General features: G+C 44.6%; 8 protein-coding genes, 5 long non-coding RNA genes, 1 other non-coding gene and 4 pseudogenes across 28 annotated transcripts in view; 8 read left to right on the top strand and 10 right to left on the bottom strand.

Annotated features, from left to right (window-relative positions):
• Window positions 1–2: 2 nt before the first annotated feature.
• Window positions 3–1,577, bottom strand: Rn45s (45S ribosomal RNA; the record flags this gene model as incomplete). The annotated part of the gene is given in 1 exon segment (NR_046263.1): window positions 3–1,577. It is a non-coding gene; the product is annotated as a 45S ribosomal RNA (ribosomal RNA).
• An 18,942-nt stretch (window positions 1,578–20,519) lies between these two features.
• Window positions 20,520–35,594, bottom strand: LOC113836674. Of its 3 annotated transcripts, none has more exons than XR_003487084.2 (3): window positions 35,570–35,594; window positions 24,367–24,435; window positions 20,520–21,377 (listed from the first exon to the last, which is right to left on the bottom strand). It is a non-coding gene; the product is annotated as an uncharacterized LOC113836674 (long non-coding RNA). The 3 variants fall into 3 exon arrangements; XR_004770707.1 differs by lacking the exon at window positions 35,570–35,594 and adding an exon at window positions 31,582–32,825; XR_004770708.1 differs by lacking the exon at window positions 35,570–35,594 and adding an exon at window positions 30,574–31,575.
• Window positions 35,595–35,726: 132 nt separating this feature from the next.
• On the bottom strand, window positions 35,727–38,054 carry LOC118239130. The gene is made up of 2 exons (XR_004770706.1): window positions 37,869–38,054; window positions 35,727–35,775 (listed from the first exon to the last, which is right to left on the bottom strand). It is a non-coding gene; the product is annotated as an uncharacterized LOC118239130 (long non-coding RNA).
• A 495-nt stretch (window positions 38,055–38,549) lies between these two features.
• On the top strand, window positions 38,550–40,537 carry LOC118239129. Its single transcript, XR_004770705.1, has 3 exons — window positions 38,550–38,567; window positions 40,095–40,139; window positions 40,315–40,537. It is a non-coding gene; the product is annotated as an uncharacterized LOC118239129 (long non-coding RNA).
• A 2,920-nt stretch (window positions 40,538–43,457) lies between these two features.
• Window positions 43,458–45,176, top strand: LOC100763946 (annotated as a pseudogene).
• Window positions 45,177–64,770: 19,594 nt separating this feature from the next.
• Ptchd3 (patched domain containing 3) lies at window positions 64,771–88,103 on the bottom strand. Its single transcript, XM_027425302.2, has 6 exons — window positions 87,832–88,103; window positions 87,479–87,669; window positions 80,944–85,665; window positions 79,928–80,049; window positions 68,866–69,011; window positions 64,771–66,790 (listed from the first exon to the last, which is right to left on the bottom strand). Exons 3-6 carry the CDS (start codon window positions 82,027–82,029, stop codon window positions 65,295–65,297), a joined length of 2,850 nt encoding a protein of 949 aa, XP_027281103.1. The 5' UTR covers window positions 82,030–85,665; window positions 87,479–87,669; window positions 87,832–88,103; the 3' UTR covers window positions 64,771–65,294.
• A 10,836-nt stretch (window positions 88,104–98,939) lies between these two features.
• On the bottom strand, window positions 98,940–137,039 carry LOC103164258. 2 transcript variants are annotated; one of them, XR_003487087.2, is made up of 4 exons: window positions 136,306–137,039; window positions 114,442–114,504; window positions 113,394–113,569; window positions 98,940–99,252 (listed from the first exon to the last, which is right to left on the bottom strand). It is a non-coding gene; the product is annotated as an uncharacterized LOC103164258 (long non-coding RNA). The 2 variants fall into 2 exon arrangements; XR_003487086.2 differs by lacking the exon at window positions 136,306–137,039 and adding an exon at window positions 116,279–116,641.
• Window positions 119,525–122,055, bottom strand: LOC100750900 (annotated as a pseudogene).
• Window positions 137,040–145,996: 8,957 nt separating the features above from the next.
• Window positions 145,997–146,828, top strand: LOC100752952 (annotated as a pseudogene).
• A 38,868-nt stretch (window positions 146,829–185,696) lies between these two features.
• On the bottom strand, window positions 185,697–199,476 carry Metrnl (meteorin like, glial cell differentiation regulator). Its single transcript, XM_027425303.2, has 4 exons — window positions 199,089–199,476; window positions 193,634–194,019; window positions 187,299–187,358; window positions 185,697–186,318 (listed from the first exon to the last, which is right to left on the bottom strand). The coding sequence occupies exons 1-4, from the start codon at window positions 199,286–199,288 to the stop codon at window positions 185,999–186,001; spliced, it is 966 nt and encodes a 321-aa protein (XP_027281104.1). The 5' UTR covers window positions 199,289–199,476; the 3' UTR covers window positions 185,697–185,998.
• Window positions 199,477–199,503: 27 nt separating this feature from the next.
• LOC118239230 lies at window positions 199,504–207,014 on the top strand. Of its 3 annotated transcripts, none has more exons than XR_004770928.1 (3): window positions 199,504–201,288; window positions 202,006–202,338; window positions 203,463–207,014. It is a non-coding gene; the product is annotated as an uncharacterized LOC118239230 (long non-coding RNA). The 3 variants fall into 3 exon arrangements; XR_004770927.1 differs by having other exon boundaries at window positions 203,460–207,014; XR_004770926.1 differs by having other exon boundaries at window positions 202,006–203,600; window positions 206,156–207,014.
• A 14,279-nt stretch (window positions 207,015–221,293) lies between these two features.
• On the top strand, window positions 221,294–323,876 carry B3gntl1 (UDP-GlcNAc:betaGal beta-1,3-N-acetylglucosaminyltransferase like 1). 10 transcript variants are annotated; one of them, XR_004770925.1, is made up of 14 exons: window positions 221,294–221,452; window positions 223,242–223,358; window positions 223,446–223,545; window positions 239,027–239,091; window positions 245,638–245,703; window positions 255,709–255,804; window positions 272,807–272,902; window positions 274,156–274,280; window positions 277,198–277,333; window positions 277,450–277,518; window positions 277,897–277,971; window positions 282,848–282,940; window positions 284,053–284,135; window positions 292,169–293,930. XR_004770925.1 is itself a non-coding variant. In XM_027425307.2 (13 exons), the coding sequence occupies exons 1-12, from the start codon at window positions 221,405–221,407 to the stop codon at window positions 282,926–282,928; spliced, it is 1,074 nt and encodes a 357-aa protein (XP_027281108.1). In that variant the 5' UTR covers window positions 221,294–221,404; the 3' UTR covers window positions 282,929–282,940; window positions 323,203–323,876. The 10 variants fall into 10 exon arrangements, 6 of the variants coding, with proteins under 6 accessions (XP_027281108.1, XP_035304251.1, XP_027281107.1 ...); XR_004770924.1 differs by having other exon boundaries at window positions 291,034–293,930; XR_004770923.1 differs by lacking the exon at window positions 292,169–293,930 and adding an exon at window positions 288,061–291,825.
• On the bottom strand, window positions 285,922–457,812 carry Tbcd (tubulin folding cofactor D). The gene is made up of 39 exons (XM_027425304.2): window positions 457,559–457,812; window positions 456,197–456,247; window positions 449,705–449,802; window positions 448,571–448,672; window positions 447,778–447,924; window positions 447,313–447,368; window positions 425,117–425,249; window positions 407,390–407,435; window positions 405,736–405,868; window positions 403,154–403,296; window positions 401,251–401,311; window positions 400,153–400,227; window positions 396,512–396,606; window positions 357,094–357,250; window positions 346,577–346,634; window positions 339,378–339,407; window positions 335,547–335,632; window positions 328,556–328,636; window positions 327,050–327,123; window positions 326,354–326,471; window positions 323,481–323,541; window positions 322,221–322,243; window positions 321,134–321,165; window positions 313,081–313,143; window positions 312,186–312,262; window positions 310,981–311,062; window positions 308,103–308,221; window positions 306,154–306,245; window positions 305,279–305,419; window positions 298,720–298,803; window positions 297,617–297,775; window positions 297,405–297,543; window positions 297,035–297,156; window positions 295,369–295,446; window positions 292,697–292,786; window positions 292,084–292,171; window positions 291,353–291,462; window positions 289,680–289,764; window positions 285,922–286,156 (listed from the first exon to the last, which is right to left on the bottom strand). The coding sequence occupies exons 1-39, from the start codon at window positions 457,767–457,769 to the stop codon at window positions 286,139–286,141; spliced, it is 3,618 nt and encodes a 1,205-aa protein (XP_027281105.1). The 5' UTR covers window positions 457,770–457,812; the 3' UTR covers window positions 285,922–286,138.
• Window positions 386,856–389,119, top strand: Znf750 (zinc finger protein 750). The gene is made up of 2 exons (XM_035448363.1): window positions 386,856–388,282; window positions 388,398–389,119. Exons 1-2 carry the CDS (start codon window positions 386,856–386,858, stop codon window positions 389,101–389,103), a joined length of 2,133 nt encoding a protein of 710 aa, XP_035304254.1. The 3' UTR covers window positions 389,104–389,119.
• Window positions 457,813–459,076: 1,264 nt separating the features above from the next.
• Window positions 459,077–472,355, bottom strand: Fn3k (fructosamine 3 kinase). The gene is made up of 6 exons (XM_027425311.2): window positions 472,179–472,355; window positions 469,725–469,876; window positions 468,010–468,101; window positions 467,256–467,338; window positions 462,379–462,501; window positions 459,077–459,863 (listed from the first exon to the last, which is right to left on the bottom strand). The coding sequence occupies exons 1-6, from the start codon at window positions 472,317–472,319 to the stop codon at window positions 459,525–459,527; spliced, it is 930 nt and encodes a 309-aa protein (XP_027281112.1). The 5' UTR covers window positions 472,320–472,355; the 3' UTR covers window positions 459,077–459,524.
• A 3,756-nt stretch (window positions 472,356–476,111) lies between these two features.
• Window positions 476,112–486,474, bottom strand: Fn3krp (fructosamine 3 kinase related protein). The gene is made up of 6 exons (XM_027425312.2): window positions 486,285–486,474; window positions 482,617–482,768; window positions 481,846–481,937; window positions 480,488–480,570; window positions 477,717–477,839; window positions 476,112–477,483 (listed from the first exon to the last, which is right to left on the bottom strand). The coding sequence occupies exons 1-6, from the start codon at window positions 486,423–486,425 to the stop codon at window positions 477,145–477,147; spliced, it is 930 nt and encodes a 309-aa protein (XP_027281113.1). The 5' UTR covers window positions 486,426–486,474; the 3' UTR covers window positions 476,112–477,144.
• A 5,065-nt stretch (window positions 486,475–491,539) lies between these two features.
• LOC100753854 lies at window positions 491,540–493,125 on the top strand (annotated as a pseudogene).
• Window positions 493,126–514,919: 21,794 nt separating this feature from the next.
• Window positions 514,920–518,987, top strand: part of Rab40b (RAB40B, member RAS oncogene family) — a 28,698-nt gene continuing 24,630 nt past the window's right edge. Inside the window, exon 1 of the mRNA XM_027425313.2 lies at window positions 514,920–515,150. Coding sequence (XP_027281114.1) covers window positions 515,006–515,150 — 145 coding nt within the window. The 5' untranslated portion in view covers window positions 514,920–515,005. The remainder of the gene's footprint in view (window positions 515,151–518,987) is intronic.

Below are 518,987 nucleotides of genomic sequence, written 5' to 3'. Positions count from 1 at the left end.
GCAGCGACGATTCACCGAAACCACCACAACTCGTAGGGAGCACACACACGCGCGCGCGCGCGGGCGCGGGACGAGCGACACACCTCCCTAACGCGTCACACCGGGCCTACCGACCGCGTCGCGAAACCATGCCAGACGGCGGGCCACGGGCGGAGCTCGTGAGCGGGTGCGGGGCCGCAGCGGGCCAACCCCCACCAAACACGGCAGCGAGGCGCAACGCCGGGGAGGACCGGAACCCCGAACCCTCCGGGCGGGGTCGGGAGACCGAGAGCAGGCGGGAGCGAGACCACGCCAACGGGGTCGGCGGGAGGCCGGACAGGCGTCCAACCACGGCGAGAGGCGGAGGAGCGTGGGGGCGCCGTGAAACCCCGGGCCACGAGCGCGAAAGATGGAGGGAAGGCGGAAGGAAGGTCGAACGGACGGCTCGCTCGCGAGGGACGTGAGGGAGGGGAGACGGCCGACGAAGCCCACAGGCGGAAGGCTGACCTGGCCTCGGGGAGAGGGGGGGGGGAAGACATCGACCGGAGCCCCCGCCGCCAACAACCAGAAACACGCTCGGGGTTATCTCACCGACGTGCGCCCACCTCGGCGCGGCGACGGTACCCGCTAAACGTCTTCCCGGAGGACGACGGGGCCGGACGAGCCCCAACCCGCAGACGCACCTCGGCCAGGCCGGATCCACCGCCGACGGGACGACGAAGGACGACCCCCTAAAAAAAAAAAGCCTCTTTCCCTCGCAAGGACCGACAACGTGCGCAGCCTTCCCGCACGCACAGGCCCCCCAAAGAACACGCGGCGTCGGCCACGGGAGCCCGCGGGGGCATGACGCCCCTCCAACTGGCTCACCCGCCTGCCGAGCGGCTCCCGGACCACAGTGGCCGCCCGGACGCGTGCGTGCCCGGCCATCCCCCCCCAGAAGGGGGGGTCCGGCAGCACGGCCGGGCCGACCGACCGGGGAGAACCGACGGCGAGACGGGGAGGGGGGACGACACAGCCGAACGAGAGCCAGCGGCGGCAGGGGCGACGGGAACGTCCCCGGAAGACGCCTCTCCCGGGACCGAGAGAGGAGAGACCACCGCTCCGAGACACGACCAGGCAGACGCGAGGCAAAACCGGCGGGAATCACACCGCCCCACGACTCCTGAGGCAGTCCCAAACCAAGCCTGCGTAAGCCAAGCCGGCCCCGAAAACGACGTCACCCCCCCCCCAAGGGAGCCCGGGAAGACGCAACACGGGAGACTACCAACGCCGCCGCCACCGCCGAAGACCCTCGAGCGGGAAGTGGGCCCCGACACACGTCCGGCGAAGCGCCGGGCACGACCGACCCCGCCGTTCCCCAAAGGCCGCACCCGAGAGCGAGGTCAACAATTCCCACCAGACCCGGATCCCCAGGCCCCGAAGAGGGCGAGGTCACCGGTGGTCCCCAACCGTGGGAACGCTGCCGGGGAGGAGGAGAGCGAGGCGACTCCACAACGGCACTGCACGAGCGGACACGCACACGTGGACGCACAACCGCATTGTCCGCGCCACGGGAACGGCGAACACGGGGGCGCGCGGGAGGGGCCGCTCGCGGCCGCCACACCACGAAAGACAAACCCCGCGGCTCCAAGCGACACAGGCGTGACTGACGACAGCTCTGCCCCGCGTGATTCCTCCTCGGACTCGGAGCGAGGAGGCGCGGGCCGCGATAGGCGAAAACGAGAGCAACAAAGGCACAGACGCTCGGTTACCCCGCCAACCGTGCGGGGACAATCGGGCGGTCGGGGCGGGCAGCCGGTCGGGTCAGGGGACCAACGCGGGAGGGAACCCCACAACACAAACCAGATCCGGACATAGCACGCCCTTTCCTCGGATCGCTAGAGAAGGCAACTTTTCTCACTGAGGGCGGGACGGACCCGACACGGCGAGCTCCCGGCCGCGGTGGCCAAGGGCAGCGTGCGTGCGTGCGGGGGTACAGCGTGCACACTCAAACCCCGTCACAGAGTATAAACGGGCAAGCCACGAGCGAGCGTTTGAGGGGGGGCCCCGCGGTATCGGTAAAGGCTTTTTTTCTCTTTACCAGGGTTCACATTGAGCACTCGCGGACAGGGGTACCGGGGCCAAGAAAAAGGCACCCCCGGACAAGCCAGGCCTCTCAAACCCACCTCCGGGCGAACGGCGGTGAGCCAAATTAACGGGCTTAAGATACACTTAAGCACAAAAAAGGCCGGCCGCGAACGCTCGACACCAACCGACGCACGAGCCTACGGGAGAAGGCCCAAGTACGTGGCGGGCGCTCACCCAAAGCGGGAAGAGATGCCACACACACATGCGGACGTCCCGGGGAAACGCCGCAAGAGAACTCTTACCCGCCTGAAACCACTTTCTCGACCCCCCACAAACGACACCTCGTAAAACCAGAGCGGCACGGACCCCCGTCGACAAAGAGCCGGGAACGACAACACACGCCACCGAGGCCAGACCGAGCACGCAGGAGGCAGCACGCCAGGGAGCGGGAAGCGACGCCACCGCTCAGAAACGGGCACCTTCGAGGTCAAGCCTGGAGCGCTCCAGGAGCACCGCGAGGATAGCGAGCGAGACACGTGCACACGCCAGTCGGGAAGGGCATGCAGCACGGCAGACTGGCCACCCCCTGCCCCGGTCCGGGGAGGGGGACCAGGCAGACCACGCGAGCCGCGCCAGGGGCAACCTGGCAACGTCGCAAGAACCCCACGAACCACAGCGACAAGTGCGGGGATTGACAGGGTTCAGACCGGATAACCGCACCCCTGCCTTCCACACACCACCAAACGGTGGGGAGGAGAGGCGAGGGGCCCGCTGGCAGAACGAGAAGAGCGGCCGCCATTCGCCATGAATGTCCGTCCCTCGCCTGGCGCGGCTTAGGCTCCGGCCCGAAGAGAGCTTGAGAGTACCACATCGATCCAGAGAAAACCGGAGAGACCGCCTTTTTTTAAGGCCAACTTGGAGCGAGCAAGACGGGAGAAGCGAGCGAGCGAGCGTGAACGAGAAACGGGAGAGAGCCAATACACCACCACCATATAGGGGGAAAAAAAAAAAAAGCCATCAAAAAAACCACGGAAAAAAACAAAGCACCGACGCCCTCGGAGCAAGAAAAGCAAAAGCTTTAATACTGTGGGCACAAAAAAGCAGGTGCACTCGGGAGGCACAGCCCTGACGGCTTCCCCTGGTGAGAACTCGGGAGCTCCAGAGAAGGGGAAAAAAAAAAAAAAGAGAAAAAAAAAAACACCGCCCATGGTCAGGAAGGAACAAACACGAGGCCTTCTCTCAAAAGACCGCGGCTCCCACCATCCCAAAGAAACGGCACGGGTGACAACTGCAAAGCGGGCACGCCTGACACGCAAAAGGGCCACTCGCAGGGAGACAGGCATAGCATACGGTAAAAGTACTGTGGCCGTCCCCCGCGTCTCTCCATGTACCGAGAAGCCCCAAGGGGCAAGAGGCTGGACCGGACGGAGGAACCCAGTGGCACTCGAGGAACCAGAAAAAGCCCGAGAGCAGTCCTTTACTAATGTCACCCACTCACAAGACAAGCGTGTCAGTACCTATCTGCAGGTACAAAGAGAGCAGATTGCAAAACTGGAATATGATGACAGTGTAGCGGTGATAAATTCACAGACCACACGGAAATTCTGGAAGTCGGGACCGGCGAAGTGCCCCAAATATTGTCCCAATCAACGAGAGAACCGAACATCAAAGCAACAACTGGTCGACCTCATAACCGTGATAGGACCAAGAGCGAGGTAGACATGCAGAAAAGATCGGCACACACCGGCATCCTCTCGGGCAAGGACCCGGAGGGCAGGAGCCCGGGATGGGAGGACACGTCGAAGAAAAACAAAGTCTGACCCTACAAGGAACCGGGAACTAGCAGGCAGTGAGGCCGGAAACAGCGCCTCCTCTCGGCTTCGAGACGCCGAGACGACCGCTGGGGACCGAGGGCTTCCGCAGAAGGAAAAGTTCCGAGGCACCCAGAGAATCCCGGGCCCCGGCCCGCTAGTGAATCCGGGAACAGCGCTTCCTCTCGGCCTCGGGTCGCCGAGACCACCGCCGGGGACCGACCGAGGGTGGCTACCGCACGCACACAAGATAAAATGTTCCGAGGCACCCAGAGAATCCCGGGCCCCGGCCCGCTAGTGAATCCGGGAACAGCGCTTCCTCTCGGCCTCGGGTCGCCGAGACCACCGCCGGGGACCGAGGGTTAGTTACAGTTACGGGACGTGAAGGACTTTTAAAAGGCTTCTGGTCGACCAGCTCAAGCCGCCACCACACCTCCATCTGGCCATGGTAGCACACAGAACAGCCACCACCTTCTCGTTTATTCTACCGGTACAACCTCCTGCACAGAGACCGTTCACAAACGTCGCACCGCCTCCGGGACACACCCGCCAGCGTGCCTGGATTCTCGTCGCTCTGGTCGGCTGACTGCAGGCGAGTCACCGCCCTTGTCACCGAGCGCCCGGGGACCAGGCGTGTTGTAGCTTACTGCCGCCGCTAGGTGTCGCCCGACAGCCGTCTCGATCCGATCGTCCAAGAACCAACACAACAGATCCACAACAGATCGCAACCCTCCCGGCGGGCGGGATTGGGGACACAAACACACAACAGGACAGGACGGGACAGGACAGGGCAGGGTACTCACCCCCTCACCCGAGTGAGTGAGGGCACAAACGCTGCCCGTCAACACGCCGGGACGTAGACTCGGGCCTACACCCTCAGCCGACGAAAGCGAAAGTTAAAGACACAAAGCTAGGAAAACAGGCGAATCACTCTCTACCGGTAGTTTATAAGACCATGTGAGGCTACCAGCTGGCACGATTAAGGGAGGGGGGAGGGGGCAGATGGCAGCTCTGGGACATTTTACCGGCCTTTCAAACAAATCTATCTATCTTTTAAATGTATTAACTTTTTTTTTTTTTTTTTACATTCCAATCCAAGCGACCCCTCCTCCTGCTCCTCCCGGATCTTCCCCCCCCCCCCCCGGGTCTAGGCTGAGCAAGGAGGTATTTCTCAAACCACAGACCGGGGTAGGTAGGGGTGGTGTCTTTGACAGTCCTGGCTATCCTGGAACTCACACTCTGTAGACCAGTGTGCCCCGACTTGCGGGGTCCCACACACGAGCTCACACCCCGATGATCAAACTGCAACCCCCCCCCACACACACACACACACACACACAGGGACCTGATATAGGGGTGCCAAGCGGGGAGCTTGGCAGGAAGGGAGAGGTCGTTTGAGGCTGCTTGCCTGATAACCAGGCTGAGGAATGTCCCTGTGCATGAGTCCTTGAGAGTGCAGGAGGTTAGCAAGGTCTCACACACAGGTGTGTGTGCAGGTGTTTAGATAGTGGGTTAGAAGAGGGTAAGGATTGGTAGGTCACCTGACCATGAAATGTGTCTTTTATGAGCCTGAGTGTTATGCATCAGGGAGGAAAGGATTGAAGGCAGCTATCCTTTTCATTAGAATGAGTTATCCTGGCAGCTTCTGCCCAAGTCTCTTACAGGTAGTTCCATCCAAGGTTACTTTTGCCATGGCCCCCTTTGGTAGACCAGGCCATAGATCTGCCTGCCTCTGCATCCACCAAAGTGAGTGAGTGAGTGAGTGCTAGTGGGACTAAAGGCTTGTGAAGCACCACTGCCCTGCAGGATTCCACATTTTCAGTGACTTAGTCGGGAGAGCGGCCTGTGCACATAGCCTCAGAAATCAGTACGTAGACCAGACCTGCCTGCCTGCAATTCACAGAGTTCCAAAACTTGTCTGTGTCTCCTAAATGATGGGATTAAAGGCGTGCACCACCACACCTACCTGTTTGTTTCTGTGACTCTGGGGAAGGGAAGTTTTTATCTGCCTGCCTGCCTGCCTGCCTGCCTGCCTGCCTGCCTACCTGCCTGCTTTTTCTGTTACTTTTTGTGCATTAAATTTATTTTCAGACAGATTTTAGTCATGTGTCTCTGGTTCTCCTCTCTCTCTCTCTCTCTCTCTCTCTCTCTCTCTCTCTCTCTGTGTGTGTGTGTGTGTGTGTGTGTGTGTGTGTGTGTGTGTGTGTGTGTGTTTTGGCTAGTGACTTCACCAAGATGGAAGCTAGCATGTGACATAATTTTCAAGATCCTTTTGTTCTCTGTGTTTCTTAGCCTCTAAAGGGTCAGAACTTAAAACCAATTTTCCTGTGAAGAATTGTAAGGAGGCTCTCCTGATTGAGACAAACCACCATACAGGGTTAGCTTTCTCTCTGGGGTGAGGGGGAAATGAAGCAAGAAAGAAAAAAAAAGGAAATGAAGAAAAAAAAAGGAAAGGAAAGGAAGGAAAGAAAGAAAAAGAAATGTGAATTTACAGACCAAGGGAAAGGAAAAGAAAAGAACAGGCCGGGTGTTGTTGGCACAGGCCTTCAATCCCAGCAGCACTAGGTAGGCAGACACAGGAAGATCTCTGTAAGTTTGAAGCCAACCTGGTCTACAGAGCAAGTTCCAGGACAGGGTCCAAAGCTATAGAGGAACACCTGTCTCGAAAAACCAAATTAATTAACAACAACCACCACCACAACAACAACAATAATAATAAATAAATAAATAAATAAATAAATAAATAAATAAATAAATAAAGCTCATGTAATTATTTTATGCACAAGTGCTCTATCCACACCCGTGCACTTTCACCAGAAGAGGGCACCAGACCCCACCATATGTTTTCTGGAAAATCTGGAAATTCCACCTCTCTGGGCCCGATTCTTTCCTGTTTTTTCCTTTGGTGGGTCGGTGCTTGCATGTGTGGTGAGAGAGTGAGCACCTGTATGGGGTGGGGGCAGGAGGCATCCAGACGCTGTGTGCCTGTGGTTCCTGCAATGGTAGCTCTATTCAGGACCCTTTTATTTTTTTTTTAAAAAAAAAAGGAAAGGAGAGAGAGAGAGAGAGAGAGAGAGAGAGAGAGAGAGAGAGAGGAGACAGAGAGAGACAGAGACAGAGACAGAGAGAGAGACAGAGACAGAGACAGACAGAAAGAAAGAAGGAAAGAAAAAGAAAGAAAGAATCACTTTACAATCAGTATCCAGGAATCTTCTCATGCTGCCCCAAGTACCAACAACCTCCACAACTTGGTTTGTTCAGTGTATGCACCTACTGCTAGACTTGCTCAGCTTTCCAAGCCAAAACCTGAGGCTTCATCCCATGCCCAGGCCAGGTTCCCCCAGCTTTTATTCACTTATTTTGGATGTTTATCTTCATTAATGACAGGTTAATTATTTTAACTTTAATTGTTTTTTATTTTGGGGGAGACAGAAGATTTGGATTCTCAGGAGTGGGCACATACAATATAATACGTACGTACGTACATACATACATACATTTGAAAGGTAAAATTTCCTGGGATGCTTCTAATGCCAGCACTCAGGAGGCTGTGTCAGGGAGATCTCTGTGAGTTTGAAGTCAGCCTGAATTACAGAGTGAGTTCCAGGACAGCCAAGGTTGTCTTGAAAAGCCAAAAGAAAGAGAGAGAGAGAGAGAGAGAGAGAGAGAGAGAGAGAGAGAGAATAATGAACAGAATAACAAAAATGCAGCAGTTTGGAGCAGGGAATTTTGGCAAATGCCTTTAAAGTCACCACTCTGAAGGCAAGAGCATCTCTGAGTTGATGGCCAACCTGGTGTACAGATCGAGTGCCAGGACATCCAGAGCTACACAGAGGAAACCTGTCTTGAAAAACTGAAAATGCTATCTCCCTGCACAAAATCTAACTCTAAATGGGAAACCTTCTAAACTGAAACTGTGAGCAGGTGAGAGTACCCTTTAAGTAAAAAGAAAGAAAAATTCACAACTACTTGTTTGATGTGGATTTTGGAAACCTCGAAGTGAAGTAGAGTAACTGATACCCACTCTTACTGTTTAGGCCAGACTGGTATTTGAGATAGCTTGGTGGGTCCTTCTAACTCAGCCCCATCTGCTTGAGCTACAGATTACTTAAGCTTAGATCCTGAAGCGGTCCACTTTTTAGATCAATACCAGGAAAAAGGAAGAAAGAAAAAAGAAAGGAGGGAGGGAGGGGAGAGAGAGACAGAGAGAGAGAGAGAGAGAGAGAGAGAGAGAATATTAGAGCTGTTGTGTAAATGAGAGCTAGAACCCCTTGAATTTCCCTATTTTTAACTTTTACCTTACCTGTGGAATTACCCAGATCATGCTAAAAAAAATAGAGGATGGGACCCAAGGCCAAGGAAAGAAAACTAACAAAGCAAAACAAACAAACAAACAAAAAAAAAAATCATACAATCCTAATTTGACACATTGTCCCTCCTGTGTAGTTTGGATTCAACTTTCCATTATGAAGTAAATTTTACAAAGGCAAGCCAGCTGCCTCTGTGCGGGCAGGCAGTCAGTCAGTCAGTCAGTCAGTCAAAAACTAGGGCCTGCCTGCACAGATCTATCTAAGCCAGATGGGGCACCAGTGCTGAGAAGGGCAATGGACAGAAGCCTAACCCAGAATTTAGCTCCAGTTGATAACCACTTGAGAAGGAAATATTATTTTTCTACAACAAGAGTCTTACTGAGTCTTCTAACAAACCACTTGGCTGGGTGGGTGGTGGAAGGAGTTGTGGGCAGGGAAACTCTGATCAGAATACATTGTAGGAAATTTTAAAAAGAAAGAAAGAAAGAAAGAAAGAAAGAAAGAAAGAAAGAAAGAAAGACACAGAAGAAACAGAAAGAAAGAAAGAAAGAAAGAAAGATCATCCCCACCCCATCCCATCCCCCCCCCCAGAAACAAAACTAAAAGACAAGCTGGGCAGAGGTGGCACATGACTTTAATCCCAGATCTCACTAGGGGAGGCAGAGACCGGTGAATCTCTCTGTGTTGGAGGTCAGCCTGTTCTCCAGAGTGAGTTCTGGGACAGGTTCCAAAGACACAGAGAAACCCTGTCTTGAAAAAAACCAACCAAACAACAACACAGGTGAACTTTGTGACTGTAAGCATTCCTTTTCTGCATATCCAACCACTCTCATCTAGCTAGTGAGCAATTCTGTCCCAGCAGCTCTAACCCTATCCTGAATGCCCCAGGTAAATTCTGTAGTCAAGCCTTACAAATCCTTCATTTCCGAAGGGTATTCTTGGTAAAACCAAAACTTTGGATGGTGCCTAATGGAGGAAGCAGCAGCAGCAGCAGCAGCAGCAGCAGCAGCAGCAGCAGATGATAAATAAATAAATAAATAAATAAATATGAATTTTTAAAAAGCAACATTATTATATTGTTGATGTGGATTTTGGAAACCTTGAAGTGAAGTAGATAACTGATACCCACTCTTACTGTTAGGCCAGAGCGGGGGGTGGGGGGGCGGGGAAGGGGGTGTTTTTAATGCTTAATTTTTGCCCATAGTGTCACTGATCCTCTTTAGGTTCTAGATGCTAAATTACCACTCACATAAAAAGAAATCACTATCACTCCTATTTACAAATGACAAGTATAGTGTAACACAGTCAGAGAAACAACACCCTTTGCAATAGCCACAAATAATATGAAATATCTTAGGTTAAATGTCCTCAAACCAGTGAAAGACCTGTATGACATAAATAATGGAAGGATTTCCAAAAGCAATCTACAAACTCAATACAATCCCTATAGGATCCCGACACAATTTTTTCACGGACCTCCAATGTACAATAGTCAACTACATATGGGAAAACAAAAATCCCAGGTAGCTAAAAGAATCCTGAATAATAATGGAATTTCCAGAAGCATTTCCATCACTAACTTCAAACGTCCAGAGGCATCACCATCACTGACTTCAAGCTCTACTATAGCGCTACCATCATAACATAAGCTTGGTAATGGCATATAAACAGATACTTGGATCGATAGAATTGAATCAAAGACACCGACATTAATCCACACACTTATAAACACCTGATTTTTGACAAAGAAGCAAAAATTCTACATTTGGGAAAAAGAAAGCACTATCAACAAACAGTGCTAGCATAACTGGATGTTGTCATGTAGATGAATACAAATAGACCCATATCTGTCATCCTGCACAAAACTCAAGTCCAGTGGATCAAAGACCTCAACATAAAGCCCGTTACACTACACAAGATAGAAGAGAAAGTGGGCAGTAGCCTTGAACACACTGGCACAGAAGACTACTTCCAGGAACTTGAAGGGTTTCGCAGGCAGACAGGCAGGCAAAACACCAACACTCAAATAAATGATAACATTAGGTCACCAAGCAGGTTGGCCAGCAGCTTTGCTATTTGCGTAACTTCATCCTACTACTGAAATTTTACAATGAGTTGTTACAGCAGCATACCCATGTAGCTTACCTTCTATATTGTCCTGGAAGTTATCTTTGGTGGCGGTGTTGCATGATTGCCATGTGCTCCCTGAGAGACCTGCACACTCCATTCATTAATCTCTGGGTAGAATCAAGCCGCTGCTGAACATGTCTGCCAGTTTACTGACAGTAATGGTAACATTCTTGGATGACATTTGTTGATGACATTGATCTGAAAGACAAAGACAAAGGAGGTCTCACTGTAATTGTTTACTGTCATCCCATCAATAGAGGAGGGAGGGGTTTTACTAAATTTAACAATAGTCATTGAAAATATCCCCTGGGCTAGGTGTGGTGTCCTCGCCTTAATCTAATCTGAGAGGAGGATGAGGAAGGCAGATATCTGATTTGAAGGCCAGCCTTGTGTGCTTAGTGAGTTCTAGGAATGCTAGAGATACAGAAAGACCCTGTATCAACAAACATACAATCAAGAAAACAAAACAACAACAACAACAACAACACAACAACAAAAAATACTTCCAGGCAGTGCCTAATGATTCAGGTTCAATAACAATATCAAGGAGACAGGAATTTGTTTTGAGATGAAGACCAGACTGTTATACATAGTAAGTTCTAGGACAGCCTAGATAAATAGTATCTTAAAAAAACAGGCAAAAAAATTTAACAAGTCACACAGGGCCAGTGAGGGCAGACCATTCTTGGAATAAAAGTGCTTGCTATTGAGCCTAGCAACTTAAATATGTTCCTAGACCGCATATTTTAGAAGAAAAAGACTCATGCGTTTGTCCTCTGACCTTCATATACATACCTAGAAGGTTCCTCTCACTCATTTATAAGTAATTAAGTAAGTCCCAGAGCAGAAATGTGCTCTCCATCGCCCAGAATCATGTGTAAACACAGTCCCAGCAATCCTAGCAGTCAGGAGGCAAAGACAGGAGGAACTGAGTTCAAGGTCAGCCTAGTCTTCAGTGCCAGTTCCAGGATAACTAGAGCTACACAAACTGAACCTCAATGAACAAATTAAAATGAACAAACGGAACATGCCAAGTCAAAGGTAGAATCTAAAGATGGTGTTTTGGCGCCCTCTTCTGGCAAATCAGTCTCTATGCATTTCTCATGGTGAATAAAGTGGTTCACAGAGGGCAGGACATGCTATCTACTGTCCTTTTAGTCAAATGTCATTGGTCAATTAAAAAACAACAACAAAAGGACAATCTTATAATGGTTCCTGGGTGTAAACTAACCGGCGACATAGCAACATTGCTTGCACTTACTTCCCTCCTGTCATTTGAGGTTGGGGGGGAGGGAGAGAGGGAGGGAGGGAGGGAAGGAGGAAGAGAAAGCAGAAGAAAGAAGGGGTACATACCTATGTTTCAAACAACTTACAAAAAATTCCTTAAGCAGAAAACCAAGGATTCCTCTTTAATCAGCCAGAACTACTAAATGTCAGAACCAGGCAGCCAATCAGAGTTACCTGCAAGCATTTACCTTGGAAATGACCTCATTTGCATAGATAGAATTGCATGATGGGAAATACTAGGCAAAGTTGCTCACCGTAACCGTAAGAGAACTCTTTCTACATGGATACTTAGAGAACAACAAGCTTAGAGCAAGTTTATGCTTTTTGTACTTTTCCGTTGCTGAAATGCGATTTCTACTATGTATTCTGTTTAACCTCATTGTCAACCAGGTTGTGTTTGAATGGTTGGGTCAAAGGAGTACACCATATTGTGTGGATATTTAAAGATTAATACGGCAGTGGCCCATGTAGTTATGTATCCATCCAAGTGAAGGGGTTTTACTACTTATCACTTGGGTTTTCATTATCTTTCTTATCTATTTAGTGTTCCATCCATACTTGTCTCTGAAGGCCAGGAGGGGTCGCTAGATTTCGTTTCAGATTGCTGTCTGTTATCTTGTAGTTGCTGGCATTTACTTTATTTTATAATACACTCTTTTTTTTTCTCTTCTTCAAGATATAGTTACGCTGTGTAGCTTTGTATTTCCTGGAACTCACTCTGTACACTAGGCTGGCCTCCTCACAGATCTACACCTGTTTCTGCCTCCTGAGTGCTGTGGGTTTAAGGCAGTGATACACCGCCTGGCTTGGCTACTTGTTTTTGTTTGTTTTTTTGAGGCAGGGTTTCTCTGCAGCTGTCCCGGAACTAGCTCTTGTAGACCAGGCTGGTCTCCAACTCACAGACATCCACCTGCCTCTGCCTCCCGAGTGCTGGGATTAAAGGCGTGCGCCACCAACGCCCGGCTCACCGAGCGGCTTTTTAAAAGATTTATTTATTATGGTATACCCTGTTCCGCCCGCATGTATGTCTGCACACCAGAAGAGGGCACCAGATCTCAATATAGATAGTTGTGAGTCACCGTATGGTTGCTGGGAATCAAACACATTACCTCTGGAAGACCAGCCCGTGCTCTTAGCCACTGAGCCATCTCTCCAGCCTGGTTGCTACATTTTTATATTAATGTTTTCATAACTTTTGTTCTTATTTACCTGGTTGCTTGGATTTCTGAGTTTGCCATGAATGTTCTCTTGGAATGACCAAGTTTGGTCTTACACTCTGCACACAGAAGGGATGTAAAGTATAATATTTGCAGTGAAATGTTCATCTTGGTTTCCAGTTGCTGAAAATGTTATTTGGAACAAGTTTCTTTTGTGTGTATTTACCCTGGAGTTACTTATGTAGGCCAGGATGATCTTTCTAATATCTGCCTGCCTCTGCCCTCCTCCTCCTTGAGTTCTCCGAATAATAGTGGGCACCACCATGGCAGGAAGTTTCTTACAACCACAAACAATGATGTTCCTATTAGCTCATTATAAAATGTGTCATTTGTTTGTGGGGTTCAGGATAATGACTGCATTTCTACCATGACATCTGACATGGCTTATAAAGTAAGAACTTACAGCTGGGTATTTGGAGAACAATGTCCCACTGGACTAGACAGATGTCCTTGGCCTGAGTTGTTCAATGATATTCAGTGACCTGGGTTCCCTAGAATTATCATTGGTCTGAAAGACTTTTAGGCTTTTGTAAGGTAGAGGGGTGAGCATGAATCTCAACAGAAAACAATTGTGCCTTTCCGTTATGACTAAGGCTGGGAAACATAGGGACCAAGGCAAATGTGAGAGAATACAGTGCTCAGGTGCACTAAATTCTAACTTCCACAAGGTGGCACCCTACACCTGGTGTGCACAGCCTCATTTCCACAGGACAAGCACATGATGAACTTTGGCCAGAAGAGGGCGCAGCAACACAACACTTCTGTTTCCTTGCATATATCTTGATCATACGCTCCCAATTCCCCGACCAATAGCATAGGAAGCTATTGGAAAACTAAATGATACTGGTCTAAAAGGAAAAAAAGAGAGAGAAACATATTGAAAAAAATGACTTCTAATATTATTTTGATATACTCATAAATCAATTCCTTAGCAGTTGGGGACAAATTCAGACACATAGCTAGACACTTGGAACACTCAGCCCTAAAAATGGGATATTGCCAGGAAATCCATGCCCTCAGAGCTCAGGGAACCCCACAGGAGAGGAGTTGGAAAACAGTTTATGAGGCTGATAGAATGGTAGACCCCCAAGGGGGGGGCAAAGAAAAAAGAAAAAAAGGCCCTCTAAAGAAACATAAGCTCTGCAACATTTGCACAGTGTCTCTGTTGAGGGCAAGCCATTCCCTGCCATATGAGGAATATCCTGTCCATGGAACCATGTGAATGGCTCAGGAACTTCCAGTTTGGGGAGAATTTAGGAGTTTGGATTAGAAAATGATCCTCTGTTGAGGCAAAGCCCTTGCCCAGCACGTGAGGACCCAGGATTGGTCACAATAACAGTAACATACTCCTTCAAAGGTTCCTCCAAACTCCACAGGGACCTGGCTCTATCTTCAGAACCTCCCATGGCCTCTTTGACCTGTGAGAACGGATTTAACTTGGTGACCTAGTACCACATATCCTGCCCTTCCTTGTCACTTTTGGAAACCTATCCACATGGGGGTTCGGTAGCATTTCTATCACCAGGCAAAGCCCAGGGCCTAGGACCAGCATGGAGCGATAGTGTGGAAAGCATGTCTCCCATGTACAGCAGGGGCTGTCCCTGGGCTGACTGTCCTCACACTCCAAGACTCCCAGTGAGTTTGGATGCCAGGAAGAAGCCCAACCAACTGCCAGACATTTGTCAAGTTGTAAGCCTTCAGTGTGCCAGGGTTGTATTGTGATGAAGTAGTGTGTAGGGCAGATGACCCTCATGTCTGCATTGGCTTGTTGTGTAGTTTTCCACTTGAGATGTGCCTATGTGCATCTCTGAGGCCTGTAATATCACTCCCATCCTGCTTGAGGTCTCTTGGAAATACTGCAATGTCTTTGGTGCTGGAACAACTCCTACCCTCCCTTTGTGGAGTCTCACGCCTTCCACTTGTCACATAAAGAATTCTGTTTTTCTTTCCCTAATGTTTTGCATTATGTGAGACACAATCTTATCCAAAGGCAGCCCCCACATTGAACAAGTCCCCCCTTCTTTCTTCCACACAGAGGGAGTAAGTATTCAGGATTTGCTCTGTGTTACCATTTCCTAATAATTGTAGGTCAATTTACAGGGAGGGGAGGGCTTTGGATATATCCTCTGGCATTCTGTGAAATTTTAATCAAGTCCTCCATGTCTTACAAAGGCAAGTTCATATTATTGTTGAGTTTGTCTCTATACCAATAAAGAAAGGATGAGCATGAGGCTTCCTCTTTCACTGTTATCCTGACAGTACAGCATCCACGCCTGAGCTTTTGCTCTTCAGATTGTTTTTGGATTCACTTCTTTCCTGAGTGAGTGTGCTGAGGTTCTGCCATTCCTGCCCTGGAGGCACTGCAGGTGCCCAGCAGCAGCCATGCTCACTGAGTCCACACAAAAGTGTGTCTGAGAAACATGACCTTCTCCTGGACGTAGCTACTTCTGCATTCTACACAGGCTGCCCAGTAGTACTGAACATAATCAAAGCAGACAAGTATAAAATTTACTCCTTTTCAAACCTGTAAGACAGAAAACCAAATCTGAACTGATGCTAGTGGGCAGGAATTCCTTGAAACCTCATGCAAATGAGGGATTGCTTCCCTGTAGCTCTGAGAATGTGAATTGGAGCTGGAACCTATCTCACAGTCCATCAGAAAAACTAGGTTAAGTTCATAGTGCTGAAATTCTTGTCTCTGAATGTAGCTTCTCCTATTCCTATTGAAAATACATAGACAGTTATTGCAGAAGTGTTGCTACATGTCTTTAATTCCAACACATGAGATGCTTGGGCAGGTGGATCTTTGTAAGTTCTTTGCCAGGCTAGGCTGTATATTGAGTTCCTTAGTAGTCCAGTCTACCTAGTAAGACTGTCTCAAAAAAAGTAAGTAAAAAATCTACCCCCTAAGGGGTCATTGTGATAGGCACTTTTAATGACAGTGCCTAGAAGCAAAGACACTTGGGTAATTTTTATTTTATGTGTATATTGCTATTTAGTCGGAATGTGTCTATACAGTACATGCTTGCAGTACCCATAGAGGCCAGAAGATGGCAAAATATCCCCAGAATTGAAGTTAGAGCAGGCTGTGAACTATCTTGTGGTACAGAAGCTTCGTACTCTGAAAGAGCAATCATACAGTGAACACTTTCCCAATGTATGCAGTAATGTGCCCACATGTTACACTTTTGTACTTTGCATGACAAGTAAATTCCAAGCTAAAAATTCCAAGCTCAGTGTTCCTTGATCTGTGCATTCAGCATGTTATCATTTCTAAGGGGAGAGAGAGGTGCATTCATTAACCACCGTGAATATTTACATAGAGCATATGCACCTTTTCAGACATTAATGGTTCCTATCTGTGTGGAAAGATGCTGTGTTTATGTAACTGTCAATACCAAGCTAACCTTTTTATTTTAAATATTGTGTTAATACAGTTTTATGTGCATTTTTTAATTTAAGTTGTTATCTAAGATAATTCTGTTCCTGGAAGGGTGTCCCAAGTTCAGCCAGAGGAGAGGGCTGCAAGCATCAAACAGGAAGACTTTACACAAATTAATAGTAAATAGTCATAGAATCCTTAGACTCCTCTTTTAAAGCCAGAGAAAGACTGGGCAGATAATTCTATTGGGACGTATGCAAATTATTTAAATCAGATCTATGTAAATCAGATCTGCTTTTTTTTTAGATTTTATAGAAAGAAAACGTGCAGGTAACATAAATGCTGTAGTTGCTAGGGAGCATCACTTAATGAAATTAAAGCAAAGAAATGTAGCTCCATTTTCCAATCCTTTAACAAAACCTCTGAAGGAGTGCACTATAGAAAGGAAAGTTTAAGCAAAGACAGTAGTTGCTTTTGACTAAAGAGTAGGCACTTATAAAAGGAATCTGATGGAGCCAAAGAGATCTGAGTTACATTTTGTTTTTTTGGTGGTTTTGTTGGTGGTGTTTGGTTGGTTGGTTTTTGGTTTGGTTTTTGTTTTTGTTTTTTGTTTTTTTTTGTTTTGTTTTGTTCTGGTTTTGGTTTTTTTGCTACAGGGTTTCTCTGGAGCTTTGTGTCTTGTCTTGGACTCACTATGTAGAGCAGACTGGCCTTGACCTCAAAGAGATCTGTCTGACTCTGCCTCCCAAGTGCTGGGATTAATGCACCACCACCACCCAGCCTAAAGTTTTATTTTAGGTGCAGATTTCTTGGCTAAGCAAATGTTCAAGCAGATAAGACAATTACTCAGCTCACATTCTGAATGTTTTTAAGAGGCAGAGGACAAGGATGGAGCATGATTTCTCTTTGCCAGCTTTGGGTATCCTGAGATGACACCAGGGAAGATGGATTACTTAATCTGGTGATCATGTTCTGACCCTGCATGTCACCTCCACCAACATCAAGGCTCTTGAGTGACCAGACAGATAACCTGGGCATCTCCACATCACCTGAGTGTTTGCTAACTGTGCCAATACTCTCCTGGCTTCTGAGGCCAGACTTGAGAGCTCTAAGGCCAAGCCTTATTCTGTGTGACTGAATAAGCTTGAGGAGGCTCTCCACTGGGTCACCTGAAGCATATAAAGGGAGTGAGAAAAAGCCAGCTGATCACTTAGAAAGCCCATTCCTTGTAGAGAGACTTGAGACTTGACGTCCACAGAGGGGTAAGTCTCAAGCCTGAATGTTTAGAACCAGAGGAGGACAAAAGGAAGAGGATGGAGGGAGAGAATGAGAGAAAATGAATGAATGATTGAATGAATAAACGAATGAATGAGGGAACATACCCTATGCACATGAAGCAGAGATGCAGCAGGGGATCTAGAAGGCAAGGTATGAAAGATTGCCTGTGGGAGGAGTGATGAGCAAAGTGGTCAAGGCCAGGCTGGAGAAACCCACAGAAACAGCTGACCTCAACAAGGGGTTGTTCATGGACCACAGACTGATAGTTGGGAAACCAGCATAGAACTGTTCCATACTCCCTGTCAGTTTGGATGTCTGGGCAATCTATGGGGCCTCTAGTAGTGGATCAGTATTTATCCCTAATACATGAATGGACTTTGGAAGCCCACTCCACATAGAGGGATACTCTCTCAGCCTAGACACACGGGGGAGGGTCTGGGCCCTGCTCTACATGAAATGACAGACTTTGAAGATTCCCCCATGGAAGACCTCCCCTTTCCTGGGGAGCAGAAAGGGGTTGGGATAGGGGTGGGATGGGGTGGGGAGGCAGAGGAGGAGGGGTGGGAGAGGGAACTGGGATTGACCTGTAAAAGACGCTGGCATATGTCTTTAATCCCAGCACTCAGGAGGCAGAGGCTGGTTGATCTCTGTGAGTTTAAGGCCAGTCTTGTCTACCAAGTGAGTTCCAGCATAGGCTCCAAAATAATACAGAGAAACTCTGTCTGGAAAAAAACAACAACAAAAACAGCTTGTTTCTAATTTAAAATTTGTCCAATTACAATTATAAAAATAAAGAAAGATTTCCTGCAAATTCCAGCAAAGAAGAAAGGGGCCTAGAACCAGTTGTATCCATGGTATTTCAGACAGCTTGGCCTTTCCAACAAATAAGTGAGATATCTCACTTCCATGAACAAAGTTCCAAGCCCAGGAGATATAGTTATCCACCCAAGCCAAATACACACAGAAATCCCTCCTATATTGGCCTGTCACTTGTCCCACTGATCTTCCATACTTGAAGAGTTTTAACGTCCTCTCAAACATCCTGAGATCCAGCTGACAAGGGACAGCACCTGCCCTCCACAACACTTCATCTCAACTCTTGGCACTTGGATTGTGTTCAGGAAGGAAACTTGACAGATGAGACTCTGCCTACCTGTCACATCTTGCCCCTAAACTCCAGGGTGACCTCAACTTGTTGTTCTCTGTAAGACCCAATTTAGAAATAATGTTGACATCGCCCTTTACTTGTGTAGGACTTCAACATACAAAAAGACACAGATCACCAGTCAATGTTCATCAGGCCTAAGGTTCAAGGAAAATGCTTTGCAGAGAAAAAATTCAGACATCTGGAGCACATGCCTTGCAGGCTGTGATGGGGAATGTACTACTGTGTATGTTTATCTTATTGATTATTGAATAAAATACTGTTTGGCCAATGAGACAGCAAGTTAGACGAAACTAGGAGTCAAAGAGGATTCTGGGAAATGTAGTAGAGAAGTGCTGATCCAGGCAGGAAGTGACATAGCAAGGAGACTCATATTTAAGCGAAAGAAAAACAAGAAGGGCCCTCTCTTTTCCCCTCAGCTCCTGCTCTAGCGACACAATGTGATCCACCAGCTAGGAGGGATACCAATAAGGCATCCGATAAGATAAGTCTTATAAAATATATAGATGTATGATAATTGAGACTGAGCTAACAGATGAGAATCCTAGTCATTGGCCAAGCAGCATTGTAACTAATACAAGTCTCTCTGTGTATTCATTTGGGCCTACTCGGGCAGGCGGCTGGTGTAAAGCTCACACGTGGCGGTGGGGCTCAGGCAGCTTTTGGCAAAAAGATTTATCGTAACAAGGCTGATCATGGACTGTCAGAATAAGTAGAAAAGGGATGTGCGGTTTAATAAAGTTCTGTGTTGCAAGAATCTTGAGTCTTTCCTGTTGCTGGTCACTTTCTTGTCTTTTGCATGTTCTTCTAATAGATATTGTACCCAGAAATAGCAGTGCCACCTATAAAATAGCATGGGAATTGTCACAGATGGCTCCAGACAAAGGATTATGTTGGCTGATTGAAGCACCATAGCAGTGATCTACATGATGCTAGTTTGTGTATGTATGTGTATTTTATTTTATTTTTCCTACCCATGATGCCTCTACATAGCCCAGGCTGACTTCTTTCTTCTCACTATTCTTTTCCCAGCCTCCCAATTCCAGGTTTAGGACATAAAACTCTTTTTGGGAGTGTTTGCTTTTAATGTCTAAGGGCTCACCTGGGTTCAGGTGTCCGCATCCAGACATAGCAACAGTTTCTCACATCTTCCCTAACATTCTCATGACTGGAGTGAGCTCTGCTGAGGCTCTGGGGCAAATTTTCATCATTACATACAGGACTTCCCTTTGTTTGGACTCACTCCAACCTGTAATAGTTTGAGGATCTTCCCCAGGGGCTTATTCAGTACAAGAGACCCATGTTTCCTGCCCTGTGTCTCCTGCCTGAATTATCAACATCTTTTATATCTCATTTTTTTGACTGTGCATCTTCAGAGGGAATTTTTGGAAAGTGAGCCTTAACTCCCCACAGATAAGAAGTTTCTAATGGAGCAGAAAGCTAGATCTCTGGCTTTGGATGTAGAAGGTACTCAAGGGCTTCCCATGTGATCCTAGAGTCTCCTTGAAAGGGCAACTTGGATTTATGTCAGTTTGGATTTATGTCAGTCAGAGGCAGGGGCTGTACAATATGACATCAACAGTCCCTTTCAAAATTCTATTATATCTTGGAGAACACTGGCATCTCCTGTGATGTCACCAGTGTTGTGACACCACCAACTGCCAGTGTGGCATTTGTTCAGTGCCTTCACTGTTGACCCTTAGACAAGTTTGCAAGAGAGAATGGAGAGCATAAAGAGACCAGAGGGAGGCAGAAGGAAGGTCTCAATATCAACCATTGGAAAATAAGTGGCTATGGGGAAGGAACAGAGAGTTCTGGGCAGGGAATGGAAGGCAAGAGAGTTCTGCTTCATAGTTTTCCAAACAACAATCAAAAGGAATTAAAGAAACAGAATTTACTCACAGGAAAGCTTTACTGCTTGATTTTTGGCAAAACTTTGTCAGAATGTTTTTGTTCTCTGTATCATCTGTGTCCCTTATGAATAGGTTTGGAATTTAATGTGCTCTTTGGTGTAAGAATTTGCAAGTGCCCAAACATTTAATAATATTTCTTACAAAATGATAGAACAGGCAGGACCAACATTTCCATTAACAGTGAAAGAATATACCATTTAAAACCTTGTATTGATGTTATGTCCCTTCAAAGGTAATATTACACTGATGACTTACATTGATTTTTTTCTAATTAATGGTGCTCCAATTGAATCAATTGTTAGATTTTGATTACTAATAAGGCTACATAATATAAGATTTTTAGCTTCTTTAACTGGGATTATATTCCAGAGGATATTGGAGGAAGCAAATACAACATACTATATTGTATATTCATATGGAAATCTGAAATAGTAAAAGAAATAACTGTAAGGAAAATTTCATGAAAACATACATTATTAAATCTTCCTTTTGTACAACAAGTATAATATAGGCTATATTCCCTTACCAGTATTTCATAACATAATTAACAAAATACAACCAATGGCAAATATATCATTCAATTTCCTAAAATCAAAAAAGAAAGAGTCCTTTTTGCTTCTCTTAGTTTCACATGTTGGTCTACAGCAATGTCTTTTGAAAGTACTCTTGACTTATTTATCACTTGATGGAAGGAGAGAACTGGCTTCTGTAAGTTGTTCTGTGATCTTTCCACGTGCACCACAGCAGACACAAGCACACACAGTAATCTGGGATTCACTCAGAGATCTTGTAGAAGAACAGCCTGTGCTCTTAACTGCTGAGCCATGTCTCCAGACACCTGGACATATTTAAGACAAGGGCAATGTTTATAACAGTACAGAAAATGATGTTGATAATGATTTCTATAATAGTTATAGTTGAAATAAAAGGAACTAAGGCTGGGCGGTGTTGGCGCACACCTTTAATCCCAGCACTTGGAAGGCAGAGGCAGGCGGATGTCTGTGAGTTTGAGACCAGAATTGTCTACAAGCGCTATTTCCAGGACAGCCTCCAAAGCCACAGAGAAACCTTGTCTCAACCTCCTGCCCGCCCCCCACCCCAGCTGCAAAAATAAGAAATAAAAGGAAGTACCATGTTTATTACACAAATGATAGAGTCCCACCAGTCTTGGTTTGTGGAGGGGGCAGCTGTGGGTTTCAGCCACCAGGGTGCCTAGTTGCTCTCTGGCTTTTCCTCTACCCTTATCCCCACTTGAACAGAGGACTCCCTCTGCTTCTGTGCCCTGCAAGCAAACATTCTGTCCCTCCCTGTCCCTCACCTGCCTATCATGTGTAGAGCCAGGCATCACTCCACCAAAGGCTCTGTTTGATTGTTTGTTTGTTTTGGTTGGTTTCTCCAGACAGGGTTTCTCTGTGGCTTTAGAGGCTGTCCTGGAACTAAAGGCTCTTTTTAGACCATTACAGAACCCAGAAAAATGTTGACCACACTTTTCTCCACCTTCTATGATATCTGTTTCTTGAGAAAAACAGAGAAATCCCTGGCAAACCTCAATCTGAACAAGAAGCAACACAAGAATGCAGTGGGGACAACTAAGCCTGCTGTGCCCAGTTTGAGCTTCACATTAGACTTTGGGTGAGGCCACTGAGCTAGCAACCTAAAGGAGCTTGACCACCTGGTACCCAGTCTGGACAGTTGTTTGCCCAAGTCCCAGGCTCCCTGAAAAGGGCAGCTGCTGTCCTGCACTCAGGTGGCCTGGTCTCCTATAGCCAGCTCAATGAGCCTTTAAGGTGCCTTGACTTGGTGCTGGTCAACAAGGAGAGCAAAGTCCCCGACTGCTCCTTCAACAACCTTTGATCTATGCACTATGTCAAGTTGTGGTTTCCTGTAGTGGTCTCCATTTGCTGTATGAAAAGCTTCTTTGGTGTGGGTTACAGCTACCCTCATCTGTGGGTATAAGGGTAAATTTTGGACTATGGTTAGGGATTATGTGGGCCTAGTAAAGTATCAGTAGTAGGCCTCTTCTAATAACCTTAACTTTATCATCCCTAGGCAGTTGGCTAGTGGCTTCTCACATTTTAAAAGGACCTTAGTCCAATTTGGCAGATACTGGTTCCCATCAAATGAGAGTCACTCTTGCACCTTCAGGGACACTTGCCATGCCCGTCAGTACTGTGGTTCACAGGCATCGCCACTGGATAGGACTAATGACTCTTACTTGTCAGCTTACATAGTATTTTATAGTCCTATGACAGATGAGGTCTTTTATTTACACCTGTATAAATTTGTTTTGCTAGTATTTTATTTAGAATATTTGCATCTGTGGCCCTCAAGGATATTAGCCTGTAGTATTCTCTTTTTGTGTTTGTCTGGTTTTGGCATACAGATAAACACTGGCTTTGGAAAATACATGGGGAAATTAATCCCCCCATTTCTACTTTTATTAGAATAATTCAAGACAAGACACTATACTTGTGAGGAGACAGGAGATCCAAAGACCTCTGCCTAGCCAGCTTAGCAAAAACAGAATTTTTTTGCTGGACTGATGGGGAATGTACTGTTATGTTCACATTATTGATTATTGAATAAAGTACTTGTTTGGCTAATGAGACAGCAAGTTAGAAGGACTAGGAGTCAAAGGGGATTGTGGGAAATGTAGTAGAGAAGTGAAGATCCAGGCAGGAGGTGACATAGCAAGGAGACTCATATTTAAGCGAAGGAGAAATAGGAAATGTTCCCTTTCCCCTTTGCCTCCTCCAGCAGCAGGATGTGAGCCACCAGCAAGAGAGGGTGCCTTCAGAAGGCATCCTCTATAAGTTTTATAAAATATATAGATTTATGATAATTAAGACTGAGCTAACAGATGAGAAATCCTAGTCATTGGCCAAGCAGCTTTGTACCTAATATGTCTCTATATTATTTTGTTCATCCACGCGGTGGGGCAGAACTCAGGCAGCTGGCAGAGACCGCCCACGTGGCAGTAGGGCTCAGGCGGCTTTTGGCAGAAAGATTTATCGTAACACTGGACTGTGGTGCATAGTCTCAGTAATGGGTCAGTAACAAAAAAGGAGAATGGGCCTTGGAAACTAAATTTAGGAATGCAATCTATTGGTATATCAGGGGAGAGGGAAGTGAAAAGAGAAAAACCTGCTGCTGCCCTATTTGCAATATTGGGGTCTGTTAGAAAGACCTTCACACACACACACACACACACACACACACACAAAAAAAAAAAAAAAAAAAAAAAAAAACCATACAGAATTATTATGTCAAAGAAATGCAGGTAGGTGGCCGCGTCTCAGAGTGCAAGGAACAAGATCAGAGAGGACCTGGGATGAGCTCCAGGCCTTCCAGACCAAGGGCAAGCCCTTCAACCTGCTCCCAAAACAACCAGCAGAAAAATCATCTAGTCAAATACAAAGACTCACCATAAACCCATAGCACCCAGCATCTCCCACAAGCCAACACCTATCAAGGCTTCTTGCATGTTGTAAGCTCACACACTACTGCCCCTAACAGTCGAATGTGACTCAGGCCACAGGCTCTGCTTTTCTTTTGGAGGAAGCAGAACAGCCTGTATCCCCATCTCACTCCTGCCCAGGCCTCACTTCTGCCTCAGATGTACTCAGGAAAATTTATCTGGGCAGAAGGACACCCTGGAGGTGGAGCCTGCAATGACCTGAGGAATGCTGGGCTTGACATAGGAGGGTTAAGACAGTCACAGAGAATGGGGCATGATGAATGCCTGCTGTTCAAATCATTGCTGGTATAATGGGTCAGTTCATTCCTCTCCTTGTTATCATCTGTAGATGAAGGGTCAATTTTCCTACCTTGTTCAGCTGATGCTCTTGCTCAGTGAGGGAGGAAGGAAGGTGTGAATGGTGCCTTCCCAGAAGTCCCTGTAGGTATATAAACACATGTGAATTTCTACAGCTGAATGGCATAGGGCTAAGAGAAATCATGTGGATTCCCAAGAAGCAGCCTGAGAAAGAGGAAATGCATGGAAGCCAGGGAAGCCCTCAAAGATCAGAGCAGCTATTCTTAAGTTGGAGTCCATAAGCCATGTCTCTGTCTCCAATCACCATGACTAGACATGTGCCTCAGCCTGTATTCTAGCCCCACTGGCCCTGGAAGGTGTAATGAGGAGGGATGTCCTTCTGTATGCTGTGAGTATATGTTTGATGAATAAATGCTGATTGGCCAGTAGCCAGGCAGGAAGTATAGGCAGGGCCACCAGATTAGGAGAATTCTGGGAAGAGGAAGGCAGAGAGAGAGAGCTAACAAAGAAAGGCCATGTAGCTACTTAAACAAGGACAGTTATACATTAACAAGGCATCCTAAAAGGTCTAACAAAGAAAATTTACACACTACGTCATTTTTCTTTTTTTTTTTTTGTGGGGGGCTTTCGAGACAGGGTTTCTTTGTGGCTTTGGAGGCTGTCCTGGCACTCACTCTGGAGACCTGGCTGGCCTTGAACTCACAGAGATTCGCCCAGCTAGCTCAGTCTTAATTATCATAAACCTATATATTTTATAAGACTTATCTTATCAGACGCCTTATTGGTGTCCCTCCTTGCCGGTGGCTCACATTGTGCTGCTGGAGGAGCAAGGGGAAAAAGGGACGCTTCCTGTTTCTCCTTTTTTTTTTTTTTTTAAATATTTATTTAGTATGTATACAGTATTCTGTCTGCATGTATCCCTGCAAACCAGATCTCATTACAGATGGTTGTGAGCCACCATGTGGTTGCTGGGAATTGAACTCAGGACCTCTGGAAGGCTGGAGAGATGCCCTGAGCCATCTCTCCAGCCCCTCTCCTTATTTAAATATGAGTCTCCTAGCTATGTCGCTTCCTGCCTGGATCACCACTTCTCTACTACATTTCCCAGAATCCTCTTTGATTCCTAGTCCTGTCTAACTTGCTGTCTAATTGACCAAACAGTATTTTATTTAACAATCAATAAGATAAACATAAACAGAAGTATTTCCCCCATCATGTGGATAAGGCTTTATGGATGTCATATAAAAGTAAAACTTGAGAACTGAGTGTAATGATGTTTGCCTTTAATATCACATCTTCACATGGTTGAAAGAGCAAGGCAGATCTCTGTGAGTTCAGGCTAGTCTGATCTAAACAGTGAATTCTGGCACAATAATGGCTACATAAAGAGACAAACCCTATCACAATAAAATAAATAAAAATCATGTCGAAATGTGAAGTAAACCAAGTATTAGTGTTGCTCAGAAACCTGAAAAAGATTCTTCACAATCTTTCAAATCAGCAAGGGTAGCTTCCTCAGCTCCAAGAGGAAGGAAAATTTAACTGGAAGGCAAGAGATGTGCATATCTAAGTAGTCCAGTCAAACTGTGGCCTTGTGCTTTATTGTTTCTTCCTTACAGTCTCTGGCACAAGGTCAAGGAAGAGTTGATGATCTTTACTTTCTGATTCTTTCATTTTTTTTATAGGGATGGGCATTTTTCTTGCTGGTAAGTCTGTGCATCATTTTGGTGCCAGGTACCTTTAGGGGACATATGTGGGCATCAGGGTCTCTGAGACTGGAGATTCAAGAATTCAGATGAATGTAATGAGAAAGAGAGAAAGACAAAGATAGTGGGAGAGAGACAGAGAGAGATTGATTAAGTAAATGAAAAAGAAAACACAACACCACACAAAACCTGGCACACAGTAGAATCAGTCCAATGAAGATATTTGTAGCTCTAATTACTTACCTTTAATAAATATAAGAGCATAAAAATTAAATTTGATACACAGTTCAAAATCAGGAAAAATGCAAGCAAATCTAACACAAACCCATTAGATGGCAAATAACAACAACCAAAGCTGACACATAAAATGCAGAAAAATTCTTGATGAAATCAACCATGCCTTCATGATCAAAGTTCTACAGACACTAGGACTACAGGGAATATTTGCCTTTAAATAAAAGATAGACCTTGGGAATGTTTTATTTGTTTTTTGTTTGTTTGTTTGGGTTTTTTTTTTTGCCTTTTTTTGATAGGGTTTTTCTTAGTGTATCTGTGGCTGTGCTGAAACTCACTCTGTAGGCTAGGTTGGCCTCAAACTCATTAGGACCTGCCTGCTTCTACCTCTGGGAATACTGGGATTAAAATTGTGCATGTAGAACTGCACAAGGCCATGAAAAAAGGACTGGACTCATGAACTCATAAATTCACAAACTCACTAACAAAGAATGAACAAAGGAAAGGTCAAAATTTAACCAATTAACTCTAAAATATGATATTTGGCAACCTGTTATGATTTTTTCATGAGGAAATGAGATGGTTCCCAACAGGACCATCATGCTATACACTTTCTGTTTTTTTTTTTTTTTTGTCAAATGTCATTGGTCAATTAAAAAACAAACTTAGAACGATTCATAGGTGTCTACCAACCAGAGACATAGGGCCACTGCTTCCACTTGCCTCCCCCCTGTCATTTGGAGTAGAAGACCATAATAAAACCAAAGAAAAGTATATGGGTGCTCAGCCATAGTTACATCTGGAGGAAGCCCATGTTACAGGGACCTTCCTTCCTTCCTTCCTTTCTTTCTTTCCTTCCTTCTTTCTTTTTTTTTTAAAGATTTTATTTATTTATTATGTATACAACATTCTGCTTCCATGTCTATCTGCACACCAGAAGAGGGAACCAGATCTCATAACGGATGGTTGTGAGCCACCATGTGGTTGCTGGGAATTGAACTCAGGACCTCTGGAAGAGCAGTCAGTGCTCTTAACCTCTGAGCCATCTCTCCAGCCCCCTTTTTTTGTTTTTTTGAGACAGGGTTTCTCTGTGTAGCTTTGGAGCCTATCATGGCACTGGCGCTGGAGACCAGGCTGGCCTCGATCTCACAGAGATTCGCCTGCCTCTGCCTCCCGAGTGCTGGGATCAAAGGCTTGAGCCACTAACGCCTGGCCTCTTTCGTTCTTTTTCTTTCTTTCTTTCTTTCTTTCTTTCTTTCTTTCTTTCTTTCTTTCTCTCTCTCTCTCTCTCTCTCTCTTTCTTTCTTTGTTTCTAAATAGATGGTGTAACCCTGGAAGTCAGTTTCTTATGGCAGGTTGAGTCAAAGAGGCTACAGACAGACTGAAGTGTAGAGGAAGAGTTATGAACATTAGAGAGCAGCATGAGGTGGAGACTGGAAAGGTATCTCAGCAGTAAAAGCACTTGATGTTTTTTCCAGAGGATCTGGTTTTGTTTCCCAGAGGCTAACATACAGAGGCTAATAGCCACCTGTACCTCAGTTCCAGGGTAGGCAATGCTGTCTTCTGGACCCTGCCCATAACTAACAAGCATGTAGTGCACACATCTATATAAACAGACAGAACACTCATAGACATAATATAATAACATAAAATTGAAAGGAGGAGGAAAAAGAGAGGAGAGAGAGAAAAGAGAGAAAGAGAGAGAGAGAGAGCGCAGATGGGACATCAATGAAAAAGCCATTACCAACAAAAATTCCAAGCAGATTGACTATTAATTATTGTGAATTGTAGGAAAAAATCAAAACAAAAGCATATGTTAATGAATAATGAACAAAAAGACAGTGTTATTTTTATTTTTAAAAAATTATTTTTGGGTCCGGCCTGTGATAGAGCACGCCTTTGATCCTAGTACTTGGGAGGTAGAGGCAGGTAGAACTCTGTGAATTCGAGGCCAGCCTGGTCTACAAAGCAAGTTTCAGGACAGGCTCCAAAGCTACACAGAGAAACCCTGTCTCAAAAAACCAAAATAAATAAATAAATAAATAAATAAATAAATAAATAAATTTGTTTATTTTTGTTATTACTCAGTGTGTGTATATTCCTTCATTTTAAAAAAAGATTTAATTATTATGTATACAGACCTAGGATAGCAAAACAACCCTGTACAATTGAAAGATTTTAGTTCACAGAGAGAAAAAGGTTCCCACAGGCCGTGGCTCATTACCAGGAAGTTGGGCACATCCTATGGTTTAGACGGGGGCAATCGCCAAGACAACTCTCTTTGGGTCACACCTGGCTGGCCAACAGACACTCAAGGACTTTTCAGGGTACGTTCTGTGGCTTTTCCTTTGTAGAAAAGCAGGTCACACCTGGGTGACCACTCTAACATGAGATCATACTTCCTAATCAATCACTTTGTGCCCCTTGCCTGTATGCTGATCTGCAGTTTTTTCCTATATAAGGAGCTTGCACCCCATTTTGGGGTGTGCAGCTTTCCCGATATTGCTGACACCCGAATGCACATTCGTTCAATAAACCCTCTTGCTTTTGCAGCTTTTGGTCTGGTTTCTGAGTCTCGGAGGCTCCTTGGGATCCTATGCCCCTTAGGGGCCTGAGGGTCTTTCACAATAAATGAACTTCTGGAGGCATCACCATCCCTGACTTCAAGATCTATTACAGAGCCATAGTCCTGAAAACAGCTTGGCATTGGCACAAAAATAGACAGGTAGACAAATGGAATAGAGTTAAAAACCCCGATATTAACCCACACACCTACGAACACTTGATTTTTGACAAAGAAGCTAAATTTAGATGATGGAATAAAGAATGCACCTTCAACAAATGGTGCTGGCATAACTGCATGCTGGCATGTAGAAGACTGCAGATAGATCCATGTCTATCACCATGCACAAAACTTAAGTCGAAATGGATCAAAGACCTCAACATAAATCCATCCACACTGAACCTATTAGAAGATGAAGTGGAAAATACCCTTGAATTAATTGGTACAGGAGACTGCATCCTGAACAGTACACCATTAGCACAGACACTGAGATCAACAATTGATAAATGGGACCTCCTGAAACTGAGAAGCTTCTGTAAGGCTAAGGACACAGTCAGTAAGACAAAACGGCAGCCCACAGACTGGGAAAAGATATTCACCAACTCCACATCTGACAGAGGACTGATCTCCAAAATATACAAAGAGTTCAAGAAGCTAGTCTCCAAAACACCAAACAATCCAATTAAAAAGTGGGGTACAGAACTAAATAGGCAGTTCTCAATACAGGAATCTAAAATGGCTGAAAGGCACATAAGAAAATGTTCGACATCCTTAGCCATTGGGAAATGCAAATCAAAACAACTCTGAGATACTATCTTACTTGTGTTAGAATGGCTAAAATAAAAAACACCAATGATAGTTTATGCTGGAGAGGATGTGGAGAAAGGCGAACACTCCTCCACTGCTGGTGGAAGTTAGGAGAATGAGAAGGGGGACCGAGGAGGGGTGAGGAGGTCATGAAGGAGCAGAAAGGTTGAGTCGGGGGAAGAATAGAAGAAAACAAGAAAGGAGATACCTTAATAGAGGGAGACATTTTAGGTTTACAGAGAAATCAGGCACTAGGGAAAGGTCTGGAGATCTACACAGATGATACCAACTAACAATCTAAGCAACACAGGAGAGGCTACCTTAAATGCCCTTCCCTGATAATGAGATTGATGACTCTCTATATGCCATCCTATAGCCTTCATCCAGCAGCGGGTGGGAGTAGAAACAGACACCCACAACTAATAACTGAACTGAACTGGAATCCAGTTGCAGAGAAGAATGAGTGATAGGCAAAGGGGTTCAGACCAGGCTGGTGAAACCCATAGAAACAGCTGACCTGAACATTGGGGAGCTCTTGGTCCCCAGACTGATAGCTGGGATACCATCAAGGGATTGATCCAGACCCTGGAATGTGGGTTTCAATGAGGAGACCTCTGAAATCTATGGGACCTCCTATAGTAGTTCAGTACTTATGGATAGCACAGGTGTGGACTTTGGGAGCCCATTCCACATAGAGGGATACTCCCTGAGCCAAGACACACGAGGGTGGGCCTAGGCCCTATCCCAAAGATATGAGAGACTCTGATGACCCCTTATGGAAGGCCTCACCCACCCTAGGGAGCAGAAAGGATTTGTGATAGGTAGGGTTTTAGTTGAGGGGTTGGTAGGGGAGGAGGAGAAGGAGTGGGAACTGGGATTGACATGTAAAAAAATTCTTGTTTCTAATTCAAATAAAAGAAAGATGCAGGATAAAACCACCACTTCTTACACAAGGTCTCCAGACAGAAGTATCCAATTTGGACAGAAGGAAGCAGTAGAAGATCTTGGTAGATGCACACTCAATGTTTATGGACCTCAAATCTCAATGTGTGTGGTACAGGGTGATCAGAAGTTTATAGTAATCAGAAGACATAGAGTCCTGCTCAGCTACAGAAACCCAATGTGTGGTTCTGCCCTCTGAGAGATTACAAAATGTTGGGCCAAAATTTGAGAGAAAACACAAATAATTGGAAGATCTGGGTTCTGGGAGATGACTTAGCTAGGAAAGGATTTCCCACCTAATGTGTGAACCTGAGCTGTTTTCAGGCCTTTATGGTGGAAGGATAATGAGAACATACACACTTTGTCTATTACTTCCAAATTTGGGGCCTACAATTAGTATGTCCATAACACATACACAATAAAAATGTGTAAGCTCATACAGAGAGAAATTGTCTGTGTAGTCATGGCCATCCCAGAATTGCTCTGTAGTCCATGTTCCCCTCACACTCATAGAGAAACACCTGCCTCTGCCTCCCACATCCTGGGACTGAAAGTATGTGCCACCTCAGCCTGTAATATTGTAATAAAATATGTCATAAATATATTTTGTCCTCTGTTTATAATTCACCTAGTATTGGGGATTTATGCCAGGAAGCTGGAAAATTGGTCTGTCACTGCCTCATCAAGCAGTGCTTTGTTAATTTACAATAATTCACTACTGTAGTTCATTTTAATCCTCTATGAATGTCAAGAAAGTTTCCTGGGAGTTGACCCATTAAATTGAGTAGTAAAGGCCACATTTTAACTGGGTTCAAGCCCCAAAATTGGAGAACTAAGAGGGTGTGGCAAAAGATGTGTTTGTGTTTTAGGTCCCCACAAAAGCAGCAGTGATTATATACTCTCAATGATGAAAGTCAGCCTCAGACATACAAAGACCCTATAGGGTGTAGCTGTAGACTGGGCGGTGCTATTGAGTGGGAGGGTCTGATGGAATGATGGGAAAAAGGTGGAGGACCTGGGAGAGGCATGGTTGGACTGGAGTTTCAAACGGCAGCATCAATCTGGTGAAGACTGGGTTTTATGTATCATAGGTTGGTCTTGAACTCCTGATAAAACGAAGGATGACCTTGAACTTCTGATCCCGTATTCACCTCCTAATTACTGGATCACTCAAGGACAGGGGTACCAGGGCCAAGAAAAATAGGCACCCCTGACAAGCTGGGCCTCTCAAACCCACCTCCGCGGGAAGGAAGCTGACCGGGTTGGTTTTGATCTGATAAATGCACGCATCCCTCCCTGGTTAATGCCTGGTTCATTGATGGTTCAGCTACCACCATGAACAATAAAGTCCATTAGAAGAATCTGGCACTGAGAGATCAGCACAACATGTGGAGACGATAGCCACATTGCTGGCAGCCAGACAGTCCAAAAAGGACAACTACAAGGTGATATATCTATATACTGACTCTTGGTGCGTGGCAAATGGCATAGCAATTTGGTCTGGAAAATGGAGATTAACTGATTGGAAAATAAATGGAAAAGACATATGGTCAAAAGAGGCCTGGAAAGAATTGGATGAAATAGCAAAAACAGTGAAAATTATAGTATTTCATGTGGTTGCACATACTAAAAAGCAGGGGAAAATGTATGTAAATAATGATATAGTGGATAAGCTAGCCATAGCAGCAATTAAATTAAGAAGAGAATGGAAAGTAGCACCAACAGGAGACAATAAGATAAAATTGCAAAGAGAGTGGACAAAAGTAGAACCTATAAAATAGATAGCCATCATTAGAGAGGAGATACTGAAACTACATGAGGCCCTAGGACATATAGGGACACGTGCAATGGAACAATGGTTTGAGGAAAGGAATTTACAGGTAACCTGGAAGGATATAAAAGACAACATAAGAACTTGTAATAGATGTCCTAGTCAGCATCTCAGATTCAGTCACAATTACAAAGGACAGATAGGACACAGATTACATTTCAACTATATAGTGCAGTAGACTTCATAGGACCCCTAACAACACATAAGAATCAATATGCATGCACTGTGGTGGATATACATACAGGACTGGGATTAGCCAGGTCCTCCACATCCTGCAACTACCATATTGACATTATGGACATGAGCAGCAAAATATGGTGAAAGATTCAGGCATTATACTGGCCTGCCCCTGTTACCTGGTTGAACAGGCAATACCCTGGTCAGCCCAAGGTTCCATGGGAACTAAGTCTGCACGCAGGTGCAGAGGACCCCTTTAAAAGATAGGCCCCTTCCCATTTACGCTCTCTGTTCCTCTGTTCTGCTCTCTGTCCCCTCTCTCTGTTTCCCCGCTCTGTCTCTCTATGGCGACTGGCCATGGCGGTCAGCCATTTACCCTGTTCCTCTTCTTAGTCTCCCCATTCTGCCGGGCCTTATAATAAACTTATAGTCTTATGTCTCATGTCTCAGCATTTCTCTTTTCTTCTTTTTAAACAAAACAATAACATTTTGGCGCCTGGACGGGGAAAGGCTCTGTCCTTGCACCTTCTCCCGAGGCCCGCTGATGGGCACATGGTAAGGCAAGGGTACCCTTACAACCCACTTCCATCTCTGCTTTTCCTGGCACTTCCTCCTGCCTGCAGCAGCCTGAGATCCCGGAACTCAACTCGCCGCTTTTCCAACTAAGGATCTCTTAAACTCACTGATCTGCCTATTCGCTTCAATCCGGTAAGATACCCAGAACCTTTCCCATGGGGGCAGACCCAGCACTGCTCACTCTGGGTCCATTTTTCGGTTTCGGGCCGGGTGCTCTCAGACAGGGCAATCTGTGCCATTTTTTGGCCTTGCCCACGGGAAATACATTTTTACGGGATCTTTCGGTTACTGCCAGCAAGTAGGTAAATGAGTGGAGTTCTGCCTCCCAATGGGAAATTACTTTCACCTGGGAATGTCCCTCATTGTTCTGTTTGCTCTATCTCTGACTGTGTTTCTTCTTGGTTGGCAATGTCTGCTTGAGACACTCTGAGAGTTTTTTGTTTGTTTGCTGGTTCTCATTTTTTCATATAAATGAGGTTTGAAACTTTTCTGGCAATTGAGAATGTGCTTATGGTCGCTGCCATCGGCCACGTGGGCTAACCTGGGAGCCGCCATCTTGGTCATAACCAGGTGACCTAGCTTAGGCCTGCCCACTCAGTTCAATGACTTACATGGGCAAGCACTGCCACCTGACATTTTGCTTTTTATTTCTTCTTTCACTTGTTGGGTGCATTTCCTGAAGGTCAGGCATGGGATCCCGCTCCAGGAGTGGTGCTTTTTTGCTTTTTCAGTTAGGACTGCTGGGTCCTTTTTGGTTTCAGGACAGCTGTGTCCTCTTTGGGGCCAGGCCCCTGGCAACTCCCACGGGCAGACATGCATCCGGAGAGGAGCTTTTTGCCGATTTTCCACTTGCCTTGTTAGACCCCCGAAAACTCAAGTATCCGGGGTCTCAGGCCAGGTTCGCGGTCACCCCAATCACCAGGCAGATTCGAGAGCTTGCTGCAAACTGCACGAGGCTTTATTGTAATTTAACGAACTAACCCCATGTTAGCTCGGGTCTTTCACCCACCCGCCATGGCAGACGGCTAGAAAAAGACGGCTCCTAAAGTCTCCCCAAAGATCTTATAGGGCAGCGTAAGGGGAGTGTCTAGGGGTACGCACAGGCTTACGCATAGGCTCATGATTGGTGTGCCTCCAGGCTTGGAGGGCTTGCCCTGTGTTGATTGGTCAACTGGTTGTTATGGCTCATAGGCCCTCCCAGGGTGGTTGCTATGCTCTCTACGTCATTGCTGTGCGCTTGTCCGTAAAGCACACCCAGAGCCATAAAGCATAGCGCCACCAGCTAACTTCCGATTGGTTCCTTGTCACAAGACAGGCATCTGACCTCTAAGTGACTAAGGTTCCTTGTCACGAGACAGGCATCTGACCTCTACGTGACCAAGGCAGGTTTATGGCAAGCACATGTTCGGCTGTTATGGCTGCCAAAAGGAAGCTGGTTCCTTCATTCCCCCATTTTCTTTTTTGTAAATTCCAATCATGGAATTGCTGTCTCTCTAGCATCCCCATCAGGGAGTGATAGATACTGTCATCCCCATGCAAGGGAGTTCCTTTTGACTTAGCATTTTAACCAGGGAAAATGGACGGCGAAATTCTTTTCCAAACTGCTTCCTGCTGACTTTGGGACGAAGTTAGGGACCCCAGAAGGTTGAAATGCTAGTCAAAAGCAAAAAGGAATTTAGGCAATGGGGAATTTATTAGGGGCTTCTGGTTAACAGACACTGTTGCAGAGACAGGGGGTGTCCATATCAGCTGAACTGGTTCACCTCCATAGCAAGTCCAGGGCTCGCAGTCTACTTAGAACAGCCTGTAGTGAGTACTGATACTCAGATGTCTGTCAGAAGCAGAAACCTGTTTAAGACATGTTTAAACTAGGAACAGAGGTTAAAACTTATTTACTGAAGCCCGCAGTGCAGAAAAAGCAGATATCTGTTTAAACAGCAAGAACATATTTATAACTTTGAGTCCTAGCAAAAACTGCAGATTTGGGCTATAAGCATGTACATTTTTCTTCTGTCCAGAGAGCCAGGTATGGATTGGACAGAGGTGCCTTTGGCCTGATGAAAAGCCCTTTAAGTTTGTACTTAGATGACAACCAAAATAAACTTAAAAACTTTGAGCTCGTGCCTGAACAGTAGATAGTTACTATTTTATCAGCTAACATACTGACTAGTCTATAGTGGATCTGACTGACTGATGCTGTCAAGCTGACAACCAGTAATATTTCAGAGATCTGAGAAGGGTATATTTTATCCGAATCTACTGAAAAGTGACAGAAGCCAGTCTATATACAGTTAGCCACACCCAAGTTTCTCCATTACCGTTGGAGGCAGCTGTCTCAAAGAACAGCAATCTTCGCCAGGCCTATACTGTGAGAGTTTTTTTTTCCTCTCTGTGGAAGAGGGACATGGAAAAGACTGACCTTGTTTTGTCTAGGCAAAGGGGTGCAATCAATTTTCCAGTGTCCAGCAGCTTTGTCCACAGTCTCGGCCAGGTCCTGGCAGGCGGCAGGTATCACATCTGAGCATCTCGCTCACTGGTCCAGGTGCAGGAACTGAGGTGCCTCGTAATCTTCTTTGGAGACTTTGGGTCACTGTCCGGATCTGGCAGTCTGTCTGACATTATAAACTTTAAAGATAACAATTTAAATGCCATATTCTGAAGATCTCTGAAGCATTAGAGGTCTGTTTGTCTGTTTTAGTTACTTTTCTTAAGCACACATTAAGCATACAGGTGGCTAGGTAAGGTCTTATTTCTGTAAATGATTTAGTCTGTAACTGGTTTTAACTTAGTAAAATGTTTGAAACAGCACAGCTGAACTTAAAACTGCATAGAGCTACCTTATATTCCTTAAACAGTAGCTTAACTTCTTTCTGAGGCAGGGTTTTTCTGTGACTTTGGAGCCTGTCCTGGAATTCGATCTGCCGGACCAGGCAGGCCTTGAACTCATAAAGATCCATCTGCCTCTTACTCCCGAGTGGTGGGATTAAAGGCGTATGCCACCAACGCCCTCAACTTAAAGTCGTGTGCCATCAACACCCTGAGCTTAAAGGTGTGTGCCATCAACATCCTAAGCTTAAAGGTGTGTGTTACCAATATCTTAAACTTAACTTTTAAAAACATGAACTGTAACATCTTAAAATAGATCAGTATCTTTCATAAAACAAGAACTTTACACTGTCAGGCTTTGCTTAAAAATAATTCTAAATTGAAGCTCTTTAAGTACAAATATTAATAAAAACAAACATTTGAAAACTGGTTTTAAAAAGAAATTTAAATTCCCTTAAGGTCTTTCTGTAATATATAGAAGCATTAACATTTTAAATCTTAATTGAAAAACTTGTTTCTAAGATGGTACCTCTAATTTCCATGTGGTCACCTTTAGTCAAGATGGCGGTTTAAGTATTCTTTTTTTAACTTTAGCAAAATGGCGACCAGTCAAGTCATGTGACCAGTTACAAAATGGCCGTAACTTGCTTTGCTTAACATGCTTAAGTTTATACCAGGAAATAGAACATTTTTAAAACAAGTATACATAATTTACTTGAGAAATAAACAGGACTTTTAAAAACAAAATCAGCTTAATATGGTTAAAATTTTAACTTATATTACCATTTTTAAAATTTATTTGTAGACATGAGAAACCATAGCACAGTTTACATTTTTTTTAATTTGTAACAACCTTTTCTCTGACCTTCGACAACTTTTCTCTGACCTTCTACAACTTATTTTAACCCTCTATAACTTTTATTATTTGCTTTAACTCTCTTTAACCTTTTATTTTATTTCTCTGACTTTCTTAGACATTCTTAGACAATTTTTTTTCTCTTTATTATTTAAGTTTTTTACATTTTTTTTATTTTTTAGTTAACATAAAAATTTTGTCAAAGTCCCTTTTATAGTTCTTAATAACTTTAAGGCCATTTAGATGTCCGGATCAGGCCAGATAAGTTCATACGCTCGAGCTCCATGTGCTCAAGGCAGAGAGACCTGGGGTAGGGGTGCTGCTGGTAACCCCAGACCCTAGGCCAATCCAGGTGTGGGAAAAAGACTCCTGCAGCCCCCCTACATACCATGTGTGTAGAGCACAAAGAATGCCGGGCAGCTAGGCAAATGGCAGGGACCCACGGGACCGGCAAGTGGGGATAGGGAAAGACTCACCTACATGGGCCAGGCTCAGCTGTAAGGGCTGCAGCAGTGGTTCGAGTTCAGAAAAGCAGCCTCGGGGGACTCCAACATAACACATTCTAACCCGTGACACATGGCAGAACTCCTTTCCCGTGCCATGTGCTTAGGGCAACAAGAAAAGACCCCTGACCCATGCATGCCACAAATATGAGACATGGAGACATTAGACAGGACAGACATTAGACAGGACAAACCGCGGCAAAGAAATGGTGCCCCAAACCAAAATTACAACCAAACCTTGGACTTTCATCCAGGGTGGAACCAAGGTTCTCGCAAGTCTGCTTACCCTATGGTTCAATTACAAATTCTGCGCAGATCAAATACAAATTACAAATTCTGCGCAGATCAAATCAAGCAACCCTCGGACTTTTGTCCAGGGCAGGACTTTAGGGTCTTCCCCAGAAGTCCGAATTACAAATACAAATTCTGCGCAGATCAAATACAAATCATGGCACCAAACAAAACAGCAAGAGACAAAACAAGCAAACATTGAACATTGAACATATATAAGTTTCGAGCTCGAATCATCTTACCTCCAAGATCGAATCCACTCAGGTGAAGGGTGGTCACAAATCGCGGACGAGCCCCCAAAATGTTAGACCCCCGAAAACTCAAGTATCCGGGGTCTCAGGCCAGGTTCGCGGTCACCCCAATCACCAGGCGGATTCGAGAGCTTGCTGCAAACTGCACGAGGCTTTATTGTAATTTAACGAACTAACCCCATGTTAGCTCGGGTCTTTCACCCACCCGCCATGGCAGACGGCTAGAAAAAGACGGCTCCTAAGGTCTCCCCAAAGATCTTATAGGGCAGCGTAAGGGGAGTGTCTAGGGGTACGCACAGGCTTACGCACAGGCTCATGATTGGTGTGCCTCCAGGCTTGGAGGGCTTGCCCTGTGTTGATTGGTCAACTGGTTGTTATGGCTCATAGGCCCTCCCAGGGTGGTTGCTATGCTCTTACGTCATTGCTGTGCACTTGTCCGTAAAGCACACCCAGAGCCATAAAGCATAGCACCACCAGCTAACTTCCGATTGGTTCCTTGTCACAAGACAGGCATCTGACCTCTAAGTGACTAAGGTTCCTTGTCACGAGACAGGCATCTGACCTCTACGTGACCAAGGCAGGTTTATGGCAAGCACATGTTCGGCTGTTATGGCTGCCAAAAGGAAGCTGGTTCCTTCAGCCTCACCCATGGGAAATGCATAGAGGAACCTTTCTGGTTTCATCCAACAAGTAGGTAAACAGACAAAAGTGGCTTACGGTTGCCGCCGTTTTGGTCATGTGACCTACCTGTAGGCACACACAGCTCCAGTGGCCTATGCCAGCAAACCTGTCTGCCAGATTTTTGATTTCTGCCAGATCTTTTTGCTTTTTATTTTAATTTTTGTCTGTGATTTCTTCTTTCACTGGCTCTGTTGTTCATGGCTTGTTTACTAAATACTGTGCCTTTCCAGGGCCCTCTGCTCTCTCCCTTTAAATCTCCTGTCTGTTTGCTACAATGTATGGATCAGAAATTACATTCTAGTTCCCCTTTACTGTTATCCAATGCTGCTTGTCTCTGTACCTGTAATTTAACTTTATACTTATCTAGCTCTATATACAATTTAAATTAAACTATACTAAGTCTCATATTTCTAAATTACTATGTATCTTAAAATGATGGTAAACATTTAAAATCATAAAGGTCTAATTTAACTATACTTAAAATATAAGCTAAGTCTATACAACTTAAATTTAACCCATGTATCTTTAAATGATTAGAAAAGTTTAAAATCACAAAGGTCTATTTCAAACTAACAAAATATTTATACCATTCAGTCTATCCTGTAAGCTGTTTACAAAGGTACAGCTTTTATTACAAAAAAGGGATTTTTCTCTAACTAAAGGCAAACTTAACTGCTAAGACACTAAGCAGACAGCCCTCAAATGCTCAGAGATCTAGAGAATATGGCATTTAAAATGTTTTGTTAAAAAGCTTTTTATAACAGAGAGATAGGCCAGCTGCTGGCCCCACCCCATTTCCTCCGAGAAGACTGATGGGCACTGAAGAAACTTCATCTCGAGTCAGTGACAACGCTGGTCACTGAGCAACCCTGCCCTTCATCTCAACTACTACAAAGTATTCCAGACCTTGGACAAGAGGACAATGGAATCGACTTTCCCAGCATTGCTTGGGCCAACGGTAGGCGAGTCTTCCCAAAGTCTGTAATCCACAGGTCACATGCTATCAGCAAGAAGGCAGGTGTCCTGCAGCCCACTACTATGGATGGAGGACCTTATGGGTGGCTGTCCATACAGCCTGCTGGCAAGTCTCTGTTATTCTTTAATCATTGATTCAGGTAAAATCTTATCCTTCTCAAGAACTCTGATGCTTTTGACGACTGGTAGTCTTGCCAGCTTAAAGCAAAACAGAGTCCAGTAACAGGTATTTTAGGGTTTATCTATGTAAAGATAGGAAAGTCTAAGATGTATAAAAGTCTGAGAATGTAGTTACAAAGGCCTGAGGATAAAAATGCTTAAGTGATGATAAAATAAGTTGAGACATTAAAAAAGGATAAAATATGTTCCTGACTTCTCTATTTCTCATGCTACTGTTCATAATAAAGTTCACCAATACCACTATAGGATCATAACTACAAGGTCAAGATTAAGATGCTTTTCATTGTCCTAAAAAAAAAAATCTGTCTATTTTAAAATGGTAATGCTTTTAGCCAAGTTGCTTCTAACATGTCTAATACTTATGTTTCCACAAACTCTAAGGACTCTTGTAAGTTCCAGGGAGCTGAATTGGATCCAAACAAACAGGTCAGATTCACTCCAGTTATTCAACCTTTCCCCGGTCCCAAATTCCCTTCACTCATCTTGGGACTCCTTGGGAACCCCTCCCTCATCTTACAATCTTCCCCTCAAGTGACAGGACCTAAGAAAAAATTTTTTTCTAAACTCAACCTTGTCTTCTGCTTTGTTAACATCTTGCCAGGTCTAAGAGGCGCCAGGGAGTTCCATACAGCCTGGACTGCAATGAAACAACCAGCTACCCAAGGACGTGGCAGCACGCCAACCTTCTCGGGTCACCCAAAGATGGTCAACGCCCCCCACGTCAGCAGGAAGCAGTCTTAAGAATTCGACGCCCTTATTCCTTAACCTGCCATGTCTAAACACCCCACCTTTTTTTAATAATAAGTAGAGGTGGGAATGTAAGGTTCAGGCATTATGCTGGCCTGCCCCTGTTACCTGGTTGAACAGGCAATACCCTGGTCAGCCCAAGGTTCCATGGGAACTAAGTCTGCACGCAGGTGCAGAGGACCCCTTTAAAAGATAGGCCCCTTCCCATTTATGCTCTCTGTTCCTCTGTTCTGCTCTCTGTCCCCTCTCTCTGTTTCCCCGCTCTGTCTCTCTATGGCGACTGGCCATGGCGGTCAGCCATTTACCCTGTTCCTCTTCTTAGTCTCCCCATTCTGCCGGGCCTTATAATAAACTTATAGTCTTATGTCTCATGTCTCAGCATTTCTCTTTTCTTCTTTTTAAACAAAACAATAACATATGGAGCACCCAATATAATACAATCTGATCAAGGCACACAATTCACAGGACAACAAAAACAAAGAGTGGCCAAAATTTTAGGAATCATGTGGGACTTTCATACAGCTTATAACCCCACAGCAGCAGGAGCCATAGAACGATTCAATGGAATGCTTAAAAATAAATTAGAATCTATGAGAGATACCAAGATAACTCTGGCCTTGAGATAGCAGTATATGGACTAAATAATAGGACTCAAATAAACAGAAAATCACCCTTAAAGGAAGTAATAGATATAACACCAGAAATAGAATACCCAACTATGGTGAAAGCACCAATGATGGTACCAGATTTAAAAACTATGGCATCAGTCATTTTATTTCCTAGAATAAGGAAATTATCTATAAAGTTAGATTTAAAAGCACCACCACAGTACTGCGATGCAGCTGTAGGCCTGCCTGACCTATCATACTCCTCGCCCACTAAAGTAGGCAGGAAACAGTTCCTGGCAGCAGGAGCATTTGCAGTAGGAGCATTATTAGGAGGACTATGGGAGGAGGTGTAGCAGCGGCTATGCTTGAACCTCTAAAAGCAGAAATAAGTCAGATACAAACAGTAAATTCCAAAACGGCACAAACACTGCAGGCCATATCTAACAGCATAGATGGCCTGTATACTGTAACCCAAACTATGCAAGCAGAGATGAAAGCATTTCAGGTCATGTACAAACAACAATACAATAAGGTTATTAATTTGGTAAATCAAAATCATAATCAGATAATGTGCACAATGTACAAGGCACAACTAGCACAGATGAGACAGGAATTAGATACATTGTTTTCACCTGGCATAGGTAGAAGAACAAGAGAATTCCGGACACTATTAAACCCAGAAGAACAAAGTGTCTGCACAGATGGTTGGTGTGAATTACATTTGGTACAAATATTTATAGATGATGCAAAACCAGCCTATCATACTAAAGCAATACCCCAACGGTATCATCAAAGAATTTCAATGTTGAATTATGACATACAATGGGTCATTAGACTACACTATACTATAGACCACTATCTATGTACTAATTTGAACAACACACCAGTGTATATACCATTGGAAGACACAATAAATATAGGAAGTAATACATATGTGTACCCACATATGCCAGAATATAAATTAGAGGATACTAATACAGCACTTACAATGATGACCCAAACATTACTAAATATAGGAGAACATACTTTTCTGATTTGCAACAAAAATAGAACATTGGCAAAATGTACCAACCTAAATGAAACAACTTATGAGGATGATATAACAGAATGGGATATAACAGAAATAGGTTGTTTTATGGTACATAATTGCAGTATATTAGAAATGATAACAGATAAGGTCAATAAAACAGAAATGACTACCTTCTCTTATGAAACTAAATGTTATTTTTCCTCAGAACAACTATTTGATGCAGAAGAAGAAAAGGAAATATGGATAACTTTATTAACACCATACAAGAAATCCAACACATAGCAGACTATAACCAAAAACAATTAGAGTCAATTCATGACAAGATAAAAACAGCAGATCAATCTGTATTCAGGAACAAAGCAGAGCCACATAATTTAGTGGGTATTATTAGAGCTAATACCTATATAAATAAAGATTGGGCAAGACAAATGCAGAAATGTGGATTTTGGGATATCTTAGCAAGATCCATAAGGCTTGATTTTGTTTGTTTCCCAACATATTAATGGTTCCATTGGATAAAAGAAATATTTTGGATATGCATATGTATATTTTTACTAATGCTCTTTGCAAGACTATTCCTATGCATTTACAGACTGAAAAAACAGTAGACAGCATGAATAACACAACGTGGAGGAAACGCTACACATGGAGAAATAGAGGCAGAAAGCAGAGAAACAACCCATCAGGAAGACCATGTGACCTTCTCCAATGTGATGGACCATATAAAATGTTTAGTTATGTTATATAGCACATTTTGAGAAATTGCAAGATCTACTCAATAGAATGATTATTTTGTCAATGTCAGGAGAACCATATGAGGATTGCAGATTTTGTGTACAAAGAATGGCTATGTTTTATTTTATGGACCCAGCAGATAGGGACCCCTTACCCCAATTAATTATACACATTGTTTACCATATGCCCTTAGAAAGAGAATTTGGGATGTTACCAAGGTTGCATGGAAATAACATAGATTATTGCTTACATATTTTATCTACTATGGTATCTTGCTATGTAACCAAAGGAATACATACTAACTATGAATTATGTAAAATGATAATTAAAGATGATCCACATAATGCTGTTAAAATGCTGGATATAGATTGGCTCTCTCTAAACCATATTTTGAAAATGGTGATCCAATGTACCTACAAAGCTATTGTACCAGAATACTGTGCAAACCATATATAATGGAATGCCTTCACTAATTTAGTGCATACATGACATGGTTAGAAACGTATAAGAAATGGAGGAATTGTAAAAGACTGTCACCTAGATCTAGAGATGAAGCCCTAGGAGAAATGAGCAGAGTAACCTATTTAGACTGCAATAAATTGTAAATCCCTGTGCTGTGCCACTATGATGATACCTTTCATGTTGACATCATTTCAGGTATCAGGGGATGGAATGTAAGGAGCCTTGTAAGCAGGCAGGCAAAGGCCTGGCTGGAGGGAGATTAGCACAGAGGCTACCACCAGGCAGGCAGAGGCCTGGCTGAAGAAAGATTAAAGGAAAGGGAGCATAGGCCCACTATGCAGCCCAGCCATTGTAGATAAGAGTGAAATGTGTGGAGTGTGGCAAAGTGTGATTAGCACGATTTAGCGAATTATTTAAGAACAGCTCAGAACTAGGAATTTTAGAATGAACCACGACGCTATGTCCTGGAACTCTCCTCCACTAACCTAACAACCAGTCCATCAAGCTGAGTGCTGCCCTTTCTGAGCTAGACTCCATGACACAGGACCCTCAGGAGACTTGCTAGCCTGAATCCAGAGGAGCGGAAGTCCAGAGCCCAAATCTGTGGGCAACTGCAGGAGAGGTACCCCCTGCTGTGAGCCTATTGTCTGTGGTTCTTAGGATTGTTTGCTTATGCTTGTGTGTTTCTTTGACATAAGTGTGAAGTAAAAGTTATATTCAAAACCAACTCACTGAGTTTGTCATTCCTCCCAGGTCAAAACCTGGTAAGGGCTCGAGACAGTTAGCTTCTGGAAAATTAATGGAACAAGCTAATTCTCCAAAACATCAGTGGGGACAAGAAGAACCCAATTCTCAGATGGAAAAGGATCATAACAGTGAAGATGAGGATGAAGACAAATATGCAGATGATATTGACATGCCCGGGCAGAATTTCGATGCTAAGAGGCGCATTACTATTCAGAATCTCAGGATTCGAGAAGATATTGCAAAAATATTTTAGAAATTTAGATCCAAATTCTGCCTATTATGATCTAAAAACTAGAGCAATGAGAGAGAATCCTTATGCCAATACAGGAAAGAATCCAGATGAAATGAGTTATGCTGGAGATAACTTAGTTAGATACACAGGAGACACCAGTACAATGACTCAAACACAATTGTTGGCTTGGGAAGCCTATGGCAAGGGATCTGAAGTCCATCTCCAGGCAGATCCTACAAAACTAGAGCTGCTGTATAAGTCCTTCAAAATCACAAAAGAAGACTTCAAGGAGCAGCAGAAGGAAAGCATCCTGGAAAATTATGGTGGCTAAGAACACTTGGATGCACCTCCAGCTGAGCTGTTGTTGGCCCAGACAGAAGACTATGTGGAGTACTCCAGGCATGGAACAGTCATGAAAGGCCAGGAGTGGGCTGTGGCCCTCTCCAAGTATGAGGAAGACATGAAGATTCACAACCACATACACATCTGGGGATCTTACTGGAAAGAAGGTGGTGGGGATACAAATGTTGCCACTCATTCTTCAAGTATTCCTATTGCACTGGAGAAGCTGGGAAGGAGAGGGTTAACTCAGAGGAGTGTATTATAAATGATGCAACTGGAGAAGAATCTGTGATGAAACCTCAAACCCTCATGGAGCTGCATCAGTGACATGGACAGGAAGCCCGAGAAACTGAAAAAGGCACTGAATGCAGAGGATACCCACCTTCTCCATGTCAAAGAGATGTTGCAGATTGATGAGTGGAAGCACCCTTACAGCAGCATTTATGAAACCCAGGAGCCCACTGAAGAGGAAATGGAGGCCTACAGAATGAAACGGCAGAGGCCAGACAACCCCATGGCCTCTTTCCTGGGACAGTAGTAGCTGGTTAGCCTGGGATACATCCACAGCATGTTCATTCCAGCTCCTTGCTGAGTACAGATAGAAGATCCTTGTCCTTCCTCTTTGCTGCCTGACATTAGTAAATGTGGGGGACCCCCCCTGGGAGTCTGCTTTTCTTCTCTTATCTAGGGTTGATCCACAGTACCCTTGGGGAGCTACTGGCTGCCTTATGGCTAGGTGCTATTTCCTCATTTTCCCTCCTGCCAACAAGGCCTGTTTACAAATATGCAGACCATCTGCATATTGCCAGTTTGCACTTTGATCTCAGTTACTTCCTAGGGCTCTGCTGATGTTATATAATTCAACTCCCCTGTAAATAAAATTGGCATTCTTCTTTCAAGAACGACCAGGTGTGTTGTCTTTATCTAATCCCAGGATCCCTCGCTCAAACCTGTAAGAAGTAGTAGTGCTGGACGATGCATAGTGGAGGTCCTCACGAGATCGAGAAAGAAGGGAATGCACACTACCAGATCACTAGTGGGATTGCCGGCCAGTGTCAAGGTAGGAGCGGGTGTATTGATATGAGAGAGTTAGGCTGGTAAGGTACTGTAATGGTGCCTCAGCTCCTGAAGGAGCTGGATTGGAAATAGAGTAGCGCTGTGTAGGGGAAGCTGTAGCCACGCCTTCTTAGGGGCTGGCTACAGATATTCTTTAGCTGGTCATGGTCTTCTGACAGCCTAGCTTCTAAGGCCTCAGACATGGAGGTTCTCTCTGTATTTATCTTATCATAAATACACTGCATCTCATCAGACAGCTCTGTCTTTAGTGTATTGGACACAGAGCCAAGCTTATCATCCAATTTCTGTTCCATTTGCTGCACAATTGTGGTCTGACCTAATCGTAAAGCTGTTATTTCCTGTAAGTAGGTGGTGAGGTTATCCTTATCTCTATTCCTGAGTCCTCTGGCTAGTAATACTATTTGTACCAGCAAGCTGACTGCCATGACAGCATATAGGCCAATAATTGGCAAATTAGCATCCTCCTCAAACAGTGAATTCACGTAATAAGCAAAAACATTACCAATTTTAGCAAATAATAAATATTCCGCCATAATTTTACCTGATTTCTACTCCAGATGCAGTAAATATATTTGACCAGCAGGTAGCACAGGCCTTCAGTTATTCCAAGGCGTTTGGCAGCAGTCGGTCAGCGGTGGAGAGAGGTCACAAAAGTGGCTGCGCTTATCTTAGAGAGTATACAGCTTTTCGGGTGCGGATTTCCCGCAGCAGCGGCCAGGGGAAGCCTCTGCTGAAAGCTGAGGCTTACTCACCTCTAGGCAGCTAGAAACTGGGTGGATGGTTCTGAGCAGCTCAGCTGCAGTGGGTCGGCACTCTCTCCTGTGGAGAGAGGGCGCTTTCCGGGCCTAGGCCTCGGCCCGATGGAACCCACAGCCTGTCCCAAATGGGGTGTAGGTTTCCAATATCCCACTTCTGACACCAGATATAGTAGGAAATTACCAATACGGAGTCAGGTAGAAATATAAGGGTATTTAATAGGGAAAAGCCTTACTTACAGAGCGAACCAGCCAGGCGGTGGTAGCAGTCTCTACAGCAAGGAGCAAAGAGAAACCGAAAATGAAACGCAGTCCCCCTACTCACTCTGACCACGCCCTCACAAGCCTGCTCAGGTACTCCTGTAGCCAGCCCCTAAGAAGGCGTGGCTACAGCTTCCCCTACAGCGTTGTCTCAAAAAGAAATTTAAAAAAAGAAAAATACAGAAAAATACAAAATAAAAATATAGAAAAATGAGAAAAATGGAGCAATAGGAAATAAAAATGACATGGATGGGTTTATTGGGATTTCTTTAGATATCAGACTGAAAGACTTAAAAATTAGCAAAGAAATATAGCCCAGAAACTGACCAAGGCCACTACTATGACTTAGTGCCTGGAATTTACCAACCACCAGCAATTACTCCCTTACAAGGCCATAAGATAACTGGGTACCAAGAATTACCAGATGGCCACCCTCCACCGAGGGGCTCATGAAGGAAACAGATTGCCCCACCGGCCAATGTGTCAACAATTAACAATTTGCTCAGGCAAGATTAGTTAGCATATCCTGAGGTCTGCGGGTTTACAACTGGTGAGTCAGGAGGCTATCTGATTCCCAGCCCTCCCCTCAAGACAAAGGGCCTCTTAGAAACCCATGACTCTGGTCACATACTCAACGGACAGAGAGTCGCTGCCCCTCCATAAGCTTGTGGTTTTTGCCTTTAAAAACACCTGTGCCTGGGGGACTGGACTGCCCTCTAGCCTGCGTGCTGAGGAGGCCTGTTTGTACAAGCGTTCACCTTTCATTAAAGCCTCTTGCTGTTTGCATCAAGTTTCTACCTCCGCATGGTGATTAGGGTGGTCACGGTCCTGGGCCGAGATCCTGGGGGCCTGAGTGTCTGGGGCTCTTTCAAGACCAACAGAAACTTCAATTAAAAATATCTTATTCCTCCAGAGAAAGCAAGGCCCACTGCTGCAGCAGATGCAAACCCTAAGCTGTTGAAGCCACAGCTGAGGAAACAGGAATGAAGTTGCAGCCTCAACCCAAGCCTCAGTTCCCATTTCAGCTGCAGCCTGAGGTCCAAAGGATTCTCAAAGCTCAGGTCCTTCTCCTGAGGAGCTTATCCTAAGACTCCTTCAAGACCTAGTCACTGAAAGACACTCAGATCGAGGAGCCTCCACAAATCGGACAGTTTCCTCCCAAAAACTCAATGTCCAGTCCAGCTGATGTAAAAACAAGAGGTAAGTTTATTGTGGGCGTTTGTGAAAATGGGCCTCCCAGTCTGGCAGACAAAGGAAGCCCTGTTCCTCAAAGGCAGGCCTCTTTTATAGGAAGAAACCACAAGATTTTGGGGAAGGGAGGGAGTTCGGGCACATAGCCAGAGTCACAGGTCTTTTGGAGGTCTCTTATCTTTGGAGCCAGATGGTCTCCTGACTCACTAGTTGGGTCAACAGCACATGGCATGTGCTGATCATTCTTGCCTGAGCAACCGGTAATTGCAGCTATCTCTTTGGTTTCTCGGGGGCTCTCTTTTGTCAATTGTTGCTACATTAACTGGTGGGATAGTCTGTTCTTATCTTCATGACCCCATGGGGGGGTGACCCTTTGGAAATTCTTGGTATTTAGTTAGGCTATCTTTTCAGCCTTTGTAAGGGAGTTATTGCAGCTGGCTAGGAAATTCTGGGGACTCGAGCCATTGTGGTCTTGGTTAGATTTTTAAGTCAGGCCACCCTGCTTTTAGTGTGGGAGGTTTTTCTAAACTTCCCTATTTTATTTCTTTGTTAATTTTTAACTCCTTCAGTCACTCTTATAAACTTGATACATCATTACCATACCCAGCTCCACTTCTAACTGTAATGAGAACCCTTGGTTCAGGCCAAGAATTGTTATATCATGGAAGAGGTGGCCTTGCATAAAAGGGCCAGGATATTGCAGAATCTGAGGTATTGGGGGAATGGATCCTCCTGTGTGCTAAGGACCTCAGGTCGCATCCTGGTGTTGGTGCAGAGAGTTCAGCAGCTCAGTTAAGCTTTAGAGTTTGTGCACCTGCCAACCGAAATGTGTTACACTTGAAGATTTATTTTTTTGTTTACACAGAGGGGCTGTGCTGAAACTCCTAGCACTCCCCCCTCCTCCTCCCAGAATGTAGAGGCTGTACTCACATGCCATCACAGCCCTGACATGAATTTCTTTATTTTGACACTGGGGCTAAATCAATGTTGCCAAGGCTTGTGATGAATTTTCTGTGAACTGTTTGCTTTTGTCACCTGATTGTTAGGATTCTAACTGGTAACAGAGTTTGACAACAATGAGGAAGATATTCCACATAGAAATTCTGGGGAATTGGGGGAGATGATTGTAGCAGCCAGAGGGGTCTAGGACATCATGACAACATGGCCCCAGAATGAAATAACCAGGACTCATAGGGGATCATAGAAACTGAACTGAAAATCAGTGACCTGTTTATAAAATTGAGTAAGCCTGTGTGTGGAGAGATGACTTAGAAGTTAAGAGCAGTGACTGTACTTCTAAAGGACCTGAGTTCAATTCCAAGCACTCACATTGCTCACAGCTACCTATAACTCCAGTTCAGGGGATCTGGCATGTTCAACCAGACAGAAATGCAGGCAAAACAACAACAACGCACATGAAAAATTTTTAAGAGAACTTAATAAGTCCTCTGAATAGGTGTTAGTGTTGTGTAACTTGGCATTTTTGTGGGACTTCTAACTGTGGGAATAGGGCTGTCTCTGACTCATTTGTTTGCTCTTGGGGATCCCTTTTTTCCTGGTATGATGCCTCTTCCTCCCTTGATAAGACTGCCTGTGGCCAGTCTCACTGAATTGTCTAATGCCAAGTTTGGTTGTTGTCACTGGGAGAACAGCTATATTCTGCAGGTAAATAGAGGAGGAGAGGAGCAGAGACAGAGGTGAGGAGGGAGAAGGGACAGGAGGAGAGCAGGGAGGTGAGGATGCATATGAGAGAAGATTAAAAATGGAAAAAATTCAACATGGAGTTTTCTTTTCTCTTTGCTTTCATTTTCTTTCTTACATTTTTGTTTTTGTGTTTTGAGACAGGGTTTCCCTGTTGTTGAGCACACTATGTAGTCCTGGTTGGCCTTGAACTCAGATCTCCCTGCTTCTGCCTCCTGAGTATTGGGATTAAAGGTGTGTGTGATTGCTGCCTGGCTCAGAGTTTTCTTTTTCCAACTAAATTGGGTCATTTTTTTGACATAAATGAAGTAACTATATAGTGTTTTCGTATGCAGCCCAGGCTGTCCCCCAGGTGCTGGCAATGTTTCCTTCTTCCTGAATTCTGAGATTCCAGATGTGTGCTAAAGGCCCGTGTTACTGTAAAGTTGTCAGAACTAACTTGTCACCAGTTATCATTTTCATCAAATAAAATGTTCTTAGAGGAAAACTTAATTGTATCTTACAACTTTGCATTTCAAATCATCAAAACTTAAAAAACCCAGGGAGTAGGATGGGTGGGGATGACTCACACCTTTAATCCCTAAACTTGGAAGGGAAAGCAAGGTTGATCCATATGATTTCTAGGACTATCTAGTCTATAGAGTGACTGCTAGGACAGTTTCCAACCCTAAAAAGAGAAACCCTGTTTAAAAATGAAACAAAAAACTATTATTAGAGAGCACAGTGAATAAGATTGCATTCTGTAGGGCAGGAGAGGTGGCTCAGTGAGTCAGAGAAATTCTTTGTTTACCATGGAAGGGAACTTCATTTTGTAGCTCCTAATAGCTGTCTTACAACAATTTATTTGGAACCCCAGTCCATGAGTATCTGAGTCCATCATTTCCTCTTGTAGGGTCTGAAGCATGCCCATGTTGTACACACACAAGTACTGGCAAAAAACTTATGCACAGCATAAGCTTATGCACAGACTCTGTCTCTGCAACAGAGTCTACCAACCAGAAGCTCCTGATGGAATCCCCATTGCCTAAATTCCTTTTTTGCTTTTGACTAGCATTTCAGCCTTCTTGGGTCCCTAACTTCGTCCCAAAGTCAGCAGGAAGTAGAATGGGAAAGAATACGCCGCCCATTTTCCCTGGTTAAAATGCTAAGTCAAAAGGAACTCCCTTACATGGGGGAATGCAAATATCTCTCACTCCCTGATGGGGGTGCTGGAGAGACAGCAACCACCCTAGTTTCCACTCGAATAGGGCCCCTGTTCATACTCCTCCTGCTCCTAACATTAGGCCCCTGTCTCCTCATCAGGCTCTTACAGTTCATATGTGAGAAACTATCCATCACTCAGGCCCTCGTCCTTACTCAACAGTATCAAGCCATACTGAACATTGAGGTCCCCTGAGGTTTTAAGATTAAAACCTTGCAAAAGAAAAAGGAGGGAATGAAAGACTTAAAAATTAGCAAAGAAATAAAGCCCAGATAAGGAAACTCCCCAAACAGAATGTAGGGCGAACTGACCCAGAAACTGACCAAGGCCACTATAACTTAGTGCCTGGAATTTACCAGCAACCAGCAATTACTCCCTTACAGGCCATAAGATTACAGGGTACCAGAAATTCCCAGATGGCCACCCTCCTTCGAGGGGCTCATGAAGGAAACAGATTGCCCCACCAGCCAATGTGTCAACAATTAACAATTAGGGTCCCTATGAAATAAATAGCTACAACTACCATTTGCTCAGGAAAGATTAGTTAGAACATCCTGAGGTCTGCTGGTTTTACAACTGGTGGGTCAGGAGGCCATGTGATTCCTAGCCCTCCCTTCAAGACAAAGGGCCTCCTAGGAACCCGTGACTCGGGTCAGGTACTCAATGGCCAGAGGGTCTCGGCCCCTCCCTAAGCTTGAGGTTTTTGCCTTTAAAACTGCCCGTGCCTAGAGATTGGGGCTTCTCTCTAGCCTGTGTGCTGAGGAGGCCTGTTTGTAAAAATGTTCACCTTTCATTAAAGACTCTTGCTGTTTGCATCAAGTTTCCACCTCTGCCTGGTGATTGGGGTGGCCGTGGTCCTGGGAAAAGATCCTGGGGGCCTGAGCTTCCAGGGGTTTTTCATATCAACCAGGACAGTGTTCAGGACACCAGGTAAGAAAGGCACCTCAAGTTTCAGGTCAGCCTCTGCTACAATGTAGATCCCATCCCAAACAACAACAACAACAAAAGTCTCCCAAATGTGTCAGGTAAGTTGATTCTGCAAATAAAGGTATTTGCTGCATAAGCCTTCCAACTTGAGTTTCATCCCTGAAATCCATGTGAAAACCAACTCCAAAACGATATCCTGTAAACTCCACATGAACATCATGGTGTATGTGTGTGGATACACACATGTACACACACCCAATATTAGTATAAATTAAAGTTATATAATAAATAAAAGAAGTATTGGTTAAATTTAAAAATAAAACATATTTTGGTGACTATTTCTTATCAAAGAACCATGAAGGTTAGAAGACAGGGGGAAAGTGTATGTTTGTTTTAAATGCTGAAATAAAAGAACTGTCAACTAGAATTTACTTATTCAGTGAATGTCTTTCAAAACTTGATTCAAAATAAAAATATTTCAAAATAAGTAAAAAACAGTTGTAAATCATGTAGAGATGTAAGGTCTCTAACTTTAACTTAAAAGGTTAATGCTCTAAGCTTCACAATGAGATTAGATTAGTGATACAGATCAGTTCTCGAAACATTTGAGAGGTACTATTTCTAATACAATAGGTATAAAACTGTGATTTGAACCACAGATCTCTGAGCATTGACCATAGTATAGTCCTGGACAATTTGAGGAAACAGTAGCTTGGTTTAGACGTCCTGGGATTGCGTCTGTTTTAAGACCTAGAGATGGTACAGCTCATGAGTGAAGTACGTCTTCAGAGGAGATTAATATACGAATAGGTAGCTCTATAGGAAGAACTACTCGATTGTCAACTTCAAGTAATCGTAGGTCTCCTGGTTTAAGGTCATTTGTTGGGATTATATAGGAATCAAAGCATAGGTCTTCATAGTCTGTATATTCGTAACTTCAGTATCATTGATGGCCTATAGTTTTAACTGTAAGAATTGGGCTATTGATTTCATCTATTATGTAAAGGATTCACAGAGATGGTAGAGCAATTAGAATAAGGATTACTGCTGGAAAGATGGTTCAAATAGTTTCTACTTCTTGAGCATCTATTGTACTTGTATGAGTAAGTTTAGTAGTGGGCATGAGTGTAATAATATATAGAACTAACAAGCTGATAAGAAACACGATTATTAGAGTATGATCGTGGAAATTTATTAATTCTTCTATAATAGGTGACGTAGCATCTTGTAAACCTAATTGAGATGGGTAAGCTATCTAAGATATATAGAGGTTAGTCTATAATTTAACTTTGACAAAGTTATGTAATAAATTTTACTAATATCTCATGGAGAAAGACATAGAGGTTTTGGAGTTGGCTTGAAACCAATTTTAGGGGGTTCGAATCCTTCCTTTCTTATTTTACTTTTACAAAAGTTGGTTCTTCAAATGTATGGTATGGAGGAGGGCAGCCGTGAAGTCACTCTAGGTTTGTTGATGTATGATCTACTGTTATTACTTCACGTTTTGAAGCAAAAGCTTCTCAGATTATGAAGATCATAATAAGAACTGCGATTAGTGAAATAAGTGATCCTATTGAGGATACTGTATTTCATGTAGTATAAGCATCTGGGTAGTCTGAGTAGCGTCGTGGTATACCTGACAAGCCTAGAAAATGTTGTGGAAAGAATGTTAAGTTTACTCCTACAAACATAATAGCGAAATGAGCTTTTGCTCATGTGTCATCTAGAGCATAACCAGAGAATAATGGGAATCAGTGAACGAATCCTGCTATAATGGCAAAAACAGCTCCTATAGAAAACACGTAGTAGAAGTGAGCTACAACGTAGTAGGTATCATGAAGTACAATATCTAGTGAAGAATTAGATAGGACAATTCCAGTAAGTCCTCCTACTGTAAAAAGGAAAATAAAGCCTAGAGCTCATAGTATGGCTGGTGATCATTTAATGTTACCTCCGTGGAGTGTTGCTAATCAGCTAAATACTTTTACTCCTGTAGGGATAGCAATGATTATTGTAGCTGATGTAAAGTAGGCGCGAGTATCAACATCAAGTCCTACTGTAAATATATGGTGGGCTCATACAATGAATCCTAGGAATCCGATTGATATTATTGCCCATACTATACCTATATAGCCAAATGGTTCTTTTTTTTCCTGAGTAGTATGTAACGACATGAGAAATAATTCCGAATCCTGGAAGAATTAAAATGTAAACTTCTGGGTGCCCAAAAAATCAGAATAGGTGTTGGTATAAGATAGGATCTCCACCACCTGCAGGATCAAAGAATGTTGTATTTAGGTTCCGATCTGTAAGTAACATAGTAATACCTGCAGCCAGAACTGGTAGAGATAAAAGTAATAGTACAGCTGTGATTAGAACAGATCAAACGAAAAGTGGTGTCTGATATTGTGTAACGGCTGGGGGTTTTATATTAATAATTGTGTTAATAAAATTGATAGCTCCAAGGATTGATGACACACCAGCTAGATGTAGTGAGAAGATAGTAAGATCTACCGAAGCTCCTGCATGGGCTAGGTTTCCTGCTAATGGTGGATAAACTGTTCATCCTGTTCCTGCACCTGCCTCTACTATAGATGAGGCTAGTAGTAATAGGAATGAAGGGGGTAATAATCAGAAGCTTATGTTATTTATACATGGAAATGCTATATCTGGAGCTCCGATTATTAAAGGTACTAATCAATTCCCAAACCCACCAATTATTATAGGTATTACTATGAAGAAAATTATAACGAATGCATGGGCTGTAACAATTACGTTATAAATTTGATCATCTCCTAGTAAAGCTCCTGGTTGGCCAAGCTCCACTCGGATTAAAATGCTAAGGGCAGTTCCTACTATTCCTGCTCAAGCACCAAATATTAAGTATAAAGTCCCGATGTCTTTGTGGTTGGTAGAGAAAAGTCAACGGTTAATGAACATAGGTAAAATGGCTGAGTAAAGCATTAGACTGTAAATCTAAGGACAGAGGTTATAGTCCTCTTTCTATATCAGTCTTAAGGTGATATTCACATCGAATTGCAAATTCGAAGGTGTAGAAGACAAATTCTACTAAGGCTTCTCCCGCCCCCTTTCTGATAGGCGGGAGAGCTAGATTGAAGCCAGTCATTGGATGTTTAGCTGTTAACTGAAGTTTCGTAGGTTTAAATCCTATCAATCTAGAGGAGGATTTAGCTTAAATTAATTGATTTGCACTCATTAGATGTAAGATGTAGACTTGCAATCCTTATGCAGAAGTAAACTTGCAGGTTTACTAAGGGCTTTGAAGGCTCTTGGACTAAGTTATCCTAAACTTCTATAATGCTAAGGAAGAAAGGGGGAGTGTAAGGGTGCCTAGGATAATTATTGATGGTAAAGTGAAGTATTTTTTATTGGATGGCTGTTGAATAAATATTTTTGAGTTGTTTGTTGGGAAGATGGTTAATGAGGTAGAATAAATTAATCCAGTGTAGAAGAGTAAGTTGACTAGGGCTGCAATAGCTATAGTAGTGGCTATAATAGGGTTGCTATTTTTCAGTAGTTCGGTAATGATAAGTCATTTAGGCATAAATCCTGTTAGGGGTGGTAGGCCTCCTGTTGATAATAAAATTATAGCTATTATGGGTAGTAAGACTGGTGCTTTGTTTCATAGTAGTGATATTGTTTTGATAGATGAAAAAGAGTAGGGATGTAGGATTGAGAAGATAGCTAGTGTTAATAATTAGGTTAATGATTGTAAGTGATGGGTTGTATGGGAGAATGGAGATTATTCAACCTATGTGGGCAATAGAGGAGTAAGCTATGATTTTTTGTGTTTGTGTTTGGTTTAGGCCTCCTCATGCTCCAACTAGGACAGAAATAATGGCTGAAGAAATTAGGATATAAGTATCAATAGATTGATAAATTTGAAATAAAATAGTTATGGGGGCTACTTTTTGTCAGGTGAGTAAAAGTAGCCCTGTGTGAATGGGATTCCTTGGGTTAACTTCAGGAAGTCAGGCATGAAATGGAGAAAGGCCTAATTTCTAGAGCCCTATTAATTACACTACTAGCTACCTCCCTTACGGCAGTATACATGATTTACAACAGTTATCATGTAAGTGTGATACATTAGTACCAGATTCGAGCCCCATTTCATCCTGTCATGATTAGGAGGGGAAACAGGCTCAACAGTACTTCGGGGAGCAGCCACCCGAAGTACGACAGAAAAGACCTTCTGTGAGTCAGCTTCAGTGAGACTGCTCATTTATTGAAGCAAAGGGGCTAGCTTACACAGCTGAGGTAGGGTGAGGGGAGAATAAGTGGACAAGGGAGGAATGACACCTACTTTGCATAAGTTGACCTAATTGGAGACAGGTGAACTTTAATAATGCATCAATTCAAATATCAAGGTGCACGGGAAGAGTGAAACGTGTATTGAATCACACATGTTTGCAGGGAGCTCTATGCAGGGTCAGCCTCCAAATAAGTTCAGGCATCTGAGCTTAGGGACACTAATCAATAAGGTGGAGGAAGTCCCGCAGGAAAGAGTCCTTCATTTTGTACAGCGCTCAGAGAGTTATCCTGACATGGTGGGCTGCGACCTTAGTTTTCTTCTCTAACTTTTCAAAAATATATGTTTAAAAGTAATGTTAACTAGGATAGCTAACGCTAGCTTTAAACTCCTTCATATGAATAGTAACATAATAAACAGAAATACTCTGAACATGCCTACAACGCTGAAATTGCAATACTGGATTTAAAAAAATCAAGCCACAGGCCTTAACTGATGGGGAATGTACTTCTGTGTATGTTCATCTTATTGATTGTTGAATGAAGTACTGTTTGGCCAACGAGGCAACAATTTAGATGGGACTAGGAGGATTCTGGGAAATGTAGTAAAGAAGTGGTGATCCAGTTGGGAAGTGACATAGCAGGGTGATTTTCATATTTAAGCAAGGACAAGCAGGAAGTAGTTTTTTCCCCTTCACTCTTCCTCCTGCTCTCTGCTCTGAGCCACCATGTATGTGATCCCTGGGATGAGGATGCCAGCAGAAGGCGTCCAATAAGATAAGTCTTACAAAAAATATAGAGATTTATGACAATTAAGACTGAGCTAGCAGATGAGAAATCCTAGTCATTGGCCAAGCAGCACTTGCACCTAATATAAGTCTCTGTGTATATTTTGGGACCTTAACTCGTCGGGTAGCTGGTGGAAAGCACCCACATGGCAGTAGGGCTTGGGTGGCTCTTGGCAGAAAGATTTATCGTAACACTTCACTATCTGTGAGAACAAAAATGATGAATAAACATATCACAAACCTGTCGTAGTTGCTTTGGAAAACACTCTACATTTTTTCTATTAAGTTAAACAGTCTTTAGCACATCATCAGTGTTAATCAGTTTTCTGTTACTTTAACAAAATGCATGTGACAAAGAGGAAAGGGTTATTTTGGCCCACAGTTTAGGAGGTTTCAGTTCACAGTCAATGTTCTGGCTAGCTTTATACCAACTTGACACAAGCTAGAGTCATTTGAGAACAGGGACTCTCAACTGAGAAAATGCATTCATACTTTGGCCTGTAGGCAAATCTGCAGTACATTTTTGTTCCGTTGAAACCTCCATTTCACCCCTGCAGGATCTGGAAAGCTCCACTCCTCCCTCTGTCCTTTCTCCCCCTCCCTCCCTCTTTCTCTCTCTCTCTCTCCACCCACTCAGAGAATCTCTGAACAAAGGGAAGGCATCAAAAAAGCCCAGTTGCACATTCTCAGTGGATACCACAGCTTCCTCCCCTAAAGTTTCCAGCTGTCCAGGTCCCGTCTTCAGCTTTTGACCACACTTGGACATAAATCCAGCTTGTGGCAGGTATATCATCACCCCTTACCTACAACCTATATAAGTTTTAGTTTGTGTGTGTGACTTCACCAGCCTTGATCTCTGAGACTGGAGAATTCACCCAGGAGTTGCTTTGCAAAACAAAACAAAACCCTGTTCTATTTTCCAATTTTGCTTGATCTGGCTTACTGTGTTGGTGGAAAAACCTATTATTGGGCTACAGAAAACCTATTATCTTGGTGCTGTAACCCAGGAGGAGCTGAACCTTCCTGCCAGGTAGACCAGGTACTTCAGCCATATGGAGGGGCCACTCCTCTCCCTATATTTTTCCCTTGGCTAGATGTGATCAACTTTTGACTCAGGGTAAGTTGCCCATTTCCCAAACCACCATCTGCAGAGGTTTGCATCTACCAGATTGGTACCTTGGTCCCATACCCACCAGGAGAGGAAGAGACTCCTGCTTCCCCACCAGAGAAAGGATGAGAAGAGGACAATGTAAAAGCACATTCAACAACAGAAAACCCAACATGACACCACTGGAGACTAGGAACCATACACCAACAAGACCTGAACATCATAATGCAGATGAAGCAGAAGAGAATGTCCTTAAAAACATCTTCATGAAAATGATAGAGGACCTCAAATAGGACATGAGAAAATCCCTTAAAGAAATGGAAGAAAAAACAAACCCAAAAATACAAGAATATCAACAAATCTCTCAAGGAAACAGTCAAGACCTAAAAACTGAAATAGAGACAATAAAGAAAGCACAATCTGAGGGAATGCTGGAAATGGAAAAGCTGTGTAAACAATCAGGAACTACAGATGCAAGCATAACCAACAGAATATAAGAGATGGAAGATAGAATCTCAGGAGTTGAAGATACACTAGTAGAAATAGACTCATTAACCAAAGAAAATTTTAAGTCCAACAAATCCCTAACACAAAATATCCAGGAAATATGGGATACCGTGAAAAGACCAAACCTAAGAATAATAGGTATAGAAGAAGGTGAAGAAACCCAACTCAAAGGCACAGAAAACATATTCAACAAAATCATAGAAGAAAACTTTCCAACCTAAAGAAAGACATGCCAATGAAAATACAAGAAGCCTACAGAACACCAAATAGAATGAACCAAAAAAAGGGTCTCTTTGCCACATAATAATCAAAACATCAAACATACAGAATAAAGAGAAAATATTGAGAGCATCTAAGGAAAAAGGTCAAGCAACATATAAAGGCAAACTTATCAGAATTACATCTGACTTTTCCATGGAAACTCTGAAAGCAGAAGGTTCTGGGATAGATATTTTACCTACACTAAGACCACGGATGCCAACCCAGACTACTGTACCCAGCAGAGCTTTCAATCACTATAGACGGAGAAAACAAGATACTCCATGACAAAGCCAGATTCAAACAATACATATCCACCAATCCAGCCGTACAGAAAGATCTGGAAGGAAAACTGCAACCCAAGGAAGCTAACTACAACCAGGAAAATATAGGCAATAGATAATCCCACTTTACCAACAGCCAAAAGGAAAAAGGGATAGAATCCCACACATAATTTCACCACCACCACCAAATCCAAAACAAACAAGAATGAACAATCAATGGACATTAATATCCCTCAACATTAATGGTCTTAACTCACCTACAAAAAGATACAGATTAGCAGAATGGATAAGAAGACAGAATCCATCCTTCTGCTGCATACAAGAAACACACCTCAACTTCAAAGACAGATGGTACCTAAGAATTAAAGGTTGGGAAAAGATTTTCCAATCAAATGGACCCAAGAATCAAGCGGGGGTAGCAATCCTAATATCCAACAAATTGGACTTTAAACTAAAATCAATCAAAAGAGATGAAGGAGGTAATTTCCTACTCATCACAGGAGAAATCCATCAGGATGAAGTCTCAATTTTGAACATTTATGCCCCAAATACAAAGGCATCCAAGTTTGTAAAAGAAACATTACTAAAACTCAAATCACACATAAAACCGCACATATAGTGGGAGACTTCAACACCCCATTCTCACCACTGGACAGGAACACCAGACAGAAACCTAACAAAGAAACAAAAGAACTAATAGAAGTTATGGCGCAATTGGGTTTAACAGATATCTATAGAATATTCCATCCAAATACAAAACAATATATCTTTTTCTGAGCGCCACATGGAACCTGCTCTAAAATCGACCACATACTTGGCAACATAGCAAACCTCAGCAGGTACAAAAAAAATGAAATAACCCCTGTATCTTATCAGACCACCATGCTTTAAAGGTAGAATTCAACAACAACACGATTTGCAGAAAACCTACAAACTCATGGAAATTAAGTAATACCCAATTGCACAATTCCTGGGTTGAGGAAGAAATAAAGAAAGAAATTAAAGATTTCCTAGAATTCAATGAGAATGTGGGCACAACATACCCAAACGTATGGGACACTTTGAAAGCAGTGCTAAGAGAAAAGTTCATAGCGCTAAGTGCCCACATGAAGAAACAGGAGAATAATCACACTAGAGAGTTAACAGCACAACTGAAAGCTTTAGAACATAAAGAAGCCAATACACCCTGGAGAAGCAGATGCCAGGAAGTAATCAAATTGAGGGCTGAAATCAATAAAATGAAAACTAATAGAACAATACAAAGAATCAATATAATGAAGACTTGGTTCTTCAAGAAATTCAACAAGATAGACAAACCTTTATCCAAACTTATCAAACAGCAGAGAGTGAACATACAAATTAATAAAATCAGGAATGAAGAGGGGAACATAACAACAGACACTAAAGCAATACAGAGAATCCTCAGGTCATACTTCGAAACCTATATTCCTCGAAATTCAAAAATCTAAAGGGAATGGACAATTTTCTGGACAGATTTCACTTACCAAAATTAAATGAAGAACAGATAAGCAATTTAAACAGACCTAATAACCCCTAATGAAATAGAAGCAGTGGTCAGAAGTCTCCCAACCAAAAAAAGCCCAGGGCCAGATGGCTTCATTGCAGAATTCTACCAGAAATTCAAGGAACAGCTAATACTGATTCTCCTCAAAGTATTCTACACAATAGAGGCAGAAGGGTCATTGCCAAACTCTTTTTATGAGGCATCAATAACCTTGATACCCAAGCCATACAAAGTCACAACTAAGAAAGAGAACTACAGACCAATATCCCTCATGAACATTGTTGCAAAAAAAAAAAAAAAACCCTCAATAAAATACTGGCAAATGAAATCCAAGAACACATCAGAGAAGTCATCCACCATGATCAAGTAGGCTTCATCCCAGGGGTGCAAGGATGGTTCAACATATGAAAATCCATCATTGTAATCCACCATATAAACAGACTGAGGAAAAAATCCACATGATCATCTCAATAGATTGAGAAAGCCTTTGACAACATCTAACACCCCTTCATGATAAAGGTCTTGGAGAAATCAGGGATAACAGGAAACTCAACATACAGCAAGCCAACAGCCAACATCAAATTAAATGGGGAGAAACTCAATGCAATTCCTCTAAAATTGGGGACAAGACAAGGCTGTCCACTCTCTCCATACTTCAATATTGTCCTTGAATTTCTAGCTAGAGCAATAAGACAACAAAAGGAGATCAAAGGGATACAAATTGGAAAGGAAAAAGTCAAACTTTCTCTATTTGCAGATGATATGATAGTCTACATAAGTGACCCGGAAAAGTCTACCAGGGAACTCCTACAGCTGATAAACACCTTCAGCAAAGTGGTAGAATAAAATATTAACTCAAAAAAATCTGTAGCCCTACTATATACTGATGACACATTTGTGGAGAAAGAAATCAGAGAAACATCACCCTTTACAATTGCCACAAACAACATAAAATACCTTGGGGTAACACTAACCAAAAAAGTGAAAGACTTGTACCATAGGAATTCTGAGTCTCTAAAGAAAGAAATTAAAGATACCAGAAAATGGAAAGATCTCCCATGCTCTTGGATAGGTAGGATCAACATAGTAAAAATGTCAATCTTGCCAAAAGCAATCTACAGGTTCAATGCAATCCCCATCAAAATCCCAACACAATTATTCACAGACCTTGAAAGAACAATTCTCAACTTTATATGAGGAAACAAAAGACCCAGGATAGACAAAACAACCCTGTACACTAAAGGAACTTCTGGAGGCATTACCATCCCTGACTTCAAGCTCTATTACAGAGCTATAGTCCTGAAAACAGTGTGGTATTGGAAAAATAGATAGGTGGACCAATGGAATAGAGTGGAAAACCCCAATATTAACCCACACATCTATGAACACTTGATTTTTGACCAAGAAGCTAAATTTAGACGATGGAATAAAGAAGGCATCTTCAACAAATGGTGCTGGCATAACTGCATGCTGGAATGTAGAAGACTGCAGATAGATCCAAGTCTATCAACGCACACAAAACTTAAGTCAAAATGGATCAAAGACCTCAACATAATTCCAGCAACACTGAACCTATTAGAAGACAAAGTTGGAAATACCCTGGAATGAATTGGTACAGAAGACTGCTTCCTGAACATTACACCAGTAGCACAGACACTGAGATCAACAATTGATAAATGGGACTTCCTGAAACTGAGAAGCTTCTGTAAAGCTCAAGGACATAGTCAGTAAATCTCAAATTAACTGAGAATTGTCAAAGAAGCTATATCCAACATACCACCTAATTCCATCCATGTAACAAATATCTGAGGCAAGCAAACTCTATGAATAGAAAATAACCACAGAGGCAATGCTAGGGCTGACTCAGTAACCTGATGCCTCCTGTGCCACTGGATGTACAGAATATATTTTGACACCCTCCTATCAGCCCTGTTACCAACCAGAGGAGAGGGACAAATTTCTGAATTAAAGGGCCACACAAACAAAAGATGAGTGATTATGCTTCACTAACTACCTCATCAAGGGCTGTGGGAGACACAGCTACCACATCACTGAGTTTGGGGGTGCTGGGTCTGTTCTCTTTTTAGTTTTGCTTGTTTTTATAAATACAAAGTCTCATGTTGCACAAGCTGGCCTTTACCTCCCACGTCTCTCTCCAAAGTGTGGGTATAACGGTACACACTATCATGTTCAGCTAGTTTTACAGCTTGAAGGAGGCAATGGTTATGAAACTATTTGCATTTGCCAAAAAATTATACACCTGTACAGCAAAATGGAAATATCTGACTGTAAAATATAAGTATCAATACAAAACACGTTTTAGAAATTATTTTTATAATACTGGGGATTGAACCCAGGGTCCATACATTTTAGGCAAAAATTGAACCACTGAGCTCTATTTTCCGCCCAATACAAACCATTTTAAGGGGATGTTCTATGAAGTTTTGTATGCTGGTGTCTTCTTTCCCTTCTAGACCTCTTTATTCACTGTTCCCAGTGTGGCCTGAGTAGATGTCAACGGGTTCCCTGACCTCTGCCCCTCAACTTAAAATGAAGACCAACAGCTGGATAAAAGATGTTGCTGGGGTGGTAATAATGGGTGGTGACGGTCCTCCTGAATCAAGTGTGGAGTTCCCACAGCCATCCCGTGGGTGGTGTCCGGTCCTCCTGAATCAAGTGTGGAGTTCCCACAGCCATCCCGTGGGTGGTGTCCGGTCCTCCTGAATCAAGTGTGGAGTTCCCACAGCCATCCCGTGGGTGGTGACCGGTCCTCCTGAATCAAGTGTGGAGTTCCCACAGCCATCCCGTGGGTGGTGACCGGTCCTCCTGAATCAAGTGTGGAGTTCCCACAGCCATCCCGTGGGTGGTGTCCGGTCCTCCTGAATCAAGTGTGGAGTTCCCACAGCCATCCCGTGGGTGGTGTCCGGTCCTCCTGAATCAAGTGTGGAGTTCCCACAGCCATCCCGTGGGTGGTGACCGGTCCTCCTGAATCAAGTGTCGGGTTCCCACAGCCATCCCGTGGGTGGTGTCCGGTCCTCCTGAATCAAGTGTGGAGTTCCCACAGCCATCCCGTGGGTGGTGTCCGGTCCTCCTGAATCAAGTGTGGAGTTCCCACAGCCATCCCGTGGGTGGTGTCCGGTCCTCCTGAATCAAGTGTGGAGTTCCCACAGCCATCCCGTGGGTGGTGACCGGTCCTCCTGAATCAAGTGTGGAGTTCCCACAGCCATCCCGTGGTGGTGACCGGTCCTCCTGAATCAAGTGTGGAGTTCCCACAGCCATCCCGTGGGTGGTGACCGGTCCTCCTGAATCAAGTGTGGAGTTCCCACAGCCATCCCGTGGGTGGTGACCGGTCCTCCTGAATCAAGTGTCGGGTTCCCACAGCCATCCCAGTTCTCCCCACAAGTCAAATGAACAACACTAGAAGGAAAGGTATTTCAAACCAGGCATGGTCTGAGCCTGAACATGGACATCTGAAATTTGATGTTGGATAAATGTTTCACTCAATTTAACTTTATCATATCCTTAGTTAAATACTATTCTCCTTCAAAAAACTACATTTTGTATTGTGTGGGAATCAAGATCCACTAGACTCAGTACAGGTTAAGTGAAGTTTATTTGGGGAGAATGCACTTATACAAGAAGTGGGTGACAGCTGCAAGTTCCAGCTCCAAGGATTCACCCAGGCTGCCCTCTGTGACCCGACTGGAAGCAAGAGAGAGCACTGGAGTCCAGGACCCCAGACCTAGTCCTATGCTCCTTCATGTCCGAACCTGTGACCACTCCCAAATGGGTGGGGTGGATATCTCACTACACGTAGGTTCTCAAAAAGTGTTATGTTAGAGGTGGCAGGGTTGGCACACACCGTTAATATCAGCACTCAGGAGACAGAGGCAAGCAGATCTCTGAGCTTAAGGCCAGTCTGATGTACAGAGTGAGTTCTACGACAGCCAGAACTACACAGAAAAACCCTGTCTTGGGGAGAGGGAGAGGGAGAGGGAGAGGGAGAGGGAGCGAGAGAGAGAGAGAGAGAGAGAGAGAGAGAGAGAGAGAGAGAGAGAGAGAGAGAGAGAGAGAGAGGTCTTATCTTTGACAGCTCGTTACCCTTAGGATCTAGCTTATAGTTCCTTTATGAGCCCAGCCAATTTTAGGTAGGTCCATCCCTGGAGAGGTGTCTTAGGGTATGTAAAAAACTAGGCTGAGCAAGCCATGAGGAGCAATCCAGTAAGTAGCATTTTTTTCAATAGTCTCTGTCTAAGTTCCTGCCTCCAAGTTCCTGTCCTGACTTCCCTTCATGATGGGTTGTAAGCTATAAACTGAAATAAACCCTTTCCTTCCAAAGTTTATTTTGGTCATTGTCTTTATCACAGCAATAGAAAACTAAGACTTATTGTAGACACTGGAATAAAGATGATAACACTTCTATCAATTAAGTAAAGATATTTTAATTTTTCTCAGAATATATTAAAGAACTTCAAAGCCAAGGAAACATCTTTAAAGTGAAATGACTATTTTTAACAATTTATATCTGTTTTCAGTTATACATTAATAATTCATATTTCATTAGTGTATACCAATTGGACAAACTAATGGTTTTTATTGAGACATTTTCATACATGTATACAATGTGCTTTGTTTAGTCCCACATTACCTCCCTTCCCTCTAACCCTCACCCCTGCTTCTTCTTATCCTGAAATGCCCCTTCTAATTTCATCTCTTTTTCTATTGACTAGTCTTAATTAGTACATTTTATAATAAGACTGGATTCAGGTTGTTAGGAATTCTATAACTGGCTAGGGTTATTTGTTACTGTGTATTCAAACTAACTTTCAAAAAAAGGTTAAGAATACTGGAATAAAAACTAGGCCATGAGCAGCCCCAAAAAACATAACAAGAAACATAATCTTAAAAAATGTCCTGAAGATGTAAGCTTTAGCTGCAGATAAAACACACACCCCTATTATTGTTGAAATTGCACTTTGCAACACTGGATAGCCTAGCATATATAAGGCCTCAATTGACTTTTTGTTTACTGAGGTCTCAGTACTGGAAACAAATGCATAGGAGATGTGTGCAGAAAAATCAAAAGAAAAACCTATACAAATAACAAGATTAATCATGGATATGGAATCAAGATTAACATTCCAGAATGCCATGAAACCGGTAACTCCCACAATCACAGAAGCAATAGCAAAAGTAACCCACAAGGAGCACACTGGGTGAGGGATTAACAATAAGGAAACAATGAGCATAGCTGTTGATGCAACCATGATATTTCGGACAGTGTTTTCTATTATTGCAGCATACTGATCAAAATATATGAATGCTTGGTTATACACCATTAAGGGAACTTCACAGTTTTCAGCTATGCCTCGTAACTGTAGTAACATTCTCTTCTTATTGCTTGAGGAAGAAACCTCTACAGTCTGGATGAAGCCCCGGGAAGAAGTGATTTCATTTGATGAGGAAATATTAACATCAAATGTAAAAACAGGATACATTTTTAAAAACCCTGAAATATTATTCATAAATGTATTCTTGTCATTAGGATCATTTCCACTGCTATTCATATATTGAATATAAGCTCCCAACCAAAACTCTGTGAGATTTTTATCTACATATTCATTTTCTTCAAATTTTAACATACATTTGTCCAGTTTCTGTCTTACATCACCATCCCAGTAGTTAACACTTTCAGTAACAATGACCATAACCCTTGGACCATAATCTGAGAAATAATCTTCTTCAACATTAAAATATGGTGTGATGTAGGAATCATCACTTGCCAGGTTCCGAAGATCTAACCCTTCCTGCACTTGGAAGCATCCGTATATACTGCTTACGATATAAAAAATATATATCAGCACTACAAAAAACTTGGCTTTGGCCGTTGTGAGGAAAGGACCAAAATAGTCTCTAAAGAACAAATTCATTGGATGCTTGTCTTCTCCATGTTCATCTGGGGCTGAACCAAATGGGACACAGCAGGATTTTTTTAATGAGGCATATTTTTGGTCTGGCTTTTCCAGCCAGCGGAAGCATGTAATTTCTCTTTTACCATCTAGAGCCATAATTGCTCCAAAACAGGTGATATTATAAAAATAGCAAAAGAGCAGCGTGGTTCCTGTATAGATGCAAAAATACTGTACAGATCTAAAAGAACTGGTGATTCCTGTATAGAAAGCAAGGACATTGGTGACAGTGGTGATTGTAATGGACACTGCCACCTTTGAATATGCATTGGAGAGTCGTTCTCTTATGTTTTCCGTGAGGCTGGTCTTCTGCCAGGCAGAAATCATAATAAACATGTCATCAACCCCAACACCTGTAACAAAAGAACAGATATTCCTATATATTAATAATACACATTAAATATTAAATAACTGAGCATTTTCTATTGCTTGTCTTGCAGATCTCCCCTTAAATACCATCTTCTCAGTTGGTCTTGGAATTTGTCACTTCTTCCTCTGTAATAAGTCTTAGCTTTGTACATACCTACATTGTTAGTGCATAGCATACTCTCTAGTGTTTCCCCAGGGTGTCTTTGTGATAAAATGAGAACATCTGTGTGACAGCATGCCAGTTGAAACAGAATCAGCAATCTATCTTTGATCCCATGAGCCATTTCAACTAATATGCAAACACATCCATCAAACATTGTTTGCTTGAAATAGGAGTTGGCAAATGTGTTTTCAGGTAGCATAAGGCATTCCAAGTTGTGCCATTTTTATTATAGCACCCACTTTATAGATTTACTTCCAGGCATATGCACAAATCTAGTGTCCCTGGTGGTTTCTATTTGACACCTAGCATGTGGTGACAGACTGTTTCACTGGTCCTGATATGAGAAAGGTGTGCAAAAGTGAATCTTTGGGATCCTTTTCCATGGCGCCATTGCATGGTTGGCTTGAAACAGATTTGAAGAATATTTGAGAGCTTTGACATTAACAATGGAAAAAAGAATGAGGAGAGAAAAGCAAGGAGACTAGACAGTCCGAGCCTGCTGACAATGAATTCCATTTCCCTCCGACATTAGACTGCAGGTGAGACTACTTGCACTCACTTGTGCTTTTATTTCCATGTGTGTTTAACAGAAGGTTTTGGGAATGCAATGCTGATCTTTACTTCTTTCTCATAGGTTAAGGTTAGGAGAGCACTGGGAATTACAAGCTGGCCTGTAGTTAAGATATTCATGGACATGATTGAGGTAGAAAGGTCAAAAACTTGCACAAAGCTACATAGACTGTAGGGTAGCACCCTAGGACTATTAGCTTAAGACTCAAGCTGAACAAAGGAAACAATCAGAGGCACTGAGAACCAAGAGTGGAATGCAATGGTATCTCAGGTTTTTTAAAAAATTATTTTATATACTTAGAGAAATTTGTTCAGAAATTCTCATATTTCTTAACTTGTTGGAATTGCCTATACATATGCTCTATATAAATCTATACGTCTGTGGATACAGACTGAATAAATACAGTGAATATAGACTGGCTTACAATAAATATATCTCCCTACAGTTATTCATAACTATGGGCACAGTGGCTGAGTGTACAAACATGAAGGTGTACTTTGAAGAGGAGGGCTAAACTGATGTGCAGTATAAACCCACCTATTACCTACAGGGGGGGACTGAAATTGCATAGTTTGACATATAAACTTACTATAAAACAAATTCTAAAAACAGAAATACAAAAAACTATAATCACCCTTCAAAGGATAAACCTGAAACACATTTTAAAAATTCATCTAGAATTTGTTCTATGCAACTATACCCATGTAATTATCCATTGCATGTATCTTAATTTATAATGAGAAATTTTCATTTAATTCATTACATTTGTCTTTTTTTAAAGGCAAAATATGGTTTCCATTTTTTAATATGTTTGATTTGACAGATGCCATATTGATATGGGTTCAGTTTATTTTCAGTATTTTCTTATTATAAAATACACCAAAATAAACCCATTTGTTCTACTTATGATCAATTACATTTATCAAATAAATTTTATAGAAATGAAATTGTTGGTCGATAGTTCTTTGCTATAAACTTGGGGAACACAAACCAATTTATACATTTCCTACAGCAGAATCTTGGGCACTCGTTTACATAAAACATTCCAAAATGGTCTCACTAGTACCAATTAATCTACAAACCCCCCTCCTTTTTTTAGTTTAGTGTATATCCCTTGATACAAAAGATTTCTTGTTGTATTTTCTGTGTGAACTAAAGTGCATATTTCTTTCCTTTATTTATCTGGAATACTATATATTTCCAACTCTGAAGATAGATAATTCAATTTGTTCTTCCTGTTGCTTAAGTCTCCTACACAAATGTACCTCCTTGTCCACTTCATATACCTACAGACTCAACACAACTTCTTATTTTGTTTTACTCACCAAGAATAAGAAACGGTGAATTTGCAACTATGATCACAAATGGGACCCCTATGTGCAGCATCAGGCCAAAGCCACTCACCACTGACATGGCAACAGAAAACACTCCAAAGACTGCTACCAACATTTTGCTTCTTACACAGTCCAACCTGTAAATTTAGAGGGAAAAATAAGAACATGTGATAGTAACTTCCATACAGAAATCCTACTAATTGGTTGTTGACTTAGATACCAAGGCTTCTAGAAGCCTCTGGGATAATAATTTCCATATTTGTCTGATGGAGACCTTAAACTAACAGGTACTATTAATTCTTTTTTGTTTGTTTGGAGTTTTTTTGTTTGTTTTTTTGAATCAGGGTTTCTCTGTGTAACACTGGCTGTCCTGGAACTCACTTTGTAGACCAGGCTGGCCTTGAACTCAAAAAGATTCACTTGCCTCTGCCTCCCTGAGTGCTGGGATTAAAGGTGTGCACTACCACCACCCAGCCAGGTACTATTACGTTATCAACTCACAAAAAAATAGAGGAGACAATAAAGTTGGGAATCTATAAACATACCTGGGTGATTATGTAACTATCTGAGCACCAATCCACTGGCTAGCATTTCAGAATAAAAATTTGCTAAGCACTGCAAATGTTAACTCTGCTCTTTCAGGGGGTATGAATGGAATACAGTAGGTAATAGATGGTGGCTTGTTTCATCTTATGTTGCTATGGCAAAATACTGGAGGTTTGATACTTTATAAAAAGAAAAACATTGATTTAGTTCACAATTCTGAAGGTCCAAGAGGACGATACAGCATCTTTGCAAAGGCTCCTCTCACTGTTGTAACAGTACATGTCATTATGGTGGAAATGCATGAGGGAGGGAGGGAGGGAGGGAGGGAGGGAGAACAAAAAGAAAGATGTGAAAATAGATTTAGGAGCAAGGTTTGCTGTTTTCATGACAACTTTCTGTTACAGGAACTAATGAGAGCCATGCCAGTGCTTTCTGCAGACATCAGTCCATTCATTTTTCACAGACTAATTCTTAAAGGTATCACTATCTCCCAACATCACAAGTATGTCATACAATAATGTCAAATGATGCTTCAATTGACAATGTTGTTTGGAGGAGGTGGAAAATGCATACTCAACAGTGGTTCCACAAGATTAAAACAGGGCTGAAAGCTTCATGTCATCTGCTCAGAGTACAGCTAAATATACAGGAAAATGGAAAATCCCTCAGAATAACCTTCAAGTCATAGTGAAGGACTTAGCTTTTCAGACCTCAACAAACCCCTTAAAGAGTTAGAAAAAGGTGCTGTAGAAATGGTTCAACAGTTAAGAGTACTGGCTATTTGTAGGGGAAGCTGTAGCCACGCCTTCTTAGGGGCTGGCTACAGGTGTGCCTGACCAGGCTTGTGAGGGCGTGGTCAGAGTGACGTAGTGTGACTGTGTTTTCGGTTTCGGTTTCTCTTTGATACTTGCAGTACAGGCTGCTGACCCACTGGCTGGCTAGGTTGCTCTATAAGTAAGGCTTTTCCCTATTAAATACCCTTATATTTCTACCTGACTCCATATTGGTAATTTCCCACTATATCTGGTGTCAGAAGTGGGATATTGGAAACCTACACCCCATTTGGGACAGGCTGTGGGTTCCATCGGGCCCGAGGCCTAGGCCCGGAAAGCGCCCTCTCTCCACAGGCGTTCCCGGCTAGCAGCCAACCTGCTGCAGCTGAGCTGCTCAGAACCATCCACCCAGCTCAGAGACAGTTTCTAGCTGCCTAGAGGTGAGTAAGCCTGGGCTTTCAGCAGAGGCTTCCCCTGGCCGCTGCTGAGGGAAAGCCCCATGTTTCAGTGGTTGCAGCCGCAAAGCCGTATACTCTCTAAGATAAGCGCAGCCGCTTTTGTGACCTCTCTCCACCAGTGACCGACTGCTGCCAAACGCCGCGGACTCACTGAACACCTGTGCCACCCACTGGTCAAATATATTTACTGCATCTGGAGTAGAAATCAGGTAAAATCATGGCGGAATATTTATCATTTGCTAAAATTGGTAATATTTTTGCTTATTATGTGAATTCACTGTTTGAGGAGGATGATAATTTGCCAATTACTGGCCTATATGCCATAATGGCAGTTAGCTTGCTGGTACAAATAGTATTACTAGCCAGAGGACAGAGATGACCTCACCACCTGCTTGCAGGAAATAACAGCTTTAAGCAATGAGGTTTTGGAAAACAGATTAGGTCAGACCACAATTGTACAGCAAGTGGAACAGAAATTGGATGATAAGCTTGGCTCTGTGTCCAATACACTAAAGATAAAGCTGTCTGATGAGATGCAGCGTATTTATGATAAGATAAACACAGAGATCCTCCATGTCTGAGGCCTTAGAGGCTAGGCTGTCAGAAGACCATCACCAGCTAAAGAATATCTGTAGCCAGCTAGAAACTCAGATAGGCAATGTTACTCATCAACTAGATGCAACGGTGCAAAATACCCAACATAGGGTTAAAGAATTGGACAATGCCATTCAATCAGTTATTAAAGCATCCAAGGTAGCAGATCAGAAATTTGAGTCGAGATTTGAATGTTTGGAAGATAATTTACAGTACAGGGCTGACAGATTACATAGGTCCATACGGTCGATTGCTGAGGACTCAAAATCAGCAAATCATGACCTGGAATCTAGACTCCAATACCTAGAAGGCAGTTTCCATGCCATCCAGATGCTGCCTAAGGATGATCGTATTAAAGACCTAGAAAAACATGTAGATGAGCAGTTAGAGCAATTTACAGATTCACTAACGTGCTTGAAATCTTTTATGATTAAGGAGATTAAAACTTTTCAAAAGGATATCATTGCTAGGCTTAAAGATCATTGGGATGCCTCAGAAGCAGAATCACTCCAATCCCAGGCACCTACTCCACCCAGGTATCATGACTATTCTTCTAAGGTTGTTACTCGTATACCATTAGTGTACCCAGCTACCATGGGAGAAAAGCCAGCTTCTAAGAAACACCCTCATGGACGGATGGCTTATGAATGGCAACCTATACAGCTGAAGGATCTTAAGAATATTAAAGAATCAGTTGTCTCATATGGTCTCCATAGCCCATATGTAAAACAGCTATTACATTCATGGGCAACCTTTAACAGGGTGACACCCACAGATTGGGAACGATTGGTAACAGCTGTACTTGAGAATTCATGCCAAATCCAGTGGAAGGCATTAGTAAGGGAAGAGGCAAAGCTCCTTGAGTATCAGGGCGTAAAGGAAGGTTTTAAAGCCCCTCTAGATAAGCTTCTTGGTCAGGGTATTTATGCTGACCCACAGGTTCAGGCTGAATATGATGACGATATACTGTCTCTATACAGGAAAGCAGCATTAAATGCCTGGGATAAGGTTCGTGAGCCAGGAGAAGGCCTAGAAGCTTATACCAGAATAGAACAGGGACCTACAGAACAGTTCCAGGACTTCTTACAAAGGTTAACTAGGGCAGTAGAATTACAGGTAACAGATCCAGAAACAAGACAATCAATTATATATACAATAGCTTATAAAAATAAAACCCTATATGCAAAAGAATACTTTTGCCTTTAAAGATCAGATCAGCTCTGCTAGAAGAATGGGTTTTGTATGCAGCCAACATTGACTATAATGTGCAAGATACTGGAGCTTGGGTAGGAGAAGCCATCTCCAAAGGTTTAAAACGGCAACAGGAAATTAAAAGGTCTAGAGGTGAGGATGTAAGGGCTTGGCAAGGAGAAGCACCTTACAGAGGTCAACATAGATACCAAGAGGCTAGAGGTTACTACTACTATGAACCAGAACCTTGGGTAGGAAGAGCCTTCCCCTGGAGACCACGAAGGCTCCAGGAACCTAGATGTTTCAACTGTGGTAAAATGGGACATACTAAGAGAAATTGTAGACAAATGAATTCTAACAATGCCTCATATGGAAGGCCACTGCCTTCTGGATTGTGTAGAAGGTGTGGTAAGGGCAGACACTGGACCAATGAATGTAGATCGACCAGGGACATACAAAGAAACCCCTTAAGGTCCGGAAACCCTGAGGGGGGGCCTCAAGAAGTCCCCCACATCGAGAAAGGTCAGGTCATTCCCAATAGCAGTGGAAGACAATCTCTCACAGGAACAATAGATATTTCTTTGCCTATTGTGAAAAAAGATACTGCTCTAGATGGTAATTTAAATAGTGATAAAGAATCAAGTGTGAATGGACAAAATGAGAAACATATTTTGGCAAGCTTCTATTAATGATAAAAGGCCTCAGTTAAAAGTAAAGGTTAATAATAAAGTTATTTCTGGCTTAGTGGACACTGGGGCAGATGTAACTATTATTACTCAAAAGTCTTGGCCTCAGAAATGGCCTCTTAGAGAGGCAAATGTACAATTTTTAGGAATTGGAATTCTAGAGTTGGACAGAGTGTTAACTCAGTGGTCTGCATTGGAACGGAAGGACAGAAATGGATACTGAAACCATACGTGGCAGATATAGCTATAAATCACTGGGGTCGTGATCTCTTACAGCAATGGAATACTCAGATTAATATTCCTCCAGTGTCAGATACAAATTATGTACAATCTTTAGATAGTAGAAAAGATCTGGTAAGACGCTATGGAAAACGGTTACCAACCATCCATGCTGTACAGAAACTAGGTACAAATGATGGACCTTCAGAGGAGCCAAAGGCCCTGCCATTGAAGTGGCTTACAGATGAACCAGTTTGGGTAGGACAATGGCCTATAACCTCTGAGAAGCTAGAGGCTTTAGAAAAGTTAGTACAGGAACAGATAGACGCTGGACATATAAAGGAATCTACCAGTCCTTGGAATTCTCCTGTATTTGTCATCAAAAAGAAGTCAGGTAAGTGGAGAATGCTGGCAGACCTGAGAGCTATAAATAAGGTAATTCAACCAATGGGTTCTCTGCAACCTCGAATGCCATTACCTTCCTTAATACCTAAAGGATGGCCTATCATAGCCATTGATCTAAAAGACTGTTTTTTTCACAATACCATTACAGGAAAATGATAGAGAAAAATTTGCATTTACTGTACCAACTCTTAATAATTCACAGCCAGTTAGGAGATATCAGTGGAGGGTTTTGCCACAAGGAATGCTAAATAGCCCTACTTTGTGTCAACACTTTGTACAGCAACCTTTGGAAATAATTCGTAAGAAATTTTCACAATCTCTTGTTTATCATTACATGGGTGATATTCTTTTATCAGATTCTAATAAGAAAAATTTGGAACGTATGTTTGAAACGGTGAAGGAAGTTCTGCCTCGTTGGGGATTACAGATTGCCCCAGAAAAGATACAAAGATGAGATTCTATTAATTATTTAGGTTACAAGATAGACTTACAAAGAATCAGACCTCAAAAGGTACAAATTAGGAGAGATCAGTATCAAACTCTTAATTCTCTTCAGAAATTTTATTAGGGGAAATTTCTCAATTACAGACGATTATTGGTGTAGAAGGACTTGACTTAAAGCATTTAAAAATGGCCCTTAAAGGTGATAAGGACCTAAATAGTCCTAGAATATTATCTGCTGAGGCAGAAAAAGAGTTACAATGGGTAGAAAACAGAATATTGGATGCACATGTAGATCGGATAAACCTTAATTTAGACTGTATTCTGGTTATCTTGCCATCCAGAAAATACCCTTCTGGAATTCTGATGCAGAGGGAAGACACTATATTGGAATGGATATTTCTGCCACATAGAATAAAAAATTAAAGACATATATAGAAAAGATTTCTAATTTGATTTTAAAGGGTAAATTAAGACTTCGTCAGCTGACTGGAAAAGATCCAGCAGAAATTATAGTACCTTTAACTAATGAAGAAATTTCTTCCTTATGGAAAGATAATGAATATTGGCAAATAGCTCTTACTGACTTTTTGGGAACAATTAGCAACAACTATCCCAAAACTGACAGAATTAAATTCATAAAAAAGACAGTCTGGATTCTTCCACGTATTGTAAGACAAACTCCCATTTCTGGAGTTCTTACCTTCTACACTGATGCCAACAAATCAGGTAAGGCAGGTTATAAAGCAGGTGAGGTAAGTAAAGTAGTTCAAAGTCCATATACATCTGTACAGAAGGCAGAATTATATGCAATTCTCATGGTACTTAAGGATTTTACAAAACCTCAATATAGTTACTGATTCCCAATATGCAGAGAGAGTCGTGTTACACATTGAGACTACAGAATTTGTTCCTGATAATACAGAATTAACTTCTCTGTTTTTACAATTACAGAAAACTATCAGAAACAGAAGTAATCCTATGTATATTACACATATCAGATCCCATATGGGTCTGCCTGGCCCACTAGCACAAGGCAATGATGAGATTGATCGTTTATTAATTGGAAGTGTGCTAGAAGCCTCAGAATTTCATAAGAAACGTCATGTAAATAGCAAAGGTTTGAAAAAGGACTTCTCTATCACTTGACAACAAGCCAAGGAGATAGTGAGAAACTGTCCTACTTGTTCCTTTTATAACCAAACTCCATTGCCAGCAGGTTGTAATCCTAAGGGCATTCGGAGAAATGAGGTTTGGCAGATGGATGTCTTTCACTTTGCAGAGTTTGGAAATTTGAAATATGTGCATCATACTATAGACACATTCTCAGGGTTCCAATGGGCTACTGCTCTTAACTCTAAAAAAGCTGATTCTGTTATTATACACCTTCTAGAGGTGATGGCAGTTATGGGTATACCTACACAAATAAAAATTGACAATGCTCCAGCATATGTCTCTACAAAATTGGAACAATTTTTCAAATATTATAACATAAAGCATGTTACTGGTATACCACACAATCCTACAGGACAATCAGTGGTTCAGAGATCTAATAGAACACTTAAGGAGATGCTCAACAAACAAGCTTGGAAGACTAAACCCCCCAAACATAGGTTGCATAATGCTTTATTAACACTAAACGTTCTTAATGCCAATGAAAAAGGACAAACAGCTGCAAAAAGACACTGGACTACGGAAAAAACTGCTTAACTCAATCAGCCGGTATACTTCAAAGATGTACTAACCTCTGTATGGAAACCAGGACATGTGTTACGTTGGGGTAGGGGTTTTGCATTGGTTTCTACAGGAGAAGAAAAACTTTGGATACCATCAAAGTTGATCAAGATTCGACTGGAAAAGAAAAAACCTCTCAACGAGGACAAATGACAGGTATTCTACTAAGGTATATCTTATAAACTAAATAGAAACCCCCCAAAGGAAAGGGAACTGTTTTGCTTTTATCTTCACAGGAAAACTCATCTTCAGAAGGAAAAGGACACTACATGGATAGATATTTAAGAAGAGAAGGTAGCTATAACCATCAAATAAAAGGAATGTGCCATACGGTAAACTTTACAGCTGTCTCTCAAAAAACTATTTCTCTTTATTTCCTAGTCCCTATTCAATTAAACCAATGCTGGATTTAGAGGTGGATTTGGCTTTCCTCCTCTAAAATCCAAGCACGTTATTTAACTAAACTTTAGTGTTTCTGTATTGTATCAAGAAGCCAATTGATGTAATACAAATAAAAGAAGAATTTGGGGACTGTCTTTGTCTTTTCTTGGATCTTTCTCTCAAGGTGTACACCCTCTCATAATTGTTATGCTCTCATGGTTGCATTCCCCGGCATGTGTACATACACAAGCAAACATTTCTCTGCTGTTTATGTTTGAGTCCCACATAGCCAATGAAGACCTGCCTGACAGCAATCCCTGGACACCCTGGGAAGAAAATGGGCCACACCTCCTCGACTGCACTGGATCCAACTTGCTCCATTTCAATGGACACTCTGGCCAGAGGTTCGGGTACTGACTTCAATCAAGTTGAAGATTTCAAGTGAGATCTTCAATCAAGTGAATCCCATCTAACATGGACTGGATACAATTCATTCAAGACTTCACTATACTAACATTTTCTTCCTACAGGACCCCACATGACTATCGTTGTCCCATTTCAGCAGGAAGTAACTTGGAGGTTGCTACGCCCCCTTTCCCCATTGTTGTCACTTAGGATAGTGTATATACCTAGTTAGGGATAGCTTCCTATTGTTTATGGTTGGGATTGGAAGGAGGTGTTCAGGCTTGGATACCTCTCTCAGATGACTTTAGGGTTTAGTTAACATGGATAGTTAGGATGTGACAGAAGCAGATTGTTGTATCTTCTTATATTTTACCTTTATGATTGTTAATTTTGGATACTTTATACTGTTGAGTTTTAATCCTCTTTTAGACTAAAAGGGGAATTGTACGGGAAGCTGTAGCCACGCCTTCTTAGGGGCTGGCTACAGGTGTGCCTGACCAGGCTTGTGAGGGCGTGGTCAGAGTAACGTAGTGTGACTGCGTTTTCGGTTTCGGTTTCTCTTTGGTACTTGCGTTACAGGCTGCTGACCCACCGGCTGGCTAGGTCGCTCTGTAACTAAGGCTTTTCCCTATTAAATACCCTTATATTTCTACCTGACTCCCTATTGGTAATTTCCCACTATAGCTATTCTTCCAGGAAACCAGGGTTTGGTTCCCAGAATCCACATAGTGGCTCACAACCATCTGCAACTCTAGTGACAGGGGATCTGCCAACATCTTCTGTCCTCCACTGGTACCAAGTATGTACACAGCACACAGACATACATGCAGGCAAACACACACACACACACACACACACACATATCCCATACATATATATATATATGTGTGTGTGTAAAAATAACACTTTATAGAAAACAGAATAAGGTTTGTAGCACACAATATACTTGTAAGCAACACAGCAATTAGAAAAAGAAACCAAGCAAACATGCATGGGCCCATCTCAAGCTAGTGAACTTCACAGTGTTGCCCACATAGTACTAAAGACAAGAAAGGTGGAAAATTGAGAAAGTCATTGATTCTTCCTACATAGTGTCAAAGAGCCATTGAGGCTAAGCAATACCAATGTCAGAGGCCCTGAAAGGTTATTGTGTGAAATTGTAAAAGTGAAGCCTAGATTGTGGCTGAGAACTCAAGACAGTGGAGATGTCAAAACTATGAGACATGTGTCAAGGAGAGATGAATACAGGGAATGGAACCGCCCAAGAGAGAAAGGCATTGCTAGCAAGAAAGTTGGAAGGGCTGAGGCATCTAAGCCCTTTGAAACTTACGGCCCAGATACCAGATGTGGAGCTAGAAAATTTTGTATTTGCTCTGCTGGGTTTCAGTCTGGATTTCCTCCCCTAAACTTCCATTTTGGAAGGGAAATATATATTCTGTCCCATTTTATAAGATATATAATTTTATGTTTTAAAATAGGAAATCGTAGTTAAGAAATTGCTTAGAATCTCAAGAAGAAGATTTGGACTTTTGAACAGTGCTAAAACTTAAAACTATGGGGACTTGTATTTTTTATTTTATGCATATATGTCTTGCAGCACATTTGCAGTGATAAGAAGGGAGCGTCAGAGCCAGGCACTGGTGGCATGCGCCTTGATTCTCAGCACTTGGAAGGCAGAGGCAGCCTGGTCTAAAAACTAGTTCCAGGACAGGCTCCAAAGCTACACAGAGAAACCCAGTCTCAAAAAACAAAAAAAACCAAACAACAACAAAAAAAGAGGGGAGGGTCAGACCAACTAGAATTGGAGATACAGGCAGTTGTTGGCCACCATGTGGGGGTGCTGGGAACCAAACCCAGGTCATTTGCAAAAGCAGCAAGAACTCTTAACTGCTGAGTCATTTCTCCAGCCACTGCTGTGGGAATGTTTAAAGTTGGACTAAATGCATTTTGCATTGTCAGATGGCCATGAGCTTATGGGGACCAGGGGCAGAAAGTGTTAGTTGGAATGAGAAATTTCCCTCATGGGCTTATGTGTTTGAACATTTGGTCCCCATTTGGTGGTACTGTTTGGGAAGTTACAGAATCTTTAGTAGGTAGAGCCTTTCTAGAGAAAGTATATCACTGGGGACTAGCTTTGAGGGCTTATAGCCTATAAGGGGCCGTGGGCCCAAAACTATGCGGCTTAAAGCCCACCTTTTTAAGACTTTTAATGACCTTTAAGTTTTCGGTTTAAAGCCAGCTCTGTGAGCCTCCTGTAACCTGTAATTAGATACGGTTTGGCCAAGTGGAACTGCTAACTGCTTCTGTTCCGAGAAAGGGTCTGGAGCTTTTCTGTTCGCTGTTCCAAGAAAGACCACTAGATGTTCCAGCTGACAAGAAGAATGTTCCAGTCCCAGCAAATACCTGATGTTCCTTCTATTATTCCCCCCAATTCTATTGTTGCAGGGCTATTTAAGCCCACTCTAAGCCCCAATAAATCGAGACCTTGACATTGCACAGACGGACTCTTGTCCTTTCTTGCGCCGCTTGGTCTCCCTCCTCTCTCGCCCCCATTTGACTCGTAGGTGGTACCCCCTCGAGACCTACAAATAACCTGTCCTGCTGGACTGGTCAATAGCCCTGTTGTCTTTCTGTTTCCTATGAGTGCATGAAATGTGAACAGCCAGCTCCCTGCTCCCTGATAAACTATCTCTTGAGAAACATAAGCCAAAATGAACTTTAAGTTTCTTTTGGTATTGGTTTTCTATCAAGTGACACAATATTGTAACTTACAGAATGAAATGACAAAGCAAATGTATGACAATACATACTGACCTTAAAAGAAAAACTCAAATAATTTGAAATCTGTAAAACTAGGGAAAAAAATAAAACCAAAGCTTACAGAAGTGTCCTAATCTATTCTGGTTTCTTTAGACTGAGTAACCCATAAAGAGCAGAAAGGAAAAGTCTAGATTAGGGAAATTCAGAGACAGAAAGTAGATTAAAGTTTGTCTGGGACTGTGGGAGAGGGGTTTATGGGGTTATTGCTTAATGAACATAGAGTATCTGTTAGTAGTGATGAAAAACCTGGGAACCAGATGGTTGAGATGGATAAATAGTATGGATATAATTAATATCATTAAATTGTCTGCTTAAAATTGTTACAATGGAATATTGTATATCGTGTATGTTTTATCACAATATATCACAAAGTGAGAAGTAAAAAATGAATGAGTTTTACCTGAAGCATGATACCACTGCAAACAGTATGATTAAAATGTATGCCAGGTGGAACAGAGGGATCACAGTCTTGGAGGTTGCCTCAAACTCCAGCTGTCTTGAAAGGGATGTAAAGTAGACTACCTGCCAGAACAAACAAAAAACATGTTCAGGAAGTACATCCCGATTCCAGAGTCCACCAAACACTGAGAACTACTGGACACTTGATGTTAATAGGCACCCTGTAAAAAGTGAATGATTCACTTCACATAAAATCTGCAGTGTGTTTTCCAACCTTTCCCCCAACATGCAAAGTTTAATAATTTCTCTGCATTTTGGCTAAGATGGGGGGCAGGAACTAACCCTAAATCTAAACAATACAAAACTGAATTTTATAAACAACTGTGAGACCTTATCCTCACTGACAAATGTGGAAATTTCGGCATTTTCTAAATCTTATTAGATTGGTATCTTTTCATATTTTAATTGCCTTAGTTGCTCTTTAAGAAACACTTGGCTTCCCCGTAGGCATTTGCTTTTACTAGGGCTATATATTGGAATTGCTGGCCCAGAATTTTAACAGATAACATATACTTCAATACTAAGCTAGATGCCTTATCTATATCTCGAAAAGATATCTATATCTGAACTAAGGACTGAACTAGTTATATATCTTCTTAAACAACATGACAGAACTTGAAAGTTTCGCCTTTAATTCCACTGGGCACAAACAGGCTTTAGGGACTTTTGGGAACAAGAGGGGGCTCAACAAAAAGAAATAATTTTCAAGTTAGAAAACCAAACTCCATACCAAGTGTGCAAATCAGTTTCTGTACTAAAACAGACTTACTGATACAGTATTTGTGTACAGACCAGAATGATACCAATGCTTTATGATCTTGGTGTCATCCATCCATGTTACAGTGGGATTTCATACCAAGCACAGGCGAGCATACCCAGCTTTAATTCAAAGACCACCTCATCTCCAAATCTCCCACCCTTATTGGCCTCCCTTATAAACCCTAACTTCCGGAATACCTCTGTCTGTTCCAAACTCAGAGTGCTCTTCATGTCCTTAAAATGGTCTAGAAAGTGAGTCAGCCATGCCTTGCTACGCTCACTGTCCTCCGGATCCTCGGTCTTGAGGTAGTACAGCAGCCTCATTGCTCGGGACTCCACAAGTCGCTGATTTTTTCCCATCGTTTCGCCCAAGACATTTCCCCCAAAGAAGCCCGCCAAGTAGATGAGGCGGTTGGGCAAGTTATGGATGGGGAACATGAGGTTTGACAGATCCAATGTCGAGTTATGCTGCCAGGCATGCAGCAGAGGGTTGGGTGGCACACACAGGGTCTTGTACTTGGCGCACACCTCTTTGTAAAGGATCTGTGTTCCGTTTTCCTGTACCACCTTCAGCGCCTGCACCGCTCTGTCCAACTTGCTCACCTCCGTAAATATCCTCGGCTCCAGCAGCGAGTTGGTGAGAGACACCACCAGGATGGATGCGAAGTTGGCCTCTGAGCTGGTCCTGGAGGCGGAGAAGCGGTAAGTGTCATTGGTGCTAAAGTGACTCTGCACGAAGCGCCGCTCAGCCTTGGCAGGGCTTCCAATCGGTGTGTACTGCTCCTCCAGGTTCTCCTTCTCCTTGGGCAAGAAGAGGAGGCCTGTGCCCAGCGCGGCCGTCAGCAGCGCCGGCCCAAGCAAAAACAGCCAGGGGTGCGTACCCACCGAGGCACCAAGGCGCAGGAAGCAGCGCGACAGGGGTGCTTCTAAGCAGTCGGTATGGCAGCGAAGTGGCGGAGGTGCCTCCTGACCCAGGGGTGGCAGGCGCTCCGATGGCGGCCCTGCAGCCCAGCTAGGGCCCGCCTCGCTAGGTGGCGCTGCCTCCAACCGACCTTCAGACAACATCTCCCGCTGACCTTCCGCTCTGGGGGCCACCTTGGAGGAGATCATGTCGCAATGCAGTTGTTCACAGGAGCTGCTGCCAAGCGGCTTGCACCCCAACGGTCTGGGACCCAGGGACCGTTGGCTGCTCGGGTGCCCGGATGCTGGTGGCAACGGTTGGGAGCACGTGGCCGAGGTGACCTTCCAGGTCCGGGTCTGTTCCAGGGTTAGAGTTAGTGACATTCTCGTCACAGAGCATCTCCTCAAGCCAGAGCCCCGTGGAGCACCTCTCCACCCCTACCAAATTCCTCTCTGGGAGCGTAAGTTTACCCTCTCCAGCTTGGCATCCCAGTGGCAGGGACAACTTCACACTTGCTTTGTTGTCATGGGTTAGTCTCTTTTCCCCTATTAGATTGTCAAATCTCTGAGATTGAGGCTTATTATTGTATCTAAGTTTGTCAACAAACGTAAATGCCAACCAGAGGAAGTATTTAAGTATTTCTTAGAGGAAGGAAACACTGCTTTTCCTAATTACAAAGTTACCTCTATCAGTCTGAAGTTTACAGTTTCCAATCTAAATGAAAACTGTACTGAGACAGCTAGATTTGAGAATCATTATAAATTAATACCCAAAGAAGGAACTGTAGCACATAGATTGTTGCTTCCAGTTTATTTCTTTTATATGTAAGTAAAAAACCTGCAACCAGATAGCATTTATTGGAGACTGGTTAAGAACATGGAACAAAATTTCTCCAAAATTTGTTGCATCTTTGTGTGCTTTGCAGTGTCAATGAAACAGTATCCATTATTTTCACCACAGCAGGAGACAGATTCTTTGTTGGTTTGCTGAGTTATTGTGCCCATCCTGGAATTGTGGTATGCAACTGTGTAAATTTCCAAATGTTTATTCACCCCAAAGAAGGAAGGGTCTAACAGATTAAAGAAAGATTCTGCCCTCCCCACTTTTAAAACAAATCAAGGGTACTTACTGAGACAGCTGTACCACCAAAAAGACTCACCCTCAGTCAACATTTTACTTCTTACAGTCAGCCCTTGCCTACCTAATGCTGGGAAAGGGTGGAATGGGGGTTGAAATATCAGGGAAGAGTCAGGGGTAGGTCTTGTGAACTTCCCTCAAATAGATCCTACTAACAACCCAATTGCTACATGTCTAGCTATCTGCTGTATATTTCTGTTGATTTTGTTGTTGTAGCTGCAGGCTAAGTTCTCCTGTAAGTTGTCACAACTATTCTGACACATGGTGGCAGTGAGTATGTTAAGCGGAGTGCTTAAACTGGTCTGTTTAGAGTTGGTCAAAAATTACAGCTGAAGCCAGATGCAGTGGTCTGCACCAGTAGCCCTAACTATTCAGGAGGTTGAGACAGAAAGGTTGTAAGTTCAAGGTCAGTCTGGGCAACATGGCTGAACCTTGTCTCAACAATATATTGAAGCTAAGGAACGGCCTATAGCTCAGTGTTAAAGTGTTTGTCTAGCACGTACAAGATCCTGGAACACACACACACACACACACACACACACACACACACACACACACACACACACAAATGCACCAGGACAAATTCTAATAATACATGGACTAACTATTAATCTACCCTGTCATGCGTAGTGATAGAATGAAAGTAATGTTCAGGGAAACACACCTAAAAATTACATCCAAAGTAAATCAATACAAAAAGTAAAATGAAGCCAGGCGGTGGTGGCACACACCTTTAATCCCAGCACTCGGGAGGCAGAGGTAGGCAGATCTCTGTGAGTTCGAGACCAGCCTGGACTACAAGAACTAGTTCCAGAGTTCTTGTATTAACCTCCAAAGCCAAAGAGAAACCCTGTCGTCTCGAAAAACCAAAAAAAAAAAAAAAGGAAAATGAATAAATTTAATAAATACAACAGTTCAGACACTGAATAATTTGGCTTCAATTGGGGTAGAAATTGAAAAGATAGTGTTAGACCTTTTGTCATTTTGTTTTATTTTAAAAAGATCTCTTTTTAATAAAATTACTTAGGTTACAGCAAGACTAGAAGACAAAACTTTCCTGAAGGAGATTCAAGTTGAATTCCTAGTGTCATAGAAAAGAAATAGATATGGAGAACAAGCAAAGGATGGGACAGGTGGAGAAGATACTATGTGACTACTTAGAGGAACACAAATGAGTTAATTACAGGAGTATGACTGGTGGGAGGGGTACATACAGAAGCATGGGAAACTCTAAGATAGGTATTTTACCAGCAATTACAGTACAGCATACATGACAACTGGGATGAAAGCTGTGTCCCTGAAGCTACATGAATAACTTGCAAACAATTTAGCTAATCAGAGACTCTTCTATCCCTAGTAACATCAGTATATGTGAATCTCTAAAACCCTAGACCTTGTTTTACTTACTCACTGAGGCTTTCCACAATGAGGATGCTTTCCAGGATTCCTGGGTAAAATTGCTTACTCCTACTCCATAGGCCCCAGACAGGGAAGATTTAGTATCACATACCCAAGGGGCTGGGTTTCTCTAAGATATTTCAGAGTTAGAAATAGTTGTACAAAGAATTTCAAGGATACTGGAGATTATCATTGGTAGACATCAGTAGTATTTTGAATCAAAACCCAGCTGTAGCCTGAAAGATCACACCATAAATCTATTTTAATGGGTAAGAAACCAGCCAGGAAAAAGAACTTTGAGACGAGAGGCAAAGAGAGAAATCTCCAAGAACCTAAACCTAAGCAAAGGTCTGCCCTATACCCCTACAGAAAAATGAGAAGCCAATGTTTGATCTGTTCTTCCTCTAGTTTCTTAATTTCTACCTTGTATTCTTTCACATTTTTAAAAATGTCTCCATTTTGTCCTGTGTAATTACAAAGTTTGACTTTGAATGCTAGTTAGCAGTGGTCAGCATAAACTAATTCTTTTTCACAAAAGCTGTAAAAAGTTGCCACTGTCCTGGATCCGAAAATGTTCTTTGAAAATGTAATTTTCAAAATTTTATTTCTCACCTCAGGTAGCCTTTACTGGTGTGACACAGTTGGCCATGAATATTTTTCAAAATTTCAAAAGTGGAGCTGGCGCTTATTTTGGTAAGGTAGCTGGTGGCAGGAAGCAGATTTGAGTAGTCAATAATGGAGAAAGAGAAGGTCAAATGGCTGAGGTCACCTAGAACTGCACTTCTTGGCGAAAGTCAGCCCTCTATTTTCAATGGAGTTCAGATTCCAGGTTACTAACTATGGACAGTGTGGCCTATTTAGTCTGCTTTCTGTGCAGCCTTTCAGCTGATTGTGCTTTGCAGGATTGCATTTGGTAGCTCCTTCTCTGATGGTTTCTGACAATGAAATAAGTGAGAGGCTGGGAGTGAGTGCTTGTTTATACAAGCTTGAGGACTTCAGTTGATGTTCCAAACCCATGATTTGTTTGGTTTTGTTTTTAATGGGGGGGGGGAGCGCTTCTAAAATCCCAGTGTTGAGCCAGTGCATGATTCCAAAGGAATGACATCCAAGGTTAGCCTCTGTCTTACAGTTTCTATTGCTGTGAAGAGACACCATGATGACAGCAACTCTTGTTTTCTTTTTTTCTGAGATAGGGTTTCTCTGTGTAGCCCTAGCTGTCCTGGAACTCTGTAGACAAGTCTGGCCTTGAACTCACAGACCTGCCTCTGTCTCCCAAGTGCTGAAATTAAAGTTATGTGCCACTACTGCGCAGCCACAGCAACTCTTATAAAGAACAACATTTAATTCACTCTCCTGGGACTTAACAAACTTTTACTTGAAGTTTCAGACCTGAAAATATGATTTTTGAATTTTCTGGAAAGTAGATTCTTTGTCTAGGATCGTTGGAGCACCTTCAGGGTGTCTTCACAAAGTTTGTCTTTTTCCTGAAAGGAAAATTTTTCTCACGTTAAGGAAATTCTGAAATGGTTACTAATATGTGGCTAAAGGAAATAATAGTTTGGGTCAGTTCCTCTGCACAAGCATGTGGTGTCAGCAGAGTAAAGAGCAAGACTGGGCTCGACTCACAACTACCAATGTAACTACAAGTTAATTTTTCCTTTTGCTTGGCTTGGATTATATCTCCAGCTGTGTGCTTTGTTGGGGAAAGATTTGACCATTCTTGGCAGCTGTATTTGGTGCTATGAGAGAGGCAACTAGACATAATCTATAGAGCATGGCTGCTGGCTGGGAGGTTCTTAGTGACCTACCAAACATCCCCAAGCTGTTTGTTAACTAGAATTGTAATCCCCAAGAAGCAAGAACCCCTGGGCAGTAAACAATTGAGACAGGAACCATACCCTATCCCTGGCTGCACCTGCTCTTTCCCTCACCGTGCACCAAGCTCACAGAAGGAAAAACAAGCTCTAAAGCACAGTGGAGCAGGAGCTCCAAAAGCACATATTGCAAAGTGGTGATGTGCCTGGCTGTGCTGCGATCTAATGGGACTATTGGTGCTAAATAAGACCCTGTCACACTTGGAATCTCGGTTGTCTAGAGCATAACAGAGGGAAGAATACAGACCTGCCTGCCCCCACTAAGCTCCTGCAGTCAGAGCATGGCACAAGGAAACAAGTGGGAGGAGGGCATGGAATAGCCGGAGGAAAAGAGATACGTTCTCTTAGTGCAGTATGGGATGGTACACTTTGATGCTGCCGGATCATTGTTTCCCTTCAGCACATATGGCTGGAGACAGAGACACTACCAACACTAATACTTAAGAAAGGGGTACAGTACTGAAATTCTTACTGAACTGAGCCTAAAGTTTGACTCTAGCTTCTCCAAGACCCTTTGTAAAAACTAACCCAACATCCTCTAAGACAGGCTATATTGATGGTTTTACCAGGAGATAAAAGGTGGATGGAAGGGAAAAAAACAGGTCTGTGAGAGGTCTGGTGGGACTTCACATGCCAAAATCTAGTTCCTGCAGGCAGAAAAGCAGGCATTGGCATGGGAGAGGGGTCTGCTCAGATAATATGATTTCAGGACAGGCCCCTCAAATGGAATATGGGCATCAATACTCTACTGGAATTTTAGCCACTCCTACTTATTGAGCTCCTGCTGTTTGTTGATGACCATTCTTCTCAAGGACGTGGGAAGACAGAATGTGATCTTGTTTTCCCGGGTGCCTTCGTTTTGCAAGGCTGGGCTTGCATGGACCTGTAGGAAGAGCTTTCTAGTGGGTGAGCAGGATAGAGGTTCATTATTTAGGGGTGCTGAAGGACAAGGGGTCAGCAGGAACCCCCCCTAAAGCCTTTCTGTTGTGATGAAGACTATGGTTTTTTTTTAAAAATGAAATGTAGGAAGAGTGGGCATGACTTAGGCTTCTTTTTAAAGTAATCATTTGGCTACCAGTGGGTAGGGGGAAGGGCAGCAAAACACTGAGAGGCTTCAAAGAGTCTAAGCCAGATAAGCTACTCAGGGAATGGTATAGGTCTGAGGGGCTGAGGGGCTGAGGGGCTGAGGAATTGGGGACTTAAAATTTGGAGCCTTGGGAAATAAAGGATGGATGTGGGCTTATGAGGAGAGCCAAGTTGAGCAATGCATAACTTAGGCAGGAAGACTGGGTTTTTTTTTTTTTTTTTTTTTGGTGTGTGGGGGGTTTGTTCTATTTTGGACATAGCACATGTGAGGTTGTATTAGACACTGAAGTGGAGACAGATCAGAACAGGGAAGGGAGTTCATGCTGTGGGTACAGACCTTCTAAGAAGGGTATTCTCAAACAACGCAGCATCCAGAGGTAGAAGAGTGAGAATGTGCAGCACCAGAAACCACAACGAAGCCTCTAGGGACTAGGATGTGTTCAGCTCCAAGTACCAGAGCAATAGTTCATCTGTCTGCTCCTCCCAGATGTATCTCTGTTCTCCATGCCTGAGACAACAATGATGGCCCTGTTGTAGGGAATCAGACCCTGTCACAGCTCAGGCCTGAGTCTCCCATATCCCTCGGCCCATCCTTCCTCCCTTTGCCAGACCTCCCTGTTAATGACCTCTTCCCCATATACTCCTCTCTGTCCCAGTTCTTCTGCCTTCCTGTTATTTTTCCTCTCCTACCTGTTGGGTCTCTGACTCCCTCTCTTGGCTGGCACAACAGGACAGGCAGGGAAAACTGGTCAAGTTATGATGAAGCAGCTTCAGCTTCTGCATTTCAGGAGAAATCCACTGGCCATCCATCAGGGTTTCTCAACAGAGAAACTTCCATACCTGTTCTTTGAGCTTGGTCTGAAATGAAGGCAACACTTCATCTGTTAAAAGCCTCACATGACCCCATTCATGACGAGCTAGTTAATTTTGTTACTTGCATTTTTCTTTCTTTTAAGAAAACAATATTGTGCTCATCTATAAAAGCATGTACATAGAACCCAAGTATGTCCCAAGTACAACCAAACCTGGCACAGATATGCTGGGAGCTGTGGCCAGTCATGGAAAAGCAGGAAAAAGAGCCAGTTGGTGGAGCTGAGGGAGAGTCAGAATAGTCACATCTCCAAGACAACAGAGCAGATGCCTATGAGGAGGAAACTCACAAAAGGGGTGGCGGAGGTGGTTAAGAAGGAGGAGTCACCATGGAAGTGAATGTATAGGCATAGAACCAAGGATCTACTCAGAGCTTCCAGTAGTGAATCATGATCATTGCTGGCTTTAAATCTGTGAGCCTCCTGCTGCCACATGGACAGTATTCCCCCTTTTCTACAAGTCCTTTTCTGGTCTGAACCACCTTCTTAATTGCCTGTAAAAGAGTCAGTGGTGGATGACAAACACTCCCTCCCTGCCTATGCTTCCCAGGTTTCTCAGTGCCCTTTTCTGGACCTGTTAAACCTGAATCCCATTCAGATGTTCTTATCCTACCGCCTGCCTTACTAACCCAGTTCTTTTTTTAAAATTTTTACTAACCCAGTTCTTCTTTGTAATTTTCTATCTCCCCTTCAACATTCCTGGTCAGCTGTGAACACATACCTAGCTATTCTGTGTTCAGTTTTCTCTTCCTATTGCAACCATTCTGAATAGTCTTTCTGGCCATTTTGATGGAACTTCTATGAAAAACTCTCCCTAACCAGTCCTGTCTGACAACTCTAACAAGAGGAAGAGTGACAGCAGTAACTGCAGTGTGGATTCAGATGCTTGGTTCCTCCTGTTGGTGTGTGTGGCTATCCATGTGGTATGCTTGTTTTCTGGGGTCCCTTTAGCTCTGTGACTTTGGCTGACAATCTCAACAATCTGTCTGAAGCACAACGTACTCATGAACCTGAAAACAAAGGGTTGTCCAGAAACTGACACCCTCAGGGTCACAGCATAGCCTCCATTCCAGGACCTTGACAGTGATGTATACAAAATGGCCTCAGCCAAAGCCTTTGGATGCTCCTTTTGAGACTCAACAAATATGGAAACATCATCTCTCCATGTAAGCCTTGTGGCTGGGAAGGAATATTAAAGTTGAGAGCCAGATGTCTCACATCTAGAGCAAAAATAAGAATCTCTAGAAACTGAGCTGAGCCAATGAAGAGGAGTGCTCCTCTGTCAAGAGATAACATAGGCTCATGTTCTCAATACCTCATGCCTGTGGCTTCAGCTTCCACTGAGGAATTGTCTGGGGAGGAGAGAACATCCAGCATGTTGGTCTTTCAGTTAACTTCTTATCACAATGGCAAAAGAGTGCAAACATGACAGCTAAAGGGCACTCTACCTGCAAATTTGTACTAAGTTTTGTGTGTCTATTTTTGAGGATTTGGATATATATTATGTCTGTAAAGGGCTTGAGACTAAAGCAATTTTAAAAATGGGCTGGTGATAAAAAGAGATATTTTTAACACTTTGGTCAATTCAAACTCCTACAGCTGAGGATGATAAAACTAAAAATCTGTATTTACACAGCAAAAAAAATTATTATCAGTTGCCAACCTAGATGACAATGTCAAAGTCCCTCCTTGAATCTGCAGGAAGCCCATATCCAGACAATATATGTGCAATTTGGGAGGATATGAATAGGAACACACAGCAGGTAACAACAGTGACAATTTTTGAATTATGAACACTATATTTTAGTGATATAAATTACCAATTGGTATACAGTACTGAGTTCCAGACAAATGTAAGGATTACACAATAAATAGTCCATAATCTGTATATAGGAAATAAAGATTATTTTAAGTTAGCATTTTCCTAGCAATCCCTCAAGTACCACAGGAAAAAATTACATCCCTCCAGCCTCAGAACTGAGCCATAGAACTGCTTTAGGGGGATGGTGCAGGCTGTGCTAATAAATAATAATGTAGACTCATGGGGTGAAACAAGGCAAAATAGGACACAGTATTTGAGAAGGAAAGGACCTTATCCCCTTTGCTTTCTGCAGTGCTCACCTATAGACAAGTATGCACAAATTCAAATATCCACCCATGCATCCACCCAATCTCAATGTTTGATTTAAAACAAAGACCTTATAAATAGAAAAATAAAGAAAAAGATGGACATAACTATAAAAACACAGCCACTGATGCACTCCCATGTGCTACTGTCCATATGGCCTCATAAATACTGGCTACACTTCACTTTAAGGCAATGATCTGGTCTTTTCATTGTTACTAACCTGGACAAGGATAATCACAACTTTAAAAATGAAAGCCCAAAGAGAATCTATTCAGCAATGCATCATCAGAGTCACTATTTTCTTTTAATAAGTAGCTTGTAGCCAAGCTAAAGTATATTTTGTCTACCCTATACTCTATAATACCACAAGTTACAAAGAGCAAAGTGAGCAGTGAGTCTTTCTGCCAGAAAAATGCCTTGCTTTCTCCACTAAAAAAATAAAATCATCAGCTACCATTGTCATTGCTACAATGAAAAAGGAAACTGCAAAGAATAAAACACCATCTTTCCAGAATCATGAGAGCTTTTGAGAGGATGTGACATGTGTAAAAGCCATATCTACAGATACAAGGGAGAATCAAAAATATCTAGTTGAGGCTAATTCCCATTCCTTTCCACAATCCCTACTCCACATATGTTCCCAACTTTTCTGAATCTCAGGAACCAGCCTGTCTGTCCCCAAAGTCCTCCATGTTGTATAGCTAAAGCTCCCTGGAGGGAGTAGAGAAATGCCCAGGAATAACACAAAGTACTCAGAGTTCTCAGGTCTGCTAGCCACTTCCAAGAGGACCTATTCCTTCTGCTGTAGTATTTAAATCTCAATGGATAGAAATGGAAATGAAGCTGGAATTTAATGGGAAAATAAAGACAGTTGTGAAAATTTGCAAGTATGTGGTTCCAATGGGGACACACACCCAGGCAGACACATTTTACATAATGGACCAACATGTATGTACATACAGAACATGCCGTGACTTGTACACAGGCACATATTCAACATGTACACACATGCGCAACCAAACACATGCATGTACCAAATACATACATGGCTCACACATGTATAATGTAGAACAGAGAGTCCTGGAGATCCCAAATAACCTCTTTCTGGCATGTGAACTTTATTCCAGCTGGTAACCTGAGCACAAATCCATATCAACACAGTTCTGGACCAGGCATAACCAGGAGTATATCCCATATCTATCACTGTCCTCAGTAGCAAAACTGCTCCTTGGTAAGGAAAGGCCATTCCTATAGGCTTCCTGCCCACCTCCACCCTTAGGACTTAGCTGAAGACAGGAGTCCTGGGGCCCGGAGACTGTGAGGCTAGCAACAACCTCACTTAGGAGCTTAGAGGTGTGCAGCTCTCTTCTCAGCAATAAATTGGTAACTAGGGATCAGTATTTCCTCCATCTCATCAGCAACTCTAAAAGGTCTTCCCATGCTCTGCCCAAGTCAGCAGCTATGTCCGAATGCCAAGAAGCCTGAGCACACCAGCTTTGGCTATGGCTAGCACTTGGCAGACAGGCAGGGATATCCTAAGGAAGAAGCAGCTCTGCCCCTTCTAAGATACCCACAATCTATGTTCTGTCTCCATTCATCAACACCAGGGTGTTCTGGCTAGTTTTTAATGTCAACTTAACACAAGCTAATCAGTTTGGAAGAGAGACCCTCAACTGAGAGAATGCCTCCAACAGATTGACCTGTAGGCAAGCTTGCAGGACATTTTCTGCACACACTACTAATCCACACTCAGACTCCCAAGAAAGGCTTCACCATTTCTCTGAACCTCACCCTGAGTTGGGAGGAGGCTTTACCATTTTCTCATAGGTATGAGAGTAGGTTCCTTGGCATGGCCAGCTCCTGTCAACAACACACATTCACTCAGGGCTTCACATACTCAAGAGCCAGAAATGGCTCTCCCTCCCTCAGTCAACTCTAAAGAGCCAGAAACATCTCCCTGTTCCAAACTTATCTGCCTTGGGCTTTGAAATCATTAAATAGAGTTTTTCATACATCCTAATCAACATGAGTTTCATCAAAGAAACATTGCACTGATCACCCATGTGGAAGAGGCTCTCATACTCCCCTTCCTTCATCTCTGTCTGTCTATGGCATGAGGATTTACCTAACTAAGGCACAGGCCAGGCTTCCCACAGTCAGGATGCACCCTGTGGGGGTGGAGGCAGCAAGAAGACATAGAAATCAAGTCCTTCATGTAAGAACGGCTCAGAGAAGAAGACATGGGTCAGATGAAACTGGGTATGGAGTTAACACGCTTGGAGAGAAAGAGCTGTTTTGAATGCTTGGGTTCAAAATCTTAATGAAATGGTCAAGTAAGAAACTATGGGGATCCAACACACCCGGAGGCCCTGGTAACAGTTCTGCCACCATCCACCAGCCCAGGCAGGCCAGGCGCTGTTTCCGGTTCTGGCTTGGCATCCCTGCTCAGAAACATCTGACACCAGGTTTCTGCTCACTGGATCCAAACTTGGCAGTGGCATCCAACACACCCAGAAACTGCCAAGGCCCCAGTAACAGTGCCACCTCCATCCACAAGAAGAGGACAGACATCAGAGTATTGGAACTGTCTGCATCTACCAGAAGGGAACCTTGGTCCCACACCCACCAGGAGAGGAAGAGCCTCCTGCTACACCCACCAGAAAAAGGATGGGAAGAGGACAATGTAAAAGCACATTCAACAACAGAAAACCCACTAAGACACCACCGGGGACTAGGACCCATACACCAGCAAGACCTGAACATCACAATGCAGATGAAGCAGAGGAGAATGACCTTCAAAACATCTTCATAAAAATGATAGAGGACCTCAAAGAGGACATGAGAAAATCCCTTAAAGAAATGGAAGAAAAAACAAACCCAAAAATACAAGATATCAACAAATCTCTCAAGGAAACAGTTCAAGACCTAATAACTGAAATAGAGACAATAAAGAAAGCATAATCTGAGGGAATGCTGGAAATGGAAAAGCTGGGTAAATGATCAGGAACTAAAGACGCAAGCATAACCAACAGAATACAAGAGATGGAAGAGAAAATCTCAGGAGTTGAAGATTGAAGTTGAAGTTGAAGATAATATCCCTCAACACTAGTGGAAATCCCTCAACTCATCAACCAAAGAAAATCTTAAGCCCAACAAATCCCTAACACAAAATATCCAGGAAATATGGGATACCGTGAAAAGACCAAACCTAAGAATAACAGGTATAGAAGAAGGTGAAGAAACCCAACTCAAAGGCCCAGAAAACATATTCAACAAAATCATAGAAGAAAACTTTCCCAACCTAAATAAAGACATGCCAATGAAAATACAAGAAGCCTACAGAACACCAAATAGACTGAACCAAAATAAAGGTCTCTTTGCCACATAATAATCAAAACACCAAGCATACAGAATATTAAGAGCAGCAAAGGAAACTCTGAAAGCCAGAAGGTCCTGGATAGATAATCTACCTACACTAAGAGACCACGGATGCCAGCCCAGACTACTATACACAGCAGAGCTTTCAATCAATATAGATGGAGAAAACAAGATATTCCATGACAAAAACCAGATTTAAACAGTACATATCCACCAATCCAGCCCTACAGAAAGTTCTGGAAGGAAAACTGCAACCCAAGGAAGCTAACTACAACCAGAAAAATATAGGCAATAGATAATCCCACTTTACCAACAGCCAAAAGGAAAAAGGGATAGAATCCCACACGTAATTTCACCACCATCACCAAATCAAAATCAAACAAGAATGAACAATCAATGGACATTAATATCCCTCAACATTAATGGTCTTAACTCACCTACAAAAAGATACAGATTAGCAGAATGGATAAGAAGACAGAATCCATCCTTCTGCTGCATACAAGAAACACGCCTCAACTTCAAAGACAGATGGTACCTAAGAATTAAAGGTTGGGAAAAGATTTTCCAATCAAATGGACTCAAGAATCAAGCGGGGGGGTAGCAATTCTAATATCCAACAAATTGGACTTTAAACTAAAATCAATCAAAAGAGATGAAGGAGGTAATTTCCTACACATCACAGGAGAAATCCATCAGGATGAAGTCTCAATTCTGAACATTTATGCCCCAAATACAAAGGCATCCATGTTTGTAAAAGAAACTTTACTAAAACTCAAATCACACATAAAACTGCACACACTTATAGTGGGAAACTTCAATACCACACTCTCACCACTGGACAGGAACACCAGACAGAAACTTAACAAAGAAACAAAAGAACTAATAGAAGTTATGGTGCAATTGGACTTAACAGATATCTATAGAACATTCCATCCAAATACAAAACAATATACCTTCTTCTCAGTGCCACATGGAACCTTCTCTAAAATTGAACATATACTTGGCAACATAGCAAACCTCAACAGGTACAAAAAAATTGAAATTACCCCCTGTATCTTATCAGACCACCATGCTTTAAAGGTAGAATTCAACAACAACACAGAATTACAGAAAACCTACAAACTCATGGAACATAAGTAACACCCAGTTTCACAATTTCTGGGTCGAGGAACAAATAAAAAAATTAAAGATTTCCTAGAATTCAATGAGAATGTGGACACAACATACCCAAACCTATGGGACACTTTGAAAGCAGTGCTAAGAGAAAAGTTCATAGCGCTAAGTGCCCACATGAAGAAACAGGAGAATAATCACACTAGAGAGTTAACAGCACAACTGAAAGCTTTAGAACACAAAGAAGCCAATATACCCCGGAGAAGCAGATGCCAGGAAGTAATCAAATTCAGGGCTGAAATCAATAAAATGGAAACTAGAAGAACAATACAAAGAATCAATATAATGAAGAGTTGATTCTTTGAGAAAATCAACAAGATAGACAAAGCTTTATCCAAACTTACCAAACAGCAGAGAGTGAACATACAAATCAATAAAATCGGGAATGAAAAGGGGGACATAACAACAGACACAGAGTAAATCCAGGGAATCCTCAGGTCACACTTCGAAAACCTATATTCCTCAAAATTCAAAAATCTAAAGGAAATGGACAATTTTCTGGACAGATTTCACTTACCAAAATTAAATGAAGAACAGATAAGCAACTTAAATAGACCCATAACCACTAATGAAATAGAAGCAGTGGTCAGAAGTCTCCCAACCAAAAAAAGCCCAGGGCCAGATGGCTTCATTGCAGAATTCTACCAGAAATTCAAGGAACAGCTAATACTGATTCTCCTCAAAGTATTCTACACAATAGAAGCAGAAAGGTCATTGCCAAACTCTTTTTAAGAGGCTTCAATAACCTTGATACCCAATCCACACAAAGACACAACTAAGAAAGAGAACTACTGACCAATATCCCTCATAAACATTGTTCCAAAAATTCTCAATAAATTACTGGCAAATTGAATCCAAGAACACATTAGAGAAATCATCCACCATGATCAAGTAGGCTTCATCCCAGGGATGCAAGGATGGTTCAACATATGAAAATCCATTATTGTAATCCACCATATAAACAGACTGAGGAAAAAAAAAAACACATGATCATCTCACTAGATGCCGAAAAAGCCTTTGACAAAATCCTACAGCCCTTTATGATAAAGATCTTGGAGAAATCAGGGATAACAGGAAAATACCTCAACATAATAAAAGCAATATACAGCAAGCCGACAACCAACATCAAATTAAATGAAGAGAAACTCGATGCAATTCCTCTAAAATCGGGGACAAGACAAGGCTGTCCACTCTCTCCATACTTCTTCAATATTGTCCTTGAAGTTCTAGCTAGAGCAATAAGACAACAAAAGGAGATCAAGGGAATACAAATCAGAAAGGAAGAAGTCAAACTCTCACTATTTGCAGATGATATGATAGTCTACATAAGTGACCTGGAAAAGTCTACCAGGGAACTCCTACAGCTGATAAACACCTTCAGCAAAGTGGTAGAATAAAATATTAACTCAAAAAAATCTGTAGCCCTACTATATACTGATGACACATTTGTGGAGAAAGAAATCAGAGAAACATCACCCTTTACAATTGCCACAAACAACATAAAATACCTTGGGGTAACACTAACCAAAAAAGTGAAAGACTTGTACCATAAGAATTTTGAGTCTCTAAAGAAAGAAATTAAAGAAGATACCAGAAAATGGAAAGATCTCCCATGCTCTTGGATAGGTAGGATCAACATAGTAAAAATGTCAATCTTGCCAAAAGCAATCTACAGATTCAGTGCAATCCCCATCAAAATCCCAACACAATTCTTCACAGACCTTGAAAGAACTATTCTCAACTTTACATGAAAAAACAAAAGACTCAGTATAGACTGATAGCTGGGAAACCAGCATGGGACTATGTAGACCCTCTGAATGTGGGTGTCAGTAAGGAGACCTTGGAAATCTATGGGGCCTCTTGTAGTGGATCAGTACTTATCACTACCATAGGAATGGACCTTAGTAGCCCATCCCACATGGAGGGATACTCCCTGAGACTAGACAAAAGTGGGGTTGGCCTAGGCCCTATCCCAAAGAATATGACAGACTTTGAAGACCCCTATGGAAAGCCTCACCCTTCCTGGGGAGCAGAAAGGGTATAGGATGGGTAGGGTGTTAGTTGGGGGGGCAGGGGAGGAGGGGAGGGAGAGAGGGACCTGGGATTGACATGTAAAATAATTTTCTTTCTAATAAAAAAACAGAAATTGGCACAAAAATAGACAGGTAGACCAATGGAATAGAGTTGAAAACCCCAATATTAACCCACACACCTACGAACACCTGATTTTTTAACAAACAATCCAAAGTTATACGATGGAACAAAGAGAACATCTTCAACAAATGGTGCTGGCATAACTGGATGCGGACATCTAGAAGATTGCAAATAGACCCAAGCCTATCGCCATGCACAAAACTTAAGTCAAAATGGATCAAAGACCTCAACATAAATCCAGCTACACTAAACTTATTATAAGACAAAGTGGGAAATACCCTTGAATTAATTGGTACATGAGACTGCTTCCTGAATATTACACCAGTAGCACAGACACTGAGATCAACAATTGATAAATGGGACCTCCTGAAACTGAGAAGCTTCTGTAAGGCAAAGGACACAGTCAGCAAGACAAAACGCCAGCCCACAGAATGGGAAAAGATATTTACCAACCCCACATCTGACAGAGGGCTAATCTCCAAAACACACAAAGAACTCAAGAAGCTAGTCTCCAAAACACCAAACAATCCAATTAAAAAGTGAATACAGAACTGAATAGACAATTCTCAATAGAGGAATCTAAAATGGCTGAAAGGCACATTAGTGTTCAACATCCTTAGCCATCAGGGAAATGCAAATCAAAACAACTCTGAGATACCATCTTACTCCTGTCAGAATGGCCAAAATCAAAAACACCAATGACAGTTTATGCTGGAGAGGATGTGGAGAAAGGAACACACTCCTCCACTGCTGGTGGGAGTGCCAACTTATACAGCCACTTTGGAAATCAATATAGCGACTCCTCAAGAAAATGGGAATGAGTCTACCACAAGATCCAGCAATTCCACTCTTAGGCATATACCCAAAAGAAGCACATTCATACAACAAGGACATCTGTTCAACGATGTTCATAGAAGCACTATTTGTAATAGCCAGAAACTGGAAGCAGCCTAGATGCCCCTCAGCTGAAGAATGGATAGAGAAAATGTGGTACATTTACACAATGGAGTAATACTCAGCAGGAAAAAAAACCAATGGAATCTTGAAATTTGCAGGAAAATGGATGGAACTAGAAGAAACCCTTCTGAGCGAGGTAACCCAATCACAAAAAGACAAACATGGAATGTACTCACTCATATGTGGATTTTAGACATAGAGTAAAGGATTACCAGCCTATAATCCACACTGCCAGAGAAGGTAGTAAACAAGGAGGTCCCTAAGAGAGACATACATGGTCCCCTGGAGAAGGGGAAAGGGTCAAGATCCCCTGAGCAAATTGGGAGCATGGGAAGAGGGGGGATGGAGCTATGAGAATGAGAAGGGGAGAAGAGGAGGGATGCAGAGGACATGAGGGAGCAGAAAGGTTGAGTCAGGGGAAGAATAGAAGAAAACAAGAATGGAGATACCATAATAGAGACATTTTAGGTTTACAGAGAAATCAGGCACTAGGGAAATGTCTGGAGATCTACAAAGATGACACCAGCTAACAATCTAAGCAACAGAAGAGAGGCTACCTTAAATGCCCTCCCATGATAATGAGATTGATGACTGACTTATATGCCACCTGGTAGCCCTCATCCAGCAGCTGGTGGAAGTAGAAGCAGACACCCACAACTAATCACTGAACTGAACTGGAATCCAGATGCATAGAAGGACGAGTGAAGAGCAAAGGGGTCCAGACCAGGTTGGTGAAACCCATAGAAACAGCTGACCTGAACATCGGGGAGCTCTTGCTCCCCAGACTGATAGCTGGGATACCAGCATGGGACTGATCCAGACCCCAGAAACATGGGTTTCAGTGAGGAAACCACTGAAATCTACGGGACCTCCTGTAGTAGTTTAGTACTTATCCCTAGCATAGGTGTGTACTTTGGGAGCCCATTCCATATAGAGGAATACTCCCTGAGCCAAGACACACGGGGGTGAGCCTAGGCCCTATCCCAAAGGATATGACAGATTCTGATGACACCCTATGGAAGACCTCACCATCGATGGGGAGCAGAAAGGATGTGTGATAGGTAGGGTTTATTTGGGGGGAGTGGTAGGGGAGGAGAGGAGGGAGAGGGAACTGGGATTATCATGTAAAACAATCTTGTTTCTAATTCAAAACAAAAAAAAACAAAAATAAAATAAAAAAGAAAGAAACTATGCCTTGCCTGTTCCATGGTCCTTGTTTGGTTTCATCATCTGTAGGTTAGTGTGTTCTCTAAAACCTTACCAGCCATTCCAGCAAATGAGTGGATGGATAAGGCATGCCACAGACTCCCAGGCAAGACTAAGATGATGCTCTCAGGTACCAGCCAACTGGAGAGGTGAGCACTGGCAAGTGACCATGTCTAACCAGAGCCACATAGGCAAATGCTAGATTTTCAGTTCCAAGAAACACTTCAGGCCATGAGTAGGGTTTTCCTGGAGTGGGAAAGATAAGATACCACTGGTTAAAGAAATGAGTGAAAGCAGCTTGGTAGAGTATCAATCTAAATCTGTGTGTCTAGAGACCTCATACTGAGCTATTATTTTCTGGGAGAACAGTTAGGGCCACATATTGTCTCCAGCAAGAGCCAACTTTTATGAGGAATTGCAGTGTGCCTGGAACCCAAGGAAGGCCAGATGCCTCATATGGAAGGTCTTGAAACCAAGCAATGAGGTCTGCATAAAGAGCTGAGATGGGGATTATGATTTGGGAAAGAAGCAGAGCATGTCTCCAGTGACTGTCACAGCTTGTAATTAAAAGTCACAAAGCATTTCAGCAGCCTCTTAGAGCATTTGCAGTACCTCAGGTCCTACATGGTCCAATTTTCTGTCTCTGCCTCACAGCTGAGCCTGATCACAACTTCTAGTGTAACCCAAGGAAAACATTTTTTTTTAACCTTTCATGGACTCTACATTACCAGTGCAATGCAAATGGATAGGCTCCGGTAGTGAGCAGGGTAAGCTGTCTATACAGGTCACTAAAGATTATCATTTCTGCACTCATCTACTGAGTGAGACCAAACCTTTGCCTCTGCTGGAGACCATGCCCTGTCCCTGGCAACCTTTCCTCCCACCCTGAGACTATGTGAGACCCGAATGCAATAAGCTGATGCCAACTCATCTGGAAGCTCTTCGGAGATGGGGGCAGATGAGACCCACTGAAATGTGAAACCTGGGCCTGGGGCATTAACAGATGGGTCAAGGACCAACAGCCAGAAGGTGGCACTGCAGGAGTATGAGAGACTTTCCTCAGTCTCACCAAATGACTTTCTTTTTCTTCCTGCATAGCTGGCCCCTGCCTAGGTTGTCCCTTAATCTCCCTCATAGCTGGAACGTTTGGACAGAGGTCAGAGTCAGAGAAAGGCTGTGGCAATGAGAGATTCTCAAGGGATGCTGGAACTTCAGTCACCTTCCATCACCACTTCCGTGATGTGTTTTCTCTTCCTTCATACAGATTAGAATCAGTGCTTGGAGCAGGAGAGGGAGGCACTAAGCAATCTGGTCAAACTCTAGCATCTGCTTCATAAAGGCAGGGGTGGAGGGCAAGAGTTGGCCCAGGGCACTCCAATTGCTGCTGGAAGTCATATCTGGGGTCAGTGTCCACCGGGCCTACATCAGTAACCTTCCTGCTAGTTCTACCCCAGGTCCATAGTCTTGGATCGTCTCTAGTGTTTCAGGCTGCCTAGCAGACCATGGCTGTGTATAAAATATGGATGTGTGCACAAGTGTAAACATGAAAATGTGTGTCTTCTATGTATGAAACAGTATATTCATGGAGAAAGGTGTGTGTGTGTGTGTGTGTGTGAGAGAGAGAGAGAGAGAGAGAGAGAGAGAGAGAGAGAGAGAGTGTGTGTGTGAGAGAGAGAGAGAGAGAGAGAGAGAGAGAGAGAGAGAGAGAGAGAGAGAGAGATGCTATGTCCTTTATGTACATGAGTATTTGCATATGGTGTGTCTTCTGTGTGTGAGCAAATACATGTAATGTGGTGTGTCATCCATATGTGGGTATGTATGCAGAGCTGCCGTCAGTCAAGGTTCCACCCAGCAATGCTGAAGAGTGATGCATACAACAGTATCTGTCAGAGCCAGTATCCTGGCTGGCACCTAACGCTTCCCCCAACTTTTGTTCTTTTACATTTATTCATTATGTGTGAATGCATGTGCATGCATCACAGTATGCATGTTGAGGTCAGAGGAAAACTTGTAAGAATCTGTTTTCCCCTTTTAACATGTGGTCCCAGGAATCAAATTCAAGTTGTCAGGCTTGGAATTAAGTCAGTGTCTTTACCCACTCAAATGTCTCCTAGCCCACCCTTCCACTTCCTCCACCTTTCTCATTCATTCTTCAGTTGCACCCCAGCCTGGCAGGAAGCCTAGGTGTCATCAAGAATCCCCATGAGAAATATGGGGGGGGAATAATACCAAAAGTGGTTTCCAGAGCCAGTTACTTACTGACAACTTGGATAAAGTACCCCCCCACCAATTCCAGATTTGATTGGAAACTATTATGCCAAAAGTTCCACTCCAAGCAAGGCTCAGTCCTTTAGAAGTCCCTAAAAAGGAACAAGGAGCCACCCATTTGTCTTTAGTTTCCTGAGAGTCTTCATGAGGATGAAGGCGATGATTTAGAGACTGTATCTTACTGTCTGCAGAGTAAGGTTGGTGTGTACTTCAGAGACTTTCCAAGGACTGTAAATAAGAATCAACTGAACAAAAAATTGGCTCACAGGACCCCAGAATGGGCCAAGCAAGGTGTAGAAGATTCCTAGGCCTGAATATGGCTGAGACGACTCTTCTCTCCCCTCATTTCTTGAAGCCCCTCTCTGTCCTATGAGTTCACACCCCATGCCTTCAATGTCATCTCTGCTGACCTAGAGATTCTGACCTCCAAATGTTCCTCTACTTCCACAGCAGCAGTGATGTACTTTTGTATATGTTTACCTTATTGATTGTTGAATAAAGTTCCATTTGGCCAATGAGACAGCAAGTTAGACAGGACTAGGAGTCAAAGAGGATTCTGGGAGATGTAGTAGAGAAGTGGTGATCCAGGCAGGAGGTGACATAGCAAGGAGAAACAGGAAGGGTTCCCCTTTTCCCTTTCCTCCTCCACCGGTGCAATGTGAGCCACCAGCAAGGAGGGACGCCAATAAGGCATCCAATAAGATAAGTCTTATAAAATAGATAGATGTATGATAATTGAGACTGAGCTAACAGATGAAAATCCTAGTCATTGGCCAAGCAGCATTGTACCTAATACAAGTCTCTCTGTGCATTAATTGGGGCCCTAATTCAGGCGGGCAGCTGGCGTAAAGCACACACGTGGCAGTAGGGCTCGGTGGCTTTTGGCAGGAAGATTTATCGTAACAGTGATAGTTCACATTCAGCAGAAAATTCCTCAGTGGAAGTCACGTGGCCAGGTTTTCTGGAGCCCAAAGCTGATTCATCACAAGAAAGACCGCAGCTTCACTTCACCCATCCAGTCCCTTAGAGGTCAGCCATGCTGAGGCTGTAATACAGTCTATATGATCAAAATTCAAATGCTGTAGGTGATCTTGGCTCCATACCCAGGGCTTTCTACTTCTTAGGATCTGACAGGATACTTGGGCTGGCATTTTGGAGGTAGGACATACTCCTTAAGATACCCTATCACCGTCTACGGCCATACCATCCTGAACGCGCCCGATCTTGTCTGATCTGGGGGCGGGGGGGGGGGAGATACCCTATCACCACCCTGTTCAGGGGTATTTTGAGAACTTTCTAAAGTGGGCATGATCTGTACCAGCTAAACTACCCGGCTTCAGTGATCAACTCAGTTTCCAGATTTTCTTCCATCCTCCAAGGTGGAATTGAGACTAACCCTCTAAGGAAGGCATGGTCTTTTCTGACAGACCCATTCTAAGCTGTCTAGGGTCCAAGACCCAGTTGACTATCTCATTAGTATCCAAAAGACACTAGTCACTGTAGAGTTCAGGAACTGTGATTGCTGTGTGCCAAGAACTGGGAACAAAGACCAAATATATGTTTATCATGTGTTATAGCAAAGGGACACAGAAAAGGCCAGAGCCTAAGATTGTGCTTAGAGGCTAAGGTGGAGAGACAATGCTTAGGCAGGCTTGAAGGACAGTATCTAGGAGGATCTAGGAGTGGCAATGAGATCCATGAAGCAGGAGGTGAGGAGTGAGAACCATAGTGGGTAGGAAGGACCATGGTGGGTAGAACCACAGAGCAGGAAAAACGCAGGGGTGGAAAGAGCAGTGGTAGGTGAAGCCATAGAACAAGCTGCAATAGAAAGAAGTACCAGGAGCCACATCCTAATAAATATTTTAATATCACCTAAGGGACAATAATGTCTATCCCACAGCCTTGTTAGTGTAATGGAGTCTCTGGCACAAAGAAGGGACTCAACAAGCCCAAGCTCCACTGAGCCCAACCTTCAGCCCCAACCATTCTGATTCAGCCCTCACACGATCAAGTACAGAGCTGGGGCCTGGCCTCGAGTTGTGCTCTGAATTCACTCAGCTATGGCCAATAGCCCATGCACACTCACTGATGCCTAAATCCAGGTTAAAGAGGTTGGGAGAGAATGAAGAAAGCAACCTGCTGGTATTATCGAGTTGTGTGTGGATATGAGCATGGTTGGGGTCATGTATAGTCAAATGGATGCTCCTGTCTGAGCATGTATACATGTATAGGTGTAAATGCACAGAGGCATAAGCAGGTGTACATGTGTATAGGCTATATGAATACACAAACACATGTTTACATGGGGGTTTACTGTCTTGGTGATCCTGGTTTACTGTCAGGTTAGGCTGAGTAAACAAGCAATTCTCTGTCCTGAGAATACCAGCCCAGCAGAGGGTCTGGAACCTTGGTTCTTTTTACATTCAGAACCTAAAGTTCAGGACATAGGGTCAAAAATATTGAACCTAGAGAGAAATGACTTCCACTAATTCCAAAATGTAAAAGATCATTGATTTTTATGTCTAAGATTACACCAAGTTTTCATTTGTGGGATTTACTATAAAGTATGCATTCCCAAACCAGACCCTCCTGAGTTTACTAATTTATGTTCACATTAGCAGTCATCCAGCCATGAAAGCAAGAAAAGAAGGGCCAGTCCAGGGTGAGAAATCTCCAGCCCCAGACTACCTCAGCAGCTGCTGGCCGTTTTACATGTCCTCTTAGGGACATCACAACAGTTTTTCTAACACTTCATACTCATGCCAGTCTTCTAACAGACTGGCTGTCTTGGACCGCCCTTCCCTAGATTCTTTGCTGACTCTTCTACCCCGTCCTAGAAATGGAAACCTGAGATAAGAACTTCCTAGGGCCCTTGGGTTCCAGGTAGATGAATGATCTGGCTCTGCCCACAGAACCCAAACCCAGAAATTACCAGAAGCTACAGGCCCACTTCCCTCAGGGCATACAGTAATTTAGAAGTCTGAGCCTCTAAGGATTACTAGGGCCTTAACACCTGTTCTGCTGAGCTAATACAAGCCACATAAACTTCTGACACAATAAAATGTGCCAACAGTCTTGGGTGACTGTATAGGACATTGTGAAACATTGGTAAGTCTTGCTTCTTCAGAAGTAAAACAGAAACCAGACCATGAATTACCTAAACTGTGCAGGCAACACCCACAGCTTCTCAGGTAAGGGTGGACATAGGCCCATATTTTGAAGGCTGTGGAGTACCCACACATAAGTGTCCCTCTTCCTAGACCAGCTCTGGTTAGTCTGAATTTAGGAAGTAACCCCAGCCTTCAAAATATGTCGAAGCCACAATGCTAGCTGCTTCCTTGGGCAGCCTTCATGGCCTGGGTGGGTATAGGGTAAGGAGAGGGACTTCCAAATAGCCTGGGAGGGGCCCAAAACCCAAGGACTGTCCACATCATCCTGTGACTGAAGATGGCTGATTCATGTGTTTCCTGCGACAGCCACAGCAGCATCATATCCGCTCTGAGGACTATTTTTAACTGATTTATGTATTTCTTATAGGAGGAAGATATGAGCTCCTTTTTGCAAGACTTTTGCAATATGCTCGTGTCAGCAGTACTGACACCATGGGCCAGGACAGAGCCAGACAGGCCTTCAAGAGCCTTGCAAAATTTATGAAGTTAGCAGTGTGAATCAGGCTTGCAGACCACTCATTTTGAAAAAGAGGAAACTCAGTTGTCAGGTCCTTCTGACTAATTAACAAATACATTTTGAGAAAGGACACAGTGGTTTTTTTTTTTTTGTTTTTTTTTTGTTTTTTTAAATACTTTCAGAAGTGCCATAGACAGGGTTTATGGCTGGGTACTGGTTCTTCTGTGTCCTCCTGTGGGCTATTGCTGCTGCCCACCAACTACTGATGACCTTTTATGGGTGGGCAAGAAAGGACCTAAGGCTTAACTTTCTGGGCCCCAGAGAGCTTCCTTGAGGCCAGAATGTCTTGAGGCAGCACCTGCCTTCAGACAAATGTGCACTCAGGCCTGCATAAACATCTGGGCCCAAGTCAAGCCTACAGGACTGGTAAAAAGTATCTGTCAGTGCCCTGTGTGGCAGTGGCCTGAGGATATCAGCACTGTGCCACTGTCAGTGCCTGTGCTCTTTAGCACCGTCTCTGAGTCAGCTCCTGACAGACTTCTCTCTATTTTCTTACCTTTTCACACACACCCAACAGGAGGCTGCTATCAGCTTCTGAACAATTAGCAGGCAGCCACAACAAGCAAGGGGAAGAGGACAAAGGAGGGCAAAAGTCTAAGATCCAGAGACTCAAGATGCCTCCTAAGGCTTTATAAAGTTGGGTTTGAGATAGTGCAAGTTGAGACAGCCCTGATGGGCATGAATGAAAGCAGGAAAATGTACTGCAGAGCAGGAGTCTACCTAGAGAGTCTATTATCAGCAGGGTGTCTCTCAATGCCCAGCCAACAAAGGAGACCATTATGTGTCTCGAGAGCCCAGAGGTAGTCACAGGACTAGAAAGGCCTGTGTAGTCACAGGACTAGAAAGGCATGTGGAAGGTGAGCACAGTTTCCTTCCCAACTGAGTGGGAAGGAAATAGAGTAACAAGGGGTATCTGTGTCCTCTGTTTAGCAAACGAGAAAGCTGAGACTCTAGGCTGCATAGCTCCAAACCTGTCTCCCTGTGCCCCAACAAATGTGGCAGCTTCCATGTTGGAAGACCCTAGGCTAGCCAAAGTCTGGCTGATTCTCCTAAAACCATGGGCAACCTAAGGCTTGTCTCTGTCCCAGGGCACCAAGATGGGAAGGCCATGGGTAGAGCAGGAGCCAAACTGTAAGTTCAATGTTCTCACTCACCAAGTTACCTATCTGGTTTATTCCCTTGCTTTCCTTTCTGCTGGAAGAAGTAAGGTGGTAAATGATTGGAGGCAGGGCCTGAGCCTGTTGCTGTACTCTGAAGCTGAGGCACCATCTGAAGTATTCACAGGAGGGTATTGTTTTGTTCTAAACAACAATCTACTTGGAGAAGAGGGAACTGGAGGCTCAGCCACCAGCCAGCACCCAGCCTAAACGCAAGCTGGACTCCAGCCCAGGAAACTGGCCCCAGTCTCTCCAGCCCTCTAGGCTATAATTTGTGTCCTCCAGGGCTCAATATATCTAAGGTTTAATGTGGAAAAATGGTTCCACTCTGTCTCACCCCACACCCCAAAATAAACTTAGATTAAGGACAAAAAGCATAATTATAAAAGTTTTGGAAGACAACACAAAATGAAGTCTTTGCCCTCTCAGGAAAGCAGGCAAGAGGCAAGCTCCAAAGCCTATAGTAAACAACTGACAGATTTGGTTTTGTAAAAAATTTTAACTTTTATGTGACAAAAATTGCACCATTAGAAGGTAAAATGGTAATGTCAGTAATAAAAACACAAAGTCTTGATGCTCATTGTATACATAGAGCTTCCAAAAGCAATTGAGAAAAGCAGTGAAGGATAAAAATACGAAACAACAAAATGAGTAGAAAAATATAAAACTTCTCTATTAATGATAGAAAAATGAAAAATGTTTAGTGACAAATGTTGAGAAGAATATGAATGGCCCAGGAGGGAAACTGGAGTCTCAATGGGGATCTCAAGATCCAGCCAGCTCTGAGTGATGACACCTGTGCAGAGCTTGTGTTTTACATGAAGACTTAAGAAGCCATCCCTGAAGTGCTTTCTATTCCAGGGAAACCAGGGCCTTGGAAATTTGGGTGAGGAGAACAGTGGTAGTACATGATACTGGGGTGGCCATCTTGGTCTACATGTCCTTTGTCAAGATGCCCTGGGGGATGTGGGCAGGAGGTTTGGTGAGACTATTTTCTCTAAACTCCAAGGATCCCTGTCAGCCTACTGAAGACAAAGGCTGATGAACTCAAACTTGGGGGGTGATGGCTGGATCTGGGATGCTGTGTGGCTGCAGTACTCTCTAGGCAGCAACCTCCCACACCCCATCCAACTCATTTCTGCTGTTTCAGGGTCTCCCACAACAACCATTTCATGCTACACCCACACACCCTGGAGTTTCTTCCACTTGGGGGTCAGCCTTCTTGTATAGGCAGTGTCATTTCTCCCTTCCCCTTTTGCACCCTAGTGAGCTGTGGGGGGTATGTGCATAACCCTGGAATGAATAGTGGTAGCTTCTATCTTTCAGAGAGTTGTCTCTAATTTTATACGTGACATGAGCCAGTAATTTGATAGAGATGCCAGTGAAATTCACAGCAAGATACATGGTAGTGGATGGTGGGTGGCCACAAAGAGCTATTTTATGAACCAGGAGTGAGGTATGAAGGGTCTGTCCCTGGGGAGCAATATGGATCATTCCAAGGTCACACCTTTTGTCACAGAGACTTTATGCTGGAGCCAACACCCATGTAGTGCCATCTCAATAGGAGCAGGAAGGAGTGATTTGGGGACAGTCTCATATTAAAGCCATCTCCCTGCTTGGGACCACTGCCCTTCCACATTGTACCACCAGTTACTGCATATTTTCACTGTCACAAAGGACCTTGGGCTTATCTGATCGCTCCATGACATCAGATCATCACTCTCCCCTTCCCCAGTTCTCACGGAGCTAACAGCACTCCTGGAAGTCCCCTTCTTACTTGGATCCATATGTCTCCACAGCACCTACCTTCCACAGCCACCTGCAGCTGTAGGTCAAGGCTTGGGTACAAAGGCCCAAGGATCACATAAAAGCCTTTGTACTGAGCCCACCCCATGAAGGCTGTACCTTCCTCTACCCAGTCTTCACTCATTTGGTTCTGTTTTGTTACAGAACATTTCTTATTTTCTTTTTTACTCCTCAGACAAGACACAATTTACTGGTGTTAGGCAAATATTTGCTGCAGCCTGATTAGAAGCTGCAATCAAGAATGGGAGTGGGTAGGGATCCATTATGGTCCACCAATGCCTCTAACCTGGCTGTAGCAAATATTTGTCTAACATCAGTCACAGTACCTGTACATACAGAGGAAAAGACAGAGACCCACCTGTAGGAACTCTGCAGAGAACAAGCAAACATATCAATAAGTTATGTCTGTCCCAGGATATTAGTGTTAAGAGCCAGGAACTGATAGAGGATTAGAAGTAATGTATGGAACAGGGATTGGTTCTCAAGTCAATGTAGAAAAAGATGTGTTGCATTATACAGGCTCATATTGCCCCTCTGCTGAAGGCTCAGTAGGGAAAAGTAAGGGCATCCAGCTCTGCCACCTCCTATCTGAATACCATAAGGTACTAAGTGGAGTGTCCTAAGAAAAGACAGTCCTGAATTCCAGAGTCACCAAAGGCATGCAGGACCCAAGCCTAGCCTCAAATATGACTCTGAAAGTTAAAGAGCAAAATACTACTTGGTGAATGTAGGACAGAGCACATTTCTCATACCAAACCAAGGCTGAGGGAGACCTCTCATCCCCAGCAGAGGGCATGCCTCCCCCAAAACAACCACAAACTGGAGTCATTTCCAAAAGACATGCTCCCCAGCTTCCCACATGGCCCAAGACTGAGGTAGTTGGCTAATAGAGCTAGGAAGGCCCCAAGGTGAGGTTGGGGAGCACACTTAGGCCACACCACCTGAAGTGAGAGCTTGCTAGGAGAGAGGCATGGATGCTAGGCCCCTGATTGTGTTTCAAGGCATCTACAGTATGAGAGACTCTACCCTGTACCAGGTAAAGGAGCCTTCCTGGTTCCTCACAGGTCCCGGCGGGCAACCATACCTATATAGACTGCACCCTCTACTGCTTTTCATGAGGAGCTTGCTGGCATCTTTACCCTGAACTAAGCCTGTGTGGTATGGCCAGCTCACACCCACAGTGCTGAATTCCAGTAAACTAAAATTCCCAACTGCTTCCAGATTGCTCCATGCTTCTACCTGGAGCACATCTCAGGTTCCCTGTCCCAAAGAATACTACCTCCTGCCTATGGAACAAGGTGAAGCAGTAGCTCCTCTCAGACATGGTACACATGTACTGAGTGAAAAAAACTCAACAGAGTTAATGAGCAACACAGTCTAGCTCCTACCTCCTTTTCCTTAAATGGCATGAATATACTTCCTGGCTCCTTGGTGAACCATGCTTAAAATAGTTGCTCAAATACCCAGAGAGCTTACATTTGGGACTGTGTGTCTCCATATAACCATACCCAACTCTGGAGGCAGATCCTCTTCTAACTCAAAGACCTTGATGCTTACTAGAAAATGGCTCCTAGCAAGACTCTCTAGACCTGGATCTTGGCTCAGTTCTCAGTCATAGAACACCCACTGCAGTGGTGAGGGCTCCCGACACACCCAAACCTTTCCCAACAGATCTGCTATGCTAACAACTCAGTGCTCAAAGTTGTGTAGGACAACTAGATCTGTGTTCCCAGGGGTCAGTAGACAGTATTAGTCAGTAGACACTGGCAGTAAAGAATGAAATGAGAGTATACGGTGCCCTCATGAGATTTTTGACCACCTCAGTGAGCTCGTCACCCTCTAACATGGGCACATGAATGGGTCTGGACAGTCGGTTATAGAACGTTGCTTCCTGTGTGTAATAGAAGTCTTTTGGGGACACACAAGGACATTCATTGTCCTTAAAGGGGCAACTTCTGCACACACAAACACACCACGCACACACTTACACACACATGCACACATACATACAGCAACTCTCCAAGAGTCTAAAAAAAAGTGACTGCATAGGCTAGAAGCCTTGTGGGGGACAGACAAACCTGGCCTCTGCTTCTACCTTGCTCTGATCAAGGATCAACCTATCTGGGAATAATTGACGAAGCATAGGTCAGCAGCTTATCATGAGACTATCTAGTGTAACCTAAAGAGACATTGTAAGTACTCAGTGTCTTGCTCTGCTTCCTGGGACCAGAACCTGAGAACCTGGGGCTCTAGACTCCCCACCATGTAGAAAAGACAAACTCAGGGAAAGGTTCCATATCTCCCAGGACAGGCAGTGGGGTAGAGTTCTGATCTTAGTCAAGCCTGCTTGACATATGAGAAGTCTCATGATTTTCATTTCAGGATACCCACATAACTTAAAGTAGAAACGTGAGTATGTGAGAAACAGCAACTTAACATATTCTTGGGGTAGAAGGCTCTTTCTTTGTCCTTAGGTCCTATCTTCTCCCACATAGCTCTAGAAGGGAGCCTCCAGGCACCTTGCACTACATTCCCCCGTCTCCACTTCTGAGATGTTTCTTCTCTGAAGCTGTTTAAGGAGAACATATACACACTTGCAAACACGTGTTTGTTTACCAACAATGCATGACCTCTAGCTTTTTACTCTATACTCAGCTGCAAAGCCAGGGCCAATGATAAAAGAAAGAATATCATGAATTACTCCCACTCTGGGGGCTAATAGAATGAACACAGAATACTGGCCCTCACCCTCAACTGGAGAGAATGTCAGGCTGTGTCTATATACCAAGACGTCAGAGTAAGGTCAGGATCTGAGCATCACAGAGGAATCCTAAACATACAACTTTATCAGTGGGTAGTTAAGAATAAGAGACAGATGTCTGTGTCTGAAGGGGTATGAAATTATATCTCCTGTGGATCTGCCATCATGTCTCTAGAGGTACTCTGTAGACTACATCTACCAACGGCACACCACACAGAGACCAGCACTAAGCAAGCTAGGTAAAACTTTTAAAAGGAGAGGCATTTGAATCAAAATCATCTGACATAGTCCCAGGATGGACACTACATCTTATCCATAGCTGCTCAACCATATATAGATGGGGCCAAGGCAGATGGTTGCCCAGTGCCTCACAGCTCATGGGTCCCTGTCTATCTACCCTTAAGCCATGTACAAGTCTGGCACATTCTGTCTCAGAAAAGCCACTGATCCTGGTGTGACTGTAGAATTCAAGTTTATCAACAGTGTTCAGAAATCTATGTCATCATGCCACCAGACTCACTCTTACAGTCTGTCAATAAGACCAGACTCTCAGGCTCTCAGAGTGGGCAAGTGTGGTTGGCCCTCTGGCCAAAGCCTCTGTTGACTCTATGTTGTCTTAGAAAGTCTTGCTTCTCCCTAGTGGACAAGATACCAGTGTGGGGAAGCCTGGGCTCCCATAGTTTCTTTTAGGCTGGGTGTTCCTCTGTGGCCTGCGTGCCTTGAGGTTTAGTGAGGTAAGCCATGCACTGGGAGTTAACTGGTCAGAGGACGAATATGATGTCCCCCTGTGCTGTGGAATAATCCTTTTGTACACTATGAATATATTTGGCTCTAATTGGTTTAATAAAGAGCCATCTGGTCAATAGCTAGGCAGAAAGAGGTTAGGCAGGAGAGGCAGTCTGAGAGACTTCTGGGAAGAAGGAGGGTGGAGTCGCCAGTGAGATACAGAAGAAGCAGGAGATGAATGAGCATGCGCTGAAAAAAGATGCCACCACGAGGTTGTGCATAGATAACAAACATGGCTTAAATTTGTTTCAAAGATCTGGTTAGTAAAAAGCCTAAGCTATCATCTGAGCATTTATAATTAATAAAAAGTCTTCAAGTCAGTTATTGGGGAGCCAGTGGTCACAACAAAAAACTCTGCCTATATTCTTGCTCCAGTTTCCAGGTATGTACCTTGAAAGGTCTTTGGCCTCAGTCTCATCCCACTGAGCCCCATGTACTTATCCATTAGCATTGTCCTCACAGAGGCAGGCACTACGCCAGGAAAGTGAGGACAGGCCTTGCCCAGGAATGAGTTTGATTCAGGAGTTTATAATACTCAAGTGCCACTCTCACTGTGTGGTTCTGTCCTAATCTGTCTACTGTTCCCACCCAGAGTGACCTTTGGTCTTATGATTGGGGCCACTTCCTAGTCTCTTGGCCCTTCCTCTTGTGAGCCTCTAACATTACCCTGGGTGTGGACATTGAAGCAGGGCTTCCTTCTTCAACTAACATAGCATCCTCTGCAGATGATCTGCCTCCACTGAATGGTGCCATTTGAGTTGCTTGTGTGGTTCATGGCTTGGGGTTGATGGGAGGATATGAAATGATGAGGAGGCCTTTGACAGGGAGACCGGTTATAGAAGACAGATGGTCAATAGGCAAGACTATGGGATTGAGAGTGAACAACTCACTGTATTGTTCATAAATGGGTAGGAAGAAAGCAATCATGCACAACAAAACATATAGATTTTAGAAAGACAGGAAGACAGACGCATGTGTCAACATTCTGTAAACCCAGAGAACTGCAATGTAGTGAATGAAAACATGGCATTTGTCTTACTAATATTAGCCATGTAACTGTGAGCACACATCCACACCTCTGTCCTGATTTTCGGAGTGATGTATTTATAGAGTGCTATAGTGAGCACATGAAGCAACCTTCTTTAGGTGCTTTGTAGTAACTTAAGAAGCCAAAGCTTATTCTCTGGGTTTTCGTTCTTCCCCATTAATGTACTGGACATCACTGGACAAAGACCCTGATCCATAAGATACTCCAGCCAGGAGAGGGGGCCATATATAGACTAGGGCAGCTCATGAAGCTCAGACAAGTACCCAGGAGTCTATCAACAGGGCTAGACAATAGCTTTGATAGAAGAGGGCTTGAGGAGGGCAGGGAAAGAGAGGACCCCAAAAGTAGAAAAGTAGGAGGCTACGGCAGAGGAGGCACAGAATCTATATGGTCCTTCTAGATCAGGGTAAGTTGACCGGTAATGCCTGAGTTTCATATTTCCACCATTCTAGGGAAAATGGGAACTCCAAACTGGCCTCAATTTGAGTAAAAATAATAAAGCAAAACACAACCTTGTGATTTGTCTAGTCCACTGGAGATTGGGGGTGAGATTTAAGTTTGCTTTGACAGGTACTTAGGACACCAATAATGAAACAGGGCAGGTGGTGGTGATACAGGCCTTTAATCTCAACACTTGGGAGGCAGAGGCAGGTTGATCTCTGTGAGTTTGAGGCCAGCCTGGCCTACAGAGTGAGTTGCAGGACAGCCAGGGCTGTTATACAGAGAAACCCTGTCTTGGAAGAAAACAAACAAAAAGACATGAAACAGTTCACCCTAATACTCCACAGAGGCTGACAGAAGAGGAAGCACTGAACATGTAGATGAAAGCAGTCTGAATGTATCAAGGATCAAGCCAATAGCCAATACAACTTACCTTGGGGAACCCCATAGAGTCCTATGTTTCAGTTCTTGCATAATTTTGGAAGCAGCTGAATTGTACCAACAAGCAGGTGGGACCCTGTTGCCTGGTCAGGGCCAAGTTGCTTAGCTTGAGCCAAAGTGTGCACCATCCATCATCAGCTTTGCAAACAGTGTGAGGCGCTTTCAGGGCTGTGAGCAAAACAATCCCAACCTTATTTTTCACAAGCACCAACAGATGTTTAAAATTGGGGAGGAATCTCTAGACTGAAACATTTCTCAGGCAGGGTCCCTGGAGCAGCTCCAGGGAGCTGCACGCCCATGGCTTGTGTTGTTGTTCTAAGCCGCCCTTCACACATCAGGAATGTCAAACAGAGCTGACCTCAGCACCCTGAAAGCCCCACTCCAAACAGAGACCTGGGTTGTGCTCTCCAGCAGCAGGCAGGCTCTGGGGTGTTTGTCTAATTTAAAACAAGCTAGTTGTATAGTGTATTACTTCTCCAACCAAATAATATTGAAGCTACATGTGCAACCATTTCTATTGTTTCCTGTACTTCATGCATCCCTCAAGCCTGCTCAGCATATTTAGCAAGTGGAAAAGCGATGATTGTTCTTCATTTCACTGAGAAAAGGAATCAAAAAAGAATTTCCCTAGGTTTCTTCCAGGCATCTCCCCACCCCTAGCCAATTCTGTGGATACAGCCAAACATAGCACTTCCTTGACTCAGAAGCACAACAGTGATCATCTCCTGGCTGGGTCCCTCCACAGCAGTCACAGCTTGAGGGGGTCATCATATGAAGCCTGCAGGCTTTGCCACTGCCTGTTTCTGCTCTTTACTGGGAACAGTCAAGAAGATAGTATTGCTATCTTCACTTATTACACACTTTTCTGAATCCTTTCCTTAAGACTTTGTCTCCTCCGTCCACAAAATACTGTTTTTGCTGGACTCATAAATTGCCTACCAGTTGCCAAGTCTGGACACCAAATCTTAGTGTTCTTTCAGCTTATCAGCAACATCCCCACACAGGACTTTATGCCCTGTGGAAAACAAGTTCTTCCTCACCTTCCTCTCCAGGCCCATTCTTCAGTTGTTCTCATCACCAAGGCTCTGTATTATTTTCTTCGGCTAAAAAAAGTATTTCAAAGTTAGAGGTTTTCAAACAAAGCAAAGCTGGTATCTTACAGTTTTGAATAACAGAACTCCAAAACCAGCTTCTCTAGGTAAAATCAGGATTTATTAAGATCCCCCTCCTCTGAAAGATCCAAGTGAAAGCTTAATTCTGGACTTTCCCAACTGCCCATACGTCATACTTCATGGTCCCTCCTTTTCTTTACAAGCCAATATCATCCCTCTGACCTCTACTCCTGTCCTTACATCTTCTCTGGTACCAATACTCTTGTTTCCTTTAAAAAATGTTGTGACTCTTTCAGGAGCATCTTATCTTTTCTCCTCCCAATTGCATCTGCAAAAGCTCTTTTGACATATAATGCAGCATAGTGACAGGTTTGGGGATTAGGGTATTGGTTTCTTTGGGGATAATTGTTATGCTGATCACAATCTGGCCTCCAAAACTTTATATACAAAACGCATTCACACCATCCCAGCATCTAGTCAAAGTTTATAAAAATCTAAATCTAATCAGTTTGAAAGTCCCAAATTTCAATAGTCTGGGAGCACAGGCCTATAATTCCAGTATTTGGAACGGTTAGGTAAAAGGATTATTTGATCAAGGTCAGCCTGGGCTACATAGTTAACAAATAACCTATGAAGTGCATAAGTCAGTATATAAATATCCCAAGTCTCAACACCTCAGTCAGGAATAAGTAAGATTCTGGGTATAGTCTATCCAAACATGCAATATTCTCCATTCATGAGCCTGCAAGGGACAGGTACTTACTCCTCAAGTGTGACAATGTGGCAGACACATGCCAACCTTCCCATCAATAAGCATGGAAATAGTAGGGAAAAAAGATACCTGTGAGAGTCTAGAAGCAGCAGACATTTGAGCATCCCTACCCTATTGTCTTTCATGGCTAGACACAGAAATCTGGGCTCTTCACTCCTTAGGCAGGCCCTCTTGTCTCCCTAACTCCAACAAGTCTCCAATACCCTACCAAACATGCTCTTTCCCAACCATTAGGAGAGATCAGGGCTTTGGGTCCCTTGATCAGAGCAGAACTTCAGGGAAGAGGCCCTTCTCACTGATAGTGAATGGAGAGGCATTCCCACTGTCTTTCTGCAGAGGTCCTGTAATGGGAGCTGCATGTAGGCCAAGCATGTGGACACTGAGCCCTGCCAGCCTGCTTCTCTGAGGACAAGCAACCCAAGTGAGGCAAATTCAGTTTCCACAGCCTCATTCTAACAGTCCCTTATGTGCCAGTTTGTTCAGGCCCCACCACTACTCCATTGGCTCTCTTCTTTCTTGGGTCTGGCTCAGAGCAACTCACAGGTGCTGGCAAGAGGCTGGATTCTACCAGGATCAAATTACCTAGACTGTAAACCTGGATTTTTTTTCACTACTAAAATGGGTATCAAACACTTACCACATGGGATTTCCTAGTGTAAATATTATAGCATGCTAATTTCCCCAGCTACCACAGAAATCACCACAAACTTACTGACTTAAAACGACAGAAATTTATTCTTGACTAACTCATTCACCCAATATAATACTATCAGATTAGACAATATATACAAGGAGCCAGTTTTTGCATTCCCCTACTTTTCCAGTCGAAGAGTGGGTAATGGCCAAGAGGTGCCTATCAACCCTACAGCTAGCTCTTCCCGGATAGGCCCTGCCTATCCTGAGTGTCTGGAAGAGATGATCTTCAATTCAGCTGAAACTTAAGGAAAGCTAATGAGTTGCTGTAGGTCATAGGGCATATAATGAGTAGCCTACCTGGCCTAGACTGGAGATTTGTCCTTTCTACCAGAGAGAGCAGGATCCTTGTCTTGTTTTTACTTTGCCTTAACCCTCCAGGTACTCCCTTAGCAGAATATTGTTTTTCTTCCATCCTCAGTACTGCAGGAGGCCATGGACCTGGTGCAAATGTTGGAATGTGGTTGAAGAAACAGGGAGCTGTTCTGAGCAGAGGTTTCAGAGGCAAAATACACTTCTGTTCACCCTCTTGCAGTTCCTGTCTGGAACTTTCCCTAGCAATGTAATGCATCTTCCACAGAGTCTTAGAAAGAGGGATAAGCAGTGCACGAGATGTTGTGACCAAAGTGGGAATCAAGAGAAGTCCTAAACCACTGGGATCAGCAGGGCAGTTATTACAGAGCTTTGTTGCAGCAATAGCTGACTAGAAAAGAATCTGGTGTCAAAAGTTGGGAAATGGCAATCTGTGTTATGTAATTGTTCTGTTTTGTTTTAAATCACAAAACTGCATGTTATAACCTATAAAACAGGAAATGAACCTAGTGTAGCCCAGGATTTGCAAAGAACTTTCCAAGCAAAACATCACTAGAATGAATTAGTTGTTTCTATTGTGTTCAACAACATATCTTGAAGGGGAAAAAGTTAATTTACAAAAGAATAAGCAACTTGGCAAAAGAATTGAGAAAAAATATAGGGGTCCCAAAAGTATAGCTTTTGCAAGACTAAAAACTGTGACTGTTTCTTCAGCTGATAGTTGAGGAATATTCAATAAAGGACCTTCAACTAGAAAAGGTTTCCAGAATGAAAAAAAAAAAGCACATCAGGAATGCATCCACAACATTTCCAGAGCCCATTCAGGGGCACAGAGAAGAGACACAACTCTCAAAGAGCAAGGGAATGAACACTTTGCAGCCATAGAGATTTCTGCCTTGAGGGGTTTATCTCAGTGTTTTCAGTAGCTGGAACAGCCCAGACCAGCAGCTTTGTCTGCCATCCTGTTATGAAGGAAGGGAGTGTGACTGACACGGACAATAACAGAAGTGAGTCAAGAAAGAACACAACACACAGGAGGCTAATGGCTGACGACACCACTGCCCTGCCCTGAGCTAACCTTTGTGGTACCTGAGCTTCTGCCAGCATGGGTTTGATTTCAGACCAGACCATCCAGGTCACCCCAAAGTAGGATTGGCTTTGCTCCTAGGCCCAAACCCCTATCCTTGTCAAGAGACTTGCATAGCCTCCGCCCTCAGGACCCTGCCAAAAACCTGCCAGTCCGGATGTTTGTGCGACTGCTCCAGTGAACCAGAATTATACTGGGAAGGGAGGTACTCTTTGAAGCTATAGTCACTGCTTTTGGTCTACAGACAATGACAGCAATGAGGAGAAAGTCTGGGATTTGGAGCCAGACCTGGTCCAAACCCTGGCTCAGCTTCTTCATAATCATGTGGTTCTGAGCAAGTTGTTTATGCTCTTTGAGTCTCAACATCCATTCACGTGAATCAAAAATACTAACACTGCCATCTGTGGAATGTGATAGAAAAAGTGAATGATATTCATTTTCTGACAAGTGCCTGTGATGGATAAGTGTTAATTGTCAACTTGACAGAACCTGGAATCATCTGGGAGATGGGACTCTGGGCATGCCTGTGGGAGAATTATATTGATTATGTTAGTTGATTTGGAAAGACCCATCTCAGTTGTGGGTGAGACCATTCCCTGATGAAGGCATTTAAACTATATAAAGTGGAAAAGGGGAATTGAGCGTGCATTCATTACTCTCTTGTGGCTTTAGATGTAACTTGACAGCTTCAATATCCTGCCTCAATGATTTCCCCACCTTGAAGGACTTTACCTTGGACTGTGAGCTAAAATAAGCCCTTTGTCTCTTAAGTTGCTCTTGTCAGGGTATCATGGAAACAGGAAAATTAAAAAAAGACACCACCTAAGCAATAGTATGATGGGGAATGTCCTTCTGTTTTTGTTTATCTTATTGATTGTTAATAAAGCACTATTTGGCCAATGAGGCAACAAGTTAGGCGGGACTGGGAGTCAAGGAGGTTTATGGGAAATGTAGTAAAAAGAAGTCTTGTGATACAGGCAGGAAGTGACATAGCAGGCAGACTCATATATAAGCAGGGACAAACAGGAAGTCATTCTCTTGCTCTTGCTCTTGCTCTTGCTCTTGCTCTTCCTCCTCCTCTCTGTGGAGCTGCCATGTGAGCCCTGGAAGACAGGACGCCTTCCACCAGTGTACTCCATAAGGTAAGTCTTATGATTATGGTTGATAATTAAGACTGAGCTAGCAGATGAGAAATTCTAGTCTTTGTTCAAGCAGCATTTGTACATAATATAAGTCTCTGTGCATTATTTGGGGCCCTAACACGGGGGTGGGGGGTGGGGTGGAACTCAGGCAACTGACAGAAAGTGCCCATGTGGTGGCAGGGCTCGGGCAGCTTTGGCAGAAAGACTTATCATTACAATAGTATATTCCCTAAACATCTTGTGAGAGGAATAGTTGATGCACAAGATGAGGAGGCCAAGGCCTGTGACAGTGACAGCATTATAAAGGGCCTGAAGCCATTGCCCACCGAATTTGTGCCCATAAATGTGTATGAGGCAAGGATGAAAAGTGTCATCACTAGTTCTGGACAGAGTCAGACCACAAGATAAGACCCAAACATTGCAATGGTATCATATGATCCAATTTGCCATCTTAGGAAAAAGGGAGGCGGGGATAAAAAGTGGGCAGTCTCAGGAGTGACTAAAAGACAAAGCAAAGTCCCAGCAACTAAACCATGGAGAAGTGGACAGAAGCAGTAAAGAGCCATTGCCTGGGGATGTACTTGAGGACACCACTTTTCTTTCCTCCTAAAGGAACAGCAGCATAACATCTGTGAGGAGAAACACAAAAACAGCTTTTCCTGAGCATCATGACTTGCACAGCCTTTACTGTGGCAGGCTTCTACTTGGAAACAGAAACTTAGGTTAGTTTGATGTAACACAGTTTTTTCATATTTCTAGTTTGCACAGCTTCTTCCAACTCTGTTCCTTATAGCCAATACAGTATCTTTTTTGTATGTAATTTTTAATAAAAATAAAAAACAATAAGAATTCATGTTTCTAAAATTTTTTAAATTTGATTTTATATCTTTTTTTAAAATTTCATTTTACATTCCAGCCACAACTCTCCCTCCCACCCCTCCTCCTGTCCCCCTTGCTTCCCCCTCCAGCCCAGCCCCCATCCACTACTCCGGAAGGGTAAGGGCTACCATGGGGAGTCAACAAAGTCTGGCCTATCAAGCTGAGGCAGGATCAAACCCTTTCCCCCTGCATCAAAGCTAAGCATGGCATCCCACCATAGGGAATGGGTTCCAAAAAGTCAGCTCATGCATCAAGGATACATCCTGTTCCTACTGCCAGGGGTATCTCAGACAGACCTAGCTACACAACTGTCTCCCATATGCAGAGGGCCTAGTTTGGCCAAGCCACTATCTTTAATTGTCACAAATTTAAGGGAGCCTTTAACACAGAGGTTTGTCTGGTCCTGACCTGAGAAAGTTTGTTGGGTTTTGTTTGTTTGTTTGTTTGTTTGTTTGTTTTTCAGGGGCACTTGCACTTCATGTTTTCCTGAACACAGCATGGGAAAAGCCAGTGTATCTGACATGCCAGGACCTAAGAACACAGGACTTTCAATCGGTGTCCATCACTCTCCATTGCCTCTGCTGCAATGTCCTTTCAGCTGGAATGTCACAGAGGCTCCTTCTGGAAGGCACGTGGGGAGCAGTCACTGGGCTGCATGGTCTAGTCAAGTCCTGGGATGTCCTCTGGTCACTGCTTGGCCTTCTTCACAATGGTGCCCACAGCAGAAATGGTGGTGGTCTTGGAGCTGCTGGCACTGGTGGTGACAGTGACCGCTGCTGGCAGCGTGGCTGTGGTAGTAAGGATGGTGGATTGTGCTATTATTGTCACTGGAATGGCAGAGTCCCACTTGCTCTTTCTCTTTTGGGCATCTGCAACAGCTGTGCAGGCAGTAGTGGTGGTGGTAGCTGAGGCATTGGTCATGGTGCCTTTCTTGGTGCCCGGCACAAACTCAATTTTGGTTTGCTACTTTTTGGCGATTTCCAATTTGTCCATTTCAATCTTCTAGGCCTTAGCTAGCTCCTCATAGTAGGAATCTTCAGACCATCCATGCGGGTCAAATATATCCTTTGGATAGTTGGTGCCCAGCTCATCAATGGCACAGAACTGGATCAGTTTCTCATAGATGCTGGGGTTCTGGAACGCCTTCTTCCTTTGGATGATATAGTTCATATCCATTCCCTCCTTTGTCTTTTGATTATAAAGCTTCTGGGTCTTATCTTGCAGGTGATTTGAACATCTGCTGGGTGGTTATGGTGGGATCTTGATTTTACCAGATGACATGTTTCAGACCCTTTCAGAAAAGGAGGCCACTAATTCCTGGGGATCCCTCTTCTCTACTTGTGTATTATCCTTTGAGTCATCAGCCTCAGGTTTTTCAGTCTCTGAATCATCATCTTCCAACTGCTTGCTGTTCTCACCCTCATCTTCTTCATAACCATCTTCACCCCCTAGGCAGGAGAAGTCATCTTCTCCTCAGGCATCAGACACCAGGCCACCTTTCTCTTCAGCCGCGCCGCCCACAGCGTCAACTCAAGCTTCATCATCAGGTTCAGGCTCTGAGTCTTCTGCATAAACTGCAATAGACAACAAAACGTTCTTCCCCACCATCTTATTCCCTCAGGACGGTGTGGCCCTGAGAAAGTTTTTTATTCCTTTCTATGGATGGGGCCAGACTTCAAAGAGACCACATGTCAAGATGTTCCCTGTTCCAACATGATTTCATTTCACCTGAGAACCAAACCTGTCCCATGAGGCCTTCAAGCATGCTCCACAGATTTGCTTGGAGTGAATTTATCCCTTCCAAATCAACTAGAACCTAAAGGCTTTGTGAATTCCAGCCTAATGTCATGTTGCCATCAGCAATAATGCTGATCAGGACAATTATTCTCCCTCAGAAGCCTTAAGCTCTCTATATAGCGCTGTTCCAGGCCACCATGTCCTGTCTAGCATTTTGAACCCATGCTGTCTCTAGCAGTTTCCCACCAGACATCACAGCTCCTTCTGGCAGGAACACTTGTCTCTCTGCTATTTTAATTTGAATTTTACTGATAACCCCATGGATGAGAACCACACACACACTGCTTATTTGTATCAATTACACATCTTTCTCTTGGAGTTGCTCTTTTAAATAGAATGAATCACTTGTACATACTAGACATTAATCTGGTACGTTTTAGAGATTGGAAAGCCTGTCCTATTTGCCACATACAGTTAAAATTGTGAAAGGGCTTCCATACCATTTTATTAGTCACAGTGAATAATGTAAGTGCCTTTGATAAGTCTAGTTTTCAGAAAAATAAACTCAGCCTCACAGATACTATTTCCCTAGACAGTCAAGTAGAGAGGTAAGAATCAAATTCAGGCCACATATTCTGACTAGTGGAATTGGTGCTGTGATGGTCCTCTTCAAGACCAAACTATGAGAAAACCTGACAAATGGTCGTGACCTGAGCCCAGGGTCATACAGTCATTCTTGGTCTGGCCCAGCACTTACTAAATTTGAATTGAGGATTATTAAAGGAAGGAGATTCTGTTTCATTAAAATTTGATTCAAATTTTAGGTCAAATTCATAAGAAAAAATTTAAGGTTTTGTTCAATCTCATGTAGTCTCTTTTTTTCATTCTGTGACTACAGTCTGAATTGCTTGTTCAGAACACACCTGAGGCCACCGTGTGCCCTGTGCCACAGTACATACTCCTTTTATATCTTCCTGGGGAGTGTGGAAACATCTGGTGTCAAGGAGCCCTGCTTTGTTTGGTCTTGCAGAAACCACCCTTTTAAAACCAGTGGGATGGCTTGTAGAGAAATCTCAGTTAAAAATGGACTTGTCATGCAAGCATGAGAACATGATTTCAATTCCCAATACTCAAGGGGTGGGGGGAATCCAGGTATGGAAGTGTGTACCTATAAATCCTAGAATGGGGGAAACAGAGATCTTTGTGATTTTCTGACTAGTCAATTTATGAGGGGCCAGGTTTAGTGAGAGACCTGTCTCAAAAAAATTAATAAGGTGGAGAGCAGTTAAAGACATTTCATTGACCCCTGGTTTCTGCATGCATGTGTGCACACATATGTACACACATGTACACATACACACATGAACATACACAAACAAAAACACTTCAGACATTGAGGCCACTTTCTTCTATTCTTTACCAGTGGCTGTTCCATTAACCCTACCCAAAGAGAGTGGCTACAGGTCTGTGTGTGGGAAGTCCAGAGTTCAAATCCACTCTTTACCAGCAGTGGATAGCTGGAATGGGGAAGCACAGGATACCCAGCCCACCACCCAGCAGAAAGCTACCATACAAATGTAGTAGGGCCCTTCTGGACAGCTACCAACTGCCCCAGAGTCCCCCTGGAAAGGACTGCTATGAGGAAGATGCTACCTGTCTGACTTGCACATGTGAGTCAAGCCTCACAACCAAAGCCAGCTATCCTACTTTCTCCAAAGCATGGCTCTTAAAGTCAGGGTCACCTCCCCACTCACTCTGAATCTCCCCAGAACCCATCCATTAGTGCACAGAGGTTTTGTGGGACACTTATCAAATTATTCTTAAAATATTTAGAATGACAGCAAAAGCAAAGAGCCTTCGAAGATAGAAAAGAGCCGCTCTAAGAGGGGGTGGGAGAACATCAGCCTCTCCTGTTATCACACAATGCCTTTGAGGAAGTAAAATGAGCATTGAGATACTTCAGAGACACAGACTTTTTCAGTATTTCTACTTGTGTTATTTGTCAACAACAAAGTGCACCCTTGCAGCTGACTGCTCAAAATACAGAAGGCTGTATCAGGCTAACTCCAAATAGCACCCAGGTTGCAACCCTTGAGTCTCCCACCAAGGAGAACAGAGGCATTCAAGGGCTAGTACCTCTGCATAATGACTTTCTTTCTCTACCACATCTGTTGGAAACATGATTCAGGGCAGAGAAGGTGAGAACAGGATACATGGATTTCTCCTCCCTCACTGTGTCTGTAAACAGACTGGAAAGGCAGATAAACTTAGCCTCTAGAGCAAGAAGTGGGAGGGTGGCAGAAGGAAAGACAAGGAAGTGGAAAGGACCTTCATTCTGGAATCTCTCCCCTGCCAGCTGCTACCTCACCCCTAGAAATGCATTGCTTTAGCTTTCAGTGGATTACAAGTATTTCCTGTTCTGTAAAGGGTGTCTGGATGAGGAGAGCACCAGTAAGTTCTCAAGCATGAGTCTCTCTATAGACTTTGTTTTGGCAATAACATGCCATAGAGATGGAGCTAAGTGCTGTGACAGCAGTGTCCTAGTAAGTGAGAAATGTCCAAGACTGAAGGCAGCTGGGAGGGTGATAAAAACAGATACCTATAGGTCAATAGTGGAGACACTTCCAGACAGTAGGGCCCAGAAAGGGGGCTGAGATGACCATGGTCTGCCCAGGAAGCAAAGACAAACTGTATTTTCCTGGTGCTATGATAAGATACCATGACCAAGGCAACTTAGAGAAGGAAGGATTTATTTGAGATTATGATTCTAGAGAGACAAGAGTCAATCATGGTATAGAGGCGTGAGAGAGAAAGAGAATGGGGTAGGGGGTGGGGGTGGGGGGAGAACAGGAAGTGGTACTGAGCTGTTAATCTCAAAGCCTGCTTCTAGTACCATACTTTCTTCAGCAAAGCTGCACTATCTAAACCTCCCTAGACAACACCACCAACAGAAGAAAAAGTGTTCAAATGTCTGAGATTATAAGGGACATTTCTCATCCAACCACAACATTCCATTCCCTTACCTACCTAGGCTCATGTCCATATTATAATGTAAAATGCATAATATCTCACTTCCAAAGTCCCCGTTATCGTTTACACTCTCAACATGAAGTTCAAACATCAAAAATCCAAAGTCTTTTCTGAAACTCGAGGAAATATTTTAATTATAACCTCTGTAAAATTTTCAAAAAGACAATTACATATTTCCAATATTTAATGGCACATAATATACATAGCCATTCCAAAAAGGAGACGTGGGATAATAGTGAGGAAATACTGGGTCAAAGCTAGACCAGAACCCAGCAGGGAAAACACCGAATATTATAGCTCCATGTCCTGTATCAAAAGGCTTATATGGCTCTGTTCTTCCCAATTTGCTGCTTTCGACATATATTTCTCTCTTGGACTGGTTACACTTCCTGTATGCAACTCTCCTTGGCAGATGTTTCACTGTTCTGGCATCTCCAAAATCTTGGAGTCTCCACTGCAGCTCAAAGTTGACCTCATAGCTTCGTGTAGTTATTTCTCACAGCCTCTTACCCTCACAATACAGCCATAAGAGAGAGTCCATCCCAGAATTGGTTATACCATCTGTATCTCAATTCAACATTCGAAGGGAGTCTTTCTGACCAAGGGAATGTTATCCAACTAAACGTCAGAGTTCAGTGAGAGAGTCCTGTGTGCAGTTGTACCCCATGAAGCCTTATTTGGCACTGAAGTCAGAGTGGGTTCCCCAACACTTTTCTGGCACTGACCCAGACACATAAGTAAAGCATCTTCAGACTTCTTGACAGCACTCTTGTTCAGCAATTAACATTACATATCCAAAGCATTCTAGACTCTGAAGCGGGTCCCTCTGCCACAGCTCCTGCTAGATCACTGCATAATAGTTTGCTCTTCCAACAGTAAAATCCTCCACCTAGTTCCATGCAGAGGGAAAGTGAGCATGGTGTCACATCACCCTTACTCCATGCCTGACCTCACAGAGAGTACAATCAGAAAGTGTATTGGGGTTCTTATCCCAGCCCACCTTTGAGGCAGAGGCTTGGGGCACACAGGCCTACCCCACTCCAAGCACTCTTCTTCCTTCCATCCTTTCTACTGCTGTACTGTGGCCACCACCCAAACAGACATCTGTCTCAGGACACCATTGGGTACATCATTTTAGAAAATGCAATGAAGGCTGGGTGGTTGGTGGCCCACACCTTTAATCCCAGCACTCAGGAGGCAGACGCAGGCAGATCTCTGTGAGTTTGAGACTAGCCTGGTCTACAAGAGCTAATTCCAGGACAGCCTCGAAAAACAAAACAAACAAACAAACAAAAAATCCTTGAAATTGTAATGAACTCTAAACTCACCATAAGTAAATGTGAAAAAGAAGCAACACACTGTAATTTTTAAAAAATTAAAAAAACAAAACAAAACAAAACTTTTGTTCATGCGACAATCTGCTCTCCACAAAAAATGAAAGACTCTGGGCACAGTGATGGCTCAACATATCTTTATACAGGCCTGACTGTGAGTTAAACTGCATCTTTGAATGGGGTGTGGCAGTCAAATGATTTAACCTGGTTCCCTAGCCAGATGAAGAAACCAAATAGCATCTTGTCTCCTTCTGAGTCAGACAGCCACAAGCTGCAGTTGTGCCAGTCTGACCTGCAGGCATGTTGTCTCCATGTGGACTGACCTGACAGTATCTGACCACCCTCAAACTACACAGCTGGGGAATCTGAGTCAGAGCATCATGCCCAAGGGTGTTCTGAGTTGGCACACTCCTGCCTGAAGAACAAGCCTAACAGGTTTTTAGATGTCCTTCTAAATGGGTGTTGAAGTTCTGGCTAGAACAGATATTGCCCTCTTTTTCCCCTCCAGCCTCTTTAGAACCTCCATTCTGATAAAGACAAAATTCCCCTTGGATCTTCCCAGTTTCACTTAAGCTTGCATGATTCCCATCAATGTCAAAGAATAGCATCTATTTAACAAACATGGGTGCTTAGTGCTCTCCCATCCCACTTTACCACTTATTATTTAAAAGAACTCGCTGAAGCTCCTTTTCTGATACTATCAACTATTGTTTCTCACTAGAAAATCATCAGGCAGACAGAAAGACAAACAGATCAAATAAACTGAAGCCAGAACTGGTCTTGACAGGTAGTTTAGAACAGTCAGAGCAAGAACTACAAGAACAGAAGCAACGTAAGCAAGCAGATAATAGAAATTTTCAAAAAGAATCAAAATGAAACACTGATATCAAAATACCAGAAGGGAAATGAAGATTTCATTAGGCCATGAGACACAACTGAGGGAAGAATAGATGTGACATTAGAAACTACAACATTTGAAAAGCAAAAAGAAAAAGACTGAAATTTTCTTTAAAAAATGGACCAAATACCCATGATCTGTGAGACAGCTGCAGAGAATAGAGGGGATATGAAAAGGAAAGGAACAGGTCTGAAGTCACAGTGGCTGAGACATCAGACTACCACCTCTGTAATCTCAAAGAATGAATACCAAGAGAAACTGAAACAATCCCAAAGATGTTGCCCTAGCCATATTCAAACTTAATAATTAAAAAAAAAAGATAGAGGAAAACCATAAAGAGTCCAGAAGAAAAGAAATGCTCTTTGGAGGAGCAAGAACAAGAACTGCATCCCATACCTCAGAGATCCTGCAGAACATAGTTCAATGCTTAAAGTATTAAAAAAGAAATTGCCACGGGCCGGAGAGATTGCCTAGTGGTCAAGAAAGCCTGTTCCTCTTCCAGAGAACCCAAGTTCAACTCACTCCAGCTTCATGAAATCCAGCACTCTCTTCTGGGCCTCTGAAGGCAACCACACAAACAGACGCACACAAAGGCACATAACTAATAATAAATATAAGTAAATAAGCCAGGTGGTGGTGATACACGCCTTTAATCCTAGCACTCAGGAAGCAGAGGCAGACAGATCTCTGAGCTTAAGATGAGCATTGTCTACAAAGTGTTCTAGGACAACCAGGGATACAAAGAAAAACCCTGTCTTGAAAAACCAAATAAATAAATAAATAATGATAATTAAATAAACTTTGAAGAAATGGCCAACCCGGAATCTGTACCCTGTAATATTGTCCTTCTGAGATAAAGCAAGATTTCCCTTTTGTATGTTAAAAGCTCTTCAGAGAGAAAGGAAAATATACTGTAAAAACAGAAAAAAAAATACAAAGGGAAAGGAAAAGCATTCTAGAAAGAGTACATAAAATAAAACTAAAACTAAAACTTTTCTTTCTCCCCCCCCCCGCCCCATTTTTTTGTACTCTCTGCATAGCCCTGCCTATGTAGGCCAGGCTGTCCTTGAACTCACAGAGATCCACCTGCCTCTGTTTATTGAGTGCTGGGATTAAAAGCATGTATCACCACATCTGGTTAAAACTTCCATATTTCTTATTTTTGAACCAAGAAATTGAGTGCTCTGCCACTGAGCTATATCTGTAGTTCTCTTTCTTACTACTAATTTATCTAGCAGATATGTTCGCCTAAATAATGGCTATGGTGTGTTTGCTTATGCACACACTGTACATATACAGACTTACATATGAACACCTACATGTAAGTCAAATGCACAACAGCAGTGATACAGGAATAAAAGATGGAGAGGTGGAAATGCTTCATTATTGTGAGTTTTCTGCATTACCTGTGGGGTTGACAGTTTATTGAATGATGCTTTATGGATAGTGAAGAACAATCACCAAAACTTTAAAAATAAATACAATTGATATGAAAGAATGAAGAGGAAATATAATAATACAAAATTATCAAAACCACAAAAAATAGAAAAAAATGTTAAAAGCAAAATTGAGAGCAAAGAACGAGAACAACAGAAACAGTAACAAACACTGCAGCTATTAATCTAATTATATTAATTATCCTGTAAGAATCAATGGTCTAAAAACAACAGTGAAAAGCAGATGTCAGAAAAGATTTTGTTTGTTTGTTTGTTTGTTTGTTTGTTTTGAGACAAGGTTTCTCTGTGTAACAGACCAGGCTGGCCTTGAACTCACTGAGATCCACCTGCCTCTGCCTCCTGAGTGCTAGGATTAACAGCAACAACTAATTATTCTGAGAGGTTCCGAGGGGTTTATCTAATCATTGCTCCAAATTGGACCACTTAAAGACATGTCTCGTTTTTCCTAGCAATGTGTCAGGCAATGAGAGTATATTTTATGTAACCTTTGTTCACACCCTATCCACATCTTTGAGACCACTTACCAAGGGTAGAGTAAGCAGGTAAAAAGCTAAGATTCTTCCCAGAAAATAATGTCTGCCACATCTCTGACTATACCAGGGTTCTGTGGACTCAGGAATGCAAGGGCCTTACTGTTTTGCTTTGCATTTCTTTGATCAATGGTGAGACAGCTTTTATCTTGTGTTTATTAGCTGGTAAGATTTTTCAGGTCTCCAAAATATCTGCTCATGGCCCTTGCCATATGTCTATTGGGAAAAGACAGAGTTCTAAGGGAACAATAACAGACTTTTGTGGAAAGAGACCTTTCTCCAGGCTGAACTAGTGGGAAGAGGCAGAGTCCTCTGAATCCAGGGAGTCAGTACTCACTGGATGGCTTCAGGGCCTGGGTAGCCCTATAGGAGCCTGTAGCAGCCTCATGTGATTCTGGCTAATGTTTTACTATGCTCCCATTAGCTTTTCAAGAAAGCTATCTAGACTATAATACTGACTTTGTAAAGCAAATCAAGTAGTGAGAATGTGCAATTTTCCAGTCACTGTGGGGACACAAATGCTAAGGATGTAGTTGCTTTTGAGCTGAAAGCCCAATGTTTGGACACTGAGATTCTTACTCTCAGAGGAAACCAGCGTAACTGCCACATGGAAGCTGTGCTGGATGATAGATTGTAAACAGCTGGTGCGACCAGGCCTACACAGCCCCACAAACTACAAATCCAAAATCCACATGTTTAACAAACAGATGAATCAGAACATGGAGAGCACTGCTGTGGGAATCCAGTGTTGCACTGGCAGGATGCAGTAGGCATAAACTTCTCCCCTGGCCCCAAACACAGACCACTCTACCTATTGCATGGCTGTTCCCCTGGCTCAGGACATAACATGTGCCAAGTGGGGCCAGTGGTCGTAAGTCCAAACCCAATAACTCTGGGTTGGATCCCCCAGCAGAGGCAGCAATTTTGGAGGGCTGGGTTTTAGAGACTCAATATGGTGAACCCTGAAGGGAGCTGAAGGCAGCCCTGGCATGCAGTGGGGTTTAATAAGCATTGATCCTATGAAGGGGAGCTGGATTCTTTGAAGGGAGATGTCAAATTAGAGCCCAGAATGAGGATGGCTCAGGGGAGACAGGAGCCATACCCAGAATAGGAAAGGAATCCATGAAGGACTGTGCTCATGGAGGCGATGCTCTGAATATGAAATGACCACCAACCAAGGCTCAGCTGGATCAGCAGCTTCAGCTGAATCCCAGCTGAGCACCTTGCCAGCTGAGAATCCTAGCTTTGTAAGCTGTGCTCTGATGGTATAAGCTGCCTCAGCTGCTCTGGCTGTGGCTGGTTTGGGCCTGCACAAATGCACACCCACCATTATACCATGGGTGTCCAGTGTTCCTATTTAGGAGTCTCTATTCCTTCCAAAGCACTTCTGGCCTCTATACCACTCTCCCCAATCCAAATCCCATGAAGCCTCCTCCTCAAACCCCACAGCTTTACCTTGAACTCTTGCCATCCCCAGCACTACTGTGTCTGCCTCTGCTCAGTCTTGTCTTCCCTCCAAGCCAGCAGTTCACCTGTCCCAGGCAGTATTTCTACTACTTAGAAAATTCAAGGCACATTGAGGAAAAAAGGCCTCAGCAAAGGCCACTGGGAGCTGAGTTAAGAAAAACAGTTCAGGAAATGGGAAAAGACCCCAGGTATCATGAGTGAAAAGCCACAGACCATAGCTAGGGAACCCCAGCTTGGAGAACTAAAAAGAAGGACTAACTGAAGTAACGGTGAGCACACAAAGCAAGGCCAAGAACATATCAGTAAGTCACCTCAAGGTGCCAGTGGGAATAGTGAGGGTAGAAAGACTAAGTACAAGCACATGGACAGAGGTTGTGGGGAAGCTGTAAAGCCCAACCATAGGCCATGGCTTTTCAAGATTTCAAAGGGATGGGATGTTCTTGTTCAGGGAGCTATGGTGCGAGAGATTTAAGGTTTTAAAAATGTACTATCAGGGCCAAGGGATCCCATTGACTCAAGACTGGAGAGTAGGTTCTAGTGAGCCACACAATATCAAACTCTTGGGTAGACAAGCAGCAAATTAGACAAAGCTGAAGATAGATCTGAAGACATTATCCAGAATACAGAACAAAGAAACCAAGGAAAGGAAAATATAAAATGAGTGAGGAACATGGAGAGACACCTGCTACAGGGCACCTGGGATAAGCATCTGTTCTGCCTCCATCAGAAAATTGGGAACATAGAAAACAGTTCTTATTTCCTTTTCTCTTCTTTTTAAATTTATTTACTTATTTACTTAAAACAAGATATTGCTTCATTGATCATACTGGCTTTACATTCTTGAGCTCAAATGACTATATGCTTTCTAATTAACTTCATGCCACTGTATCAGGTCAGAAACACAGGTTTTAAGACAATGGATGGCAGACATTGTAAAACAGATGATTTAATTACAGAAAGCAAACACTTTTAATACTTCCATACCCTCATTTCTCAACATTTAAGTGTCAAAGTAGTCTATTTTTATTGTATTATGCTAGATTTTTATCTTAAATATTACTGTTTGAGTTGTTGGCTTGAATTTCATTTAAAATCATCATATGAGTTTGTCTTGGAATCAGAACAGTTTCCAATAATTTCTAAAGCCATCATAAACCTCTTTCTGAGCCGGGCATTGGTGGTGCACGCCTTTAATCCCAGCACTTGGGAGGCAGAGGCAGAGGATCTCTGTGAGTTCGAGACCAGCTTGGTCTAGAGAGAGAGTTCCAGGACAGCCTCCAAAGCCACAGAGAAACCCTGTCTCGAAAAACCAAATAAATAAATAAATAAATAAATAAACCTCTTTCTGCTATTTTGTGTTATATGTTATGTGAAACAGCACTCTTAGCATTAACAATTATAAATCAAAATATTGATAAACTCTGAAAAACATTGAAAATGTTCTATATTTTTCAATTTTAAATATTCAGACAAGATTTAATTCTTTTTCTTTTCTTTTCTTTTTTTCTTTCTTCTCTTTCTCCTTTCTTTTTCTTTTTCTTTTTCTTTCTTTCTTTCTTTTTTTTTTTTTTTGGTTTTTCGAGACAGGGTTTCTCTGTGTAGCTTTGGAGCCTATCCTGGCACTCGCTCTGGAGACCAGGCTGGCCTGGAACTCACTGAGATCCACCTGCCTCTACCTCCCAAGTGCTGGAATTAAAGGCGTGCACCACCTACACCCAGCCTTTTTCTTTTTTTAAAGTAGTGTTTTACTATGTAGTTCTGGGTGGCTGGAACTTGCTATATAGACTAGGTGGCCTTGAACTCATAAAGATCTGTCTCCTGAGTGCTGGGATTAAAGATGGACTCCATCATGCCTGGCTAAAATTTAATTCTTTATGAAACGTTAAACAAGTACATATATCTCATTAATATGGAAGTTTGTTTTTATCTTTAATACATAGTAAAATAATTTCCTTTTTGACCTTTTATTACTTAAGGTTTTATTTGTATGCCTATTTTATATGCCTAAATATGCAGTCACATAAAAATTTCTCAGGTGGAAAGGAGTTATAAGTGGAAATTTTTAAAGAAGTTGTAGTGTAAAGAATACCGTCCTACTGTACCCAGCTCTATTGCACCTTCTGTCATTACATTTAACATCCACTCTCTCCTACATGCATAATCCGTTTAGAGATCAGCTTTAGTGAAGCTGATGTTTTGTTTGGGGCATATTTTCTGACACATCATAGATGCTTATAAACACTTGAGTGTGTAGATGGAGAATGAGGACCCCCCCCCCAGGAATATAAGAAACAGCCTATGAGATCTCAGAATGGGGTGGGTTGGTGCAGGATAAACAGGCTGATAGAACAGACAAGAGCCAGAAGTTGTCCTGAACACAGAGAGAGTCTGGCACACAACAGAGTTAAGGGAGCACTATGAGGTGAGTTGGGAATCCACTTTGCAAACAAAAGGGGGAGTGGGATTTTTAAGTGTTCCATGTCCATACCCAGGGAACCCTGGGAGGAGTCAGGAAAAATTAGAGATTTTTGGAGATTCTCTGAAAACCAACCTTGGATTGGGCAGAAAGATCCCAGGAGACTGGCCTATGTCTAGAGACTAGGATATTGTCAGTATACAGAAACTCTACAGTTGGGGTCTTTCCCATCTCAGCCCCACTTTGCCCAGGAAACAACTAGAGTCATAACTGCTGAGTATGGCTGGGCCCTTGGAGTAGCATGGAGAATATCTACAGCACACATGGCATCAGGACCTTTCCTAAGGGAGGGGGCCATGATACAGGCTGGCTCTGCTTCACATCCCAGGGACTCTGCCTTGGCCTTGACCTTCCACTTGTGTGAACAGAGTGCGATTCTGAATTCCCCTGACTGACCCTGACCATTTGATGATTAGAGTCACTCACTCCTCGAGGCTGCAGGATCTCCTCATGCTCCATAACAGTATACATCCAGCTTTTATATACAGAAAGTTTGTATCTTTAAAATCAACTTTCAATATCTAGAAAAGCCACCACGTCTAGACTTTTCGTGTAGTGTTTTTCTCCTCCACTTCCACTTGAGTCTGGGTGGGTCTTACTTTCAATCTAGGTGTTTGACCTAATTGTGTGGAGGTCAATGACAGATTATGACTTCTTGACCCCAAAGAGTCCCAACACTTATCTGTTCTGGAGAGAATCATGTGGATATCAAGGGATGAATGCTCTGTGGAACATCATACAAAGGCCACAGGAGGGAAAAAGTCAGAATCTTTAGGATGACATCCTTCAGGAAGAAAGCAAGATATTCTAGGGACTCAATTCCATCATAAGAATAAAAGTTTTGGTAGAAATATGCATGTGAGGCACAGGATCCACCGAGGTAGGCTGATAGGAAGAGACAGATCCACTCTCTGCATGATTACAGAAAAGAAATAACTTCCTAAAGAAGCAAAACCATGGGTATCTCTGCTTTGTAACTTAAAGGACATCTGCCTTAGGCTGTTCTGGTCCAGGGTGACTTCACTGATGGTCAGAAGCTCAGCTGCCTCAGCCTTGCTGAAGATATAACCATAATCTTAGGGGAGGGACACTCTACTCAGACTTGGAGTTTGACAGAAGACAGGAAAGTGAATTCCAGAGAAAACTTTGGGGGAGATGAAGCTGACTTCAAACCCTTATGAACTCACACTCCACTGTTGTCTGCTGAGGGGTCAATCTGTACCAAGGGGATCCCTTCTATTCTGTGATAAGAAAATGATTGGTCACTAGAGGCCGGGTGCTATCCTACTCACTCCAAGATCTAAACACTGCTAGATTAGGAGCATGAGATGACCCTGGAACCTCTGCCTGAATTCCTTAGTCTCAGGATCTCAGCCACCTTCAAGGGAAAAGAAGTTTTGAAAGAGGAGAAATGAGCAGCGTGTAGTAACAAGTGGCCAAAGGAAGTTATGTATGGAAACAAGCCCCTTAAAGCTTGGTTATCCCTCATGTGACCAGGGAGAAGTTTAACTCAACAGCAGAGAACAGGAGAAGACCTACAGTTGTCCTGGGGACTGATGGAGGCTTAGGAAACCAGACTTTCCACTGTCCCTATTGACCCCACCCTGCAATTGAGCAAGAAACTCCCACATAACATGGGCTCCAAGGACAGGCCTAGATATACCTGGTGTCATGGGTAATCTCAGAGGTTTCCTTAGCTTTTCTGGTCTCTAGTTAGGCTCTAGAGATATTTTCACAAAGCCAGTAGAACTCCCTCACATCTACACAGACTCTCAAAACTTGGGTCATCTGAACAACTCAGCACCTGGACCATTCAACCCATTGGATAAGATAAATATCTCAGACTTTTGTGTCAAAATATTTCTACCCTTGCAAAGGCAAATACATGAGCTCTGCAAGCAAGACTTCTAACAGGCCATTAGCTTTTCCAACATCTATTGACCCTTGTTTTTCCTTTCAGGCTGTATCAGTTTAGTTAGAAATAATGGTAAACAGGAGCCAAAAGCCAAAGCTTCATGGTTCCAGCCATCTAACAAATACAGGTGACCTGTTTTACACAAGAGTATGTGTGTTTGGTTCAAATAATATGTTCCTGTGCCTCTTTAAAGGACAGACAAAATGAAAAATCAGAAACTTTAGGGTCAATCTGGGTGGTCCTCATTGGCAAATCATTCTTTTCGGGTTTGACTGGGACTTCCACTGTGGCTACCCCATCATTAATCTCTGGCCCTACAGAGATTAAAAGGATTTTAAAATACAATGGAATGTTTATGCCAATAAACTACATAGCTTAAACGAAATAAACAAATTCCTAGAAAATTACAAATTACCAAAACCAACTCAAGAATAAATATAAACATAGTACACTTAAGTAAAGAACAGGATCAATAATTAACACTATCCTGTAAGGAAAACCTACATGGCTTCATTGGTTACAAATATTGAAAGAATCTGTCACAAACTAGTCAAGAAAACAGAGGAACTTACCAACAGAAAGAAAAACAGAAGTCCAATATCTCTCATGAATATAATTATATCTCAAAGTGTCAGCAAAATTCCTCAGCAGGTAAAGGCTAATTGCTGCTGTGACAACGTGAGTTCCAGGAGCCACATAATGGAAGGGAAGAATCAATTCCTACAAGTTACTACACACACACACACACACACACACACACACACACACACACACACAAACAACAAAGAAAAGTGTAATAAAAATAAAACTGAACCCAACTACACATAAAAATAGTCCAAGGAGGATTTATATCCTAGCGTCCAAAAGTTGGTTTAATATTCAACACTTAATTAATGGGATATATTACTTATAAAGTTAAAAACTAAAACATACACAATCATCTAAATAGACTCATGGATTTAAAAAAATATCCAGTACTCTATCATAATAAAACATCTCTATAAAGCAGAAATGGAAAGAGAATTTTGTCAGTTTGAAAAGGATGTCTATATAAAGCCTATACCTTACAAATACTTTAGGATTAAACATGGATGGAAAACTTTGCTTGTAAGACTAGAGTTAAAGTGACACCCACTCACACTTCTATTAAGCTCTGTACTGGAGATTCTAGCTAATACAATATAACAAAACGTGTAAACCTATCTCTGTTGGAAAAGAAGTAAATTAAGTGAAGAAGTAAAAGAAGTAAAGTAAATTATGTAAATTATCTTTACAAACAAAATTCTAAGGAATCTACCAAAATTACTCCTGAAATGAATTAGCTATTTCAGCAAGATCACAAGATCTATATTTTGGAATCAAATATATTCTCATATAGTATGAACAATAAACAAAAATCAAGAAAATCACGAAACTCTTTAGAAGAAAAATCTTGGTGACTCTGTGTCACAAAAGTAAATGTTTTATTATATAACATAAAAATCATCACCCTTAAAACAACAAATTGACAAATTTGACTTCCTCAAAACTAACTAAAAACTTTCACTTCAAAGTCATCAATGGTGAAAAAATGAAAAGATAATATACAGACTATAATATGCATGGGTTTTTACTTAGAATATATAAAGAATTCTTAAAACTTTACATGAAGTAAAAATAGCCCAGTTTTGTAATGGGCTGCAGGTCTGACTAGACCTGTGGATAGCCCAGAGAAAGATGTTCAGCATTCATGGTCACAAAGCTGTCAACTACAAAACATAATGAGTTTTCATCTCATACTCACTGAAGTGAGCACAACAAAAATGACACAGTAGTAAGTGCAGGCAAAGATTTGGAGAACTTGAAACCCTCATACATTGCCAACAGAAATACAAACATGTGGAGAAAAAGGTTGGTAGTTTCTTTTAAAGTTAAACCTAGGGGACTGGGGAGCTAGCTCAGTGAATAAGAGCAGGTACCCCCACATGGCGGCTCACAACCATTCATAACTCCCTCTTCTAGCCTTCAAGGCATCAGGCACACATGGATACACATACACACATTCAGGAAGTATGCTCTCTTACCTTCATGTCCTTCTTTAACGCCATGTCCTCATTACTTCTGGAACATTGAGTAAACTACTCACGTGGCAGTTGATCCTGGAAACCCCAGATAGACTTTTCCCTGAGCTGGCCAGAGTCAGGAGCATCTTGCCTCCATTCACATGGCCTCTCCCGGGACTCAGTCAGTGCTCCATCAAAGTTTCTCCAGTGTGAGTGACACCTAAAGGCTGCCCGCCTCCAGCCTCAAGGGATCCTTTCTTTGCAAAGATCAAAAGCCTTTTCACCATATCCAACCTCTCCTGGCTCTGAGAAGAAATAGTTCACAGTCCTCCATTCACTCTGTAGCAGAGTTTAGCTACTCTGACCCAAGCAAGTGTTTAAAAGCAAATATCCCTATGCTGGGAATCTAGCTGGTAGAACAAAGGGTGAATGTCATAACACCAAGGCAGTCCACGACCTCCTCTTATCTTACTTGCTGTGCTGCAGAAAGCAACTTGTTTCTCTGTGGCTATACGTAGACAATGCCCAGAGTTTCTGTGTATAATATGGAGCCAGACTCACCAGGTGTTGGACATGGCAGGGACTACCCTCCTAGTCCCCAAACTGACAAAATGCTGGTGCTCATAACAGCACCAGCCAGCAGCCATGGCTTCCTCCTGCCATCTTGTGCTTCTGAGGTCCATGTTTTCATGGTGGCCAATCAAGAGTTACCAGGCCACCCTGTAAAAATGCAGGCATGACTCATATGGCCTCCACAGCACTCACAGACATAGGGCGTGGGCAGGCAGAGCCCCACACACTGTTTGCTGACAGCCAAAGTCAGAAACCAGTCACCAGCTGAGATTCCCAGGCCCCCTCTGAGGAGGGGAAAAAAAACTGAAATCCAAAACACATCAGGGTGTGGACACTACTGCCTCTTCAGCTTGAGTCACCCAGCTCTGCAGTACCCACAGAGCTGTGAGGTCCAAAGAGCCATGGAGCACCCAGGTCCAGGAGTGACTACCCCCAGAACCTTGGCAAACAGATATCAAGTATTCTGGAGCTGCTATGCCACAAAGTGGAGCTACAGATAGCAAGGACAACAAGAATGTCCTTTAGAACCCTTGATTTTCCAGGGCACCACTTCACCACTTATGATGCCAAGCAAGTAAGGGTACACATAGTGAGGTCATCATGATCCTGAGTGTCACATGGGAGGCTTTGGGGTAGAATTAAACTTTCTTTTTTAAAAATTAAAAGCAGAGAAAAAAACCTTTTAAAAACATATACAGCACACACATAGGACCAGTTACAGATGAGGGTCAATGCAAATAAGACAATGAAAAGGAAAAATAGAGGTAGAAAGAAATAGCCAGGTACCAGGAAGGGCAACAACAATAGAGAAATATCAAAAGCAAAGATAATCTTCCAGGGGTGTTGCCAGTGCTTCTGAGAGTGCAGCAGCACTTTTGTCCTGACAGAACCAAACACAGAGGCCTCCTTTGCCAAGGTATTGTGTCTATAGTTTGTTGGTCCTTAACAGACATCCAGTGATGGAATTTTCAAACTGTACCCAAATTCAAAGCCATTGATTTTCATCAGGTAGCTAGATGGAAAGTTTTTAAATTGCATTTTGCTGGTCCATTCTTTGTGGATCTAGCTGCTGAGGGTGGAGAGACACCATTCTTAGAATCCAACTGTTTTAGCTTGCCTTCTTTTGTTGTAATAAACACCATAACCAAAAGAAACTTGGGGAGGAAAGAATTTAATTCACTTTACTGGTTACAGTCCATCATAGGAGGAAGTCAAAACAGGAGCTCTATGCAGGAACCTGGAGGCAGGAACTGAAGCAGAGACCATGGAGGAACCTTGGCTTGCTCTCCAGGGCTCTCAGTTTGCTTTTTTATACAAGGAGGACCACCTACCCAGAGGCATCACCCACAATGGATGGGGCCCTACCACATCAACTTTTAATTGGGAAAATGCCCCCCATAGACTTGCCTACAGACCAGTCTAAGGGAGGAATGTTCTCAGCTGAAGCTCCCTCTTCCAAGATGACTCTAAGTTGTATTAAACTGACAAAAACAAAACAAACACAAACTAACAAAAGCACAACACAGTTAACCAACCCTAACTCAGGAACACAATTGCCTGAGGCCCACATAGATCAAAAGCCACCTGCTGGGGAAATCTCACAAAAGCTCTGCTAATCAACCAAAAGTGCCCTGCTGGGGAGCTATGTTAGACACATAGGGAAATCCCTTCAGACTGAGGGATTTCCAATGTCACACACATAAGGAGGAGCAAAAACCATATTCCAGAAAATTCTCGACCAATCCAAGGATTTCAAACAGCTCAGTGCAAGGAGCAGAAGAGCCAAATCCTAGTCAGAATAGCTCTAGGCCTTCAGGGTAGGTGTTGGAGACACTCCAGGGCTAGAGAGGAAGGCCAGGCCTCAGGAAGCCAATATGAGATCAGGAAGCTCTTTTCCTTTAAAGTCCCCCTATGTAAATTTCCTTTACTATGTACTCACATCACTGTGTGACATTGATGAGGACTCTCTGGTACACTCTTTTTGTCTTCTCTTCTGTTGCTTTCAGACCCTGTTCCTTTCCTCTGTTCCACCTCTCCCCTGCCTTAGTTAACACAATGTTGTAAATCATGGGGCTTACCTACAAATCAAGCCGAGGCCTTGTTAAGAATTGATGGTGCATGGGGACAATGGAATGCAGACCTACTTGTAGACACTCAGTGTTTTTTAGATTCACAGCAAACAATGTGGACAGCTGTGGTCTACATCTGAAGCAGTCTTACCCTCTGCCCCCTTGGCACACTGCTGTAGATACAAAAGGAGACAAATATATTAATAGAGTTCTCTCTGTCTCTTAAATTGTTTCTCACTCTATCTCTGTCAAATAACATAGTTCTAATTCATGTTTTTAAACAATGTATTAATTACTCTAGCCATTACATGTAGACTGTCTTTTCAACCATTTGCCCACTGGTAGTGTTACAAAGGAAAACAGGTTCATAGAAGGATGTTGAGAAAAAATTACTCTTCAGGAGGGCTTTATTAGGAGAGTTATAGGCTCACAGTTATAGGTAGCCATGCTGAGGCCCTGAAGTAGGAGAGCATTAGAAATAATATGGCATATGTCCTGAAGAAGCCAACTCAGTTCCTTTCAGTCATGATGGATTTGGAGAGATATAGCATTGTGCTATAGATAACACAATGACATCCAGAAGGAAGAGACAGTCTGTCAGTTCAGCAGGACAAAGGGAATATCTTGCTCTTATGGATCTATGAGGGGGATTAAGTTCTATACCATGTGGCTAGATTATGTGCAGGAAGTCATAAGGTACTGATAAAAGTAGAATTATAACTCAATGCTATCTGGGTCAGGGCAACAGGAAAGGGGAGTTATAGTGGAAAGGGGGAGAAAGAGAACTCTGTGGGAGTCACAAGGCCACAACAGGCTTATCAGCTCTCTGGAGAGAATTTTAAGGAGTGTGGCCTGATTTTTGGGAGACACAGAGAGGCAGCTCTGTGATCTAACAGATAGGATACATATTGCTTGCATTTTTTTATTGTCTTCAATGTTGAAGCACACTTTCTCTGGATACAGAATATTGGTTGACAGATGAAGCTACAGGGCAACATCAGATGTCTTTCTTGATTGCTCCCCACCTTATTTTTGACATAGAATTTTTCACTGAACCTAGTGTGTATTAATTTGACCAGGCTGGCAGGCCAATGAGCACTACAGATTCATTAATCTCTACCTAGCACTGAGGATACATACACACACTGTGTCAGCTTTTATATGGTACTATGGATCCAACTCAAGTACTCAAGTACATGCTTATATGGAAGGTGCTTTACCAATTGTGCCATTTCCTCAGCCCATGCGATTACTACTTTTTCTTTCTTTAGAATGTCAACATTCTGTCCTCCACTCTTTCTGAGAAGTTAGAAATTACCTTATTGCTGCTTTTCTGTATATAATGTGTCATTGTCCCTGGTTCTTTTAAAGTACTTCTTTTAATTTTTTGTTTTCTGCAATTTCACTATGGTGTCCCTATGTGTGACTTCTCTGCATTTGTTCCAATCAGCATTCTTGAAATTATTTGGTGTTTAAATACTTGAGTTCTTTTGGATATAAGTTCTCTAGCAGATGTAGAGTTGATAAAAAAATCTTTTCCCCATTCTGTAGGCTGCTGCTGTGTCCAAATGATGGTGTCCCAGTAGAATTTTTAGGGTCATTTATGTATACTATCATATAACCTGCAAATAAAGATTCTTCAACTTATTCCTTTCCAATTCGTATAACTCTGATCTAGACTTCAAGTACTATATTGAATAGATATGGAGAGAATAGACAACCTTGTCTTGTTCCTGATTTTAGTGGAATTGCTTTGAGTTCCTCTCCAGTAATTTGATGTTGGCTATGGGATTTATTATATTTAGGCATGTCCCCTGTGTCCCTAATCTCTCCAGAATCTTTATTGTGAAGGGGTTTTGGATTTTATCAAAGACCTTTTCTACTTCTAATGTTGGTATTTTTTCTTTCAGGTTGTTTACATGGTAGATTACATTATTGTTTTCCATACATTGAACCATCCCTGCATCTCTGGAATGAAACCTACTTGATCTTTTAAATGTGTTCTTGGATCTGGTTGCATGTATTTTATTGAGTATTTTTGCATCTATGTTCATAAAGGAAACTGGTATGTAATTCTTTATTTATTGGGCCTTTGTGTGGTTTGGGTATCAGGTAACTGTGACCTCATAAAATGAATTGCACAATATTCCTTTTGTTTCTATTTTGTGTGATGTTTTGAGGAGTATTGGCATTAACTCTTCTTTGAAAGTCTGGTTGAATTCTGTGCTAGCTCCTGGGCTTTTTTTTTTTTTTTTTAAAGGGGGAAGACTTCTAATGACTGCTTCTATTTCACTAGGGGTTATAGGTCTATTTAAATTGTTTATCTGATTTTGATTTAACTTTGGAAAATGGTACCTATCAAGAAAATGATCCATTTCTTTTAGATTTTTCCAATTCTGTGGAGTTCAGGTTTTAAAGTACGATCTTATATGATTGTTTCTCTGAATTTCCTTGGTATCTATTATGTCCCCCTTTTCATTTCTAGTTTTGTTAATTTAGATATTTTCTCTTCATCTTTTAGTTAATTTTAATAAGAGTTTGTTGATCTTTTGGTTTCTCTCAAAAAACAAACTCTGTTTCACTGAGTTTTTTGTATTGTTCTCTTTGTTTCTATTTTCTTGATTTCAGCCCTGATTTTGATTATTCCTTGCCATCTACTCCTTTTGAGTGTGATTCCTTTTTTTTTTCTTTTTTTTTTTTTGATCTAGAGCTTTCAGGTGTGTAGGGAGACATTGTAGCCCTGCCTCCTAGTAGCCCGGACAGGTGTGCCCGTGTGCTGTTAGTTGCTAGTATAAGAGCTCTTCAGTTTTTTTATGTAGGCACTTAATGCTATAAACTTACCTGTTAGCACTGCTTTCTTTGTGTCCTATAAGTTTGTGTATGTTGTATGTTCATTTTCATAGAATTCTAGAAAGTCTTTAATTTCTTTATTTATGTCTTGACCCATTTTTCGTTCAGTAGAAAGTTGTTCAATTTCCACAAGTTTTTAAGCTTTTTGTTGTTGATGATATACAGCTTTAGTCCATGATGGTCTGATATGATGCAGGGAGTTATTTCAGTTTTTTTTGTATCTGTTGAGACTTGCTTTGTGTCTAAGTATGTGGTCAATTTTGGAGAAAGTTTCATGAGATGCAGAGAAGAAGCTATAATCTTTTGTGTTTGGGTGAACTGTTTCATAAATATTTGTTAGATCCATTTGGTTTATAGTATCTGTTAGCTCCAGCATTTCTGTGTTTATAGTTTTCCACTGGTGAGAGTGGAGTATTGAAGTCTCCCATATCAGTGTGTGAGGGTCAGTATGTGATTTAAGCTATAGTAGTGTTTCTTACACAAACTTGTGGTGCCATTTTATTTGGGGGCATAGATGTTAAGAATTGAAATGTTATCTTGATGGATATTTTCCTTTGATTACGTAATATCCTTCCCTATCTCTTTTGATTAGTTTTTGTTTGAAGTCTATTTTGTTAGATATTAAAAATGGCTACACCAGCTTGCTTCTTAGGTTCATTTGCTTGCAACATCTTTTCCCAACAGTTTACCCTGGGGGTAATGTTTGTCTTCAATGCTGAGATGTGTTTCTTAAATGCAGCAGCAGGAATGGATCCTTTTTTCATATCCATTCTGTAAGTCTGTATCTTTTTATTAGGGAATTGGGACCATTGATCTTAATCTTGAGAAAGATCAATGGTCAGTGATTGTTGATTCCATGTTATTTTATTGTTGTTGTTGTTTGGTGGTGGTGGTGGTGTGTGTTTCCTTTCTTTTGATTTTGCTGGTGTGCAATTATTTATTTCCTGTGTTTTCATGGTAATAGTTAACTTCCTGAGGTTGGAGTTTTCCTTCTAACACCTTTTGTAGGGCTGGATTTGTAGATAAATATTGCTTAAATTTGGCTTTGTCATGGAATATCTTACATCTATGGTGATTGAAAGTTTTGCTGGGTATAGTAGTCTGGGATGGCATCTGTTATCTTTACAGTCTCCATTAAGAAACCAGGTGTAATTCTAATAGATCTGCCTTTATATGCTACTTTGTCTTTTTCCTTTGCAGCTTTTAATATTCTTTCTTTGTTCTGTACATTTAGTGTTTTGACTATTATATGATGAGGGGATTTTCCTTTCTGGTCCAATGTTTTTGGTGTTCATTTTGCTTCCTGTACCTTTATAGGCACCTCCTTCTTTAGGTTAGAAAAAATTTCTTCTGTGATTTAGTTAAAAAACATTTTCTGGGCTTTGAGCTTGATGTCTCTATTCCTATTATTCTTAGATTTGGTCTTTTAATGGTGTCCCAAATTTCCTGGATTTTTTTGTCAGAAGTTTTTTAGATTTAACATTTTTTTAAACTGATGTTTCCATTTCTTCTATCATATCTTCAACATCTGAGATTCTGTCTTCCATCTCTTGTATTCTGTTGATGAAGCTTGCCTCTGTAGTTTCTGTTTGAATTCCTAAATTTTTCATTTCCAGAATCTCCTCAGTTCTGGTTTTCTTTATTTATTTTATTTCCATTTTCAGGTCTTGAACAGTTTTAATGCATTTCCTTCCACTGTTTATGTTTTCCTGGGTTTCTTTTAAGGGATTTATTAATTTCCTTTTTAAGTGCCCCTATCATCTTCATATAGGTGGTTTTAAGGTCTTGTGTGTGTGTGTGTGTTTCAGCTATGTTGGAATATTCAAGGACTACTGTGTAGGATAGCTGGGCTCTAGGGAGACATATTGCCCTGGCTGTTATTGATTATGGTTTTTTTTCTTTTTACAATGAAAGAAAAAATATCTTTATTCTTATAAGATCCCATCTACTGCCTTCACTGTGGACTAAAGTAGGTTTTAAAATCATTTCCATAATAGCTAACATAAATGTAGTTGGCAAAACACCAGGCTTTCTAAACACAGAAGATAATTATATTGGAGGAATGATATTCTATTGTTGTCTCCGTTTTCAAGATACATTTATTCTCCCTTTACACAGTTCAAAACAGACAAACACAGATTAACATGTACTAATAACTGTAGATGCTCACAGTGTCAAGGTACAGGTAGTCTGTGCTGATGGGGTTGAAGTGAGGCAAAAGCCAGGAAGGAAAGAAATCCTGCATTCTACTGCTGGCGTGAACATACCACCTGAATGCTGGTTTTCATTCTATTAGTCCACTGGGAAGTCATAATAGAAGAGACATAATTATCAACAGAGTGACGGAGAAGCTCTCACAAATGCCCCCTCTATTCAAACATCTATCATTGTTCTCAGTTTCTCCTTGTCGCATACTCCCTGGAGAAACACATGATTTTTTTCTACTTACTCCAGTGTATGAATTCATTTTGCATTTTCTTTGTGAAAAATTAAGAGGAATCACAATATAATGTGTTGGCATTTGAAATTCTGCACAGAAAAGCTTAAGCTGGCAATTTGGTTTAATCACAAGCTAACAGGGAAAGGCTGTTTATTAAATTAGTTCCTTATGTACAAATGTGCATTTTCTTTCTAAATCTTTGCCTCTATACCTAGATTTAGATTTTTTAACCCTAGTTTTATAAATTCCATGTTTCTTTAAAGAATAAACATATGTTTTCAAAGAAAGCACTTCATTCCCCGACCTCTATTTTTTTAGTTCTTGTGTTTCTAGACTGGTGTCTTCAGCATCTGGGATTGGGATGGTTATAGGTCTAGGTGCTGATTTCTGATTTGTCTTTGTTGGGTTGGTGATTTGATCTTTTGTTTCTGTTTCCTTTATGGATTTTCAGAGAGTGTAGGTCCTGTGTATCGCCTGGTAGGAAATGTTCTTTGACCCTGAAAATTGTGGTCACTGGGAGTTCTAGGTAACATGTGTTTGGGGGTACTGAGTGCTGACTAAGTAGATCTACAGCCTACTTGGTACCCTGGCAGGAGTAGCCTGCTAGTTAGCAGGGAGAGCCTGGTGGAGATGGAGGCTGGGATACTGGGATGAGTTGCGGGGAGAAAAGTTGGAAAAGATCTTTGTGAGCCACTGGGGATGGGGTCAGAGAAGAAAGGGAGACTGCAGCAGGTTTTCTGCTACAGAAGTAGGGATGAGATCTGGAGGAGCAGGAGAGGTGTGGATCTGCTGACAGCCCCTTTGTTGCCCTAGCAAAAAGTACCTGCCTGGGCTGGGGGCTGGGACAAAGCAAGGACTGGGAGGAGGGGGGCTAGGAAGGGAATATCTACAGATCCACAGGACATGGAAGTTGAGGGAGTGGAGAACTGCCACAGGTGGTCTGTTGCATGGCTGGAGATTAGACTGTGAGATGGACATTATAACCTAATACATAGAAACAGCCTCCATTTTTTATCACACAGTTTCTACACAGGCTTAATTTAAGATCAAGATTTTAGCTGGCTTGCCCTCTCTACTGGAAATTCAGACAGCAAAGGGTCTTCTCCTGTGACTCTTCTTATTTTCCCAAGATTCATTTCTTTGATTATTCAGGGCCAGAAGAAAAGAGCTGGACAAACTGTTTCAGGAGACCCAGCCTAGGAAAACCTGAGACTCTGATGAGTTCATCCAATCAGATCAAACCCAGCCAGGAGACTCTTAATTTAAATCATCTCAAGATTCACTCATCAGTGACCTCAGTTTTATCCAGACTTCTCTCACTCTTGCCAGTAACCAAAAAGTCATGGGAATGGTATCATGGCATGCTCTCAGTCTTGAGTGTGGGCCAGTTTGTTCCTTTATGATCGCCTGATTACCTCTTCTGTCTACTTTGCTATCCTTTTTATTGACATTTTCCTGTCAATGTGTGAAAGGTTTTGTGTATTACAGTCATGTCTTCTTATTTGCAGGGGATTTATTCCAGGACCCTGGCACAAGAGATGGTAGTAAATACCACAAACACCCTATTTCCCCTATAATCATTATGTTTTTACTATATGTACAGAACTTTGATAAAACTGAATTTACAAAAGAAGTACAATAAGAGATTGACATCACCAGCAAAAGGGTAGAACAATCATTACACTATTTTGAAAACTACATGAGAGTAGCCTCTCTACAGTGTCATGTGTTGAACTCACCTTTCTTAGGAAGCCATAAAATAACTGAATACTCCAGGACGATGGGCCAGCAGGGCTTGGGGCTTTCCGATGCAAGGGCTGCATTCCTGCTGGGCAGTGTGCATCCCCATCATCCTCCATTGAGGATACACCACAGGCAGTGTCTTTGGAGCTACACACACACACACACACACACACACACACACACCTATGGTCTCAGCATGTCCTCTATTCCTTGGACCATACCAGCATCCATTTACAAGTATACATGCAGGTGTGCTCTTCCTGCCACGGTATGGATTGTGTGTTTACTACCACCTGTTGGGAGTGTGCTACATGAAGGACAAAGTGAAGGCACTGGCTGAGGAGGAGGGGGTCCAGGGTGGCTGTAATGAGGGTGGGGAGATGTTCATAAGGTCAGGGAAGCTATCTGACTATTTTCCAAAACCATTCCCCAATCATGAGACTGACAGAGCTTCTAACAATGGAGCCTTACCTCCTGACAGCTACATCATGCAAACTAGGCATGAACATGAATACATGAAATATGTATTCTTCTTGCTCACTGGCTAATGTGAACCCCCACTGGGGTGTCATTGCAAGAAGGCCTCTACTTCAACTCTTACTTTCATGGCCAGGCCACTGGAATGCCCCTCCCATCTACACTGAAGTCTTGGAGTATGACAATGGCACCCCAGCTACCTTGTCACAAATAGCTAAGGATGTCGCCACCTTGCTTTGCTGGGCACGATAGCCAGAGTGTGACCATCAAAATGCATGGGGCTCAACTTGCTGTTGACGATGAGCTTGCTGTTGCCCCTGACGTAGGACATGAAGTAGCATAAGTAGCCAGTCCTGAAGAGTGGAAAGATGGCCTATCAGCCACCCAAATGACCCTGAACAAGCCCTCAGCAGCCCAGGAAAAGTCCTAGGCCTTCCCAGGCCTAGCCCCTTTTCATCTGATACAAGAAGAAAGGGCAGGAGACAAGAATCTTGCTTCTGATCTTCCTTCATCCCTCATTATTGGAGTAAATTAAGTTTCTCAACATATATAAAACTCAGAGACATAGACACACACACACACACACACAGAGAGAGAGAGAGAAAGAGAGAGAGAGAGAGAGAGAGAGAGAGAGAGAGAGAGAGAGAGAAAATAAAATTTGGTGACACACCTATAATCCCAGAACTCAGAACTCAGGAGACAGAAGCAGGATTGCTGCATGGTCAAGGTCGCCTGGCCTAACTGTATACGGAGACTCTGTCCCAAACAAAACAGAACAGAAAACCAACAAAACAAACTGGGCTCAGGAAGCGAACCACTGTCATTTGTACTATTTGCACATCTGTCCACACCATTAAGATTAATTCACTAACTGGCAACGCGTGTTCAGATTCCAAAACTGACCCAGTCACCATTCACAAGAGATGGCCAGAGACTGTGGTAGGAGGTGTATTTGGGCCTGTCATAAACCATCCCGGTCACAGAGCGGCTCATTGTGGCTCTCAGAACATCTCCAGGAGAATTTACTGATGGTAGGAAAAATCTAGGCCTGGGAACCTCCAAAAACATCCAATTCAAGTTTTCTATTCACAGGGTATATCCTAGCTACACAGTGCAGACTACCGGCTTCCGAAAGCTCAGATTTAGAACCAGTTCATGTTTTTAAAGTGTTGTCTCAAAGAGGTTTCCAAGGAGAAGATTCTGAAGCATGTTCAAAGGACACATGTTATTCAGTAAGGCTCCTCCTCACAGGAGATACCGGAGACTCTGAGGGATGTACTACAGTGTCTCTGAATGAAATTTCTCAAAAGAGGCTGGGCACACTCAGGGACACACTACAGTTTCACTCAGTGTGGCACCTCACAGGAAATGCTGGGCAAACCCGGGAGAACACGCTGCATAACACTATTCCTGGGGATGTGAGCAAATGTCTACTCACTCCAGATAGGAAACTGATGACAGACTAAAGAAAGGATACCTCCAAAGTGCAACTTGGTGAACCACTGAGTTTTGTTGGGGTTACTTACAGGAATATAGTATGAAGTTATATATAGGAGTAAAAATAACTAAAAAGCAGCAACATCACCAAAAGCCTGCCACAACATGGGTGACAGTTCACAAAAGCTGGAGATTTCAAGGTGCACTGCACAACTTACAGACAGCTCAACAGGTTGGAGAGCTTCCTTTCCGGGCATTTTGGGTAGTCTCTGCTTCTTCCAGAGAACTCAGCTTATTTGAGTGATTCTCAACAGTCCTTAGAGTTCATGTGTGTTTGAGGAATTAGGGGCCTGGTAAATAGGGTCAGTTTCAGGGATTTCCTGAAGCTATTGAGTCGTTTGTCTTTCTTAGCTTAAAGAGTTTCTCTGAAGAATGGAATGTTTCATTTCCTTGCAAAACAATGGTTCTCAACCTGTCATGACCCCTTTAAAGGTTACAGATCGGATACCTTATACTTCAGATATTTACATTACAATGGATAACAGTAGCAAAATTACAGTGATAAAGTAGCAACAAAATAATTTTATTATGGGGGTCATCACAACATGAGGAACTGGATTACACAGTGGCAGCATTATTAAGGTTGAGAATCATAGCTGTACAATACACAATAGAGCGTGTGGCTGGTATTTAAAAACATAAAGGGACAGATGGGTGGGTGTGTGGATGGATGGATGGATGGATGGATGGATGGATGGATGGATGGATGGACTTATCCTTCCTATATCTCTGAGCAGCCTGAACTCTCTTTTTCACCCAATCTCTAGGAGGCTGAGAGAACTGTTCTTGTTCCATCCCTGAGAACACAAGACCTACCATGAACATGAACCTTGCAAACCGTCAAAGAACACTACTGTTCCTATGGTGATGTACTTGTGAGTTAGAGACAGGAGAAACAAAAGTCCAAGGTAATCCTTAGCCATACAGTGAGTTGAAGGCCAGCCTGGACTATGCAAGATCATGGAGGGAGTAAGGAGGGTGCTGGAGAGACAGCTCAGTGGTTAAGAGTGCATACTGCTCTTCCAGAGGACTTCTCAGGACCACATGATGGTTACTCCAGCTCCAGGAGATCTCACACACTCTTCTAGCCTCCTCAGGTACCACATACATGCAATACACACACACACACACACACACACACACACACACACACACACACACACACACACACACAGAGAGAGAGAGAATAAGAATAAACTTTGGGACTTAGGCCCTGAATTTCTTTAACTTACTCCTGGTTTTATAGCCCACAACTGGTGCTGCTTAGCAAACTAACCTTCCTGCCTGACACCCATCCTTCTTTATCATCATATTCCACTTATATCCCCAAGACCCTTGGGATGTTAGCACAGTAAACACTTGAAAAACAACACATTCCACTAAGAATATCTGAAATGTGGTGAAATTATACCTCAGCCTAATACAAGTGAGTAATGAGCATTCCTGGATTCAATTTCCTGACTTAAGACCAGATGTGATTCTGTGAAGTTTCTGTCTGTGTGGAATGAGGTAACACATGAAAACTGGCAACAGGCCTTCACACAGCCAATGGATAAAGCCTGCATATTTTAAAGTCTTAATTGTTATAATTTACTATAGTTGTTCTGGGTGGTTTTGTCAATGTGACATAAAGTAAAGTCATTTTAGAAGTAGAAACCTCAAATATGAAAATGCCCTCACTAGATTGGTCTGTGGGCAGACCTCTGGCACACTTTCTTGACTGTTGATTGGGAAGGCTCAGGTCACTGTGGGAATTGCCACTTCTGGATGCCCTGGGCACTGTAGGAAAGCAGACTGAGCAGGCTGTGGGGAGAAAGCCTGTGAGCAGCATTCCTTTATTGGCCTCTGTATCAGTTCCTTCTTCCAAGTTCCTGCCCTCCTTGAATACTTGCCCTGACTTCCTTCAGTGATAGGCTGTCACCTGGAAGTATAGGCTAAAATAAACCCTTTCCTCCCCAAGTTGTTTATGGTCATGGTGTTTTATCACGGCAATAGAAACCCTAACTAGGACAATAATTAACTTATGAAAGTAATAGAAAGTATTAGATGCAGCAAAAGCAGGTAGTGCAGCAACCAGGACCTTGAGAGCTGCGAGTGATTCTGAAATTTGTCCATAGGTGTATTTGAAAGAAAAAAAAATGTGAGAAACTCAGCAGCCAGTGGAGGCCCTCACTGTGTAGCAGCTGGTCCTCACCCATGGCAGCTCAGCCCTAGTTCTTTTGTGCAACAATGCTCTCACTACTTAGAAAAGTATTGTCACTGTCTTTGCTACCAGAGTGAGGGCAGCCTATTTCTGCCTCAGGTCTGGGACATTCACAAACAGCACACATTGAACCTGTGCTGGTGGCTTCCGTCAGAGTCCTCGGAACAGGCCAAGGGCAAGTGGAGTCAATGTAAAGACCAGAAGTAAGGAAGGAAGCCCAGCTTAGACACAACCTCTCCAGTGTCATTTGGAAGACTGCTACAGACATCGGTGGTCCCCTTTAATGCTTAATCGTCGTCATGTACATGGGTGGATTTAGAGTAAAGATGGAAAAACACCTCTGAATGTGTCTCTGAGGATGTTTGGGGCTTTAACTGAGGAGAGAAGGCCTATTCTGAGTGTTAATGACTGAACCAAAGAAACAAGCAAGCTGAGCACCAGCATCCATCTCTTTGACCTTCCTGATTGTGTCTGAAATGTGAGCAGCTGCCTCATGCTCCTTTCTCCGCTATGATAGCTGTACTTTTAAGCTATTGCCAAAAATAAGCCCTTCCCTCTTTAAGTTATTTTGTCCAGCATTTTGTCACAAAATGAGAAAATTACCCAATACAGTACCCAACACACCTGCTGTTCACCCTCTCATGCAAGGGTCCTTAGCGATTGTCCCTGTCCCTATAGCACTGGCACTGTGTTCAAAGTGAAACAACTTCCTCTGGCTCAGCCTTTGGGGTGTTCCAAAAGCAGGGAACACCCAGACACCTCTTGCTCTGTTTTGAACTGCCCCTACTTGTTGGGAGATCTCCTATAGGAATGCAGGCCCCTGGGGATATGTGAAAATGTTCCCTGATTAGTCATTGAGGGGTCCTTGAAGCATGAGAGGGCATCATGGAGCAATTTCAATGTGGGACAGAAACAGTTTTTTCCCTTTTTGATAATCAGGGCAGATTTAATTTTCTAAACAGTGAAAATATTCTATAAAATGCATGTGACAGCCAGGAGAAAGGCCAAGGTTGCATCCTCAGAGACATTTCTCAAGTTCTTCCTCGTGATTCTGTTTTAGATTGGACACATCACTGGTTCAAGGACATACACAGCTCATGCTAGTACCCTCAGCAGCTTCTACATTCTGTCCTCTTACAGATGTTTCCTCCAACATTTGAAGGGGCCAATTGAAGCTTAGTCCTCTCCAGTGATAGCCTGGCTGTCCACTGTCAACAGTATCATTTGTCCTTAGGCTAAAGTGGGAGGAATAAAGATCCCTGAAATGTCATCAGCACAGGAGGAGAAAGTGATTTCAGAATACGCTCCATGTGTGCCCATAAAGACAAGGCATCGAGGGTCTCCTGATATCCCAGACTAATTTCTTCCATTTGTCTGAATCTGACTCAGGCATTCCCAGGGGATAAGTCATCCAACAAAGCATCATTCACCAGGAAAAGTGCATCCCGTTCATGCTTAACTGCTTCTACCCTCTGATTTCCCCTTTAATTCCCTGGCATTTGAGTCATGCAAATAACAGAAAAGGAAGTGAGTGAGAGACCGTAGCTGCTGGCCCCAGAGAGCCCAACTTGGCCAGTGCAGCTCAGTGACCCTGCCCTGCTCAAAACAGACACCCACCCTATCTTCATAGCCAATTGTAGCCCATAGATGGAAACTTTCAGGCTCTGAAGGCCCCATCATTTTTCCTATGAAGGAATTAATCATTTATTATTCACACACGTGGTATTTTGAATATGAATAACATGTAACTCCCTAATGAGATAAAACTGAGTACAAACATACTGTTTTATTAAATAACAGATAACTGCATAGCTTACTTATATTTGGTTGTGCAACACTGTTGACCTTTATATTCTTTGCATGTGGCAATGTGACTATAAAGCAGTCTAGGGACATTGCTGTTTTGACAGGAAAAGAACAAGAGTTCCCAGATAGGGAGTTTTTAAGACATTAACTTCCACTGAAGAGGTGTGCAAGGCCCTCTATATAGCCATACTGGGATTGAAATGGGACAGTTGTGGCCACAAATTGTTGCTACACAGCTCCTGGGTATATAGATTAGGTTAATGACCTATATATGTTAAGATTTTACCCATTAACTAAAGCAGAACCCTTTAGGGAGAAATGCCTGTGTTAATGCACCTTCAAAGTCACCCTTCCTTTTGCTTCAGCTACAGTCTTTTGGAGGAAATTGAGCATGCTCAGAGGTGTTCCTTTCAAATATTCAATTACTTAGAACATGTGTTCCATAATTTATATGAAGCATGCTAAAAAATATGTCATCTTTCCTACTTGAACTTGAGCACTTTTCCCACTTAAACTGAGCACACTTAGGAATGTGCTGACTCTCACACTGTTTTTCTATCTAATTATGTACAGGCTCCCTGAATAAAACTCCATACTTCCTTTGCAGGATAGGGTGGAGGGTGGTGCACAGCTTTGAAAACAATTCCAGTGTTCTCTTTACCTATTGCAGATAATCGTTCTCTAGTCTTTTGTGTCTTAGCCATTCCTGTTTTAGCTTTGCACTCACCAAAATGTAAACTTATTACACTTGCTTAAACCAGGAAGATACCATGTAAACCTTCAGGTTTGGTTTCACCACTTGTAGACCTCAACCCTCAATCCTTTCTGGCTGTGCTACAACATCTAACAGAAGACCACAAAGCTTTAGACTAGGGGCTGTCTGTAGGTATGCCTTATGCGCACTACACCTAGCCCACCAGAGGACATGGCCTGAGTCACTCTGCTGCTTTACCACATCCATGAAGTACAAAGTGGGGATACAAGTATGCCAAAGATCTTAGAAGTCTTCTTAATTCCACATTAGGGTCATCAAGACCCAGACTAAGAAACACATAGCATACTTTTGGCATCAGGCTCAAGTGGAAGCATAGCAACCTGGTTATCTTTTACTGAAAGTTAGGAACGATTGTGTAATGTATCTTGAATCCGAATGAGGATCTGTGATACACAAATGGCCTTCAAACCAGTCATCTTCCTGTTCTATCTGTGGCCTTCACTTCCTAAGCATGATGATTCTGGGGAGCTTCAAGCCCCTACCTTCTCAGTATGTAGCCCTCACTGGGTGGGTAGAAGCAGGTACTATAGATGTCACTAACTGAGGCCAGGTGCTCCTCAACAACAAGGGCTGTCAATTTGCCTGGCAAGGTCAGGGATATCTCAAATAGCAGCCCAAGCAAGAGTGTTCCCTCACAGGTGACAATATAAGGAGGACACTTGAGGAGGAAACAAAGAGCACCCCCTTACACAAAGCACAGGGGCCATGAAGATCCTGTGCTTCAGAGGATGACAGCTCTAAACTTCAGCCTCTGATTGGAACCACCTAGTGGACATGAAACTATGAAATGCTACACAGACCAGTAAGAGACTTCACAGTAAAACTACAAATACACAAAGCTATGATCCAGCAACCCTCTTCCTAAGACCTCAACAAATCAACATTAAATAATGTTCAAAGAAGTTATGTGTCCCATATTTTTACATACTAAATATACATCCAATTATGTAAAAAAAAACCCACATGCAATGGAATAGTAGTAGTTAAGAAAAGGAATTCAACACTGCCTTTGCAACATATGAGAAAATTTCCAAGAAGACATCAACTTGAAAAGAAACAAGCACCCTGAAGCATGTAGTAACTTCTTTGTGGAGAGTCACTACAAAAGAGAGAATAACATTGCAGCATGTGACCTGGCAAATTCACCTTAGCCAGGGTACAGAACCAGAGTCAAATGCTATGTGGCTATATGTACTTAATCTGAGGAGAAGGGTATTTGGTTTCTCTGTATGTCCCAAACTCAATCAAATCAGGAGGAAAACATCAAACAAATCACTGTGAGGGGTGTCACACCAAACTCGGATAAATATCCCACATACTAGCATAACCATCACCAACTCCCTGCCTCTGAGTAGGTATCCCAGTGCAGACAAGCCAAAGAAGCTTTGGTCCTGTGTGGAGTCCTTGACAGAAAGAAGCAGAAGGAGACAACAGGACGTATGAGTGAATGGGTGCTCATATGGGTCCCATCATTCACTCATGGGGCATGTAGCTGCAGAGGGGCTGGTTGTGGGGTGGTGGGTACCCCCTCTATCTTCCCACACTCTTTGTAAATCTAAAACTATCTCTACAAAGCAGATCTACTATTAAAATGAAAGAAAAAATTTAAAGATTAAAAGCAAAATGCAGAAAGGTATGTATACCTTGTCGCAGTCTGCATAGTGAATTGTAAGTGCCTTAAACTCTAAACAACAACAACAAAAAGCCAGGTTGGGGCTGGAGGAGGTGCGAGTATAGTGTGCTTTCTTAGAAGTTTTGAAGTTAGAAACGTATCAATGAATCACATATTAAAATGTCAAAGAAAAGAGACTTGTTTCTGGTACTTGTAGGGTAAAGTTCTTGAAACAGGCAAGGCCCACAAACCTCCAAGTATGGTAAGTCACACTATTTTTTTCAGTTGTCTCCTGTCTTGGCCTAGCCCCAGGGAGAGGGTAAATGTCCTCTCCCCTATTACTGTAAACCTCAAAGCTACCAAATGGCAACTTCCCTTTTCTCAGGAAGTTGCTTTTGGGCAGGGCCCATAATCTGTTGCTCCTTTTGGTTTCCGCTGGTAGTTGTCTAAACCCAGTGCCTCATGAACTCTCCTCAGACCAACCAGGCTAGAGAATCCAGTATCAGGGAAACCCAAGCAGGAGGCTCTGTGTGAGCCACTGCAAGGGTAACAAATATAATACAGCCACAGACCAAGCCCTCACTCTGCAAAATTCATGGCATACTGTCCCTAGAATCTCAGGACAGTCCCGTAAATAAAACAACCAACATAGCAGCCACACACTAGATTTATGAAATGAAGGGTGGTCTAATGCGTTGGAGCCTCCCCCAAATTCTCTTGTACCCAAGGTTTGTCTCTTTCCCTTTCTGGTTCCTCTTCTCCAGACCAGAGCTACCAAGCCAAGAAGGAATGCATATATAGCTTCCTTGATGGCAGATTTTCAGGCAGTATAGTTTCAAAACTGAGTGGTGTCTGAGCAGCTGGTGTGCAATGAGGGCTGAGCAAAGCTGAGGCCAGTGTACAAGCTTTCCATGAGCATCTCTGGAAACTCTGGAAATGGCGCTGGGACCCTGCTATTCCATGGAGGGCAGAGATCCAAGGAGGGGACCTGTACACCTCCACTTTCCTCCTGTTGAGTGTCTAAAGTTCTGATTTGTTTGCAGGAAGCCCAAGCCAAGCATCCAAGGCCACTTCTGGGCATTCCAGGACCATTGACTATACACTGGGCGCTAGCCACACCCATTGCTATGCATGTGGAGTAGAAGGCTCTGTCAAAGGGCTTTCTTCTTACAGTGTCTTCTAATATACCCACTTCCCCAAAGTAGGGATGTTGCTGTTGATTGCTTCATTTCTTACATATTTTCCTCCTTTGGAAGAATCCAAAGTCAGTATGTTTAAATTGGTCCTTAGATATGGAAACACTGATCTTGTCTATGAAACCTATACCAAAGATCTTAATTCCTTGAATCCTGGTTGAAACTTGTGCCAGTCAGATGATTTCCCAATCTCCCCATAGACCTGTTGATGGCTCAGAGCATAAGTAGTCAAAACCACATGATCTCAAATTCCAAAACAAAGTCCACTCGGGACTTCATGTATTAATGGAAAGTGGTTATTTGCAATATATCTAAGTGTCAAAAGGGTATTCTCATTTATATTAGAGGTGAAATCTTATGCACACTTTTGAGATTACAAATTGTTCCTGTTCATCCTTCAAAAAAGAAAGTTTCAGAATTTAATGTGGAAATAATGTCTTCAAAGCAAACTTAAACAAAATCAAATGTGCTCTTTTCCATAGACATAGGCTTCCACCAACATATAATGGTTAGTAATCAGTCTGAAAATATGACTTTTAAAAGTCTGGCAACCTTTAACCTCCCATGAGACAAGTACTCACTTTCTTTATAAAAATGCCAAATAACAAACTTTGCCCCTGGATACAAACTAGGTTGAACTGTGACTTCCGAGACGAACCACCTTACCCCAAGCTATCTGGAACAGAGTGGGCCCAGACATCTAGCCAGAGATTTACCCAGCCTCTGAACTCACAGAAGTGATTGCCTAGACCAGAACAGTAGCATTTGATGGTCATCAGCTAGTCCACAGATCTAGGTCAGACTCAAGTGCAAGTTTATTGAACCATTGAGGGCTAGAATAGCCCCTGCTGAGGTCATGCCTCCATACTCAGCTTCTTATCAGAGGAATTGTCTTGAAAAGCAGATGATCCCAATTGCTCAGGCGGACTTATCCACAGCAACGCAGTGGTCGTGTTGACCAGAGACATCTATTGCCCCAGTGCTCTGGAGAGTGCAGGGAACCACGGATGAGCACTTTGGATACATGGGTGTGTGAGTGACCCAGAGCATACTGAACAGATTTCTCCAAACTGCCTAACCCAGAAGGCAAGCATGGCATACAGGAGACTCTCCAGGCCTCAGGACAAATGGCAAGCAGATGTGAGATCTCCTGACGGCAGGCCCTTATATCCTCTGAGAAAGACTGAGCAGAGGCTGCAGGTTGGTCACTCTATCCACCCCATCCTGTGGGAACCTACTTAGGCTCCACTTGCTGCAGATGTGTCTAAGAGCAAGGGTGAGGCTGCAGTGTATTATTGCCCCAAGTGCTTCCTGCTAACAGGGCACATTGTTGCCTTAGCAACACATCCTTACAGTGCTAAGCATGTGGTAAAGACATGTGACACACCCTCTAATCATGCTGTGTCACAGCTAATTCTCTCAGCAGATCCCAGCCAGTTTCTGTAACTACCAGGCCGAACCAGAGTCTCATTCCCTGAGGGCCTGGGGCTTCTGCAACTGGATGTGGCACAGTAGACAGAATGTAGGAAAGGCCTCTACCAACCAGGGGCTTGGGGCAGGTATCTGGCTGCTGCCTTCCAATGTCAAACATTGCATTGTGAAATATTCCAGGGCCTATACAGAAAGCCAAAGGTAGCTACTGGGGTGTCCTAGAATGCAGTGGCCTTTTCTCTGTCCAGAGAGTAAATAGGCAGCACCTGATAAGGACATGAGCCACCATTTCACTCCAAGGTGCTAGGGACAGTAGAACAGAGAGACCCAGGTGTCTTGGGAGATAAGCTTGTCACCCAGGACAGGGCAGAGGGAGAGCCCAAAAGAGATGAGTTACAGCTCCCTCATGGCCTCAGAGACAGGGGACTCTGTGGCAGAAGGGTGACCACAGTCCACAGGCACTGCCCCATTGGTGGGCGGAGGCCTGAGGCAGTGGCCACATTCTTGGGCAGGTTCCAAGTCCCTCCCAGGAGGGAGCTACAGGTTCTTCTTCCTTGAACTCCTTAGAATAGGACTGGCAGCAGCCTCAAACACATAAACATATAGCCATCTCCAGCTCTGGTGTAGCTACTCTCTCTTCTTCCCAGATATTGCTGGACTTCATTCTGCTGATGCCCCTGGTCCCAGAAGCCTCAAGCCTCCAGAAGGACACCATCTCCCCAAGGCCAGAACTTCTCACCCTCCCTTGGGCCACAGGCCACTGTTCTGCCTGCTCCTGTTTCTGTGCCTGCTGAGCTGCCTTCTCAGCAAGGCAGCTCCCCACACTCCTCCCTTGCACTATTTGCATAGTATTTATTTAACTTTTTTTTAAATAGTTTCTTGTCTCACAGATACACAAAGGTGCATCAAAAACAAAGACCCAGGATAAAGCAAATCATTGAACATTTTCATTAGGAAAATATCATTTAACACAAAAGAGGAATAAATAGGATAGTGAACCCTGTCTTCACCACCTAGTTTCAACAGTCATCAGCGTAGCCCCCCCATTTCCTTCATGTCTTCCTGCTCCTCTTGTGTACTGTGATGCAGTCCCTAGTAATCATGTGATCTTGTCCGTGTAAATGCTACTGAAAGCAAAAATTGTTCAAGAGCTTGACCTTAATACCATTGCTATGCCTTAGAAATTAATAGTTTTAATCTTTAACATACAATTCTCTCTCACCAAGGTACCTGCATTTTTTCCTGGGGCTCCATTGTGTGCTTGATTCTTCTAGCTGAGCTTGGTGACTACTTCTGTCTGGTGCAGCGCTGTGGCTGCATCTGCATAGAGGAGCAGATTTTCAGAATTATTAGAATGATGAAAAACTTGAACATGAATATTGAGAGCATCTTTTATATCAAATAAATGGAAAAAATCAATACTCAGTCAAGAGGAAGACTAATGCCACAGAACATGACAGTTCTCATGAATAGTGCCAGCCATTCTTTGGCAGACAGGCCAAATGAGGAGACACAACTAAGGTTTCCTTCCCTAAACTCTAACAACTCCTACCTAGGCCCACAACCCCACCCCACTCCTGGCTTAGCACCCTGGCTGTTGGCTCCTTTGCTTCTCCTGCAACTATTCACCAGGACTATTCCCTCTCCACATGTGCCCTCCCTGGCCTTCTCACTTCACCAGGACCAGAAATTTCCATTTGGCAGAACAAAGCCTCAAGACTTACAACAGCAGTAAATATGTGCAGACCTCATCCCGTCCAGCCTGGTGTGTAGCTCAAGAACACAGACAAGTTTATGTACTTGTTGCAGTGTGTAAAAATCCACACATGTAGTTTGGCAGCTAACCCTCCATCACACTGTGGAGGCTTTGCTCCAACTCATACAAGACCCCACAGAGATGGCTAAATCAGCTGAATTCTCTGCTTTGTGATCTGCTTTCCAGATACTGAGTACCAAATTTCTCTGTGCATCCTTACCAATAAACTATGGGTATCATCCTCCACATCCAGGGTACCCACTGCCCACAGATTTAGTCTTTTTTAGATAACAACTCAGGTCTTTGTGGGCCTTCTCAGGACCTCTGCTGTTTATCTCCAGTGACACTCTCCTGCCTATTTCCCACCCCTCTGGGATGAGCCCCCGGTGTTGCCCACTAAATCTGATACCCTGGAATTAACCCCAAGTGACTGTGATGTCTCAGATACAGAGCTTGCTTGGTACCTAAGGTATAATGAATGGGAGTGGAGATGGGTGCATAGTGAGTGACAACAGTCTCTAAGGAAAGCCAGTTAGGCAGTCATGCATGACTTGGTTACCACCCCCTCCCCACACCATCTTTTACAAAGGTATAAGACACTATCCCCATCTCTACCCTAGTGAACAACACAGCTTTCCAGCCAGTTTGGGAATCCCAGGCAGGGGCAGGCACTGGCAACCACAGTGGCCATTGGAGAGGAGTCTGTGTTCCTGCTGTTTGCTTCTCTGCCTTTCTCGGGCTCAGTGCCTTCTCTCTCACGTTAGTCAACAGTCTTTTCTATCCAGCTTTCTTGGTATTTGCCCACCAGGGCAGCTGTCAGTGGCAGGAGGCCCCACGCCACATGTTCATTCTTTGCCTGCCTTTAATTTACTTTTGACCCCAAAAGCCTTGAGCCCCTGGCCTTCAGAGGCCCTGCAGTCCCAGCTCCAGGGCAACCTAGACAGTTTCTCAAACTAATGAGGACACTATAGAGGGTCGGGAGTGGTGCTGCCGTGGAGACAGCCTCAGGCCAGTTGCCACGGCACTGTACAGTCCTGGGGCAGCTGCCAGAGGATTTAACCATCCTCTAGCTATCCTCTGGCTACACTGAGGTCTCAAGGGCACTGAAGAGATAAAAGGAATGTGGCAGACTCTGAAGCCCTAGCCACCAAAGCTGCCAGACAGGCCCTTCCAGGTGTTGCTGGGCCAAAGACCTTCACTGTCTCCCAATCATGTAAACATGTTTCATAAAAACTACAGGGAAATGAAGGCCAATGGCATTATGGACCCAGGACAGTATCTAGAAGACTTGGGTAGATAGGTTAGAGCACAAATCAGCCATTGTAGAGGCTCCACATTCCTCCCTCCCTGATCCCAACTTGCATCTTCTCAGACCCATGACTGAGACTCCTCAGCTACCTTCTGCCTCTCCTGCCCCACGCCTCAGAACCTATTTCAGGTTTCCATGAAAACATTCAAATGTATGCTAGCATGAAGAACAAGAAGTGAAAAAACTTATACAGTGAATGGGACATACAATGGGTACCCACTTCCTGGCTCCCATGACAGAGGACCAGAGAAACCAGGCAACCTGTCAAATTGGGGAACAGCCTGAGGGTGGTGACTAGTATAAGCAGAATCCTGTGTGAATACCAAAGCCAAGTTCTCCCCCAGAAGGCAGTTCAGAGGCTGGTGCATATCACAGGGAGGAAGGAAAATCTGAAGTTGGTCAGCAGACTAGGAAATGAACCTTTGAACCCTGCCAATTGTCCCAACACTTGATGTTTTCAGCCTGCAGTGACAGGTCTGATTCCCCAGGAAACATGGAGTCTACCCCATATCTTAGGCATGAAGCCCCTCAAGATCAAGGCATATGTGCTTTCATAGGCTGCAACTGTCCAGGTCAGGGACAGGGATCCAGAAAGAATGCCCCTATAAAACAGCATTGGTGAGACAGACTCTGGGACCCTTTGTGCCTGTCAGAACTCCATCTACTGATCCTCCATGGTGACAGAGGTGGGAACCATGCCAGGCCACTTGCTCCTTTGAACTGCTGGCCAGGATATAGCATGGCTTCCAGACCCCCCAACTTACCTCACTGCTGAAAAAAAAAAAAAACAGAATTGTGAAACCTGAGAAGTCTTTCTCTACCACTTTCATATGTCCCATGCTTTTTAACAACACCAAACAGAGACTGAATGAGTACCCAGGTCCAAAGTCCAGGTCAAGACTATAATCAGATGACACTTGTCACAGTTCTCAGGGCCCAAGACTTGCCTCTACCTCCAAATGCCTATCTATGCCTCAGGATCCTCCTCTAAGTTTACCAGGCCTCAGGCATGAGGATCCTGACCCAACTCAGGACAGAAAAAAAGCACCGACTCTGACCCCAAATGGAAGGGCAGGTAACTAAGGCCCTTCCCTGCTTCTGGCTATTCTAGATCTAGTATCACCACCTCAATTTTGCAGCAGAGTGTGTTGGGGGCCAAGCAAGGGGACCAACAGGCAGCATTGGAACTCATGGAACATGGCTGGAAGGTTGGCAAAGCCCTGAGGACCTCATGGTGTTAGTGATCTTAGCTCTGATTGTTGCCTTTGTTTGTGGTAACCACATCCCTCATAATCTATGAGTTGTATGAAAACTCTCAGGGGTTTCTAGCCCTCACTGGGCATTGTCACTGGTACTTACAATAACAGTGATTGACTTTTTCCAAGCATTGCTGCTGGAGCAGATTAATGACTCAATCACCACACTTAGAAAGCATTCAGAATGTAGATTGTTAGTAAGGTTAGGTTAAGATTTTTTCTTTTTTTTAAATTTAGAAACAATCATTTTACATATCAATCCCCCATTCCCTCTCCCTCCCATCCTCCCATGCCCCCTCCCAACGCCCCCCACCCACCCCCCAAGGACGGTGAGGCCTTCCATGGGGGGGTCATCAAAGTCTGTCACGTCATTTGGGGGAGGGCCTAGGCCCTCTCCGTGTATCCGAGCTGAAATAGTATCCCTCCATTGGGAATGGGCTCCCGAAGACCATTTGTGCACTAGGGATAAATACTGGTTCTACTGTTAGAGGTCCCATAGACTACCCAGGCCTCTTAACTGGCACCCACATTCAGAGGGTTTGGTTCAATCCAATGTTGGTTCCCCAGCTTTACAAGTGGAGTCCATGTGCTCTCACTAGGTCAGGTCAGCTGGTTCTGTAGGTTTCTACAGCAAGGTCTTGACTCCTTTGCTCATTCCTCCTTCCTCTCTACAACTGGATTCCAGGAGTATGGCTCAGTGCTTAGAGGTGGGTGCCTCTTCTGCTTCCATCAGCTACTGGATGAAGGCTCTAGGATGGCAATTAAGGTAGTCATCAATCTCATTACACGGGAAGGGCATCAAATGCAGCCTCTCCACTACTGCCTAGATTCTTAGTTTGGGTCATCTTTGTGGATCTCTGAACATTTCCCCTAGTGCCAGATTTCTCTCTAAATCTATATTGGTTCCCTCTATTAAGATATCTCTTTTCTTGCTTTCCTCCCCTGTCTCAGTCTTCCTGATCCCTCTTGTTCTCCTCCTCCCTCCTGTTCTCCCCTTCTCTTTTTCCTGCCTCCCCTCCCATGCTCCCAATTTGCTCAGGAGTTCTTGTCCCTTTCCCCTTCTTCCGGGGGACCATGTATTTTTCTCTTAGGGTCCTTTTTGTTTCCTAGTTTCCCTAGTGGTGTGTATTGTAGGCTGGTAATCCTTTGCTCTATGTCTAATATGAGTGAGTACATACCATGCTTGTCTTTCTGTGACTGGGTTACCTCACTCAGGATGGTTTCTTCCAGTTCCATCCATTTGCCTGTGAATTTCAAGATTTCATTTTTTTCCCACCACGTAATACTCCATTGTGTAAATGTACCACATTTTTTCCATCCATTCTTCAGTTGAGGGACATCTAGGTTGCTTCCAGTTTCTGGCTATTACAATCAACACTGCTATGAACATAGTTGACCATATGTCCTTGTATGAATGTGCATCCTTTGGGTATATGCCCAAGAGTGGAATTGCTAGATCTTGAGGTAGACTGATTCCCATTTTCCTGAGAAACCATCACATTGATTTCCAAAGTGGCCGCCTAAGTTTGCACTCCCACCAGCAATGGAGGAGTGTTCCCCTTTCTCCACATCCTCTCCAGCACAGACTGTCATTGGTGTTTTTTATTTTAGCCATTCTGGCCAGTGTAAGATGGTATCTCAGAGTTGTTTTGATTTTCATTTCCCTGATGGCTAGGGATGTTGAACATTTTCTTAAGTGTCTTTCAGCCATTTTAGAGTCCTCTACTGAGAATTCTCTATTTAGTTCTGAACCCCACTTTTTAATTGAATTGTTTGGTGCTTTGGCGACTAGCTTCTTGAGTTCTTTGTATATTTTGGAAATCAGCCCTCTGTCAAATGTGGAATTGGTAAAGATCTTTTCCCATTCTGTGGGCAGCCGTTTTGTCTTGTTAACTATGTCCTTTGCCTTACAGAAGCTTCTCCATTTCAGGAAGTTCCATTTATTAATTGTCCATCTTGCTCTCTGTGCTGGTGGAGTTATGTTCACAAAGTGGTCTCCTGTACCAATTTGTTCAAGGGTACCTCCCACTTTCTCTTCTAAGAGGTTCAGTGTGACTGGATTTATGTTGAGGTCTTCGATCCAAGATGTTTTTGTTAATGCCTTTGAGGTAGAAAATCTTGGGGAACAATTTAAAGTTTATAAAGACACACTTTTAATAGTTGAACAGTGGACTCATTGGGGTCAGGGAACAGAACAATGGCAGCCTGGCTATTGCTGGCTGATGTACCTTCTTGCTAAGTTGGGTTGGTTATCAAGGGTAATAATTCCTTGCACCCATTTCTTCTCTCAGCTTCCTGATATTAAAAAAATGCACCCTAGGTATGCACCCTGAAGATTTAAAGTAGAGCTGACTGAATGTGTTTCATATATAAAAGTTTAGATTTGTGATTTTTTGCCTATGAGGCTCCTTTTTTACTAATTTATTTTTTAAGTTCCAATCCCAGTTCTCCCTCCCTCTTCTCCTCCTGTTCCCCCCACTCTCCCTTCCTCCCATCTGCTCCTTGGAGAGGGTGAGGCCTCCCCTAAGAAGTCTACTAAGTCTGTCCTATCATCTCATTGAGTCAGGACCAAGTCACCTCTCCACCCCTACACCCCCATGTCTAGGCTGGGCAAGGTATCTCTCCATATAGAATGAACTCCACTAAGTCAGTTTGTACGTTAGTGTTATATCTTGGACCCACTGTCAGTGACCTCATAAATTGTCCCAGTCACACCATTGTCACCTATATTAAAGGAGTCTAGTTCAGTCTTACGCAGGTTCCCCATCTGTCAGGCCTGAGTCAGTGATCTCTCACTAGCTCGGGTCAGCTGATCCTGTGGGTTTCCCCATCATGGTCTTGACTTTTGTTCATATTATCTCTCCTCTCTCAGATTTGCGATTCTTTTAAGATTTCTAATAAGACTGACTTTTGACATAAATAATAAAGTGAGATTGATTCTTTCTTTGCAACATCAAAAATGCAGCTTATCAGTAAAATAACTGTCTGAGAAAAATACTTGCTTACATTCTGTTAATCTATAACAAGTTGCTTGGGTGTGAATGTATGTACGTACATTGTTTTTAACCTGTAATGTGTAAAATGTTTAATCATGTAAGGAATATGGAAAACATGCTGTTTTTTTTACTTGTTTTCATTGTGATCATTCACTTAAAAATTGGAATGTAATCATACTGTAAATTTTATATTGCTTGAAAGATTATGCTGGCATATATAAGCTGTAAGGAAAAAATAAAGGCATGAGAGAAGAAAAACACCAAGAAAAATGTAGAAGGAAAACTAGAAGGAAGACATCAAGAGAGACAGAAGGGAAACATCAGGGTAAAAGAACAGAACCAAAAAAGAATAGAGTAGAACAAGCAACAGAAAGAATCATAAAATGAAGAACTAAGCTTTGGCCCTCAGAAAAGTCCTCATGTGTCTGTTTCTCTGTTCAGTCGTTCAGCTGCTCTGCATCTTCTCTTCCATTTCGTTGATCTCCTGAAGGCTTGCCATTCATCAGCACCCTAGGTGAGATCCTGACGTGTGTGTGTGTGTGTGTGTGTGTGTTGTGTGTGTGTGTGTGTGTGTGTGTGTGTGTGTGTGTGTGTGTGTGTGTGTGTGTGTTTGTGTGTGTGTGTGTGTGTGTGTGTGTGTTTGTGTGTGTTTGTGTGTGTGTGTGTGTGTGTGTGTGTGTGTTGTGTGTGTGTGTGTTGTGTGTGTGTGTGTGTGTGTGTGTGTGTGTGTGTGTGTGTGTGTGTGTGTGTTTGTGTGTGTGTGTGTGTGTGTGTGTTGTGTGTGTGTGTGTTGTGTGTGTGTGTGTGTGTGTGTGTGTGTGTGTGTGTGTGTGTGTGTGTGTTTGTGTGTGTGTGTGTGTGTGTGTGTGTGTGTGTGTGTGTGTGTGTGTGTTTGTGTGTGTGTGTGTGTGTGTGTGTGTGTGTGTGTGTGTGTGTGTGTGTGTGTGTGTGTGTGTGTGTGTGTGTGTGTGTGTGTGTGTGTGTGTGTGTGTGTGTGTGTGTGCGCGCGCATGTGTGTGTGTTTCAACAGCTCCAGAGAATTAAGTCTTCCTTCCTCAAATAGAAAAGTCAAGTTAAGTTCTTAAGATTACCGCGTGCACTCAGAGATGACCTGTAGTCCGTGATGGTAAGATTTCTTTATTCAGGAAAACACCAGAGCAAAACGCAGGCCAGAGCGAGGTCACAGGAACCAAGCTAGCGCCGCCAGAGAGAGAAGGGGCTAGGGTCTCCACATGCAGCCCTTAAGAACCTTCCCTTAGTCACCCCGGCTTCCCTTCACCCCGCCCTTATGGGCGAGTCCCAGGTCCACCTGGCACCTGTCCGGGTTGCTATTGGGTGGGGCTAGGGTGTCTCCCTACATTAAGTGATTATGTTCGCCTACTCTGTAGATCCCCGTCATCCCTGAGCTGCTGAAGGCTGGTCCTCACAGCAGCAATAAGAGTAGAAACACTTGAGATGATTATTTGGGAGCATTAATTTGAGAGACAATCCTTCTGCTGTCTTCCTCTGTTGTCATGAATGCACTATTCCAGAAACATAGACAACATATTTGTGTTTTTCTAGAATGTTAGAATTTATTGAATAACAATAGATTCACGAAGTTCAGCAGTTTCAATGACAGCTATTCATCATAAAATTCTACTGCCTTAGTAGCTTTGTTGAGGAAAATGCACAAGCTTTATTACTATCTTAATTAACACATCACACAGTACATAGTAAAATTATCTATACATCCATATAGTTCAAGCAACTTCAGAATTGGGCTGAGAAGGACCAGTGTGGGAAGGAGCTATTTCGGGAGCTGCTAAAGTCAGGTTTGAAAGTAAAGCTGCAGAATTCAGCTAAAATGTGAAAAGCCCAAACCAGAGATCAAATTCAGGAAGCCAGTAAGTCAGATCCATGTCCACATGGGCAAACAGGTTTATAGGCAGGTAGTCCAGTAAGGTGGGTGGCAATAACAGGGACTATACCAAGTAGGGGACCTCTCAGTCCTTGAAACACAGGTCAGATATTTGGTCATAGGTTGGTATTGGTGCTTGCCATTGCAGCGTTAAGGGGCTATTACTTTTTAGGTCTGGGCAAAGTAATTAAACTTTTTCCTCAATATGGTGTGTATAATAACTTCTTGGGCTTGGTTTCCACAATATGATTTAAATACATCTGTGTGCCTACACAGTTTCAGTTCTTCCCAATAAAGGGTTGGTGCCTGAGAGATCATGCAGTTCCTGGAAAGGGACTGCAGTCATCTTTCTCCCACAAAATGGAGAGTCAAAAGCTACTTGTGAAATGGAGTCTCCTGTGCCAATGCATAGCCTAATAAACATAAGTTTTATGTCCTATGGTATAACTTAGAGTAGAGCATACTCAACACTTCCCTAAGTCCTCTGATACATCATGTTGGAAAAGAAGAGTTAACAGAAGGACAGAAGTCACAGATGGCTTGAGTCCCCTCACAGGTTGTTTCCAAGATTCCTATTGGAGCTGACTGCAAGCCAGTGGATCAGTGTGCCAGTTTTGGAAGCTACTCCGTCAAGGCAGAACTACTCTTAGCTTGCCATGGATCATCATCCCACCCACCACCCACATTCACACTGAGACACAGTAGTGCCAAGTTCTCAACCCTGTCTGGCTTACTTTCAAGCTGAAGGAATTCTCCATCCTTCAGAGACCCAGAGACCCTAGAATTTCCCTTGAACAACACTGGGGAAGAAATAAAAGAAAGTCTTGTGTTTGCAAGTCCAGTTACCCCAGGGAAACTCAGTGCCAACTTACAGACAGAACTACTTATATCCTTCAACCACCCCAAAGCACAAGAGCTGCATTATTTCTCTGTTTGGTGAATAATACTACAAACTATCGTGGGTTGTTAATTGCCTATAGGGTGGCACTGGTTTCAGGCTCACTGTTGTTCTGATAGTCTCTCAGTTCATCATGTTGCCTGTGACTAAACCATTCGGGTTCAAAGTAGACACCCAGGGGTTGGGGAGGATTAAGGGACCAGACCCTCACCCAGCCACCTGCTTTAGCAACCGTGACAGGCTGCAGAAAAGATCCAGCAAGACAAAGGCCCCTGAATCAGCAACATGTGCTGAACTTCCAACCTTTCCGGACCTTGACCCTCACTAGAAAGCCAGATACCCTCCATGTGGCAAGGAACCAATTGGAAGTTAGCTGGTGGGCTCTGGATGTGTTTACAGAAACAGTGATGTGCAGAGCATAGCAACCACCCTGGGAGGGCCTGTAGGCCATAGCAACTAGTTGACCAATCAACACAGGACAGGTCATCCAAGCCCAGAAGCTTACCAATCCTGAGACTGTTGCATACCCCTAGACACTTCCCTTGATCTGCTCCAATAAATTCCCTGCCCCTCAGTCCCTCCTGGTCCTTCTCGCCCCATCAACTGTGTACATTTAACTTGTCAAATAATAAAACACTCTTCGCTTTTGCATTGATATGGATCTTTTGGTGACTGGGGGGGGGTTGGAATTTGGTTTTGGTGACTGGGGGGTGTTGGAATTTGGGCACAATAGAGGCAAAAGCTTCAGTAAGGGTTTCCAGCTGATAAACCTGTAACTGGTGTTCCCAAGGGCCTGCCTACAGCCTGAGAACTCAAATGGAGACAGGGATCATCTCAAGAAGACAGACCTGCCCATTTTACTCACCACTATGGGAGTGACCAGTATTGGGCAGAACCAACTGAAGTAGAGAATAACAGGTCTAGTTTTCAGAAGAGTCAGACCAAAATCTTTCCAAAATTAGAAGCAGACACTCCTACTTGAAGGAGAAAATTCTCTACAAGCTCCTCCAGGACATGGCCTCCAACTGCCTAGGATATGGCCTTTACCACATTGGGCAGGAGATAGAGAAGGTTTGCTCCAGGGAGTGCATGTATTCCTCCGCCTCAGATGGCCTCATCTTAGGCTTTAGAGTCAGCACCACTCTACAAGCCCAACAGACTCCTGGCCTTCAAGGGTTAACACTGGCTAGCATGCCAGTGTCTCCCTAGGGAACAGGCAGCTGGTTTTGTCTCCTCCTTCAGGGATCCCATCAGTTTCACTCTAGCCAATGTGCCTTCGCCTTTCTCCTTTCCTCTCTTGCCTGAGGGGTTGTGCAACTATGATGGGGGTGGCCACATGAATAAGCTTTTTATGACCCCACACAGGGACAACAGAATGTCAAATGCTAATTAGAAGCAAGCCAGCTTCTGTCCATGGCCCATTATCATGAGATTTTTTAGATTTCAAAGGAAAAATCTGACATGAAACATTGTAGATTGGCCTCCAGAAGCCTCCAATGTCTATGACTGAGATGATCTGGAGGGTGTAGTAGAAGCCATATTACATGGGGCAGGTTAGACCAGAGAGTCAACACAGGGGACTTTGGTTTTTTGTTTGTTTGTTTGTTTGTTTTGAAAAAGAATGGCTGCAGGGCAATCTCAGAACCGCATCCTATACATACATAGCTCACCCCACCCCATTTCACTAAATCCATCACATGGCTGCCCTAAGTCCTCAATAGTTCTTAGCAACTGGCTCCATGTATGCAAACATCTTCTGCAACCAGCAGTGAAGATGGCAGGGTTGAAGGATATGGAAGAAAAGAAGAGAGTGAAGGCAAGCAAGCGTGAGGACGGTCGAGCACCGTGGTGTGACGTGCAGGGAAGGGACCAGGAGGTTCAGTAAGTATAGCTTCCTCTCTAAGACCAGGAAAGAGTTTCATACCTTAAACATGAGACATGACAAAGTTTGAATGCAGTGTTGGGAGAGGAACGTGTTACAGGTGGGGCTGAGTGGAGGAAGTAGGCCCCTCGGGGTGGGAGGCTGTTCCTAGGGGGTGTCTGGCCCCTTCCTGTTGCTGACCCCTCTGCTTCCTGGCCACCATTAGGTGAGCTGTTCTGCTCCAGCACAATTTCCCCACCCTAAGGGTCTGAAACTCTAAGCAAAATAAACTGTCCTTTCATTAAGTTTGTTCTCACAGATATTTTTCATAGTGACAAGGAAGAGCTTAACACATACAGATAAATCCTGACGACATTACAGAAAGACAAATCTTGCATGATTCCATATATGAAGATGGAAAGTGTGGTTACATAAAGAGGGAAAGGATGTCTATTTAATGGGGGCAGAATTTCAGCTTGAGAATATGGAAAGATCTAAATATAGCAATGGTGATGACTCCACAGCGTGCCCAGGTTTAATGCTATCAAATTGTGTGCTATGGTTAAATGGTACATTTTATATAATATATGTTATATAATATATGTTATATAATAAAAATCATTTGAATATATGCAACATGAACTACTTACTGAGTTTACATGGATACACACCGACATGTGTTTACACATAGATATACATGCATAGACATATGGCTTATGACAGTTCTGGTGGCCTGTGGATGGTGAGGCCACTCTACTGCTTCCTGAAACCTGGATGGGTCCTAAGTCTTCGGAGGGGGCAGTGGGTTCCAATAGCACAACAGGGCTATTCAGTCTGCCTGGCCCACTTTGCCGCCTTCTGCCACATTGGTTGCTTGGCCCCAAGCCAGGTACTTTGCTGAATTTGACCAGGACAATGTTAGTTATGGAATGTCTTTTCCTCCTTGGGCATCCACTGGTGCCCTCCTCCAATCATGCCCACTCCCACTGAAGGTATCCTCCAAGTCCTAGAAGAGATGGCAAGGTGGTGTTCTGCATCTCTTGAAGGCCTGGGATGTTTTCTTGGGTTCAGAACTTCACTATCATCTCAGTTCTCAGTGAAACAAAATCAGGGCTTCACAATGCTTATTAACTCACATCCTCCCCAAATATCTATATGCAAGGCATAGTCTTAAATGTCACCAGGCCTCATGCCATATCCCCAGACTTTCCTTCATTCCTGGTCCATGATACCAGCCCTTATTCAGGAGTGCTCAATTAGACGTGTACTCATCCTAATGTCATGGTGGCCCTTGGCTGATGGCCCTGGGTGACTGTTATATTTGCTATTCTGCAACTGGGGGTCCTTATCTGTATCAGGTCCAAGGATTCCCAGCTGTCACTGGTAAAAGCAGCCAATGGGTAGAGGAGGTTCTCTCCCACTATACTGGTAATGACTGTGTGTCTGGGCTCTATAGGCTGAACCATGAGGGTCACTTCCAGTGGGGGACAAATAAGTGAAATGAGCTTAACCCAACAAATATGCAGTGTGTTCCCAGCCAGTCTAGCACCCTAAATGGAAAATACCCAATAACCAGTTTCTTGGACCACAGTTGCCTGACCATCTTTGTAGCCTTGAAACTGCTGAGATGTGGGGAGAGGAAAAAAACTCTCCTGATGTCTGTCATCTGAGGGAATGAGAAAGTTGATTATTCAAGTCTTCAGCTTCGTCAGGCGTTGGTGGCACACGACTTTAATCCCAGCACTCAGGAGGCAGAGGCAGGCGGATCTCTGTGAGTTCGAGACCAGCCTGGTCTACAAGAGCTAGTTCCAGGACAGCCTCCAAAGCCACAGAGAAACCCTGTCTCGGAAAAAAAAAAAAAAAAAAAAAAAAAAAACCTTCAGCTTCTATCACTCCCCATTCACAGGTAATAACCCCAGTGCTTGGATAAGCATTCTGAATGTCTCACTTAATCAGTGTTGTCTTAGTCACTATTTTATTGCTGTGAAGAGACACCATGACCAAGGCAACTCTTATTTTAAAAAAAAACCTTTAATTGAGGGCTTGCTTATAGTTTCAGAGGTTTAGTCCATTGTTATCATGGCAGGAAGCATGGTGGCACACAAGCAGAAACGGTGGTGGAAAAGTAGCTGAGAGCTACATCCTCATCAGCTGGCTGAGAGAGTGAGAATCTGGACTTAGCATAGGATTTGGAAACTTCAAAGCCCACCCCAAGTGATATACTTCTTCCAGCAAGGCCATACCTCCTAATCCTTTAAAATAGGGCCACTCTCTGGTGACCAAACATTCACATGTATAAGCCTATTCAAACCACCACAGTGGTCTTGCATGGGCAACTTAACTTTGGGGGCTGTGATTTCTTCACTTGTCAGATAAGGATAATAGTGGTGAAGGTCTTGCCAGAGGAAAAGTCTTCTTATACAACCAGCATCAAGAAAAGTACCCTGGAGGGCTGGAAATATGGTTCAGCTGTTACCTGTTGATTGGTGGTTCAGGAGATAGAAGGTCTCAATTCTCTCAGCTAGCAGAGGACACAGCTTTCCTGCATTGGGGCCAGCCTCTCATCTCTTTCCTCATCCTACAATCTGTGCCCATATTCCACCCGGCAACTAGTGCCTTCAGTGGCCTTGTACCCTCTTTCCAAAACTCCAGCTTCATCACAAAACTTCTGCCAAGAAAATAAGACTGGGATGCTTAGAGCTGTTATCCAGCTGGGGTGGGAGCAATTTTAGAACATCACCAGTATTTGTCTCTGTGATGGCATGGGAGTGGATTATTAAAATTTACCTTGTGTGAAGTTTCCTTTCTTAACATGCTTTGAATGTGTTTGAAAGTTACAAAGTCCAGTTTTTAAATCCTCGGCATCTCTTTCTGGCCTTTCTCCTTGAAGATACCACAAATCCTGTAACTGGGCAAGGCTGCATTCTCCTCACTTGTTCTTAGTTTACGAACAATTACCGATTTTAAAATAATACTATCTCTTTGAAAGATTTGCAAAACCACTGTTTTGTATGAAAAATAAAGTTACACTTGTCAAAAGAAAAGTGTGCTTGATTTGACACTCTGTTATGGTTTGGATGAGTGTCCCCAGAAGCCTATGTACTGAAGTTTAAGCTTGCTGCCAGGGTAGGTAGCACTATTGGGAGAAAGATGGGTCTAGACTAAGTGTCTCTATCACCAGGCTGGGAGCTGGTACTATGGAAACCTGCTATTATGAGGAGAATCAGAAACTTGAGGAGGTGCCCCCCTCACTTCCTTCTCACCCACTGAGACTCCTTAGCCTGCACTCTCCGTGAAGAATGGAGTCTTTAAGGTGTCTAGCGGGAAGTCTTGGGTAACTTTTTGTTGCCTGTTTGATGAGGTAAGGGCTTTGCCCCTGCACGTGGTCCTCCCATGATGTGCTGCCTTGCCATAGGCCCAAGTCTGCTGCTGATCATGGATTAAACCTCTAAAAACATTGAGGCAAATAAATCTTTTTCTCCTTACAGTGAATATATCATGTGTTTGATATATTTACAGAAAGCAGACACACAGTTTTGTTGTTTTAAATACATAAAACTCTAAGAATATGTCAGAAAATCAATATAACAAATATTTCCTTCATAGTTCTACTCATATTACTGTAATTATTTATTTCTGATCTACAATTTTAACACAAATATTTAAAGTACCACAGAAAGCAAGCACAAGTGTTTCAACTGTTAAACTATTCTTTATTATGGACACACACCACAGGGCCTAGGCTGGACAGGCAGCAGCTATGTCATATGAGTCTTAATAAATAAACACCCTTATGGGGTCTGAGAATGATATCTCACTTGGAAATGGGGTAATTTCAGATTCAATCAAATTAAAGTTAGGTCACTGGTGTGGACCTTAAGCCAAAATAACTAATATCCTTATAAAAGGATTGGAGTGGGGGGCATTGTGAACCTAGAGACACGGGGAAAGATGATAGAAAACACTAGAAGATGGATCCATGTGATTGCTGTAAGGCAGTGAGCCCAGTGTATCCAGAATGCCAGCAGAAAAGTGACGAGAGGCATAGAGGCTCCCCAGGGCCATCACCAGCTCCTTCAAGCAGACATATCACTACCCTGAGAAGCTTAGAATCCCACACTGGCCTCCAGATCTGAGGACCATTGAAACTACTCAGGTTTAATACTTTGTTAGGCAGCCCCAGAACTATTTCAAAAAGTACTGTAATGTGCTGAATTGAAGCTTACTGAGAGATTAATAAAGTCCAGTGGTAACTACATTAGTGTTGAGATGCTAGCCAATAAGTGCCCTTTTCTGAGAGAGTTTTGTTGCTGGTGACTAATATCTCAAAGAAACTGCCTCATCACTATGATTTTTTTTTCGAGACAGTTTCTCTGTATTGCTTTGGAACCTGTCCCAGAACTCACTCTGTAGATCAGGCTGGCCTCGAACTCACAAAGATCCGCCTGCCTCTGCCTCCCAAGCACCGGGATTAAAGGTGTGTGCCACCAAAGCCCAGCCATCACCATGATTTTACTAAAGAAAACGCACCCATTTCTGACTGACCCCAGAAGAATCATGTTCTATACCTGTTCTGGAAGGCATGGCTCCTAACCCCTGGAATCAGAGGGACCTTGGAAGGCATCTGCATCTCATGACCAAAGCAACCACCTGCAGTGTGTAACTGCTCCAGACAAGTGTCTCTGAAATAATGGGAACCCAGGAAAACTCCAGGATAAGAAATCTCAGGTGAGAAAGAAGCAGGAGCAGGTAGCACCTCAAGTTCTCCTCCCAACAGTAGAAGTTTCCACAATACTGTCTCCCAGCCCCCATGAAATCCCCACTAAGCCTGGACCCACACATCAAATGGAAGTTCAACCCAAGGTCAAGAACATCAGAACAGAACAACCAAAAGATTGTCACTATTATTTAAATATCTTGGACAAGCAAATGCCTGTTTAAGGTAAATATGCATTCTATATATAGCAGATACAAGTTCTATATAACATGGACAAGTAAAATGTGCAACAACAGTATATGCCCCATGGGAGAAATGGAACTACACTGGCATGTTTCTTTTACCATAATGAATTGTATGCCAGTTTACTTGAAGACAGACTGTGCTAAGCTCAATGTGTATTCTAGAAACACTGAAAAGACATTAAAGAAAACAGCAGTCACAGACACATGTCCTTCCCTACTATGTAGATTCTTGCCTTATAGCATTGTGGTCCAATCATATATTTTTAATAAATTTTAAAGCTACAAGTCAAACCAACTCTAGCCTCTAGTTATCAAAAAAAATTGAACTAAAAATCAATGCCATAAAACATCAGGGAAATGGATATTTGAGAATTTTAATTTGAGAGAATTCTAAGCCATTCACAGATTTTTAAAGTGGAAGTATTTTAATTAATAAAAATGAAAACAATAAAAAGGAGAGAAAAGCATTAAGAGAAGTAAGAGTATCAGTGTTTGCAGCTTAAAGCCCTATTAGAGGAAAAGCCATAGCATGAAAATGTCTACATTTAGAAAGGACATCTAAAATAACCTTAGCTTCTACCTCAGGAAGTTTCATTTTAATTCATAGAGCTGAAAAAATAAGAGCAAATGAAGCCAAAGCAAGCAGAATGTCTTAGTTTGCTTTTCTATCACTAAGATAAACACCCAAAGCAACTTCAGGAGGAAAGGGCTTGTTTCAGTTTGCACTTTATAGACTATCCTAGAGGAAGGAACTCAAGGCAGGAACCTAGAGACAAGAACTAAAGCAGAGACCATGGAGGAATGCTTTTTACTGCCTTGCTCTCCAATGGCTCCAACAGCTTGCCTTTCCCCTATACAACCCAGGAACACCTGCTCAGGTAGTTCCTGGGCTAGGCCCTCCAGTGTTAATCATTAATAATGAAAATGTCTCCATAGACTTGCCAAATGCCAATCTGATGGAGACACCATTCCTCAATTGATATTTCCTCTTCCTAAGTTTGTGTCAATTTGACAAGAAGTAACCAGCACACCAAGAAACAAACAAAAATGATACAAGGATGGAAAAAAGAAGCAAAAACAATGCCACCCAAGCCTAATTCTTTTAAGTTTTTTTTTAAGTTAGTAAACATCTATCCAGACCAGGAGGGTAGAGTATAAATGCCTATATCAGAAAGGAGAGAAGTGGTCCCATTGTGGACTCTTCTGACATCCAGCAGACATGGAGAAGTCTTAAAACAAATTCTACCAATAAAACTAAAAGATACCAACTATCAAATCACATCTTAGAAGAAGCAGGTGACCCTAGAATGCCTGAACTTTAAGTACAGGACCTCTCATGAGAATAACTCCACTGATGAATTCTGCCAGATACATACAAAGGAAGTGATGCCAATTCACAGAACTTCCAGGGTTTTCTGTACCTCAGTTCACACTGCAAGACAGAGGCAGATAGGGGTCAGGAAGAAAGTATATGTGGGTAATTGGTCTGTTAATTATCTTCACAGTGGTAATGTCACCCATGACATGTCAAAATCTGTCAAACCATACCCTCTGAGTACATGTACAGCCTAACATCTGTCCTGGCACCTAACAAAGTTGATTTTGAACTCCTGGAGTGATGAATTGCTGGGCTCCAGTCACTGCTCTGTGCACAAGGCTCAGGGCCTCCAGACAGGAGGATGGTAGCATGTATTATATGTATCAAGCCAGGGCCTGCTGCTCGGAGAGGCTACTGGTATACATCAAGGGCACCTAACTGCTGCAAGCTTCAGAGAAAATACAAGCTTAAAAGGGGAGAACAGAGCATCCCTGGAATGGTGAGGCTGGGAGCATTTGAACAGAGATCACAAGACTGGGCACAATGACAGTTCTCTCAACACTCTTCTCACTTTAAGCTCAATTCAATTCCTCCCATGAGGTTACTTCCCCCATCGGGGAAGGAGCATCATGAAAGAGGATACAGGGTATGTGAGAGCAAGGAGAGATAAAGGAATGAGCCACCCTGAGCTCTGGTCCTTATCTCACCTGTGACTTTCACCATCCCACAAAGGGTTGGACCTAAGACTCATCTTCCAGTCACCTGAATCCAGCTCCTCCACAGGAACTGGTCTTCAGATTCTAAAATTGAGAAGGTAATAAACAGAACAGGGTTCTGCAAACAGTATGGTTCATAAGAGAACAAGAAAACCACAACAGCTCCAGCCCCAAAACACTGATACATGCATGCTGAGTTCATAATATAAGAGTAGAGAGAACACAGTCATCAGGGTGAAGATTCTTCAGACTGCGGAATTCTTCCTCCCTCGGCCATCATCTTTCCCATGACTGCATGGCCCAATTCTTTCATGCAGTAGGTCATAGTGGTTCTTACACTGGGCCTTCACTGCTCAAATGAGAGCAGGAGGTTAGGGGTTCCTTGCCTTTCCACTGACCACTGGACCTGAGGCATCCTAAGGAGTGTTCCCTCCACTCGTACACCTTGTAGTTTTACCTGGACCTTCTGAGAGTGCCGAGCCTAAGTCTTCAGAATCTGCCTTTGGGGAAGTTTTGAGTCTGCCCTTTTTGTATCAGTGGACATGCCACCTGTTTGGGCTGCAGCAAGCACATACAGGGCACCCCATCCCAGAGGGCAAAGATGTAGTCAGACAGAGTTCAGCTGCCAAAAGAAATATGGAGGGGGCTCACATCCTAGTTTTGTACCTGGAGCTTCCCCATGGCTCAGCATGCTCACAGAGTAGAAAGAGTACCATCTGATATCTCACTGCTCCTCGTCCAGAATGCCCCTTAAGAAGCCTTAACAGACTCTGGCTTTTGGTCTTTTCTAAGTGGGAGGAGCTAGAGCTCCTCACTGGGAGCCAGAAGAAAAGAGCGTGTTCCCGAGGCCTGCTGGACCTTCCCTAAATGCTTACATTGTCTTTGACCCCCTCGCCCACCCCCACTACTGTTTCCCACACTCCCACCCTTTCTCAACCACTAGCGCCCTCCTCCTACCTTTTCCTATTGCTATTGCTTCTTTCTTCTCCACCCTGCCTTACGCTTCTACCTTCTATCCCTCAGTCCCCCAGCCCTGCTCCCTGGTGTGGGCATGATGGTAAAGGCACTACTCTTCTACACCAGGTTGGTTTCTATGTGTGCAATCTCAAGATGCCAGGGCTTGCATAGTGCGGTCAGCTGAGTCCTGACTGTCTGGTTTTTTGGGATGGAGTTGGTAGCAGTGTACAAGAACCAATGAGGACTAGTCATACTCTCCCTTATTTTGTGGTCAGGGTCATAAGGAACAGGGGTTTGTAGGTTCTTTAATCTATATAGATCTTTTGTGGACTCAGAAGGTCGCTGCTTCTATGAGCAGCTGGAGAGAGGAAGGAGAAGGTCTTTTTCTGGTCTTCTTCAGCAAGGTTGTCCCCTATCCACAGCCCTCATCCCGAGTCAAAGATGAGATGGTAGGAACTTACATATCACAAGTGCCAAGGCAGGGGACAGTCAGCTAAGCCAGGTTTCCTTAAGTACTGTGGGGGCTCTGGGAGAATTGAGACCTGTCTTACCCTGGACCAATGGCCATTCAGGATATTTCATGCTCCAGCAAGCATCCAATAGTTCATTGATATCCTCCCACCAAGGCAGAGTTTTGGATGGACTTTTCCACCTGTATGGCCTTTCAGTGTGGCAAACTTTCATACCTGAAATTCAGGCAAAGCTCCTGAAGTTTGGAAAACCCAGGCCTTACTGGGCTGGTCAACTGGTCTACATCTCCTTAGTGATGACAATGGCATGTCCTCCCATCCCTCTGACTAAGCTGCCACAATGTTCCTCTGCCTGCAGCCTGGGTTTCTCAGGGATATGTCTAGGTAAGTCCCCTACAGCTCCAAGACTACTGTCTAGCATAAAAGCTTTGAGAACAAGACTGAGAGTTTAGAGGCCTTCATGCAATCTTTGGGGAACATCAGACCCAGATGTCATGGCTGGGGTCACATGGTAGTTGAGACCCATGCCCTGCCTGGACTCCATGCAAGGTCAGACAGTGAACTTTGGGGACAGAAGTTGAAGCCCACATAGAGCCCTGCCAGTGAGGGCTACAAGAAGAAGCCAAACCCTTTGACCAATCTGTACCTGAACCCAAGAAGAACCAGTTGGAGGAGCCAGGCTGGGAAATGGACCCCTAAGAGATTTCCTAGGCAGCCTTTGCTTTCCTTGTTGCCTCAGGCCTGATATGGCCAGGAAGGGAAGCACCTGTCTATAGCCTAGACCACATCTTATCACTCTAAGGTGGAACCAGATGAGTGTCCACCAACTAGCCTGACTTTCCCCCTGCTGAGAACTTACTGTGTGCATTGAGCACTTACTGTGAACATCCTATTAGGTAATCCACCACTCTTATTCCCACCCCCCCAGACTGTTAGCCAGTACAATGGCTAGGTGGGTGGCAGGACCAGAGGAGCATAGTTGTATGTGGCCCTGTGTATCAGGCTCAGACTGCAACATCTAGTGGGCTACCAGTGGCCTAACACTAGCTGCCTATAAGAATAGGTATGCCCTTGCCTGTTTTCATTCCATCTATAGTTTCTTCATTTCCCTTGGAATTTTTAGTAAAGTTGCTTTGTTTTTGTTTGTTTGTTTGGGTTTTTGTTGTTGTTGTTCAGTTGGGCAGGTCCAAAAGAAAGAGGCCTCTGGCTGTGTAGCTCTCATACTCCTCAGGGCCTCTTTCTCATGAGTGCACCTACCCGATACCAACCTCTCTCCTAGTACCTGGAGAAGCAAAACCCAGAACAGGAAAATAAAGGTCAAAATAGAGGTCATAGGGAAGAAGCAGGCCTAATATTTAACACTTTTAAGAATAACTAACTGGGTTGACTGTCCAAAAGCCGCACATGTCTAATGGTGTTGAATGTCCATTCTTATCTAGAAATTGCTTAGAAGTGATCACAGATTCCCAATTCCAAATTCCCTGATATTTTGCCTCTAAGATCATTGGAGTGGGCAGAGTCAGTGCACTGGGGACATCCTCCCAACACACTTGTACCTCTTCCCTGGGAGCATACTGAGAACTACTCTTCCCAGATCTTATACCTCCTCAGCACATTCAAAATATTTCCCTCTTACCTTTCCCTCCCCCAGCCCTAACCCAGGGAGAAAGGATACTTGCTTCTGATTCCTAGCCTGTTACTATCCATTCTTCCTTGTTTCACTTGCAGGGTTTTCTTGGGGTCCCTAGAATCTGGTATTAGGCCTCCTCTACATCTGCTCATGACACTCCAGTGGCCCCAAACTCTTTCCACTCTTCAGCTCTATCTACACACCCCCACACCTCCACACAGGGTGCTATGCCTGCTGACAGCAAGGTGGACATTGGAAAGAAGGAAGTCCTTCATTCAGGCAGGGAGCAGAACTTAAGAGAATTAATTTAGAAGGTTAACTGATTAGCCACATGGGGCCAGCAGAAAATGGAACCTCAGATGGATGACAAGAAGTACCACAAAGGATATATCAGGATGAGCTCTGCCAAACAGGAAGCCCCAGAAGGGAGGGAAAGTAAAGTCAAGTGGGGAAGGAGAAACTGCTGAGCAGTGTGACTACAATGGCTGTGCATACCTCACAGACTCTGTCCATTTAGTGAGGGACAGTGAGCTAAGACAGGGTTCCCATGGCCTGGGGAAATGTCACTGTATTCTCTACACACACACACACACACACACACACACACACACACACACACACACGTAGAAATAAACATACAAAATGAAGTACACATACTTACACACATGCAGACACGCTCAAATACCAATATGCCTCTTGGTGTTCTGCCATAGGTGGACACAGATATCCCATTTCTGTCTTCCTCTCTCGGCCTACAGCCCCACAGCCCTGATATGACCCTCACATGGAGCCTTAGGATGCTCTTTGTTGTTAATTTTAGATTTTAGCCATTTTTTCATCTTGCCTCTGATCAAACTGATGGTTCAAAGTATGTGACTCGTAAGCGAAATTCTGAAGGTAAGATTCCAGAGCTCTGGCCACGGTGACCTTACCACCCAATACCTACCAACTCTTAGCTATTTTTATAAATCATTGCCTTCCCGGGTAACAGTGCACAATGGCCTACTGTTAATGCTGGATTCCTCACGTTCTTCAACATCCTTCATTCTGCTCCCACACAGGAGTACAGAGCCACCCCTACCCATAACTCCTCACCTCTAGCAGCCTTTCTGATCTGGGACATGTGTTCCCTGGAAATCCTTGTCTTGAACCATGATCTCCCACAGAGCATCTATCAAAAACAGCTTGGTAGTCAGAGCCACATCCTCCCTCAGACCACATCCTCCCCACAGTTTTGCATCCCCAAAACCCTGCCATGGCTACTTGACAACCTCCAAATATCACTTGTATGCCTCCTCCTGCTTGGTGGATACTCAACCTGTAAAGCCCCAGGAGTGCTGACCAGCCTCAGGACAGCTCCTCAGAAGGGATGGGACCTACGTACCCATTGTGCACCTCACTATAGTTCCTCACTATAGGAACTAAGACCCAGTATTCCTCTCAGGACTGAAAACCTCTCTGGGAGACCTCTATTACAGATGCTATGGTGGAAAGGCTGGAAGGAGGGCTCTTGGAATCTTCCCAGAAAAATGAGAAAGCACTGGAGACCAGAAGACCAAAAAAGCCCAAGAATGGCCACCTCATCCTTACACAGGGCCCAGAGCTATGCCAAGCCTCTCTCTTTGGAAAGTTCCCAGATTCTACTCACATACTCACCCTACAAACACAGAATGGCATCGCCATAGGCCATGGTCCCTGTACCTGAAGTTCATCTTCCACCCATGATAATGATTGACTTAGTGTGAGGTGTGAACTGAGACAAGCCACACAGAGTAAGCCTTCCCTCAGCACTTATCAAATTAGTAGTCAGCAAGGAGGGCTCTCAGGTTTTATAAGCTCTCTTAGGATCCTAACCAACACAACATTAACTAGCATAAAACAGTATTGAAGAGGTGGAGAAGGGAGTGGGCACAGCCAGGCTGGACCTAGACATCACTAACTCCTACTGATACAATCTAGGAGTTGCTGTCCTCAAATTTACTCTGCAGAAAGACATGCAGTCTGACTGGGATCAGTTCCCACCACACCTTGATGGCACTAATGAGGAGTTCCCAACTCAACCTGTTAGACAAAAGTGTTTGTAAACCATGGGCAGGTCCTCCTAGGTAATGTGGTTCAGAAGTGGTGGCAGCCTGGCTCTTCAACCATTTCTAGACACCTGGCATTGGTGCCAGGCTCTCCCAGCAGCTAGCCTTCCCTCTTTTACAGCCCTGGGAGTTCCATACAAGTCCTCCCAGATGAGAAAGCACTTGAGAGCCTCATTCTGTGAGCAAAAACTCATGTCACTGCAAACTTATCACCAGCAACTCAGAGACAGATGTGTTCACATGGGTCTCTAGGATTCAGAAGTCTGAACAAAGAAAGTCACAGCAGCCTGAACTCAAGGTATTACAGACATGGTTCCTGGATCCTGGCTCTACCTGTTTTGACTTCTGGAGGTACCTATACGCCTAGGCTCACAACTTTCCTCCTGCGTCCTCCACTTTACAGGGCTCTGTGCCTGCTCTCAGACCACTGGAGGGTCAAGGATAATCCCCTTCCTTGCGGGCAGCTCTACCTGCCCTTTTCATGCCAGGCCCTGGGATCAGGACAGGACTTCAGGGCCATGTAAATGGAGGACAAGATTCAGTACAGAGGTGGAAACACAACCGTTATGAAACAAAGAAAGAAAAATTGCTGTTTGGAAACTTTTGCTGATTTCAGGTTCAAGCACTGATCTCAGAGCAGGAAGCAGAGGAATCACTAGAAATCTAAAGAAGGCCCGTGTGCTCTTTCCCTGACTACTTCATGCCTGTGTTCCTGAGGAAGCCCATAAGCAGATACTTAGGGGATGTCAAAGCCAGTGACCATAGATTAGCCATAGACAAGCTGTAGGGATTTGAGTGTCATTCTTAGAAAGTCACTGGCACAATCTTGATGAACATGATACATGGAAGCAATTGTTTCTCCTCCTCTACTCAATACTTAAAAAAATGGTTTTAATTAATAGCATTAATTTTATAATCATGAAAAATCCTTTACAAACTGGTGTTAGGGGAAGGTTCTTACTGCATTAAGACATCATGGCCCCACTAAGAGACTGTGGGTGGGAAATGCCTACCACACATTCCAGAGACCCATTCAGAGTCTCTGCTCTGACCTAGAATATTTGGAGCCTTCCAGAAGTAGGATTCATGGGCTTATTGGGTGCTTACAGCACAACATAACTGAAGGAGTCTGGGTTTAAATCCAGGTGGCACGACTGGCAGAAGAAAACTGGAAGCCAGAGGCATGTCTTTGCAGCTCTGGTAGACTGTGGAAATCTCTAGATGTTAGAGTACAGGGGTAGGGTAGGAGCACCAATGGCCAAGCCAGGTCATCCTGTCGGGTAAAGGCAGCATATGTGTGGCCACAGCAGGTGACCTGCAGGTAGATTTGTTAGTCTGTGGCTCTAGGTTCCCAGGGCAAACAAGGCATTCCTTGTCTCTGTCATAGAGGCATCACATTGGGCCATGTTTCCTGAGAATAAAAATGAGACAACCAATGCTTGTGATCAATTTTAAGAGGCTAAAAGATCTTTTTTTTTTTTTTTTTTTTTTTTTTTTTTGGAAAGGCTGCTGATCTGCTCCCAGGCAGGTGCTGATAGTGCCTATTGAAGCCAGCTCACCTACCTGTAGGCCTTGCTATCCTGGGACCGTATCAGTGTGGAACCACCTGAGCATGACAGGGGCACCCATACAAACAGCTTGATATCACCCTCGTCCTAGTGTTCCACACTTGTACTCCTGTGGCATGTCCCATTCAGAATCTTCTTCTTCCTCCCCCACCCCCGAGACAGGGTTTGTCTGTGTAACAGCCCTGGCTGTCCTAATTAACTCATTTTATAGAACAGCCTGGCCTTGAACTCAGAGTGCTGGGATTAAAGGCATGTGCCACCACTGCCCAGACCATTCAGAACCCTAAGCGGATATAACAAAGCAGAAAATGAGGTCCAGGACATATCAGGGACTAGCCAGAGTGGGGTGAGGTGGGGGTTGGGTGGGATGGCTCTACGGTGGGGTCAATGCAAGGGCAGGGTTTGCCTGCCTGCCGGCCTGCCAAGGAAAAGTAGATAGCCACCACTGAGCTCCTTGGGGCATACAGCCAGTAAGAGGCCTAGCAAGCATTCACAAATGTTCCCACTTCCTATCTGTAACATGAAGCCCCAGTAGGTAGGACTGGGGAGGGAATGGGCTCCCATGTACAGGAGATTGTCCCCATATCCTGAAATTGGCAAGTCATAGCCTCTCAAAAAAGCTGGGCTTTCCCAGCATGCCCAAGGAACTGGAAAGATCCAAGGAGTTCTCAGAACTTAACCAGGAGGCAGCAAGTCCAAGGCCTGTGAGCTGGGACACAGACAGGGGATGCAGCCAGCAGTGAGGTTTCATCCACGTTAAGAGAAAAGGAAGTAGAAGAATCATGGTGTCTGGGCTTGGTACCCATAGCAGGACTAACATAAGGTGTGGAGACAGTGTAGGAGAGACAAGACAGAAAAAAGTATGGGAATTTTGGTAAGAAAGGTGAAATTTGGGACAGGGGTGGGCCAGAACTTGAGGCTCCTACGTAGCTCCCCTTCAACCTCTGTACAAAGTCACAGAGTAGCTCCCAAACTTCATGGCACATGTGAAGGCTGTGTGGCCTTTATGGTTCTCTGAGAATGCAGCTTTACCTAGCACCATGTCTCCTACCCAGTACCATGGCCCTTCCCCAACTCTGGTTCTGTCCCAGTATCAAGCTGCTTAGGCCATGAAAAAGGGCACTCCCACAAGGAACTAGGTATCCACCTGGAAATAAATGTTAAATGTAAGGAGTTGTCTACAAGTGATGTCAGCACCTCTCAGCCTCTTGGGCCCTGCCAGCTCCAGCCAAGGCTCGATCAAAGAGACCGTTTTTTCACCTGTTGAGAATCCCAGCTCTCTCTCATCTTGTGCAAGCAGCCTCACTCCCAGGTGTGTCAAAAGCTGAGCGTTCCTATGAGTATGCCATTCACCTAAATCTGGAAAGGCTGACCCCAATCTTCTGTAGAGACAGGTGGTGGCCAACACACCATTCCTGTTCTGCAGCTTCCTGAAGGCTGAGAGGAGGAACTAGGAGGGGCTCAACTGAGCATGGCATCTGTGTGACCTAGTCCTGCTAACATAAGGTACCATAATCACCAGCCACAGCAGGGCCCAGCCCATCACCAACTGTTGCTTCAATCCTCATCCCTGGGCACCTGTTTCTTGTGAGCTGGCACACACTAGAGTGGTGCACACCTAAGCTAGCACCCCAGCCCGGTGCTCATTGGCCGTATCAGTCTCTCCTTGGTCTTGCAGCAGAAGCTGCATGGGAAGAAGCACCTAGTGAATAAATAATACAATTGGGTCTATTTACCCATGAAACCTATACCTGGAGGGGAGAGGACCCAAAGTGCCTCAAGAACTGGTAAGGGCCACAAAGTTCTCAAAACTTGTATAGGAGGCACCAACTCCAAGAAGGAGGTCCCAGCCAGGATGCTAGCAGGACAGGACCTGTGAGCTGGAACACAGAGATGAGATGCAGTCCACACCCAACTCCCTATACTGGAGTGGATATTCTTTTTTTGTTTCTTTTTAAAGTGTGTGTGTGTGTGTGTGTGTGTGTGTGTACATGCACATGTGTGCAGGTGCCTGTGGAGGCAGAAGAGGTTGCTAAGTCACCTGGAGTTGGTGTTATAGACAATTACAAGTCACCTAACATGAATGCTGGGAACCAAACTAAGGTCCTTTGTAAGAGTAGTAAGAGCTCTTAACCACTAAGTATCTCTCCAGCCCCCAAAATAAATATTCTTTCTCCAGAGTTAGTATTTATTGTAGTTTTTGGCTGTGACCTAGTTGGAAGTGGAGTCATAAGCATGTGAAGATGAGGTCAGCAGGGTGGGCCCTAAGTCAGTGATCTGTGTCCTCCTAAGACAGGAATTTGACCCAGACACATGCAAAGCAGAAGTCACATGGCAGGGAAACCAACACCAGAGTAAGATGGTCATAGGCCAAGGATGCCTGGAGTCACCAGAAGCTAAAATGTCCCTCCTGGAATCTCTAGAGGAGATGTGGTCCTGTTCATACCCATTCTGGCTTCCAGAACTGTATGAATTAAAGCCTTCTGTTTAAGCCTCCATTTGTGGAGTTTTTTACCACAGAAAAAAACACCCTCTGAAGAAATGGTGTCATTAAGTAGGCTAGCCCCTTGGTGTCCAGACATTTGTAATGTGCATTTGGCAAAACTTGTGGTCAAAGGACAAGTACTGGCTCAGTGGAAAGGGTACGGACAGATGAAAGGCAGAAGGCAAGAGTGGCCTGGTAGGGAGCAGGGAAGGAGCACAAGCCTAAAGCTAGGCAGCACCGTCTAAAATTGTCCTGTGAGCAAGAGGTCTTGGGACAGCAGTTCCACAGCTGAGCAGAGAGGGTTCAATGCAGGCACCCATCTGATAGGTTAAGATGGGTCTAGCAATGTGCTCAGATCTTGGTCTTTCCACTCTGGAATGGAAGAAGCCTACAGACTGGGAAGTTTCCCAACTGTATAGATGGTCTTTAAAAACTGGAAATAAAATGAATGGAAAACTAAAAAAGTATTGGTTCCATACATTTCTATCACAAGAATAACAAGGTTGAGTGATAACCATGGAAGCCCCATAGTCTCCACAACCTAGCTCCCACCAATATATCAGACCAAATGCAATGGCTAAAGTCAATTTTCTAAAAACACTATTAAATGGCATACCAAAGGTATCCTCAGACACAATAGTTTGTTTCCTATGGACATTTTTTTTTTACAAAAAATATAATAACTTAGTTTGCATTTTACAGCATTTCCAATGGGTCAGGGCATTCTCGGCTGAGACCCAGCATGTACCTTCCCAGTTCAAGCACCAGGCTGGACCCATGCCACCACCCTGCAGCCTCTATCGGGATTTGATAGAGCAACCGAGGACTCAAATTGTGGCTCATTTGAAGAACAGTACCATGTCACCCAGCAAGTCACTCCATATTGATCTCACAAGGATTTATGCCCCTCTCTTCTGCATTCCTGTACATCCTTTGAAAGTCACTAAAGCGTGGGGCACATCCAAGCTGTGCCTCCCCAAAGTGCACATGTCCAGTGAAGAGGAATTCCCCATGTCCTGGCCGTACACCACACTCCAGCAGTGTTGTGACATGGCCCAGCCAGTGGCCACTGCCCTCAGGAGCTGGCTGGAAGACCCTGATCTTCTGACGGTGAAGCCTGCTCACCCGCAGGTAGATGACTGATGCTTGCTGCTCTGGCACATGGGTGACATCCTGGATGAAGCCTTGGACAACTGCAGAGGAAGGAGACTGAAGTCAGCAGATCTAATGGGCACTGTCAACAATGGCAGGCACATCACCCTGGGCATGTCCTTGGCTATCAAAGACTGAACCTGACCCTGAACCCACGCTCTCACCTACTAGCCTTTAGAATGCTCAGTGATGAGCAGCCGTCCATGATATTGACAGTGTCAGACAAAAGTATTCCACTGAGCATCAGCTACACAGAACATACTCTTCAGGTAAGAACAAAAACATAGCCAAAATGCTCTGCAGTTCTGGGTCCTATCAGGCTTCACAGTGCAGCTCAAAGGACAAGAATGATGTGAGGGGAAGGGACAGGGAATGGTTAGGGCCTAGAAAGCAGAGCAACAAGGAGTCAAGATCCTACCAAGTGATAGTTCTCGGCTTTTGGATGAGGGTTTGAGTAGGGCCAGCTGGGCCCCAGCTTAATGTAGCAACTCTCTCTTATGGCTGCAGTTCAGCAAGGACTGCCCCTGGTCTATGACCAAGAAGAGCACTGTGCAAACATCCCTGACTCCAAAAAGGCTTCCAAAATCCCAACCATCTGGATGAAGAATGGGCAGAGCTCTGAGCTGGGGCTGGTGCAGCAACACACCAGGCTGCCCTCTGAACCATTTTCCCAGAGAACTTCTGAAAAGTTACTGGGAACTTAAAGACTTCCAGAGTCCCCAGGAGGTTGGGAGCTGCTGTGCACAGTGAGAACACACTGACACTGATTTAGGGCCCACCCTGTTGACCTCATCTTCACATGCATATGACACACCTAGAACGCAAACCCCAACTCTGCCTGCATGTATGGTGTGCAGACTTACCTTAGTGCACACAGTGCATTGTACCCTGTGATTCCATGGTGAAGCCAGGTTAAGCAGCTTCAGCCCCCTACATCCCCCAATACACACACATAAAAGAAATCAATACTGACTTGGAAAAGCCCTCAGACCCTGCAAAGACAAACACAGGACAAACTTACCAAAGTCACTGGTGCAGATGGCAAGGAGGACCTCAGTATCACTGCAAGGTCGACATGGGGCTGGGGAGGAAAAGAACAGGGTGGATGATACAGCTCAGACAATGCTGGTTAGTCACAGACCCTCCCCAGCCCTGACACTGCAGAATATAAAGTCCTGCCTCCCTACCCTACATTTGAGGACATATGTTAGAACCACACAAAGTCAAGGTGAGACCTCTGGCCAACTCCAACTCTACCATGGAGGTGAAAAGCAAAGCAGGAGGCAGACCAACTTCTGTCAAGCCAGACCACTTGGCCTTCCTAGCTCATGCTGTAGCCACAAGAACATGAGCCCAGACAAAGGAGTTCCATGCCACTCCTGTTTACCTTGTTAGTGTAATTCCAAATAAGCAACAACTCTACTCATACGAAAACAAAACTGTTATCACATGCCTGCCACAGTGCAAAACATCCCCAAGCTGAACTGAAACCATGTGTCTATACCACCTACCAAAGCACCCGCCCCAGGGTCTACACCATAAAACGACAGGGGCATCTCACTGCAGCATGATGTCTACTTCCCGATCATAGCCCCAATGGAGAATCTCACTCAGCCCATCTGCCCCTGGCATTTCCTACAAGAACCAAGGCTACAAAGTCTGCAAAGAGAGTGTTAACTGAAGTAAGGGTGAGTGGGAGTAAGTGGGGGAATCTGTCTCTTGTGGGTATGGGGTCTTGGGCTGTGACCATTTGTTTAGCCCCTACACTAGGCCTCTCTAGTTATATACTGTAAAAGCCATTGAATTGAGTCCCACTTACAGGACTCTTAGCCTGAGCTACCCCACTGGTCATCCCCTTATCTCTAAAGATAGCCCTCTCCTGCCCTTTGTCGCACTTCCCTGGTGTGGAACAGAAACTGGCTCAGCAGCTTTTCCACAGACCACTCAAGTGGATTCAAGAAGATGGAAGTTTGTTATTTGCTGTGAATATGTCTCAAGGCTTTGTCCTCAGTTTCCTGATTGGGGCCAAGTTCTCCAAATAAACAGAAACCCTGAGGTATAAAATCTCAGTAGATAAATTTCCCTAGGGCCATTCCCTTGCAAAGGCTTTGGGGCAGCCCTTGTTTTTTTTTTTGGGGGGGGGAGGGGAGGTAGCTTGGTTCTAAAGAAACTCATGCTACCCACATGCCTGGAGGCCACACAGCCTGACCCAGAGTGCTGGTGACTCGGCCCCAGGGGAACCAAGACAACATTCATGTGGGCGAAGGGCAAGCAGGCCAAGTGTTTCCAGGCCAACAGAAGTTCAGAGAAACTTTATGAGGTCCTGAAAGAGTAAGCTTCAGACAAAGCCTTAGGGTTTACAGTGTCCCAGTCAAGCACAGTTCTCAGTGGACCCTTGGGCTGGGTGTGTCTGGGGCCCTATCCTTTGGTCCTACCCCAGAAAGGGGGTGGGGTGCCTCCCAGCCTCCCAGCCTCAGCACTGCTGACTCACCCACCCACTCACCTGCCAGCACTTTGCTTCTATTTAGTTATCAGAAAAGGGAGAAGCTGCAGAACAAGTACAACCTGTTGGCATCAGCAGAGCCCATCAGAAAATTAAGCACTCCCACCCCCATGTCAGCTTTACAGCCCAGAGACTTCTACTAGCAAGACCTGGATGCAGCCAGACTCCTGGAAGCTGCAGTTTCCTGGTCCCCTGGATGTTCCCTTTCAATCCTGGTGGGCCTGACACTTCTTTCCTTCCTGTGATATTTGCTTGGGTCATCACAGCCCCCAGCACTGGGAGTCACCTGATCAACTCTGAAGCTGCCGAGGTGTGTGGCTTCTGTAGCATACTGTTCATCCTCACACTGACTAGGAACTAGTGGCTCATACTGACTGTGGGCAGACTTGGGTTGGTCTGATCCAGAACATAGACAGGGCCTGAGCACAGGAGTACTCCTGCAGTATAGGAGATCTCAGAGCCTAACATTCTAAGCAATATTAGATTCAGAGCACAGTACTTTGGTCCTACCCCAGAAAGGGGGTGGGGTCTTGCTAGTAGAAGTCTCTGGGCTGGTTAGCACCTGTGCCAACAGTGCCTACAGGCAGGTATTGACCCTGGTGACCATAGCCCATCTGAGGATCCCTTCAGGATGGAGGGCAGCAGAGGCCAGGGAAAGGGTTGAGGGTCAGGCCACAGTGTTGAGAGTTGGAGACAAGAGTCCCCAGAAGTTACCCTAAAGCACCCCAGAGTTGAGAGTTACCTAAGTTGAACGGGGCACCAATTTACAATGGAGAGGAGCCCAGGGGCAGGGATCCCAGGCCTGGAGATGTAGCCTAAAACATGTCCATGAGTTTTGCCCTCTCTGTGAATCATGTGTGCTGAGACCTCAGGTAATATAAGCACAGAATATGGGGAGACCATCCCCTTCAGTTGTGCTTTCTCTGGCTCACAGTTACCTGCTGGATATGCTCCTTTGTCAGGCTAGTCAGCCTACAGATCTGTACAAGCCTCAGTGAGTCGGTGCCATGAGCTAGCAGCCCACCCGAGGCATCCCCATTTTAATTCTGAGCTTCACTTTTGCAGAACTCAATGTGATGATAAGGACCTCAATCTAGGAAGAATTATTAAACAGTCAAGTTCATACCAATGCAGATGCTGGCATCACATTTCCTGGGAGCCACTTTGGAAACCAGGCAGGAAAATGCATAAAAGAAATCAAATGAGGATAAAGAAAACAGAATCTAAGGGAGCCTCCTGAGGACACCTGAAGAGTCAGGTGAGGGCTCACTCTGGGCACAGTTGCCTAAAGGGAGGAAAAGCAAATACAGGCAAGAATTGCTGGATGCTAGGAAGGTCTGCAGACCTTGTAAGCCAGACCAACTGGTGTGTAGACAATACTGCCTAATGAGGATAGCCAGGATGACACATACAGTTCCAAAGAGAAAATCTTATACACCAGAGCCCTTTAAGATCCCTAGTACACTCTGTGACAGATGGTAGGTACACTGATTTAACAGGAACAAAGAAGCAAGACTAGGAGCTGAGGCCTAGACTTCCTCAATGATCACCAATACCAGGTTCCACCAGAAGGATGATGACCCAAGGGATTCTCTGAACCCTTCATCCTAGCAAGGAAGTCAGTGGAGACAACACCCTCCTTTACCCAAGGCTGGGAGAGGGTTATGACAAAAAATAATTACAAGATAATTATTGTGGCCTGAGAAACCACCAAGGCAGGAACAGACCAGAGGATGCATAGCTCCAAATATCATGCCCTTTGTTCTCTAACTTCCAGTACACAATGCTTCTTCCCACTTTAAGACATGGCCACTGCTGGGCACGGTGGCACACATCTTTAATCCCAGCACTCCACAAGCAGAGGCAGGTGGATCTCTGTGAGTTCAAGTCCAACCTGGTCTACATAGTGAGTTCCAGGACAGCCAAAGCTACATAATAGGGAGACCCTGTCTCAACAAAACAAACAAACAAAAAAGACATGGTCATCAACCCTCACACCATCAGGGCAATGCCCAAACTCTGAGTCTACCAAAGGGACCTGGGCAGCGGGACTCCAAGTAGCTTCTCAAGCCTAGTAGCCACAAGCAGATTAGGATCTAGAAAGAACAAGCAGACACACTGAGAAGTCACAAGCTACATACACCCTGTGAGCTCGACCTCTATGGGCCAGTAACAGTGATGGGAATGAAAAGTGTCCACCTCTTCAGCTATGTGTCTGAAATGCCACTACTGCCACCAACCCCCTCATTTGGCCTCTCCTACAGTTCCACAGCAATGGTAAAAGTCATGAGCCCACCAGGATGGAATGGAACCAGAACCTACCCAAGCTGTACCTGTTTCCTGAACCAGACAGATCCTCTCCCTTGCTGATCACACCACAGTCATTTCTCCCACATAGCTGAGCCAAGGGAGGTCAGCCTCCAGTTGGAGTTTTATCTGTAGTCAGATGTATAGCCTTTAGAATTCTGCCAGATTTCCCTAAGGGTCAGAGGTAGTGCCAATGCCCAGATATCCTGAGCAAGGCCACAGGGGCAACAGATGCAGGGCAAGCAGCCAAATCCAGCATCACAGATGCTGGGGTCACCTCTCATATGACCTATCTATGCCCCTGGAACAATACCATATCCCACTGCTCTGGTCTCTTCCATTTTGATGCAGCTCACAAGTGAAATACAGAATCCTAGTGGACATTAAGCTAATACTGCAAACACTCTGATGGAACTCTCCTAGAGCAGTGGCAGGTTCCCTCCTTTCTGGGTTGGGAGCAAGGCTCACATGCACATGTGCAGATTCATACTCACACGTTCTCTCATGCACTCTTGTCTGGGTTCCAACTCATGGCACCAGTGTTCTCTTGAGTCAGCACAAAGGAGAATTGATTCATCTAAGAGCTTGTCTGTCTCTGGCACAACCATCTAGGTCAGGTGGACTCTTCCTTCTCTGGATGATACTGCCTTAACTCTGGTTTATATCTTATTTCTGGAACTGGACAAGGCCAGAGTAGAAAAGGAAAAGCCTGCCACTGGCCACAGAGACCTTGGGAGCTGGCCCAATCTGAGCAGAGCAATGGCCAGCACTAACATTTCATATTATACACCCATTCCTCAGGCACTAACAGTTCATAATCCTCATTCTCCAAGAAAGCTAAATCTCCAGGCTGAGACCATCTCAACCCTGAGTTAACTGGTGCTCCCTAGGAAGGGGGCACCCAGCTCTGAGTAATACAGATGTCTATGACTGTTTTCAGCAATGCTAGGGTTGGGCCAGAGCTCATAGCCACCTCAGTCTTAGTCCCTGTCCTGAGTTTTGATAGTCACTGTGTAGTGACTGAACTAGCAAGGTGTAAAAAGTCACTGTAAGTTTGATTGCAGACATCCAGGACCAAGCAGGTGTATGTTTTAGGATAGTGAGGGGACCCTGAGTCTCAAACACAGCAAAGTCCTAGACACAGAGATAGCATGACATTTGACCTGGTACCCTGCCTTATGTGAGATCCCGTGGCTTGAGAGGTGCACAGAATACTGAATACAGGATTACAGATAAATACCTATGCTAAGGTTACTGTCTTCCTGAAACCCCAGGAGAACCTGAGGCCACTCAATTGATCCCCTCAGGTCTCCCTCCTTTAGCCTGGAAGTATGGACACAGAAACAGCAGTCAGCAAGGGACAGAGAGGAGACAGGGCAGCTCTTGGGATATAAATCAGTCATCCTTGTTTATGACTAAAGAAATAAGACCCTGTTGGACCACAGTACAGCATGTGAGACCTGCCTTCCCCTTATGTAGGGTCCTGATGCTGACATCTCTCTACTGTCCACTCACAAAGCTACACAATCCTGAATGCAATTTGCCTTCTCTCTCTCTCTCTCTCTCTCTCTCTCTCTCTCTCTCTCTCTCTCTCTCTGACACACACACACACACACACACACACACACACAATATCTGCTTGTGTCAAAACAAAACAAACAAAAACAAAGCCAAGTCCACAGCTTCAGTTATCAGGCACACATGTCACCTCATCTGGCATTCACCTGGTCTTGGAGAAATGTGTACCAGAGCTTCATTATCAATCACTATTCAAATCTGACCATGCATTGGTTCCTGAGGCTGCTATTCTGTCCCCTGGGAACTCCTCCCAGGCCTACCTACTTCAATCCCTAAGCAGGCACCTGGCTACACAACTCTCTCAATCTCAGACCCTAGGTACTTGCCAGAATCTCCATGCAGAAGCCTCTCCATCAGGTTCTTGGCTCTATCTTGCGGAGATGAAGCTGGGTCAGCTGTGCTCTCTCTGGAGACCTATGTGGTTTTCTTAATCCTGACTAATATTCATTCACAAAAGCCTTGGAATATCACAGCTTTATGTTGTTCTGCTCCTCACCCAAAACTATCTCAAGGTTATGGTAGACACTACAAACCCAAGTCAGTTTGTGGGACAGATGGAATGGTAGAAGCCCCATCTCGAATGAGTTATAAAGAGTCCTTTAGGGATCAGACCATCAGCCACTCTCGGGGAACACAGCCTCCCTCATCTCACTTCCCCAAGTCAGAAACTCCAGGGGCATAAAGGCACACCACAGTCAGAAGTCTTCTTAAAGGAGGTCTTTATTGAAAAGGCTGCATTAGCTTTAAGACCCAATACTCTCTTACCTTGCAGTCCCTCAGTAGGACAAAGGGCTCTCGGGATAAGCATACCACACTGAAGCCACAGACACAGGAATGTTTCATAGAGGTGAACAAGGGAGAGGAAGAGAAAACCCGAGTACTATTTGAATGAACTTCCAGTATTACTGAGAAGAAGCAGCAGGACTAACGGTTAGCTAGCCCATGATAGCCCTTCACAGGGTACTCACCAGACAGCACATGCAGGTCCAGTCCCCTCTGCCCACTCATCAGCTCATACTGGAAGCCTGTGGTCCTCCTGCTGATGTCCTGTTGGGGTGTTGCCTCTACAAACAGACCACCCCGCTCTAGGCTGAAGCACTGCACCTGGCCAGGCTCACCACCGAGGTCCCGTACCAACAATCTCAGTTCTCCAGTTTTTTCCAAATAAATATTGGCCCCAGAGGAGTCCCTGAAAGGCTTGATGCACACAGTGAAGTTCCTGGTAGGTGAGAAGGTGTTGGGCCGCAGGTTTACAATGAGGGCCCCGGTTGGGTACATCCACTCCACAGAGCCTGCTGAGCAGCGTAGGTACACCTGCTCCACCTCCTTGCTGTGTGCCTCTCGGGTCAGCCCGCTGTGGGAAGAGGGGACATAGTCAGGCAGGACCTCAGAGCAAAGATCCCCATATGCATTCACCCCACACATAGCCTCACTCAGGAGTCATTCACACTCACCTGACACATGTTCAGGTACCCACCACTCTTAGCTTCCAGTGGACCTACCCCAAGAGTCAGTCTGAGCCAGACAAAAGCTCTGATGGTACAGGCCATGCTGGCTCCCAGACCCTAGATACTCCTCATGCTGCACCTCAGGGCACCAGCGTCTCAGTAGGTTCCTTAGCCAAGGAAATGGCACCAGGAAGTGACAACAAGAATGTTCTGGGTAGTCCAAGGCATGGAGCAAAGCAGCCCAGCAGGACCACTATACCAGCCAAGGTTTTGGACCACTCAAGGGAGTGAAAGAGAAGGAAAAAACTTTTGTGTAAAGATGCCATGGATGTACTATACTACATATGCAATAAAATATTCCAGGGAGCAACTTCCAGTGCAGTGCTTAGCCACAGGGAATAAGAAATTTTTATTTTCCTTAAGCCACTGATCTGACCATTTTTTCATTCATTTCCAAACCTTAAGTTTTATATCACCAATCATATTTTTTTAAAAAATAAACCCAAGGGCCATTAAAGCAAGATTCATTATAAGGGAAAAGGAAACATCCCTTGGGCAGGGGTGGGGAGAAGTCTAGGGACAAGAAGACCTTTGGATGGGATTCCTAAAATAATAAGCTTCCAAAAGTAATAATTTGGCCCCACAAATGCCAAATGAAAGGAGGCATGTAGTATGCAAACTCCTGGGAGGCAGTATTGTTTTCAAAAACTTGAAGCTGCTGAAAATGCAGTAGTTTCTCCTGCTCAAACTAAAAAGCAAAAGTCAGCCTGTTGCTAAGGTTATGTCATAACCACAAGTGGTCTTGGACAGAAACCAGTGACTTCAGCTAAGAGTTCTATTACATGAATTTGGTTCTGATCAGATCTCAGACAGGTTCACCCACATTCTTAGGATTTTTATGCAAAATAAAAAAGGTTATATCCAGAAACTAGCCCAAGTGAGTTACCAGAAACCCTTCCTTCAAGAGAGAAAATGTTTAACACATGGCATACCTTTACTGCTAGTGACTCATGCTTCCGGCCCCCAAAACCTCATTTTGTATACAAGGACTGAAGTAGTCTAGAACTGCAAGTCACCCCGCAGACCACATCAGAGATAAGCATTGCGGGTGAACCCCTCCTGACCTGCTTCCCACCCCCTACAAAGCCCTGGGCCAGACAATAGCCAGCACTACCCAAGACACACATGTAGTACAAACTTAGAAATTACAGTCAATAAAACTCACACAAGCCATCTGACACCTATGTAGGAATAGGCCTAATTATAGGCCTACTGGGCCTATGTGAAAATTAGATTAAATGTCAAGTAGCTGATACACATGGCTAAAATCTAATTGTTGTGTTTTTTTTTGTTGTTGTTGTTGTTTTCTCTCCTGTCTCCAGCATCAAGGAACAGCTGATATTTGCACCAGGACAGTCATAAACCTCAACTCTCTTCCATACAAAGCAGCCAGCATGAGGTTTTGCTTCCTGAGGCTCAAGAGGGTGGAGGCCTCACCACAGAGGATCTGTGGGCCTCAGACCACTGAACCTCAGTGCAGCAGAGGTAGATAAAGGGGAAGACTATTCTCCATCCACAACATGGGGGGGACGACACACGGACGGGACGGGACACGACCCAAGGGGACAAAGGCCAGCCCACAATGCCCAGGTTTGGGGCTACCATCCCATCAGTCACATGCATTATGTGGTGGCTATTGCATTCCACTTAATTAGAAAGAACAATATGAATGCAGGGTACCCACGGAAACAAGGAATCTGTTAGCTCACCTCTACTGAGGCCTAACTAGCTAAGGGAAGGATTATGTATCCATCCCAGGACACATATATCCCTTATACTCTCTTAATATATTGAGGTCAAGCTGGGCGGTGCTGGCGCACACCTTTAATCCCAGCACTTGGGAGGCAGAGGCAGGTGGATCTCTGTGAGTTTGAGGCCAGCCTGGTCTCCAGAGCGAGTGCCAGGATAGGCTCCAAAGCTACACAGAGAAACCCCGTCTTGAAAAATAAAAACAAACAAACAAACAAAAAAAACCAAAAACAAAAGAAAGAAAAAAACTCAGATCAACAAGAGAGATTTCACACCAAAACTAGTGCAATATGCATAATCTGTGTTTAGAGAAGTAGGAACTAAAGTAAAGGGACCCTCAGCCTATGACCGGACAGAGACCTTTAAAGATGTCATGACCAGACATGCAGGTTCCCACTGGAAACCTAGTACCCTAAATCCCCATTTCCAATACCCAGTACCATAAATGCAATCGCATCCTAAATGACCACTGATCAACAGGACTTCACCATCCTCATGACATGTACATGATATACCAGCTACGCAAAATAAAGCAAATCCACTGCTGTGATTAAGCTACAGTACAGACAGAACTAACCCTAGCCTACACCATAAAATTGACAAGGCTGAGTTGATCATAGATTAAACTGAATAAATGGTGTGTATGAGTGTGTGTGTCCTGAGTAAAAGCACAATGTCTTTCACACTTGCACATGCTGGACAAGCACTATACTGTTAAGCCATATCACTAGCACAATGTTTGTTTGTTTTGTTATTTTCAATCAACAAGGGTCACCCCCCAGATGAACACTCATATTAGAGTGGCCTTGTGAGACAAAGTGTAAATTCCAGATTGGTATGAGGACTCGCTGATGTGAGCGGGGCTTTTTCAAGTACACTGCTCATACTGGGACAAGATAAGGGTCCCTAGAAAGGTTTGGGATCCAAGTGAAATCTAAAGCCTCTGCTGCTAAGTTTTGCCTTTCATTTTCTACCTTGCAAGACAGCCCAGGTGTGACTACACCTGCCAAGCGCCTGCTGGTAACAGCGGAAAAGTTCATGGTCCACATTTATGGCACTGGCTAATAAACATGGACAGAGAAAGGGATTTCAAACTTTCCAACTCGGAAACACCTAGAGCCTACATGAGTTTAACAGAGTGGCCAGTGCTATGGAGAGCAACTCCCTTTCTATCAGAGGCCAGAATCCAACTTTTTGAACTTGCTCCATCCAATGATTTGTTCTAGACTGCTTGAAACAATAAGTCATAAACACTGGAGAAGCAAGCACACCAGCATGCTGGGTAGTAGTAAACTGGCCTGTGAAGTAGGGGCAATGGCTCTGACACAGGGGACTTTTATGTGTTCTCCCAATCCCACCTACCCACATCTACCGGGTGCCTTCCGCTGTCTTCCGCCAGGCTGTGCGCTCAAGCGGATCCCAGAATAGGAATGAGTTTGTGTTGATGGAGGAGGAGGCCCAGGTAGGCAGGCATAAGTGTGACCAGTTACTTGACACTTCCCACAGCCTGGCTCTGGAGGTGGGCAGGGGAGAGAGGAAATCCAAGGGGGCAGAGAGCCAGCTCACAATGCCCAGAAATGAGTTTGAGTGCTGCCATCCAAGCAGTCATATGCATCACGTGGTGGTCATCTGGCTCCACTTAAATGGAAGGAGATTGGACCCACAGACATAAAGTGTCTTTTAGTTTATCTCTACTCAATCCCTCTCAAGCTAGGGGAAGGCCACCCCTCACCACAGATCCCTGGGCTGGAGGAAGGAACCTGGAAGAAAAGCAAGTGTCTGGAAATCTCATTCAAAGGCAGGAATTTGGTTTCTGGTTTTGGTCTGCTGTAACAAGGCACCCCAAAACCCGAGGTTAGAGTACACTGATTCAGCAGTGCAGTCTGTGAGCAGAGAGCTAATTACCATCGGGAAAAGGGCAGCCCCATAAGAGCTCAGCATCACAGGCTCATGGCCAGCTCTGTGATGGCGCCAGCATTCCCGAAGCCAGTCCTCCCCCAGATCCCATCTGCCCTCATCTACTGACTCCCTGCTATTGAGGGACAGAAGGGATTTCTACTAGAGAGAGAGCTAAAACTCCCTGAAAGGAGGTGCGGGAGTATTCAGGAGGCAGCGCTCAATCTTCCAGTCCAAGCACTCCAGCAGGGGTCATTATGAGGGTTGGTTGTGGTCTCCGTGGTTTCCTCAGAAAGTTAGGCACTCTAAGTGTATAACTATTGATGCCCTGCTTACACAGAGCCTGGGCGTCATTCAACATCCAGCCTTCTCAGAAAACCCTCTTCACCAAAATCACCCACCACATACACTGCCCGCATGAGACCAGATCGTGTAACCTCACAGGCCTGCGCAGGCTCCCTGCCCAGGGGGTGAGCCACACCAGACGCCCACCGCCGCCCCAGTCCACGTTTTCAGTGGAGACCCGCATCTGTGCAGCGCGCTAGGCAAACCGCTGAACTGGCAACTTGCAGTGTATAAAACTGGCTCTGCAAAGAGAGGGGGCCGGCCGCCGTGCCTGACGCGCCCTCAGTGTCCTAAGCAGCTATGACTCCTCAGGCACCCCGCCCGCGCACACTTGTGACTTGCGCTCCTTTCCACACGTCACACTTCAGTTAAAACAACAACAAAAAGTCCTGGGCTGTCACCGCTGATGGGACGGGGTGGGGTGGGGGGAGTCACAGCAACCCCGCGCCCGGCTGCCAAGGGCGGCTTGACCTTCACCGAGCGGGCGCGGGGCTCTATCCTACTGCGTTTGGCCGCGGACAGGTGTCGATCCCGTCTCATTGCCCCACAGACGCGACTAGTGCTGCAGCTATACGGTCGCGTTTGGACTCCGCGCTCTCCGCGCCACCGCTGTCCCTCTCGATGTGCACTAGACCGAACCTTCCTTAGGGGTCAGAAATCCCAACCGTTGGAGCACCGAACCCGGAGCCGGTCAAGCTCAGGGAACTCATTTAGGACTGAGATACGCGCGCTGAGAGTGGGCGTCTTCCGAGACCGACCCAGACACTGCCAACTCTTTTGTTCTGAAACCAGGGCTAGGGCGGGGGTCACCGAACTCGGCCAGCATCGCGGACCCTACCCCGCCGCCACCACCAGCTCTGCATCTCTCAGCCGAGGGCTGGGCCGGGTCCAGAAGGTCCACGCTGGAATCGCCGGCAACACTCACCTCCCCTTCCAGCTGCACAGGTCGCTGGAGTACTGCGCGCTCGCGCCTCCCAGCAGCAGCAGCAGCAGCAGCAGCAGCAGCAGCAGCGGCGGCGGCGGCGGCAGCGGCGGCAGCAGCGGGGGCGGGCCGGGCCCAGGGCCCGGGGACCGAGGCCACTGCTGCCCCGCGCGCCTCCGGGCCGCCCACACCGCACCCCGCATGCTCCGGCCCGGTCTGCGTCCGGCGAGAGCTCGCACCCAAATAGTAGACTCTTGAACCACTTGGCCACTGGTTCCGCTTACGGGCTGATCACGTCTCGCGTCGGCAGCCCATCCCGGCTCGCCCCTGGCCGCCCACCACAGGAGCCGCCCGAGCCGCCCAAGCTGCAACCAGAGAAGCGAGCCGGCTGCTGCTAGAACCTCTGAGCTGGCAAGTTCCAAGACCCGGGTCTGGCTCAGCTGGGGGGGGCGGGACCATGAAGCCGCTCCGCCCCCGTCCGAGCTCCGCCCCTGCCTGGCCTTTGGCCGCGGCCAGCAGTTCCGCCCGGTGCCAGCTCAGAGATCTGCGTCCTGCCAGCTCCGGCCTGGAACGCCCTGGTATCACGCAGCAGATACTCAGTGGTCAGCATCTCGCTGCACAGAACACGGGAAAGTGTAGCTCGGAGTAGGGCAAACGAAGACACTGCAGACAGGAGTGCGTGCGAAGGACCCGAATAAGATCCGGGAGGAGGACTAGGGTTGGAGTGCAGAAGCTGTGGTGATGGAGATGCGAGAGTTTGGGGCCTAGGGGAACTGTACTGGGCTGCATGAGGTAAAGAAACCTGAGACTTGGAGTGTTTGTCGATTGAAGCCGAGCTCCTGCCAGAAGCTAGCCTCCATCCTTGAAACAGCCTGAGTGGCCTTAAATGAAGTAGGGGCTTTGTGGACTTCCTGGCACCCTCCCTTACCCTCCCCGAACTCAAAATTTGCTTTCGTGGAGAAACTCTGCCATTAGTAAGAGTTGGCAGCTTCTGCGAGGGTAGGCTATGGAGCATCCAGCCCACAGAAAGGCCTCAGGTGTGCAATTCCCAGGCCACAATTCCAAGGAACCTGTGGTCCCTGTGTGTAGTGTATCCTTTATAATCTTGAAGCTAAGTTTGGGGCTGGATGTTTCTTTACAGTGGAATCTATCTTGTGTGGGACTTTAGCATCCTTCAGTCTTGGCACCCATTCTTTGTATCAATAGTATCTCCCCTCCTACTCCCAGGTTTGACAACTCAAATGGTCTCCAAACATCCCTCCCACAGAAACACAAAATAACCATCTGGGAGTTCAATCTGGAAATGAAGGAGGGTTATTCCATCAGTGTCTTCCTTCTATGGATAGTCATATACAGATCCTAACATTTGTCAGGGAGTGGCACACGAGAGGACTGAAATGGGGAGATGAGGAGACACTCTCTTTGGCCTGGAGCTTGATTCAGAAAAGGCATTGAGAAGGCAGTGAGTCAGGCATTGTTCATCTGAGCTCCAAAGCCCCCAACAATATCAAATGATGGAAGAAATTGGCCTTGATACATTTCAGGAGGAATTTCAAGTGACCGATGGGAATGGGAGTATTGCAGGGTGCCCCTATCCACCAGGAGAGACCTAGAAGTTTAGTTTATTGGATGGTGACCATACTGAGAGCAGGAGAGGGACAAATTTATAAGTCTTCAGGACAGAGGAAGAGCTAACACCAACTGTGGATTCAAGGCCACTAAAGAGAGCTGAGAAAAGGTGAAGATCCTGTGGAGCTGAAAAAGACTAAGTGCTGAACAGTCCTACAACTGAGCAGGTCTTTCTATGCAACTAAAACCCACAACTGGAACCCTACATAGCATAGAAAGTGATGTCACCCTGAAATCCAATGCCTAGTTTGAAGCTCCAGGTACACACTTGTGCATTCAGAGTTTAGAGGCCTACTCCACTAACTCCAAGGCCCTTTACACTATGGGCCTTGCCCCTGTCACTACAGAGTTACAGTGTAAAGAATTACATGAGCCAGGTGATAACACCAAGCTGGTGAGGAAAGGAACCTGCCAAGTGCACACTGTAAACTCCAGCCACTCTCTGTATAGCAATTCCTCTTACCAGGGGCTCTGCAGAGCTGAATACACTATTTGCATGTAACCAGTCATGTCTCAACCATCTTGGAAAGGCTATATGGCTTGTCACAGTTCAGACCATGCATCATGGAAGCAGGTAAGAGTGGTGTCTAGTGCATTGAGAGCTAAGGACCTGCAGTCACTAACCAGTGTCTCAGGTTGACCAAAGCTGGTTCTATCCCAAGGGATGGTACAAGCTCATGTGTGTAGTGATAGATCTGCCGCCACACCTGTAGCACTGACCACGCCTTTTGGGTGTGGTCACAGGTGAAGACAAGATGGGGAGGAAGGGTTGGGGATCGGAAGCCCCTTAGCCCCTTCTGTTTGCAGAGAGCATCAGGGAGCAAGGTCTGTCTTCTCGGAGCAGGATCGCAGTTACTGATTGCTTTCCATGTAAGTTATTTACTAATAGACTCCACTTAAATTTAGTGGTCTGGCGAATCCTTATAGCCACTCCTTTACATGTGCATTTGTCAAAACCAGTGGAACGCAAGAGTAAACTGGAATGTAGACTTTCGCCTTTAATTTATGACATACCAATACTAGCTCATTGTTTATTGCAGATATATTAAGACAAAATGTTAATGACGGTGGAAGGAAGGAGCAGATATTGGAGATTTCTCTATTTTCTGCTCAGTTTTATGTAAATCTTTAAAAATCAAATTTAAAAAAAGGTAAGGGTGAGTATTTGCCTACTAGGGTTCTTGCAAGAATCCTATAGGACATCAGGGAGCCTGGCACTGTCTTCCAGGACCCTGATCCTCCTGTAGGATCATGGAAGCAATAATTTCTTCATTCTGTTCTCCTTTACTAGTTTTCAGAGCTGCCCCTGGAATAACTACACTATGCTGGCTTGCAGAATTTTGTGCTGTAAAAAGCCTCAGAGACTCCTGGCACCTGTTCTGACCACTGTCCTGCAGCAAACCCATCTTCAGAGAAGATAGCCCCCAAAAGACAGAGTTCCTAGAGGCAGGAGAATTATGTAGTCTAAGGCTGTTAAATTGCCTACCAACCACTGCCTCCTTCCATGCCTAGTTCCTGGTGTGTTGATCATGGACCTGTAGGGGCCTGGGACAGTGTCTCTGAGACTTTCCAGGTCCCTTTGGGAAGTTCTGTAAGGAAAGAGCCTGACATATGTCATTCCATGGTAAGTGAGAAGGGACTACTTCTCAGGTAACATTTTATAGGCTAAACCCACAAAGTACTCCAGCATCTCCCCCTGCCCTGCAGTGGGGACCCTCAGTGGTCCTTACAGCATTAGTACAGAATTTGGTGCAAATACCTATGATAAATCTCAAGTGCTCCTGGATAGAACATCTATAGGTGGTCAGCTGTGAGACTGAGAGGGCATGTGACCTCGCAAATCTGAGGACCAGGGAACAAGTACAGGATCAGCTATGTATGTGTGGCCCCAGAGACTTTCTGCCATAAAATGTGGGCTAGCACATTTCATAGGACCCAGCAACAGAGAGGAGATGCTGGGGTCTAGCTCAGTGAGACTGGATACCTCTCAACCTTTTTAAACTTTAGCATGCACATAGACCCTTGTGACTGATAGACTATGTGGTTTAGATACCAATGACACATTATGGTTTCCACAGTTTATGGTGTTGGGTCCCAATTTTGGACCTCAGTTAATTCCAAAGTAGGATAGCTCTGATTCCCAGAGTGAGACAGTGTTTCCGATGTCAGTGTATAGCATCTCATCTTTGCCTGGGAGCTGGTAATCAGAGGCTCTTGGGGACAAGATTCAGGCATCTCTCCTTTAATGGAAGGCACATTAGTGGGAAGTCTCTGTTTCCTCATAGCAGGGACTTTGTGCCACAGACACAACTTAACAGACTGGAAACAGTGATGGGTTTTGCCTAATCTTGAGGTTTCCATTGTATATCGATGACTATTCTGTTGTCCAAAAATGGCTATCTCTAAAGAATTGCCTAGAAAAATTCTGTTTTCTTTCAACATTTGAAAATTTTGAGGCCAGTCAGCCATGGCACTGGTTTGCCTTTTGGTGTTCATATGAGAACACCTATCCCACTAGACTGCTCAGCCCCAGCCCCCAAGTGATCTGTCACCCTAGTATCCCCCTCTGCTGACCTCTGGCAAGGACATAATTATCATAATTGTGGTCAAATGATGCACAGAGACCCAACGCTTGTAATTTAACATTTAGCAACTGCAGTGAGTAACCTGTAATTACGACATGAAACAGCCTAGAGGCCTCAACTCGGCAACCTTCACCTAGCTCCTCCTAACCTAATTTTCTAGCAGGTTTGCTGTCTGTGAGTCAGAGAAAAGTGGGAGGAAGAGAGTCACAGCTGTCTTGGCTGAAGCCAAGGGCCTCCCTCAAGTCCATAGAGCAAGGGGCTCAGATTCAAATCCAGGCAGACTGGCCATTTATAATCTAAGGTATGTAAATATGGGGCACAAAAGTACAGAAGGTTGTCCATGGTAACTGGAAGAGCACAGCTAAGGGGCAGCAAGCTGTAGTGACCCCACCAGTGGGCAATTGACTCTTGTGGCAACTCTCAAAAGAGAAGGGATGGCCTTAGGAGAGGTTCAGCTACATCAAGATTCATACATGGAAATGACAGCTTGACACTGCAAGTGGACCCTAGTTGTTAGTCAAATAACCATAAAGGCCTGAACAAAGAAACCAATGATATAATACCAAGCCATCGCTGTGCAGTGGTGGCATTTTAATCCTAGCACTCAGGAGGCAGAGGCAGAGGCATGTGTATCTCCGAGTTCAAAGCCAGCCTGGTCTACAGAGTGAGCTCCAGGACAGACAGGGGTACACAGGGCTACACAGGCTACAAAAAACCAGGGTTAAAAAAAAAGAGTACCAAGCCAGCTAGCTATGTGTCTAGCCTAGATAGGCTGCATATCATGATTTCTGATCTGAAACAGCTGATGTATATCAGCAGTTGCCTGTGAAGCTGGGAGTCAGATAATTCTGCCTAGGTCAGGAGAATGTGTAGAAAAGCTGAGCACCAGGGTAAGAACTGAAGGGCAAGGGATACTTGTGTTGGCACCTGGTGCTATAGTAGCTGAGAGCATTGAGCAAAAGTATGAAAAGCAAACTCAGAGAATAGGGTGGAATGTGGTGGGGCCACCATATGACAGTGACCATAACCTAGGGTGTGGCTGAGTGGCCCATACACATTGGTCTGTAGTCACTTAGGACATCAGCTAGAAGGACTAACCTTCTGATTCTCATGACAAAAATGGCCAAAGAAAATCTACTTCCTGATGCCTAAGGAAAGAGCAGTGTCTCCACACAGCCACCACCTAAATTTCTGTGTGTGCCTGAAACATTAAAAAATTGTAGTAGCCAGTCTGTCCACTTTCCCAAGGAGAAGGCTGTGTATATACCTTGTGTTCACATAAACATCCCCCAAATTATATAGTTGTCACAGAAGTCACAGACCTTTCAGCTCTGTCTACAAGTAGATGGACCATAGACACAAAAGACTGTGACATAACCAGGAAGCTGTGCACAGACACCAGCCCTAAGTGTAATGGGGTTCACACTAGTGTACCTTTGATGCCTTTGGACCCTGAGCTGCTGAGAAGCATCCATCTGCTCCTCACCAAGCCTAGTCCCCCAAACAGCTAGGGAGGCCACAGGGCAGTAGCATCCCACCTAGAGTACACCACTGGCATGAGAGCCTGGTGCCTGGTTGAGAGCTATCTTGGGTGGGTGTTACCCGGAACCTGGCAGGTACTCAATCTGCAACTGAATCCCAGAATGCACTTATGCCTGATCTACCTGTGATCACCCTATAGAATAGCAAGATAATTCCAGATAACAACAGGAAGTTAGCACCCAGCAGATGCCCTTACTTTCCTGAAATTTCATAGCTGAGAAAAAGACTCACTCCACCATGTTAGTGGTATCTACTTTCTTAGATAGGAAAGCACCTCCAGACCCTAACAGGTTCTGTAACCAGTTAAGGGATGGGAGATTGTGTACCTGTGCCTGATGCTATCCTGCATAAGGCCTAATCAGCCTCTGCTAAACTAGAACTCCAGTCCCACCAATGCTGCAGTGCCCATAGACTGGGAGATAGACCCTATTGATCTGTCATGTTGGGAAGGCTGAACTATGCATATGTGGGCACAGCCCTGACTGAATCAAAGGTGGGAAGCTGTCTGTATGTAGGAACAGGGGGAAAGAGAACAGTGTGATCACCACTCAGTAATTTCCCAGCTGGCTTGGATTTGGTGTCTCTCCTCTAGTTCATAGCTGAGGTCTTCAGTGAGAGACCCAGGGCTGGCCCTCCCCAAAAGACAACAACTTGCATCTCAGTGACTCAGTCCAGCTGGCGGGGATGGCTGTAAACTATGATCAATAAGAGTTTGTCAGTGGGTCCTATATCTACCCATATTATCAACCCTTCTAGTCTTGTCTTTGGAGAAATGATAGACTCTGAGTGTGTAGCTAGAAGCTGTCCCAACCCAGAGGGTCTGAAGCCAGACTTTAAGCCCTGGAGCAATGAGAGGCATGAAAGTGCTATTCCAGGGCAGGTCCCCAGGCTGGCCACATCTGAGACAAAGGCAAGAACCTGGAGTCCACCTCTCCTGATGGTTCCACTGGACAGATGGTTCCACCCTGAGTCAGGAGGCAAAGGTATAGCCAAGCTCAGGGGATATTAGTTGGATCAGGTCTTCTATCTCTAACATAGCAATATGTTACCTGTGTGTGCTGCCTTGTCCCCAGGCAGGGAGCATCCAATGCCCCAAATATATAGCTTGTCAGATTCAGTATCCTTCACCCCAGCCCACTATACAGTGTCCAACGGGGCTTGTAAATAGCTGGACAGAGACCTCAGAGGTGAGGGCTGGGTAGGTAGATGTTATGTAAAGAAGGGGTGATAGGACACAGGGTGACCTAATACCATCACATTGGCAGGGGTAATACTGAGCCTTACATACCTTCTGTGCCATCTGTATCTTGCCAGGTGGAGAAAACTAAGGAATCCCAGGGACTAGACAATGGTGGCACACACCTTTAATCCCAACACTCTGGAGGCAGAGGCAAGCGGATCGCTATGAGTTTAAGGACAGCCAGAGCTGTTACACAGAGAAACCCTGTCTCAAAAAAAAAAAAAAAAGAGGAACCCCAGTGGTTTTCCGACTGCAAGAGTGGTTGATGGGGTCCTTCCAAGATTGCAAAATTGTGAGTAAGCATCCTATTCCTCAGCATCAGCCCCACTGGGATGGGATTTGGGAAATCTTTGACCCACACAGCAGGTTCAGACAGCCCTTGCTACAACATGGGTTTTAGGCTCCAAACACCATGTCCAGGCTCTAGCTCTAGCTTTTACCTTACCCTCCCCATCTTTGCGGAAGGGACACTGTGCTTTGTTTAAATTTTTAGAAGTGAGGAAACACGGAGGAACTCTCTTTTAGGCCATAATGGTGGAATATGGCTGTCAGTTCAGCCTCGAGAAAGACAGCTGAGCTCAAGATGCTATGGACCCTGGACTCCCTCCCCCCATTCTCCTATTTTACAGTCCCCTCACCCTTTACCAGATTGGCTTATCCATAGGTGTTCCTCTTTTTCTACCCCGTGGGAGGACCTCCTTACCCTGGCTGTGCTCACAACTGGTCTTTGAATCACGTGGAACAGCCAGTGTTGGGTATACTCCCTGTAGGGCTGATAGTTGCAGGCAACCCACATACACACACACACAACCTGACCCTGGGAGGGTAGCACAAGCTGTGTAGAGGGAAAAACGATGAAACCACATTAGTAGGAAGAATAAAACCACACATATTTATATACAGTGTGTAAGTGTTACAACTCTAAGAGGAAAGGTATCCTGGCAGCCTAGAAGCAAGGAATGGCCCTTAGAGTATTCTGGGGTGGGGGGAGCAGGGTCTGGCAGTTGGAGGTTCTCAGGGGTGGGCTCTCCTTTTATCTACTGAGAAACAATCAGGGGTTGGGGAAGGGGGGCATTATCATCAACATTATATCAACAGGACTACTTCCTGTTGAATGGGGATGTTGAAGTCCTTGCAGGCCTCTGGGCTAGGGGCTGGTAATCCTCTAATAGCAACTGATTAAGTTTGGCTAGAAATCTTTTGGATCCATTGTTAAGGAAATTCAGACGAGAAGCTTATAAGGCAGGGTACAACTAGTAGGATTAAAAACAGGAGGAAAGGGGGTTTAAGAAAGGTAGTATCAAGCCAATGATGGTAGCATATGCTTTTCATTCCAGCACTCAGGAGGCAGAGGCAGGTTGATCTGAATTCAAAGCCAGCCTGGTCTACAAAGCAAGTTCCAGGACAGCCAGGGCTACACAAAGAAACATTGGCTCAAAGAAAAAAAAGTACCAAGTTCCAGAGACATCAAGCTGTTCCTCATGTTTTTTGGAGATCTGACAGGAGTTGTTGGATCTTGTCTTTTACTATACCCAACTGGTTGACACTGAAGCAAGATTCCTCCCTGAGGAAGAGGCAAAGGCTACCCTTCTCTGCTATTAGTAGATCTAATCCTTGCCAGTTCTGTAGTACCACAGTGGCCGGCAAGTCTATTTGACCCTGGAGGGGATCTTGGATGAGCTGAGAGGAAAACTGATAGCAGAAGTTGTCACCACTGTTCTAGTGGTGACGCACAGTTTTGTCATCTCTAATGGTTTCTAAGTGGTTTGGATAGAATAAGACTTTTTTTTCTTAAAGCTATATAATAACCTTCTTGTTCTGAATGGAGCAGATCAAGTGCCCTATCGTATTGTAGAACTACTTTAGCTAATGAATCTACCTATTGATAGTTTTGGGTCTATTTGGCTCCAACAGGAACCTTTCCTAGTACACCATTAGGCATTATAGGTAGTCATTTGTCTGCTACGCCAGGGAGTTTCCTAACATTCCAGCCTTTTGTAGGCCTTTAAAGGCCTAGAAAGTTTGGAATGCTAGTCAAAGGTCGGGAAGGGATTTAAGCCAATGGGCAAGGCCACAAATGGTGGTGGTCAGTTTGTCCCAGGAGGGACACACAGCTGATATTCTCCAAAGTAGCCAGGCAGTGTTACTTAGTAGCTGATATGTGGATGTTAAGGTCTCATACAAGAGATGGAATGGCCATGAGGACAGAGAGGTGGGCTCAATGTAGTCCACGTTCCCCCCCACGTGGCTGCATGTGACAGGAAAATATGGAAGGCATATTTGTAGTCTGTATAAAGGTTTAGGGATTGTCCCTTTGCTAATTGAAAGGCATGGGTAAGAACTATTAGTTCAGCTCATTGGCTTATTAATTCTGGCTGGAAGGGTCTGTACCTTGATCTCCTTGGTATCTGAAACATCCTGCCTTTCAGATCTCCTCATGTAGGAAGGAACTGCCATCTGTGAACCAAGTATAGGTGGCCTAAAGTAGGGCTACCTGTGTACGTGTGTGGGATGAGGTAGTATTTCTTGAAGGGTTTTGAAGCAAGAGTGAGATGGGGAATATAGCAGGATTGATCGGGAAGGAGATTTGAAATGTTGAGAGGCGGGCTCTCAGGAAGGGGGTAGTGTTTGGAGACCATTGTATGTTAGAAGGACCCCAAGGGCATATCCCTCATTTTCTGTAACATAGAGAGAGAAGGGATGATTTAAGTCTGAAAGGTATAGGGTTGGGACCTGGAGGAGGGTCTGTTGGTACTTATAAAAAGGTTTGGTTATTGGTGCAAGGAGGGTTTGTGTGAGGTGCCAAGGACTGTCTCATATAGAGGGTAAGCAAGAAGGGAGAAAAGGTACTCAAGAGTATAGGAAATCATTCATCCCTGGGAAGGGCAGAATTTCATCCTTGGTGGTTGGGACTGTGAGTGTGACGTGAATGAATTATGTGTTTTCTGTCTCCGGTAATGGCTTTGTGAGTTGGAATAATAGCTAGCCTCAGATAAGTAACCTGAGGGGTAGACAGCTGGGCCTTAGAGGATAAGACTGTATCCCTGGCCATAAACAAAGTTTAGTAGAGTAGAGGTATCTGGCTAGTTAATTCGTAAGGCTGGACTACAGAGGAAAAGATCATCTACATACTGTATAAATTTGGATTTAGGAAGATACAAAGAGAGGAAGTCAGAGGCCAAAGCCTGGCTGGGTAGATGTGGGCTGCCCTGGAACACCTGGAGTAGGGTAATCCAAGTAAGGTGGATATAAATTTGGGTGTCTGGGTCAGTCCAAGCAAAGACAAAGATAGTTTGTTACTCAGGATAAAGGGGAAAGGAAAATAAGACATCCTTGAGGCAAAAGACAGAAAAAATGAGAGGTCCCTGAGAGGATGGTGGAGAAATTAGGTACTATGGGGTGAAGGGAACCACTGCTGAGTTGATGTCAGAAATCCTGAACCAAGTAGTAGGTTCCAAAACAAAACAAAACTGCATTTTGTGGCTGTTAAATAGACATGGAGTACAAAAGGCCTTTTTTTAAGAGGTCTGAAATAAGGGGCTTAAGTCCCCTGAGACTTTGGGGGGAGAGTGGTATTGAGTCTGGGTAATGTAATTGGTAGGGTTTTGCCATTGGATGGCAAAAAGGGAATGATGTTTGGTTATAGAGAGGTTTTGGGTGTCCCATACTTGGGGATCCACCTGGGAGGCTGGCAAAGGGAGTGGTGTGTTGGATTGTGTAGTTGGGAGGAGAAGGAAGAGGGAAACAGCAGGACAGCCTGGTGTCAAGCAGATGACTGGAGCAAAGGAAATAAAAGCCCCCACTTTAGCTAGGAGGTCCCTTCCCAGCAAGGGGTTGGGACAGGTTGGTACCACTAGGAAGGAGTGGGTAAAGGGAATACCTCTAGAGATACACCTAAGTGGTGGGTTTTGGTAAAGCTGCTGCCCTGGGAGAAGAAGTAGGTCATAAGGAGTTGTTTCTTATCTACAGTCTCAGGATCCAGATTGGTATTATTGTAGGAAGGCCTTGTAAGGCGGAATTAAGAAGAGTTTTCATTTTTGTCCTGGATGACTCTTAGATTTTTTTACCTAATTTAGTGCTTTTAGGGCAGTTTATCGAGAATGGCCAGGAGAAAAGTTATAAATTGGTCTCTAGCTAAAATGCCACCCCCACTCCCACCCCGGGTTTGTAGTTCCACTCGGGATCCTGATTGGGGACCAACTCAGCCCCAACTGGGTGGTCAGTGTTAGTTTGGAGGATTTCATCTGCATGTATCCTAGTCTGGTTCCAGACTTGCCTGTGCTCCTTGGGGAGAAGGTTGTTGATGAGAATCATGTAAACATCAGAGAAGGTGAGCTTGTAAGATTGGGTAATATACTGGGACTCTTTAATGAAGGTAGAGGGATTGATGGGATAAAAACACTAGTATTTTTCTGTCTGAGAGAGTTTTCTTAGTGAGAAGGGAACATGTACCCTGACTAAGCCATCCACCTGGGCGACTTCTCACAGGGGAGAACTGTAGCCAGGTTAGGCTAGGTAGGGAGAGGTAAAGAGGGTCCCATGGTGGAGCAGGAGTGAATAGCAGGAGGACTAAGGGCTGCTAGTAGGTTGAAAGTGGGTACCTGAGAGGGTTGATTTGGACAGCCTATAACTGAGAAAGGAAGAAAGGGAGACCAAAGAAGCCAGAGAGGGAGAGTAGAAACTGTGGGTTAAGGCACAGATGTCCTGAACCCTTGGTCCATCTAGCCACTCACTGCCTTAGTTAGCATGCTGTGATAAAAAAACATGCCCAAAAGGTACTTGGGAGACAAAGGATTTATTTCACTTACATTTCCACATTACAGTTTATCATTAAAGGAAGTCAGGGCAGGAACCCAAGAAAGGAACCTGGAGATGGGAACTGAAGCAGAAGCCATGGAGAAGTGCTACTTTCCATGGACACCATTCCAATCTGCTATCTGTGCTGACTAGTTTTATTTCACCTTGACACAAAATAGGGCATATCTAGGAAGAGGGCATCTTAATTGAGAAAATGCCTCCGTAAGACTGACTGACAGCCCACTGTGGGTGGTGCCAACCCTGGGAAGGTGGTCCTGGGTGCTATAAAGAAGCATACTGAGCAAGCCAGTAACTGGCACTCCTCCCTGGCCTTTACGTCAGTGCCTGCCATCAGATAGCTGCCCTGTTTGCGTTCCTGCCGTGATTTCTCTCAGTGATGGACTTTGCTATGGAACTGTAAGCTTAAATAAACCCGCTCGTCCCTAAGTTGCCTTTGATCATGGTGTTTTAGCTCAGCAATAGAAACTCTAAGACAACATCAAATTCAGTCCTCCTCAGTTGACAGGTGTCCGTGACCCCTAATCTCATTTGAGAGCTGCTTTAGGCCACCCCACCTCTGCCATCCCCCCCAATCCCACTGTCTGCTCTTCCCTTTTACAGGAAGCCCTTCTATTAAGGACTTTCCAACACTGTCTCCAAACTGCTGGCTCTGTGGGGGCAGGGACAGGGTCTTTTTTGTGCACTGCCAAGTCCCCTTTGGCTGGCGGAGACCAACAGTCACGTGAGCTGGTTGCTGATGCTAGTCCAGAATTCTGGGGCCAGGAAGTGTCACAAGCAGCAGGGAGGGAAGGGACTGGCTCCTCAAGACCCTGAAACATTTGGGGACTAACTCCCTGAGGACATCAAAGCTGTAGATGCCTCACTGTATTAGCCACACCCTTAGGAGTTAGATTTCACCTCAGCAGCCCATGAACCAGAGTCATCCAGTACCAGGAACACCAAGTGTAGTTCCCAGGACCCTACGTATCCCACACCCAGCTGCCACTTCCTACGTGTGGAACTTTAGGACATCCTCACATCCACCCCTGTGTTAATCAGTGTTCCTTTGTTGTTGTTTTATCTGTATTTTGTATAGTAAAAAAGTGCATTACTTCTGAAATAGAAGCCATGCTTCGGTCTCAGGCCTTGCCCACTAGTCACCTTTCCCTCTGTTTTGGATGGCTTATTCTCTGGATCCTGTCCCCACAACAACACACATGTGTCATTATCTAGGCCATGGGCAGTCACAGCAGGGAAGATGTTAGGAGACAGACATGCTACAAAGGACTCCCCACCTGGAGATCCAACAAAACCTGGAGTGGGTCTGGTCACACAACCAGTGTATGCCTTCAAGGAGCACTGAATTCTCAGGCTGCTGCTTCCCCTGTGGGGTATAAGTAATGGTGAAGATGAAACCCTGGCTTGTGGGAGGGGTAGTGCTTTGTAATCTAGCCCATTAAGTTTGCAATGTGGATGCAGAGTATCCCCTTTCTTCCTTCTCTGTACTATGAGCTGAACCCTTAACACTGAATCCTCATGATAGATAGTGAAGCTGTTGATATTGTTGTCCACATGGGTCAGCCCCCAGTCAGGAATCTCCTGGGACCTGTCTCCTCTCCAGGACTGTTTTTTTGCTATAGACACCTACAGCCACAGCATCATGCTTGTTGGTCTCCCTGGTAACTAGGGGCCAGAGCCTAAGCTTAAGGGGTTGTGGGATTCAACCTGAGCCCCTCTTGACTCATCTGGCTACAATCAGCTCTAGTTATATCTTGTTTCCAGAGATTGTTTGTGTCTAAGGACCACACCTAAGCAAAGCAGTCCCAGACTGAGGCCTAATGGTAGTCCTTTTGGAAATGAATGGACTTGTGTCAGATAAGATTTAAAATGACAAGACCTAGTAGGCGGCACAGTGGCTGTGTGTCTGGAGGCCATGGCCCTTGGGGAAAAGTTAGCTATTTTTGCCTTCTGAGGTTTAGTGCTTCCTGCCTGGAAGTACAGGAAACACTGGGTTTAGCTGAGGGAAAGTGCTTCCCAAAGCATGAGCCTTGGGTATGTGTGGGAGAGGCTCTTTACACCGTGGTGCTGGAGAACTAGGCTGGCAAGATGGCCAGTAGAGTCTCCTGGGGACCCACAGGAGGTTATCTTCCCCACTTCACCTTTTCCAGAAGAAACTATCCTCAAACCTTATTTAAATTGTAATTTTAGGATAGAAAATAACTCAAAGCTGTTTGTGGTGATGGAAATCACATGTGCACAAGCAGAGAAAAACTAGGGAACAAAACCTGAGTGAAGCCAAGATGCAGAGTGTGAGATCAGCATTCCACAGTGGGGGACAGGGTTCTACATACACTGCTGGAACTCCAGCAGCCATGCTCACCTTGCAGATACTGGCATAGGATCTTTCTGGAATCTCTAGGGGCAGGCTATTCTGGTCAGACCTATTCTGAGAAAACACCGGAAACTCCCTTCCCACAAAACTAACATGAGTGCTGGGGCCCTTGGGCATGACTGACCCAAGCTGGGGTTGTGGCCTGGGCCATCTTTCCTCCCCCTTCCTGGATCTCATACACCTGGCACACACCTGCACATGCCTCCACATGCTGGTGCATGCTGGCCGTACTAGTTTGTCCAGTATCTTCTGTCCCATCCTCCAAGTCAGGGAAGAACATTCAAGGCTGGAGTTCTGCCTAGCTGCTCCTTGAACCCAGAGCTTGCCAGGACAGTCCAGCTGGTGTCCACATCCTTAAGCTGATGTCTAGGAGGAAGTGAGGTTCAGATATTCAGTACCAAAGGGACATGTGCTGGATACTCTCCTATGGTGGGTGTGCTTTTCCAGTCAGAATCTAGTGGCATCCACTTGTAAGGACTCCTGGAGCCTCTACCATATGTAGAACTTACTGGGTCTCATTGACCAGGACATGATATGTCACTTGGCCTTGGACGTTGCCATCTAGGGCATAGAACAGGTGCTGCCTGGCCAGCTGTGAAGCTATTTGAGAAGGGGCTGGGGTAGTGGCAGGGTAGGCAGGAATGGAATACCTGCCACCCAGCCCAGTTGGCAAGTGTCACCCTAACCACCTCCCTAAAGATGACATTTGGTCGTCAGCCTCTCAGTTTATTCTGAGCTCCACTACAGAGTGGAGATTGTGGGGCTGTGGGGGCTCATGGGGCTCATGAAACCCTGGGAAGGGTCAGGAGCAGGTAGAAGTGAGTTGGACAGGGAGATGGCCAGGAAAGTGATCTGGGGATGGTGTTCACCAAGGGAGATGGCAGCCATTCTGCCCACCTGTGCTGGACTTCAAAAATCGAGGACAGACAACATTCAAAACTACCCACAGAAGGGCTTCCTGTTGACACTTTCACTCCTTCCCCTTCTCTGAGGCCAGAGCCTCTCTGGGCTCTGCCCACCCTGCTGGAGTAACTGGCAGACCATGGACATGAAATGTTGCCACCCAGCTTCCAAACCTACAGTGTGCTTGTTTGAAACTCGGTTTGAAAGCCAGACATTACTCCACACACCAGTCAGCACTAGGATGCCCCCATCACTCTATAGTTTGTGCTGAAAGTCAGAAGTGAACAGACTAACATAGACCAAAAGTCATACAGAACCCTAAACATATACACACTCCAGGAGTCCAAGACAACACATGCTAACATGGGGTCACTCCAAGATGAATGGAGGGATCCTTTTTATCTTCACTACTCTAAAACAGTCAATGTGTTTTCAATAGACACACATATTTATAGGTAAGAAGAATGCCTTAAGCCTTTCAGTTAGCACTACAGATGCAAACACAAGTCCTACTCTTTCCCACCTTGTTTCATCTATGATATACACAAGGCTCCTAGAGGGCACCTATTCAAGGGGCTGGGTAGGAAAATAGGTACCAAACCCTAGTAGATGCTTGAGACAAGATGTGGGGCACTGGACCCTTCAGAGGGCAAACAGACTCCAGAAAGCAGCAAGGGAGTAGACCTTACTAGTGGCCATTTCTAATGGTCACACATGAGGTAGGATGACAAGCCAGGGTGGCTGAGTTCAAGGCTGGGCAGTGGAGAGACTTGAGGAGGAGGGTCTGTGTTCCAAACAGCCAGATAAATGAGAATCTTACCTTGTTGAGCAGGCTGATCCCTCCCCTAAATCTCTTCTCACCCAATATTTTCACTGTAATATTGTCAGTTTACTTGAGGAGGAACCACCTTCATTGGTAGTCAATCCCATAGGTCTCATGTCTGTGGTGAATACTTGTCAATTGTCCATATCCAGAAGCCCCTTGGATAGTCTCCCTTCAGCAACATCCCAGATCTGAGCCCAGGGAAAGCCCCCAGGCTGCAATTGTCTTCCAGGTCAATACTGTCCCTCAGAATTTGGAATAGTCTGTTTCCCTTTCTCATCCCTTTCTTTTTTCCTTTCTTCCTTTTAAAACAGTTTTCTTGCCATAACAGAAATTTGAGGGAAATATTGAAGAATGTCATACAAGCTAATCATCTAGCTTATCTGGGCAGACTTGGTTTTGTTTTTTAACATTAGTGTTACACCGTGTAAGCCTCTCGGGATGGCCCAACCCTGTCACTGAGGAACTTCAACCACCAGGCTCCACCCACAGAACATTGGCCATAATGGTTGAACCCTGCCCCTCAAGATGCAGGCAACCATACAGGATAAAAAGCCCCAAGATCAGGCTGGAGAGATGGCTCAGAGGTTAGGAGCACTGACTGCTCTTCCAGCTGTCCTGAGTTCAATTCCCAGTAACCACACGGTGGCTCACAGCCATCCGTTATGAGATCTAGTGCCCTCTTCTGGTGTGCAGATATACATGGAAGCAGAATGTTGTATACATAAATAAATAATAAATAAATAAATAAATAAATTCTTTTTTTTTTAAAAAAGCCCAAGATCAGGCCACAAAATCCACCAAATACCTGAAACTACCCTGGAAAGCTCTGCCCCCAAGAAACACTATATAAAGCCTGCATCCCTTTCAGTTCTTTGCTGCTTCTCTCCCAGGAAGAGGCAGCCACCCTCCAATGTCTTTCACAATAAATCTCATGTGAGGTCTGTTGTTTGGTGTGACTTTCTGGTAGTCCTTGGCTTCCAACTGCTGGAATACCTTTCCCCTCAGAGCCGTACCACTTACATTAGTGTCCTGACTCAGACAGGATTTCCCGGTACCTGTGGTCCTCCTCGGGGTCTGAGCTGCACTGGGACCCTATCCCTCATCTCTGGTCCACCCATACTTACCATCAGGCTCACCAATTGATCAGCATCCCATCCATCAGAGGCAATTAATTAAGTTTCCCCTTTGGTCAGTGTTTGAGTCCTAGGAAGTGACCGTTGAGTGTCTGGCACCTCTCTAGTACTCTTGGAAGCAAAAGTACCCCAGCCGTAGTCTTTAGGTTATGGCTGACCCTCTTCATCTGACCCCATGCCCAATCCTTAAAGCTGCAAACCTGCAGTTTCTTTAGGCTCCACCAGGCTATTATGTTCCCTTCCTGACCTCTTTTCCTGCCTTTCCTTCGGAGCTGACCATAAAGCCACAGCTTCTTTAGGCCCTCATGGCTTTTGTGACTTTTTCCTGTGGATGAGACCTCTCCCAGAGTTTGGTTCTCATCCTCTCCTTCTAGCCTTCACCAAAGCCCTGGTACCAGGCACTGAGTCTCTCCTTGGGCTTACGCAGGCTAAGTCCTTGACCACTGTTGAGGGTAGTGATGACCTACTGAACAGTTTGTGTCTTCCTCTGGCCCTTCCTGAGTCACAATGTGCAGTTTTCTATGGCCCAGGCATCCTAACCCACAACAGGAGCAGTTCAATTGAGGTAAACTGAGGTCTGTCCCATTTGGAAACTTGGAAAGAACACTGGAGTTCTTGAGGTTTCACCGTGCTGAGAGTCCACCTGGGTATTACTTTAAAGCTTTCATCTTGGCCTTTGCTGGTGGTGTGCCTGGTAGACTGTCACTGAAGGCCCAGTAATGCCCGACAAATCTTGTCCTATCTGTGTAGATCTGCTGTCAGACTTTGACTTTGGTACCAGTATCATGTAGTCATAAAATTTAATAACTAGCATCTGGTATCAGCCTTTTTCTTTTGGGCTACCACTCAGCTCCCAAATCATGACACAGAAACTTATTAGTTATGAATATTCAGTCTGGCTAGCTCTTTTAACTTAAATAACCTGTTTCTCTTTATCTACCTTTTTCTTTTCTTTTTGTTTTGTTTTGTTTTTTGTTTTTCGAGACAGAGTTTCTCTGTGTAGCTTTGGAGGCTGTCCTGGAACTAGCAGTTGTAGACCAAGCTGGTCTTGAACTCACAGAAAGCTGCCGGCCTCTGCATCCCAAGTGCTGGGATTAAAGGTGAGCACCACCACTGCCCAGCTCTTAAACTACCTTTTGTCTCAGGGCTTTTAGCCTTTTTATCCCTCTGTATATCTTACTTGCTTCTTGCATCCATAGTCTGGCCCTTTGGTGTATCTTGGTGAGACTCTCCCTACCTCAGGGGGATCAAGCTTAGGCTCCACTACCCTTGGATTTCAGAACAGCCCATGCCACTACCATGAACTTCTGCAGTGCTTTAGCACTCTGAATGTTTGCAAAAAAGGAACTTCCAGGTGCTGTGTGACAAAGCTTTTCCTGAGATGGAACACACATTCTAGATAGAGAACCCATGACAGACCAAAGTATAGCCACCACCCAAGTCCAATTTGGTGAACCAGTGAGTTTTATTGGGGGTTGCTTTCAGGATTAGAAATGACTCAAAGACAGTTGCATCACCAAGGGCCACTCCAGCATGGTGACAGCTCACAAAAGCTGAAAGCCGTGAGCACACTGCACAGCCTGCAGGCAGTTCAACAGGTTGGAGAGTGTCCTTTCCAGGTGCCTCGAATTGGTCTAAATCTGTTCCAAACAGCTTGGCTAGTTTCTATTTCTTTGAGGCAGCTGTTTTGATCTGAGCCTTCTTTGCAGCTTTTCTCCTTTGAGACTCTTCTTTGCAGTCCAGCTTTTTTTAGTTGGAGAGGGATTTTTCTCAGCTTTTGTTTACTCTGGCAGGAAGGTGGGGGTAGTGAATCTGGTTGGTTTCAGGGACTTCCTGAAATTATTTTGAGTTGTTTAGCTTCCTGCTTAAGTAGTTTCCCTGGGGGATGGAATGTTTCAATATCAGAGGAAACTGTTACACAACACCAGGGCTGTCAAAGTGGATCAGTTATGAAGAGCACTAGTTGTTCCTGGGAGGATCTGTGTATGATTCCCAGAAACCACATGTCAGTTCATAACCATCTGTAGCTCCAGTTCTAGGGGATCTAGTGCCTTCTTCTGGCCTCCACAGGTACCACACACAGGTACACATACATAATATACATGTGGAACAGCCATACTTATTAAAAATAATTGAAAATTTAAATTATTTAAGAATTAAAAAAAGAGAACATCTAGGCATATTGTGTTGGAGGATACAGAAAAAAACAACTTTCTTACTGAAGAAGAAAGATTACAGGAGGGGAGTGAAGGGACTAGTATTACACCCCAAGACTAAGTTCTCAGCACAAAGGGACAAAGTGCAGGCAATAAGAGACAAAGACAGGAGACAGAGGATGAGGGACAAGGGGAAAGCAACAAGGGAGAGGGGGGAGGGATATTTGTCCTGGAGGGACAAAGGACTGCCTCTGGATAGAGAGACAGATGTGACCCATAAGCAAGTAAATAAAGGTAAAAGGGGAAACCCTGTGTTAGGGTGAGGTTTTTGTCTGTTTTGTTTTGTTGGAATTGGGCATGTTAATCAGGACAGTCAAAAGCAAGGTTTTGATTGCTGGACTTCATTACTGTGATAGCTGGATCTTAGTAGTTTGCCTCAGGAGGAGGAAGTGGCTAAATCAGTGAGTAGACCTTGGTGGCTAACTTCAGAATGTAATCTTCTAATGGTTTTTAACAAGGAAGAGGTAGTGGTCAGAGGGTAAGGTCATGTTTGCCATGCTCGGGTCAGCTATAGCCCCTTCAATGAGAGATAAGAAGCTCCAGCCTACTTCAAACACATGTGCTGCAAAGGTGAAGAAACTACCCGTGTCTCCTTATCTTTGACCCCCTTATCTCGAGCCTCTTCTGGGAGCTGGAATGCTATTTACTACTAAGTCATTTGAAATGAAACTATTCCCCACACATTAATTCTGAGAGACCATTAGGTCTTTGTAAACAAATTCTTAGATTGCTTTGGCCAGACTTCTACTCATCTCATCTAATGCTTTATACTTTTTTTTTTTTTTGGCTTTTCAGATAAGATCTAATTTCACATGTAACACAGTGCTTTGCTTTGTAAGATGTTACAGGATATTTTGCTTTTCATCTTAGTTTTTAAAGCAAACATTTTTTTTTTCTGTGAAGCACTGAAGAGTGGTGACTGAGGGCTGGAGAGATAGATGGCTCAGCTGTTAAAGGCTAGACTCACAACCAAAAATTTAAGAGTAGTGACTGCGTTAGTCTAGGTTAGAGGGATAGCATAGCACTAGCCAAAGCATACCCAATTACAGAGCACTCATGGTTCTTGTTGCCTGCTCCCTTCTCTATGTGGGATAAATTAGGGAGCTCCCACAGTGACCTGCGGAGGTTCTTCATAGCCCCATCCCACTTAATAGAAGAATGGGAACACCCTGTTTATACAGGCAGGAGAAGGTGTGTAGATGTCTGCAACAGGCTATACAAACAGGTTGGGTGCCACTGGATCTCCTAAGATCAAGCTGATAGACTGCTAAGGGTACTAGGTTCCTTTGCTAAACTACTGGGGATCCTGTAGATTCTTTCCTTGAAAGAAAAGCATGCCACTGTTTTCTACTGAGTAAAGTATTTCAATGCATCAGCACTGCAGTCCTTAGCTAGAGAGATGGCTCAGCAATTAAGAGCACTTGCAGAGACATGGTTTTGATTCCTAGCACCAACTTGGTGCCTCACAACTGTCTGCAATTCCAGCCTCAAGGGATCTGACACCCTCTTTTGACCTTCATGGGCACTAGGTAGGCATGTGGCACACACATACATACAGGCAAAACACTCAAATACATAACTTAATGAATTTAAAACCAACTTTTAAAAAAGCACTGCTGTCCCCTAAAGCTTTGCTGAGATTGTCATTTTTAAATTACATTTTCTTTAGTTGTTTTGTATGTGTGTTGGGACTGTGGGTTAATATGAGCCACTGCCTATATGTTTGGAGGTCAGAAAATAATTTATGGGGTAGGTTCTCTCGACACCATGTGGGTCCCAGAGCTCAAAGTTGGGTTTTCAGGCCTGGTATCAAGTGCATCCGGTGAGCCATCTCTCCCATCCCTTTCTTTTTCTGCTATTTTTAAGTGTGGAAAATTTTGAGGGCTGCTTGGTGCCAAGGCCAGCGGGTGACCTCAGTGTCACTCCTCAGAAATGAAGGGTGTGGATGACCAAAATATGCCATCTTAAAATACACTTCTAGTTGTGGAATGATCATTCAGACGAGAAACTGCAGGCACAAGCATAAGTCAGAAAAGCACCCTGGAAAAGAAATGCACATGGGTTATCTACATTAGTAATCAGGGCTATTAGCATCTTGCATGCAATCCAGAGGTTGTCACCTGTCCTTTGAGAGTATTTCCTGCAAAATTTTGGCACTGTGGGACTGCTGCACTTTGGGATTCCCTCAGTTCACAGAACACTTCCTTCATCAACCCTCAGGAGCCCTCGGGCCAGGGAATCTCTCTGTGGCATAGAAACTCAGTCATCCGGCTTTGACTGGCTTCGCGCCTCCGAATGCAGGCCACACACTAGATGCTTGGGTCCACACAAACTATCCACTGCTGGTTTACTCCAGCCCAGCCCAGCCAGGGGATCCTTCGTCCGGCTCAGTTAGACCAAACACAGTTCAGATGAAATGTCGCCTGTTTGTCTTAAACTTATTGCTATTTTCTTTTTTTAAAGTTATACAGGCCCAACCTCGGGTGGTCGTGTTTGGATTTTTAAGGTGGCACCCCTCACAAAGCCCCCCGTTTCTAAAGTATTTTTATAACATTCGTTTGACTGTAGACTTCGCTTTGCGATTATTTCCATCAGGTGGGGCAAGACGACTTCCTCAGGCCAAGAAGCCGCAAAGACGGGCGGGTACTACGAGAAGGGCGGAAAGCCGGGAGCGCCCACGGACTCCGGGAGCCAGCTTCGCTGGGCAGGCCCCGCCCACACTCGGTGCAGGCGACGGCCGCCTCCCGGCCCGAATCCCGCCCCAGCTGCTCGTTGGAGGCGGGCGGCTCGCCCAGCCGGCGCACGAGCTCTTTGGTATACCAGAGGCCATCTCGCTTTGCAGCACCGCCCTCCATGACTGACGTGTCTCTGCACCAATAGAACGTGGCCATTTTCGGCCTCTGCACGTCCCTAAACTTGCAAGTGGCCAGTGCCTAGCGATCCACGTGGCGCCGAGCCAATCGGAAGTGGTCCAGTCTCTGCGCCGGAGCTTGCTGTGCAAGCCTTGGCTGCCTTAGCAGGACGCGCGTGCACAAGGAGGCCCGCGGAGCCCTGCCATGCAGCTCCCAAAGGACGCTACCGGGCACAGCCCGCTGGCCTCAGTGGTAGGTATGGCGGGGTGAGACTCGCACCCCCCCGTCCCTTCTATAGCCCTTTCTCCCTCCGGACCGCTAATCCTTTTTGGGCTGGCAGCCGCTGGGTCTTTCCGGAACGCTGCCGCTGGTTCAGGAACCTCAGCTTGGAGGGCTCCCACCCTTTTCCCGTTTCAGTGCGTGTGTACAGATGGCGTTCCTGTCCGGCACACTGCTCCCTTAGCCCCCCGCTCACCTCGCCAGCATGCCACACCTGGCCAACGTACACAGCTGGTGGGTTAGATGTCAGGGGCCAGGACTCATTTTTCATGCCAATTTTACTCAAGTTGGGAACAGGTAAATTAAGGCCTAACTTTGTCAAAAAATTCACATTATATCTCCTTTTTGTTGCTAGGTCTCCTGTGGTTCTGACTGGCCTGCAACACACGTAGCTGAGACTGTCCTTGAGATAACCCTCCAGCCCCACATCCTACTTAACTGATAACAAATAAATATGAGTCACCACACCCTTCTTCACTTTAAATCTTGTTTTTGAGAAAACTAAAAATGTTCTTTTCCTTTACAAAGTAAGTCCAGAGGACTTGCACATGCAAGGCCCTGGGTTCAATCCCCAGAAGCTCAAATAATAAATAAAAATCATTTTCAGAACACAAACAGGATAAAATGCCATTTTTGGACCACCAGCTCCTCAAGAGCATTTCACTTGTAAAGAACTTGGTAAACTTTGTCTTCAATACTCATTTATAAGCTTTTTATAACTATGTTCACATTCAGTAACTTAAAAATGGATATTATGTGTAGATGTTATCTATAGTGATCTGTATAGATGCTGTCTGTGTTGTATGTAGGCCTTGTCTATGGAGACTATGTAGATAGTCTGTGCCACATATGGCTATGCAGCATGTGCATATATGTGTGCAACCTATTGGTTTTCCTTCTCAGAAACTTGTTCACTTTTGTTTTTGCACATTTACTCAAGGGTGACACTGACTGTTAATTTCTGTGGCTATTCTTTACTACTTACTGTGCTATATAAAATGGAGGCAGTTCCTATGACAATTGTCCTTTTAGTCATCAAGTTTTAGTGATTTTATTTCATACCACTTTAGAAACTTTTGACTTTATGAGACTCCCCGAGAGAAAGTGCTGCTGCCTGAATTCAACTTTAGAACAAAGATACAGACCTCTGCATACCCGTTGGTCTGGCTTGGCTATGTGATTAGCCGTGCAGTGCTATGAAGGGGTCACTCTGTTAGAGTTTTCCTAAGGGTGAGTTTGCCATCTAGTCAGGGGATGGTTCTCAGGAGGAGGAGATAGATGGTTTAATCAGAATGATGATGCTTTTGCCTAGTGATTGTAGTCATGAATTTACTATGGAGCTGGAGGGGCGTTTTGATGCTTTTCAGCCCCCCCCCCCCACACTTTAGAAGCATCTAGAAGGGAATGTGGATAGATAGATCAGTGGGTAAAAGGCACTTTCCACCAAGCTTGACAACCTGAATCCGTTCTCCACTGTCATTTGTACACATATGATAATAGATAAATGAATAAAATAGTTTTTTTAAGCATCAAGAACTTGAGGGGAACCTAACACCTATTAAGTCTTATGGGCCAGATGAATGTCAAGAGCTTTAGAGAGGAGAAATAGATACCTTTGGTTTGTTGGGCATGCCCTAGCATGAGGCCTGGTTCTAGGCCTTCTGAAGGCCAGATCCTCATCTTTTGGGATAACTGTCTGATGGATGCTGAAGGGAGTGCAGTTCCTCATGGCTGTTTGTTAACCCATTTCTCTAAATTCTAGTCTATTATCCTCCCGGTGCACAATGCTGAACAGTGGTTGGATGAGTGCTTGGCATCTGTTTTGCAGCAAGACTTTGAAGGCACCATGGAGCTCTCTGTCTTTAATGATGCCAGCAAGGTATTTATGGGTGAACTGTTGGGTGACTTAATGCTTTACAAACCACATTTAAGGGACGTTGCCTGACGTGCAGTGTCACACTTACAGGACAAGTCTATGACCATCATTGAAAAATGGAAGATGAAACTGGAAGATTCTGGCATCTCTGTAGTCATTGGAGGCCATGACTCTCCTTCTCCAAGAGGAGGTAACATACTAAATTATAATTACAGTTTCTTAGCAACCTATTAACTTAAATGGTTTCATATTGTTCCATTCTGGAGAAAAGTATCCTGGTAATGAAAAGCATATCGGTAATCTTCAGGTCTGGTGATTAGGTCTGCACCTACTGAGAACCAAGTGGACCTCAGTTTCTGTCTGTCTCTTTGTGTCTCTGTCTCTGTCTGTATAGTCCTGACTGGTGTGGAATCTGCTGTGTGGATCAGGCAGACTTTGAACCCACAGAGATCAGCCTGACTCTGCCTCCCATCCAGCCAGTTTCTCATTCTTTGGTAAGGATTTACTGCTGTCTCGATGTTTATGACCACTCCTAATTTGTAGTTGGAGACTAATCCATGTAGAGGTGTAGTTGGAGTCTAGTCCAGGTGTAGGATTCAGGAGGTATGGCCTTTGAGAGGTGATGGGGTCATGGAGGTGGAGACCCATAAATGAGTATGGGATTCGTGCTTTCTAGAGGCCCTAAATAGTTTCAGTGAACCAGGAATCAGCCTTTACCAGATGCCAAGGCTAGTAGTGCATTGATCTTGGATGTATGTCATTCTCTTAATTTCATGGGTTACTCTGGTCCAAGGCAATCACTGAAGTATTTCATGTCTGCAGATTTGTCAGTTCTGGACATTTAATATCAATGCAACCATAATATGTACTGACTTAGTTCCTTAAGCCAGTTTTACTAGTATCCATCTGTTATATCAATACTTCATCCCTTATTAGAGAATAATTCAGTTGTACAGATAAACTATTCTATTTATCCATTTCATCAGTAGATAGGCATTTAGATTTTTCCACTTGGAAATTCTTATCAGTGGTGCCCGTACAAATATTTGTGTACAAGGTTTGGTTTGAACACTTGATTTTCAACTATTTTGAGTATATGAACATTGTTTTTAAATCTATTGAGCATATACCTTATTTATCATCTGTATTTATCATCTTGAGGGACTGCCAAACTGTTAATTTCACTGATTATAGTATTTTACACTTTCTAGTGGTTCCAGTTTACTCATATCCTGACAGTCACTTGTTATTTTCTTTGGTAATTACTATTCTAGCCATTCAAGTGAGTGTGAAGTAATTCATGGTTTTGTTTGCATTTCTAAATGGCTAATGATGTTGAACCTTCCATATACTATGTGTATCTTTGGAGAATTATCTGTTGAACTCTTGGCCCACTGTTTACTTGAGTAGTTTGTCTTTGCATTGCTGAGCTCTGAAAACAGTATACATAGTCTTCTTACTGTGTGTGTGTGTGTGTGTGTGTGTGTGTGTGTGTGTGTGTGGTGGGGGGTTATCTTTTTTATTCTTTTGTGGTAGTTGCCTTTGGTGCACAAAAATTTACAGCCGATGAAATCCAGTTTAGTGTTTTCTTCACAGCATGTCTTTCAGTGTCAATATCTAAAACAAGTATTGCTAGATCAAGGGACTAAAGAAATTACTCCTCTATTTGTTTTTTGAGATAGGGTTTCTCTGTAACTTTGGAGCCTATCCTGGAAGTCACTCTGTAGACCAGACTGGACTCGAACTCACAGAGATCCACCTGTCTCTGCCTCCCTAGTGCTGGGATTAAAGGCGTGCACCACCAACGCCTTGCGAAATTATTCCTTTTTTATTTTGGAGAGTTTTATTCTTTTAACTCTTATATTTAGTCTTTAATCCATTTGGAGTTGATTTCTATAAATGGCAGGAGATAGGAGACTAAACATCTGTTTTGAAAACTCTGTAGATGTTAATATCATTTCAACAGCATTCAGCATCTCTCTCTCTCTCTCTCTCTCTCTCTCTCTCTCTCTCTCTCTCTCTCTCTCTCTCATGTTTATGGGTATTCTGCCTGTGTGGTCGTCTGTGCATAACATGAATGTACCTGGTGCCCTGTAGGCCAGAAGAGGGTGTCAGATTCCTGGAGACTGGAATTACAGACAGTGTGAGCTGCCACCTAGGTTCTGGGAATTGAACTTGGTCCTCTGGAAGAGAAGAGTGGTCAGTGCTCACCACTGAGCCATCTCTCCAGTCACCTACAGCTTCCTTCCGTGTGTGTGTGTGTGTGTGTGTGTGTGTGTGTGTGTGTGTGTGTGTGCGTGTGTCTGTGTGTCTGTGTGTCTGTGTGTCTGTGTGTCTGTCTGTGTGTGGTGTGTGTGTGTCTGTGTGTCTGTGTGTCTGTCTGTGTGTGGTGTGGTGTGTGTGTCTGTGTGTCTGTCTGTGTGTGGTGTGGTGTGGTGTATGTGGATATGTGCATGGAGGCTATATGTCCAATGCCATTCTCCACCTTACTTTTTTTATCTAAATTCTTTAATCACTACTCATATCTACATATCCATCCCCCCATTCCCTCGCCCTCCCATTCTCCCATGTTCCCCACCAACCTCCACCAACCCATTCCCCAACTCCTCCCCAGGCATAGTGAGGCCCTCCACCAGGGACCTTCAAAGTCTGTCATATCATTTGGGGGAGGGCCCAGGCCCTCCCTGCTGTATCTGGGCTGCAATAATATACATCCATAGGGAATGGGCTCCTAAAGTCCATTGTGCTCTAGGGTTAAAGACGGCTCCACTGTTAGAGGTCCCATAGACTGTCTTGGCCTCCTTGCTGGCACCCACATTCAGAGGACTTGGTTCGGTCCAATGCTGTTTCCCCAGCTTTATGACTAGGGTCTCCATGCTCTCACTAGGTCAGGTCAACTGTATCTGTGGGTTTCTGCAGCACCATCTTGGCTCCTTTGCTCATCCCCCCTCCCTCTCCACAATTGGATTCCAGGAGTTCAGTGCTTAGCTGTGGGTGTCTGTTTCTGCTTTGAACACTACTGGATGAAGGCTCTAGGAATGGTAACTAAGGTAGACACCAATCTCATTATAGGGGGAGGGTATCAGTGGCATCTTCACCACCACTGCTTGGATTCTTAGTTGGGGTCATCCTTATGGATCCCCTAACATTTCCCCTGTGCCAGACCTCTCTTCAAACCTGTACTGTCTCCCTCTGTCAAGGCCTCTCCTTTCCTGCTCTCCTCTACTCCTCCCCTGTCTCAGGCCTCTTGTTCTCCACCCTCCCCTTCTTCCCTTCCCACCTCCTTCCTCTCTACCCACTCCCTGTGCTCCCACTTTGTTCAGGGGTTCTTGTCCTCCTCCCCTTCTTCGAGGGACTATGGAATCTTCTCTTGAGGTCCTCCTTGTTTCCCAGCTCCTCTGGCAGTGTGCCTTGTAGACTGGTAATCCTTTGTTCTATGTCTAAAAAATCATGTATGAGTGAATACATACCATGTTTATCTTTTTGTGACTGGGCTACCTCACTCAGGATGATTTCTTCTAGTTCCATCCATTTGCCTTCGGATTTCAAGGTACTGCTGAGTAGTACTCCACTGTGTAAATGTACCACATTTTCTCTATCTGTTCTTCAGTTGAGGGGCATCTAGGTTGCTTCCAGGTTCTGGCTATTGCAAATAATGCTGCTTTTTGACACAAGATCTCTCATTAAACCTGGTGTTCACTGATTGGGCAAGAGTGGTTGGCCAGCATTCTTCCTGTCTCTGCTTCCCCAGCACTAAGATTACAGGCATGTAACACCATATCTGGCTTTTTATGTGGGTGCTGGAGATACAACAGTTCCTCATGTGTATATGGCAAGCACTTTACAAACGGAGCCATTTCCTATCTCTTGTTAAAGACTTTTTAAATTAATTTTTTAGACAAGCTTTCCTGGCTGGCCTGGAACTTGCTGTGTAGATCAAGCTGACCTAGAACTCACAGAGATACACATGCCTCTGCCTCCTAATTTCTGGGATTAAAGGTATGAGCCGCTACACTCAGCCTTTTCTTTTCTTTTTTTTTTTCTTTCTTTTTTTTAATTTATGATGTATACAGTGTTCTGTCTGCATGTCTAACTACATGCCAGAGGAAGGCACTAGATCTCATTATGGATTGGTGTGAGCCACTCTTTGATTGCTGGGAAATGAACTCAGGACCTCTGGAAGAGCAGCCAGTGCTGTTAACCACTGAACCATCTCTCTAGCCCCTATACTTTTACTAAGTATCTGTGTTCATAAGGGATGTTGCTGTATGGTCTCTAGTTCTTACACTATTTTTGGTGGCTTTAATGTTGGGAATTATGACCTATAGGACAGCTTACTGGAAAGTATGGAACTATGTTAACTCTCCTGTTTGGTAGAATTCATTGGCGAATCCATTAATTAGATCCTGGGCTTATTTCTTTACTTTATTCTTGAGTTGATCTCTTGTTCCTGAGTCACTTTTTTTTTTTTTTTTTTGGTTTTCGAGACAGGGTTTCTCTGTGTAGCTTTGGAGCCTATCCTGGCACTCACTCTGGAGACCAGGCTGGCCTCGAACTCACAGAGATCTGCCTGCCTCTGCCTACTGAGTGCTGGGATTAAAGGCGTGCGCCACCAATGCCCAGCCCTGAGTCACTTTTTAGTTTGTTTCTTGGTGAATACAAAGCCCCAATTCCCCCTGCAATGAGGCAACTGTTTCCCAAGGGCTGAGTTAGGTGATCTTAAGGAAATAGTTGGACTTGGAGGTTGCCCAGCCTTTCCTGGGTATTATGGCATTAGAGATTGCCACGGGAAGTTAAAAGTTTATGTCACTCTAGTGAGTATACCTAGCCAGATACTGCATTTGGCTTTTACATAGGTTTGGGGATCAAAAAGGTAAATAGCAAAAGTAGAACACCTGTGGGATGACTAATCCTGGTTATCAGTTTATTGGATTTGTAATCAACTAAAAACCACGCTGCTGTGCAGTCCTGTGAGGCAGCTTCTTGATCAGGTTGCTTGACTAAAGAAGCAAGATTAAACATAAAGGGAGGGAGAAGAAGGAAGCTTTACTGTTGACTAATCCTTAACACACTGGCAAGCTCACCTGTCTGTTGGCTGTTGAAGCTGCTACTGCTGTTCTCTCATATAAAAATCTAGCTGCTTTGAGATTCCAGTGTGGACTGAAGACTCACACCCTCTAGGAATCCTCAAGGCCTTTAGCACCAGATTGGACTACTGAGGTACCCAGTTTCATAGACTGCAGGATTCTCAGCCTCTCCAGTATGAGACAGTGTTGTACAGGACTATTGCCTGAGCCAAATCAGGAGTCTACAGATTCTGCTCACAAAAGATCACCACAGCTGTGCCTCATAGAAGGAGAGGCAGGGAAGGACCTAGAACCCTCAGTTGAGTATTGAGTTTCCCCTGCCAACTACCTGTATGCAATTTTGTCCTAATTACATGGGGTCTTGGGGGAAGGGTTAGAGGATATAGGTGTGGAAAGACCAGGAAAGACTAGGGAAGCTTCATTTCTGCTGAGTGCAGACCTTCCAGTGTGGCCACTTTAAGGCCAGCGCCTGCCTGAAACCTCTCACCCATTTCTCTGTAAGTATGTTTAATAAACTCATCAGTTCCCCAGGTGAACTTTGGTGAAATCATACCTCAGTTTGTTGCTGGGACCTTAGGAGGAAGGGTAGATATTGTTTGCCTCCCACAGGGAAGGAATTTTAGTAACAGTTAGCCATTAATAGACTACCCAGACGTAAAAGTCAGTCCAGTATATTCTCTTTTTATATCTATCCATTCTAACTGTTCTGCTTTCCCCGTGAACTCTGATTAATACACCCTATAAGAGACAAGCCATTTCCTTCTTGTAACTATGGAGAGTTTATTCATATCTTTTTGGCATTTTTTCTATGTTATGATTTATTTGTTTTGGAGTTTGTTTGGCTTCCTAAATGTTGATTCTGTTTGTTTGAATGCATCTTGGGAGTTTCCTGCCGTTATCCTTCAGTGATTTTTTTCTGCTTATTTCTTTCCAAAGACACTTGCAGCATAAATGTCATGTATACATCGTGTGCTTAATGGTATTTTTTGTTCTGTTTTGTTTTTTGATTCTTGTTTTTTCTCTTGTTCTTCAAGTAGCAAAATCTTTATTCATCTGTTATTCAAGTTTCCAAATTCTTCCAGTGTTAATGGAGTCCTGAGTCTACTATTGAAAATCTGTTTCTGTTGTTATACTTTGCAGCTTTAGGATTTTTATTTGATTCTGAATTCTTAATTCTTAATGCTGTTTTGAGAAATATGACATTGTTACAGCTTTATTTCTGTAGTCAGGGCTTCCTTTGCATTTAATGTATTTGTAATGACTGCTCTGGCTCTCAGCTTTAAACCTAGTGTCTGGCTGTTCTTACTGAAAGTTTCTGCTGCCTGCCCTTTGACCTGAGTATAGGTCATGTGTTCTGTCTCTTTTCATGGCTTCTGTTTTCTGCTGGAAAATGACAGTACAAATAACAGGCATCTGGCTGCTGCTGATACTGCACACCTTCGTGGTAATGCTCCTCAGGGGTAGGTTACCACAGTCTTGTCTGGACTGTGGACCTCTTTCTCTTTCTATACCTTCAGGTATAGTAAATGCTGATTGCTCTGTTTTTTTTTGGGGGGGGGTTGTTGTTTGTTTGTTTTTAATAGGACACTGTGGAGCATGAATTGCTGCAGAGTCGAATCCAGTGAAATTTAAGCTCCTTTGAAGGGATAGTTCCTGAGGTCAATGTTTTCAGTGGTAAATCTGGCAGACTGCTGTCCCCATCACTGCTGCAATTTTTTTTTTTTTTTTTAAGGACACCTAGGCCTGGATATTACTTAACATTATTAAATGTAAGGTCTGTACCTTTATGGTCTCTGTTCTGCTAAGCCTAATTCTCCCTGGCCATTGTGGTGGTTTGATAGGCTCATATATTTGAATGCTTGATCATTAGGGAGAGGCAGTACTTGAAAAGTATAGGAAGGTATAGTCTTGTTGGAGCAAGTGTGTCACTAGGGGTGGGCTTTGGTGTTTCAAAAGCTCAAGCCAGGCCCCGTGTATCTCTTCATGCTGCCTGGGGATTCAGATGTCTGCTCCCATGTCTGCCTACAATGCTGGCTTCTCTCCATGCTGACAATGGACTAAACCTCTGAAACTGTAAGCAAGCCCTAATTAAATGCTTTCTTTTATAAGAGTTGCCTTGGTCATGTTGTCCCTTGGCAGTAATAAAGCACTGATTAAGACAGCCATATTGTCCAGTCACAGTTCTATGCTTCAGATGATATAATAGAAGCCCTTCTGCTCAAACTTGCTAAATGAGCTGAGGGCTTGTGGCTAGCTGGACAGTACTTCTGATGTCACCTCAGTTTGTCTCTCCCCATGGGATTCCTGCTTTATGCCAAGATCAGGACACTCAGGGCCTCAGTTTTCTCAAAGACACTGCTGGCAAGATAGAAGGAGCCTTCATTCTGTGGGTCTGGGAAACAGACGGGAACTCCCAGTTCTCATGCAGGAATTCCTATTACTCAACCAGTTCACCTGGGACTATACCTGGTAGCTGGGTGAGGGTGAGAAGTGAGTTTACTGGCTAGTTTCGTGTCAACTTGATGTGAGTAACCTGAAAGATTATGTTGGCTAGTTTTATGTCATCTTGACACAGGCTAGAGTTATCTTAAAGGAGGGAACCTCAATTGAGAAAACAGCTTCCATAAGATTTGGCTGTCGGGCATTTCTTAATTAGTGATGGATGGGGGAGGGCCTAGTCTGTTGTGGGTGGTGCCATTCTTGGGCTGGTGGTCTTGTGTTCTATAAGAAAGCAGGTTGAGCTGGGCGGTGGTGGCTGCTTACACCTTTAATCTCAGCACTTGGGAGGCAGAGACAGGAGGATCTCTGAGTTCGAGGCCACCCTGGTCTACAGAGTGAGTTCTAGGACAGGCTCCAAAGCAATACAGAGAAACCCTGTCTCGAAACCCCCCCCCCAAAAAAAAAGAAAGAAAGCAGGCTGAGTAAGCCAGTAAGTGGTACCCCTCCATGGCCTCTGCATCAGCTCCTGCCTCCAAATTCCAGTTCTGCTTGAGTTTCTGTCCCGACTTCCTTCAGTGGTGGACTGTGATGTGGGTGTGTAAGCCAAATAACCCCTTTCTTCCCCAACTTGCTTTTGATCATGTTGTTTCATTATAGCAATAGCAACTCTAACTAAGGCAGAAGTTGGTACCGGGATAGTGGTGTATACTGTTGTAACAGACCTGACCATGTTGTCTCTGGGAGGATTGTGGAGGCACTGTGGAACTTGGGGTTAGAAAAGCCATTGCGTATTGAGAGCCCAGTGGGCTGCTCTGTAGGAGTTTGGAAGATAAGAACGTTCAGAGCAGTGCAGACAATGGAAGCCTGGCTTGTGAAGTTTTAGGGGGGAAGCAAAGACTTTACCAGGCCTTTTGTGTAATGAATCTGTGATGTCTAGTCAGCTGGAGCTGAAGAATCAGCTGTGATTAACAAGGAACTAGAAACAATAAAGTTAAACCTTTGCTTTGCTTGGACAGTGGACATGGTCAGCTGGGGCTGAGGAATCAGCTGTGATTAAGAAGAGACCAGCACCACTGAGGTGAAATCTGGCAAGTCTTTGCTCAGGGTCAGCACACAGAAGCTGTGGTACAGACTTTGCCAAGGTTTCCTCATGTTGGCAGCTGAGCTTCATAGTTTAAGAGCCATCCAGGTGGTACTGCACCTTCACAAATAGCCTCTCCTGGGCTCTCTCCTGGGGCTCCAGCCTTGCCACATAGTGTGACGCCTCAGCTGCTCTCCATGACCCCTTCATGCCTTCAAAACCAGTACAACCTTGTTGCACCTTCTCTTCATCTATGTTTTGCCTTGGGGCTTTTTAACCTTTCTTTCATTCTGTATCTCCTCCTCCGTTTCTTGCTGGCTGGTGGCTTCCTGGCTGGCTAACCCTGGGAGTCTTCCTATCTTTCTCCCTCATTCCCTCTTCCTCTCTTTCTGTCTGGAGCCTAGATTCCTCCTCCTTATTCTCTCTGCCTGACAGCCCTGCTTAGCCCTCTGCATCAAAAACAACTTGTCTTCTAGGCTCCAGCTGGCTCCACTCAACCACTGCTGGGCTGTTCTTGGTCATCATCTCCAAAATGCTGGAGCTGTTGCTGCAATCGGGCTGCTCATCCCTCTACTGCCTAGCTATTGTCCATTCAGCTTTTTATTACACTAATCAGGTGCCTTAGGCAGGCAAAGCATCACTTCTTTACATAGTTAAAGTAATATTCCACAACATAAACAAATGTAACACAGCTTTACAAATGCAGCATAAACAAATATAACATATCTTTGCCTAGTTAAACAAACATTCCACAGTAACTGCCCTCCTCCCAATGACCTCCCTGCAAAATTACCAGTTTTTCACAAAGAAATGTATCCTTTGGTTAGTTAATACCTATTCTTTCTAACTTAGAGCTTTTGTTATTATAATATAGTTACACTGTTGAAGCTTACTGAGGTTCTATTCTCCTGTAAAGCTTCTGCTGCTTGTTTTGCCAGTAGATGGATTCCAGCATACAGACTTTATAAAAGCAGCCTTGGCAGTATTGTAAACATGTAACTTACATAGTGTAGCAGGTGTTGACTCAGAAGGAGCAGAGGTACCCTGGGGCTGGATTTCCTGAATGATACAACCTCCTAGAGCTTTGAACCATATTGTTTCCACAGTGTTGGTTTCTCTTCACGTCTTGTTTCCTCTTTATTTCCCTTTGAGAATTTTTCTTCTTACATGTTCCTTTTCAGTTTTCTGAAGCTATTATTCAAAATAATCTTTGTGCCTGAGATATAGTTGGTGATGTATTTAACATTCCTACTTGCCTGCAATGCCTTTTTAAGTCGCACTTAGTTTGCTGGACAAAGAATTCTAGGGGCAAAATAGTTTTTCTCATACTTGTGAAGGACTCACCTCGTTACCTTCTAATGTATCATTAAGACTCTTGTTATTTTATTTTTTTGTTTTGTTTTTTTAAGACAGGGTTTCACTGTGTGTAGTTCTGGCTGTCCTAAGACTCACTCTGTAGACCAGGTTGGCCTTGAACTCACAGAGATCCACCTGCCTTTGCCTCCCTGAGTAATGGGATTATTAAAGGTGTGTGCACCACCACCACCACCACCACCACCTGGGCCCAGATTCTTGTTATTTTAAAGATATTTTCTTTGAAAGATACCTTAAATTAATACTTTCTTTCAGTTTTGAAATTTTCTGATGCTGGATCAAGGTTGTTGTTTGTTTTTCCCTTCATTTTCAAGGTTAAATGATTTCCCGTATAGTCTTTCTTCTCATTGTGATGAGTCAGGGGCTCTAAGGTCTTAGATATGGAAAGAGTGTACCTCATATAGTGCTTAAAATTAGAAATGGACCAGGTCAGATCATTCTGTACCCACAGATGAGTCTTCTTTAGCTAGTTCCTTTTAATAAAAAATTTGAAAAAAATTTTTTTAATTTGTGGTGTGAGTGTGAGGGCACACATGCGTAGGTCAGAGAATTATATGTGAGGATGATGCTCTCTTGCTGCCATATGGGTTCTGGGACCACACTCATATCCTCAGCAAAGGGGCAAGCATCTTTACTCACTAAGCCATCGCTATTACCAGATCTGCACTTTTTTTTTTTTTTCTTTTCAAGTGTAGAGCTGGTAAGTTACTTGTCAAGGATAGTTACTTGTATCCAATGTTCAGTGTTGGCTGCATTTGGAACCATTCGTGATACATAAAGACCCCTGGTACCCAAGTCTTGCCTAAGATGTTCTTAGGGAATCTGTCTGGGCTAGAGTCTGATTTCAGCATTGGAAGTGGTAGATGTATCCCAGGAGTTCTGAGATAAATTTGGGGTTGGAAGCCACTGCTCTAAATATCAGGAGTAGCATTCTGTCTTAGTCAGGGTTCTGTTGCTGTGATAAACAACATTAACAAAAGCATCTTGGGGAGGAAAGGGTTTATTTCACCTTATAACATACAGTCCATGACTAAGGGAGTCAGGACTCAAAATAAGAACCTAGAGTCAGAAATTGAAGCAGAGGCCACGGAGAAGCACTGCGTACCTGCTTGTACTTCCTGGATCACCGGTTTGCTTTCTTATATACCTCAGTACCACCTGACTAGGGGTGGTATCACCTACAGTGGGCTGAGCTACATTGGTCATCAGCCAAGAAAATGCCCACAAGCCAATCTGATGGAGGCATTTTCTCAGTTAAGGTTCCCTTTTCTCAGATCACTCTAGCTTATGTCAAGTTAGTGTCCAGCCAGAACACACACCGTGTTCCAATTTTTTGTTTTGCTTTGTTTTACGTTGTCCAGATGGCATAGTCCATTTAGCGCCAGTGTATTTTAAGGGCAGGCAGGTGACAGGCAGGGTTCCCTCTAGAACACAACTTGTGACGGCCTGGATGTGTAGTACCTGCTGCTGCTAGGACTGACTTCAATCTAACATGTAATTCCCCGAGCCTGACCCTCAGCAGCTTCCTTTGGGATTTTGGGATTTTGGAGTAGAGTTGTGTGAACGGAAGGTGGAGGAAGCAGGAGGTGTGTGTGCTTGTTATAATCTAGTGACTCTCAGAAGAGGAATAAACGGAAGACAAGCCTTGCTGGTACCAGACCGGATGCCACACACCTGCCCTCTCTTCCTGCTCTTGCTCTTTTCTGCTATCGTTGCATCTGGATGACTGCTGTAAGGATGGTACTGGTGGTCCTGTGGCCTCGGGCCACTTAGTGTTACTCCCTTCCTCCCTCCTCATGTAGCCCAGGCTGGCATCAGCCTTAAGTAGCCCTCCAGGCTCAGCCTCCTGGTATTATAGGCCTGTGCCATCATGTTTGCTTTACTTGATTCTTACAGTGTACATCACCATGGGCTTAAACAGTTCTTATTTTACTCTTGAGGGCAGGGGCTGTTCTTATCCCCCAGTATCCAGACATCAATCTAGGTAGCATGGAATACTGGGCCACGGTGTCTTAAGGACCTTAGACCAACCTTAGAAGATGTGAACATTTCTGTCGGTTCTCAATAAACATAGTTTGTCTGCTTTCTGAAAGTGGCTTGTACTTCACACGCTCCCAGTCTGAAAGCCTGCCTGCCATACTGATGTTACTTCCCTTTTCTGTCTCCTGCTAATGTTTAGTTCTTCTTGTGTTTGTTGTTCTGGGTGAAGTACAGAGTAGATGTTTGAAGCTGAGGTCAGCACTGTTGAACTGCCAAGACTCAGCTGAGCCTGGTCTGTCAAGAGGAACCCTAGTGTTGCCTCATTAGTGCTGTTTGAGGAAGCAGAACGGCATGAACAATTCTTAAGACAAAATTTAAATAAAACTGTATTTTAGGGCTGAAGAGGAGATGGCTCAGTCAGGAAAGTGTTTGCCTTACAAGCATGAAGACCCAAGTTTAATTCCTAGAACGTGTGTCAAAAAACTGGGTGGTGTGGTGGTGAGTTTGGAGACAGGCAGATTCCCTGGGACAGCCAGCCGAGCCTGCTTACTGAGATCCAGGTCTGAGAGAGACCTTGTCTCACAGAAGATGGACAATATCTGAGGAGTGATGCCTGGTTCTGGCAGGGATCTTTCCACCACTCATCATCTTGTGCATCTGGAAAATGTTAATATTTTCTGGAAATTATTTCCTAGTTTTATTATCTTTACTTTGAAATAGAAAACTATAGTCTATCACAGAATGTATGTTTCAACTTCTGAAACATGAATTTGTTTTTGAAACTAAATGTCCCTTTCTATTCTTTAGTTAAAAGGGGCTTTGCAGCTCCTGTCATTGAATGGAAAGGGCATTTTGCTACCTGATGTTCCTTGTCTCCACTTTATTTTTTTTCCTAGTTTTTTTTTTTTATTCTTTAATTACTACTCATTTACATATCCATCCCCCATTCCCTTGCCCTCCCATCCTCCCATGTTCCCCACCAAGCCCCCCCAAACCACCCCCCAACTCCTCCCCAGGGATAGTGAGGCCCTCCACCAGGTACCTTCGAAGTCTTGTCAAATTGTTTGGGGGAAGCCCAGGCCCTTCTTGCTGTATCTGGGCTGCAATAGTATACGTCCATAGGGAATGGGCTCCCCCTTGTCTCCACTTTAAAAACAGATTTTGTCTTTCATAAAAGTTGAATTGCTTGTCAGTGTGTCTGGATGCACTCTGTCTCTGGCAAGGGCATTGTAAAACTCAGGACCCCAGGTGGAGTGCTAGGAGATGATATCAGCTCTTTGTCTGTGGGAAGCGAATGGGAATTCATGGCTGTCCTGTATGACACAGTGGAACTCAGCTGATTCTTTGGGAAGATGTGTTTGCCTGTAGTAAGTAGGGCGTGTTACCTTAGACATTAGCATAAATTCAGAGGTTCTGTTTTTCAGGGGTGCTGGGTTATTTGCAGTGGGCAGGACTCGTTTTTTTCGTAACATTTGTGCAACAGGAACACACTTCATCATGTGACTTTTTGCTAAAGGCGAATGAACCACAGCCCACTGCTCCTCTCCCAGGGGTGAGGAATGTTAATATCTCCATGGAGCTAGGTTTTTCCTGTTGGAACCATGACAACCATCTCCTCTCACAAAGGGACTGGCCTCCCCAAACATGGAGCCCCCCACACAAACATTTGACTTTCTTCAAGGCAATAATATTAGAGCGAATTCCTTGTCTTTGCCAAACATAAGATTCATTGTGAGAAACTTCCAGCATTATATGGATTCAAGGATTCAGTTTCTCTCTTAAAATCTGACTTTCCATAAGCAACTTTTGTTACAGACTTCTGTTAATTTCAGTATGCTTGTGACAAGTGTTGTTTTTGTTTTTGAGGTTCTCGGTTTTATTCTGCATGCTTGTCTTGCTCGGCAGGGATGGCTAGAGTTTCCTCATTATGCCAAATCTATCTCAGAGTAGGAGGCATCACATTACCTTTCTTGGTCATTTCCTGCTTTACTTTTGTTTATGCCTGTAGCTCTTCAGAATTGGGTACCATTGCTAACTGGTTTGGACTGACCAAGTTCTAGAGATTCAGGGTGGAAATTGAATTGCTACTTGGTATGAACCCTACAGAAAGATACTGCTTTGGGTTGGATCTTGGGGGTCTGAGTGAATGGGGCAGCTTCTCACGTCTGTGTCTTGCTTCTCAGTCATAGCATCCCCCCTCCGGGGTGGGGTTGGGGGTTGCAGCTCTTTTGTATTAGCAGACCCTGTAGGAGAGGCCTTTCTTACAGCAGAAAGTGGGAGAGTGTCATGGTTGGCTGAGATGCACATATGTCTGGTGTTCCCTCAGGACTGACAACTTTCTCCAGCTTGTCTTAACTTCAGATACCAAAGAGATTTATTGTTTCAACTTTGTACACATCTGTTTTGCTTTGTGTGTCTTTTCTCAGTGGCATCAAGACTATAGCTATCTTGTTAATGTGATTCGGGTGTTGGTAGTCTCTTTTGTAGGAACAGAGTTCGTGTTCTTTAAAGCCCCATTAGTGCCCTCTACTGGACTGAACACCCTTTAATGGATCTGCTTTTACCACCCAGCCTGAGCTTGTGTCACTTTCTGCATAGTGCCCCAAATTTCCAAGCCTTTGCAACTGTCCTGCCTGATGGTTTGTTCTTCCATTCTAAACTGTCTGCACCCAAAAGTTACTGGGTGCTCTCCAGTGTTCTTCCCTGCACTGTTTCATTTTCTGTTTACATCAATTAAAATGCACAGTTCTGTCTGTGATATTCTTGTGGTGATTTTTGTCTTTTAAGCTCTTGCACTTTTCCAGCACCATTCATTTAGTTGTTATTGCGTTTTTTTTGTTTGTTTTCTTGTTTTGTTTTTTTACAACTCAGTTATATCTTTGAAGGAAACTTTTTCTTAAAAACACTTTAATAACTATCCCCTGGGGATAAGACATCACCAGTCCCTGAAGCCCAGGCCAAGCTGGCTTCTCCATCCAGTACAACCACTTTCCTAGTTCTTAAGCCCAGATGTATCTCTTTGCTCTGATTTTGTGTCCTCTGTGGTCTCTGCTCCTTTGGGTCTGAGCCCTTCACTCAGCAGTACAGTAAGGATCACCTACATTGCTGTGTGAAACCCTGGCCTCTGCATGCTCACTGTCAAATGAGCTGTTTTTTTCCCAATATGCAGTTGGTAGCCCCCCTCTGGACCTTTAGCATGACTAATCGTGACTAAAGTTCTGTTGGGTCTGTAATGAATAGTGCATGCTGCAATGAGAGCCGAGTCTTCATGCTCAGGCAGTGACCTGGGTTGGATGTACACACACGTGGTAGACATTGTCAGTCGGTCACCTAACCTCACTAGGGACACAGTGCTCAGGTAGCCATCCATGAAGTATTTAAATTGAGGTATTTGCCAACCACTCACACTTAAGTAAGCGCTGTGCTTTTCCTATGTAGGCAGATTTTTAGACTCTCTCCAATGATATTTTACTTCTATTTTAATACTGTTCTAGATGCCTGCCATGACTTATCCTTGGCATTGTCAAATATCATTAACGAACATGAACATTGCTTTCTGTTTACCTTCCTTTCATTCTTTCAAAATTATACCCAAAGTTTTGGTAGTAGGGTGAAATGACCTTAGCTTTCTTGGAGTGTAAAGTATACTTAGTTTTATGCTGTTGAGCATTGAATTCTAAAAGAGCTGTTTTTTCTTTTTTTTCTCATAGTTGGATATTCTAAAAACCAAGCAATCGCACAGAGCACAGGGTCTTACCTTTGTTTTTTGGATTCAGTAAGTAGCTCTCTGTTTTGTTTATAGTGACTTTGTATATATTGACCAAATAATGGTTGTGAATTTTAGTATGGTTCTTAAAAATACATTTTTAGATATGTTATGATGAATCTGAAAAGTTTAATAGGTTTTGGCTACACACGGCCATTGCACTTAATTAACAATAAGTAAGATCATATAAAAATGTAAAACAGGACCACAGAGAATATAAACAACATTAAAATAAGCACAATACTAGTAAATATAATACCTAGAGATTAAGATATAGAAATGGAAACAGCCCATGACAGCCAAAGCAAAACATGAAGCAAAACATGGGTAGAGGTCAGGAGTAGACTTATAGGTGACAGGTATACTTATACAGAGATTCAGATCAATCAAAGTTATAATAAAATTTAAATTTGTAATCAAATTAGCAAGATACTTCCATAAAGCAAATTAAGTTTTCAAAATATAGATGGTATTTCAGTGTGAATTGGCACTGCATTGACAGCATGATTGCACATTTTGTTCAAGAACTTAAAATGCTTGCACCTTTGACTCCTGATTTTCACAGTTGTTTGCTACAACAGAAACTGGTTACTGTGTGCTGTCTGAGCACTGATGGAGAACACTAGCAGATTGTCACGTTTATGGGGCATTCTTAGGAATAGGACACTTGGGTATGGGTGAACAGAGACTGTATACAAATGTGCTGTCCTTAGAAACCCTGATAAAGCAAAGCAAACAAAGTGTGTTAAACAAATACAACTTTTATGTATCTAAATTGTTTCATAGGTTGGGCCCCTAGCTTCTTAGAAACATGCATACCAGGGCTCATGGATATGTTGGCCGTTGGCTTAGACAGCTGTTATAAGTTTTGTTTCTGTTTCCAGTTGGTTATTCCAGGTGACATAGACCAGGAGGTAGAACCCCCATTTCATGCAAGGGACAGGAGGAGAATTGACCCAAAGGGTTACCTTGGGAGGTCTGACATTTTGAAGTCAGAGTTCTGCATAATGTCATCTTTATTGTATTTAGACAGCATGCCTGTCTGTAACTTGTTGAAGGCAGATGTTGCCAGTTGGATGAGGAAGTGTCTCTGTGGTTTTTGTATCTGACCTGTCTGCTGTAGTGTGAAATTATTTGTAAAACAGCGTTGGTATTAGCTATGTAGAACCCACTTCAGCTTTCAGAAGCAGGTGAGGACTGTGGCTGTTTTTGGCCCCATGCATGTACCTGGCAGAAAGGATCTGTGTGGGCTGCTGCTCTGCTGAGCATTACCCTGACGTTTCTGGGTCCACCTTCAAGGGCAGGAAACAGAAAACAAGCTGTTCATTCCGAGCCTGTGTGTAACTAAGGAAGTTTGTGAGAGACATGGAGGGAAGGAAAAACTGGGACCCGAGGCTCTCATATCTCACTCCTGTCTTTTTGGATAGTTTTCTCTTGCCTTATAGCTAGCTCTATGCAGGGAACTATAAATTTTCATTTCAGTGTGGCTATAATTTAGGTGGACTTACGTTGTTTTAAGATGAGAGTGGTGGTGGGCATACACCTTTAATCCCAGCACTAGGAGGCAAAGGTAGTTGGATCCCTGTGAGTTTGGGGCTTGCCTGGTCTATAGAGCAAGTTCCAGGACAGCCAAAACTACACAGAGAAAAGCTGCTTCAGAAAAACCTAAAATAAAATGGAAGCTGCTCTGCTAAATTATAGAAGTCATACTTTTTATGGTGTTAAAGTACATCACAGTAAACCAGCCCTCCACTAAAATAAGGTCCCATGTTTTCAAGCTTCCACTACCCCCCTGCAGTACTAAGGTAGGGACCTTTGACATGTGGGCATTGGGAGATACTCCAGGTCCAAAATACAGCATCCAGAAAATGTCATTTGTTTTCAGAAGTGATTTGAGGGCTGCTAGTCAGTATGAGGCTGGCCACCAAAAACTAGAAGCATGGCACTTTTAACCTCGGGAGCCAGAGAGGGGACCAGGGCTGGAGATTGGACCTGGTGAAGACTCTGTAAACCTCCATAAACAGAGGTTTCTGGTGTGGACATGCCAAAGTCCCAGAGGGTAACACACCCCAGTCCCATGGGAATAAAAGCCCTATACTTGTGTCCCTTGGGCCTCACTGTATACCTTACTTACCATCTGACTGTTCATCTGTGTCCTTTATTGTATCCCTTCCAATCAGCTGAAAATGGAGTTTGTTTTTCCCTCAGCCATGCAAACCTATCAGCAGAAAACTACCCATTTGTAACCAAGTCACATGGCATCTGAATTGGGCATGTTCTTGAAGGGTATGAGCCAGGGATCCTAGGATTGCATTGAATGGGAAGTCCTAGCAGAGTCTTCAGAGTTGCAGGGCTGCAGAGTTACAGAGCCGAAGACAGCTCCTTCATCCTCCTGAAGGGTCTTTGGAACAAACTGAGAAAGATGAAGTCGGACCAGAAATATAGATTGATTATAGTGATGGGCGAAATCTCAGCCTAAAGGGATTCAGAGTTATACGCTATTACTATATGGGATTTTAGGGAATGTGCATAGTTTGAGAGGAAGGGAGGTAATATTAGAAGAGCTTCTGGTTTGGGGTATAGTCACTGGGCCAGTACATTCTTCTTGGCCCACAGAATAGCAGTGATTGCCAGTGATTTGCTGTGCTGTCCAGTGGCACGTGGTAGCCGTCTGTCTGGTATGCTGACATCCTGTGGCTTCTCTGTCAGAAGAGTTTTATTTGGGATCCTCAGAGAAGGGACCACAAATGTTGGAGTTAGACAGAGAGACTGACTCACATGGGGAGGGGACCAGAGCTGACTTACTGTCACAGACTCCAGCAGGTCAGGGAAAACCCAACCAGTGGGTCAAGGAGCCCTTTGGCATATGCAAGTCACCAAATACTGCATTCAGAACAGGCTCAGGAAGGAGCTGGGATTGTTTCTCCCTCAGTTTCCACATCTCATCCAAAAGCCAAACACAAGGTGTGAGTGTTCTCTGTGGCAGGCACAGTTAGTGTCTCCAAGGCCTCTCTGCACCTGTCAGTCTCAAGGGTACCTTGCTTGGAGACTTCACTGGAAGCCTGTCTATCGTTTATTCTCAGTTCTCTGGACTAGCACACAGAGGGGGGGGCGCACACAGAGAGGGGGGCGCACACAGAGAGGGGGGGCGCACACAGAGAGGGGGGCGCACAGAGAGAGGGGGGCGCACACAGAGGGGGCGCACACAGAGGGGGGCGCACACCGCAGAGAGGGGGGCGCACACAGAGAGGGGGCGCACACAGAGAGGGGGGCGGGGGGCGCACACAGAGGGGGGGGCACACAGAGGGGGGCGCACACAGAGAGAGAGAGGCGCGCTCGCACAGAGAGAGAGAGGGGGCGCACAGAGAGGGGCACAGAGAGAGAGGGGGGCACAGAGAGAGAGGGGGGCGCGCTCGCACAGAGAGAGGCGCATAGAGAGGCGCACGTGCGCTCCCTCCTTCCCCCCCTCTCTCTCACTCTCTCTCTCTCTCTCCCTCTCTCTCTCTCTGACGGGCAGAGAGAGAGAGAACGACTACCATGTGTATATTTGCCCAGGACGGCCAGAAGAGGATATTGGGTTCCGAGGAGCTGAAGTTGGAGGTGGTTGTGAGCCACTCTATGTGTTAGTGCTGGGAACTGAACTCAAGGTTTTAGAATCACGGGAAGCTCTCCTGACCGTGTCTCTAGGCCCTCAATACTCTTTCTATGAGGCTTCCAGTTTCTTCTCTCAGGCTGTCCCATCATCCCATGGTGATGATTCATAATTGTGGGATTTCAACCCCTCTGGGAATTTTATGCACATCTTGGAATGCCAGGAATGATGTTTCAAATCTATTTGTCACTGAGAAGAAAGCTCCAGATAATATTCCTTGGCCTGAGCCCTGAGGTGAATGTACTCTGCTTCCATGGTGCTGACAGCATCTTGGATTTGGCCTGTTAGCACCTCTGCTCTACATTTCAAAGGCTAGCTGATTCTTGTTAACGGGTCTCAGTGGTCCTGCCCACCGAGGGAGTAGGAGGCAGTGGGTCTCCAGGAAGGGGAAATGGGTCACCTTCTCCCTGCAGCAACACTTCTGACCTGTCGTCAAAGTTCTCCCTTCCTTTCATTTGCAAAAAATAAAATAAAGTAAGACCTTCTAGTGTCTGAACCACCTTTTCTATCTGGTGGCCTCAGGAAAATAGAGACCTTATTTATATTCTTAGTCACCAGGCTCTGTAAGGTTTAGTACCTGCTTCTCTGTTGATTCTTTGGATTGAATGTCTGTTCACTCTATCTTCCTTAGCTTCTCAGCTATTTGGCCAGTGAGTGTATTAATTCCATTTGTTCTCTCTTTGCTCTCATTGTAGTTGTTTACTCTTAACAGCAACAGTGGTAGAAATCACATTTGAATATTCTTTAGGCTCTTGAGAACCAAGCAATACTGACCATTCATGCTTTTTGTATAGATCCCCAAAGTGTAAAATTGGAATCTTGGTTAATTCCATGTGTATTAGTAAGAACCCAGACAAGTGGAGCAGCAAGGTTTTTTTTTTTTTTTTTTTTTTTTTTTTTTTTTTTTTGTGTGTGTGTGTGTGTGTGTGTACGCACATGTTGTGTGTGCATGCAAGAGAGAGGGGTAGAATAGAAGGTGGGAGGAAATTAATCTCAGTCCACTGATAAAATTGTTCATCTCTTCCAAATCCATCTTCACAGACATAAGCATCTTGCCACTTTTCTGGGCGTCCTTTAGTCCAGTCAGGTTAGCACAATAAATTATTCATCACATGTGTCCAACCTTTGCTGACCTGACACACATATACATCTCCTTCAGCAACACTTGGGTCCAGCCAGAGTTAGGTGGGGTTGTAATACACATTGCAACTATGCCGCTTATAACTGAACATTTGCAGTCTCTCATCAAAGAGTCATAGTTCTTCAAGTGATTCTGAGTCCTTTGATATCCCAAAAACTGAAATGAGGAAAATAAGAAAAGGAAGAATACAAAATGTTTACCTAATGTGTTTATAGCAAAATAAGGTATTATAACTGTGATAGCCTCATTTCTGTAATTGATCACACGATCATAGTTATAACTGCTCTCAAAGTCCATGGAATGCAGTAACAGTTGCTCTGATCAGTAAATCTAAGACAAATGAACAGATACAGTATCACTTCACACACTTAAATTCAAACCCTAGGAAAGTTGACCACATTATTTGTTAAGTGCACACATAATGAAGACAAAGAAAAGTGAGGTCCCAAAAGCCAAAACTTGAGGTTCCTTTGGGCAGGAAGTTGCTGGAAACAGTGCAGACCCACAACGTGTTGGCAATAGGCACTTTCTGTCTTCATTTCATAATTCTCTGTCTCATCATCCTTATGAAGCCCTTCAGTGGAGCTGGTTCTCTATCTGAGAGGTGACTAACAGCTTTATTCTGAAAATAGTCTGGGACATTTGTCATACTACCTGGGTTGTGGTGCTGTGGTTTCCTATTGGCCTGGATCACAGAGGATGGTGATACTAAGAGACCCTTTAAGAAATCTGCTGCACTGCACTCTTCCTAGCCTCCTTTGTAGAGAAGTCATCTGGTTTCCCCAGTAGTCTGGGTCAGCCACCTTGGCATACACCATAACCCCTTTCTTTATCTGTTTTTTTTGGGGGGGCATAAGGAGTCCAGGGTGGCAGGTACCCCTTAATTTCTGGTCCAGTCATTGTGGCATTATTTTAGAAGGATTTTCTCTGTCACCTACTTCCATACCCATTTAAACACTTAAATCTTGATTATTTGTCCACTGACAATACCTTATTTTACTATGAAGTGTAGCATTGCTACAGAAAAATGAACAAAACCTTATATTGTGGAATATGTACAAGGAGCTGCCTATTAACCTATACCTCAGGGATCTGTCATGATGCTTCTTCAAGCAACTTCCTGCTTAGAGTGACCTGGGTTTGGGCTTTGGGGGCCACACTGTCTTCACTTCTCTTATTGTTTTCATTATGTGTGCACTTAATAAATAATGTGGTCAGCTTTCCTAGGGTTTGATTTAAGTGTGTGAAGTGATACTATATCTGTTCTTTTGTCCTGGATTCACTGATCTAAGCAACTGTGACTACATTCTCCCACTGAGTGGCCTTTGAGAGCTGTAATGGATGTCATTTGTTTCTCCTTCGGGTGTTTATGGGCGTGAATGTTCTGTCTGGAAACTGCTGCCCAAATCTTACCTAGGTAGAGGACCTTTTCTACACAGATGGTGAGCTTGTTAGGTCTTAGGGAATCTTTACCTCCAGCTTTACTGGATGATGCCAAAACATGTCTGAGAACAAGCCTGACACTTCACACAGGCACATGAATGTCCTCATTGTTCTTGGTCCTGAGTACACTTGGACTGCCAGAATTTTCTCTTTTCCCACCAGTCACATAATGACTTCTCCTTGATGACCAAAGAGGGTCCTGGTTTATGATCATCTGAGTTGCCTACTCACGTTGTTTGCTGTTATGTTCTTGGACAGTGTGCCATTCCTACTACATTGGAGTTGCTGTATGCTAATACAGAACGTGATCTTTACACAGGATGATGTTATGATGCCCCAGAGAGTGAGGCTGCAACATGAAGCTGCTGTTCAGCACCCAACGAGTGTGAGTACAACACCCTTCTGTGTGTCACCACCTTTAAGGAAATGCTAGTCATTTTTTAACATTGGGATTTTATTCCTTGTGATTAGAAAGAATCTTTACAGTCAGATAGCCAGATCAGAGGGAGACTTGTGACTGCCATGTTTCTGAGCCTTTAAGTATACTTCTGGTTAGTGGCAACAGGAGTAGGAACTAGAGACAAAACTGATGTGGCGTAATGCTCTTGTACACTGTAAAGATTTGTCACTCATATAGGCAGAGCTACCAGACTAGGAGAATTCTGTGAAGAGGAAGGCAGAGAGTGAGTCGCCAGCCAGATGCAGAGGAAACAAGATAAGAATGCCTCACTGAGAAGATACCAAGCCTCGTGGCTAAACATAGATAGGAGCTATGGGTTAATTTGAGTTCGATGGTAATAAGCCTGAGCAATAGGCCAAACAGTTTATATGTTTTTAAAAAATGGGCGCCAAAATATAAAAAGGAGTGCTTCATTGGTCTAAATAAAACCTGGAGTCAGATATAGAGGAAAATGCTGAGAGACCAGAGAGAAGGAGCAAGCAAAAGCCACCTTTACCTCCTTAGCGTCTCAGCGGACAAGAAAGTGAGTTCCTGTTTCTTCCCTCTTTCTCTACCCAGCCGTCTCACTTCTCACTTCTATACAGACCTACAGACCTCTAGCTAGTGGCAAGCTCCATCCTCTGATCTTTGTACAAGCAAGATACCACCACACTTGATGAATAAAACACTGTTGGCCAATAAGGCAGGAAGATAGGTGGGACTAAGAGATGAAGAGGATTCTGGGAACTGTAGGCAGATGGAGTCACCATGAGGGACCAGGAGGATAGGACACGCTTAGATAAGGCAATGTAGAAATACTTAGATTAATAGAAATGGGTTAATAATTAAGACAGAGCTAGCCAATAAGAAGCCCTAATCATTGGCCAACAGATCTGTAACTTAAAAAAAAAGATATCACCATACAAAACTACCTTGCTGCCTTTAGAGACCTAAGGTGTTCTTTTGCAAGAATTTCACTGAGATCAGAATTCTTAACTTCACCAAAGAAAAGGATTTCAGAACAAGTTGACTATGAAGTAGAGTTGGAGTTTATTAAGAAGAGATTTTAACATAGAGTCAAGCAGAGCATTAATAGATGAATGTTTAGGAAAAGATTCTATCTATACCCCCAAGTATGGGCATAGACTTCTCAAGAAAGTCATTTAAAGGTCTTATCGATAGCTATACATATCCAGGAGGTGGGGGTGCACACCTTTAATCCCAGCACTCAGGAGGCAGAGGCAGGAGGGTTTCTGTGAGTTCCAGGTCAGCCTGGTCTGTGTAGTGAATACTAAGACAGTCAGGACTATGCAGAGAAACCATCTTGAAAAACAAAACAAAACATGTAAACAGAGGTGGAGCTTTCCCTTTGCTTTGACTGCCCAGTTCCAAATAATCACACAAAAGTTTAATATTAATTATAAACTGTTTGGCCTGCTGCTCAGGTGTATTACTAACCAGCTCTTACAGCTTAAATTAACCCATTTCTATTGATGTGCATTTTGCTATGTGGCTTCATGGCTTTACCTGTTCTCTAACATGTCTTGTTCCTCTGGCTGCTGGCTCCCATCTCTCTCTCTGACTCCTCCCCTCTTGCTCTCTGTATTTTCAGTTTGGCTTTCCTGTCTAGCCTATTCTGCCTTGCTATAGGCCAAATCAGCTTCTTTATTAACCAGTGAAAACAATACATATTTATAGCATACAAAAGGATTATCCTACAGCAAAAACAAAGCCAAAAAAAAAAAAATAGCTATACATATAATTTTGGTGGCTTCTGAAGTTACATTGTTTAAAAGATTCTAAGAGATTCTTTTTTCTTTCCTTTCTTGTTTCTTTTGTAAATGAGGTCAGAGGGTAGTTCCTGAGGTGCGTTGGACAGGAATAAACGTTAATAAGGTAAAGCCATAGGCCAGAAGAATTCAAGGGATCTTTATTATATTAGGTTACTGGGAGTTAAGACATGTTTTTACTGTCAACAAAGATTACACTATTTTGAGATTCTCAGAAAATTGAAGTTTTACAGCTGGAAAAGGAGTAGGCCAAATGCAACAGGCTCATACATGCTTAGGCCTTCAGCATGATCTGTTGGCATTTTAACACTCTTACTTGAAATATCTCTGTATAAAAACTAATCGTCCCTATGTAGTTAACATTCATAGCCGACTTTTATTAATTATACTGGAATTCTTGACTCTCAGCTAGAGAAAGACTTCAGCTTCAAGCAAACTCCTTCTTGGGTGAAGGGGGTTCCTTTCTCTTCTATGTCCCCTTAATGTTCACTGTCTTTCTATCCTGTTATTTTGGAAAGCTTTGAAACAGATTTCTTTCTCCTTTCCCTCTCCCTTTGTCTTTCTCTCTTTCTTGCTTGCTTTATGATGCAGTGGTATCTTTCCCATGTAGCCACTCACCCAGGACAGGTATTTGCTTCCTTCTAGGGAGTTCGACTCCATGTGAGGTCAAATTGGTCTACACTGGCCTTTATTTCCATATTACACTGGTCCATTCAGAGGGGAAGTCTCGTAAAAACAACCTTCCCAAAAGATAATTTTGAGGCATCAGGGCATTACCATCAGGGCAACTGGTTATCCTCCAACAGGCATTGTTCTGTGAACTCGGACTGTAGCTCACATAGTGTCTGCTCTTACTAAATTGGCACCTTTTTCTTATTTCTCACTCCCCCCCCACCCCTTGGTTCCTGAGGATGAGTCACTGGCACTTGGGTGTATAGACACAGACCTCAGGCCTGCCTTTCCTGGAGTAGGGAGTTGCCTTCCCTGGAATTTCAAGTTGGAGGTTGAAGACTTAATGTACCCTGAGCTGCAATTGTTGATGCTCTGGAATATACCTGTAAGACAGAGGAAATGCCGTGATTGCCCTGGAGAGGTCCCTGGGCAGAGGGTGGTACCTTTATATCCCATATCGTAGCTCTGTGACTTTTGAGGGTGGGGTATGTGGCCACATCAGTCCATATTACTCAGACAGCCTGCCTCACTCTGTCTTTCCAAGCCCATCCTACCCAAGATATCCTTGAGGCTTCTCTCAGCATAGAAGGTAGATGCTGAGCTTTGCCATGGGAAATCTCAGAACAACTTCTAGTATAGAGTTTTAGGGCAGGGACCCCGTGTAGGCAGTAGTGTGTGTTGGTGTGTCAGAAAGATGGAAATACAGAATATGCACACTGCCCCCCCCAGGAGCAGAGAGGATGTAGCTACTACATTCATGTGATTACAAAAGGTTCTGGGGGACTCGGGGCTCCAGGGTGTCTGCAGCACTTCTGTGAGGTATGTTTCCGTGAGGAGAATGAAGGTCTGCAACATTCATTGTGTCCTGAAAGGGTTGTGGGTAAACAGCTAAGGAACCACAAATCACAGTGTTCAGTCCCCACAGACTCTAGAGTTGTAAGGAACCACAAATCACAGTGTTCAGTCACCACAGACTCTAGAAGTTGCTTTTTCAAAGTTTAAAGGAATAGAGTATTTCATTTCCTCCCTTTCTAATTGGGAAAGATGTCGGAAGATGGCCAGCAGTGTCTGACAGCGTGTGCATTCGTGGAGCCTATGGGAACTCCATTGACGCCAGGCCGTGGTGTCCTTCAACTCCCTAGGATGGGAATCACTAGGTCCCACCCAATAGCTCAGGGGTCGCTTCCCCAGCCTCCAAAGATGTTGGCAGGGTATCCTCATCATATGGAGAAACAGACTGCCTTCTGGTGTGGTATGTTTGTTAGGAACAAGTCCTCCTGTGTGGATTTCTGTGCTGTGTATGTGAAGGGAACATAAAGGCTAGGATTTATAGACATTCCTGCCCAGTGGCTGACAGTGAGATAATGGTGGTCATGGAAGATGGAGAATAAAAGACAAGTGCAGCATCAGAATGACCTGCTCTGAACTGAGATTCCTTGCTGCCTCTGACTCTGTAAGCCCTGTTCCTCTGTGCTTTGCCTGTCCCAACAATCATGCCCCTCTGAAATGGAGGCACAGGAACCTGCCTCTGCCCCAGAAAACAGGTGCCTGGGGCTCAGGTCCTCATGTAAGATGCCGTATGTTTTACTCAGAAATGACAGTTTCCAATTATTTCAATATTATATACATTGGAAACTTGTAAAGAATTTTCTAACAAGTATTGACATCTTAGAGAGCTGTATTCTTTTCATTAAATTCTTTCATTTCTACCCAACACTAAAAGTAAGCAGATTGGCTACATTAATGAATGTAATTCTGCAGTTTTTGTGCCATTCATTGAAATGAACTGTGATATTTAGAGATGTTCAGGAATTTAAAAATAAAACTGTCACTTTTTCTCATAGTTAAATCAGCCTTGACTTCATTTTTATAATATTGCTTTAAGTTCTAGATTATGACTTTTCTTGCCAAGCCTCATTGAATTCTTAGATACTTTGTCCAGCATTCAGTAGAGAACCTTGTGCCGTGTTTTCCTCCCCCTGAGAGTCTGGTGAAGTACATCTGTTATTTTTCTCCCTGACTCAGTACAGCCGAACCATTGGCTCTGTAACACAAAATTAGCCTGAGAAGAAGCAGTTACTGTGATTCTGGGTTTGAAATCATGGCTTACAAAGTCCTAATCTGTAGTTGCTGGTTGGTGGCTATGTTGATTATTATGCTTAGTTTGTTCAGAAGGAATGAAATGAATGTTGGCAGTATGTTCCTACCCTGTTGTTACTTTTGTTAGGCCATTTACAAGAAAACCACTTACTTAGGAAGGGAAGACCCCTGATGGCAGCTGTTACAATGTGTTCCATTGTTTGATCACTGCAGAATTGTTGGATTTTATGTTTTAGGCATTATTAGCAGCTCTAGATGTAATTTATTATTATTAATTATTATTATTTTTAATTCCTATCATCAGTCTCCTGAACCTTGGCAGCCCAAACAGTTCTAGAGCTGGTAGGATAGTGTGGGAAGCCTCATGCTGGCTTTACAGGATCCCTAGTGCCTCCCCACTGGATTCCTGAGCAGAGGCATGAAGGAAAGAGTGGTGCTAAGCTCTTGGTATCAGAGATACCAACGGTGAAGGCGGGAAAATAGCATCATCTCACTTGTGTGGCCCATTACAGACAAGCATGGTGATGAGTGGCCTCAGAATAAATAAACACTAGATGGCTGATAGTTCTTTTTGGAATCTTTGTACACAGGATGTGTGAATGCCATCTGCTGTCAGTGTCAGGAGTATCCAGTAGGCTCCAAAAATCATGCTCAGTATTAGAAATAGGCACAAGAACACTAGTCACAGCTCTAAGTATAGATAAGCTGCCTTCTCCCAGGGTCTGTCTCTACAGGGTAAGCTTTCTCATTAGGAAGTAGTTTCAAAGACAACAGAGCTAGCATTTCCTATCCTTTCAAATCCATATCTTTGAACTCTTACCTACTGGATGAGGCAGGAGCTTCCCCCACAGCTACACCTGACCCTCTTTTAACGTGTGAGGTAGGAGCTTCCCCTTAGGTGGACTTTTCTTTCCCGCCATCCAGTTCCCAAATAACCACACAGAGACTTAATTATAAATGCTCAGCCAATATCTCAGGTTTGTTACTAACTAGCTTTTATATTTTAAATGAACCCATATTGTTGTAATTTTAAAAAAATAGCATGTGACAGAGCTGGGGTGGAAGGTTTTTTTGTTGTTGTTTTGTTTTGTTTTTTTAGGGAAGGAAGTGAATGGGAAAAGCAGGGAGGGGAAAGGGGAGACCGGCCTCTGGGGACAGGAGCGGCAGAGCGAGAAGAGAGAGGAGGGAGGGAAGCAGAGAGAAAGACAGGAGCTGGGCAGGCCTCTTTTCAAAGGGAACGTAGTGAGTGTGCACAGCTGAGGGTGAATCCTGTCAGAACCCCAAGGACAGGCCCAGTACAGATCCCTGAATGCCAACACATATTTCTTACCTATGCTCTTCCACGGGGTATGGGAAGTTCATCTCCTGCTTCCTCTACATCTGCTGGTGACTGCTCGCTCAGGCTCCTCCTTCCCAGCATTCTCTTATTCTGGTTCTCCGGCCTAGCCTTATCTGCCTAGCTATCGGCCAGTCAGCTTCTTTATTAAACCGACCACAGTGACATAGATTTACACAGTGTAAAGGAATATTGCACGCACGCACGCGCGCGCGCGCACACACACACACACACACACAGCTGTATGGTCTGATGGATTACTTGTGACGTGAGGTCATCCTGAAGTAGAGGCTCACTAACCCTTTTCTACCCTGTAAAGCTAGAGCTCACCCCTAAGTAGAGTCACATTGATCTTCATTCTCTTGGTAAGTTAGGAGCCTTCTCACAAGGCCGGCCTCACCAGCCTTTACTGTCACAGTAGGTATCGTCTCACCACTGACACACCTGGCAGAGCAGGAGCTTCACTTCTGGGTAAAGTCTCGTTCACTCTTGAGCATACAGGATGGTGGGTGCTTTGCCCCTCAGTGGAATTTCACTGACCTTTGTCTACCAGTGATACAAGAGCCTCAACCCAAGTACAGTTTACTAATTCTTGTCCATTGTGTGAGGCATGAACTTCAACTAGAACACCATCACCAAATGTATTAGTTATTTTTGTTGTCGCTATGACCAGGACCAAGGCAGCCTAGGGCAGAAAGAGCTCATTTTGGCTGTGGTTCTAGAGAGATCGTGATGGGGAGGTATAGCAACACAGAGGCAGTTGGTCCCACGTTGGGCACTAATTGAAGGTGAGGATTAAAAGAGTCCATGGGACCCAAGATAATGATACACAGCTATTTATTAGAGGAGCACTTACACAATTAATAGTAAATAACGGCCTCGGTCTTCCTATTCCTGAAGATGCAGTCTCTGCCCGACTACCGCTCAAGAGAGTGAGCCAACCCCTCCTCCTCCTCGTAGGGGGTCACATCTGCATACCTGAAGCCATGCCCTGAGCATGCAGCCACCACCACAGTGCTATGCTGAAATAAGGTGCCTCTACCAACAGGCATGGCATCTGGAGCAGGGAGCTGAGGGCTCACGTCTTCCAATGCAAGAATGAAGCAGAGAGAGTCCACTAAAGTAGGATGAGGCTTTCAACCCTCAAAACCCACCCCACTGACACTCTCCCAGCAAGTCCACACCTCCTAAACCTCCCCAAATAGTGCCACCAACTGGAGGCTAAGTAGTCAGTGTCTTAACATATTAGGGGCATTTTCATTCAAACCACAACACTAACCGTGTCCTCCTCACAGCACAGGCGCTTTATCCCAAGTTCAGTGTCAGCCTGTTACCTTGCATGTGACGCAAGAACTCGTCCCAGAGATTATGGTGGCAGTTGTCTCAGCATGAGTTACAGTTCAAGAAGTGACCCTGCTGAGGAGAGCAGAAGCCAGCTCATCAGAGCAAGCACAGTGTCTATGGGTTTCTGGGTCCGTTGTGCAGCGGCTATTCTGTGGGATTTATCTGAGGACGTCCTGGAGAACCAGGCTAGCAGGTCAACCAGGAACACAAGGACACTCGAGCACCATGAGCCCCAAACCCAGGCTAGGGTCAGGAAGTATGAAGCCTGCTATTCAAGATATGGAAGCTGTCAGAGCAGTTTAATTTTAAGTGAACACTGGAACAGCTGGGAAATATTTTCAGACAATGTCCTTGATCCTTGAGGGATTACAGGGTCATACAGAGACAGACGACTGTGTACTGTAGGTTAGGCTACACTGGAGGCGATGGCATGGAGGATGCCTCTTGCTCATGTTTTCCGTAGCACCTTCCCAGGAAGGGCAGCTACGGGCTTCTCATGGTGCTTCTGGGGTACTTCAGATGAGGTTCAGAAGTGATTCTGCAGAGGGAGAATGGGCTTGGTAGTCCTGTAAGCTTCCTGAAGCAGCCCTGGGGATCATGCAAGGACTATAGTGCGCCCACGTCAGGGTCTCCTCTGAGAGGAGAGCAAACTGGGCATGGTGGTACACACCTGTAGCCCAGGTAATCAAGAGGCAGGCAGTTTCAGGCCAGCCTGGTCTACATAGGAAGCCCCTATTAATTAATAACAGGGAAATGAAGACAGGGATAGGAAAGGAGAGAGAGAAATAGAGGCTAATAAGTAATTTGCTTTAAAGCAGCAGCCCAGGGGAAATTGACACTGGTGTGAAAAGTACAGTGTCCTCTGAAGGGGCCCCACTAGGAACTGGTCTCTGCTTCCTCTGCGCTATCCCGGCTAGACACAGAGGAACTCTACTGTTCCTGCTGTGAGCAGCTCCTCCCATACACCCGAAACTAGGGCCAGTCGCTCTCGGGAACTGTGAGCACCTGGCAAGTGTTCACACCTGATACAGTACATTTCAGCAGGCAGCAGAGGTGGATCATCCAGGTGGTGATGCAGGGGTCAAGGCTAGTGCCTAGGTCAGAGAAAGAAGTTGGAAAGGAGGACGTCATGCTTGAGGAAGCAGCAGCACAGCCAAGACCCAAAGCAGAGAGAGTGTCACAGGCAAGGAAGCTATGTGGCACCACGCAAGGTGATAATTGGCTTGAAATGGAGACGTAATTGTGGGAAAGTCGAAGAACATGTTCTGAAGTGGGGCATGTTGTGAGATGGAAGTGTCCTGAGACGGGGACGGGTTCTGAGGCGGGGATGGATGTGTCCTGAGACGGGGACGGGTTCTGAGGCGGGGATGGATGTGTCCTGAGACTGGGACGGGTTCTGAGGCGGGGATGGATGTGTCCTGAGGCGGGGACGGGTTCTGAGGCGGGGATGGATGTGTCCTGAGACGGGGACGGGTTCTGAGGCGGGGATGGATGTGTCCTGAGACGGGGACGGGTTCTGAGGTGGGGATGGATGTGTCCTGAGACGGGGACGGGTTCTGAGGCCGGGATGGATGTGTCCTGAGATGGGGACGGGTTCTGAGGTGGGGATGGATGTGTCCTGAGACGGGGACGGACGGGTTCTGAGGTGGGGATGGATGTGTCCTGAGACGGGGACGGACGGGTTCTGAGGTGGGGATGGATATGAGATGGGGCCATGTTGTGAGGCGACAAGGGCAGGTTGTGAGATGGTAATAGAGGTAACAACTTTGCTCCTCACTTGGTTTCTGAAGTAAGCAACAGGCTGCTTTTGCTCAGCCATGATAAATGGTAGTAAATGGCTCCCAGGGACAATTGCTGCTGATAGCAATTGGCTGCCATTTGACAGCCCACAGCTCCTGATGAGGTACTAACTCCATAGGTACAGTGGTCTGCTGTGCCTGATCTCAGTCACAGCTAAGACCCATGGGGAAGCAGTTGGGGATTCACCTTTCTCTCTCCACTTTCCTCTTTTTCACTCCCACTGTAACATGGCTGCAATGTCGAGGGGTGGGAATAGAGAAGCAGAGAGAGTTGTGAGCTCTCTCAAGGTTTTGGTGAGCCTTCGCTTCCTGGGTTTGACAGATCCCTGCTGATTGATTGGTCCTTGTTCTTTGTCTCATTTGCATATATACACAGCCAGTCAGCCTCCCTGGCCTGTACAGCACTCCTGCCACCTACTTTTGCCAGTGTAGTGGAGTCTGGATCTCATTCAGCTAACATTAGGGCTCTTCAGAGACTCCCCAGAGATAGACCCTATGGAGATACCGTGAACTTCAGCTGAAATAAACAGGAACACATTCTGACATGGGGCTGTGTTTAGGAGGCAGTCCATCCATGTTTGGAGGGGATGTGAACATGTGTGAACATGTTCTAACATGGGGATGGGTTCTGAGGCTATGGCTGAAGTGGAGGTTTGTATTTTTTTTTTTTCCCCTTGGGGTGGTACCCTATTCTGAGACGATGGAGACATATTCTAAGGGAATGTTATATGAGATGGGCTGTGTTAACTGTAACACATTTCTTTGGACTGTCCCATATGGGCCTGGCATTCTGTTCTCTCTTCCTCTTGATGCCCAGGATTTTTTTTTTTCTTAAATCAGCCCCCAATTCATGGGTATCACACTTACTTACAACTTTAAAATCTATTTGTTTGTTTTTTTTTTCTCACAGATCATAGGATGCCAAGTGAGGAGAGACCCCTCAGACTCTACAGAGCGATACACGCGTTGGATCAACCAGTTGACATCTGATCAGCTGTTGACACAGGTGACAGCCACTTGGTGTTTGACCATTTATAGACTCAACTGTTTCAGGTTAGAGTCCCCTGGGACCGTGTCCAACTTCTTGACACATTCTGTCATGGTATGGTCTTTGTATCTTCAGTTATCTACACACTGTTAGAGAGTGTCTCACTGGGACACACCCAGGTTGTTTTGAGCTTTGATGGGTTAGTCAATGTAGGACATTTATCTCAGGTACTGTTGCTTGGAATTCAAAGAAAGCATTTTAGTCTCTGCAGTGTGTCTTCAACTGTCCCAGGTGGCTATGCATAGATTTGGAAGCCACAGTGGCCCCAGAATTAAACACAGTGGACAGTGGACAAAGGGTGGCTGTGGCTCTGCATGAAGAGCAGACACAGAAGTGGATAGAGAATGGCTGTGATATGGCATGCGAGTGTCAGACCAGACATCGTTTCCCCTGTAGCCACTGACTTAGGTCTCACCAGTTCTGCTGAGTGAGGATTTGTGGGCATCGTGGAAGCAATGATTATGGTTTTCCTCTGTGGGGTCCCCTGTCTATCCCCTCAGGCAGGCAGGGACTGTCTTGTCACCTTGTGCAGAGTCAGTCAAGGCCCCGCATCTGCCACAGAGCCCTAGCTTCGTGCTTCTGTCACAGGATTGCACGCTTTGAGTAGAAAGATGTACTCTAAGTGAATTTTTGCGTGTTCAAGAAACAAACATTGGACAGACTGTGACTGTCCATACAACTGCCCGTGAGAGCTGGAAGGTAACACGGTCCCAGCGGAACCAGTGTGCACTCAGTATATCAGAACGGTATAAGTGGTGACTGCTAGGGACCCCTGCTTATCACTTCCTCATTCAGTGACATCCCTCTAGGTTCAGAGTCAATCTTAATAAAAGGGAAGGGTCTGACTATTTGCCATGTGTTTGGGTTTCTTACAGAGCCCTTACTGCTCCCACAGTGCCTGCTCTTCTTACAAACTCTTTTAAAATTAATTTTACATACCAACCACAGTCTCCCCCCTCCTTCTCCTGTTCCCTCTCCCCACCTCCCTTAAATCCCTCCTGCATCCCTTAAATCCCTCCTCCGTCTCCATCAGAAAGGGGCAGGCCTCCTACGGGAATCAACAAAGCATGGCTCATCAAATCCAGGCAGGACCAACGCCCCCCCCCCCCCCCAGCATCACAATTGGGCAAGGCAACCCAGCATGGGGAATGGGTTCCCAAAAGCCAGCAAAAGCGCCAGGGGCAGAACTCTAAATTCCTGAGATAAATGTAATGTGTTAGGGGTGCTGGAGGCACTGGGCAGATCCTTGTGTTTATCTCCTGTTTACAGAGCATGCCTTCTCTAAAAATTTCTTCTAAAGTTGGCAATACTAAATATACTGATGTACAGAAAACAAGGTCATGTCATGGGTGGCCCCTAAGCTTCCTCAGTACTTTGTGTGCTACTGAGGCATGACACCATGATGAGGCCTTATGTGCCATTACTTTATATACAGTGCGTCATTGGAGAAAGGTCTACTCTCTCGGCTGCTCTTTACTGACTTGGGCTCCGACATCAATCCCGAGACACCTCTCCTCAGCCTGGGCCTTGTGGGATAGTCTAAAGTCCCTACACATGAACTTTCTACAGTTTGAGCCTAAACACAACCTGGATGGTTTCCTCCTTATTTCTTACCTGCTCCCCAAGTTTTCTTCCAGGAACTGCTCTCCCTAGAGTTAGTTCTGTGAGGTTCTTTAGGACTAACTGCTTTCTCTACTGTATGTTTGCTTACTCTCTACCTTCTGCTTTTCAAATAAAATTATCTTAGGATTTCTACCGCTGTCAGCTTATAAAGTGGGTGGCTGAGGATGTGCTGCTCATGTGTCCCCTAAGGCTCTCTACAAAGCTGGCAACTCAGCATTTCTGGTCTGCCCTGTAGTTCTTGTGCTTCTGATGTGGCCACTGTCTATTAGGGGCACAATAGGATTGTCTGTAACTTAGTAGAAGTTGCTTGGCAACAATAAATGAATCTATTTCCTTAAGAAACTCTTTGAAATTTTAAACTTGTCTTATTTTACCAAATACAGTGTTTTCAGAGTTTATCCACAGAGCCTTATTTCATTTTAAAGCTGCCAAACAGTCTTTCATGTGTATTCTCTTTGTGCTTTGGTAGACAGCTGGTCTTCTTTGCCTTTTGGTGATGGGGAATAACACTGCTGTGAGTGGCTAGTATGTGTTCTCTGAGTCTTGGTTCAGTTCTGGGATTATAACACGGGAGTGGTATTGCTGGGTGAGATAGCAGTTCTGGGTGCTTTTGAGGAACTCCTCCCTCATTGCTTTCCACAATGGCTGACAGTTTGATTCTTCGGTTGACAGTGAAATACTTTCTCCTGTTCAAGGACACATCTTTGTTCTTGGATGTGTGTGGAGGACACTGATGAAGTAAGAGACAAGGTGGCACTTTAAGATGTACATGGGAAGCAGCAGCCCTGATACGGGGCTGTGTGTAATCTGCCCTCACAGTAATGTATGGTCTGAAATGGTTCTCTGTAATGAGATGCTTATTTCCTCTTTCTCACCTGTCTTGGGGACAGAGATACAATCCCTAGTATTTGCAGAGGGTCAGATGAGGCGAGATAGCACCAAGGAATCTGTACATTTACAGGTGTAGACTGGAGCTGTACTTTCATGTGTTCTGAGACCATTGACCTAGAAATGCCAGGGACCAACTAGTCAGCTGGCACAAACTATTTACTAAGAAGAAACTAGAGGTGGTGGCCAACCTATACAGCCTTCAAGTGATGGGGGCTGCTTGCCTGACCCCCTTCCAAGTTTATGAGCTCCAAATTGGGATTAAAGCAAATAGCTCTGTATCAGCTTTTTAGGATGTGGTGGGGCCCTGCCCCCACCACAGGTCCTACCACAGTAGGGCAGCACCTGATCCAGTAGAACGTATCTACCACAGGTAAGCCAGACCCTCTCACTTCTAATTTGAACTGTCGGAACCTTTTCATCCATCATTAGTTTCCTAAATTTTGAGACTGTATTTGTTTTTGTAAGCCACGAAATATGGCAATCTGGTCTTGTCCATATAAGTGAATGGACAGGCATAAGTTTAAAAATCTGAACTAAGTCACCCATGTCAGCTGGACAAAACCAGTTCTTTGGAAATACTTTCCTATGCTTATGTTAACCTCAGTGGTAAATGTCCTGGTCCTTGGACCTGAGCATATTGGCATGGTGTTCATACATATAATGACATCATGTAATGACATACATATAATGACATATAATGACACAAAAGTATCCACGGAGCACTAAAACATGGCTGCATGGCAAGCTTTGCCAGCCACAACCTTTGAGAGGGGTTTCTCTGTATCTGAGTGTGGTGAGAAGGACCTCTGGAAGCCAGGTGCTTCCCAAACCCTTGGGAGAGACTCCTTAGTCCAGGTGACGAGCATTTACAGGTACCATGCCACTACCTTCAAGCCACTGTCAATTTGTCTAACATTGAAAACTGCTTGCGGCTGACCTGCTGGCATCTATGCTGTCTTTTCTGGCTGAGTGTGGCCTGTGCTGTGGGAGTGTGTGCCACCTCAGCATCTGATGACTTGGACCACAGCTGCCTAGTGGGCCTGTGGCCTTTGTTGGACCACTTGGACACCCTTGCCTCCCTTGACATTTCTTCTGGCCATTGTTGGAAATTAGCATATGTATCACTGTAGAACTCCGGGACACATCAACTGTCAGAGGAGTACATGGAGAGAGTATCCAGTATTAGGGCCTTGAAAATAAAGGTCTACACTTCATTTTTCTTAACTTTCAAAGGCTAACATTTTTAATTTTGATGAAATCACTTTCAGTTTGTAAGTTTATATTCTACTTTGAAACACTATGCCCAACTTGCAAACATTTTATTACATATTTTCTTCTAGAAATTTTAGTTAGGGTTCTTGTTAGTATTCAGGCATCTGTACTGGCCTGTCCTTAGGGTTCTGACAGGATACGCCCTCAGCTGCAGTCACTAAGAGCACCACCTGTGCATATTCATTATTTTCCCTTTTAAAAGGGCCCTGCCCACCTCCTATCCCTCTCTGTCTGTCTGTCTGTCTGTCTGTCTCTTTCTCTGACCCCTTTCCTTTTCCTGCTGCTCCTGTCCCCAGAGGCCAGTCTCCCCGCTCCTCTTCCCCTTTTCATGATCCCTTTCCGTAATTAAAAAAAAAAAAAAGCCCTCTTCTTGAACCCTGTCACACAGCATCTTTCTTGAACCCTGTCACATGGCATCTTTCTCTCTCCTGCTGCTTTTCTTTTTTTTTTATTTAGAGAATACTTTATTAGTTTTTGTAATCAAACCCACGTAGATAAGACCTTACATATTTAATACAGTGCATTACCCCTGTACAAATGGAAAAAAAAAGTTCAACATTTCTATACCAATATGGCTGTTAATTTCTGTACAGTGCCAACTCAACACAGTAAACTGGGATACTTTTTTCAAAGTTGACAGCACATCCTGCTGCTTTTCTTAAATCACAACAACTCTTATGTTCAGTCCTCTTGTCCATTGTGTGAGACATGGTTTGAGACTAGGGCTGAGGTTCATTTTATTCTATGTGGATGTTCGGTTGGAGCACTTGGACCTCTTCTTTGCTTCACCGGGGCACCTCTGTTGAAAATTCGTTGGACATGTACATGTGGATCCACTTGAAGATCTGCTGTGCACATCTGACCTTACTTCAGTGTCTGGTACAGATTACAGTACGTTTTCATCACATTGTATAAGTGGGGTATCTTTTTCCTACTTTTGTAGAGATATTTTAGCTACTTTTTAAATTATCTTAAATTTAGAATTGATTTCCACTAAATCTGGGATTCTTAGATGGCATTGGTTAAGAGGCCAATTAATAGAATTTGGTTAAATTTCTTTAATTACTAGAATTGATACAATTTTCATTTATATGTCATACACTCAGTTCATCTCTTAAGTATTTTGTATTATGATGCTTTTATAAATAGTTTAAATTTTTAGTTTTTAGCTATTGCTAGAAGGGTTAGTAGCTTTTTGGATATTCCTAGAATTGTTGGCATATGGTCATATTATAGACAGTTTGAATGCCATAAGATTGTCATGTTTGTTATGTTGGATAGAGGCTCCCAGGTGCCGTACACTAGCCAGAAGATAAGTCGGGGTGTTTTGGCAAGTAAAAGTTGAAAATGGTAGCTCAATTTTTGCTTTCTGATAATTTCCAGGTACCAGCATGAGATTCTTTTCCCCTGATGGCCAATGAAAAGATACATACAGAGCACAATTAGGGGAGTGGTGTTTGTCATAAGTCACTAAGTATTCGTGAACAGAGGCTTCAGGGCCTCATAGCTCTTGTACTCACAGGCTCAGGCTGACTCCTGGGAGCTGCTGGAAGGTGCTGAACCAGACTGTATGCTGCCACATCCCACAGCAGAGATGCTAAGGGGAGGCCTGGTAGAGACTTGTTATGTTGCCTGGTGTTTGGTGTATCTAGTGGCTGACTCTGGGCTGGCCCATACTATCCCTCTTGTCTTTGTGTTTGAGCCCACAGAGCTCACACTCCAAATGCCGCACTATAATATGAGGCTCAGAGCATCCAAGAGCTGCAGAAGGGAGGGGCCAGATGTCTCTGCCCAGCTGTGGGGTCTATGCACTAAGGGATTATGATGGAGTAGGGTCATCCAACATAGTTCTGCTGTCACAGCATGTCTTAAAAAAACAAAAACAAACAAAAATCCCAAACAAAACCTCAACCCTACAATGAGGATGTAGCTCTGTACACATGAGCATTTGCCAGCCATGTGTACAGCCTTGGATTCTGTCCTCAGCACTGTCACACAACCCCATGCAACCTCAACTCTTGACTAAGACAGAAATGACAAGTTACAGAGCTAAGGGATGAGGACAGGTAGAGGGAGAGAGAGAGAGAGAGAGAGAGAGAGAGAGAGAGAGAGAGAGAGAGAGAGAGAGAGAGAGAGACTGGAAAAAAGGAATCTGAGCCTAGTTAAAGAAGGTTGCTTGTCTGTGGGCTCTGAATATTGTCCTGAGGCCTCAGCAGGTGGGGCCCTGGGAACCATGTGTTCCCCTTGCAGAGGCCAGATGCTCTCACTTCCCTTCTGCTCTACTAGGCTGCAGCTCTCTGAGAGATAAGTATCACCTCATATTTGAGTGCCCTAGCTGTGGTTCATTTCTGCAGATCCTTGCTGTGTGGGGGCCTTGCTTCTGCCCTTTTGTATCAGGAGGAAGCACAGAGAAAACATACTTGGGTCATTTGAATCCTTCCTTAGTTTCCACGTCTGTATCTGATGGGCCTTAAGAGGGTTCAGGCTACACTGGCACAGGTTACTACTGTGTATCTGAGGTTATGTTGTGACCATATTTGGTGATCATCTCAAAAGTACGGTCTCAGACATTTTGGTAACCCGTCACCACTGACAAGATGCTGTGTGCGGCCTCGTTATCTCAGCTCAGCCTCTAACCCTGGATGTATACTCACTCACTGGGACTTCAATGTCCTTTTCCTCTTTCAGGCTATGACAAAGACATTTCAGTAGTTAGTGAAAATCCTTGGAAGTCCTCTGTTGAGGCAACTAACCACTAAGACCTCTGTTGGAGCAACACCTAACTAACCACTAAGTCCTCTGTTGAAATAGCACTCAACTAACCACTAATGGCCTCCATCTTCTTTCCCACATTTCACTGGGTGGGAGCAGGGGAAGGTAGAAGGAGCCACTGTATGTCGCAGGACTCTTAATCAGCCCTCCTCAATGGATTCAGGAGCCACAAAGCCAAGTGCCCCCACCCACACGCCTCCATTCTCTTGTTTTATCATAGCTTGGTCCACAGGAGGACTGCCTACAGGCCACAACCTTACTTATGTAGGCAGGTCCACCATGTACTGTTGGCCCATTCTATGGACAGGGAAATTAAGTTTAAGACTTTCCCAGGAATGAGGGAGTCTCAAGACCCTGTGTTACCAAGTTCTCTGTAGGCAGAGCTTCAACTGGCCAAGCACCATAGGTAAAGGAGGACTACAGAGTACTCTGTATCTGTCCTGCCTTGACATAAACCTAGGGTCACCTGGGGAAAAGGACCCTCAACTGAAGATTTTCTTTGATCATATTGGCCTGTGGCTATTTTCTTAATTGCTAATTGATACAGGAGGGCCCAACCCACTGTGAACAGTGAAGTCCCTAGAAAGTCTTGTGCTGTATAAAGAAGATCATTATCAGATCAAGCCAGGAAGCAGTGTTCTTCCATGGTTTTTGCTTCAAGCTCTGGCCTTAACTCCCTCAGTGATTGGTTATGACCTAGAAGGGTAAGTCAAATAAACTCTTTTCTACCCAAGTTGCTTTTAGTCAGAATGTTTTATCAAAGCAACAGAAAGAAAACTATTGTAGCATAAATAAGGTTGTGGCCTGTAGGCAGGTGAGTCCCAAAGATGGGGCTCTGCAAGCTAGCCTGCTCTTGTATACCAGCTATTAACAAACAAAACCAGGCCACCCTACTCCTGGAGAGCACAGCTGGGCAGGGCCAGCCCCCTGGGAAGGTTTCATGGGCCTTCAACATTTTTACCAATGGTTTGTTTTCTGGGATACAGGTTTTATTGGAACATTTTTAGTTCATGTTTGAAAACAGTGCCATACAAGGACAAAGCAGAAGCACAGTGTGCCATTCTTCCCCAACTTCTAAAGCAAAAATAGAACCATGAAAGAGTAAGGTTTCTAGATACTTCCACTTAAACAAAAAACAAAACAACAACAAAAACATAAAACAAAACAAAACAAAAAAACAGGCAGACGTTGAAGACTAGTCTCACTTTCAGCCCAAGCTAGCCTGGAGCTGGAGGTCCTCGTTCTTGCCTCTGCCTCCAGGTGCTAGGATTTTAGGTGTGTGCCACCAAGGTCTTTATACCTGGGTACGAAGAGATTTCTTTATAACCTGGTAACTGGATGATTCTGGCATTCTAGACTAGGTCCAAAGACTGCTGTGTCCCAGTCTCATAGCCCTGCTAGAGAACTCTGGATCCCTACCTCAAGGGCAGTCTCTGGAAACTTCTGAGTCTGGACCTCAAAGCTGGTGATGGGACACTGTGCACTGGGGCCTCAAGTCCTCAGCAGCCTCCTGCTGGGTGGCAGCTCACAGACCTCAGGGAGAGACTGCTGGGTGGAAATTTCATGGGCTGAAGTGGGAGAACAGAGACACTGGGCTTCAGCTTCCCGAGCAAGATTCCTCTTTGCATTTTGTAGCAGGAGCTGTGGAAATGGTCAGCCAAGATCATGATCATCTCAGATACATCACGTTGGTAATAAAGGTACCAGAACATCACGATCTCAGCTGTATCTTCAGGGTCCCCCCAATCTGTGTGAATGGGGTGTGTATCATACACTTAACATTGCTTCCACCAGTCATGACTCCAGGTGAGCTGCCTCCAGACTCTGTGGAATCAGCTGGGTAGCTTGATGGGCTCTCCAGGTACCTGGAATGATGACCCTTCTCATTACTGAAGCCCCATGAGTGTCTGGAACCTCTTGGAAGTGGTCATGAGGCACAAACCTCATTGCAGGCAGCTGGTACAATGGCAAATTTGTGTAACAGTTGTTTTTAATTGTAAAGTACATGTGGCTTTCACCATTTGAGTACTTTTTCTTTTTGCACAGCTCAGGGGCATTAAGCATATTTACATGATGATGTGGCCATTCTGAGTATTGATGTCACCCTCAGGCCTGCTAATAGCCTCCCTGTCTCTAGGAGCTTGACAACTCCAGGGCCTTGTAAATGGAGCCATGCAAGTCTTGCTGGCTGCTTCACCTGACTTAGGTGTCTACAGGGTCATCCGTGTTCCAGCAGCTGCCAGAACCTCTTCTTGGAGCTGAGTCAGACTCCATGACATGCTTGGACTACATGCTTGTCCATGTTTGCCTCCATCCTCTGGCCGCTGTGAGTGTGAGTTTACAGGCATCTGTTCCAGGCCACTTTCAGTTCTCGGGTGTGCACCCACAAGAGGAATTGCCAGATCATACGGTAATTCTATTTTCAATTTTTTGAGGAACTGCCAAACTATTTTTCACAGCAGTTTTACCAGCAGTTGTGGGGGTAAGGGATCCCTGATTTCCCTATAGCCTTATCATATATCCATAGCATCTGATTGCGGTGGGGCAACAGTGATAGCAAATTCCTACTGGGGACAAATGTGCATCTCACAGAGTTTTCATATATGTCTTGAGCTCACAGTCTTATGTGGAAAATGCCTCATCACATCTTTTGCCCATTTTAATTGAAGCTGTTAGGTTTTGTTGTTGATTGGTAGAAGCCTTCTTAACATTAAGATCTGTCTCCAATCTGAGGGTTGTCTGTTGAGGCTGGCCGTAGCCTTTGATGCAGAGGCCTCTTAACTGGCATAGTGTTTATGTGTGTAGTGCATGTGCACACACGTGTGTTACAAACTGTCTGATCACCTCATCTCATGAATATCTGCCTGTGCTAGGGAATGTCAGAGTCCCTTCCTGGTTACTGTCATCCCTTGTTGGCAGAGCCAGTCCACATGTTTCAGGACCCTGAGGGAGATGCCACAGCTCTGTTGTGCCCCGCAGAGCATCTTTCTTCTCTCTCCCTGAGAGGAAGGAGTGATGGGGGGAGGTCCTTCTGTGTATGTTTCTCTTCTTATTGGTTGTTGAATAAAGTACTGTTGGCCAATGAAGAAGCAAGTTAGGTGGGACTAGGTAGGAGTCAAGGAGGATTCTGGGAAATGTAGTGAAGAAGTCTTGTAATACAGACAGGAAGTGACATAGCAGGCAGACTAATATATAAATAAGGGCAAGAAAGAAGTCCTTCCCTTTTCTCTTGCTCTTCCCCCTGGTCTCTGCTCTGGAGTCACCATGTGATCCACCGGCAAGAGAAGGCGCCAGCAGAAGGTGTCCTCGACAAGTCAAGTCTTATAAAATATATAGATTTATTTATTTATTTATTTTTATATGCTAGCTCAGTCTTTATTAAGAAACCCTAGTCTTTGGCCAAGCAGCATTTGTACCTAATATAAGTCTCTGTGTGTTACTTGGGACCATAATGTGGTGGCAGGTGGAACTTAGGCTGCCTGGCTGAAAGTGCCCACGTGGCAACAGAGCTCAGGTGGCTTGGCAGAAAGACTTATCGTTACAGTCACCTCCATGAGATATCCTGGTGTCATCCTTCGGAACTGCGGAAAGTGGAGAGCCCTTTGTGAATGTGGGTATATCACCAAAGCAATATACAGATTCCTAGCAATCCCTACAAAAACTCCCGTAATGCCAGGTCATGGTGGTGCACACTTTTAATCACAGCACTTTGGAAGCAGAGGCTGGAGAATATCTGTGAGTTGGAGGTGAGCCAAGAACAAGTTCCAGGACAGCCAAGGCTATATAGAGAAACCCTGTCTCACAAAAACAACAAAAAAAATATAACAAAAAACTTACATGGAAACATATAGGACTCTTAAGTGCCTAAGCAATCTTAAGCAGAAAACAATGATATGGTTGTAATACCTGATTTCAGATTATACCACAGAGCCATAACAACAAAACTGGGTGGCTAGTGATACTAAAGCAGGCATACAGACCAGTGGAGTGGAAGATTCATAAATTGAACTTCTTTGGACCACTAGCTCCCAAGTGATAGCACAGAGACTTTTTATTACTAATTATGAAAGCTTGGCCTTTGATGGGGAAGTACTTCTGTGTATATTTATCTTATTGATTGTTAAATAAAATACTGTTTGGCCAATGAGACAGCAAGTAGACGGGAGTAGGAGTCAAAGAGGATTCTGGGAAATGTAGTAGAGAAGTGTGATCCAGGCAGGAAGTGACATAGCAAGGCGACTCATTTAAGCGAAGGAGAAACAGGAAGGGCCCCTTTTTTCCCCCTCCTGCTCCAGCGGCAAGAAGTGATCCCAGCAAGGAGGGACGCCAATAAGGTGTCGATAAGATAAGTCTTATAAAATATATAGATTTATGATAATTAAGACTGAGCTAACAGATGAGGAATCCTAGTCATTGGCCAAGCAGCTTTGAACCTAATACAAGTTTCTGTGTATTCATTTGGGCCTAACTTGGGCAGGCGGCTGGCGTAAAGCTTACACGTGGCGGTGGGTCTCAGCGGCTTTTGGCAGAAAGATTTATCGTAACAGGCCTTAGCTTAGGAATGTTCCCAACTAGCTCTTAAAACTTAATTTAACTCGTTTATATTAATCTAATTCTGCCACATGACTTGTTACTTTCCACCATGACACTAGAAAATCTCTCTAGCCAGTTTCCTTCCAGAGTTCCTATCTCTGCCTGTCCTCTCTTGTGTAGCTATTGGCTGTGCAGCTCTTTATTAAACCAATCAGAAGGTAACTTGTGTAACTGAGGAAGGACAGAGATACATGTTTACACAGTGATCAAAAATCCCATAACATAAACCCATGCAGTAAGAGATCAGTATTGTCTCAGGATACCCCAAGACCCAGGTTCTCAATACAGTAGAAATTTATTTGCCCCAGAGGGACAGAAGGCAAGCATAAGGAACAGAGAAAGATAGAGGGTGACGGAGAAGGGAATAAAGGAAAGGGGGCAGGGATAGTTGTCCCAGGGGGAAATGAAGGATGTCTCTGGTTAGAGAGGAGACAGGTGTGACCATAGGAAAATGGCAGTTTATAAAGGTTAAAGGGGAACCCCTGTGTTTAATTTTAATTGGGCATGTTAATTAGGTGAGGCAAAGGGAGCTTTTGATGGTTGGATTTCAATCCTTTGATAGCAGGACTTTGGCAGTCAGCCTCAGGAGGAGGAAGTAGCCAAATAAGGTGATAGCCTTGGAGGCTAGCTTCAGGAAAGTAATCTAATAGTTTCTAGCAAGGCAGAGGGGAAGGGGAGAAGGGTAAAGTCTGCCAGAGCCATGTTTGCTAGGCTCAGGCTGGTTAGAGCTCTTCATGTGCAGCCATAGCCACCTAATTAAATTTTTAAGATTTTTAATTCCTGTACATATGCAGTGCCACAGGATGCCACAATGTGGTAGTTGATCCTCTGGAACTTACAGATACTTGTTAGCAACCATGTGGGTGCTGGGAAGTGAACCCACATCCTTTGGAAGAGCAGCAGGTTCCCTTAATCGCAGATACATCTCTCCAGATGTGCCAAAAACATATTGAAGAAAAAACTGTGCCTCCAACAATTGGTGCTGGGAAAACTGGCGTGCACTCTATCAACTAAACTACATCTCCAGCTTGAAAGTATTTTCTTAGTTTTATTTTTGGAGTGATTATTGCTAGTACCTAGAATCCAGTTGAATTTTGCCTTGCTGACCTCATTTATTGACAAAGATTGGGTCTCCCTCCCACCCCCACCCCCAACTGTGTGTGTATCTCCTTGGGGTTTTTTACTTACATAATCATGTAATCTTCAAATAGAGAGTTCCTTTCCACACCAGGTTCTGTTTGTTTATTGTCCATGTGCACGGGCTAGAATTTCCACTCACAGTGTTAAACAGGAATGATGAGAGCAGACATTCTTGACCGGAGGGGCAACCTTCCAGCATTGCACCATGTTAAGCTAGGCCTCAGCTGTGGTTTTTTTGTTTTGTTTTGAAGCACTCCACAGCAAGTTAGGAAATACATTTGACTCCTAACTTACACAGGATAAGGTCTCACTGTGGGCTCTGACTGGTCTGGCCTCAAACTCACAGAGATTGATCTACCTCTGCCTTCTGAATGCTAAGATGAAAGGCGTGCGCCATGCTTGGCTATTATCCCCATCTTAGATGTGAAAGCCAAGGCGCAAAGCAATTAAGCCACTTTCCCCTGGGTCACAGACCTTGTCAAGAGCTGGTGACTCCGGAGAGTAGTACTTGAGGCTCTAAACTGGAACCGTTAGCAAGGCCTCTCCAATGGGGTCTTGGGGCCAACTTCTGGTTCTTTCCTTTTGGACATGCAAATCTAGTCTAAGACCTAAGGATTCTAGCTCCAGGAACCAGGAGGGACAGTGATGGGGGTAGATGACTTGGTAATGGTGCTTGTCTGGGCCTTGTAGTCATGGGGAGGGGCCTCTTCTTAGGGGAGGTGGAGGGGCAGAGTGGTCAGGAGATAAGTACCTCCTCCCAGGGGTGGGGTTGGTGCTCAACTTTGGAGAGTTCTAACAATGGGCTGAACTTGCTGAGGCTAGGTCCAACTTGACCTTTATGAATAGACTATAAACTGGGCCTGATGGCACAGACCTATAATCCCAGTCATGCTGGAGGCTGAAACTGAGGCTGGAAAGTTAAAAACCAGCCAGGGCAACTTAGTGCATCAAAATAAAAAGCAAAGAGGGCTGGGAATGTAGCTCTTGGTAGGATGTTTGTGTGAGGTTCTGTGATCAATGGAACAAAACAAAAACAACCCTCTAAGCAACAACAGCCCCCCCCATAAGTAAACCATATAGATACCTCTGCATTGAATAGCATCTATATCCTGTGGGGCCAATGCTAGCTCTGGGTAGAAGCAGTGGTTCCCTGGGTACCGTAAGGCACCTAGAATCAAGTTCTAATAGGATCTCTGAGGCTCAGAAGTGAGAAGGTCCCAGGACTCCAAACCCCACTAAGCCTCTCTCTGTGTTAGGAAATGGAGATAGGAGCTAGAGAGTTGGCATAATGGTTAAGCCACTCAATCTTCCATTCAAGTACTAACCAGGCCTGACCCCGCTTAGCTTCTGAGATCAGATGAGATTGGTCGAGGGTCAGGATGGTATGGCCGTAGACAAGCTCACTCATGCTTGCAGAGGACCCAGGTTCAATTCCCTACAGGGTGCCTCACAACCATCTGTAACTCCAGCCCCTGTCTATCCAGTTTCCTCTTCTGACCCTTGAGGGTACCAGGCATGAACATGGTGCAAGTCATACATGCAGGCAAAATACTCACACATAAATAATAAACCTTAAGAAAAATGTGGAGCTGGGTGTGGTGGCACACACCTTTAATCCCAGCACCGCACATGAGAAGCAGAGGCAGGTAGATCTCTGTCAGTCTGAGGACAGCCAGAGCTGCATAGTGAGACCCTGTCTCAAAAAACAAAAAGTGAAAAAACAAAGTGTGTGTGTGGGTGTGGGGGGGGGGGGGAATTGAGACTTCTGCTTACCGATTCAGTCCTGAAGCCTGAAGGTGGATGCTTTGACGGTCCCAGGGCCCTAGTGTCTGTGGCTCAGTATTGGAGTGCACAGGTCTACCTTGTTTGAGCACCCGACATGTGGCACCTCAGTGTGAGTGGGGGTTGTCAGAACTACCAGCTACTTGGACCCTTGATAAGAAAAGACATCCCTTCCTCTCCTTCCAACATCTGGCTGCCCATGAGATGTCTGATGTCAATGGCTCTCAGGGACTGGAGCTGTCCAAGTAGGACCTGACTTTGAAGGCACTGAGGGAAGAAGGCTTTTATAGCAGTGATGTTGGCATGGCCCTTTGCCCGTGGGTCCCTCATCTACTTAGCTGCCACTTTCAAGCTGCTGAGGGTGGACATAGAAACTTATCCAGGCACTCCTCGCTGCCCCAGGTGTTACTGTCTACCCTATCCCCTGTGCCTTCCTCACTGCCTGAGCAATCTGTCCCTGACTCCCTATTGAAGCAGCCTGCTGACATCCTTATAAAAACAAATTTAACTCTCCTTTTTGAGGGACAGGTGGAAAGAATTTGATGTCTTGGTCTCAAACGAGGTGGGTCGGGGAAGACAATATACCTCATTTCTGATAGCCATTTCTTTGTAACAACAAGTAGGAGGCTGTCACTCCATTAGAGACTAAACTAATGGGAAGGGTCCCTTTGATGTTCTTTTCTCTGTGTGAAGTTCCTAAAAGCCTCGGACCTTGGGATTTCTGTACCCCGGGATGTGGTGTGTTGGTCACCATTGATACCAGGCCTGCTCAACCACCATAGCCTGGAACCTCATAGCTGGAGCCACATAGCTGCCCTTAACCACTCAGATGGGTATTAGAACCATAGAGATTTGTTTGAGTGATGGTGTTGCGGTAGGGGGTCCTCATGTCAAAGACACTCACCCCTGGAGAGTCCTCCTGCTGCTGTACTGGGGAAGAAGACACCTGAAGCAGGTGACACAGGGTTAGGGCTGTGAGTCTTCCTAGCAAGGATCGTGCCTTTTTCCCATCCAGGGCAGACCTAGTTTAGAGATGCTGCAGTCCCCTCACAGCTGTCTCCTTTGAGAGCTGACTTTTATTTTTTTCATCTTGAGTCTCGTGCAGGCCAGGCTGGTGTTGAACTCCTGATCATCCAGCTGTAGCCTCCTCAGTGTTGAGATTACAATTGTGGTTTTAAAATTGTTTAAACGTGGTTGATTGATTGAATTATTCTATGTGTAAGCATGCTCCTTCCAATACCCATATGTAGAGGTCAGAGACAGTTTGAGAAACACTGTTTTCTTCCTACCATGTCAGTTTCCAGAGGTTGGACTCAAACCATCAGGCTTGGTGTCAAGGACCTTTATCCATTAAGTCTAATTTAAAATTTTCTTTTATTTATTTATTCATGAGTGTGTATACATTGTCATGCCATGGTACCTCGACAGTGCTTAGATTATAAGTGCAACCACCACCAACAAGATTTGGCTGCTTTTTTATCTTTCTGATATAGATGTTTGTCCTGGGTTCAGCTGAGCTTGGGCCCAGGCCATCTGATTTTTGTTTTGTTGTTTTTATGGATTGTTTTGTTTTGTTTTGTTTTTTGAGACAGGGTTTCTCTGTGAAACAGTCCTGGCTGTCCTGGAACTCAACGCTGCAGATCAGGCTAGCCTTGAACTCACAGAGATCCCTCTGCCTCCTGAGTGCTGGGATTAAAGGTGTGCATCACCACTGCCTGGCACCCAGACCATTTGTAATCAAGGTAATGCAAGCATATTGAAATCGTCCTACCAGGCACTCTGCCCTCAGGAAGCTCCAGCCAGTGCTGAGATGCAAATCATAAACATCTGATTGTATGCAGTGTGATGACAGAAAGCTCTAAGGAGGGTGTCCCAGGGAAGTGCCTTTTAACTAAAAACATGTTGCTCGTTGTTCTAAAGGATGCATAGGAGCTGGCTGCTAAAAAGGCAGAGCAATGTATGAAAAACAATGGGTATATTTCAAGTGCATGGAAAACCCAAAAGTTATAGGCAGTGGAGGCAAAGAACTTAACTAAGTACTGTGGGGCACCTGACCTGATGCCTGCCAAGTAATTTATGCATGCACATTATCGTGCTGATCCTCTTGACAGCCCAGGGCTTTTCTTGGCAGAGCACTGAGTTTTGCCAAATGCTACAGCATCTATTAAGGTTCTTGTAATCAATCTGTCTCTGGTGCATTTGTCCAGGGGTAAATACCACCTACTCTTGAATACGATCCTTTTCTGAGACAGCTAACCTCAGTTCACGAGTGTTTTGTTGGCTCTATTCATAACACACGTGTGCTGCTTTCCTGTGATGTTCTTTGCCTGGTTTTGATCTGGTGATCCTGGCTTCATATAGTAACTTAGAAAGACTGCACAATTGCTTTTGGAAGGGATTGTGAAGAGGGTGTTGGCTCTGTAAGCATTTGGCACCATTCTCCAAAGACCCACCTGGCCTGGGCTTTTCTTTGTGGGAAGGCTCAAGTCTCAAGGTCATTAGAAATCACTCAGGTTTTCTGTCTTGAATCAGTTTTGATATTTATGCTGTTCTAGGAAGCTTTTTGTGTTCAGGTTCGTGTTCTGGTCGTTGTTGGTATCTTTTCATGCTACTTCAGTTTCTTTTCTTGCAGTAAGAGCAGTGTGTTTACTGTCTGTTCCCCCACACAGCTTCACCTCCTGCATAAGCAAGGGTCCCCTAATACTCTTAGCAGTGAGCATTAGGAGGAGAGTGGGGATCTGGAAGTGGCCTAGGTTAATTTCCTCCCGTCTGTCTTATGCCCAATCCTTGTTCTCACAAAGAAGGGGCATAAATTCTTTTGTCATTTTCTTAATGACACTGAGTAACAGACTGGGGTTTTTCTAACATTGGTGCTAATTGCTTTTAGGTGTTCACCTCCCATGGCCCCACAGTGATCATGCCCACCTGGTTCTGCTCTCGGGCCTGGTTTTCCCATGTGGGCCCATTTGATGAAGGAGGACAGGTAAGTGCCAACCAGTACAACTTGGGCTCCTGGTTGGTTCCCTAGGGTGGGGAGGTCCTGCAGGGCACCCGTAAGGCCAGGGTTTTGCGTCTTCCCAGCACTCCTGTGGTACTCACCATTTGCTGACTGCATTGGGTTTTGGTGAGAGTGCTCTGATCTATACCTTCTTTGGTGTATCTTTGGCTGTGGGTTTCCATACTTCATCCTGGATTAATGGCTATTTGGTGGAAAACTGTAGGTGGTAAGGAAGGTGTTAGCAGGTTATCTCTATCCCTGGTTCTATTGGATCCTCAGGGCGTATCTTCAGCTACCTGTGAAAACGAGCCCAGGGCAGGTTGTATCCTACAGGGAGCTGGCTAACAGGCCATGTGGCCATGCTGTCCAGCCCCTGCCTGGCAGCAGTGAACATTCTCATCCCCATGCAACGTCTCTGTACTGATGAGCCTGACCTCAACCTGAGCTAAGCCCTTCCGCAGATATGTTTTGTATTATTTACTCTCCATTTTGAAACCAGTTTGAGTAGATCTTGATTTTTTTCAATCCAAAATGTTCCCACCTCCACCCCTTCCCATTTGCTAAGGGTGTATGATACAGCTGAGACTTGATCACACTGGTATTTGATATGCTATGGGAGGAGTGAGTTTTCATCAGGGCAATATTTGTTCTGCCTGAGACCAGAGTACTTTCAGCTCCCTGTCTCCTCTGCTCATTTCCTGATTCCTGGCTCAACACCGCCCCCTTCTGCCCATGGTGTTAAAGTACAGCCTTGTTAACAGTTTCCTTTCATCTCAGCCCTCCTTGGGTTCTGACCCACCCAACCTCGACCCCATTCAGCATCTCATGGAGTGAGCTCTCCATTCCCAAGGCCATGCAGCTCTGTGCTCAGTGGTTATCCCAGAATTGAGACTTCAGACCCACATCTGGCCTACCCTCTGTTGCATCCTCTGAGAGTTCATTTCTTACCTGCTGAGAAAACAAGTTGCTAATCTCCATTTCTTTGGTGTGTCCTGCACCACCCTACATTGCCCTTGAGTGTCAAAGAGTGGGTTCTTCTGTTGAGACAGAGTCTGGCTGTGGTGTTCAGGTTGAGTGCTAGCTTCTGGGCTCCAGCAATCCTGTGAGCTCTGCTTCCCAGATAGCCGGTGCCACGAGTGCCACCATACTTGGCTCTAAGCAAATCATACTTCCATAGCATCTGCTGGTGGCCTGGGCCAGTACCCAGCATGCTAAGCACTGTTCTCTGGCTCTTTCAGGGGGTACCAGAGGACCTGCTGCTCTTCTATGAGCACCTCAGGAGAGGGGGCGGTGTATTCCGGGTGGACCACAAACTGCTCCTCTACCGCTACCACCCGTATGCTGCCACACATTCAGTCCTTGAGTAAGTAGGACATAACCACGTTCTGGAAATAACCCGGGATGGTCCAGGTAAGATACAGGTGTGGCCAGGCCCAGATCACTTGTAAGTCACTGGTGTGGTTGGACCCAGGATTGGTGGAGTCAGGACTCTCCCATGAAGCTTATAATGGTGGGATCGGGCCTGCCATTGAGGAGGGAAGGGTGGGATCAGCGGATACTGTCGTACCTTGAAGGAAGCCCTTTAGAGCTTCTGGATGTCCTGCTCCACAGAGGTCAGGAAATTGTCAATGTCAAAGCCAAAACGGGCTTCTCTGATTGTGTGAGGTGAAGGATTGCTCTCAACTTTGTTCTCATTTGCTCTAACCTAGCTCACTCACCATGGAACCCAAGAGGAGGTCTGACAGGTTAACAAATCCCATGGTGGAAGAAGTTATTACAGATGGTAGCTGAGCCACACCTCCATAGCTGATCCCCTTTTACTTTTCATTGTCTGGCCGGCTGTCCTTGGCCCTCCAACCCTCCAAGAGCACTGATTAAAGATTTGGAACCAGGCTTGCTCTTCATGTAAAAGAAGAGAGCTTGTTAACTCTTCAGTCTGCAGTGTGTATGAGATAGAGGTGTGACAAGAGAATGGGTGGCAGAGCATGTTTCTCAGAAAGTGCTCAAACCTCAGTCACGCTAGCAAACTAGATCCAGCCATGCATATGAAACAGATACAAAGCACAGTACAACTGTGTTAAAAATCAACTAGTATGGTTTCCATTATCCTGTGTGAATTACACCTGAATTAAAACACACAGCACTATTTCTCCAGAGAAGAAACCCCTTCCCACTGTCTACTGACAGAGGTGGAAATTAGTGACAAAGCACTGTGGGCACTGTGGGAGCTATCTGGTCACTAAGCTGCAAGTGTTTCTGGTGCTGATTCTACTGACTGACTGAAGTACTGCACTCATCCCACATTGTCATCCTGTAGACCGTGTGAGTGTGACATTCCTTGAGATCATGTGATCATTTATGTAAAAGAGGTCCTTCCCATGCTTGTCTGTGAGGCTCGAGACGCCTGGGTGGTGACTTGCAGCCCACCCAGCAGGCACTCATCATGCCCCTCAACAGAGCGGCCTGTGTATACACAGTTAACTCCTTTATGTTTGCACAGTAAGCTTTGCCACCCACAGCATAAAAATAAGTGATCTAATATGAGTTTCTGTGTTGGATTAAAGTCTTTAAACTGTGTGCTGCAGCAGCTCCCAGGATAACAGCTGTAATTATAACCCGAGGCTTGCTTAAGAGTTGCATTTGCCTAAACTATCAGAAGTCTTCAGGTGGCAATGCCTTGATCCTGTCATTTTTATTTCAAGCTCAAAATGGCCTGAATTTGTGTCATTTATCTTTTTGTGGAATACCTCAGATACCGACAGATATCTGTTCCCTCATCCACACCTAGGCAGATAGGTATGAATGTTACCACCTCTGCCGGGGTGCCCCTAAAGGCAAGTCTTGCTTTTTTGCCTTTGACTCTACCTTTTGCCTTCTGCTCCCATCACACTAAAGTTTCCTGAGAGATAGAAATCAGAAGGGCCTTTCTTGGTTTATGACATTGGTGAAGTATCTGACCCTTGCTTGAGGCCTGTGCTGTGAGATCAAGGTTCTCACTTGTAGTGTCTTCCGTTTCCTTCAGTGACAGCATGTTTGCAGAGAGGTACACTGTATGGGACTGAAGCATGTCCTGTTTCTGACTTTCTCTTATAAAGGGGGGCACTACAGCCGTAGAGAGGACTGGTTGGGGTTCAGAATTAAATGTTACTCACTTATGCAGTTCCCCAGAACCTCTAGGGAATCCCTTAACAAAATCACTGAGCTCAGCACACCCTAATTAGAATGTTTTAACACAGGAGGTCTCAGGAAAGTGCTGAACAGGCAAAATATACTTTGATGTGGGTAGTGACACAAGAGTGCAGCCCTAAATACAAGGGAGGCACCACCCAAAGGGCCAGAGTGCCAGGGTCTGGCAGGCCTGGCCCTAAGATGAGGGACAGCACGTGAGTAGAGCTCATGGGCCCTGAGAAGGAACCAGCCCTGGAGATACGCATCCAAGAGCCTACTGCCTGGGAACAAGTCTGTCTGAGCCCAGAAAGGGACACCTTTGGGATTGTCTGAGGGAGAGACAGTCTGAGGCAGAAAGTTTACTTCCTAGTGAACATGACTTTTTACCCATGACTGTCTTGTGAGTATTGACTCATTTTGGAAAAACTCCCTTTTCGGGTTCTAACTCAAAAGGACTAGAATTTTGGGTCTGACTGTCAGTGACATGCTTGCTACAGAAACACAAGAACGTAAGTTCAATCCCCAGGACCACATAAAAAGGAGTGACAACACACTCCTGTAACCCTAGTGCTGAGAAGGGAAACAGGAGGATCCCTGGAGCTTGTTGGCTAGTTAGTCTTGCTGAATTGGAGAGCTCCAGGTTCAATCTTGTCTCAAAAAATAAGGTGGAGAATGATAAAGATACCTGATGCCAACAGCTGGCTTTTGTGTGAAGCCTCCTATATGTTTACATATGTATACTTACCTGCCACATACTGGAGGTACTCATGTGCTGGTGTGACTGGCAGATCTGGAGAGGCCCCATCCATCAAGTCTACATTTCTTAGGGTACCACCTAGAAAGCAGGACCAAAATGAGTGGCCAAAGGCTTCCCAAAGGGCATTGGTTTACATAGTGGCTCATGGTGACCTCTTGACTGTGACAGGTGGTATACGAATAGGGCCAGATCTCCCTTGGATATGGTTTGGACTTCATGTGCCCTCACCCCTAAACAGGGTAAGCCTAAGTACACATGTGTGCCATTCATGTATGTCCTCAGGGCTAATGGGTAAGGTGGCTCTGGAGCCCACAACATCTGGCCAGCCCTAGACTTCCCCTCTATTTGGCTATAGGATGACCATCTGGACCCACCGTGTTCACTTCCTAGAGGAACAGGTCCTGCCTCGTTGGAAGTCCTTCACCATTTGGAATGCAGGCAAGCAGGGGCGACGGTTATACCGCAGCCTGACTGCAGCCAGCCGGCGCAAGGTAGGACCCTTTCCTCCTCATTCTGTTGGCCTCTGTCCTGACTCCCACAATCCTGTCACAGCTTTATCCTACACCCACCACTACCATCTGACCTGCTGGTCCATGTTCACCCCCAGGTGATGGCCTTCTGTGATGTTGATGAGAACAAGATCAGGAAGGGCTTCTACTGCCACGAGGACTCTGAGGTATGTGACCATATGGGTCATCCATACCCTCCGCCTTTCCCTTAACTCACTTCGGCTCTGCCCCAAAATGTAGCCCTCAGCCCACAAAGAGTCTCCAGGATCCCTTAGGACTCTGACCCTATCCTTGGGGAAACTGCTACATACTCCTTTGGTCTGGGCCTCAATGTTGGCACACCAGAGTTGGTTCTTCTTGTGGTTATCAGGTGGCTGGGGCTGCCAGAACCCAGGGCCCAATCACCTGTCCCGCCCTATTGGCCCAAGACTCCCACCTGCTACTTGACCACAAGCTACTGAGAGCAGAGGCTATGGTTAGGACATGTCCCAGGGAGCTCTTTCTGTGTGAAGCCTAGTGATTCATGGTTGGTAACATCTCCATAGGAAAGGCCCAAGCCGAAGGTCCCCATCCTGCACTTCCAAGCTGCCCAGTCACCCTTTGTCATCTGTGTGAAGCTGGTGAGTGTTGGCTATGGTTGCAGGGCTCCTGGGTATCAGCCTTCCCATTCTCTGATCATACGATCAAAACCAAGGATAAGGCCTGACCACGGGCATCGGGACACACCCCACTATCTATATCCTTATTGTAAATCAGCTCCTAACCCTGTTGCTATTAAAACATCTGAGCTAAGTTAGAGGCCACAGCTGCTGCTCTGTGGGCTGGAGACAGCTGGGGAGTGGCTTGTGAGTGCTAGAGGTGGGGGTGAGGTGGGCATGTCTTGTAACACTCTTATAAAGCTGCTTTCTATCCTTCCTTAAAACACTGAAAACCATTGTTCTGAGCCCAACCACCATGTTCAAGGTGCTGCGGTTATTGTTACTTGTAGGGCAGCTTTGCCCACATGTAATAACAGCCTGGTGGTGACCAGTGGGGCCATAGGATCCTCCTTTGGTTTATCTGGTTTTCTGCTTTTGGTTATATGGGCATAGGTGCCAAGTATTCTGTTTCTATGGAAACTAAGGTTACTTGTGGTCAGTGCTAAACAGAGTCCCCACTCTCAGGAAATGAGTCCCCAACAGTTGTGTCAAGCTGAAAATGACAAGAGAGCAAGCTTCTTACTGGAGCTAAGGCTAACCTTTCTTCATCTGCTCTGGGCACTGTTCATTGGTTGGGCAAGCATATGGCAGATGTTCCCTCTCAGGAGACTCTGCTCTTTGGATTATTATTCCCAGAACTCTTTAATGTGGTGACACTAACTGATTTTATAATGGCAGTTTAGTATCCTGCATAGGAAGTTCTTTCCTGTACATAACATCATGTTTATTAACAGAAAGCATCCATCAGAGTTCACCTAGAAGGGATGTATGCTGGCTGTGGAGGGCTAGTGCATCCTGCCCATGTGACCTGCCCCAGGTCACTGACCATGTGCAGTCCTGCTGGTCAGTAGCTCTATTTCCCATCCGTGGCTTTTCCTCACTGTAGTAACATGGGCCTATCTTTACACTAAGAAGCTTCTGGGTGCAGGCTGAGCCAGAGCCAGGCACACCTTTACCTCAGTCACTCTGGTCACACTACATCTGCTCACCATTGGCCTCTGACCAGCAGGGAATAGTCAGCATTCCTGCTACCCACCATCCTGCTCCAGCTTTGGGTCCAGGATAGTCTTATTCTCACTGCAAGTGCTGGTAAGTAATCTATGATTTGCTTGACACCTTTTGTTTCTGAATAGTTTTTCCTCTTTCAAAGTCCTTGTGGGAATTTCCAGGCGTCTAACCAGGTGAGAGGGCATGGCCACCCCGAATGTCAGCGGCCCCAGGACAAGGCATTACCAACTCCAAAGATAGTGCTTTTACCCTCTGTTACCAGTAATGGACAAGGTGGGCCCTCATCAAAAGGCAGCTCAGCCTTCAGTTGCAGCTGCCCACCATAGTTGCTGGGTCATGTGGGGGTACTAGGTCGTAGGCCATGCCCACCATCTCAACATAGGTGGATGACATAGGAGGGACTTCAGCCCCTGGCTTCCAATCTGTGACAGCTCATTTCAGGTCATGGTAGGGTTAGGCCTGGGTTCTAGCCACCCAGAGAGTGAGACGTGTCTGTCTGTCTCCTATGGAGTGATGTCACACAGCAGGAGATGACAGCATCCATACCTGGAAACAGGAGGGCTGCGGTGTTACGCTGGTAATGCTATCGGATGAAAGGCTCTCTGTTCCCACTGCTTACCCAGCATCTTCTGGCAGTCTGTAACATTTCTCTTAACACAGTAAGGAGATAGACCTACCTGTGATGTGTCACATATTTTGAATAGTGTGTGTATGTGTGTGTATGTATGTGTTATATTGGTTTATTGTATGTGTGTGTGTATGTATGTGTTACATTGGTTTATTGTATGTGTATGTGTGTGTATGTATGTGTTATATTGGCTTGTGTGTGTGTGTGTGTGTATGTATGTGTTATATTGGTTTATTGTATGTGTGTGTGTGTGTATATGTGTTATATTGGCTTGTGTGTGTGTGTGTATGTATGTGTTACATTGGTTTATTGTATGTGTATGTATGTGTTACATTGGTTTGTGTGTGTGTGTGTGTGTGTGTGTATGTGTTACATTGGTTTATTGTATGTGTATGTGTGTGTGTGTATGTGTTACATTGGCGTGTGTGTGTGTGTGTGTGTGTGTATGTGTTATATTGGCTTGTGTGTGTGTGTGTGTGTGTGTATGTGTTACATTGGTTTATTGTATGTGTATGTGTGTGTGTGTGTATGTGTTATATTGGCTTGTGTGTGAGTGTGTGTGTGTGTGTGTGTGTATGTGTTACATTGGCGTGTGTGTGTGTGTGTGTGTGTGTATGTGTTATATTGGCTTGTGTGTGTGTGTGTGTGTGTGTATGTATGTGTTACATTGGCTTTTGTGTGTATGTGTGTGTATGTATGTGTTACATTGGTGTGTGTGTGTGTGTGTGTGTGTGTGTGTGTGTGTGTGTGTGTATGTGTTACATTGGCTTGTGTGTGTGTGTGTATGTATGTGTATGTATGTGTTACATTGGCTTGTGTGTGTGTGGGTGTGTGTGTGTGGGTGTGTGTTACATTGGTGTGTGTGGGTGTGTGTGTGTGTGTGTGAGTGTGTGTGTTATATGATAGTGGGGGACAGGATGTCACTGTCTTCTGTTGCTTTCTACACCATCACCATTATTATGAGACAGGATCTTTCACTCAACTCCCTGGCCAGCAAGCCCTGACTCCTCACTGCTGGGATTACAGGTGTTTGCCACCACACCCAGACTTTACAGTGGTGCTAGAGACAGAGCACAGGTCCACAAGCTTGATTAGCAAACACTTTACTGAAGCCATCTCTGGCTCCAGAGTTTTCATTTATATCTGATTATTTTCTTACCATTTAGAGCTTACATTATTTGACTTTCCCCCTTGGGGAAGTTTGATTCATTCTGAGATGGATATTCTTGACCGTGACACTTTACCGAGCACTGCCCACACCTTTATCTAGGACTTCTGCTTCTTAACTTCTCATTGTATCACAGATAAAATTATTTTGATGGAAAGATTATCTAGGAATTTTGAACATCTAATTGTCCCAGTCTCACATATTAGGCAGCCCCATTCTCTTCATATGGAATACAGTGGCTGAGATGGTCATTTCTGCTCCCTGGTCTCCCGCTACCAATTACCAGCTCACATTCCAGGGCCTCACCACTGAGGGAGGCCACCCTTATTTTTCTTATTTAAATAAACTGCTGTATTGTGGCCCATGACACACACACAACATGGCTCAACACAGGTTGGCAGTCAGTGGCCTACAGGTGACATTTAACCCCCTACCTGTTTTCATGAGTGGCTTTAGACTACAGAGAATGAACACGCAAAGTAGTGGTACAACCTCCTTTGTTATTCCAAGGAGATGAGCAAGGTGCCCAAAGTGCCCTATGCAGTGTGCCCAGGCTCAGGGAAGAGCTATGGGCAGTAGCACCACACATGCAGCTCACAGCACGGTTGCCTCAACTGGCAGGACCATCTGTTTGCCACTTGTGTGAACGGACTCCAACTTTTTGTTCTTATGTCTGGTTCCTCTCAGCACCTATGTGGTGTAGACTGTTGGATCTTGTTGGCATGTCAAGACCCTGGCTTCTGAGAGTCAGTTGTCATGCTGCTGGGAGCTCCCATTCCTCTGGTTTATCCCAGAAGAGAAGTCAGGTTGTCACACCTCCAAAGGCCACCTGTATGGGACAGTCAGACTGTTTCCACCTTTTTGGAGAATGATCTTGCTGTGGTTGTGAGCGCCACTCATCTGGAGGAAATTCGGATATCCTCTACCATGTTTATAACAAAGGTTCCTCCTCTACTGGAAGTGATGGCAGAGTCCTCTACAACGCTGGTGTTATCCTTGTTGGCTTTGGGTCCTGCAAACACCTCCTTTCACGACTGTCCCCTCATTCTCCTAGGGACATGTTAAATACAGGAGTATCCACTGAGTAGTCCTGTGTTTAGCAGTATTAAGTCTCACAGGGGCAGACTCTGACCTGCCCTGGCCCAAGCCTGGTATTTCTGTGAATATGGGGAAGTGAGAGGGAAAAGAGGGAAGGGCAGAAAGTATGGCCACTGTGGACATTTCTGCTTTTCCAGGCAGAATGTTTTTCACTCAGGTGTTCTGAGACAGGGTTTCTCTGTGTAGCCCTGGCTGTCCTGGAACTCGCTCTGTAAACCAGGCTGGCCTGGAACACTCTGCCCCTGTCTCCCAAGTGCTGGAATTAAAGGTTTATGCTACCACTATCACTCAGCTCACTCAGGTATTTCTAACCACTGGTAGCAATGATGGGACAAGGTCAGGTCAGAGTCACAACCCAGTTCAGAGGCCTCTTATGCTGGCCCCAAAACAGATGACTTCAGAGGAACAGAGTGGTCCCTTCTGTATCCTGCCAGATTGCTACAGACTCCCATCTGCTACTAGTTGGACTGAACTGTTCTTTAGCAAGATCATAGTCCTTGCTCCCTTTGGGAATTGGGGGCGGGGGTGACAGGTAAGAGAAATCAGGGGGTAGGTACTTGGCAGATCCTGCAGAGATGAGAGGCAGCGAATATACAAAGTTCCCTGACTAGGCAGGAGGAAAGGTGAATCAGCCTGGACCAACAGTGAAGGTGCCTTAACTGCCTTCTGGAGAGGGCCAAGACCAGGTGGCAAGGGCCTCACCCCTATTGGTGACCAGCACAACTATATAACAGCAGCACTAGCTGCTACCTACACTGGCCTTGGTTTCCTCCAGGCACCTCCCCTAATCAGTAGAGGAGCAGAAGTCACTGTGAGCCACCTGACAGCCCCAGCCCCCGAGGGCATCCCAGATGGCAAAAGGAATCCTGATTGAGCTGGATGTCTTCTCCCTGCAGGACCTCACAGGGGGTGAGTTTGAAGACAACCTGAAGTCACTGCACTTGCAGGAAGGCCAGGACTTCGTTCACTTCAGCTGAGGCTGCTGCCAGGTACTCTACACTGCAACCCCTGCAAGTTCTGAGCCTTGTCTGCTCTGCTTCCTCCAACTTCTCCCTTCGTGTTCTGTGCATTAGTTTTCACCCTTTTGTTTCTGCTACATAACTTGAGGCCTCAATCTTTTTGTTTGTTTGTTTATCAAGACAGGATTTCTCTGTCCTGGCTGTCCTGGAACTCACTTTGTAGATGAGGCTGACCTTGAACTCAGACATCTGCCTGCCTCTGCCTTTAGAGTGCTGGAACTATAGGCGTGCACCACCACCTCCTGGCTAGGTGTCTTCTTCATGAGTTAGGGTCATGGTGTCTCCTCACAGTGATAGTAAACCCTAAGACATACACTATACCCATCATTTAGCCAAGCTGACAGTCATATTTTTCAGAACAGTGTGTATCTTACTGTTTCCTAATAGTGACGTCCAATGATGAGCTGGTAGCCACTGTGCTACCATCTGCCTTCTCAACAGTTCTAATGGTGCCAGCTCATTTCCATGTCAAGGATTAGGTGTCTAACCACGAACACTCCTAGTAGTAAGAGGCAGTGGGGATACATACAGACTTACCAGCTGTTCCCTTGGGTCACTTCTGACCTTGCAGGATTCTCTTTACCTCAGTCTTGAGCTGGGGCCTCGTCCATATGGGACCTTTCACCTTGGCTTCTGCTATTTCCTGTCCCAGAAGCTCTTCTCTTTCCTAATTCCTTTTTTAGGTTTTGTTTTTTTAAATTATGACTATTGCGTCTGACTATAGTTTCTGCTGAGGCCAACGGTATTGAATTCCCCTGAAAATAGAATTACAATATGGGTGCTGGGAATGAACTCAAGTTGTTTGCAAGATTACTATGCTTTTTTTATAAACCACTGAGCCATCTCTCCAGCTTCTATCCTAATCTCTGATAATTTCTAACTCTTAACTTTTTTGGGGGGGAGGGGGTTATTTACCCATTTGTGGGGAGGGATATGATTTTATATATCCCAGGCTAGCTTAAAATGCTCTACATACCTCCTCAAAGAAGAGCCTCCCAAGTACTAGGATCTTAGGCATGTACTGCCATACCCGGTTTATATGGTGATGGGGGATCAACCCAGGGTTTCTTCTGTTGGCACAGGGTTTTTCTATGTGGTCCTGGAACTCACTATGCAGACTGTCATCCAACTCACAGAGATCTGCCTGCCTCTGCTGGAATTAAAGGTGTGCACACCACTCCTGATGACCCAGGGTTTCTTGCATGCAACACCCCTAGTCCTGAGGCTTCACTTTTGGAAATTGTTCTTTTATATTGATTGTAAAATTACGGCAGTGACTTGGTTCTACTGTCTTGTTGATAGGCTTTTCTCCCTGTTTGTGGACATCAATTTCATCCTTACAGGTTGTATCTTCCTGTCACAGTATTGCTTTTCAGCCAATTTACCTAGGCTTTTCAACTTAAGAGTTTGGGGGACGCAATGGGTATTCCCTCTTCACCCTTCACAGTAAGGACCCAGCAAGAGCCAGAGCTCCTTCCTGTGAGAACAGTGTTTCTATCTACCAGTGCTGAGGGCACAGCTCTGTAGGGCCCCAGTTTTATTAAGTTTCTTGTGGCTTTTGCTTACTACACCCTACTAACAAGACTTCATTACTAAACCTAGGGACATATGGATTTGGGCACACAGCCCCTAGCTGCTTTTCTTCCTGCTCTTCAGCTCATAGGAGTCACAGTAGTCCAGGTGTGTGCTGTTCTGTAAGCATACACACCTAATTGGCCTCCTGCCCAAACATGCTGATTGGTGAGTTTTCCTGACTCCTTTACACCTAGATAGACAGAAAGACAGATACACAGACTATCTCCTAGCACCCAGCATTGCTAACCTGATCGACCACCCTGGCAACCCCAGCTGTCATGATGCCTTTAATGGAGGGCTCCCCCTCCATTAAAACCCATGGAAAACCCTCCTGCTGAGGATATTCTAGACCACCAGGAACCCAGTGGGAACAATTGTCTGTGGATGGGGTCTGCATGCAGAGGTGACTGGCCAGCAACAAAATCCTTTACTTTGATCACTAAATCTCGGGGGAAAAGGTGCCACTCTGCTGGACTGTCAGCAGCAGGTCTGCTGGAAACCAGTTGGTCTCCATATCTTAAAATTTCATGGCTGGAATTGTTTTTAAAATAATACTAAAAATAGTTAATTCTATTTCCTAGAAGTTGCCTGCTCCATCTCATTAGATATGACAGCATCTCAGCTAGGCCTTTTCCTGTTCACAACAGAAAATATCTGAGTCTAGGAGAGGTGTGTGAAACTGGAATGAAGTATGAGCTAGGACTCAGGCAAAGGTCCCTGACACCAGATCAGCACAACAAACCTCCCGAAGACCTAGGCCTAGAAAGTGACTCCCAATACAGGCAGCTGCCTATGTGCTGTCCAGTCCAGCTCCATGAGATACAGGCTGTTAAATGAGTTGAATACATACCACTACAGGCCTTGGCTTGTGGGCCTGGCCACTTCACCTTTGTATGAGCAGTTATCAAGTCTGTCCCAGCCATGTTTCCGGCCTCAACTCTGTAGGGATGAGAGGCACCCCCTTCATTGAGGCTAGAGCTTAATGAGCAGAGCTCAGCAGTCCTTCCCAGGCCTGGAACATAGAGTTCAAAGAGGCAGGATTCAGGCTATCACAGCAGGACAGGTAGGCATGCAGGCTTTGGGGCAGGAGGTGCAAAGGATCCAGGCCTTAGGACCAGAGTTGTCATCCATATTCCCACAGGAACACTGGCTTCTGATGATCTCTTGCTCAGACCATTGTAGCATGCTGGTGACTTGGCTGGCTCAACATGTGGGAGAGCTGCCTGCCACTGTATCTTCCCAGCACGTCACACTTTCCACCAGGATGAGACAACCATCGTGCTACATAAATTACTCAGTGCCTTAAAACACAGCAAAGCACTGTGAGTGGAGCCCACAGTGAATATTCCAGTCCCAGAAATAGACAGAGGCTGGGCTGTATGGTACATGATTTAATGAGAAGCACAGCAGAAGTAAGGGCAGCCCACGCCACCAGAGCACAGCATGAAGCGTTACTGCTCTCTGTGGATGGCTTCCCAATCCATCTAGCAGCATGTGCCACCTTTCTCAGAGGTCTGTGACACAATGTTTCCATGATGGTAAAGCTTGTTGTGAAGCCTCAGGGCAGGACATCCCAGCTAGGTAGGCAAGGACTCAGCTTCCAGGAGCAGGCTGTAAAGACACATAGCAACATCAGGCTGGTCTCCATCCCACCCTCTCTAACATATGGCTAAAGACTGCCATGTCCCAGGATCCTGACAGCTTAAATTGTATAGTGATGGCTGGTGACTTGTCAGAGTGGGTTGTTAAACTGTTTGCATTCACACATGTTCAAATTTTTCTTAACAATGTAAAGAGCATAGTTGAAAATTCAAGTCCACTCTCCACATAGGAGACTGAGACTACACTACATGGCTCTATCTGTTGTCACCACTCTTAGAGCCATTCAAGCAACCAGGCCACTGCTTGTGTGTCTTATTATGGCTCCTGCAAGGGGGAGGCCCTGGGAGGACTTAGGCACACAGACCCAGTACAGCAGACACAAGGACGGCAAAGAACAAAATCTTTCCCAACATGACAAGGAGGTAACAGGAGCTCAGGGTTTAAAGCTAGATCATCAAAGCAAACAGAACAGTAAGGAAAAACAGTAGCTGACCATATCTAAATACCAAGGCCTCAGGGTTAGGGCAACCCAGTTTTAGACAGGACTCTGTAGCTGGAGGTCAAGGTCAGGGATAATGCAATGTATCAAGAAAGAGTGCTGGCCCCAGGGTAATCAGGGACAGAAGAACAGAACAGTGAAACAAGTTAACAGGATAGGAAACAAAATCCAGATAAGGGGGAAAGAAACATTAAACAGGAAGGTCAAACAGGAAACAAAGATGATGAATGTAAACTTGTCTGTAATTATACAGTAAACACAATGCATGAAACACTAATTAATAAAGAATTTCAAATGATGGTAAGGCATAATCTTGACTATACCATTCATAGACAGACATTGAAAGTGTTATGACAGTAGACATGCTAACCAGATGTCACCACACTAACAGTGAGCAAGGGAGATGTCAAGAGTAGGAACACTTAGTAACACAGCTTCAAAATGCATCCCCCAAAGTTCAAACATAATTAAAGGACATTTGAGACAAATATGCACAACAGTGCTTTTCTCCATAACTGATGCCTTTGGGCTGGTGTGGTGGCATTAGCATTGTGACTCAACTTATGCACAGGGCAGCAGAGTCAGTGACCCCACTTTATACAGAAAAAGTTGCACAACTGAAAAACATTTTTCAGAATGTCAGAGAACTGAGATATCCACCATGAAACTGGAGATATGATGTATGAGACACAGAGCCTAGCAAAAGCCACCAAAAGGCCTATGTGTACCTGCCATGGGGGCCTGCAAGGTTCACCTCATGAGATCTAAGAGACATTCACTCAAACCCAGCAAGGTAGGAAATTCACCTCTGTCAGACATACCAGAACCACGTTTTCTAGGGAGAGATGTAGCCTACAGGCCAAGCCCAAGGTTGGAGACTAGCTGGATGATTGGAATGTTCCTTTGCCCCCAACTCACCTAGGACTCCAGCATGAGACTGGGGTTCTGAAGGGCTCAGGTTCTGTAAGGGCAGGGACCCCAAGGTCAAGGGTGAAACCAAATGGAAAAACCCTGAGGCCTATACCACAGCAAGCATCCAATAGCAGCTTCTAGCCAGAAAAGCAAGTCCACATACTATTGTCCATTTGATCAGCATGTCTAGTTCTTAGGAAGGACACACACATGTATATGTTAAGAAAAGCATGACTCAGAGACACAAGAGATGTCCCAACAGCCTGTGACATAGAGAATTAAAGCCATTACAAGATGGTGAGCTGTGGAGAGCATAGAGGAGCTAGTAGGTGGATATAGTAGCTTGAATGAGAAAGCCCCATAGGCTCATGTTTACATACTCCTTCCCCAGTTGTTAGAACTGTCTCGGAAGGATTTGAAAGTATGGCCTCCTTGGAGGTGATGTAGGCTTTGGAGGTTTCAAATGACTCCATTTCCAGTATTCTCTGCTTCCTGTTCATAGATGAAGATGTGAGCTCTCGAGTTATTCCTACTGCCATGTTTCTGCTCTGCCATTATGGATTCTAACCCTCTGAAACCATAAACCCAGTGAAATGCTTTCTTTTTGTAAGTTGCCTTTGCCATGGTGTTTTGCCACAGCAATCAAAAACAAACTAACACAGCAGAGGTATAGAGAAGGGGAATCAGAAGGAAGGGTAGGGAAACAAACTCAAAGTGCCATTAAGCTAGCATGTGAACAGGTCAGGGACTTTAAAGCAGAGATGCAGTTGGAACAATATGAGCTATTCCAAGACCTGGGGACCAACCACACAGACAGCATCTGCATCTATAGGACTCGGTGGCCTGCCAGGGCACTTATGCCCAGTGTGAATCAGCAGCTTCTAGCCCCAACATAGCCCCAGGCCAACCTGGCTGGTTAGTATGTAAACTAGTTTTGAGAGTTTAACCAAACCCCAAGGGTCAAGAAGAGTGAAGACAATCTTGGACAGAATAAAACTAGAAGGCAGACATGGTGGACACGCTGAACTATGAAGCCCACGCCTCTTCCATCATACGGGTTGTATTTCATACACATGAGCCATGTGTATGAAGGGTTCCAGAGTGTGTTACTTAGGCAGTCACTTGACAGTGGTGGTGGTGACAGACACTGAATCATCAGTACAGTGAGGCTGGCTGATACAGGCAGCATAAAGTGACCCTCTCTCTACACCACAGTTTGTCAGTCCCAAGTGAATTGAATTTGTATGTGGAGAGTCAGCACATAGAGCTTTCCACCTGCTTACATGTGTTAGCTAGTTTTATGGCATCTTGACACAAACTAGAGTCATTCAGGAAAAGGAACTCTCAATTGAGAGATATCTTTATAAGCTTGTGCTGTAGATGAGCCTGTAGGACATTTCTTAATTAGTGACTGATGTGGGAAGAGCCCAGCTCAGTGTGGGTGGTGCCACCCTTGGCTGATGGTCCTGGGTGCAAAGACACTGCATAACCTCAGAGTAGATGACACTATAAAAGGAAGAAAAGCAATAAGCTGGGGGCATGTTACTAGGATGAAAATTTCAGTATGTAGAATGTTTAAAGTCTCTACAGACAGACTGACCTACAGAACACAGGAAGAGAGCCCAAGGGCACCATAGATCCCAGCTTTTATGACAACTTCAGCACAAGGGGCCTCAGAAACCGCAAACACACCAAGGTCAAGACAGGTGGAGAAGATAAGTACAGGGAGTCAGGAGGAGTGAAGCCCCAGTGGGCCCCAAGTCCAGGGAGAGAGGGAAGCCTGATGGGACAGGTGTCCTCAAAGGACCAGAGCCCCCACTAGGATGTGCACCCAGGCAGGGTAAGAGAGCTAAAGTCCACTCCCCACACAGTGGAAGCTTTCCTAGGAGACAGAAGCTGAAACAACATGCAGCCTCCAACAGTTGCAGACCTGGCAGCCAGTACTATGAAGACAGAGGACTTGCCCACCCTGGCAAGAGAAGCAGCCTTTCCGGTTGGTCTGGAGAAAGTAACGGCAGTGATGGTACTGACTGTGGGGTTGGGATTCGTTTACTTTAGACCAGAGCTCAGAACGACAGACAACACGGGTGCTGTGTGTCCTCAGAATACAAAAAGCATTACCTTTGGAACCAGCTGGGGTCTGGGCACGCCAAGGAGATCACACAGGTGGTTCCGCTGCCCTCTTACAACTGGAAGCTCTCCGCCCCTGAGGAGGAAAGCATTTGAGTCCCCTGTGCCAACATGTGAGATCTGGTGGTACCGGGCAAACATCTGTATCCCTCAGAGTAGACACCAGCGGCCATAGCCCATCCCAAGAACATACATTAGAAGAGATGCTACCTCAGGCTAAGAGGGCTTCTGAAGCTTCATTAGAACACAGCTGTTGTTGGCTTTCGTTAGACTACTATGAAGTGTGTTTTGTATGTAAAGAAGTTAATAATAAAAAAAAAAATAGTCCTCAGGCACCAGGCAGTGTGGGCACACGCCTTTAATCCCAACACTCAGGAGGCAGATCTCTGAGTCTGAGACCAGCCTGGTCTACAAGAGCTGCTTCCAGGACAGCCTCCAAAGCGAAACCCTGCCATGAAACCGCCTCCCCCACCCCCCAAAAAAGTCCTTTGTTGTGTTCTTGCAAAAGAGCCTGTTTTGTTTTTAAGACAAGGTTTCTCTGTGTAGCTTTGGAGTCTAGCCTGGCACTCGCTCTGGAGAGCAGGCTGGCCTCGAACTCAGAGAGATCCACCTGCTTCTGCCTCCCGAGTGCTGGGATTAAAGGCGTGCGCCACCACTACCCGGCAAGAGCTGAGTTCTTAACACCCAGGTAGAGCAGCTCACAACCACCTGTAACCTCAGCTCCAGAGGGATTTGGATACCGTCTCTGGCCTTGGTAGCTTCAGTCACATATACATGCATACACATTATAAAGATAAGTCTTAGAAAACATGAAGTTCCTCCTCCCTCCCTGCTGTCCTTACTCAAGGTGAGTGTTCTAGAAAGTTGGAAGCAATGACCAACTGTCTCCTCAGAAGGCACTGAGTTGAGTTTCCACTGAAAGCAAAGATCTCGAAATGCATTTTGGCCTTCCAGGTCCCCACAGCTCTCATCTAGGCAGGAAGGCCACATCCTAGCATGAGCTCCTAGAAGACAGCTGTTCTGAGGGGCATGCATAAATATGCCATCCCAACAGACCTGCCAGCATTTGAGATCAGCAATACCCCTCTCCAACAACTGAGGGGATGGTGTCCACAATCAGGAACAGTAACTTGGGCTACCTGGCTGTGCCAAAGTAATATATCTAGAACAAGGGATAAGCCAGCTTGAAGTCCATCTGTATACCCGTGATGGTTCTTTGTGTGTGCCTGCCCGTGCATACATGTGCGACCATATAAACAGTAGCATGTATGTGATCATGCATACAAACACGCATATAAATGTATGCAAGGCCAAATGTGTGTACAGTGACTGTCACTGCTTCCAGGCTCAGCCTACAGCACCTGTGAATCACACCCCAACACCCCCTTCTGCACTTCTTCTAAGTCAAGTCTCTAAAGCCATTAAAACAGAGGAAAGACCACATGGCCCTTGCAGCAGCAAAATAAAAGCTAGATGACATCCACTTGGTTGCATCCTGATGGCGCTGTGACCCTTGCACACCAAACATTCTCCCACCTGAAGCTCCCAGGGTGTGTCCTCAACCCTATGTGAAGCGGAGAGGTGGCCCTGAGCACTTGAGGGTTAGAAATGCCTCCCCTCTTTCCAAGAGAAAGCGGCACCAGGCTCAGGCAGGCCCTACTTACCAGGCTGTGTCACTGAGCACAGACATGACCTCGTCAAGCACATCGGCATCTACCAAGTCGCTATAAGTGAGCACCATCTCGTACACCTGGCTTGCTGTGGTCTTCCGGATCTGGGACAAGAACAGCAGGTCAACAGGAGGAAAACCTGTCAACACCCAGGAAGCCCAAGGGGTCTTAGGAGGATCCATAAAAGGAGGGAGGTGAACTTGGTTACAGCCCAGATACCTCTGTCGTCAGACAGGCACCAGGGAAGGAACTGCAGCCTTTGTCAGAAGATGCAGTAGAGAATCCTACCTGAGAATCTGTCTCTCTCGCTCTTTTTTGGTTATGTCCTGTGACAAACTGTTTCGTATGAGGTGTAATCTACCCCTAGTAATGAGCATTTCTGACAAAGAGGCTGAGCTGTGGGTCATCCCAATCCTTTGCACAAGTTCCCCTGACTTTTTAGAAAAAAAAAAAAATGTCACCTTTGGGATACTTAAGAGTTTTTGGATAAGAGAGGGAAATCCTAACCCTGCTGCTAACACCCCACCCTTAGCAATGCTTCCCCCATGCTCACCTTACAAGTACCAGCACCCACATTCCTTTCATACAAACGCTAGCCAATTGACTAACATATCCCAGGGCTGCCCACACCATCTCACCCTGTGTTTACTTCAAAGTTATACTCATCTTTAAAGGCCACAAGTAAGCAAGACCTTAGATGGTCTTGAGGTAGGACAGACACTCACCACAGGGAAAGGGTGGCCAAGGAGGAGGAACAGTTGCAGAAGAACCTTCTTTCTCACATCACCGTTGAACTGTACCATCCCACAGAGCCTGCAGAAGAACCACAGGTGACATGGAACTGTACCCTACTCACATTGTTACCCAAGGACCCAAGACACATGGGAGACCTACAAAGTAGACAGCATAAACCTCGAGCCATGTGCTAATATATGTGTACACACCTGTACATTGCACACCAGTGTGCTCCCATGTGATATACACAGCCATTATGCAAGTGTGCATTGTAAACTACCACGCTCCCATGTAGTTACCTATACATGATGAATGATGATATCTTGGTGCTAACATGTGCCTGCGTGTCCAGATTCCTGCATTCCCATGTGTGCGTGTGCCCAGATCCCTGCACCAGCACAGGAGTATTCACATTCCTTGGGCATCCACAGGGGCCGGTACCTCTCTTCCTAAATGCCATTACTGATGGGAGTACTCTGAACTTAACTTTCCTAGATGAACACTCACTCTATTTTAAACAGCTTTGCAATTAAAACTATTTTCTACCAAGAACTACAAAGTCCCTCCTATTTCCGTCTCCACCCAGGAGCACTTAAAACTCACACTGCAATGCTTGACCGAAGTTTCTGGATGTCTTTTGACTTTCTGATTTCTTCCTTACAAAGTGCGAGCAACTTCACACAAAAGGGGTGGCTTGAAGGAGAAAACATGATTGTAAGTACATCTTTCACAGGAATACACAGCAATATGATTCATGCTGCAGTAGCATCCAGTGATGCTGGGCCCTGTGGAACCAGCCACTTTCTTTGGTTCCCAACACGAACAGCAGAGAACAGATGTCCTAGCTCATTTCCTGTAAGATATCCCATATCACCCATGGTAGTCAACACCTGGGCAGGCAGGCCCGGGCACAGTTAGGTCTGACCGTGTCCAAGTGGCTCTTCCCAACAGAAAATACCCCACCAGCAAGTGCTACTTCAAGGAGAGAAGCCCTATGAGGGGTCTTGGTTACAGAGGAGGACAGTGAGTCCTATTCATCCCCAATGACCTTAATACTGGGCTACCACACCAGGATAGTCCATGACAATTAATTCCCAGGTCAACCCTGGTGTGAAGAGAATGCTGCTGTACCCTGGGACTTTGATCTGGGTCCCATGGATCTCAATCCTTCCCTGACTACGAATGTCATATTGCTGAGGGCTTTGGCTATTGTTGTTCCCAGCTTGCACAAGGACCTGTGCATCCTTAGCTGGTCTTCCTATAGGGCTCATGCACTGTCTATTGCTTTTCTAGACTTAAAGGTCACACACCACAGACACTCTATGGTCCCAATGGTCGCATTCAGGTTTACATTGAGCTTTGTGATCTCCAGAAACCTTGTTGGTTCTCATGCCAGGATTCCTGAAAGACTCCCATTGAGCTAATCCAAGAAGCATGGGCCCTCCCATGACTTGGGTCTAATGAACATCTCAGCTCTGCCTGTCTGAGTGGAGTGACATGGCTTCCTGGCCATACCTGCTACTCTGAAGATTTCTGATGTGGAAAGAGACACACAGGCCAGTCATTTTCATGGCTCCCTCATTCTCACATCTGTCGGCCTCATGCCCACAGATTTCCCTGATGGCTAAGGATGTCTTTCAGCCATTTTAGATTCCTCTGTTGAGAATTCTCTATTTAGTTCTATACCCTACTTTTTAATTGGATTGTTTGGTGTTTTGGTGACTAAATAAAAAGAAAGAAAAATAACAACAAAAAAAGCTAAAGTACAGTATAAGCAGAAGCACCTCCAATACCAAAAAAAAAAAAAAAAAATCCACCCATTTGATGAGTGTCAGCCCTACATTTGTATGTGCCAAAAATTCAACTTTAAAAATCCATGAAGCAAAAACTAACAAAAATAGAGAAATAAAATCTATTTCATAACATATTTCCTACTATCTTATTTTGAAAATTTTAAGCCAGGAAAATATATGTCAAATCCTTAGAACATTGCAAGATGAATCCCGCAACATGGAAAAGACTATCACAGCCAGGCTATGCGCTGCTCCAGCAGCAGGTTTTAGAAAATCAGGTTAAATCCATCCTGGGTATCCAACAGAAACAGATCTAACCTCCCTGCCAAGCGGTTAAAACCCAAAGACACTAGAGACTAAGTACAAGGTAGTCTCCTGCAGCAGCCCTGGGTGTGTGAACGTACGCAGGATCTCAGGGCACAGCATCGATACTAAGGAGCTCCTAGCCTTGGGTGTTCACCTGAATGCTGGTCAGCAGCAGTACAAGAACACTGCTCAAGGTTGGGGACGCAGAAAAAAAAAAAAAATCACAGGAGAATGGTGCAGATCCTCTCAGTGGGGCAGAAAAGACAGGAGAATGGTGCAGATCCTCTCAGTGGGGCAGAAAAGACAGGAGAATGGTGCAGATCCTCTCAGTGGGGCAGAAAAGACTCAGAAGGGGAGGAAGAGCAACCGAGACCCAGCTGATTGGACCCGCAAAAGGAAAATCCAAACAATCACAGGCGTTGGCTTCTAAGTAACTTAAAATTGGTGCAACAGATGCTCAGAAATCTTCATGAAATACTAGGCTCTCCAAACCAACAATAGAGAATTCAGTGACGACCATGAGGCAAAAATGAGCAAGATGGCATCACTCAGGAAGCCAGCCTGGCACCTCCATGGTTCTAGGACTTAAAGAGACATAACGCAGCTTGTCTGTCTGCTCCTCTGGACAGCAGGCTGAGGAACCATAAACCACACCCAGCTGATTTGTGCCCTGTGTCCCATAGCCTCTGTCCAGCTGTGATGGGCACAGGCATACTACTGGGCCCCAAAACACAACCCACATACCGTTTATTTCCATCTGGCCCTTATCATATCCCAGGCTCCATCAGCTTCCAGACCTCTCTGCCCACCAGCCCTAGTAGGTGGACTACCTCACCTGTCCAAGCCTGCCTTCCTACGTGGGTAGCAGGGTCCCATCACCCCATCCCAGTCCCTGCTGCCTGGGTTTGCAGTTTGCCATTTTCTAGGTTCTGAGATCCTAATCCAAGTGTTCTCTTTTTAAAATAACAGCTACCTAGATATGATAGCCATAGATTTGTGATCCAAGCACTTGGAAGGCTATGGGGGCGAGATCATGAGTCTGTAGCTAGCCTGAGCAACACAGTGAGATAAATAAATAAATAAATAAATAAATAAATAAATAAATAAATAAATATTCTTAAAATTTGGGTAACTAGGCTCCACCAGACAGGGAGCACTAATCAAGCAGATACTCACTTTTCCTCAGAGGTAAAGATGTCGAAGCACCCATTGGCCAGCAGCTGGTCCAACATTTTCAGCAGTGATATGGACACCCTGAGAGGATAAGATAAGCAAACATGAAACCCACACAAGCACCCAAGAACTAAGAGACACCCATGTGAGGGACAGACAGATGCCACTGACAAGTTAAAAAATAAATAAATAAAAAATTAAAAAAAAAGACCCTTAACACCACAATGGCTCTTCCAAATGGGACAAGAGTCAAGATGCTCTCATCAAAGTCCTAGAAACAGACACAGCAGTACAATAATTCTTTCAAGAATGCCAAAATGACTATGGGAAGTTAAGAATAAAGCCAGAGCCAGTGTGGTTTCTTTCAGGAATTACCTAGAGCAAAGGTAAGAACAGAATTCCTGACATAAAGATTACAGGTGGCCCAGTAGAGCCTGACGTGCACTTGTACACTTGAAGGTTCTGACAGGGGGCAAAACCAATGCAGTTAACAGTCTGGCAGACCATGCTTGACAACCATCTACAAAATTAAACTGAGCACACACAAAACACACCTCCAAACAGACCATAGGGCTGAAGATAGAACCTAAAGCTGAAACTTCTGGAAGAGAGGAGCTCTCTAGCACCTCCAAATTAGGCACACAAGCTCACTGAAGCACAAGACAGGTGAGAGCTGCGCCCTTCACACCACAGCTGTAACAAGGACTCTCCCAGTACAGTGAAGGCATCAAAAAACAACAGTGAGAAAGAAAACCCAACTAAACAAGCTGTGCCAGTGACCACACATCTCAACACTAGGAGGGCAACTGAGTGTCCAACAGAATAGCCACCTGAGAGACTTGACAACACCAATGTTGGTGAGACAAGGAACAGATGGAGACAGCAGCTTTCCAGAAGTTAAAGGTAATACACATAACCCAGCTGTCCATCACTTGATGTGTGCCCAAGAAAAAGGAATGTGCGTCCACAGAGATTCTTCCCTGCTTGACCACTGCAGCTTTCTGTAAAGCCTAGAACATGGAATGCCAGTCACGTCTGGCCCACAACAGGCCCTGACTGGGCAACAAGAGGACAGACAGACAGACAGGGATGACTACACTGCCTGTCTGTTTAAATGGAATTCTACAAAATGCCACCTCGACTTTGGTGACAGCAGACCAGTGGCTGTCAAAGTGGACAGTTGCGAGGGCTCTGAGGGTTAGGAGGAAACCTTGGTCAACAAGATAGGCTTCATGGTATACACATCCAAAGGAACTACTCCACATACTGTGTATGTTCTTTCAGGTTTCTTGTATTCACAGTGAGGCTATTACAGACAAGAAAAGGTGGAATATCCCTACAGGCTAGAACCTCATTTCACTTAACATGGTATTCTGCATCTCAACATGCACACAGAAAAAGTCATTTTCCTGCCCAGAGTGCACAGAGGGAGAGGGACCGCAGGAGATGAGTGCCAGGAACTAGTGAGGCACAGAAGAGATGAATACTGGGTTCACCAAAGATAAGTAAGTGTTGGGGTCAGAGCCTGGGAGCCAGCAGGCCCTGACAGCTTGCTGTGCCCTGCTCCTCACCTACTAACTGTGACCGTGTGCCCCAGGGAAACCTGGGCTCTGTGGAAATAGGATCAGGGACAGGCACCATGACCCCCCAGCCTCAAGACACCACTCACCTGTCATTTAGGAGGTTGTCCTCAAAGACCTTCAGGAGGGTTTCACTGAAGCTCTCCAGGAGCTGAGCATCCTTCTGAATCCCTTTCATGTACTCAAAGAGGCTCTGTGTAGAATGCCTGACCTGCGACCCAAAAAGCAGTATTGTGGCGTAGCATGGCTAGCTTCTCTCTTGGTTCCCCAAGGCTACTTCAATGACAGTAAATGCCTGGGGCCAAACAAAAACAACTGCAAACTACAAAGACACAAGGGCTCGACAGGTGCTGGGCTGTTACGACAGTGAGCATGTACAGTGCACACATATGGGACAGAACTCCCTGGAAGGAGTCCCCTGTATCTCCTGCTCCTCTGCACAGCCAGATGCCACCTCACCGTAGACTCTGTCAAACCACCAACAGACACGGCCAGGCCCAGCAGGACATGGTATCTGTAGGTGGGCAGTCCCAAGAGCTGGGTGATGAGCGGGAAGGCCTGGGAAGGTGCGTTCCAGTTCACAGAGGCCGCGTCAGACCTGAAAGACAGTGATTTCTTCAAGGCCATGTTTGGAGGGACTGGGCTGTAAGGGGATCCATACCTGACAGTACCTGGGAAACAGACTTTCCAGTTCTCTGCGGTGGGGAACATGGGGAATGGGAGGGCTGTCGAAGTGCAAGAGAGTCAGGAATATCCGGGCAGCATGAGCACGGAACCGATCAATCTTCTCACTTGCCTGCTGGGCAATGCAACACATGACACGCTCACAGCTGCAAACAGAGGACACATGTATGAGGCCAGCCTGGGGACAGGTAGGCACCTTATGGTCAGTAGCTGCTGAAGCCACGTCAGGATGTGCCTTAGTTCAGGTTTTTATTGATGTGATAAAACACCATGACCAAAAGCCATCTGGGTAAGAAAGGGTTTATTTCAGCTTACAATTCTCAGGTTGTCTCCGTCACTGAAGGAAGTCAGGACAAGAACTCAAGGCTGGAGGCAGAACTAAGCAGAGGCCATGGAGGAACCCTGCTTTCTAGCTTGTGTGGCTTGCTCAGCCCTTCTAATAAAACTCAGGTCCACCCTCCCAGGAGTACTACCCACAGTGACCTGGGACCTATCATATAAATCATCAATCAAGAAAATACCTATAGGCCAATCTTACGGACCTATTTTCTCAATTGAGTCCCTCTTTCCAAATAATTCTACCTTGTGCCAAGCTGACAAAAAAAAAAAAACAAAACCCTAACCAACCCAGGATGGGTCTGACTGCACTGTGCATCCCAAAATCTCAGGAGCTGCATAACTGGTACCTGCTGATGCACTCTTGGGGTAGAAGGGATGAAAGCCAGTTAGTGGGAGGAGGAGGAGGAGGAGAGGCCAGGTTGAAAAAGATCAGCACACTCACAAAGCAGTAGAACTTGGCACCTCAGCAGTGTGGCAGAAGAGGTTGGGACTCACAGGGGCTGGGTCAAATGACGGTAGCCCATCCTGGCAGGAATCTCAGCTATAAAACCCCGAGTTCAGAGGCCAGCACAGCCAAACCCTCAGAAGCTGGCTGCCAAACAGGCCAGATCAAAGGAGGTCCTGGCATAGGGTTGGGGGATTGGGTATGCTATAAAGCACTTGTCCTGGGGAATACAGAACAGAAGGACCCTGCCCATGTGGAGGGTCAGGAGAGAGGTCAGAGAAGCCCCAGCTGGCCTCAGATACTCACATGTGGGCTTCAATTAGCACTGGCTCTCTCTGTGCCAGCAGAAGTGTCAAGTCCATGAGGCTGGTCATGGCAGCTTCACGGACCCTGCGGATAAGGAGACATAAAAGGCTCAATCTAGGACAGAGATCCCAAACCCTGGTCCCACCAAGCATACCCATTTGGGTCCTGTAAGAACAGATTCTACAAGTAGCCCATGAGGGGAAAATAAAAGTCTTGAGACACCCAGTGGCCAAACACAAGCTTGGTTCCAGAAGGCCCAAACATAAGGAAAGTTTTAGAGATTACAGAAATCCCACGACAGTGTAAACCATCAGAGAAACCCAATGCCAGCAGCTGGCCGTCTTTATTTAAATCCCTTGACTGGAGGATGAGGGATGTGCTGTCTCTCATATTGTCAAGCAAGAGGATTCATTGTTAACATCTGAAGACAGACTGGACAAGTCTCTGCAAAGCCTAAGACACTGCACATACTATCCAAGCAGACACTTCCCTTCCCACAGCCTCCTCCCATGTGGAGCTGGACCCCTGTAGTGTCTCTCTGTACAAGGCTGGCACTTCTGGTTCTCACTAGAGAGCAACCAACATTCATATCCATCCTGAACTTTATTTCCTACTAAACAGGGCTGTCTTATTAATTCATAAAAAGAACAAAACAAACAAACAAAAACCCTAATCTAATTCCAGACCAAAGCAGTCATTTAAACAGGGAGACAGGTGCATTCAGCCAGAGTTAGGAAAAGGAAAATACAAACTCTCAGGCCTGGGGTTATCTGTGTCTTAATCAAACCCTCTATGGGGCCTGTACCAGGTTCCCACCATGAGGCCCACAGGCCCTTCTGAGAGGAGTCACAGACAGCAGTACAGCACAGGGTTCCAGGGGACTCCTCAAAGTCAGGTGAAGGTCACTGAACACAAAGCAAGGGACACAGGGGTCCACATCTGCAGTGAGTGCCAGGGGATGGGGAAGGATCTGCAGACAGCACCATGGGACAAATGGGTAGCAGACTGCCAAGTGTGCTGAGGGGCACGGGTGCTTATCTGTAAAGTCTGGCAGGGGAAACAGGGAAGTCTGAGAAGTGCCTAGGTCTATGAGCATACAACTAGAAAACACACATAGACATACTCTGCGGGTAATCTGTACATTTCTTCCATGTCTGCTACCTCTTAAGCTGTGATGCACAACACAGCAGAAACCAGCTACAAGGAGAAGCTGTGCTCACCAAGCACAGGAATAGGAGAAAGAACTGGGTCCTGAGCCTCAGGAGTCCCAGATATGCTCAATAGAGCTAAGCTTAATCCTGGGGGCAAGGGTAACTGAATGAAATCATCGTCACAGAGCCCAGTCCATACCACCAGGTCTGTACAGATTCGGCTGCCCCTCCCTGTGAAGCCCTTCCACTCTCAGTGACCTAGAGATGACAACATAGTAGATTTCAGTGTTATTTGGCTGGCCATTATCAACACCTGCTAAGAGAAAAAACTATAAGCAAAAAGCCCTACCACTTAACTACAACTTAGGAAACTCAGTTAAAACTATAGTAAGTAAAAATACAACAAATGCCAAAATAACAGAAGCAACAAAAATAGATTAATTGAATGTACAGTCTTTACAATAACTATCTCTGAAAAATATGAAGAAAATACAGAAAAGTAAGAAAAAAAAAAAAAAGGCAGAATCTCAAAAACACCTGAAATCTTTGAGAAAGTTCTAGACACTGATCAATTAAAAGAAAAAAAAAAAAAAAAAAAAGAGTGTCAGGGTGTGTGTGTGTCACTGGGCATACGGTACCCACAGGGTTACCGTGTCATGCTGTCGGGGTGTGTGTGTCACTGGGCACACGGTACCCACAGGGTTACCGTGCCATGCTGTCGGGGTGTGTGTGTCACTGGGCACACGGTACCCACAGGGTTACCGTGCCATGCTGTCGGGGTGTGTGTGTCACTGGGCACACGGTACCCACAGGGTTACCGTGCCATGCTGATATCATTGCTTCCATCCTTTGGAAGTTTGTAGAGAGTCTTCCAGTACCATGAAAGCCAAACCTCAGGGAAGAGGCTTTCAGGTCAGCTCCAGCTCAGAGGCCTCTGGGCTCTGTGTCTGAAACACATTCTGTCTTTAGCATTGGGGACTTAATCTTCCACCTGTGGCGGCAACCTGGGGCAACAGCAATAGCCTGCAATATTTTGGGACTCTCTTGGACAACTCTTGACCACCAATTCAAAAGAGGGCTATTCATGAGTTGTTAAGCTTTGTATTAGATGATCTTTAGCTCTCTTGGAAGGACCAATGTCAGCCCAGATCAGAAAACTATTTAAATTATACATATATGCTTATACACCAGCTGACATGTATTATAGATATTTTTGTATAATTCCATATGCCTTTTTTAGATTCCTTACTATTGTTTTACCCTCCTCCTTCTGTGTGGGTAAGTAACAGTTCTCCAAGTTGACTTAAGGCCTTTTCAATAAGAAGGAAATCATGCTTTATATTGGAAACTGAGCCAACTATCCAGGACTTGTGAAGTCATGGATCTTGGAGAAGAACCTACAACCGTCACCAACATACTAACCCAGCATAATCCCTAACTACATTCTAAACATTTGTCCATACACCCACAGAAAAGTGTCATCTTCAACCCCCATCAAGGAAACTTCTCTTTGCAATGGTCAGAGACCTTCACAGAGAGCCACAATCAATCAAAATGCAGAGTTGTGGAGCCTGGGCCCAAATGACACATCTGCAATACAAGCCTCAGGGGTCACGGTGGAAGAGGAAGCTAAAATGCTACCAACATTACTATCTAAAGTTAAGCTGAACAAAGACAACAGTAGACATGGTAACATGGATTGAGGTGGGCAAAGCCTCAACCCTACACAAAGAACTACTAAGGAATTTAGAGAGTGGGAGCACACACACACACACACACACACACACACACACACACACACCCACCCACCACCCACACCACCCACCCCGTACATAACAACAACTAATGAAAAAAAAAAAGGCCATGAATTTGAAAGAGCAAAAAGAGAGGTATATCGGAGTTTGGAGAGAGGAAAGAATGGGGAGAAATGATGTAATAAAGGAAAAAAAAATTAAAGAATGCCTAGAATTGCACCATTCACTACAGGTAATTCTACAATGATCCCCCGGGGAGCAGAATCCTGGAGGCCCATCTTTGGAGAGTGAGCTAAGATAGAATAAATACCACAGAGGGTCAGATCCCAAGGACCAGGTCTGAGGAAGAGGTCCCAGCACCAGTCGTTTCTGCTTTGCTTTAAGTGGTATATCAGTGCCAGGCAGACTACAAAGAAACACACTGTTGTATAACTATTTACTCCAAACTGAAATTGCTTTGGGAGCAGGGGCTCATGAGATTCAGGAAAGTAATGAAACTTAGGAAGCTCAGAATGTTGCAAGATCCACGGAGCTTCCTCCCCAAGGTCATAAAAGCAGTAAAAACTGCTGGGGAGAGGAAACTCTTCAGCTGCGAGCTGCCTCAAGTAGAGCACAAGTCCCCAGAGATGCAGTTTTTGTGAACCATCACCCCTGTTAGGGAGTGCCTTTGAGTGACACAGCTGCCTTTGAGTCACTCCTTATCTATGTTCCTTCCTGTAAGGAACTTGAGTAGACCCACGGGTTTGCTAAGCTAGACATGGGTAGAATTGTTCCTTTGGTCTGTCTTCAGTGCCCTATACCCACGGCTTGCTAAGCTAGACTTGGGTAGAATTGTTCCTTTGGTCTGTCTTCAGTGCCCTATACCCACGGGCTTGCTAAGCTAGACTTGGGTAGAATTGTTCCTTTGGTCTGTCTTCAGTGCCCTATACCCACGGGTTTGCTAAGCTAGACTTGGGTAGAATTGTTCCTTTGGTCTGTCTTCAGTGCCCTATACCCACGGGTTTGCTAAGCTAGACTTGGGTAGAATTGTTCCTTTGGTCTGTCTTCAGTGCCCTATACCCACGGCTTGCTAAGCTAGACTTGGGTAGAATTGTTCCTTTGGTCTGTCTTCAGTGCCCTATACCCACGGCTTGCTAAGCTAGACTTGGGTAGAATTATTCCTTTGGTCTGTCTTCAGTGCCCTATACCCACGGCTTGCTAAGCTAGACTTGGGTAGAATTATTCCTTTGGTCTGTCTTCAGTGCCCTATACCCACGGCTTGCTAAGCTAGACTTGGGTAGAATTATTCCTTTGGTCTGTCTTCAGTGCCCTATACCCACGGCTTGCTAAGCTAGACTTGGGTAGAATTATTCCTTTGGTCTGTCTTCAGTGCCCTATACCCACGGGCTTGCTAAGCTAGACTTGGGTAGAATTATTCCTTTGGTCTGTCTTCAGTGCCCTATACCCACGGCTTGCTAAGCAAGACTTGGGTAGAATTGTTCCTTTGGTCTGTCTTCAGTGCCCTATACCCACGGGCTTGCTAAGCAAGACTTGGGTAGAATTGTTCCTTTGGTCTGTCTTCAGTGCCCTATACCCACGGGCTTGCTAAGCAAGACTTGGGTAGAATTGTTCCTTTGGTCTGTCTTCAGTGCCCTATACGCACGGGCTTGCTAAGCAAGACTTGGGTAGAATTGTTCCTTTGGTCTGTCTTCAGTGCCCTATACCCACGGGCTTGCTAAGCTAGACTTGGGTAGAATTGTTCCTTTGGTCTGTCTTCAGTGCCCTATACCCTCGGGCTTGCTAAGCAAGACTTGGGTAGAATTGTTCCTTTGGTCTGTCTTCAGTGCCCTATACCCACGGGCTTGCTAAGCTAGACTTGGGTAGAATTATTCCTTTGGTCTGTCTTCAGTGCCCTATACCCACGGGCTTGTTAAGCAAGACTTGGGTAGAATTGTTCCTTTGGTCTGTCTTCAGTGCCCTATACTGGGTAAATAGATGTCTGTTCACATCTTTCAAGGACAACACTCATCATTTCTCTGTTTTGAACCACAAGAAGGAATCCAGGTCAAGCAGGTCTCTTGGGAATTCAGGGGCCTGAGAAGAAACCTAGGACCTGCCAATATCTATCACAGACTCAAGTCACCAGTCCCAAGTGGGCTGGGTTCACAATGCCAACTTAGGCCACTGCCTGCTGTCAAGCCTCTAAGTAGCCCATTCTGGAAGGGTCTGCACAACAAAACATGTCCAAGGCATCCCAGCCCACATGGCATGCCACAACCAAGAAGACAGATCCTTCTCAAGGAAAAAGACAACCAGGCTCAATAAATCATCTGGCAAGACGAGATGACCATTGTCACTAAGGAACCCTTGAGGTCAGACCAAAAGAGCCATTTCTCATGGACATCTTGCTAAGAGACACTAAAGCAGCCAGGTGGTGATGCCTTGTAGCTGGGTAGCCACACTTCAGCTGTGCTGGGAGAGCCTGGCAGTGTGGGAAATGGCCATGGGGCCCCTCGAAGCTTCCATACTCCAGGCTCTGATGAGACTGAAGTCAGCCACAGGAAAGCCCTTCCTGTATCTACACAGATATCTTCACAGACAACTCAATCCATAACAGCTGAGGAACCTGAAGGGAGTTGTCCTAGGGAGGAGAAAGCTATGTTTACAATGAAGAAGACTAGAGGAAATGCCAGCAAACAAACTGGAAAGACCCAGTTCAAAGTCAAATTAATGATCAATGTAACATGAAATTAAAACTATTAGATGAGCTTAATAGTAGAAAAAAAATAAAGAGTCGGTGAGCAGAGCACAGACTGACAGCATTTATACAACCAAAGAAAAGCAACAACAAAAAGTTGTACAAAAAGGATCTGTTGGGCATGTGACAAGTTCTTGAGTTTCCAGAATGTGAAGACATGGAGGATCTCCAAAATGATCTGTAAAGTGGGGTGACCAGCTAGACAATAGGATTTGAGAATAAACAACTGGATAGGTACCCAATATGAGAAGAAGGGAAAATTAATAAGCAGAAAGAACATGTTAAAAAATAAAGTCTGGGCTGGAGAGATGGCTCAGAGGTTAAGAGCACTGGCTGCTCTTCCAGAGGACCAGAGTTCAATTCCCAGTACCCACATGGCAGCTCATAACTGTCTATAACTCCAGTTCCTGGGGATCTGATACCTTCACACCAATGCACATAAAATAAAGTTAAATTATAATTTATAAATAAACAAAGTCTGAATCATTCTATACAAGGAATAATATGCTCTCTCCATGTTTGGATCGCAATCAAGGCAGCATCTTCTACAAGCTGTTTCTGAGCTCGTAACAGCATTGCCTATAGCCAGCAGGAGGGAGTGTGAGACATGTCAGAGCCATTGGCTCAGACATCCGCAGCAGCCTCGTTCTCTCTCCCTTACAAGGTGTTTCTGCAACCCGGGCAAGAAACTTGCCCTACTGGAGGAGGAAGGAAAGACAACCAGACAGACTCAAAGGACTCCCAGTGCCTGGGCAGCAGAGCAGGAAAGCACAAGTTCATGGCCTGCTCACCTGAGACATTAGTGTAGCCACTCCTATGACAGTTTCTACCATGACTTAATGCCTGTTGTTTCAAGTGCCGGGTCTCAGGACATTCACAGGACAACAGAGAATTCATACTACAGACAATGTCCTTACCAGGCTCCCACATCCCCTCTGCTGTCTGTGGTGTAATCACTCATGCAGCCCAGCAATGCAGAATAAACTTCAGAAATGTTCTCTTTACACATGACTTCATCTGCAGGACCCTCTGCTTTCACACCAACTGTCTGGCAAATTCTGAAATTAAAATATGCATGTCTGTGAGCTCATCCTTCACATTACAGTGGCCTCAAGTGCCTTGCTGTGGGGAACATTCAGCATGGCATAGGAGCCTGGGGCAGACATAGAGGCCCAGGGTACCCTCCCCACAGCAGGTGCAGAATGTTGCTCACTGTGAAGTCACCTTCGCTGCCCCTGCAGTCTGCAAGGTAGCTGGCTCTTTCTGTCTTCCACCCTGATAAAAGGTTTATGCTGCTTCGAGAAGTCAAAACTGAATGGGCTTACTGAACCACATGACCCTACATACTGCATCTACAGACAGAAGTCCCTAAGACACAAGATTCAGGCATTGCACCTTTTGCCAGCCTCAAGGTGAGGCACAATCCCCAATTCTTCATCCATCCTATTTTTTTTATTTAATGGGATTGGGCCTGGAACCCATAGCCTTGTACATTCTCAACAAGCACTCTGCCACTGTGCTAGTCCCAAAGCCAGCACGATGCTTTGGTTTGTTTGTGTCTGGTTTGAGATAAGGCCTCCGATGTTGCCAGGGCTAGCCTCAAACCACTGTCCCTTGGTTTCTGAGGTGGTTTTCAAGTGAAGATGCAAACACTCCCTGACAATGCTCTAAAGGGGAAGACATTAGAAAACAAGAAATAACACAACATCTCTATACATTTCTGCTCTGTGCTACCATGATAGATAACCCTGGTGGTGCCTATTGATGCCCACCTGCCATGCCAGAGGCTCACCTTGAGATCGCCTTCAAACTGTCTCTCCTGGCCTCAGCAAAGCTTACATCCTTGGGAGAAGTACAGGTGACTGTTCTCAGACCTGTGAGAACCTAAGGGAAAAACAGTCCCCAAAAGAAGCATCAGCTACAAAGTAAACACGTATTTTAGACAGTCTCAATATGCAGCCCAGCTTGAGAATCCTCTATCCTAAGTCCTGCGTATTACCACCAGACATGGCTGTCAGCACACGTCTGTTTCAGAGATGTGGCTCTGGAGCCACAGGACACAGTAGCTAAGAGTGTGGCTTGCAGGGCAGCTCATGGGACATGCCTCCCACATAAGACAACAGGCCCCAATGCAGCTTCTGGAAGAACATATGAAAAGGGATCATCCCACGGCCTCCCCTCTGCTGTACCCAGACTCCAGCAACTGCCATGGATCTGGCCTCATCCCTATAAGATATTCCTGTCTGTCATTCCCATCTTGGACAAAGGACAGCTGGCATTCTGGCTCCCAACAAAAATGAGCAATAATACTTGTATATTTTCTCCCACCTACTCTCCCTGCCGTGTGTGTGTGTGTGTGTGTGTGTGTGTGTGTGTGTGTGTGTGTGTGTGCAATCACATATGATATAGCCTATTCATGGAGGTTAGAGGACAAATTTGTGGAATTGGTTCTCTCTACCTTTAGGCAGGTTTTAGGGAATCAAACTTGGATCACCAGGTTTGCCCAGCAAGTGATTTTATTCAGTGAGCCACCTTGTAGGCCCAGGGCTCAATAGCTCAGTTCTAAAATCTTTAATGTTTATCCACATTTCAAGTGGAAAAACCCCAGGGTGAGTTCAGTTATTACAACCGCAATACTCAGCTTTGTACAGGGTAAAAGGCCTATTTATCACAACATCAAAAGCTGCCTGATCCCATAGGAGGAAAGAGAACCAATTTATATAGAAGCAAATGTGAAGAGCTTGTCTTATTGCATCCCAGCTTGTATGGCAGGCAGCAGGGATAGACAATAGCAAGAGCATCTTGGGGGAGGGGTGCTGGAAGGACCAAGCCTGGTATTTCAACCCACAGAAGAAAAAAAAAAAATGAGCTTAATGGACTATGTGAGTGGGGAAAGTAAAGTCTGCAAAGCCAAACTGGAGGCATGCCCAGGGCTTAGACAAGGACAAGTGATTTAGGATGCTGAGAAGGACAGACAATGGGGAGACAGCAGGCCACATCAAAGTAGATGAGACAGTGTGAGAAAATGATACTGAGGCAGAGGGTACCACATGGCACCTGGGGTAAAAAATCTAAATGGAAGAAATGAATAAGCTTCTCAACTCAATGGCTTGTCAGCTCAAGGCTTTCAGTGGTGCAACCAGCAGAGAAAAATACCTCTTGGTCTTTCAAGACTACAGGGGATGGATGAGGGGGCCTGGTAAGCCTGAGAGGGTAATACCTGAACCACCTTGCTCTGTTCAGATAGCCACAGCCTTAATAAGAATAATAGCATCTCAACAGGAAGCAAAATAATAATAGATAATATAGTCTTCTGAGGCACAGGCAGAAAAGAAGCCCATAGGACACTCATAGCTAGCCTACCTCCCTGCATGACAACAAACAAGGTAGGACATCAGGTACATAAAATGTCCTAAAGAATTTTAACTATGTGGTTTTGCTATTTGGGAAGTAACTTGAGATGGAATAGAAGACACTTCAGGATCTAGCTTCTGCACAGAGGCTACTGTTTTCTCATCCAGGCAGCAGTTTCTTAGGACAGTGCCTTCCTATCCTACAGACTTGAGGGCAGCTCTCTAACTGCCTTGCAAGAGCAGTTAGCCCACATACTGCAGATGCAGCAGTCACTGTCTTCATGGCCACACATGCTAATGCTGAGAATTCCTTCCCAAACAGAGGTGTGCAGATTAGTTGCCAGCCCTTCAGAAATCTGTGCCCCCTTGGGGCTGTTGGTACCCTCACCTGCTGCAGATGACCCCTGAGAAGGAAATTTGGGAGGGCACCCAAGGCTGAGGAGAAACCACAGCGGGTCATCTCCTCTGGGCTCTGGAGCTCAGCAAGGTACTGTGGAATCAGCTCCGCTGAAAAGAAAGTAAGAAATGTTTAGAAGTGGCCTCTGTCTAGTGGTACCCCTCAGAAATACAAGTGGGATGTATCAGGTAAGCCAGGACAATGTTTTGATGCAGACATACCTTCAAGGTAAGTTATAAGATATAAGAAGAATTGTATAAGGTGGTTTTAGGGTTTCCTTAAGATTTTTTTTTAATTTTCATTTATTTGTTTATTTATTTATTTGGTTAGTTGGTTGGTTGATTGGTTGGTTTTCTTAGACAAGGCTTCTCTATGTAACAGTCCTGGTTGTCCTGGAACTCACTCTGTAGACCAGGCTAGCCTTGAACTCACAGAGATCCGCCTGCCTCTGCCTCCCCAGTGCTGGGATTAAAGGTGAGCACCACCAGCACTCAGCTCCTTAAGATTTTTTTCTTTTGTATCTGTGTTTTGTTTTTGTTTGTTTGGGACAAAGTCCCTCTATTTAAACCAGGCTGATTTTGAACTCACAATGCTGTGGCCTCCCCATGTATTAAGAGCTATGATAGCTTATCTGGGATCATGGACATGCACTACCAAACCTAGCTTTCATAAGAAATTTTAACTATATGGCTTCATTATTAGGAAAATAAATTTGACACAGTTAGAAGAACAGCAGACACTTTCAGAACTCTCACTTTTACTTACTAAGTATATAAATGCTTTTGGTAAATACAACATCCTAATAACAAGAGTCCACTAAGAAAGGAGTGAATACAGGTCCAAGCTGACAGCAAAGATTTGGGACACTGTGATTCTGGGGCAAGAGGAGTAAGGGCACATGCTGGCCAAGCACACAAGGCTATGAATGCAGCAGTGACAGGAACAAAGATCTCAAAGGAGAGACAGAACCTGAGAAGCCTAGGGGCTCAGAGCAGGGTGAGAGGAAGGACTTTGAAAGTGGGTAGCTAGTTCAGTTTTTTACAGTGCTGCTAAACAAGGTGCAGAGAGGGCAGATACCATCACTGTGTCCTGCTTGCCAGACACTGGCCATCACTGGCCACTAGGACCCATTCACTGAAACCCTAGAAACACATTGTATCCATCCTCAAATGTAGGGGAAGAAAAGCAGAACACTCTCAATTCACACATTCGAACAAAGTCACTTCAGTAGTCATGTGAAAAAAAGTCTCTTTTTGGTATACCCAAGTTTAAACACACCAGTGGTTGATGGGGGTGTCCTTCTGTATGTATGTTTCTCTTATTGGTTAATGAATAAAACACTGTTTGGCTAGTAGCCAAGCAGGAAGGATAGGCGGGGCTACCAGAGGAGGAGAATTCTGGGAAGTGTAGGCAGACAGGGGTCACCATGTAGGCCGCCAAAGGAGTAACAGGTCTGGGCAGTCTCTGGTAAGCAAAGACCACTTGTAAATACATAGATTAGTAGTTATGGATTAATAATTAAGACAGAGCTAGCCAATAAGAAGCCCTAGCCACCAGCCAACTATTTTATACTTAATATAAGTCTCCGTGTGTTTATTTGTGGCCAAATAGCTGCAGGAAACTCTAGCAACAGTGGTTATGTGGGAACACCATTTATTTTCAAATAGACATGACATGGTACTTTCTATTTGAAAAGTAAAATGTGACCTTATTGTTCTACTTTTAAAAGACATACTACATATAATGATACTGTCTGTACAAAGTTGCCTATGGTTGAGGAATACTGTAAAAATTACTAGTTTAAAGTCTGCTATCTTTAACTTCAGTTTCAGGGGAGCTGACACCCTCTTCTGGCTCCTGTGGGCATCAGGCACACAAGTGATTCACAGATATACATGCAGGCAAACACTCACACATGTAAAATAGAGATAAAGATTAAAAACAAAAAGAGAAAGTCTGCCAAAGACAACTCAGTCAGTAAAGTGTTTGCTGTTTAGGCATGGGGACCTGGGTTTGAATCCCAAGCAACCATGTAAAAAAAGCCAGACATGGTAGCATATGCTTATAATCCCGGAACTAGGGAGGTAGACTAGAAGATTCCTGGGGCTCACTGTGCAGCATAACTGGTGAGCCCAGGTTCAGTGGAAGACCTTACCAAAAAAAAAAAAAAAAAAGAAGAAGAAAGAAAAAAAAAAGGTGAGGGAACATTAAAGAAGACACCAACAACAGCAACCTCTAGCCTCCATTTGCACAAATGTGAATGCACAGATAGATAGACCACACACAAAAAGTATCTGCCAGAAGATCAAATTCAAGTATTTTTGAAAAAAAATCATAAAAATGTAGACTACTAGATAGGCAGTTTTGGTTTTTTTGTTTGTTTGATTGCTTGTTTGTTTAGCTGGTTTTTGGAGACAGGGTTTTTCTGTAGCCCTGATTGTCCTGGAACTCACAGAGGTCCACCTGCCTCTGCCTCCCAAGCACTGGGATTAGAGGTGTGCACCACCACAGTCCTGCATGGACAAGTGATTTTTATGCAGAGTCTCTAGGAAGTCGTGTCCCAGGGAAGCTCCCTGTTCAGAGATTAAGATGCCTCTTTAGGCAGCTGTGCTGTCTGGATGAATCTAAGAACATGGCCTGAACCCAAGTGGCTCAGGAGAGACCACGTGAAGGTTACTGTGTAATTAGAACCCTCTTCCCAGAGCCCAGCTGCCTGGCATGAGCTGGGTGGGTTCCGAGAGATTAAGTCCAGGAAGGTGATCAGACAGGTTGTTTCCACTGGCTAACTCAGGCCAAGCTCGCTGGACATCACCCAGCTCCCCTCCATACTGTGGGTCCCTGCGTTTGGTGCAGCATGCAGCCCACTCACTCTCCACGGCAGAGCCTGCCTCCCCAGGCTCCTTCATGTAGTATTCACTGCAGAGGGCGGCCAGGGCCGAGACAGCTGCCTCCTAAAAGAGAGAGGACTTGAGTGAATAAAGCATCTGTCTGAGAAGTCTTTAGTCATAGAATAGAGTAAGAACTCTATTTCTTCCACACAGTACAATTTTTATGTGTTCTTATATGGCACAGTTAATATAAAACATTTTTTCCCTTCACAGCAGAAGCAATGTGGGGACTGAGCGTGTTGTTTTTGTGGACAAGGACTTGAAGTGGGAACTCGTTTAGAGAACGGGAAAGTCCCTGGGCATCTCCACAGAAGTGTATTCAGAATAGACAGGGTGAGGGACCAGTGTTAGCCCAGTAACCCTGATGGAGGCAGGGAGATGCAGTGTCACACAGACCAGGAGGTGGCGATGAGACATCTCCTTGCTTACCCACCTCCACAGTCTGCAACAGATGACTCCAGCTCAATCAAACCTTCCATTCAATCCCACCCCGAAACCAAGGAGAAAGAGACGGAGGAGGGACTGGGTAAAGATCAGGATGGGAGTTCCTCAGTACATCACAGAGATGCTACATGCACTAGCTGAGCAGCAAAGAGTATCATGGTCATAGCCAGTGGGACTTGATTATGGATAGTGTTAAATGAAAATTCTGCAACATGAACCGTGAGGCCTCCAAATTTAACCAGGAAGACTGTGCCAGAATTCCACAGAAATCAGCACAGGGTAGGCAGGGGCTCATGTAAGCATGAATGTGCTTCCATTCCTCATCTGGCATAGCAGAGCCTTTCCAAAACATCAACAATTACAGTTACTGTCACAGGTCTGCCATCTAAGGCCACCTCACCCCAAGACATGAACATAAGCCCTAGCAGCTCAAGCAGAGTCTGGTTTGTGTTTTTCTCACCTTCATGTGAATACTTTCGAGACCTAACCTACAGCTACCAGAACTCAGGTATGACCTAAGCATACTGTTACTGGCAAAATAGAGAAAGGGACTGGTAGAGAAAGAAAGTGTAGTAAGAAAGAGTAAAGTTTCTGGTTACCAATAGTGATTCTAGGCTACCAGTGTAAATCATGCAGGCCCAATGATGGTATTGTGGATTGTGAGGTTAGTGCATGAAAGGGCCACTACAGACAGCATTTCTGTCATTCTCTGCACAGGAGAAAGAAATCTTGCTTAGCATACCTTGATCTGTTGTCTGGAATGGCTTGAAACAAAGTGAAGGCTTCTGAGAGTGTCATTTATCAGCCACTGCCAACCATCTGCCCAAGAAGCAAAGATAATGACTTACCTCCCTCAGAGTAGTCAGCTGACATTTAAAACAACCAATCATCTTTGGCTCTGTCTTAGAGCAGATGGTGACCCTTCGAATGCATCCTGGAAAAACTCTAGAGTGAACATTCTTCACACTGCACAAAAGTTCAAGGGACCCAGTTCCAGGAGTGAGCCCACCTCAGGCTGCTAAAAGCCAGCACCCCTACAGTGATGCTTCTACCATCACTGTGTAAAAAATGTCATTTCCTATGAAATTTCATAGGAAAGACTTGCCCATCATGATAGGGAACTTTTTGCTTTGTTTACTGTTGCAAGCTTCAAGTGATCTTTTCTCATTTCTCTCCCTTGGACAATCTCTCTAGGTCCCTGACAACTTAAACACAACTTTAACTCAATTACATCCAATAAATGAACTGGATATATGCTTACTCTGTTCAGCTAAATAAAATTAGTAACTTTAGACCAGGGTACAGTAGGCTTGAGGGATACGGAGCCTCTGTTTCAGCAATAAGAACCATGTAGGTAATAAATAAACACCAGGAGAGGAATAACCACAATGTCCAGGATTGGGTACAATGGTGGCAGGCAGAGCTACAGCTAAGAGCACCAATGGAAGGGTCCAGAATAACTTCCCTGTCTGTTCTAGAAGAGGGTGGCAGGAGTTTGCCCCAATTTCAAGATGTACCAATATTGTGACCCTTTCAACTATAATCCTTCATCCCACCCCAACAAGTTCATCTCTTATTTGCAACTTGATTAACAGTATTAAGAAAATGTTATCTGTGTCATTGAGGAAAGCACCTACCTATAACGGTGTCACCTTTAAAGGGCATTCTGGAAAGTGACAAGTTCTTTATTAAAATGCACACTATGGAAAAAGAAAAAACATTGTTTTCAACAAGTGCATAACCAGCACCTAACTCTCTCACCCACCTTTTATTCTGGCCAAGCCATAAGCAAGTCTGGCTGTCTCCCCAGATAGACACCAGGAAGACGATACTGCAGGCCTAGCTTGGACACAGAAGCCTGGGGACCCCTCTTAAAAGAATCTGTGTGAGCCTTCCAGCACTCAGAGAGGCAGAGACAGGTGGATCTCTGTGAGTTTGAGGCCAGGCTGGTCTACAAAGTGAGTTTCTGGACAGCCAAAGCTGTTACACAGAGAAACCCTGTCTCGAAAAACCAAAAAAAAAAAAAAAAAAAAAAAAAAAGAACCCGTGTGAGACTCCAGAAATCCAATAAGGTTAAGAGCACTTTTGAACACTGGTGGTAGAGCATCTTAGTCCAGCTTGGGTCCTGGGAAAATCTAGACTGCCACTTGGTAGGACTTAGAATAACCTGGATGTGTCTGTTACAGTTTCGAGAAGCTTCCTAGAGGAGAAAAATGTGGGCAGCACCATCCCATGACCAAATGAAATGGAGCATCAACATCCCATCTCTGTGCCTTAACTGCATGTGCTGTGTAACCAGCTCCTCACGCTCCTGCAGATACAACTACCACTGCTCTTGCTGCCAGGATGGTCTGTTCCCTCAACCCATAAGCCAAAAAACAAACAAACAAACAAACAAACAAACAAAAACCTTCCTTATGTTGCTTTCTCCAGATATTTTATACTACCAATGAAAACAGCAGCTGATCCAGGCCCTGAAGTCAGTCTTGTCTCACAAAAGGAACAACCACAACAAAACAAAGAAAAATGCCCACAAGGAAGCAATGTGGCTGCACTGGACCCAAATACATATGCCCCAAGGAACAAAGTCTCAAATGACTGCATAGTCAGAGGGCTTGGATGAACACCTAGAGGCACACAGGTTAGGACAGATAAACACTGGGGGTTCAGAAATACAGGGCAGGTAAGCACCAAAGATACACGGAGGTAGGGAAATGGATACCTCGGGTCCAAGAGTATAGGGCAGGAGGACATCTGGGGGTGTAAGATGTAAGGCACGGGTTCATTATACAAACACAATTCAGCCAGGCGGTAGTGGCACATGCCATTAATCCCAGCACTTGGGAAGCAGAGGCAGGCAGATCTCTGTGAGTTTGAGACCACACTGGTCTACAAGAACTAGTTCCAGGACAGCTTCCAAAGCCACAGAAAAACCCTGCCTCGAAAAAAACCAAAAGAAGAGAGAGAGAGAGATAGAGAGAGAGAAAGAGAGAATGAGAGAGAGAGAATGAGAGAGAGAGAGAGAATGAGAGAGAGAGAATAAGAGAATGAGAATCACAATTCAGGGCAGCCCCAGGCTAGTTTGTTAGAAACAGAGCAGAGCAGTAAGGCCCAGTACCCTCAAAGATAGGTCCTAAATGAACTTTGGACCTGAAGTTCTGATGAATGCTAATCATCTATTAGTGCTTTTATGTTGATTTGACATAAGAAAATAATGACTGTACCCATGGGTAGGAACACAACAGGTTGGCATGTGACTTACATAGAGAAAAAACTTAAGATACTAATCAACAAGACCCAGCTATGTCACACTTGTGTATATACCCAAAGGATGCTCAATCATTCCACAAGGACACTTGTCCAACTATGTTCATAGCAGCTTTATTTGTAATAGCCAGAACCTGGAAACAACCTAGATGCTCCTCAACTGAGGAATGGAAAAAGAAAATGTGGTACATTTACACAATGGAGCTGTTAAAAACAAGGACACCAGGAAATTTGAAGGCAAATGGATGGAACTGGAAAAAAGAAAAAAAGAAAAAAAACACCCTGAGTGAGGTAACCCAGACCAAGGAAGACAATCCACAGACCCAGAGGACTAGGTAACGAGGAGGATTCATGGGGAGACACTCAGACCTCCCTGAGATGGTTGGGGGCACAGAGAGGGAGAGTGCTAAGGACTGAGGGAGGGTGGGGTGTGAACACGAGTGGTTAGGTTGGGGGCACAGAGAGGGAGAGTGCTAAGGGACTGTTGGGGGCATTTCAGGGTCAGGTGGAAGCCTAATGCAGGGGAATCTCCTAAGAGTCTACAGCGAGAACCCAGCTTAGACTCCTAGCAATAGCAGATAAGTAGCCTGAACTGGCTGTCTCCTGTGACAGATTGGTGACTGTCATCCGAGAGGCATCATCCGGTAACCGGTGGAGACAGACGCAGAGACCCATAGCCAAACATTAGGCAGGAGTTCACAAATCCTTCAGTGGAGGGGAAAGGAGTGTATGAGCCAGAGGGGTCAAGGACACCACAGGAAGGCTCACACAATCAACTAACCTGGGCTCACAGGGGCTCGCAGAGACCCAATAGACATCCAGGGAGCCTGCATGGGACTGACCTAGGCACTCTGCATACATGTTACAGTCATATAGCTTGGTCCTCTTGTGGGACTCTTTACAGCAGGAACAGGGGCTGCCTCTGACTCTTTTACTGACTTTTGAGACCCTACTCCTCATACGGGATCACCTTGGTCAGCCCTAATACAGTCTTACTGCAACTCAACATGCCATTTTATTGATACTCATGGGAGACTTGCCCTTTCCTGGATGGGATTGGAGTAGGGAGTGGGGTGGGGTGGGAGAATGGGAGGGAAGCTGTGGCCAGAATGTAATACACAGAGAGAGAGAGAGAGAGAGAGAGAGAGAGAGAGAGAGAGAGAGAGAGAGACAGACAGAGAGAGAGAGAGGGGGGGGGAAGGGGGAGAAAGGGAGGGAGGGAGGGAGGGGGAGAGAGACAGGAGAGAGAGGAAGGAGGGGGAGAAAGGGAGGGAGGGAGGGAGAGAGAGGGAGAGAGAGGGAAGGAGGGGAGAGAGAGAGGAGGGAGAGGGAGGGGGAGAGAGAGGGAGAAAGAGGGAGAGAGAAGAGAGGAAGAGAGAGAGGAGGGGAGAGAGAGGAGGGGGAGAGAGAGGGAGAGGGAGGGAGGGAGGAGAGAGAGAGGGAGGGAAAGAGGAGGGAGGGAGAGGAGAGGGAGGGAGGGAGAGAGAGGGGGAGGGAGAGAGAGGGGGAGAGAGAGAGAGAGAGGGAGGGAGGGGGAGAGAGAGGGAGGAGAGAGAGAGGGAGGGAGAGGGAGAGAGAGAGGGAGGGAGAGGGAGAGAGAGAGAGGGGGAGAGGGAGAGAGAGGGGGAGAGGGAGAGAGAGGGAGAGGGAGGGAGAGAGGGAGAGGATCAAATGCAGTAGTAGCACCTGAATGCCTCTATTAGAGTAGGAGCTTTAGGTGGAAGGAGTCTGACCACCCAACCTTAGATGCACACGCCTGCCTCTCCCATGTAATGGCCACTCACACTTGCTTTTCCATATTCACAGCACCAAGTGACAATACAGAAACAGAATTTTAAGTGTCCTTTTCTTTTATTTATAAAACTCGAATCTGATGTCAGTCAACAGAACCAGGGACAAGCCCCCTAAAGTATAATGCTAAGCAGTGGAGTCTCTTAATGAAGGGGACCAAGATCAGACACAGTTGACACAGGTAGGCAGTCAGCCACCTCTCCTTATACCTTCTGCTCACAGTGACTACTCACTCTCTCCTCACACTTGCTTCTTGTGCCTTCTCACACTTACCACTTGGGCCCCTCTCCTCACACCTTCCCAGAGTGAGTGCTCAGCCCCTGCACCTCATACCTGCTCCCCTGCTCATCAGGGCCTGCTTACCCTCCTCCTCACACTACTACAGCAGCCCAGTGGATCTCTTCACATGCACTATACTAAAATCAAAACAGGGTCAGTGATTCTTCTCTAAATAATCTGTAATTTTTCAGAGTGTATAAAATGTGTAAAGTGAATACATGCCATTAACGTTCTGCTAACGACCACTCAACACACTGCATTCTGACCGCCATACCTCACAGTTTAGACAGGTGAGCACATGATGCTTATCACAGACAGAAGTCTTCACAACTGGAGCTGCACTAGGGCAACAGAGTTTCAAGAACCGGAAGTGCTGACAGCCAAGGTTTCCCCTTGTTCATGGTAGAGCCCATCACCCACCAACAGAGGGGCAGCTCAGGGACCCAAGTGACACACAGAGTAAAGCCCATCCTTTTCCATAACACATGACCCACAAGAACCAACACTAGGACACAGCCCAAGACACCCCCTGGGAGCATGGGTGGCCTTGGTAGATGATCCCACTTTGTGCCCAGTGACAACAGAACCAGCCTTCAGCATTACAGATGCTCTTCCACAGACGTACAAAACACTATAACATGGATACAAAGTAGTCCATCCATTCTCCTCCGAGACAGACCCAACTGCCTATTCTCTTCACTGAAAACAAGGTGGCTGTACCCACCCTGCAAGAATAAGACTACTGCCCATCGACCCAGTAAATTTACAGGATGCAGAAAAGAGATTGGACACACTGCCAAGTAAAACCATTATTGCAAATGCCAAAATAAACCACAACACTTTTACTTCATGAGACAACCCTGAACTGCTGCTGTTACCAACATACTTTGTGTTCCAGGAAGGAAAACCCTCACCCCACATCTCAGCACCAGGGTACATTGCACTAAATGAGGACAACCTGAAAAACAAACGCCTCTGATCCATACATAAATTAGCATTTCCCAGCCACCAGATTATATGGTATCTGGTTTACCCCAATGAGTACCATTCACATAGCTGGCCTGTCTTGAATCCCTTCCTAAATCACTTTCTTTAATTGATCTTTTTAAAGGGCCTTTCTACCACAAATGAAATACATGTTTCAATATTTAATCTATTACTCTTATCTATGTATTATATTTTGTCTATGAACTTTTTATATAATATATTCTTCTATATATAGGCAACATGTTTCATTTTTGTCTTATGGGACTACTATTAATTATCCTAGCTGTTATAATGACAAAAGCTACAAAACCAAGCTACTTTAGCAGTTAGAAACACTCCCAGTCTCATTATGATAGGGTATGAGATCTGCCTCAGAAATCTGGAGGTACCAGGGAGCAGATAAAATATCAACAGCAACTTTAACCTGTGCAGCTAGCTGTGCAACAGGGATCATCACACCACTTGTCTTTACCTTTATGCAGATTTGAAATTTCCAAAGCAAGTAACAATTTAAAGAAATAATGTCTTCAAAACTTCCTTGAAGTTTTTCTGGTTGTATTTTTCAAACTCAAGTTTTTAGGGAATCACAAGGCAGTTTTGAACGTGTGAGGCAGGGATATAATTCTATTGTTTCCCATGACCAAGAGTAGCAATACCATCCATCCAAACAAAGGCCCTTTCTCACCGAGACTGAAAACACCTTGACATGAATCCAATCCCACATTCTACAATCATCCTGCTTCCTAGAAAACATCATTCACTTCTTAATAGTTTTATAGAATGTTTAAAGTGCTGGGAGAAATCCAAGTCCTCACTATTTTTGAAAATACTTTTCTTGGAAGTCTGTCCTACATATGAATTTTAAGCATATTTTATTAACTTAGAAAAGGAAACAAAAAAGGACATAAAAAGATGCTCAAAAGGCTGGAAAGAAGGCTCAGCTGTCACAGATGCTTACTGATCTTCTTAAGGACCTGAATTCAGCTTTTAGCACTCATAGAAGGAAGCTTGCAACCTCCTATAACTTGTTTTTCAGGCCTCTGAGAGCTCCTGCACTCACATGCACATAACACACAACATATAACTTTTTTTCAGCTTTTTCGAGATAGGGTTCCTCTGTGTAATAGCCCTAGCTGTCCTGGAACTAGCTTTGTAGACCAGGCTGGCCTCAAACTCATGGAGATCAGCCTGCCTCTGCCTCCTGAGTGCTGGGATTAAAAGTGTGTGCCACCACACCTGACTAATAATTAAAAAAAAAAATGTTTGACATCACCAGACAAACAGTGATAGCAGCCAGGCACTGTGCATGGCACACACCTGTAATCCCAGCACTCAGGAGGCAGAAGCAGGAACATCACTGCAAGTCTGAGGCCAGCAGGCGCTACACAGTGAGATCCAGGCTAGTCAGAGCTACACATGAGACGCAGTGAAACAGTCAATAATCCTGTGGTCTACTCAGCAACATGGTGCCCTGCCCATATCTTGGCCCTGAGAGCATGCCATTATGAAAGAGGATACTACACAAAGATGCACAAGTTCTGCTACTAATTTTTTAACTTACCATAAATCAGTAGGTATTTCAAAGTAAGAAATTTGCTGTTATTGTTTTGGTTTGCTGTTTTGATTTTTTATATAATAGACTGGAGCGAATAAGGATCTTAGAAAAGCCACATCCCAGAGTTTACATTCCCACCTTGGCCAGAGCTCACCCATAACTCTCAGACCTACAGGGACAGCCATTTCATGGGAGCTCCGATGCAAGGAAAGACATCTCTGCTGGCAGCATCTCCAGGAGCAACATTAGTTGAGAAGAAGCCCTCCAGATGGTCAGGTTAGCTGTTCTGTTAGGACTCCCCAGTAAACTGGCCTCAGGCTTCAAACACTTCACCTAAATGTATTCTGTGTTTCAAAAAGAACCACTAAAGACAAACTCGCTTCCTAATCATAGTAAATTCCTCCTGGCACATGAGCCCTACCGGCCTCACCTGGGGCCCTCGGGACAGCTATAGTAAGACTCTTAAAGCTTCATCTCGTTCAGTTTCTCTAGAGCCACCTCCTAGTATGAGTTCTATCTCCCTGACTCTAAAATGGCTCTTACTTCTGAGATCTATGTGGGCCAGGATGTATGTGCCTAGTATCTGTCCCCAGGACCCACAGACTTTGGGTCCTCAACATATCCACTCAATGTACAAATGAGTCCTCCACCTGCCACTAGCCTCAGTCCTGTCTGCTTTATACTGTGGACTCTCTGCCTTCCTCGAGAAACTTCCTTACAAGGGAGTTCCATGGTGTGCCACCTCTAGCACACAGTTCTTGGGCTCAACTCTGGTTTTCCTTGGCATTGGCCACTCCCTTGTACAGGCAGCCTGGGACATACACTGAGCAACTTGTTGGGATGCCTGTGCCTCTACATAGGTGCTGTCACCTCTGTTTTGCTCTGAAATGTCAAGTGCCAGCCAGATCTTGGTGGCAAGGAAACAGGCATAACAACACTGCGAGGGCACTACTTTTAAAAATGATCGTAGGAGCCTTAAGCTCTTTAGCTTGCGACTGGTGCCACCTCTTTATCCCAATGTGGGGTACTTTAAGACCACCTGTGCCTAAAGCCATCCCACCCCTGTCCACCACAAGGAAAATGCCAGGACTCACAGTACACCTGCCTGTAGAAACATGGGCTCTGAATGTAGACCTTAAGATCCAGCCTCCAGATGACCATAGCAGGCTGTGAGGGACATGAGGCACAGTATAGAGGACATCTACCCAAGTGAAGTCAGAGCCCACTTGAGACTGCTGCCCAGGCTTGCAGAGCAGTTCAAGGGTGACACTGACAGTTCTGACTGGTCTCAATTTGGGCCACAGCAGCACACCAAAATATGCCCCCTTCTCCAAACCAGGATATCAGCTGCCAATGTGGCCAGTACTAGCTAGGATATCTGGAGATATCCCCAGATAAGCCAGCAACAACCTGAGTTTTCTATTACATTCAACTAACTAGGAATATTCACCTGATTATGCTGTGAAATCCTTGATGACATTAACATACAATCTGATTAACCATTCCTTACTTGGCAGTACTTAGTATAAAGAAGAAATTTGTAGCCAACATATCCCTAGAACCACCCATAGCTACCATTCCTGTGGCATGTCAAACGAATCAGAGCTCCTGAGCTGGGAAAAGAAGTAACTAGACACACTAGACCATGTGCAGGGTTCATATCCTCCTGGGACAACAGCAAGCCAGGGGTGGTAGCAGGATCTCCAACAGAGAGGAACTGCTACCGCTTGTTACTGGGAGGTCTGGCCTGAGCTCAGGATACTCTTCCGCATACTGGAATGAAGAACAGCAGCTTCTCACCCCAGACCTACCTGCTTGTCTCATAAGTTCTCCTCCCAGACCCCTAAAAAACAAAAGGAACAGTTAGTGTTAAAATCCTTTACACATAAAACATGAAACACCCCATCAATCAACAGATACAGCTCCAGGCACCAAAAATCGTGCCAGTTTTAATTAGGGGACTTAGTCTCCCAGAGTGTGAGCTACATTTTTGGAAAGACATAAAAATCTGTGGCAAGATCATCATTCTCTGGCAGACTCTTGTCCTTTCAGCTTTCCCAGGGCACTTGGTCATCACTGATAACTCACACAGAACCAATCACACATGTTGCTTAACCACACTTCACAACAATGCCAAGATGACCATCATGTGGTCCAAAGGATGGGTGTTCATCGTCACCCATCCTGCCTGCCAGAAGCTACCCAACCTGCAATGCCAGCAAGCAGGAGCTCGGATAAGAAACAGCACTGGCCTACGAGGCTTTGGCTTCTGACCCAAACAGCAACAAGATCTGCCTTAAACAATTAGGAAGCCAGAGAATGTGTGTGCTATACAGCAGACTCTGGAAGCCAGTACAGCATGGAGACTTCTAATACCTCAGAGCACCACCATCCCGTGGGCAGATGGGGGTAAAGCCCAAGTGGAACCCCTGGCTGTCCTGACAAGACAGACTCAAAAGAGAGAGATGGCTTAGTGGGTGAGGCCATGAAGGACAGAGGACCTATGGCTGACACTGAGCTGTATATGCCAGGAAGGACTCTAGTGTAGAAGAAAACATATGGAAGAAGGCAGGATGCTTCTCAGATCTACTCAGGCTGGAAACAATTTCTATCAGTCAGGAAGGGAAGGCCATGGCAGAATCCTTATAGTGGCTGTGCATCAGAAGCAGGTTAACACTGCTCTGGACAACCAAAGGCTTTGGTGAAGTCTTGAAAGTGTCCAAACAAAACCAGAAAAAAGGTAGGAGTGCACGTGAAATGTTTTACACACACACACACACACACACACACACACACACACACACACACACACGTAATTTAAGTGCTTCAATGAGTCAGCTGTTCCAGACAACACACATTTCCATTACATACATAAGAAGTTTTACTCTGTGGGCTTACCTATAGAGATGACGATCATAAAGCTAAAATTAAAGAATGAAAAGTCAGTTATTTAAGTTATTTAGTTAAATAATTTGTTATGCTTCTAACAGTGACTATTACCAACATAAGAATGATGGCAGGGTGACAGAGCTGAACTTTTAGTTGCCAGAAAGCCAATCAGGAAGGTCAGAAGACAAAGGCCCACCCCACTGTGCCCAGTCTTGGTTGGGTTCTTCAGGTGTGTTATCTCTAAAAGGAAACTGAGGCACACAGGCATGAAGAAAGAAGGTGGCCCCTTTCATGCTGGCCCAATGATCACCACTCAGGCAGAAAAATGATTATGTCAAATGGCTCTGGTGTTTTCTGTCTCCAGAAAAACTCAAAAGTAATGTAGTTCATTGTTATGAATACATTTAACACTTGCTGGATATTCACACAACTACTGTCAGTTCTACTAAACTCTTTAGACATACTCTAAATTCCCACAAAGACTAAAAGCAGTAGCCCTGTCACTATCCACATTCCTCAGAAACAGGAAGTCCTGGTTCAGAGGACACAGGGGCTCCATTCTCTCAGCCTCTACACGGGGCTGCCGCCCTCCACACCCACACTTCCAACACTGAGCAAGAATTCCAGGCTCCACTTTAAAGCAATAAATACTAAAACTAACCAAATAGCTTCATCACAGTCACTATGATCTAAGGCAAACCATTATATAAAAAAAGGAAAATTGTAAGGAATCGAAAATATTTACAATATGAAACAATAAAACCATCTAATTCCTTAGGAATGTGGAGGAATTTTAATTCCTTGAAAATATCTTGGGTTTATACTTTTTCTCTTTTATGTCATAGAAGGTTTTAAGAATATTAAAATCCCAGAAAAATATACATGCTTTCTTCCCATCCCCCAAATGAGCAAAATTCAGTATTAAATTTCAGGAGAGTAGAGATTAGGGTCACAGGGGCAAAGTTATAAATAAAAGGTCTTTGTTTTATAGGTACCTAAACCTCCAGAAGGACATCCAATCCCGCAGCTGAGAACTCCTGTTAAGGCCCACAATGAGACACCAATACAGCCCTGAGACCCACTGATTATGATGCCACACAACAAGGTGGCTTCTGGCCCCAGAGAACAAGTCTAGCCCAGCTACCATTTCCAGATGACGCCTCCCCCGCCCCCAAGAGTAATGTTGGTGGAGAGAACCCATAGAGCCATCAAGTCCTAGATAAGCAAATCGTGTCCAGGTGAGAAGGGGTTCAGTGGGACCACACACACCTGCTGGTGGATCTGCTTCAGGCTTTGCACTGCCTTCTCACCCAGAGAGTCTGTGACAGGCCTGCAGAAGGGAAACAGCACTGAATTCAATAAGGACTACGCGGGAGCCCAGGTTCACAGTAAAGAAGACAGACTCAGAAAGACCAGCTTCTTATTCGTGCTCCCACAGTCCCTGAAGACTTCCCAGTTCTGCCTCATTACAGCTGTGCTGGGGACTGGAAAGATGGCTCAAAGGCACTTGCTGCTAAACCTGACAACCTGAGTTCAATCCCTGGGATGCACAAGGAAGAAGGAAAGAACTGATTCCCCTCAAGTTGTCGTCTGACTTCCACAAACTCATGACCACACATTTCTGTTTCTCCCTCTCTCAAATAAATAAATGTAGTTTCAATATTTTATTTTTCATATGTGTGAGTGGTTTTGCCAGCATGTATTGTGTACCGTGTGCATGAGTGATGCCCATGTAGTCCAGAAGGAGGTAGTGGGAGACCCTAGAACTGGCTGGAGTTACGAAGGTTTGTGAACCATCATTCAGGCGCTGGGAACTGAACCTGGGCCTTCTGCAAGTGTTTTTTTGTTTGTTTGTTTGTTTGTTTGTTTGTTTTACTACTGAACATGGTCTGCAGTCACTAAATTTAATTTTAAAAAAGAAAACAACAGACGGGCGTTGGTGGCGCACGCCTTTAATCCCAGCACTTGGGAGGCAGAGGCAGGTGGATCTATGTGAGTTTGAGACCAGCCTGGTCTCCAGAGCGAGTTCCAGGACAGGCTCCAGAGCCACAGAGAAACCCTGTCTCAAAAAAAAGGAAAGAAAGAAAGGAAGGAAGGAAGGAAGGGAAGGAAGGAAGGAAGGAAGGAAGGAAGGAAGGAAGGAAGGAAGGAAGGAAGGAAGGAAGGAAGGAAGGAAGGAAGGAAGGAAGGAAGGAAGGAAGGAAGGAAGGACAGTAAGATTGAGAGCAACCAGGGAAGGTAAGATACCTACTGTCAATCTCTGGCCTCCATACATACACACATGGACAAGTACATCTGTACACACACACACACACACACACACACACACACACACACACACACACACACACACACAATCTGTGTTGGTTTCAGCAGGTGGGCATCTAGGTGCCACTTTTATGCTCCAACCTATAGTCAGCTTGCAAGTACCCTACTGAACATCAGGCCCCTGCTGACACTGTGGAAGAGGTAAGTCCCCTACAGGGTTACATGGATTCCCACAGAAGCCTTCTGCTGTCCTTAGGAAAATATCTGCTGCAGCCAACGTAGCACTTAAAGACTCCAGCAGGGAGTTCTACCTTGCCTGACTCACAGGGTAACTCACTGAGCATGTGCTATAATGTAAATAAATCACAGTTCCTACTGAACATCTGCTCTCTTCTGAGGTAGGGCATGTGCCAGGCAGAGCTATGCAGTGTCAATTACCCAAGGAGCTACAATCTCCTGTGTTTTAGGCATAACTATGCACAGCCACAACACCCTGGGGATCTGATATCTACTACTTGCTAGGCAGAGCTATGTGGTAACTAACTCCAGCTCCCTGCTAGGCAGAGCCACACAGAGCCCAATGCCCTGGAGGTCTGAATTCTCTTACATGTTGAGCAGAACCATGTAGAGCCTAACACCCCGAGGCCATGTATAAACCCAAAAGCTTGGGAATGGCTCTCAAGTGTACCATATCATCACAGTGCACTGCTGAGAAATGTCATGGCCCATGTGCCTTTTACCATAACCAAGGAACAACCAAACCTCCTTGGGAGTGATAGGCAGGAATGAGGTCCACACACCTATCTGCTGTCTCCCCAACCCAGGGAGCCACCTAACTCAACAGGAAATGACTGAAGTACAAGTTTCAAGCCTGAACCTAAGGGGAGGTCAGAAAGGTTTTATTTTTGAGGAATCAACTGCATGGGGGCATAAGGAAATTACACAGCTCTTCGAATGCACCATCGTTGGTCTTAACTTCTCGCTTTGTAGTTCTAGTATAGATGCAGCCAATGGGGAGAAATTCTCAAGGGAAACTTCCACACCTACCTTTTCATTCTTTTTTGGGGGGGGGTTGATTTGTTTTGTTTTGTTTTTTCCAGACAGGGTCTATGTATATCTCTGCCTGTTCTGGAACTCATTCTGTAGATCAAGCTGGCTTCAAACTCAGATCTGCCTGCCTCTGCCTCCCAAGTGCCACCACTAAACAGCCTAACTCACCCTTTCAAGTAATTTAAATTATTAAAGTGATAAATGGGAACTGAGAAGATGAACTGTCAAGGAAATACCTTGTCAAACAACCTGAGTTGAGATCCTCAGAACCCAGGTAAAAGCCAGACACAGTGGTGCACTTGTATGTACACCCAGGAAGATGGACGATACAGACCAGAGAATCTTCTGAAGCTCACAGGGCAGCTAGCTTAGTGAGCAGCAGGACTGACACTGCCTTAAACAAAGGGGGACATGAGGAAGATGTCCAAGGTTTCCTCTGACCTACACATGCGTTCTGTGGCACACAGGTGCGCACATACACATGGACACACATTCACACACACACACACACACACACACACACACACACACTGTGACAAATTAACTGCTCAGTGCCACCTCTGAACCAACAGGTGTCATTGCTCTTGTTGTCCGAGTCATAGCCTTGGGATCGTGATAGGAAACCAAACGGCAGAGGTAGCAAAGACACCTTATGAATGCCAACCACCGTCCTTCCCTGTGGTTAGGGTTACTGTCCTAACCACTGACCACCTCAACATAAAATGGAACCCTAAAAACACAAATGACCAACAGTCGCAGCTGACAAGCTGTTCTCAAACCCCAAAACACTACTGTTACCTAGCTTCCCAGATGGCATCTCCTACCTGTTTGTCTGTGAAGCCAGCTTGTATAAGGCATAGGTGACCTCTGCACAAGAAAGGATGGCACCGTGTCTTGTGTGTAGATCTGGACTCAGTGTCATCAACAACAATGTTGGGAATACTGCAGTAGTCAAGTTGAAGGACACACAAGGGACAACTCATTACTTACAAGTATTTCCTCTAGTGGTGGTCAGGGTCACCCCCACTGTTCCTCCTGAGCCACCAGGGCAATGTGCTAGGTCACAGCATATAAATCAGTACATGCATACAGGCCCCAGATGCCCAGTGAGGGACTGATGAGAAAGGCCATGTCTGCAGATTCCCCATCTGCACCTCTGATAGGCAGTGGCAGTACTCTGCCTGAGGAGAGTGAGAAGATCAAAGGCCACACAACCATAAAAGGTGACAGGCATTTCCACTCCTTATTCCTTCCCAGTGAGAGCCTCTGGTGTTTAGGGAGGCTCAAATAAGCCCCTGGAATACCCCAACATTTTTTAACCTATACAATGCAACCCACAGATTCCTTATTTTGTGGATGGCACCAGTGCCTGATGCCACCCAAAGCTGCCAATGGACAAACATGCTACATTTGTCTTCATAGTCTATCCCAATTAGGCTACGGACATAGGACATCATCTTCATCCGCTATGAGAACAGTACATCTTTCTGCTGTGTATGTGCACACATATGCACACCTACCATGGGTGGCTATGTACTCAGGATCTTGTGGGGTCAGGTTGTGCAGTGCCTTTGCAGACAGTTCTCGGATGGCCCTGAGAAGTAACAGTAGCTGTTAGTAGACCTCATATCAGCACTATTCACAGCAGCCTTAGGATGGACACACCCAAGGACCTATCAATAACGAATAGGTAAGCAAACTATGGTAGATACAGACAATGGAATATCACTCAACTAAAAGGAAAAGAATCCAGACACTTGCTATAACAACATGTCAATTTGTAATCAGTAGGTCAAAAACTGCCAAAGGGTTCTTTTGTAAGGCTCTAAGTTAAGGATAGTTTTTACATTTTTAAGGGTCATATAAAGAGAAAAAAATGCATATATATGAGACAGAGACCTAAGGAGTTAACTATCTGTCCCTTTAAAGAAAAAGCTGATAGCCCATGCACACAGATTCACTATAATGTTATACTTTAAGAAATCTATGAAACAGAGAAACATTCATAATGATAAATATATCAGGAAGATGAAAAATCAGAGGTATACATGCATCTAAAAAGAAAGCCCCACTCAAAACACAGGAAAGAACAAGTGACAATTAGAAAATCAATCAGAGATTTCAAAAGTTCAAAAGCTTAGTCTAACCCAGGGATTGCATATTTACAATGTGGTTTTGAATGTCTTGTTGGCTGGTACATAATCTCCTGAAGGAAAGGAGGGATTTCCTGGTAGTGGTCACAGCTAGTCAAGGGAACAACATGGAGGCTTGAACCAGAGGCTCCTCACTCCACAGAGTGCAAAGCAGACTGCACACAGCTACACAAGCATAGTGTCAGCCAACCTTGGGAAGCTGAAACAGTCCCCAGTGTCAGAGTGGGTCTTTCAACCACAAACACCCACTTGACATTGGGATTTGGAAGGGGCACCATGATTATACTACTAATTCCCCTAGCATTTGCCCTGTGTTGGCTGGCCAGGCCTACCTAGAGATAGTGGCAAAACATTGACAGTGCTTGTATCTAAGTTACACACTTGCCTTCCTTCTTTGAAGACACATTTAACTACCTATGAAATACCAAGATGGCCCCCAAGCTGCCACTGGAATTTTGACAACTACCACTAAAGCCTGCTCACCTCTTAGGTGGCAACATATAAGATACCTAGGGAGGCCAAGCAGAACAGAATCAGTATGGAGGCAGGTCAAACGACCAGGGGCACCAGGCTATTCCAGCTGCATGGACTGCCCTGTCCTCGGGCTATAGCTTCCCTATTACACAAGGGTATTCAGGTACAATTACATCTCAGAATTGCCTGACCAACAGCTCCAGAAGTGAAACAAGACAGACAGACAGACCACTAACAAGCATGCCACACATAGAGACTGGAATTTTCATTACTTCTCAGATATAATTATTTTAAAATAATTTGTCTATTTTATACACACATGAACTTATAAGCTCAATTAAACTTTTCCCATTGGGGGAAAGGGGGAATTTTCAGAGAGTCACAAAAAACAAAACTTACCCATCCCAATGGTTGATTTTCATGGAGACCAAGTGGTCAATCATCGGCTTGGTATATTCCTGGAAGCCAGCAATAAACACACTGAAAGGCAAAATATTAAAAGCCAGAGAAAGGGGAAAATATGAGCAGATACAATGGCACACATGTATAAAACTCTCTTAAGCCATTATTTTATGTATTAAAAAATAAGATTAAAAATAAAGAACATGGAGGAGCCAGAACGTTCATTATACTACTCTTGAGAATGGAAACGAAAACAATTATGTTCAAAAATAGTTTGACCATTCCTTCAAGAGTAAAAACTACCTACCAGATGACCCAAACATTCCCTGCATCGGCAGCTACTCAAGACAGGAGAGCGTCCATCCAGAAGCAATGCACACGGCTCAGCAGCGTGCCCAGAACTGTGACTGGGAGCAGCACCCCATGCACATGTGGCTGATGGAGAAGCAGATTGCTTATCCAGCCACATCACAGGCAGGACAAAGGAACGGGCTTCTTGTGTCAAGCCTGAGCCTTACTATGTACCCCTGGGGGGCACAAAACTTGGTATGTCGCCTAAGCTGGTCTCAAAATCAAAGATCAGCCTGCTTCCCAAGCACTGAGATTGAAGGCATGAACCATCAAACCTGGCTTGTTGTTGTTGTTGTTGCTTAAAGATCTATTACTATTCTATTTAATTTGGCTTTTTGAACTTATTTTTGGAATCACACACATGAGTACTGTATTTACATCATTTTCATCCCACCTTCTCCCCACAACTCCTCCTGCCCACCCTCTGAACTCCTTACAATCTCATGACCTCTTTAACTACTACTGGGTGGGTATGTTTATATCCTGCTGAGTTCATTTAATACACTTGGGGTTGGATAACCTGCTTTTGGGGGGGGGGTTGTCCCTGGAAAAGACTGACTCTCCCTCTGTTAGCAGCCATTGATTGCCTATAGCTCTTCATCTAGAGATGCAGCCTGAGATTTTCCCCATCTACACTGGAATGTGAACTGGTGTTGTCACTTCCCTGTCATATACAGGAGACATTACCTCATAGAAGATGTTCTGGTCCTCTGCCTCTCACAATCCTTCCTCCTCCTCTCCCGTGATGTCTCCTGAGCCTTAGGTGTATGTGCTGTGTTACAGATAAATCATGTGGATGTGTATTTTAATTCTCTGATGCAAAGACTAACATGGGAATTTGTGGAGATTTAACTTGGTATAGAACTGTGAATGTGAGCCGGGCATTGGTGGTGCACACATTTAATCCCAGCACTCGGGAGGCAGAGGCAGGCGGATCTCTGTGAGTTCGAGACCAGCCTGGTCTACAAGAGCTAGTTCCAGGACAGCCTCCAAAGCCACAGAGAAACCCTGTCTCGAAAACAAACAAACAAACTAACAAAAAAAAAAAAAAAAGAGAGAGAAAGAGAACTGTGGTTTTGGCCTCTCCATACCTTCCTGAGATTGGCAACAGTCAGTCTTACCATTTAGAGCATTTCATCTATGCTAATGACCTGTGTCAAACATATTGCCATGTGCTTACTGAATTTTAGTTTCTCTTTTTTAGTGATGTTCCTGAGCAAATGTAGGCTAGTTTTTTATTTGGATTTTATTTTCCTTATATTTTTTAGTGCAAACTGTTTGTCATCTGTGCCTTTTTTTTTCTGTAAATCACTTTTAATAGCCTTAAATATATGCAATTAACACGTTACATGCATACAAAGTATAAAGCTTGCTAAGTCTGACAGAGGAGGACAATTAAACTGCCAGATGGGTAACAAGGTTGTGAGCATACCTGCCATCCACCACCAAATTATTTTTCTGTTCTAGATTGCTTTTCACCTTTGCCTAATTTCTTTCCCTTAGCATGATTATTTTGCAATTCATTTTATGTCAAGAAGTTCAGAAGAGAGGGCTCAATGGCTAAGAACATTGCTGCTCTTGCAGAGGATCTGAGTCTGGTTCCCAATACCCATGTCAGAAGGCTCACAGCTGCCTGTAACTAACCACAGGAGCTCCAGCACCTTTTCTGGCCTCCTCAGGCCACACATGTGTGGTATGTGCTAACAGATTGTAATACATATACATGACTGAAAATAACAAAAGCAGTTCCTGTGCACCAGACCAGTCTGTTGAGTTTCCCTGACTCTTAGCCTACCCACACCCTATCTAACCTCTAGGCCTATCCTGCGTCAGACATCCTGTCCTCTGATCTAGTCTAGGTATCTATGAGTTTTTCAATCTGATGAACAAGGCCTAACTGCTGACCAACTGCTGATCACCCTGGCAGGCAAGCTGTACAGGACCAGAGCAGCAGGGACATCACAATACAGAGGCACCTACAACAGGGAATCGGTGTTCAGGGGAAGAACTCAAATGAGGAGAAGCACTCTGCAAGCAGTGCTAATGCACAGCACCAGCTCTCAGAGCCAGGCAGAACAGATCACAGAGAGAGAGAAAGTATAGGTTCCCTGGGTGGGTACTTGGCACTTGCTAAACTGTACAATAATGAGGGCATAAATTGGGTTACAAGTGATCTGATAAAAGTTACAAGGCTGAGGGTATAACTCACAGTGTGAAGGCTCACCTAGCAAGCTTGAGGGTATGGGTTCCATCCCAGCACCACTGGAAAATAACTCTTAGAAACAACAAGACAGGGCTTAAAAACATAATCTATAGGTGGGGTGGACCATTCTGATTAAATGAAAAAACTAGAACCATAAAAGAAGTTCAAGTAGGGGGCTGGAAAGATGGCTCAGTGGTTAAGAGCACTGGCTGCTCTTCCAGAGGACCCGTGTTCAATTCTCAGCACCCACATGGCAGCTCACAACCATCTGTAACTCCAGTTCCAGGGATCTGACACCCTCAAACCAATGCGCATAAAATAAAAAATTCAATAAATTATTTTAAAAAAATAAGTTGAAATATTAAAACACAAAACCTCTAAGGAAAATGCCTTCCAGGGAAAAAAGTCAAAGCAAACAAACACAGAAAAAAATATCTTCTATTGGTATCGCAGCCGACTTCCTTGAAATAATCAAATTCTTTCACTTAGTGAGGACATCAACCCATAAGAAAAATCATCAGAAGCATCAAGGGCAGTGCACACTCAGACTCCAGAAGCTAAGTTCAGCCCCATCAGACAGGAAATGAAAAAGAGAATTTAGTGCATCTTCCAAACAGAGGGTTTGCCACTGTCAGGAACTAGAAGAACATACTATGGCCAGGGCAGCCCCTGTATATAATGGCCACATGACCTAGGAATCTAAAATATAAAGTTCTTCTGACCTACAAATTACTTCTGGTTTTTGTTTGTCTACAGTGCTGGGCATGGGACTTAGGGCTTGCATATGCTAATATGCAAGCATACCCTAGACCACAACTTCACTTCTGATGATATTTTATGTGCAACACACAAGTAAAAAGTTGTATCAACCACACAGCATTTATAAAGATTGACTGGCCCTGAGGATCTGTCCAGACACAGACAGTCTGTGCTCCCACTCAGGAAACATATGCTAGCTGAACAGTGGACCAAAGATGTTCCTCACATAATTAGTCAACCTGCCCATAAGCAAATATAAATAGACTCTGAATAAACTTGTTCTGTTTTGTTTTCAAGGCAGGGTTTTTCTGTGTAGCTTTGGAGCCTGTCCTAGAACTCACTCTGTAGACCAGGTTGGCCTCGAACCCACAGAAGCCTGTCTGCATTTGCCTCCCAAGTGCTGGCATCAAAGGCGTGTGCTGACTCTCAGTAAACTTATGACAGAAACTCCTGAATGGGACCAGGAGACTGGGAGAAGACATAAGTGGCTTTCCCTAGGGGACTGACAGAAGTGGGGCCACACCACCAAGGACCCTGGCTGCAAAGTTCTATGGCATGTCCATTGCATGCACAATATCCAGGTTCACAACCAAGCCAGAAACCTAAAGCCTGCAGCAAGGCCAGGAAAGGGCAGGAATTCCAGAAAAGCATGAAAATAACTGGTGCCTTACAGAAGAAGGGAACAGAGAGAGGGGAGACCAGACCATCAGAGGCCAATCCCAGCTCGCCACCAACAAGTAGTGCCTTACAGACTTTGTCCCAAGGCAGCAATGAACCTGTATATAGCATGCAGGGTACTGGGAGGCCAAGTGACAACCAAGAGGATCCACCAGAAGGTAGGAGAGGGGAGACTAAGGCAAAGGCACAGGAAGGTAAAGGAGTGAGGTAACATGATCTAAGGAAGATGTCAGATGTCAGGGGGGCAGGACAAAGCATAAATGGGATCGGGGCCTGCCACATGGCAAGCAGCCAGGGATGGGAGGAGGGCCAGAAGGTGAGACAAGTTAGAAGCTCATGAGGGATGAGGAAAGGAACAGAAATGATGGTTTAGGCAGATGGAGCACTCTACCTTGAGGCCACCTTGCTTTGAGTGACTTAGAGAACATAAGCATATGAAATTCCTGGAAAACAAGCTACTAGAAAAAAAAAAAGTGACAATTGTGAAAATGGTGCTCAAGGCTGGAGATGTCAGGAAACTGACATCAGCAACAAAGACAAATAAGCAAGAGGCAATAGACAGATAGTTACTGGGGAAATGGCCAGGCAGAAAAATACCCTATTTGTGTCACAGGGTAAATCACATACACCAACGTTCCTCAACCAGTCATGGACAGACATGGGTATGTTCACAAGGACCGCCAGTGACAACCCATCCAGATTCCCATGAAGTTACATGGTAGACAAAGCTTTGTGGTCCATTCACATGAAGTCCAGAGATGCTAAGAGTTCAGGGCAGAGAAAGCAGGGTGAGGCTGGGGGCTCTTAGCCACTTCCCAGCAGTAGACACATTCTCCCTGAGGACCATGAAATTACTCTGTTTTCCAACTACTCACTTGTCCATGACTCATCTTACACATACATTATTTAAAACTATATTGTAACTGTATGTCATGAAACACATACAAAAAAAAGTTTCTTAAAAGGTTCTGACATGGAAGCCTGCAGGACACTGAAATAACCTATCAGTCTAGTTAAAAAATAAACAATACCATCAAACATTTGAGACAGAATATATAAAGGACCCTCAAATTCCCACCAGGCACATAGCAGGGGGCCATAGACTTCACTATGTCCTTCACTGTGTAAATGCTACAGACTTGTACACATCACAATATATCAAAAGACATACGCTGAACAAATGCAGCAACACTCAAAGGTGAGCACTATAACCTGATGGAGGATGTCCTTCTGTATGCTGTGAGTATATGTTTCTCTTACTGGTTGATGAGTAAATGATTATCAGCCAATAGCCAGGCAGGAAGTATAGGCTATCAGTCTAGGAGAATGCTGGGAAGAAAAGAGGCAGGGAAGCAGTCACCAGGAGAGAGAGACACCATGTAGCCACCAAAGGAGTAACATGCCAGAGCATTACAGGTAAGCCACAGCCTCGTGGAAATACACAGTTTAATAGAAATGGGTTAATAATTAAGAGAGAGAGAGCCAATAAGAAGCCTTAGCCATCAGCCAAACAGTTTATAATTGGTATAAGCCTCTGTGGTTCCCTCCTCTCCAATGAATTTAGTTTGTGTCAAGTTGACATAAAATCCAGCACAGGGACCTCAAGACAAACTATGTTCCTACTTCACCCATTGCTTATTGAGGCCCCACAACACGCCTTCTATAAGCCTTCTACCTGCTACTACCAGATAAATCCTGTCTTCCAGAGTTCAGCTGGGGAAATGATACCCTGGTCTGAGGCCCTATGGAGCTAGGACGTGGTAAAGCCTGCTACTGGTATGTCCTCCTAAGACAGCAGCTGATCTACTGCTCAGACCTGAGCATCACACAGGCCCAATGTACTGGAGAAGAAACACACTAGGGCTAGGTCATGTTCTCAAGTATTTTTACTGAATGGACATAATAACATGTTAAATTTTAGACTGGTGTAGAAACCTTAGCAACAAGTAGAATTTGCCAAAGCCCAATTTAACTACCAGTTATTTTACCTAAGAAACTCCAAAAAAGGTTACAGAACCTCACATACAACATTCAAGCCCTAATAATCAGAGAACAAAGAACACATGGCCACAAGGCATGAAGCGCTGGGCTGAGGGGTAATGGCATGCAGGTGAGGGCAAGTTTGGTCACATTCTTCTTGGGAAAGAGATTGCTCACTTTTTGTTTTTAGTTGTTTATTTGTTTTTTTAAAGTCTGTCCAGGCTGGTTATGGAGAAGTGTAAATTCTGCATGGTCTGCACAGAAGGGCTGTTAAGGAAATCTACCCCCAGGGTATAACATAGTCAGGAACTTTTTAAAAAAAATGTACTTGGCATGTTTCTCCCAATTCACAGTAACTAAACCACCTCATAAAGCATACCCTTTTCACTTTAGTATTACAGTGTGAAACTACTCCCTGGTACTTAAGTTATAAAGTAAAAATAATTTGATGTGGTTTCTGAAAACAGCAGTTAAGGGTATAAATATTTATTTCTTGGCCTGATTTCTCAATTACCTTTTCTTATTGATCTGACAATCAGATAATTTCAACTTGGACAACCTTTTTTTTTTTTTTTGAAACAGAAGATACACAGTCACTTCAAATCTACAATGTCATTTTGAAAGACTGATACATTTGTGACACCTGGTGAGAAAGCTGTCAAACAGAAGGACATACGCATAGCTGTGCTTGTGGCTATGCCCTGTATGCCACCAAGGCCTGCACAACAGTAGGATGACAACAAGGAGAAGACTGATGATCAAAGAAGATGGGATAGTTCAGTCACCATACTGAAGTGTGAGCAGGTGCCTGCCTTCTACGGCGTGTACCACAGAGCATAAAGATGGTAGGAGGACCGTGTCATAACTGTTCCCACTTCAGCTTCTCCTTTCTACAACATAAGTTATATTCACACCAGTAGACCACAGTATAATGAAGAAGGAAATGGCAGAAGCTGATGTTTGACACCCAAGACAAAGAGACTAAACTACAGTTATGTTACACACATTAAAACTTACCTTATAACCAGGAAACAGTTAGATATGTTACCAACTGCAAAATAGTCTGCTGTAGTCAAAATATCAATTCCATGAGGGAAGGTGCCCTGAAAAAAGTAAAAGTGAAGAAAAAAGAAAAGGTGGGAAGTGGCATCTGAAATCATTAGGCACATGCATGTCACAGGGCAGCCGAAGCTGAGCCACATGGCTCACGGAATGCCCAGCTGGTGTGTCAGTGTTCACCCTGCCCGGCCAGATGCTGTACTCAGTACAACTCATTCTGCAAACCCACTGTTTCAACTTCAAATGTTATGAAAGTCCTTTCTTTAAAAAGACACTGGGTCTCAACAGCGCTGACATGGCTACTCTTGGAGCGTGGTTCCCCTTTCTGGTCACAAAGACAACAGCATAGCCCTCAATTCCAAAGCCTGCTGAAGCAGGAAGGCCAGTGGAAGGCAGGCAAGCCCCTGCCTGGCTTAGAAACCTGGACTGGGGCCCACACCTCACCAGCTTCATAAGGATAAATGAGGCTGAGGGGAACAACCACTCTCAGGGCCAATAGCCAGCCTCTCAGAGCATCGAGGAAAGAAGCCATTGGTCCCCTGAACTCAAAAACAAGAAGCAGGCCCCTCTATTCTCACCCACCAAGTGGAGCCTCAGCCCTAGAAATCATCACAGTATTGGTATTCTCTAATATTATCACTTGTGGAGAAAAATTACAATCTAGAAACTATATAACTTTATTTTACAAACATAAATGTAGAAAGTCTTACAGCTATTTGCCCAGTGGTGGCTCCATCCCAGTAGCACATGGGGTTTCCTACCTGTGCACAAAGCTGGCACAAGTCTAACAAGCAAAAGCCAAGAAAAGCGACAGGCACCCACTACCTGCACCTGCGGGCCACATCTCACACAGGGAGGAATCTGCTCACACACAAGGTGCTGCCCTCTTCACAGCCAGCTCAAAACAGATCAGAGGCATATCTACAGCATATGCATGTGTGTGACCAGATCCAAAGAAACTGACAACATATAAAAAATTTACAATTTAAGTCTGAATTTCCACATGGAATTCAGGCTATTTATTACCATGGAGACAATGTCAAAAACGGAAGTTTAGTCCTCAAGCTACATATAAATTCCAGTTAGTCTGAGGACATGGTGGGATGCATCACCCATCTGGAATCCAGAAGAGTTAAAAACCCAGGCTTAAGCACAACACCTGAGGTCTGCCAGCCTGGCCTCTGCACTTAGGGATACCTCGGGCACAGACTGAGAGGAAAAGCCACTATTACCAGCCAGGGCTGGAAAACATAGCCAGCCTCCACACAGCCCACCTTCATTATCGCCCTCAATGCCTTCACCTTTCACAAGCTAATCCTGGAGCCTAATCATTAAAATCTCACAACTTCACAAACACTACCCAGAAAGCAGCCCTCCTGAGAACACTAGAAAGGCTGCCCCAACCCTCTGCCTGGAGGAGGAGGATGAGCTGAGGTATCTTGTGACCCAGCAAGTCATCCAGGGTTGAGCTGGAGTATGGTGACTGGAGTGTGGCTCACGGTTCTGCCACCCTGAACACTTTGGATGCTCTTATCATATTCCTGCTTGATGGTGTAGGAAATGTAAATGTCTTTTCTAGCAGAGTTAAAGGAAGACAGAGGAAATTCCATGTTTAAAGAAATTGGTAAAGACACCATTTAGCTAGAATCCCTCCAGACTAGTATATTGGTAAAGTCAAGATATATGTTCAAATTTCATTCTCCCTAGCAACATGCTAGTCCATTTTGATTTGCCAATCAAGTAACATGAGACAAAGCTGTAACCACTCAGTCTGTGAGGCACAGAACCCGTTGCTTTGGGGCTAAAATCAGAGCAGGACCCCTACTAGGAGTGCTTGCTTGCTGGATTAAGAGTGGCTTTGCAGTGGGTGGTGGTAGCCCACACCTTTAATCCCAAAATATGGAGGCAGAGGCAGGTGGGTTTGAGGCGAGCCTGGTCTACAGAGAGAGTTCCAGGACAGCCAGGGCTACACAAAGAAACCCTGTCTCAAAAAACAAAACAAAATGGGGGGGGGGGGTTGTTTTGCACCTTTCTGCAGAAGTTAAAACTTTTTACTTTAATAAAATGCTTTGGATTATGTGATTATTTATCAAGGAGACCCCCAGACTCATATGTAACAATGAGAGAGTACCCCATAGCGCAGGCAAAGGTACCACTGCAGCCTGATTTACAAGAAGACAACAGCATATGACTGGGCAGGCAAGTAGCACTCAGATTTGGCTGTGACCAAGGAGGATGGGCAGGTCTAAACTGTGTTCAGCAGTATTCAAATCACTCCAAAACAGAATAAGCAATAGGCTAAGGCTCTGCCTGGCCAGGTGGCTGTCCTCTCCTCCCCAGAAAATGGCCTCAGCACCCTGTACCCCAGATTTCTCACTTGAATACATGGTAGTATGAAGTCTGGGGAAACCACCTGCACAGAGCTGTGACCCAGTAACACTCAAAGCAGCCTCATGCTGGTCCTAGACATGGCAACTGCCCATTGGATAATCCTAACCTGCAAAGATCCTGCAGGGCTACAGGAAGGGAGCGCGCGCGTGCGCGCGCGCGCACACACACACACACACACACACACACACACACACAGAGAGAGAGAGAGAGAGAGAGAGAGAGAGAGAGAGAGAGAGAGAGAGAGGGCTACATCTCCAGCTGCCAACCCAAGGGAAGGAGTCAGCCACCCCCCGGGGGAGGGGGGTTAACTGGGCAGCCCTGTTACTTCCTGGACTATCCCAGTATCCTCTACTACAAACATACAGCTTCTGGCAATATTCTTGCCTCACCTCCCCAAGCCCCATCATCCTTCACACACAGCCTGTTCTGCACACCATTGTAGGACTTGGCCATCCTTTTACCTTTCTCACCTGTAACATCAACAAGCACCCAAGTCACCGTCTATCATGAGCCTGAAGCAATCATTCTTATCTGGTTTCTCTCAGGGACTCTCCTCCCTGTTCATCTTTGCTGCCACTTGTCTCAGCCCCTAACCCAGTGGATCTCAGCCCTCATAACACTGCAGCCCTTTAACACAGTTCAGGTTGTGATTACCCCCAATCATAAAATTATTTTCATTGCTACTTCATGTTTGCTACTGTTGTGAATCGTAATGTAAATATCTGTGGTTTCTAATGGCCTTAGGAAAGCCCTGTGAAAGGGTTATTCAACAACTCCCAAGGGGTGGAGAACTATAGGTTGAGAAGCACTGCTCTAGTAACTCTTCAGCCTCCTGCTAGACTGACCACACACTCCAGTATGCCAGAATCTTACACAAGAGTAAATCTAAACCCTACTTTTAAGGCCTGTGATGGGTGACATGAGTCACAGGCATGGCTTAGGCAGCCCCAAGCACAGCTACATCACCAGTGAATATCAAAAGCAGCTGTATGGTAGAGGCTTTTGGAAGGTGAGGCCAGAACTTATTCCAAAGGACCCAGCCTCCAAATAAATCACAAGCCAGGGAAAGGCCAAGGCCTATAGGAGCCAGGGACTCCACCAGGACAAGACTCTTGGTACCTGGCACATACACAGCCCACATTAGTATGTGAGGCAAAACCCTAACTTGATAAAACACTCACACAGGGTCTCCTGAAGGCACCTGGGAATCAGTGCTCCCTGGGCACATTATGCTGGGTCTGGGAGCAGAACTGCCATGTTTATTAGCTTGCTCTGAGGAGATGCTCATTCATTACCCACACCCAACAGCACAAGAAGACATGAAACTAAAGCTGTCAAGATTCCCACCTCTAAGCCTACAGGAAGTTTCAAAAATAAAGATTTATAAAGTGGTCATACCTGTCTCCCCACGTTCTCCTGGAAGGCAGCCTAAGGAGCAAAAAGAACAAATAGAGCAGGTAAGTGAGGTTTGGTTCTGCTAAACATAAGAAGATAAATTCAAAACAAACACAGCGCAGTGTAAATGACCCATGGCTTTACTTTTTAAATAAAAGTGCTCTTTGTTGGCTGACCAGAGCCCTGAGGGTGGTTTGTCACTGTTTTTATGTCCTGGTACTCTTTAAAACCACAGTTTAAGAATTCCATTTATAAAATCATATACAACCCAAGAGTGGCCTTTCACTGGAAAATACATCTTCACACTAACACCCCAATAAAGGTCCCAGAATACAACTCTGAGAACAAACTGCATACATAGGTCAGTAAGTAGAAGCCAAGTCCTAAAACATCTTAAGGAATTCCATGAACACAACTCACCACCATTCCCAACACTTTAGAGCTGCCTCCTAGAGGGCACACAGCTGTCTCTAACCAACTCTCTGAACTACCTAAGTCCTACATGCCAGGCACAAAATCAGGGCTGAAAATGTCCCATCTGAACTTGAACAAAATTAAGTACTTCTAAGTAAACCTTATGCAGATGACTCTTCTTTCTTGGGTGACAACTTTTCCTGTCTCTCACACTGTCCTACCTAGGACTGTCTGAACAAAGTGGCGATGAAACCGCATGCTCAGTTTATTACCCAGTGGGGTTTCCATCTTTCCCCAAGACAACCAAAGCTGAGGTCCAAGCAGGGTTAGAGGCCGCTGTAGACACAAGCTTCAAGTGGAACTGGAGTAAAGCTATACCCAACCATGCAACATGCACCATCCTGGCAAGCAGAGGTGAGAACAGACACAGGGGGTTAGGCAGTGGTGGCAGAAGTAACACTCCTTACCGGAGTAGACGTTCCAACATGAGTTAGAGGGTTGAGAGAAAGCATAAACGTACAGAAAGAGAACAAACTGAGCCACAGGACTCCAGGATCTATGCATCAACCCCACAGGACTGATAAGCACCAGGACAGAAATGTGAGGCATCTCTAGAACAGAGCCTCATGGTAGGGCAGTTGCTAGGTTACTAGCCTTCAGATGCTTCTAAAATGGGGGAAATTAGATGCTTTTGCTGCTTGCCATTTTGTAACACCCCCCCTTAAGATTTACTTTTTCTTTGTGTATCTGAGTACTTTATCTGGTAAGACAAGGCCACATGAAGATATACAGATTAATTTAAATGGGTTAATAATCAAGAGAGAGCTAGTCAATTAGAACCCTAAGTCATTGGCTAAACAATTGTAACTGCTATTCAGTCTCAGAGTGGTCATTTCATTAAGAGGCTGTGGGACCCAAAGGGTGGAGAGAAAACCCGTCCAGTGGGACAGAGATGGAGAAAATCTCCTTCAGCATGTATCCCACGTGCCCAGGGAGATCAGAAACTGGATCCCTTTACTTTTGTTAGGGATAGCTGTGAGCAACATGTGGGTGCTGAGAATCAAACTGGCGTTTTCTAAAGAACAGCTACTGCTCCAGCTCCTTGAAGTCAATTCTTTTTTTGTTTTTTGGGTTTTTTGTTTTTTTTTTTGTTTGTTTTTGTTTTTTTTTTTTTTTGAGACAGGGTTTCTCTGTGTAATCCTGGTTGTTCTGGAACTCCCTCTATAGACCAGGCTGGCCTCAAACTCAGAGATTAAAGGTGCGCCCCACCACTGCCAGGCCCTTTTAAACAAGGAAAGAAAGGATAAATGGATGGATACAGGGGGAGGGAGGGAGGGAGAGGAGGAGGGAGGGAGGAGGGGGGAGGGAAGATGGGGGAGGGAAGAAGGGAGGGAGGAGGGAGGGAGGGAGGGAGGGAGGGAGGGAAGGAGACCAAAGAAGGTGATATAAACGGATACAATGTCAACTTAAATATAACCAGGGACATTGTCAAACAAAGTTAAAAACTAATATAAGATGTATGTTGAAAAATCTTGAAACAAAGAGGTTAGGGGATAACCCAACACAATAATATGAAGACAGGTATCAGCACAGACAGGAAACAGAAGAATGCTGGGAACAAGGTCAAGTGGTTAGCAGCCTTTATATTGAAAGCACACACCAAGTCATAGATTAACAAGATTGAAACCTCACTCAAATAGAAGAACCGTGTGACTAGGGATTCCCAACACACATCCCATATAAAGGACAAACATCTAGAATGCATAAAGAACTCTGAAAACTCAACAAGAAAAACTAATCAGACAATGACTAAGACTTGATGAGACACATCTCACTCAGGAGGATGCAGGCAGCAAATGAGCACACCACACTGCCTCAGCATCATCAGAGAAAAGAAAACTAAAAACACACACACACACACACACACACACACACACACACACACACACACACACACACACCAGCAAGACTAAAATAGCACAGTGGCCAGAAAGAAACTAGGCAACCCTTGCCACATCCCAGCAGAGATGAGGAGAAGCCATTATAGTATAGCCACCTTGGGGAACAGTTAGCAACCCCCTGGAAGAAGGGACCCAGAAACTGTACTCTAGGCATACACCCTAAGAAATAGAAACTATGACATCCTGTTTCCTGTGAGCCTTTGGGTCAAGTTTTGTAGCCATGGTGAAGATCTCTGCTGTGCTGGGAGGACTCCTTGAGGTTTTTTGCATTAACTCATGGTTTTCTTAACATAACTGCATCCTTGTCTTATACTGGGCCGAGGTTAAACTGACACATTTTGTTGGCATGAGAAACATGCCACTTCAAGCCCATGAACTCTCCTGAGGATATAGCTGTCCTGTCTCCTACAGAGATCAAGACATATTTGTGTTCTTTTGTCTTCTAAATAGCTGTGGCATCAGGGTCCATGACCTGCCACACAGTATAGTCACTCAAAGTTCAATCATGTACGCTCCAGTGCAGCTAGGTGTCACTTTACACTATCCAATATCTTGCTTCATTCCAAAGAACACGTCACTCTTGTTGGAAGTCCAAAAAGTCCTCTTTCAGTTCACTATGAAAATGTAGCTAAAAATTTTGAAATGAGCTATGCAACCTTGAAGTAATGGCTCAATGAAGGTCTCGCTGCTTCTTTGCAGTGGAGCTCATGACCACCATTCCTCACCCTTTCCAGTGAGACTTTTTTTAAACAAGAAATTTGCCAAGTTGTTTACCTATAAGAATAGTTTCAGAACCTGGAAGCAACCTAGATGCCCCTCAACCAAAGAATGGATAAAGAAAATGTGGTACATTTACACAATGGAGTACTACTCATCGGGGGAAAAAAAAAATCAATGAAATCTTGAAAATCGCAGGCAAATGGATGGAGCTAGAAGAAACCATCCTGGGTGAGGTAACCAGACATAGAAAGAAAACCATGGTGTGTACTCACTCATAAGTGGATATCAGACATAAAGCAAAGGATTACCAGCCTACAATCCACAACTCCAGAGAAGCTAGGATACAAGGAGGACCCTAAGAGAGACATACATGGACCCCTGGAGAAGGGGAAAGGGACAAAATCTCCTGAGCCTCGGCAATGTGGTGATACACAGATTAGTAAAAATGAGTTAATTTAATTGTGAGAGCTAGTCAGTAATATGGATGAGTCATTGGCCAAGCAATTACAATTAATATTAAGCCTCAGAGTGTTATTTTATAAGAGACTACAGGACAGGCAAGACACACAAAAGCTACCAACTACACATAACCTATGATGCTACCCAGTAGAAAGCAGGGTAAAGGGTAAGAAGATTTTACTACATTCTCATAACTCTACATGAAGCTCAATAATGTCAAAATAAAAGGCAAAAAAATTACAAGAACTAAAATGAAATTTCAAATGAAATACTGGGTGAATATATTAAAAGCTTGTGACTACTGCTTCTCTCCTATCTCCGCCACCCACCCACCCTGTCTCTCCTCATCTCTCCATTCTTTATCCAAGCTTCCCACAAGAGCCACACCCATTTCCTGTCCTTGGGAGAAGGACAGGTCTTTTCACAAAGTCAGCACATCCAGCCTGCTGGATACCATCTAGCATGCAATACATGGAATAATTAGCAACATGTAACTAATCCTTCCCACCAAGCAATGCCAGGACTCCCCTGTCCAGCCCCTGAATGTTGACCACCATAAAGAGCCAGCATCGTGAAGCTCTAATGAGTTTTCAAAACAACGGCCCTATTTCCTCAAAGCACTGTGGTCACCAGACAAGGGACCCAGGAAGAGGGGATGGGTCAACCAACAACAGCTGAAAGGAAAGGTAAGGCCAAAAACTGGCACCATCTGGGCACTTCACACACCCAGAAAGAGAAACCTGGAAAGGTGTCAGTCAAGAGGCTGAAGAGTCCACCTAAAGCAGCAGCTGCCTGAAGAAGCAGCTTCCTGGAAAGATGCTCTTGGTTCACTTAGAACACTGTCTTCAAATGCGCCTCAGATGGAGGCGACACTCATCTGCCGGTGTTTGAATCCTACAGTCTACTCTGTAAACAGTGCTGTGCTCAAAAGGAACACAAAGAATTTCTTACTAGTTTAATAGGGTTTTTAACTTCAAGTTAAAAAACGAACCGGATTTTTATTTATATATATATATATATATATTTTTTTTTTCACTTCATCCCAGGTCACATAGTCATAGGGCTTTGATTTTACTATTTATTTTACTATTTGTTTTACCCATAAATACGTCTTAGGTTACAGAAAACATAATAATATATTAGTACAGATCTAGTTTAAAATTTTATTATAATCAGACTTACAGTTACTGTCTATCAGTTAACTATGAGACTGCTAAGGCCTCCCAAGAAACCACTGGGTCCCGACTAATACTGCAGACAAAATGGAGTCCCTCAGAGACTGCCGACAATTTTAAAGGACTCTGGGCAGGGTGCTTGCATCCTAGCTGCTTCTTGGTGCAGATGTAGGCAGAAAGCCAACAGCAACCACAAAAGACCACAGGCATCCTGAGCCAGCAAGACCTCAAACGTCACCTGACCAGAACGCCAGAAGCATGACCAACCCCTTGGCTGAGATCCTATGATCCAGCACTGGAACAGCTGGACTTTCTAAGCCCTCCATAGTAGGTCCTCACATATGAGTACCCAATACGCCGGCTACTGTGCAAAACACATGGCTGAGGCAGCAATGGATATATAGGAACTAGGAACTCAGGGTCTGAGTGCAAATCTGCTGCAGTGCAGCCAGAGGCCAGCAGCCAAGTAACAGACAGAAACTCCATCACTTGTGACAGACAACTGAACAAGACAGGGACCAGGGTAACAGAGAAGATGAAATCAATTAAAGCCTTTGATAATACCAAATCACTTCACTTGATAACAAGGCTCATCTTGAGAAACGAGAAAGATGGGCAGATCTGTATTAAGTAAAAACAACTGAAAATAGGAACTATTTTCAAAAACAAAAATGCCTAGATGGGTTCTTAAGACAGGTACTATCAAATGAAATAAATCTCTTAAAAACTATGGTACAAAAGAGAAATACGTCTACACCCTTGATGGTGTTACTTCATCTTCAGTTCAACTGCAGACAAAAATACCTGAACAAAAGACTAACAACCCTCAAGAACAGATTCTGAAATTCTACTCCTGAGACTCCGCACCATCCTACTGTGAGGCCTGGCTCCTATCCCCACAGAATACATCTACAACACTGCCAGCTCCATCCCAGTCCTCTCAGAGTTTGGACATCTTGTTGGTACTAACAAACCCCACCTGTTTTCCAGAAGCCCTGTCCTTTCCCTCAGTCTCAGAGCAGTTGCAGTAGTGTATCACTGGCAATCTGTGTCTATGACCAGCTGGGACAAGGATGTGAAGCCTCTGTGCTCAATCCCTGGGAACTCCAAACTCCCAACTCCACAGAGCTCACAGTAAGCTGCAAGGTTTACCCTACAGCTCTCTCAGAGGCTTCCCCTCCATTCCTGAGCATCCCAAATGTGTTCAACTGCTGGCCTGCCTGCTCAGCTACAGACTGCTAAGACATCACAGCAGCCCTGACAGCCTGTTTAACATCTGAGGTCCTCTCAGTTGCAGCCTCCAGCAGCATTCATGGACCTGGCCTCAGCACTGACCACAGCAGTCAGCTAGCCACATGTAGAGTCAGCTATAGCTGCAACATTCCCACGCAGGCAACCCTAGGAAAACATCTTAGTCGCTTCCCCCTTGTAATTTATGAGACTTGGGTCTCATCAATGGCCCTAGCCAACATTTCTATTGGCACACAGAGCTACTCAAGCTCCTTCTACCCAAACCCATCCAAAAGCTGGATCTCAGGGAACCTGAGTAACTGAGTTCAAAACAAAGGCCAACAGGCAGCTGTAAGGCCAAAGCTCACCCAGGTGGATCCACTCGAATGTGGCCAGGAGAGCAGAGCTAACCACAGCTTAGTAACAGCTCCTCCTAGAGCACAAAGCCTCCAGTGTCTCATCCTGTCATCCCTGGACCGGCCCTGCCATGTCATTTAGGTTAGAATCACAGGATAAATTCCTCCTCCTCTGAAGAGCTTGAGCTACCCTGACCTTGGTCTTGTTACTGACCAGAAACCTGCTCACCTGTACTTGTTCAAGTATTTCACCACAGCTGACTGTGGCTATCTCAGCAGTACTGGATGGAGGCCTTGGACCTCGACGTCCCCAGACTCCCACAGTAAATGCTACCATAATGACTGCTTTACTCAGTTTTTTCATCAGATCTCTGTGGTGATACATTGTTTATGATTTAATAAGGCTTGCCTGGGGATCAGAATGCAAAGCTAGCCACACTAGTTAGCTATAGATGCCAAGCAGTGGTGATACACACCTTGAATCCCAGGACTCAGGAGACAGAGGCAGATGGATCTCTGTGAGTCCAAAACCACCCTGGGCTACACAAGAGTGAATCAGTCTAAAAGGAAACAGAGCTCACACCTTTAATCCCAGCACTGGAAAGGTATATAAGGAAGAAGCAAAGGGTCTCATGTGAGATTCAGTTTCCAGTCACAGGGAGACAGGATCTCCATTTCAGCCTTGGTAGAGGTGAGAGCTGCTGGACGGCTGCTTTGCCTTTCTGATCCTCAGCTTGAACTCCAGTATCTGCCTCTGGGTTTTTATCATTTGTGCTACAGATCTCCTTTGCTGCCGTGGAGAATGGGTTTTCCAGGGAGACAAAGGCCCACATATAGGACATCAGCAATAGTTATAACCCCACCTCCAGGAAAGGAATGAAACTTACAGAGGCTGCTCTTCTGCAGTTCACATTTCGGTCAAATATGGCAGCAATGACCAGTGCACTGTAAAAACAAGGAAATGATTAATTAAAATGAAATATGCAAGGTCTGGGAAAATAACTCAGTCAGTAAAGTGCTTGTCTTGCATGAGATCCCTCATAAAAATGTCCGTGAGGTGGTGCGTGCTAATAATCCCAGGGCTGGGGATGGAGACAGGAGGATCTCTGGGCCTGCTGCCCAGCCAGTCTTGCCTAATGGCTGAACATCAGGCCAACAGGAAACCCTTTCTCAAAGGAGGTAGACAGAATTCCTGATAATGATACCCAAAGCTGTGCCCAGACCATGTGACATCCTCCCGCTGTTCACTTACTTGCTCACTTGCTGTGAAAGAGCCTCACTGACAGCAGGAAGCTCAAGGTTCCTAGAAGCTACAACACATTTAAGTGACCTCTAAGATATCAAGCATTATATCCCCAGCCCTAACAAATGTCCTTAGATGGTGTCCCTAGCCTCTAGTGTCTTGGAGAAAAATGTCTCTGGCTACTAGGATCACAAGTACTCAACAAAATGCAAAGACAATGGTGCTAGAGGATGAGAACTGGTAGCATACAATGGTCACAAATGGGTAGCTGACACCAACACTCCTAGACCATTGCTGCTTATGCCTTCCAAACCACACTGAACAGCAAGAGCTCTATGGATCCTGCAGGCAGCTTGCCCCTTGAAAGTGCCCAAACATATGGTTTCAACAATGCCCACAAGTTCAACCCAGTGTGAAGCATGATAGATCTATCTGGGGTTGAGAGACATGAGACATGATGAGAATTAGATGAGGTCAGCAGGATAAGACCAAGACTGGATCCTTGGGGTTTTACAAGGAGACATATCCTATACTCTGCTCCCTGCCCCTTTCAAAGTGATACTCGTGCTGCCTCAGGACTCTGCTGGCAAGATGGCCACTGCTACATACAGCCTCTTGACCTTGGACACAAATAAAAAGTCAAAATAAGCCTTTGTTTTGTTTTGTTTTTTAACAAAGTAGTATTCTTCAAGTATTTGATATAGTAATGAGTAACCTGCTAACAGGCAGTCAGCCAGTTATATCAGTCACCATAGAAACAACACATGGAAGGCAGCTGTTAAGTCTCAACCTTTTCTACAGGCAGAAATAGTTAACACTACACCAACCCAACTATTCCCAGATCACATGACACTCAACAGGCTTTAACTAAGTCTTTTTCTTATATACCAAACTTCATTATTGTCAGATTCTACAGAGTCCTTACTCCTCTCCATCTCAGGTCTCTCATCTCTCCTGCACCTACCAGTTACTGCTATGGGTCCCATCCTCAAGGGGAACACTTCCCAGGGAAGCATCTTCCCATCTGGGATTTCTCTCCTTGTCCCAACATCCCTTGCAGCCCCAGGGACGCTCTCTGGAAACAGCAAGGTGCAAGACCTAAGGACCAAGGACCAGTCAAGTCTGTCTTTCTCAACCTCCTTCTCAACTTTCCCAGACATGCAGTGAGTATTATTCCCAGCCCAGGAGACAGAAATGTGAGGCCATAGACCCGCCGTCCCAACTCCCACACTCTGGGGCCACTGCCTCCCACAGACCCAGGCAGGAACAAACAGCCTCCACAGATGAGGCTGCAGCCCTGTACTCAGATGTAAGGGGCTCTTATAGAAGAAGGATGCCTGCAATCCTAGACTCCACATACCAACCAGGGGTCACCAGAGGACAAAAATGGTCTTTGGGGAGTAAGAAAATGCTCAAGAACAGGAACTAGAGGAAGCTAGATAACTCAGCATGCCACCAAGCCTGATACCTGGATGTGATCCCTGAGTCACACATGGTAAAAGAAAAAACCAAGTCCTTGAAAGTTATCCTCTGACCTCCACATACAGGTGTACACACACACACTCACACACACGCACACACACATACATATACATCACACACACACCATATACACACACACACAGACACACACACACACCATACACACACACACACACACACACACCCCATACACACATACATCACACACACACCATATACATACACACACACACACACACACACCCCATACACACATACATCACACGCACACCATATACATACACACACACACCATACACACACACACACACACCATACACACATACATCACACACACACCATATACATACATACACACACACACACTCACACACACACACACTCACACACACACACACATACATATACATCACACACACCATACACACACACACCATACACACACACACACACTCACACACACGCACACACACATACATATACATCACACACACACACCATATACATACACACACACACACACACACACGCACGCACGCACGCACGCACGCACGCACATGCACACGCACACACACATACATATACATCACACACACCATACACACACACACACACACACACACACTCACACACACATATACATACATCACACACACACCATATACATACACACACACACATACACATACACACACACACTCACACACACACACATACACATACATATACATCACACACACACCATACACACACACACACACACACACACACACACACACGCACGCACGCACGCACGCACACACATGCACACGCACATACATATACATCACACACACACCATATACACACACACACAGACACACACACACTTTTTTTTTTGTTTTGTTTTAATGTTAAAAAAATCAGAATGGCGCTAAGTATGTATGTGCCAGTCGGCCAAACCTGCCACAGAAGAGAGGACTAGTGCAACAAAAGAGTTGGTAAAGTACTCGTCTATAATCCCAAGACGTAGATGGGAGAAGAGCAAGGACACAACTGTCTTGGTTTGTAATAATCACAGTTGGCAGCACGGAGAGGAGGGGAAATGTGATATACAGCAAGGGATGGTTATGAACATCTTAAAATTGTTTCTACCCTAACACACCACAAAGGCTTTTGTGACTGGTCTTCAGATCATAATATTGACTGAGGCATGTATTCATGTGGTCTAGTAATTCATAAGACACACACTTACTGCTGTTAAGAAAACATATTTGCTCCACACCATCCCCTTCTCCAAGGTTCAGGGTACATCTTCCGTCTTCTGAGAGCTGGATTATAGGAAGGAAAGCTATGAAATCTTGTCTTCTGAACATGACATGGTCACTGCACTCATGAACTCCCTGAGGCTTCAGTTATCTGCACAAGACTATTCAAGACCAAGCCAAACTGACCAGTCAGCATCTTAGCAGACAGTGCTCACCTGATTCACCGGCTACAGAAAAAGGAGAGGGCTTGGGAGGGAGACCTGTTGGGGTTGCCAGGGAAGAGGGATGGCAGAGCTGGGAGTGGGTATGCTCAAGATACATTGTATAAATTATGAAACTCTCAAAAATAGGGAGAAGATACTCTATTTTTTTAAGAAGTACATTGGACATTTATTTTAAATATGTTCTTAGAATGGAAATTTAAGTACTGTTCTATATTAGAGCTTTGCTTTTTAAAACCATGTTTTCTAGGAAAAGAAAGTAAAAATTTCTAATTTCCTTTAATGTCTGCCTAGAGGAAATGTAGGCCACAGTTGATAATACTGAAAGGTTATGCAGCACTAAACTTGTAGAATTTCCTGTTCATGCATTTGGCTCAACTACTATGTTAAGCCATGAGAAGAGAGGATGAACACAGACAACACCTGAAACTATCTCTACACAGTTTAGTCCTCTCCAAAGTCATGGACACAGTCCATTTTAACTGACCTCCTAAGTCCCAGTTAAGTGTCTTCTGATCTGCTCTGAGGGTGCATATCTGCAGACATCCTACCCTGCCCAGGCAAGCTGATCAAAGTCCAATTTCAACCCAGTGTCCATTCTAGAGAAGCCAGGGCATTCAGAAAATAAAGCTGTTTTTTCATAGCCTTCTACGCATTCTATACATCCAGGGCCTGGGCATGGGAATGAGGAAAACCCCAAATGTCATATAGCCTGGCTCAGCCAGGTATGGTGATAAAACCAAAGCTGTACAAGAGGCTGCTTTCGGCATTAGCTTCAATGTTTTATTTCCTTCCTCCTAGGGACAGGGCTCTGCCCAATTCACCCCTTTTCCTAAAATGTTTTCCACAGGTTACTGAGTGACTTTACAGCTGCAGATGAGACCTGATAAGGTGGTAGTTAGGGTAGCTTCTATTGGGGCCCTCTCCCAACTCCTCTTGTCCTTCTCAGGTGTGTGGAAAGCTGAGGGAGTATCACATACATGTATCTGTAGGCATCTCTCCTGTGCTCAGAATCAATACAAGAAGCTCCTCCCATGGGGACCATGGCCAGTGGGAAGGCAGCCACAGCAGGCCTGGCCACCTGCTTTACTTATGGGGCCATCCTTCCCACAATCATTCTGACAGATCTGCGTGCTCACAAAAGCCCCCACTACCACGATCCTCAGAGCACAGGGATGTTTCAACTATTTTTTTTCTAGGCAGTGAGAATGCTAGCGATGGTTCCTCTTGGTCTCTGACACTGAACACACACAAGCTGCTCCATGCAGACCTCACCAAGGTCTCAGCAAGCAAACTGAGCCGTAAGCTACAAGGACTGGGATATCGAGTGCAGAGTCCAGTGTCGGCTGTCACCACAGAGGAAGCCTGTGCTTAACATCAGCAACACAGCCAAGAGAGCAGCAGCTTCATGCACTACACCAAGCTAGTCTTTCCTCAATGCCTTACAAGTCACTGCTTCATTCATAACCTTTTTTTTTTTTTTTTTTTTGTTTTTCGAGACAGGGTTTCTCTGTGTAGCTCTGGAGCCTATCCTGGAACTAGCTCTTATAGACCAGGCTGGTCTCGAACTCACAGAGATCCGCCTGCCTCTGCCTCTGCCTCTGCCTCTGCCTCTGCCTCCCGAGTGCTGGGACTAATGGTGTGCACCACCACCACCCGGCTCTTTCTTTTTTAGGAAAGAACTTATTCTGTAGTCCAGGTTAGTCTCCTGCCTTAGTCTCTCAAGTGCTAAGATTATAGGCATGAGTCAGGACTTACGTGTTTCATCACACTTCAGAGATTATACTGAGGTAAATGTAACATGGGAAACTCTGTTTTTTAAGTAACAGTAAGCTTCAAGTTAATTAAAATAAATCTGCATGCACTTATGAGTATTACAGTTTTTTAAACCCTGTTTGAATTTGGGCTGAATTTTTTTATACTTTCTATTCATTTTTCCTATGTTTATGTGTCTGTGTACCACATGTGTGCTGAGCCTGAGGAGGCCAGAAGAAGGCTTCAGATTCCCCGGAAGTAAGAGTTACAGACAGTTGTGAGCTACCATGTGAAGGCTGGGAATTGAACCCAAACCCTCTAACGAGCAACCAGTACTTTTACCCACTGAGTCATCTCTCCAGCTCTGGACTAACTCCCTTAAAACTATTTTCCTACCTTAAGAACAAGACTGGATTATTTAAAAATACAAATATGTTTCAAGTGCAAAGGGGTTTAATGACATTAGTCAAATAGAAGCAGAGAAGCATCTTCCTAAATCTCTGCTCTCATTGATGCTAACCTTCACCGTAGGCCTCAGTCACCCTCGGCAGGGTGACCCTGCGTGAGTGTCACTCCTCTCTCCTCAGAGAAAACCTGAAGAGCAACACCTGGCACCCACAGTGAAAGCTACTATCTGGAGAGAGGTGCTTGTGGGCGTGTCCACCGGGCTCATTCTCTGAGGAAGCTGTGTGACAGGTAACTCACCAAGATTTACCAACACAGAAGGGATACTCTTTTTAGTATAAGCCAAGGGAAAGTGGCATGCCTCAGCCTGCTTCTCTCTGTCCCCACAGTCTTACACCTCACTTCAGCATATGTAGTGAGAATCCCATTCATCCCAAACTATTTTTTTTTCATTTCTATGATCCTATGTAGCACTCAAAGGCAAGCATACTTGCTTCTACATGGGAAACAATAGCACTGCCATTCTCAAGTAATTTTTAAAAGAGAAGACTAATAGCTCATTGTCCATCTATGTTTTTTAAGTTGCAAATCCCATTATAATATAAACCCTGCATTTTACTAATTTCCCTAAGCCATAAGCAGAACCGTGTACTTTGGGGTCACAGCCAAGCAGCACAAAGTTGAGCCTAGCAAACCAAGACTGTCTCCAATTGCTGGCCTCCGCACAACAGGAGTTTTCCCTTCTCTGGACGGTGGGCCATTCAGAGAGACAGAGAAGAACAAGACATAGCTTTGAGCAATGCTTGCTATTTCCTGATTTTTTTTTTTTTTTCAGGACAATCTTGCCCTGGAGGAAGAGATCCTACAGAGCCAATCCCAGGCTGTTCACAGGCAGCCCACGCTGCCCTGCCGGTTTGCACAGTGGAGGTGAGAGTCAGGAGCTGCCCCTGGCACAGGCGGGGCCTGTGCCTGGGCGGAGTGAATGTCAACAAGAGCTCAGCTTACAAAAGAGTTTCAGGTGAGGAAATCACTAGAAGGTGACAGGCAGAGCACTCTGGCAGCTGCAGAGTTTGCTTTCTTTTCTTTCCTGTAGCACAGACTCTGACTTCTGGTTAGAAATAATCATCTAGGTAACACCACACACTCAGCCATCACATTTTCACTTCTGGTTGCAAACAATCATCTAGGTAACACCACACACTCAGCCATCACATTTTCACTTCTGGTTGCAAACAATCATCTAGGTAACACCACACACTGGGCAGTCACATTCACACACTCAGCCATCACATTTTCACTTCTGGTTGGAAACAATCATCTAGGTAACACCACACACTCGGCCGCCACATTTTCACTTCACACCTTGCTGCCACTGCATTGCACTGGGCTTTTCAGGAAGCCAGATTTGTTCCACAAAACAGTCATTCCTGCTCCACCTGTCTTTGGTCAAAGAGATAAAAGTCTTTCAAAAAGATAAAAATTTACCTTTAAAATCCTTTAAGATTTCTAAAGCAGAGTTAATACTGTGAGGGGGAAGAACTGACCTAGTTTCTTCAGCCAAAAGTTAGAAAAGGTTACTGGTTGTCTCTGCATTAGGCACCAAAGCACACAGAGCTCCTCAGATCACCTCCCTGGTTCTTTCTGACAGATTTCTACTTATTCTGGGATCTACATTTGGATCTCAACTCTACTTTTACAAGATACACTAAGGAGTTTGTGAAAGTAAAGATACCAAGATTTTATCATGTGCCAGAATTAATGGGCTTAAAACCTGATAATTAAAAAGCATGGTCACTCATGACAAACCTCGCAAGCAGGTCTGCAGGGCACACCCGACCGATACTCAGACAGCACAGAGCTCCAGGCGGGAGGTAGTGCAGGCCCCAAGCTCACTGGCGCACCTGACTCACCAGGTGCCCTCCCCTACTGATGCCTGGAGTCAGATGGGCCAGGAAGGGCCAGGCACAAGTTCCTCAGAACCTGTCCAACCGGCTAGAAGCCTGCAGCAGCACAGATCCAAAGGGCACTGCTGCCTATCTGAGGCAGGTGCGGGGGGGAAAGGGGGCCAGAAGAAGACTTCTCAGAAGAAACTCCATAGCAGCTACCTCTGTCTGCTGCCTGCCAGCTCGAGAGAATCAGGAGGCTGTGAAGGAGAGGGTTAGCAGTACTGTAGCCAGACAGCTGTAGTTTCCATGTGCAACACACAGATGTGAGCTCCCCAGCAGCCCCTCAGGCTTTCCCATATGTCAGTAAGCCCAACCTCTTCAAACCCTCTGTAGGACCCACAAGTTTCTAAAGACTACACCAACTACTCCTTGGCCAGGAAAGTTAGGGTCATTACAGAGACTGCACTGTATATACATAAAGTCAAGGCCACTTTTGTGCTCACCCAGAGTCCTAACAGAAGCAGCATTCTTCACACCACACCCAACAGGAAGAGGACCTCACATCTCCCCATGGGGCACCCCACACTCAGAGTAAGCTCAGTTCACATAAGTTCTGGGAAGACCATGCCAAGCTCAATCTGGGCCACCTTCTACAGTCTTTAGACAGTAAACCTCATGGCCAAGAGACTGTGCAAGGCCAACTTAGAGTGTCCATTTTTTTTTTCCCAGAATGAAAATAGGATAAAATGGTGAGTAGGAGATAGGTGTAGAGCCAGGTATGACCCTGGCACAACACTGGTGAACTGCCAGGGGACTGTGAAAGATGGGAAGGACCCTTAGTTCTGATGTACAGTTGCCTTTTTTTCCCTGAGTAGGAAAGGACAACCCTGAAACAAAAGGGACCGTGTTCCTTCAGCAAGTATAGAAGCTCCTCACCATACTGCTGTGTGTGTGAGAAAAGCTTCAGCTGGGAAAGACAGGACAGAGCCCAAAGAACCACCTGAAGCCCTAATACCAAGTCAGGGCAGCTGACTTCAGAGCCATGTCAAGCCTATCAGCCATGTTTTTCAAAGACTGTTCCGTCCCTTTACAAAATCCACCCAGAGATCAATCAGTGCTGTGACACAAGTCCTATAGCCCTGACTGAAGATCAGCACTCTGGTGGGAACTTTGTGACCCTGGCTTTTCACTCTGGAGCAGATGCCCTGCTGGTCCTTCCAATCATGAGGAAGTTGGTAGGGACCTCTCATCTGTGTACCTCTTACCTTCAAAAGCAGCAGAATGGTCTTGAATCCCCACATTTAACAAAAGAGAACAGGGAGATAGCCACACACTGCCTCTGACATGGCTGTATGCTCCCAAGCCAGCAGGCCAGCATCCATTCCCATCATTCTGTTCCCTCCATCAGGCCATCCTGCCTTCCTACCTCCTGGATCAGGGGAGGTAGAAGGACATGGTACAACATTCTATAAGTTTGTTGCTCTCTGACCAAAACTGTTAAACTAAATGGAATCTGTAAAGATTGCTTTTACTTTCAAGTAGTAAACAACCACACATCACAGCCAAGGTCCCTCCCAGTCCTTCATAATCTCCTGGCAGTTCATCAGTGCCATGTCAGGGTCATACCTGGTCCTGTATTCAATACTCTATCCTCTTTACCCCCTATCCCTGCAGCTGCCCACCTGATAGAGCCCTATGGAGCTGAGCAAGATGCCATTAATCTAAAGACGTTCCACGGCTCTGGGACAGGTGTGAACAGGAGAAAAACTTTCTTCCTACTTACACTGTATAAGTCCTGAAATTTGAAGGTAAGGACAAGAAAGCAGCTGCAAGAGCCTCCTTCAAAGCCACATAAACAGCAAACAGAGGACGAATCCAGATGGCAGTGGAGTGGGAAGCAGAGAGGTCACAGCCATGGATAGGGCCCAAAGCTCAGCAGAAGCCACTGGACAGCTGGGCTCTTGGTCTTCCCCACCCACAGCCTACAAATGATAGCACAGCCTCCTGACAACCCTGCATATGTCCTATTCCCTGTGAGTGGTACACCTCAGTATATGTTTATTCTCCACAAAATGAAACAGGCCCAGAGAAACTCTTTTCTGAGATCAGATGGTTCCAGTCAGATGTCCAGGAGGAATATTCTGGAGCTGTGCCTGTATGAGGTGAGTGAGTGAGTCTCACCATAGGGATAATCCAGGGGGTCCTGGCTCACACTTTCAGAGTTCTGGAATATAGGAATATCTGCTTTTCCTGAGGCTGGTCTGGTCTGTCCTGATTTCCTAAGTTGTGTGGCCAGTACTCTTGCACCTCACCTTCATTCAACAACTTGTGATATAAACAGTACCGGAGAGCTCTGTGAGGCAGGGAAGCATTCTTAGAAGTGGAGTGGCAAGTGCTGGGTCACCAGACTCCAGTACCTCTGGCCAAGCAGGAGTAGGGTGCCAGGTGTAGGGGTGGTAGCTCTGGAGTTCAGTGGCTCCTGGAGCTCCGTGCCTCAGGCATAGTACCAGTGCTCTTCTGCCTGGCCTTCAGGAGTATTGTTTTCTTTTTCCTTTCCCTTTGAAAGATGCAGAACCAATGGGTCCTCTCCGATTCTGTGCATCAATTGGCACATAACACTGGAGGGAAGGGGCAGTCAACTTTCTTTGAGTTCAGGGTTCATTCTGTTTCTTTCTGAGGAGCCAAAGGAGGGTGCCAAGTAGCTCAGTGTGCTCATCAAGGTGTGACTGTCATAATGGATCCTCTCTGTCTGAGGCTTGTCATGCTCACTAGGGCAAGGCCTATGGCTTGATCTGTTCTTAACACACTGTGGGACCCTAGGAGCATGGGTTCCAGAGTATTCTAGTGGCTGAACTTTACTCTATTCCCATGCATGTCATCTCTCTGAAGCGGGACCTGGAGCCCATTTGCCTCCCTGGACAGTGGTGCTGGGAACCCTTTCTGCCCACCCAGCAGATCCTGTCCCATTCCACGACATACGGTAGTCTTTTTCCTGTCTTGTCCACCTGTTAAAAGGGAGTGGTGAAGCCCAAGAATGCTGGTACCGGCAGCTAATGTAGAGAATGGCTTATCTGAAGACAAGAAGTTCAAGGCAGATGGAATGTTTCCTTGAGGTATATCTACCACATGGCATAATCACCTTTTAGCACAACCAACAGGCTTTACCTTGAAATGGCAGTCACGAAAGGTGTCAACTCCTGAGGCTCATAGGCACGTGCAAAAGCCCAGCACACATAGCAGGCAGCATCCCTGACGTTGGCCCCCACACTGCAGGCACCCCGCTTCTCATCGTAGGTCAGTGCCTTCAGGATCACTGTGACAACTGGCAGAAGACAAAAACAGTGAGCAACTGATGGCACATCATGAGACAGGCCAACAAGAATCAAAACCCGCTCAGAACAAAGTCCTGAAAGGAAAACAAGTTCACCAGCTCCAAGGTTCCAAGATGAATTTTTTGAGTTTCCCAAGAATTGCACAAAGAAATGACAGTTCTTCAAAACAATAACCACAGCTAGGCTCCCAAGTTTGTAGTCATACCAAGAGAGTGCAAAACTCAGAAGTTCACACCAGGATAGAAAGGGTCATGTGTTTATGGGGAGTGAAGCAGAGGATGTAAAGCCATAGGACACCATACAAGTCTTGTCTTTGCAAGACTTCAACAAGCTCAGAGAAGGGAGGAGACACCATGGGGCCTGGACCAGAAAGGGGCCCTGCAAGTTCCAAGGCTGAGGAGGCAGACACAAAAAGCCAGTCCTAGTGGCTCTATGTGCACAGGACTGTCTGCTTGTTTCACTATCTGAAGTGTGTATAATAACTGTGAGATAAAGACACACGAATTCTTCTGGTTCTAATGAAAATATACAACCAAATAACTGATACACACGCACACACACAGACAGAGTCTCACACACACACACACACACACACACACACACACACACACACACACACACACACACACACACACACACAGCACACACACACACACACACACACACACACACACACACACACACACACACACACACACACACACACACGCACACACGCACACACACAGACAGAGTCTCACACACACACACAACACAGACGACACACCACACACACACAGACAGTCTCACACACACACACACACGCACACACAGACAGAGTCTCACACACACACACACACACACACACACACACAGACAGAGTCACACACACACAACACACTACACACACACACACGCACACACACACAGACAGAGTCTCTCTCTCACACACACACACACACACACACACACACAGACAGAGTCTCACACACACACACACACACACACAGACAGAGTCTCACACACACACCACACACACACGCACACACACACAGACAGGTCTCACACACACCACACACACACACACACACACACAGACAGAGTCTCACACACACACACACACACGCACACACACACAGACAGAGTCTCACACACACACCACACACACACGCACACACACACAGACAGAGTCTCACCACACACACACACACACACAACACACAGACAGAGTCTCACACACACCACACACACACACGACACACACACAGACAGAGTCTCACACCACACACACACACACGCACACACACACACAGACAGAGTCTCACACACACACAACACACACAGACAGAGTCTCACACACACACACACAGAGACAGAGTCTCACACACACACACACCACACACACGCACACACACACAGACAGAGTCTCACACACACACACACACACACACACACACACACAGACAGAGTCTCACACACACACCACACACGCACGCACGCACACGCACACAGACAGAGTCTCACACACACACACACACACACACACACACACACACACGCACGCACACACGCACACACGCACACACACACACACTCACGCACACACACAGACAGAGTCTCACACACACACACACACACAGACAGAGTCTCACACACACACACACACACACACACACACACAGACAGAGTCTCACACACACACACACACACACACACGCACGCACACACGCACACACGCACACACACAGACAGAGTCTCACACACACACACACACACAGAGTCTCACACACACACACACACACACACACACACACACACACACACTCACGCACACACACACACACACACAGTAGTTGATACCAGGAGGTGGTAGAATTTAAGATGTGTGCAAGAATGACGCAACATTAAATTTATACTATCCCTGGGTATTAACATGAAGGGCTCTAGGTTAACATCACAAAGATACTTGCTCATCAGTGTTGTTTTGTTTTGTCTGAGACAGGGTCTCACTGTGTAGCTCTAGCTGGCCCGGAACTTGCTATGTAGATCAGTTTAGGCTAGCCTTGAATTCTGCCTGCCTCAGCTTCCCAAGTGCTGGGATTAAAGGTGTGTGCCACCATGTCCGTCCGGCACATCCATTAATGTTTATTTGCAGCACTGTTCGAAATAGCTAAGTTACAGAACAAACCTAGGTATCCATCAAGAGAATGGATAAAGAAAATATAGTACATCTAAACAATTAAGTTTTATTCTATCATATAAATAAGAACAAAACAAGGGGCTCAGTCAATCAAGTGCTTGCCGGGCAAACATGAGGACCTGAATTCAGCTCTCTAACACCCATATAAAAGCCAAGTATGGTAGGGTGTGTAACCCCAGCCCTGGGTAAATGAGGAGACAAGAAGATCTCTGGGACTCATTGGACAACCAGCCTAGCCAAATCAACAAGTCCCAGAGTCAGTGAGAGAACCTGTCAAAAAATAAGTTAGACATCAATAGAAGATATCTGCTATCTACCTCTTTCTTCCACATGCTCACACACCCTCACAAACACATACATACATACCACACACACAAAAAACACAAATGAATGAAATCATGCTATTTACAGGGAAATGGATCCAAATGGAGATTATCACATTAAGCAAATTAACTCACTCAGCAATAATATCACATTTTTCTCTCATTTGTAGACACTAGATTTTATACAAAAATCATGCATGAAGCAAAACTGTTTGGGAAAGCAAAAAGGATCTAACAGGAGGGAAAGGGGGAATAAAAACAAAGGAAAAGAGAATATGGCAAGGAACACAGTCAAAGTATACTATACACTTTTATGAAAATGTCTTATGAAACCCAGTACTATGTACAACAGCCATATACCAACAAAAAAATTAATTAAGTAAGGGCTGGGGAAATGGCTCAGTCGGTTAAGTCTTGCCACACAAACACTGAGGACCTGAGTTCATATCCCCAGTATACACATAAAAAGGCAGGCAATCTCACACTTGTAATCCTAGCACTGGAGAAGTCAAGATAAGAGAACCTACTGGACAGCTAATCTTGCCAAATACAAGCAATTCCAGATTCAGTGAAGAACCTTGTACTAAAAAATAAAGGAGAGCCAGGCAGTGGTGGCATACACCTTTAAAGCCAGCACTTGGGAGGCAGAAGCAAGCAGATCTCTGTGAGTTCAAGGACAGCCAGCACAACACAGAGAAACTGTCTCGAAAAAAAAAATAAAATTAAAATAAATAAATAAAGTAGAAAGAGAAGACACCCAAAATTGGCCTCTGGCCTCCACAAACACACATTCATATACACATATACCACACAAAGAATAATAAAAACAAATGTTACTGTATCTTTTCTGTGTTCTTATGTATTGGTGAAGAGTTGCTTATTAAAGATGTGTACGCTTCTTAAAGCTTATACATTGCATTTATTGGATCACATAAGAAATTTAATTTATTTCCTATGTGTAGGAGGGTTGTGGGTGGCTGCACAGGAATTAGCTCTCTCCTTCTACTATGTGAGATCCAAGGAGCGAACTCAGGTTGTCAGGGTTGGTAGTAAATGAACTTTATCTGAGTCATCCCAACAGCCTTGAATTTAATTTTATAAGAAGATCAATTGTTGATTTTTAAAATACTCTTAAAAGTGGTAATGGACAATGCAACAGAGAAAATTTTTTTTAAAAAAAATTGATTTTTACAATGCAAAAACATACTAAATGGACTTTTCTAAAAAAAAGAAAAGAAAAAGAAAAAGCATGCTAAAAGTCTCAATTTTTGGATCCCAGATAGACAACCACCCTGCAATAAGGAATGCTAGACAGTTCTCGATGGCATTTTAAAATGTGTTTAAAATTGACTGGTTCAGTGGTAGAGTACGTAGGTGTCTAGAATGTGTGAGGCCCTGGATTCAATTTCTAGCACCGAATCTAAAGAGGAGCAGCCTACTGGCATCACTGCTCTAGCATGTCCTATAACATGGCAGGGGGTTCCAAAGCAACTTGGGGTTCAATGATCACTGGCAGAAGCTGGTCACAAACACTGAAGGCCATCAAGGAAGGATTCACAGCTGACAGAAAATCAAAGGCTTTGTCAAATACTAGCAGCAGACACAGAGGATGTGAGTGTGCCCAGGGACTCCAAAGACAAGATCAATGGAGCACACTGCTTCTTGGACTGCATGCACGCCACCCTCAGAAACCCCAACCTGTGCATTCTACATCCTGACCACACTTGGGTACCAGCCCTTTGTCCACAGTGTGAAGAATGGCACCACTCAGGTGTGTTTGTATGAGGTACCTACCCATCTCTTGCATGTGCGATTATCCATCAGAAAATAGCACCTAGAAATAAATATAGTCCCCTCCCCCCCAAAAAAAACCCTGAAGGATTACCAATGTTATAAAACCAAATCTCTGCCTTTTTGCTTGTAAGAATTTTTCTATATAAATATCAAAAGTAGTGATGGTTCAATGGAATGGTATTCCGGGAGGCTGTAAACTGTGCCCAGGACAGTGGTGGACATGCGACCTGGACACAAACATCCTAAGGGAAGCAATACAGTATATAGTGCACCCTCACACAGGTGCTGAGGGCACCCAGCTCCTCCGGTGAAGACCCCCAAATAAAGCCTATCCCCTGACAAGTCTCGTTTCCTGAACATCACAGCATCAGGACATCTGACTTGGGACAGATTGTGGCCTCTAAATGTCCAAGGCAGAGCCCATTTTCCCAGCAGTTTCTCATGTAAGTGGCCACACTGAAGTCTTGGGCATAGTGTAGGGCCCAAGTAAGTGGTCATCCCAGGGCCAGCTATTCCTGGTCTCTTCACAGCCAATCTCAGAGTCAGCCCCATCCACAGAAGTAGCTCCTACATTCTAATAGCTCAACCCAGCCCAGCCCCCATCATTCCAGAGACACCCTGTGGTCACAAAGGCTGGCTCCCCTGGATCATTCTTAAAGTCCCTACAACTCCTTCCCAGCTCCCATCTAGCCTTATAGTCCTCCTCTCCGCCAGAACTCCCATTGCAGAGTGTGTCCCAGAGACTCCCTAACCCTACAAGGCTCTTCTATACCCCAAGGAAGACGCACACCACCAGGCAGACTCTCTGGAGCAGGAAGCAGATCAGCAAGTCAGAAGCTAAACCCAGTTATCGGACAGACAGATACACACCTGTTTCCCCAAACATGGAGCTGACAGTTAAATATATATCTAGCAAAAGAGAATCACCGTGGCTGCTATGGACTAGGAATCATAACTACATTTATCTTGACTTGAACTATATCCAATCTGCAAGGCTGAAAAAGCCATCAGCTGTTCTACTGAAACAGGCCTAGCTGACCTGGAATTGCAGTTCAAATTCACTACTCTGTTAATTAACAGGGCTGCCCGCTAGGGAGCAAACAATGTCAAGAAAATTGGTTGTGGCACCTGTGGGAGGACAGTGTCCATATATATGGTGTCACTGCTGGCTGGACTCCCTGCGGCTCATGTAGGCACTGCATCCCAGATGCTCTGGGCAAGGCCAGCCAGCAAGCCTCTGGCCTCGGGGGAAGCCGAATGAGTTCTCTAAGTGTCAACTCATCACTCCATAGGACAAAACCAATTTCCAGACAGACAACTGCAGTGGCAGCATCAGCATTCTCGATGTTCATTTCATGTTCATCGCTCCTACACAGACCCCTCACCAGGAAACTGCCTGGTGCCACCCAAGAGCAACCCCAACAGACAGACATAGGCCTCACACACCATAATACTTAGCCCATCCAGAGTGCCCAGATTTCTGTCTCCAAGTTGAAGTGAGAGAATTTTGGAAACTAGCCCTTTTCAGGGACTAATGACATAGCCAGCCACAAGAACTCAAGTGATGGGTCTGTATCCACTAACAGTATGTCTTGACAAACTTTCTCAGGGTATGACCCTGGTTACTGTTCAGAGAACCAATTGCCTATGACCCCTGATGGTTCCAACTACCCAGACTGCCTAAGAGGCCACAGGAGTTGAGGGCTCCAAAAATCCACTCACATCTTGCCTGTCTCCAGCCAGGGCCAAAACCTTCAGATATCATAATATGCTGGGCCTCCCATGCCTGTGTTCTACAATTCTAAGTTAGAAAATCAGAAAGCAAAGCTCACTGGGGCCTCAGGCCCTACAGTCATCCATAGCTGCCAATGTTGCCCAGCAAAGACCTGACTGGCCTCCCGCTACTCTGGCCTTCAGAGACAGCATCCTGGCCTTTCTCCTGCTAAGAAACATGAAAGCACCCTCCACAGATACACAGCAAACACCAGGAGCTGACAAACAATGTAGTATGGCCACCAGTGACTGGCTGCTGAGTAGAGGCTGGCCCAGTAAGGGCGGGATGCTGTGATACGGGTCACTGAAGAGGAACTAATTTGTAGAAAAGACAACAGCTTGGGAAAGACAGCAGTGACAGATACCGTATCAAAAAAATAGGGAAGCCAGACTAATGTCACTGATTCATCCCCAGGTAGTGAGAGCAGCAGCAGCCAGGCATGAGAAGACAGGTTGGGCCTGCTTCTGCTGCTCCTAAGAAGGGGCACCTCTGTTGATGACCGGCTGGGCTCTATCCAGCCTCCGCCATGTGAAAGAAAGGCATTGAGTTTCCAGCTCTGATATTCAGGGCTCCAGGAAACAAGAGCCAGGGTATCTTTAGTGGCTATGAGGGCACTCACAAAGCTGGGCTGGGGGGAGGGGGTAGGTGATTTGGAAAAAGAAACTCTTTGCCTTCAACCTTTATAGAGTCATTATCAGGCAGAAATTCAGAAACAGCTCTTTCCAGATTCAACAGGTTTAAAATAAGGAAACTGTTCAATAGCTTTGAACAAAAAACCTTTCTCATGGTTCCAATTACACACTGCAAATGCATGTCAAATATATATATCATACCCCAGAGGGCTTCCTTTTGGCAACTTGGAGTCCAGCAAGGTAATTTGAACACCCTTCTCTCTAGACAGCATGTCGTTTGTTTAACACGGGTTGCCTAAGGAAGAAGCAGCCTCCAGGTGAGAGAAGTGGTTTAACCCCAGAACCCCACATATCCTCACCACAGGGTCTGTAAAGCCTATAAGCCAGGGACACAAGGATTCAGGCATCCTCTGCATAAGCAGAAACAACCAGCCCATAAAAATCACCACACAGTTACATCTCCTGACAGCCACTCAGCCACACTCATTTAAAACAAGTTATCATGCTGGGCAATCATGAATTGCACAGGTTCCTGAGGTGTGTCTGGTGCAAACCCCAGGCTCTGCTCGACCTTCCCAATTCAAACTCCATGATAAAGAACTTACAGAGATGGAGGTATACAGTGGCCTGAGTGATCCTAAGAGAAGAGTATGGGGAAAAAAAAAAAAAAAAACCCTCTTCCAATGCAGCCCAGGAAGCCAAAAACAGGCAAGGTGCTGGCCATGGACAGACAGAAACATTACAGAGAGCAGCGTCTGCCAAGCTATGCCTAAGTCCATGCAATATCCTGAGCCATCTCATCCCATGAATAGAGCCATGCCCACAGAGCCTGAGCCCCAGAGTCCCAGCTTCCGGGATCAGGTGTGGCTACAGGACCTGCCCTTATACCAACAGCCAGCATACTGTCCTTAAGAATGTAGTCCAACTTGCTCAGGAAAATGTCCCTTGAAAATGCTGGAGATAGGAAGAGTGATGCACAGAACACCAGGCTCCACAGACCTCTGGGTTAACTCCCCACAGGCCCCTCAGTGACCCGCAGCAGCAGCCTATGGCCTGCAGCTATGGGATCCTCAATTGTGCAGAGTTTGGCCTGTCCTTAAAGAGCCAGGGACAACTCACCCCAGCTTGGGGTGAGTTGCACTTTTCCATGCATGCCCAATGGACACTTCAGGTGTTTATGTACCCAGCAGATCACTACATTAAGCCCACACTTAATCCAGAAAAAGGTTCTGCATTCATCTGGATCGTAGAACACCCCCCCACCCCAGCTATACAGCCAAGAGCCAGGTGTCCTGAAGTTCCCATGAGAAACTCCAGCAGGCAGATAGGTACACAGCAGCTTGGCAGTGCCTTCATTCCAAAGGTACTTACCCCCACCCAAGAAATTCAGCCAGGTGAAATCTCACTAGTTGAGGGCCCTTCAGAAATTCTAAGCCCAGCCCACCCACACCAGCCTCCTAGATGGTGCAGCAGGTTCTGCTGTCAATGTGACAAGAAACACATTGGTGAAATGCGTACATCCACGTGCATCCCTATTAGTTGGATAATCAGATGAAATCCACATAACAGCTAGTAAGTATGGGACACCCATAAACACATTTTTTTGCAAAATTTTTAAATGTGTTGATTTTTGTATTAAAACAATTTTTTTATTTTACATACTGATCCCAGTTCTCCTCCCCTCCTCACACCTCCCCCCAACCCCAACCCCCATCTCTCCTCAGAGAGATAAACACCACATTCTTGATGGATGTGATTGGGAGTAGAGAACACAGGTGAGATAAGGGAACTGAGGGAACACAAGTCTTGTGATGACACTACAGTAAGGTCTCAGCTATGGGGGTAGTTTAGGCAAAGTCACATCTGGGACTGAGAGCATGTGAGCACGAACGCACACACTCATCTGGGAATCTCTTCCAGCTACAGGCTGTGCCCAGGCCAACATTCTGGTATGTCACAGAGAAAAACCCACTGCGTCTTTCTGAACACTTCTTTATAAGCTTGTAAATCTGTAAGTGCTTCAGAATGGAAAATAATAATAATAAAAGCTGTTCTAATTTGGGTATGAAATGTACTCCCAAAGATTACTGAGGACTTCGTGGCACTCCTGAAGTGACTGGATAACAAGGGTGCTAACTGTATCAATAGATACTGATGATCTATCTCACAAGGTATGGCCAGTGGTGCCTGACTGGAGGAAGTAGGCCACTAGGGAAGTGCTTTAAAAGATTCTATCTCCTAAACTCTTTCCTGCTGTTTGCTTCCGGTCATGGTGCAGCTGTCCTGCCACCCCATGCTTTCTCTGCCATCACCACAGGCCCAAAGCAACAGGACCAATAAATTGATCATGTTCTGAAACCTTGGTATCATAAGCCAAAATAAACCCTTCCTTCCTGACACCCTCTTCTCAAGTATATTGTCAAAGCAATGAAGAATGACTAGACAAAAGTCAAAGCAGACTCAGACCTTGCAAAAACCTAGGATGGACAACAAGATGATAGCTCACCTAAGAAGCACCAAAGGAGCAGCCTGAATATCACCTGAACACACAATCAATGCCTTGATCCCAGCACAGGTCACATTGGTGCAGAAGTGATAATGATGTCCCTCCCAGGAACCACAAAACACCTATATACAGGAGGCGTATGGAAACACTGTTCTGCAGTTAGAATTATCTGTGTCCCTCCAAAGCACATGTCTTGAAATATAAGCCCTGGAGTGTTGTCAAAATGGGACATGGATGAGACTATGAAGGCCACACAAAGAATGGAATGAGTGTCACATATAGTAGTTTAAGAAAGCTCTTAAACCCTTTCCTGTAAGGACACAGCAAGTGTGACAAGTGTGAGGAAGGGGACTTTGACTCCGAATGTGCTACCTGATTCATCTGGGACTCCCAGCTCCAAATTGGGAACAAGCAGCAAATTTCTTCTGTTCACAAATTATTTGTTCACTATAAAACTAAGATACTACATCAAGAAAAACACAGAACTCTGAGATATCACACTCATTGAACATGGTTTAGCACCTATCTGGATGGAAAGGCCAGAGGACCTTCTTCACCTAATGTTACCAGGAAGACAAGGAGAAGGCATAGGTGAATGATTAAGAGTCAAGAACACCAGCAAAATATCCACCACTCAGCTACATTCACAGATGTCTGAGAACACAGCAGCACAGTTTGTCCCAGTCTGCATAGCAAAGTTTCCAAGGTCGAGCCAGGCTTCATAGTTCACTCAGAATTTCTGAGTCATTCCAGCACTGAGAAAGCAGAGACAAATGGATTTCTGTGAGTTCTGGGTCAGCCTGAGCTACTGAATGAACCCTGTCTTTAAACAACTCAAAACAAAACAGCTTTCTGTGAGTGCTCAGGTGGTTAGGGTGACAGAGAGGATAGGCAGCAAGAGTTCACTTGTGCCCCCATGTATTCCAGAGGGTTGGCAAAAGACACCAAGAGTGAGCTTGACAGTTTTCAAGACAAGGAAGTCAAATGTTCTGTCCCACTGGAAGACACTAACACTTCCCCAGGGCTGTGTGCTTCTCTCCAGAAGGAGCACCCTCGCTGGAAGGTTACCTACATGCCAGCTAACCAAAGGCAGCAATGCCTCTCTCTCAGTCCAAGGTTGTAGCCCCTCCCAATCATGTTCCACACCCTGGAAGTAACAGCTACCACCAAAGTAGCACCACAGGTCTATGCTCTCTGCCCTTTCAGCAGAGTGGAGAACCACCTTCACATGCAAGACACTGCTCCGTATTACAAGAGTTTCTGGCAGAGGCGATGAGCTGCAGATGCTAAAAATGAAATATGGTATCCTACTGCTGTCAGATGCTCTGACAGCAACAGACCAACAAGAGATGACAGATGAGGCTGGAGGGAAAAGGCAGACATCCATGGGAATACCAATTCACTTCCCGCCAAACCCCACTTTCTCAGTAAAGGCCAACTAAAGCCTAAACTTAAGGCCTAGACAAAATGAATGGAGGCTCCTGCAAAAATCAGCTCATGAGAGGTTTCCCTTCCATCCTGGACTGAAAGGCAAATAGGTAAGCCTTGAAAGATATCCTTCCCCTTGGATTCCATTTAACTTGTCTTGACAGAATGTGCAAACAACCCCACAGACTTCATTGCACCTTCCCATGACAGAGAATGCGCACAGCCCCCACAGACCTCAATTCCATGTGTACACACAGCCCCACAGATTCCATCCTACCTGCCCATGACTAGGTGTACACACAGTACCTTGGACCCCCGTTCCATCTGCCATTGATAGGGTGTATACACAGTACCACAGGCTCCATATCACACGTTCACAGCAGGGCATTCCCACAGCTGCACCTGCCCTTCTCTGTGTTCTCCATGACTAGACACACCAACAACCCCATGAACCCAAACAGACACACCAACAGCCCTATGAACCCCATCCTATATTATTCAAACAAAATCAGGTTGGGGTATTCAAGCAAGGTCAGTATAGTCTGCCAGGGAAGTAAAGCATTGACTCCTCAACATTGGGCAAAGGAATATGATTCTCACAATTGACCAAACATGCAAGTACCACAACAGACAAGGCACTTGGGTGTGGCTGGATCCCCTGCCAGAAGTTTAGTGGAGCCCAGCATAGGCACATGAAAAGACCACCAGACTGACAAAGACGACTCAGTACCTTCTCCTTCATGAGTCAGCCAAGGTATCTGCTGGCTCTCAAAGACACGCAAGTGCTGACTTCCAGCCAGGCCAAGCCTGCCCAGGTTTGGACTCAATGCTACACTAGTCTTTTCAAGCAATGTTAGTGGTTCTTTGTCAATTAAACACTCCCAGACTCTTTGAGTGACCATTTTCAACAAGACCTAGTATTGGCTCCCTTTATCTGTGCCATTGGTTCCTTTTGTTATCACCCTAGCAGCTGTCACAGAGGTAAGGGTCTGTCGGTTCCTGCCCACTGCCACCATCACAGGCCACCACAGAGGACGGATATAGCATGGCATAACCATGAGGAAGGAGGTGCCTGCAGGACCAAGGGTGTGATACTCTGCTGATGCTGTGCGGCTGGCACAAAAACACCCACAGCTAATGACAGAGTGGCAAGTACAACAGCTTGAAAGAAGCAAAAACAGCGTCCAGGAGGATTAAAGGCTAAACCAGGAAGCCAGACCAGTTCCACCTGACTCACAACCAGGGTCCCCAGCCCCAAGGCCCAGGCCATCAATAGCCCAAGACAATGACCCTGGCTCTAGCCTCTGGGGACATCACAGCTGTTTCAGGGACAACAGGATCCCAGGAGATTACAATGTCAGAGATGTGCTCTAACCCCAAGGCAATGTTGCAAGAGATACACAAGACCCCAGAAGGAACAAGGTCAGAGAAGGCATCCAACAAGGTAGCAAGTCCTTAGCTGTGGTTAAGGGCAAGACTGGCATCCATCTTTAACTGTGAGATTGGAGAGGTTCTGGTGTCACTATTCCACAGGCCTACAACTTCCCTTGTCATGATCATGTGATGGAGGAGGTCCTTCTGTGTATAAGTCTTTATAAAATATATAGATTACTGATTATGGTTGATACTTAAAGACTGAGCTAGCAAGTAAGAAATTCTAGTCATTGGCCCAGCAGCATTGTACCCAATATAAGTCTCTGTGTTATTTTGGGTGCCCGCGTGGCGGCGGGGCTCGGGCGGCTGGCAGAAAGATTTATCGTTACAATCATGGACAGGGGAACATGAAGTTCCTGGTAGGAATAGCCCCACTGAGTAGGTCTCAGACTTTCCACCATCACACTGCCTGGCAGTCAGCCTTGGCTACCAAGTCCAAAGGATGCTCAGTTGGTATCTGCAATTGAATTCTAACCCCCAACTGGATTCTACAAAAGATGTTATCTATCACATGCAGGAACAGCTCACAGGCCCAGCATCCATTCTTCATGGTACTCACTTTCTCCAAAAAACCAAGTCACTGCAGGGGAACCATTATGGTTTAGAAGTTTCCAAACCAAACGAAAAGGCTCATGTGCTGAAGGCAAGGTCCCCAGCTGTTGGAGCCTGTCACTGAGAGGTGACCAGACCATGAGAGTGCTGACCTAATGGGTTAATATACTGATGAATGTTTAATTTGATGACATTATCAGGAGGAAGAGGAACTTTGGGGGGTGGTAGAAGCTTTTGGAGAAATAGGTCTCTCCCTTCTTCCCTCCCTCTTGGCCACCCTGAGGCAAGCCATACCTCCCTCCTCCATGTACTTGCACCACCATGATGTTCTGTCTCACCGTTAACCTTGGACTGAAACTCTGAAATTTGAGCCACAATAAATCTTTCCTTTTAAGTCAAGTCACAGCAACAAAAGGCTAAGTAACACAGAAAACATGGCCCTAAAGATACTCTCACTTTATGGGGCCACATGTGAATGCACTCAGCATCAAGGACAAAGCCCCAAATGCCATGTAGAAGCTAAGAGTTCCACTTGTATCTACTGGCTAGACATACATCAAGTCCCTTCCCTTCTACCCACAAGCCCATCGTGTCTGGGTAAAGCAAGCAACTGGGTCTCGGGAGCTACAGTGATCTGTTCACAATCGGCTCTTCACACAAACAAAAAGGGCAAGCATAAAAATGAGAAGGCACATGATGGATAGCTCTCAGCTGTTCTCTGCTCTGGAAGAGACACTCAAGGCCCAGGAACTGTGTGAAGCAATTTCAGTGTCCTGCTGCCAAGGCTAACCTGAAGTGCTAAAACCTGGGTTCTTCAGCCAGCAAATCAGATGTACAACTCCCCATCACCACTACCACTAGGAAGGCTGGCTAGAAAAACACAAAAGGCAAGATTGGACAATGTGCAAGTAAGCTCAGCATGCGAAAGGTTTTGATTGGGGAGCAATACTTCTCATTAAATACTTCTCATCAATGGGCCAGCAAGATGGCGCAGTAGGTAAAGTGTTTGTCTCCAAACCTAACAATCTGAGCTCTATCCCAGGGAACTGCATGATAGAAAAAAAGAAAACATCCCAAAGTTGTCCCCTGACCACTACATGTATGTTATAACATGCATGGGAGATATACAAAAGAAAAATAAATATAACTTCATTTTTTCATCAAATGGCATAAACACCATCAAAGTGTCTAAAATAATAGAAAGATACAGGTAGAAAGGCACCCTGAGCACTGCAGAGTCAAACAGCACAGTGTCGCCCATGCTCACAAGCGTCACAGCTCAGGTCTGACCATGAGCTGGGTTCCACTTTCAAAAGCAAACAAGACAAGCTATGTAGCACACAAGTAGACAGGTTTCATAATGCACATGACTCCCACAGACTCAAGAACAATAAGAACTGAGACACACACCACCTTGACATGTTGACACTTTCCTTTACTCAACAATACATTATTTCACACAGAATACCAACTCCAACTAAATAATTACCAAATAAAAGCAAAGAATCAAAGACACTTTTAAAGGTTTTTGGTTTGTTGTTGTTTGTTTTGTCTTTGAGTTGGGTCTTACTATGCAGCCCTGGCTTTGAACTCACCAAAACCTACTTCCTCTGCCTCTCAAATGCTGGGATTAAAGGAGTGAACCAACATGCCCAGTTAAAAGCCCATTCTTAATGTATGTGTGCATGTGTTTAAACACATTCATATACACACTGTGCACAAAAAAAAAGAAAAAAAACACTGAAGAGAATGGTAAATACATATTGATGTAACAGAGATACTATCAAGGGAATAAGATCAACAGGATGATAGAAAATATCGGCAAATCATGTAGCTAGTAAGAGTTTAGTATCCATACTATAATACGCCCCAGGCATGACAATATATACCTGTAACTCTCACACCAGACAGACTGAGGCAGGTGGATCACAAGCTCAAGGTCATCTAAGAAACACATTCTCTCTCAAAAAATCAACATCTCTCAGCAGCACCCACACCTTCCCATACAAACCAGGTATGGGCTGCTGGGTTTTTTGAGATTTGTTTCTTTGAAGACATTGTCTTACTAGGTAGTCCAGGGTGGCCTCAAATGTGTGCTCCACTTGCCTTGTGTTCCTGATTGCAGAGATGATACGTAAGTATTACCATGCCCAGTCTAAGCAAGATGTATCTCTTGAAGAGATATTTGCCCAAACAGACACACAGCAGTACATGAGAAGATACACAACAAGTGCTCAGGATCATTAGTCACTGAGGCAAATGCAAGTCACAATCACATCAACACACTCTTCATACCCACCAGATTGGGTATAAAAAGGAAATCAACTGTGTGTACTGCACCACTAGAGGTGTAAGATAAAACTGTGCTATGGAAAACAACATGGTGAACTATTGTGAGATCTGGTGTGTACACAGAAGAGAGAGAATCTGTAACTCAGCCAATACTGCTGTAGAAATGTCCACAGAAAAACGACTTATGACATCCAAGAGGAAGAAACAACCCAAACATCATTGTATCCAACATTTAAAAGGAATGAAGTTCTGAAACATGGGTGAACTTTGAATTCACTGTAGTCAGTGAAAGAGGCCAGATCAAAAAGTTCTAACTTACTAACTTAAGAGACAGAAAACAAACTGGTAATTGCTGATGTTGGAAAAGAACATGGGTGACTGTGTCTGGGCTCTGGTGTCTTCTGTGGTGATAAAAAATATCTTAAATATCTCGGAATGAAAGAGAAGCAATGGTTGTGCAACCCTACATATCCCACATTACTGAATTACTCAGTTTAAAGTAGTCAATGTGTCTGGAAGATGGCCCAATCAGTAAAGCCTTGTAAGAGTGAAGACCTGAGTTCAATCCCCAGAACCCCATGCTTTTATTAAAAAAAAAAAAAAAAAAAAAAAAAAAAAGAGTTGGTGGAGGAGACCAGGCCTGGTGGTGATATGTGCTGTAATCCCAGTGCTGGGGAAGACAAAGACAGACAGATCCCTGGGGGATTGCTTTGCAGTCAACCTAACCTACTAGGAGCTCCAGCACAATTAGAAACCCTGTCTCAAAAGCAAGGTGGAAGGCTAAAGAGCTGGTTCAGTGGTTAAGAGCACCCATAACTCTTGAACAAGACTCAAGTTCAGTTCCTAACACCCACACTGATGGCTCACAACAGCCTGTAACTCCAGTTCCAGCAGATCCAACACCTTCCTCTGGACTCCAAAGGCACCTGTATACATACAGACAATTTAAAAAATAAGATCCTTAAGAAAAATGGTGGAAAGTGCCAGAGGAGTGACAGCCTGTCCTCGGGCCTCCCCATGCTTGTGCGCACACACATATGTGTTCACACTCATATATATAAATCCCAAGAGCAATTTTGTACACTACTTCATGAAATGTTTAAATGAAAGATGAAATTTAAAATGAACTACAAGTAAGATAGGATCAAAAATGACAGACAATTTAAAATGCTTAAATACCAATAATATATACATATATAAACTTAAAGTTTATTATGCATAATATACAATTGTCTAAATTAAAAACACAAAGTCTGGCTTTAACAAAGGGAAAGATCTAGCAGTTAAGACAACCTTATGAGGATGATGAAAAAAAAAAAAAACATAAGAAATCCAAATCAAAAGGAAAACAGGCAATATGAAAGAGGAAGGCCTGGAAGACACAATAAGGTGAAAAGGTATCTAGCTGGGCCTCATAAAGAGAAAATAGAAATAAGGGAATTCCAAAGAATTACAGGGAAAGTTTTCTCAAACTATTGAAAAACTTGTCACATACAAAAAAAAAAAAAAAAAAACCTACATAAAAGAAGATACACCAGAAAACCGTATCTACACATATCCAGGGTTGTATTGCAAAATTCAGAAACAAGAAAGGAATTAGCCAACATTGAGTACAATCATGTAGACAGCTACACCTGACCATGCACACACAAACCAGTAGGTCCCAGGGAAGTAGCCACCCAGGAGCTATGGTCAAAACTAATATACCTTAACTGAAGAAGTTCCAAAAATCCAAAAGAAGTAAAATTACCCTAAAGAAGAGTTCTGAGATGCAAAGATATCATAGGCAAATTCTGTATGCATAGAGAAACTGAAAAAACAGTATCAAATGTTCAGTAAAAAGAACCATGGGACCAACGAACACATTAATCAAGTAGAGCAGGCTAGACTGACTGAATTAGTCACATAAGCAACAATGCAAATTTTCCAAACCAACAGAGTCAATTCCAAACCAATAATTTTCTAATCAAAAACCTTTGTTGGCACTTCACAATCTGAGGACATGGTCCACTGTTGGGACTCCTTGACACTTAATAAGGATTATTTTATGCCTAATGAGTGTACAATATATATTTTTCAATTTTTTTGCATGAACTAAGCCTGTCATTTCTACTGTTCAAATGTTACATACATGCACAGTATTAGGCAGGACAGCATGTATGTCTGTTGTTTCCTATTGGCTTCCTACTTGATCTTATTACTATCAATAATGTGGAGAATTCCCAGGGAACTGGAGCTAACAAATTACCTTTGTAGCCCTACTTTTACTTTTCATTAGTTTTGACATCTATAGTAATACTCAGGGACACCAGTACCACACACATGTAATGCAAAACTCAGAGCTAGCAAGGCCAGGGTTGAATGACTATATGCACATGACCAGCTAGGAGAGGCAGAGGCACTGCAGACTCACAAGCACTTGTTGTACTGTTGCCTTTCTCTCACTGGAACCTCCAGGGAAGACATGGAATAGCTAACAGGATAGAAAACCCTGGGCACCAGCCTAAGATGTGCTGTTTTCTATGAATGGACCATGCTGAAGACTTGGGAATGAAAGCGTGGACTCTACACCCAATGTTCCCTTTTCCCTGCTATAAGACAGCCATAGGACTTAAAACTTCAACAAGTAGAGCAACGCCTAACATGTTAAATGAACAGTGATTCTTACTTAATTCTTGCTTTCAAAACCATACAAACTTGAAGCCACTCCTTTAATCCTAGCATTTGGGAGGCAGAGGCAGGCAGATCTCTGAGTTTGAGCACAGCCACCATGGTCTCCAGAGCAAGTGCCAGGACAGTTAGGGCAATACTGAGAAACCCTGTCTCAAACAAAACAAAACAAAACAAAGAGGACACTCTGAAAAAGCAAAGGCGGAAGCCAAGCGCAGTAGTAACATCTGCAGTCCTAGCACTGGGATAGATGAAACAGGGGGATTAGTGCTCAGGCCAATATGGACGATATAGCAATACCCTGTCCTTTCCTTTTTCCTCTAATAATGTGGATGGGTACTATGCCTATATGTCTGTCTGTGCAACACCTGCATGCCTGGTACCCTCAGAGTCCAGAAGACTCTATCTTTTAAAAAGTGAAAAGTAGGACCAGAAAGATGGCTCAACAGTTAAACCCTTCTCTATCAGAGGACCCGGGTTTAATTCCTAGCACCCACATGATGGCTCTCAATCATCTGTAATTCTATTCCCAGGGAAATTGATGCCCTCTTTTGGACTCTGTAGGCACCAGGCATGCATGTGGAACACAGACATACATGCAGACAAAACATCCATACACATTAAATAACAGACATACATGCAGACAAAATATTCATATACATTAGTTAAGTAAAAATATTTAAAAATAAAAAGTGAAAAAATAATGTCTATAATTCCTGCACTCAGGAATAAGTAGAAAGAGGATTGTTCTGAGGCCAGTGATGGCTATATAGCAAGATTCAATCTCAAAACACTAGCAACAATAAAAGCTAAGAAGCAATGAAAATCATTACCACAGAAAAGGAGAGGAAGCAGACCAAAATGAGTGTTTTGAAAAAAGTAAAAAGCTAAAAGACACTCACTGCAACAGAGGGAAAGTGATCAGCTCAGGACACAGCCAATGAGAAAGAATAACCTTGAGACCAAGCTTGGTAAATGATGTGACACAGCAGACACGCCAGTGTAGAGAGGCCGGCCAGGGAGGCTGGGCTGAGCTTTCTGTACATCTCTGTCTGCTCACCCATATTACTGCCATAATTCTTATTATGTGAAGCATGGAGAGAAAAGGAAATCTTAATATCAACTTTTAAATTTTACCTGTCCCTGTTCAGTTTAACTGACTTCTGTCTCTACAGCTGTGAGCATAGCAAAAGTGTCCAGAAAAAGTTCCTGGGCTACACCTGGAAGACTAACAAGTTCCAAGCACAGCCAGAAAACAAGGCCCCAGAGCTGCACTGCTGGGCTGGGAGAGCAGGCAGGTGAAGAAAACTGTGGGAATCCTCAAGACTTGGCCCAAGTTCACAAACCCAAACTGAGTTTCCCAATCAAAGACAAAGCAAGCCGCTGCTCAGAGTTTCAGGTTTCCCTTTAGACACAGAGCATCGGCGCCAACCAACACCAGGAGGGACGGGAAGAACCAGGGACTGTTTACACAAACACAAACAAAAAGCCTTTCACCTTCAATCATTCACCCTGAAGGCTCTTGAAGAGCCACAAGGAACCTGGTTCCACACAGCTCAGAGGCAAAACATGTGCCCTACACAAGCTGCCCACAGGCCACGTTCTGGTACAGCCAGGCCTCCCACCACAGGGCTGCTCTAAGTGAAATACCACTCACCCTCATGAGCCTTTGTAGGAAAGTGTACGAAGTACCTTTTGTTCTACCTACTCCCCAAAATAAATTATCTCCAGGTCTATAAAAGCTCAGAGTGGCATCACTTAATAAAGAAATTAAAACTTAAGTAATGGTATCACCATCTGAGCCTTCAGGTTTCCTAAAGCTCTATATTTACCCCTCTCAGGAAAGGAAAGGAAATGGCCAACAATAAATCTTTCTAAAACACTTTGGCCCTGTCTCACTAGAACTGCCCAGCTAACTCTGCATTGCCAAATAGGTGAATGAAATCCACTGATATTCTTAGTTTTGTTTAAAATAAGAAACCAAGTATACCACCTACAAGTCATGTCCAGCCTACAGCCCAAGGGGTGCATACAGCCAAGGAGAGTGACAAATGCAGACTCAGACCTACACAAAATTGTAAAACTACTTAAAACATTGAGGGCTTTTGGTTTTTGTTTTGTTTTGTTTTGTTTTGGGCTGTTCTGTTTTGGTAATTCAATTACAGATTCTTGAGCAAAAACTCTGTAGACAAGAATATTGTATTCCAATGTCAAAAGGCTGGACACATCTGATTCCTAAAGACTGCAAGGAGCACTAAGGGCTCCATTAATATGTCCACCTCCTGCCTATGGCAGGTGAGGACCCCTAAGGCTGTGAGATGGGGCACAGGTTTTACCAGCCAGTGATCAGTGATCGTAATCCACATCTGACCCACCATCCTGGAGAAAGAGCAAGGAGAGAGTGAGGTGGCTCCTCCCCATCTTGGCCAGATGCCCTGCTGGGCCTGCAGAAGCTCTGAACAGTTCTGTCTACTGAACAGCAGCACTTGCCCCTTGGGCTACAGCTCCAGATCTGACCAATGGCTTTGAGCAAACAAGAGCAGTGCCTAGGGCCAAACTCAAGTCTAGGAAAGTGTCCAGACCACTGGGAACAGAGTTTTTCACAGTCCAGCCAGGACTTACTTTAACAGAGATGGAATAGGAAGAAGGCTTGGGAAGGAGAAGAAAGGATTCTGGGAAGGGGCCATCCATCACCTCAGGACTAGCTCAAGACCAGGACTCTTAGGAGTTAGCAAAATAACTTGTTTCCATGGATAGTCTCTTACTACTACAATCCTAACTGGAAGGGAATTCCAATCAAGAAACCCTAAGAGACTCCCTCTTCAGTGAGAAAGAAGCCATCGAGGCAAAGCCAAAGACAGACTTACTAAGACCTGGGACAGGCCCTGGGCCTTCTGTTACTCCTCTTTAAAGCTTAGGAGTACAAGACTGCCACAAACCCCAGAACCTTGTACACTCCCCAGAGTCTGGGACTGGGCAGGATGGATGCTGCTGTCCTTCTCCTGCCACGCAGGGACCCTATATCTCCTGTCCCAATCATGTCACCAGGATAGAGCTCAAGTTCCGGGGAGACCTGAGTAGAGCTCCTCAGAGTGAGCTGCCTGCTGCCTAGACCTGGCCCCGGGGCACTGCAGGGCACTAGGAAACTGAAACCAGACTTGTAATAGCAATTCAGCAGTCTTCTTTTCCTTTTTACTTCCCAGATGTTCCTCGCAAAAAGGAGGACAAAAAAAAAAATTCAGGAAAAATCATCTTGTGATTTCTTGTAAGGAGAGCAGAAAAACAAGTGATTTCCCCTTCCTTCTTCATAGATGTCTTCTGAAAAAAGGCTGCTGTGTGAAGTGACTCAGCAGACTTGGCAAAGGCTGTGCTGACCCTCTTACACATGCACACCCCTGTGTTGCACCAAAGGAGACTCAGCTTAGCTCAAGCACAGGCAAAAAGAGGTTTAAGGGATAGGAAGGAAGCTAAGAGGCAAGCCATGTTGTGCAGGAGTGTCTATGTTACATGTGACCATACTGCTTGCCATCCATACCCTGCAGTGTAGGGAAGTGTCCCTCAGATGGCTCCAACAGGGACCCAGGAAAGTCAGCTCTGATGCAGCTGACCATATTCACAGCAGTACCTGTACCCTAGGGCACCTGCCTGCATTCAGTTGGGATGCGGCTGCCCCAGACACCCACTCTACAGCCCAGCTTACCTCTCATGCCACATGATGAAATTGTTACCTATCAGACTAGGTTCCTGGGTCAAGTTACTTAACCCCTCTGTGCTCATTTAACTCTTGTAAAGCAGGTGCACAGCAGTTCCTGTGACTACAAGGAATGATGCAAGTGGCACTCAGCACAAGGACCCACATGGAAGATGCTTGTAAACACCAACTGCCTCTCACAGCCCTCTCCCCTAGGATTTCACTTACTTCTCAGAAACTTTATCAAGACATCTAGGTCATGTAAAATACTGAGACCAAACATAAGGGTTTATCTCTCACTAAAGACAACCAGAAAGGCCTCCTTTTTATGTCTAAAGGTGTTTTCCTGCATGTATGACTATGTGCCATGTACATGCCTCAAGCCAGAGGAGGGCATCAGATCCCGCTGGACAGTAGCTACAGCTGGCAGAGCCACTGTGTAGGTGCTAGGAATAGAACCTAAGTCCACAAATACATTGACCAGTGATTTTGATTGCTAAGCTATCTCTCCAGACACTCCTTCACTTCCTACGGCATAAGCTATGAGGTCAAAGAGGATAGCGAACATTGCAGCAGGAAGCAGCAAGCACATGTGGTGAGGAACCAAAGGAAGCCCAGCCACTCCCTACACACTGAGTCCACAAAAACTCCAAGGTCTTGGCCATCAACAGCTCTGGGATTTCTTTCAAACAGGAGCCCTGACCTGCAGGAGACAGAGTTAAATCCCTGCACAAAGTCCTGAAGCCCTCCCATCCTGGCAGAAGCCATCACTGAAATATTCAGAGCAGTTAGAACAAGGTATCAAAACAAGGTCACTCACAACCCTAGGAAACTAGAGATCCTGACTGTGGAATATGCTGCATGGAAATGTCAGAAGATACAGTTAAAGAAACTGAAACTATAAGGAGAAAAAAGAGGCAACTATATATGGGCTCATAAAGGCAGGGATTGATTGCCCTTAATCAAAATCCAGAGCATCTGGGTGCCATCAGTCAACATCTGCCAAGCCGCATAGGAAAATGGTGGCAAGGTTGGGCCTCAAAACAGTTGAGGCCCATTAAATGCCATACCTGCTACACGAGGACTCTCCATTGAAGAAAGCACTGTAAAATAACATTAAGTCAATGTCTGTTCAAGTGTTTGGGGGATGAGTGTAGCATTGTCCACACTGAGTATGAAATGCATAAAACAAACCACACAGGTGGTTAGAGAGTAGGGGAGGAAATGCAGAATCTATACAGCAGCAAAGACAGGACTGAGCCAAGTGAGAAGGTGGCATGGATTCCAGGAGTACAGTCTCCACACGGGAAGGAGGCAGAGCCCCCAGGAGGATGTGGGAGGCGACACAAAGGCAGAAGAGTTAAGCCTTTTTTGCCACTAAGGCACTCAACTTAAAACACCTGAAATCAGGATTGCAAATTAGAATCAAGGAGTACATAAATACCAACTACTCAGCAACAGGTGCGTGGGGGTGGAGAGAAGGGGGTAAAACGTCCAGCAACTTCCTACTAACCTCCCGTTGAACCCAGCTTGCCCCAAGTGCAACAGAAATGGCATTAATTCTCAGCCTGGCCTCTCCATTTTGCTGTCTTGGGGTCCTGAGACGTCCAAAGGCCATCATCTTCTATGGAGTTCTCTACAGAAGCAGAGCAGAGAGGGGATTTCGCCATACCAGGGAGCCTCAGTAAACAGCACAGAGTAGAACAGTAAACTGCCCCAGGAGCCCTGTCCAGACTCCTTCCAAGACCACAGATGTAACAAACTGGTCACTGTCTCAAGCCAGAGTGTAAGGCAATTTGCTACCCAGCAAGAGATGTGATGAAGTCTAGGGAACTGCGTTCTTAACAATAAGACTATACCTGTTTTTGACCCTTCATATAAGTAAGACAAAAGTAACTAGAGGAAGTTTTAAAGAATTAAACATAGGGGCTGAAACGGTAGTTCAGAGGTTGGAACCCAAATTCGATTCCTGGCAGCTACAATGGTGGCTCACAACTGTCTGTAACTCCAGTTCTGAGAGATGGGCACCAGACAAGCATATGATACACGTATATACATGCAGACCAAACATTCATATGCATAAAATAAATCTAAAAACAAACAAACAAACAAGAATTAAACATAAAGGTGAAGCCAAGTAAAACCTTGTCTTAAATAGGCTGGGGGAGGAGCACCAGTGCGCCAACCCTAGGAAGCCTGTCTTTTGTGTTTTGGTGTTCTAGCCTTTGCCAGCAGCTTCAGGTATGACCTGGCAACCACCACGCTGTCCTTTCCCTGTCCCCAAACTGACACCACATTCTAGCCTTCACTGCAGGCTGCACAAGCCTCAGAGCAAATAACTAAATGAGGTGGGGGAATAGAATAGCTCCAAGATTAAAAATCTAATTTATGGCTTCAAGACGGGGTGTGAGGGTGTACACTGCTGACGCCCGAATGACAGACAGCACATGTCAGCTCCCCACCAGTGCAGGCCCTGGGCATGTTCTGGCAGGTTCCTGTGACAAGGCAGCAAGTTTAGCATCCTCTTTGCCACCCTGGTTCTCGGGGTGACCTCAACAAAAATCCTTGGGAAGGGTGAAAATAACAAAGGTGGTCAGAGGCTTCTCTCACCCTCACAGCAAAAACACTATTAGTGTTGTCTTTGGTGACATGTATTTCAAGATAAATGTGTGTTCCTCTGCTGCTATGTACATATGCTGGAGTAGTGAAGGGAAGCTCTACCCCTCAATCTTTAACGTACATCAAACGCTAACTTATAAGAGAAGTACATCAGCACTATAGACTGCATCCTGGGACACTGACTCCCCTGCAGCTGGGCAGCCCTGACAGGACCACACACACACAGTGAACCTAGGGTCCTATGGGGCACCTGGAGTGGCACAGGACTCTCTGGGTCCCTGCTCAGTGAGGCTGCGCAGAGCTCAGTGGGTGCAAACACATGAATTGTAGCTGCAGGCGGAGGAATATCAGGTGCATCTCTACGCCCTGAGGGCTCAACTCCTACACTTAAATCCCTCCCACTGGAACAGCCGGCTCCAGTTTCACCGAGCCAGCGAGCCAGCGTGAGAACAGATCCTGCTCCTCAACCCTCAGCACCTTGCACGGGAGACTCCGCATCCCAGCACTGCCCACCTCTGGTAAGTGCTTACGATTTCTTCAAGTTTTCTTTCAAAACTACTCTACAATGTGTCTTGAGGTTTAGCTAGGTAAATCGCTTGCTTGCTGTTGTCTGTTCTTCCCTGCTCTATTCCCTAAGGGTTACTCAGAACCTGGCAGGTGCATCTCGGGGATGCAGACCACAATTACAAAACTCCTAATGGGGCTGATACTTTATTTATTCCAAGAATATAGGCAAGCTTATTTAGAAATTAAGCCCTCTTCTCTGCTATGAAATTTATTTTAAAAATAAACCAAAACATGAATTTATACTAGCACTTAATTGTTCCCTTCTTTTCAAAGAAATTACCATAAATTTCAACATAAAAGAGGCAAAAATCATATATGTATATAGAAATGTAACAACTGCTGGTTTTCATTTCTGGGTTAATACCTAAAACTCATCAAGTTTAAAGTAAGTGCTGCTTTAACAAATCCTTTCAAAAACAAGAAGCCAACAAAGTTTAAGTTTTTGTTTGGTTGTTAAGGTTACATCCGGGGGGGGGGGGGTTCCTATATGAAATTTCCTATAAATCTTTATGAAAATAATTCCTGATCAAACAATCAGCCAAATCTGACCAAATCAGATTTCATTTAAGCAGAACCACCTACATTTGTTATCCTAGTGTTCTCTGAGCATTAGCAAAGGCTCTCTGGTATTTCAGACTGTGTGTTAGGGAAACATGAGGCAAGGTGAACTCTGGTGCAACACTGGCCTGGGAGCTCTGTGTGTACTATGTGCCAACACAACAGAACCCAGCTGCTTTCTGGATCTTTTCTTCCAAACACACTCTAGAAAACTGCTTTCCTCTCTAAGGTATGGCCGTCCTAAGTTCACCTTCATCTTAAAGAACAGAAAGTTTGGAAGGGAGTGGCGGCCAGTCACTGCAAAAGCTCAACTGAAGCAAAACTCACAAATCTCGTTCTTGCGACACCCCAGTGGGTAGACGACAGTGGCGTGCCCTTGAGTGGTGCAATAATGCCACATCACAGTGCTGTAATTATAGCATGCCCTTCACGACGTTCCACCTGTGAGGCTCTGTGCCAGACAGCTGGACACCAGCAGAAGGAATATTACAGCACTGTCTTGATTTGCAGGTCAATTCACAGGACAAACATAGCTACCCAGCCTGTCACACCGCTGTCCTATAAAGCAAAGCTGTAATTACCGCCATTGTGTCCTACCAGAGTTCTTTTAAATTACTCTTTCTCTTATCTGTTTTCTAAATGCAAGCCCCTTAGAAACTTTTAAAACACACCAGCCACTCACTGTCGCCCTGACACCAGCAGCTACTTTATGCGTCCACACTTAGGGATCTGCTCAAGTGCTTTAAAGACAAACAGAACTCTGTGGCCAACCGAAACCACACAATTCTCACTGTGTGGGCAGGTATCCCGGATGGCACACTGTGGGCAGAGGGAAGGTGCTCTCAGCCCAGGGCCCTTTCCAAAGGCAAAGTCGAGCAGTTGAATGAATATGAGTTATTCAAATCTCAAGTCACACAGCTGATATATATCAGCAGAAAAATTGGGACAGATTTTACAGATCTTAAACTGGAAACTACATGATCTTAGGTCACTGTACTATTGTAGATAGTCTCTGCTGCATCCCAAGTTGATTCAAAGAAGGAAGTCTCAAGCAAGGTGGTCTGGAGAGGCATGTTGGGGAACAGGGCTTCCCCAAGAAGACAGAGGATGCCTGTAAGCTCCCTACCAACAGCCCTTGATCCAGGCTGGTGTCTGTGGGAAGACACCCTCATGAATCCCCTGACCATCATATGGGAAGTGAAAGGGAAGAGGGTTAGGTGCCAGGTAAAACTCCTCTGGGACTGTGTCAGCATCAAACATGCTAACACTACAGATCTCAGACAGCCATGGCTCCACACACAGCCTTCCAGAGATGGATTCCCAAGGTAGTAACAGGCACACCCCCCAAAAAGAGAGCCACATACCCTTCTTTCTGCCTTTGGGAAGATCTTCATCTTTGAATACAAATCCAAACTTACTGTAAACAGCCAAAGTTCTAGGCTTTACTGTTTTGGCAACAATGTGCACTTTTGGGAATATTTAACACTAGCAGCTGCCAGACAGTACAAAGTCCAGCAGGTATAAACTGACCAAACAGGACTTACTGTAAGCCTCCATGCCCACAGACATATGTGCCTGGCTGCAGTCATGGCAGTGGGTTAGTTTCTCCACACTCATAAACTTCACTTGGGTAGGACAGAGAACTCACAGGCTGACATCATCATTCGAAAGCTTACAAAAGCATCAATTTTATCCCACTTACTTCTCTAACACAGTAGTTTTATAGATGAGTTACACTGGCTCCAAGCAGTGAGCGCTCTGCCTTAATTAGCAATTGTGAAATCCTGAGGGGTCAGTTTATCCAAAGTTACTGAAACTACTATAGCTGAGCATCCATTTTTATACTCCTTCCCTTCGAGTTTTAATAAGCCTCAATAAATAGTCTCACTCTAGAACCCTTGCACCAGGGCCACTGGGGCCTATTCCACCCAGCCTGCTCACTGTCCTGAGGAATAGTAGGCCAAAAAATAAAAAGGCAAAAGTTTCAAACCAAAACTTCAGATAGCATTTTACTTTAATATATATTATATTTTAATAATTTAATATATATAATATATACAACTTTTATGCATATTATATAGCAATTATTTCCTAAGTTACTCTTTAGGATAACATATGGTGATTTGTAAACTCCTTGCCTCCTGTAAGACATAAGAAAATCTTACCATGACCGTGTGCTTATTTAACCACTGTAGGTGTTCAGTATTTAACCACGGTGGTGTGCTTACTTCTTCTGCCTCGAGCCATCAGCAGCAGTCACTAAAGTTGCTTCCATAGGCCCATCATTATTTCCTTACATCTAGAAGGGCTTTTCTAGCTTGTCCAGAACACACAAGAGTCCACGTCCATACTCAGCAACTGGGAAGTAGCTCACACTCGATAAATGTTTGCAACTGTCATCATTTTGATCATGATGCTCCCAGTTAGTGATGAAATCATCTCTCTCAGATCTGTGCCATGACATATCCTATACAGCCATGGGAACCTGTCTTGCAGAGGTTCTCACGCCTTCAGAATCAAGAGTGTAATGAGCATGCCAGCACAGGCCCCACTGACTTATCGAGCTGCCCTCATCAGCTAGTCAGACAAGGCTTCTCAGGTTCCCTGACAGAGGTAGGGAAAATGCACTCCAGGTACAACCTAGGCCCACAGAGAATTTCTTTACATTTTTCTTTTAATAAGAGAGAAAAGAGAAAGCCAGAAGGCTATTACTGTTAATATGATCAGCTTTGACAGGGTGCCTTGTAGCTTCTGCAGCAAAAGTGTATTTCAGGCAGGGTCCCCTTTGACAGCTTAGTCTCCCATAGCCCCAAAAGAAGCCTAGGACCTCACTTCCTCCCAGCTAAGGGACACCTTCATTCTTATCTAAAATCTGTGCTTCACTGACTGCTATACAGACACTCATAGTGGACTACTTTCAGTATCAGCTGAGCCACTGTTCTCCCAAACAACTACTTAACAAAACAGCCCTAAACTGTGGTAATAGGGTAGCTGGTAAAGGGTACTGTAGCTCTTTGTGGACTGGTTCTTGTTGTTTTGAGAAAAAAAATTTTTTTGCTAAGCAGCATAAGCAAGTCTTGAACTTGAGACCCTATGCCTTAGCCTCCCCTACATGATAGAATTGCAGGTGTGTAGGGGAAACTGTATGAGGGTGTGGTCAGGCACACCTGTAGCCAGCCCCTAAGTAGGCACCTAGGTGTGCACCACAGTGCTGGGCATAGTTCTATGTGTTTAATATATATGTATGTATAATTTATTTTTATGATATATTCTATATATATATATATATATATATATATATATATATATATAGAAAAATAAATTAGAAGTAAAACCAGACAGCATCCTCAGAATACAAAGTATACAGGTAGAAATAAAGAACCTGCTCTTGGCCACTCCACCCCTCTGTCTACTATACACATGCATACTGAGGTCAAGGAAGACAGACAAGAGTGAGGACTTAGGCATAAGACTTTGGTGGCTGGTTCTGTTTCTAAGGATCTGGCTTACAGAAGAGTGTCTGGCTAGGTCTAGAGGGCACACCTTTAAACCTTTCTCACAAACTTAGTTTTAAAGCTGAGGACACTTTTAAATAATTTCCATTGAATGTTATTTTTAAATGTTTAAAATTCTTAGCAGGAGATCTTTCCCTTTTCACCTATCCTATACAAATTAAGGTGCCTGGCCTGAATTCTTCACTGTATACCAAAGCTCCATCTAGAGTCACCCCAGATGTCTAGGCAGGCCATTTCACTAGGTGCTCAGCTTTGAGTTAGGAAGCACTGTAAGAGCTAGATACAAGAGACACCTGAGGCAAAATGGTTTCCTCCCTCTACATGGATACTACTGCTCCAGTCTCTTGAGCATATATATATATGGGAAGGGCAAATCTTCCAAGTTATTCCCAAATACTGATGAGTAGCAGGACATTCAGGGACTTGCAAATCATCCTAATAGCACTGCAAACTGAGTTGACTGATCTCAGTTAGCTATAACAGCAAGCTGCCTTGTAGCACTTAACCTTACAATGCCATAGCATATTCAATAAAGGCCTGCTCCCATAGAGTGCTCAAGGAGACTCTAGTACAGAATCCTATCTAAACCCCATAGAAATAGACCAAGGAAAAGTCCAAACTACAGAATAAAGGTCCCCAAACCTCAAAGAATCACCTTTGACACTGCTCTCTTGGTCCCCAGGCAGTGCTTGCAGGTCAGGCTTGAGAACAGATCACAGGAAGCTGGTTGCTAGCAGAGCAGACTAGCAGTGACACAGGTGTCACTAGCTCTCTAAAGGCACTAGGCTCCTTGTCTGTCTTTAGTGTGACAGTGCAGACAATGACCCACTAACTGCACATGACACCAACCAGTCTCCGTCTGCCTTCACAGCTTTAGGAACCAGATGGAAGGAATTTTCCTTCTTAGGCCCTCGGCTCATAGAACTGGCTGCAAATAGAGTACTCAGAGCAAGAAAGAAGACCAGTACTCCTTCCTTCAAAGCCACGACCGTATCCTGGTCAAAGAGGAGTCAGCAGTGACCACACACTGAGCAGACCAGAATCCAAATACAAAAGACAATATGAGTCTCCTAAAAGAACGGAAACCAAAAAAGCCGCACTATATTCCACGGCCCCCAGGAAAGCCATTCAAGTACAAATGCTTCCAGTGTCCTTTTACATGCAATGAGAAGTCACATCTTTTCAATCACATGAAGTATGGTCTCTGTAAAAACTCTATTACGTTAGTGTCAGAGCAAGATCGCGTTCCCAAGTGTCCCAAGTCTACTTTGCTGGACCCTAAGCAGACCCACCAGTCAGAGCCCACCTCAAAACAAGTCACTTCCAAGTCTCTCCCAAACGGACTCTCCAGCTTTGATCCAAAGTCTCAGCAGGGCTCTGCAAAGGAAGAGACCAAAGAGAACCTAGAAATGCAGGCCCGGGGAACCCACAAGGGACCCCAGAAAACAGCCCTACAGAAAGAAGTGACATCAGAAGCCATTCTAAGCACCCAGCCTGGTCTAGACAGTGGGGTTAGGCCTTCAGCATTTGTTCCAGTTGGGGAGCACAGACTTAGGGGGCCAGAAGACACAGAGGCTTCTGAAATGCTGGCATTAACCAGCTCCACCACCAAAGCCACCTCTTTCCATGCCAAGTCTGCATTCCATACTCCTGGTTACCCCTGGAAAGCTGGCTCCCCATTCCTGCCACCTGAGTTTCCACATAAAATCCCATCTTCGAAGGGGTTTGGTGCTATCTCCCCCTATATGCACCCTGCAATCCCAGAGTACACCCACCCCTTTTATACAGAGCATGGGCTGACTGCCATCTATTCCCCCTACCTCCTGCCTGGGAACACGCCTGAGTGTGACACCACTTTGCTGTCTGTCTATGGGTCCCAAGACCAAAGACACTTCCTGTCTCATCCTGGACCAATCCCCAAGCACTTGAACACAACTCCATCCACATATGACCACTACAGATTTTTCCAGCAATACCACTCAAATCTGCCAATTCCTTATGGATTTTACAGACCAGAGTCTGCATTTCCCTCCTACAGTCTCAGGCTCCCACCTGTCCCTGGTATCACAAGAGATCAGAGCTCTCGCCTGCTTGAAGAAGCAGCCCTGGCTTACCCAGCCTCGAGTCCCTCCGAGTTAAATCTCTCAAACTCCCACAGAAAACACACGGAGTTTGAGAAGGAAAGTCCAGTTTCTGAAGCAAAAGATCCTTCTAAAGATGGGCAAAGGGATGCAGAAGAGGCAAAAATGAGCCCCCGAGCAGGGAGCGCTGCCACAGGCTCCCCAGGAAGACCAAGCCCTACCAATTTCACCCAAACAAGCCAAACATTAGAAGGCTTGTGTGACCTCTCAAACAAAGCAGCCTCCTCAGGAACCCTGGAACGACTCCAGCAGCCTGAGCAGAGCCCCACTGCCTTCAAACCTGTCCAGAGGGGCTCAGAAAGTCCTCACTCTCAGCCTCCTGCAAACAGAACAGAGTCTCCAAAAAGGTAAGAAAATTTCTTTTTCAAAATCTTCAATGTAATTTTGTTCAACACCAAGTTTACACTCACTCAAAATGCTTTACATGATCATTTTCCTAAGATTTCTCTTGATTTCTTCTAGCCTTCAGGCCATGAACAGTGACTCTCCAACCCAGATAGGAACCAGTTCCTCTCTCATCACAGAGGAGCCACCTTCCAGCCCAGAGGACCACTCCAGGATAGCCCCCCTCAATCTCTCCAAGAAGTTGGAGACAAACCCTGCAGCCACTTATGGATCCATGTATGTAGACAATGCCCAGGCCGACACCCTGGGCTTCTCAGGGCTGCAAGACCTGCCACTCAATCTCTCTGTAAAGGATTCCTGTAATGCCTGGGCTCCTAGGCCTGTCTTCCCCAGCCCACCACAAGGTGCAGAACCTGCTGCTGCTCCCAAGACTGAGACAAAAGGTTCTGAAGGTAGGACAAGCCATGTGGAGACACAGCAAGACAAGGCCCACAGCAGGACAACCCCAGATGTACACACGGTAGACAGTAGTGAGGAACAGAAGCAAACGGCAGCTGTAGCTCTCTGTCAGCTGGCAGCCTACAGCCCAGGCAATGTCCGAGTGGGCGATGATGAGAGCACAGCCCAGGAATCCACCTGTCAAGAGGTGCCCACCCACAGTTCCACAGAGAATCAGGGGGCTCAGTGTGACCTCAGACCCAAAGGACAAAAGAGGACAAGTCAAAGGGATGCAGGAAAATCCCAGCAAGGAACTAAAAAGCCAAAGCTGAACGACACCGTACCAAGAGTGCTCACTCTACGCAAAAGAACCCGGGTGTCCTGAGGCCTCACGAGCTCCGTGCCACTCACACCATGTTCTAAGCAGCATCTCCACGTTTCTGCTTTTTGGAGGAGGTACATTATTGCTCAAACTGGCATCAAACTTGTGATCTCACTGAATCAGCCTAAGTGCTGGAACAACCAGGACACCCATAGTTTACCTTCACTTTTTATCAAGCCAATTTTTATAAATACTGTTTCTCTTTTCTTCTCAAAAAAAAAAAAAGACAAAAGGCTATAATCTTGTTCAGTTTTTTGTAAACATTAAGAATAAATATTAAAAGGTGTTTCTACTTCTGGTTTTAAAAAATATCCGAGTGGCTTATGCTCTCTGAGACTGATGAATTAAACTGGGCTTTCCTGTTTGTGACACATCAGGGAAATATACAGAACTAAAAAATAGCTCAGCAGTGTGAGCAGTGTGAGAAAAAAAAACCTTTTATATGTACTATTTTTCAGGACTAGTAAACTTTTACTGTTTTCCTATTAAATATAGTTATGTGTTTTGATGCTAGAAATATCTTCAGTTTAAGCATCAAGTGTTACATATAAAAAATGTTATGATTAATTTTTACTGAACTGCCCACAAGCATCCAGAGGCTGATTTTACAAGTAATTTATTTCCATCAGGAAAATGCATTGCTGGTAAACATATGATCCACTTATTCTACTTGTTTATGATGTCACAGCAAACTTTCTCACTTAGCCTCACATTAGTACTCACTAAAATGATGTACATGTTGTTAATTTTCCAATAAACTCTTGGAACTTTGAGAACACACAGAGCAAAGACCAATGTCAGGTCTGTGGTATTCTTCAGAGTGTTCTGCCATAACATTCAGCAAGAAAGAGTTGACAGCTGAGGCAACAATGAAACTAAGAAAGTGCTTCTGGGGTTGTTTTCAAAGACATCTAGAAGCCCTAAGTCTCAGAGTGCCTACAGGATGTCTCAGGATCCCTGGCCCTAAACGCTATGTGGGAAGAGTTCCACCTTTCTTGGTCCCCATAAGCCCTTATACTCTGGTCAGAGGTGACCTGTTAGCCCACCAAGGTGCAGGCACTGAGCACAGGCGTTCGTGGTTCTTTTTGCTCTGGCAGTGATTCCCAGCTCCTAGCCAGCCCCAATAGAGGCCGGCCAATGAAAGCTGACCAGTGTTTTACCTTCAGGTGACATTAGGACTAGAGAAACACTTTGCAGCTGGTTAAAGTCATATAAAATTCAAATACCAACAATATAAGCGGGTTGCAGAGTTTTTTACAACCATTATGAGATACATGAAGTCAGTGCTGCAAGCCATCTCTAAAGGCATAGAAGGTTTCCCACTTAAGGAAGCAGGAAAGCCTTCTGCTACTACCTGGTGAGGCAGGAGCCCTTCCCATACAAGGGGCTAGACAAGGCCTTTGGGTCCATCACACCACCACATACCAGTAACCCAAATGTACTCTCTTATGATATAAAACCAACAAATACAATCATCTTATTTTCCAGTCTGGCTCTTTTTTTATGCTTGGTAAAGAATGAAAACATGACCTCTCCTGCTCCCCATCAAGTAAAGGCCTTCAGGGGATAAGGAATGATCCATCAAGCACTGTTGTTCCATGCTCGTGACCCAAAGCCTGGCACTGACAAAGTCCTCCTGACATGCTTAACCCACATAAGAACTCAGCCCTCCATTCAGCCCCAGAACTCTGAAGTAGTATGATACATAGCTCACCCATTGTCTATATCACCGTAAATGGCAAAGAAGAACCTGGACAGCTGCCTGGATGGAGCATGAGAAGCTACTCCTCCAAACAGGAGGTACTCAGCCTGCAGAAAACTGGTCTGTGCATGGTACCACCAGCCTCAGCTGAGAGACCCACCATGAAAAAACACTACCCTCTAGGAACAGTTGCTCCAAAGGTCACCTTCAACAGCATACCCATAGCAACTAGAGTAGATATTCTATCTGCCTATAAAATAAAAGGAACCCCTATAGCTACATAATAAAACACTGGACTCTTAATTGTTTCTCAATTACTACCTCTCTACATTCACGTATGAAATCAACTTAAGAGTAAAAGCTCCTCCCTTTACAGACAAAAAGCAAAAACAAAATTAAAACACAAAACAAGCTTTTAAGAGTTAAACAGAACCACATGACCTAGCAATACTACCAGATACAGCTTATAGACCTGAACGCAAGTCTCAAAGAGACATGCTCATCTCCTGTTCACAGTAGCCAGGAGATGGGATCACGGGGAAGAATAACCATAGTGGAGCATTACTCAGCCTTACAAAGAAGGACATTCTTATACATGCTGCAGTATGATGAGTCTTGAGATCATTATACGCTATGAAATGGGCCAGACACAATGGCAAAATATCATACACACTTTGTACTTAGATGAAGGCCCGAGAATGGGTAAAACCATAGGAACAGGAAGCCGACTGGAGCTACGTGGGGTGGGAGACAGGCCATCTATTTAGAATAATATATGTTTTAGAACCAGATTATGAAATCATTGCCCAACAGCAAGAACATAGTTAATGCCACTGAACAGAATGCCTGGAAATGGCTATGACAACAAATTCGTTATATATATTTTTTAACCATAAGTTTAAAAGAAATGAGTAATGAAATATACCAAAATCCATTTAATTACATGTTAAATGAGTAAACTGTAAGGTAAGTAAACTATCTCTCTCTCTCTCTCTCTCTCTCTCTCTCTCTCTCTATATATATATATATATATATATATATATATATATCTTTCTAAACAATCCCAGCAAAGGTCTCCTGTGATTTGTCCTCTTTCCACAAAACCTTCTCCAGGGCAGGAACAACAGATACAGAACAGACACTCCCTCAAAGGAAAGCACAGGAGGACAACTTGCCCGCAGCAAAGTCAAAGTTGCCACACTGCAGTCTTCATTTTCCTACAAACTGGGGTGTCTGGCATCTCAAAATCATACCAATGCCAAAAACTAATAACAGTGCAACTCTGAGACCTGGACAACATGGCCCTGACCAGGGACCTGTTTGCCTGGGACCTGAAACACCAGGCATCCCACGTACATATTATGAGGGCCAATAGAGAGCTCCCTTCTTCCTGTCTCCTGCCCACATTCTCTCTCGCAAGACTTCCCTAACAAACTCTTGCATATTTAATCCTACATGGCGTTTGCTACTTAAGAGGACCCAGAAAGATGCCACAACACTATCCAAATGTTCCTTTTTGGATGATGGCATGCAACACAGCAAAACAGGAGTTCCGTGCTGAAGTGCTAAGCTGGCCAAAACTGATAGGATCAACTTTTGCAGAACTCTGGACACTAATCAAGTTCTTATGACAACCAGAGGAATGCCTAAGGAAGGAGACACTCTCAGATACTCTCACATCATGTCTGATGCTGAGATACGGAAGAGACGGCAGGAAACAAACATAATACAATCACTGGGGCAGTGGAAACCACAGGCCTCAATACTTCCTAAGAGCAAGTGCCTGAGGGGAGGCTTTTTTCTGCTGGTGCCTATTAGAGTATCTAAAATATTCTGCTTTCACACAAACAAAAAATTGCAAGGCAGACAAAGGAACAGGAAAGTATAACCCAAACATGGTGGAAAACATCTCTGAAGCAGCCCAGACATTGGATTTATCAGACACAGACTTTAAAATGCTCAGAGGGATCCAAAGACCATACCTGAACAAGCTCGAAATGTCAAAAAAGAGAAATTATAGCAACTAAACAGAAGTTCTGAAATTGAAAAGTCAACAGTTGAAATGAAGGTTCTCTAGAGGGATGTGATGATTGACACTGATTGCCAACTTGACAGGATCTATAATTATTTGGGTAACAAGACTCTGGGTGTGTCTATGATGGAGTTTCTAGTTTGAGTTAACTAAGATCGGAACTTATTTTAAATGTGGATACACCATTCCATGAGCAGGGGTCCCAGACTATATAAAAGGCAAAAGGTGAGCTAAGCACCAGCAGTCATCTCTCTCTGCTCCCTGACTGCAAATGCAATGTAGCCAGCTGCCTCACACTCCTGCCAACATGACTTCCCAGCCAAGATGGACTGTACTCTTAAAATGCACGAGTCAAAATAAACCCTTCCTTCTTTTAACTACTTTCGTCAGGCAGATTCTGGTCACAGTGATGACAGAAACTAACACAGGGGCTGACAGATTTGCACAAGTGAAAGATAGAATCAGTGATCATAAAGACAAGAAAATGAAATCACCCAGTATGAGGAGCAGAAAAATAATAATAAAGGAAAAGGAAGAGAACCTAAGAGACCTGAGGGACACAATGGAACACAACTACACACCTAAAATTCAAATCCCAAAGTGAGAAGAGAGAATGGGGCAGGTGGAATATTTAAGGAAGTCAAGGCTGAGCACATTGCAGTTTGGATGAAAGATAGGAATCTACATACCCAAGAATGTCATAACATATAACTCATAGGCACAAAATTCTCCATTCAGTAAAAACAGCAAAGAAGGAATAGAAGGTTTTAACCAAGTGTCCAAAGAGATAAGAATGTTTAATTTTAAAACATAAAAAGGGGGAGGGGGAAGTCAACCACAAAATTAAGAGCACGGGTGTACACTCTATTAGAATACTAACACTAATCAAATGTAGCCACAGAGAGAAAATAAAGCCAAAACCCTAGACTAGACTACGAGCTAATCATGACGCCCCATGGCATAGTTAACATGGCTCAAAGAGCAACTCCCCCAAAAAACCAAGAGGACCAATAAAGCATCTGGGCCACCTGAAATAAAGGCTAAGCAGTCCTTTGATAATGGCCCAAGTCCTCATCCACCAAAGCAAAAATAGAAAAATAAAAAAACTCAGGCACAATGTATGGGGGAACACATGTGTGTGTGTGTGTGTGTGTGTGTGTGTGTGTGTGTGTGTGTGCATGAAGACAACTTGACAGAACTCTCTAAATAGATGACCAAGCTGCTCCTTCCTGAGACTTTGCCAGGTCTGCTCTCTAAGGCTGTGGTCAAGTCAACCTGACCTCCCCACTTCTCCTCCAACTTCAGCATGCACCCAGAAAGCCTCCCATGTCCTCTGGGACAAAAACAAATGATCTTACTACAAATATATTCGTTTGTCTACACCTTGTCCTTCTAGATCATGTTTATACAGGTACCTTACCTCACATATGTGCTTTTCCTTTTCTTTCTTCAGAGATAGGGTCTCTCATTTAGCCCAGGCTAACCTCAAACTCACTGTACCAAGAACAGCCTTGAACTCCTCTAATTTCCAAATGATGGGGCTGTAGTGCTTTTGCTTTCTGTCAATTCAGAAGACTACACAATGGCTATGAGAAGCAAGTATCCAGCTATGACTTTAAGCAAACAAGGCCACTCTCAGAGGAGTGGTATAAGGTCTAAAACAAAAACATAAAAAGCATCCTTCAGCTGCTCCCAACGTTTGTATCCAGTCCTTTCTGACAAAACAACGTGACTTTACCACAACACAATTCCTGACAACAGAGGCAGTTGTAGCTATAAAAACTGCTACCATCTGGCAACATCTTGGAGCAGTTTCAGACTTCCTCCTTGGTCATCAGGGACACACAACCAAGGTATGAAGAAATGACTGACATTCTACAACAACTACAGTATTAATTAGTTTTTAAAAAGAGGAAAGGCAAAAATAAATGATGATGAGGATGTGAGAATATGGCTGGTGGGAATGTATAGCAATGTGGCCATGTTGGAAGAGTCTGACTGACTTGTTTCTTGGACTAACCATCATTTCCACTCCCAGGTCTACATCCAAGACAAATGATAACACATGTCTACACAGAAACTCATAAACAAATGTTTATTGCAGCATTACTGAAAAAGTCAGAAGGTAGAGGCAACCATGGTTAAATTGGTAAGCAAAAGGCAGTACTTGCACATAATGGAACCCCCATCAGCAGTAAAAAGGGATGAAGCATCACCAACACACGGTGATCATAAGAAAATTACATGCAGTTCAGACACAAAAGAACAAACACCAAAGTTTGTTTACATGAAATGTCTGAAAAGGGCAAAACAGAACAGCAAAGAGAGGATCGGAGCTTGCCTCAGGCTGGGTAGTAGGGTGGGCGTGGCTGCTCTGTAGTGCAGGATCTCAGCCGAAGGCAATGAAAATGTTCTCAAGTTAAATTACATGATGTTGCACAACTCCAAATATGTCAGAGACCACTATAAACTGTAAATGGGTAGACTATACGGCATGCAAATTATTGCAATAAAACTGTGTTTTTAAAAGCAGAAGGCCTAAATAGAATGCAGCCCTAGAAGACTTCCTTTGTGTCCCAGTGCTGACACTATAGCTTGGCATTAGTGACATGCAACCCACATGATTCCAGTGTCTTGCTTTAGACCAGCAGTTCTCAACCTTTGGTGGTCAAATGACTCTTTCACAGGGATGGCATACTAGATATTCTGCATATCAGATATTTACATTACATGTAGCAAAATTACAGTTATGAATAAGTAGCGAAATAATTTTATGGTTGGGGGTCACCAAACATGAGAACTGTATAAAAGGTTGCAGCATTAGGAAGATTGAGAACCACTGCTCTAGACAAAAGCCACACCCTGCATAATCTCTGTAGCACACTTTCAGGAAGCATCTTCTCTGTCCTTTGTACTCCTTTCCTTGAATTCACAAGGCACCTCCAGACAGTGGCACAGCCATGGCCTTATTCTCTGATGCCACCTCCCCAGGACCCAATAACTAGCCCGGGCTCATGGTCTTTCTTCACATGCACTGCACTGCGCCTCCTCTCCGGAAGCTCAGCTCCGCTGCTGTCACAAGCTGTGTCATCCATCAGGACCCTGTAGGGGTACCAAGTGCTACATCTCCAGATGCTCTCAATGGGTGACAGCACCCCTCAAGAGTGAAAAAAAGGTTCTAGAGACAAGAAAACCAAATATTACCAGTGGCCATGTGTAGGGGAAGCTGTAGCCACGCCTTCTTAGGGGCTGGCTACAGAAGTACCTGAGGGCTTGTGAGGGTGTGGTCAGAGTGAGTAGGGGGACTGCGTTTTGGTTTTGGTTTTTCTTTGCTTCTTGCTGTACAGACTACCACCGGCTGGCTGGTTCGCTCTGTAAGTAAGGCTTTTCCCTATTAAATACCCTTATATTTCTACCTGACTCCGTATTGGTAATTTCCTACAATAGCCATGACTCTCCAAATCCAGCACACAGAGTGTAGGCAGCATGTAGCTACAACAGGCTAAAGAGGTAATTAGTAAATTATAAAGGCAGCATGAGAAAGCAGCCTGAGAAATATGTATATACCATGTCCTTCCCCAGAAGCACTGGTGTCTGTCTGTGGCTAGCCACACTGAGGAACCCCACCAAGTTTCAGCAGCTCTGAGGATGCAGATCCATGCACTTAAGTTACTTACCCTCTGAGAGTCTCGATGGCAGCAACAAGCCTCGTCTACCCAGTTCCGCCAATGCCAGACATCCACCATGCCATGCCTTATCCGTCTCCTGAAAACTGAGACCACAGTTGTAATGTCAACTCCAGATTCAAAGCCCACAGTTTTGCAAGAAGCACAACTTGATCCATATCCTGGGCCTATGAGCCTTGCTAAAACCATTACTTCTTGGTTAAACAAATAAGAGATTCAAGCCTAATATGAAGGTATCTGCCACATCAATACTATTCTTTAAATCACCCAATAATAATGAAAGGACTTAGGTCAGCTCAAGGCCAGCCCAGAGACATTCTGCCACCTTCAACATCAAATCAGGCCACCTACCCTAGATGGTGTCCTGCCACCATAGCCACAAAGCCCTAAACTCAACCCACTCTGATCAGACAGTAGAGAGACAACAGAGATTCCACCCAACTCAGAGGACATTAGTAGATAAAGACCAGGAGGACACCTTTACATGGCACCCACTGTTACCTGAGTGATCACATTCAAGATTTAAAAAGTGATTAAATAAGAGGGACACTGTGTCACATGCCTCTAAACCTAGTCCCTGGGAAGTGTAAGGCCATCTCAACTACGTTAAGTTCAAGGCCAGACTGCTGAGACACATGAGACCCTATCTCAAAAAAAGAAAAAGAGCATTTAAAGACTTTTTCTGAAGGCATGGAGGTATCAAGTCTGGCTGTATTCCCAGGCTGATTGTAAACTTGTAGGTTCAAGCAGCCCTCCTACCCCAGCGTCCCAAGTAACTAGGACTACAAGAACCCAATTTTGCACCCATCTGAAATAGGGTCTCACAAGTAACATTTTATATTTAAAATCAATGTGCCTGGGTACTCAAAAGTTCTCTTCAGGGTGTGGTCTTCGTAACTACAATGTGAATAACTGTCTCAGACTGGTCAGGGCTGCTCTGAAGTTTCTGTATTTTGTTGCCAACATAAATACAAAAATGCACATCATTAAAACAAAAGCAAAACAAACGACAAGCTTTTACCTATTCTGGCTGAATTCATTTGACAGTAAAGAAATGTGTAGGCAAAGCATCACTAAACTGTACAACCAGCTACTTTGTACACAAACTATTAAGAGAAGAAGTCACTAATGTCTATGAAATGGACACTGCATGGGCTTTCATGAGCTGTTGGATACAGCTGTCCTCCTACTCATCACAACCAGTAATGACTCACTCATAATTAAAATTTTTTAAAGTGCCAGGTGTCTTACCATGTGTCTGCTCAGAGGCTATGTGATCATTTCAAATCTTGGGTTTTTTCTTTGAGACAGGGTCTCATGTACCCAAGCTGGCCTCAAACTCACTCTTTAGGTGAAATTGGCCTTGAAATGCTGATCCTCCAACCTCTACCTCTCAAGTGCTGGGACTATACAGGAATATGCCACCACACCCGGTTCCATTTCCAAATCTTTATGTTCCTCAGGATTAGACGCTTCCTCACACTTCTATGAAGAGTACCGTCAGAGTGAACCTGAGACAGTATCAATAAATGATGACTCAAGTACAGTAAACTCACTGCATTTCTAAATTACAAGTGTGTCACTGTGGCTCCAGGCAGGCAGGCCTGGCCTGAGATGCTGCTATCCCCACTACATAATCGTGTCTGATAAAACGCAGCCTGCATACAACAGGGGCAAAGAAAGAGACTTTGGGCCGGGCGTTGGTGGCGCACACCTTTAATCCCAGCACTTGGGAGGCAGAGGCAGGCGGATCTCTGTGAGTTCAAGGCCAGCAAGCTACACAGAGAAACCCTGTCTTGAAAAATCAAAAAAAAAAAAAAAAGAAAGAAAGACAGACAGACAGACAGACAGACAGAAAGAAAGAAAGAAAGAAAGAAAGAAAAAAAGAAAGAAAAAAAGAAAGAAAAAAAGAAAGAAAAAAAGAAAGAAAGAAAGAGACTTTGGCCAAGTGCTAAGGGCACGCTATTATCTCAAATCCAAGCCTAAGCTCCCGAGCCTAGAGATCCAGACAGAGAAAGCACAGAATGCTGAGATGCCATAAGTGGGTCAGAGAAAATGGCTGGGAGGTTCAGGCCTCTCCACAGACTGAACATCCTGACCCTTCCATCAGTACACTTGCACAGTGTGGGCTGAGGATTCAAGAGCAGTAACATCTTTTCTCTATCCACAACACAGTCACAAAAACAGGATACACTTTTGTATCTGCTGTCTATTAAAAATAACAGACCCATAAGAAGATGAAATGAACTAGACCCCAACAATAGACCAAGACAGCAAACCAGGAAGAAGGAACAGTCTGGAGAAGCAGCACACACCAGAGGCCTGCAACACTCTAAAGAGATGGGCTGAGGATGCCAGAGGGACTGAAAGCAAGAGAGTGCAGAAAATGTTGGGGAGGGGAGCACACCTGCATCAAAAGCTCTAAGTGACAGAGGGAGTGTGCAGGAACACCCTAAGAGGGGTGGGCAAAAACAGGGTTTGAAACTCAGGGAAAGCTAGAAAAGGGCGGAATCCCAGCCCTTCTAAAACCTTTGCTCACTTGGAGAGCAAAAAGGCCTTAGCTGCCGTCAGAAGCTCGTAAGTACTGGTACTAAGTGCAGGTACTAAGAGCATTACCAGCACACCCATCCCATTACCTCCAGGAAGGAGCTCCAGGGATAAGGCCTACAACGAATATAGAGAATCCTGAGAAAAGAAGCCACGCACATCATCTTCTCTCCACAAAGCAGTCCCAATGAGAGCGTGCTCTGCTCGTACTTCCACTACGTACAACATCATTCCAAAGCAGTCTCTAGTGACACACTATCCCCTGCAAACTGCAACTTGTCACCACGCATGCCCAGGCAGATTGAAGAAGGGCCCACCCCAGAAGGAAGTCGACTTTGGGGTGTTGGTGGACCATCTCTAAAGACACAAGGAGAAAGTGCTGGCGTGCCCAAAGTGCTGTTAACATACTTCTTGCCAGCCATTCACAATCACACAGAATAGCAGGCCCAGAACTGTACTGCCAACAAAAGAGCCATGAGAACATGAGAAACAAGTGTCTGCACAGGTGTATGCCCCTTTTCATCCTTCTACTTCCAAAGCCCAGAAAGAAAAAAAAATCACACCCAGGTTGATCATCACTGGGAAAGAAACAAAACCAATGCCCCTGTCTATGAGTACACAACGCCAGTCTATGCCCCCAGGGTCACACCCACCCACTGAGTCGTCATACACACAGGCCATGTGCCCACACACCCACAATGTCTTGAAAGGCTAAATGTCATTCATTACAATGTAACTCCAAATCCAGGCCTCAGTCACTCCAGAGCCTTAGTATCCACTCTGGCTGGCAGCACCATCAGGCGTGAACTCAGAACATTCCCTCATTCTGAGAAGCTCTGCCTATCCGCAGTACAAATGCAGAACCTACACTTGAAAATGAAGACCTACCTACATCTGCATGGGTTCAACATTGACTTCATTTCTTTCTAAAGGTTTTAGATACATAACAGTGCTGAAAAGAACAACATATCAGATAAATGAAGTTACCAAGTTTGAAAAGGGAAAAATCAGCTTTGGGGTTCTAACAAATAGCTCAGATGAGGGAAATTACAATACATGAGCAAAAGCCACAAGTGACAACCTACCTGAAGCAGGCCAGCACAGACCCCACTACTTCATCTGCCAGCTCTCTGGGAAGCCTTCCAGCCATCCTACCAATTCTGAAAAAGAGAAGCAATAGTCCATCAGCTATATATATAGGACCATCTCGAGTAAGCCTCCCATTCCCCAGAGAACAGCAAGCCTCAGATACTGCTCAGCAACAATGCCAAGAATAGAGCAGGTGATTCTCTGAACATGTGAACAGGGTATGTGGTCACCTTTCCCCAAAGTAATATAGACACTGAACTCATCACTGGTAACAGCCCCTGAGCCCTGGACAAATGCTGAAAGAGCCAACCTAGGGCCTCTCACCTATACTCTGTCCCCATTTCCACAAAAGGCTAGTCCAGGCCCTTCACAGAGGAAAGCCAGAGACCTGAAGTCAGACCCAAGAGAATGCTCCTCCCAGCAGGTCTCACTGTGCATGCCTCTGTCCATCCCTCCCAGCAGGACAGACATCAGGCCAAGATACATCTACTGTTGACATAAATACAAATTCCCATAGCAGCCCGCCTCAGTCTGTGGAGAGCTTCACATTTGTGATGCCAGGGAAACCTATGAGCAAGAAACAGCTCTGCCTCGCTTTACTTTTACCATATAGAGTCTCTTCAACAACCTAAACATCTAATTTGTAGGAATCAACTATCACTAATATTGGCTTCACACCACTTTAGGGAGTCTAAAATTTAAACTCAGAAAAATTTTCCTTTTAATTTTTTGTTTTTTTGAGACAGGGTCTCACTATGTAGCTCTGGCTACCCTGGAACTTCCTACATCGATCCGGCTGGCCTTGAACTCACAGCAATCTGCCTGCCTCTGCCTCCCAAGTGCTAGAATTACAGGCATGTACCACCATTCTCAGCCAGTAATTATCTTTAAATGTACAGTATATAAAACAATAGTTCTATCACTTGAAAAACTATAAAGTATTTATAACTCTCAAAGCCCATGTAAAGTTTTTTGTTGTTGTTGTTTGTTTTGTTTTGTTTTTCTAGGAATGAAGAGACAACACTGACTGAGACACACTTGCCCCTCACTTCTGGCACTTAGCACTAGCCCTCACTCAGGGCAATTATACATACCCTTTGGCTGCAGACCACCGCACCACAGTGTCCTTGTCCTTCAACCCAACCAGGAGCTGCTCTGAAAGAACCAGGACAGAAACCATCAGTCTGTATGAAATCTTAATCTTCTTGCTTATATGTAAACTATCCCACCAATCCTGCACTCTACTACAGAGAATACACTGTGGAAACTATGCTGAGAATCTTAAATTTTAGCCAGCCATGGGTTACACATGCCTATAATCCTAGCACTTGAGAAGCTAAGGCATGAGTACTGCCTCAGAGACGAAATCCTAGCACTTAGGAGCAAAAGCAGGAAGATCTCTATTGAGTTCAAAACCAACCTGGTCTACAAAAAGAGTTCCAGGCCAGCTAGGACTGACTATACAGTGAGACCCTTTCTCTAAAAAGTAAGAGTCTTAATTGTTTTTTGTTTGATTTTTCACATTAGTGGAAGGATGGGTGTGATGTGGGCATGCTACAGCATGAATGTGAAGACCAGAGGACAACTTCTAGGAGCTGGTTCTCTCCCTCCACCACGTAAGTCCCAAGAATCAAACTTGAGTTGTCAAGTTTAGTCCCTTTACCTACTGAGCCATCTTGCATGCCCAAGAGGTCTTAATTTTATTTTAAATGAGTGTATTGTCTGCATGTATGTATATGTACCATGTTCATGCCTGGTACCTGCAGAAGTAAAAAGAAGGAGTCAGATCCCCTGGAACTAGAGTTACAGATGATTGTGAGCCATCTTGTAGGTGCTGGGAACCAAACCAGCAAGTGTTGTAAACAGCTGAGCTATCTCTCCAATCCTGGATCTTAATTTTAACTACAATGAAAGCACTTCCTCCCTGTTTTTAAACAACCAAAGAAAAAGGCATTTCTGCCACTTTCTAACATGTAGAGCCAACCCAATAGGAAAATCAGCAGGAAGCAAGCTGCCTCCCCAGGTAAAGGCCTCAGAAGCCACTGGCAGGAGGGGGATATCAAAAGAAACTGAAGCATCTGGGAAGGCTTCCACAGAGGAAGATGAGGCCTTTGGGGATTAGCCAGAGGCAGTCAGAAGGTTATCCCAGGTCACACCACCCTACAAGCCCAATAAGGTCCAAACACTGGCCACAGGGCAGACTCCAGAACTGACAGGGATAAACAGCTAGAGATTGTGAGTGGGAAGAAACAAGTCCGCAGACTGGGTGGTGTTTGGGGGAGCAGACTGTAAAGTAACATGCCTTCCTAAGGCAGGCAGGCAGTAACAGAGAAGGAGCAAGAGAACTAACTAATCCTGGGTCTACGGAGTTCAAGGTGGTTTAGAGGGACCCAGGAAAGGTGCTGTGCCACAGAAACCAAGAAAGAAAAGACCAAATGTGAGTGCTGGCCACACAAACACCATCGCAGTGGTCAAGGAGACAATATAGACAGTGGTATAGACAAGTCTGGGGAGAAACCTGTCCTGAAGAAATCCAAAGGGTGGCAGGAAGAGTGAGTGGGAAGCAGTGAACCTGAGGCTGGGCATAGTAAAGGTCTGACTGGGAACAGACACTGGGTCAGATTCCGGATGAGTGTGGAGACCTAAAGCAGTTTGAGATGATGGAAAACATGCTTGGACAAGACAAGAGAATAGAGGCTGGAGACATGAGTCCCACGTTCCAAGTCTATTTTCCTGGGAGCCTTGTTTCCCTGAAGACAACCAGAGAGAGCAACTTAAGGGTCAGGTTGCAGAAAGGCAATGTGGAGGGATGAAGAGACAGTGGGAAGCTGGGGCTGCTGGAGCAAGTGTCTAAGGAGAAGTCACGCCAGTGAGCATGTGCTAGGTGAGGGCACAGAAGGTAACCAGGAAGGAAAGGGGGAGGGTAAACAAAAAGGAAAACCCTAGATTATGCTGCAGAGAGAGGCATGCATGGCGTCTGCTGTAGGCTCCACTTACCTATCACACTCTCTACCCCCTCTGGGACATCATAGTCTTCATCACCATCAGAAGTTAAACTATCAGACAGCAGCTTCTGCTCACTCTTACCCAGGGCACTGAGCTGCAGGTTGGCAGCCAAAGACCGACAGCCACGCTGATACCTATGCAAAACAAAACAATCTCAGGTTGTTAAGTACAACCTGGCCCTAAAAATAAGTTTTTTGGTAAGTGAAGTCATCAGCTTAACATCCCTCAAAATCATGCATGATGCCTGTGAAAATCTCACACACCATAAAGAGTGGAGGAAAAAGACCACTGATGTGACACTATCAGGACAAGCCTCAGAGAAAGCCAACCTAGGCCAGATGCATGCTCTAATTCTGAAGAGCCTTCCATAGCAAAACTTGATGGCAGAAGGCCATGGCAAAGCCTGGCCATAGGGTGCACATGGAAGATACCAGGGCCTCACCCTTGTTTATAAGCAAATGGCTGCCTTCTCCAGCTGCCTGGCATTCTGGCCTCAGCCCAGGCCACAGGGCCCACTCCTTATCTATTGGCCAACTGCAGCTCTGAACACTTCTCCCACCTGCCTAGGGAACAAGAAAAGGGGAACCAACAACAGTGTGGCTCACGGACACCACTCAACCACCATCATCCATCAGCCTTGACCAGGCAACTCCCTCCAAAGAGTCAGCATGCCAGAGTAGACAAAGCCTGATGCCAAAAAGAGAATTCAAAAAAGGAAGGTAGATTCTGTCTGAATCTCTACCCTAGGGAGAAACCCACTGGGCCAAGGCAGGGTGTTCTCCTCCCCAACAGAAAATCATAGGTGTGTACCACCTACCCCTTTGCACCACAGGCACTGTCAGGACTGCAGCAAAAAACAGCACAGAAGTGCTGCACAGCCACAGGGAGAGGGTAGGGGAGGGGGGAAGGAGGAGTAAGAGGGGAGAGGGAGATAAAAAGGGGAACCGGACATGGGAGTACATGTCCCACGTACTCGAGAGATGGAGGCAGAAAAATCAGAAAGCCAAGGTCATCCAAATAGCAAATTCAAGGTCAGTCTGGGTTACATGAGACCCTTTCCCTGCCAAGTGGGGAAGGACAATGAAATAAAAGAAAAAAATAGAAGAGAAAACAAATAGCAAGAGGGTAAATTTAAAATGCAATCATTATGCAGGCATAGTGGCTCATTCCTTTGATTCCAGCACTTGGGAGGCAGAGACAGGAGGATCTCTGAGAGTTTGAGGCCAGCCTGGTCTACAAAGTGAGTTCCAGGACAGACAGGGCTATATAGACAGGTTCTGTCTCAAACAAAACAAAACAAAAAAATAAAACGTATTTTGGGTTGGTTTGATTTTTTAAGGGACAATCTTATATATAGCTCTGGCGGGAATTTACCATATAGAACAGGCAAGCCTTGAACTATCTTCCTACCTCAGAGTGCTAAGACTATGAGTATGCAACCACGCCCAGCAAAACTAATTCTATTAACAACTACATTGTTACATGTGCAAAAATATAGACAAAATAATGGCAATAGTAAATTATTTTCTTAAATTAAGGTTCTTAGTACCTATGAACATTAACTGAACACACCTGGTATGTCTCTCAGTCACTTCTGAACACATAAACCAGCTCTAGAGTAGGTGAGTCTTGTCCAATCAGCTGATGGCCTGGGCAAAACAGTAGGCTCTCCCAACTGTCAGCCTCTGACTAGGTCACAGACTCTTCCTGCGACTCCAGACTGCCACTCACTCTTCAGAACTTAGGTTTCACCAGCTTCCACACTGTGTCCACATCCTATTTATTTTGTTTCTTTGGAGATTTTTCCATGGAGTTTTGAGAACAGATCAGTAGACTGCAGCCTAGTAACCCAAGAGTGAAGTGTACACTGAACATGTGAGAAGTCTCTAAATCATAACATACTTCTTTGGAATTCACTACACTTTGGAAAAAGTTTTAACTAAACTTAGATAGTTTTTCTTTCTCAAATCACCCACATTAAGAATTGAATGCTGCTCAGTGGTAGAGTGCTTGCACAAATAACATTAATAGCAGTAACAACAACAGCAGCACCTTCCAGACATGATGGCAACAGGCCTAGAATCCCAGCACTTAAAAGACTGAGGCAGGAGGAGTATGAATTCAAGGCTAGCCTGGGCCACAGAGCAAGACTGTATCTAAGGAAAGAAAAGAAAGGAAAAGAAAAGAAAAGAAACCGTACTGTGAGATTATCAGAAGAAGCCGTGTCCATCAGCAAGAAATGACACTTTCATTTTTGAATAAACCTTCCAAAGTGAGCCAGGTTTTCTCTGAGAGATGACTGATAAAGAAGCTTTCCCCCAAACCAACAACTTGCAGGTACACCTGAGCAGCACCTTAGGGAAAGGCAGAGCAAGCTTCTTCCATTACCATTCTAGCTTCAGCTATTCTACTAAAGATAGTGAGTCAAAAAACAGCCAAAGGAAAACTATTCCCTTCAAAACCACAAACACTCAAAGACACCAAAGGGAAATAAAAGCAGAAGACATTGTTTGCTGTTCAGCCTACACAGCCTTATCCTCTTGAGGTAAAGCAAGGTCACATGCCTTACTTACCTCCATGCAGCCACCTTTGGCTTCAGGAAAGTTAGCCCCAATCTCTGGACAAGCTTCACACCGAGCTTCCGCAGCAAGGTCTGGTTGCTCTCAGGGAGTCTGCATCCATCAAGGCACTGCAGCACAGTGTTGGCTGCCAATGAGAACATGCAACTCAATGCCACAGGAGGTGGCATGCACCCCTGAAACAAACCAATCCCACAGCCCCAAGGGAGGTAGCAGATAATTCACACAGAATCCCTGAGCAAGACCTCTTTTTCCCCAAGTCATCTGCCAAAAATAGCTAGAGTGAAGCCTATTTAATGTCCTAATCATGTAACAAAAAGTAGAAGAGGCCCAGAGCATAGGGGAGGCCATCTTGCTGCAAGCAATCATTCAGGGCCTGAGGGAAACAGGGACAAGTGTGGGCAAAGGGGTCATTCAGATTTACCAGTGTTTCTGGGGTATGTCTTATTCATGGAGTGCTCACTCAGCACTACACTAGAATGGAGGCAATGCTGAGGCAGGACACTGAGCCCCACGGGGGACACAATGGGACAATCTCTTGCACGAGACCCTGGGATGCACAGGGCATTCGGAGAATGAAGCTGGGGCAGAAGAATATGATAACGGCACTATAACGGACAAGTCTGAAGCCTCGGATAGAACCACAGGGCTGTGACTCAGCGTGGGCTTGAAATAAAATAGGCAAGGTTGAGACAAATCATACAAGGGTGAAGAAAAAAGAAGACAGAGTGGGGTGGAGCCAGGACAAAAAGCCTAGACAAAGAAACAGGACTGAGTGACAAGAGAAGTGAGGAAGGGATGAAGGGATGAAGGGATGAAGGGGAGAGGGTATGAAGCAACAGGAAGGGAGAATGACGCGAAGGTGAGGCGACAATATACCGCGGAGACAATGGAGGGGGCAACAAAAAGACGACGAGGTGATGAGGAGGAGGGCGCACGGGGACGGGAGATGGAATGTCAGGGAAGAAGAGGAGAAGGAGTGATGCAATGGAGTGATGGGTGGCGGGTGGTGGTCGGAAAGAGGGAGGTGGTGGTCCACGGGGATGCGTGAGGAGGGAAGACGGGGCCAGCGGAGTGGGAGGTGATGGCCATGGGAAAGGGGGTGGGGGATGGGCAGAGGAGAGGAGATGAGGTGTCAAGCTGAGGTGACGACGGGGACAGGGAAATGAGGTGACAGTGAGGGAAGAGGGGATGAAAAGGTGGAGACGGATATGAGGAGACATGAAATGCTAAGAGTGAGGAATAAAGCAATGAGTGCCAGGGGGGATGCCTGGGACAGGAGACGAGATGTCATGAAGGGCAATGAAGCAACTGGGGAGTGACATGGGAGCACAACGCTGCTATACAGTCCCACGTGACCTTAGGACCACGTCTACTACGACCAGGTCCATTCAGGGTTAAGTCAGGTCACTTGGAACATTGCAAAACCCAGATCTTCACTACAAAGTCTTTAGAAATTGCCTGTATTTCAAATAACTAGAATAGTTTACCAAAGTTATAATAAATAACACAAAACAGAACATCAAAGAACTATGACAGTGTCCAAATCCACAAAGCCACAGGCTACGCTTGAGTCAAATGTTACAGCAGCACACTTGATTATATACCCACAAACTCACAGCACAAACACACTGTTCTTTAATCTTACCATAGGGTAGACAATCTTCACGTTTTCCATGCTTAAATATTTGGGCCTGAAAAAATAGTATGTTTTAAATACATTTCTAAGTTTAAAACGTATACAAGTTACCAGAAAAAACTCATTACATCTTCCAGAATTGTTGCTGAGCATCCACCTGTGGAATATTCCTTTACACTGTGTGAATATATGTCACTGTGACTGGTTTAATAAAGCTGACTGGCTTACAGCTGGCAGGATAAGGTCAGGTGGAAACACCAGAAGTAGAGGGCGCTGGGAAAAAGATGACAGAGTCTGTACTGAGAGAAGGTACCAAGCCACATGACAGAGCATAGATAAGAAATATGGGTTAGTTTAAAATGTAAGAGTTAGCTAGTAACAAACCTGAGCTATTGGCCAAGCATTTATAATTACTAAGTCATTGTGTGGTTATTTGTGAACTGGCTGGAAGGACAGAAAAGCCCACCTGTCTACACCACCAAACACCAGGTGAAGAGATTCAGTTCATGATAGAGGAAAGTCTAGAAAAAGGATCTCCCAACAGGTCTCCTCATAGCAAGAGCATGTCAATAGAGTCTAGTCCTCCAAGGGGCTCAGATCCTAACCTGCAGTATGTACAGACTCAGCCAGAAGAAGCTGAGGAAGTCTCGGCATTATATGATCTGGGTACAAATGAAGACATCAAAGAACAAGAGTTACAGGCCAAAGGATCCACACAAAGGTGAGAAGCACAGAAGTCTTTCCTCATCTCTCGCCATCTCAGTCAACCCAGGAGGGTACCCCACCCCTCACCTTCCACAGGACACATTTCTACCCTCTGCCACAGTTTGCCACTGGGTCTAGGACCTCTCAAACTCACCCTCCCTGTGAGGGCAGCGGCACAACACGCAGACTATGGGTGACTTTGTAGAGCAGCAGCCAAAAACTATCTGATCTTCACTAGAACTAACTCTTTCTGGCTAGCATACTAAAGCACTGGTCCTCACTAGACTACAGGCCCTTACTACAACACTGGTCCTTCAGTTAGAAAATTGATTCTCTAATTCTTGAAATTTGTTCCTGACATACGCATCATGTCAAGCATGCATCAACACACTCATTCATTCTCTCTCTCTCTCTCTCTCTCTCTCTCTCTCTCTCTCTCTCTCTCTCTCTCTCTCTCTCTCTCTCTCTCTCTCTGAAACACTGGTCCTCAATAGAATTCTGATTCTTCTCACTGGAATACCAGTTCTCTTCCACTAGAGCACTGGTGCCATGCTGGTTCCACACATTTACACACATGAAAAATATAAACAGAAGTGGGCATGGTGGTTCATGCCTATAATCCTAGCACTTGAGAGACAGAGACAGGAGGATCACCATAAGCTCACAGCCACACAGCAAGTTCCAAGGTATCCAGAGTTACATAGGAAGATCCCTGTCTCAAGAAACAAACAGGCAAATAAAACATAAGCATGAATACATGTAAACACACAAGTCATAAGCATTTAAAACTGGCATAAACCCATGTAATGACACACAAGAACACACCTATACATATGCACCAATTGCACAATCAGGTCCTGTCAATGTTAGTCATCTGCATTGGACCTTCCTGTTAGTCCCCACACGCATACATAAACACCACACACACACACACACACACACACACACACACACACACACACACACACACACACACACACACACACACCCCACACACACAAACATAAAATCCAGGTCCTGATGTCAAGTCCCAGCAACACCCAGTGCTATTACGAGAACCCAGAGAAGTCTATGATGCCTGTTGGCTCCCCAGACTGCAAGCTGCTCAGAAAGAAGTCCTCAGAACAGGTAGTGACAATGGGGAGTTTCACCTGAAAGTTGGGGCATCACAAGGCACAAACTCTAAAATCTATCTGGACAGTAGAGCAGTGATAAGCTCTAGTCTCTACACTCACTGAGTGGATAAGGCAACACAACTGCTTCAACTCCCATCTGGGAACTGGGATCAACCAACCACAGCTTCAAAATGCTGGTAGTTACAACCCCTTAGCAGAAATCACACAACATTCCTTCTGCTCCTTACACCATTTTTCTTTCCATCAACTCAACCCCAGTCCATGAATGATCATCCTAGACAGAAGTCTCATGACTTTATTTCACTCCAGAGACCCAACACTACAGACAGCATCATTCCAACATACTCAGTGCAAATGCATGGCAAACCAGGACTTAGGCCCTCAACTGTCACCTCTGAAACACCATGTCATATCTTAGGAAATCATTCCCAAAATACTCAGTGAACTTGGGTTCATAATAAGGGCGTCATCTGGAGCCCCCATGGCTTCATTGCAAACCTGAAGAGGCCTCAAGGAGGTGTCACCAAGAAAACCTTTAGTTTGGACAGGACAGAGGAACCTACCAGTGGACCCTCTGCACTTTCCCACTCACTATACCTAACCCCACTCAGCCGCCAGTAAAGAAGCACCTGAGCAGAAAGGAGGACTATCCCTCCTCCCCACACACAACTGGACACAAAACAGGCACTATACACTGCACCCTTGGAGCTGGTCTGGCACCAGGAGAATAAAAGGAGAAGAGCATAGCCCTGCTGGCTAACCTGACCACCATCTGGGACAGAGGCCAACCCCACCCTGCTGCCTACCTGTCCACCCACCTATCTCACAGCACATAAAGCCAGCCCAGGTTTACAAACTGTGAACAAATAGTTCAGGCCCAGATCGTAAATCTCATGGGGCATAACACAGAAGTTAGACCCTTTTCACTTTTAAAAAGTTAGGGCAAACTTCACATGAACAACCAACTTTTACCTCTAAACTGCTGTGTATCCCTGAACTCTACAGAAGTCCCAGCAGGCTCTAGGGACCACGTCTTTCCTGCTCAGCAGACCCTGGCTGGAAAAGCAAGGCAGAATCCAAGGGCCTGACCTCAAGGCACCTGTCAGGGCTGGCACATCCCAGAATCCCACTAAAGGGCCTTTTCACTGATGCACCCACCCCCAATCAGATATCAGCTACCCTTGTCCCTTTCTTAGTCATAGGTGGGAGAAAAAGAAAAAGAAAAAAACAGGGCCACCTTTAACAAAGACATGTTACAAAAATAACAAGACCTGAAATGAGCCTGGTGTATCTATATTACAAATATAACTGAACATCATGAGGCTTCATATTTTTTATTAAAACCATTCAGATTTCAATCAGTTTTCAAAGTAATACTCAAAACCCTGGTTAGTCTTTGGCTCAAAAAGTAATTGCTAAAACAAATGTTCCTGATTTTTCAAAAACCATGAAACAATGTGCCACCAGATAGAGAAGGCAGAAAGTCAGAGGCACTTTCCTGAGTCACCTCCTCAGCTGTACAGTGCCAGGACAGCATCACACAGGTCCATAGCTGTGCACATGAGTCTTTGTGCCTGTCCAGAAAGCAGCCAGGAGCACGGACCACAAGCCATAGAACAGGCAATGGCAACCATGCTTTAAGCACTACAGACCTCAATACACCTCTACTTCCAAAGCATACTGAAATCAGAACTGCTGTGTGTGGGGAACTTTTCCTGCTTTAAAAAGAAGCTCATAGGGTGTGCAGCTCAGGGGTAGATGCACTCGCCTTGCATAATTAAGACCTGGGTTCACAGGCCCAACACTAGGAGAAAAAAAAAAAAAAGAAGAAAGAGAAAGAAAACACACAAAAAAGAGCAGCGTGTATAGACAGATGTGCAAAATCAGGAACACGAGAAAACCAAAGGACGGTGCCTTTAAAAGGATAGGTAAGACTTCTATGTCCTTCAGTGCATAGGCCAAAAACCAGAAACCTTTGGGACTTATGAGATGGTTCAGTAGTTAAGAGGCCTTGCTGTTCTTGTAGAGGACCCAAGTTCAGTTCTCAGCACCCACATGGTTGCTTACAACCACCTGAAATTCCAGTTCCAGAGGATCCAATGCCCTCTTCTGGCCTCCAGAAGTATGGGTACCGCATACATGTGGTGCACATCTGGATAAGCAGGCAAAGTACTCCTACAGAATTTTTGTTCTGTTTTGGTTTGGTATGGTTTTTTGAGACAGGGTTTCTCTGTGTAACTTTTTAGATCAGGCTGGCTTTGAACTCACAGAGACCTGCCTGCCTCTGCCTCCTAAGTGCTGGGATTAAAGGTGTGTGCCACCACCGCCCAGCTGAATTTTTCTAAGAAAACAAAATAAATAAGAACTTTGAGTAGAACTACATTAAGTTAAAGAAAAATGGAATTTCTGGTTTAGAATCCTCCCACAAATAAAATCCTAGTTAAAAAAATTAGTGACTTCACTACTGAATTCTAGCTAACATTCAAGGAAAAAAATACCACCCTGCACAAACTCTGAGAAAATGCTTGCCAGCTGGCTGTATGAGGTCACTGCCACCCCCATACACAGCCAAGATTACAACAGAAAACTAACCAACATCTATAATACAGATGTAAAAATCCTGAATGGAGATTAACAAACTGACTCTAACAACGAACTATAAGAACGTTACATCAGAACCAAATGGGGTTTATCCATCTGCAATGAATGAAAGACTAGTTTAGTGTCCAATAATCCATTTTTGTGATATATCAAATTAACATATAACAAATAAAAACACATGATCACTTTCCTGATGAAAGCCCAATAAATTATAAAGGAGGAGCCTTCTCAACCTTATAGAAGGCAGCTATGGAGGCTGGAGAGAGAGTTCAGCCGTAAAAAGTATGTACTGCTCTTCCAGAGGACCCAAGTTCAGATCCCAACACCCATATCAGGTGGCTTACGACCACCTGTAATTCCAGGGAAATCCAGCAGCCTTTTCTGGTCTCCACAAGCACTGTACTTACATGACAAACTCACACACAAACTTATACATATAATTTAATATTTCAATATTAAATGTAATATTAAATAATTTAATTTGATTGATGTAGCATTGTTTAGTTATAAAATCAGAGATGGCAGAACAAAAAGACAACAACAGAAAGAGACACACCAGCAGCCACGTGCACGAGAGCAGGGCCAGTCCTCAGGCAGCCAGGAGGCTTGGGCCACCACTGGCCAGCTTCACCCCATCACTAGGCCAGTGCCACCGCCATGGACGCTGCTGCTGCTGCTGCTGCTGCGGCCGCCACTACCACAACCGCCACTACTCACACTGCTCACCCTGCTGAGGGGAGGAGAACATGGAGCTGCAGAGCTACCCACAGACTGATTGCCCTGACTCTGAGCAACAAGATACCCAAGATGAAGAATGGTTCGTTTTCTGGATTAAGTCTCCTGAAAAGACTCCCATGGCACAACCTGCCACCAGAAGCCATGTTGGTGTCTATGATTCATGTTGCCTTAGAGACTACGTTGATGACCATGGTCTGTGCTGCCACTGAAAACTGTTAACATCCGTGATCTGTGCTGCTGCTAGAGACCATGCTGACATCCATGATCCATGCTGCCACCAGGACAGGGTTGATGCCCACGGAACCCTGCAGAAGTCCATGATCCATGGTACTACCAGCTGCTGTGGACAAGGAAGCTCCTTTTGCAGTGGCATCGATGAGTGCAAACTCATAACTGAGGATGACAGATATTGAAGGTCTCTATGACAACACCTGACCCACCCACCCCCAAAGAAAACAGACAAGTCTCAGTTTTCTTTAAGAGACTATCTACTGGGAGTTTACCCATGTTTGCCAATGAGTATATGGGCAACAGAAATTGGATTTGGTGTTTTCTTCATGGTTTTGGTTTGTTTGGTTTTTGTCTTGGAAGGGGTGGGCCTGGGAAAAATGGGAGGCAAGTGTGATTGGGGTACATTGTATGGAATTCCCACATAATTAATGAAAATATTATTTGGGAGGAAAAAAATCTGTGTCTTCTCTAACTTGTTAAGGTAGAATGAAGTCTAGTATCTATACTGATTATTATACATCTACTTGGAATGTTCTGTGAAAACTTGTATAGTCTGCTGACTAAACTAGTTTACTATGCCTTTAATCCCAGCACTCAAGAGGCATAAGCAGGTGAATCTCTGAGTTCCAGGCCAGCCTGGTTTACAGAACTGTTGTGGAATATTAGTTTAAAATGTGTTGCATTTGTTTATGCTGTGAAGTATCCATTTAATAATGAAAAGATGTTCTGCATTCTTTTATATTGCATTTGCTTACCTCTGTGAAGCTGTGTTACTTTGCCTGTCTAAAACACCTGATTGATCTAATAAAGAGATGAACAGCCAACACTTAGGCAGAAAAGGGATAGGCAGGGCTGACAAGCAGAGAGAATAAACAGAAGGAGAAGAGGAGGAGGAGAAAAGGAAGAGAGGATGACGCTAGGGACCAGCCACCCAGTAACACAACCAGTCATGGAGTAAGAAGGAAAGAAAGGTATATAGAATGGAGAAAGGTAAAACCCCAGAGGGAAAAGGTACATGGGATAATTTCAGTTAAGAAAAAGCTGGCGGGCTGGAGAGATGGCTCAGCGGTTAGGAGCACTGATTGCTCTTTCAGAGGTCCTGAGTTCAATTCCCGGCAACCACATGGTGGCTCACAACCACCTTGAATGAGATCTGGTACCTTCTGCTGGCGTGCAGGCAGAAGACTGTATACATAATAAATAAATAAAATCTTTATTTGCAGAGCCCCCATTGAGGGCCCTACCCTGCCTGGGGAGTGGTGGATGGATGGGTTGTGGGGTAGGTTGGGGGTGGGGGAGGAAGGATGGAGGGGAGGGGAGGGAGAGGGAGAAGGGACTTACATGTGAAACAAGCTTGTTCCCTAACTTGAACTAATAGAAAGAAAGAAATAAAGAAAAGAAAAGAAAAGAAAAGAAAAGAAAAGAAAAGAAAAGAAAAGAAAAGAAAAGGAAAGGCTGGCTAAAAACAAGCCAAGCTAAGGCAGGTACTCATAAGTAAGAATAAGTCTCCATGTATTTATTTGGGAGTTTGGTGGCAGGCTCCCAAAGAGCAAAGAGTAAAAATAACCAACTACACAGATGGAGGTCCAGGACAGCCAGACCACTCAGTAAAACCCTGGGGGAGGGAGGACTATCCATGAAGCACCCAGGAAAAAGGAAAAAAATGAATACAGGACTTTGATTTGATTTTTCACATAAAAGGCATTCCCACAACACTTAGGAGGCTGGAGCACAAGAGGAGGGCACAAGTATTCGGCCAGCACGGGCTAAACTTCACTATTTTTAAAGAAAAAAGTGACAGTCTTCAGCCTTTCCGATGTTGATCAGTGCTTGCCCTACCCTGGGGAGAGGGACTCTGAGCTTCAGAGAAACTTGAGCTTTCACACTGATTCACACACACACACCCCACTTTTGAGGATGCATAAAATAGGAACCAACACAGCCACCTGCTTTTCTGAAAAGCATAGGCAGCACCACGGCAATTATACCACCAACTGTTTGGAAAAAAACACCTCTCAGCACAGGAGGAGCAACCGTGTCTGTTTTTGTTGTTCTAGAAACTAGCTCAGTGCAAGGTGCAAACAAAACGAGTTTCCCAGTAATCACCCTAAACCACCACCGCACCTTTCTATGGCTCCCCACCCAAGTTAGCTTCCCCTCCCTGGGGCATGCTCTCCAAGCCCTGTAAATCACAGGCTGAAGAGCCACACAGAAGCAAGTTCACCCTGCTGCCAAGCAAGAGGTGCTGGTTTGAGGCTCCCTGAAGGCACTGCCAAATTCAAGCCAAGAAAAACAACTCCACCCCAGGCCCTTGGAGAAAGGTCCCTGCACTGGAGCTCAGGTGTGGCTGCCACAGAAATGCAAGGGTCTCTGAAATGCTCACCAATCTGAAACCTTGGGAACACTGACCAGCACTAGACCAAACTCAAAGTCCAGCACTTCACTACAGGTTCTGGGCTCTCAGAAGGACACTGCTGTACCCATACCACCTCACAGACAGGACAAGGCACAGGGCAAACGATTCTCCTTGGCTCTGTCCTAAAACTAAGAAAGTTCCCCATTGTGAAAAGCTTGGCAAGCCAGTGAAGACAGAACTATCACACAGGAAGTCAAAATCTAGGCAAAGATTGCCAAAACCCACATAACCAACCCCAGGCTGAGCACCCAGAGTCAGATTCTTGCCTAGGCCAGAGACTCAGCCCTCATTGCTGCTTCACCAATGCAAAGGCACCCAGAACAGGTCACTCCTAAAGCCCCTTCCTCCAGCATTGTGGGGAAAGAAACTCCACAAACTAGAGCTTAGAAAATTGAGGCCTAGCACATCTACTGACTTGTAAAAATAAAAATGAAAAACATCTTCTATCCCAAGAAGAGCAGTAAGCTGACTCTAAAGAGGGAGTGCTCAGATACAGGGCAGGACCCAGCCCCAGGAGCACCATCCAGGCCAGAGGCATCACCTGCCCAACGGGCACACTGCTGAAATCAGTTGTCAATGGTTAGGATAGATAGCTCATTAGAATCAGAGATGGTATGTCTTACCATGCCTCCCTCATAGCCCCAGCTCTTTGAGTGGCTCTATGACCACAGATGTGCCAAACATTTCTAGTTTGAGTGGCTCCCTAGATGGCAGTGCCTCTGAACCACTTCTGAACTATGGGATCAGCCCAAATTCTCAGGATATAAACCACCCACTGGGCAGTTTCAGGTTTGACATATCCCAGAGGCAAGATTTCCAGGAAAGAAAGTGTTTCCTTACTAGAAGAAACAAAGCTCCCTCTTCCAGCACATAAATGAAAAGAAATTATCCCAGTAACAGGAGAATTTCATATAAAGGAAAGCTAAAACACCATGAGACAGGGACTCCCAGATGACTTCAACTCATGATCTTCCTGCCTAGACCTCCTGAGGGCTAGATTACTAGCATGGACCAGTTACAGAGAATCAATTCTTCATAGCAACAAAAGCACAATCACTCACTGCAATCTCGTTGGTGTGAAAAGAAAACTCCCCAACAGGAAAGACCTTAGACAATAGGGAAATGGACCAGTGTTAAGCACAGATAACTCCAGGCCCTCACATCTGTGTTACTGCTACTTATTTCAATTTCTAGTGCTTTTTAAGTAAAAATAACCATTCATCCATCAACTGACAAATCTGAAAGAGTGTGGTAACACTGCTCCCACAGACAGCCCATGGAGCTTCCCAGGCTCAAACGCAGGAGCCATGCATACAGAACCAAGTAGCTGGGAATGAGGAGGAATGCCCAGTATGGCTGAGACACCTGGAAGTCAGAGACCAAAGCCCAGATTTCCCCAGTGCAAGCAAGGTCAGTACTGGCCCCATGTGGAAGTGAGGGAGACAAAAGGAGCAAGAAAAGAAGCAGAGGCAATGAAAGGTTGAGGCTGTACCAAAAACTCATGTCTTCAGCACAGCATCAATGACAGATATATGGAAGGGAGGGCAGAAGTACACACTGTCTCCATAAAGCAAACACAGGAGCCAGCAACACCTTTGGCTGAGAGGTATCAGACTGATCAAGAAGGGCATTGTGACACAAGTGTACAACCCCATCACTACAGAGCTGGAGTTACAAGAACTCTATGTCAAGGTGTGGGGAGGGGTAACACAAAGGCCCTTCAATGACTCCTCGGGACAGGTCGCAGGCCCTTTGTCATAACACAAAAAAGTAGGGAGGTGTCAAGATAGAGGGCTTGCCTGGCAGGGCTAGGCCCCTAGAATGACCTAGTCCAAAGGAAGGATGGTCTATACACATAGACCACAGTTTACAGGATCTGTGAAAAGAACCAAGTGTCAGAACAAAATATCAATGGCCCAAAATTTTTGAAAAAGGATACAGAGGGAACAATTTCAGGGAACTGATACAGAAATTTTGTTGTCCCACAGTGAGACTCATAGCCACAGACGGCTGGCAAACTCATTACTATAGGGGACTGGTCAACCCATTACCTATAGGGGGCTGGCCAACCCATTATCTATAAGGGGGCTGGCCAACCCATGACCTATGGGGGGCTAGCCAATCCATTACCTATAGGGGACTGGTCAACCCATTACCTATGGGGACTGGCCAACCCATTACCTATGGGGGCTGGTCAACCCATTACCTATGGGGGCTGGCCAACCCATTACCTATAAGGGGTTTGGTCAACCCATTGGCCACAAAGGGCCCAGCTTCTCCAATGACCAGACATTGGTCACTAGCCACACAAATGCTCAAAGCTTCATCAGCTGAGCTTCCTAGTCAACATGCAAGCGTGAAGACAGTGCCCACCTTAGAAAACTTGGTCTACTGATTACATACTGCCATCTTCTGTACTCAGATGACAGGAAGACACCCCAACCTGTCCTTGGCAGGTCTTCCCTCTGATGCTTCTCACTCCTTATTTCCTTGAAGGGCAGCTTACTATATACAGAGAACCCTGTCTAGACTATGGAACAGCACACAACTACAGGTAAGTACCTGGGACCCTTAGTATCACTTCAGAGTAGGATGGCTTGTCATCCTATCAGAAGACAATGATCAAGCACAGCACATGGCAAAGGCTTGAGTGAGGGCAAAAAATTAAGGAACCAACCTATAGGATGAAGACTTGTGGGGTGGAAAAGAAGGTCGTGGAGGGGTGGCTGGAAAGCTAGGGTGAAGCTCTGAACAAGACAAGGGAGACAAGAGAACCAAACAACACAGTAGGCATAGAGGACACAGACAGAGACAGAGACAGAGACAGAGACAGAGACAGAGACAGTCCCACTCTCTAGTGTCTGTCTGTCTGTCTGTCTCTCTCTCTCTCTCTCTCTCTCTCTCTCTCACACACACACACACACACACACACACACACACACACACACCCTACTGTCAGGCTTCCACATTCACAGGGCTAAGGAGGACAACAGGCATGAGGTGAGGCTGTAACTTCAGAGGTGTCTCAAGTACACCCACAGAATGAGGACTCTAGAACAAGGACAGAGAGCAGGAAACAAAGATCAAGGGCAAATCAGAGATGAGGTGTCAACAGCCAAGGCCTGAGGGAAGCATATGAGAAGGAAAGCCAAGGAAAGTATGGGCAACCAGGTATCAACACCTGTCCATGGGCCAGGTGAGAGAAGAAGAAGGGGGTGGAGCTATGAGGTATTCAAGTGGCCTTCAACAAAGCCAAGGCTAAAGGGGAGTGGGGGGGGGGCACACTAGCTCCTCAGCCTCCAGCACTAACCCTGTTCACATCAGCAGGTGGGCAGATAACACTTTCCTTCTACTTAAAGGGACAAGGAGGATGAAGCCTCTGACCTACACAGTCCCTTCCCCTGCCAAGTGTGGAACCCTGCATTGCCTGCATGTACAGACATGTTCCTATGGGGCTCATCTATGTAAAATGCTGAGCTACATGAAATTAGATACAGCCAGAGCTAGCAGCTCACATTCTGTCAAATCCTAACTCAGGAACTTATTTCCCCAAATTTACAGACACACAGCATTCAGTACCTGATCCCCAAACTGTCATACATTTTCCCCACCCAAAACCCTACTTTGGGGGCTAGCAAAATGGCTCAGTGGAAAAAAATCACTTGCTGCTGCCAAACCTGAGTTTTGATTCCTGGGATTCGCATATTGAAAGGAGAGAATTCTTTCTGCCTCCGCCTTAGTGCAATGGCGCACAAACCACACCACACCCCCACAAAATATATATATATATATAAATATATATATGTATATGTATATATTCATATATATATATATGAAAAGAAAAGAAGAGAAGAGAACAGAAGAGAAGAGAAAAGAAAAGCTACCCTGAGCACCAAGGCACAACCATCCAGACATTCTGCCCTTGACACACTAAGCCTGAGTATCTCTAAACACCAGGTTCCACGGAGGTCCACAAAAAAAGAGGCCAGAGCCCACAAGACCATAATAGGCTAAGCTCTGTCTAAACTGCATGACTGGCACTGATCAATCTCCACACACTTCTGAGGCAAGAGAAGTTTGTCATTTCTCTTCCAGATAGAGCAAAGAACCACACCTATGCCTCAGGCCACTAGGAGAGATGAAATCCAAGTATAGCTAAGGCCTATTTAGAAGCCAAGGCCAGGATATCTTGGTCAGGTGGCTGAAAGCCCAGGCAGAGCCAAGTCCATGACACTGGTCCCTCATGCCTGTCCACAAGAGTAACCTAGTCAGCAGTCACTTGTACCCAGACACCTGACCCCTTTCATCCTTCAAACCACACTTAAGAAAGAGACACTCCAATGAGTCTACTGGTGGTTGCCATGCAGCAGTCTGGAATGGGTCTATGGCCCATTGGTACCCTTGGCATTCTTGAGGTTTTTTGGTTTGGTTTGGTTTGGTTTCTTGAGACAGGGTTTCTTTGTGTAGTAGTAGCCTTGGTTGTCCTGGAAGTAGCTCTGTAGACGGGGCTGGCCTTGAACTCACAGAGATCCACCTGCCTCTACCTCCTGTACTTTTGTGAGTTTTAATACTATTGTTTATGAGGCTTCTGGGTTTTGGTGGAATTTTGTGGTTTGTTTTGTTTTATTCAGTGCTGAGTAACAAACCCAGGGCTTTAGCATGCTAGACAAGTGGTCTCTGTCCCTGAGCTATATACCCAAACTGTAAGCTTAGTAAGAATCCTACACCTTTAGAAAATATGAAAATAAATTTAGAATTTTGGGTTTTTTGTTTCTTTTTTGTTTGTTTGTTTTTTGAGGCAGTTTCTCTGTGTAGCCCTGGCCATTCTGGAACTCTCTGTGTAGACCAGGTCAGTGTCAAACTCAGAGCTCCATCTGCCTCTGTGAAAAGCTCCTGAGTGCTGGAATTAAAGGCATGTGCTACAATGCCTGGAAATTTTTGAAAATTTAAAAATAGGAAAAATAAGAAAACTTCACTATGAAGGAGAGATGCAATGCTAACAGAACAGACGGTAAACAAAAGAGGGTCTCCTGCCGTCAATCAACAATGGCAGTACCTTCCCTGCCAGCAGCCTATCTTTGAGAACAGAAGTTCCTTCACTACCATGGCCACTGCAGGAAACACAGAGAAGCCATGGTGATCAGGACTTTCAAATCTGAGGGGAAAAAAATCACAAACACATTTACATGACAATGATTTCATTTAAAAAAATATTTTCCACTCTCAAATTTCCTCTATTTGCACTAATACTGATACTCAAGAGTAAAAGGGCCTTCCAGAAAAATGAAGTTGCCAAGCACTTGTTTCCTTCCCACAAGAGTTAAGAATCAACGCTACAAGAGGACTATGCTTCGAGGGAAATAAAATCAATCCTAGTTTCGATGTGACTTGTTCAGGGTTCACCTGTTTCGCCTAACCCACACTAATGAACAGGTGGATAAAAATGAAGCCAAGTGCATCAAAGGAAACATGCAATCCTGAAGCACAATACACCTGCAAGTTTCATCATGCACAGGACACCCAGCCCTCTGCCTTCAGGTCTGACAGGCCCATGGTGAAACTGCTCCACCCACTAAGCGTAACTTCCTCCTGCCCTGGAGCCAAACCAGACCCAAGTGACCCTCCAAAAGAGAAAAGAAGGCAAAGGAGGGGACAGGAGACACCACTGCCCCAAGCAGCAGGGACTTCAGGCTTCTGGGGGCCAAAGCCAGGCACTGTGAGCCCAAGGAGATGAGACCACCACAGCTGTTGATCCAGTTTCATTCATCCACTTCCCAGGATTTCAGCTGCCTGCGTCAGACAATTGCTCACCATCCTCAGGGCAAAATCTCTCTAGATAGAGCAGAGGTGCTGTTGCCAAACCACCAAAGCACTCTGCCCCAACAGCAGAGTTGGGTCTCATCCTCCCCTCCCTAGCCAACACACCCAGCTGAGGGGGTAGGAGTCAACTTTTCTAAGCCTCTGGGAACCCTTTTTACACCTCAGGAGGAAGGAAAAAAGGGAGAATTTCTCTCCCTCAACACTGGAATTTGAAGATGTCCAAATAAAAGGCACACATGTCTAGCTGGCTTAAGTCACTAAAAGGAATCTCAACCCACTGGCATAACTGGCAAGGAATGGAACAGCAACTATCCTCCAGTATCTGAGCACAATCTGTGCTCTCCACACCTCCCAAATAAGAAAAGAAAAACAGAAAACTTGGGAACCACACAGAGAGACAAGAAACAGGTGATCAAAACGAACCAAAAGGCTATGAGCAAAATATGTAAAACTAGACAAAAAGTAGTCTTCCCTGACACCCTAATGGATAAGCCCCCAGGCTCTCCACCCAGGACCTCTTCAGTTAACGCCCAGCAGGTTATCCCACCTCCCATAGGAGTCTACTCCCCCTAGGCAGGAAGCCTGCTTACCCTGCCAGCCACATCTCTGTTGCCATGGGCAGCACAGCGCAAATCAGAGAAACTCCTGAGCCAGGCTGGCAAGTAGCTAGCTGTAGACCCTAAAGCCCCTCAAAAATATAGATTGCTAACTAGGTACAGTGATACACACACACATAACCATTGGGTTTACAAGACAGAAGCTAACCTGAGCTGTAAAGCAAGGTTCTTCTCACCTAACCCCAGAAAGAATGCAGACAGCTAAACAAAACCAATCTAAAATCAATCCCCTGAAATGAATCATGCCTGAGTCTCCCGTGTACCACATACATGTGCTAGATAGGTCCAAGACCCTCCCCTCAAACTCTACCATAGATAAACAGACTCTAGCTACATTTTGTCAGACCTTCCCATATTCTCCTGATCTAAACATTTTCAGCAAGATTCAAACCAAGCCACAGGTGTTTGCACACATCTGGAATCCTAGCACTCAGGAGGAAGAGTCAGGAGTATCAACGCAAGTTCAAAGCTAGCATGGTCTACAAATTCCAGGTAAGCTAAGCCATGGCTACAAAGTAAGACATGCCTCGTTTTTAAAAAGTGTAGAAAGTCAGGCATGGTGGTACACACCTTTAATCCCATTACTCTGGAAGAGGAAGAGGCAGGCAGATCTCTGAGTTTGAGCCCAGCCTGATCTTTCAGGACAGTGAGGGCTACACAGAGAAACCCTGTCTCAAAAATTAGCTGGGTGGTGATGGCACATACCAGCCTGGTCTACAGAGCAAGTTCTAGGATAGCCAAGGCTACACAGAGAAACCCTGTTTCCAAAAACAAACAAAAATAAATAAATAAATAAATGAATGAATAAATAAAGCAGGATGGGAATTGGAGTAGGGCAGGGAGGCAGAGAGATGGCTCGGTTGGCCATCAAACCTGAAAACTACAAACCCTGGAAATATGTGGTAGACACAAAGAACACAAAGACTTGTTCTAAAGTCTTTTATTATTACTATTTATTATTAATTTTTTATGGTTGCTGGACTTGAAAGATGGCTCAACAATTAAAAGCCCATGAATCAACACAATGCACTCTGGCACATGTACTTGTGCACACAGACAGCAAACAAATCTAAAAATAAACTCCTTTAAATACTCATGCCAAAATATCAAGAACTAACCATTTCTGTCTACATCTTCACCAGAGACCTGAAACACAAATGTATAATACCTACCGTGATTTATAAAGCACGGTGGGTACACAGCTGTGACATCTGCCCACTTCCCTCCTCACACTATCCTTCAGGGTAAGTCACTGTTGTACCAACATCTACTGCTGCAACCAAAATGAAAATCATAATAAAACCCTCTTTAGCCTCCTCTCCACACAGCTGGACAAAGCCTCCACGGAATGGACTGTACATCTACACTCCCAAATCCCAAAGATGTCTGCCACAGGCAGAACCTCACATTTCATCAATATGACAAAACAGCCACATTTTTACATTTATTTTATAAAAAATACATGTGTGCATGTGTGCACACTATAACTGACATGTGAAGACAACCATAATTTTTCTAAAGATTTTATGTCTATTTATGGGCACACATATGTGCATCTGTGTGCACGCACACATGTGTACAATTGCTCACAGAAGCTGAAAGATGGCATCGTATCTCCTGGAACTAGTTCAGGGAGTTGTGTCCCTCCCAGCATGGGCACTGGAAACTGAACCAGGGTCCTCCAGGAAGGCAGCAAGTGAGCCATCTCTTGAGTCCCACAACCATAATTTTTAAAAAAGGCTTCAAAAACAAAATACGATGTTTTCAAAAAATAACCTATCAGGGGCTGGCTTGCCAAGCATGTTTAAGCGTGACACCCCCAGCATTACCAGAGAGAAAGAAAAAAACACTATGAGCAGAAACACTATTAGCTGAGCTAAATATCTATTATCATACACATTAGAAAAAATTACTGCTACATACCCCAGAGAATTGTAAATATAAATAAAAAAACACTTCTATGTTCCCAGTAGCATTAATCAGCAGACTAATTAATCAAAACCAGTCACACAGTGACACATTTTGTGACCATAAAAAGGATCGAAGAACTGGCACATGCCACAGGGTGGGACGACCTTAAGGACACTGTGCTCAGTGAAAGCAGCCTGTCCTACGTGAGTCTAAATATGCAAAATGCTCATAAAGGTCACCTCCACACAGAGAATGGAGGTCAGTGACCACTGGCGCTACAGTCACTGTGTGGTATGTGGAGAGACACACTGAAGGGAGACGATGGTGACTTTGTGGACATAACAAAATGAAGAAACCACCCCACTGAAGGGACAGTCCTCATAGCAAGCAAATCATGTCTTGCTTTTAAACTGCTGTTAACATAGCAGCGTTAAAACACAACTGCAGAATCAAAAGCAGTAAGTCCAAAGAGCCTCTACTTACCTTCCTATCCCCAAGTCCCATGTGCCCTTCCCAGGGTTACCGGCACCTGGCCCTGACATTGCCCACCCAGTCTCAGAACCTGTGTAAAGGTGCGCAGACAGCCAAACCCAAGATGGCAGTATGACTGGTTGCCTTCAAACTTCTCCAAAGGATCCTGCTTCTGAGTGACCTAGAAGTTTCCTTTGCTTCCAAAATATGGACAAGAACTACTCTCAAATCTCACCCAGTGTAATAAAAGAAAATCAAGAAGATGTTTCTGACCCTAGAGCCTACAGTCCCAGAAGGACATCTATAACCCTCCAGAATGTGAAACCCTAGAGACCATGGCCTTATAGAACTATCTATGCCCTCCTCCTGAATGCTCACTCTCAATACCTCAATGGCCTCAGAAAGCTTCTGTGACCTTGTAAACATTAACCCTAGAAACAGCATTGGAGAGGCACGACGTAACAGTGTACATCAAAGCCAAACAAAGCCTTAGGAGTCTATCTGTGACCTCACCAATACTGGTCCAGAGCTTCCTAGCCTCATTCATAAGGTCATACCCTCTCTGTGATTTCACACTAGAGTTTTTCTTCTTGCCAGTACTAAAATGCCATACAACAGACAGGCAAAGACCACCAGCAATAGGTAGATTGGGCACAATGGGCTTCTCTACACAGTTCCTAGAGCCTGTATTTAAACTTAGATACTAAAAACTTTGTAACACATTAATCCAAACAGGATCAGATTTCAAGCCCTCTGCCTCTTTCACTAGGGCTAGCTTCACTGCTTTACAACAAAACTAAACTCCCAGGGACATGGCTGCAGTTCTGCAGGCACCACTGTCCCCTAGTGGTGATGCATATATCATCAGCTTTCTCCTGTGAGCCACCACTTCAGGCCAGCCTTATACACTAAGCACACAGTAGTCAGTAGAAAATGAAACCACAATTCTGTGATGCAAACAAATCCCACTATGTTCCAGTCACTGGAACACAGAGTGAATGGAACCAACAGTTTGGGGATGACCCATCAGTTTGGAAACAGTGCAAAGGCCTACAGTCCCACAGATCCACAAGCTGTCCCTGGTACTTACCAGGGCTTGCAGCATCCCATCCATTGCAATGACACCCTCAATGGTCTGGAAAGAAGAGTGGGCCAAGGTACACAGGCTCCAGTCCAGAAAGCTAGCCATCTTTCTCTGCTTGACATCAGGTCTTACGATAAACCTGAGGGGAATACAAACACAGGAGATGCTCAACAAGACTCCAATGTTGAGAACCCACCCACATTCCACCAAACACATTTCCTCCCAGCCCCTAAGCAGAGCTGCTGCCTACATACATGGCCCTCTCTCCAAGAATCCAAGGCCCTGACCATCATGGTCGAGCAGTTGATATCTCATGAAGTTATTCACAGGCCTCTCCACCTTCCCTCCTTCCCTCCTGGGGCGCAAATCATCCAACAGCTTCACAAATCGACAGATACCTTTATCCCCACCACAGCCAGGGAACATCTTCCTACTTCTCAGCTCCAACTCCTTCTAAGAGTATCCCTTAACCTCAGGATACATCCCCAACAACCTAGTCCAATAGGCAATCCCAACCCAAGGACCTCTCTACCACAATCTCTATGGATCATACAACTCCCACCTCATGATGCAGGGCCTGTTTCCTTCCACCCAAAATCCAGCTGACAATGTAAGCTCAGACCACTGGCCAGGTGACTCTATAGAGGTTCTGTAACTGAAAAACAAGCCAAGTTCTGCCCACTCAGGGCTGACGCCAAAAGAAAAGGCAACCCAGAAGAGTAACAAAGAAAGAAAGAAAGAAAGAAAGAAAGAAAGAAAGAAAGAAAGAAAGAAAGAAAGAAAGAAAGAGGGAGGGAGGGAGGGAGGGAGGGAGGGAAGGAAAGAGAGAGAGAGAGGGAGAGAGGGAGGGAGGGAGAGAAAGAGAGAGAGGGAGAGAGGGAGGGAGGGAGAAAGGAAGGAAGGAAGGAAAGAAAGAAGGAAGGAAGGAAGGAAGGAAGGAAGGAAGGAAGGAAGGAAGAGGGCTGGAGAGATGGCTCAGAGGTTAAGAGCACTGGCTGCTCTTCCAGAGGTCCTGAGTTCAATTCCCAGCAACCACATGGTGGCTCACAACCATCCGTTATGAGATCTGGTGCCCTCTTCCATACAACATGGAAGCAGAATGTTGTATACATAATAAATAAAATCTTAGAAAGAAAGAAAGAAAGAAAGAAAGAAAGAAAGAAAGAAAGAAAGAAAGAAAGAAAGGTTGTAGAGGGAGGAACAGAAGGTGCTGCCTCTCCAAAGAAGGCTCACAGACAACCTCAAGGGTACTTGTAAAGGAGGGCTGAACAAGGAAGGGTGCCAGCCAGGTGGGAAAGTGCTGCATCGGAGAAAAAGCTAAGAGGAGATGCACAGAAGTATAGGGACCAGGGTCAAAGGGCCTAGGCAAGCCAGGCAGCAAGTCTGACGAATGTCCTAACTACAATCCCAGGACATTCAGACAGGAGAATGGAAACAGAGGTGCCAGCTGGTAGACGTAAGGTAGTTTCTAGTGAATAGTGGAACTGTCTGCAGAGAAAGGAGGCCATGAGTCCTGGGGACAGAGAGGCCCACTTTGGGGTATTCCCTATGCAATGCCCATTAGAGAGCCACATGAAGCACCAGCCAGTGGTTTGTGTGAGTCCACAGTTCTGAGAAGAGTCAGAACTGGAACCTCCATCCTCTTGTGTCCTGACCACCTACCTGGGACCTAAACCCACTATACCTGTGTAGCTCATCTAGAGGGCCAGTTAGAGCTACATCTACTCTCTTGGTAACAAACCCTCTCAGCATACACTGGTAGTACTATGATCCAGCCCCTCCCAGAACATGTCCAGGCAAGCACAAGTGGACAGCTGGCACTCTTCATCATCCCATGAGTGGCAAAGACCCACCTCCTGAGGGTACCACCTCACAGGACATGCTCAAGGATTTAGGTTCCCTATTTCCAAACACCATGGTCCAATACTTGCCTAGCCTCAGTGGTCCTCCTGTTCAATCTATGTGGCAGATAACCAAAGCTTTGGCCTAAGCAGCACCTACACAGTCTATTATTTGTCCTCTGCCTTCATCCTGTCATGGGTCATATGCACAAATTTATTCCCATGGCAACGTATACCTTTAAACTTTAGAAAAATGTAAAGTCAATAGAAAAACATAAAGTCACTTGCTATATTACAAGCTACCAATTTGACAAATAAAGAAAAAGCAAAGTTGAGCCACTAACAGGCCAAGCTGCAAAAGCAGCAGAGCATCCAGCTGGATTGACAACTACAAAAGAGGTAGAGCCATAAGACTGGTAGTTACCAGCAGCAGAAATTAGAAGCAACAAACAGCAGCTGCCTTTGAACAACAACAACTCTGACAGTGGCCATAGTACAGTAAGTGGCAGCTGAACAGGTCAAGACAGCAGCCATGGCAGGAGAAATAATAACTGCAAAAGTAGAGAAAAGACAAGAGACAGTAGAAAATTGAGACTATAAGACAGGCTATGAAAAACCAGATCAAAAACTACAGCACCTGAGAAACTAGTAAACAAAGAGGACCCTAAAAGAGACAAACTTTGTCCCCTGGAGAAGGGGAAAGGGTCACCATCCCCTGAGCAAATTGAGAGCATGGGAAGAGGGGGGAGGGAGCTACGAGAATGAGAAGGGAAAAAGAGGAAGGATGCAGAGGTCATGAGGGAGCAGAAAGGTTAGGTCAGGTGTAGATTAGAAGAAAGGACATGTGATAGGTAGGGTTTTAGTTAGGGGGTGGTAGGGGAAGAAGGAAGAGAGAAAGAAACTGAGATTGTCATGTAATTCAATCTTGTTTGTAATTAAAATAAAAAAAAAAAAACTACAGGCCCTGCTGTTCATGAAAACCATCAAGGCTTTAAGTCCTAGGGCTTCAAAATACCAGGCCAGACAGCTGTTAACACTGAACATTACTAAGCACTTAGGAATCCCAATACCTACATCTTCACAACAGCTGCTGCCAAGGGATGAGGAATACTCATAAAACCAAGGGTCCTAGCACCTTTGGCTGTCTCAAAAACTGTAACACTTGTAGAACTAAGGACACCACTCTCAGAAGCTTGCACAAGATTCCTAACACTAGAGGACCCCACCTGCTGATGTTTCTGCCTGCTTATTCCTGCAATTTGATGCTATCAAATGCTAACAAACACAAAAGATGTAAAGACCAGCACTAAAGTGTTTCATCGCCTACCTGTGCATTCTACCTAAGCAAAGGGAGCCCCAGACAACTAACTAGGAATCCTAGTCATTGGATTGACTTGAACACAGCCTCAGAGTGAAACCTAGTGACATACCTAAAGATAATAAAGGCAGTTTACAGCAAGCCCATAGCCAACATCAAATTAATGGAGTGAAATTCAAAGCAATTCCACTAAAATCAGAACAAGACAGAGTTGTCCACTCAATCCACACCTACTCAGTAAAGTACTTGAAGTCTTAGCAAGAGCAGTAAGACAACTGAAGGAGATCAAGGTGAAACTCAAGGAATGGAAGATGTCAAAGTATCGTTTCTGCAAATGAAATGATAGTATACATAAGTAAGCCTAAAAATTCCACCAGGGAACCTCTACAGCTGATGAAACACTTTCAGCAAAGTTCCTGGATACAAGATTAACTCACAAAAAGCAGTAGCCCTCCAATATACAAATGACAAATGGACTGAGAAAGAAATCAGGGAAACAACATCTTCCACAATAGCCTCAAATAAAATAAAATATCTGGGGGTAACTAACCAAGCAAGTAAGAACTTGTATGATAAAAACTTTGAAGAAAGAAATTGAAGAAGACATCAGAAGATGGAAAGATCTCCCATGCTCTTGGATCACTAGGGTCCATAATAAAATTTAACACAATAAACACTGCCATCCTACCAAAAGCAATCTGGAGATTCAATGCAATCCCCATCACAATTCCAATGCAACTCTTCCCAGACCTGGAAAGGACAATTCACAACCTCACATGGAACAACAAAAACTCCAGGATACCTAAAACAATCCTGAACAATAAAAGAACTGCTGGAGGACCTGAGCAGTGGTGGCTCACACCTTTAATCCCAGCACTGGGGAGGCAGAGGCAAGCACATTTCTGAGTTTGAGGCCAGCCTGGTCTCCAAAGCAACACAGATACACAGAGAAACCCTGTCTCAAAAATAAATTTAAAAAAGAAGAAGAAGAAGAACTGATGGAGATCTCACCATTCCCAAAGCCAGTTGTGCTACAAAGCTATAGTAATGAAAACTGCATGATATTGGCATAAACAGACTGTTGATCAATGGAATCGAAATGAAGATCCTGACATAAATCTACACACCTAAGGACACATGAATTTTTATAAAGAGCCAGAAATATAGATGGGGGGAGGGCATCTTCAATAAGTGGTTCTGATCAAACTGGATGGCTGTATGTTAAAGAATCCAAACAGAAGCATATTTATCACCCTGCACAAACTCAACTCCAATTGGATCAAAGACCTCAACACAAAACCAGATTCACTGAATCTGATAGAAGAAAAAATGGGCTTTAGCCTTCAACTCACTGGCACAGGAGAAGGCTTCCTGAACAGAACACCAGTAGCACAAGCACTAAGATCAACAATTAATAATGGGACCTCATGAAACTGAAAAGGCAAAGGACACTGTCACTCAGACAAGCGGAAGCCTACAGAATGGGAAAAGTTTCTTACCAACTCCACATCTGACAAAGAACTAATATCCAAAATATATAAAGAACTCAAGAAACCAGGTATCAAAACATCAAATAATCCAATTAAAAATAGGGTACAGAGCTAAACAGAAAATTCTCAACAGAGGAAATGCAAATGGCTGAGAAACAAAGAAATGTTCAACATCCTTAGGCATCGAGGAAATGCAAATCAAAACTTCTTTTGAGATTCCGTCTTACACCTGTCAGAATGGCTAAGATCAATACCACAAGTGACACCTCATGCGGGAAAGGTTTTGGAATAAGGGGACACTCATCCATTGCTGGTGGGAGTGCAAACTTGTATAGCACTTGGAAATCAGTGTGGTGGTCTTGGGCATATACCCAAAGGATGTTTCATCCCACCATAAGGACACTTACTCACTCATATTCATTGCTGTTCTGATCATAACAGCCAGAAACTGGAAACAACATAGATGGCCCTCAACAGAAGAATGGATAAAGAAAATTTGGTACATTTACACAATGGAGTATTACCCAGCTGTTTAAAAAAAAAAAAAATGACATCATGAACTTTGCAGGCAAATGGATAAACCAGAAAAAAAAAAAATCAAACTGAATGAAATAACCCAGACCCAGAAAAATAAGTATGGTGTATATTAAACTTATATGTGGATATTAATCATTAAATAAATGATAACTAAGCTATAGTCTGTAGATCCAGAGAAGTTGGGATTGAGGGGAAAAACAGCTAGAATTGAGTGGCATCTGAAGGGTGTTATGGAAACCTAGTGCAGTGGAAACCTCCTAAAATATACGAAGGCAATCCTAATGAAGTCTCCAATTAATGAAAGAGACAGAGTTCCATCTGGGCATCTCTTGCCATCAAACGAAGCTGCCAGTACCAGGAGTGGGTTATATCCAATTGAACCACTGGTCAAAGAGGTCCCATTGAAATGCCCCAAAAAACCCAGGCTGTTGCCAAGACAATAGGTTGCTCTCCACAATCTGACAGCAAGGCCCCATTGCTGAAGACAACAGCCACCAACTCATAGAACATGAAAAGGTTAAGCTGATGCCTACACAGAATCTTCACCCCTATGTTCTAGGGTCTATGGTATGAGAAGGTACTCTGCAGGCTATTAAAAGAGAAACACAAATACCACCTGGCCACAAAGCCTTTGACTGACAATCTTTCCTGTCTGCAAAATATGCTAGGGCAATGGTGGCACAAAGCTTGTGGAAGAACCAATGTCTAATCTGACTTAGGCCCATTCCACGAGATGGAATCCATACCTGACACTGCTTGGGTGACCAAGAACCAGATACTAGGTAGTGTAGGGGAAGCTGTAGCCACGCCTTCTTAGGGGCTGGCTACAAGAGTACCTGAGGGCTTGTGAGGGTGTGGTCAGAGTGAGTAGGGGGACTGCGTTTTTGGTTTCGGTTTCTCTTTGCTTCTTGCTGTACAGACTACCACCGGCTGGCTGGTTCGCTCTGTAAGTAAGGCTTTTCCCTATTAAATACCCTTATATTTCTACCTGACTCCGTATTGGTAATTACCTACTATATCTGGTTGTCAGAAGCGGGATATTGGAAACCCACACCCCATTTGGGACAGGCTGTGGGTTCCATCGGGCCCGCCGCCTAGGCCGGGAAAGCACCCTCTTTCCACAGGCGTTGCCGGCTAGCAGCTGATCCACAGCAGCTGTGCTGCTCAGTCATCCACCCAGTTTCTAGCTGCCTAGAGATAAGCGCAGGCGCTTTTGTGACCGCTCTCCACTGCTGACCGACTGCTGCCAAATGCCTCGGAATAACTGAAGGCCTGTGCTACCTGCTGGTCAAATATATTTACTGCATCTGGAGTAGAAATCAGGTAAAATCATGGCGGAATATTTATCATTTGCTGAAATTGGTAATGTTTTTGCTTATTACGTGAATTCACTGTTTGAGGAGGATGCTAATTTGCCAATTATTGGCCTATATGCTGTCATGGCAGTTAGCTTGCTGGTACAAATAGTATTACTAGCCAGAGGACTCAGGAATAGAGATAAGGATAACCTCACCACCTGCTTACAGGAAATAACAGCTTTACGATTAGGTCAGACCACAATTGTGCAGCAAATGGAACAGAAATTGGATGATAAGCTTGGCTCTGTGTCCAATACACTAAAGACAGAGCTGTCTGATGAGATACAGCGTATTTATGATAAGATAAACACAGAGAGATCCTCCATGTCTGAGGCCTTAGAGGCTAGGCTGTCAGAAGACCATGACCAGCTAAAGAATATCTGTAGCCAGCTAGAAACTCAGATAGGCAATGTTACTCATCAACTAGATGCAACGGTGCAAAATACCCAGCATAGGGTTGAAGAATTGGACAATGCCATTCAATCAGTTATTGAAGCATCCAAGGTAGCAGATCAGAAATTTGAGTCTAGATTTGAATGTTTGGAAGATAATTTACAGTACAGGGCTGACAGATTACATAGGTCCATACGGTCGATTGCTGAGGACTCAAAATCAGCAAATCATGACCTGGAATCTAGACTCCAATACCTAGAAGGCAGTTTCCATGCCATCCAGATGCTGTCTAAGGATGATCGTATGAAAGACCTAGAAAAACGTGTAGATGAGCAGTTAGAGCAATTTACAGATTCACTAACGTGCTTGGAATCTTTTATGATTAAGGAGATTGAAACTTTTCAAAAGGATATCATTGCTAGGCTTAAAGATCAGTGGGATGCCTCAGAAGCAGAATCACTCCAATCCCAGGCACCTACTCCACCCAGGTATCGTGACTATTCTTCTAAGGTTGTTACTCATACACCATTAGTGTACCCAGCTACCATGGTAGAAAAGCCAGCTTCTAAGAAACACCCTCATGGACGGATGGCTTATGAATGGCAACCTATACAGCCGAAGGATCTTAAGAATATTAAAGAATCAGTTGTCTCATATGGTCTCCATAGCCCATACGTAAAACAGCTATTACATTCATGGGCAACCTTTAACAGGGTGACACCCACAGATTGGGAACGATTGGTAACAGCTGTACTTGAGAATTCATGCCAAATCCAGTGGAAGGCATTGGTAAGGGAAGAGGCAAAGCTCCTTGAACGTCAGGGCATAAAGGAAGGTTTTAAAGCCCCTCTAGATAAGCTTCTTGGTCAGGGTATTTATGCTGACCCACAGGTTCAGGCTGAATATGATGACGATATACTGTCTCTTTGCAGGAAAGCAACATTAAATGCCTGGGATAAGGTTCATGAGCCAGGAGAAAGTCTAGAAGCTTATACCAGAATAGAACAGGGACCTACAGAACAGTTCCGGGACTTCTTACAAAGGTTAACTAGGGCAGTAGAATTACAGGTATCAGATCCAGAAACAAGACAATCAATTATATATACAATAGCTTATGAAAATGCAAACCCTATATGCAAAAGAATACTTTTGCCTTTAAAGATCAGATCAGCTCCGTTAGAAGAATGGGTTTTGTATGCAGCCAACATTGACTATAATGTGCAAGATACTGGAGCTTGGGTAGGAGAAGCCATCTCCAAAGGTTTAAAACGGCAACAGGAAATTAAAAGGTCTAGAGGTGAGGATGTAAGGGCTTGGCAAGGAGAAGCACCTTACAGAGGTCAACATAGATACCAAGAGGCTAGAGGTTACTACTACTATGAACCAGAACCTTGGGTAGGAAGAGCCTTCCCCTGGAGACCACGAAGGCTCCAGGAACCTAGATGTTTCAACTGTGGTAAAATGGGACATACTAAGAGAAATTGTAGACAAATGAATTCTAACAATGCCTCATATGGAAGGCCACTGCCTTCTGGATTGTGTAGAAGGTGTGGTAAGGGCAGACACTGGACCAATGAATGTAGATCGACCAGGGACATACAAGGAAACCCCTTAAGGTCCAGAAACCCCGAGGGGGGCCTCAAGAAGTCCCCCACATCGAGAAAGGTCAGGTCATTTCCAACAGCAGTGGAAGACAATCTCTCACAGGAACAATAGATAGTACTTTGCATATTGTGAAAAAAGATTGCTCTAGATGGTAGTTTGAATAGTGATGAAGAATCAAGTGTGAATGGACAAAATGAGAAACGCATATTTTGGCAAGCTTCTATTAATGATAAAAGGCCTCAGTTAAAAGTTAAAATTAATAATAAAGTTATTTCTGGCTTAGTGGACACTGGGGCGGATGTAACTATTATTACTCAAAAGTCTTGGCCTCAGAAATGGCCTCTTAGAGAGGCAAATGTACAATTTTTAGGAATTGGAACTCTATCTAGAGTTCGACAGAGTGTTAACTCAGTGGTCTGCATTGGACCGGAAGGACAGAAAGGGATACTGAAACCATACGTGGCAGATATAGCTATAAATCTCTGGGGTCGTGATCTCTTACAGCAATGGAATACTCAGATTAATATTCCTCCAGTGTCAGATACAAATTATGAAAAAGATCTGGTAAGACGCTATGGAAAACGGTTACCAACCATCCATGCTGTACAGAAACTAGGTACAAATGATGGACCTTCAGAGGAGCCAAAGGCCCTGCCATTGAAGTGGCTTACAGATGAACCAGTTTGGGTAGGACAATGGCCTATGACCTCTGAGAAGCTAGAGGCTTTAGAAAAGTTAGTACAGGAACAGCTAGATGCTGGACATATAGAGGAATCTACCAGTCCTTGGAATTCTCCTGTATTTGTCATCAAAAAGAAGTCAGGTAAGTGGAGAATGCTGACAGACCTGAGAGCTATAAATAAGGTAATTCAACCAATGGGCTCTCTGCAACCTGGAATGCCATTACCTTCCTTAATACCTAAAGGATGGCCTATCATAGTCATTGATCTAAAAGACTGTTTTTTCACAATACCGTTACAGGAAAATGATAGAGAAAAATTTGCATTTACTGTACCAACTCTTAATAATTCACAGCCAGTTAGGAGATATCAATGGAGGGTTTTGCCACAAGGAATGCTAAATAGCCCTACTTTGTGTCAACACTTTGTACAGCAACCTTTGGGAATAATTCGTAAGAAATTTCCACAATCTCTTGTTTATCATTACATGGATGATATTCTTTTATCAGATTCTAATAAGGAAACTTTGGAACGTATGTTTGAAATGGTGAAGGAAGTTCTGCCTCGTTGGGGATTACAGATTGCACCAGAAAAGATACAAAGAGGAAATTCTATTAACTATTTAGGTTACAAGATAGACTTACAGAGAATCAGACCTCAAAAGGTACAAATTAGGAGAGATCGGTATCAAACTCTTAATTCTCTTCAGAAATTATTAGGGGAAATTTCTCAATTACAGACAATTATTGGTGTAGAAGGACATGACTTAAAGCATTTAAAAATGGCCCTTAAAGGTGATAAGGACCTAAACAGTCCTAGAATATTATCTGATGAGGCAGAAAAAGAGTTACAATGGGTAGAAAACAGAATATTGAATGCACATGTAGATCGGATAAACCTTAATTTAGACTGTATTCTGGTTATCTTGCCATCCAGAGAATACCCTTCTGGAATTCTGATGCAGAGGGAAGACACTATATTGGAATGGATATTTCTGCCACATAAACAGAATAAAAAGTTAAAGACATATATAGAAAAGATTTCTGATTTGATTTTAAAGGGTAAATTAAGACTTCGCCAGCTGACTGGAAAAGATCCAGCAGAAATTATAGTACCTTTAACTAATGAAGAAATTTCTTCCTTATGGAAAGATAATGAATATTGGCAAATAGCTCTTACTGACTTTTTGGGAACAATTAGCAACAACTATCCCAAAACTGACAGAATTAAATTCATAAAAAAGACAGTCTGGATTCTTCCACGTATTGTAAGACAAACTCCCATTTCTGGAGTTCTTACCTTCTACACTGATGCCAACAAATCAGGTAAGGCAGGTTATAAAGCAGGTGAGGTAAGTAAAGTAGTTCAAAGTCCATATACATCTGTACAGAAGGCAGAATTATATGCAATTCTCATGGTACTTAAGGATTTTACAGAACCTCTTAATATAGTTACTGATTCTCAGTATGCAGAGAGAGTCGTGTTACATATTGAGACTGCAGAATTTGTTCCTGATAATACAGAATTAACTTCTCTGTTTTTACAATTACAGGAAACTATCAGAAACAGAAGTAATCCTATGTATATTACACATATCAGATCCCATACGGGTCTGCCTGGCCCACTAGCACAAGGCAATGATGAGATTGATCGTTTATTAATTGGAAGTGTGCTAGAAGCCTCAGAATTTCATAAGAAACATCATGTAAATAGCAAAGGTTTGAAAAAGGACTTCTCTATCACTTGGCAACAAGCCAAGGAGATAGTGAAAAACTGTCCTACTTGTTCCTTTTATAATCAAACTCCATTGCCAGCAGGTTGTAATCCTAAGGGCATTCGGAGAAATGAGGTTTGGCAGATGGATGTCTTTCACTTTGCAGAGTTTGGAAATTTGAAATATGTGCATCATACCATAGACACATTCTCAGGGTTCCAATGGGCTACTGCTCTTAACTCTGAAAAAGCTGATTCTGTTATTATACACCTGCTAGAGGTGATGGCAGTTATGGGTATACCTGCACAAATAAAAACTGACAATGCTCCAGCATATGTCTCTACGAAATTGGAACAATTTTTCAAATATTATAACATAAAGCATGTTACTGGTATACCACACAATCCTACAGGACAAGCAGTGGTTGAGAGATCTAATAGAACACTTAAGGAGATGCTCAACAAACAAGCTTGGAAGACTAAACCCCCCAAACATAGGTTGCATAATGCTTTATTAACACTAAACTTTCTTAATGCCAATGAAAAAGGACAAACAGCTGCAGAAAGACACTGGACTACGGAAAAAACTGCTGAACTCAATCAGCCAGTATACTTCAAAGATGTACTAACCTCTGCATGGAAACCAGGACATGTATTACGTTGGGGTAGGGGTTTTGCATTGGTTTCTACAGGAGAAGAAAAACTTTGGATACCATCAAAGTTGATCAAGATTCGACTGGAAAAGGAAAAACCTCTCAACAAGGACAAATGACAGGTATTCTACTAAGGTATATCTTATAAACTAAATAGAAGCCTCCCAAAGGAAAGGGAAGTGTTTTGCTTTTATCTTCACAGGAAAACTCATCTTCAGAAGGCAAAGGACACTGCATGGGTAGATACTTAAGAAGACAAGGTAGCTATAACCATCAAATAGAAGGAATGTGCCATACGGTAAACTTTACAGCTGTCTCTCAAAAAACTCTATTTCTCTTTATTTCCTAGTCCCTATTCAATTAAACCAATGCTGGACTTAGAGGTGGATTTGGCTTTCCTCCTCTAAAATCCAAGCACATTATTTAACTAAGCTTTAGTGTTTCTGTATTGTATCAAGAAGCCAATTGATGTAATACAGAATAAAAGAAGAATTTGGGGACTGTCTTTGTCTTTTCTTGGATCTTTCTCTCAAGGTGTACACCCTTTCATAATTGTTATGCTCTCATGGTTGCATTCCCTAGCATGTGTACATACACAAGCAAACATTTCTCTGCTAACTGTTTATGTTTGAGTCCCACACAGCCAATGAAGACCTGCCTGACAGCAATCCCTGGACACCCTGGAAAGAAAATGGGCCACATCTCCTCGACTGCACTGGATCCAACTTGCTCCATTTCAACTGACACTCCGGCCAGAGGTTCGGGTACTGACTTCAATCAAGTTGAGGATTTCAAGCGAGACCTTCAATCAAGTGAATCCCATCTAACATACTAACATTTTCTTTCTACAGGACCCCATATGACTATCAACGTCCCATTTCAGCAGGAAGTAACTTGGAGAATGCTACGCCCCCTTTCCCCATTGTTGTCACTTAGGATAGTGTATATACCTAGTTAGGAATAGCTTCCTATTGTTTATGACTTTAGGGTTTAGTTAAAATAGATAGTTATCTTCTTATATTTTACCTTTATACTGTTAAGTTTTAATCCTCTTTTAGACTAAAAGGGGAATTGTAGGGGAAGCTGTAGCCACGCCTTCTTAGGGGCTGGCTACAAGAGTACCTGAGGGCTTGTGAGGGCGTGGTCAGAGTGAGTAGGGGGACTGCGTTTTCGGTTTCGGTTTCTCTTTGCTTCTTGCTGTACAGACTACCACCGGCTGGCTGGTTCGCTCTGTAAGTAAGGCTTTTCCCTATTAAATACCCTTATATTTCTACCTGACTCCGTACTGGTAATTACCTACTATAAGGTAGTCCAGAGATCCAAGGTAAAAACAAACACTACTGGTCTTTAAAAATAATAATAATAAAGCAAAATAAAATACTCTTATAATATTCTGCTAAACTCATAGATCAGTGCCTTACTCAGCCACCATCAGAGCAACTTCTTCCCGCAGCAGACTGAAAACAAATACAGAGACCCACAGCCAGACATTGTTCAGAGAGAGAAACCTCAGGATACATCTAAATGGCATGTCTCCATCACATCCCTCACCCCAGAGCTAAGAGAACCCCAAGCAAGAGGATGTGGAGAAGATGAAAGAGCTGGAGGGGTGGAGGTCACCAGGAGAACAAGGTTCATATGAACTCACAGAGACGGAAGCAGCAAGCACAGGGCCTGGACAACCTGCACCAGGTAACGTTCATGAGACTCCTGAGTGTGTGAACAAATGGGTCTCTGATTCTTGTGTCTGCTCTTGGGCTCTTTTCCTTCTGTCCGACTTCAATGTGATGGGCTTTGTTTTACTTTATTGACTTTTATTTTGTTACGCCTTATTGTCTCTAAGAGACAGAAAGGGAGTAGACCTGCCTGGGAGGAGAGGTGGAGAGGAACTAAGAGAAGCAGAGGGAGGGGAAACTGTAATCAGGATATAGTGTATGAGAAAAAAAAAATCTACTTTTAACAAAAGTGGGAAAATTAAAATATAAACATAAAAAATAAAAATAAAGTCTAAAACTTTAGTTTAGGGTTGGAGAGATGGTTCAGTGGTTAAGAACAGTGGCCACTCTTCCAGAGGACCTGGGATTCGAGTCGCAGCACCCACAGGGCTGCTCACAACCATCTGTAAGTCCAGTTCCATAGGATCTGATGCCTCTTCTGGCCTCCATGGGCATCGTGCACATACAGACATTCATGCAGGTAAAACATTCATACACATAAATAAAATTAAACACAACCAAGTTCAGCTGAGCATGGTGGCAAAACCTGTGCATCCCAAAACAAGGAGGTAGGCAAGAATCATTGTAGGTTTAGGGTTAGCCTGAACTACCTAGCAAGTTCAAGTCTAGTCTGGGCTACAGAAGAAGGTCCTGAAGGAACAGGAAACAAAAACAGTGGAGAAAGGAAAGGTTCCAAAGACTGGAGGCAGCTGTTAGTGAGAAGAAAGTTTTAGAAACAACTGTCTCCATCTAATTTACACAACAGGGTCCTAGCACCTGTCTTAAGCTCCTGTTCCAGGGGCTTCATGTTTTGTTTTGTTCTTTTTCTCATTTCTGAAAAAAAAAAAAGGCTTTCTATTCTTTTCTAAAAACATTCTAATTTAAATTCTCTATTGTGATGGTAGATTGTTAAGAATTTCCCTTTGAAGCTGGGGCAGTGATGGTGCATGTCTTTAATCCTAGCACTCGGGAGCCAGAGACAGGTGGATCTCTTAAGTTTGAGGCCAACCTGGTCTACAGAGTGAATTTCAGGACAGCTAGGACTATGCAAAGAAACCCTGTCTTCAAAAACCAAAAACAACAACAAAGAAAGACTGGAGGAAGAGAAGAAATGGGGAGGGAGAAATGGAAACAGAGGAAGAAAACTTTAATCCAAAACATAAAAGGCCAACAATCACCTGAGAAATCCATTCCACAGAACTGTTCATGCTAATGGGGGAAAAAAAACAGCCCCAAGAATCCCACAACTATAAAGAGGTCATGTTACAGAGAGCACATGATACTTGAAACACAAAAAAGTGGGGAAACTTATAAGCAATTGGTTATTTTTATGTTTTGAATATCAGATGTCCCCACATGCTGACATTTGGAATGCTTGTTCCCAAGCTGACAAACTATTGGGGAAAGATGATGTAGAGCCTTTAGGAGGCCTAGCTCACAGAAACAGGTCACTAAGAACAGAAGAGCAGCCATTTAAAAGTTATTCAGGGTGCTCTACTTATAAACAACCTTCCCAATATATGTCCCCACCACTACTAGGTATCTTCTGCACAATGAGATTTCTTGTCAAGTATTCTAGTCACAGAAATGTGATGTAACTAATACAGGAACCAACTAAATGTTTTAAATGAACAAGACAAACTCAGACCAGCTCAAAGCAGGGTATTCTCCAGGCTGCTTGGCACACCTAAGAGAGGCACTGCACAGCAGAGCACTAGGGTCCAAGATTTGCACCTCTTATTGTCTATCCTCAGAAAACAATCCCAATGCTGAAACAGTATTCTGTCATGCTTTCATAATGACAGAGATGACAGAGGCAATCACATGCCTGACACATGGCATACACAAAGTCAGCCACTGGTTACAAAAAAGCAATGGAAAACTAGGTTGAGTGTGCTACACGTGTTCAATTTAATAATAGCATTGAAAGTCAGGCAATGGTGGCACACACCTTTAATCCCAGCACTGGGGAGGCAGATGGATCTCTGTGAGTTCAAGGCCAGCCTGGTCTACAGAGTAAACTCCAGGATATCCAGAGCTGTTACACAGAAAAAACGATGTCTTGAAAAATCTAATAATAATAATAATAATAATAATAGCACTAAAAAAGACAAAAATATAGTATGTGTCACTAGAATCCATATGTAGGATTTTTCAAATTTTTCTGTTCCAAATTTCTTTTTCTTCATGAAATATGCCTTGCTTCATCTCTTTCTTTGCTATTTTTTTTCTTTAGAGAGAGCATCATGATGCAGCCTAGGATGGCCTCCAAAGCTCATGTGATCGTCCTGCTTTGCCCTTTCAAGTACAGACACTACAGGGCCATCATGGTCAGTGTCCCTTGCATATATAAGCAGAAAAGAGTAGCTACTTTTTCAAGATGATACCATCAAGAGTAAAGCTGGGAGCTGAAGAGTTAGCTCCATGATTAAGAGCACTGGCAGTCCTTCCAGAAAACCCAGGTTCAATTTCCGGCACCCACATGGTGGCTCACAACCGTAGGTAACTCCAGTCCCAGGGATCCAGTGAACCCTTCTGGCCTCCAAGGGCACTGTGCACACCTGGTGCACAGACACACATGCAGACAACATGCCTATTACATAAAACACTGTGTTCATTTTTATGCACTTTATGAAAAAAATTTAAAAAGTAAAGCTCTATCCTCGTCTTTTTTTGTTGTTTTGTTTTGTCAAAACAGAGTTCAACAGTGTAGCTCTAGTTAGTCTAGAACTCACTTTTTCGACCAGGTTGGCCTTAAACTCACAGAGATCTATCTATTCTGAGTGCTGGGATTAAATCACAAGTCACCATGCCTCACTCCCTTAACTTTCTTTACAGAACTTCCTAGTAAGACTCTATTGCTGAAGACACACACTTTAATCATAAGATGGAGAAATCTAAGAAGCTGTACTCACCAGGAAGCTTCCTCTTTGCTGGCTAGCTTTCATAATGCCAAAAGTTGTTTTACAGGCTACTGAGGGAGAAAAGCCATCAACTGTCTGACCCAGATGTGAATCCTGTAAGCTACAGTAATGACTGACTGGCCTGGCAAGACAGACCCTCATGCCTAGTACCAAATACCTAGTCTCTAATCCATGGGTGGGGAGATCACAGGCCCTACTAGTATTATTTCGCCAAAGGAACACAGAAATAAGACAGCTTCTAAACACTTAGCTTTATACCCAAAGACCAGTGGATTAGGAACAACAACAACAACAAAAAGACTCGAAGCTGGGCAGGGAACTGGTTGGGCAGGGGGGAGTTTCCCAGAGAATCTGGAGGTGGGAATGAGGGTCCAGTATCTAGACAGCATCTAAATAAATGCATTGTGTTCGTGTATGAAAATTATGAATAACAGATAAAATTTTAAATAAAAGTAAAAATAAACTTTAAAAGTAAAATAATAATTAGGAAAAACAAAAAGTTACAGGAAACGGTCAAGCATGGTAGCTCACACTTGTAATTCCAGAAATTGGGAGGCTGAGGCAAGAAGATTATAAGCATTTTTTTAAACCAAATTGCGCCTCATAGTGAACCACAGGCCAGCCTTGGCTAATGAGGAGAATTGTCTCAAGAACCTGAAGACAAAAGGTTACAGGAAGATCCACCTTAAAAGTTCAGCTACTAAAGGAAGCAGGTGCAGCTCGGGAGCCACAGGCAAAGAGCACAAAATTCTGCTGGCAGCTAGTGTAGCCGGGCAGACAGCATTTCAAACAGCACATTACTGTGCATAGGCCTACTCTTTACCCCACCAAAAAGATAACTATGGAATAGGGGTGACTCGGAACCAAGTAAACAAATTCACTGAGCACCTCTGGGGCCACTCCCAGTGACCATGCTGCTGTACTCAAACACCCTGGGTACTCACACACGCTCAGGCCAGTGGCTGCACTGCACATGAGTATACAAATCTGGCAATAGCCTCTCCAAGGTGGATGCCAGCCCCACCAAATCAATCAGTCATTCTGTTCACATCAGCACTAAATGGCACTGAGGTCCTGGTGCTCCAGGCTGTGGCCTTTCCTGTAGGATCCCAAGAAGTGAACAAAAGGTTTTGAGTTTTACCTTCTGTGGCCCACAGATACTCCATGGAGTAAAGCTTGGCATAAATCTACCACCATCAGTGTGTTTAGTAATAAGAAATACAGGGTAGACAATAAGGCTGGCGAAATGGCTCAGTAGATAAAAGTACACACACGTACACACATGTGCAGTAAATAATTAAATGTAATATTTTTACTAAATGTATTTTTTTTAATTTTTTAAAAAGACAATAGTTTTCATTTAACAAAGTTAAAAAAACATTCACAAAGTCTCACCCAGCTGGCAAATAACTGAAAAGGGAGCCTTCAATTTACAGTGACTGTATTTTAAACTTACCCCCCCCAAAAAAAAACCACCCCACTTACAGGAATTCATTCAATGAAATCAATCAGAAGAGAATAGTATAAAGTGTTTAGGTGGAATATTCAGGAATGGCCATGTTAATCTTGGTAACCAAATAGGAAGAAGGCCATCTACATGTCCAGCTATAATATCTACGTCAGGAAAAGACGTAGATATTAAAGTCCCAGGGGTATTCGGGTCCAGTGTCTCAAAGAGAACATGTGAACACCAGACATGCTCCAGAATACAAACAGCTACACCTCCCAGAGCAAGAAAGAAGACATGGCTTACAGTCTTCAAAATGTATGGATTCCTTTTATTTCGGTTTGAATCTGAAATAGCCTGAAGGAGGCTGGGCGTTGGCAGCGCACACCTTTAATCCCAGCACTCGGGAGGCAGAGACAGGCGGATCTCTGTGAGTTCGAAGCCAGCCTGGTCTCCTGAGCAAGTGCCAGGATAGGCTACAAAACAATAGAGAAAACCTGTCTCAAAAAACAAAAAAACAAAAACAAAAACAAAAATAGCCTGAAGGATCCTGGCTGATGGGGCTTCTCAGAAGTGACTGACTGGATCAGGAATGCTCTAAACTCAGCAGAAACTAATCCCCTAGTGGGTTCATAATTTGATGGCATTATTGATAGTACATGCCAGCCTAGTTGGAGAAAATACATCAGATATTCCCTGAGAGGGTTATATTTTGTCCCTGGCCGGCCTGTCAGTATGTCCATCCCTCTCTACTACCCAGATACCATGAGGTCAGCAACTCTCCTCTCTGTTAAATTCTGACAGACACGGCACAGGCCCAAAGTTCTTTTCCTCCTTCACAGAGGTAGACCAATGACTAAGATAGATGTACCATGTACTAAAGACCTATAAAACTATGAGCCTAAAGAAGCCTTTCCTCCTTTGACTCTTCTCAGGCATCTTTCCACAGCAATGAAAGGTTAACACTTTTAAAATTATAAAGTTGTCATCTTTTCAGACCTTGATAAAGGACAGAGATTTTCCCTCCAATGTGAGGAGCCTCTAAGAGGCCTCAGCTGGGAATAGTGGCACATACATTTAATCCCAGCCTGAGTTCCAGGACAGCCAGAGTTACATAGCAAAACTGTCTCACAAAGAGGCCTTGCCAATTCCAGGGGACTAAAGTATTCCTCTCCTCTCTTGCCTTCTTGGGACCCATACCTCATTATTGGTCATGCCTTCTAACATGACATCCAAGGTTGTCAACTACCAAAAAAAAAGTGTCTCTTCCCACTTTACAGAGGTGAATACCTTAAAGATACAGTCATCCCTTATTTGAGGCACCAACCATTATCGAATTAAAACAACCACAAGACTTTACAAACAACTTTCAACAATTCAAGAGGGAAAATGTTGAAATTTCTAACTTAGGTAACAATGCACGTATTTAAAATCACATCATTAGGAATCCTAACATCTACCAGAAGTCACACTTTACTAAATAAAATTCCTAGTACCAACTTCCAGGTGTTGTAAATATGCCTTTAAACAACATTCAGAACAGTGATTCTCAACCTTCCTAATGCTGTGACTCTTCAATACAGTTATTCACATTGTTGATCAGAGATCCTAAAAGCAACACAGGCATTGTCATTAGTCTTGGTTGCCCACATAACTTTGATGGTAAGATCCTATTGCTGAAGACACCACACACAATGGTCACAGGACATGGAGAAATTAAGATTATACTGACCAGGAAGTTTCCTCACTGCTGACTAGCTTCTATAGTACTCAAAGTTACTATGTAGGTGGCTGAGGATTGGTGGGAGAGTCACCAACAATCTTACCCAGCCTTGAACCCTATAAACTGTAGCACGAATTCTAACTGTTCTTAATAACAGTAACTCAGAGTCGACTATTGGGGTTAAAGCTGAAGATCAGAGAAGCAAACCATTCAGCCTCTAGAGAGTTCTCGCCTCTACCAATGCTCAGTCCAAAGCGGCGACCCTGACTTCAGACTGCCTCCTCAGACTCCTGAGACTGAACTGGTCCTCAGATTGCACTTCTGCTCAGACTGCATTCTTCTCATCTCCTCCTGCCTTATATTCCTCTCTCCGCCCAGCCATATCACTCCTGTCTCCACCTCCTGAGTGTTGGGATTAAGGGCATGTCACTCCAAGTGCTGGGATCACCTTTGTGTGAGCTGTTTCTCTTTTAGACTGATCAATTTCATACAGCTCAGGCTGGCCTTGAACTAACAGAGATCTGTCCTGCCTCTGTCTCCCAAGTGCTAAGACTAAAGGTGTGCGCCACCACTGCCCTGGCCTCTATGGCTAACTAGTATGGCTAGCTTTGCACTCTGATCATAAACAAAGTATCACCATAGTAAACTATAACACTGAGCAGAATAGCAAGACATGCCCAGAGGTACAATAGTGACATGAGTTATAACGGACTGCTTTCTGATTGGATCCAAGACCCAATCCATTAAGACGAAACACATGCCTGCTACTGTAAATGTGAAGAACTGATGGCTGGGGAGTTCACAGGGCCCAAGGATGAACCTACTATATTATCCTGCTAAGTATACATATTATCAAACTGTCCTCTAAATTCATATCTCTTTGCCCATATTTTAGGGCAGCTCTCAGACCTCCGTGCAGTGGATGGTAGTTAATACAGAAACTCAAAGCTGTCAAAGTGCAGAGAATAAGCACCAATGGACTGCTCAGTCACAGATGGGATAGCTATAACACACACACACACACACACACGCACACGCACACGCACACGCACACGCACACGTACTCGAACGTGCATGTCTTCTGGACATGACATGACCACTCATGAACTCACAGTAGCTATTTAGCTGCCTGCACACAGCGTGCACAATCAAGCTAGTCAACACTATACCATGAAGAGGGAAGGGGCTCATGAGTACCAGCACCTAACTGAGGAGCTATATAGACAGTTGATGGCTTCTGGAGGAGGGAAAAATCAGTCCTCTTTAAGGGTGTGGACCCTGGAAGGTTGACCAAGCGCCAGTGGATAACCCCATACCCATGGATATATGGGCAACACACAAATTGGCCTCCATAGGTTTTTATTTGTTTTTGTTTTTTTTTAAAAAAAAAAAAAAAAAGGATACAAACTGTGGGAGAGTAGGTTTTGTGTATTAATTTCCTCCCAGATAAATCCATATATATCAAGACACAGAATGATGCTGGAGCTGGAGAGATGGCTCAGAGGTTAAGAGCTCTGGCTGCTCTTCAAAGAACCAAGGGTTGCATTCCCAGGGCCCACACGGTGGATCAGCCATATGTAACTCTAATTCCACAGAATTCAACACCTCCTTCTGACCACCAAACAATGCACACACAAGGTATAAAGACACAGATGCATGCAAAACACCTATACACATAAAATACCAATTAAATAAACCATATTTTAAGAAAAAGAATTAAATCTAAAACAAGAAAAGGGCACAAAATGTTAAGGAAGTGAAACAAGATGTTCTAAAGGAAGGTGAGTACTCCACCCTACATAACACTCCTTAGCTCAGCAAGTCCTAACCCTGACCACATTCACTGGGGTCCTCCCTCCCCAAGCACATAGAAGACATTCTTAGACAAACAAGCTGCGTGGAAGGGCTCGGGTAACTGAGTTTCCTGGAAAACACAGTTTCTAACCTGTTGAGCAGCCTACAGATTATGTAGTGTGCTCCAAGTTTCTTAAGCTGTCAACTACACTGGAGTGAGCTTTGGTGGCGAAGCTGTGTTTGAGTTGTTTCTGTTCCTGTAAATAAACCCTCACCCATGTACCTGTAAGTAACCACAATAAAACTCACTAGTTAACAAGCTGGACTTCGGTGTCATCCATACTTTGATCGTCATTATTAACAAGTGAGTAGACACTGGTTCAGGTCTCTCCAGGAAGAGTGTTGCATAAGAGTAGGAAGGAATGTGTGAAGTTGGGAGAACTTAGGGAGAGTATTAAGGAGTAAATATGATCAACCCAGGCGTTGGTGGCGCACGCCTTTAATCCCAGCACTCAGGAGGCAGAGCCGGCGGATCTCTGTGAGTTCAAGGCCAGCCTGGTCTACAGGTTCCAAAGCAATACAGAGAAACCCTGTCTCGAAAAAACAAATAAATAATAAAATAAATAAATAAAGGAATAAATATGATCAAAATCCATTGTATGAAATTCTCCAAGAATAATATTTTCTAATGGTTTTTAAATTTTTATTTCTTTTTTATAGTGTTTTGCCTGCATGTATGTCTGTGTGAGGGTATCAGATCCTCTGGAATTGGAGCTACACACACTTGTGAGCCACCATGTGGGTGCTGGGAATTGAACCCAGGTTCTCTGGAAGAGCAGCTAGTGATCTTTTTTTTTTTTTTTTTTTTTTTTTTTTTTTTTTTTTTGAGACAGGGTTTCGCTGTGTAGCTTTGAAGCTTGTCTTGGAATTTGCTCTGTAGGCCAGGCTGACCTCAAACTCACATCTCAGGCACATCTCAGTCAACAGCCCCACACAGCCAACAAGACTTACTTGGACACAAGGACAGCAGCTGCATCTCGAGCCTTGTCACTGACCACCAAATAGGACTGCAAGAATTTGACAAATTCCAATTTAGTATTCTTTTCTTTATTTTCTAGATTTCTTACAATTATGTAGTACTTATACAATATTCAAAATTAAGTGCAAAATGAATAGTTTCCCTAACATTTTAGTGATATATAATCTATGATTTATTAAAGCTTTCCTGAGAAAGCAAAGTCAGCTACAAGCCATAGAAGCCAGGCATCTAATCTCTACACAGTTTATCACAATTTCAAAGTAAGCTGAGGTGGAATTTTACCCAAAGTAAGCTGAGTTATCACTGACAGCAGTAATGTTAGTCAAAGCAAATATAAATATATACATCAAAAGTTTAACTAGCTAAACTAATTTCAGACAACATAAGCATGAACAAGAGCACAATTAATTGTTAAAGGTCTGTGTCATCATAATCACCTTTGCTATTTGCAGAATGCGGTCCATTATGGGTATTCGTGTTTCTCCAGGTTGAGTGGGGAGATTCCCATCAAGGCGTGAAAAATCAAAAGGGATCAAGCAGGTCACAGAGAGCCACAATAAAAGCATGTATCTCGTTTCCCATGTCTAAAGAGTTAAATCACAGTCAGAATGATTCCAGTATACAAGACTCGAAGGCCAGGGCTAAACAGTAACACCTGATCTCAAAAAGGAAAGTAAAGAAAAGAAAAAGCTGCCCGGCATATTGGCACCCACTCAAATGTAATCCCAGCATTCAGGAGGCTGAGTCATGAGGATCTCAAGTTCAAAGCCAGCCCATACCGTAAAGTAAGTTCTAGGTTAGTCTGGGCTACATAACAAGAATCTATAATAATCCCAAATAATAATTCAAGAGACAGAGAACAACATCCAACCACACTCCCTGGCCATCCTATTGCTTCCCACCAACCCAATGTACACCACAGGCCCTCAGACACCATCAGCCCCACTCTCACTATAAACAGCACACTGTGCTATGCCTTTAAGTCTTCCTAGGGCACTATGAACCTGTGATAGTCTTGGAGACCTAGCACAGTCACACTGAGTTAAAAGGCATACTCTTTGCTTTATAAAGAATAAATTCTAAGAGAGTATCTTAAAGCAACATGTGTAGAAGCTAAAGAAGCAGCAAAAGATTTTTTTTAAAAAATAGCCTAAGATAAAACCAATAAAAGTTGAAAGGTAGAGTTGCCAGTGACAATGAGGCGGCAGGGAGGGCTTGAGAAGAACTCACCTCATGGTCTTTAGGATTCTGACCTGTGAACATATCTAACACAGGCTGAACATCAGCTACTTCATGAGGAAATAGACGCAGAAATACTTTATATCCACGAACCTGCCAAATAAAAAGACATCAGAATATAAAGAATGTAGACTACACTATATAATCAGAAAACAGAAAGAACAGCAAAGTTGCCTTGATGCTTTCATCAAAAACTATCGTCTCTGCCCCCTGAAGATTGAATTGTGTCACACCGCAGTGATGCAACTCCACAAGATCAAAGGGACTAGAAAGGTTTCTTTCTTGCTTTCCTTCTTCTTTCTTTATTCAATATGCTCTGTTCCAATTTGGCTAACAAATCATACTGAGTACATCAGAGATGTAAGTATGTTACAAACTGAAAACTTCTGCTTCTACCCTGTTCAGAGATTACTCTTTGACATTTATGAAAACGAAGTTCCTATGCACCTCAAATGGCCCCACCAACACTTCCGTAAGACATGCAGCGCTATCCCAACAACCAAAGGCCTCATCCTACTACACAGGAATAATGCTCGAACATGTTCCCTGATTCTCACAAACTTCCCATAGAAATGACTCCAAGTCACTCCCTGGTCTCTAAGTCTGTGGCCAGAACATGGGCATCACCAGAGAACTTGCAGAGAAAGCATATCATCAGCCCTAGACCTTCTTCCCCAGAGGTGCAGCATAAGACTCCCCAGTAAGTCCATTGCCATACTGCGGCATACAAGAACTTCTATTGCTGGGTGTGGTAAGCACACCTTTAATCTCAGCACTCAGGAGGCAGAGGCAGATGAATCTCTGAGTTCAAGGCCAGTCTGGTCTACATAGTGAGTTCCAGGACAGTCAGAGCTACATAGTTGAGACCCTGTTGCAGGGGAAGGACTGGGGGGAGGGCACTTCTACTTCTCTATTTCCATCGAGCTTTTCTGCTTTTTCCTTATTCTAGCTAAAGAACCCAAGATCACTAAGACCCAAGACCCAAAACATACTAAATAGGAAATGAAAACCCACAACTTGTGCTGAAGAACCATGTTCCCCAAGAAATAACACTTAAGGGGTTAACTTCTAAAGCAATTAGATGAGAAAGTATCTGTCCACTCTATAGTGCTGTACAAATGTTACCTTGGTGATGATATAGAGAAATTTAAAAGCCAGATGCACGAGGGCAGGCGGAGATGCCTCATCCTGTACTAGGTCCAACAATGAGTTCATCATCCACTCTAGGGAAAAACAGATATGAAATACTTGCCATAAATTAAACATCAACAGGGAAATGAAAACGGTTTTCTTTAGGACATAAAAATGCTTCCGTTTAGCAAGCCTATTTAACCAAGTATCAATACAGCAAAGAAGTGCATGTCCATCTCAGCCATCTCTGAAAAAAAAAAAAAAAGTACACACCTTAACACTCACTCCTATTTTTAAAATACAGGGAAAATATCTAAAATTGGTATCTGATACCATGTTTTACAGATGACACCTGTTAAAACTGCTCTGATTTAGCAGCAGTATAGGTTGAACTAATGCAGTGAGACAGAAAAAAAAGAGGAAGATAAGGGTCACTCAGGGTACAGCCTTCTCCTGTCTGTACAAAGGCCAGAACCCAGTACAAGGAGAGGTTAATACAAGGCAGGGCACAGAGAGAAGGAGAAAAGACTCTAACAGGCTGTTAGCTGACAGTGTGTAACATAAGAGTTCCAGCCATACTCCACTGACCACTCTACTGGCCTCCCTACCAATCCAGTGACAAAATAGACCCTTACACACCACCAACCACATCCTCAGCACAAGCAAGACTGTGTTGTGTCCTGTCAAGTCTTTCTAGGGCACCATGGACGTGAGGTGGTCTTGGAGACCTAGCACTGTCATCATGAATTAAAAGGCATACTCTTTGCTTTATAAAGGCCATATTTTAAAGGATAAATACACAAAGATTATAGTGTTCCTCACTTTCTATTTCTTTTTGTTGTTGTATGTTTTGTGGGTTTTTTCTTTCTTTTTTTTTTTTTTTTTTTTTTTTTTTTTGGTTGTTTGGTTAGAGTTTGTTTGTTGGTTGGTTGGTTTTTTGAAGACATGATCTCACCATATAGTGCTAGCTGGTCTGAAATTCCCTGTATAGATCACACTGTCCTTGAACTCACAGAGATCTGCCTTCCTCTGCCTCCCTAGTACTTGGACTAAAGGGGTGCACTACCATGCCCGGCCCCATTTTTTATTTCTTTAAAAAAACATTTGAGTGTCATTTTGAGAGATGGCAGTTAAGAGCACTTACTGATTTTTCAGAGACTAGGATTTAGTTCCCCTGCAACTCTAGCTCCAGTCTTTCAAGCCTCCACAGGCACCTGCACATATTCACATATATACACATAATTAAAAGTAAAATCTTAAAAAAAAAAAAAAAATTCAGGGCCTAAAGAGATGACCCAGCAGTTAGAAGCACTGCCTACTGCTCTTCCAAAAGATCAGGGTTTGATTCCCAGCACCAACGTGGTGGCTCACCCCATCTGTAACTGCAGCTGCAAGGAGTCCAATGCCCTCTTCATACCTACAAAAGCGCTGCACACATGGGTACACAGACATACTTGCAAGCAAAACTCCATGCACATAAAATAAAAATAAATCTTTTATTTAAAAATTAAGTGTTTAAGGTAAAACTTGTAACAAGTATGAAAGCAAGTTGTGTGACAACGGTAGCAAGTTGTGTGACAAACAACAGGAGGAAGAAACACAGACTCTTCTGAAAGTTTCCCCACCATGCATGAAATGTGTACTATTTGAGGGCACACTGAGGTAAGTTCAGGGTACATATGATAAATCCTGGAAAAAAAGAAAAAAAAAGAAAAACTACTGAGCACATACTGAAGATAAAATAAAACATCAAGACAGTGACAGGAGCCTTTTAATCCCAGCACTCAAAGGCAGAAGCAAGTGGATCTCTGTGAGTTTAAGGCCAGCCTGGTCTACATAACAAGTTCCAAAAAGGCCAAGACTACAAAGTGAGACCCTGTCTCAAAATAAATAAACACCAAAAGCTATTAAATTGATACAAAATAAAGCAATAGAGTAAAAATAAAAAAGGAAGAAAGAACCCAAAAGGAAATGGGATTAAGAGAAAGTAAGTCTCGACAGAGTTGATTAAACCTAGTCATGTGTCAGCATTACCAAATAAAAATACCCTAATGGCTATTGGAAGACAAGTACTTGAAGGCTAAATCCAGACAAAAAAGAAGACACACACAGAGCATTTGCTATCAGGAGAGACTTAAGAACCAATAGCATTACAAAACCTAGAGGACTTTTTTCTTTTTTCTTTCTTTTTTGGTTTTTTTGAGACAGGGTTTCTCTGTGGCTTTGGAGGCTGTCCTGGAACTCGCTTTGTAGACCAGGTTGGTCTCAAAATCACAGAGATCCACCTGCCTCTGCCTCCGGAGTGCTGGGATTAAAGGTGTGCGCCACCACTTCCCAGCTTCTAGAGGACATTTCTAATTACAAAGATCAATTCAGTAAAGACTAAATGATTCAGTGAGTGATACAACAAATCCCAGAACACCAAAATAAAGCAAAAACAAAAAGCAGAAATAGAAAATCATTAAGGATACTAACAACACTATCATTCACCTTAGTCCAACTAGCAGTATAACAAACTTTTTTTTCAAATATAATGGAAGATTCAACAAAGCAGACTATAAGCTGTGTCATATTCTTAATAAAAAAAGACTGCACCTAACAAATGCACAGTGGGTGAGACTATTTCCCACTGAAACCAGACAGGCTGACTAGAGAGGCTAAAACATCAGGGATCCTCATACATTGCTGGTGAGGATGCATAATGACTACCTTTTATAGAATAGTATGACATTTTATTACAAGACACACATTTACTATACAACCCAGAAATTCCACTCTTAAGAAAGTCACCTAATACATGTGAGCAGCAATATGCAAGCAGCCATTCTCAAAGGCTGCTGATTCTCTAGCCCATTTGCAGATGGCACTGATTTTTAGACAACTTGCAAACAGCAGCTAAAGTTTATAAACATAACTGAGATTTCGCTTAAAAAAAAGAAAAGTCACCTAAGAAAAACAAAAACATGTCTGCCCAAAGATGGTACATGCAAGTTTAAAGCAACATTATTCATAGCAGCCTAATCAATCAGAATCTCATTAAAAAAAATATCTGTATGAATCTGTGAATTGAACAAATGGTGAAGTTTATCTGCACTAATGAAAGGACTAGAAATAGTAAAATAAATAGAAATGATGCTAGACAAAGTACACCATAAAAGCAACTAACAAAAACAAATGACACAGGGGGAAAAAAAGTATATACAGGGACAAATGAAACAGAACATAAGTCTAAAATACAAGCGAGTATGTATGAGTACTAAATACAGACTTAAAATGGTATTTCAGAGCTGGAGAGTTGGCTAAGAGTTAAGAGTGTTTGCTGTGGTGATATTTTGTTTATGATCTAATAAATAAAGCTTGCCTGAAGATCAGAATGCAAAGCTAGCCACACTAGCTAGCCATAGAGGTCAGGCAGTGGTGGCACACACCTTTAATCCCAGCACTCAGGAGACAGAGGCAAATGGATCTCAGTTATTTCAAGGACACCCTGAGCTACATGAAATTGATCCAGTCTACAAGAGAAACAGAGCTCATACAAAGGTGATCTCATGCCTTTAATCCCAGCACTAAAGGAATATAAGACAGGGGACAGGAGAATAGGGCAGTTTGAGGGTTGGTGGAGACAGATGCAGTCTGAGGACAGGACCACCCTTTTAGTCTGAGCATTGGCAGAGGTGAGAACTCTGTAGTAGCTGGCCTCTTTGCTTCTCTGATCTTAAGCTTTAACCCCAATATCTGTCTCTGGGTTTTTATTATTAATACCAATTAGAAATCATGCTATAGCTTGCTGCTCTTGCAGAGGACCCAAGTTTGGTTCCCAGAATCCACATTGGATAGCTAACGACTGCCTGCAACTCCAAGAACTGACACATGCACATGTACATAGAAATAAAAATTATATTAAAAAACATATTTCACAAGGGGTAAGGGCTGCTAAATCACTCAGTTAATAAGGCTCACATCATCAGTTAAAAAGAGTTAGATTCTGGGCTTACTAGCAAAGATCAAACACAAAGGAAGAGACTGAGCTTGGTAGCAGAGGCCTACAGCATAGCAGCAGGCTAAGCCAGGAAGATCATAAGTTCAAAGCCAGTCTAGGCCATACAATGAAACCCTGCCTCAGAAACAAAAGACAAAAAATGAAAGAAAGAAAGACAAAAAGAAGAAAAAGAAGAGACTGATAACATTCGAACTCAAATATATTAAACTTCAATAGATAACACACGACACATAACATTGAAAGGCAAAAATGGAGTCACAAAATGTGCCCTGCACAGGAAAGAATCAACACAAGCAAGCAAGCATCATCTTTATCAAAAAGGGACCTATTTCTATTTCCCAGAAGACAATGAACAATAAAAGTCATTAAGCACTAGATGGCACCAGACGGTGGTGAATTAAAATCCCAGCACTTGGGAGACAGAGGCAGGTGAATCTCTGTGAGTTCCAGGCCAGCCTGTTCTACAGAGTGAGTTCCAGGACAGCCAGAGCTGGCTGGCTGGATGAATGGATGATCACACTCTGGGCTCCACAGCATAGAGGGACTGTCAATAAGGGCAGAGGTTCAAAGCTATCACCAGAAGAGGCCAAACCGTTCCTTTCATGTCTTGGACAGTGCCCACATCTGTTCCATGGGGACAACTAGGAATCCAAAAATATCAGATGAGGCCTAGAACACCCACTATTCTGCCACTCTCAGCATAGCCAGCCCTTCAGTCTGACATCAACCACTTGCCTCCAACTGGTCCCTTCAAAGACCCATCTTCAAGAGGCTCAGGGAAAGAGGTGTTTAAATCCTGCCTACAGTCTCATCAACCGTGCAGCATGGAACAAGTTAATTAACCCCTCAGACCTGTGCTTCAATTTCTCCATTCGTATAGAGTAGCTTAGGATAAATGACCTTCCATGGGGACTGTGTGGTTACTACAATTATCAAATCAGTTGGATCACACACATTCTTACACACACACACACACACACACACACACACACAGAAAAAAAAAAAAAGAACAGGACAAAAAATAAAAAATAAATTACCAAGAGTACTTGAAGCCAGCCCAGGCAATATACACAAGACCCAACCTCAAAAAAAGAAAAACCAAACCAGGAGTAGTAATATCTGTAATCCCAGCACTTGGGAGGTCTAGGCTGGAGAACTGCCATGAATTTAAGGCAGGCCAGGGCTACAATACAATACTCTGTCTCAAAACAGAAGAAAAGATCCAAACAAAAATGTAATTAATATAAAATAGGTTCAAATATAATGAAAGCAATGAAAAGCAAACAAAATTTCCTTCCTAGGGGTAGATGCAAGCAATATCTACCCCTCCTGTAAGATCTCAAGAACAGACCAAGGTACTAGTCCATCAAAGTTCACTCTAGGGAACCTATGAGTATAGGCTTTTTTACAGAGCATGGATGAGGCGTTACTTACTGGAGTGAGGGTGCCTCCCCAAAAAAGTCTTTACCTAACAGGGACAATGGCTTTCACATAGCCACATAGATGGGAGTCTCCCTCCCCTAGTCTAGGGCCTAGAGTATACATATATAGAGAGAACAGTATATAATATATAGAGAATAATATGTTATATATACTCTAACATATATTTTTTTCTAATATATATATATTAGAAAACAGTGGTACTCAACCTTCCTAATGCTGCAACCCTTTAATACAGTTCCTATGTTGTGGTGACCCCAACCATTAAATCATTTCATTGTTACTTCATAACTGTAATTTTATTGTTATGAATCATAATATAATTATCTGATCTTCAGGGTATCTAATATGTGACTCCTATGGGGGTTGAGACCCACATGTTCAGAACCTAGAGTTTAGGCCCTCCCCAAGGCCACCTGCAATTATGGTAGCGTAGTATGCAACAGGTGGTAGAGAGCCAGGGTACTCAGATAAGGGTCTATTAACACCTCCTGCCTCCATATGAGGGGGTGTAAACACTCAACAAGCCCAGCTGGGATAATCTCTTGCAAGTGTACACAGCTGAGCTCCACAGATGGTGGCTGTCTGGCTCAGAGGATAACCCTGTGTAACACTCTCCTTATACTAAAGACATGAGACCAAGCCTCAGTGTCTCTATCTGTAAAATGGAGCTGAAAGATGACCTCATCAACTGCTGTGTGGATAAAATGGAACCTTTGATCCTACAGGACAGTTACCAGGAAGATAACAGCTGTTCACATAACAAACTAAAACACGCATAAGAAGAAAAGACGTATTCTTTAAATAGCAACAAGTAGAAAGTAGCTTAGACCCATCTGCACATAGTCTAGATTGATAGCTGAACTTCCAGCTATTCATATCACAGGTCCATAAAGCCAAATGGCAGAGAAAAAAAAAAGACAGCTCTAGAGACACTTCATCTCACACCTTCTGTGGGTAACACACAGAGGTGCCAGCAGGACACACAAGACCTTTATGGTGGTCTGATTTATTGAACCATCAAAATCACCAGCTTCTATGCTTACCAAGGTGTGGGTCCAGGAGGTGAGGCTGCTCCTGGTATTTGTCCATAATTACTAAAAGGAAAGTAACATGAAAATCAAATCAGATGGCCTTATAAAACTCAGTAACTATTGCCTCAGTAACTATGAGACAGCTCCCCTCTTCCCAGCCTTTGTAACGCCCAAGGATACACCCGACAGATGCTATTCAGCCACCCAACATCTGCCAGGTTCCTGAGGACCAGAGTGACCACACCTTCCTCTTGGATCCTCTTCTCATACCTCTTCTGATATCCTAACTGGTTTTCTTCCCCACACCTTTCTTCACTCTCCACAACTCCACCTCCCCTTGTTGGACAGACGCCCTTCCACACCTTTAATGCTCCCCTGCTGAGCATGGTGTCCTCCTGTTCCACCAATCTCCAAACCAATGACTGCACAACCTCCCTACCCTGGCCACCTGCTTCCCACCCCTACCAGCACCCTAATCTGCTTCTCCTCAATCCTGTGATTTCTCTGCCTCTGCGATTGTCACCTGCCGTTCCACTATGCCACCACCCCTGACTTTCCCTAAAACCAGAGCCCCATCACTCCAAACCAAGAAAGACATTGTGGGGAGAATTCCCTTAGCTAAGGAATCCACAAAGATGATTCTGCTCAAGTACAAAACTTTAATTATCAAACGGTTCATTTGGCCACTGCCTAGTTTGCTTTCTATGATAAAACTGACCAAAACCAACTTGAGAAGGAAGGGGTTAATTTGGTTTGCACAGTCGGCCACTGCGGGAAGCTAAGGAATGAACTTAAGCAGTAGAAGCAGGAACTATAGGAGCGTTGCTTTCTGACTTGATCCCAGGCTCAATCAAGTTCAGCCACCCCAGACCCTCAGGCCCGGGGGTGGTACAGCCCACGTCGGGCCGTGCCCTCCTTCACTGCACAGACATGCCTACCAGCCAGTGTGTTGGTGGCAATGACGTGATTTCTTGCGAGGTAGTCTAGTTTTGTGTCAAGCTGACGAAAGCCGTGACAGACTGTATTCATTACAAACCACTGTCAAGGCCTACCTAAACTCAGAACCCCCAGAGGAGCCCGGTGGCACCGTCCGCCCTCCTGCCCCGCCTGCAGCCGGATCCTAGTTAAACCTGGCGCCCTGAGGCTGAAGAGCCAACCGCCTCGTAGCGGAGCCCACAGCAGCACACGCCCCAGCCAGACCGGCCCTCTCCGCTTGCCACGAGCGAGCGGCAAGAGCGGGATCGCTGTCAGCAATCCCGCGCTTCCCTCCCGACTGCCAGGGAAGCCCCGGGGCAGGCAGGAGGGAGGGCTCCCGGATCCCCTCCTCCCAGCTGCAACCACTGCAGGCTAGCAGCTCGGGGGCCGCGCCCGCACCGCGGAATCGCTCCTCCGCCACCTCCCGGGCCGCGCGCTCGCCGTGCACCGCGGGCAGGCTGCCGAGCAGCGCGCGGGTCTCCGCACTCTCGCCGAACGCTTCCAGGGCGGCGCCGCTGGAGAGCGCGTCATCCTCCATCTCCTCCTCGGCGGCGCTCGCAGCCGGCTCATCGCTCAGGACCATCCCGCCAGCACCTTCCGTCAGAACCATACCGGCCGCCGGGAGAGAAAGGAGGAGCCCCGAGAGCCGCCAGCCCCGCCCCGAGACCTTCGACCCCCACTACAGGGCGCGCCAGCCGACAAAACAGCTCACGCGAAGCCGGCTCAGTGCGCACACCGAGAGCGCGAGCGCAAGGCGGCACCAGGATAAACAAAGGCACCAGCGTTCTCCAGCCTCAACCGGGAGTGGGCGGAGCCCGGCAGGGGTGGGGCCGTGGAGAGTGCGGCCCGAGGAATGGATTTGATGGGAGCGTCCGGACAAGGAGGTTAGGAAGGGGCTCAATTTAAGATTGGGGCAGAACCCGGGTGGGAGTTGAGATAGCGTGGACAGTGCAGGAAAACTAAGGAGAAAGGACCGGAGGGTGGGGGCGGTGTCTGAACTCGGCGGGGGGGCGGGGGCGGGAGCGGGGGCGGGGGCGGGTTCGAGTTTTGGGGTGAGAATGTGGTGACCTTGTCTGAGCTCCTGCAGGGGTGACGGTAAGCGTGTAGGAGGCAATGGGGGTTTGCTGGCCACCCAAAGCAGCCCGGACAAGAGATGTGGGCAGCACACTGCTGGCCCTGCGCTCACCAACATAACACACCTCACTAGAAAGTGGGGTGCTGGAGCGATGAGATAGCTTGGTGGGTAAAGTCTCCTGCACTAAGTCTCAGGACTTGAGTGTGTAACAGAGCCCCAAACTTTCGTAGCACACACACACACACACACACACACACACACACACACACCTTAGCACAACTGATTCCAAGATGGAAGCTCCATTCTTTCAGGCTATAAAACTCAGCATGTAGACAGCACCCACCAGCCGAACTGAAAACAAATACCTAATCCATCAAAATCCACAGTTCCAGGAAAGTCTCCAAATTGTACTAATCTTGCTTTTGGGCTTCTGTAGTTCCACTTTTGACTGATTGTTCTTGTTAATTGAAATATGTCAACCCAGGATATGTTTTTGTGCTTAAAATCTCACCCTGAGAAAGACACAATGCTACACTGGGATCCCAAACACCCACTATAGTCACTAATAAAGACTTTCTGTTGGCTTAAATCCATGTCAGAGCAGTCTTCTCAGATATGTTGTGAATAACCAACAAGTTTGGTTCCCCTATGGTGGAAGAAGAAAACCACACATCTTATAACCTATACACACACATTTGAACACACATACACACAAAATATGTATAAAAAATAAAAAAGTGAGGTGCTAGAGAGGGTCTGGTGGCGATTGCAACTGAATGGCCAGAGCCATGTGTTGCGATTTTAAAAGCACCACGAAGAGAAGTCACTCCACACAACAGGACTCACATGGGAGGTTTATTCGAAGAGGCAGAGGGGAGGACAGAGTGGTGGAAGAGAAAGAGGGAGGGAGAGAAAGAGGATGGGAGGTGGGCAGGGCCCTTTTTAAAGGAACTTAGTGAATGTGCACAGGTGGTGCTTAGTGGCTGCACCTGAGGGCGTATCCTGTCAGAACCCCAAGGACAGGCCAGTACAGATGCCTGACTACTAACACCATGGGAGGGTGGGCCTTCCTTCCCTTCCCAACTGTGGTATTTGGGGCTGCAGCTGCTGAGGTGGGAACTTGCCATGAACAGTGATGCTGTGGTGTTATCAGCCTGAGCTACATACATAGCTCCCTCAAGTGTCAGCACTGCCACAGCCTCCAGCCTCTTGATGAACTTGATGGAGGCCAGCTCAAAATTAGTTCAGTTAAGGACCCAAAGTGACTTTCTGTTAGATACCAGCCCTCTGCTACCTGAGCAACTTCCTCATCATTCCCAGGGAAGGACTTCTATACTCCCTACCGAAATGGTTCCAATGGTTTAGGTAGTTAAAGAGCTGGTACAGCATTAGACGCTTGTCAAACCCCGGAGCCTTTGGGATCTTCTGGTGGTAAGCAGTGAAGAAGGATCTGGGGAACCCCCCAAACATCAATGCAATTGCCAGTTCAAACTCAGAATGACCATAGAAGGAAGCTGGATCATAAATAATGGGTCCCTGGTCATCCTCAGCCACATTTCCAGACCAGAGGTCTCCATGGAGCAGGGCAGGGACAATCTCTATACCAGAAAACAGATCCGGGATCTTCACCTAGAAGAGAAATTATTGCAAAAATGATACTCAAAGACCCATGGGCTTGCAGGGCGTTGATGGTGCACACCTTCAATCCCAGCACTCAGGAGGCAGAGGCAGGTGGATCTCTGAGAGTTCAAAGCCAGCCTGGTCGACAGAGCTAGTTCCAGGACAGCTAGGGGGCTACACAAAGAAACTGTCTTGAAAAACAAAACAAAACAAAAAGACCCATGGGCTCATTACTCAGAGATTGGAAATAGTTTAGAGAACCATGGATTCATCCAGAGTCCAACCAAATAATCTGTCACGTCCAGTGAAAAGGCTCACCCAATTCCTAGCAACTTTGCCTAGCTTTCTGAGCACTGCCAAGTGAATCCAAAAGCTTTATGGAAAAATCTCAGAGGTTAGTTCTATGCTGTAGAATATATGAACTAGTCTGGTGCCTATCCTCTGAACTGTGTTTTTGTATTATTGGACATATGTACCTGCATCCTTCTGTTAAATAACATTTCTTTGATGCATGTTCACCCTAGACCAGAAGTTCTCAACCTTCCTAATGCTTCAATCCTTTAATACAGTTCCTCATATTGTGGTGACTGCCAAACATAAAATTATTTTGTTGCTACTTCATAACAGTAATTTTACTACTGTTACGAGTTGTATATAACTGATATACAAGATACATGATACATGACCCCTGTGAAAGGGTTATTTGATTCCCAGGAGTCAAGACCCACAGGGTGAGAACCATTGCCCTAGACTGATAGATGAATTGTATTGCTGATATTTTGGAGTTATGTTTTGAAACAAGTCATTCAGGAACACACATATTCACTAAGGGTGGCACATAGGGTCTTTGTCGGGGGGGGGGGATGAGGTTAAGAGTGGACAAATGAAATGAGTGAAGTCCGTGAGTCAGCAGGGGTGTGTCCCATCTCTCCACCCAGGGTCTGTTCCTTCCCTCCACCCAGGGGTCTGTCCCTTCCCTCCACCCAGGGTCTGTCCCTTCCCTCCACCCAGGGGTCTGTCCCTTCCCTCCACCCAGGGGTCTGTCCCTTCCCTCCACCCAGGGGTCTGTCCCTTCCCTCCACCCAGGGTCTGTCCCTTCCCTCCACCCAGGGGTCTGTCCCTTCCCTCCACCCAGGGTCTGTCCCTTCCCTCCACCCAGGGTCTGTCCCTTCCCTCCACCCAGGGTCTGTCCCTTCCCTCCACCCAGGGGTCTGTCCCTTCCCTCCACCCAGGGGTCTGTCCCTTCCCTCCACCCAGGGTCTGTCCCTTCCCTCCACCCAGGGTCTGTCCCTTCCCTCCACCCAGGGTCTGTCCCTTCCCTCCACCCAGGGGTCTGTCCCTTCCCTCCACCCAGGGTCTGTCCCTTCCCTCCACCCAGGGTCTGTCCCTTCCCTCCACCCAGGGTCTGTCCCTTCCCTCCACCCAGGGGTCTGTCCCTTCCCTCCACCCAGGGTCTGTCCCTTCCCTCCACCCAGGGTCTGTCCCTTCCCTCCACCCAGGGTCTGTCCCTTCCCTCCACCCAGGGGTCTGTCCCTTCCCTCCACCCAGGGGTCTGTCCCTTCCCTCCACCCAGGGGTCTGTCCCTTCCCTCCACCCAGGGTCTGTCCCTTCCCTCCACCCAGGGGTCTGTCCCTTCCCTCCACCCAGGGGTCTGTCCCTTCCCTCCACCCAGGGTCTGTCCCTTCCCTCCACCCAGGGGTCTGTCCCTTCCCTCCACCCAGGGTCTGTCCCTTCCCTCCACCCAGGGTCTGTCCCTTCCCTCCACCCAGGGGTCTGTCCCTTCCCTCCACCCAGGGGTCTGTCCCTTCCCTCCACCCAGGGTCTGTCCCTTCCCTCCACCCAGGGGTCTGTCCCTTCCCTCCACCCAGGGTCTGTCCCTTCCCTCCACCCAGGGTCTGTCCCTTCCCTCCACCCAGGGGTCTGTCCCTTCCCTCCACCCAGGGGTCTGTCCCTTCCCTCCACCCAGGGTCTGTCCCTTCCCTCCACCCAGGGGTCTGTCCCTTCCCTCCACCCAGGGTCTGTCCCTTCCCTCCACCCAGGGTCTGTCCCTTCCCTCCACCCAGGGGTCTGTCCCTTCCCTCCACCCAGGGTCTGTCCCTTCCCTCCACCCAGGGTCTGTCCCTTCCCTCCACCCAGGGTCTGTCCCTTCCCTCCACCCAGGGGTCTGTCCCTTCCCTCCACCCAGGGTCTGTCCCTTCCCTCCACCCAGGGTCTGTCCCTTCCCTCCACCCAGGGGTCTGTCCCTTCCCTCCACCCAGGGGTCTGTCCCTTCCCTCCACCCAGGGTCTGTCCCTTCCCTCCACCCAGGGTCTGTCCCTTCCCTCCACCCAGGGGTCTGTCCCTTCCCTCCACCCAGGGTCTGTCCCTTCCCTCCACCCACCTACAGGGTAAGGAAGTGGTAGCTACAACTTGGCCATCCTGCTCTACCATCAGCGTTCCCTACTCTGACTCAGTCTGAAGAGACCCTACATCCATGTGGTAGGCTCATGAGAGACAGCCTCTTTTGAGGGAAGTGTATGCCCACCTGTAGTCTTGACCATAGTTCTTGTGTCTCTCGGTCAGCATAGTCCTTTTCAATGAGGTTCAGCTGTGCCTGGAGCCGGTGTTGAGTGAAAAAGGTTGGCCAGTCATCCTGCCATTCATTCACCTGAGCAGCAAGAGAAGAGGCCAGTATTGTGACTACAGTAAATGCAAGTGCAGGCACATGACACTGTGCCCAGCATTTTTACAGTAGTGCTAGGTATCTGAACCCATGTCCTCATGCCTGTATGACAAGAACTTGATCAATCAAACCATTTCTCCAGCCCCTAAAAAGAGGTATTTGGGGGCAAGGATTGAACTTTGAAGTTACTATGTAGCCAAGGATACCTATGAATTGCCTAATTCTTCTGCCTCCATCTCCCAAAGTTCTGGGATTACAGGCATATAGCATATCTGGCTCAACATAATAATAATAATAATAATAATAATAATAATAATAATAATAATAATTGGCTTTTGCCAGGCATAGTGATACCTGTAACCTCAGCACTTGGGAGACTCAGGTAGGAGTCTACATTTCAACTTTCAAGTCAAACAGGATTATATAGTGAGACCCTGTAATGATAAGTCTTTCAGACAAGCCGCCCAAGCCCCGCTGCCACATGGGTGCCCGAAATAACACAGAGATATTAATATTAGGTACAATGCTGCTGGCCAATGACTTGTATTTCTTATCTGCTAGCTCAGTCTTAATATCAACCATAATTATTAATCTATATATTTTATAAGACTTATCTTATTGAGGACACCAGCCATATGTGTCCCCTCTTGCCAGCGATCACATGGCAGCTCCTGAGCAGACAGCAAGAGGAAGAGGAAGAGAGCAATTTCCTGCTTGTCCCTGCTTTTATTCTGAGTCTGCCTGCTATGTCACTTCCTGCCTGGATCACAAGACTACTCTTTACTACATTTCCCAGAATCCTCCTCGACTCTTAGTCCCACCTATCTTGCTTCCCTATTGGCCAATAGTACTTTATTCAACAACCAATAAGATAAACATACACAGAAGGACTTTCCCCATCAAGACCCTGTCTCAAAAAGGGGAAAAAAGGAGAGAAAGGAAAAGAATACATACCGTTAGCAAATGTGTATGTTACATATGCTTCATTCACATCATCAGTCATAATAGACATACAAGATGGAATCTCAGAGTGAACACTTTTCTCCAGCTGGGATAGCTTCAACTAAAAATGACTTCAGAAAATACCCAGTATAGGTAAGAGTAGAAAAAAAAATAGAACTCTTATATGAGCTGATGGGAATGCAAACTGGTACAACCTCTTTGGGCGCACGGGCAGTTTCTTTTTATGGTTGTTTTAAATATTTTTTTAATTTTCTGTGTATGTATCTCTGTGAGAGTATGCCACCTGCAAACGCCAAAAGAGGGCATCAGACCCCCTGAAGCTGAAGCGACTGGTGGGTGGCTGTGAACCAAACTCAGGCCCTCCGCAAGAGTAGTATGTGCCCCTAGCCAACTCTCAGCCCCATGTGGTAGTTTCATAAAACTTAAGTAAGAACCTACTGTGCAACTCAAGCTTTCCTGTCTTGGGTCTCATGTATTCACCTAAGATGACACAATGACTTGTACACAAAGGTTCATAGCAGCTTTGTTTGCAAAAACACAGTAGGAACAACCCAGACATCCATCAACAGTTGAATGGATAAATGAACAGAGATCATGGTTTATCCATACAGTGGAATCAACTTTTGACACATGTGACATGAATGGATTTCATGTATAAATATCAAAAGACTTGACACGGACATATATCAAAGTGATTATATGAAGCAAAATATGTCAGATTGGAAAAAATTGAAGGGGGACATACTGTATGATTATATTTATACTAAGTGTCACAAACCACAAGCAAATCTGCAGTGACAGAAAGTAGCCCTGCAGGGGCCCAGGAACAGGGATGGGTTCCAGGAAGAGGCTGTAAAGGATGTGGGGGAGGTTCGGTGTACTCATTGTTACCTTCAGTAAGCTGAGTCACACACAATGTTTGGAATGCTGCTAGGTTCTTAGCAGGGAAAACAACCCATAAATTCCCAGGCCAACTGGACTATCGGTTCCAATGGAACTGACTTCTCTCGTGTCTAAGAAGTTCACCGTCAGTGGTTTCCACCATAACTGTAACACCTCTCAAGGACCCACTCAGTCCAGCTAGGGAATAGGATGCCTAGGAGCTTGGGTCTGGTTGGAGGCACTACATAAAAAATAATATTGTTGTTACTCAAAGTAGGTGGGCTTGGACTCCGATGCCCTTCTGACAAGACCACGGTTGCCTTATGATCCTAGAGTCTGAAGGGAACTCAGAGACCCTCTGTTTCTCTGATTGACCATATCCATTCTCATCTGCTTTATACACAAGACCTAGAGAGTATTTCATCTCTCAACTCATGAACATTTGAGAAAACACTGCTTCATCAGCCAAGTCTGTTAAACTCAACATGTAAATCATGACAACAGACCATGCTTGTCTGTGATAACAGAGGCCATGCTAGTCCCTGGCTCCAGCAAGGTGTATAACACCAGGAAATTCAGATTTGGCTGAGATTGGGGAGTCTTGACAAGCCTTCTGTCTGCAGTTGTTGGGACCTGGACTCACAGCTGTCTATTGGGTAGGATCTTGCCGCCACAAGTCATCTCCGACTAAGAGACTCACCTCAAACCCATGTCAGGGGGGAGCTTGGCTATTGTCTACAGTAGCCCAACTAGTCAGAGAAGGCTTCAAGGAAGAGAAAAGTTTGAAAATGTTGGTCCTTCAAGCATTAACAGGCTTAAATTGGAATGGCTCTTATACAAGAGCTACCCTGTCCTTAATAAAGCAAAATATGGCCTAATAGTGGCTTCTCTGAGGTGGGTGTAGGGCAGGAGAGAAGCCTAACATTCAAGGGGCCACAATGTTATTCAGCCATCATAATAAGGAATGGAGACTGGAGACATGGCTCAGCTGATAACAGAATTTGCTGCTCTCTCAAAAGTTCTCAGAGTTTGGTTCATATCGTCCACATCAGGTGGTTCACAACAACCTGTAACTCCAATTCCAAGCAATCAGACACTATCCTCTGGCCTCTTGTACATGTGGCATACATTCTCTCGCTCACACACCACATGAATAAAAATATATTTTTTAAAATAGATGGAACCAGGAATGATGGCTCACATCTATAATAATAATAATTGAGAGACTATGTCAGGAAAATTATGAGTTCCAGTCCAAAATATGATCCAACTATGATGATATTTTGTTTATGATCTAACAAAGTTTGCCTGAAGATCAGAGTGCAAAGCTAGCCACACTAGATAGCCATAGAGGCCAGGCAGTGGTGGTACACACCTTTAATCCCAGCACTCAGGAGACAGAGGTAGATGGATCTCTCTTAGTTCAAGGCTTCCCTGGGCTATACAAGATTGAATCTGTCTAAATAAGAAACAGAGTTCACACAAAGGTGATCTCGGCACTTGGGATCCCATGCCTTTAATCCCAGCACTAAAGGAATATAAGACGGGACAGGAGCATAGGGCAGTCTGTGGTTTGGTGGAGGCAGATGCAGTCTGGAGATGCAATCTGAGAACAGAATCACCCTTTTGGTCTGAGCATTGGTAGAGGTGAGAACTCTCTAGTGGCTGGCTGCTTTGCTTCTCAGATCTTCAGCTTTAACCCCAATATCTGTCTCTGGGTTTTTTGTTTTGGTTTGGTTTGGTTTTTGGTTTTTCGAGACAGGGTTTCTCTGTGGCTTTGGAGGCTGTCCTGGAGCTAGCACTTGTAGACCAGGCTGGTCTCGAACTCACAGAGATCCACCTGCCTCTGCCTCCCGAGTGCTGGGATTAAAGGTGTGCGCCACCACTGCCCAGCCTGTCTCTGGGTTTTTATGATTAATGCCAACTAGAGTTCATGCTACATCCAACCATACAGTGAAACACGACACTCTCGCACATGCTACAGAGTAGGTTAACCTTGAAAACACTGGTAAGTAAAAGAAGCTGGACACAGGTCACATGCTATATAATGCTACAAACATAAAATGTCTAGAACAGCAAAACCATAGAGTTCTACAGTAGATTTGTGATGGCTAGGGCTAAGGGCAGGAGTTGCTATTGAGTGATGAAAATACTCTAGAATGAGACATGATAATGAATCTACAGCCATACCACCTGAACATAGCTGACCTCATCTGACCTCAGAGGCTAAGCAATAGGGCCTGGTCAGAACTCGGATACAAGATAGCAGTGATAATTGCATTAACACTGTGATTGTACTAAAAACCACTGAATGATGGAGAGTTTTCAAATGGAGAGTTTTACTGGACATAGTGGAGGCAGTGGATCTTTGTGAGTTTGAGGCCAGCCTGGTCTTCAGAGCAAGTCCCAGGGCGGTCAGGGCTGTTATACAGAGAAACCCTGTCTTGGAAAGTCAAACAAAGAAACAAAAAACAAAGTTTTGTGTTGCATGAATTACATCTCAATAAATACAATAATTTAAAAGGACCTGAATGGTAAGGGCTTCATCTTTTGCCTTGTCCAGTCTACCCTCTTTAGACTCTTAAACTAATCAGGGACCCTCCTACAACATGTCATTTGTTACCCAAACCTGGAATGCCAATCAGCTGACTGTAGTGTCTACTGTCTCCAAGCTTGCCTCAGGTAGGCTTTCCATCTGCTTTCCATCACAGGTGTCACCGCCTACACTCTGCCTTTGAAAATAATGTTGAGTGTTCTGGTGTCTGGAGAAGTGGCATTGTTGCACACAAGGGGTCAATGGCCAGCACTGGCACTTTAGGAAAGGCTATCAGCCAAGCACTGGAGCCTCAGGAATGACCATCACCAAGTAGGGATGCCCTCACTCAGACACTCACCTGTGGGATGAAGCCACAGCATGTCACTGTGTTGAAGCCGAACTTGGTCACACCCTGGGGCTCAGCACCCTCAGCCCCATAGCCTGTCAACAGAAATCTTGGTCTCATTAAGCTACTAATCTTTCATGGGAACCAGACCTTAGGAGAAGAATTCCCTGCAGGCCTGGCTGCATACACACAAATGGTTCAAGCACTGGTAGTCTGAGCACTCACTACACATGGAAGTGACTAGCCAGCACATAGATTTGCCAGGACTTTTCTACCCCAGACCAATGGCCAGACTGCTGGACTGGTTGGTCAGAAGTCAATTCGACTCATTTACCAGCTTCATTAAAATTACTTAATCATCTCATTTTCACAATGTACTTGGGGCTGGAGAGATGACCCCAAAGTTAAGAGCACTTGCTGCTTTTCCCAGCACACAGGTTAAACAATGTACAACTAGCTGCAACTCTACCTCCAGAGGATCAGATGTCTAGCCCCAGCAAGTACCTATACCTCTCTCTGTCTCTGTCTCTGTCTCCGTCTCTGTCTCTCTCTGTTACACACACACACACACACACACACACACACACACACACACACACACGGATAAAAAAAAAGTTGTTTGATGAACTATAAAGGGAGATGGTATACCACTCAACCCACTACTGAAATGCTACCAAGAAGCCCCATGAGTACATAGTTGATGGACTAGGCCCAAGTTGTGTTTGGGGTTTTTGTTTGTTTGTTTGTTTGTTTTTAATGAACTTACCCACTGTATTCTCCCGGGCCTTGGACTTCTCCCTGAGCTTCTGGTTGTAAAGGTGCAAGTCTGCCATCTGGTCCCCAAGCTTTGATGCCTGACTAAAGAAAGAAGAAAGACAGCACTTAAAATGGCAAATGAATAACGTTACTTAGTATGTTCTGCTTTGAGAAAAGTTAACCCTTTCTAAAATTAAAAAAAGTACCATAACAGCCCTTGTGATAATTTCTGTAGTATCTCAGCAGACACTGGCCTGGCCATCAGGCACAAAGCCTCAATCAGTAAGTAAAAAATACTCAGCTCTAAATTTAAATTTTTAGAAATGTAAACTAAATATAGACAAACCCTGGGGCCACAGTCGCATGCTGAGATATGAACTGTGGTAACACCCTGTTGATAAAATGATGCTTTCTTTCCCAGAGTTTGTCCTTCACACATTTTATACAGTGAACATGCATGGCTGCAACAGAGGGAAAAATTAAGATGCCAGACAATTGATAATAATCCAGATAATCTCAGTCCAAACTGGAATAACATACTATAGCACAAAGCAAGGGACTTGTTTGAATACACTTATTTTACGCAGCCTCACTGAAGCTAAACTAACCGAAATAAAGCAAACAAAAACAGCAATTATCTTTGTCTTGATTAAGAATGGATTGAGGATGGGGGCTTTGAGAGATGGCTCAGCAGTTAAGAGCACCTTCTGCTCTTCCAGAGGAACTGGGTTCAATTCCCAGACCCACATGGTGGCTCACACCTTCTGTAACTCCAGGTTGAGGGGATTCAAACCCCTCTTCTGACTTCTGAGGGCAGTATACAAATGTGGTGCACTGACATACATGCAGACAAAACACCACAACACATAAGTTTTTTTTTTTTAATTTAATAGAGAAAGACGAGTTGGCTTTGCTACTCTTATGAAAGTTGATGAATTGATAGAAGCTTTCAAGATCTCAAGTCCAATAAGAGAAAACCAAATAAGTAATGGTTGGACTCCAGGCACTGGAGCTGAAGAGGCGGCTCGTCGGTTCAGAGCACTTGCATCAGACCCAGGTTCCTAGACCTGCATCAGACCTGCATGGCAACTCAAAAACATCTTTAGTTCCAGTTCCAGGAAATCCAACACTCTGTCTAGCCTCTGTAGTCACCAGACATGCACTTGGTGCACATACTTGTAGACAAACATATACATATTATATATATTAAAAATAAATCTTTTAAGCATGGACTCTGACAGCCAGCCAGGCCTGGTGACACATGGCCTTTAATCCCAGCACTTGGAAGGCAGAGGGGCCAGCCTGGTTTACATAGTGAGTTCCAAGGCCAGTCAGGGATACATAGTGACACCTTTAAAAAAAAAAAAAAAAAGACTCTGGCACCTAGACTGAGTTATGTAAGCTCAGCAGAGGCTGTTCCCTAGTGTTCTTTCTTTCTCTTTCTCTCAGTCAATTTCTGTCTCAGCTGAGACTGGTCCCTAGTGTCCCCCGCCCACTTCTGTCTCTCTCCACCTGTTTCGTCTGCCTTCTCTACTTCTGCTTCTCTGTATCTTGTGTCTGTTTCTGTCTGTCCCTGCCTCTTTCTGTGTGTGTCTCTTCCCCCCCCCTTTCTGTACCTGTCTCTCTGTGTTTATGTCTGTCTTCCCCTATTTTCTTCTCTTCCTGCTGTGTGCCTTTGTGTGTGAACATGGCCCTCCCTCTCCCCATACACACAAATGTACTCACCTGCTCAGGCTCTTCATCTTCAAATATTCCATCACAAAGGCAGCCCCACCTCCTGGCAGATCAATCACCTTCATGGGTTTTGGTACTCGAACCAAGCCAGTGCTGCGGAGGGCCTCCAGGCTTGCCATCTCTCCCTCAAACATCTGCCGGGCCTGCATCCAAATGCCAAGAACCCTGTCAGCTCTGCAAACCTGGACTCCAACAGGGGCCTTACTAGCCAGATGGAGGGACTCATGGCCCTTGATACAAGCCACAAGGCCAAGTGCCTTCAATTCCTAAAAAACAATCTCACATCCACCCCTCAAGGCCAGGGTGCAAAAGAGACCCCTTCGGGTAAGAAGGAGCTAAAAGGATAAGCCTGAGGACAGAATTCAAGGGGTCTATGGGAAGACCCATACAGCAGAGCCTTGCTGTGGAAGGTGCCCCAAAGGGGATGCCAGAGGTGATAAGGTAAATGGGCACAAGTCCAGTGTGAGTCAGCAAAAAGTCTGAGACTCGGCCAGAGTCCTCCGTGGTGTTGCTTTCTTTCCTGCCTCTGAGTGAGGACAGGCAGTCTTGGACATGGTAGAAATTACCTGGGCTCATATTTGGGTCAGAGAAGGCAGAGTGGTGAGGTCAGTAGGGCGTGGCTCAGTTCTAGCAGGGACTAGATTCATAAACCCAGCTTGCCCACCAAGGCCTTCGCTGGCACCCAGAGGCTTTCTGGGTCCTAAACTATTTCTACAAATACCCCATTTATTTTTAGGCAAACTTTCATATTGTTCACTAGACCATGGTGAAATCATGCATGTTATTTATTTACTTATTTATTCTTGGTACTGGGGACTGGGCCTAGGAGATTGTGCATACGAGAAAAATGTTCTGCTACTGAGTGAAATCCTCTCTCTCACACACAATGCATTTATTCATGGGGTTTGTGAATACTTCTATAAATAGAATCATTCGGGGGTTGTTTGTGTTTGGTTTGGTTTTTTTGAGACAGGGTTTCTCTGTGTAGTCTTGGCTATCCTAGAACTCACTCTGTAAACCAGGTTGGCCTCAACTCACAGAGATCTGCCTGCCTCTGCCTCCCGAGTACTGAGATCAAAGGCGTGCACCATCACCACCCAGCTAGAATAATAGGTCTTTAAAAATTAAAAGTAGAAGACTGTATGGGTGAAATCATTTATCACACAAGCCTGATGACCCAACTTTTATCCCCAGAGCCCACATAAAAAGCCAGGTGTGATAGTGTGCATCTGTAACCCAAGCCTTCCCATTACATAATAGGATGCAGAGACAGGATAGTCACCTAGAATCTTTGAGGCCACCTAGCCTGGAACATTCTGTGTGGGGGCAGAAACAAGAGAAGCCTTGCCACAAAACAAGGCAGAAAGGGAAAACCAACTCCCAAACAGTAGTTCACTGACTTCTATATATGTCATGGTATGTGCAAGCTAGAGCTCTCACGCACATACATACACATGCATATACACAAAATAATTTAATATTTTTAATTAAAAAACTTGAAGCCAAAACACTTATTATCACACATGAAAAGAATTCTTCCCCTTATATTCAAATTTCCAAGGGGAAAGTCAGACAGGTGTCCTCAGATTGCCAGCCTGCGCTTGGGACTAAAAGGTGTGTGCTGAGTATCCTGATTGGAGGTCATATGCAAACCTCAGCCATGCTTCCAGGGTAAGCCTCCAAACGATGCCCACACTACAGAGAATGCAGGATAATCCTACTCCTGACACCATCTCTAATGAAAGGGCTGCTCTGGAATTCTCTTTTCCCCACAGTCAGCATACTTACTAGAACCACTGTCCACTACTCCTCCCTGCAGATCACAGGACCTCTGGAAACCCCCAGAGCAGGGGGAGCACCAGGCTGTTCCATCAACAGCTTTCTCTCCTGGCCTTTAGCTAACACTCTCCATCTGTCTTAGAGTTTTCCATGCATTCTTTTGTTGTTGTTAGTTTTATTTTGTTTTTGTTTTGAGTCAGGGTCTCCTCATGTAGCCCAGGCTGGCTTGAAACTCACCATCCTCAGCCTCCTAAGTTTTATGCTTATAAATGGGTGACAATATTCCTGGCTCCATACATTCTTAAACGGGAATATCTTAAGGGTCCTAGTAACATCAGAGCTTGTGAGGAGGATAGTGCTACCCTGGCCCCGGGAATCCTGTCTTTCCCCGTCTGTTGGGAGACTGCAGGACCAGACATGGGCAGATGCAGCTTACAACTAAGACGCATCTCCTCCATGGTCAGTGACTACAGAAATGTAAAGCCCGTGGGGGGGGGGCGGGGAGGGGGTGCTGGGAGCAAGAAAGTGATCATGTAGCAAAGACAAATCCTCGGTCCCAAGAGGAAGCCTGCCTGTAGGTGCTGATCCCTCTGCAGAGGGTAGGGACACCAGGTCTTGTTCCCCCACCACTTCCCGGACTTCATCCTTGCACACCCCTCAGCGCACCTGCGTCCTGCGGTTGACCTTGACAAACACCGGACCAGTGTCGGTGTCATAGGCACGGCCTTCGCTGATGCAGCCGGCCCCGGAGCTCCCAAAGGCCCGCAGTGTCTTGGTGCGCAGCTCGGCGCGCAACAGCTGCTCCATGGAGACTCGAGGACCAGAATGCCGGGAGATGACACAGAGGAGGGGACCTGGATACCAGAAGGAAACACGCAGTTCGGGGGCGGTGGGGGGGGGGGGCGCTGCTGGGCTGCCACAACAAGGTTTGGACTCAGTGACGTGTGGCCTACTGGCTCTTAGCAGCCACTTGGGTGCGCACTATCCCTGCAGGCTCCTAGTGCACCAGGGCTGGGATGGGAAGGGGAGTAAGGGGGAATTGGACCAGACAGCTATTTCTCTATCCAAGACAATCTCTACCGGGGGTAGCGGGGATGCAAAGGCTCTCGAAGCTCTTCTACTAGACTCATTCGGGAATTTCTATGCCAGCTTGACTCACCCTGGAGGAACAGGACCCCAGACCTGGTCCTGATGTTCTGTAAAGCCTGGGACACAGAAAGAAGTGTCTTCGTGTCCTCACAGCACACATGTGATGTCCCAGCACATCAGCACACATCTGGGGTCCACCCTAAGCCCTGTGCTCACTGCCCAACTGGGCGGATCAGGAGTGCCCCCAGAAAGATTTGGGCCAGGGCTCCTTTATCCTTGCAAGACAAGGCACACCCTAAAGACTCAGCCATCCTGTAGAGAGGTTATATGCTTAGCTCGGCTCTCACTGTCCAGATTAGGGTGGCATCATAGCCGGGGGATGGGGAGGGGTTGCCCTAGCTAGGCCCTGGTGGCACCTTTAATGCCACAGGGCTAGGTGATAAAAGATAAAAGCTGCTCTGGGGGTTGTGATAGCAGCAGCCTGCCCCACCCAGGGTAGGTGGGACTCTGGACAGCCATGACTAGGAAAGGAGTTTCAAGACATAAATGCTTGTGTGTACATGGGCACACACATATGTATACAAGAACACATTCACAGACTGGGGTAGGGGACAGTGTGTGCTGAGGTAACCATCAAGTGTTTCAGGAGAGGTTGCCTCAAATCCCAGACCCCACCATGAGCTGCTGGTGCCCCTCCTGTACTGTAATGTCTCAGCTGACTGTAAAGGGACTAGGAAGATTAGTGGGGTGAATGACCCATTGCTGAGCTTTCAGTATGTGCTAGGGCACAAACGAATGTCAGCAAAGTTCACAACTATTTGATGAGAGGATCCTATAATTAGATCCCATCTTCGCTACGAAGAAACTGAAGCATAGAGGAGCTAACTTGCACCAGACCCAGTGCAGGGACATAGCTCAGAGTATGTGAAACTGAATCCGGCTTTGGGTCCCAGCCTCTGAATCCTAGTCTCAGGTCCGTAGTGCGACAAGACTTCCCATAGAAAGCCTGACTACACCATGCAGCTCAGTGTTTCCCTCTTGACCTGCCAGCTGACAGCTCTGCAACACTGTTGCCCTATCAGACACCCTCATATTAATGGTGAAGCAACTTTGAAGATGAAGCCCAAAGCACAGAAGATATATTGTGTATGAGGCTGCAATCAACAAGCCTATCTTTGGAGCTCCAGCAGGCCTCAGAGGGGCAAAACCTGTCAGTCCCGGTTATCCCTGTAGTCCTGTGGTCTGTCCCTGGCTCAAAACTGAGACTGGGTTCCCTGAGGTGCTTTAATAATTCCTGTATCTGGCACCTATGTGGGATGATGGGACACTATCAACCAAAGCACATTGATATGGCCTCCCAATGTGGCTTGATCATTCCCAATCATGGAGGCCAGCGTGGGCATCTCTAGAGCCAGGGTTCCACCCCCAAGGGCCTTCTCTAACCTGGTTCTAAAGCCAAGCACCATTTCCCTATCTTCCCTCTGTGCCGGGTCTTACACGGCTCCAGGGACTGACCTAATTGGGGTGTTGAGGAAATGAAGAAAAGACAAGCATATGGACACACAGAAAAGCTGGAATAAAGTGGCTGGGCTCTCTGGTGAAGAAGCTTCAGCATCCCAGAATCTCAGTAAGTTCACTATTATGGCAGAACAAGTGGACAGGGTTTGTGGTATAGAGTTAAATCAAGGTGGCAGGCCTAACTAGCCTCAGTGGGAGCAGTCTCTGTAGGGGCACGGTCTTCAAGCAGTAAATATCTGAGAGGAAAAAGCTATGGCAGATATTTCTGCATGCACTATCTACATTCACACTCAGTCCATAGGAAAGCCTTCTCATTCTGTGAGCTTCTCCCGGAGGAAAGGGTGTTGATCTTGCGGGCTCATGTGAAAAACAAACCCTTCTCTGCTCCCCACACTACTGGCTGTGATCCTTCAAGGCCATACCAAGTAAGTGGACTTGACACTACAAAAAACAGGTAGAACAGCCATCCATAGGAAACCTAACTGGTGCCTCTATTTGAGGCCCGTCCTACCACTGCACCTTGACATAAAGCATTGAGACCAGTACAACCAAAAACTTTTTTGTTATTGGCTGACAAATTGACTGTGTATGGAATTTCAGGTCAGTCAGACCATTCTCTTTCAGACAAAGAAGGCACCATTGCTTACCACCGTCTTTAAGTATTGGGAGGTTGGAGGCATTTTGATTCTTCATAGGCTCTGTCCTCTCTCTGGAGGTTTCTAGGCTATTCTGTGTAACTGTGTCTAAAATCCCAGGGATGTGTTTCAGGTGAATCTGTCAGCAATCTCTGGACAGACTACTAGGTTATCTCAGAAGGAGAGCCCATCATCGTCTCACAGCCCCTTGAGCTTTCCTTCACACAGGTCATGACTGACGATAATTACATGAGAGGCACACAGAAAGAACCTGTGAGAACAGGACACAATTGGGGGTGGGCTAATAAGAGCCACTAACAATTCAGAGGCAAGATAGTTGGGATACTAAGTCTCTTAAGATAGTAGTAGGGTTAATTTCATGGTGTGAAAGACAATATTGTAAACAAAAGCAAAAAGCAAACTGGAGAGGAGGTTAGCAAAGGGCTGAGTGTTACAGAGGTTTATCTCTTGTCCACCAGGTCCTGCCACTGTGTCAGCCCCAAATAAGCACACAGGATGCTATATTAATTATAAAACTATTGGCTGATGACTAGGACTTCTTATTGGCTAGCTCTGTCTTAATTATTAACCCATGTCTATTAATCTATGTATTTCCATGTGGTCCTGGCTTACCAGAGAATGTCTGGACCCTCTACTCCTTTGTCAACTATATGACGACTGTCTTTGGTGGGCTCTCTCTGCCTCCCTTTCCCAGAATTCTCCTCATCCTAGTCCTGCCTATCTTCCTCCCTCTATTGGCCAAACAGTGTTTTATTCATCAACCAATGAAAGAAACATATATAGAGAAGGACATTCCCCACCAGCTGAGGAGAACCAGGAATTCAAGGCTAGCCTAGGCTACATGAGACCCTGTGGTGGTTTGAATGAAAATGTCCTCCTTTGCTCAGATGTTTAAATATTTAGTCCCCAGTTGGTAGTGCTACTTGGGTAGGTTTGGAGGTGTGGTCTTGCTGGAGGAAGTAAGTCACTGGGGGTGGCTTGGAGGTTTGAAAGCCGCAGGTCTTTCCAGGTTCGCTCTCTGTCTTCTGTTTGCAGTTTGAGGTGTAAGTTCTCAGCTCTCAGCTCCCAGCTCGAGTCACCAAGTCTGTCACCTGCTGCCGTTTGATTCCCTCCATTAGGGACCCAACCCTCTTTAATTGTAAGCCTAAGTCAACTCTTTCCTCTATAAATTGCCTTGGCCATGATGTTTTATCACACCAATAGAGAAATAACTAATACAGTCCCCTTTCAAAACAGGAACAAAAATTGTACCTATTTATTGTCACAATATAGAATTACAATATTTTCTGGCAAACAGCTAAAATAAATGTTTAGTACATAAATGTGGAAATAAGTCTTAGGCATCACTGAAACATTTGCAATTTTATTCAAATTTTTAAGCAAAAAGATTTATCAATGTCATTCATGGAATTTCCCATTTCTACAATATTGAAAGACAGAAAAATATTAATATAAATGCTCGTATGTTGCAATGAAATGACAGCTTTAGCTGTGGTGGTGCACACCTTTAATCCCAGCACTTAGGAGGCAGAGGCAGGCAGATCTAACCTGCACAGTGAGTTCCAGGACAGCCAAGGCTACACAGAGAAACCCTGTCTCAAAAACAAAACAAAACAAAAGAAAAAGAAAACAGCACAAAGCTGGCATAACAGGAATATTTCCAGGCTCCTAAACTGAACCAAGTTACCCTAAGGTTGCTAGCTTGGTCAGTCCTCAAGCCAATCTCCAGACCATCTCAGCTTGTAGCAGGGCTCAGAAGCACTACACAACCAAAGGGAATATCACTGATTTTAGAATTGGTCTTTACTCAGATCTTATAACGAGATGACTCCATGTGTAGATCAAGCCTAGTCATGACAAAGGATCACTGTGAATAGTTCAGAAATGTTGACAATGGACAAGGAAGTGTTGGGAGGGGGACGCACTGGCCACTTCCCTGCACAGTGGGCACCCTCCGCACACCAACATAGGCACTCCCATTCCTCTACCTGTGTGGCCACTATCCCTAACTTCATAGGTCTCTGTTCACACCCCCAGCAAGGCCTAATCTAGCCAGAAAGTCTTACAACGTACACAACTTCAGAATTATACAACCTTTCTTCTGAAATAACCCTTACTTTACAAAGCTTAGAAATAAGACGCAAAGGAATCTTAAGCAAGTCCAGTCATGGGGTAAACGGGGAGAATCCACGAGGAGAAGGACCATGGAGCATCAGGAGCTCCTTGACCATATAACTGGAATCTGGTCAACTGACTCCAGGCCCTTCCCTCAGTTCACAGTGATGCTATGACGGGTAGACTTGGTGTAGACATGGAGTCCTCTTGTGAGAAGATTCAGCACACTCAAGAGACTCTGCCCTCCGGCCAGTTCATTTGCTGAGATTCCGCATTATGTTTAGAGAGGACCCTCTGTACCCAGATCCAAAATGATTCCAGTGGTTCAGATAGTGAAAGAGCTGATACAACTGCAAGCGTTTCTCAAATCCTGGGGTTTTAGGGATTTTACTATGATAGGCAGAGTAAAAGGAGCTACTGAAGCCCCCAAACATGCCGGCTATTGCCAGCTCATATTCTGAGTGGCCGTAGAAGGAAGCTGGATCAAAAATGATGGGCCCAGAGGAATCTTCTGCTACGTTCCCTCCCCAGAGGTCTCCGTGAAGTAAAGAGGGCACAATTTCCAGATCATGGAATAGGTCAGGAATCTTCAACTGCAAGGAAGAAGATGGAGCCTTAAAGTGGTCAATGAATATGGAGGTGCAGATGTTTTCCTAAGTGCCGTTTCATGTATCTATCTGAGCAGTTACTCAGGGGTGCCTAACTTAGAGGGAGTAGACGGGACACTGTTGTAAGAAGCAGACTTGATGCTACCCCTGCCTTGGTGCCTCCCCTTTATCCGGGCTCATACTGTTGGCACTGGGCATATAGCAGAGGTCCTGCTCACCTGCAGAGCAGACCACAGCTCAAGAGCTTCCCGGTCTCCAGACCTCTTCTCTACCATATCCATCTGGGGCTGAATGCGCTGCCTGGCATAGAATGTGACCCAATCATTCTGCCAGTCATTTACCTGCACAGGAGACATTAAAGGAGATAGCAGACTGTCTTAGTCAGTGTTTCTATTGCTTCAGCAAAACACCATGACCTAAATGCAAATTGGGGAGGAAAGGGTTTGTTTTGCTTACACCTCAGCATTGCTGTTCATTACTGAAGGAAGTCAGGACAGGAACTCAAACAGGGCAGGATCCCAGAGAGGAGCTGATGCAGAGGCCATGGAGGGGTGCTGCTCACTGGCTTGCTTCCCTTGGCTTGCTGGACCCACCTCTTACAGAATCCAGGACCAGTCTAGGGATGGCATTACCCACCATGGGCTGGGCCGTCCCCCATTGATCACAAATGAGAAAATGCCTTACAGCTGGATCTCATGGAGGCCTTTCTCAGCTGAGGCTCCTTCCTCTGATGACTCTAGCTTGTGTCAAGTTGACACACAAAACCAGCCTTTACAGAAAACTTCAGGACTGAAGTTCTGAAATCCCAAAGTAGAATGGGCTACAGGAAGCATGAAGAGGAACAGCAGCCACAGGAGGCTGAGGGAAGACCTGGCACATGAAGCCTAGACATAGGCTGAGACTGGAGGTCCAGTGTCTGTGGGGGAATGGTAAGCGGGGTATGTCAGGTGACCAGTTGCAGCCTTCAAAGCCTAAAGATCAACTAAAACAATTTAATTATAACAACTATGGAACAAAGGCCAGAGCTAGATGACCCTCTGGATCTCATGGCTTGTTTCTGACCGTCTTCCAACACCTACCTGGCCACATTTTACCTTGTCCTAAGAGAGATGAGAAAAGTCATATGGAGCCTCTTTCAGAAGAACTTCCGAAGAAGAATGTCCCGGCACAGGTGCTTACCACCCAGGAGGGAAGTTAAGTTAGGTAAGAGAGAGTCAATCAGCTCAGAGAAGGACATGACACAGAAGGACAAAACACCACACACATAATCACACATATAGGGTTATGCACATATATGCACATATCTGCACATGAACACACGTGCATCATGAGTTTCAGGCCAGAGAGGAAGGACCAATGCCAGAAGACACACACCCTAGACATGTAGACCCTGAAAACCCCATACAAGACAGGCTTACATATGACCTCGTACACATTTCTCAATCTATGGTCTCTGTGCCCACCATAAAACATCTAGAAGTTTCTAGATTCTGCATATACTCCTCTTGGCAAAGAGCTTTCCTAGTTTCCTTTGTGTTACTGTGGTAAAATACCCTGGTAAAATCAACCTAGGGGTATTTCTTGTTTGCTTGCTTTTTTTATCTTACAATTCCAGATTATATTCCATCATTTCAGGAAGGTCAAGGCAGGCAGGAACTAAAAAACAGCTATTCACATGTAGAGTTTTTGATAGTTTGACACTTGGATCCACAGGGGAGTGGACCCAAGACCTCTACTCATAGTAAAGTCCTCAGATGTCCGGGTTCTTAAATAAAACAATGTACTTTGCACAGAACCCACACACTTCCTGCCATATACTTAAATCACCTCCTCATTACTTATAATACCTAACTGCTGATATGGCTTAGCAGTTAAGAGTACTTGCTGCTCTTGTAGAGAACCAGAGTTCAGGTTCCAGCACCTGATGTGGGATGTCTCTCTGTATGCTGTGAATATATCTTATTATCATTGGTTAATAAAGAAGCTGATATGGTCAATAGCCAAGCAGAATAGAGCCGGGTGGGAAATCCAAGCAGAGATACAGGGTGAAGAAGGGTGGAGTCCGGGAGCCTCCAGAGAAGCAAGATGTAAGGTAACCAGCCACGAGCCTTGTGATCAAATATAGACTAATAAAAATGGGTTAATTTAAGTTGTAAGAGCTAGTTAATAATAAGTCTGAGCTAATAGGCCAAACAGTTTGTAAATAATATTATGCCTCTGAGTGATCACAGGCGGGATACAGAAAAGTTCCAGTTAGAAGCACCCATGTCAGGCTACTCACAACCACCTATGACTACAGTTCTAAAAGATCTAACTCCTTCTTCTGCCTTAGCAGGTACACACACACACACACACACACACACACACACACACACACACACACACACACACACCTACCTTTAAAAATAAGTTAGGCATAGCAGCATACACCTTTAATCCCAAGAATTAAGAGGCAGAAACAGACAGATGTCTATGAGTTCGAGACCACATCTAGTCTACACAGTGAGTTCCAGGCCATCCAGGGGTATATAGTAAGACCCTGACTCAAAACAAAAAAATAAATAAATTATAAAAAATAAGCAAAATAAAAGTCACAAATTTTCTAATTTTTAACCCCTCCTTGAAATCCAACATCCTAACTTGCTGTTCCTTCTGTCTCGTTTTCTCTCTTAATCTAACATGTGAGTTTACTTCATGTCAACTTCTTAAAAATCATCAGGGAAGCCGGGCAGTGGTGGTGCACACCTTTAATCCCAGCACTCAGGAGGCAGAGGCAGATAGATCTCTGTGAGTTCGAGGCCAGCCTGGTCTACAGAGTGAGTTCCAGGACAGGCTCCCAAACTATACACAGAAACCCTGTCTTGAAACCCCCCCAAAAAAAATTATTAGGGAAAGGGTCCAAAGACTTACAAAATCTCACAGAAAAGGAACAGGGTAATTTCCCCATTGTGTTTGACTGTGAAATAGAAGTAAGTTCTGAGGCACCCACCTGGGGAAGGTATCCACAACATGTCACCACATCAAATCCAAACTGGTCCACAAAGAGCCGCTCTGCCTGTCCACTTCCTTTCCCTTTCATACAAAAAGAAACAACAACAACAAAAAAAGGTGACTAGTTTGTCCCAAGAGACCCTCAGCCCACACTGGGAGCTCAGAGTGGTTGCTTTTCAGTCAGTATGCCATTACCACCTCATGCCTATACCCAGAGATAAGCAAGACCTTGAATTACTCAGAACAGCATCTGCTTTAGCAGACCTAATAACCAAGGACACTAGCTACTCCAGAAGCAGAACCAAGTATCAGAGGATGCATGGGATGGAGGAATACATAACTCTGTCAAAAAATAAATAAATAAAATGCGAATTTGTTTAAAGAGGAGAAATAATCTACCAAACCATCCATCAGGAAAAGAGGTTTTTCAGTGGTCAATATAGTTGCATTTTTGACAGATAAAACTATTTTTCTTGCTGGGTAGTGGGCACACCTTGAATCCTAGCACTAGGGAGTCTGAGGCAGGCAGATCTCTGTTAGTACGAAGCTGGCCTGCTCTACAGAACCAGTTCCAGGACAGCCAAAGCTACACAAAGAAACCATGTCTCACAAAACAAAAAGCAAATGAACAAAAACCTATTATACTTTGAAATGGCCTCAACCTCATGTGTCTTCCCAAACTCAAGAAAGTCTCAGTTAAATGAATTCATGCAGCCTGGAAGCAAAGGAAAGCCAGTTACAAGGCCTATTAGTAGATCCTCACAGGACAAGGAGGCAGGCTGGTGGCACTACCAGCATATCTTCACAGGATGGGCCGACTGCCAGGACCCACCAATGGAACTTTACACGGTAGATTCTGGATTATCTGCTTTCTGACTGTCAGCTATTCTGCCTAACAGAGTCAGCACATGAGGGACACATGAATTATCAACTGTCAGCCTAAAAATACTGGAAAGTTCTCTCAGCGCTAACATCAGACTTTGTTCTAGATGGGCGGTGTTAGGGCTGCCATTCTGAGCCTCAAGAATGATGTGTACATGGAAGAGAAGACAAAAGTGTTTAAAGGAATCACTTTATATTGAAAGCCAAAACAACTTAGATTAGACTCCCTTCTGGAGACTCGGGCATAAAGCAACCATAATATCACATGGCTTCAAGTCCAGTGATATTTCCTGTTTTTCAGTATTTCTAAGACACATTATGCCAATCGTATCCATGGTGTTCACCACACTGCAAATGTGCAGCCTTAGGGTGACCATTCATGCTTTGGCATACAGCATTACCCCATCCCTGAGCCCATGCTGGCTGAAGGCCCTTCTCCAGACAGGGTCCCTGAGGGCTCACACAGTCCCTTACCCACGGTGCCAGCCTCCTTGAGTAGCCCTTCTCCAAGCTTCTTGTTCTCGAGGTGTAGATCTGCAAGCTGGGACCCAAGCTTGGCGGCATGACTAAAACCAAAATGCAGGAACTAAACAGATGACACACAAACAGCAGATCCCTCTGAAAGATCTCAAGGCACATAAAGCAGGTCCTGCACCGAGCAGAAAGTCCATTCTACTGGAGGCTGGAGAGATGACTCAGTAGTCAAGAGCACGGTTGTTCCTCTCGAGGACCCACATGGCAGCTCACTGCTGTCCAAATGGATATGGTTCCAGGGTTCTACCACACCAGGCATGCATGTGGTGCACGTACCTGTGCTGTGCACACAGGCAAAATACCCATACACATAAAATAAAATAAATAAACCTTTTTTTATGTTCATTCTACTGAAATAAGAAGAAAACTAGGTGAGGTGGCACAATAGCAAGAAGAGGTCGGAGGACCAAGACACAGCCGAATGAGACCCTGTTTCAAACATAAACAAAATCAAAACACAGGGTTCCCATTGTTTGACCACCTTTCCTAGTCTTCTTAGACTTGGCAACTGAGTCTCTGGAGAGAGCCCTCTTTTAGTTGGCAGAGAGGACATGCCACTCATGCTATAGAGCCGTCGTCTGTGTAGTCACGGGCTCTTTACACCACACCTCCAAATCATGCCCCCAAATACAAGATTCCAATATAAGAGAACCACACAGGAGAAAAATAAAGCCTTTGCTTTCAACCAGAAAGGACGGTGTCAGGACAGACCTGCTCAGATACCGCATGTCCAAATGCTCCATCACTAGCACGCTCCCACCTCCTGGGGCATCCAGAACCTTGATGGGCTTGGGTACTTTCACTGTGTCTGTCTTCATAATGGCCATTAAACTTGCCATCTCACCTTCAAACATTCTTCTTGCCTGTCAGTAAAACAATGGAGATGACCAAGGTCACCAGAGAAAGACTATTTAGACTGCTTTCTTCTGGCATTACAATTGCAAATCACATTTATCCTAGACAAGAGGACTCAAGAAACGGACAGTGCTTTCAGGGTACTCATTGGAAGAATAGGCTATAAGTGCCAAAGTCTCACAGGTATAAGCAAGCTTGTACTTCCCAGGTTGAGACTGCATTTTGTTTGTTTGTTTTTGAGACAGAGTTTCTCTGCATAGCCCTGGCTGTCCTGGAACTCACCCTGTAGACCAGGCTGGCCTGAAACTCAGAGATTCACCTGCCTCTGCCTCCTGAGTGCTGTACCACCACCACCCAACTGCGACTGCATTTTATTTAGCTGTTTGGTTTTTTTTGTTTGTTTGTTTGTTTTTTTTTTTTTTTTGGTTTTTGAGACAGAGTATCTGTGTAGCCTTGGCTGTCTTGGAACTGGCTTGTAGACCAAGCTGGCCTTGAACTCATAGAGAACCGCCTGTTTTTGCCTCCCACGTTCAAGCCAATCAATCAATTTTGAAGCATCACCATCACAAGATTAAGAATCCAAATACCAACAGAAATTCCACTTTTTCTCACCCACAGCCATTGCCCACCCTGAGGACAGCTGTCTCTACCCTGGCTTCTACCATCAAAGAGCTATTCTGCCAGTTTGGCCATTCCTTTTGTGTTGGTGGGTTTGCTGTTGTTGTTTTTATTTGACAGGGTTTTGCTATGTTAGTCTATGCTGGCCTCAAACTCACAATCCTCCTGCCTCATCCTCCTGAGTGCTGCTTGATCACTTTACAGAGTCATATGGGCTCTGATGTATTTGTTATACCTTCATCATGCTCACTATTTCATAGTGTGAACATACCATCCTACTGAACAGTTCTGTCATGGAAATTCTACTTACTCTATGATCTTGGGCCAGTTATTTAAGCTGTCTTTGCTTCAGTTTCCTCACCTATAAAATGAAAGAATACTAAACTTCTTAGGCTTGGGTTATGATTAACTGTATTAGCAGCTAACACACAGCCCATTCTGAGCACTACAAATGTTAGGATTACTCACTAACAGGGCCCAAGTTTCTGAGAAGGAAGATAGGAACTATGTCCTAGACAGAACCTTCAGAGAAGTCTCTTTAGAATATGAAGGAGAAACTAAACTCTTGAAAAAGTCCTGGTGATAGAGACTACTTTAAGATACAGCATTGAAAAAAAAAATTCAGGAGAGGATTTAAAAGGGGCTTTGAAGCCATTAAGAGGCAGGGCTCCTTTACAGACGTAATTGACTGCTTATGTGGTCTGAAGACTCCAAGCTACAAAAGTAGCTAGCTACTCGTGAATAGACCTATAGGAAAATTAAGCCTCATTTGGACCATTGTGAAAACAAAACAAAACTGGGAAACAATCTAAAAATGAGATAAACCAGTCATGTAAGTTCACAATCGTCACATACGAACAATCATAGGCCAGGTGGATCCTAGAAAGGCAAAAGAAAGAAAACACAAGAGCAGGAAGGGAGTTGTAAAAATCTTAAATCATAGAAAGTGAAGCATGGACGAGTTGGATTTCCAATACAAGTTATATTTACAATGTTTATCTGATGTTTATCTGATGGCCCATGTACCTGCATCATTCATACCATATATTCCAGAGCAAGCAAGAAGGCCTTGCCTTTCATCCCAGCACTCAGGAGGCTGAGGCAGGCAGATCTCAGTGAGTTCAAGGCCAGCCTGGTCTACAGAGTGAGTTCAAGGAGAGCCAAGACTGTTTTGTTTTGTTTTGTTTTTTTGTCTTTCGAGACAGGGCTTCTCTGTGTAGCTTTGGAACCTGTCCTGGAACTCACACCATAGACCAGGCTTCCCTCGAACTTGTACAGATCCACCTGCCTCTGCACCCCAAGTGTTGGGGTTAAAGGCATGCACCACCACCACCACCACCACCACCACCACCACCACCACCACCACTACCACCACCACCACCAACAGTCAGGACTGTTAAAACAGAGAAACCCTGTCTCATGGCGGGGGAGGGCAATCAAGCAAACAAAAACAAAAACCAATTATCAAAGGAAGAAGATTGGAAAATTGAAAATTGACTTTGAAGTGGAAATAACCCAGGAGGGAGGGGGCTGGAGAGATAGCTTGTTGGTTAGAAGTGCATACTGCTCTTGCAGAGGTCCTGAGTTCAATTCCTAGCTCCCACATCAGGTAGGTCATAGCCACCTGCAATTCCAGCTTTAGGAAGATCTGATGCCTCTGGTTTCCATGGGCACCACACTTACATCCCACACAACATATACACACACTGATAACATCTTTAAAACTGAATAAATTAGTATGTCTTAAAAAAAGAACTCAGCAGTATATGCTGGCTAGCTACCACTTGAGAGGCTGAGGACTTCCATAGTAAGTTCCAGACTAGCCTGGGCTACTTACAGAGTGAACTGTGCCTATGAAACAAAACACACACACACACACACACACACACACACACACACACACACACACACACTTTCTGAAAGACAGAGAATGCAAGTTCACAGCTAGGAATTGAACTCAGGTCCTCTGCAAAGCACATCTCTAAGTTTGAGGCCAGCCTGTAGAATATGACATCACTATCACACTAAGTACCGGTGCTGAGGATAAGTTATTGTGCAAGAGTGACTTCAAGGACAGTTGACAGAGTTCAACTGATGTCTGTAGATAGGGGTTGGAGGCATGTCTTGAGAAAATAATTTCAAAGGCTAACACACATGTGAAAGGCAGGATTCCTTTCTTGAAAGAAAAATGAACACAAATGCAAGCCAGGCTTGCGGCTAAAGCCTGTAACCCCAGCACTCAAAAGCCCTTTGAGGGTGTGTGATGTGTAGGGCTTGGCAAGAAAATAAACACCTTCAGTCTTATTCAAAAAAGACATGCAGGTCCTTCAGAAGCCATCACCTCCCTTCCAACCAAGACCTGGAGTGAACAGCTTAAAATGACAGAGGGACAGCAGCAACCAGGAACACAACTGAAGCCGTGGAGCTCGCCCTACGCTTCAGAAAAAGTTCACGCACATGCAGAACGTGGAGGGGTGCGTGCATTATGTTTGATACTTCAAGATCTTTGATCTGTGAGCTTCAGTGTCTGCGAGTTGAAATAAGCTCCAGATTAAAAATGCGTGTACCCTGACGTTTCTCAAAACTCGCCCAACAGAAAGGCTTTCCTCAAAGAAGTAGGCGCTGCAGTCTCAGGATACCACGGGCAGCACCCGCGTGGCCAATGCGGCCAGAGCCGGCGGGCAAAGGCCGGGAGGCCCGAGGCAGGGAGCCGGGGTAGGAGGCCACGCGTGGACGGCGGGCAGACAGAGCCTATGGCTGCAGGCTGGGTCTCCGGCGCTACCCACCACGACCCTAGACCCGGAGCTGGAGCTCGGGATCTCCGACACACACACCCAGGACACTCTAGGCCCCACTTTCGCTGCGGGCCAAGGAGCCGGACCCCGACCCAGCGCCGGTGGCCCTACCTCTGCCTTGGAGTTCACTTTCACAAACACTCGTCCTTTGTCCGTGTCGTAACTCTGGCCCTGGCTAATGCACCCGCCTCCCGAGTGGCCCGTAGCTTTGACCGAGCTGCAGCCCAGCTCACGCTTCAGCAGCGTCTCCATGGCAGTTGCGCGGCAGCAAACCTGCTTCAGCAGCGAAGCAGAAGCAAGCAGAGAGGCGGGGCGGGGCAGACACAGGCCCGTGACGGGATTGGGTGATGAGAAGGAAGGGGCGGGGAAACCTCTGGAGGGGCGGGGCCCGACCGGTTAGGATCGGATGAGCCTCAGGGCCACACCCGCCGGTTCCCTGCTGCTGCTCCCGGGGCAGGAGCTGGGGACGTGGGTGCCTCCCCGGCCTAGACGCTCTGGCATACTAACTTCTTCTCAATTCAAACTGCTTCAAAACACTTCCCAGACAGCTGTGAAGACAGAGGGAGGTCGCTCCCGCCTCCCGGCTCTACCCAGCCCAGCAGAACTGTCCGTGAAACCGTTAGTGAGGTGAAGCTGAGCCCCGGGGTTGTGCAGAGGGTGATGTAATCCCTTCTCAGACTGTGCTCACCGTGCCATTTCCCTGGCCGACAGACATGCCCTCCTATGGGAGACACGGAGGTCCTCGTGCTCTCAGATGAGCACTAGGGGAACCAAGAATGTTAAACACACAGCGTTGTTCCTTCAGAGGAGCAGGAGTGGTTAACAGCCTGGTGACCTTTGCGCTATCTGTGTGGCTCAGACCACACCGGACCCTTATGAGCTTGTCAATCTATAGAACTCATCTTTACGGAAGATGTCACACGTACTTTACAAAGACACAAGTCTTAAACTTTATTATACACGCGAGAATGAGTTCATTATCACTAGGAATTTTTTTCACCAAATTGTGCTGTGCCTGCGATATGCCTAAATAAACTACTCAGGGTCAGAACCAACACCAGCTACTTAGTCATGATGAACCGAACTGCCTTCTTGCTTCTAGCTGCAGGTCCTTACTCTGCTGGCCATGGTGGTTGCAGAGATCCTTTGCATGCTCCCTTGCCCTAATCACACTTGCTGCTCACCTACCAGCTGCTGTTCAGCTGTCCCCTCAACCTGCCAGAGGTTCCAGGTTAGTGACAATGATCTGCAGTGCAGGACTCAACTGCTTAAATCTGTAAAGCCTGAGGTATGATGGCTCCAAAAGGAGTTTTTGGTTTTGAATGTGACTATCAGAACAGCGAGTGTCCCAGCCAGACTTCAGTTCCTCCGAGACCTGTTAAAATCTATCTTGCTCAGAAGAAATAAACCATCAGAATGTGTGTATAGATACAAAGAAAAGGATTTAAAATTCAGGTGTAGTGCCCCAAGCCTTTAATCCCAGCAATTGGGAGCCAGAGGCAGGCAGATCTGTGAGTTTGAAGCCAGCCTGGTCAACAAGTTCCAGGAGAGCCAGGACTGTTACACTGAGAAACTCTGTCTCAAAAAACAGGAAGGAAGGAAGGAAGGAAGGAAGGAAGGAAGGAAGGAAGGAAGGAAGGAAGAGAGGAGGAGGGAGGGAGGGAGGGAGGGAGGGAGGGAGGGAGAAAGAGAGAGAGAGAGAAGAAATTGCATATCTGAAATCAGTAGGCTCTAGTGGCAGGCTGGAGATGAAAAGAGTTGCTGTCTGAGGCCCTCCCACAAAATTCCTTTTGTTGTTGTTTTGGTTGTGGAGTTGATTTTTGTGAGATAGGTCTCACTCTATAGGCCAGGCTGACCTCAGAGTCAGGATAATCCTGCCTCAGCCTGCCAAGTACTGGGATTATAGACACCAGCCCCTGTCGTAAAAAATGTGTAATCAAATATATGTGTAGCGTTGCCCAATCAAGTTGACTCAGTCAACTACCATGTCCCCACTATTTCTCAGTAAGTACTACAGCAGACAGCAGCAGCTGTGTTGTGGACATATTCATTCAATAAGAATGTGTTAAAATGAGTGAATAATGAAATCTTGGGAATTTAAAAGAATAAAAGCAATTGGAGGAAGTACGCAAATTGTCTAACCCAACTTTCTGCTGAAAACATCCAGAAATGCTGATTGACATCGTTAAAATACATCCTATCAAAGAGATAACAAGACAGAAAGGACATAGGCATAGTATTTGGGTGATAGGAACTCGGAGTGAAAAAAACAAAATTCAAAAACTGCTCTTACCTTGAGGACAAGAGCTCGTTTTAGGGTGCTGGAGAGATGGCTCAGCAGTTCAGAGTCCTTGGCTGCTCTTCCAGAGGACCTGAGTTTTATTCTCAGCAACTGACTGTAACTCTAGTTCCAGTGGATTCAACACTTGTCCTGTATGAGGCATCAGGCATGAATCGGTACACATATGTTCAGGCAAAAAATTCATAGTAGGAAAATAATTTTTAAAAATTTAAAGCTAGGCTTTGTTGCATTTTGTTTATAGTAAACATGTATCTAAATAGCAGTATAGGACTAATGGGTTCGAAGTGACCACATAGTGGAAGAACAACTTTCCCATAAATCTACGGCTCCAAAAGGCTACAAGAGCAACAAGAAGGTAAAGTGCAAGTAAGTCTGAACCTGGCAACTATGAAGCCTCCTGGTGGTATTGCTAGAAGTTACTCTTGTCTGATCTTGATTAGATTTGCAACCCAAATTCATATTACTTAGATTATTTTTTAAAACACAAGTTTTAAGCAAATGGGAAACATAGGCATTGAGAAAACGAAACACAAGATTTCTCCTGAGCAATGCACTTTTCCTTAGCCGTCATGGAAATCCTTTACATAATTCAAGGATAATGAAGTCAAAAGTGAAGTGAGATGTCCTTCTGTAAGCTGTGAATATGTGTTGCTTCTATTGGTTAATTAATAAACCTGCTTTGGCCTGTGGCAGGGCAGAATATAGCTAGGTGGGAAAGCCAAACTGAAGACAGGGACAGAGAAGGCGGGGTTGAGCTAGCTGCCAAGAAAGCAAGACATGTAGAAAATGAGTCAATGCCACAGCCACATGGCAATACACAGATTAATAGAAATGGATGAATTTAAATGTAAGAGCTAGCCAGTAATAGGCCTGAGCCATCAGCCAAACAATTATAATGGATATTAAGCCATTGAGTGATTATTTTATAAGTGGCTGAGGGGCCAGGCAGGGCACCTAAAAGCCTCAGGTTACAGGTTACTAGGCATGGTGGTACATTCCTTTAATCTCAGTACTTAATCTGAAGCATGATATACAATCATGTTGCTTACTTTTAAATTTTATTTACTTTGGGTTTTTCGAAACAGGCCCTCTTGGTTCCCAGCCTGGCTTCTAACATACTATGTACCCAAGGATGACAGTGAACTCCGGATTCTCCTGTCCCTACCTCCCAAGTGCTGGGATTACAGGAGTGTGTCAACATGCCCAAACTGGAGTGTTTCTTATTGTTAAGCAGAATATTATATGCCACTTGCCAGTCCTAGAGGAGGATACTAAACACTTCTGCCCTCTGTTCTTAAAATCAGAGTCATAAGCGGCAGTGGCTGAGCACTAAATGAAACAATAATTCACCTACACAGAAAAGGAAGAGACTTCACTTCTGGAGCATGTGTTGGTCCCTGTTGTTCAGCAGATCCCACCACAAGCAAATGCAGGGCAACTGGCTGTGTACCCTGTTCTTGTCCTGCTGGGGTAAACTTGCTCTGTACCCACCTTGTGGAAGGCAGATGTTGGATTTACCCAAGGGTCATGAAACAAACATATATAAGCAGAATAAAGGAGCTAACCCTGGACAGGATATTCTGGCACAAAGTGATAACCTGAGAACAATCCCTGTATTCCAGGTCCAGAGTCCATTCCTTTTTTATTTTTAATTTTATGTGTATGGGTGTCTTGTCTGCATGTATATCTGTGGAGTCACAGACAGTTGTTAGCTACCATGTGGGTGATAGGAAATAAACAGGTCCTCTGGAAGAGCAGCCAGTGCTCTTAATCACTGAGCCATCTCTCCATACCTCCCTCAAGGTCCATTCTTTTTTATTCTGGGGCAGGCGGGTTTTGAGGCAAGGTTTCTCTGTGGCTTTGGAAGCTGTCCTGGAACTAGCTCTTGTAGACCAGGCTGGTCTCAAACTCACAGAGATACGTCAGCCTCTGCCTCCCGAGTGCTGGGTTTAATGTGAGCCTCCATTCTTAAATGGCCATGTGGGGCTGAAAAAACCACTCATGGTACTGCCTTGCCCAAGAGCTGTAAACCAAGTGCTTGCGATCACCCAGAATTCATAGAAAGTCACTAATTCCAGCATAATTAGTTTAGGGATATAATTAAAATTAGGTGAACTCATGGAGTGGGGCCATCGTCCAAGAGGATTACAGAGTGACTCCATAAATAGAGAGCAAAAAGGTTACTCCCGCTGTGTCTCTGCATATATCAGGAAAAAGCCATGGCAACACACAACAGGATATCAGTTCTCTATGGACCAGAAAGAGGAGAGCCCTTACCAACCCTACTGTCACTGATATCAGACATCCAGCCTTAAGAATTATGAAGAAAAACTTTCTATTGTTTAAACAAGTAAACTAACAAACCAAAGAAGCAAAGATCTGGGGTGTCTTGAGTGTACTAGAAGCAACAGCAGGCTATGAATAAAGACAGGTGCTGGAATTATTAGATGTATCTAATGAGACAGTTATGCCTTTAATGTTTAAAAAAAGTGAAAAATCAGGGATTTAAGAGATTGCTCAATGGTTTTGAGCATTTACTGCTCTATCAGAGAACTCAGATTCAGTTCCCAATCCCCAAATGGCAACTCAGAACTGCCTGTAAACCCAGTTTCAAGGGATCCACCCCTTTTCTGGCCTCCTTACATGTGGTTCATATATACTCATTAAGGGAAACACTCATATACATAAAATAAATATTTTCTTAAAGTCAAACTTGAAAATACCTATAGGGAAGAAGAAAGTGCCAGAGACCTGGTACAAATGATGAAAAATAAATTTAAGTTAAAAACAATATTTGCATTAAAAAATATTGAGGTGGGGGCAGACTGTTTAACCTTGGGTAGAATTCTCTGTAGACTAAGCTGGTCTCAAACCCTCAGAGACCCACCTGCCTCTGCTCCTGAGTGCTGGCATTAGAAGCATGTGCTACCATGCCCAGCTCCAGAGTGAAATTTGTTTATTTTATTGGGCGTTGTTGTTGTTTGTTTTTCAATACAGGGTTTTTCTGTGCAGCTATCCCTGAACTCTCTCTATATAGACCAGTCTGGCCTCGAACTAAGAGATGTGCTTGCCTCTGCCAACCAGGTGCTAGGATTAAAGGCGTGTGTCACCACTGCCCAGGTCAGAGTGAAATCTTCCTAGACTTATGTGTAGATTAAACAAATGTGTAACAGGATGTTTCTGTGTCTCACAGCAGCTCTCAAATACCCGACAGCCACTTCCCAAATTACCACACAGAGGCTTAATATAATTTATAAATGCTCAGCCAATAGCTCAGGCTTGTTACTCGATAACTCTTGCATTTAAATTAACCCATATTCCTGTTTATGCTTTGCCACATGATGGTACGTTTATTAGCATGGCACGTTCATCTCCTGCTCCCTCTGCCTCTGGTTGGTCACCCTGCCTATACTTTCTGCTGGCTACTGGCCAATCAGCATTTTATTAAACCAATTTGGGTGACAAATCTTTACAGTGTACAAGAGGATTATCCCACAGCACAGATGAGGAGAGAATCACTAAATGAGAGGCCAGAAAAATTACTGATGCTGTAACATAGAGAAACTAGAAGGGAAATTGTGGGTGAATTTAAGAGACATGAAGTAGTTTTATTAAAAATTTAAGTGGGCTTCCAGAAAAGACGAAGAGTGAAAATGACTGACATGGAATGGGAAGAGAGTCAGACATGGGGACAGCCCCAAGGCCATGTGTACACCACCGCCATAATAACAGATCAGAGCCTGTTTGGAGATGGCCTCAAATTTTAATACGGCACCCTGCAGTCAGAGGAAAATAACGAGTGCTAAGCCTGAGCTTGTCAAAGAACAGAAATGTGAAATCCGGGAAGCTTTGGTCTCTTTGATACTGATGGGACTGGAACTATAGACATCAAGAAACTAAAGGTGGCAGTGGGGGCCCTAGGCTTTGAACTCACCCAGAAAATGATAATCGAATTGATGAGGAAGGTACCGGGAACATGAACGTCAGTGACTTTTTGACAGTGATGGTTCAGAAAATGCCCAAGAAAGACACCAAAGAGGAAATCCTAAAAGTTCTCAAGGTCTTCAATGATGATGAAACAGAAAATGTCGTTTAAAAATCTAAAGTGTGTGGCCAGGGAGTCAGGGGGAACTTAAGGCCTGCAGGCAATAATTGATGAAGCTGATCCAGATGGAGACGGCGAAGTCCGTGAGTGAGAGTTTCTGCCCATCAGTAAGAACCAGCCTCTATTAATCAGGGTTTCTTTTACTACTAGTGAAAGCACATGTGATTACATTTAGTGTCTGCTATTGTGTGAAATCTAGCTTTTGAGAACACCTCCACCACACCCCCAGACCTCCAGGGTAACTTTAGCCATGACCTCAAGTCTATTTTTGACCTTTGGAAGTGTTCTTTGATATTAAATTGCTTGTACATTTATCTGCCGACTACCTTAGGAGGGGGGAACAAGAGCACATATGGTGGGGAACGGAGTCTGAAAGTATAACTGAGGCCACTCCACCTTTTATTACTTACATTATTGCTCACGCATTTCCACAAAGCTGCAAACACACGATGGCTTCTCAGATTTCCTTGTACCCATATCACCAAAAGCAGTGGGCTTTCTAAAATGGTTATGGTTTTTTCCTTTTTTTTCCAGTTGACACCTAAGTGCAGTTTTCTCTTTTATAAAATCCAATGAGCTGGGTAGTGGGGGTGCACACCTTTAATCCCAGCACTTGGGAGGCAGAGGCAGGCGGATCTCTGTGAGTTCAAGGCCAGCCTGGTCTACAAATCGAATTCCAGGATTGCCAGGACTGTTACACAGAGAAACCCTGCCTGGAAAAAACAAACAAACAAAAAACACCCTATGAATGTGGTGGCTCACAGCCAACCATAATGAGATCTGGTGCCCTCTTCTGGCATGCAGACATATATGTAGACACACAGTGTATACATAATAAATACATAAATCTTTAAAAATTTTATATTCCCTCTCTCTCTTTCTCTCCCCACCCTGTGTGTGCCTGTGGGTATCTGTGTGGGGGTAGTGCACAAGAGTGCCAGTGTCTGCAGAAGCCACAAGTGCCGGATGCTCCTGGAACTGGAATTGCCAGCCTTCAGAAGTGGGTACTTGGAAATGGATCGGGCTAACTGTTGAACCCTCTCTCTGGCCCCATAGAGACACTAAAAAGTAAATAAATGAAAACATGTCTATTCTTAGACAAATAGCAGTGAAGTAACAAAATACCAAAAGCAAAGGAAGTCTATAATATGAATAGCAAAGATGTCAAAAAGGATTAACATCTGTTTTCCCTGGAAGCCAAAAGATAGTGGAATGATTGACTATAGTTGAAAGAAAATAACTTTCCCAGGGAAAATATGTTTCCAAGAATGAAAATGAAGTAAAAACATTTTTAAGCTGAGAGCTGTTTACCATCATGAAGTTAACTGCCTTTACTTTTAGTGGTGTTGTTTCTTCCCTACTATACTAAAGGAAAGCCTGAAGGAATCAGAACTCCCCTCCTGACACACGGATCTCCGCTCACAAGGCTTAGTGGCAGGTGTCTTTACCCGTTGAACCATTTAGCCAGCTTGGCTTTGTGTTTCTTGCCCCACAGCAGTGATTTAGAACTGAAGTTGTTACTTTGTAGCTTCTATTAGATGATGTGTGTGTGTGCGGCTGTGTGGTGTGTGTGTGTGTGTGTGTGTGTGTGTGTGTGTGTGTGTGTGTGTGTGTGTGTCATGTTCTTTCCCGTGTGCATATTGTAGTTCACCACTTAAAAAAAAAAGCAAAAGACAAGCCAGACAGTGGTGGCACACGCCTTTAATCCCAGCACTTGGTAGCTAGAGGCAGGTGGATCTCTGACTTTGAGGCTAGACTGGTCTACAGAGTGAGATCCAGGACATCCAGGGCTACACAGAAAAAGCCTGCAGTAGGAGAAGGGAGGAGAAGGAGAAAGAAAAGAAGAAGACCAATAAACATTTATAAAGTATAATAGGTCTCTGTAGAAGAGAATTAAAATATCTCAGCCTCCTTGCTATACTCAGATCAAAGCTGGCTGATTTCCCTGTTTTCAGCTATGCCCTTGACCATTTGGGCATTTAACTTTGTGCCATATATGTACAAGTTTTCATTATAATTATTCTACTATGAGTTAGACAATTTAATCCATGGCCACTTTTCTGGACATTGAAATGGCTCATAAATTATTTTTTTCTATTTTCATTTGAAGTGGTTTTATTGTTTTTGTTCTTTGTTTTGTTTCTGTCATTTTTTTCCCCTTTGAGACAGAATCTACTATGTATCCCTGGCTAGGCTGGAACTCACTATATAGACCAAGCTAGCCTCAAATTCACAGAGACCTGTCTCATTTGCCTCCTGGGTGCTGGGATTAAAGGCATGTGCCACCCATACATTTCACGAATTTGAAGTTATTTTTATGACATTAATTTAATTCTCTAGTTTACTTTTCCCCACATAAAATTTGATGATCATGCAAACACCATTGCAAATGTTTGGGAAGGCCCTTTTACTCCACAACTCTTTCTGAGTCAAAATATAAATTCCTTTTTGTTGAAAAATCTTTTCATGCAATATATTTTGAGTATATTCTCCCTATAAATTGTTTTTTAATTATTAGAGAAGAAACTGTAATGAAATTTTATTTGTGTGTATTTGTCTATTTGGGTGCCTGTGAGTGCCTGTGAGTGCCTGTGCCTGTACAAGTCAGAGATATCAGAAATCCCTGGAGCTGGAGGTCCAGGCAGTTGTGAGCTGTCCAACAGGGGAATTTAATTCAGGTCCTCTGCAAGAGTAATCCATGTTTTTAACCACTGAGTCAACTCTTCAGCTCCTTTAAAAATTTTTGTTACATTATTTATGTGTATGCATGTGTGTATTCATGTACACACTTGTGCCATGGTTTATATATGGACCTCAGAGGACAACCAGTAGGGGTTAGTTTTTTCCTTCTCACTATGTGGGTCTCAAGGATCAAAGCCAAGTCCTTAGCTATGGCAGCAAGCAACTTTGCCCACTGAACCATTTTACCAACCCAAATATGTTAATTCTATCATGTGTTTTTCTTTTCTTTTTTTTTAAAGATTTAATTATTTATTATGCATACAATGTTCTGCTGGCATACATGCCCACACACCAGAAGAGGGCACAAGATCTCATTATAGATGGTCGTGAGCCGCCATGTGGTTGCTGGGAACTGAACTCAGGACCTCTGGATGAACAGCTGGTGCTGTTAAGCTCGGAGCCATCTCTTCAACTCCCGATGTGCTTTTCATTGATGTTATCTACAAACCCCATGTTGATTATGTATGACAAGAATATGCGTAAATTGTTAGATAAATCATTTGTACTTATTAGTTCATTCTTGAGGAAATAAAGTTGCTTGAATAAAGACTTTTGTTTTGTTTTTTTCCACACAGAGTTTCTGTGTGTAGCCTCGGCTGTCTTGGCACTTGCTCTGTAGACCAGGCTGGCCTTGAACTCACAGCCTGTCTCTGGCTCTGGAGTGCTAGGATTAAAGGTGTGTACCACCATTGCCTGGATTGACTAAAGACACGTTTATTCCTTTAATTTCCTGTGAACATCCAGCCTCAAGCCTTTGGTAGGTTTGGTAGACCCCAAGTGGAGCCCCCTAACATTGTCAAATCCTGACTTGCAGGACTTTTCCCAGGAGATGTAAACAAATGTCTGTTCACTCAAGATTAGGCATTAACTAAAAATCAATTAAGTGGTTTCTCAAAAGTCTTGCTCAGGGAACCAAAGAGTTTGTTGCTGTTACTAGCAATATGAAGCTAATGGTACATGGGAGTCTGAGAGAGCTGCATCCCTGAAAAGCCCACACACACATCGTTAATGGCTATGAAGGTACATCACTGAGGTTCCCACACCCACATGGATAACGGCAATGAAATGACATCACTGAGGTTCCCTGCACTGCAGGCAGGCAGCTCCACTGAAAAGTCTCTTCTGCCCTTAGGAATTGCCAAATGCTTACATAGCCTTGAAAGGGGCTTTGTGAATCTTTGAGACCTCATGAGCTTCCTGAGTCTCAGTTAACAATATCTACACAACACTCACCTGCTTCCTCTGACTCTTAAGTTCTTTCTGTTTCTTGTTCTGCAATGTCTCCTGGACCTTGGGGAGTACTGGGTGAAATGGATGGTTAATTAATTACTTTTTGCTGTTGAAAACTGAGAATTAAAATTACTATGCCACAACAGCCAACTTTTCTTAATAGTGTGGCTAGTTGCAAGTCTCCATAACATCTACCTCCTGCTAAATAAAAAGTAGTCACTTTAATGACCAAAACAGTCATTTGTAGACATAAACACAAATGTTCAGAAGACAATTTGACAAACAATATATCTCATCCACTTAACAAAGCAATAGTAATAGTTTTCCCATTAGAATCTATGACACCTCCAGCCACAGGTTTTTTTGTCCTGGCTACCATAACAAACGTGTGTTTGTACCGTGTGTGGCTTTAAATCAGCGGGTGAGCAATCGGCTGAATGCATAACTGTTTCGACACTATTGCACCAGCCAACACTTCTTGCCTGTCATGGTGATCCAAAACCAAGCAGGAGCCGGGCGTTGCTGCCTCACGCCTTTAATCCCAGCACTTGGGAGGCAGAGACAGGTGGATCTCTGTAATGAGATCCCTTCTGGATTGCAGGCATATATGCAGACAGAACACTGTATACAAAATAAATAAAATTTTTAAAAAGAAGCATAAAAAACAAACAAAATACAAGCAGGTCTGTTGGAAACAATTTTTCCCCAGTAGTCTATACAGTGCCTTCCAATGTTATGATAGATGACAAATAGAGAGGATGCTGCCAGTTCAGTGCACTTTGTTTCTCCATGTCCTGTAACAACAAAAACGCAAAATGCAGTGCTCTATACTTTTCTGTAACCAAAACTGCATTTTATTCTAGCACAACCCCAATACCACTGGCAACAGACACTATGATTTTGGGTGTTCCCACCTCTGGCACTGGAACTTCCACCCAATCTTACAGCTTCTGGGCAGTGTGGTCTCCCCCAAACCACATAGGAAGACTTCATTCAGCCCCTTAAACCATGGTTCTTAACTTTCCTTCCAGATGCTCTTCCAAATCTGTAAGGCAATCAAGGGTTAGCATCATGAAAAAAAAAAAAAAAAGAAAAAAAAAGCCAGCTTTTATAGAGGGTAGATAGGATCTCTGGCTGTTCACCCCTAACTGTTCCAAGCAAGTGTCAATTGATTTTGAGAGTCAGTAGTTAAGGGGTAAAAACAAAGCTAACAACATCCAATACAGCACGAAAAGATCTCATCACTTGTATCACTTGCCCCATCAAAAGAGCAGTATTGGAGAACGAAGAATGGATCGGAGACTGTATTAATTAAATTCCTATTGCTGTGGCCAAATAACTGACAAAGAGCAATGGTTTATTATTATTAAGGGAAGAGGGTTCGTTTTGGTTCACAGTTTGAAGGTATGGCCCATCATGGAAAGGAAATTACGAAGACAGGGTCTGCAGTAGCTGGTCACATTGCACAGGCAATCAGGAAACACCAAAGGATGAATGGTGGCGTTGTTCTCACTCTCTTCATTTTCAGTCAGGACTCCCATGGGATGGTGCTGCCCACATGCAGGGTAGATCTTACCTTTGCATCTAAACCTTCCTGGAAACATCCTTATAGACACATTCAGAGATATGTTCCCATTGTGATTTTTTAATCCAATCGAGTTGACAATGAAGCTTAGTTATTACAGGGGTAGGACCCGGTCCAGCCCTCCATATCCATTCTCTTTCTCCACAAGTCATCTAGATTCCTTTGGGTCACTGCCACGGAGCAGTGGCCCATTCTCTGCCCACAAAGGCGTATCTGGACATTTGGTGCTACTAGCCTGGCTCAGGGCCATATTTTTGTCTGTCATGCCTCCCACTAGAGCTGGCTTCCCGGGTCTGACAGACTCCTCGCACAGCTATGCTGTTTCTTACTTCTCCATCCATCCCAGGATGACTGAATAATCTCTACACCGAGTGCCCTTAAGGTAAGTCTTTATAGTTATTTATCTACTGTGGATGTGGGTGAGTGGATAAGCATGCATATGCAAGTCAGAAGACAATTTTCTGGAGTTCGTTCTCGTCTGCTACATGTGTTCTGGGGGTCATCAGCTTGGCAGCAAGCTCCTTTACCCATTGTGATGTCTTGCTGGTCCCCCAAGTGTACTTTCTTACAAGGGAAAACTGCCCACTGTATCTACTCCAGTTACCTTACAGTGAGCTGCTGGAGAACACTTGGCCTGAAGCCCATAGACCAAGAAGCCACAGTCAAATGGTGTGAGGGTTCATAGTGTTGTCTGGGGGCAGAGGATTGAATACGCTGCAAGTCCCATACTACACACGGCTTGAAGCAGTCTCTTCCCTGCCCACACAAATCTACAGTTGAGAGATCTCATCCAGTGTCAGCCTCATCACTCTGGCCATCAGGGGACACCATGATGACTGTGGGGATCATGGGCACCCTATAACTGTTCTCCACTGGGGCTCAAGCCTGTCCTTTATGCACCCTCAAAGTGTCCACAGCAGATGTCAGCAACACTGGGATGGACCACACTGGGGCAGCACCGGTGTCAGTCAGAGGTACACTGGGGCATGAGAGAAGCTTTCAGAGCACTGGTTAATTTTTGCAGGCTCTTTACTTACCTGGGCTGATCTGGTTGGAGGGAGCATGGGTGACGTGAGGTGAACTATGGCCAGAAACTGGGTAGGGAAAGTTGGAAGGTAAGTTTTCCAAATGGAGGTGTGGGTGCTCTGGTGAGGCACAGGTTGGGGTGGACTGCCTAGCTGTCTGTGACAGCAAATGTTTACAGGGTCAGACCAGGGAACAGGGGCAGATCTGATAGCAGCTTCACACTAAAATGGATCTTGTGGCAAGGCGCTGGTACTCCTGGGGCATCCACAGGTTAGTTTTGCCTAAAATAGACTTTCTTTCTATAGCAAGAGAGCAACTGGAATATGGCGATGAATTTCAGTGAGTCACCAGCCGACACACACCCACTCTGTGCCCAGCTGTTAATTTCTATTTACTTCTCCACAGAAGGGAAGAGAAAATAGAGTTAGTTTATTCGTACAAGCCCTTGGTTTGAGATAAATACGGTCAATCCATGTCTACAGTTCTTCGATCTATTTTTATTTGGGCACCAGAGAAAGTTACAAAAGGGATGCTTTTTTTATAGACAGTGACAATAAAATCTTGTTTTATGGAAAGGTATTTCTTGCATATGGCCTGGAATTTCCCCTCCACTTTCTACAATAAGGGACCTCCTGCCTGAAATTGTACTCTAGGTCGGGGGGAGGGGGGGAAATGATGGGAATGGGGATGGGACAACACGCCACCTGCTCTGCAGATTACAGAGCAAGCTTTCTTCAGAAATAAAACACATGTCCTGAAGGTCTTTAAACAGCTACTGTGTGAGCTAGAATTCCACCCCTTCCTGCACATCCCCAGGCAAAAACACATCCATACAGAAACTTGGACAAGATATTCCAAGCAGCTGTATGCATGATAAATGAACAAACATGATATAATTTATATGAGGAAGGCAACTCTGACCTTGAGGACATCAAGCTGAGTAAAACAGGCTGGATACAGGTCCCTGGAGTGAGCAAAGTCATAAAGGGGAAAAGTTGAGTGGGGGTTACCAGAGTTGGAAGGGGGGGATTGTACAGTTGGTGTTTAGTGGGCACAAATTTCAGCTTGGAGATGGACAAGGTATTTATTTAGACAGGATCTCACTATATGGCCCTGGCCAGCCCTGAACTTGCTATGTACATCAGACTGGCCTCCATAAAGGTTTGCCTGCATAGGTCTCCTGAGTGCTGGTGTTAACAGTGTGCACCATCATGTAAGGCAAAGACAACTTGTTATACTGACCAGCTCTTGAGACGGAACCCTGGTGGGACCTCTACCCTTGTGGGTTCTCTGAGCCATTGTGTCCCGCTATGTGTCAGTGAGATCTGTCTTTTGTTTGGTTTGGTTTGATTTTGTTTGGTTTGGTTTTTCAAGACAAGATTTTTTTTTTGTGTAGCCCTGGCTGTCCAGGAACTCAGTCTGTAGATCAGGCTGGCCTGGAACTCAGAGACCCACCTGCCTCCTGAGTGCTAGGACTAAAGGCGTGAGCCAGCAGCCCAGCAGTCAGTGGGAACTGTAATCTGTCCCTACCCTGAGGGTTGTTTAGAGGTACAAAGGGCAAAGCAAGAACCCTGAGCTAGACACCCTGTCCACTAGCCATCTTTATTTCCATCCCAAACAGCCACCACAAACTCTCCAACCTAATACAAACCCAAAACAGGGGTGGCCACCAGAATCCCGGCTTTGTTTTATTTTTATTTTAAACTAGTGCCCAAATGTGTATGACAGAAAATATGACAGTTTATACTTTTCATGTATACTTTTTGATGATTTTAAGTGAATTTACATTATTTTTACTTGGGGAGTTGTTTGTTTTGTTTTGTTTTTGAGATAGGGTTTCTCTGTGTAGTCTTTGCTGTCCTGGAACTCACTCTGGAGACCAGGCTGGCCTCGAACTCAGAGAGATCCACCTGCCTCTGCCTCCTGAGTGCTGGGATTAAAGGTGTGCACCACCACATGCCTGGTGCATTCACATTCTTGAGCAACTATGACCACCTTTCAGAACATTCCCATCTTCCCAAACTGAAACTGTCACCATAAAACATTACCCTCGGGCCAGCAAGATAGCTCAATGGGTAAAGTGCTTGCTGCGGGTACCTGGCAACTGACTTCCATTCCTGGAATTCACGTAGCAGTAGGAGGAGAGAACTGGTTATTCAAAATCGTCCTCTGACTTCCACACACATGATGTATACTATGAGTGTCTCCCATCATACGCACACACACACACACAACAAAAGAAAAAGAACAGATATTACTCCTCCCCAGCGTGAAGACCTACACTTGGAACAGGCCCTGTGCTGTGGGGCTAAAATGGCCTCTTAGAAAAGACATAGTCACACGCAAATCAAATTGCACTAATCAGTGGTCCTCAACTGTTGCTGGTGGTAGTGAGTGTCTTGCACCCAACACCTGACAATTCCATAGATATTTTTGGTGGTTACCACTGAGGAAAGAGGAGATAGTACTCTCTAATGTATGCAGACCGGGATTGCTACTCAGTATCCTACAATGCGTAGTTCAGCTCTCTCACCTAGGATCATCTGCCCCTGTTGTCAATAGGCTGAGATTCAGATAGATGACCAAAGAAGTACCTTTGCAAATGGCTAGCTGAGCAGACCGTGGCACATACCTCCCAGCCCAGGGTCTCTGGTAGGTTGAACTCCATACTCATAACTTTTCTTGCTCTCAGTGGAGTTCACAGTCCCTTACTGCCATCAGCCTCTCTATGGACTAAACATCTGTGTCTCGTTAAAATGACATTGAAGCAGCTGGGTAATGGTGGTCCATAACAGGAGTTCTAATAGGTCTTAATAATAAAAGCTCGGAGTCAGATATACGGGGAAATGCTGAGAGATCAGAGAGACGAAGGAGCAAAACCACCGCCATCTTACGTACTCAACTTCCCAGCCAAAAAGAAACTGAGCTCCTGTCTCCTCACACTTTTTCACTTCCTCTCTCTTCCCAGCCATCTCACTTCCTATCTGTCTGTGCAGACCTCTAGACCTCCATGGTTAGCTAGGGCCTAGCTCTGCCCTCTGATCTTCAGGCAAGCTTTATTTGTACTAGCAAGATGTTGCCACAGTGGTGCATGCCTTTAATCCCAGCACTCAAGAGACAGAGGTAGGCAGATCTCTGTGAGTTTTAAGCTGGTCCAGTCTACAGAGAGAGTTCCAAGCCAGCCAGCACTACATAGAGAGACTCTGTCTCAAAAAGAAAAAATCATGTTGAAGCTATAACCCCAATGCAATAGTATTTGGAGAGGAAGGCTCTAAAAAAAATTGGGATTAAATTTGGTTATGATAGTGGAGATTTATCCTGTGGGATTAGTGGCCTTAGAAGAGGAGGAAGAGAAGCTGCACATGGAGGCAAAATCCTGTGATCCCAGAATTTGGCAAACCAAGTTATAAGATTGAGTTCCATGCCAACTGAGACTACATTGTAAGACTCTGTCTCAAAAAGCAAAGCCCAAACAAGAAAAAGAACAGGAGACAAAGAGGAAAGAGAAGAGGAGGAAAAGGTGAAAAGGGGGAAAGAGAGGCCATGTAATGAGAAAACAGAACGACCTCATTTAAAAGACAGAATGACAGTCTTCAGCAGAAACCAAACCCACCTTCACCTCGGGCTTCAAGCCTGCAGAACTGTGAGAAATGGCCGCTTGCTGTGTATAGGCCACCCAGCCTGGCTGGCAGCCTGAGTTGCTTAAGACAGACTCCTTTCACATGGGGAGTGGCTCTGGCAGAGGCTTCTGATATTCATCTCTTACCCTCAAGTTTGCAAAGTTGTATTTTTACCACGATTTCGTAGGCACATCCTCGCTTCCCACTCTGACTTCAGTGGAATTGTTTTCTCCTCTTGATGGAGAAGCACTGGCATTCATGGTTTCTGGCTTTGGATGGTGCATTTTATGGAGGTTGGTGTTGGGTTCTCAGTAGCCTGTGGTATCAGGAGTCTCAACCTTCTCTGCATTGGTTTTGGGGATGTCCACTATGGCTGTGCTAAAACTGGCTAGGGCTGTCCCTGAGAGGACACACCCTAGGGGCTCAGCTCTGGAACTGTGTCAGAAACGAGATCTCTAATACAGGAAGTGGCTATGGAAAATTCTTCCAGTTACCGTGGGGACAAACTCTTGAGGACATGGCCCTCTTTAGCTCTTACGAACAGGAATCAACCTCCATGAGGTTGCTTACACAGGATATGGTTCTATAAACACCTTTCACCACCAGTAGCAATCCTGCACTTTCTCGGAAGGCCTGTGTCCGTGGGCCTCGCCTGGGGCCTGACACTCCACATTCTGATGGAATCTTTCATTTCAGGAGACATCAACATGAACAGCACTATTGTGGGATATTTAGACACTGTGTGAAGATGTATCGCTGTGACTGGTGTAATGAAAAACTGAATGGCCAACACCTAGGCAGGAGGTATGGTAGGACTTCCAGGCAGAGAGAGAACTTTGGAAGGAAGAAAGGCAGACATGCCAGCTGGACACAGAGAAGAAACAGGAGGTGCAAGATGGAAGAGAGAGAGTTAATGCCATGAGACAGAACAGAAATTAATATCAATTGGTTAATTTAAGTTATAAGGGCTAGTTGAAACAAGCCCAAGCTAAAGGCCATACTTCCAGAATTAGTCTCCATGTCGTTATTTGGGGAGCTGGTGGTCCCACAAAAGTCTGACAAGCTTGCTACACAACAACAACAACAAAAAGTTTGACAAAAATTTTTCTTCTCTTTCTAGAAAATATTACAAAACTTTCACTCAAAGAGTCAACCACCAGTTGAGTAGTTTTCAAGTCCTGTTGGACCCTTTCTATCCTTCAGCTAGGAAAATGCAAGGTGTCTTATACCTTCTCCTGTGTCTCTAGATAGACTGAGGCCCAGGTATCTACAACTGTCTCTAGTCTTGAAAGTAAAGGCAAATCCCAGCACTCAGGAGGCAGAGGCAGGCGGATTTCTGTGAGTTCAAGGCCAGCCTGGTCTTCAGGACAGTCTCCAAACCTACAGAGAAACCTGTCTTGAAAAACCAAAATGAATAAATAAATAAATAAAGCAAAGGCAACTATAGATGTTATAGAGGCACTATAGTTAGTAACAAGCAGGTGTGTATAAGCTCTGAGAAAAGACTTGGCCCAGTGTCCATGACTCCCAACACCCTTCCTCTGCCCCAATCTCTTGGCTTATTAACCTCCACGCTGCCAGATAATCCCCAACAGGACTGCAGGGCTACATCCAGTGGCAAATAAAGCAAAACAGCTGATGGATAGTGACAGCTCTCAAACCAGCTGGTTCAAGCAGCATTCTGATGTCCCCCTGTGGGATGGTTCCTGTGAGAAGGAAAGAGGGTTGTTTAAAGGGAAAATAGACATTTGCATAAAAAGAGAAGTGCTTGCTTTTTCATTATTATTGGGATAGGATTGTAGCTTAGTGGCAGAGCACTTGCCTTGCCCAGCATGTTTGAGACATTACAGCTGAAGCCAGATGCAGTGGTCTGCACCAGTAGACCTAACTATTCAGGAGGTGGAGACAGAAAGATTTTAAGTTCAAGGCTCAAGGCCAATCTGGACAACATAGCTGGACCTTGTCTCAGAACAAACTGTTGAAGCTGAGGAACAGCTGTAGCTCAGTGTTAAAGGGTTTGTCTAGCATGTACAAGATCCTGGACACACACACACACACACACACACACACACACACACACACACACACACACACACACACACACACACACACACACACACACACACACACACACACACACACACACACACACACACACACACACACACACACACACACACACACACACACACACACACACACACACACACACACACACACACACACACACACACACACACACACACACACACACACACACACACACACACACACACACACACACACACACACACACACACACACACACACACACACACACACACACACACACACACACACACACACACACACACACACACACACACACACACACACCACACACACACACACACACACACACACACACACACACACACAAACACCACACACACACACACACACACACACACCACACACCACACACACACACACACAGCTTTTCAATTTTTCTTGCAAGTATTCCATAGTCTGGAGTCCAACAAATGGGATGTTCTGTGTCATAGCCTGAATTCTAATTGGTCTTAATAATAAAAATTCAGAATCAGATATTAGAGGGGAAAGTGGAAAGATCTGAGAAGCAAAACAGCCAGCCACTAGCCCTTACCTCTACCTCAGACTAAAAGGGTGATCCTGTCTCCACGAATCCTCAGACTGACTACCTAGGCTTCCTGTCTCCTTCCTCCCACCTTATATTCCTCTCTCGGCCCAGCCGTGTCACTCCTGTCTCCGCCTCCATAGTACGAGTGTCACTCCAAGTGCCAGGATCAACTTTGTGTGAGTTCTGTTTCTCTTTTAGACCGGGATCAATTTTGTGTAGCTCAGGGTGACCTTGAACTAACAGAGAGGGATCTGTCTGCCTCCGTCTCCTGAGTGCTGGGATTAAAGGTGTGCACCACCACTGCCTGGTCTCTGTCGAACTACTGCGGCTAGCTTTGCACTCTGATCTTCAGACAAGCTTTGTTAGATCATAAACAAAATATCACCACACTGTGTGGGGCTTCTAAAGTTTGGGTTCTGGTTAGCCTGGGACACTGCTGCTCAGTGCTGCTCCTCAGTGCTGAGCCCTTCTGGCTTCATGTTCTTTACCATTACCCTGGAGCTCGAAACTTCAGTACAATCCTGTCCCTGCATTCTCACATACATAGAAGCCAACACATGCTTCTTTCAGCTCACTCAGGGCCCCAGCAAGATGAGAGATCTGGCTTGGAAAGCCTCTGAGACCCTGGATTCATGAGATACGCGGGAGTAGGGGTGCAAGCCACCTTGGTAAGTCAGACACCAGTTGCATGTAACCAGTTAAGCCCCACAGGAACCTGAAAGCCTGTGGATCTGGTAGAAAGCAAGACCTCAAACCTTTCAGGGTTATGCAGTCAGTGTGGATGACAAGTCAAAGTTCATCGCAAGGAAAACCCGGTACCCTCAGACTGGCTCTCTGGTTATATACATGTGGCACTGTGTGCTGATGCACTTTGAATGACTTCCTCGGGCAGCTGTTGCATTCAGGCTCCCAACCTTGTGGGGCATGGACCCGATGGGAAGAGCTAACTTCTGCAAACCAGAGCCTGGTCTGTGCATGTGTGGGTACTAACCTGACACAGGGTGTTCCGGAAACACATTTCCTGGTGTCTTTGACATGTATCAGTGAAGAAAAGTGAGGCTGAACCTTCAAACAGGCCAACAAGCCCAGTTTCAGGGTAGTGGCCTGTGAGAGGAGAGATCACAGTTTAAGGTATAAGGGTCAGGAACAGGAGAGGCAGGGAAGAAGGCCAGGTAACGGACAGGTGGAGTGTGGTGGAGGCGCTACCCTCACTCCAGCCGTGACAACAGTGTTCCTTGTGCGACCTCTGCTGTGTCCCAGAGTCCAAGCCAGTTCCCAGGTCCTCACTGCTATAGGGTTCCAGAAAAAGACCCTCAGACTCAATTCAGATCATAATTGGCCAAACTTATTAAAGCTGCTAGCAGAGCCGCAGTTGCAAACCCAAATCAGAGGTGTGCTGTGCAGAGGTGGGAGAAGGAAGGGCTTTTAAAGCAAACACCTTGTTCTGCTCTGCCAGTATTAGATGGTCAGGGTGACTGCAAAATAGCCCTTGGTTATCTGTATAAGCAGGTTACAGAAGCCATAATCAGCAGTGAGTCATTGTTACAAGCAGATGTCCGTGGCTGTGCATTTCTGGGAGGGAGTCAAATAGTCAGGGATGCTGAGAACTTACCTTCCAGGAACCTGAGTCAGAGACAAATGGCTGTTTGGATGCCTAGCACAAAATGGAGTTTCTTTAGCCATCACACTCATATAACTCCAAAATGGGAGTGGACGATGCAAAGCAGCAGGGTGCATGCTTCCCACGCATTCAGCATGCTCTGTCACCTAGGATATGGACAGGTGTTGGGAGATGAGCCTTCCTCATTTGAGGCTCAGGTTCTGAAAGCGGAGTCTTAGTGCTGCAGTCTGAGCACCTCCTGGGCCATTTGGAAACAGATTCCTAGTCTTCTCTTCAGTGCTGCCTGAGAGGGACACTCAGAGGGAGATGATCTGAGCCTTTTGTGAGGGGACAGCAGATAAGTCTGGGGAAGGCCCTGCCATCTCCATCCAGCTGTGAAACTCTTCCACCCCAGGCTTAGCTAGCCCTGCTCTGAAAGACTTCTTCAGGAGGGGATTTCATTTCTATGTACTCAGAGAATTCGGGGACCCAATCATAGCAAAGTCCTCCCTGTGGTTGATAGCTGGGGTTGCACACCTCCTCCCCACCCTGTACCACTGATTGGCTCAGAGGCATCCGTGAATCACCACCAGTGCAGTGAACCTTTAATGGGCACTGGAGGATGCAGCTCAAGAAAATCAAGTCATTTTGTCCCTACAGGACAAAGCTATGAGCCATGCTTTCTCTTCCAAGAGGGAGCTAGTGTCTGAAGACAGGGCAGGAGGAGCAAACAGGACTCTGGGACTTCTAAGCAGGCTGTGTTCAGCCCTTCCCATTATGTACCCCTCAACCCATCAGGAGACATTCCAGACATTCTTATAAAAAATGAGTCTTGTTTGGCTGGGTATGTGACACAGTAGTAAAATGTTTACCCGGCATGTGCAAGCCTCTGGACTATCATGAAAAAAAAAAAAAAAGGAAGAAAACAGTTATTAAGCTAATTTGATTGTGAATCTGCTGCTTAACTAATTTTAAAATGAAAACCACATTAACATTTAATATTCCATCTTAAACAACAAGAAATAACACCGTCTTTTTTCCCTCACAGAGAAACTCTAAGGCTACTTGATACATGTGTTTGGGGCAGAAACAGAAAATTTCCACTGGAGATGGCTACGGCAATGAGGAACTTCTGTGTGCCACATGATGAGGGGTTTGTGGAGAGACTTGGATTCCAAGTTCTTGTAAAGCTCCAGCTCTTCTGCCCCATGCTGGAGTCTCACTACTATGGTTATACCCAAAGGATGGACAGGACAGAGGCCTCTGAAACCCTTTCATGGTCACACTGAGTTAGAGTCCACATCATGACTGCATGTTAGTTCATTAAGTGTGCAAAGACCCTGTTTCCAAACAACGACACACTCACAGATAGTGAGGGTTACAATTCAGGCACCCCTCTAGGAAGATCCATTTATATGTGGTGGGTAAGCCTTCATTCCAAGTTTTTCACTATTACAGACAAGGCTGAACAGGATTGTTTGGCATCAGGATAAACAATGCCATTATTTTAAAACATGGGGAGAAGCCTGAAGTAGTAAATAAAATTGGAAATGGCACACCATAATGCCCATTCTTCTGGATATATTATGCAATCAGCTGATTTTTTTGACTATTTTTTATTTGAATTACAAACAAGATTGAATTCGTGACAATCCCAGTTCCCTTCTCCCTCCCTTCCTCCCGTACCACCCCCCCAACTAAAACCCTACCTATCACATGTCCTTTCTTCTAATCTACACCTGACTCAACCTTTCTGCTCCCTCATGACCTCTGCATCCTTCCTCTTCTTCCCTTCTCATTCTCGTAGCTCCCTCCCCCCTCTTCCCATGCTCTCAATCTGCTCAGGGGATGGTGACCCTTTCCCCTTCTCCAGGGGACAAAGTGCAACCAGCTGATTTTTGACACCTAGAATTACGGAGTGGTGCCTGTCTCTACTTGCTGTGAATCAAGTGTGTGAAGACTAACTTTTGTAAAACTTGCTTCTAAAAACTGTTGCTGGCAAGAGCATACTGAGGCTGAGAACCAACCTAACAAGCCAACTTCAGGGATTTTATTAAATGAATTATTTAGGACTTCTGAGCTCTGGTGAAGATGCATATTGAAAACCACAAACAAAGCTGGGTGGTGGTGGAGCACGCCTTTAATCCCAGCACTTGGGAGGCAGAGGCAGGCAGATCTCTAAGAGTTTGAAGCCAGCCTGTTCTGCAGAGAGAGAGTTCCAGGACAGCCAAGGATACACAGGGAAACCCTGTCTCAAAAAACAAACAAACAAATAAAAAGATCAGAAATTTAAACAGAGAGGTGGCTTTATTCAGATACTGGCTCCAGGTCTACAATAGAGATTTGGGGTTCCCAAGGTGTAGGGCCGAATCACATTGGTCAGGAGCTTATAAAAGCAAATCTCACAAGGCTTCATACTTCCTGCCTTCATGTAATCCGGGACAGGCACACACTCTCTCTTTGTGCAAGCTGGGGCAAGCAAGCTTGCCTACAGAAGCAAAGACACACAGTTTGTCATCTTATATGAACAACAGTTTTGTTTGTTTTTGTTTTTGTTTTTGTTTTTGTAAGTATACAAGATCAGGCAGTTGCAAGAACAGCCCCAACATTCTAGGAAATTATCTGTCTTTGGGCAAGCAGGGCTTACAGGTTAGAGTTACAGGTTAGAGGCATTTTTGTTTTATAGATCTCTTAAGCACAGTATTTTAAACTTAAAACATAATGTTAGCCATCCTATCCTCTCCTCACTTCCAAAATGTCAACATCACCTGTTGTTACATCTCATCCATGAGAAGTGGCAAATCCCCTTCCCCGTTGTGCCCTCTGCCTCTTTGTGTGACTCCTGCTAGTCAGAGCCTGGTTTCTCAGAGCTGATTAGGACATGGACAGAAATTCAGGGAAATTTCAGCCTGATCACAAGGAGGAATTTTTTTTTTTTTTTTTAGTAACCAGAGGTGGACAGAGCTGGAAGCCCATCCTTGAATTGAACAGATTTGCTAGTAGTGTACCCATCTCTCTATGTTCTGCCTGGGCTTTATGCAATTATTGAAATTATGGGTTGGAGACAGCATCCTTCAGGAAGCTCTGGGATTCCTGGGTAGGAACTCTTGCTTTGTGAAATAAGCGTCCTTGTTGGGTAGGTGTGCTATTCAGTGGGCCTCATATTTATCTCAGAGCAGAAAATGGTCGTCTGTAAGTGGCAACAGTCCTTTTCTGGCATTTCAGCTAGCCCTCTATATCTGTAGATTTTACACTATGGGCTCAAGCTACCATGGCCTAAAAATATCTGATGAAAAAGTTATGCTTGTACAGAATATGAGCAGGATTTTCTTTATTATTATTCTCTAAACAGTAAGAAAAACTATTTACATTGTATTCAGCATTAAAAGTAACCTAATTAAGATTAGTACTATCATTTACATTGTATTAGATATTGAAAATAATATAGAGATTATTTTCAGTACATAGAAGTATATTTATAGAACATATGTGAACTCTATGTCATTTTATATAAATCATGAATATCAAACACGTATGTGGCCTGGAGCCCTTCTGTGTATCAAGAAACCTTTGATTTTTTTCCTTCCAGGTGGCAGCTACCATGTTTTAGCTAAGAAAAGACCAGCTTCAAAGTGACTTCTATGACATGAAAAGGACCATGGGGAGAAATGGAGATAGATGCCCCCTCCAGGAAGTGTTCTGGGAAAGGCTAAAGAGGCTATTGGGTATAATTGCGGGCAGTAAGATGAGGACTCTTATTTCATGTGAATGGTGTTTTTGTCTGCATTCGTGTCTGTGCACTATTTGTACGCCTGGTGCCCACAAAGGCAGGAAGAGGGCATCAGATTCCCTGGAAATGGAGTTACAAACAGTTGTAAGTAACCCATAAAAGTGCTGGTGACTGAAACGCAGGCCTCTGAAAATGCAGCCTGTGGTGTTAACCACTGAGCCATCTCTTCAGCACCTATCTGAGGCTAGCTGTGCTGTGTAAGGAACTCAGAACAGGAAAGTGTCCTGTCTTTTTGAGGCGGGGAAGTACCCACAGCAAAATGGAATGTGAGAACCACGGGGTGGAGATGGGTTTGTTTGTTTTTTGTGTGGAGTGGTGGTGGCTTGAGAAGGCATAAAGTTGTATCCTTTCTATCCTCTGTCTTCTCACCTTCTTGCTCTGTTTTTGTTTGTTCTGAGACAGGGCCTCTTGTAGTCCAAGCTGGCTTCAAACTTGCTATACAGCCAAAGATGACCCTGAACTTCTGATCTCCATACCTCCACCTCCCCTGTGCTAGGATTACAGATTGTACCACCAGGCCCAGTTTATATGGTGCTGGGGATCAAACCCAGGACTTTGTGCTTGGTAGATGTGTTAGTCACTGTTCTAATGCTGTTAAGAGACACCATAGCCAAGGCAACTCTTATTAGAGAAAGCATTTATTTGGAGGCTTGCTTACAGTTTCAGAGACTTAGTCCATTGTCATCATGACAGGAAGTATGTTGGCACATGTGGCACTGGAGAAGTAGCCGAGAGCTCTATATCCTTATCCACAGGCAGGCAGAGGGAGAGAGAAACACTGAACTGTGTGTGGGCCTTTGAAAACTCCAAGCCCACACCCAGTGACACACTTCCCCCAACAAGGCCATACCTCCTAATCCTTTCCAACAGTGCTATTCCCCGGTGACTATGCATTCAAATATATGAGCCTATAAGAGCCATTCTTATTCTAACCATCACATAGGCAAGGACTTTACTAATTAAGCTACATCTCAGGTCCCTCTTCTCTTTTTGTAAATAGTGGCTTTGTGAGCACCTCAATCAACTGATCAGTCAGTAACTAGTAAATTTTGTAAAATAAAGTGGCAATCCAAAGTGAACACTTTGAAATACTAATTGGGAGCTGTAGACATGGTTCATCAGTTAAGAGTGCTTGCTGCTCTTCCAGAGGACCCAAGTTTGGGTCCCAGCACCCACATGAGGTGGCTCTCAAACATCTGTAACTCCATCTCTAAGAGGCCCAACACCTTCCGATTTTTGTGGGCACCTGTGTACACAACAGTGTACACTCACATAGACATATTATACCTAATAATAAAAAATTAAATCTGAATTAATTCAATTGGCAAAGGTAAAACTTTTGAGTGTAGGGGTTGGTTTTGTTTTGTTGACACAAGATCACATTGTGCAGTCTTGGTTGGCCTCAAAAACATTAGGTAGTCCAGGCTAGCCTCAAATGCCTCGGCCTTTTTAGTGTTGGGATTTGTATTAGACGGGATTCTCTAGAGAAACAAAAACAATAAAGTGTATATGTGTATTTGTAATAAATAGTGATTTATTAGATTGGCTTACACAATAGAGTCTTCGTGACAGAGAGGCTGAGAACCTAGTAGCTGATCAGCCCAGGAAGCAAGACGCCTCCTCAGCAGTCCTAATCTAATGCTTAAGACCTGGAAGATTCCTAAAGGGCTACCAGTATAGTCCATGTTGGAAGCTGGAGTGGGATGGCAGTGGAGGACAGCTACAATACCTGCATTCACTCAGGATGAAATGAAGATTGGCAAGTGACACTGCTTTTTCCTCTTCATGTCTGACTTGAATTAAGATGCCAACTACCCAACATTGGTGTTTCCCCCTTCAATCCTCTCGGGAAACACACTCACAGACATGCCAGCAAGTGTGCTTCTTAGTGAAGGAGACCCTCACACATCGGGGCTTCCTCCCAGACCCCAGATTAGGCACAAATCACACCCAAACACCTGTTTTCACCGAGAGATCTTTTAGTAAAGGGGAAAGAAAAGTTAAAGTGGCTGCTTTCCGACTCAGACAGAAACAGCAGCAAATGACCTTGCAGGTGTAATTTTTAAGAGGAAAAGCAGGGGAGGTCTGTGTTAGAATGAGCCAGGATGTAGTGGTAAAGGAAATAGGGAATAGAGAAGAGGGACAAGGAAGGGGACAAGGGAAAGGGGGACGGGGAGAAAGGACTGGCTCTGGATAGAGAGACAGACTTCACACATAGGGAAATAGTGGTTTATAAAGATAAAGGAGGAAACCCTACGTTAGGATGAGGTGCTTAATTTTAATTAGGCATGTTAATTAGGTGATCCAAAGCTGGGCTTTGGTAGTCAGCGTCTGGAGGAGGACATCCTCAAATGAGGGGATAAACCTTGGAGGCTAGCTTTAGGACTGTAATCTAACAGTTTTTAGCAAGGCAGAGGGGCTGGGGGGAGAAGGCCGAGCACATGCTCAAGTGGGCTAGAGTCCCTTCACTTAGGTGATTTCAGAGCCCACCAAACTGACAAGATTAGCAACCACAGGATTACAGGCAAGTCATCAATCAGACTGTCTAAAATCTTAGCTCAAAAGCTGTCATCTCACAGGGATGACACAGGCAGTCAGGTGAGATATGAGTTGTGACAGAAGAGGGCAAAAGTAGAATTTGATACGTTGTTGTACAACTTCAGCTGGCAAAACAGTACTGAAAGGCTGTCGGGGCACAGGCGTTCAAAGGGACTCTAAGGGAGTTCTTCTGTGTATACAGTCAGACAATGTTGCAATGTCATGGTGCTCTGAAACAATTGCAGCTAGGGTTTATCTTGGTAGCAACAGTGTGGCCTTGAGTCAAAGATAGTCTTGTTCTGAGTCAGAAATGGCTCAGCAAGATCACCCGTCCTAGCCCTGGGTGGTGGTGGAGGATGCGTTTAATACCAGAACTCAGGAGGCAGAGGCAGACAGATCTTGAGGCCAACTTGGTCTACACAGTGAGTTCCAGGACAGCCAGGACTACACAGGGGAACCCTGTCTCAAAAGACCCTGAGTCAATTACCCATTCTAAACTGGCAAACATATTTTGTAACTGGGGCTTATTATAATCAACTCTTTTTGAAGGGATAATTAATGGCCCTGCAGGGAGGCAGCAGTCGCCTTGCTCTAAGACCAGCCTGCTCTGAGTCAAACAGGCCGCCCTGTTCTGAAGCTGGAGACAGCCATTTCTCTTAGAACAGTGTCCACAAACACTTTTGTAATTTTCTTCTACCGCTTTTTCTTCCCCATCGGCTCCCGGGAACTGAATAGAAACACCAGCACACCATGCACCTTAACAAAGCAGAGGGCACAGAGGGTAAGAGGCGCTTGCACTTCAAATTGTATGAAGCCGCAGCATAGATGCCAAACTACAGTTACTCTAAGTAACTTAGTGCCTACTGATGAGAAGCCCCAGAGGAGAGGTCCAGAGGTCCACTGCTCCCTAGGGTGTAAGGGAAGGTCAAAGACAGGCAGGTCCCCACCACCTGCTCTCTGCCAGCAACCTCCCAGGCACACGACGCACACACGAGTAGACACACTGAACTGGCATGGACAGAAACCCATGCAGACCTGGAGGCACCCATGCGCAGACACCGTTAGAGGTGCATGTGTCGACGTGTCCACTTGGTGCTGGAACTCACAACTGCCTGTAACTTTTAGTTCCATGTGATGCTTCACGGACATGTGCACATGCATCACACTAGCGTTGGAAGCTCTGTGGAGCTGCGGGACAAATCCTTGTTACCAGGCTGGGACTCAAACACTTCCCACACCAATCTGGAGGGCTCCTGTTGTGCTCTACATCACTGCTGCAAGTGACATTGGCCACGCCCCTCCTCGCCATGCCTCTCTTCCATTGGCTGTGGGAGCAGACCTCCCGCCTCCTGTTCCTTCTGGCACGCCCATCACCGCCTCCGGATCTCCATTGGCTGAGGCAACAAGTCCTCCCAAGAGAGGCGGTGGGCGAGGTGCGGAGGCGTTAAGGACTAGATGGACGAGCTTGCTAGCCAATGAGCATGTGTATCCACCTCAGCAACTGCGACTCACCAATGACGAATAGGGTGGGCGGGGCGCTGCGGCTGTCAAGCGCCCCTGGCCTGGGGAGCGATCGCGTTTCCCCGGGGCGCTCAGGGACCCTGCAGCCGCCAGCGCGCAGCTTGGGGCCGGCATGGGAGGGGTGGCCGGGCCGGCATGATGAGCGCCCTGGGCAGCCCTGTGCGGGCCTACGATTTTCTACTTAAGTTCCTGCTGGTGGGCGACAGCGACGTGGGCAAGGGCGAGATCCTGGCCAGCTTGCAGGACGGAGCAGCCGAGTCTCCTTATGGACACCCGGCGGGTGAGCGCGGCGGCAGGAGCGCGGCCGCAGCACCCGGAGGCGCAGCGCTGGTGTCTCGGTGCGAGCGGCCGCTCCAGAGTGGCTCTAGCCCACGGAGAGGCTGGGCAGGGCTAGGTCCCGCATGCTGGGGTAGACTGTGCGCTGTGGGCAGAATCCGCAAAGCGGCTCAGGGTGGGCGTCAAGGGAGACCGCAGGTGAGATCGACGTGTTTGGGAGAAGTGAGTGGGATTGCAGGAGGCGTGGACGGAGAAGCAGCGGACTAGAGAACAGGAGAGACCACAGACTCCGGGGCCGTGACCTTTTTGGTGCGTGGGACTGCACGCAGAGAGTAACAAGACTAGACTCGAGTCTTGGGTTCCAAGCACCTTGCACTGGGTCTCCCTGTCCTAGCGGACAGGACTTCTAGGAGGAGGAACCTTAGTGACCCTGTAGAGTTGGCTAGGGTGTAGGAAGGAGCCCAACTAAGAGGCTCAGGAGACTGGGCACAGATGAGACCAGAGAGCCTCAGGCTTGAGGGCAGTGAGCAGTGTGTCCTAGAAGCTTGAGGTCTGACACCCTGCACCCCAGAGGAAGGAAACCTTCTTTGGTACAGAAACCTGGGCGGGACGTACAAGAATAGTCATGTAGTCATACTGTGGCTGTGCAAAGACTAATGCGACCCACTGCCTTTTGGTCGCATTAGTGGGACTTCAACTTACATTTCCAATACAGACTCTGTCCTGAGGTCTGCCACTCTGTCCGCTGGCTTGCGGGCTGCTTCCTGCATCTCCAGACCCCTGGCAATGCCACGCGGCTAGAAAGGCTCTAAAACTGTGTGGTCCAGGGTGAGTAGCCGGACGGTACAGATTTAGACCTTTAGGACAAAGTTCTGTTGGACAGCACTACCCCAAGAGCAGGGATGGGTCCACAGTCCTGTCTTCAGGTCTGGGTGCTCAGCACTGGCCTCAGCAGAAGAAAAGAGTAAAACATTTAGCAAGTCCAAGAAGGGATGTGAGTCTCACAGTGGATGACTGGTGTGGGCAGTGAGAAAGATGTTGATGACATGTGAGCAGCCTGGGTGGCTTAAGCAAGACCCACTGAGCTTCTGTTGCTTCGGGTTTTGTTTTTTTTATTGTCAACATGGTCTGAAAAATTTAAGAGAACAGATGCCACAGTTGTAGTCTTTGTGACCTTTTGATTTACTACATATTTCTTCTAGGGCTAAGAAAAGAGGGTAGGAAAAACAGGCCAGTTATGGTGGCTCACACCTGTAATCCCAGCATTCAAGAAGCAGGTGGGGAGGGGGGATGTCATGAATTTGAGGCCAAGGTGGCCTACAATATGAGATCCTGTGTGTGAGGGGGCATGAAAAACAGAATGGGAGGGAGAAAAGGAGGGAAGGTGAGAAAAAAGGAAGAGAAGCAAGTGGGGAAGCAATAAACGTTAAGAGTCTGGGGCCATTGTTTTGTTACAGCTGTGAGAATCTCAGTGCTTTGACAGTGGAAGGGGAACTCTTGCAGCATCACACTCCAGTCTTCCCACCCATGTCCTGGTTTTGTAGCCCACTTTGCAATGCTCATACCGCAGAGATTCACAACGCTGGATTCTGTATTGTAGCTATAACATCAGAGAGTGCTTGGTGTTCATGCAGTATTCACATGGACTCAGCACTGGCTATCTCTTTTAAGCGTAGCTATTCCCAAGTTCTTTATGGTGCTGCTTAGCCTCTTAACCAGGTGCTGTTCTTTACCGGCTGTTCTTAGCCTCTTTACCGGCTATCCAGAAAACTAAGAGTTTCTTCAGAGGCTTGCCCTGAGAACACCATTGTCTGTCTTTGGGCCATGCCTTGGCTGTACACAGCATTCTTAGACTGTACTGCTCTTTTCTGCCAACACCTGGTAACTTGTTCACTGTCTTTCTAGTATTTGATGTTGTCATGGTGAAAGCCACACGTCAACTGATTTCCTAGATGGGTAATTTGCCTTTTCCTCGGGAATTTTTGAGGACTGTTTTTCTTTGCCTTACAGTTCCTTGCTTAGTCAGGCCGTGACTCAGAAAGTTTTGATATATTGTATATTCCAAGTTCCTAGATTTTAAAAAAGTATTTTTCTTAATTTTAGAGGAATCTGCTTTGTAGCCATAAAAATATCTTCTATTGCCTTGTATTAGTTTCCTGTATGCTGTTATGAAAAACGACCACAAGCTGGCTTAAAACAACATAAGTTTATTCACTCACGGTTTTGGGGTCTGGTAATCTACACAGTTTGGCTGAGCTAAAGGTAAGGCATAATAAGCAGGACATTGTTTCTACATGGAGCTCTAGGAGAATCTGCATTCTTGTCTTTCTCAGCTTCTAGAACCTTCCTGCACCTCGGGACTCTGAGCCCCTTTCTTGGTCTTCAGAGCCATCGGTAGCCAGCTGAGTTTTCCTGTTTCCCTTCTTCACTCTGACATGAATTCTGCTTCCTTCTCCCACTGCAGAGGACACTGCGGTAGCTTTTTGTATACCTAGACTACCCAGGACAGTATCTCTATCTTAATACTTTCCATTACCAACTGTAACTCCACTTGCAACGTTAAATGCTCCTTGCCACGTACACTAACATGTTCACAGATTATGAAGCTTGAACATGCACATTGGTGAGAGAGAGGTCTGTTGTTCTGCCCTCACTTTTATGCAGGCATCTTTGTGTGTTTTCCAAATGTATTCACCTCTTTCCACTTGTTTTAGAGTTGGTGTTTTGTTTTGTTTTTGTCTCTTTCGTCTGGATTTCTGTGACTATCTTTCTTTATTGAATGTTTTGATTTTAGTAAATTGTTTACAGCTGTTTCTAATTTAATTGTTAATTCAGGAATGATGTCACTTCAACATTCTCTTTATTTTTGCTATTTCCCCTTTTCAATTCAAACAGTTTTGACATCTCATTGAAGATGTCTTTGAGGAACTGTAGAAATGGTTCAGTTAGGAGCACTCACTACTCTTGCAGAGGACCTGGGTTCTATTTCCAGCACCCACTTGGTGCTGGAACTCACAACTGCCTGTAACTTTAGTTCCCACAGATCTGATGCCTTCTGGCCTCTGAAGGGACCAGGCATGCACATGCTACACATACATGCAGGCAGGCAAATCATTCATACACAGAAAGTAAAAATAAATGAATCTTAAAAAGGTAAAAAAAGTTGCAAAACATCTATCTGAATTCCTAGTTTACCATCTTCTTGCTGTGTTGCCTAAACGGACTTTTGTTCCTTGGATCCTTTGTCATGTTTTCATTACTCTTAGCTTTTTGGAGACTAATACACATATAGATTGGCACACATTCTGTCATGACATAGCTCAGTGAACTTCCACAAACCTAACATGCCATGCCACCAGCATCCAGATCAAGACACGATACTGCCAGCCTCCTGAAGCCCCTTGTTCCCTCCGCCAGTTGAAGCAGGCCCTCAGCATGCCCCTGGGTCCTGCGTTGTGACAGGGAAGTTCACGCTTGCCTGAATTTGCACTGTGGTGTGTGCACAGTGCACACAGTGTCTGCCCTCTGTGTGCGTCTCTTGCTCCTTTATGCATATGAGGCTCTCGTTCGCAGATCCTTTATGTGGCCACACTGTGGCTTGCTGATCATCCTGCTGGCTATGGGAATTTGTGTGGTTTCCAGTTGCTGTTTGTAACGGTTTTCTTTGGTGTGCACATGTGTAGTACATGTCAGTTTTCATGTCAGTTAGCAATGTTGAGATTGAGACACGTGGGTGGGGCTGAGTGTGTAGCTTAGCACGTGCTTACCATGTGTGTGGCCATGGGCTCGGTTCCCAAACCACACACACACAATAACAGACATAAATACTTCACCTAAGCTT

The sequence above is a fragment of the Cricetulus griseus genome, chromosome 7 (genome assembly GCF_003668045.3).
Source record: "Cricetulus griseus strain 17A/GY chromosome 7, alternate assembly CriGri-PICRH-1.0, whole genome shotgun sequence".
NCBI classification, from domain to species: Eukaryota; Metazoa; Chordata; class Mammalia; order Rodentia; family Cricetidae; genus Cricetulus; species Cricetulus griseus.
This window is presented reverse-complemented; position numbering and strand designations above follow the sequence as displayed.

Coding starts and splice junctions, on each gene's coding strand:
- Znf750 (XM_035448363.1), top strand. CDS start 386,856: ATGAGTCTCCTAAAAGAACGGAAACCAAAAAAGCCGCACTATATTCCA. Junction 388,283..388,397: donor AGAACAGAGTCTCCAAAAAG/GTAAGAAAATTT, acceptor GATTTCTTCTAG/CCTTCAGGCCATGAACAGTG.
- B3gntl1 (XM_027425307.2), top strand. CDS start 221,405: ATGCAGCTCCCAAAGGACGCTACCGGGCACAGCCCGCTGGCCTCAGTG. Junction 221,453..223,241: donor ACAGCCCGCTGGCCTCAGTG/GTAGGTATGGCG, acceptor TCTAAATTCTAG/TCTATTATCCTCCCGGTGCA. Junction 239,092..245,637: donor ACCTTTGTTTTTTGGATTCA/GTAAGTAGCTCT, acceptor ATCTTTACACAG/GATGATGTTATGATGCCCCA.
- Tbcd (XM_027425304.2), bottom strand. CDS start 457,769: ATGGTTCTGACGGAAGGTGCTGGCGGGATGGTCCTGAGCGATGAGCCG. Junction 328,637..335,546: donor AACTGTTTCCTGGTTATAAG/GTAAGTTTTAAT, acceptor TTTGCCTTTCAG/TGTGTTTATTGCTGGCTTCC. Junction 313,144..321,133: donor AGAACTTATGAGACAAGCAG/GTAGGTCTGGGG, acceptor CTTTTTCCATAG/TGTGCATTTTAATAAAGAAC.
- Ptchd3 (XM_027425302.2), bottom strand. CDS start 82,029: ATGTCACTAACTCTAACCCTGGAACAGACCCGGACCTGGAAGGTCACC. Junction 80,050..80,943: donor TGAGTTTGGAACAGACAGAG/GTATTCCGGAAG, acceptor TTGTTCTGGCAG/GTAGTCTACTTTACATCCCT. Junction 69,012..79,927: donor GCAGTGGTATCATGCTTCAG/GTAAAACTCATT, acceptor CTAAATTTACAG/GTTGGACTGTGTAAGAAGCA.
- Fn3k (XM_027425311.2), bottom strand. CDS start 472,319: ATGGAGCAGCTGTTGCGCGCCGAGCTGCGCACCAAGACACTGCGGGCC. Junction 469,877..472,178: donor AGGTCAACCGCAGGACGCAG/GTGCGCTGAGGG, acceptor ATTTGGATGCAG/GCCCGGCAGATGTTTGAGGG. Junction 462,502..467,255: donor GCTGTGGCTTCATCCCACAG/GTGAGTGTCTGA, acceptor CTTGCTGCTCAG/GTGAATGAATGGCAGGATGA.
- Metrnl (XM_027425303.2), bottom strand. CDS start 199,288: ATGCGGGGTGCGGTGTGGGCGGCCCGGAGGCGCGCGGGGCAGCAGTGG. Junction 187,359..193,633: donor GGACCTGCATGTGCTGTCTG/GTGAGTACCCTG, acceptor TTTCCTCCCCAG/CCCCATGTCGACCTTGCAGT. Junction 186,319..187,298: donor CATCTGCACCAGTGACTTTG/GTAAGTTTGTCC, acceptor CTTCCTCTGCAG/TTGTCCAAGGCTTCATCCAG.
- Fn3krp (XM_027425312.2), bottom strand. CDS start 486,425: ATGGAGACGCTGCTGAAGCGTGAGCTGGGCTGCAGCTCGGTCAAAGCT. Junction 482,769..486,284: donor AAGTGAACTCCAAGGCAGAG/GTAGGGCCACCG, acceptor TTTTACTGACAG/GCAAGAAGAATGTTTGAAGG. Junction 481,938..482,616: donor GACATGCGGTATCTGAGCAG/GTCTGTCCTGAC, acceptor TTTTGGTTTTAG/TCATGCCGCCAAGCTTGGGT.